General features: G+C 36.9%; 7 protein-coding genes across 14 annotated transcripts; 3 read left to right on the forward strand and 4 right to left on the reverse strand.

Moving 5' to 3' along the window:
• Positions 1–7,890: 7,890 nt before the first annotated feature.
• Positions 7,891–310,120, reverse strand: cdi (center divider). Its single transcript, XM_067762801.1, has 8 exons — positions 309,714–310,120; positions 284,056–285,311; positions 82,022–82,143; positions 27,022–27,220; positions 26,874–26,959; positions 24,203–24,458; positions 22,139–24,132; positions 7,891–18,412 (listed from the first exon to the last, which is right to left on the reverse strand). The coding sequence occupies exons 2-8, from the start codon at positions 284,656–284,658 to the stop codon at positions 17,311–17,313; spliced, it is 4,362 nt and encodes a 1,453-aa protein (XP_067618902.1). The 5' UTR covers positions 284,659–285,311; positions 309,714–310,120; the 3' UTR covers positions 7,891–17,310.
• A 6,965-nt stretch (positions 310,121–317,085) lies between these two features.
• On the forward strand, positions 317,086–317,610 carry mRpL55 (mitochondrial ribosomal protein L55). The gene is made up of 2 exons (XM_067762804.1): positions 317,086–317,359; positions 317,431–317,610. The coding sequence occupies exons 1-2, from the start codon at positions 317,180–317,182 to the stop codon at positions 317,575–317,577; spliced, it is 327 nt and encodes a 108-aa protein (XP_067618905.1). The 5' UTR covers positions 317,086–317,179; the 3' UTR covers positions 317,578–317,610.
• Positions 317,611–318,190: 580 nt separating this feature from the next.
• On the reverse strand, positions 318,191–321,105 carry Rab3GAP1 (RAB3 GTPase activating protein subunit 1). Of its 2 annotated transcripts, XM_067762803.1 has the most exons (2): positions 318,475–321,105; positions 318,191–318,422 (listed from the first exon to the last, which is right to left on the reverse strand). In XM_067762803.1, exons 1-2 carry the CDS (start codon positions 320,999–321,001, stop codon positions 318,376–318,378), a joined length of 2,574 nt encoding a protein of 857 aa, XP_067618904.1. In that variant the 5' UTR covers positions 321,002–321,105; the 3' UTR covers positions 318,191–318,375. The 2 variants fall into 2 exon arrangements, with proteins under 2 accessions (XP_067618904.1, XP_067618903.1); XM_067762802.1 differs by having other exon boundaries at positions 318,191–321,105.
• Positions 321,106–324,493: 3,388 nt separating this feature from the next.
• On the forward strand, positions 324,494–325,625 carry ATPsynD (ATP synthase, subunit D). 2 transcript variants are annotated; one of them, XM_067774618.1, is made up of 2 exons: positions 324,494–324,622; positions 324,942–325,625. In XM_067774618.1, exon 2 carries the CDS (start codon positions 324,976–324,978, stop codon positions 325,492–325,494), a length of 519 nt encoding a protein of 172 aa, XP_067630719.1. In that variant the 5' UTR covers positions 324,494–324,622; positions 324,942–324,975; the 3' UTR covers positions 325,495–325,625. The 2 variants fall into 2 exon arrangements, with proteins under 2 accessions (XP_067630719.1, XP_067630709.1); XM_067774608.1 differs by having other exon boundaries at positions 324,614–324,680.
• A 4,433-nt stretch (positions 325,626–330,058) lies between these two features.
• On the reverse strand, positions 330,059–433,245 carry LOC137238148 (ATP-binding cassette sub-family G member 8). Of its 6 annotated transcripts, none has more exons than XM_067762806.1 (12): positions 432,967–433,245; positions 398,295–398,416; positions 345,856–345,989; positions 342,421–342,552; positions 342,131–342,364; positions 341,909–342,033; positions 341,203–341,771; positions 340,746–341,133; positions 340,107–340,576; positions 339,904–340,024; positions 330,746–331,026; positions 330,059–330,671 (listed from the first exon to the last, which is right to left on the reverse strand). In XM_067762806.1, exons 3-12 carry the CDS (start codon positions 345,984–345,986, stop codon positions 330,438–330,440), a joined length of 2,685 nt encoding a protein of 894 aa, XP_067618907.1. In that variant the 5' UTR covers positions 345,987–345,989; positions 398,295–398,416; positions 432,967–433,245; the 3' UTR covers positions 330,059–330,437. The 6 variants fall into 6 exon arrangements, with proteins under 6 accessions (XP_067618907.1, XP_067618906.1, XP_067618909.1 ...); XM_067762805.1 differs by having other exon boundaries at positions 432,509–433,245; XM_067762808.1 differs by lacking the exon at positions 432,967–433,245 and adding an exon at positions 432,342–432,364.
• Positions 433,246–438,939: 5,694 nt separating this feature from the next.
• LOC137244897 (ATP-binding cassette sub-family G member 5) lies at positions 438,940–451,689 on the forward strand. Its single transcript, XM_067774632.1, has 11 exons — positions 438,940–439,274; positions 439,443–439,551; positions 442,927–443,117; positions 443,181–443,325; positions 446,099–446,396; positions 446,455–446,622; positions 448,730–448,847; positions 448,929–449,022; positions 450,786–450,924; positions 450,994–451,372; positions 451,448–451,689. The coding sequence occupies exons 1-11, from the start codon at positions 439,215–439,217 to the stop codon at positions 451,559–451,561; spliced, it is 1,815 nt and encodes a 604-aa protein (XP_067630733.1). The 5' UTR covers positions 438,940–439,214; the 3' UTR covers positions 451,562–451,689.
• A 3,582-nt stretch (positions 451,690–455,271) lies between these two features.
• LOC137238150 (mucin-2) lies at positions 455,272–506,659 on the reverse strand. Its single transcript, XM_067762811.1, has 5 exons — positions 506,591–506,659; positions 478,592–478,788; positions 467,619–467,835; positions 465,064–465,366; positions 455,272–462,055 (listed from the first exon to the last, which is right to left on the reverse strand). The coding sequence occupies exons 1-5, from the start codon at positions 506,655–506,657 to the stop codon at positions 459,939–459,941; spliced, it is 2,901 nt and encodes a 966-aa protein (XP_067618912.1). The 5' UTR covers positions 506,658–506,659; the 3' UTR covers positions 455,272–459,938.
• Positions 506,660–576,716: the final 70,057 nt, after the last annotated feature.

Raw genomic sequence — 576,716 nt, forward strand, 5'->3', positions numbered from 1 at the left:
ATATCATTACTGGAGTTGAATGTTGACATAATTTACTTATATACTGTAAAGATATTAAATTTTTTGTTAAAATTTTACTTTAAAAAAATTTTTTTTTTTAAAGTGGGCGTGGTCCTTCTCCGATTTTCCTATTTTTTATTAAGCGTACATATAGTAACAGGAGTAACGTTCCTACCAAATTTCATCATGATTTCCTTCTTTTAAAAGTGGGCGTGCCACGCCCATTGTCCAAAATTTTACCAATTTTTTGTTCTGCGTCATAAGTTCAATCCACCTACCAAGTTTCATCGCTTTATCTGTCTTTGGTAATGAATTATCGCACTTTTTCGGTTTTTCGAAATTTTCGATATCGAAAAAGTGGGCGTGGTTATAGTCCGATATCGTTCATTTAAAATAGCGATCTGAGATGAGTGCTCAGGAACCTACATACCAAATTTCATCAAGATACCTCAAAATTTACTCAAGTTATTGTGTTAACGGGCGGACGGACGGACGGACGGACATGGCTCAATCAAATTTTTTTTCGATCCTGATGATTTTGATATATCTATCTCGATTCCTTTATACCTGTACAACCAACCGTTATCCAATCAAACTTAATATACTCTGTGAGCTCTGCTCAACTGAGTATAAAAAACTCCGATAGGTGACGCATTGAGCGAGATATTTCAAAATTCGTATCTGTGGTCCGATTTGGTTTTAAATACGATTTGTGAAAAAAAGGACGATAGAAAACTGCGGTTTATTCCATTGAAAAGAGCGTTAAATTTCCTATAAGAATCAATCAAAAAGTGAACAACGGTATTTTCGCACAATAGGTCCCCTTCATGATTCCAGGTCACATATTTTGCAATTTAACAAAATTCCTTTCCGTCAAATAGACAACTTTAACTTGTGTGTTTGGTTTTATTGAAGTTCTCGTATTATTTTCTATGTAATCATAGATAATGATGTCATACAAGATAAAATACAAAAAAAAAAAAAAAAAGATAAATAAATGATAAAATGCTATATGCACCACATTACGGTTAATTCATTTCTTTACATTTGTTTGACATCGTTGTACCTTACAACAGAATAAAATTCAACTGTTCATCACATTTTGTCAAATTCACTTTGATTACAAGTGGATTAAATTATTATATTTTTTATTAATTAATATTGCAATTATCTGAAATTATATAGTTAGTAAAACTTGTCTGTTCTCAGATGAGTAAATGTTAATAAATTTGGTTATATAAATTAAGTAAGCCTCGATATGGATCTTTTAAAGTAATATGCAATTTTTAAAACGAATCTTCATATACTAGCAAACGTCGTTTTTTATCGAATGTCACATTCAAATATCGATTTGATTTTAAAAACGCTTATATGTCATCTTTGGCTTATATTAGCTCCACTTCTATGTTTGTAACTCTCTAGACTAGGCGCGCCAAGAGACCGATCTAGCGGCAATTATTGAAGAAGGCAGTGGTTAAATAACTCGCTACAAAACGAGTTGTGCTTAATAGCGGAAACACGAAACTTTGTGCTACGGCGTGTTGTTTAGTTTTTATACTCAGCTGAGCAGAGCTCACAGAGTATATCAATTTTGTTCGTATAACGTTAATCCGTAACGGCATAAACTAATGGAGATAGATATAGAAAAGATGTCAAATGATCTGGGCGAAAAAAGAAATTCAATTAGCCATGTCCGCCCGCCCGTCCGTCCGTCTGTCCGTAAACACGATAACTTAAGTAAATTTTGATGTACCTTATTGAAATTTGGTATGCAAGCTCCTGGGCACTCATCCCAGATCGCTATTTAAAATAAACGAAATCGGACTATAACCACGCCCACTTTTTCGATATCGAAAAGTTCGAAAAACCGAAAAAGTGCGATAATTCATTACCAAAGATGGATAAAGCGATGAAACTTGGTAGGTGGGTTGACCTTATGACGCAAAATTGGAAATTAGTAAATTTTTGACAATAAAAAAATTTGGCATGAACGTTACTCCTATTACTATATGTATTCTGAATAAAAATTAGCAAAAACGGATAACAAACACACCCACTTTAAAAAAAATTTTTTCAACATTCAACTCCAGTAATGATGCGGTGCAACAAAATACAAAAATAAAAGAAAATTTCAAAATGGGCGCGGCTCCGCCCTTTTTCATTTAATTTGTTTAGACCACTTTTAATGCCATAGGTAGAAAAAAAATTTACTAATCCTTATGAAATTTGGTAAGGGCATAGCTTCTATGGCGATAACTGTTTTCTATGAAAATGAGTGAAATCGGTTAAAGCCACGCCCAGTTTTTATACACAGTCGACCGTCTGTGCTTCCGCTCGGCCGTTAACACGATAACTTGAGCAAAAATCAATATATTTTACTAAACTTAGTTCACGTACTTATCTCAACTTACTTTATCTTAGTATTAAAAATAGGCGAAATCTGACTATGACCACGCCCACTTTTTCGATATCGACAATTAGGAAAATGAAAAAAAAAAATGCCATAATTTTATAACAAATACGAAAAAAGGGATGAAACATGGTGAATGGATAGGTTTTGTACGCAAAATATAACTTTAGAAAAAACTTTGTAAAATGGGTGTGACACCTACCATATTAAGTAGAAGGCAATGAAAAAGTTCCGCATAGCGAAATCAAAAGCCCTTGGAATACTATTCGTGATATTACACATACAAACAAATTAGAGGTACCCGACAGATGATGATCTGGGTCATCCTAGTCCACATTTTGGTCGATATCTCGAAAACGCTTTCACATATACAACTAAGGGCCACTCCCTTTAAAAACCCTTATTAATACCTTTAATTTGATACACATACCGTACAAACACATTCTAGTGTCACCCCTGGTCCGCCTTTATGGCGATATCTCGAAAAGGCGTCCACCTATAGAACGGAGGATCACTCCCTTTTAAAATACTCATTACCACCTTTCATTTGGTACCCATGTCATACAAACACATTCCAGGGTCCTAGGGTCATTTTCTTACATGGTGATTTTTACTTGTTTTGTCTCTAAAGCGATCAGCTGAGTATGTTATGTTCGGTTACACCCGAACTTGGCCTTCCTTACTTGTTTAAACTATATTTTTCACGATTTTCTTTCAATAGCTACAACTCAGCGGTAGTTTCTTTTGATTTGCATTCTTACCATTTTTGTTTTAAATTGAGTTTACCATAAGGCTATTTTTACGAGCTAGCAGTACAAAAAAGGAGAATGTCTTCAAGAAGTAAGGTTCATGATCCCAGCCACATATAGAGCACTGTTTAAAAAACATCCCATTACTGACCGAGGTTGTTACATTATTGCTACTTTATTGTAGATATTTGATTTGATTTGGATTATTCAAGTTTTTCGCAAATGCGAAGGTCAGGCGTCATCAACTGCATCCGTAAATATTACATAATGTAAATACTATCTGTACATATTTTAACGATTTTTGCTGGACTCCTTGCAAAATGGTCTTTATTTGGACTACTTTGGGTGTAGTACTTTACAATTATACTTCACTAATAACGTGTTTCAATCAAACTGACTGATTATCGCTTGCACCACGCTGCTATTATACTCTCAGTTAGACTCGTTCACCTATTTCTCCTAAGGTCTAGATGTTTCACAAACATGCCTTCTAGAACAGTTGTATCTCATGCTTGGTTATTTAGTCATATACATGTACATATGCATTAACCTGGGTCGATTTGTATGGACGAAAGTTAACCGATATCGCGCCATCGATTTATCGATACGATTTGGGCTCAGGAAAAAAAGTGCCACTACGCATACCCAAAAAAATAATTTTCAAGCTTCGATAAAAAATGGCGAAAGGGTTAATTTTTCGTACAAAACACTCCCCAAAATCCAAAAAAAAAAAATCGATGGCGCGATATCTGTTAATAAATCGACCCAGTCTAATATACACATCTGTAGTTTATGTTTTTCTTCTAGCCATATGCATGTGTATGTGTGAGTAACAATTTCTGCTCTTAGCTGCCGGTTACATATATGTATGCGAAATAATCTCTGCTTCAAGCTGCTGGTTATGTGTATGTAATATTCTTCGTTGCTTGTACATAAGTGTAGCGGCTTGATTAAATGTGTACATGTACATAAGTGTGGCTGCTTGCTATTTTTGTTGTTGTGATTATTTACTAACAGCATAGTGATGCTTATATTCGATACAATATATGTGATAACAATAACCAAATAAAACGAACCAGTGTTTGTATTTGCTACTCCAGAGTAGCAGTAGCAACAAAAATATGCTTTGCTACTGCTACAGCCTTTACCATGAACATAGGATAAACACAGTTTGAAAGTCTTGGAAGATAAGAAGTACTCCTTGTGTCTAAACAGGCGATGATGGAGAGTCTTAAGTACATTCGAGTACATCCAGCCCTAACCAGAAAGATAGGCTGCATGCTAACCAACTTAACTCCATTTTATCTGCTGAGTAGTGGTGATGGCATTTCTTTTATGGTTCGTCCCTCATTATTCTAATCATCGCATTGAGCAGCTCCCTTTCTTCAGATTTTCAATTCTCGATAAAAATCTACCCATAGCAAATCTTGCGATCTATTTGAGTCACAGTCAAGTACTGTTTCGTCGCTCCGTTCATCTTCTTATAGACAACCGGAGGCGCAGCCTTTTGCTCATTTAGGAATAACAGTAATACCGGAGTGTCTATGTCACCTCACGTAAGCTTATCAATAACTTCGTAGCAGCAGCGCTCTTTCCTGCGACAAGGCCATCGTTATCTCGCAAGCGGAATAGTTCGAATACAGCGCAATATGTCAAATTCACTAGTGTAGAGAGACCCTAGGTCTTACGTGGTAACTTTCAAGGCAAGTAATATTGAAAATAAAATATAATTTTAGGACATTTTGAAGCTATGGTAGCGCTGTTGCAAAGAGGAATGCAAAACACAGTTTATGTTCAAATAGACGCAATGGCGAATAAAAGGAAGAAGTGGAACTACCTATCTTTATTTGCATCATGCTCCATCCATAATGTAATTTTTTCTCTTTCAAAATAAAATAAATAATGACAAATAGAAAAAAAAAACGGAAGAGCCATGAAAAAACCAGATCTTGTGGGTCAGAGCGAATCTTTACAAGGTGATGGCAAGTAGTTCAACCAATTTGCGGTGCAGAAGAATGTCAAACCAAAACAAAATTTTCAATGATTTCGATTAACTGACATATTGCTGTACAAGGTATCAAGAAGAAACAAACAGCTGTTGGGAAAATAGTATCTGGTATTGAACTTGTCTTGTTCTGAATATTGAACCTTTCAGGATTTTACGAACACACGCGTTAATTCCACATTCACATGCACTTTTCCAGATTTTTGGACAATTTCAAATTTGTCACTGATGTAGACTTTACTTTTCGCTTGAAGGGGTTTTCTCCCGGTTAATACTGAACTTTTTTGGCAGATCATCGATACATCATTGAACCTGAGATGGTGAAAACGGCCATAAGTCCGGCATGTTTTCTTAAAAATTTGATATAATTTATGCATCTTGCAAGACCAACGAATACCTCTAATATGAGAAAATGTGTACTTTAAATCTATCTATTCTAGTTTTCTTTTTACATACATATATTATATTTACAAACTTTGTTTACTTAAGATCGATTTAAAACAATGGACGACAGTGATTTAAAAATGAATATTCATCAAATATGTACCGACTTGTAATACTAAGGATAATTGGGCCTGTATTGGGCCGGCTATTTATTTACATATCTATACATTTTATAAATTGAAGTATCCTAAAAAACTGTTTGTCTAAAAACTGCTAACCAGAAACTATGAAATTTAAGTGATGAGGAGCGGAACTATCACTGGACCGCGAAATCCAAGCTTTGAAAAGATAGGGCGTTCTTCAACCAAACTATAAAATAGGGCGTTATTCAATAATGTTCCCATAGGGCGGTCTTCGAACAAATTGCAATAGGGAAAATTTACGAAACTACGGTCGAGATAGGGTGAGATTCCACTATATAGTAATTTTACCACAAGCTTGGCAATATCAATGAAAACGGTCTGTCATACAACATCAAATGCGTTTGCCGTTAATTTTGACTACAAAGGTACCAATAAGTGAAAACCGCCCAATGGTATGGCAAATTCGACATTCAAATTTCATTTGTTAAAATTTTGGCAATTTATTTTCGCTTGGCAACTGAATTGGGTTGGAAAATATGTAAATGAACCCAAAATTTTAGCATGGGTTTTGAAAACGTACTTCCGAGTCCGTAATGGGACATATTTGAAGTGCTTTTGAGTCCAATTGACCAGCGGGTAAGCTTGAGGCAGTTTTTAATGTCAGTCAATTGGACCTAACAAACGATTTTTCGTCATCCCTTGTCAATAATGGTTTGGAGACAAACCGGAACACTGAAGGCGGTGCAATGGCGAAATCGGTTCGTCTTCAAATCAATTAACGGAAAATCTTTCCCAAAAAGAAACAAAAAATTATTTTCCTGAATTTGTATACAAAAAAAAAAAATCGAGGTGAATAGGGACAACAAAAAAATGCGTTTCCGTTTGAAAAATTCCAAATATCAATTTTCCTCATTTTCTGAGCTAAATACGCAATCAAGTTTTTGTGAAACAGGCATTGGGTACAACATAGGTGAAGTATTTGGAACTGTTACTTATACGCAGGATGTTCGAATAAATTCCACAAGTTTCATAAATAACTAAAAACAACATAACACAATATCAAATAAAAAGTGAAATTTAGGATGGCTTTCCGTAATTCGATAGTTGACAATGGTTATTCGTGCCTGAGCTAGCTTGCGAACGTATCTAACAATTGTTGCAATAAATTTTTCTGACAGAGCATCACGTTCTTCGGCAAAGATTGAGCAGCTGATGCAACGTCGCGCGTTCGCCTCACTAATAAATCAAAGGCAACATTAACATTTTTACTGCGCTATTGCAGCACATTATCAGCAATTTTTTTATTTATTTAAGTAGCACTTTGGCAATACTGCTGTTATTGTTTGGCGGCTCGAACACACCTTTTTTGGTCAGCTGTCGATGCCAACTCTCAATGCTGATTGGAGTCTTGATGGGGCACAGCTATGCGGTGCTTCGGTTGAGGTTCGATGTTGTCCTAATGGGGAAGTAAGTGGCTGTTACGCAGCGATTCGCTTACTTACTTCATTGGCGCTTAACCGTTTAAACGGTTATGACCGCTCAACAGTCGCTTCTTCGTTCTGCTAACTGGCGCCAATTGTTAACATCAAGGGAATTTGAATCGTTTTCTTACTGGTCCTTCCAGCGGAGTGGAGGCAGCCCTCTACCTCTGCTTCCATAGGCGGATTCCAACAAATATACTTTCTTAGCCGGAGCACCGTCTTTCATTCGCATAACATGACCCAGCCAGCGTAGCCGCTGCGTTTTAATTCGGTGGACCATGTTGATCTTGTTAATCTTCTTCGGTAATCGCCGTCGCCAGCACTTAAAGGTCCGTAAGTTTTTCGAAGAATTTTTCTCTCGAACCCTCTCAGAGCAGGCAAGGTTCATGCTTCTGCACCATATAGCAGGACGGGTACGATAAGTAACTTGTAGAGCATGCTTTTCGTTTACCGAGAGAGAACTTTACTTTTCAATTGCCTACCTATTCCAAAGTAGCATTTATTGGCAAGAGTGATTCTTCGCTGGATTTCAAGGCTGACGAAGTCTTTTACTATTTCGAAGTTATGGCTTAAAACAGTGGCGTGGTTGCTAAAGCCCAAATTCACCACCGAATCCATCTTTTCCGCTTCTTTTTCGAGATTGGAGTAGGAACTTACGATGTGCCGAACAGCATAAGTAAATAACGAAACCAAATATAAATAAATAAAAATAAACTAATATTTAACTCAAAATTGTGTTTTCGTTTATTTATACTTAAATTCAATTACCGTTACTACATCAATAGATATATTGCATTATGCAATATTAAAAACTAATAATTAAATACACACAAAATAACTTATTTATTCAATAAAATATTTATAAATATGTATAATTAATTTGTGAAAGAAAAATATTACGGAAAAATTAATAAAAAATTACATAAAAATAGAATCAAATAATTATTTTTTACGAAGTTAAACAATTACATATAATACATGTCGATGGCTGAGTGGAATATCACCATATCTCGAAAATACCCTATCACAGAATTGTTTACATAAAAGTCCCAGCTAATGTAAAATTTGATGGATTTTAAGCTCAGATAGGGCGTTTTTGAAACAAATGCTGAGACAGGGCGTTCATAAGCAGAATTTGTCAAATAGGGCGCTTTTGAAACAAACTCTGAATAGGGTTTTGTTCAAAAGTTTACTGAGATAGGACGTTTTCGAAATGGCAGCCAAAATAGGGTGATAGCATTCGATATGTAGCTACTTCATTGGAATAGCATTCGATATGTAGCTATTTCATTTGTGAGTTATCAAATATTCTAACCGTTTTATATTTTTATATATAAATATTTGAAAAATAAAACTGATGCTATTTTTTCATTATTTGAGATTGAATCGAGCGTTTTTTTATACAATTGGTATTTATGTATAAATATGTATTTCGCTTTAAAAAAAATTCACTTGCACCATTTATTTGGCTTTGGCGTTTTTATTTTACACTAATAATGAATTTTGTTGTGTAGTACAATCTCCTTTAGCATAGTTGAGTACAAAAACAAAAAAAATTCCAACTAACACCCGTTATAATAATTTAAAAAAATTTAAGCATAGTTTTAGGCTTTCAACACAAAAATGTTGTAATACAAAATTTATGTTCTGATTCGCTCTAATGTACACAAATATATCGTATATCATAAAATTTATTTTATAGCTTCTACTTTTTAATTAGCACAAATAAATAAATAGCATATTTAAAAAACTGTTAATCCGCAATTTTATTTTAAAAAATTTTCTTTTTAGCTTTGCTTTCAGAGTATACAAAAAGGTTTATTCATGCATAATAGCATTTCACTAAGTTCATGCATTACACCTTTTCCAGTTTAAGTTCAGAAAATTACAATTCAAGTTCAGAATTTCCAATTTAAATTCAGAAATTTCCAGTTCAAGTTCAGAAAACTACAATTTAAATTCAGAAAATTGCAATTCAAGTTCATAAAATTACAATTCAAGTTCAGAAAATTTGCCGGGTATTTTTTATTCATCCAATGGAAATAAATGTATGTAAGATGTTATCTATGTGTTAAGGAAGCATTGGACATCTTAACTCGTTTAAATCAATTTTGCGAGATAGCGAAGAAAAAAACTCTCGCTCATAAGAAGCAATTGAAATGCCATCCAGCTATATTCTTAGCGTCACAACCATTGATCTGCACTGAGTATGACAGCAGTGATGACGAAGATATGACCACTTAAACAGTCAACGGAGCGTCCACACTCCCGGAAGTAACGTATAGGTACTGTCTGCATAGATCTTGGCGCCATGTGTCAAAATATCTCAACTTATCCGCCATCATCATCATTTATCATGAATTGGCACTTGTGATTTTGGCAGTTTCGTAACAAATCATGCCAGCTTTCCCTGTTTCGCGGTAACTGACGGCGATTGGGAGCACCATGAGAGGTCAAGTCTTCCTCCACATTCGCAACTCTGTGGAGGTCTCTCCCTTCCACTGCTTCCAAACTGCTACTTCGACTGAAGTACTTTCTTGGCCGTAGCGTCATCATGCACTTGTTGGAAAGAATCATCGTCCATTTGATTTCAAGGTTCGGGATGTACACACCTTGAAGAAAACTTGGGACACACTATACACTAGCCACCATTTTGGCAATGTGGTCAACGAAGCATCAACACTTCCGCAAGTACCATATAAGTAGATAAATTAACTAATTAAAATAACTTTTGAAAATTAACACCCTACTTATAAATTTCTGAATTCGAACTGTAATTTTCAGAACTTGAAATGTAATTTTCTGAACTAGAATTGTAATTTTCTGAACTTGAATTGTAAATTTCTGAACTTAAACTGGAAAAGGTATAGTATTTGCTTAAACTAAAATTAGAAGTCCTTTTTTTAATTTTTAACTTTATATATGAGTTTTTATTTGGCGCTTATGCTCTTTCTTAAAACAAATCATCTCTCTTAGCAAATTAAACGAGATGTGTAGCAATTAAAAAGTGTAAAGGACTAGGAAACATGAATATCGTTGCTTATTATTTTTCGTTTTCTTGCAATAAAGAAAAAGGTGATGTGCTGATAGAAGGTCTCTAACAGGCTCGCAGTTCGCCGCGATCTTTCCGGAAGTGGAGGTCTGGCAAGTGGTATACCCAATTGACCTAAACACCTGACTTCAGAACCATAAGAGCTTCGAGATCAACTAATTGACTGATGAACTGGCAAGGCAAAGTATATAAAACCTAGATCTTTCTAATTCAAACTGCTACATACTTATTTATATACAATAGCGCAAAATTTTTGATCAGATTAACAAGAAAAGATGAACTAAACTGGATTAGTAACGATCTCGAAACAATTTAGGAAAATAAAATATGTATTCTCTATGTTTTGAGTAGGCTTAAAGAAGGCGCCTTTATGTAGGTATTTTGAAAAATTGCGGCGAAAAACAAATCAATCGTCTATTAAATAATTCATTTTTTATTTTTTATAATTTAACAAATATATTCTATGAACATTTTAAATGAAACTGTGCAATTCGTCTCAAAAACTTTTTCGAAAAAATTCGAAAATGAATTAAGATAACTGCTCGTAATGTAAACTCTGAGTTAAAAAGATAACTTGCCCTAATCTTGCGCCTAGTTAATCTAGGCGTTCACATATGCCCCATCCCTAGGAACTAGATTATTAGCTGCACGTTTCTCTTTTATTTCGTGCTGCCATTTCCAGATGAGACCATTAAGGTGCGTACAAAAAAAATCAGCATCTCTAAAATTTGGTTGTAATTGCCGATTATGGACGAGAAAAATGTATATGGGAAATCTAATTGTTTAATTAGCGATTCTATGTAAACTAGGTCTTAAATAATTGTAATTGATGAATTGTTTAATGAAAATGGGAAAAGGAGACCACAAGCCCTCATGAATAGCAGGTCATATTCACCCTTATTGTCATTGTCGTCGTCGTCACTGAACGACGACAACTCACGACGGCGTGTTAAATTCGGTATTGCCATAGTCGTTTTCGATAACTATTGACGACTATCGACACACGTTTGGTATTGGCTAAGCAAATTTGCTGTCGTCGTCGCCCTCACGCGACGCCATTTTTGTCGACGCTGTTTTTACTGAGAGAAGGAAAATTTTTAAGTAAAAGATTTCTTTTTTAATTAATTAAATATACAAACATGTAGTATGCATTGTTTTTTTAGATATTCAAAATGAAAATAACGAGTGCGCAACAATTCGAGGTTCTTGTAGCTGAGCTAGAAAAAATCGGAGTTGTTTCTGATTTTTTTTCTATTGAGTCAAAGCTCCTCTTTATTATTTTCGTCACTAGTGGTATTTTCACTTAAGATTATTTTTACATGGCACCACGCCCGGTTATATTCCAAAATGAAATATTTAAACAAATCTCAAATCGCGAAAAAGATACAGAAATAGTAAAAAATAATCGAACAGCTGATCCAGAAATGGCAGAGATGGTATATTTTCCTTTCGTTTTATCGATAAATTGTCGTCGTCGTCTCAACAAGCTTAGACAATACCGATTTGGTGTCTAAGTGACGATGACGTTGATACGATGTGACGTCGACTGAAAAACGACAACGACAATGACAATAAAGACCGCGACACAATGACATTTTTCATAAAGATGCGCTTAACACAAGCTTATGCATTCCAATAACATCGGCACAATCAACCAAGATGTTGCGCTTGTAAATATGAAAGAACTTCAGACTTGGCAATTGAAGTTTATTTTGCCTTGCCCATTCACATAAAAAATTTTGCAAAGCACTGGTATAAACATTATCCCTATACAACAAAGATACTTGCTAACATATTTTGTGTCGTATTCATTTGTTATATTACAGTTTTTACTTGCGAAAAATGTTAGAAAATTTACCAACCAGTGGGAAAAATAATTTCACTTGCAAAGTGTGTTAACACCCTTAACCAAAACAAATATCACATTCTTCTTCTTATGATTTCCTTGTAACAAAATGTTGGAGATGGCTACTTTTTAATATCAGATGGCGCCAGTGTCGCTCATTCTACCGTTCTCCATAAAAAATGCGTGCAATCTACTCATAATGCATAAGCTTGTGTTAAACTCATCTATATGAAAAAGTGCTTATGTGTCGGGGCTTTAAGGGTGATTAAATGGCCGGGCAACAAATAAAAATACCGAATTAAAAAAGCATTATGAAAAAAAGCGTAAACAAAATAGGCGACCGACATTTCTGGATTTATTCCAAATAGCCAACGGCAATTTCGTTTCGTTTCGGTTGTATTGAAGAAAGCTTAAGAGAAATTCAAATTTCCTCCATTTGACTAGGGAAAATTTCATACTAAAATTGTGTATTTTATATTAAGCACGTTATCAACGGTAACGTTAAGTATCTTTGAGGATGAACGTTTGAGATTTGAGAATAAGATTAGCATCCCAAATTGATATTGAGCAAAAATGAGTATTAGGGAAGTATAAGTTTGAGTTTGTTGAATTATTCAATGCAATTTATACGCACACTGGTGTACTTACTAATCGAATAACAGAAATCCCTGAAAGCTAGCTTTTGGGTACTGGCAACTGCACTAACTTGGGGAACAGCTAGACTAACGAAAGCTAAAATTACAGTAGCTGTAACTATCCGGCATTTACAGTAGGGTTTCATTTGACACCAAAGTTGACTCCAATAAGCGCAATAGTGAAATAAGTGTCTAGTGTCTACCATTTGAACTGACGTGGCGTGAACTGATAACATAAGCCGGAAAAACAAAAAATCCAGACCCAGAAATGCTTCGATACTTTTCTCACCTTCTTGCAGACATTGTTTGACTTACGTGCCTAAAAGCAGACTTTATGTTTGTAAAAAAAATTTTTTTTGTAAGGAAAAAATATCGCAAAACAAACACACTTTAAGGAATAATATCTCCAGTCTCATAGGGTTCTGCCCAAAATTAAACAATATGGAAACAGTTGCACTTTCAAATAATATATCTTGTTTTGTAATGAAAAAAGTTTCGTAGAGAGAACGAGTTTGCGAGGAAATGTGATTCGAAAGCTGTCAAATGAAAAACATATTTTATTTTTTTTTTGTAAATCCGAAAAAAGTTTCTTTCGAATCGAGTTACATAATAAGACCCCTGAACCAATTTAAAAAGGCCCTTCAGAAAAATATACCCTCATTTTTGCATGTAAAATTTGTCGGCCTTTAATAGCTTTTGAAAGGTGATATCTCCAGTACATTCTACAGCTATTTAGAATTGAAGAAGTGACGCTAGATATATGATTATATTAGTTTTGAAACATTCAATCATTAATTTTTCGTATCAACGAATAAGTCAATGCGTTTTAGCGACTGGAATTACTAATTCAGCAGAACATCACATATTTCCCCATTTATAAGAAACGAAAAAGACCATTAACTTTAGTAGCAAACATCTACTTTAACATAAAAATCATCAATTGTGGAGGTCGATACCAAAACGTAACAATTCAATCAGTTTACATAAATTAACAAAATTAATTTTTCGTCCTAAAAATAAGTTACGCTTTTAGGTATGAGAAGAAACCTTTTTAGAAAAGGACTAATTGCATTTCAAATTATTGGACCATGTAATCTATTAGCAGCTCGTTGAAGCACACAATGTACCCTCTTTTATTGCAATTGAGACTAAAACTTTCATAAAAACTTAAAAACATATAAGTGCAACTTATTCAGCCCAATCACGCAATCCATCGTAGACTGTTTTTTCGGGATTCGTAACATTCGAATTCGTAACATTGCTACGATGGATTGCGTGGTTGGCTGTTTGTTTTAAATACTTTTCGCGTTTGGTAAATTTTCTCCGTTGGTAAGAAGTTGTCGTAGGCAATTTCAAATAAACGTAAAAATTTTACGTTCCGAGTGAATTCAGTGATGCCACTGTACGAATCAGTGAGCTGCAGTTATTCATCTTTTAAGGTTATTAGTGGACTAACCAAAAAATGAGTATTAGTGCGTATGCAAACAAAGAATATCAAGCACTTATATCCACTACCACACGTTTACATAGTCATGATTCGTCGTTTTTTGGCTTATGACTAAGTGCACTAATTTTATTAGTACTCAAAGCAGATCTATGGTACGAATTTCGAATTTACTTATTTACTTTCGGAGACGTTCGGAAACACGGTCGAATTGTATTATAGTGTGACGAATATTAGCAACACTAAGGCATACTATCATCTCTAAGCCGATACTAAGCAGTCACTGGTATCTACATAACCAAATCAATCATTATGTTTACACATATGTACATACAGCAGCGGAGAGATACTCACAAAAGTATGCAATCTTCTGCGAACTAGTAAATTCTAGAAGGAGAAACGCGTAGAAATCTGCGAAACAGGAAACCGAAGAGTATAAAAGCAGGACCACCTGAGGCATGAGAATCAGTTGGATTTAAGTCCGCTATTGGTTGTGAAGTTAAGTGTTATTGTGAAGTACTTTCAAGTAGTCTAATAAAGACCATTTTTGCATTATTGAATATTGGAGTTATTTATTCAACAGTTTAGCGATTCGAACGTTAGCAGAAGATCTGGAATAAGCGGAATTTCCCTATTCGTTACCATAGCAATTTCGTAACTTTCCCGAAAAAACAGTCTACGATGGATTGCGTGATTGGGCTGATTTAAACTCACAAACGCCTCATATGCATGGAATATTTGGAAATAAAAAGAAAAGTTTACTCATTTTTGTCAGTTTGCATGAGCTGCCGCATTGATTTAAAAGAACCCGATGCAGGGAATCAGTGATTGAGTCATTACTTCCTCAGTAAAGGATGGATACCTAGACTTGTATGAGCAATTAAAATCAGCTGACTGTTTGGTTGACGGCTGGTTTGAAATTTCTAGTTGTGTTACATTTTGGTGTCGATCGCCACAATCATGCTGGGTAAATAAATACTAACCAAAATGTATTACTTAAATTACATCCATATAAAGATTATTTATTTGTCTTGAAATTGCCATTATCAGAATGCGCTCTCTTTTTTTATATACATACATACGTAATATTATAATTTTATACATACATATATAGTGTGTATTTTCTGTTTATTTGTTGATTTGTTAATACTGCATTCTTTCAACAATTGCTTTAATACTTCATTTGCGTAATGAAGATTTCATATGCTTAACAAGATTTCATTTAATTTTTTCCTTTTGTTTTGTTAATTTCTTATAATGTTAGTAGAATATTTTGGCTTTCACTTGTATCCTTATTTTCTTAATATTTTTATTTTATTTTATTTTTATTTATTTTTTTTTCATTCTCATTTTTATTGTTTTATTATATACACAATTCATTTGTTTTTGATTTGTGTGTTTACCACTTAACGAGTACAAAACTTTATTTAGTATATTTCAATATTTATAATAATTGTTTATATAATATGTATGTATATGTATAATATGTATATATAATGTGAACAGGAAGATAAAGTATTGATATTTTTTTAATTTCTTGTATATAATTTAATATTTTGTGTAAACTTAATTGGTATGCGGTAACTGTGTTTACTCTTGTTAGTTTGTATTTTTTTATTTCTTTAAATACTAAAACATAATTTGATTTGAAAGAACAAAAATTTTTTTTTATAAAACAAATAATTAACTAAACTGCTTCGATGTTTTTATGATGATATGCATAGAAATTGTAAATAGTTTCGAAAAAGTGGCAACGTGTGTTGATTTTATAGTTAGCAGCTGCTTTTTAAATGTTCTGCTTTTGTTTCACTTTTTATACAAAGTAATATGGAAATAGGATACGGAGATTTTAATATTCTTTTATATGCAAAACAATTTCGAAATCTGCTTTTTGATAATGATATTTTGACTCCATTTGAGGCTATTCAATTTTTGAGTTTATATTTTTTTTTTTACTCAAGATTAATTTTACGTGCAACTGTACCGATTCACGTCTTTCTTATTCGTTCCTAAATAAATTAATTTATTTTATCAATCCATTAAGTACATTGAAGAAATTTTGTAGATTCCTTTTATTGGCGGGCTTAAAAATTTTCAGCCTTTGTTTGCTTTAATTCAATGTTTTTTGTATTATTTTTCTAATTTTAAAATATTTTTGTGCCAATGTTTTTTCAATATCAATCGGTTCAAAATATTTCTCAAGCAGTTCAACAATTCTTTGCTGTTTTTTTTTAACATGCTTTGAGCGTTTCTTGTTGACGTCGTTTCAATTCTTACGTACTGTTTTTAATCGGTTCAATCGGTTAGATCAGATTGAGCTAGTCGATCAATTTGGTTCAATCGGTTGCATATCATACTTTTTTTTTAACAGTTTAGAATAAAGAAAGGTTTACTCTTTTGAAGGACGTTTTAAATTTACAAGAAATTTTTAGTCGGATTTGAAATAGTTTGCCGATTTATTTTTGTATTGCTGCCAACTGCGTCAGAAATTTTCGAAAATTTTCTTACTATAGCTTGAAACAATCTTTTTCAGCAATTTCAGGACATTTTTGGAAAAATTGTTTACGCATATATTGGCACTGGTTATTACGACGTTTTTGAATTTCTGTTCAGTAAATTATATAAATATTTCTTTTAAAAATTTTAAAATTTTTTGCAAAACCACTTATTCTACTAAACGCTTAGTTTACAAATGTATTTTCGGTTTGGAAACATGATGTCTTCTAACTACTGTGGACGGGTACTTAATTGCTGATTTCTTTATTTTATAACCGGTTCCAGTTTTTATTTTGAGTTTCATATTTAATTTTGGTTCATTATTTTTAACCGCTTACATTGTTTTAACCGGTTCAGGCTCGATTCGATTTTTCAAACAGTTCAAAGAACTTTTAGATTAATTGACGATATTAGATTATTTAGTTTCCCAATTTCGTTAAAAGCAGCTACCACTCTACAACCCTATTTCAGCAAACAAAACTCGTAAACCGAACACACTTCCGCCACTTTTTTCGAAAACAAGTGTAATAATGAATAACAGATATGAAATAATTGTAGAAATGCATGATAAATTACAAGAATGAATAAAAGTCAACATCAAAAACGCAAAAACTACTAATGCGCTTGAATTTTAGTATATAATGCGCCTATCCGTTTCCTACACCTCACTTGCTTAAATCATTACTAGCCAATGCAACACTACTTGACGTTTGCGCAGAAGCTGCTGGAGTCGCTAGTGGCGACGCTATTGTCGTTTGTTGTTGCTGCATACGTTGTAGTTGTTGCTGTTGCTGTTGTTGCTGCTTTAATTTATCAAATATTTGCAATTTCGATTTAACAGCACCCTCACATATCGTCAAACGTTGCTGTACCGGTTTCTTATCCAATTCAAAACAGAATGCTTCATAATCAGAATTTAGTGTCGCATGTCGTTTAAAATCCGTGTAACGTCGCATATCATATGAACTTAAATTACTTAAACCATAAGAAGATGCTGCCATAGCAGTAGCTGCTGCCGTAGAGGCGGTAGTGTTGGATGAACTTGTATGTGTACTGCCACCAGCAGCAGCAGCGCTGCTCGTACCGCTGGACGTGCGTAGCAATGCACTACGACTGGGTGGCGCCAAATCAGGTACTTGCCGCTTACGTTCAAAATATTCAACAATTGTGGCTATCTGCGCTGAGCGTGTACTTGGTATGGTGGTAAAGGAACGATCATCCCACAATAATGAATCTGATCCAGCCAAGCTACTGATATCATCCGAACTGTCAGTGTAAATTGAGGAAGTGCGGTTTTTACAGTAAAGCAATTGATTAACAGCGAAATTATTACGTTGCAACACCGATTGTATGCCCGAGTCAAGTGCTAAACGATTCATTAGACCCATATCGATGGATGTTGTCGAGGCGGCTGTAGGCGTAATATTGGCATCATGCAAATTTGTCGCACCCAATAAATTATGATGATGATGATGATGATGGTGGTGATGATGGTGACATGTGTAGCGACGATGATGTGTACGTCCTGTATCTGGCAATTCCAGATCATCTAGCGAGCGTAACGCTGCGGCTTCATGGGAAAGCGATGCTGCTGAAGAGGAAGTATTGACCGTATTCACATCGGGATCAAATATCAGAACTGAGGATGAATTTGATGAAGAGTCAGTGAAGAGTGGTGTGCCGTTGTGTTGTGGTGCGTGTAGGCCGCCCACCCCCGAGGCCGAGCATGTATAGTAGCAACAACGGCATAAGCTGGCCAATTTATCGCTGTAACAAATAGGGAAAAGTGAAACTAATGCAAGTACAATTTGCCAGCCTTAATACTAAATTTTATCATCCTGTACAAAAAATTTTTAAAGTGAAACTTCCCCAAAAAAAATCTAATATCACTATAGAAAAAATTTGATTTAGTGTATTTGACAAAAAAATTTTTTTGTGGACTGATGCATAGTCAAAAAAGAAATTTTACCGTTTGTCGATATTGACTTTCGAAATATGAAACTGGACCCATCCTAATATATATTTTTATTTATTGAGTTAGAAAAATTAAAGAAGTAAAAATGTCAACTTCACCTACCCGTGGCGAATCCGTTTCTTTAGCAGCCGAGGCTCCGGCGACCCCACAGTCGTCATGTATCTAGCAGGAAGGAGGGCGGTATGGCCTAGGTTTCATGTGGTCATATCAAATGGTTCCGAGATGATCGGGGTAGCATCTTAATGGTGCTTGTTACCGGAGCTGCATCCGGCAAAGGACCATCAACATCGATAACACTCCTCAAGGTTATCAGGGAGCTTCCTTATCGCCACAACAACAAAAACAACAAGTAACAAGTAAGGAAGGCTAAGTTCGGGTGTAACCGAACATTACATACTCAGCTGAGAGCTTTGGAGACAAAATAAGGGGAAATCACCATGTAGGAAAATGAACCTAGGGCAACCTTGGAATGTGTTTGTATGACATGGGTATCAAATGGAAGGTATTAAAGAGTATTTGAAAAGGGAGTGGGCCATAGTTCTATAGGTGGGCGCCATTTCGGGATATCGCCATAAAGGTGGACCAGGGGTGACTCTAAAATTTGTTTGTACGATATGGATATCAAATGAAAGGTGTTAATTAGTATTTTAAAAGGGAGTGGGCCTTAGTTCTATAGGTGAACGCCTTTTCGAGATATCGCCATAGAGGTGGACAAGGGGTGACTCTAAAATTTGTTTGTACGATATGGGTATCAAATGAAAGGTGTTAATGAGTATTTTAAAAGGGAGTGGGCTTTAGTTCTATAGGTGGACGCCTTTTCAAGATATAGCCATAAAGGTGGACCAGGGGTGACTCTAGAATGTGTTTGTACGATATGGTATTAATGAGGGTTTTAAAAGGGAGTGGCCCCTAGTTGTATATGTGAAGGCGTTTTAGAGATATCGACCAAAATGTGGACCAGGGTGGCCCAGAACACCATCGGCCGGGTACCGTTAATTCGTTTATATACATATGTTATACCACGAACAGTATTTCTGCCAGGATTCCAACGACTTTTGATTTCGCCCTGCAGAACTTTTTAATTTTTTTCTACTTAATATGGTAGGTGTCACACATTTTACTAAGTTTTTTCTAAAGTTATATTTTGCGTCAATAAACCAATCCAATTACCATGTTTCATCCTTTTTTTTAATTTGGTAAAGAATTATGGCATTTTTTTAATTTTTCGTAATTTTCGATATCGAAAAAATGGGCGTGGTCGTAGTCGGATTTCGGCCATTTTTTATACCAAGATAAAGTGACTTCAGATAAGTACGTGAACTAAGTTTAGTAAAGATATATCGATTTTTGCTCAAGTTATCGTGTTAACGGCCGAGCGGAAGGACGGACGGTCGACTGTGTATAAAAAACTGGGCGTGGCTTCAACCGTTTTAGCACATGTTCACAGAAAACGGTTATCGTCATAGAATCTATGCCCCTACCAAATTTCACAAGGATTGGTGAATTTTTGTTACACTTATGGCATTAAAGGTATCCTAGACAAATTAAATGAAAAAGGGCGGAGCCACGCACATTTTGAAATTTTTTTTATTTTTGTATTTTGTTGCAACATATCATTACTGGAGTTGAATGTTGACATAATTTACTTATATACCGTAAAGATATAAAATTTTTTGTTAAAACTTTACTTGAACATTTTTTTTTTTTTAAAGTGGGCGTGTTTTTCATCCGCTTTTGCAAATTTTTATTTAGCACACATATAGTAATAGGAGTAACGTTCCTGCCAAATTTCATTATGATATCTTCAACGACTGCCAAATTACAACTTGCAAAACTTTTAAAGTACCTTCGTTTAAAAGTGGGCGGTGGCACGCCCATTGTGGAAATTTTACTAATTTTCTATTCTGCATCATAAGGTCAACCTACCTACCAAGTTTCATCGCTTTATCCGTCTTTGGTAATGAATTATCGCATTTTTTCGGTTTTTCGAAATTTTCCATATCGAAAAAGTGGGCGTGGTTATAGTCCGATATCGTTCATTTTAAATAGCGATCTGAGAACATGCATACCAAATTTCATCAAGATACCTCAAAATTTACTCAAGTTATCGTGTAAACGGACAGACGGACGGACGGACATGGCTCAATCAAATTTTTTTCGATACTGATGATTTTGATATATGGAAATCTATATCTATCTCGATTCCTTTATACTTGTACAACCAACCGTTATCCAATCAAAGTTAATATACTCTGTGTGCAAAGCACGCTGAGTATAAAAATGTGAGCATTGTCATTAAGATTCAGCCCATTAAAACGCACAGAATTACATGTGTCGTATAACCAAATCCGCCTACAATTACTATGTGGCTGTTTAATTTATCGTTTTTAAAAGCTCACTCTTCAGATTTTTGTGCAAGCAGTAAAAAAGGAGTTTGCGGATTTGGTGATGCGACAAATGTACTCCTGGGTTTTGAAGCGGTGGGTTGGAGTCCGTCAACATAATTGGCCTAATGAGTTATGGCTCGCTTCTAACCTCAAAATCTAAAAAAAAATCAATGCCGGTTAAGCGTGCTTTGAGGTTAGGGCCGAGCTGAAACTCGTTAAAATAAATAAAGGCGCGATAACCTCCGAAGAGATCTAAGGCCGAACTTCTCTTCCAATTTGCGTCGTGCTCCTTTTGATTTTCCCTAAAAATTGGCCGGACGGAACCTACATGTTTTATGCCGACTCCGAACGGCATCTGCAAGGCAGATGAGTTTTCACTGAGAGCTTTTCATGGCAGAAATACACCCGGAGCGCTTGCCAAACACTGCCGAGGGGCGATACCGCTTAGAAAAATTTTCTTCTAATTGAAAAACCTTATTTCTAAAATGTTGATGTTGCTTTGTCCGGGGTGTGAACCTAGGGCATACGGTGTGGTAGGCGGAGCACGCTACCATCACACGACGGTGGCCGCTGAAACTCGTTAGGACAATTATTACAACGGAATTGTTAAAAGATCTAATTTTTTTCTAAGATCAGCCCTTTGCTCTATAATACGTGTTATATAAGCTTAAAAAAATATTTAGTTCTGTAAGAAAAGAAGGCAGACCACACTGACATTTTTACTTTTTTAACACAATAAATAACTTCGAAAAATAATATATGTTTTCAAGGCTAACGTCGTAAAACGGTGAAATTACTTTTTTGCTTATGGATCAATCTCTTCGAAAAACTCGATTTGGTTTAATACTCAGCCGAGACCAGTGTGAATGAATTACATTTCTTATTGGTTTTTATATCCAGGTTGAACATCAAAGCGAAAGTTCAACAACCAATGGTAGAAATATTGTGGTTTCAAATCCGATTTCGAGAGCAATTTGATTCCATGGCCCGAATTAATTACTTTGACAATTATAATACAATGCTACAAACAAATTTGAAAAAATTAGGCAGATTGTATTTGGATCACAGAACAAAGAAAATTTCACTTCAGTTGAGCACATGCCCCCCTAATATATTTCTTTTTTCACTCACTTGATTTCGTTACTTGAACCTGCCTCGAGCATCAACTGTGATTTAAATTGCTCAATACAACAATTGCTGCCACAAGCGAAGGGTATACCACCACTGCCGCCAACACCGCCACCTACACCACCGTTCAATTGCCGATATGTAGTGGAGTTGGTAATTGCAGGATCAGATTCCTCATTGAAACAAGAATAAAATCCGCTCTCGATGGAGTCACGTCGCGTGAGAGTGCCCTTAATTGGTAATAAATCACTTGGTTTTATTTCATTCAGTTCAAAATCGGTACATGATGAAACAGATGCTGGTGTGGCGACTAAAGATGAAATAGGTGGTGGTGGTGGTGGTGGTGGTGGGGGTGCAGTTGCTGACGTAGGCGATGTTACTGCTGATGTTGGCAACTTAACTTTGTGTGCTTCACGTTCATCATAACCATCCTCGGAAGTAGAATCTCTTGTGTGGGTAGGGTTATCGGTTGTGACTGCTGCACACGACGATGCCGAGCCGCACATGGTGGTAGTTGACGCTGATGCTGTTGTTGCTGCAGCTGCACCAGAAGGAGCCTCATCTGCGTTCGGGGTATTACCAGTGCTACTTAAAAAAAGCGGATGTGTAAACAGCGAATTGGCGCGAAACTTTCGTGTAGCTGGCGTCGAAAGATGCAAAGCACGCGGTTCAGCCGAATCATCGCTACTAGACTCAGCATCGGCGCTATTGCCACCGCCGTCACCACCATCCACCTCCTCACCGTCTGACGCACAATCGTCGCAATCATCATCATCCTCAACAACGCACGCAGTTTTTGGCGCTTCCTTATTTACGCCATTACCTTTTGCTGACTTCAATTCTATAAGGCTAAATTTGCGTGTCAATTGCGGCGATGAAGGTAAGCTCTTTGGTTCGTTAGGTGTGGCCGACGGCAAGCCACGACCAGCACCACCAGCGCTTAAACGTGCTGCAGCTGCACCAATTTCACCAGTCGTTACTGTTTTGTTTGTGCTCTTGGCCAATTCGGCTGCGAGTTCTTTGAAGAAAGGGGCTGACATTTCAAAACATGAACTAAAGAGATCACCCACACCAGCTGCGTAGGATTTCGGGTTTGCGCCGAGTATCTTCTTCACACCACGCAATTGTGCTAGAGTTGTAAATGGATTACTCTTGACACCATTTTGGTCGGCGCGTATCGGTTTGTAGTGCGGATCCTTCAAACACATTGTTTCAGCGACTTTGCGTAACGTTAGTACAGCCGTTTGCGGCGGCGGTTGTTGTATAGTGGTAGCTTTCGCCATCACGCTCGTTACGTTGGGAGCAGCACCAATTGGCGGCGGCGTCAATTTCTTTTCAACTCCACCGTTTCGCGCTTGAGCGGCAGGTGGTGTAGGCGAATGTGTTGAGGAGCGTTGTCGTTGCATTTGATGGCAGCGTGCTTTATCGCTGGGTGTAGTATGCAGAGGGAAATGTATGATATTTTCGCTGAATGAGCGGCGATGCTGTTGCAAGGCGAGATCAGCTTCAAGCTTTTTAGTTGCACGACGCACGCGCGTTTCGACGCGGTCTTCGAATTCATTGTACTCTGCTGATGAGCCATTCGGAGTTTGATATGGGGTTGTGCTACAGTCAGTACCACCATTTTTGCTGCCGTTAGGAAAACGAAAGCCATTCTCATCCACTTCATTGTAATAATGATTTGGTGATAAAGAACCTGCAGTTGCTGTTTGCGCCACGGGGTCCTTCCTTGTGGTGCTCTTATTACAGCTACAGCAAGCTGTGTTAGTAAGCGATTTGCTGCAGTAGCACTTTTGACTTGACGCCAGCAGTTGCTCTTTTTCGGTTCCACCTAAACTGCTATTACTTAGCGAACCATTCAACTCGAGTGAATTGAGAGGACTTGATGTATTCAGTGCTGCACTAAAATCACCATTATAGCCATTTGCGTACTCTTGCAACATTAGCCTAAGTTTCTTGGCAGCATCATGAAATGTTGGTCGGCTTTTTGGATCGTACTGTAAAAATATAATATGGTTATAATTAAACAAAATCGTGATGTTCCTAATCCATCCATAGTAAACTTACGATGCAGCAATAGAAAGTTAGTCTTAAAAATGCAGGAGGTGTATCTATTGGACACAGCTCAGCGAAAGCCAAATAGTCTAGGCCGAAGGCGTCGGTGCGGGGCATTATATCCGGATCGGCAACTATACGCGCTATAATCTCACACTGTATAATACCAAAGGAGAAGACATCGCTCGTCTGATCGTACCACTGACCCTTCAGACACTCGGGGCTTACCCAATAGGGTGAGCCGACAGTGTCGAGGCGTGTTTTGCCGCTGAAAAGATAAAAGGAATAGGGTTAGACAATCGATAGACAAGTACAAATAAGTCAAATAGTGGATAAATTTCAGACCCAGAACCAAAAAACCAGCTATAGAACCTGGCCATTCTTTAGTAGTATGCTTCCGTTTAGCATATCGAAATAAAGCTGGAGCTTGATTTTGTTGGTGTAGCAATAAAGAGGTTCGCAGTGGATTTGAGGAGTGTTATCGATGTTGATGGTCCTTTCCCGGTTATAGAACCTACACGTTCGGGTAACAAGCACCATTAAGAGTAACTAGTACCACCCCAGCGGGTTAGGGGGTTAGAATATACCCGCGGTAGGTATGCCTGTCGTAATAGGCGACTAAAATACCGGATTCGGGTTTGCCAGCGCAATACAAAGCTTCTTCAAACCCAATTGTCAACCTTACCTATCCGTGGCGAATCCTGTTTCATTGGCAGCCGAGGCCCTGGCGACCCCGAACTCCTCATGGATCTAGAGGGTGGGATTGCGAGATGGCCTAGAAGGTCGCATGTGGTCATAACAAAGCGTTCCCGAGATGGTCGGGCTTGGTACCGGAACGTACCGGATCTACATCCCAAGGCCTTCGGGGAGTGTCCTTATCGCTACAACAACAACAACAACAGTAACTAGTACCACCTCGCAAACGATTTAATCTGTCCACATTTTACCTTGTAGGCCATCACGTCGCCAGAGCCTTGCTGCTAAATACATTTCTGTATGATGATACCTTGATATTTGTTGGTGAGATTGACAATTGTGTTGCGGAAGCTTTGATGTCATGAAGCTTTGCTTTGCGCTTGTCAAACGCTTGAACCGTGGAGCTTTTGTACCACGGTCATGGTAGCAGAAGTATGTATAATGCAAGTTGAAGGCCGGCTATGTCGAGGCGCTGTGAAAACCAGGAGATAACGACGAGTTATTCCCTCTTTCGGGTATATGTTGAAGTTGTACGTTAAGGGGACTGTTACCGGCGTTTGCAGTACTTCGCAAATACGAATCCCGTAAACCCCGTATATGTCCTAAATCAAAGTAAAAGTCAAGAAAATCGCACTGGAAAAGATGTATACACAATAGGCAGACTTAAGCATCGGAGTGATCTAGAATCATATCTGGTTAAGGAATTTCACTCCTGAAGAGCTCGCCAAAACTTCCAAGGAAGGTTTATGTGTTTGCAACGAACTCTTAATTGGTGTAGTGCTTATCCGGAATGACCATTCATGACATACTGTCGAAATCATCTGACGGAAGAAAGGGAAATTTATCGTTAACCGTTGGTGGCCTAAAACAGGCCGGTACTACCTGAAAGACATTTGAAGATTTTTTAGCTCCCAAGTTTTGATTACATTCGCTCTGATAATATGGAAAACATAGCGTTTATGATTCAATCCTTCTTGGTCATGGGAAAGGAGCTACTCGATGACTACTGGGCAGCCAGTTTTAACGGTGAGACATGTACATAGTTCAGCGAATAACTATTTAGCGGTTGCGATGGCCAACTTAAGATTAACCAACCAAGATAAGACTGCAGAAGAAATTGTGTCCTGAGGCGACAGTTATTTGGAAACTTTGTTTCTGGAAGTAGTATATACATAGGGTGCTAGGCAGATTTCGTGTAAAAAAAGGAAAGTACGCTGCAGAGGGTAGAAATATGCAGCTCAGGGTTGCTCTATAATATGACGTCTCTCGCCATGCAAGGTGAAATGTGCTGGAAGTGGTCAAATCTAATCGAGCGAACCGGATTCATATAAAAAGAGACTATCATCATTGGCAACGTTTCCCAAAACTTTCGGAAAGTGGTCTTTCTGTTTAAGCATAAAGAACATGGGGGCTACCAATATCTCTGAGTACAAAGGACTTGAGTATACATCGACGGCGGTAGTTTAAAGTGACTTACGTCTTACAAAGTCAAAAGGCCCTTATATATCATTCTACGGACAGTTTCGCCTAAATCGGACGGAATGGGCCTAATGAAATTTCAAACACCTACGACAGCCTGCTTAGGAGAGGTGTGGGCTTAAAATCTTTATATAGATATATGTACATCTTTGAAACACGACAGTTCGATAGAGTTTTATGGCGTAAATCTCTTACACCTTAAGAAAATTGTTGATAAAGCAAAAAGCGCGTGCACCTTCTGTACTTATGAGATTGTTAAAACTGCACAACTCTGGTGGAATGGAAGTAGCAATAAGGGGCGAGGGCTAGTGAAGAGGCAGAGGAAAATAAAGGGAGTAAACGTGAGAACGCGAAAAAAAGGAGTATGAGATGGGGCGGTAGAAAGTGAATAAAAATAAGAGGAAAGAAAAAGCAGGAGGAGAAGTACGAACAATTTGTGAGTACATGAAAGTCAAAGTTCTGGCAGGGACCGGCCGGGTTCGCTAGTAATTAAATAGAATCAGCTTACTTTTTATCTGGTATTTTTGCTGCCAAACCGAAATCACCAACAACTGCATCAAATTGACCATCGGGCATATAGCGAATTAACACATTCTAAAAATAATGCAAAATTATTTGAAAATCAGTGTTTGTTTGCTCATTCATTTTCTACGCACCTTGCTCGTTAAATCGCGATGAAATATGCCAGCATCATGCACATACGCCATACCATTTGCAATACCTAATGCCAGTCTTAATTTCATGGCTGCAGTCAGCACCACCTCTTCGTTGGCCAATAACTGTTCCAGCGAACCGCCTTCGATGTATTCAGTCAGTGCATGCAGCTGGCCTTCGTGTACACAAACACCCATAAAACTGTAAGAAAAAAATATATAAAATAAGTTAATTACATAAAACAACAAACGGTTGTTAAAAAATAGGAAACAAATTTCTTTTGAAATTGGATTTAATAAATAGTGTTGAACTTTGAATTTGGGTGTATTCGAACATAACACACTCAGTAGCGCTATTGACATTAAACGTTTTGAGATCTGTCTTGGTTTGGCTGGTGTAATTTACAGCTGAATTCTGTAATTTCCCTGTACGAAAATCTCTAATTCACCACTAATTCCTCCTCTATCTCTTTTATATCCCTGCACGGAAGTCAGTAGCTAGTGATAAAACTGTCTGGTTCAGAACTAGACCTGAAGTACTAAATATATACTAGTAAGATGGTTACCAGAGTTTCTCTAACTTAAAAATCGACCTTTTGGTTTTTAATATTTCATATTTAACATTTATTTAATAAAAACGTTACCCATTAAAAAAAAAATATCATTGTAACGAATTTTAGGGAGATCCTGATAATTATGCATCTTCTGCTAACGTTCGAATCGCTGAACTGTCGTATCAATAACTCCAATATTCAGTATCGCAAAATGGTGCTTATTTATACTACTTTGGGAGTAGTAAAATCTTCACTAATAGCGTGTTTAAATTAAACTGATTACTGATTCCTCAGCTTGCGCTGCTTTTATACTCTCGGTTACCTCGTTCGCCCATTTCTCCTAAGGTCTAGACGTTTCACCAACATGCCTTCTAGAACAGTTGTATCTCATGTTTGATTATTTAGCTATATACGTGTATATTGTAGTTTATGTTTTTCTTCTAGCGTATGTATGTGTGAGTAACAACTTCTGCTCTTAGCTGCCGGCTACATATATGTATGTGAAATAATCTCTCTGCTTCAAGCTGATGGTTATGTGTATGGAATACTCTTCGTTGTCTTGTACATAAGTGTGGCTGCTTGCTGTTTTTGTTGTGATTATTTGCCAACAGCATAGTGATGCTAATATTCGCCACAATATAATTAGCTTTAAGGAGCTTCGACAATAGTATGCCTTCTTTACCTACACTTTGAAGCCTTTCCTACTGATATTTCCACTGGTTCATTCTAGACGCAAGATGCAGAATTTACGTCCGGTTCGGGAGCAACGAAATAGTACGAACAAAAGAAATAGATCTTTACTCTAAACGTTAACACTAGTTCGCAACCATCGAAATGGTGTCAATAAACCTACTAGTTCTAAAGTGGAAATATGTACATATTTAGTTCAGAAATATAGAAAAGTAATGCAACGGGGACCATTTCCTCCGCCTAGGATATCGCCATATTGAAATTCGCCAGTTGAAAGCATTCCTGTTGGGAAAATCTCTAGCTCGAAGCTAATGCGCTTCCAGTGCATTCGTTGTTGTTGTAGCGATAAGGTTGCTCCCCGAAGGTTTTTGGGAGTGTTATCGATGTGATTGTCTTTTGCCGGATACAGATCCGGTACGCTCCGGTACCACAGCACCATTAAGGTGCTAGCCCGACCATATCGGGAACGATTTATGTGGCCACATTAAACCTTCAGGCCATTCCCTCCCTTCCCATCCCCAAGTTCCATGAGGAGCTTGGGGTCGCCAGAGCCTCGTCTGTTTGTGAAACAGGATTCGCTGCGGATAGGTGAGGTTGACAATTGGGTTTGGAGAAGCTATATATTGCGCTGGCAACCTGAAGGGTTGCCCTACACAGCCCCTTGAATCTGGTATTTTAGTCGCCTCTTACGACAGGCATACCTACCGCGGGTATATTCTAATCCCCTAACGCGCTGGGGTCATTGCATTCGTAATGACCGCTAGTTCGCTCTCTATCTTTTTACGAATTTTCACACATTTAAACAAATTTTGAATTGATTTTTTTTTTTTTTTTTAATTTTATTACTTTATAGAACGTGAATCGCGACACAAGACCTTCATTCATGCACGTCTTCATTTTTTTTTGTTCTAAATTAAAGATTAGACTTTATCAGTTAGGAACACTGAAGCTTTATTGGAGTCGACGTTGCATATATCGACTCTTGACGTTCAGACAAATAATGTATAAAGCTGATATGTAAAACAATTGCTAAATCTAGCTTTTTTATTGCCAGATTAGCGGTCGAATATTTATTGAAGTACTATTACTTCTTTTTTTTATACATTGGTCTTATCAGAAATTATTCCCATAGAAAGACGATAATTGCGAACGCGTTTTGCTAATAAACCGATTGAAGAATAAAATACTTATCTTGCTATGAGACCAGGCAACATGAAAAAAGACCCCGCGGCGAAATTGATAACTATTGACGAATATGTCTGGTTCCGAACTAGGACTACGGAGTAACAAAAGTAATTAGAGTCATCGTAACTAGATCTTCACAATTTCAAAATACATATTTGAGAGAATATTTTTCCAAAAGTTTTGTTTGTTTATTCGTTATCGGTTCGCCACAGTTGGAATTCAGCTTCGAAAATATTAGAGAGGAAATAAAAAAAGTAAAATCAAAATGTTGTTTTGTTGGTAAAGAGGAATAGAAGTAGCAATTTATCAGTCAAACAAACCAAATTTTTAAATCAAATAGACATAGAGTATGACGATTAATAAAATTCAGGGAGGGTGCTATTATCCTTAAGTATTGAGTCAATGTGTATATGGCCCATAAATAAAATATCATCGAAATAGATCAAATTGGCCTAAATACGCTGCTCACTTTTCCAACTTTGCTTAGTCTATCTATATCTCTCAGATACCAAATATTTGTGGTCTGCGGCAAATTCGCGAAGAGTTATAGCAATTTGAAGATACTGTACCAAAGAAGGGGAGCGGGGAAGAATCATAATCTGTAAACTTTTCTTAAATTGTTATACCTCTATTGATATAGCCGCTAGGCCTAATATCACTGTTTATAGTCAATATGCTTACACTTTTATCTGCTAAAATTTAAATTACTCGGTGTCAAATTTCAATAAAATCTGTTTAGCCGTTCTGGAGTGTTTGAGTCACAAGTGATGTAAATATTATTCGGAAGTAACTGTTTACAGGGGGCGCAGGACCTCCTCTTTTCCAAAAAGAAAACATAGCGGAAAGATCCTTCTAGATTATCGGCAACCTACGAGCAAAATTTCATTTAAATTCGTTTCTGATTGAGTAAGGCCGAGTTTTTCAGTGCGAGTTTAAACTTCAATTAAAGTTGACAAGAGTTTAACTTTGCCACTTTGTTCGATAACGTAAACATTGCTGCACATCTCAGCTTAAGCGGCCGAACTGGCAGGGTTAAACTCTAGTCAACTTTAATTGGAGTTTAAATTCGCACTAAAAAACTCGGCCTCACTCAATCAGAAACGGATTTAAATGAAATTTTGCTCGCAGGTAGCCGATAGTCTGGAATGGTGTTTCCGCTAGGTTTTCTTTTTGGAAAAAAGAAGGTCCTGCGCCCCCTGTAAACAGTTACTTCCGAGTAATATTTACATCATTTTGTGACTCAAACACACCAGATCGGCTAAACAGATTTTATTGAAATTTCACACTGAATAATTTTAATTTTAGCCGATAAAAGTCTAAGTATATTAACTATAAACAGTGATATTAGACCTAGGGGCTATATAAATAGAGGTATACCCTGCTCCCCCTCTTTGGTACAGTATCTTCAAATTGCTATAACTCTTCGCGAATTTGTCTCAGACCAAAAATATTTGGTATCCGAGATATATAATAAATAGATTAAGCAAGATTGGAAAAGTGAGCAACGTCTCTAGGCCAATTTGATCTATTTCGATGATATTTTAAGCAATTTCTCCGTTTTTCGAAGTTAACTCACAAAGCATAGAGCTTTGAAGTTCGACATTGAAACATTCAACATTTATTAAACTAACATTACAAAACGGCGAAATATTTTTTTTAAGGTTCAAACTCTTCAAATAAAAATTGCTTTTGTGCCGGGTGCTGTACAGTGTGATTTGATTAAAAATACAATACGAATAGTTACATAAATATACGAAAAAACCAATATGGAAAATCCAGCAATAAAATATGTTAAATAAAATTTTTATGAGCACACAACTGCAGATATTTAACATTCAAATTATTATTTTATCTTGAAATTTTGTCGTCGCGCATGCGTAAACAACTTTTCAATATTTACGCGCACTTACAGATTCAAAACATTTTTTTTATTCACTAATGCATAAAACTCATTACCACGAGATAAATATACATACATGTATGTAGGTATAATATTTCATTAAAATGTTTTGCAATAAATTTAACGATGATGCGTCATTGCAAAAATATGCGTTTTCATGCTGTGCAATTTTTGAGTAATCGGTCAGTGACTTGCAAGTCTATTAGCGAATCAAAACATCTGCTTACATGTACATATGTAGGTTTTCAGAAAAATAATTTAAAATATCTTCACATGTACTTTTCGCTATGAAAACATGAACTTAAGTAAAATTGCAGTCTTGTTCGATAATGGATTCTGATTCCACCATCACCCAACAGCATAAACTTTTACGTTATTGAAAGCTTTTATTCACGCTTATCAATCTGCCAACTCTTGCAAGTCGTAGAGAAATGCAAGGCGTAATATTTATGGCTAAACTACTGAATGGATTTCTAGCCCCCTTTTTTTTTTTTTGAACGAAGTAAACTTCATTGTCCCATCACGAGCTTCAAGACATTACAAACCTCTTCTTTTGAGGCAGTGCAGTACGAATTCCGAATTAAATGAACCTTTTCCGTTTTTGTGTCATGATTTTAACACTCATTCGAGTTCATTTGATATAACGGATTCACTTTTTACCATAAAGAAAACTGTTCTATCCTATCTTAACTGGTAACAAAAACAAATAAAAATAAAAAATAAAAATTTATGTACTAACAAGTAAGGAAGGTTAAGTTCGGGTGTAACCGAACATTACATACTCAGTTGAGAGCTATGGTGGCAACATAAGGGAAAATAACCATGTAGGAAAATGAACCGAAGGTAACCCTGGAATGTGTTTGTATGACATGTGTATCAAATGAAAGGTATTAAAGAGTATTTTAAGACGGAGTGGGCCATAGTTCTATAGGTGGACGCCATTTAGGGATATCGCCATAAAGGTGGATCAGGGTTGACTCTAGAATTTGTTTGTACAATATGGGTATCAAACGAAAGGTGTTAATGAGTATTTCAAAAGGGCGTGGGGTTTAGTTCTACAGGTGGTCGCCTTTTCGAGATATAGCCATAAAGGTGGACCAGTGGTGACTCTAGAATGCGTTTGTACAATATGGGTATCAAACGAAAGGTATTAATGAGTATTATAAAAGGGAGTGGGCCTTAGCTCTATAGGTGGACGCCTTCTCGAGATATAGCTATAGAGGTGGACTCTAGAATATGTTTGTACGATATGGGTATCAAACGAAAGGTATTAATGAGTATTTTAAAAGGGCGTGGAGCTTAGTTCTATAGGTGGACGCCTTTTCGAGATATCGCCATAAAGGTGGCCCAGGGGTGTTTGTACGATATGGGTATCAAATTAAAGGTATTAATGAGGCTTTTAAAAGGGAGTGGTGGTAGTTGTATATGTGAAGGCGTTTTCCAGATATCGACCAAGATGTGGACCAGGGTGACCCAGAACATCATCTGTTGGATACCGCTAATTTATTTATATATATAATACCACGAACAGTATTCCTGCCAAGATTTCAAGGGTTTTTTATTTCGCCCTGCAGAACTTTTTCATTTCATTCTACTTAATATGGTAGATGTCACACCCATTTTACAAAGTTTTTTTCTAAAGTTATATTTTGCGTCAATAAACTAATCCAAATACCATATTTCATCCCTTTTTTCGTACTTGGTATAGAATTATGGCATTTTTTTCGTTTTTCGTAATTTTCGATATCGAAAAAGTGGGCGGGGTCATAGTCCGATTTCGGCCATTTTTTATACCAATACAAAGTGAGTTCAGATAAGTACGTGAACTGAGTTTAGTAAAGATATATCGATTTTTGCTCAAGTTATCGTGTTAACGGCCGAGCGGAAGGACAGACGGTCGACTGTGTATAAAAACTGGGCGTGGCTTCAACCGATTTCGCCCTTTTTCACAGAAATAAGTTATCGTCCCAGAATCTAAGCCCCTACCAAATTTCACAAGGATTGGTAAATTTTTGTTCGACTTATGGCATTAAAAGTATCCTAGACAAATTAAATGAAAAAGGGCGGAGCCACGCCCATTTTGAAATTTTCTTTTATTTTTGCATTTTGTTGCACCATATCATTACTGGAGTTGAATGTTGACATAATTTACTTATACATTGTAAAGATATTAAATTTTTTGTTAAAATTTGACTTTAAAAAAAAATTTGTTTAAAAAGCATACATATAGTAATAGGAGTAACGTTCCTGCCAAATTTCATCATGATATCTTCAACGACTGCCAAATTACAGCTTGCAAAAGTTTTAAATTACCTTCTTTTAAAAGTGCGGGCCACGTCCATTGTCCAAAATTTTACTAATTTTCTATTCTGCGTCATAAGTTCAACCCACCTACTAAGTTTCATCGCTTTATCTGTCTTTGGTAATGAATTATCGCCCTTTTTCGGTTTTTTGAAATTTTCGATATCGAAAAAGTGGGCGTGGTTATAGTCCGATATTATTCATTTTAAATAGCGATCTGAGATGAGTGCTCAGGAGCCTACATACCAAATTTCATCAAGATACCTCAAAATTTACTCAAGTTATCGTGTTAACGGACGGACGGACGGACGGACGGACATGGCTCAATAAAATTTTCTTTCGATCCTGATGATTTTGATATATGGAAGTCTATATCTATCTCGATTCCTTTATACCTGTACAACTAATCGTTATCCAATCAAAGTTAATATACTCTGTGAGCTCTGCTCAACTGAGTATAAAAAGTTCACATACATAAGAATGTAGTATATGCATAATTTCTAACTGTTATTTATAATACTCAGGTGATGATTTTTATTCTGTAGCTGAGCAGTTTTAGATCTCAACGCTTAACAAACCTCCGCCTATCAACAACTCGGGCGGCCTTTGGAGGGTATTATTCGGTTGGGTATTATTATTATTATGTGAACGAGTGTCTTACCGCGATCTTCATGGACGGCAGGCATGGAGCTAGCGCTCTAGATGTTCGCATTCTGACGGTCTAGGTATATCAGCAATCTTCGAGCTGAAGATGTAACCCAACAGTGGGAGCACATTTCTCCCTTACTGTGTACCGAGGCTTCGAACATCATCCCGGAAAAAAAAGGTCCGACGAGGAATTTTCCGAAGCCTTAGAAAATATTAGCACCTAAAAAAGAAACCTAAGGCCAAGTTGCATGGAGTTTTAGGTACTGGATGATAGTAATAATGCCCGAAAACTGCACCAGAAAATCCGGCGGATGACTGAAGACCTGAAGATCAGGAAAAACTATTCTAAAGCGATAATACCAAACTGATAACAACGTGATTTAGCTATGGAGGGAAGTTTTATGCATCCCATAGGGACGTTTATACAGCAGGGAAGACGAAAATAGAAGTTGCTTCAATTTTAGTTGAACAAAGTATGAGTTGTAAGTACCTAAAAATTCACACAGATTTTAAAATTTTTCTTAAATTTTCAGATTTCTTCCATATAAAATATAAAGCTGTTCGCCCCTCATATGGAAGGAAATATTTAACACCTTTCGGAATAAAAGAAGGCCGAAAATCAATCGAGTTTTGAGAATACTATACTTGTTCTTTGTGAGACTGAGTTTGATTGAGCTGCAAAACTGCGTACTCAAAAAAAAATTCAGAAAAATCTAAATACAAAGTTCGAAATTTTCCCGAAACTTTTTGAGTGATTCGTTTGCTTAGTTTAAGTACCGAAATTCTTCTTTTTCTTAAACGGCCGCGAAACGACGGACGCAGAAGACAGTAAGCTATGACATAGCTTTATAGCTGAATTTGATTCGAAATGTTGGAATTATTGTTGACGAATTTGCTATGTCGGCGTCGTGATATGCGCTGATGGATGCCTTCAAGTGCTTTTTGGAAACATCTACAATTTTGGAAACATCTGCGTAATTGCCCTCTCTCTGCTCTTTACTTGGGGAACCTTCTTGCTTTGCTTGTCTTTTGCGGCCTGTGTTATGGTTTATTTCGCGTTGACTCTTCCGTATGCATATATATTGTAACGAATTTTGTGGAATTCCGCTTATTGCAAACCTTCTGCTAACGTTCGAATTGCTAAACTGTTGAATAAATAACTCCAATATTCAATAATGCAAAATGGTCTTTATTAGACTACTTTAAGAGTACTTCACTTATACTTCACAACCAATAGCGTGTTTAACTCAAAACTGATTAACTGATTACTCAGCTTGCGCTGCTTTTATACTCTCCGTCGCTTCATTCGCATATTTCTACTAAAGCCTAGACGTTTCACCTTCTGCTGTATCTCCTGCTTGGTAATTGAGCTACATATATGCGTGTGCATGTGTGAGAACCAACTTCGGCTGATGACTACATGTGTTTGTTAGTATCTCTTCATTGCCTTGTATGTATGTGTACAAATGATGATTGATTTGATGTACACAAGAGTGGCAGCTTTCTTTCTTGTTGTTGTGCCTTTATTTACTTAGTATCAGCTTACTGCTGCTAATATTCGTCACAATATGTATATTGCTTTATAAGGGAAATTTGCTTGTTTACTCACTCACATGAGCCTTATGTTCTTATCTTCGGCTCCTTTTGCGTGTTGTTCGTTCGGCTGTTTGATTCAAAAAGCCGAAAAACGAACACAGAATTAGCTGCGATAGCCATTTGCAACCATAGAGTGTTCGCAAATTTTCATCTGTCATGCATGGTTGCAGTGACTGGCAAACTTTTCTTTTTTAAACCTAACTAAAGGCTGATACCGTAACTTAACTAAAGGCTCACGTAACAAGCCCTAAGGCGACGAACTTATTGAACCAAATCAACGGAGCTTTACACTTGAGAGATCTACTATCGAGCGGTTTTTCATCATACTTATAGTGAATCCCAACGAAGACCCGCCACGATCGACCCGCCGACTTCAATTAAGCTTTTGACAGTGCGAAAGTGGTATGTCTGAAGTTAATTTCCCTGCGAAACGAACATTCAAACAATTTTTCTAAGCGGGGTCGCCCATCTGCAGTGTTTGCCATGAAAAGCCTTTCACTGAAAAGTCATCTGCCTTGCAGATACCGTTCGGAGTCGGCATAAAAAAGTAGGTCCAGTCCCGCCAATTTGTAGGAAAAAATAAATGGAGAACGGCGCAAATTGGAAGAGAAGCTCGGCCTAAAATCATTTCGGAGGTTATCGCGCCTTACATTTATTTATTTTTTTATAAGTCGATAGGGATTTTATTTATATTAATTTACATTCTTTTATTTTGGTTTGATCGTATTTTTATACTCAGCTGAGCAGAGCTCACAGAGCTTATTAATTTTGTTCGCATAATGGTACCCCGTAACGGCATAAACTAATCGATATAGACTTCTATATATCAAAATTATTTAGGCGAAAAAAGAAATTCATTTAGCCATATCCGTCCGTCTGTCCGTAAACACGATAACTTGAGTAAATTTTGAGGTATCTTAATGAAATTTGGTGTCAGTTCCTGGGCATTCATATCACGTCGCTATTAAAAATGAACGAAATCGATATCGAAAATGTCAAAAAAACCGAAAAAGTGCGATAATTCATTACCAAAGACGGATAAAGCGCTGAAACTTAGTAGGTGGGATGACCTTATGACGCAGAATAGAAAATTAGTAAAATTTTGGACGTTGTAATTTGGCAGCTGAGTATTAATGTTCGGTTACACCTGAACTTAGCCTTCCTTACTTGTTATCATTATAATTTATTTTACTTCATGTGTGGATTTTGTTTATTATATTATCTTTCATTTGATTTTATACAATTTTTTATTTTATTTTGTTTTTATTTTTTACTTAATTATATTACATTTAAATATTTTTTAACCTTTCATTCATCTGTTTTGTCTTTTTTTTTTTTTTTTTTTTATCTTCTTGTTATATTTATTTTTTTCTTATTCTATTCTATTTTCTTTTTTTGTCTTATTTTATTTCTTTTATTTTCGTTTCATTTTAATTCATTTCACTTCATTGTAATTAATTTCACTTCTTTTTATTTCCTTTATTCTTCATTTCATTTTACTTTATTTTATTTTATTTTGTTTTATTTTTTTAATATAATTTTATTTTTTATTTTAATATTATTATTTTTTTCTCGTTTCATTATAATCAATTTTGTTTTGATTTGCTTTTTTCTTTTAATTTAATTTAATTTAATTTAAATTCATTCAATTTTATTTAATTTCATTAAAATAAATTTAATTTTATTTAATTTGATTTTATTTAATTTTATTTTATCTTTTTAGTGTCGTGTAACATGTAATTCTAATAAATTTTTACTTAATGTTGTTTTTTATTTTATGTAATATTTTATTTTACAAGTTTTTTTTTATCACCCAAGTGACATAAAAAGAATACGGAAGTCACAACTAACTACTCATAAACAACACACAGACTTAAATACAGATAGGTAATCTTGTCTGCACACAAGAAGCACTTTACGAATTGTCGGCTGAACTTAAACTTGCATCTTGCACTTTACCACATGCAACACACGCCGTCTAGCGGTTTATCTAAGTTTATGATGTCCTTATTGTTGTCGTCTAATGTGAAATATTTGCACTCAGCTCGCACTGCATTTGTGTGCATGGAATGCTAATTCGAAAGGTTAATCCCCACTGACTGCATGAATAAGAATGGGTTAATAAGAAGCAGCAACTTGAAGCCAACAAAAAAATATTAAAGACTTAGCAGCAAGTGAGATACGTCAAGAATGGGGTTGGAAGTTGCAGGTGAATCTGTTAATTAGTTTCTTAATTCAAAAAATATATAAATAGCAATATCCGTGCGTTTGTACATTGACCTTTTCACTTTAGTACAATGGGAGTCGAGAAGAAAATAAATGGTGGCTGTGTTTACTTCTTACTGCGACTTTCATTTGTAGATTTTTATCATGTAAATGCATTAGAGCAGATTCCGTAGTAAACACACATATGTATATGCAGATGTGTGTGAGCAGATATCTATTACATTTGGTATATGTATCTAACGTGACACTTTGCACCAACAATAGAATGCTGTTTTCTGCACTCCTCACGTCGCACAGTGTTTCGTGTAGAACAAGCTAGCTGGACAAAAACAAAGTTCTTATTCCAAGAAAAGTGTAATGAGAAATGAAAGAAAACAAACAAAATAACGAGATTTTTGCTTTTTTTTGATATTTTTGCTCATATATGTATATTGAGTAATTGAAGTAAGAAGGCAGGAGTGGCCGTAAAATGCATTGATTAATTTGCAAAATTCTTGTTGAATATTAAGATTCATATTTCTTTTAAGTGAACACTTTTACATAATTTTTTTGATGGATTCTAAGCTCGAAGGTAAGTAAAATTTTTTAATAGTAATTCTTTCACAATTAGAGTATTTTCAATATATTTAACATTGCGTTATTAAGAAGAAAAGGTATTTTTTCCCTATATTTTTAACTTTAGGGACAAAAAAGTTACATACATCCGCGGACATCCGGGCTTAATTTTACATATGTTATAGTCGCAAGTATTCTCTAATAGTCGAAAGAAAAAACCATTGCGAATTCTTTGCACATCTATTTTTAATTTTTTTTTTTTTTGTAGATTTAGTTATCTCTACATATCAAATAGGATGTATGTACGTACCAGCTCCGACGAGATATTTGAACCTTTAAAGCTGATCTACAAACGGCAAAACCAATTCCCTGGTACAGGGAACAAACACGTAGCCATAAAACATACAAAAATAAACGCGCAAAGTCAACAAGATCACACCAAAAGCAAAAAGGCGAAGATCATTGACTTCAACCTGCCACAACCTACCGCACCAGTCACCAAGGCATAAAAACAGGTACATACAATGGATTGATGAAGATAAACCAAAACCAGGTTTTGGCAATACCAATGACGGCAACACTGCTCGTAGGTTTTTCGAAAATTCTGAGGCTAGTGCTGAGATTACGGGATTGGATGTAACGCTCATCAAAAGATTCGACACTCTCCTTCGCGCATTAGCATCTGGGTACAATATAAATATCCAAAAATTTGAAAAATGTGCGGTCGAGACTAAAAAACTATACATAGATCTCTATCCATGGTTTAATATGCCTGTTACAGTTCATAAATTCTTAGTGCATAGTACTGATATTATAAAATCAGCAATTTTACCTATTGGTCAACTTTCCGAGGAAGCACAGGAAGCCCGTAACGAAGATTTGAGACGATTCAGGGCTGATAACACACAAAAGCAGTCGCGTGAAGCCACGAATAGAGATCTTATGAATATGTTGCTTATAACATCGTATCCTTTAGTTAACAGTTTTAGGGAGATACCTAAGAAATTTAAAAGTCTGACTTCAGAAGTCTTAAATTGACTGTCCCCCGACAATGTTGAGGACTCAATAAATACCCCAGTTGTTTCAAGCTTTCACAGTAGTGTTGCTGATGTTCATGACTATTCCACAAGTGACTCATAAAATGAAAGTGATGATAGCGAATAATAACATAATCATAAAAGATAACCTACCCTATAACTTTTTGTTGGATCAGGTTTTATTCAATTTAAATCAATTGCCTTTTCTACTTTGTATGATACTTTACTTTTAAGTTTTTGTAATAAGTAATTTTCACATAATTAATTTAATTATTTACATTGTTATTATTATTATTGTAATTCACTTTTACATTCTTGACTGGTACTATAAAATAATTCTGTAAAAATTGTAGTGCCAGAATATATACTCAAATAAATACAAAATATGTATGTACATATGTACAGTCACTCACATAAATAAGTAGACACCCCTTTTTTGATAATTCTTACAATTTTCGCTTTCGCAAATTTATTTTAACTAATTTCCCATAAGAAAATTTGTCACGATCTATAACAAAAACTAAATTATATTTAAAAAATTCGACAAATTTTCATAAAAAATTTTAATATTTTTTTCCGAATTTTTAGAATTTTTTAGAGTATTGAGATTTGTATTCCATTCAATTTAAGTACAATAAAGTAATATTCTTAAGTCCTTTAAATTTTTTTGGATCTATGTATGTCACTTATTCACATGAGTTACTGTATATGAAATAAGCAAATGTATGCATATGAAGTAAAATTTTGGAAAAAAATAAAAAAAAAAGAACATATGGCTGAAAAAATTACGTAGTTGTAATAAATGACTGCATATGAAACGGAAAATCTCATAAAATAATTTTGTCCAGCTAGCTTGTTCTACACGAAACACTGTGCGTCGGCTCCATGGTTTTTGTTTTGAGTTAGTTCTGGCTGCTGTTGGTTGGTTTGTTGATTTTATTCATTCATATCTTGACATTCGTTTGCTAAGGTGTTTGCATAGCTTATTATCACTCGTCTTAGCTTATTTTGCAGCAGATGAATATAAATGAATGTATACTTACATTTGCGCGTAAAAAAGTTGTAGTTTTAAAAATTACTTGTTCTTTTTTTATGTTCGTTTAAAAAAACAACGTCATAGTGGTTTAACGAAAACAATGTAAATCAATTTTCGCAAAAACTGGAGCATTTTTATTTTGAACTAACCCGGCACACTTTGTACTGCCCGGAAATTGGTTTTCCTACATTTAAAATATGGTCCCTCCTTTTCCCTATTACTCTCTTTCCGAACCTCGTCTACTTTTGATTGCGTTTCTCCTTCGTATTCCTATCTACTTTCCCCTTATATCAAGTCCCTTCTCTTTATACTTTTTCCTCACACTCCCAAAAACCCTTTCCCCAACACATTCTCAACCCCACTATCGCTCCCACTTCCACCTTTACTCCCATTATCAGTCCCATTATTTCTACCTTTTCCACTTCAATTATCTCATAGATGGAATCTCTATACCAAGTATTGGATCCCTGCTTCAAAGTAAATTGGATATATAGCAAGTTTCAAATTTTCGAAATAATGGGCGTGGCACCGCCCACTCTTCCAAAATTCTAGAGATTTGTATATAGAAAACATGCCCTATGTATTTATATATATATCAAATAGTTTGAGCCAAACAGACCCGGATTTTTAGCAAAATTAAATTTATATTTCCTGGGGGTGGGCCCCGCTCACTTTTCCAAAACTCCACACATACACAAATTTTGTGTCAAAACCAAATTTTATGCTCGAAAATTGCTGAAAAAACTTGCACCAATGAGTTGAATCAGTTAACTGTCGAATAAATATACTCAAATCTCCAAAATATAAAAATGTTCTTTAGTTAACGCACATCTATGGTAGCAGAACTTCACAATTGAAATTATTCGCGTACTTCACTTACAACGTGCTTAAAATAATCTTCTTCTTTAGATCGTGGTGCTTTTATACTTTCAGTTGCCTTCTTCGCCTACTTCTCTCAAGGCCTAGAATTCAGCCTTCACGAGTATTTGCTTCTTCACTTATCTCATCTCTGCATTTCATATTCGCTCTTGTCTTTTATTTATTTGATACATCAACATCCGACCCAGAACGATTTTGACATTAGTCCATCGAATTTACAAAAACAATGTACATGGAACTTTTATTTATGTTTGTAGGTGTGTCAGTCACATTCTGCCATCGTGTATTGTTCTGCCACGGTCACATCAGCCTAGATTGCTCTAGTAGTTGTGCAGCATTTATTTACTAGTGACTTGTTATGTGTAGGGCAGAAAATCTAAAACACTCTTTGGAAAAAAAATGTCAAAAATTAAGACGTTTTTTTGACTTAAAGCTTGCACTTTTTGAGACTAAAATGAGATTGACTTCAAAGCTGCATACCCAAAAAGTTTCTAAAATTTCTAAAAAATAATCATTTAGAACTTCCCATGACGCTTATAGTTGAAAAACTGCAAATCATTATTACTGCTATTTTTTGTTGCAGGTGTTTTTTTGCGGTATCTTTGATTTCATATGCTCTAAAGTCAATTGTGGCTTTTGTATTTCGTTATCTTTAATTCCTCTTGCGTTCACTGATTAAAAGTGGCGTCAATATCGCTACTCACACTCTCTTTATAGAAGCATCCTCCTTTCTATACATCAAAACATCTAATTGGAACGCAACACTTTCTTATTAGTGATAAATTGTATATATGTATATACCTCATCACATCGTCTGATTTGAGAACGCCCCCCTCAGCGCATGATTCTCTGTTTTTTGTATTTATCTAAACGATCTAGACATTTATTTCTTCTTCGCGAAAACTGATTCCATACTTTTCTGCCACTTCTTGGCAACAATATGAAAATCTTCTAGGCCGTAAGTTCATATAGCTCATCATTATATATCCATAGACCTCTATTGGAGTTTCGCATTCATCGTCTCCTCTGGTATTTAACAGCTAACGGCAATGTTCCGTTCATAAATCGAGTACGACTTGGACGTCGTTTAATAAATTGCAATTTTTTTTATTTCTCCGTTCTTAAAACTTTCGGCGTCGTTTTTCCCCTTTATAAAAACCAGTGAGTCTTTCATCTTTGCTTCACGATATCGCTTACTTTATCTGCTGTGCATGTACAGAACGTGACTCTCTACGAGTAGATCAAGGGTGCAAACGCAATGGCTTTTTTGGCTTTATAGCTTTCAGCAACATCGATTTGGCACTGGCTGGCTCTCAAAAACAACCAAATTGATTTAGGTAGAATAACATGCAAAATGATCAAAGCTTGCTTTGAAATTTAAAGGAATACCAATTTAGAGTTGTGGCACGACACACATTCGACACGAAAATGGAGCAACTTCCACTGCTGGCCGGCCTGCAATTGCAGGTCAGCAGTCTTGAATTTTACTGATTTGTTTTGTTGTTTCATATTTCAGTATGAAACCCGTTTTGAACGTATTATTTGTTGTCATTCTGGGAAGGAAATTGTTGTACTTCCAGTACATTTGTCACAGTAAATTTCAGCAGCATCTTTGCTCGTGACAACCTGACTATGACGGAATCTATGGCCCTCACTTGCAGCTTACTGAATAATAGTGAGTCTTATTTTCGTTCATTCGATGGGTTTTACAGCTCCGCTCAATTCTTAAAGGAATGTTCTGGCCCCATAACGGACTTCCGACGGGTCTGCCATTTTTTCTGCAGCCTGCAGGATCTACTAATTTCTGAATCGACACAGAAACGAGCAGACCCGATGATCACATTAACTTATTACAACTGAATTTAGTATTTACACATATTAAAATTTTCGTAAATTTATATTAATCGCAAATAGTTGCTGAATCAACTTCGCACTTAATTCCGAATCGACGTTTCAATAGTCATTTCAACGAAAAAAAAATCTATAATCATACGTAGGCCATAGCTCCGTTAAATTAACATTTATTACTGGCACTCTAAGAATAAAAATTTAACTGTTAAAACTACAGATTTTAGTGAACATTGGAACAAAAGTGAAAGCTGTAGACATGACAGAGATTCCTGCAGCCCATGTCCAAAAGAACAAAATTCGCTGATGTATTTGCACTATTGACCGTTGCTCGCTGTTGAAATGACCAATGAAATCAGTTCTTTTAACAGAACACTCAGATTGATTGAGACCAACAGTTTTTCTTCTGCTGAAATGACTAAGCAATTTTTCTCTCTTGACAACAAACTCGCTTGAATTAATCATTATGCGTTCAATTCTACCGAATCTCGGTAAATTCAAGAACAATAAACCCGATGTGTTGATTATACTAGTGATATTTTTTTCGAACCATGCTAAAAAATGTAATCCTTCGACTTTTTTTTTTTTGCAATCGTGTGGGTGTAAGCTTTGGTCATTGATATTTTCAATTCTTTCTGAAACTAGACAATTTTGGCAGGTTTTGACGAATTTCCGCTTTGTATTGAAGGTAAAAACATATTTATGAGTACACAAGTAAAAACTTTTAATTGAAGGTTGTGTTTGTAGTGTTTTAAACAATTTTAATTTGCGCATTACATGTAAATAAATGGAGAGTAGGGCTGCCGTGAAATGAGCTGTCGAATCCGGTCAAAAGTATGACCGCATTAATTTTTAATATTCATGTCCAATGTGCACGCATATTTCGATGTTTAACAGCGAAAAGCGTTTAAATAGATTTTTCCGTTAATATAGATGAGTAAAATCTAAACAAAGGCAAACGCAAAGAAACAGGTTCATATAACTCTATTAATCGACAATCTCTACAGAGATCTTATCAAGTCTCCACTCGGTGAGTACTGAAGATTTTATTATTGATTCTACAGGAAATTAATTAAGGACTTCAAAATTCATGACTTTTTAGTTACTCCCTTGTAGATGCAAGTTATGTTGATATGCCTGGCTATATGAACATACGCACATCGTTCGCTTTTTATCATTTTGCTACTCACGTACAAATTTAGCACATTAAATTTGAATCAACGCTTAATTGCTTTTGTGGTTAACAGACAAAGTTTAAATATATTAAATAAAAAGCCACAAAAAAGCAACAAAGTTTGTTTTGTTTATGTTGTACCGGCAACAATGGCAGTCAAAAGGTTAAGGACGCTCGTTTGTCAACAATTTGTTTACTCATCGTTAACTTAGTAAGTCGACTTTGACTCGACACAAAAAACAGAAGTGAATGATGATGAAAATACTTCTTAACTTTTTGTTTTCGTTTTTTTATAAAACTAAAATTTCTAGCAAAGTTCGGTTTTCAAGTTCATTGTTCACTTTTAGCTTCTGGTCGTCGATAGCAATCATAGGTTAGCAGTTGGTTTCGTTTTCTTGATACTATTCCCGGATAAATTCGGGACTGAGGTCGGGACTGGACTATGTTTCGGATAATTTTGAAACTATTTTCGGGTTTATTTCGGAAACAGTTGTGATCATTTTGAGAGCAGTTAGAATTTGTAACACTTCAACCATCGTAGGAGTGCGGGTTCAAATCCCACTCCCGAGAGAAAAGGTTTTGAAGAGATGTACAATGTATAATCGAAACAGCTGTCGCCTTGTTCGTTCTGATGTCACGTTGTTTAAATTTTTCCCAAATTATTAAATAAATTATAAATTACAAATTGCTTCAAATAAATGTGTTCATACATTTAAAGCAATAAGGGCAACCCCCGCTTAATTCATACAAGCAGTTAGAATTGTTTTCGGTCCCATTTCCCAATGAGTAGTCGTCGGTTCCGAAAACGTATGCGGTTTTGGAAAAGTGTACGGATAAGAAAGAAAGTACTCTATTTTATAAAAACACACCTGTCTCCAAATAAAAGTAAGCGGTACTAAAAATATAACCGGCTCTAAAAAAGTCGCCAGCCTTCAAAAGGCAACCCATTTTGAAAACGTAAATGGTTTCGGAAAAGTTAATAATGTGTAGAAGTCCCTACTGAAAAGAAACAGTAACAGGTGCCGTCTTGTAGACCGAAACCGTGAAGGAGAATAAATCGGAAACAGATCGCAATATATGATAAGATAACTTCACCTTTTACCTGAATTACCGGGGCACTCGGCTCATCAGCTCCAGTGCGAATGCTTTGATATAACAACGCTTTCTTATTTGCGAACATAGAAATTAATATTCCTGGCATCTCTTTTCAAATTACATTTCGTTGTTTTGCCTTTGCAGTACAAGGAGTATTATTTCTGCTCGAGCACAATAGGCTCAGAACGACGAACACACATCATAAACGAAAGCGAGCTTTATACGCACTTGAAAGGGATCACCATTGCTGTAATTTTCACAGCAAAAGGAACTTTAAATGGACACGGTGTAGCTTCCTTCATTCCGTTGCGGATAGTAGCTGAGGTATGATATTATCATGGAATTAGGGGGTGGAGGGCGGGATGGCCTAGAAGGTACAATGCGGTCATATTAGATCGTTCCCGAGATGATCGGACTTATACCTTAATGGTGCTTGTTACCGGAACGTACCGGATCTCTGTCTGCCAAAGGACCATTAATATCGATAACACTGCCCAAAACCTTCGAGGTTTATCGCTACAGTAACAACAACAAATACTAGAACCACGTGCTGTATCAATGTTCGCCTAGCAAAAATTCAATCAACCTTGAGCAGCTTTCTGTACGGCCAGTGATAGAAGGGATTATGAGATATTTAGGTAAGGGTTTTTGCGAATTTAAGCTTTGTTAAAGTTGATCTCAATCAAACTCTACTGCTATGGACGTTTAAGAGGTGTTGTCATTAAGTTCCGAAAATTCAGTTATAATTTTATAACTGACAACACTTATTCGTTCGCCATCATCTGTCTAAGAGGGGGATCTTCCTTTAAGTTAGAGTTGAAACTTGAAGTAGATTTCACGTGTACACAAAGTCCGCAGTGAGTAGAAAAGGGTGGAAGCAGCCAGCGAAAGCAAGGATGTCAAAGTCACATCTGAAGGTAGTGTTTTTTTTCTTTTCTTCTTTTTCTCGATATTAACGGCATCCTCGTGAATACGTTCCCGCTGACCAGACAGTAACTGGAAAATTATATGTTGACGTTTTGGAGAGGCTCCTGGCCTCCTGTGCTTTTCGTGTGCGGCCCGAACTCGCCAAGGATAGCTAGATCTGGCATCACAATAATGCACCGGCCCATTCCTTGTCCGTTGTGCAATAAATTTTGGCAAAAAAAGGCATATGAACGTTGCCTCAGCCACCCTATAGTCCCGATTTTTCATATACGAAGTCGCACCTCAAGGGAATTCACCAAAGCGGAGTACAGGAGGTCTAAAAAACTGTAGCCGTAGTGCTAAAGGGCTAAATTCGTAGGATTACCAATGATGCTTCTGAGGCAGACTATAATGAAGGTAGTACATAACATTTTACTGCTCATCGCACTAAAAGGGATCAAAAAACCGATTTTGAATACTAATGAACTTAAGCTCGAACTAAGAAACCGAGCCAAAGAATTTACCTGATGGGGTAGATCGTAAACGGCAACTTCCGGTCTAAAAAAGTGAAAAGTGTTGCACCAATGTTTCAAATCTATTTTGCATCCGTTTCACAATAAAAAATCTTTAACTGTGTAACATATTGATTTTAAAATGAAGCTTGTTGAAATCATTAATGCATGTGTAGTATATAATATTGGTATTAATTGAATTTCGTTTTTGAAATGAATATCAATTAACTGAAAAAAAAAAAAAACTAAAAAATTCATCTTTAGCACGAATGGCTGGCTGCTTTCACTTTCTGACATTGCTGCAACTCTTCCTCATATCATAATCCATGACAGTGGCACCCCACAATGCAAGGAATAACCGAAACGGTTATGGGAACGTCTTTTGTTAATGTGAACAAATTGGTCGTCAACCAAAAGAGGCCAATATAAGGAAATGAACCATAATGAGACCACTTACTATGGAAGACACTAAATTAACATATTCATAAATAAGCCAAACAAAACAAGAAAGTGATATTAAATGCAGCTGCATATTGAAACAAAAAGACACAGACATTAATTATGTATTATGTGTTGTTGGCATGTGTCTTCCTTCAACTGCCAATATCATCACTTAAACGCCAACAAACATACAACATGCCACTGCCACTCTCTTTAATGACCATATGGCAAAAGGTTGAAAGAAAATCAAGTGAGTTATGATGGCAATCGCAATTTGGTATGCAACCGGGCAGCACAAAAATGTCAAGTCATATCAAGAACAAAAACAATTGTATAAAGCAATATGAGCATGTCTCGCTAATTAAATACAGATAATAATATTGATATAATAGTGAACAGCGGAAATCCAATGTGCCTAAGCTCATAAGCGCGCCTAAACATATTCCACATATTTAGGATTAAAAATGATATAGAATTAGTATGTACCTGAATGGTGAGTAAAGGTATAGCAACAAAAAACGCAATACTTAGAGATCAATTGCAAAGGGAGCAGCGGGGCATTCATATGGCTGAGTGATTAAACGCATCTGCCTTTACACTAGTATAAACTATGAATGTTGGAGATTTCGAGTTCAATACTTAGCTCCCGAGAAGCCAGCTGATGAAGAAGTGAAATTCAGACACATGTCCTAGTAACCATCGCCGTTCAAGGGAGGAATTGGAAGTAGGCCTAGACAACGGCAGGGGCATCACAATATACACCGACATCTCGAAAATAGAAAAAGGAACTGGAGCTGGGATGTACTTGACACATCTACAGCTTAGCCAATCATTCCGACTTCCTGACGCATGCAGTGTATTCCAAGCCGAGGTATATGCCATAGACAGAGCGGCAGAGCTGCTCCAAGATAGCGCGGTCTCCAACACCGACGTAACAATCTTTGTTGGCAGCCAAGCCGCCTTAAGGGCATTAGAGTCCAACATGATAAAATCGGATATCGTGAGGTGTAGAGCCTCTCTGGCTTCTATAAGTCATCTCAATGTCTCCTTTTGCTGGGTCTCTGGGCACAGCGGCATTAAAGGGAATGAACTCGCGGATGTGATGGCTAGGAAAGGTTCCGACTTAGACATAAGTGAGGGCAGCCGTCAGACCGCCGCAGAGTTGTCTCCTAGGGAGAATCGACGAATATGAGAACAGGGCAACGGACTTGCTATGGACCAATAGTGTTGACTGCGAAGTCTCAAGGTCCTTATGGCCATGCTTGGATAGGAAGGGCACCAGTTTACTTCTCAAACTGAAGAAATCTGCGGTGAGGGTACTTACGGGTGTCATCACAGGTCATTGTGCTGTCGCACCAATCCTGCGACGGTGGCGAATACCAAAGCTCCCTCTGCAGAAGCTGTCAGGATGAGGAGTCGATCAACGACTTTCTCTGCCGATGCGCGGCGTTTCAAAGAAGAAGGCTCAGATTTCTGGGATCACGCTTCTTCGACAGCCTGGCAGAGGTTGGGGAGGTGGACGTTTCGCTTCTTCTTGGGTTCATCAGGGAAAGCAAGTGGTTCGTTGCGAACAGCTAGGAAAAATGAGGCTAAACAAATTTGCCGCCAACCTGTAGGTACTTACTGAGGACACTCACAATGGGCAAAAATGTTTCCGAGTGGAAGTGTGGGTATCACCCACGCACGCCCTTTCAACCTAACCTAACCATCGCCGTTTGTAAACTTTGTAATTTTTCCTAATATCATTAACAATTGTATAAAGCAATATGAGCATATATCGCTAATTAAATACAGATTTAAAATAAAGCGAAAAATATTTGTTGGGGTAGACCGGCTAATGCGAATTATCAGCTTAACACACAAGAACACTATCGGTAAGAAATTCTACAAAGCTTGTCTGTAAAAGTTGTTCCAACCAAAACCGCGAACAAAGGGTTTGGTCTCTCAGCAAAACTTTTACGGCTGTGCAAAATGACGTTGAGCAACACCATCAGCTCAGTCAGAATTGGAAAGGACCTCGCCGAGCCGTTCGAAACTAAACGAGGTTTCAGACAGGGTTACCCCCTACCGTGCGAATTTTTTAAATTGATGCTGGAGAAAATAATACAGGCTTCTTTAAAGGTGTATGTAAGCTGACTGGCTGTGGTGATGATGTCATCAGCCTGAACAAACGCGCCGAAAGTTCTGCTTACTCCCAACTGGAAAAAGAAGCGGAAAAGATGGGTTTGATGGTGAAAGGGGATAAAACTAAAAACAAAGTATTGGCAACCACGCCACTGTTGGCAGCCATAATTTCGAAAAATTAAAAGTCTTAGTTTTTTCGGGTACCAGCAATGACACAAACAACTGCATCGGCTTTGAAATCCAGCGAAGAATCACTCTTCCTAACAGACGCTACTTGGTCAAGGTAGGTAATTGAAAAGTAAAGTCCCCTCTCGGCAAAAGAAAATCATGCTCTACAAATCACCTATCGTGCCGGTGCAAAAGCATGGACCATGACAGCATCATATGAAGTGGCTGCGGGACTGTTCAAGGAAAAATTCTTCGAAAGATTTACGGACCTGTACCCATTGGCGACGGCGGGTTCCGAAGAAGATTTAATAATGATGAGCTGTACGGGCTTTACGCAGACATATATCCAGCCAATTTAAATGCAGCGGCTACGCTGGCTAGGCCATGTTTGCGAATGAAATATGACGCTCCGGCTAAGAAAATATTTGTATCTGAACCCACCTATGGAAGCAGAGGAAGAGGGCGGCCCCCACTCTCTTGGTGTGACCAATTGGCGCCAGTTGGCTGAGCGAAGAAGCGACTGGTGCGCTTTGTTGGACGGTCATAACAGTTTAAACGGTTAAGGGCCAATTAAGTAAAGAAGTTTTATATCAGGCGTGTTGTCCCGTAAGGGATTGTGGAAACGTACCTATGCATGTGTGTATTTTGATGCTTTGATCCTATTTCGATGCTTTCTGGGTACTACTTAATGAAATAAGTACCAAACTCTTACAGCGGCACAAACCGCCGAGAAAAACGGAACAATAAGGATACCGAAAACTTAATACATTTTAGGTTAAACGGTTATATGTATGAAACGGACTTGAAAGTTTCTTTACTAAGACAGATTTTTCGATACGATACCACTCTGTATACTTTATCCCTAAAAGAAGTCTTGATACAAGTATCGACTAAATAAGTTGGTATCTTGTGGCAAAATTATGGACATGGTATCGGGTGTGTATTAAATTGTATAGAGAACTCTGTTTCTCTATTTCTAGGGTTGTTGTTGTAGCGATAAGGTTGCTCCCCGAAGGCTTTGGGGAGTGTTATTGATGTGATGGTCCTTTGTCGGATACGATCCGGTACGCTCCGGTAACACAGCACCATTAAGGTGCTAGCCCGACCATCTCGGGAACGATTTATATGGCCACATTAAACCTTCAGGCCATCCCTCCCTACCATCCCCAAGTTCCATGAGGAGCTTGGGGTCGCCAGAGCCTCGTCTGTTAGTGAAACAGGATTCGTCGCGGATAGGTGAGGTTGACAATTGGGTTTGGGTTGCCCTACACAGCTCTTGAATCTGGTATTTTAGTCGCCTCTTACGACAGCCATACCTACCGCGGGTATATTCTGACCCCTAATACGCTGGGGGAGGTCTATTTCTAGGGTCTCGACATACTGTATTAGAAATCGTAAGCACTTTTTACTTTACTTTAGACTTGTCTACTATTAGTATGAATTTTGGTGAAGGGTTACATAAGCCCAAAATAAGCTTTTAGTTACCCTACTTGAGGTGTTTAGTCGCCACTCCCTGACTTCGTAACATTGGTTTACAACATTTACGCATAAATTGTTAGCTTGTTAACTTTAAGACATGTGTATTCGTTAGCTTGGAAATGTAACACCGAAACGTGCGCTATTGTGATTTACATGTAACAGTTATTGTCTCTTCACCCCATTTGTTTAAGTTTTCATTTTATATTTGCGTGTATGCTCGTGCATGTTTCTCGCCTCCTGTCAATGTCGGGTTATTTAATATTTTCTCTATTTGGTTCTGTTGTCAATATTTATTATCTAGAGTAAGTAATTTGTTTGTTTGCCAACAAAAACTTATCTTATTTTTTTAGCCGCAACAATATGTCCGAGTATAATAGCGTTTTAATCGAAAAATCATGCATAGTATAGGTCAGACAGGAGACAATGTCCACAGAATGCCAGCAGCAGTTCTCACGTGCCAGATTTATTGCTTCAAAATAGCAACATTGAATGCGCTTGGCTATTGTTAAAAAACATATAAAATGTATGAAATTCGGTAGCACATTTTTTCTTACAACTTAAATATAACTTTGCAGGTTTTGCAATTTCGAGAAGGGACAGCTTTTTTCCCCCTTGATACCTATCTTTGACATTTCTGTTAAGTAAATTACAAAAACAGATATCGCTCCTTTAGGAGCATAGGGCAAAAACGAGTTCCCCCACTGAGATCTGTTATGGGCTAATCTCTCGACCTCTCTCTACGACCCTTCCGACCGACATTCGGCGTGAACAGTTCTAATCCGTTTCGTCCGAGGTCGTCGCCTCCGCCGAGTTCCATGTAGGTTCCAGTCAAGCGCCCTTTTTGCTATACATGATTCGCTTTTTCTTAGTATATGGCCGATCCATTGCCATTTTCTTCTCTTCTTTATGGTTGTTTGAATCAGCTCAGTGTTCGTCAGTCTTAAAAGATCTTGATTTGAAATAATGTTGGGCCAATATGCCGCATTATTGTGCGCAAGCATTTCTTTACGAACACATGTAGTTTGCTGCTGATGAGTTCCGTCACTTACCACGTTTCAAAGCCGTATAGTAGCACTGACTTCACGTTGCTGTTGAATATTTTAAGTTTAGTACTGCGGCTGAGTGTGCTAGATCGCCACAGTAGTTGGTCAGTAGTTGGTCGGAAGTGTATACAGTTCGCTCCTGTCGGGCGCCTCAAGCGTTCCACTAGAGGCGTAAAATAATTGTCCGAAGTCGCCATAAAAACTGCAAACACCGATCCCACCAATTTGAAGAAAACAATTTAAATTGGAGGTTACTTTCAAATCTCCATGGAGGTATGTTTTTTTTTATTTTCTTTTTCTTTCTTAGTTTACTCTTAACTTAAAGCGATGCTTCGATAACTTTAAAATAAGTGGTAGAGTTTCGCTTTTATATTTCAATTCATATAAATCTCCATATCCCTCGCCTTACCATTTTTCCTTTAACTCTACTTTTACCTCTACATCTGCCTTTGTCACTACCTCTTACTCTATTTCTATTTCTGCCTCTCTATTCACCTCTTCCCATCAATCCATCTCACCTTCCTCTCTACATTTCCTTATCTTTCCTTCTCACTCTTCTCCACAACGCACGCCTATTCCCACAAATAGAATAATTATACCAGTCATTAGTCAGCTCTCCCTTTACCTCTTCATCCATTTCATTTTCGGCGCGCCACCACTATCTAGGATAGGTATAAAGTTTTTTGAAACCTATCTATCCCCGGTATCACACATCGTACTCATCTAATCATATCAGCATGTCAAATAGTGGAAGTTAGAGGCGCTACTGTTGTTGTTTAAACGCTCAAAACACGATTTTGGGGAGTGTTATTTGCCGGTTATAGATCAGGTACATTCCGGTAAGTAACCATTAAAGTACCAGCCCGACCATATCGGGAACGATTTGATGGGATCATGTATAACCTTCTAGATCATCCCATCCTGCACTTTCTAGTTCCGTGAGGAACTTGTGGTTACCATTGTCTCGACTGCTGAATATATATATGAGACATTCATATTTCTAACAGAATTGAGTTGGAGTGAAGCTATAAATCTAACAACCGTTTGCTCGTCCTCTTAGTGGTCTTCATAGCAGCGCTCTTTTCAACAAGTCATTAGACTTAGGCAGCAAAGAAAAGGAGAAGCACTTCATTCTGTTGCGTAGAAATGTAGGATTTGATTTGCGCTGGTTGGTGTTTCCAGTAGGCGTGTTATCACACTGATGAGATGATTACTGTAATTTCTTGCTGGTAAATCGTAAAGCCGATTAAAAGTCCATAGGCTTTGGTGGTATATGATTCAGTATTATTTTTTTTTTTTTTTCGCGAAAATTTAACAAATTTCTGCCTTTTATATTCTTACCTCAAATGCACTATTCTACACTTTCTGTACTTCCACCATTTGGGTTATTATAATCAACAAACCCCTTAAAGCAAAGTTCAATAATTAAATTAAAACTTTTAAATTAAGAGCTTGACAGGCTGTTGAATGGTTTACCAAGCTTCATTCATATGCTTCCCATTCCAATAGAAATCGTGAGGTCAGTGAGCCATAAGCAAATGCCCTTTTATATACACCACGCCATCCCCACCTATAAATTGTTTTGCCACGGATACCTGGCAGGATGTTAGAATGAAAATTGTTTTTGACATGCAATCAAGTAAGTAAAACATACATTTCAAGCGCATCAAAAGTTATAAACTTGCATATAAGTATGTAAATGTGCAGAGGAGGTGTGAAATATTGTGCAGTATTTGTGAATTGGAGGTGGGTATGACAGGACACGCCTCAGCTGTCTGGACTCATTTCGCCCACACATGACTTTTCTTTGTTGAACTTTGTTACTTGTTGTTTTTGCTTTTTGTAATTGCATGCATAAAAAGTGTGTGGTTTGACTGAAAAGAACAAAATATTAAAATATCATGATTTCAAATTAGGTGTGCTGGTTTCAGACTAACATAGTAAATTGGCAAATAAACTGAACAAGAAGTGAAAGATAATTGAGAAGATAATATGAATTTTTTACAAAAGAAACAATTTAGTTGTAAGTATCTCTAACCTTCTTACAAATCAAATGAGAGACCGATGAAACGCCTAGGGAATGTGATGAACCAGAGAACGCGTCCCCCAGCGGGTTAGAATACACCCGCGGTAGGTATGCCTGTCGTAAGAGGCGCCTAAAATACCAAATAGATTTAAAGGGATGTGTAGCGCAACTCTTCCAGGTTGCCAGAAATATATATGGTTTCTCTAAACCCAATTGTCAACCTCACCTATCCGTGGCGAATCCTGTTTCATTAACAGCCGAGTCTCTGGCGACTCCGAACTCCTCATGGATGTATGGGATGGGAGGGCGGTATGGCCTAGAAGGTCGCATGTGGTCATAACAAATCGTTCCCGATATGGTCGGACTTGGTACCGGAACTTACCGGATCTGCATCCGGCACAGGACCATCAACATCGATAGCACTCCCTAAGGCCTTCGTGGAGTGGCCTTATCGCACCAACAACAACAACCCGAGAACGCAACCGATGATAATAAATGTTCCCCCAGCCGATTACAACAAAGTAAGAATCGCAATAACCACATTAAAAAACAAGGCAGATGGATTGTCTCCGAAGCTATTAAAATACGTCGGTGAGGAGTTGGTACAGCACATGCAAAATGTGATTGGACGAGTGCATGCCCGGCGATTATAATCTAAATGTTCTTTGCCCAGTCCACAAGAAGTTAGATCCTGCGAACTGCGCCAACTATCGCAAAATCAGCCTTTTAAATATCGCATCCTGTCAAGCGTATTATGCGAAAAAATGAAGCTCATCGTGAATCAGCTGATTGGGCCTTGTCAGTGCGGCTTCAGGATTGGTAATCAATCTACCATAGACGAGCTTTTCACTATGCGCCAAGTTTTGAAAAAAAAAAAAACGAGAAAGAATATTTGACACACATCACCTCTCCGTAGATTTTAAAGCAGCCTTCGGCAGTAAGAAAACGAGCTCCCTATATGTCGCTATGTCTGAACTTGATTTCACCACAAAACTTTACGGCTGTGCAAAATGACGTTGAGTCACACCACCAGCTTAGTCAGACTTGGGAAGTACCTCTTTGCGCCTTGGTAAAATCGTCACTGTTGGCAGCCATAATTTCAAACTAGTTATTTAGGAACCAAAATGAACACAAACAACAACAGCAGTCTAGACATCTAGCAAAGATCTATCTTGTCAACAAATGATACTTTAAACTGTGTAGGAAATTAAAAGACGTGTGGCACTCGGGGACTGACGCGGTAAAGCTATTGCATATTATCAACTTAAGCAATTATTCAAGAGAATTTGGGGCCCTAGGCGAGTTATTATTGCGGCCCCTTTCTCCCGTATTTATAGAAAGAAATTGGAGGTCAGAAAATTACAGATCAGAAATATTAAATTCAAACTTAGTGTCAATAAAACAAAATAAATAAAACAAAACAATAAACTTTAACTTTCACTTTAAATTTAACTTTAACTTTAGCTTTAGCTTTAACTTTCACTTTAACTTTATTTTTAACTTTAACTTTAACTTTGACTTTAACCTTAACTTTAACTTTCACTTTAACTTTAACATTCACTTTAACTTTAACTTTAACTTCCACTTTAACTTTAATTTTAACTTTAATTTTAACTTTAACTTTAACTTTATGATAGAGATCCAATATTATGTATTTGGCCTGTTGCTAACACCGAACCTTTTTCGAACCTTTTCGAACCTTTTTTGGCAAATATCCGTTACGGTTTTTTTTGATTTAGTCGCCAAGCCCGCGATAAAATCTATGCAATAGCTTAGAAAGTAAAAGTAAAAGTCGGCTACAAATGTCACTAATCGATGGGGCGGCTCTGGTAGTGATCGAGAGAATAGTTCTTCGAAAGATTTATGGGCCTCTACGTGGCGGCGACGGCGTGCACCGGAGAAGATTTAATGATGAGCTGTGCGAGCTATATGCAGGCACCAACATAGTTCAGCAAGATAAAAAAACACAGCCGTTACACTGGCTAGGTCATGTTATGCGAAAAAAAGATTGTGCTCGAGCTAAGGAAGTATTTTTTATGAGAACCCGCCCACGAAAGCAGAGGAAGAGGGAGATACGGCCTGCTCTTACAACTCATTTTCACCAAGATGGCTTAAATGCAAATTACAATTATTTACATCATAAAAGCTATGACTCAAGTAAACGTCCATTTATGATTCATGTATAATGAAGTAATTTATTCGCATAACAAATATTGAACATAATTTTTGGTTAACATCTATATTTTGACACTCCTTTAACAGTCATAACTGCATAAGCTTTATGTATTCGTAGACGTTGCTCGATCAGTGAGTACCAAATATAAGAAATCAATTTTTACTATATACATACATACGTACATATATATATATGACAAAAAACTAAGACCACATGAAAACAATAGAAACAAAAAGCGAAAATGCATTACTTCAACTACCGTCAAATGTGTTTGACAACTTTATGGATTTTGATGGTGAAGTACACATATTGCGAAATTCCACGTGAATGACAAGAGCAATGAATAGGATGAAGATAGACGATGTATTAAAAAAAAAATACTCAATTAAACCGCAAGCTTAGCAAGTTCATCGGGCAACAAAGTCAGTGCCAACAGTTACGACGACCTCGCCATTCTTTTCTGCAGGAAATACGGGAGGAAAAATTAAACAGTAACATGTCAATCAACTTCAAATTATTCCGAATTTATACGCATATGTACGTAATAACTGGCAGATAAATCAATACTTAATATATTTATCGAAATGTTAGAGGTTTAAACCAACTTACCTGTATTTGAAATCATTTAACCATAATTACAATATCATCGCTTTTACTGTATATTTAATTCTGAGGCCCTTTATTTAATATGCAAGTTGGAAGTTTACGCCTTTTTTGTCCAAACTATAGTTTTAAGATATAAACAGTTACATATGCATCGATGGTCCTCTCAAGAAGCAGTGCAGGTCATTAAAAAAGAATTTAATTATAAATATTCATCTAAAAATGAAACTACTAAAATGCCAAACACGTATCTAATATATGAGAACGTTTACACTCACCCTACGAACGCTACGTGCGTTTGACGTTGTTTTATTGAGAAAACAAGGACGCCTCAGACTTGATCTCGCCAGAAAATGAGCGAAGAGTGTGTACACAGTTATTTTGTTAGAAGTGTAGTGCGATAGTCCGCAAATATGAGTAAAAGTGTAATATCCCCCACTGATATTCAAAGTGTTTACAAAAATAAACGATAGAATAGGAAAGGAGGGGAGAAAGGGAGAGAGGAGAGGAGCGGAGAGGAGGAGCGATGAGAGAAGAGGAGATGAGAGGAGAGGAGAGGAGAGGAGAGGAGAGGAGAGGAGAGGAGAGGAGAGGAGAGGAGAGGAGAGGAGAGGAGAGGAGAGGAGAGGAAAGTATGTGCTCTCACTTCAAGTACTCTATTTTGCGCCATAAACTTTTTAACTAAATAAAAAGTTGTACTAATATACTTATGATGAAATGGAAAATAACTTACAGTCCCAATATTAGATTATGTTTAATTGGACGGCCCGTGAGGACCTCACATTGACTGAACGAGTCCATTGTGTTACCAGAAGTTAGTTTACCGACCAAAGCTTTCTACGGTTGTCGATAGCGTTTTGAAACATCCACATTGTTAAGGTCAAATTGAATGAGTTACAAAACTGCTACTCGGAAAAACCCCTTATAAAAATTTGAAAGTTTTGTTGCAAAATTGTTGGTATTGAGCTCGAACTTTAAGGAAATCGGAAAGATAAAGTTTTTTTTTAATGGGAAATTAACAAACTCGTTTAACATAAAACCAGTTGTGAATACTGTATATTTATAAAGGGTTTATATTTATGTGGCCACCACTGTATATCAGTCCTGCATACCATAGTACACTACGTACGTTAACACAGATCGATATTTTCCGTGCTGACCCAAAATACTGAGAAACGCCCGCTCTCCTATTGGATGGAAAAAAATCATGGATTGGAACACGGTCAACGATATATATATAGGAAACGGATAAATCTATGAAAGGTGTTGAGATGTTTAGATATTTTTATCTTTAATAACGCGAATAAGTAGTCCATTGAACTGGGTATACGCTTGCCAAACCAGTTACGCACTGGGTTTTTTGGTAAATCCTAACTAAATGGGAATATTTCACCTATTAGAAATATTTGAACTCACGTAGAACATTACGGCTTCATCCAGCAGAGATTTATTGTCATTAAACAATTTTAGAATAAACTTTCCAACTAAGCGATTTTGATGTTAGATGAAATTATTGCTTTCTCGCCTTTGTGATAGCAAAAGTTGTTGCGCTGTTGAAGATGAAACAAACATCTGTATTCTAGATGAATAAGCGTAAATCAAGAAGTTATGAGACAAAATTTTATAAACAAACGAAGATTCCACGGTACAAAGAAATTCTTATCTTAATGTCAAAAAGGTTAAAATGAACAGTTAAGGAAGGCTAAGTTCGGGTGTAACCGAACATTACATACTCAGCTGAGTGCTTTGGAGACAGAATAAGGGAAAATCACTATTTAGGAAAATTAACCTAGGGTAACCCTAGAATGTGTTTGTATAACATGTGTATCAAATGGAAGGTATTAAAGAGTATTTTAAAAGGGAGTGGGCCATAGTTCTATAGGTGGACGCCATTTAGGTGGACCAGGACTGACTCTAGAATGTGTTTGTACGATACGGGTATCAAATTAAACGTATTAAGGAGGATTTTAAAGGGAGTTGTCCTTAGTTGTATATGTGAAGGCGTTTTCGAGATATCGACCAAAATGTGGACCATGGTGACCCAGAATCACCATATTTCATCCCTTTTTTCGTATTTGGTATAGAATTATGACATTTTTTTCATTTTTCGAAATTTTCGATATCGAAAAAGTGGGCGTGGTTATAGTCGAATTTTGCCCATCTTTAATATCAAGGTAAAGTGAGTTCAGATAAGTACGTGAACTAAGTTTAGAAAAGATATATCGATTTTTGCTCAAGTTATCGTGTTAACGGCCAAGAGGAAAGACAGACGGTCGACTGTGTATAAAAACTGGGCGTGGCTTCAATCGATTTCGCCCATTTTCACAGAAAACAGTTATCGGCATAAAATCTATTCCCCTACCAAATTTCAAAAGGATTGGTAAATTTTTGTTCGACTTATGCCATTAAAAGTATTATAGACAAATTAAATGAAATATTTTTGAAATTTTGAAATTTTCTTTTAATTTTGTATTTTGTATTTTTGTATTTTCTATTTTGTTGCACCATATCATTACTGGAGTTGAATGTTCGACATAAAATACTTATATACTGTAAAGATATTAAATTTTTTGTTAAAATTTTACTATTAACATTTTTTTTTTTAAGTGGGCGTGTTTGTCATCCTATTTTGCTAATTTTTATTTAGCACACATATAGGAATAGGAGTAACGTTCTTGCCAAATTTCATCATGATATCTTCAACGACTGCCAAATTACAGCTTGCAAAACTTTTAAATTACCTTATTTTAAAAGAGGTCAGTGCCACGCCCATTGTCCAAAATTTTACTAGTTTTCTATTCTGCGTCATAAGGTCAACCCACCTACCAAGTTTCATCGCTTTATCCGTCTTTGGTAATGAATTATTGCACTTTTTCGGTTTTTCGAAATTTTCGATATCGAAAAAGTGGGCGTGGTTATAGTCCGATTTCGTTCATTTTAAATAGCGATCTGGGATGAGAGCCCAGGAACCTACATACCAAATTTCATCTATATACCTCAAAATTTACTCAAGTTATCGTGTTTACGGTCGGACGGACATGGCTAAATAAATTTCTTTTTTCGCCCAGTTCATTTTGATTTATAGAAGTCTATATCTATCTCGACCACTGGCGGCCACAGTGGTGTGATGGTAGTGTGCTCCGCCTACCACACCGTATGCGCTGGGTTCACACCCCGGGCAAAGCAACATCAAAATTTTAGAAATAAGGTTTTTCAATTAGAAGAAAATTTTTTTAAGCGGGGTCGCCCCTCGGCAGTGTTTGGCAAGCGCTCCGGGTGTATTTCTGCCATGAAAAGCTCTCAGTGAAAACTCATCTCCCTTGCAGATGCCGTTAGGAGTAGGGAAAAATCAAGAGGAGCACGACGCAAATTGGAAGAGAAGCTCGGCCTTAGATCTCTTCGGAGGTTATCGCGCCTTACATTCATTTATATCTATCTCGATTAGTTTATGCCGTTACGGATTACCGTTATGCGAACAAAATTAATATACTCTGTGAGCTCTGCTCAGCTGAGTATAAAAATAAGTGAAATAAAATTAATGGACAAAAAAATGCGAATGTCAAAAAATAAATCTGCAAAAATATTTATGCACACATTAAAAAAATTGTTGCTAAAAGAAAAATGTACTGATAAATTCGAAATATTTTTTATATTAATATCTGCGTATGTGAGATTTAAGAGAATGTATAAGATTGTTTTTGTTTATATGCATGTATGTATACAAAAATTAATTGCTTTTACAGAGAGAAGCGAAATATTTCGAAATACCCAGAAGGCGAAATGCACTAAAGTAACAAAGGAGATGGAATTTCCAAAAATTTCCATTTATGTACATATGTATATATTAATTATTTTAGTTGCATATATGTATATACATATGTATGTGCATACTAAAATAATTCGAGAAAGCAAATCAATAATCAGCGTCATAAATAGCATTATCAATCAAACACCTGCAAGTTTTTGAACCATCAAGTATTTCCAATATTATTCAACTTAAAACTCCCTCGCCTAAAAAAATTAATGGATAAGAAACATTCTTTACTGACACATTCGTATAAAAACACTTTCATGTCATCAAACAGAATGTGTGGCGAAAATGACAGACAACATCATAAAGTGGCAATGTACGTTTGTATAAACTTACCTACCTACACTCAAAAAAAAATTTAAAAGACTGATATTTCGCCATAGAATTTTAGTACCTCTGCAGGCGTTTTGCTCCATATCAGATGGTACATAGCGTATCTGCCTTGTCAGAGTGACGTATTCGCAGAGCATGTGAACCGTGGCTTAATTTTCCAACTCACAAAAGCGACAGATTTGTGTATCGACTAGATTTAACTTACTTAATTGGCGCTTAACTGTTTATACGGTTATAGCCGTTCAGCAAAGCGCGCCAGTCACTTATTCGTTGGGTTGACTGGCGTCAATTGGTCACACTAAGGGAATTGAAATCTATTTCCAACTGGTCGTTCTAGCGAAGTAGGAACCGCTCTCTTTCACCGTTTCCATTATCGAGTTCTAATAAGAATACTTTTTTGACTGGAAAATTATCTATCATGCGCATAACATGACCTAGCCGACGTAAACGCTGTGTTTTAATTCGCTGGACTATGTAGGTGTCTGCATAGAGCTCGTACAGCTCCTCACAAATCTTTCGAAGAACTTTTCTCTCGAACACTCCCAGATCCGCCTCATTTGATGTTTTCATGGTCCATGCCTCTGCACCATATAGCTGAACGGGTACGATAAATGACATGTAGAGCATGATTTTCGTTTGCCGAAAAAAGACTTTACTTTTAAATAGCGTCCCTAGTTCAAACTAGCCTTTTTTGACTGGATTTCAAAGCTGTGTTCAGTGTGTTTGTTTTCATGCTCGTTCCCAAATAAACGAAGTCTTTTACTATTTCGAAATTATGACCACCAAATAGTGGCGTGGTTGCCAAGGTGCAAATGAGCTGACCATTTGCTTGCTGACAGCAGGTACTTGTCTTTGTCGTTATTCATAATCAAATCCATTTTTCCGCTTGTTTTTCTAGTTTGGAGTAACTTACGGCGCGAGTCTGAAGGCCGATGATATCAGTTTCATCTGCATAAGCCAGTAATTGCACGTTCTTATAGAATATTGTCCCAGAGCGGTTAAGTTCTGCAGACTTTATCATTTTGTCCAGTATCAAATTTAGGAAATAGGATGACAAGGTGTCACCCTGTCTGAAACCTCGTAAGACTATCTTAGTGCAGCAAGTGTTGCCTCTTTTTCTATTAGAATAGGGAAGGGAGGTATTCCCATTAAAGCACTAAGTGCATTAGCAGAGAACGTTCTCATCGCACCCGTTATGTCAATACAAACTAGTCGAAGCAGTTTGCTTAATTTTGTCATTGCTATTCTTTGTGCAGTCTTCGGCCACAAAACTAAGGAAGCATATGGGCAAATCCCAAAAACTTTTCCTTTTTTGGATAATCGGGTTTTACACACGGGCAAAAAACTTAAGGCCAGAAAAAAGTACAAGACATTAAGTTTGACCTTTTGACTATCCGATCTGATGATTTTAAAAATCAAGGAAGTTGATAGTAAGTTTTTGTAGAACTTCGAAACGTAAAAAACGTCGATTTTTACACTTTTTCGAGCGATACCCTTGATTTTTATTTTTTATTTTTTTTTTTGAATTTTTTCGATACAATTTTGAGGCATCGCTGAAACGCTATGGAATTTAAACTGAATGTTGGTTTTGAGACGGAGATTCTAAAAGTATGAGCAAAATTAATGTGCCCCTCCAATACTCAAAACTATCCTGAATCAAAGTAGCGATACTTTTTTTTGTCATTTTCAATATTGACAGTTTTTTGCTTATAGCTTTTTGAGGCAACTGAGTATTGAAATTTGGATTATACACGATAATAGCCTATCAGGGACTAAAAATACCTGGGGCTTCAAACTCGATGTGCCCCTTTCAGTTTTGAAGGTAGAGGCAGAAAAGTGGAAGCACTTGGTTGCGTAAATTTTTTTCACTAGCATGTTTTTTTGTGGGCACAGCTACAATTTTATTTTTATCACTTCATACCCTTTTGTTAATTTTTTCTCTACACCACAGTAGTATACCATCAATTGCCTCATCTGGGAATATTCACGCAAGGAAGGTTATTGATGTTTGTACATGGGGCAAATATACGAAATTTTCGCCAAAAATTGGCAATCGTCAAAAATTGTAGAAGAAATTTTTTTTATTTTTTTAAACCAGGTTTTATTTCAAAGTAAATGAAAAGGAACACAAATTTGGTACAAAAATAAAAAAATAAAAAATTGTCTTCACTTTTTGACGATTGCCAATTTTTCTTTGCCCCATGTACAAACATCAATAACCTTCCTTGCGTGAATATTCCCAGATGAGACAATTGATGGTATACTACTGTGGTGTACAGAAAAAATTACCAAAGAGTATGAAATATTTGACGGTTACCCGGTTTCATATTTTTGCCGATATCTCTAAAACCGGGTTTCGGGTATCAACAAAATTTTACCTAAATATACCCCAAATAGATATGTACATCCTGATAAAATATCTCCAAAACCGGATTTCGGGTATTAAAACTTTTTTACCTAAGCATACTTCGTTTACATATCTATATGTTTTTAAAGCTTCAAAAGAATCGGTAGAATGGTGTTAAAATAAATGTGTTGCAAACTTTGCAGTAAAAAATATTTGGCGGTTATTCGGTTTTATATTTTTACCGATATCTACAAAACCGGGTCTCGTGTATCAAAAAAATGTAACATAGCTAACAGCTGCATATATCTCCATATTTTGTTAAAATTTCGATATAATCGGTACCGCAGTGTTGAAATAAATGTATATTTAACATTGCGACCTCAATTTATATATATTTTGCTCGATTTTTGACTATATCTTTTTGAGGCATTATGTAAGACGAGTAACGTCGATGCACTATAGCTCCAATTTACCATTCAATGTTCCTAAGAAAAAGATATTTACGTGATACCATGTTTTTTTCTCCAAAAAAGCTAAAGTTTGGCGGATTTCCCCATATGTGATTTTGGCCTTACAGCAGTATTAAATGTTTAGTTATACCATTAAATGAGCATTCCACGTGAGGGTTCTCTCTAGTGTAACCCCTAGGTATTTTGCTTCCATTGTAAATCGGCTTCACTGAGTACATGTAAATATTGTTAGAAATATTCAAACAAAAATTCTTGATTGATAAAATTGAAGAAAAATTTTACATTTTATAAAAAAATTAGAAATTCTTACTAAATGAATTGATGATGTCAATGATGGGGAGAAGGGAGTACGTTGGTCATGCATTAAATGCAGATCAACTGAGGTTGACCTATTTAAACTGTTTAGTCAAACACGAAATGCGTTTTCTGAAATTGCTAAAGAGTTTTCCATAATCACGGAAAAGTTCAATCAATACGATAGCTTGTTCAAATCCTTAAAGTGTTTGGATGAGTTACCGCATTGTTTAAATAGAAATAAAGACAACCGCGATAATAAACAAAAACACTCTGAAGACTCACCTAACTTTTTGAATCTTAATCCTGCTCAGAACATTAATCTTCCGCAAGTGGAGCTCATAGACTTGGCTTCCCCTAATCCGGAAGCTGTGGTTCCATCCACTTCTAAGGCCGCGGAAATAACCACAGAGTCTCAAACTGTAACTTCTCAATCTGTGACTTCTTATTCAGAAGCACCGGCTAAGAAGCTGGTTGTAGTCCCGCTCAAAAAATCGATTTTTGTATCTCGCTTTGACAAAGACACTTCCGTTGAAGATATCAAGTCTTATGTCACTTCGAAAATTAAGGCTGACGGCATGACTTTAAGAAAATTTAAATTTAATTACGAAAGAAACATTTCTTCATTTAGAATTGGTGTCTACTCAAAAGACTTTGATAAACTTTTGGACAGCGCATTTTGGCCGCCAGGGGCTTTTGTTCGCGAATTTGTGCATAAGACTATTGAGATTACTCAAAATGTAGCAAAAATTCCTCCTCAAAGTTCCGATTCAAAAAACTTAATTTAACATATTGCTTAAGCATTTACTATCAAAACGTTAGAGGCTTAAATACTAAATTAACTGACTTATATTTGAAAACCATTCACTGTAACTATAATATTATTGGTTTTACCGAAACATGGCTGAAACCCAATGTTTTAAATTCCGAAATTTTTTGCGGTGAGTATCAGACCTATAGAAATGATCGCTTAAATAGGACCGGAGGTGGTGTCTTGCTAGCTGTACATTCTTCAATTCCATCTGAAGATGTTAATTTAGCCGAAGTTGATTCCATCGAGTTTAATTGCATCCGAATCTTACTAGGCAGGGGTCATATTTACTTAGCCGTTTGCTATATTCCACCGTCTTCTGATCTATCAGTGCATATGCACCATATTTCACTGTTACAATCAGTCAATTCGATGATAAAGCCCACGGACTCAATGATTGCTTTAGGCGACTTTAACCTGCCACATATATCTTGGAATACCGTTGATCACAATATTGTCCCCGTATCATCCAAGATGCATAACAATGACTTTTTGGATGGAATTACTGATCTTTGCCTTAATCAGATAAACTTCTTTCCGAATAAGTATGGAAAATTCTTAGACTTAGCATTTGTTGACGACATATCTAAATTCTCTATAAATCGGTGTGAACCTCTTGTTTTGCCAGAAGACGTTTACCATCCTTCTCTTGAGATAACTTACGAAATCATAAGCAACGAAGTCGGCTGCACTGACAAAACACGTGTCTCTACCAGATGCTTTGATTTTTCCAAAACTAATTTCAACAATTTAAATAACAAGCTTTCTGAGATAACGTGGCCTCGATATAAAGAGGATGTAGAGGAAAACATTTTACATTTTAATAAAACCATTTATACTTTATTTGAAAAACATGTGCCCAAACGCACATGCTCGTACATTGAACCAGTGCAAGCCTGGTTTACTAAAGATTTAAAAGCTTTAAAAAATAAGAAATCACGTTTATTCAAATTATATAAGAGAACCGGTTTACATTCTCATTATGCACAGTACGCTATTTTCCGTCATAAGTATTTTGAACTTAATAAAAAGTGTTATAAAGCTTACATATGTAAAATTAAAAGAAACATTATTTGCCACCCGAAGTCTTTTTATGATTTCGTAAATTCTAAACGCAGAACTAACGGGTTTCCTTCAGCCATGAAGTTTAGAAATAGCATTCCCAGCGACGATCAAGAGATTGCAAACTTCTTCCCTCAATTCTTTCACTCTAATTACTCTGCTGTGGTTGATTTATCACCTACAAATTATCCGTATGAGCTCCATTCTAGTAACTCAATATATGCCCCACATTTGCTGCCTGAAGATGTGCTACTACATCTAAAGACCCTAAAAGAATCCTTCAAATACGGTCCCGATATGATCCCAACATGTTTTCTTAAAAAATGTGCGGAATACATTTACCAGCCCCTTACTGATCTGTTTAACCTCTCTTTAAAAAATGGCATTTTCCCAACGGGTTGGAAGGAATCTTTTCTTATCCAACTCCATAAAATAGGAAGCAAGTCGTCTATTGAAAACTATCGTGGAATAGCAAAGCTCTCCGCTATCCCTAAGCTTGTCGAAGCAATCGTTACTAATCACCTTACATTTTCGATTTCTACATTGATAGATAGTTCTCAGCATGGCTTTTGTAGAGCCAAATCAACCACAACCAATTTGCTTGAATTTACAACTCACGTCTTTAATGGGTTTAGAAACAATCATCATACCGACGTTATATACACTGATTTCAGCAAAGCATTCGACAAAGTACGCCACTCATTACTTGTTTATAAATCCGAATTGCTTGGTTTTCAACCTGGCCTAACTCGCTGGATCTCCTCCTATCTTTGCTGTAGAACTCAAAGAGTCATTTTTAAAAACATTTGTTCGAATGTCATCGATGTTCCCTCCGGTGTGCCTCAGGGCAGCCATCTCGGTCCTATTCTGTTTTTGATCTTTATAAACGCTGTTTCCACAACTATAAAATATTCTAAAATTTTAATGTATGCCGATGACGTAAAACTTTTTAAGTCATACGCGTCGGTTAAAGAACGTTCTGTACTCCAGGCGGATTTAAATCGTTTAGTTACTTGGTGTAATGCGAATTTTATGGCTCTCAACATAGAAAAATGTAAATCCATGTGTTTTTCACGTGGGAACATACAGCCAGGTTCCTACACAATTAATGGCCAAACTCTGGAAAGCGTTGATGTTTTTGTCGACTTGGGAGTTACAATGAATTGCAAACTTAGTTTCAACCCTCATATTAATGCTACACTCAATAAAGCGAGAGGAGTTTTAGCATTTGTGAAAAGATGGGCAAAAGAGTTTAGTGATCCTTACGTTACAAAAACCCTTTTTACATCATTGGTGAGGCCGATATTAGAATATGGATAATCCGCGTTATCAAGTTCATGTGGATAGACTAGAATCAATTCAAAAACAGTTTTTACTTTTTGCCTTGAGAAATTTTTAATGGGACTCTCCGTATAATCTTCCTCCTTTCACTAATCGGTTAAAACTAATAAATTTTCCTACCGTTGCAAGTCGTAGAGAAATGCTAGGTGTACTATTTATGGCTAGACATTTAAATGGATGGAAGGCATTATAAACCTATAATTCTTAAACAATGCAGAATCAATTTCCAACTACACGAACCTTTTCTATGTTTGTGTGAAGATTATAACTCTCACTCGAGAATAATTGATGTTTCGGACTCGCCATAAAAAATACGGTTCTATCTTCTCTTAATAATTAAAAAATTTTATTTATACTTTTAGTCTATTGTATTTTGTGTATCTATATTTCTCAGCTGATGAGTTTCTCTGTAGCTGAGCGGTTTTAGATCTCGGCGCTTAAGAAGCCACTGCCTCTCAAAGACTCGGTAACAAAAAAATTATAAATAACACATAAATAAGAATTCGGATACAAAAAAAAAAAAAACGAAAAAAAAAATAGTATGTATGAATTAAAAAAAAACAAGTAAGGAAGGCTAAGTTCGGGTGTAACCGAACATAACATACTCAGTTGAGAGCTATGGAGACAAAATAAGGAAAATCAATCTGGGGTAACCCTGGAATGTGGTTGTATAACATGTGTATCAAATGAAAGGTATTAAAGAGTATTTTAAGAGAGAGTAGGCCATAGTTCTATGGATGAACGCCATTTAGGGATATCGCCATAAAGGTAGACCAGGGCTGACTCTAGAATTTGTTTGTACGATATGGGTATCAAATGAAAGGTGTTACTGAGCATTTTAAGAGGGAGTGGGCCTTAGGTCTATCGGTGGACGCCTTTTCGAGATGTCCCCATTAAGGTGGACCAGGGGTGATTTTATAATGTGTTTGTACGATATGGGTATCAAATGAAAGCTGTTAATGAGTAATTTGAAAAGGAGTGATCCTTAGTTCCATAGGTGGACGCCGTTTCGAGATATCGCCATAAAGGTGGACCAGGGGTGTCTGTACGATATGTGCATCAAACGAAAGGTGTTACTGAGCATTTTAAGAGGGAGTGGGCATTAGGTCTATAGGTGGACGCCCTTTCGAGATATCGCCATTAGGGTGGGCCAGGGGTGACTCTAGAATGTTTGTACGATATGGGTATCAAACGAAAGGTGTTACTGAGCATTTTAAGAAGGAGTGGGCATTAGGTCTATAGGTGGACGCCTTTTCGAGATATCGCCATTAGGGTGGGCCAGGGGTGACTCTAGAATGTGTTTGTACGATATGGGTATCAAATGAAAGGTGGTAATGAGTATTTTAAAAGGGAGTAATCCTTAGTTCTATAGGTGGACGCCTTTTCGAGATATCGCCATAAAGCTGGACCAAGGGTGACTCTAGAATGTTTGTACGGTATGGGTATCAAACGAAAGGTGTTACTGAGCATTTTAAGAGGGAGTGGGCATTAGGTCTATAGGTGGACGCCTTTTCGAGATATCGCCATTAGGGTGGGCCAGGGTGACTCTAGAATGTGTTTGTACGATATGGGTATCAAATGAAAGGTGGTAATGAGTATTTTAAAAGGGAGTAATCCTTAGTTCTATAGGTGGACGCCTTTTCGAGATATCGCCATTAGGGTGGGCCAGGTGTGACTCTAGAATGTTTGTTCGATATGGGTATCAAACGAAAGGTGTTACTGAGCATTTTAAGAGGGAGTGGGCATTAGGTCTATAGGTGGACGCCTTTTCGAGATATCGCCATTAGGGTGGGACAGGGGTGACTCTAGAATGTTTGTACGATATGGGTATCAAACGAAAGGTGTTACTGAGCATTTTAAGAGGGAGTGGACATTAGGTCTATAGGTGGACGCCTTTTCGAGATATCGCCATTAGGGTGGGCCAGGGGTGACTCTAGAATGTTTGTACGATATGGGTATCAAACGAAAGGTGTTACTGAGCATTTTAAGAGGGAGTGGACATTAGGTCTATAGGTGGACGCCTTTTCGAGATATCGCCATTAGGGTGGGCCAGGGTGACTCTAGAATGTGTTTGTACGATATGGGTATCAAATGAAAGGTGGTAATGAGTATTTTAAAAGGGAGTAATCCTTAGTTCTATAGGTGGACGCCTTTTCGAAATATCGCCATTAGGGTGGGCCAGGTGTGACTCTAGAATGTTTGTACGATATGGGTATCAAACGAAAGCTGTTACTGAGCATTTTAAGAGGGAGTGGGCATTAGGTCTATAGGTGGACGCCTTTTCGAGATATCGCCATTAGGGTGGGCCAGGGGTGACTCTAGAATGTTTGTACGATATGGGTATCAAACGAAAGGTGTTACTGAGCATTTTAAGAGGGAGGGGGCATTAGGTCTATAGGTGGACGCCTTTTCGAGATATCGCCATTAGGGTGGGACAGGGGTGACTCTAGAATGTTTGTACGATATGGGTATCAAACGAAAGGTGTTACTGAGCATTTTAAGAGGGAGGGGGCATTAGGTCTATAGGTGGACGCCTTTTCGAGATATCGCCATTAGGGTGGGCCAGGGGTGACTCTAGAATGTTTGTACGATATGGGTATCAAACGAAAGCTGTTACTGAGCATTTTAAGAGGGAGTGGGCATTAGGTCTATAGGTGGACGCCTTTTCGAGATATCGCCATTAGGGTGGGCTAGGGGTGACTCTAGAATGTTTGTACGATATGGGTATCAAACGAAAGTTGTTACTGAGCATTTTAAGAGGGAGTGGGCATTAGGTCTATAGGTGGACGCCTTTTCGAGATATCGCCATTAGGGTGGGCCAGGGGTGACTCTAGAATGTTTGTACGATATGGGTATCAAACGAAAGGTGTTACTGAGCATTTTAAGAGGGAGGGGGCATTAGGTCTATAGGTGGACGCCTTTTCGAGATATAGCCATTAGGGTGGGCCAGGGGTGACTCTAGAATGTTTGTACGATATGGGTATCAAACGAAAGCTGTTACTGAGCATTTTAAGAGGGAGGGGGCATTAGGTCTATAGGTGGACGCCTTTTCGAGATATCGCCATTAGGGTGGGACAGGGGTGACTCTAGAATGTTTGTACGATATGGGTATCAAACGAAAGCTGTTACTGAGCATTTTAAGAGGGAGTGGGCATTAGGTCTATAGGTGGACGCCTTTTCGAGATATCGCCATTAGGGTGGGCCAGGGGTGACTCTAGAATGTTTGTACGATATGGGTATCAAACGAAAGCTGTTACTGAGCATTTTAAGAGGGAGTGGGCATTAGGTCTATAGGTGGACGCCTTTTCGAGATATCGCCATTAGGGTGGGCCAGGGGTGACTCTAGAATGTTTGTACGATATGGGTATCAAACGAAAGCTGTTACTGAGCATTTTAAGAGGGAGTGGGCATTAGGTCTATAGGTGGACGCCTTTTCGAGATATCGCCATTAGGGTGGGCCAGGGGTGACTCTAGAATGTTTGTACGATATGGGTATCAAACGAAAGGTGTTACTGAGCATTTTAAGAGGGAGGGGGCATTAGGTATATAGGTGGACGCCTTTTCGAGATATCGCCATTAGGGTGGGACAGGGATGACTCTGGTATGTTTTTGTACGATATGGATATCAAATTAAAGGTATTAATGAGGGTTTTAAAAGCGAGTGGCCCTTAGATGTATATGTGAAGGCGTTCTCGCGATATCGACCAAAATGTGGACCAGGTGATCCAGAAAATCATCTGTCGGGTACTGCTAATTTATTTATATATGCAATACCACTAACAGTATTCCTGCCAAGATTCCAAGGGCTGTTGATTTCGCCTTGTAGAACTTTTTCATTTACTTCTACTTAATATGGTAGGTGTCACACCCATTTTACAAAGGTTTTTCCAAAGTTATATTTTGCGTCAATAAACCAATCCAGTTACCATGTTTCATCCCTTTTTTCGTGTTTGGTATAGAATTATGGCATTTTTTTCATTTTTCGTAATTTTCGATATCGATAAAGTGGGCGTGGTTATGGTCAGATTTCGCCCATTTTTTATACCAAGAAAAAGTGAGCTCAGGTAAGTACGTGGGCTAAGTTTAGTAAAGATATATCGGATTTTGCTCAAGTTATTGTGTTAATGGCCGAGCGGAAGGACAGACGGTGGACTGTGTATAAAAACTGGGCGTGGCTTCCACCGATTTCGCCCATTTTCACAGAGAACAGTTACCGTCATAGAATCTATGCTCCTACCAAATTTGAGAAGGATTGGTAAATTTTTGTTCGACTTATGGCAATAAAAGTATTCTAGACAAACTAAATGAAAATGGGCGGAGCCACGCCCATTTTGAAATTTTCTTTTATTTTTGTATTTTGTTGCATCATATCATTATTGGAGTTGAATTTTGACTTAATTTACTTATATACATTAAAGATATTAAATTTTTTGTTAAAATTTGAATTTAAAAAAATTTTTTTTTAAAAAGTGGGCGTGTTCTTCATCCAATTTTGCTAATTTTTATTTAGCACATATAGAGTAATAGTAGTAACGTTCCTGCCAAATTTCATCATGATATCTTCAACGACTGCCAAATTACAGCTTGCAAAACTTTTAAATTACCTTCTTGTAAAAGTGGGCGGTGCCACGCCCATTGTCCAAAATCTTACTAATTTTCTATTCTGCGTCATAAGTTCAACCCATCTACCAAGTTTCGTCGCTTTATCTGTCTTTTGTAATGAGTTATCGCACTTTTTCGGTTTTTCGAAATTTTCGATATCGAAAAAGTGGGCGTGGTTATAGTCCGATATCGTTCATTTTAAATAGCGATCTGAGATGAGTGCTCAGGAACCTACATACCAAATTTCATCAAGATACCTCAAAATTTACTCAAGTTATCGTGTTAACGGACGGACGGACGGACGGACGGACGGACATGGCTCAATCAAATTTTTTTTCGATCCTGATTATTTTGATATATGGAAGTCTATATCTATCTCGATTCCTTTATATATGTACAACCAACCGTTATCCAATCAAACTTAATATACTCTGTGAGCTCTGCTCAACTGAGTATAAAAAACAAAAACAGGATTAGCCTGGTTTCATCGCTGCGCTGCCACAACGTCCGAGAAAAAAAATGTTCACTCCATTTAAAGAATTTTTTTTTTTGGAAATGTCCACATTTTAGGTAAGTGTTTTTTCGAAGTGTACATCACATACTTCACGGAAGTGTTTTCAGCTTTTACGTATTGTAGGCATAAAAGCGTCACACAAAGTGAAACGGCTACGTACATTTTGTGTTGCGCTCAATTAAATTGCTTGCAAGCGCTAGAATTGGTGATGTAACATTTATTGTGATCTAACTATTTTAGTATTCTCTTTGCGTTAGCTTTACAGTTTTTTTTCCTTAATTTCAATTTTACACGAAAAGTAATGCTTTAAATGTTAATACATTTAAAAAGTTAACCCTGTGAGAAATGCAGCATATTATTAACTAAATTTATACTATTTTCACACAGACGGCTTATTGAATAATAAAGGCAGTTTTCTACATTAAGACGCTTATTGAGCTCAATCTTCCCTACAAAATTCGAATCTATTATTATTTCATTAGTAGCTAATCGAACGCCTAATGAAGTCAAAAGCACAATGCAACTCTGTTGGCAGCGTTCCGCTTCCGTTTCCACTACTTAGTTTTTGGTGTGTTCAGTGCTTAAAAATGTCATTTGTCAAAGCAAATGTCATTGTATGCATGGCGGAACGATACAAGGTGGCCGCATCGAACAGCTGATTATAACCTTTTTTATTTGATTTGATACATCAACAACCGGCGCAGTACGATTTTGACATTTGTCCATCGAATTTACAAATACATGGAATTTTTTTTGTTTGTAGGTATGTCACCATGCTCCCACCTTGTATCGTTCCGCCATGATTGTCTGTCTCATCCTTCATACTAATCGAGCAGTTACTTCTGTGTGAAAGCAAAAAATTTACGATTGCATTAGCAGGTGAAATGAGATCATTAAGTTTCTGTGTGAAAACAGTATTAAATTGGAACTTGGTAAGCAGTCTATTTTATGGCGAAAATCTATTTTTAGGGAGGTTGAGTTTACGGGAATCGGATTTTTTTTTGTGCAAAATCGGAATCAAAACATTGCCCAGTGAGAACCTTTAACAGAGACATTACCCTTGACTACTGACTTATACAGGGTCGAAATAGTGTAAAAGATCCTCCTCGCCAGCTCATCAAATCTACAGTTGCCTTCAGTATCCCTCTGTGCAAGTAACCACACAAGGCTGATACTGAAGTACTGAACCATCTTATTGAGAGCTCTGACGCATTCAGTGATCGACTTTGTGCGGTCAATACATGAGTCCAAGGCCTTAAGCGTGGCCTGGCTGTTCGAGAAAATAATCAAATTTTTTCCGTCTGACAGCACCGCGTATTGGTAACATTTTCGCTTGACATACGCTACAATGATGGAAAAGGCGAGAGATCTCTAGTCCTAAGTCATAGAAGCTCTGCCGCCAATTGTGATGAACCAAGTGTCTAATAATTCTCCGAAGATCCACCTTTTGCGCATCAGACCTTAAATGTTCAACCAAGATTATAAATATATTTACTTCAGTTGGCTCTTTGAAAAATCAAACATCATGTTGATGTTCACCCTCTTTGGTCAATAAAAATTGGAACCACGGGTAGCTAACATATCCAATTTGTAATATATATACTTTGTACGAGAGTGTACTTGTATACAAGTATCATTTTCGGTTAATGGAGACGGACTTTTAGTCACGAAACTTTCGTGGTGACTTGGCTTGACAACAAAGCTTTCCCTTGGCCTTTATGTATCTGTCACTTCGTCTTATCTGGTTACTCTTAAATGGTTCAACTGAATTTTCATTGAAGGTTAGATAAAATGATGTGATGCACATCTCTAAATTGCGTTAAGCATAACTGATGAAACTTTTCTGGATTAACGCAGACAAACAAATACTTATTGTTTGTTGATAACAATCGATAATTGAAAGAGTGAGATTATGGGTGCTCACTCTTCTTTTTGAGATGTTTGAAATTACTTTATGCTATGCTGGCACGGTGGCAACCGATTTTGTAAATGTGATTAGTAGCTGAGACATTTAAAGGCAGAAGTGAACAGTTCTTTCTGTCTGGTGTGTAGAAAAGGTTCTAATTACATCCTTTGATTGCAATTGGTAATAACAATTTTCGATTGTTATCCGGTTGGCAGAAAAGTTTGTTCAAATCCCTTTATTATGCAATTGTATCATCTATGTATCTGATGGTGCCTCAAGGGTCAGACCATGATGCAGCGTTCTATTTAAGAATTTCCAGTGTAGGTGATGGAACTTGCGATCTAGTTGTCGTGCGACCGAATGTCATTATGACAGAGGGTTAAGGTAGGTAGGTCTCGTTCTTCAACAAGATATATTGCAATAGCATATTCCTAATCAATCTATTGAAACCAACGAAGTGTGAAGTCCCTAACATAATATGGGCCCTTGTTGGGTTGGTGATTTATTTAAGAAGAATTTTATACAAGAATAATGCCTTGGCCTCCTCTACTAAAAAAAAGCTCACACAAATTATTTATTTCGGTTGCGGGCTAGGTGTGGGTTTAAAACACTGTAGCTAGATTTATCTCAAATCAAACTGAGCTTCTTTTTAAAAGCTTATTCACGTCCAATTATTATAAACACGAATTCAAAATCAGTGCTAACTTAATCACTCAAAATCGGTTGAGCCAATTTTGAAAATTATCGCTGTCTTAGCTTTTTATAGTTTTCTAGATCATTCGTGAGTTTTAGTTCCATTAATCCCATTTCTGAGATAAAGACCTAAATGTGAATCATGGTGCTACCAAAATATGTTTTCACAATTTGGGTTTCAAATAGGGTGTGTTAAAGGGGGTTTTAACAAGGGTTGGTGATTAAAAAGACTAGCGAGATAGAAGGGTCCAAGAAAGTGTTTCTATCGGAACCCGCCTATGGAAGCAGAGGTAGAGGGCGGCCCCCACTCCGTTGGAAGGACAAGGTGGAAAACGATTTAACTCCCTTGGTGACCAATTGGCGGAGCGAAGGAGTGGCTGGCGCGCCTTTTTGGACGGCCATAACCGTTTAGACGGTTAAGCGCCAATTAAGTAAGTAAGTAAGAGATAGAAGGGTATAACCATAGCCATAAGAATATGAAGAGAAGGGAGGAAGGAAAAAAGACCGGGTGAGGGAGAGGAAAGAAATTGATAGGAATGGCTGGAAAGTGATGAGGCAAGAGAAAGGAAGGAGATGAAGAAAAAATAGAACGAAGTTGAGGGAGAGAAAAGAAAGTGAGATTGGAAGAGGGAAAATCGAAAAAGGGAAAGGGACACGTAACAAACATGGAGAGGAGGCGAAGGGCAAGATGACACAGCTTTTTTTTTTTTTTGCAGAAGTTACAATATGACAAATGCCTGTGTTTACTGCGAGAGTAGATACATTGCAGTGAGAAATATTATCGGGCAGAAAAACGGCTCAATTATCTATCTATGTTTTATACCCGTGCCATATATATTTACAGGAGAGTGGGAGTGAAAATGGGAGAGGTTATAGGAGTGGCACTAGGATTGGGATTGATTTTGGTTTTTCGTGTAAATTACTTAACTAAGTTTTAAATTTTATAAATTTTAGATAAAGAGAAATTACTTAAAATTTTGGAAGTGACGTGTCAAATTTCGCCACCGGAAAAAAGTTGTCCACCGCGAAAAGGCACTGGGATTCAACAACACTTCATGAAAGAATTGACATATCGAAAGAAAATTTGGTACACATATTTTTTCTATAACATTTTCTTGTAAAAGTTTGTATCAATAACCACGCCCACGTAGAAATAGCACATGCGCGCAGAACCATTATCTTCATTCGCCGCTTGGCAGAGATAAACAAGACCTTCGGGGAGTGTCCTTATCGTTACAGCAACAACAACAACAGCTTATCACACTCTGGGCTCCATTATTTGAAAGCTCTAGGAAACCATATTTTCTGGTTCCGTTTATTGCATCTCGCAGGTGGAGGCGGTGATGAAAACAAAAGCAAATAAGTTTTGTCCATATTAATTGCCTAATTCTTCAGAACCTCATTAAGCTCAATTAGATTAGAAAAAATATATCTTGAAACATAGTTGTCAAAGAAAAATTCTTACACGTTTAGTAGAAGCAATCCTATGATAACAATTAGCTGTCAGTGAAGAATGCATCATTACACTTACACATACAAAAACGTACCTGTACAAAGAGTATACGTAAAAAAAAAAATGAGACCAGAAACTAATATACTACTCAATAATAATTCTAACTGTTTTTCCAGAAGTGGTTGAGTCAGTTGGTAAGATTGAATTGTTGGCGAAACTATACAGACACAATTTTTATGCACATGAATGAATGTAGAAATGTAAACAGCACGAGGGTAAGTAGCAAAGAATCTCAACTAGAGATGAGCGAGGGCTTAACCATTTAACCCCGAATTTCAACTTGTGTATCCCAAACTTTTCCATTACGGAATAACCATTTTCTATAATTTCAGCTGTTAGCATTAGTTTAAATGTGAAATAAACTGGTATTTTTTCTCCAATCATTGTCGAGTTTATTTCTAACTAGCAGCGTACCCGGCGTTGCTCAGGTTGGGCAGATACAAATCTAAATAAGAAGGTATATTTTAACGCATTCCTTCCCGTTACTCAAAGTCAAGCAATCAGTATTTACAATTTTATCGATGTTCTTCAAAATGTATCTCCCAATTTTTCTCATTCTTACCCTTTATAATTTCCTTAACTCTCCCTCTTCTTTTTTACACCTCCCTCCTTTTTTCTTAGATCCCTCATTCCTCTTTTTCTTGCTTTATTTTTCAAATTTTATTTTGGCACACACAATTCATACTCAAAATCTCAGAACTTAATCAAAATGTTTTATCTGCACCATTTTTGTCTATCATCTCATATAGACAACTATTTTTACAATCCTCAAATTTAATAAAAGCTTTTAAATCACCCAATGCAATCGCTTTAACTTTTTGTGAATTCAATGCTATGAACAAACAAAAGTTCTGCACTTAAGTACGTACATGGCGTATGAGTAACTTTTGCTGACATACAAAATTTGTCGCACGACCCAGTTGCGCACGTGAAATTGAAAAAAAAATTAAATTTAAAATTCTTAGTTCCGAAATATGAAAAACCTTCGTCATGATCGAAGGAACATATAGCTAAAATTTGGTGATAATTGAAGTGTGGGAAATACGTTTTCACAGAGAACGCACACACACAGAATTTGATTTTTATATATGTGACCCGGCCTATGAAAAGGTGGCTTATTACTAAAAAAAAAAAGAAAACTACTAAGAAACTGAAGAAATGCATTGTTTATCTTTAACAGCTGTTTCTCGCAATTTCTTTTTTGAGTCATAAAACACCTTTTCATAGGCCGGGTCACATTTATAGATTTGCATAATTCATGACACAACACTGGTTGGAGAGTTATGCTAGTTATTAAGCTTTGCTTAAATTTTGGCAGTTGCAAATTGAAGTTAATCAATTTTACTAATGTTCCTTTCATTCCATTAATGCAACCGCCATTACGCTTTACGGCATTTTTTAGTTGGTACCGTGAGTACTAACATCGCGCACCCATCACTAGGAAATTCATATTCGACTATAAACAAGTTACCGCTAAATTGTGATGCTTTCAATTTGCAATAATTCCCGCCTTTAATGCAACGGGAAAAGAACCGACCGCATTGCTACCACCTCTTGGCCGACAGCCACACAGCTGCTAATACAAACAACTAACAGTAGCCGTTCGCTGTCTACTTTGAACCGGCTTTTTTCGTTTTTCTGTGCATGTTAGCGGGTTTCCATTACATTACCTGTTATTGCATGTATGTAAACAGTAGTTAATTAATGAAACGTCTCCATTTGGTCGCCCGCTCGCTTATTTGTTCCTTACTTTTTTGTAGGTCATGAGACTAAGCGCTTGTTTAATGATGAGAATTTCTTTGCCGAAAGCAAAATGTTGATTCAATAAAAAAGTAACGCTAAGAAGTTACTCATTACATTGCATTTGTAAGTGGTGTAGCAGAATAACTTTAATGAGTACTTAGAGAGTGATAAGTTGTCATTGTTTTGTAATCAAAACGTCGTTAAATAAAATAATTTAAAAAAAAATCTTTTAGTTAAACGGTTTTATTAAAAACAATACTTACAAGAAGTAATAATAATACTAAAAGATAGAAAATAATTAGGTAGGCCCTAGGTACTAGTCATCACACTCGTAATGAATCTAGGGTGTTGATCAGACAATTAAATAAAATCGTCGGACATGTCAAATTAAAAATAAAATATTTCTTGTAAAAGTTTGTATCATCAGCGTTGGACGCGTAAAATTCTATTGATAGTCATAAGTAAGACCAACTGAACCTTAATCAGATTATGCTACACCTCACATTTTTAGAAATTTCACGCGCCCAACGCTTTTATTTAATTGTCTGATCAACGCCCTAGATTGTTGAGGAGTGTGATGACTAGTACCTAGGGCCTACCTAATTATTTTCTAGCTTTTAGAATTATTATTATTTCATGTAAGTATTGTTTTCAATAAAACCGTTTAACTTAAAATTTTTTTTTATTATTTTATTTTTAAGTTTTTAATCTTTATTTAATTGCGTATTATTTCTCATTCTATTTAGTTCATTTACTGACTCATTATTACAAGGACTCTTTCCTGACAATTTGTTACAATCTAAGTCCTCAATACATAATCCTTCCAAAGACTTTACTCGACTCTGCGCCACGTATGCTTGTCCCTGCTGCAACTCCAAAATATTTTGATGTCACTTCTACCGCACTGTATGTAATATTTGTTCCAAATATGAGCCAAATCGGACCACAAATACGATTTTTTTAAATATCTTGATCCTTGTGCCACCTGGCGGCGATTTTTGCATATGTCGCTTTCTATTCATGTAAATCATATGTAATATTTGTTCCAAATATGAGCCTAATCAGACCACAAATACGATTTTTTGAAATATTTCGATCCATGCACCACCTATTGGAGGTTTTTTCTTATTATTGCATTGTCATCGAGTTCTGAAATATATTCCAAGTTTCAAGCTTGTAGCTTATCGGGAAGTTACTTAAATTTCAATTACAAAATTCTGCTCGCTCGTTACTCAGAGTCAAGCTAAATAAAACCGTTTAAAAAACGAGTCACCGTAAAAATTTCTGAATAAACCGTATCTTAAGAAAAAGATAAAAAAATTAAAATAAAGAACAGACAAAGGGTAAGATAAAGATAAAAATAAAGATAATGGCAGAGTTGTTAAGGAATGCATTCCATTAGGAATAATTAATCCTTGGTTTGCAGCCCCAGAGGATTGCATTTTATTATCCAGCTATGCGCACACAATCCAAACTGACAAAACCCAGATATAATGAAGATAAAGATGAAGGTGAAGATAGAGGCAAATAAAAACATAAATAAGTATAAATATAAGTATAATTATAAATATAAAGATAGAGATAAAGACTAATATAAAAATAAAGATACAGATACAAAACCCAGATGTAATGAAATTCTGACGAAGCACATATACATACAACCCATAACATTTGAATGTAACAAAGTCCCGCAGTCTTGAAAAACTGACAAGACAATCTCGAGAAAAAAATAAGTCTCCAAGAAATAACACGCTAAGACACTATATGCGACCATCCAACGCCAGACAGGTTCAACGTGAGTACCCACAGTTTTTCTGGTACTAGAAGATTGCTGTGAGCTACGCATTTCAGTCGCGTATCTAGCATTATTTTTAGACTAAAAGAACCAAAAACAAGGCCTACATTTTCACGAAATGTTATAGTGCTTCATTCTCCATCATTTTGAAGTAGAATATAAATCCTTTCTTTAACTTCCGCTTCTTTAACTTAACGCGCTGCTCATGCCGTTATATCATACCGGAACTTACTTTATTCACATCCGCAACAGTTTTTAAAATTTTCGGACAGTGTGTTCTATAATAACAAAACAGTAGACTCGCTTTATGTTTGAATGATCTCTATATCCCTTAGTGCAGATCGATTTATTTAGAGATTGTACATAGAACGTGGTAACGAATATGAAAGCGAGCTTTACAGTTCTGGAACGTCCATAGTTGAATATACTTAATGACTGAATCAGCGCCTACGAAAAAAATATTGCGACGATAAAAGACCGAAATTCCATACTTTATTCTTACTTTTTCGAATAGCTTGATAAATTAACATTTACGAGCCCAACCCGTGCGCATCTTGCGCAACATATATAAAAGTCTCATGTCAAATATCAACAGAAATCAGCTGTTCTATCAATCAAGCATCTATCAATAAAAACAATGGCGCTTGCACTGCCATCTGGCGAATGTTAGCAACTGCCGGTAATGCAGTGTTACTTATAATCAAATATTCACAATAGTGCCATAGTACAAATAGATTTCTTTGTGTGCTCACAATCGTTAATTTTCAACAAATTATTTTAATAAAATATAGCTAAACAAAAGCACCACGACCAAAATTGCCCAAAACCCGCTAGTAGCACGAATTCCCATCTTTACAACCAAATCTGTATTTATAGATTGGGATTCTAAATAAAAGCGAAAAAGGAACTGTACATAAAAACATCAATTAGAAATAATATATAAGATCGCTTGCGTGAAATGGTTTTACGAAACGAGATCGTATAACACGATACGGGCCCAGTAATACAAAATATCAGCTTAGATATTCAACGAAGAATTACTCATACCAACGATTTCCATATTGAGAAGTGAATTCCTATCTCAGCGAACAAAAATTCCGCTCTCAAAGCCTCTTCTAACCATACCAGTTCTGAGTTATGTTTCGGATTTATGATATGATGGTGTCGAAAGAATATGGAAGTTATGTGTGGACTGAACTATGAAGCATGAAGTATGTTGTGATATGAGTAAATCTTTTTTTTTTTTGTTCTAATACCAAAAAACCCATCCAAAAGATATTGGCTAGTATTGAGGGAGTGACCAAATAATAATATAGATTGTTCCGCTGCTAGATCGGGCTGTGAGGGAAAAGAGTTAAAGCTGATTAAAAGAGTGTTAAGCTGATTTTATGGACATTCGCCTTGAAACAAGGTACGATTATTCTTTCGAAAAACCATTCTTACAGATTTATAAATTTTAAAATATTCTTTAAACGAAGTGAGCGATAACTTGTTTGACTTCAGACTTAAATTTCAGATTTACTTTAAATTTAATATAGCTTTTTCAATGTATTTATCTGCACTCACCTTAATATATTCGGGTGGGATAATTTGTTTAACAACTGTACCTCCCTGAGCATATTTGGTCGATTTGCACGTAACTGATTCATTTTCAGCACCATAACTTCACCAGTTGTACGATGAGTGACCTATAATTAGGAGCAAATAAAAATGCAAAGATCAATTAAAAAATCAATGAATTGCGCTGTTTTCAGTTGCTTTCAATCTAGCTTAAGTTTTCTTAAAAAACAAAAAAAAAATTTTTTTCAAAATAGAACAACTTGTCATGTGTGTGTTGTTACAAACAAAATCTGTTAATCAACATTAGCTTAAACAATTTATATAAAAATTTTTTTGAATTTGTAACACATTTTTTGTCATTACTCTCCATTTGACAGCTGTCTTAGCAAACCGCAGTAACCACATTTCGAGTGCAAGTTTCAGAGTACACAGAGCAAAACCTATTTGGCCCCTTATTTCACTATAAAATGGCTTTTAAAATTATTTACACAAAATTTGCACATAAACACGCGCACACTCAATTCCCAATCCAGCTGTGCATGCGTGGTGGACGCGCGACCTCAAAAATGTCTGGGTTACGGGCATAGAGCATTTGTACAGAAAAAAAACAAAAAAAACGTTTGCAGCAACATGTTGCGCTGTAAGTAGGCTATCAACATACTCGTCTCAGCATGTGTAAATATTGTGCTAAGTGCTCCAATTATTCACCATATATTTTTTTTTGCGAAATATTAATTGAACTTAATTTTGAATTTAACTGTGAAACAAAAAGTTGCATATTTCATATGTAATACAACTTTCGTCGCAAAAGAGTTAGTGAAATGTATTTAACTCACATTCGAATTGCAGTGTATTGCCTTGTGACGAATCCTCATTTCTTATAAATAAAAATGTAGAAATTGCCAAGTCCATTCACTTGCACATGCGCAACCATTTCGATGGCTTTGGCGGCAGGTGACAGGTGCTATATTATTTAACCGGTTTGCTGGCATTTTTTTTGTTGCAAGTTGTTTTCTTGTTTCTTTTTGTGCCAAGCGTAATTTTGTTGCAACAGAAGAATGTACAAGTATGTGCATATGTGTGGTTTTTCCCTCCCAAAAATGAAAATAGCCATAAAAACATAATGAAACTGGTAGTAAAATTGGAATTGCAATGCCATGAAAGAAATGCTGGAAATTTAGCTGAAGACATTGCGCGATTTTTGCGATGCGACGGAACGCCGCATTGAAACGGGATAGACAGGTTACATAGACGACATTAACATCAGCAGTTACGTATTATAAAGTCGCCTGCATGTCAATTGTGTTGATATACAAATTAGAGATGGGCATGCGATATCGAGCCTCAAGAAATAAAACTGTCGAGGAAGCTGGAGGAGAAGAGAGTGAAGAAGACCTCGACGGCACTTTAAGCATATAAAGAAATGCTGGGGTGTGCGTGGGTCTATCGCCCTCTCTCTCTCTCATTGCGTATTTATTATACTATGTAGTCCTTGTTTGGTGGACAGCCACACAAAAAAGACCTTGTCTCAAAAAATTAGAGAGGTTATGCAGGGTATTAATATTTAGCATTACCCCAACAGCTGCACTGTTCTGTTCTGTTCATTCTACCCCTGTAGGCCTAATGGCAAAAAACATAGCGTTAACAACAGCAACGAGGCACTAAGCCTCGGTTGTTTTAGCGCACATATAACCATAGTGGTAGCGTCATCAATTACAGGACGAGCAGACTACCTGATTCTGTGTCTGCGTTTCGAGAGGTTCTGAGACCCATAATACAGGAGGGCTGTTGGCGCAAGAGTGTACTGTAAAGCTTACAAATTATCGGTAACAAAATTATCGCCAGTCAAATCTCATATATGTATTTCCTTATTTTCGCTTCAAACAATATCATTTGCTTTTATGGGTATCAAAAACATTAGAATTATTGAAAAAATTAGGTTTTGCGTGTTTATCATGCAAATCAGGTTGCAAATGGCCCTACGTTATTATCACGACAAATTTATCATCGACTGAAGTGATCTTATGAAACAGACCTCTGATGTAGCTTTAATAGGATAACCCATTGGCGACCCTTTTTTTGAGAATCGTAAAATCAAATTGCTTACATCAGAATCTCCTGACGTTATTTTAATACTAATGTATAATATCTCACCCCATTTAAATTAAGATATGAACCCATTGGATAACTTTTTTCTTGTTGTTCAAAAATTACATATGTTGCATTAGAAACGCTTTGTCTTTGGTCAACTTTGGCCAAAACTTAATGAGTTACAACTTTTGAATACAAAGGTATATTGCTCTTTAAAAAGCATAGCATTTCATACATACAAATAAAAACTCTAAATTACATTTTGCACCATGTTGCATCAGCACGTCAGAGCAGTCAGAATGAGTCAGCAATATTTTTTACTACTATAACGCTTGGCTTCCGCTGGTTAAATTTGACCGCGAACCTAAAATTTCAAAAATGGGAGTCTTTTCCTCGCCCTGTTTGCTGTGGATGCTGGTAATCAACGACTGCTCAGACGGTTCGATGTGGAAAACGATTCGTTAAACTTACGGCGTATGCAGAAGACATTGCAGTTGTCATAAATGTAAAGTGCCTTCCAACAATAAGCTCTTCGATGGGCCGGGCGCTTCAGGAAATATATAATGTCGGGTTGAACGCCAATGTAGGGTTCTCACGGACCGGCCAGTTCAACCTAACCTTACCTCGCCCATAGAGATCCTTTCCTCAATTTACAGCTCAAAATGTTTTTTTTTTAATATATATATTTATGATATTGTTGCGTATTTTGAGAAATTCCGCTTATTTTAGACCTTCTGTTAACGTTCGAATCGCTGAACTGTCGAATAAATAACTCCAATATTCAGTATTGCAAAATTTTCTTTATTTAGACTACTTTGGGAGTAGTACTTCACAATTATACTTCACAAATAATAGCGTATTAAAATAAAAACTGATTACTGATTCCTCAGCTTGCGCTGCTTTTATACTCTCGGTTATGTCGTTCGCCCATTTCTCCTTAGGTCTAGACGTTTCACGCACATGGCCCTTAGAACAATTGTATCTCATGCTTGGTTATTTACATGTATATCTGTAGTTTATGTTTTTTTTCTATCCTCATGCATGTATATGTGTGAGTAACAACTTCTGCTCATAGCTGCCTGCTACATGTATGTGAAATAATCTCTCTGCTTCAAGCTGCTGGTTATGTGTATGGAATATTCTTCGTTGCCTTGTACATAAGTGTGGCTGCTTGCTTTAATGTGTACATGTACATAAGTGTGGCTGCTTGCTGTTTTTGTTGTTGTGATTATTTACTAACAGCATAGTGATGCTAATATTCGCCACAATATAAAACACCCTACAGTAAAATATTTGTCAAAACTCAATACTAATTTTGAGACACCTATAACTTGTAATTTGCTAGACTAAAATTGATTGGGCTACAAAACTGCATACTCAAATAAATTCAGGAAGCTCTAAAGAAAAAGTTCCAAATTTTCGTAAAATTTTCTCGAATTTTTCGAAGATGTTTTTGAAATTGATTTGCATTAATTCGAACACGAATTAACACACGAACACGAAAAAAAGGGTTTTAATTGGCGAAATTTGATAAAAATTGATATTTTGCGTATAGTGTGTTATAAAATGGCGGGATAAATGATATGATATAGGCTACCTGTGATGATTAGACTATACTAACTAGGTATAAGCTAGAATAAAATAACGCTACCCAAAATAAATCCCATAACATTTGTCTTATGAAGTTGTTTCGAATCATAAGTCTACCAATGACTTTGCATATTACTTCATAACAAATATTCATGACGCATAAACATATGTGCAGTGGTATCCTATGATTTGCCTATAAAAACGTGCGTAGTCTCTGTTTACAAACTCTAAACGACCTTCCTAAAAGGTGAACAGGATTATAAACTTATGCATAACGGCTTTTTACACCGATAAAACAAACGAAGGAAAATTGTTGTGTTAACGAACCAACAATCACAATTATATTTATGACGTCTCAGCCATTGTCGCTAAAAGCAATACATATACACATATATACATAAACCTAAGTTTAATAATTTAAAAGTAGGAGTAGGTAAGTGCATTCAAATGACTGAGCATTTATGCATTCGCTTGTTGAAATCTGTATTGTTGAGTCATAAAACGCATGCGACATTGGTTTTAATTACTGCAGATTTTTATTTTTTGCATTTCAAATTTCTCATATTAATTTAAAGCTTTCCAGTTGTTAGTAAAGGTTTTTTTGTTACTAAGTAGATGAAAGTCATTTTTGTGAGTTACATATATTGGATCCTACGCCACTAGAGGTACAATGATAATACCATTAAAATTACCGAATCAGTCAGCACCTATGGGCAACAGAGCCTTACAAAGCAGACACGTTTTCATATACTGCCATTGGTTTCAAAAATTTGGACGAGTCAGCATAAAAAGGGAGAGAGAGAGCAGACACTTTACTAGTCAGATAAACAAAAAAAAAAAAACATTACGAAACTTTCTGGTTATTGCAGAGCGAAGGAAGTCACAAGGCGCCGCAAAGGACAGTGACTTGCAAATCCATGGTGAGCTTACGGAGGTGACAAATTCGTCAATAAAGATAATTTGCCCAACGAGCCTGCCCCGTGCACATCTTGCGCAACCAATATAAAAGTCCCTTATCAAATATCAACAGAAAGCAGCTGTTCTATTAACTTACAGCTTGCGCTGCCATCTAGCGTACAATAGCAACTGCCGCTAATGCGGTGAAAATATTCACAATAGTGCCATAGTACAAATAGATTTCTTTGTGTGCTCACAATCGTTTATGTCTAACAAATTCTTTTAATAAAATATAGCTAAACAAAAAACTACGACCAAAATTGCCCAAAGCTCGCTAATAGCACGAATCTCCATCTTTACAACCAAAACTTTATTTATAGATTTGGATTCCAAATAAGATCGAAAAAGGGACCCGCCCATAAAAACAGCAATTAGAAATAATATATAAGAGTTGCACAATAATTGGGCTAGTAACTGGTTTTCGATGGAACTGGTCCCTTATTCTTGTCACGGATGTCTAATTTGCGGTGTCGGATTTGCGGAATAGAAAAATCACGAGGTTTAGTACTTCAACTACATATACGAGTTTAGACAACATATACGATCAATGATATTGAAATCATACAACGCGTGTCCCCTGTCACGCACTTGTATCCGTGCTGTCGGGGCTCTACTAGGTAATATTTCTAAATAGAAACAAAATAATTTACTACGCAGCCTCCAAAACATGTTCATCTAAAGTAACAGGTTCTACCATTTAAAAATCTACCATGTGCCGTTTTGAAGAAAAAAGATATCACTCCAATTCAGATGTTAGTACTGAAATTAACCCGAAGGCAATTTCGATTTTATCCCGTAATTTCTTCAAACGTAAACAATTTCGAAGTGATTCTGAAAGAGCTTCGTAATGATCTCAATACGGTTATGAAGAGATCCCAAATCGGAGAACCCCTAGAAAGTGGCCCCGTATGAGCCCTGCCTACTTTTGTAATACTATTCAAGACCTTAATCCATATGAATTACGTGCCAAACAGCATTGAACTACGTGCAATAGATTCGGAGTTATAGCGATTTATGTGATTTATAAAAAACATTTCGTATACAATAAAATTTCCTACTCTCAGTAGTTTTCCCTTAGTTTCAGGAGTCTTGGGATTCGGGAGTTTCCTTAAAACATGAAAGCAAAATTTCCAAGTGCGGACGATTTATTAAATTTTCGCGATATCAGGAACACCTAGTAAAAACTCCTTTCCCTCATGTTGTATTGCCGTGGGGATCCAAAATATGTTCCTAGTTTCAAGAATCTAGCTATACGGGGAGTCACTCAAATAGCTATCGCAAGATTCCACATTTTATAAATGGACTTTCTAAATATCTCGATCCCTGTCCCATCTACAAAAAAAAAAAAAACAAGTAAGGAAGGCTAAGTTCGGGTGTAACAGAACATTAGATACTCAGCTGCCAAATTACAACTTGCAAAACTTTTAAATTACCTTCTTTTAAAAGTGGGCGGTACCACGTCCATTGACCAAACTTTTACTAATTTTCTATTCTGCGTTATAAGGTCAACCCACCTACCAAGTTGCATCGCTTTATCCGTCTTTGGTAAATAATTATCGCAATTTTTCGGTTTTTCGAAAGTTTCGATATCGATAAATTGGGCGTGGTTATAGCCTGATTTCGTCCATTTTAAATAGCGATCTGAGATGAGTGCCCAGTAACTTACATAACAAATTTCATTAAAAGACCTCAAAATTTACTCAAGTTATCGTGTTTACGGACAGACGGACGGATGGACATAGCTCAATTAATTTTTTTTTTCGACCAGATCATTTTGATATCTATATCTATCTCGATTAGTTTACGTCGTCACGGGGTACCGTTATGCGAACAAAATTAATATACTCTGTGAGCTCTGCTCAGCTGAGTATAATAAATAAGTGTTAGGCACGATAACCTCCGAAGGATTTAAGGCCGAGCTTCTCTTCCAATTGTGATACAGCTGTCAGATCTAGAAGCAGCAAGTGGCTTAAGTCCTAGGAAGCTTCTAGTATTTGCCAAGAGGACGGAGTTATTTTATAACATAGGTCCTGGTTTTTGATAGGGTTTTTCAGTTTGTTCGTTAAAACAAACTTCTGGTAACACTACGGACTAAATCAGTCTATGTGAGGTCCTCATGGACCGGCCAGTTCAACCTAACCTAACCTAATTTAATATTTTGGTGAGTTTTGTTAATTGGAAATATTCAATTAAGTCACACATTGAATAGTGGATGTGTTTTTTATTACGTGTATATACATCTGCACTTAAGTTTTTTATGGACAACTAAGTGCATAATTTTATCCACACTTGATGAATTTCATATCAAAACCGATATGCGTTGAATGACGTTGTGCTTGTATTGGTAAAGTGTACCTCTAGGTAAAATTTCATCAAAATCTGAGGGGGTCGGGTTCAAAACGTGTTTTTTTTTATAGAGTTTGATATGAAATTCATCACATATGAAATAGGTTTTTACAAAATCAGTAATGCCAAGTTTCATTATGTAGTTTTTATCGACTTTTTTAATCTGTTTTACCATCCCTAATTAAAAAACGAAATATCAATAGAATAAGTATTTTGGTGTATGGTAATGCATATTTATTTCATTTTTGCAGAAAAGAATCAAGGAAAAGTGGAAGAATCAAGGAACGAAGGAGGAGATGCTACTCTTGCTGCAGTGCTACAGTTCCCTACTGCCAAATGTTTTCTTTGGCTATGCGCAATTTTCGACTGGCGTTTTTTTTTTAGTCGCAAATGTACACTGAAAGAAAAAGACTGTTAAAATCAAACGAAATACGGGTCAATTCAACCGAAATTTCTGTCAATTTTTATCCATCGCAACAAGATGTTGAATCAACTGCGCACAAATCGTTGATTCGTAATTGACCGTAAAACAATGAACAAAATAAGTTGTTGCGACAGCTTTGTACGAAAGTACCTATGTTGCGGCATTTTCACTGAGATCTTTTCATGGCAGAAATACACTCTGAGTGCTTGCCCAGCAGTGCCGAGGGGCGACCCCGCTTAGTAAATTTTCTTCTAATTGAAAACCCCTTATTTCTAAAATTTTTATGTTGCTTTGCCCGGGGTGTGAACCCAGGGTCTTCGGTGTGGTAGACGGAGCACGCTACCATCACACCACGGCGGCCGCCATATACATACGTAAATATGTGCATACATAAAGTACACAGCATACATAAGTATAAAGTAGAGAGCGCAGTGAGCGTAAAATTCTCTTTGAAATTTGCTCATGTATTGACTGTTGATCGCTGTTGAAATGACCAGTGAGAACAGTTGTGTTAACAAAAAATCAGTTAGATTGATTAGGAAGCTGTCAATTTTACAGAATTTTGTTAACTTAAGAGGGACAATTTCTCTTTTGTTGAAATGACTAAACTAATTTGTTCGCTTGACAAAGAACTCGATCGAATTAACCATAGTTCGATCAATTTCACCGAATCTCAGTTAAGTCAAGAACAACAGAACCGATTTTTTGATTTTACTAGCACCATTTCTTTCAGTGTAGATGTTGGCTAATATAACACTGCATTTTGGCAACCCAATGTTGTGTGGTGTTGTGGTTGAGGTTGATAAGGCGCCGATCCCATTTCTGTTTGGAAATTTCCAAAGTGCGTAGATTCGACTCTCAGAGGCGGCAGATTGAATTGAAGTTTTTGGGAAATAATTTTCATACTTTGGTGAAATGTTTATATTTGTGATCTTCCCCAGCCCTGCTTACAAGTAAGTGACCGCTTTTGTGAAACTGGAGACAGCGATAAGCAAGTTGTCTCAAAATTGATTTTTACCCCGAAATATCTCTAATAGTGACTAGAGACAGCTTACTGAATTCAGCTGTTAATGTTTGTATAACATCTTGTAACACTACATTTACATAATTGTTCTTTCTGTAGACTCCTCATTTTCGTATTGGAATTGGTAGCCAAATATGAAGGAAACTTAACATAAATGTAGTAGGATAAGTAAAGAGCAAATGGCGTAATGTCGCGCAATCAAAAACAAAAATGTTTCGCAATCTGAGGACCCTGCTTTTGCTATTGGGGAATCGCCTTTGTACATTTCTTGTTTTTTGATAGATACTGCAATCCAGCAAAAGCCAAACATATTGTAACCGCAAAACGTATGTTAACAACAAATTTGGTGTTCATCGATCTGATTCCCATCCGGATACTCAATAGAAATTAGCCAACTTAATCAAATCTGAGCCCCCAGTTTGGTTAATTCAAACGACAAAAAATTATATTCACATAATTATATTCACATAATGTTTTGTTTTTATTTTTATTTTTTAATTATTTTTTTTAATTTTTTTTTTTTTTTTTTGCATATGAAATAACTTCCGAAAAAATGTGCGCTGCATATTTCTAACATGATGGAAATGTAAAATCGTCGTAATAGCAGCTCTTGCAGTTATGAGAGCTGTTTTGAAACCCGCTGTTGTTGTTGTAGTGAAAATTTTGATTGATAGTAAATCACTTCCGTAAATATGCGAATTTTTGTTTCCTTAATCCAAGCCCAAACCGAAATTTTCTTTTCGTATACACCCACAAATAACAAAAGCAACAGCGCGCTCGTATAAATGAAAAAGAAGCGAAGCGAAAAAACTTTAATTTAATCAAAAAATGTTTACTGTTTTTAAATTGTTGCTATTTTTACATTGCGGCTGCAGCAACATTGTTGTTGCTACAAGTTTTAAGGCTTCGTAATTAATTCAATTTTATTCGAAGCACAAAAACAAATTTTAAAAATTTGCGCCACCGCAGTTGCAGCGTCTACGCTTGAAGTGTTGGTGTAATTGATAGTGCAACTAAATTGTGGTCAGTTTGTTATAAAATGTTGTGAATTTATTTGGCAGCCATGTTGAACAGAGTTTTAACAACACGAATGTATGTACATATGTATCTACGAAAAAAATTTATGATGCAAACTTTATGTAGCACATTTGTACGTACATATGTAACTATGTTTAAATGGTGTTAATTTGCACATGAAAAGCCTCTAAATTGAATATTAATACATTTAATTCACTTTTTATTTGGCGCTCATTTTGATTCCGGGTAATAGAAATTCCAAGTTTATAGATGAAACAAGAATACGAAAATTATCATAAAATATCATGAAGTACGCAATTATATTCGATACGAAATATAAACACGCGTTAATTGCTTCATTTTCTTATAATTTTATTTAAAGGAATAGCAATGCATGTACACCTGCGCGTACGAAAATAGCAGCAAAAATTGTTAACACATTTTATCATAATATATATATTTTTTTTTCATTAAATTAACAATAAGCAAGTTTAAAAACTAACCAATTACCGTCAACATATCTGTACCACGAAAAGACGAGTACTGGTCCATGCAATTAAAATATCATACATATATTATTTCTAATTGCTGTTTTTATGTACGCGTCCCTTTTTCGCTCTTATTTGGACTTCAAATCTATAAATAAAGTTTTGGTTGTAAAGATGGAGATTCGGCCTATTAGCGAGCTTTGGTCAATTTTGGTCGTAGTGCTTTTGTTTAGCTACATTTTATTAAAATAATTTGTTAAAAATGAGTACACAAAGAAATCTATTTGTACTATGTCACTCTGTGTCTCGCCAGGAGTAGTACGCTGGCTTTATGAGATGGTGGTCAAACCGATTCTGCTATATGGGGTGCTGGTCTGGTGGAAACACTGGACACGGCGAGCACCTCCAAAATGTTAATGTCAGTGAAACGGACGGCGCTGATCGGTATCAGTGGCGCTCTCAGAACAACACCGACCTTGGTACTGAACGTCATGCTGAACATATATCCAGTAGATATTGCGGGAAAGGCGACCGCGGTAAGGTCGTTGGTCAGGCTTCATGATATGGGCTATGGGCTTTCTGACTTCGGACACTCTAGCCTTCTTACCAGTTTCGACTTTATCCCGGACAGAACGGACTATTGTATGCCGATAACTGTTCCCTATACAACCTTCACCCCAGTCATTCCACCGAGAGAGGAGTGGGAAAGAGATGGGGCATGGGACCGGTTAACTTGTTCACGGATGGGTCGAACCTGGACGGAAAGGTTGGTGGGGGGTCTTTTGTCAAGAGCTAAATGTAAGCCGCAAGTTTAAGTTGTCTGATCACTGCAGTGTATTCCAAGCGGAAGTTGCTGCGATTAAGCATGCGGTGGATGAAATGCTATCCAGTGCTACTACGGTTATGGAATTTAACATCTACTCTGATAGCCAACTACAGTGCGATCGAGGGTGGTCCGGGAGTGCCTGACCTTGCTTGCGATTGCATCGAATTATTTTACAATTAAGATTCCCCGGGCCATAGTGATATCCCGGGTAACTGTCAAGCGGATCTCTTAGCCCGCATCGGTACAACTGAACCGGATGAAGATGGCTGTAGGGATTTCGGGATTCCGCTGGCCACCTGTGGATTGCTCCTCCATAGCTGGGCCTCGAGTCAGCTCAGCAAACGTTGGGCAGACACCACGTATTGCAGGGTAGCAAAATCTTTCTGGCCGAAAGTGGATGGCAGGAGGTCTGCTGAAATAATTGGGATCACTAAGGCTCACCTATCAATGGTCATTGGGGTATTGACAGGGCACTGTTCCATGGATATCCATGCGGTACGTCTCAATATACTGGAAACTCCATCCTGCTGCAGCTGTATGGAGGATGATGGGGTGCAATAACCAAATCACATTATGCTTGATTGTCCAGCTTTTGCCAGAACTAGGCGAAAGTACTTCGTCGCGACTCACTTGGATCTCCCGAGGATTTATCCAAAGCTGAGATCGGTATCATTCGGAGCTTTATCGTTGCTACCCAAAGATTCTCTAAGTGGCTAGATCTAAGTCACCGTTATTTTTGGTATTGCGGTATCACAACGGACCTTCGTGTTGTCCAAGTGAGCTATCCTTATCAGGGCAGCTACCACCTAACCTAACCTAACCTAACCTAACATATGGCACTAATGTGAATATTTGCGCTGCATTACGGGCAGTTGTCACCATACGCCAGATGACGGCGCAAGCTGTAACGTTTTAATTGATTGATAGAACAGCTGATTTCTGTTGATATTTGATGAGACTTTTATATTGGTTGCGCAAGATGTGCACGGGTCCGGCTCGTATACATATAAATGGAATCTCTTTACGAAATATCGAATACCTGCTTCACCTGACCAACCTATTTCAAAATGTTTGTTTGTATAAACCACTACGAAACTATATGAAGCTAACGTAATTTTTAATATCGAAGCTAACTCGAAAATCTGAAATTTCGAAGTTATGGGTATCTCCAGACTTACTAATTCAATATTGAAAATAATATTCCGTTTACTTATACTCACCCTAGTCAGCGAGAAAATGTTTTGTAAAAAATAAAAATTGCATTGGCATATATGGGAGAAGCCGTTGGTTTTTCGCATTTTCTGAACAATGCGATATTTTGAGTTGATCGCTGTTTTGACCTAGGTGTGCGATATAGGACATAGATAGTTAAATGAGGCGTCCTCCTGCCTGATAGTATTCCTCTCGGCGATGTTACTACCCTCTCAGTGAACAGAGGTATTTTTGATATAGTAGCTTTTATCTCCTTGCCTCTCCCTCTACCACTACACGTTGGATCCCTTCCTCTCCACCTTATCTTTCCCACGTTCCTCCTTCCTTTGCTCTCCCTCTATTGTTCTTCATCTCCTTCCATTCACTTGCTTCTCTACATTCTATCGTCGCTGTACTAAATTTCAACCAAATCGCCCATAAATACGATTTTTCACAATAAGCCGGTCTCGAAATGATAAGAGTTTCTCAAACATTAGCTTGGTCAAAGAGGTACCACGAATTTCAAGCAATTCGCCCAATAAGTTAGATTGCTTGGAAGAAGTCGGTTAATGGTCCACTTGTCGAAAATAAAGGGTTTTCAAATTATAAGCTAGCCAAACAAGTACCTATGTATGTACCAAATTTTAAGGAAATCGCACCATCAATTATATTTATTTAAAATTGGACGGCCTACGGTTAACTTCCCGAAAAGATAAGAAAGAAAACGGACCAATGACTTGAACACGCCACCGAAGTTTCTTCATAATCGGTCCAGTTGTTTAGAGAAGTTCAATCACAAACACACGTACAGAATAATAGTATATATTAATATTAAAAAACTTGTTGAAGTCCAATTCATTCAAATTCCAACAAAGTTCAAGTGAAAGTCTCTCTGAATTCACATTGAAGAATGAAGAAAGTGAAAAAAATTCATAAACTTATCAAAAATTTTTTTGAAACGTGTTTCAAATTAGTTGTTCCTATTGCTTAAGCAAAAACAATTTTTAATTTTAAATTCGTTAAATATTTTAGGAAAAAATTTAAACAACCCAACATCAGGTCGAAAAAGAATGCAGTTGTTTCGATTATACATTGAAAGTGTCTTCGAAGCCTTTTCTTGTTATTTGATTTGAAGACAACCCGATTTCGTCGTTATTCCACCTTTACGTCACTTTTCGGTTTAACGTTTTGTGTTTTTTTTTTTTTTTTTTTAGTTTTTCTAGTTCGTAAGTATTGTAAAAAATTGATTTATGTGTGCAAAGATGCATTCGGATTATTTTCATGTACATTTCGAAATGGGAAGGTTTTCCATCGATCTGTAGCTTGAAAGGTTAGTTAAGACAGGTAGAAGTTAGTAATTACAGTAGTTTGACTTATTTTCTGTGGTTCGTTTATTATTATGTTTGTTTGTCGATGCCTGTTTGTTTTGCTGTACCTGCTTGGTTACATTTAGGAAACAACTCAAAACATTAACATAACATAACAGAGTTTAAAAATGTTTACCCTTTACGAATACCATAAAATGCTAATCTTCCGATTTTAGATTTTACTATACAATCTAATAGTAACCGATTTGATTTGATAAACTCTTTCCTTGCCTTTTTAGTGTTGCGATTTTAACTCCAAAGGTTGATTGGTACCAAACTAATATCAAAATTTGTCAAAAAATTAACGCAACAACCTACAAACCAATATTTCAATCATTGCACTCCCCGCAAAACTAAATCGATAACTTGTTGGCCCAATCCAATTTGCGGTAGCCAAGCAGGAAACTAACTAAACAATATTTCGACAGGATTGAATCTTTGGTTTCGCATAGATAAAGGTGCATAAAAATAAGTGTTACACACATACATAGCATTGACTACCTCGCCGGCTTTTTTATTGAACTTGCACTTGAAAAATTGGCAGTCAAGTGGCACATTGTAATTGTTAAAAGTACAGTCAAAGTCATTCATATGTGCATTTACTCTTTAGTATGTAAGTATAACAAAATGTGTGTTCACTTAGTTATATGTTTATTTGTTGGTATGCTTGTTGGGCAAAATTGACGTTTATTGCCTTCTTAACTCGTTTACCATTGTTTTTGTTGTTGTTGTTCTTTTCAGTTGAAAATCAAGTTTGCTGCGTGTTGCCACTTCAGCTTCTAGCCACCTTTAACGCCACCCAACGCAATTAAAAAATACAGCAGCATACTTGAATTAGTTGGCTAGTCTTTTTCTCTCTGATATGATTAACAAATTGCCTGCAGACAGTTTGTGGTTTAAACTTTATTTTTATTTATTTTTTATTTTTTTTATTTTTTTTTGTTGCATTTTGGGGTTTTGATAGCTTCGTTGGTAATTCGTTATAATAATTTTTTCAAATAAATATAAATATTATTTATAATTTATTTTAATAATAATAATAAAAAGCGAGTTTGAATTCTGAAGACTTGCATGGTGCATACAAATTTCCAAATTTTCTTTTTTTATTAAAATTACAAAAACATGTGGAAAAAATAAAAATGTCAGAATTAATGCGCTTATGCTCGAGCTGGCAGTATTTTATTCCGGATGGAAGAAGTGAACTATGGCATTTTAACCATTCTTGGTTCACAATGATTGATTCTTCTTCATGCTCTTAAAGGTTTAGTTACCCGTTGCTTTTTAAAGAAGATTTACCTTTCAGCCATATCCTGGCTCGCAGTTGCAAGTACTAGAGACCAGTTTTCACTGAAATATTAAAAACTATAGGAAAAATTGGAATTTAAATGTAGCAATTAGCCAAAATATGGACGTTTCTTGCTCTTGGTAGCTTGAGCAACTTACACCTGGGCGTAAAAAATTTGCACCTTCTATCAAATTTGAAGTCATTCGAAACTTGCAATGAGTTTTTACTACTTTCTTTTCTGAAGGATGTTTCAGATTTTACTTCACATAAAAAATCTCACAAACATTAGGAAGCGACTTTTGAAAGATAAAAATTGAAAATGAAAATCTCCATTTTAAATTATAAATATTTTGGAGTAAGATCCTACGACGTAAGAATGACAAAGTCTGGACATATTAACTGGACACTGTCTTCTGGCATCGCATGCTTATAAGCTAGGCCTCATCAATAACAGCACCTCCAGCTGCAGTCTGGCAGAGTTGCCAGATTTTGAGGCAGCTATTTAGCTAGGTGCAAGAAAACTTCTAGTATTTTCTAATTGAGGTTTTCCAGTTTGGTCCTCAAACAAATTCTGGTTTATCTATGGACAGATTTAGTCTAAGGCATTTATTGACCAGGCAGTGCAACCTAACCTAACCTATTCAGAAAGTCCTAATCAATATCCTTTACTAGCGGACCCCGTTGCACTTCGTAGCAACCAACCAAAAAGAGAAATGAAAGATTATAAATTTTTTTTTATGAAATGAATGCATTGTATTTCAAAATTATTAATGTCAATCCAAAACAGTTGGACATACAATATTTTTAGTTTGCCCATTGGAAGCGAGCACAAACAAACAATTTGGCGTTCCAACTCATGAGCAGGCCACGTATAGCTGTCCATGTGAAAAGCACGGCTCCTCCAAATTTAATCCGCGTATTTGAAGCGTTTGTCCTTGTGCCTTATTGATGGACATGACAAATGATAGACGCACTGGGAATAGCAAACGCTTAAATTCAAATGGCATATCTGTTGGAATCAGTGGAATACGTGGTATGAGTACAATTTCATTTCTCGCTGTTCCGGTCAATATTATCGCTTCAATTAAATTCGGCATCAATTTTTTTACTACTAATCTTGTGCCATTGCACAGTTTTGGTGCATTTAAATTCCGCAGTAAAACAATTGATGAACCAACCTTTAAATTCAAATAATGCGGTGGCATACCAGGTGGTTCCAATGAATTCAAAAATTCAATTGGATAATTCACTGCATCATCTGCATTCATTGCGCTATCAACAGATTTATATGATGTCACTGCACCTGTTCTCTCAACCAAATTGTGATTCCTGTAATTTTGAACAATATTTGGAAACACACTTTCTATCAACTCTTATGTTGATTGGAGAATGGTACAGAAATTATTCGGCAATGTAATCAATCCATTTGTATTATCGACTCGAAGTTTTCCATTGCCAATATCTAACAATTGCTTCGAGAACCGATCTGCAGATTGGTCGTTGTGGAATTGAACGCGCATATTTATGTTCAATGTCAATTTTTGCCCATGTCGCCACAGAAGAGAAGACTTCAAACATGCGTTGATCTCATCCGCCGATGTTGATCGTGGAACCACAGGCAATATTTGTCGAAAATCCCCTGACAATAATATTAATGCACCACCAAAAATGTCTTGATTCTGACGTAGATCTTGCATTGTACGATGTAATACTTCCAGCGATTTTTTATGCATCATTGTACATTCATCCAATAGAATAATTTCCGCTTGTCTCTCCTTCCTGTATCTTTCCTAAAAATTTCATGGCAATCTTTCTATCCGTTCTCGAGTGATGGAGTGACAATCAAAATGTACACTTCTTTTTATATATATAGAAGATAGAAAGGGCAACTTAATATATATAATATTTATAATAATAATATATAAAACCAGCGCTAAATTCGATGAGCTTTAATTTGCAGTGAAATGCTCAGACTTTCATATTCTCTCAAATCAACTCATTTCCAGCGTGAACTTGCAAATTTACAGAGAGCCAAAAAGTGGTTGTTGTAGTAGTAGTGCTTCGCCTCATCCAATAGGTGCGGCCACTCACAAATTGTCATCAATTTGCTCTAACCGAAGTCCAAGGAAACTTGCAAGTTCCAACAAGGGTAGACCAGAGTGAGAGTGGTGTTAGAGGCGTTGGTTCCACATTGCATTTAAAGAGATGGTTGGTGTCATGTGGGAATACATTGCAAGTAGGACATACATTATGTATGTCGGGGTTGATTCTGGATAGGTAAGTCTGTAACAGTATCCAGACCAAAATTGAGCTAGAGTGACGCGCGTCTTCCTAGGAGAGTGGTTTCCTCTTCAGCGTGTTCAGGGTATTTATCTATAAGAACGACGTTTGCCGGACAATTCCTGGACCAAAATTCATGCAAGTCAGTGTTGTGGGAGAACTAGCTTTTAATCTAAAAATTTGTACGGTATAAAATCTAAAGAGTTTTAAACTCAAAACTTTTTTTAACCCATTGGCATAGTTACATGAAACTCGGCTTACTCATCCGAATTACATTTCGTAATGAAATAACATTCCAATAGATTTTACCGAGTAGTAATAAATAACATGATGAATATCCAAAATTTTAGTTGGTAATAAATTTTGGTTACACATATCGAATTACAAGTCAGACAACAAAATATTAAATATTTCAATAAAATCAGTCAAAAGCCAAAACAATCTAGCAGCAACCTCTAGTCGGGAGTGTGGGAAAAACTATAAAACGCATTCAATTGCTAAAAGTATGTGCGACAAAATCAACAAAAAACATAAAATATAAATAAATGAATAAATGTTTAACAACAATAGAGGTAATTGCAAAAATATGTGTCAAGTTCTACAACAATAGAGGACAATGGAAAATGTTGTATCAGATGCGGTACAAACAATTGGAAAATAAAAAAAAGAGCACGAAAAAAATATTTCATCAAAAGTCTGAATCACACATACCTTTTTGAGTAGAGGGAGGGCGAAAGGCAGGGAAGGGTGTGTTCAAATTACGTTAACCATATAAGTGAATATGAGAGAGGTGTGTACGTAGTATTTTTGAAATAGACTCGCGCACACCGTTTAGTCATTGATGAGTTCATATGCCATAAAGTAAATATTGTAGATTAAATATTGTACACACATTTCTACATATGCACTTAACTATCTATTATTAAATAACATTTGTTAAACACGAATCTAAAGGTAAACAAACTTGGCCCTGATTTTGGCTAGCCGCTACAAAGAGAGCAAAAAGCTGTGAAATGTTTCAAATGGAATTTACAACATATTCGCGTTCAATAACCTTAAACAATCAAACTTTTTTCAGTTAGATGAACAAAGGGAATAAAAGTTCGACATTTCGAGATCTATATGCCTAATTTAATTTAGTTAGATTTCCCCGTATTAGGGGAGGCACCCAGCGAAACTGCATACGGCCTGACTTTGTGGCAGCATCTACGCCTTTCCGCCTCATAAGAGAGCGGCGGTATGAGGGTCAACAAGAACTGTCAACCCTCCTTATCCGATGGGAATAGAGCCGCAGTAGACAGCGAAGGAAGCGAAAAGTCTATGAGTTTTGTGAGGTGAGTGCAGTCGAGTCCTAATAGAGAAAAATAAACCCCAAGGAATGAAGAGGCTTTGAATATTCCCGGTGTAGACATGCCTGTAGTAAGAGGCGACTAAAATATAAAAACAGAAAAGTTCGAGGGGTCAATAAAACCCTCATATCCATCAAGGGACTGTCCGTATTCGTAAGACTTCCTAAGTCTCGTGGAATATTTCTGGGGTTAAAGCAACAACAACAATAGATAAAAGGAGGGTATGTAGAAGAGAGAATATGGGAGATCATTTCCAGTATCTGGCAACATAAAGAATTCAAAAAGAAAGGAAAGCAAAGGAAATGAAGGAAAGCAAGGTAAAGGGAGGGAAAGGATGCGAAAGGAAAGGAAAGGAAAGGAAAGATAGGAAAGAAGGAAAGGAAAGGTATGGAAAGTAAAGGAAAGGAAAGCAATGGAAGGGAAAGGAAAGGAAAGGAAAGGAAAAGAAAGGAAAGGAAAAGAAAGGAAAGGAAATGAAGAGAAAGGAAAGGTAAGGAAAGGAAATGAAGAGAAAGGAAGGAAAGGAAGGGAAAGAAAAGAAAAGAAAAGAAAAGTAAAGAAAAGAAAAGAAAATAAAAGAAAAGAAAAGAAAAGAAAAGAAAAGAAAAGAAAAGAAAAGAAAAGAAAAGAAAAGAAAAGAAAAGAAAAGAAAAGAAAAGAAAAGAAAAGGATATGTACGGAGAGGAAATCTACAGAAAGGAAATTTACAGAAAGGAAATTTACGGAAAGGAAATTTACGGAAAGGAAGTGTACGGAAAGGATATGAAAGGATAGAAAATTCGCCGGTCGCAGAAAACAATTAAGAAAAAGTTGCACTAAAGACGTTTTTTTTGTCGAGTGTGTTTGTCGGCAGATCGATCATTATGGGAGTGCGAGTTCGAGTCCCACTTCCGGGAGGAACGGCTTGAAGAGATTTAAAAGGTATAGTCGCAAAGGCTGTCGCGATGCTCGTCATGTGTAGTGTCGTTAAACCTTTTTTCCAAAACATTTTATACATTTACAAAAATGGTTTCCTATTATATGTGTGGCGTCAGTGATCGTGATTCGGATATGTTAAAATTATAGTTAAGTAAATTCTTAGTAATTTAAGGAACATTTTAAGCCAAAAAGCAAATTCATTACTCACGTGCACGTGACAAACATAAAACTAACAATATTGAAGTGAGAATGACTCCACTATATTTAATAAACAAAATCACGTTTGCGTAGCGCGTTTCGTATCGATTGCTAACTTCATTACTAAATAACAGAAGATTTATGTAAGTGACGAAAACTTCAACAATTGTAACTATTCAATATGCAACGTCATATAGTTACGATAATAATAACAAGGACCGATCGGACGATCGGACGCACGCGCAAACAAAATACTTTATCGGCGATAATACAAGTACAACAACGATTAAGAAAATGTTTATGATTGCACAAAAAGACTCACAATGACTGTACTTATGATTCCATTTGTGCATTAGAACCCATTGAATTAATTGGAATTGCATTAAACCAACGTTTATTACCCATTCAAATTCAAAGCTTTTAAGCCTGAACGAAATAAAATCATAGAGCTTTATTTACGTGTGGGGCACGAAATCGGGGTGCAGTAAGTTTAACCACGAGCTGCTAAACGTTTTCCATTCATTTCCCCCTTATTCGGTTGGTCAGCAAAAGGTGTTGTTGTTGTTGTTTTAATGCTGTTAGTTAAAATGACAATGCACATTTTCCCCATGGCGATGGCGTCTGCATGTTATGGTTATTGCATTTTCAGGCGCGTCGTGACACTTATTTTAAATTGCTTTCAATGCTCAGGGGGAATAACAAATATATAAATAAGAAGTCATTTTAAATGAACTAAATAGAGTTTAAATACAAAGAAAACTTTTTAATATCGAAAAAATTTCACAATGAAAATATGCGTGACTAAAAATGTAATGAATATGACTTAAGTTAAGTAAATCAAAATTGAAAACTATTTTGAATGAAACTACTTTTGGTTAACAAAAATCTGCAAAGAAATGAAATTAGATTTATTGCCAGTTATGTTAACAGCATTCCAGAACCATTTTGAAATCATTGCTGGATTGTTCGGGGATAATTTTGGGAACATTTCGAAACTCTTTTGTATTAATTTTGATATCATTCCGGGATTATTTTGAATTTTGTCGGGATTTTCAGGTACTATTTCGAGATCATTTTGGGAAGGTGTTAGGTATCAATTCAGGATTATTTGCATACCTACCTCAGGATCTATTAGGGATTATGTTGTGAGATCGTGCTCCGCCATCCACCGAAGATCCTGGGTTCATGCCACGGGCAAAGCAATATTAAAATTTTAGAAACAAGTTTTTTCAAGAAGATTACATTTTTTCTAAGCGGGGTCGCCACTCGGCAGTGTTTGGCAAGCACTGTGAGCGTATTACTTCCATGAAAAGCTCTCAGTGAAAATTCATTTGTCTTGCATATGCCGTTCGGAGTCGGCCTAAAACAAGTAGGTTCCGTCCTGCCAATTTGTAGGAAAAATCAAGAGGGGCACGACGCAAATTGGAAGACAAGCTCGGCCTAAAATCTCTTCGGAGGTTATCGCGCCTTACATTTTTTATGGGATCATTCTGGAGCCATTTGAAGATAGTTCCGGGATTATGTTAACGATTATTTTGGTATCATTGCGGGACTAATGGGTAACTATTTTATGTACACGAAAAGTTATAGGATTGTTATAGGCAAATTATTGGTTTGTTATAAATAACGATAACTTTTTAATAAGACATCGATATTTAAAAAAAATTTTTTTTATTATTTTATTTCTATAATAAATCGTTATTTTTTTGGCCACAAATTTATAATTTTCGATTAAAAATCGATTTTTTTTCGATAACTATTCAATAATTAGCCCATAAGTCATCGATATCGTTTGCTATCGATAGTAAACTAATAACGCTTACTCTTCTAAAACTTGCCGATAACAAACCGAGTACAAGTGAATAACTAACCGTTAACTCATCTAAAATAAATGCACAATACGCCCATAAACGGTCGATAACACTTCGATAATTCTTCGATAACGGTAGACATCCTTTACTTTCCTTCCTTTCTTTTCCTTTGTTTTCCTTTCACTTAATTTCCCACAATGTCTTTTCCTTTCATTTTTTTCTCTTCTTTTCTTTACAAACACTATGCACTCATTCAGTCTATGTGAGGTCCCAACAGACCAGTCAGTTTAGCCTTCCTCTTATTTTCATTTCCTTCTTTCCATTTTCTATTCTTCACTCCTCAAAAAATGCATGCCGCATTTGCGCATAAACCTTCGCTAATGACGCACATTCGTATCAGCCCGAAAACTTGCAGCGTTTGGTGTCCTGACATCCAAATCGGATTTGCGCCTTGTCCTTGTTTTACTGCTAATTTTATTCGACGAACAAACAAAAAAATCGTCTAAAAGAATCAGGACCAATATGATAATATAACTACGTCCTCTTGGCAAATACTAGATGTCTTCTGGGATCCACCCAACATTGGTTGCACACCTTTCCTCTTGATTGTTCACGTGCAACTATTGTCTACCTTCCTAGTTCATTCGCTTATAAAGGTTGCAAGTTTAACCTTTTACAAATTCTTCCTAGTGTTTATTTTCACTCTAATACATTTTTAGATACTTTGCTATGCGATATTATGGTCTCAATAACCACCTTGTTGTATATATATAAAAAATTAACGCACCTGCAGTTTACGCAGTTTCCTTATAGTATATCTGCTGCTTTGGTCACGGCTACGACTGCAGTCTGAAAGACGCGCTAGCTTGTACTATCTGCCTACTACCGGCTCGGCATAGTATACCATAGATCCTACTGTTTCCATAGGGGTGCACGTGTATCCTACCTTTCCACATTTCCGAGCACTTCCACGCACCCTTTCACTTCTACATACTTTTTAAAGCAGTGTATTATAAAAATTTGTCTTTCAAATAGAACGTTGTGAGTACTTGATCTATTGATTAGTTAAAAAATTAGAAAAAAAAAAGTCGAACAAAAGTTGACCGGCGGGGAGTGTCCGCTCGCGGGAGATCGCACTGTACATATATTACTATTTGTCTAACTGTAGGAAAATTGGACACTTGTATTAACAGTTTCTCGGAAATAACTGAAAAATGTGCAAAGTCAGGGTGAAATATGGAGGGAAGCGCAAAATTTTGCTTTTTTCTGATTCTCACGCTAGTTGAGATGAATATTTCCGAGAAACCATAAATGGAAGATGTTCAATGAACAATCATTACAAATAACAATAATCAATTAAGCAGTAATTGGTATAGTGAACAAAGCAGATGCGAATGAATGAATACAAAAGAAAAATATTAATAAATTTAATATGTAATTAATTTATCTAAGAATTGTACTCCTGGTCTCATTATCGAAAAATTAAAAAAAAATAATAATAAGAGCTTTATAAATATACATAATAATGTCTAATTAAAATCGCCTTGTTGTCATTAAGCGACATTTTGGCGCCACAAAATTATATCTAAATAACAAAAGCATAGAAAAATTTCTAATAAACAAAGTTATTGCAAAAAAAAAAAACAAAGGTCAACGAATGTTTTACTATGTAGAAAGTAACCTTAAACGATCACTAATTTATACAATTATGAGAGTAACATATTCGATATTGATAATGCATTTGATTGAAGAAAATCGTGAAAAATAAAAGTATATACTTAATATTAATTAGATGAATTGTAATTCCACATTAAATCGTAACAAAATTTCATACGCACTCATTTCGAATTTTTATTTATTTTCAACTACTTTTGCAACAACACGTTGATTGATTTACTTTAATTAACAGCAAAAATGTCACCGTTCAACAATCAGGTCAACAATCAACGCTTCATACAAGGGTAAGCTGATATGTTCGTGATCGAAGCGACTTGGTGTAGCAACTTCTATAAACGCACGTATGAGTGGTTCAAGGTTAAGTTGTTAAGCCTAAATTTTAAACCAGATTAAGCAGATTTTCCAACTTTTTTGTACTAAATTGGAAATCTCTTAGTTTACTACTGCGCTTTTTAAATTAATTCGGTTTATATTCAAACTTAATTGAAATAATTTCCAAAATCTCAAAAAAAAATTTAAAACGAACTCAAAACGTTTCGAATATCTAGAAATACAAACTTGAAGAAACCCAAAACATGTAAAGATATCTAAGTTCGGGTGTAGCCCAACATTTAATACTCAGCTGAGAGCGTCTATTGTAAAGTTCTTTTAGCTTCATTCTTTAGATACTAAGCATTATCAAAAGTGGGCGGTTTTATTTATCGATCTATCCCACTTTTAATAAAAATATTCCCCTTCATAAAGGAAATAGGCATACCGAGTCGTTTCACTATAGGTCTATTCTTCTTCTAAAATATAGAATGATTATTGCTCCGAAAAGGGGTGTTTCAACCTCCCGCCCGTTGCCAATTTTGTTCGTTAGCAGAATTATTTCAGGTAATGAGACAAACATGTGCACCGAAGTTTATTTAGATACAGCAATTGGTTTTCGATGTCTCCCGAAAAGTGAGAGAACGGGGCGGTGCCACGCCCATTTCCACATATTTTTTCATTTTACTTCCTTTATATTAGGTCGGTTGAATGTTTGTCCGCCATTCTTGCAATCGATTTTTAAGTAACTTCTCATTGAGCTACAAACGTGAAACTCTACACATAGATTAGAACACCGTGACAATGCAATAAAAGGGAAAAAAATCCGTTAGGTGGTGCACGGATCGAAAACATTAGATAATAATTTAGAAATTTGAAACCGGGTTTTAAGTAACTTCTCGATTAGCTAGAGGCTAAAAATTTAGATCTTAATTCAGAGGTCGATGACAGCCGATGACACAATACAAAAAGTATCGCTAGGGGGCGCACGAACCGAGATATTTAGAAAAATCAAACGGAACTGAGGGAATTTTGGGATTGATTTTTATGTAAGTTCTCATTGAGCTACAAGCGTAAAACTTAACAGATAGGGTTAAGACACCGAGAAAATGTAGGAAAAGGAGAAAATAAAAGAATTTTAAGCACTTCCTTTATATAAATGGACAAAAATCAGCGAAAAATTTCTCCTTATATAAAGACATATTCTTGCTAAACTTTTATTTTTGAATTTTGACATAGAAATTGCAAAAATATTTATGGGAAGTAAAAATATAAAGGTGGAGCGCAATTGATTGACTAATAATAATTCTACTCACTTTCCAATCCAAGTAATGTGTGCTCCACTTTTATATTTTTACTTCTCATAAATATTTTTGCAATTTCTATGTAAAAATTTAAAAATATAAGTTTAGCAGGAATATGTCTTTATATAAGGAGACATTTTTCGCTGATTTTTGTCCATTTATATAAAGGAAGTGCTTAAAATGTTTTTATTTTATTTTTATTTCTTCTCTCTGATCAATTTTATATATGGAAGAAGCACACCGGAGGAAACTGCAGGCCACATGCTTCCAACCATCTTTTCAATTGCAATGTGCACTCAAAAAAGGTTAGCATCAAGGCGACGCCATCTAGGCATCAATGTGCAATTTTTGCTTATCTTTTTTTCGTCATCAATGATCTTATGTTATTGACATTTTCGAAATATTAGTTTGATACTTGTATTTGTCAAGTTAATAGACTACATACAAATGTAATGCGTTTTATAATCAATCTAGTATTAAATGTTATCATAATGAAACTAGGAAACTTGTACAGTTATCATTTTGATACATTTTAAAGGCGAAACAAATATTTTCCATGGGCAAATCAATAGTCAAGATACAAAATTGATACTTTTAATTATACTTTTTATAATATTTATCGTTGCATTGATACCACGAAAATGATACCGTTTATAGTTTCATTTTTGCACATCGTGTATTAAAATGATAGTGATACTTTTTTTTTAGTGTGGAACCTACGACTCAAACACCTTTATCTCTTTGGTTCAATTTAGTTGAAACAGTAAGTTTCCTAGGACTGTTACAATAACAGCAACAGCACACTTCTTTGATCTTCGCACTTGGAATCGAAATCTGCGGACGGACCACACCATTTTCTTTTCCCTTTTTAAACTAAAATATAGCTTTGAAAATTTTAACCAAGTTCTCATTTTCATGAAAACCGGTATAATCTTAATTTTAAACTAAATTTGGTTTGGTCATACACATGTAGTAATAACAAGTGAGGACGGGACTGTTTCGGATGTGCCGAAAACCTCACACGTTTCATGAACGGAGCTGAACAATATTCTTTTTGATGTGTTGACTTTCCGACAGGGTGTTTGATTGATGTATTGTATATTGGAACGATTTTCCGTCATCCCTTGTTAAATTTGGTATGGACACAAACCGGTTACGGCGTTGCGACATCATCTGGCATCACCCAGGCATCTGGTGAAAGTTGAAGCTTCTAATTGTTAAAATAAGAATGAAATCACCAAAACCTCCTTACCTGAGCCAGCGGTTGTATGGGATATACATATATTATACATTCTAACGACCTTGACGAAATTTGAAGCTTCTAGCTGATAAATTGACACTCTTATATGAAAAACTGGTTGTATATGTATATGCTATAGATGTCCGATTCGATCGATTCTGAAAAATGTCTTAATCAGACACCTAAATATACCCGTTCACCAAATTTCAGCAATATACTTGAAAAAGGACTTAAAATTTAGAGATTAGGACCAAACTTAATATACAATTTCATTTTCATGAAAGGCTTCAGATTTAGGCTCACAGTTTAAGCCATGTACTATTTTATACTCAGTTGAGCAGAGCTCACAGAGTATATTAACTTTGATTGGATAACGGTTGGTTGTACAGGTATAAAGGAATCGAGATAGATATAGACTTCCATATATCAAAATCATCAGTATCGAAAAAAAATTTGATTGAGCCATGTCCGTCCGTCCGTCCGTCCGTTAACACGATAACTTGAGTAAATTTTGAGGTATCATGATGAAATTTGGTATGTAGGGCACTCATCTCATATCGCTATTTAAAATGAAAGATATCGGACTATAACCACGCCCACTTTTTCGATATCGAAAATTTCGAAAAATCGAAAAAGTGCGATAATTCATTACTAAAGCCGGATAAAGCGATGAAACTTGGTAGGTGAGTTGAACTTATGACGCAGAATAGAAAATTAGTAAAATTTTGGACAATGGGCGTGGCACCGCCCACTTTTAAAAGAAGGTAATTTAGAAGTTTGCAAGCTGTAATTTGGCAGTCGTTGAAGATATCATGATGAAATTTGGCACGAACGTTACTCCTATTACTATATGTATGCTTAATAAAAATTAGCACAATCGGAGAACGACCACGCCCACTTAAAAAAAAACATTTTTTTAAAGTCAAATTTAAAAAAAGTTAATATTTTACAGTATATAAGTAAATTATGTCAACATTCAACACCAGTAATATGGTGCAACAAAATACAAAAATAAAAGAAAATTTCAAAATGGGCATGGCTCCGCCCTTTTTCATTTAATTTGTCTAGGATACTTCTAAATGCCATAAATCGAAGAAAAATTTACCAATCCTTGTGAAATTTGGTAGGAGCTAAGATTCTAGGACGATAACTGTTTTCTGTGAAAAAGGGCGAAATCGGTTGAAGCCACGCCCAGTTTTTATACACAGTCGACCGTCTGTCCTTCCGCTCGGCCGTTAACACGATAACTTGAGCAAAATTCGATATATCTTTACTAAACTCAGTTCACGTAATTACCTGAACTCACTTTGTATTGGTATAAAAAATGGCCGAAATCCGACTATGACCACCCCCACTTTTTCGATATCGAAAATTACGAAAAATGAAAAAAATGCCATAATTCTATACCAAATACGAAAAAAGGGATGAAACATGGTAATTGGATTGGTTTATTGAGGCAAAATATAACTTTAGAAACAAACTTTGTAAAATGTGTGACACCTACCATATTAAGTAGAAGAAAATGAAAAATCAAAAGCCCTTGGAATCTTGGCAGGAATACTGTTCGTGGTATTACATACATAAATATACTAGCGGTACCCGACAGATGATGGTCTGGGTCACCCTGGTCCACATTTTGGTCCATATCTCGAAACCGCCTTCACATATACAACTCCCATCACTCCCTTTTAAAACTCTCATTAATACTTTTAATTTGATACCCATATCGTCTCGAGAATGCGTCCACCTTTAGCACTAAGGCCCACTCCCTTTTAAAATACTCTTTAATTCCTTCCATTTGATACACATGTCATACAAAAACATTCCAGGGTTACCCTAGGTTCATTTTCCTACATGGTGATTTTCCCTTATTTTGTCTCCATAGCTCTCAACTGTGTATGTAATTTTCGGTTACACCCAAACTTAGCCTTCCTTATTTGTTTAAATTATGGAGTTTTATTTAATAAGCAACAAGCTTTAGACTTTAAACTTTTACAAGTTCTTGTGCCTAGCTCGGAATGGCTTTTGATAAAATATTTGAAGAGGCAGTCAGATAAAGCCCGTCCCTGCTACATGAACATCAATAAAGGGCGCTGATCGTTCAAAATACTAATCTCTAATTGCAGATCATTGCGATCGATCAATATGCGTTGCAATTGCCTCAAATCGAGGTTGACTGCTTGCCGCCACAGATGAGTAGAGATCAGTTTATTGAGATCGTAGCGCACGCCTGCCATTTAAGGCGCAAAAAGTGGGTTAACAACTCGACGTACAGTATTCACTCATACAAATGTATGTATGTAAGTAACTGCGGTTGTTACCTCTGTTACACTAATAATATCAGGCGCTACAATTATTGCCCATAAAGTGACTTTAAAATTTGCAGACAATTAAAAGTATTTGTGTAAAATTTTTTTCTAATAATAAAACTCAGTTCAAAAAAACCTTGAAATGTGGCAAAGCGTAATTGACTGGAAAATGCCAAAAATGGTTAAAAAGAAAAAGCAACAGAAGAAGTTTATTTGCTGGTTTAGTTTTCTATTTTGTGAATTGAGAAAATTTTATTTTTGGTTTTGTTCTATTTATCGACGTTCAAGTTAATAGCTCTTCTTCACTTTCGACCAAGGCAAGCTAAGAATGTTTGAAGGAGAAAAAAGAAGACTTTTGAAAGAAGAATAACGAGTTACAGAATTTTTAGTTTTCTTTGCCACAAATTCAATGCATGCACATAAAAATACATACGTACTTGACTTGAATGAAGGTTTTGGTATAAATAAGAAAAAATAAAAATATAACAAAATAATGTAGCAAAATAAAATTGAACTTGTTGAAAGCGCATTGAAGTAAAGTGTTGTGTGCGGATTTGCCTTTGAATGCCACCATTGCGTGCCACAGTGGGAAGGCAAAACAACCAGTCGATTTACAAAGCCCGCTGTGATCGTCCAACGCTTCTATTTCTAGAATTTACTAGTTAGTTATCAGCTATAAAATTACCAGCTATAACTACGTTTATAGCTTCTCATATGCGCGTGGGAGCATCTCAGATAAGATATATGCATGTGTTTGTGCATCTCTCTCCGCTTCGTGTACGTACATATGCGTAGACATAATGATTGATTCGTTTATGTAGATACAAGTGACTGCCTGCTTTATTGTTGTTATGGCTTCATTTACATAGCATCAGACTAGTGATGTGAGTATCACTTATAGAGTTTTCTGAAATAAATTGTTGCCTAAGTAAATGGTAAAGCCTTAATAGAGTTACTCATACCACAGAAAATTTTCAATATTTATAGTGCATACAAAGAACATTTCAACTCACCATATTCACTCATCTTAAGAGAGTATATGTGGAGCTTAAGAGCGAATTAAGAGTTTCACAGAGTTGCACTGCCACACCGCCATTTTATACAGGGTAAAAGTGTAACGCTTTTGCGTTGCGAGCAGGCAACAATTTTCACAAAAGAACGAAATACCCCATAAAGGCGTTGCCTGTTTTTTAGAATAGAACAACAACCCTTGCGCGACGTACAAAAAGCGTAACACTTTAGCCAGAAAAGAAAACGTTATTAGTGTCACTAATATTCGTCAGAATATAAACAAACAAAAAAATAAAGTCAATAACGAAATAAGGAATCTAAGCTCGAATGAAAGCGATATTTTTACGTTCTGCCAACAAAGCTGGAGTTTAGCGCAAATTCATATAGGCGGTACCATGCTTACTTATAATTGTTTCTTCACGGCGGAATTGAGGTTATCTACGTAATTTTTTCAATTTTCACATTTCAAATTCCGTACACTTCATTTAGTTTGGAAGGTATTTATTTTCCAATATAGTCCAGGGACTAATAAAGAAGCAGAACGGTGAATGGTCTCGTAGTAGGTAAAGATTCCCTTGAAGCGCTTCTCGACGCACATTTCCCATCGGGATATGATGCAGAAGAGCCAGCAGACAACACTTACACTTCGATGACGAAGCGGGTAGTAATGCCCTTGGTTTCTGATACCAATATTGAATAGGTTGTGAAGACTTTATTTAAGTTTAAATCGCCGGGCCCACATGGTATATTCCCTACCTTGGCCCACATCACGAATAGAGCGATCACAGATGTCTTAAAATAATATACGACGGGTGCATTATACTGAATCATGCCCCCAATTTTTTAAGAACTGGTCGTGTAGTTGCAAAAACGCGGAAAATCAGTTATATCCCAAAGATTACAGACCCATTAGCTTAACATTATTTCTGCTCCGAGTCTGTGAGGGGATGATTGATATGTGTATAAACTCTAATATGGATGAAAAATTGTTCTCGAAAACACAACATGCGTACACCAAAGGCAAGTCGGTAGACACGGCACAGAGTTCTTATAAACATATCGAAAGCCCTGGAGTATAAGAAGTACGCCTTAAGAGTATTTTATGACATTGCCGTGGTTATTAACAATGTATCTTAACAGACGATCATGGAGGTCTTAAGTACATTGAAGTACATCCAGCGCTAACCAAATCGATCAGCCGCATGCTGAATTGCAGGAATAATACTTCACAATGAGTGCTATATGCGGCCACGAAATCAGTGGGCAGGTGCACGCCGCAGGCCGGGGTGTTATCAACTCTGCTGTGGACTTTGGTCATCAACCAACTGCTCGGGCGGTTCGAATGGGGACTCGCAATCTTAGGGCTTTCCCAGATGACGTTGCAATTTTCAGAAGTGAAAAGTGCTTTCCAGCAATTAGCTCATTGATAGATCGGGCGCTTCGGGATATACATATTTACCTGGGCATCTAATGTTGGTTTGAGCGCCAACGCGGAGGACAGAGAATTGAACCAGGCCTAAGCTAGGAGGAGTGAACCTGCAGGAGAAATCTTGCACAAAATATCTAGGAATCATTCTAGACGGTAAGATGTCGTGGAAGCTCAACGTGAAGAAGAGAGTGAAGAAGTCCTCGATGGCACTTTATGCATGTACGGAATGCTGGAGTGTACATGGGGTTTAAATCCCCTTCTCTCTCATTGCAGCTGTTGTAAATACTATCCCATACTACGAAGTCCTTCTTTGGTTTACAGCGACGCAAAAGAGAACCTACCTCAAAAAATTAGAGGGGTATACAGGCTATCAATGCTTAGCATTACTGGAACCTTGAAAACAGAACAGACGACTGCTCTGTATGCCATTCTGGCATTCCACTTGTAGATCTGGTGGCAAAGAACATAAAGTTAACAACTGCAACGGGTTGGAGTAGGAAAGGATCGAGCACGCTTTGTGCTCATGACCTGCGCTCGCCAGACTAAGATCCCAGCGATTGGGAGTGGCAAAGCTATCAGATCTCGATGCAGCAGCTACCGTAGGTCCTAGAAAGCTTCTAGTATTTGCCAAGAGGACGAAGTTGTTTTATAACTTAGTTTCTGGTTTTTGATAGGGGTTTTCAGTTTGGTCGTTGAGCAAAATTCTGGACTCATCCTGTCTATATGAGCTCTTCACGGACCGCCCAGTTCCGATAAGATAGCCTGAATTTCTGAATGTGATTTACTAACAAAAAGTAAGTGGCAATAAAGAAAAATTATTTAAATTTTGTAGCTACACCAAAAGTTGCCCGACATCTTATTGTCTTGTTAGTAAGTCAGACGTCATTCAGTCACTTATCACGTGACTGCCAAACAAAAACAATGTCTTTCCTCGACATTGCTCTTATTTTTTATCACATTTCTTTCCTTATTTTCTATATTTCCCCTTGCAGCTAACTAACAACGTATTCAAAAAGTTTAAATAGGCAAAACACTTAATGATATAAATCATCTTGACAAATTACCCCACAGGCAACATTAATAATAGGCAAAATAAGCGAAATATAGCTTTCATGATCTGACTATTCAGCGTCAGTGAGCCTCATTTCACCAATGACCAATGAGCTTTGAAGATGTGTGAATGCCAAGAGTGAATGCCACATAAAAACTTTGATGGGAAGATAAATGCAATTTGCATGCCAGAAGAAACTGCTGCAACAAAAATTGTATTGATAACGCATCGTTCGGATGTATTACTGCGGATGTCTTCCTGGTTAAGTACTGTGTGGGTTAGAGGGAATAAAGTGCGCTGCGAACTATAAGTAATAGCATACTAAAAGGTCAATAGTAAATTCACCGAAAAGATCTTTACCAATCTTTAAAAAATGTCCTCTATTTTGTGACGAATATTAGCATCACTAAGCTGTTAGTAAATAATCACACAACAACAAAAACATGAAGCAGCCACTCTTATGTATATTTACACATTAAAGCTGGCAACACTTATCTAGAAGGCGACGAAGAGCCATCTCACACATACAGATGTGGTCTTCAGCCGAAGCAGTTACTCACACAAAAACACGCATATGGCTATAAACTCCAAATATGTATGTACTCACATAACTAATTACCAAGCAGGAGATACAAGAGTTCTAGAAGGTGAAACGTTTAGACCTTTGGAGAAATATGCGAACGAACAATGGAGGGTATGAAAGCAGCGCAAGCTGAACAATCAGGAATCAGTTTGATTTAAATGCGCAATTAGTTGTGAAGTATAAGTGTTATTGTGAAGTACTCCCAAAGTAGTCTAATAAAGACCATTTTGCATTACTGAATATTGGAGTTGTTTATTCGACAATTTAGCGATTTGAACGTTTGCAGAAGGTGTAATAAGAAGGATTTCCAAAATTCGTTACAATATGCAACAGGATATATAACATTTTTGAAAAGTTGGCGTTTGCACATGCCTAGACAAATCTATATTTTTACCACCCATTTTTCGAGTAGGACAACTGCTCTGCTGTTGACCTATCAATATTTATGACTGAAATAATCTAAACAAAAATTTTAAAATTAAAACACTTTTTCTCCAATCTTTGAAACATTTTAAGACATTTATAGTTCTCAAGTTGATATGCAACATTACTTACTTAAACGGTTATGGCCGTCTAAGCGCGCCAGTCGCTTCTTCTTTGGATTAACTAGCGCGACTTGATCAGCAGAGTGCAGGCGCCCTCTTCCTCTGCTTCCATAGACGGGTTCCGATAAAAATAATTTCTTAGCCGGAGCATCATTTTTAATTCGCATAACATGGCACAGCTAGCGTAGACGCGCTGCGTTTTAATTCGCTGGACTATCTTATTTTGTTTTGTTGATTTTCCGACAGGGTCGATAAATGATGTATATTGGAAGTTTGGTTTCGGGCAAACCGGTTTCGGCGTTGTGCCATCATCAGTGTCGATTTTCGTTCTGATTTGTTGTTGTCGATTGTCCTGTATTTATAGTTCGTAGGTACATGAGCAGGTATTGTCAAAATTGATCCTTGGGTATATTTAGTTATGTGTATGTGCTTTGTGTTCATTTAGAACCGAGGGTGGTCTTTTCTGATCGATTTGTAAAGCTGACCGAGGCAGGTAAAAGTCCGTAATTTTTTTCGTTTGACCTTCTTTGTGTGTTTGTTGTTTTGGTGCGTTAATCGTTTTGTGTTTATTTGTTGTTGTGTGTTTCTCTGTTGTACCTGTGTGATTACATTGTTTCTTGTAAACAAGTTTCAAAGGCTCGAATATTGTGTCAGAAATTGTGTTTATCTCTTCGTTTATTATTATACCGTCGAATGTTTTCTGTTTCTAGATTTCCATGTTTTCGAGTACGTTGAGACGTCGGCCTTTTGCTTGTATGTGTAAAGTAAATAAGCAAATAATCGAAAATGCTGTTCCCGACAATTCTAGACCCTGTGAGTAATAGGAGAACGATGCAACTGAGATTATGAAAGCAGCGCAAGCTAAGGAATAGTCATTCAGTTTGATTTTATCACGCTATAAGTGAAGTAAACGAATTCATAAATTGCCTAGATCTACTACCATTGCAGTGCTGTTAATAAAGAGCATTTTATATAAAGAACATTTGCGTTTATTTGGACAACAATTCTGCGATTCGAACGATATTAGAGGGCACAGAATAATAGAGTTCTTGAAATTTGATGTCTCTTTAGGCTTTCTACGGGTTACCAGCACAAACCTCTCAAAGCCCGTAATCTGGAAATTTCTGTACTTGTCGTATGCGCGTTCCAAACTTCAACATGCTGTTTTTATTTGGAAACCTTGCAATACGCTTGCATTTGACATATCTCCAACCTAATGCATATTTACCGTACCAGCATGCTTCTTATTAATTTTAAATAATAAGTTAATGGTGACATTGGTCTCTACGTTTTATTTCCAATTTTATACTAAACCTATGTCTACCACCTATGCATGGAATGATCCAGCTTTTCTAATCTGCTTAGCCAAAAATTGTATTTCTTTACCTGAGACCATTTAGGCTTATTGGGTATTGAGGTATTTGGATATTAACATACTTTAAGAGTTACTCCCTCCTAAGTGAGCAGTTTCCAACACGCTTTAATAGCTTTTCAATTACCTGTAAATAAATAAAAAAATTGAGAATTAATAAATAAATAAATAACAGCGTCAAGGTTTTAATAAGTAAATACGAACCTAATTGAAGTAAAGTAACTAATTGGCACTCATTACGAAGATTAAACAGAATTCGTATTAGCACACTCATGTGCAGCACATTTGTACATTTTTCGCTCAGGCACATGAGCTGTGTGCAATTAAAATAAATTTTTAGCACGCAGCTCATGTGTGCGCTGTCTCGAGTAAAGCTCATTCAAACAATTTTACCTGTCATTTGGAATCAAAACCAAATACCAAATGTTCTTTCAATGTTCGCATAAAAAAATGACTTTGTTAAATGCCATTGATTATACCTACATATGCATTTTTGTAATTTGTCTGGATGCAGGACATGTCCCGGATTTCCGGGACGCATGGTCACCCTACATATGTATAAAGCTTTGATATTCTTAAATAAACCAATTTACCACTTTTGCTAAGCATGCTCTTCTGCAGGTAATTTGGTATATTAGAAAGAAACACTCTTGTTTCCTTCTGATGAATACGGCTGAACAGTTGGTTAGGAGACACGATGCATTCTTCGATGCACTCCTGAAGGGATAGAATTTACGGTTACCCAACTAATCGGTTTAAGCGAGTCTTAAATATGTCCAGGCTACGTTTTAATAATCCTTGGAGGCTCTGAGGATGTTAATTGTTCTAAACACATGCCCGTTTCATTTCAGAGCTTGCCCATGTGCATGACTTTTAACAGGACTCTGTACTTTTTTCTAATAATCTGCACGCACGGGAGCATGCGCATAAATACATTGAATCAAAGAACACACTCATGCACATGAGCCTTATTTCATATGGCACACATTTGAGCTGTGTGTTCAGTGAGCATTTGTTTCCCACATGTGTGTGTGTGTGTATGTGTATGCATGTAGAATAGTTCCCCTGCAAAAAATGCGATTAGTCTACGATGAATCCGGGATGAGTGGCAAAGGAGTATGCGACCAATGCCAGTTTTTATCTCTTTGTATGAGTTGAACTGTTCCCTTTTGTTTGAGCATATCCTATGAAGAGACAAATTGTATCCATTTATACCCGAAAGGGATCGATAGGACCAATCCCCTTTGTACCCATATGGGAACATAAGAATACTAGTCCCTTTTCGGTTCTATAAGGACTCAAGTAGAGTAGAAACGCATTTTTCATGACAGAAACACAATCGAATGGTTTGCAAAGCACCAAAATCTATTTGAGCGGGCGGAACAGCTTTTCTAAATGGAATAAAAATATTCTCGGTAAATTTAACCATAACTCCTAGTAATTTAGGTTCCGTATAGGGCTCCGCATTTTTCTTAAATAATTCAATTCAATTACCTGTAATCTTTTTTATTTTACTTCATTGCTGTTTTTTTAATATTTATTAAAGTGGGCTACATAGATATCAAACTGACTAGTCCCCACTGTACCCGAAAGGGACTATAGGGGATCAATTATGCCCAAATTTAGGCAAAAGAGATCAATGGAGACCAATCTCTTTACGGATTAATCGCCCGATTTTTTGCAGGGTAATTCTTATTGCATATGTAAACGAAAACTCAGCAGATGTCACTTTGTTCAAACGTGAGAAAACCAATACATTGAAGTATGTTGCTGCTTCTCAAAATATAGTCATATACGTTCTAAAACATTTTCATGATTACCTTACTCCGCCTTTAGCATAATCTTTGCCTGTATTTCTATGTCTATCTCTATATCATCTCAACCTTAACCTCTATCGCGGATACCATCATTACGTCAACGTTTTTGTGTTTACGATCGATCTTTATAGGTCCGACACATAAGCAGTTTTTCATATAGATGAGTTTAACACTAGCTTATGCAATATGAGTAGATTGCATGTATTTTTATGGAGAATGGTAGAATGAGCGACACTAGCGCCATCTGATATTGAAAAGTAGCCAACTCCCCAATTTTGTTCCAAGCAAATCATAAGAAGAAGAATTTGACATTTGCTTTGGCTAAGGGTGTTGGCACACTTAGCAAGTGAAATTATTTTTCCCACTGGTTGTTAAATTTTCTAACATTTTTCACAATTAAAAACTGCAATATAACAATCGAATACGACACAAAAACTTCAATTGCCAAATCTGAAGTTCCTTCATCTTTACAAACGCAACATCTGGGTTGATTGTCGCGATGTTATTGGAATGCATAAGCTTGTGTTAAACGCATCTATATGAAAAATGTCATTGTGTCACCGCCTTTACTTCGAAATCCATCTTCCCCTCTACCGCCATCCTCTCACCTATTTTCATCTTCCTCTATATCTATATATTCTGTTAACTGTAATTTTCACTCTTCTATTAAAATTAAAGAGATTTTTATATGAATGTCTCTTACTTTTTTTAAGTAAACTAATTGGAGTAAGCTATGAAGTTCTAATTTTCTTCTCGTTACATGCCACTGACTCAGAAATCATAAAGCCTAAGAAAAAACTTGGTAAAAAAACAAACCCGCAGAAATACAAGCTGTTCCATACACAACTTTTTTTTTGCTGGATGCAACCAAGTTGCAACGATAATCAATTGCCGTTTTGGCTGCGGCAGACAATACAAAAAACGTTAACATTGCTGTTGACAAAAATGTTGACGATGTCGATGACGTCTGACGCTAAGCTGGCGGACATTGAACACACGCGGACTGGCGTATTTAACGCAAACAACTTGCTACTTCTTTGAAATCTTTTATTTTAAGTTTTTTTTTTGCAATAGTTGAAAGCAACGCAAAGAAAAAGTTGCTCATAAAACAGAGGCCACAACTAGAAACAATAAATGATAATCAACGAACGAATAAAGAAAATCGCGCTCTTTTGCTTCTTTACACCATTCACAGATGCTGTGTTTTATTGATGCTGCGAATACCTCCAACCTTGTTTTTTTTTTTTCATTGTTGCAACTTCGTTGGTGATGACAACGCCAAATGCAATAACTTTGGCGGCAAAAATCAAAAAGACTCGACGAATATCAAAAGCACGCACATGAAAAGAAAAATAAAGAAAAATTTGTGTAAACAGAAAATAAAGGAAAACAAAAAACAAAAAAAAAAAATATGCCTAAGATTGAAATGCCATTTTTCATGTTCAATGTACCATGTAAACGAGCGTGGAAATAAACGCAATGGTTTTTTGTCAAAAATGCTCTCTGAATTTGCTAAATATGATTTTATCGATATATGTAGATTAGATAAGAACACTACCGTGATCAAGCTCGGTCTGACTTGACTTTACTTTAGAAAAGATTTTTTTCAGCTTTCAAGATATACAGTTTTTACAGAAAATTTTTGCTATTAAACCTTTCGCTTTCTAACTGGTGGCACAACCTGGTAAACACAAAAGGGAAGAAATATAAAATAGTTAAACAAATTTCTATAGAAATACAATGGCAAATACCTGACGTGTGACATCAATATTGGCATATCTCAATTTGTTGAAAAAAAAAAGAATACTAATAAGAAACAATCTTGTGAATACATGCTCTATGGCAATACCTATGAAGAATATCTTAAAATGTGATATACTGCCTAGGAACCAAGTGCCATCCAAGTCGTTGCAGCAGTTTGCGAGATACGAGCGAACATTAAAAAAAGAAAATTTTTAAGGTTAATGTGGTAACCCTAAGTGGCAGCTCCACTTAATTTTTCTTTTTGGTTAAAATACGAGTTCATTGTTTCGTTTGATAGCCATATTGATATACCTAACTAATTGAAACATTATTTTATATATGGCAACCTCGTAAAACTGCCCTGAGTGGCAACACCTTGACAAGGATTCTTACAGAACGATACACTACATACGATACCTACATACATATTCACCAAATTTCATTAATATGGCGTAAGCCGTTTCTGAGATATGAGGTTATATTTTAAGAAATATATACAAAAGAATTAGGTGCTAACCCTGGGTGGCAACTACACTTTTCATAATCAGCGTCTACTTGTACACAAGGGTGTTAAAACTTTAAATGTATAATGGTAGAACGCAATGGCAGAATGGAATCGAGATAGCTATAAAATTTGTTATATCAACAATATTATGAGATAACCTTACGAAATGGCTTATCTGGACCTAGAAAAGTTTGGTATTGAAAATGGGTGAAATCGAACCGTTACCGCGCACATTTCTCGACATCTAAAATTACAAAAAATGAAATAAATCATTACCAAAGACAGATAAACTAATGAAACATGATATGTGGGTTGACTTTATGACGGAAAATTGAGATTTAAAAAAAAATAATAATAATAAATTTGAAAAGCCGTAAAATCAAAACTTGTCATGTTGTCAAAGATGTCATGTTGAAATTTGGCGAAATTCGTGAAAATTAACGGAAACCATTAGCGACCGCGCCCGAAATTTGATAAATCAACACCAAGTCTGAAATTATAGAAGGGTTGAAGAAACTTATTGAAATTTTAGCAATTATAAAGTGATGAAGCTAGACAAATGCGTTGACTTAATGGTGGAAATTTGGTAAAAGCATAGGAAAATGTACGTTACATTGCCTACATTTAGAAGGGAAATTTTTGAAAGTTTGGCAAGCCGTAAATCATTGAAATTATCATGTTGGAATTTGACATGGAGATTGTGCTAGTTATGTAAACATCGAGTGGAAATTAACAAAATAGGTTAAAAATTAAATTTTTTAAGGACAACATAACAACTCAAACATTAACAAAAAATTTAACAACGTTGCGGTATATAACTTAATTATACGGATATTTCACCTCAGTAGTAACAGGATGTAGGAAGGTACGAAAATTTTAAAACAATTTTGATAACGGGCATGGCCCCGCCTTTTTTTAGATTATCTCTCTATAATACATACATACGTTTATTGCAATGAATAGAACAAAAATCGACCCGTCCTAACGAAATTTGGTATAAGGATTGTTTGTATGACAAGATCTGTTTTTGAACGAAATCGGTCTAAAGCAACGGCAGCTTTTTATACCCAGCTGTACGTTAACGCGAATTTAGTACACGGGGTGCTTTTTAGAAATTAAGTAAAATTTTGGAAAATATGTGTGGCACCGCCAACAACGCCACGCTGACTTTTTTTATTTCCTTAAAAATTTATGTATTACAAAATTGGCAATATATATGTGATAAGTAACTACTTTTACACTACAGATATCTGTGCCACTGCGAACTACAAAAATTAAAGAAGAAATGTGATTTGGAAAGAACATTATTCCTATGACAGTAGATGTTTTAAGCTGAATGCGGAAACGGTATTTGCATATTTATAGGTCGTATACTTCGGCTTTCATATCATTTAATGTGTGTGACATTTCTCTCTAAATATATCCTTAATATGTGTCCACATGCGGGTACCTAGCTGGATATAAAACGTTATCTTTCACCCGAAATTAAGACTTCCTTACTTGTTTTTTGCTGCTAAAATACGAGGCATACTACTTTTCGTTTCATACCAATATTGGCATTCATAATTTATTAAAAAAAATTTTTTGAGTAGATGGGCAACTTGTTGAACCATCCTCAGTTGCGACTTGCATAGAGGTCTTAGAATATGAAACGCTATCACTCTAACTATGGATACATTATTTCTATGTGAGATCTTTATTGACCAAATCGGTTCCACCGTTTTCGAGATAGTACCGAATATGCACTCACCCTCCTACAAATCAAAATTACAGGAAATCGCAAATTATACCAGCATACTGCAACTTAACACTGTATGGCACTGTGACGTACATCTCTAACAACTTTCAGTTTCCTTTACCAATTGATTCTGGCGAAATTAAAAAAACAAATTTCCAAATGATACTTATCAATAACTTCTTTTTACACTCAGAGTTTATATTATTATTATTATATAATTATATTAACTTTGATTGGGTAACGGTTACTTGTACAGGTATAAAAGAATCGAGATAGATATAGACTTCCATATATCAAAATCATCAGTATCGAAAAAAAATTTGATTGAGCCATGTCCGTCCGTCCGTCTGTCCGTTAACACGATAACTTGAGTAAATATTGAGATATCTTCACCAAAACGAGCTTATCTGTGCCCAGAATATATTGGTATTGAAAATGAGCCAAATCGGATGATAACCACGCCCACTTTTTATATATATAACATTTTGGAAAACACAAAAACCTGATTATTTAGTAAATAATACATGTGACAATAAATAATAAAAACTTCAAATTTTAAAAAATGGGCGTGGCAACGCCCCTTTTATGACTAAGCAATTTTCTATGTTTCGGGAGCCATAACTCGAAGAAAAATTGACGAATCGTAATAAAATTTGGTACACAAATTTTTCCTGTAGCAGAAAATATTTCTAGAAAAAATGGACGAAATCCGTTAAATACCACGCCCACTTTTATATAAAAGATTTTTAAAAGGGTCGTAGACGAAAATAATAAGCTATATCTTAGCGAAAAAGAGCTTTGCAGCAATAGAATTTTACTTGCTAAATTGAATTACAACATTAAATTGGAAAACACTAAAATTTTTGAAAATGGGTGTGGCACCGCCCCTTTTATGAATAAGCAATTTTCTATGTTTCGGGAGCCATAACTCGAAGAAAAATTAACATATCGTAATGAAATTGTGTACACATATTTGCCTTATAGCAGAAAATATTTCTAGTCAAAATGGACGGTTAAAGACCACGGCAACTTAGATATAAAACAAGTTTAAGTAGTATTGTAGAGGAAGTGGGGAGATATTTTTCCTTTAAAAGGCCGGTGCCACGTGTTATGTGGAAAAGTAATTTATCTGAAATGAAATGTACAATTGAAGCTCACGATGAGTATATAATGTTCGGTTACACCCGAACTTAGACACCTTTACTTGCTCAGAATTAGAAAGCGAAAATTTTATTATACATATTTGCAAAATTATTTGAGTCTTCAACATTCTGAGAGGACATTTAGATTCCGGATAATATTTTACACAAAACTGATATATCGCACGCCATACTTCACTCTTTTTCTTGCCGACGAATGACAATAGACCATTTGGGCAACTTCGAAATCTTTTAAGACTTACGTCGTAGAGCCACTTTTCGCTCGTATCCACCAAAAAAAATCATAATTTTGGCGGCGCAATGTGACTTGCAAAATCGCCTCAGCCTAGTGTACGTATGTATGTGGTGTAGGTCTTTAGCACGTGCTTAATAATCACGCCTTGTTAAATAAATCTCGTTTGTTGCCGATGACCTTTCTAATATCCGCTGCATCGTGTTTTTTTTCCTATTTCAAAAACATAAAACAAATCTAGCAATTATGCACACGAGACACATAAAAACCGGATGGATAAATAAATATACGAATGTATTAAACTGCATACTACGAGTACACTGTACGGGTATAAAGCGGATCGTCAGCAATAATAATAGCAGGAGCAATGGCACCTTTGCAGCTGAATTGGGTTTTGTAAACAAATAAAAGACATACAATAAAAAAGTACGCGCGTAAAGTGGAAAACAAATCTTTTGATTTTCAATGTAGTTTAACCAAAATCTAAGATTTAAAAGGCTTATGTTTGTAGATCGATTTGCTTATGTGGTTTTGACACTTACACACCATAATTAATATTTTTGTATGAATTCAATACCACTGGAACGTTTCCTCACATTGTCGGCTGTCATGAGAGAATGTGACGGAGTAATGCAAAATAAAACCATGGGATTTGGAATATCAATTGAGGAATACTTCAGTCGCTTTAAAAAGAAAACATCCCCGTGACGTAGAAACTTGAAGCTTAGAGAATAAAAGGGGAAAATTGTTGCTAGATGATGCACTGAGTGAGATATTTATAATCAGCTGAGCAGAGCTCACAGAGTATATTAATTTTGTTCGCATAACGGTACCCCGTAACGGCATAAACTAATCGATATTGATATAGAATTCTATATATCAAAATGATCTGGGCGAAAAAGAATTAAATTTAGCCATGTCCGTCCGTTCGTCTGTCCGTAAACACGATAACTTGAGTAAATTTTGAGGTATCTTGATGAAATTTGGTATGTAAGTTCCCAGGGTCTCATGTCAGATCGCTATTTAAAATGAACGTAATCTGACTATAACCACGCCCACTTTTTCCATATCGACTTGGTAGGTGGGTTGACCTTATGACGCAGAATAGAAAATTAGAAAAATTTTGGACAATGGGCGTGACACCGTCCACTTTTAAAAGAAGGTAATTTAAAAGTTTTGCAAGCTGTAATTTGGCACCTGAGTATGTAATGTTCGTTTACACCCGAACTTAGCCTTCCTTATTTGTTTTAATTTCAACTACCTTCCCGGTGAACTACAGATGACATTTCGTTAATACGATGCTACAACATTTTTCGTAAAATCAAATAACTTCCAACAGTGGCGTATCCAGGGGGAAGGGGGGTAGATCCCCCCCTTCGTCGCTCAACTTCTTAGTTTACTTCGTAATTTATATTAAAATTACCAATTTCCTTCTGGGCTAGCAAAAAAATACAAGAGAAAATCAAAATCTATATATAAGTACGTACGTGGGAAGGTAATATTAATGTTTAATTTTGTCATAGAATATACAGTATCTACTCATGAAATTCCATATCGTCGGTCCCAACGAAGACTATCTCACTTCGCTTATTTGCGTCGAAGACTATCTCAGTTTGTTTTAATTTATGAAAAACTGACACCTTTCGCTTGTTCGCTAATTTTGTATTTTTTGTTTAAGTTTACTTATTTTTGTATTATTTTATTTTATTTTATTTTTGTTTAGTTTATATTATTTTTTTTTATTTTTATTTATAAATTTTATATAATTATAAATTTTTTATTTTTATTTATAAAATTACTTAAAAAAAATAAATAAAAACCTAAGTAATTAACACAAAAATAAAATAAAATAATACAAAAATAAGTAAAATTAAACTAAATAATACAAAATTAGCAAACAAGCGAAAGGTGTTAGTTTTTAAAAAACAAAACGAACTGAGATAGTCTTCGACGCAATTTGAACTGAGATAGTCTTCCATCAAACCAACGATATAATCACTTCAACAATTTTCAAATATTTTAAATCAAAAGTGCACGTGATTTTAGCAAAAAAAGTTTAAGAGATTGAGTGTTAAGGAGCGAAGACTAAATTTCGTTTTATAACAAACATAATTAAAGTTTTAAATAAATTTTTTCAATTTAATTGAAATAAATGAATAATAACACAATTTAATTGAAATAATGCAAGTATTTCCCTTGAAGTAAACGATTTTGCATAATTATATGCATGTATATATGTATATGATAGTAAGTATTGCTTACTTACAAAGAAATACACACAGATGGTAAACCTACATAGTTACTGCGTGTCTTAATTTCTATTTAACGTAAAATAAATTATTGCTCACCCCCCTTGGCAAAATCCTGGATACGCCACTGACTTCCAACGAATTCAAGTTGTACATCGACTTCGGAGACAGATGTGCGCCCTTTTGCTGGGAAAGAGCTTTTATTATGTTTTTTTTTTTGTCGTTTATGCACATATTTGTTTAAATTTTGTGAATTTTTGGTTATTTCCTGTTTAAAATTAATGAAAATAAATTTTTTTTGATGAATCCATTAACAGCTTTGTATATGACACAGAGGAAATGGATAAGACGGGTGATGGCAATAACAACAACAATTGTAAACAAGCCAACACAAAAACAAGAATTGCATCTTGATTACAATGACGGAGAGTGATTTTTGAAGTAAGAGAAAGTATGTGAGTGTCAAATGAATCCAGTGTTTCCCTATAGGAAAAAAATTCCTTTTTCAACTATATTGAAGAAAAGAGCAAATGAATAAGCGAAAAGGACAAATTTATTTCTGAAAAGAACAAATGTATTTTATAACGGGGCAAACAAATTTGAGAAGTGGGGAAAATGTATTTTAGAATAGATTAGAAACTTAATTAAATGTTGTTCTAAAAAAAATTCAACATTTCTAAAATACATTTATTTGTCTATTTGTCAAATCCATTTGCAGTTTTCTCAAATATAGTTGGAGAAAAAAAGGGCAAGCTCAATTTGTATATTGTTAGAATGGCGCTCTTTGGACCTAGTCGCAAAAAGATTAAACAACTGTTTCTTTGACTTTTTACATCGTGGGCACGCTTCCGCTTAACAAAAATTTATTGTGACTTCTTTAAAAAAAAACGAAATCACAATCGGAAACCCGGGTAAAAGATTTTTTTAAAGAATTATACTTTCCTATTTCTGGGAGATAGGCGAGAGAAATTTGTTCCGTATATTTTACCTAAAACTTGGAGTCCACCGAAGAGAGGTGTCTACCTAATAGAGGCGCTCGTTATGTACGTAAATGCCACATGTCTTCATCTCATTCTAAAATCAAATGAAGGTAAATATCGCTTTTACCGGATCTTAGCCTTTCCCTACATGGTCACAATGCAATCCCAACATATTATTCGCATATATACGAGCTCCACAGTAACTGAATACTATGTGCAGCCAGCACATACACAAACCCATCAAAAAATTTAACCCTTCTTTAGGCTTTTTTCATTTGAGCAAAAGACTTGCAACATAAGTGACTGTTGTTTACTACTAAGAGTATGCCAAGTTTTGGAATTTAACCACTACAGACGTCGCTATACCTTTGCTTCCTTTCTTTTTCCTTTCACTGAATCTCCCCTCCTTCCTTTTCCTTTCCTTTCTTTCCGTTTCCTTTCATTAACTTTCCTTCACTTCTCTTCATTTGCTCTATTTGTCTTGCTCATATAACCTTTCTTTTGCTTTTCCTTATTTTTTCCTCTCCTTTCTCTTTTTTTCGTTTTTTTTTCTTTTCTCTTCTTTTCTCTTTTCTTTTCTTCTCTTTTCGTTCCCTTTGCTTTCTTTTCATTTTCTTTTCTTCTTTTCCTTTCCTTTTGTTTAGTTTTTGTTATTTTATTATTCGCCTCTTTTGTTTTATTTTTCTTTATTCACCTTTGTTTTTTTTTTTCTTATTTTATTTACCTTTGTTTTGTTTTATTTTATTTATTTTGCTTTGTTCTATTTGTTGGAACCCAGAAAACAGATTAATATTTCAGCTTAAATATTCTCATTGGTTTTTGTAAACACTTTGAATATCAACAAAGAAAATTACACATTTACACATAATTGCAGTTTCTCGCGCTATACTTCCAACAAAACAATTATGTTTGCATTTGCTCGCTAGATCTTCGCTCACGCAAGGCCAGCTGAGTAGTTCTTCTGAGATTGATGGAATAAGGGGTCATTTATACTCATTGCTCTTTGATGCTTCTCAGCTTTAGTTTAGCAAAATTTTCTAGCCTAACATATTTTCTGCTGGTGGCTGCGTTCGCCGAAGGAGAATGTACTAAAACTGGCTGCTGGTCCAAAAATGGCAGCGCAGGGCCCGCTCTGACCAAGTAATCAGTAGAGTGAATCTTCGATAGCATAATCAGCTGCTCCATATATGTGTTGGTCAGTTTGATTGAAATCAATAACTCTCTGCTCCAGAACTGATAGAATTTAATTATACCAAGCACAGCCAATACATAATACCAAGTACGTGCCATGTAAAGTGAACGTTACCAAAAGCAACTTTAATCTTAATGTGATCAAGGTGTAGTTCTTATTTTTGGGGTTCGAACGAAAGGTCGTCTCAATTGTTTAAAGGTTCTACAAGATATCCGAATATTTTTTGCAAAAAAAATTTGAGAGCTGAAATTTTGGAAATAAATTTTAAATGTACCTAAATAAATCGGTTGCCACCCACAAGCAAGGTGGCTTATCTGCCTGATAATTTACCATATCGAGTAAATGTCTATGCGTAAGTTTACGCAGTCTCCCTGAAAATTTTCATATAAATTTTCACAGGTGTCTTACGAGGTGGTTAAGTTAAGGGGTGTACACGATTTACGAGGCATATAAGAGATTAGGTGAATACCCTTATAGTAAAACAATTGTCGCTTATCAGATAGCAGCACTCCACAAATCGGATTTGATCTTTAGGAATGTAATTCGCGCCGAAATATAACTATTAGCACAATAAGAGCACATTTGGTCTTAACTTGGTCTTTTGGCAATATTCATAGTTTATCGGAACAAGCAGTGTTGTCACCGTATTTATTCTTTTATAAATTATAGTGAGTAGTAGTAAATTGAATAAAGTAGACATGCTGATTTCTCTTTCTATATTTTAGGTTGGTATCGATATGAGAAAAGATCTATGAAATTTGCAACACCAAGAATCTGGCGAGGACCAAAAACCACGTTAAAGACGTAGCATTGTGAACCCGAGTAAAGGACGCAGAGGTAAAAATGCAAAACCTATCCAATATCCTTATCTTGTATCTTCTTCTGCTCTAGTCGCACACCATCTGACATGACCAGTACCAGAGCCACCGAAAAAATTATCGCAGAGAAGTGGCTCAACTCTTAATTCTTATAAAAGCAATGCCGATAAGGAGTTTTTACCGACACCAGAACAACCAAAACATCATTTCATCACTACTGAAGATTTTAATGATTTGATTAGAGATTTAAATTTATCAAAAAGTAAAGCAGAGCTTTTAGGCTCTTCTTCGAACAACGTTATCAAGGCCAATATAATGAAAACATGAGGGGAGACTATATTTGGGGTTTATTGAGGGATAGTACCTATGAAAATAAAATAAAAAGTAAAAGTGTACACTTTTAAATCATTTTCCGCTTTTTTGTAAGTTTTTTCGATATTAAAACTTAATAAAAATATTCATTTGAATTGTTTCATTTTCAAGTAAAAATTAAAACCACATTTTAAAAAATTTCGTTCAAGTGGTTTCCTAAATAGGAAAGCAAACGTTTTCATGCCATACATTTTTTTTTCGTCAAATTACGACCTAAAGAAATTTAATGCTTTGAAGTCACAAAGTCAAATTTTGTGTTGACCGGTGTAATCACTAACACTATTCTTTGTTGGGCACATGCATATGTAGATTGGTGTTGCTTTTGCATTCCTTATTTACAACTCATTTGGTTGCGTTGCGTATCCAATTACAAACTCATTCATTCATAAAAATTCTGACACTCTTTAGAACAGCAGGCGATTGTGATTATGGTGCGATCAACAATGATGATGGCGACCAAGCTCAGAACTACTAAACACAATTTAACGTTGCTGGTGAGGTGGTGGGCAAAAATGCTATGGAAAGATGATATGTAATAGCTATTTGTATGCTACACATTTTACGTGACTAAAATGTTGCATTAAATTTAAATAAAGTTTAGCTTGTTTTTCCATATTTTTTTTTTTTTACAAATTTTTTATATTTGTCACACTTTTATTTTGTCATGCCCTAACATAAAAATGTCAACATCCATACACTTTATTGTTACGATTTGTAATCGTTTGTAGCTTGTTTCCAATGATTTTATTTGGTCGCAGTTCTCATTGCTACAAATGTAAATACCTAAACACAGAGTGCTGCACCCATTTCGTTGCATTTGAAATGTGTCATTGTGGCGACGTTGCGTATGACTTTTGTGCTTTACGCTTTTGAGCTTCACTTTAACGTTTATTCATTAAGATTTATTTGCATCATTTCTGTTTTTTTTTTTAATATCTTATGCAACTATATTGTTGTTGGTGATGTTGTTACAGCGTGTAATAAGTTGTGTTACGTACGTGTAGCGATTCGCGTAAACGGCGCCATCTACATAAAATGCTGTCAACATCAACAGCGACAATGACAAGAACAAAAACCAAAAAAGAAACAACAGCGACAATAAAAACAATTCCAGCCATAACACTGGTTGTGGCTGCTTTGACAAATAATACCACACGAGTTTTTTGGAGCTGCTCCCAAGAAATCAAAACAAATACAAACGAGTTCACAAAGTTTGGGTTGCACTTAACGTTATATACCCATTTGAGAGCCTAAATAACATATTTTGATTGAAATATGTTGGTGATTTAAATCTTCCCCTACAAACACCGAAAAAGTATTTGAGAAATTTTATGTTCTCAAATTGAAAGCCAACGTCATTTTCTAATTATTCTTCTAAGGAAATGTATAGTTCTCGAATCTGTATCCAACATATGTATTTCTTCAGTTGATAGCTTAGACTGAATATCGAGTAGAGATGAAGGGAAGTCGAGGGGTTATGTAGCACAATCTTTTCAAAGCACAATATATAGCTTCTCCTTATCGCTACAAGAAGAATTTGAGGTGAAGGTGAAAGTATAATTTTTCCCCAAGGCGGCATCACCAAAGCCAATAGATTTTTACTGCCCAGAAATAAACATGTGGTTTGTAGCATTGATGACGCTAAAAATTATTTCAGATTTTCTTTCACATAAGAATTGATTTTGGTCCGAGTTCCGTGAACTCGTTTTCAGAAATACTGGTATAAACTATATTTGATGCGAAATTTGGTTTGGTGATATTGTAATGGGAAATTCCTGTTTATTATGCACTATCTGTTAACATTCGAATCGCTGATCTGTCAATAAATTACTCAGATTTTCAGTATGGAACAATTTTATTTATTTACAACTCTTACTCAAGCAGTAATACAATTACACTACTCGCGTTCTTCAATTATAGCGTTTAAAATAAAACTGATTGACCCTTCCTCAACTTGCGCTCCTCTTATACTCTCTGTTGCCTCGTTCGCATACTTCTCCTAGGGTCTAGATTTTTCACGAATCTGGTATTTACCTCTGTAAAAAATCGTGCGATTAATCTCTAAAGATATTGGTCACCGATTGATCTCTTTTGTCCACATTTGGGCATAATTGATCCCCTTTAGTTTCTTTCGGGTACAGTTGGGATTAGTCAATTTGAAATTTATGTAGCCCATTTTAAGAAATATTAAAAAAACGACATCGAAGTGAGTAAAATAAAAAAGATTACAGGTGATTGAATGGAATTATTTAAGAAAAATTTGGAGCCCTATACCGAACTTAAATTACTAGGACCTAGCGACTACGCAGGAGTTAGGGTTAAATTTTTGAAGAATATTTTTTACATCAAATAGATCTGGTGGTTTGGTAAGCACTTCGATTGTGTTTTTGCCATGAGAAACACGACTTGCCCCTATTTGAGTCCTTATTGAACCGAAAAGGGCCTAGTCTTCATATATTCCCATATGGGTACATGGGGATTGATCCTATCGACCCCTTTCGGGTATAAATGGGTACAATTAGTCTCTTCATAGGACATGTTCAAACAAAATGGAACAGTTCAACTCATACGAAGAGATCAAAGCTGGCATTGGTCGCATACTCCTTTGCGACTAATCCCGGATTCATCCCAGACTAATCGCATTTTTTGCAGGGACATTTGTCTTCTCATTCTATGGGTGTATATGTTTGAGTAATAACTTCTGCTCTTGGGTGATGACTACATGTGTGTATGTGAAATAATCTCTTCTTTGTTAGCTTTGCTGTTTGCGTGCATGTGTGGTGCATAGTACCTAACGAAATTGCTAACATTCGCCACAACATATTAACTACAAAAAAGTTTCATATTTCGACTGCAGAGTGAAATATCGGTCGTTTTTGAAACAAATTCTGAAATAGGGCGTTTTTGAAAAGGCATCCGAGATTTAGGCTCAACCTTTGCCCATGTACATATACATATGCATCTTGTGTTAGAGACGTTCTTTGAAGTGTATGTACAGTACAGTCGAAATGTATTAGAATAAAATAAAAAAGTTTTTTTGTTAGTTTATCGTATCATTTATTAAAATACTAGCAGACCCGGCAGACGTTATTCTGCCCTAAATTTGGTCTAACTGCATACATTTTAATAAGCTTTTTCCGTCTAACTATGCCCTCGCCCCTCTACACTTTTTCCTAATCTTTGTATTCACTCCTCCCTCCGTATTTTTCGCTTCATCTATCACCATCTTCGTCTCATTCTCTCTCTTTCTCAGTCTATTTCTCCTTCTCTCTTTTCTCTTCTCTCAAGTTTTTCTCATTTTTCTTCATATCTTATTGCCAGTCCCAGAGGGTGGTATGTATTTTGTTCCAGTCCCATTCAGCCTCAGTCCCAGTCCCACTCCGAGTTTAAGTCTCAGTCCCAGTCCAAATCCGTCTCTGGTATACTTCCCGGAAAAAAGCATCGTAAATACTAATATAGGCAAATTTATATACAAAATTTCAGGCAAATCGAATAGGACGTATGTAAATAGGTATATGGGTATTATTAATTCATGTCTTTATTTCGGCTTCGCATGCACATTTATCAGTTTTGCCAGGTTGATGCAACTATATCGAATATCACAATGAAAATTACCTTAAAGCTCTCAGCAACAGCTCTCATTTGATATCCATAATACACACACATTCTAGGGGTATCCGGGTGCATGTTTTGGCCTATATCTCGAGACCCTAGTCACCCAGCGGTGTAAAACTTACTCTGTACTAAAGCACACATCAACAGCTTCAATTTGATACCCATAATGTAAAACATATTCTAGGTGTATTCGGGTCCACGTTTTGGTCTATATCTCGATACCGTAGTCACCAATAGATATGAAAACTATCCTGTACTAAGGCACTCATCAACAGCTTCAATTTGATACCCATAATGTAAAAACACTATATAGGCGTTCACGGGCCCACGTTTTGGCCTATATCTCGTGACCCTAGTCACCTAGGGGTATGAAAATTACCCTCTACTAAAGCACTCATCAACAGCTTTCATTTGTTATCCATATTCTTTAAACACATTCTAGGGGTTCCCGCGTCCACGTTTTGGCCTATTTCTCCAGACCTTAGTCACCCAGGGGTATGAAAATTACCTTCTACTAAAGCACTCATCAACAGCTTTCATTTGATATCCATATCCTATAAACACATTCCAGGGGAACCCGGGTCCACATTTTGGCCTATATCTCGAGACCCTAGTCACCGAGGGGTATGGAAATTACCCTCTACTAAAGCACTCATCAACAGCTTTCATTTGTTATCCATATTCTATAAACACATTCCAGGGGTACCCGGGTCCACGTTTTGGCCTATATCTCAAGACCCTAGTCCCCAGGGGTATGGAAATTACCCTCTACTAAAGCACTCATCAACAGCTTTCATTTGTTATCCATATTCTATAAACACATTCCAGGGGTACCCGGGTCCACGTTTTGACCTATATCTCGAGACCCTGTGCGTCGATGCTAAATTTTCTCTGCTATAAACCTCGCGGAGGCTGAGACCTTTCCAACGAATGCAAAACCGTGGAAATCGGTTAGTGCGTTCTGAAGTTATAGCGTCAGGAAGGAAAGCCCGACTTATTTTTATATTATAGATTATTCACATATTCGCAGTAGTTTTGTACATTCAACGTAGTTATATGATCCAAAGACATTTTTAATGAATTTTACTGAAGGTTCCATCAAAATTTATAAGAAAACAGTGAGCATGTGACTTTAAGCAATTTTCTTGAAAATGGCCACTTTTTACTTTGATGACTGCAGCGCAAAATTTTGGCATTATTTCGATGAGTTTTTGAAATGTTTGATGTGGAATATTATTCTACGCTTCGTTCAAACAATCCCCTTTCATTGACGTTTCTGCGAACATATTGACGCCTATGGCTACCGAAAAGTTCGAATTTTGATTCGTCTGACCATAAAACTGATTGCAACTGATTTCAACTGATTGCAACAGATCAATAGTCCAGCCAATATCTTCTTGAGCGAACTTCAGTCTTTTCTGTTTATTTACTGGCCGTAGAAGTGGCCTTCTGACAGCAATGCGTCCAATCATACCTTTTTCTTTAAGTCGGCCTTTGACTGTCGTGAGCGATATTGGTGAATCCAAGTCTTCATTGATTTCAGCACGATTTACTGATGCAGATTTCATTCGACTGGCCTTACTTATTACATATATTTTATTGTCGATCTTTGATTTGTCTTCCTTGGTCGACCAGATCGTTTTCTGTTAGTATTTTGTCCAGTTTCCCGATATCTTCTAATGGCCGTATGAACTGAACACAGAGATATTTTCAAAAGTTTGGCTATTTCTCTGTTTTTTGCAAAATAATGATTTGGGCTCGTATTTCGACGAATATTTCCTGTCGCTTTACCATTTTCAATTGGGAAAAATACAATTCTGAGGCTATTTCAACAACAACATCTTTTTTTACCTTGTTCTAATACTTTCCGACTGTACTGTATATCACTCCAGTTTAGAGTTGCACTCAACTTTAATATTAGGAGCGCAGTATAAAGGTTTGTACAAAAAAGGGAAGTCGCGCTTGCACATCTTAATATATAAAAACACGTGTCACAGGTTTAAGGCCAATGAACTCCTAAACTACTGAACCGATTTTGAATTTGTTTTGCACCCCGTGTGTAGGTTGATCTAACTTGAAATATAGGATAGGTTATATCTCAGTTTATAGTCGCAATATTATTTTATTGCAATTTTTTAATTTGTTTATACGTAATATTAAAATGTTACGTATACGCAGTGGCACTCATATTTTCAGGTGGTGCGGATATACTTCCGTATAATTGCTTGGTGTTTAATTAAACAACCTGCTTATCAATAAAAAATATCATAGCGAATGATATCAAGTATAGCACATCACCAGGCCCGACGAGAGGGGGGCGAGGGCGATTTAGAGGTACTATGATATTTTTTCTAATACAGGAGAGTCTTTAGTTGTTCCATGTGCAATTTTTAAGCCGAATTTCAAAAGCAACGAAAATCTGCATTTCGTTTTAATATTATAGTGAAGTGTGAAAAATAAAAATCTATATATGTAAAAAGAAAGGCTAAAATGTGTGTTAGTTGGTCGCCGGTGTTTGAAGAGATGCGTCGGTCGATTTTGTTCAAACTTTCACACAAGTTGCGTAAACCTCACGCGGTGGTTACTACAGGTACAGGGTCTCGAGATATAGGCCAAAACGTGGGCCAGTGAATACCTAGACAGTGTTTATACAATATGGATATCAAATGAAAGCTGTTGATGAGTGCTTTGGTACAGAGTAATATATTATCCAGAGACGGACTGGGACTGGGATTAGGACTAGGACTCGGACTGAGATTCGGAGTGGGACTGGGACTGAGACTCGGTGTGGGACTGGAATAAAATACATACCTCCCTCTGGGACAGGCAATAAGGGATGCAGAAGAATGAGAAGGAATTGAGAGAAGAGAAAAGAGGGAAGGAGATTGAGAAAGAGATAGAATGAGACGAAGATGGAGATAGATGAAGCGAAAAAGACGGAGGGAGGAGTGAATAAAAGGATTAGGAAAAAGTGAAGAGGAGTGAGAGCAGAGTCAGACGGAAAAAGCTTATTAAAATGTATGCTGATAGACCAAATTTAGAGCAGAACAACGTCTGCCGGGTCTACTAGTCTTGGTATAAAAATATAACAAATCATTTGCTTCTTTGATTTTAGTTTTTTTACGAAATGTTGTGTATTTTTTTTATTATACAACTGCACGTACATTTGTTGTCGTACTTCGATTCATTTGTTTGGCATAGTTTTAGCGCGTTGTTGTCCCACTAAGTAGTTATTGTGGAACGGCCAGAAAAAAACAAGGCGCGCCTGGCGCAAATACAAATGTTTTGAAAGCTGAGCAAAGTAGATTTAAAAAATCAACAACAAATCTGTAAAGAGCAACGACCAGAGCAGTGGGAATTTTATTATTTCGAAATAATTAATTTTAAACCCACTGTACATATTTATTCTTTTATCTAGAGCAAATAAACAAAATTGTGTAATATGACATTTACAACATATTTGCTGTCATGTGTGAGTTATTAAAAAATTTTGTAATGCAATAATAACAATAAAATACAATACAAACATTTTTAATCGAACGAAAAGTTTATACATTCCCACCCACCGTTTCCTTTGCAGGCGTCTTGTTAAAACCCTCTCTCTCACAACCCATCAAAATGTCATATCATCGACATTGTCGTCGGTTGATGACTCCATTGTTGGGTTTTATACAAATTCTTCGATAGCAATAGCAATAACAGTTCAAAACAAATTGTATGACAATGTCATTGAACTTGTTGTAATGGCAAGTCATTCGATATCCAAACAAAGGGAAAGCGGATGTGAAGAGTCACCCCAGATACTGTCTACATCGGCAAGCACTTTGGTGCATCTTTAATGAACTCGTACATGCTCTTTTTAGCCTTGAATTTTTGACGTGACTGCAAATGGGATAGCGTTGTTGTAACATGTGACATCAAGCATATGTTTGTTGCACGATTCAGTAAACAAATAAGAAAAGGTTGTCTTTGCATGTATTGCATAACAAAGAGGGGAAGGGAAGAGAATATTAAAGCTGCTGTATTTGCTGTTGTATATTAAGCCAATTTTTAATTTATTGCCCAAAACTGTGGATGGCAATTTTTCTTCTTTCACTTTTAAAAACATATATTTTAAAGCTATTTCATCTTCACACAATCGAATTTCGCGGGAGCGGGAATGGAAGACAAAAAGTCCGAATTAAAAAAAGCCATGGATCAACAATTTAGCTATAATTAAATTTTAAGGAATTATCAATTAACTAGCAGCCCTGGCAGACGTTGTTCTGCCCTAACTTTGGTCTATCTGCATAACTTTTAAAAAGTGGTTACTCTTACCTCCATCTGCCTCCCCTTTTATTCGCTCCACCCTATGCCTTGCTCTTTCTCTGCATCCCTTTCTCCCCCTCCTTCTTTTCCCTCACTTCTTTTCCGCTCTATCTCTTCCTATCTTCGTCTAGCTCTATCTCTTTCTGCTTCGTTTCTCTTCTCTCTAGTTCTTATTCTTCTCCATCCCTTATTCGCAGTCCCAGTTCCAGTCAATATCCCAAGCAGTATTTAGTCCGTTTCCCAAAAAAAGTGTAAACACTAATCTAGCAAAGTGCTACCTAAATATTATTAATTTTCAGGCATATTTGTTCGAATAGATCGGTCCCTGGTCTACTTCCCGGAGAGAAACTTCTCAAAAACGTTCTTCGGGGCTGTAAAGCTATCCTGCAAATTTGAATAAAATCAGCGGAGTGGTTTCGGAGTCTATAAGCTGCATACAAACATACCTGCAGGATGTGTATTAGGGTAAGTCAAATTGTAAGGGGAAAAAAGGGGCTGCACATCCAGTTTCTGAATCTGTGGGTCATACTGAGAAAATAAATGTCAAATTCGCATTCGGATTGGGATATAAAATTTTCTAGCAAAATTAGGGAGGCTCGAAATTCAATTCAGACCTATGGTCCCATTGACAATATTACTCAGTATGACCCATAGATTCAGAAACTGGATGTGCCTTCTCAACAATAAATTTGACCCACCCCCATTGTATATGTATGTATTATATATATATGTAGATATATTAAATCTTCTAGTGCACTAATTTTCATTGTTTACTAATTTTAATGCAATGTTTAAAAAAAATTTAACGAAGGAGTATTTTTCAAGAGCTATATGCAGTCTTAACCATTTATGTTGCGTTAACTTAGCAACACCCATAAATATGCATGTATGTCAAATTGTTACATGTGTACCTATAAATGTACTCCGGAAGTCAGTCCGGAAGACGCATAGTCTTATGTGGTGAGAGACCTACTCAAAGCAAGTTTGCTGGTACAGTTCACAGCGAACAAACACACTGGATTTTTTGGAAAAAATGTTACTTTCGTTTAAACAATTTTGCTCATATTCGAAAGGAATTAGTTTTTTTTTTTTTTGCAGCACGAAGGTAAATATTTCAAAGTTTTACTGCAAAGAAGAATAATCAAATCGATCCAACCATTTCTGATTTATAGCTGTGTAAAGATTATGAGATTTTACATTTTGGAAATTCACTACGCCCCTATAGTATATACCTTCAAATTATATTAAAAATGTCCATCTCACGTAACTAAGCTATCAAACGCAAAAAACCTCTTTGAAGTTGGAGCATTCGGTTTGAAGTTATGGCTTTTCAACGGTAATTAGCGACTTCATTTTATTTTATTTATTTATTTCTTATTAGTTATTTATTTATTATTTATTTTTATATGTACATATATGTATATATATGTATTTATAATATAATTTATATTATAAAATAAAGTCGCTAAATGTCATTGTACGCCCATAACTTCACACAGAATGATCCGATTTTAAAACGCCTTGTTGCATTTAAAACTACGTGAGATGGACATTTGCAATAAAATTTGAAGGTATCACTCCCCCTATTTTATTCAAATTTTCAGGATCGCTTCACGGCAAACCGAAAAGTTTCCTGTGAAGTTGCTTCCCGGCAAATGGACCAGGGACCGATATGTTCGAACAAATTCTATGCACGGTTCGACTAGCCTAAAATTCGGTATATATATAGCCCTTTGCGTAGGTGGGTAGTACCTGGATTTTTTCCGGGAAGTGGAACAGGGGCCAATCTATTCGAACAAATTCTTTACATGGTTCGATTTGACTGAAATTTGGCATATAGGTAGATCTTTGCCTAGATTAGTATTTACGTAACTTTTTTTCCGGAAATGGACCAGGAACCGACTGGGACTAGGAGAGGGACTGGGACCGGGATTGGGGCTTTGGCTGGGGCTGGAAATTTTGGGCTGGGACTGTAGCTGGAACTGGGACTGGGAATAAGGGACGGAGAATAATAAGAACTATAAGAAGAGGAACGGAGAAAGAGACCGAGAAAGAGATAAAGCAAGACGAAGATAGAGCGGAAAAGAAGTGACGAAGAAGTCGGAAGGAGAAAGAGACGCATAGAAAGAGTAAGGCAGAGGTAGAAGTGGATAAAACAAAACGAAAAAGGGGGAGAGAGAGTAAGAGGGCAGAACGTCTGCTGCGTCTGCTACTCATATATATATAAATATATATAAGATATAGATAATATAGATAGATATTATAGATTAGACAATTTTATCAGACAACATAACAACGTAACACAATCACACAAGAAGAATGTAACTAATTCGTAACATTTAAACAAATAAGAGTAAGTATTTTATAATCGCTTTCTCCATTTTGATCATGAAGCTATAAATCATAACTCCGATGAATAAGATTGCCTCATCAAAAGTTAACATATTACAACCAATAAATTAAAATAAAATAAATGTAAGGCGCGATAACCTCCGAAGAGATCTAAGGCCGAGCTTCTCTTCCAATTTGCGTCGTGCTCCTCTTGATTTTCCCTACAAATTGGCCGGACGGGACCTACATATTCTATGCCGACTCCGAACGGCATCTGCAAGGCAGATGAGTTTTCACTGAGAGCTTTTCATGGCAGAAATACACCCGGAGCGCTTGCCAAACACTGCCGAGGGGCGACCCCGCTTAGAAAAATTGTCTTCTAATTGAAAAACCTTATTTCTAAAATTTTGATGTTGGTTTGCCCGTGGTGCGAACCCAGGGCATACGGTGTGATAGGCGGAGCACGCTACCACCACGGTGGCCGCCATATATATTGTTAAACACAATAAATTGTTAAACATAATTACAATAAATTAAATTGATTATAACTGTAACATTTTTCGTAAATCACAACAAACAATTAATGAACTTCGCAACCATTTATATTTACATACATACATACAATAACATTTAAGTTTATGAATCTATATAGCGTAAGCGATTTAAATCTTCTGCAGAGATTTACCAATGAACTATCAATTTATAACGAATTTCTTATTGTTTTTTCTCTTTGTTAAAGACAATGTATGTACATATGTATGTTGAAGGTGCTCACATAATTAACGTATAATATAAAGCATTTACGTACACAATGGTTATAAAAAAAAAAAAAAAAAAAACATTGGTTATGAAAACAAAATTGGAGGATGCGAGGAAACACCCACAACTCAGCATGTTTTGGATAAATATTTGGAAAAGAAAAAAGATTTTTTTTTAACTTGGTTAATATTCAAAAGTATTTATGAATAGTCGGAGGTAGAAACAGGATTTATAATTCGACAGCACGAAAAGGAGGTGCATATATGCCGCTATGTCTGAATTTGGTTTCGCCGAAAAACTTATACGGCTGTGTGCAAAATTACCCTGAGCAACTAAACGAGGTTCCAGACAATGTCACCCCGTCCGATTTCTTCAATTTGATGCTAGAGTAAATAATACAACACACATAACTTAACCGCTCTGGACAAATATTCTATAAAAGAGTGCAGTTACCGGCATACGTACGCTGATGACATTGATATCATCGGCCCACACAACTCCGCCGTAAGTTCTGCTAACTCCAAACTTGAAAAATAAGCGGAAAAGATGGGTTTGATGGTGAATGAGGACAAAACGAAGTACCTGCTTTCATCAAGCAAAGAGTCAGCACATTTGCGCCTTGGCAAGCACACCACTGCTGGCAGGCATAATTTCGAAATAGTAAAAGACTTTGTTTATTTGGGAACCAGCAATAACACAAACAACAGCATCAGCTTTGATATCCAGCGAAAAATCGCTCTTGCCGATAATTGCTAATTGGAACTACGTAGACAATCGAAATGTAAAGCTCTTTCTCGACAAACGAAAATTATGCTCTACAACTCACCTATTGTGCCCGTCCTGCTATACGGTGCAGGAGCATGGACCATGACAACATCGGATGAAACGGCCCTACGAGCGCTTGAGAGAAAAGTACTTAAAAAGATTTATGGACCTCTATGCGTTGGTGACGACGAGTCCCAAAGAAGATTTAATGATGTGGTGTACGAGCTTTACGCTGGCATCAACATATTCCAGCGAATTTAAACACAGCAGCTACGCTGGATAGGCCATGTTATGCGAATGAAAGATGACGCTCTGACTAAGAAATTATTTTTATCAGAACCCGCCTATGGAATCAGAGTTAGAGTGCGGCCCCCACTCCGCTGGAAGGACCAGGTGGAAAACGATTTCAACTCCCTTGGTGTGACCAATTGGCGCCAGTTGGCAGAGCGAAGAAGCGACTGGCGCGCCTTGTTGGACGGCCATAGCCATCTTAATGGTAGAACGCCAATTAAGTATGTGAGTAAGGTAACTGTATGTATTTTCAATACATTTTCAAATTTTGAATGCTGAATTCAGTTGAGTTTTTCCGTTCTACTGTGAATTTTTGTTGAATGACGGCGTCGACGATTTAAAGATGTTGAATTTCAAAATCAAAAACTCGCCACTTCAAAGCATATCAGTCGACTAATTTCAACTTTAAATATTAAAAATTATGTTAACATTTACATTCTGCAGAAGTCGGTCCGAAGTTGTTTAACTCCGGACATATTGGCTCAGCATCAAGTTAACAACATTGAATGATGAATGATATATGAATAAAATTTTTAATATTTAATTGCGTGCTTTATGTCTTTGAAATAGCATATTCTTTTTTGAAATTTATTTTATTTGCAGTTATTTTTTATTTGTTGTCTACAATTTATAGCAATTCATCAGCGCATTTTAAAAAGCAATAAATTACGTATACGCCATGTATGACGTGCTTTAGTATGCGCATTAGGGTGGGTCCATTTGCATGAAAGAAAGTTAACCGATATCGCTCCATCGATTTTTGTATAGGTTTTGGGCTCAGGAAAAAAAGTTCCACTACGCATACCCAAAAAAATAATTTTCGAGCCTGCGAAATTTCATTTTTTTGACTTTTTTTCGACTTTGATTTTTAAGGTTTTTTCCATGACGTACTTTAAGTGATAAACTAAATATATATTTTATTTTAAAAATTTAATTTTATTTATTTTTGATTTTCTATATTTTAATACTAATTAGAATTTTCTTTTTTAGCGGTCAGTTTTGGGTCGGACAGGGTATACATAAAAATTTTTTTTTCTTTTTTTTTCATTCACACGATCACCAAACTGCAAAAAAAATGCCATGCCCATACAGAGGGATTCTTCATTTTAAACAAGTTGCAAACTTGTACAGGCGAAGCAAGATTTGCAACAATGAATAAAAAGATGATAAAAAATTTTAAGGACTACCTTTATATAAACGAACCAAAAAATAGAAGGCAATTTTCCCTTTAATACAGACATAATCTTGTTGAGTTTTGACTAAAAAACTTTAACAATAGCTCTTGTAAAAGAGTTTTGGGATTTAAAACTATAAAAGTGGAGCGCAATATTTCAATTTAAGGCAAACCATGTACTTGGGATTATCTTGATTATTTAAAATTTAAGCACGCGCTCTACCTTTATAATTTTAAATCCCAAAATTCTTTTACAACAGCTATTGCTAAATTTTTGTAGTCAAAATTCAACAAGATTATGTCGGTATTAAAGGAAAAATTGCCTTCTATTTTTTGGTCCATTTATATAAAGGTAGTCCTTAAAATTTTTTATCATCTTTTTATTTTCACTTTTTAGTGCTGCATTTGGAATTTTGGGTTCTGACTCACGGCCCAAGTTCAAGTCTCTAGCTCACCGGGAAGTTACTTAAAAATCGATTACGAGATTCCCCTCGTTTTTCAAGGATTTGCAGTTATCTTGACTAGCGCGCCACCTAGGGGAAATTTGTTTTCTATAGGTTGTATTGTCACTACACCTCTAACTAAGTGCCAAGCTTCAAGTCTCTAGGTAACCGGGAAGTTAGTTAAAAATGGATTGAAAGAAAATCAAAATTAATTCGCGCGACCTAGCGAATTTTTTTTGATCAAATATTGCATTGTCACCGGGTTCTGATTCACGACCCAGGTTTCAGGTGTCTAGCTCACCGCGAAGTTACTTTAAAATGAGATCGCAAGATTCCCTGCGTTTTTCAGGGATTTTCAGGGACTTTCGTTTATCTCAATTTTTCTGCCACCTGGCGGCATTTTGTTTTCCACGAATTGTAGTGCCATCGACTCGCAAACTATGTGCTAAGTTTCAAGTATCTGGATCACCGAGAAGTTAGTTAGAAGTCGATCGCAAAATTTCCATTTTAAAATTAATTTTTTGTATATCTCGATCCATGCGCGACCTAGCGGATTTGTTTTTCAATTACATTGTAATGTCTCCCAGATCTGAACTATGCTCTAAGTATCAAGTGTCTAGCTCAACGGGAAGTTACCGAAAAAGACTTTTCCGTGGGTCAAAAATTCGTATGCAAATGAGGGGACAATGAAAGCGACTTAATATAAAGGTATAAAAAAAGGGGATATGTGTGATTGATTGGCCACACAGTTAGCCGTCAAACAAAGCCTATCAGTTTAATCTGTATATACTTATGCCGGTGTTACGCTTACGATTTCGGCATCTACAGGTGAATTACTTTTACAATAGAAAGTGTGCATGGGAGCGTATATTATTGTTTTTCGGTCATTATTCATTTCTTTTTGGTAAAATTTGAATAAGCTTTTATTAAACATGTGAATTCATAAATTAATTCACTTTCAACAGCAAACAACAAAACAAAAGAAGCACAAATGAAAGCGAAACTAACAATGTAAATAATTAGCTAAATATTGTTGTATTATATGAAGACGAGACTTAATTTGAAATTTGTTTGGCCTCTATCAAAGTCAAACATTGTTGCAAAAAGGTCATTGCCGTGGCTTAAAAGCTTAACAAGAGTGGAGTGAAGTGTGAAAGGTTGGTGCCGGCCACCCATTCATGCCCATTGTTTGAATTTACGCTCACTCTCGCATTTGGTGTTATAAAATGTGGAACATTTTTAAAAATTTGCAGTGATTTAATTTGAGTAAAGACATTGTTAACTTGCATATATTTAGGATAATAAATTAAGAGTTTACCGCTATCTTTTATTTGTTGCCTAATTATTCCAACTAATTTGAGACTTATTCAAAAAGACTAAGATTTTGCGTTTTAAAGCAGATGACCCGTAGTTACTATAAATTTGTTTCAAAAGCAATATTTAGCGTTATACAATTTTTAACCTTTCTAACTGACATAACACTTGTAGTAATAATGCTTTATTAATAAGAGATAGAAATGATTTAGATAACAGTTTTAAGGTAATTAAATTAAAGTATACGAGCCGGTCCCGTGCACATCTTACGCAACAAATATAAGTCTCATATCAAAGATCAACAGAAATCAGCTGTTCTATCAATGAAAAATATACAAACTTACATGCGCTTGCGCTGCCATCTGGCGTATATTAGCAATTGCCGATAATGCAGGTCCGCCAAGCTGGAACCCCCCCCCCCCCCCCCCATGGTGGATTCGAAATTTGGTAGGCCAGGTATTATGTGCTCAATATGTGCTAATTTGTTCCCAAAATAAAAAAAATTGTGCTCAAAATTTAAATACTTTTTTTTAACCTCAAAATGGGGGGTCCAGCTAGACCCCCCCCTCATAACCACTAGGTCAAACAAAAAAATTTAAATGTGGGAATTATGTGCTATTTATGTGCTCCAACATAAGCTACGGTCTGTCCAGAAAAACAGAGGGGTGACAAGGGGGGAGCGGGGGCATATAACCCCAAACGGAAAAATCGAAACGGGATAGGTGCAGAATTTTGAGCTATTTATGGGCTCGATAGTTCCAAAAACGATTCGTTTTTTTGACAACTTTTAATGTTTTTTTTAAAACATCAAAAGTGGTGGATCCAGCTGGACGTCCAGCTAGACCCCCCTCGTAAGCACTAGGCCAAACAAAACAATTTAAATGTGGGAATTATGTGCTATTTACGTGCTCAATAGTGCCAAAAAGAATTCGGTTTTTTGAGAACTTTTAATGATTTTTTTAAAACTTCAAAAGTAGGGGGTCAGCTGGACGTCCAGCTAGACAACCCCCCCCCCCCCCCGTTCAGCTAGACCACCCCTCATAAGCACGAGGTCAAACAAAAAAGTTTAAATGTGGGAATTATGTGATGTGCTATTTACGTGCCCAATAGCTGGAAGTCCAGCTGGACCCCCCACTTTTGAAGTTTTAAAAAAATCATTAAAAGTTGTCAAAAACCCGAATTCTTTTTTGGCACTATTGAGCACGTAAATAGCACATAATTCCCACATTTAAATTTTTTTGTTTGACCTAGTGCTTATGAGGGGGGGTCTAGCTAGACGTCCAGCTGGACCCACCACATTTGAAGTTTTAAAAAAATCATTAAAAGTTGTCAAAAACCCGAATTCTATTATGCACTATTGAGCACATAATTCCCACATTTAAATTTTTTTGTTTGACCTAGTGCTTATGAGGGGGGGTCTAGCTGGACGTCCTTTTCAGGTTAAAAAAAAGTACTTAAATTTTGAGCACAAAATTTTTTATTTTGGGAACAAAATAGCACATAAATAGCACATAATTCCTGGCCTACCAAATTTCGAATCCATCGCGGGGGAGGTCCAGCTTGACGGACCTCGATAATGCAGTGTTAGTTTTTATCAAATACTCACAATAGTGCCATAGTACAAATAGATTTTTTTGTGTGCTCACAAATTATTTTAATAAAATATAGGTAAACAAAAGCACTACGACTAATAATGCCCAAAGCTCGCTAATAGCACGAATCCCCATCTTTACAACCAAAACTTTATTTACAGATTTGGATCCCAAATAAGAGCGAAAAAGTGACCTGTACATAAAAACAGCAATTAGAAATAATATGTAGTATTATATAAAAAATAAACAATTATAATGAAACGTTTCAATTTTGTCTGTTTTTTACATTTACAAATATTTCGCATGTAACCAAGTTCATGTTGTTGTTGTTATAGCAATAAGGTCACTCCTCGAAGGCTTTGTGGACTATTATCGGTGTTGATGATCCTTTGCCAGATACAGATCCGGTACGTTCCGCTAACAAGCACCATTAAGGTAATAGCCCGTCCATCTCGAGAACGATTTAGTATGACCACTTGGACATTCAACGCCATACCGCCCTCCCACCCCCTAGATCCATGAGGAACTCACCAGAGCTCGGATGTTAAACAAACAGGATTCGCCACGGGCAGAAGCTATATATTGCGCTGGCTGGCAACCCCTTGAAAGGGTTGCTACCCCTTGAATAAATTTGGTATTTTAGTCGCCTCTTACCACAGGCATACCTACTAACCTGGTTCGATTTGTACGGACGAAAGTTAACCGATCGATTTTTCGATAGGATTTGGGCTCAAGAAAAAAATTCTACTACGCATACCCAAAAAATTATTTTCGAGCCTGCGAAAAAAATGGCGGAAGGGTAAATTTTTCGACCAAAACACTCCCCAAACCCAAAAAAAAAGCATTTATTATTATTTTTTTTTTTTCAAAAAAACTGTTGTAAAAACGTTGGCGATAACAGTTTTTTGAAAAACAAAAATATTTTTGGGGTTTTGGGGAGTGTTTTGGTCGAAAAATTTACCCTTTCGCCATTTTTTCTTCGCAGGCTCGAAAATAATTTTTTTAGGTATGCGTAGTGGAACTTTTTTTTCCTGAGCCCAAATCCTATCGAAAAATCGATGGCACGATATCGGTTATCAATCAACCCAGTTTAGTACCTACACCGGGTATATTCTAAGCCCTCTAATCCGCTGAGGGTTAACCAAGTTCATCTGGGATACAAGTTGATTTCATAATAATTGACATATTGCATTTTCTGAAATAGGACATTATTTAAAAGTTTTCTTAGAGAGTGCGTTTTAGAAACTTGATACAGAGGCTGATGACAGTATAAAACGCATAAAAAAAGTTTCGCTAGGGGGCGCACGGATCGATATATTTAGAAAAATCATACGGAACGGCGGGAATCTAGCGATCGATTTTTAAGTAACTTCTCATTGCTACAAACGTGAAACTTCACAGATAAGTTAAGGCACCGGGGAAATGCAACAAAGAGTAAAAAAAATCCGTTAGGTGGCGCACGGATCGAAATAATCAGATGAGAAATTTGAAACCGGCTTTTAAGTAACTTCTCGATGAGCTAGAGACTTGAAATTTCAAACTTAATTCAGAGGCCGTATGATGACAGTATAAAACATAATACAAAAAGTTTCGATAGGGGGGGAATCTTGAGATCAATTTTCAAGAAACTTCCCATTGAGCTATAATCTTGGAACTTCATCCAAATATTCACTTGTAGAAATTTAAGCTTGGCATGCATGAAAAATTTTCAAGTAGCTTAATGTAGCTTGATGTATTTTTCTGATATGTACTATATTGTATATATACAAGAATTGTATGCATTCTGATATAATGAAAGTAAGTTTTTCACCTTGTAATAGATAAGACACCACTTTTTTCCACCTAGAACTAAAAGTAAAAAATAAAATAAACAAGTAAGGAAGGCTAAGTTCGGGTGTAACCGAACATTACATACTCAGCTGCCAAATTACAGCTTGCAAAACTTTTAAATTACCTTCTTTCAAAAGTGAGCGGTGCAACGCCCATTGTCCAAAATTTTACTAATTTTTTATTCTGCGTCATAAGGTCAACCAACCTACCAACTTTCATCGCTCTATCCGTCTTTGATAATGAGTTATCGCACTTTTTCGGTTTTTCGAAAATTTCGATATCGAAAAAGTGGGCGTGGTTATAGTCCGATTTTGTTCATTTTAATAAATAGCGATCTGAGATGTGAGCCCAGGAACTTACATACCAAATTTTATTAAGATACCTCAAAATTTACTCAAGTTATCGTGTTTACGGACAAACGTACGGACGGACATTGCTAAATGAATTTCTTTTTTCGCTCAGATCATTTGATATACAGAATTCTATAGTTACGTTCGAATGACGCGTGAACCAGATACGGATAGAAATTTAACATGCAAATGCAACAACAACGTTGTGATCCTGATATTTATCTGGTTCAATTTATGATCCGTATAGCAGTTCTGTTCGCTTCGTTTTCTATGGTAGATTTTTTTGACAGCTAACCATTTTTGAGTTGGTAGCACTCATGGTTCAAATATACGGTTGGCTCATCTCAACAACATACCTTTGCTCAGATTGTCAAAATCAGCGGGTTGGTGTTAAACGAATGGAATAGAATGAAAACATAAAACTTAGCAGCTCCTTCTGACAATCTCTACTCCAGTGAAATTGAAAAAATAAAATCAGCTGATGAGATGAGCCAACCATATAGTTAAGCCATAGTAGCACTGAAATAAATATGATATATATGTGTATACATAAAAGATTTCGCCATATTTTAAAGTAAAAACACGGAAAGAGCAAACAACTTGAAGAAAATGTAAGGAAAATAAATGGTTTGTTTACGTGCGAAACTATTTAAATGTTAATAATTCTATCAGTATCTTCAATTTTTGTGTACGTTTCTTCTTCTTATTTTCGACAAAACAGATGTTTTATCTTAGTGCTACCAGCTCCCATTAAGTTGATCCAGATCGTTCCAATGAGATTTGATTGTGAGCCAGAGCTCAATAACTCAATGGAACGCTCCTTATATCTATCTCGATTAGGTTATGCCGTTACGGGGTACCGTTATGCGAAAAAAATTAATTTACTCTATGAGCTCTGCTCAGCTGAGTATACAAAATTTTAAGCATAAGTAAATAGACAAAAATCAGCGAAAAATGTGTCCTTATATAAAGGCATATTCTTGCTGAACTTTCGATTTTAAAAGTTTGACATAGAAATTGTAAAAATATTTATCAGAAATAAAAGTATAAAGATGGAGAGCAATTAATTGACTATATGTGACCCGTTCTATGAAAAGGTGGCTTATGACTCAAAAAAGAAATTGCGAGAAACAGCTGTTAAAGATAAACAATGCATTTCTTCAGGACGTTTGTGCTCTTTTTCATTTTTTAGTCGGATATATTGATAAGTTGACTGCTTTTCTGCCAACTTTCCAATCCATGTAATGTGCGCTCCACTTTTATATTTTTATTTCTCATAAATATTTTTACAATTTCTAGTCAAAATTTTAAAATCAAAGTTCAGCAAGAATATGTCTTTATATAAGGAGGCATTTTTCGCTGATTTTTGTCCATTAATATAAAGGAAATACTTAACATTTTTTTATTTTCCTTTTATTTATACATACATACAGATGTGTTCATACTTATTGAAATATGCTTATGAATGATTTTGAAAAAAGAAAAAAATCACTTCAATACAGATAATAATTTTTTAATTCGTATAGCATTACAATTGGAAGCATTGAGGGGCATCCTATGCAAGCAATTTATAAGCGTGGGAATTAATATACTTTATATTATTTAGCATTGTTTTATGTGTATGAATCGATGTGCGGAGATGCAGCTCCCCTCCATAAATACCACAATAAGTTTTCACTTGTTGTCGTCAAGATTCACACAAGTTGTTTACAATGTTTGCAATTGCTGCAAGTACATAGTATTTACTATCATTTTTATTTTTTTGTTTTAACGCTCTTTTGCTTATAAATATTTATATATCAGTATACGCACTTTTAAACATGTATGTATATGTATGTATTATACACATTTCACGTCTTGCTTTAAAAAAATTTGATAGCCTATTTGTCATTGACTACAGTGAATCTGCACGAAGCGCTCACGTGTGGGCTATTGTTATTGTTATTGGATTTGTTGATTGTGATAATGCATTTACATGTTATTCGCAAACAATAAAGCATATACAAAAGCCACACATTTTTCTCAACAAAAACAATTGCTTTTTGCAAGACATTTTTTTCGCTTGCATTTGCTTATTTATGTAGGCACATTAGAATGCTTCATCAGATCGCAAAATGTATGAGATTTTAAAACTTCCGAGCAATATTTTGTTTATCGAGAAATATTTAGCTTTTTTTATAGTTTAAATGGTTGTTTTGTACGATATGGGGTTTATGGCGTAATGTAATGTAAATTTATTTATTTTTTTCATCTATAATTTTTAAATTGGTCATATAATTTTATGTAATTTAAAGTTTTGTTTTTGTATTTAATAATTTGGGAAATTTTTAAACAACGTAACATCAGGACGGACAAGGCGACAGCTGTTTCGATTATACCTTGTACATCTCTTCAAAGCCTTTTCTCCTGGGAGTGGGATTTGAACCCGTACTCCTACGATGGTTGAAGTGCTAAAAACGCATTCAGCCACGTCATGCCTTAGTTGTTGTAAACTTTATCCCAATTGCCTTCTTTGCATATTTTAAGTTTTAAGTTTTTTTATTTCTTTCACTTTTTCTTTTTTTTTCAATTCTTGTACTTTTTTTTAAGTCTTGTACTTTTTTTTGATTCTTGTTTTTTATTGTGTTATAATCAGTTACTTAATTTTTTTTTTTTTTAATTTTTTTAATTAATACATTTTTTTATTTATTTTTTTTTTTTTTTGAATGATTTTTTTTTGTATTTTTGTTCTTTTTTAATTTTTGTTCTTTTTTCAATCCCTGTTCTTTTAATTTTCGTCCTCTATTTAATCTTTGTTCTTTGCATGTATGATATTTTAAAACTTCCGAGAAATATTATGTTTATGGAGCTTTTTTTTTTTTATAGTTTAAATGGTTATTTTGGAGGTAGTTTTGTACTATTTGGGGTTTATGGCGCAATGTAATGTTCATTTCTTGAATTTTTTTTATTTCGTCTATATTTTTAAAATTTTTCATATAATTTTTATTTTAATTTTTATTTAAATTTTTTTTTTTACTTTTTTTTGAATTTTTTTATTCTTATTCTTTTAATATGTTATAATAATTTTTTTCTTTTATTTTTTTTTATTTTTTTAGTCTTTTTTTCCTTTTTAGTTGTTTTTTATACTCAGCTGAGCAGAGCTCACAGAGTATATTAACTTTGTTCGCATAACGGTAATCCGTAACGGCATAAACTAATCGAGATAGATGTAGACTTCTATATATCAAAATGATCTGGGCGAAAAAATAAATTCATTTAGCCATGTCCGTCCGTCCGTCCGTCCGTAAACACGATAACTTGAGTAAATTTTGAGGTGTCTTGATAAAATTTGGTATGTAAGTTCCTGGGCACTCATCTCAGATCCCTATTTAAAATGAACGAAATCGGAACATAACCATGCCCACTTTTTCGATATCGAAAATTTCGAAAACGGAAAAAGTGCGATAATTCATTACCAAAGACGCTTAAAGCGATGAAACTTGGTAGGTGGGTTGACCTTATGACGCAGATTAGAAAATTAGTAAAATTTTGGACAGTGGACGTGGCACCGCCCACTTTTAAAAGAAGGTAATTTCAAAGTTTTGCAAGCTGTAATTTGGCAGACGTTGAAGATATGATAAAATTTGGCACGAAATTTACTCCTATTACTATATGTGTGCTAAGTAAAAATTAGCAAAATCGGATTACGAACACGTCCACTTTTAAAAAAAAAATTTTTTTAAGTGAAATTTTAACAAAAAATTTAATATCTTTACAGTATATAAGTAAATTATGTCAACATTCAACTCCAGTAATGATATGGTGCAACAGAATACAAAAATAAAAGAAAATTTCAAAATGGGCGTGGTACGCCCTTTTTAATTTAGTTCGTCTAGAATACTTTTAATGCCATAAGTCGAACAAAAATTTACCAATCCTTGTGACATAGATTCTATGAAGATAACTGTTTTCTGTGAAAAAGGGCGAAATCGGTTGAAGCCACGCCCAGTTTTTATACACATTCGTTCGTCAGTCCTTCCGCTCGGCCGTTAACACGATAACTTGAGCAAAAATCGATATATCTTTACTAAACTTAGTTCACGTACTTATCTGAACTCACTTTATCTTGGTACAAAAAATGGCCGAAATCCGACTGTGACCACGCCCACTTTTTCGATATCGAAAATTACGAAAAAGGAAAAAAATGCCATAATTCTATACCAAATATGAAAAAAGAGATGAAACATGGTAATTGGATTGGTTTATTGACGCAAAATATAACTTTAGAAAAAAACTTTATAAAATGGTTGTGACACCTACCATATTAAGTAGAAGAAAATGAAAAAGTTCTGCAGGGCGAAATAAAAAACCCTTAAAATCTTGGCAGGTATTACATATATAAATAAATTAGCGGTATCCAACAGATGATGTTCTGGGTCACCCTGGTCCACATTTTGGTCGATATCTCGAAAACGCCTTCACATATACAACTAAGGGCCACTCCCTTTTAAAACCCTCATTAATACCTTTAATTTGATACCCATATCATAGAAACACATTATAGAGTCACCCCTGGTCCACCTTTATGGTGATATCTCGAAAAGGCGTCCACCTATAGAACTAGGGCCCACTCCCTTTAAAAGTACTCATTAGCACCTTTCATTTGATTCCCATATCGTACAAACACATTCTAGTGTCACCTCTGGTCCACCTTTATGGCGATATCTCGAAAAGGCGTCCACCTATAGAACTAAGGCCCACTCCCTTTTAAAATACTCATTAACACCTTTCATTTGATTCCCATATCGTACAAACTCATTCTAGAGTCACCCCTGGTCCACCTTTATGGCGATATCTCGAAAGGGCGTCCACCTATAGCACTAAGGCCCACTCCCTTTTAAAATACTCATTAACGCCTTTCATTTGATTCCCATATCGTACAAACACATTCTAGAATCACCCCTGGTCCACCTTTATGGCGATATCTCGAAAAGGCGTCCACCTATAGCACTAAGGCCCACTCCCTTTTAAAATACTCATTAACACCTTTCATTTGATTCCCATATCGTACAAACACATTCTAGTGTCACCTCTGGTCCACCTTTATGGCGATATCTCGAAAAGGCGTCCACCTATAGAACTAAGGCCCACTCCCTTTTAAAATACTCATTAACACCTTTCATTTGATTCCCATATCGTACAAACACATTCTAGTATCACCTCTGGTCCACCTTTATGGCGATATCTCGAAAAGGCGTCCACCTATAGAACTAAGGCTCACTCCCTTTTAAAATACTCATTAACACCTTTCATTTGATACCCATATCGTACAACACATATTCTAGATTCACCTCTGGTCCACCTTTATGGCGATATCCTGAAATGGCGTCCACCTATAAAACTATGGCCACTCCCTTTTAAAATACTCTTTAATACCTTTCATTTGAAACCCATGTCATACAAACACATTCCAGGGTTACCCTAGGTTAATTTTGCTAAATGGTGATTTTCCCTTATTTTGTCTCCAAAACTCTCAGCTGAGTATGTAATGTTCGGTTACACCCGAACTTAGCCTACCTTACTTGTTTTTTTTTTGTGTTCTTTTTTGATTTTTGTTCTTTTTTACTTTTTGTTCTTTTTTCATTTTGTGTTCTGCTTTTAATTTTTTTGTTCTACAAACTTTTAAGAGAGTCACCCTAATGTATGTAAATATGTGCGCCTATTAAAATTTTCAAAGCTTCGCAATTTAAGTTTTTGGTGTTTTGTGCTGCGGGTGTTCGGCTTGTGTGGGCTGACTTCGGACTTTCTTTAGCAGTGACAATTGCTTTTTGCCACAAAGCTACATAGCAATATTTTTTATATCCATATACATATGTATACACAGTATGAACAACAAATTTGTTTTATATGAAAGAAATTCTAACACACCCTTTAGAAAAAAAAATTGTCAAACATCATTGCAAATTTTGGGAGACCTATAACTTGTTGTTGTTGTTGCTGTAGCGATAAAACACTCACCGAAGGGTTTGGGGATTGTTATCGATTTTGATGGTCCTTTGCCAGATAACGATCCGGTACATGTAGGTAACAAGCACCATTAAGGTACTAGCCCGGCCATCTCAGGAACGATTTAATATGACCACATCGAACTATCTATGAATTTGGGGTCACCAGAGCCTCGGCTGCTAAAGAAAGGGTTGCGTTACTCAACCACTTGAATCATTTGGTTATTTAAGTAGCCGCTTGGGACAGGCGTATCTGCCGCGGGTATGTTCTAAGGCCCCAAACCGGCTTCGGGTACTGATAACGTGTACTTTGTTAAACTTTTTGATTAGGCGACAAATCTGTACACAAGGAACTCGAAATAAAAAGTTTGATATTTTCGTAAAATTATGACGAGTTTTCAATTTTTTTCGAAAAGGTTTTTGAGATTGTTTTGCATAGTTTCAGTTGCAAAACTCAATTGGTAAAAAATCTGACTTTCCATAGGTTTACTAGTAGTTAGTTGACACATACTGCAGAAATAACCATCTCTAACTATTTTGTGGGCATTGGTCATACAAAAGTGGTAAGATTTTTTCAAAGAAAACAAACAGGTAATAGTGCACATACAGTTAGCTCGTTAGCTAGTTTCCTTTCCTACTGTATATATATTCATGACGTTAAAAATATTTTCAGTGTTGCAATCACACATTTAAATTCTTTGAGAATTATTTTTTCTACTTTAGAAACTGCAATTTTTCCATTTCTTCTTTTTGTTGAGAATGTTATGATTCTCTAGTTGAGCGACTGTTGAAAAACTGCGCTTGAGGTTTAAGAACTATGTTCTTAACATGAGCTCTTAAGCTACTCAAATTTAAGTGTTTATTGAGGAATCTTGCACTTCAGCGGGGCTTCAGGTTTGTAGTTATTCGAAAACATTTTCAATATGTTAAAAACAATTCAAAATGCAGTCCAGAAGACGACTATTTTTTATTTCCCATTACTGTAAATGTATATCTAAGTAGGAATGTATGTACTATGAAAGTTCGTCAATCATCGGTAAGTAACTGCTGTCATGCCTTGTTCTGCTATTCGTCAAGCTATTTCAACCAAACTCGTGTCTCTCTTCCCATTTCTTTTCAGTTGAGGTGTCTGCATCGAATGGCAGATTATTGCATTTGTCGCTTTGTTGCATTTATTTTTTCTGTTTTTTAGCTTTATTTTCGATTAATTAATTGTTTTCATATTTGCTTGCATTGTTCAACCACTTTTTTTTCTATTCAGCTTTTGTTTTTTTTTTTCGATTCATAGCAAGTCTTTGTTGACAATTAATTGTTGACATTGTTAATGATAATTCGTTGCGCCAATTAAATTTTCACCTGATTTTGTTTTTATAGTTTATGCATATATGTTTCTATGTATGTGTATATACTTTTATTGGCATGTCAAATAAACGAAAGTAAAAGTATTTTGATTTATATTATGGCCGCGTGATGCCTGGTTTTTTATTGTTTAAAATATCTAAAATATCTAAATTAAATTACCCATTGATAAAATTTAAAATTAGTTTGTAAAATGAAAATGTTAATGCGCCATTATTTAGCCTAGACTATTGTAGTTGACAGCAACAAACATCAAGTTAATATCCAACCGGATTCTCAATTATTCCTCGAACAGTTGAGAAATGTATAGTTCTCAAGTTGATACCCACTGTCATTATCCATTTACTATCAAACCTTTGAGAAATGTATGGTTCTCAAGTTGATATCCAATATCATTCTCCAGTTTTTTCTTTACCTTTGAGAAATTTGTTATACTCAAGTTGATATCCAGCATTTCAAACATTCTTCTTTGTCGTACCAAAATAATAACGGTTTTTTTTTTTTAAAACGCTCTGATTCGTTCGAGAAATTTGAAATTTTCAAGTTGATATCCAAATGCATTTTCCACATATTCTCCAACTCTTGAGAAATGTACAGTTCTCGAGCTGATACCCAGCTTCATTATACAATAATTTTCCAACCTTTGAGAAATTATTGGTCTCAAGTTGATATTTAATATCATTTTGCAGTTGTCCCCTAGCCTTTGAGAAATTTGTAATTCTCAAGTTGGTATCCAGCATTTTAGTTAGCATTCCTCTTTTTGTAGAGAACGCTCTAATTTTCAACTTGAGCGACTGTGGAGAAACATTGCTTGTGCATTGTTCGAGCTCTAGTCTTAATTTTTATTGGAATAGCAAAAAAGTAATAAAAGTAAAAACTGTCCACGTTTGTAATACTCCTGTAAACTTTTGCCGCTATGACTACAAACTTTTGCCATTATCACCACAGCAACAATCTGCACTAATTACATTAAAGCAGCGGTGCATTGCAACTATATAGTTTTGGAAAGGACTGACCTTTGGCTACATTAGACATCATTAATCAGGGTATAATTTATCTTTAGAGATTTCACGAAGCTCAGTGCTTTCTCAGCTAAACTCAGATCATACTTTCCAAGTAAAGGATGCAAGTTGTCAAATGCATTTTAATGTCCGTTTTGTTGTGTTGATATCTCTACCGCAAGCCTTGATTATATTAACTTTGGATTTTATTGTGATTTTTTTGAAGCGGATTATACAAAAAAGTTCAAGATAAGGAATTTGCAGATCACCCTTAAGCATACAACTTATATGCTTACAATTTTGACTGCGGCTGCAAAATGTTGCAGAGGTCAAAAAGGCTGTTTCCATTGCATTTGCATTGTTTATCACCATCCGTTCTCGAGTGGTAAACTTTTCGAACCGTAAGACCTTCTCCTTTGCACATAACACCTCTAGTGAGGCCCCCATTTAATGAAGCTAGTTCCGCTTTAAAATTCTTCAATATGTTTTAATTTTCTATATTTTCGTCGGTCTTATTTTCCATCTCGATAGCATCCGAGCATCCCACATTGCCGTCTGAGCTAAGTGATAACAAGCCTATCGCACAAAACGACTATAACGCCTCAGTTATATAATCTAGGGAAGACCACCGCCTAGAGTCGCACCTTCTGTCATTAGATAAGACGTTTGGGTGAAAGTTTGCGTGGGTTACGTCTTTCGGAAATCTAGTCAATCATTGCTGCTCATAGTCTATCATAAATTGATCTAACACGCAAAGAGTACTAAATACTATATGCTATGGGTTGGTGAAATATTTTAACAATAGATTTGCTTAAAAGCTTGCTATCACCGTCTGCACACACCCCCACTCGTTTTAATACCTATTACAAATTTATCAGATTCTACAATCAGCCCACACATTTAACTATAAACAAAACGACACAGTTACGCGCATTTCACACCAATAAATGAAAAGGCTCGGAAACAAAGCAATTATCGATCGCTGACCGCATCGAAGACCTTTTGAAGCATAATCGTGTAAACGAAACAAAGGAGAAGGCGTCGCAAAAGGGGCCAAATGAAACCTCGCGCGCGCAAACTATGTCCAATCAAAGCAACAATTACTTGTAACAAATCCACTTAGCTAGCAAATTTTAATTTTTCTTTTCTCTCGCCTTCATGTTGCCTATTGCCCTTGATACACTTCTAGTCGATAGTGTAATGTGTGGGTACATGAGTATTTTTGTAATTTTTTTTTGTGGCTTTTAACGCTCGCGCCTATGCCTATGATAGCTTACCCCAGTTTCGCTAGCACTTTAAGCTAGTTTTCTAGCAAGAATTTTTATGCTAATTTCCCATTCAATAAGGTATCTTTTTTGCATAACATTTTCTTTCATGGTGCTGTGGCGCGCAGAAATGCATGAAAGGAAATTTCCGTCAGTTTGTGCGATAACCAAACAAGAACGTTGATGGAAAACGTTGTCGAAGAAAAACCGGATAGAATAGTAGAACATTGATATAACTGGTGGCACGAAAGGTTTGACGCCTTTGAAACGCTAATTTTCAATGTTTACGAGAATATTTTTTTACAAGTTTTCACGTAATGTCGTTGTTTGTGTAGGAGTGTCGTGGCATCGAACAAGATAAAGGGTTTATACTTTGTTTAAGCTGAAGTTAGAGGTTTAAACCTGTATCCGCGCCGTGGAAAAAACTTTAAATGGGCATTGAAAAGATAAGAGCAAGCTGGATGTGATCTTTAAAGTCACAAAGAAACTGTTTCAAGTCAAGCACGTGCGATGAATTTGTATGTGGAGTTATGCCAGGTAAACCTCGTTCTGAGATTTCAATACATGATTCTTGCAATAGATGAAACAGTTGTTCCAAGCGCTCAACTTCACCCTGAATACTGTAACTCTTGCTTATCCAGAAACATTTGCGACATACGCAATATAAGTCCTGCATGTACATTATACTGGGTCGATTTATTAACCGACCATCGATTTTTCGATAGGATTTGGGCTCAGGTAAAAAAGTTCCACTACGCATACCCCAAAAAAAAAATTATCGAGCCTGCGAAAAAAATGGCGAAAGGGTAAATTTTTCGACCAAAACATTCCCTAAAACCCAAAAAAAATTTTTTTTTTAAAACTGTTGTAAGACATTGGCCATAACAGTTTTTTGAGAAGAAAGAAATATTTTTTGGGTTCTGGGGAGTGTTTTGGTTGAAAAATTGACCCTTTCGCCATATTTTCTTTTCGCAGGCTCGAAAATAATTTTTTTGGGTATGCGTAGTGGAACTTTTTTTCCTGAGCCCAAATCCTATCAAAAAATCGATGGCGCGATATCAGTTAACTTTCGTCCATACAAATCGACCCAGGTAATGTACATGTAACGTGTCCCGACATGACACCAACCAATATGCAATCAACGCATGCCGTGTAAAAATATCTGAAATCGAAATGTTACCGGTTTTCTATCGACTAATTATCGGTGATTATGAGTTCGATATTGGGTTTCAGAGGTGCGTTACAACAAATCAGAAACTCGTGGATAACAATCGGTAGCACGCCAATAACCTGACGATAACAAACCGACAATTCCTCGATAGGTCTATCGATAAAGATATCGAAAAAAGCCAATAACACTTCGATAACAAGCAGAGAGCTTGTCAATATAGTTTATTACCGATGACAAGCCCATGAAGCTTGATTCCGCAAAAGTCCGAAATGGTCCCAAAATTATTTCGGAAAGGTCCAAAGTAGACGCGAGAATCTCCTGCAGTTATCGGAACTGATTCCGAAGTAGTACTTAGATCGTTACGAAAAGGTTTCGACCTTTATGAGGGAGTGGTATCAAAGTCATTTCAAAACTATCCCATTATTCCGATAATATTCGGGAGTTGTGAATTGATCCAACTACAGCATGGTCAAGATACCATTACATTTATCTTAATGCGCTGTCAAACACTCGAATCGCCCTGGTCTTCTTCTTCTTGTAGCGATAGTGAGACTCCCCAAAGTTTTAGGGAGTTTAATCGATTTTCGTGGTTCCTTGTCGGATTCTGATCCGGTACTGATCCGGCAAATAGCACCATTACACAAATGATGAGAGTTCTATAGTGTACACTTTGATTACTCAACAAAAATCCGGTTATACGTAAGGATAACAAGGATATCGCATACGCAGCTTCTTCAGTGAGTTAATAGCAGGTGTTCACAACAAAAATTTAAAGCTACTTTTTGCAGCACTTTGTATTGTCAAAAATTTGCCAATTTATATGAGCAATTTATATAGCTGGCAAAACTCACAATAAAATTGCACCAAATCAAATTGTTTGTTGCGGTGCAAAAACACAATAGTTCAAAATGCGTGAATATCAAAACACAAAAAAAGCATAGCTAATAGTATATTATATGTTGATTACTGTGGCCCATTATCCACCATATGTATATAACGCAGTAGAACCTTATATATTAATAGTAACATGCGGACTAACAAAAGGGCATAGGTTTTGCTCAGCGCTCGAAACCATCTACAAACCAGTTCCATTCTAACCGCTTTACAGACCTGATTTTGCTTTAGAAGAACTCTCTAAAACTGTAAAAGATCAAAGTCATTTCTGACCAAGCGATGAACCACAATCGCTTAAACAAGTTTCGACCAGAGTGAATGTTGGAGCCGGAAAAAACACCACAGCCATTTAGTCGGTAAGAAGGTAAAACTGCAAAGAGATAGATAGAGCAGAACATACTACATCAACCAGGCAGAACAGTAACATCATAAAGTGGCCATTAACAAAGTAAGCCAACTCTATGCTCATTTTTTTCCTATGATTTCAATGAAAAATTGAAAAATTTTTTGTCTGCTTTGTAAAAATGTGTGATATAAAAACATGTTGTTGTTATTGTAGCAGTGTTACACTGAAATGACAGTCCTTGGTCGGGAAAAATCCCGAGTCGCTCTGGTACATAGAACCGACTGCCTTGGGAAGCGCAGCGAAGATGTAAAAACATCGATGCTCACGGTATGGGGAAATCTTGAATGTAAGAGTAAGGTGTCTTTGTAAGTGGTATGCTATATGGGGGAAACATACAGAATGTAAATGCTGGTGTAGGATGGAATGTTGGTTAATGTATGGAGCAATTTACAACGTAAGCGTAAGTGTGGTCGCAACACTGTGGTAACAAGGTATGTGATAGAGTTCACATGAGCAAAATCACACAGCAACTCAAGGCAAACACGTCACCTACATATATGTAAATAAAAGTCACTAAGCATATACATAATTTTTGTACACGCGAGTGCATGAACAGATAAATACACTGCTGTTTTGTAGGAAATAAAGAGCCAAAGATATAACAGCAAACATGAGCAAATACATGGTTACAAAAATAAAGCACGTGTTTAGGTATTCAGGTTTAAGGCGAAATTTGTTGTTTTTTGTTTAGTTTTTTTTGTTGTAGCATCTTTGTACATTATTTTCTTAGATTTATATGAAATAATAAAGTGCAAACAAAGAAAGAATATATAATAAGTGAACCAAAAAAAAATTGATTTTTAATCGACGAGTTATCCGTTTGTTATCGAAAAGTTATCATCGAAAAAATATTGATATGTAATCAATATGTTGCCGATTTGTTATCGGTTTGTTAGAAATTTGGTCACGGAAAGTTATCGAATAGTTATCGATCTGATAACAAGAAGTTATCGAGTACTTACCAAAAAGTTATCGATATGTCGTCAAAGGAATATTGATTTGTCTTTTAGTGCTACGAAGGTGCCATCGGCGTGTTATCGAAAAGCTATCGATTTTTTTCGAAGTATTACCATTTTTGTTATCGAAAATGTATCGATTTTCTACAGAAAAGTTGTCGATATTTTAACCTTCGGTAGACACACTGGGGTGTGAGTCACCCCACAAAATGTTTGCTTATTTTTAACATCTGCAAATATACCGTTAGCTGTATTTTAGCAACGCAGATTTTACTCTTCGAATTCAGGCAGTTAGTCGTCAGAAGTTGGTGAGCACCAAATTTAACGTGCGTAAAGCTGGCAGACCCAAGTGCTCAAAAATAAGTTTAAGTTGTTTGAGAATAAGGTGCATTTTAGGTGCTATTTAGGGTCACAAAAGATAATTTAGGTGCTCATTTGGTTTTCGAGATATTCGCAAAAAAGTGTGTTTAAATTTCATTTTTTTTAAATAAAAAGTATATCAAAATTAGGAGCTATTTGGGTGCTTTTTAGGGCCACAAAAGATAATTTAGGTTTTCATTTCGTTTTCGAGATATTCGCAAAAAGGTGTGGGTCTGCTAGGTTAACGTCAAGCTAGCAGACCCAAAATTTAAATTTCATTTTTTTTTAATAAAAAGTATATCAAAATTAGGAGCTATTTAGGTGCTTTTTAGGGCCACAAAAGATAATTTAGGTTTTCATTTCGTTTTCGAGATATTCGCAAAAAGGTGTGGGTCTGCTAGGTTAACGTCAAGCTAGCAGACCCAAAATTTAAATTTCATTTTTTTTAATAAAAAGTATATCAAAATTAGGAGCTATTTAGGTGCTTTTTAGGGCCACAAAAGATAATTTAGGTTTTCATTTCGTTTTCGAGATATTCGCAAAAAGGTGTGGGTCTGCTAGGTTAACGTCAAGCTAGCAGACCCACAATTTAAATTTCATTTTTTTTAAATAAAAAGTATATCAAAATTAGGAGCTATCTAGGTGCTTTTTAGGGCCACAAAAGATAATTTAGGTTTTCATTTCGTTTTCGAGATATTCGCAAAAAGGTGTGGGTCTGCTAGGTTAACGTCAAGCTCCTAATTTTGATATACTTTTTATTTAAAAAAAAAATGAAATTTAAATTGTGGGTCTGCTAGCTTGATGTTAACTTAGCAGACCCACACCTTTTTGCGAATATCTCGAAAACGAAATGAAAACCTAAATTATCTTTTGTGGCCCTAAAAAGCACCTAAATAGCTCCTAATTTTGATATACTTTTTATTTAAAAAAAATGAAATTTAAATTGTGGGTCTGCTAGCTTGACGTTAACCTAGCAGACCCACACCTTTTTGCGAATATCTCGAAAACGAAATGAAAACCTAAATTATCTTTTGTAGCCCTAAAAACACCTAAATAGCTCCTAATTTTGATATACTTTTTATTTAAAACAAGTAAGGAAGGCTAAGTTCGGGTGTAACCGAACATTACATACTCAGTTGAGAGCTATGGAGACAAAATAAGGAAAATCACCATGTAGGAAAATGAACCTAGGGTAACCCTGGAATGTGGTTGTAGGACATGTGTATCAAATGGAAGGTATTAAAGAGTATTTTAAGAGAGAGTAGGCCATAGTTCTATGTATGGACGCCATTTAGGGATATCGCCATAAAGGTGGACCAGGGCTGACTCTAGAATTTGTTTGTACGATATGGGTATCAAATGAAAGGTGCTACTGAGCATTTTAAGAGGGAGTGGGCCTTAGGTCTATCGGTGGACGCCTTTTCGAGATGTCCCCATTAAGGTGGACCAGGGGTGACTCTAGAATGTGTTTGTACGATATGGGTATCAAATGAAAGGTGGTAATGAGTATTTTAAAAGGGAATGGGCTTTAGTTCTATAGGTGAACGCCTTTTCGAGAAATCGCCATAAACGTGGACCAGGGGTGACTCTAGAATATGTTTGTAAGATATGGGTATCAAATGAAAGCTGTTAATGAGTATTTTGAAAAGGAGTGATCCTTAGTTCCATAGGTGGACGCCGTTTCGAGATATCGCCATAAAGGTGGACCAGGGGTGTCTCTAGAATGTGTTTGTACGATATGGAAATCAAATGAAAGGTGTTGCTGAGCATTTTAGAGTGGGCATTAGGTCTATAGGTGGACGAGATATCGCCATTAGGGTGGGCCAGGGGTGACTCTAGAATGTTTGTACGATATGGGTATCAAACGAAAAGTGTTACTGAGCATTTTAAGAGGGAGTGGGCATTAGGTCTATAGGTGGACGCCTTTTCGAAATGTCGCCATTAGGGTGGGCCAGGGGTGACTCTAGAATGTGTTTGTATGATATGGGTATCAAATGAAAGATGGTAATGAGCATTTTAAAAGAGAGTAATCCTTAGTTCTATAGGTGGACGCTTTTCGAGATATCGCCATAAAGGTGGACCAAGGGACACTCTAGAATGTTTGTACGATATGGGTATCAAACGAAGGGTGTTACTGAGCATTTTAAGAGGGAGTGGGCATGAGGTCTATAGGTGGACGCCTTTTCGAGATATCGTCATTAGGGTGGGCCAGGGGTGACTCTAGAATGTGTTTGTACGATATGGGCATCAAACGAAAAGTGTTACTGAGCATTTTAAGAGGGAGTGGGCATTAGGTCTATAGGTGGACGCCCTTACGAGATATCGCCGTTAGGGTGGGCCAGGGGTGACTCTAGAATGTTTGTACGATATGGGTATCAAACGAAAGGTGCTACTGAGCATTTTAAGAGGGAGTGGGCATTAGGTTTATAGGTGGACGCCTTTTCGAGATATCGCCATTAGGGTGGGCCAGGGGTGACTCTAGAATGTGTTTGTACGATATGGGTATCAAATGAAAGGTGGTAAGGAGTATTTTAAAAGGGAGTAATCCTTAGTTCTATAGGTGGACGCCTTTTCGAGATATCGCCATAAAGGTGGACCAAGGGTGACTCTAGAATGTGTGTACGATATGGGTGTCAAACGAAAGGTGTTACTGAGCATTTTAAGAGGGAGTGGGCATTAGGTGTATAGGTGGACGCCTTTTCGAGATATCGCCATTAGGGTGGGCCAGGGTGACTCTAAAATGTGTTTGTACGATATGGGTATCAAATGAAAGGTGGTAATGAGTATTTTAAAAGGGAGTAATCCTTAGTTCTATAGGTGGACGCCTTTTCGAGATATCGCCATAAAGGTGGACCAAGGGTGACTCTAGAATGTTTGTACGATATGGGCATCAAACGAAAGGTATTACTGAGCATTTTAAGAGGGAGTCGGAATTAGGTCTATAGGTGGACGCCTTTTCGAGATATCGCCATTAGGGTGGGCCAGGTGTGACTCTAGAATGTTTGTACGATATGGGTATCAAACGAAAGGTGTTACTGAGCATTTTAAGAGGGAGTGGGCATTAGGTCTATAGGTGGACGCCTTTTCGAGATATCGCCATTAGGGTGGGCCATGGGTGACTCTAGAATGTTTGTACGATATGGGTATCAAACGAAAGGTGTTACTGAGCATTTTAAGAGGGAGTGGACATTAGGTCTATAGGTGGACGCCTTTTCGAGATATCGCCATTAGGGTGGGCCAGGGGTGACTCTAGAATGTTTGTACGATATGGGTATCAAACGAAAGGTGTTACTGAGCATTTTAAGAGGGAGTGGGCATTAGGTCTATAGGTGGACGCCTTTTCGAGATATCGCCATTAGGGTGGGACAGTGGTGACTCTAGTATGTGTTTGTACGATATGGATATCAAATTAAAGGTATTAATGAGGGTTTTAAAAGCGAGTGGCCCTTAGATGTATATGTGAAGGCGTTCTCGCGATATCGACCAAATTTTGACCAGGTGATCCAGAAATACATCTGTCGGGACTCTTAATTTATTTATATATGCAATACCACTAACAGTATTCCTGCCAAGAGTCCAAGGGCTGTTGATTTCGCCTTGTAGAACTTTTTCATTTCCTTCTACTTAATATGGTAGGTGTCACACCCATTTTACAAAGTTTTTTCCAAAGTTATATTTTGCGTCAATAAACCAATCCAGTTACCATGTTTCATCCCTTTTTTCGTATTTGGTATAGAATTATGGCATTTTTTCATTTTTCGTAATTTTCGATACCGATAAAGTGGGCGTGGTTATGGTCGGATTTCGGCCATTTTTTACACCAAGATAAAGTGAGTTCAGATAAGTACGTGGGCTAAGTTTAGTAAAGATGTATCGGATTTTGCTCAAGTTATTGTGTTAACGGTCGAGCGGAAGGACAGACGGTGGACTGTGTATAAAAACTGGGCGTGGCTTCCACCGATTTCGCCCATTTTCACAGAGAACAGTTACCGTGATAGAATCTATGCTTCTACCGAATTTGAGAAGAATTGGTAAATTTTTGTTCGACTTATGGCAATAAAAGTATTCTAGACAAACTAAATGAAAATGGGCGGAGCCACGCCCATTTTGAAATTTTCTTTTATTTTTGTATTTTGTTGCATCATATCATTACTGGAGTTGAATTTTGACTTAATTTACTTATATACAGTAAAGATATTAAATTTTTTGTTAAAATTTGAATTTAAAAAATTTTTTTTTTAAAAAGTGGGCGTGTTCTTCATCCAATTTTGCTAATTTTTATTTAGCACATATACAGTAATAGTAGTAACGTTTCTGCCAAATTTCATCATGATATCTTCAACGACTGCCAAATTACAGCTTGCAAAACTTTTAAATTACCTTCTTGTTAAAGTGGGCGGTGCCACGCCCATTGTCCAAAATCTTACTAATTTTCTATTCTGCGTCATAACCTCAACCCATCTACCAAGTTTCGTCGCTTTATCTGTCTTTTGTAATGAATTGTCGCACTTTTTCGGTTTTTCGAAATTTTCGATATCGAAAAAATGGGCGTGGTTATAGTCCGATATCGTTCATTTTAAATAGCGATCTGAGATGAGCGCTCAGAAACCTACATACCAAATTTCATCAAGATGCCTCAAAATTTACTCAAGTTATCGTGTTAACGGACGGACGGACGGACGGACATGGCTCAATCAAATTTTTTTTCGATCCTGATTATTTTGATATATGGAAGTCTAAATCTATCTCGATTCCTTTATATATGTACAACCAACCGTTATCCAATCAAACTTAATATACTCTGTGAGCTCTGCTCAACTGAGTATAAAAAATAAAATTTAAATTTTGAGTCTGATAGCTTGACGTTAATCTAGCAGACCCACACCTTTTTGCGAATATCTCGAAAACGAAATGAAAACCTAAATTATCTTTTGTGGCCCTAAAAAGCACCTAAATAGCTCCTAATTTTGATATACTTTTTATTTAAAAAAAATTAAATTTAAATTTGGGGTCTGCTAGCTTGACGTTAACCTAGCAGACCCACACCTTTTTGCGAATATCTCGAAAACGAAATGAAAACTTAAATTATCTTTTGTGGCCCTAAAAAGCACCTAAATAGCTCCTAATTTTGATATACTTTTTATTTAAAAAAAATGAAATTTAAATTGTGGGTCTGCTAGCTTGACGTTAACCTAGCAGACCCACACCTTTTTGCGAATATCTCGAAAACGAAATGAAAACCTTAATTATCTTTTGTGGCCCTAAAAAGCAACTAAATAGCTCCTAATTTTGATATACTTTTTATTTAAAAAAAATGAAATTTAAATTTTGGGTCTGCTAGCTTGACGCTAACCTAGCAGACCCACACCTTTTTGCGAATATCTCGAAAACGAAATGAAAACCTAAATTATCTTTTGTGGCCCTAAAAAGCACCTAAATAGCTCCTAATTTTGATATACTTTTTATTTAAAAAAAATGAAATTTAAATTTTGGGTCTGCTAGCTTGACGTTAACCTAGCAGACCCACACCTTTTTGCGAATATCTCGAAAACGAAATGAAAACCTAAATTATCTTTTGTGGCCCTAAAAAGCACCTAAATAGCTCCTAATTTTGATATATTTTTTATTTAAAATAAAATGAAATTTAAGTTGTGGGTCTGCTAGCTTGACGTTAACCTAGCAGACCCACACTTTTTTGCGAATATCTCGAAAACCAAATGAGCATCTAAATTATCTTTTGTGGCCCTAAATAGCACCTAAAATGCACTTAATTCTCAAACAACTTAAACTTATTTTTGAGCACTTGGGTCGCCAGCTTTACGCACGTCCAAATTTATGCAGATCTAAAAAAGTGAGTGGGTGGTTCGCGTACTTTTTTCCATAAGGTGAATTTTTATCTTTTTTCAATTCCATTTCTGTAAGGAAAGATTTTATTTTAGATCAATAATGGCAATGTGGTCTAGAAGTCGTCCTCTAAACGAAATCGAGGTGGAACTTTTTTAAAAGAGCGCTTAGAGTCTACGCATATTAGACAAAGCCTGCGTATTCAAATACAGTAAATATTATCAGTGCAGGACATTTGCGCAACTCGTAACACAAAACTTTCAAAACCTGTCAGATGCGAGTTTTGTGACAGAAAAAAGACCGGAAGACGTCCAAGGCATGTGCTAGCTGCCACTTACTTATGTGTGAGGAACATAGAGCTATGATTTGCTACCAATGCGCGGAAGAAGATTGAATTAATTTTATTACCTCAAATTGTCTTACTTGTTAGAGTGTTTAGCTAAGCTAAGCAATCTTACTAATTTTTATGAATTCGCTATTCTTTCGTATATTTACTTATTTATTTCTAAATTACATAGTTTTTTTTAGTCCAAGATAGTTTCCTGATATTGTTTTTTTTTTCTTTAGAACGCAAACCCTATTTCTGATAGAAATTTTCTTTATGTCAATAAAAACCAAGTATGTTATTATATTATTTGATGTCCTTGAATTAATTAAATTAAAAAATTCATTTTAAATTTAGTTTATTTAAATACTTACAAAAAAAAGGGAAATAAAAAATTTAACTCTGTTTGTGGAAACATGTTAATGAATAGGCGTGAAACTTACCCCAGTATGTCGTTTACGTAAAAAAAAAAGTGTGTATATTGAAGGTTAACGGAGTATTACGATTTTTTTGGCGGCATATTATCGACCGACGACTCACCGGTTTGTTATGAAACTACAATATAAAACCGATGGACACACGTGTAACCTTTCGATAACAAGCCGACAAGAAACCAATAAGAAGACGATGAGAAGCTGACAACAACTCGAAAACTTGACGGTATTTCGCTTTCAATAATGATAATTTCCTCGACGTAGAGTGCTTGCTATAAGTTATGCATTCGGTTAGTTCACTTGTACACATTTGTTTGACATAGTAGCCCCTTACAAGAGAATCATATTCAACTGTCAGTCACACTTTGTTAAATGCCCTTTGGGCTCAATATAGTCACAAAAATTTGTTAGATGGATATTAATTGTGTAACCAGTTAAGTGTAAAGATAATTTGTTCAGTAGCTGAGACTTAGAGTTCATCTCACAAGTTGGCGTTTTCTCTTAGATAGCTCAAGGACGAAAAGGACGAATGGACATTTAAAGTTGTGGAGTTGCAGCTACGGCTTGACAGAGAGACGACAGTTCAGGTTATTTTGTATAGCTTGATTTCGAAATCTTTTGTTAAATTGACTAGTGGTTTTTAAGTGTACGCTAAGTTATGTACTGCACTTATGGGTAGGAGGGGAACCATAAACCAAATATATAAATGTTCATATTGTGACGAATATTAGCAACACTAAGGGGTACTATCATCTCAAAGCGCTTCCCAAGGCAGTGGGTTCTATGTACCGGAGCGACTCGGGATTTTTCCCGACCAAGGACTGTCATTTCAGTGTGACCCCATTTAATTTGTTTCGTCCCTCCCACAAATTGTCATCCTCTCAGCAGCTCCTTGCAGCAGGACTGCTACATATTCTCTTACTCCGGGAAGGTATCGAACCCAATCCGGGTCCGTCTCCTGACCCCGGTCATGAGAAATGGTTTTGCTGCATCTGCCAGAAAAGAATCTTTTTAGGACGGTCATACTCTGTTCAGTGTGTCTCGTGCAAGGGATGGTTGCATCGGACAGGTTGTTCTGGGCTTGATCCCAAAACCCGACGTCCACGTAACTTTTATAAATCTTTTGTGGCTCCTTGCTGCTCACGCCCAAGGGCGTCCCGTAGTCTACGCCTAAGCGTATCCCCACTACCTTCCAGCAGCTTCGCTGCTCAGCAAGCCACAGCAAGTACCCGCTGCTGCTCGCGCCCCACGGCGCCAACAACTCAAACAGCTGATACCACTCATAACTACTACCTTCGTAGTAGAGCTGGTAGCAATGCTGAGCATCAGCCCCTGCCCCCGTCTTCTTCTCCCCCCCCCCCCCCTCTTTTCTGGCAGCAATCGTGCAGGTCAGGGAAACAGACTCTTAGTCCGTGCCTCCGTTTGCACCGTCTGCCAGCACAGAATATATAGGTTTGCGACATCCGCTCAATGCAGCTCCTGCCTTGGGTGGTGCCACTTTCCTAGATGTTCTGGTCTCCGCGACGGCAACCGCTCGACGGGTTTCATCGCGCCGTGTTGCCAGGTCGCAAACCCAAATCATCCGGGTACCCCAATGCTTGCCCAAGGGCGCCCAGTCCCAAGGCCACAACAGCAATTGCGTCCTGGCCTTCCACAACCTAGGCGTAGTCACCCCTCACTTACCCCTAGAGTGGCGGCGTCACCCCTCATGCACTTCAGAGTTCTGCAGTTCAACTGTAATGGACTAACTGGGAAGATTACGGAGATAGTCGATTTCATGAAGCGGCACAACATCCGCATTGCTGCGATTCAAGAGACTAAACTCACAGCAAGATCTGCATTGCAGACCTGCTCTGGTTATAATGTCCACAGGAAAGACCGCGAGAGCGGAAATGGAGGCGGCCTCGCGTTTATCATACACCACTCTGTGCAATATCATATATTTGATCCTGGCATCGACCGCAGTGACAATGTCTTAGAACGTCAAGGCCTATCTGTCCGGTCAGGCGATGCAAATCTAGAAATCATCAACATCTACATCCCTCCTGTCACCTGTTGCCCCAGTGGATACCGCCCTAATATCGAGGCCTTACTCACTGGCAATAATCGCATTATCTTAGGCGATTTCAATGCCCATCACGACCTATGGCATTCAAGCTTGCGGGCGGACGGTAGGGGTGAGATGTTGGCGGATCAAATAGACGAAACGACGTTCTGCACAATAAACGGAGACGCCCCCACACGTATGGTAGGAAGCTGTCATAGCTCGCCAGATATCTCAATCGTAAGCGCAGAACTCGTAAACTGCGTCAACTGGCAGCCGATGGTAACATTGGCATCCGACCACCTGCCCATACTTATTTCGTTCGAGCGTACCGCCGACTTCATCGTCACCGAAAAACGCACTTTCATAAACTTCAAAAAAGGAAAGTGGGAAGAATATAAATCTGCAACAGACAGCAGCTTTGCTGCCCTCCCTATCCCGACTGATGCCCGCCAAGGAGAGCGTGCCTTCCGTAAGGTCATTGAATCCGCCTCGGCACATTTCATTCCCGCCGGGAGAATTCCCGAAATCCGGCCCCACTTCCCGGCGGAGGCCGCGAGCTTAGCGAGGGAACGCGACCTTATAAGACAGCTTGATCCAGGCGACCCCCAAATAAGGGATATAAACCAACGCATCAGATTGCTTGTGGACATACACAATCGGGCGAAATGGGAAGAGCACCAAAGAGGTTGTAACCTCTCTACCGGTGTAGGTAAACTTTGGTCCACCGTAAAGTCCCTATCGAATCCGACTAAGCACAAAGACAAAGTTTCCATCGCCTTTGGCGATAAGGTGCTGTCGGATGCGAAAAAATGCGCGAGCGCTTTCTGCCGACAATATATAATGCATCCTACGGTCGACAAAGATAGACGGAGAGCCAATAGACACGCACATAAACACAAACTCAGCGCGTCACCAATTACCATCACCGCTAGAGAGGTTGAGGACGCCATTGGTCGCGCTAAACCATCCAAAGCAGTGGGCCCAGACGGCATAGCCATGCCGGTGCTTAAAAACCTAGGGAAAGAGGGTTTCAAATATTTAGCGCATGTCTTCAACCTGTCTCTTTCCACCTTTGTCATACCCGAGAAATGGAAAATGGCCAAGGTGGTCCCGCTACTAAAGCCTGGGAAACCAGCTAACGTAGGTGAGTCATATCGTCCGATATCTCTCCTATCGCCAGTGGCAAAGACGCTTGAAGCCATTTTGCTCCCTTATTTCCAAGCACATTTGCAGCTATCCCCTCATCAGCATGGCTTCAGAAAACTCCATAGCACTACCTCCGCGCTAAATGTCATTAGCACCCAGATAAATTGCGGTTTGAATCAATATCCCCACCATAGAACAGTACTCGTAGCGTTAGACCTATCAAAAGCTTTTGATACGGTCAACCATGGCTCGTTACTGCAAGACCTGGAAGGGTCCACCCATCCCCCATGTCTTAAAAGGTGGACCGCAAATTATCTGGGTGGTCGGCAGGCATCGGTGCAATTCAGAAACGAAACATCAAAACAAAGGAGAATTAAACAAGGGGTGCCACAGGGTGGTGTCCTATCCCCGCTTTTGTTTAATTTCTACATATCTAAGCTACCTTCACCACCGGAAGGAGTCACAATAGTTTCCTACGCCGATGACTGCACAATAATGGCCACAGGCCCAGGCCCAAAGATCGATGAGCTATGCAATAAAATAAACGGCTATCTCCCTGATCTCTCCAGTTTTTTCGCCTCGCGAAACCTGGCATTGTCCCCGACTAAATCTTCCGCGACCTTGTTTACAACATGGACGCCCCAAATGTCGACCATATTGAACATCCACGTCGATGGCAATACGCTACCGACTGTCCTACACCCCAAAATCTTGGGTGTGACGTTTGATCAGGATCTACATTTTGGTGCGCACGCAACCGCAATTGTTCCAAGAATTCAGAGCCGTAATAAAATCCTCAAATCCCTTGCTGGCAGTACCTGGGGAAAAGATAAAGAAACGCTCTTGACCACATACAAAGCAATTAGCCAGCCGATTACGTGCTACGCGTCATTGGAAGAAACTACAGGCCTGCCAAAATACTGCTCTCAGAATCGCCACGGGCTGTCTTCTTATGTCCCCAGAACACCATCTGCATAATGAGGCGAGAATACTCCCCATCAGGGAGAGAAATGAGATGTTGACCAAACAGTTTCTGTTGAATACCCAGAAACCTGGGCATCCCAACAGACATCTGATTGACGAACCAGCACTGCCTAGGGGCCTAAGGAGTCATCTCCGTAAGCATTTTGAGGAAATACGGCACCTGAGAACCCAGCCGTATGAAGCGGAAAAACACAAGCAGGTCCTTGGTGAACTCCATAGACAGGCGTCGGATCTTTATGTCGGGAATTGCCCGGTGAATCCAGTACTTGAAGAAAAATATCCAGAACTCGCAGAAAAGGAACGCATACTCCCAGGGAAACGCGTGTCACTCTTGCTCAACTTCGTTCTGGATACTGTAACAGGTTAAACTCTTACCTATCCAGAATCAACCCCGACATACAAAATGTATGCCCTGCTTGCAACGTGTCCCCACATGACACCAACCATCTCTTTAATTGTAATGTGGAACCAACGCCTCTAACACCCCTTTCCTTATGGTCCACCCCTGTTGAAACGGCAAGTTTCCTTGGACTCCCGTTAGAGGATATTGATGACAATTTGTGATCGGTCGCGGCTATTAAGTGGGGCGAGCATTGCTACAACAACAACAACAACATCATCTCTAAGCCGATACTGAGCAGTGACTTGTATGGACATAACCAAATTAATCATTATGCCTACACATATGTCCATACAAGCAGCGGTGAGCAACGCACAAACACATGCATATATATGAGATACTCCTAAAAGTATACATTCAATTGTGTCATACATATACACGCGCATGGGGTATGAGAGAAGCTATAAAATCGTACATCTGTAGTTATAGCTGAGAAATTTCTATCTGATAACTAACTAGTAAATTCTGGAAATAGAAGCGCCTAGAAATATGTCAGCGAGGAAACCGGACAGTATAAAAGCGGCAACAGTTGAGGCACGACAAGTCAGTTTGATTTAAGGACGCTATCTGTGGAGCAATAGAAGTGTTATTTAGTAGTCCAATAAAGAGCATTTTGCATTATCGAATATTGGAGTTATTTAATCAACAGTTTAGTGATTCGAACGTTAGCAGAAGGTTGCAAATAAGCGGAATTGCACAAAATTCATTACAATATATTTACAAGTTTGAAAAGTTTCTGGCGCTCTGACAACTTTAACAATTTCCCATAAGAAATACTTTTTATAGCGTTCTACTTTTCTGTTGTAGCAACCCTTCTCGCTTTCACTCTGTCCTCAGCCTAAGCGGACGATATGGTAAGGCGCGATAACCTCCTCAGAGATTTTATGCTGAGCTTCTCTTCCAATTGGCTTCGCGCTCCTTTTAATTTTTCCTACAAATTGGCGGGATGGACGCTACCAATACACCACGGCGGCCGCCAATTATTCGCTATAAGAAGATATATCGCTCATTTGCTGCAAAGTCGTCATAACTCAAAAAACATGACTTTTGAGTTAATAACATATAAACGTCCCAATATAATGATCTATGTTGTATAAAAAAATCTTCGTGATCAGTTAAAAATTTAGCACGTGTTATAAAAATGAAAATATGCCTTTATATGCGCAACATATGGCAGTTAAAATCTTTGAATGGCTCTCCTGGAAAATTGTGTTTTTTGAATTATGACGACGTTGCAGCAAGTGAGCGATATGTACAAATTTCGAAATTTTACCCAGTTGCTGGAATTTTTTACGGAGTTTACCAATTTTAACCACTTTATAAAACTTTCTTTAGTCCCTCCATATTCTTTTCTAGTCCGGCTTTGACTACTCATTTATCACATACTTAGTAACATGCATTCAATTGCACTAAATAAAACAGCAAAAAGATAACAACGACAACAGTAAACCCAGAGGAAGTGACAGCGAGTCAACATGCGTTGGCAACACTTTGGTGTCCGATATGACGTTAACCTAGCAGACCCACACCTTTTTGCGAATATCTCGAAAACGAAATGAAAACCTAAATTATCTTTTGTGGCCCTAAAAAGCACCTAAATAGCTCCTAATTTTGATATATTTTTTATTTAAAATAAAATGAAATTTAAGTTGTGGGTCTGCTAGCTTGACGTTAACCTAGCAGACCCACACTTTTTTGCGAATATCTCGAAAACCAAATGAGCACCTAAATTATCTTTTGTTGCCTTAAATAGCACCTAAAATGCACTTAATTCTCAAACAACTTAAACTTATTTTTGAGCACTTGGGTCGCCAGCTTTACGCACGTCCAAATTTATGCAGATCTAAAAAAGTGAGTGGGTGGTTCGCGTACTTTTTTCCATAAGGTGAATTTTTATCTTTTTTCAATTCCATTTCTGTAAGGAAAGATTTTATTTTAGATCAATAATGGCAATGTGGTCTAGAAGTCGTCCTCTAAACGAAATCGAGGTGGAACTTTTTTAAAAGAGCGCTTAGAGTCTACGCATATTAGACAAAGCCTGCGTATTCAAATACAGTAAATATTATCAGTGCAGGACATTTGCGCAACTCGTAACACAAAACTTTCAAAACCTGTCAGATGCGAGTTTTGTGACAGAAAAAAGACCGGAAGACGTCCAAGGCATGTGCTAGCTGCCACTTACTTATGTGTGAGGAACATAGAGCTATGATTTGCTACCAATGCGCGGAAGAAGATTGAATTAATTTTATTACCTCAAATTGTCTTACTTGTTAGAGTGTTTAGCTAAGCTAAGCAATCTTACTAATTTTTATGAATTCGCTATTCTTTCGTATATTTACTTATTTATTTCTAAATTACATAGTTTTTTTTAGTCCAAGATAGTTTCCTGATATTGTTTTTTTTTCTTTAGAACGCAAACCCTATTTCTGATAGAAATTTTCTTTATGTCAATAAAAACCAAGTATGTTATTATATTATTTGATGTCCTTGAATTAATTAAATTAAAAAATTCATTTTAAATTTATTTTATTTAAATACTTACAAAAAAAAGGGAAATAAAAAATTTAACTCTGTTTGTGGAAACATGTTAATGAATAGGCGTGAAACTTACCCCAGTATGTCGTTTACGTAAAAAAAAAAGTGTGTATATTGAAGGTTAACGGAGTATTACGATTTTTTTGGCGGCATATTATCGACCGACGACTCACCGGTTTGTTATGAAACTACAATATAAAACCGATGGACACACGTGTAACCTTTCGATAACAAGCCGACAAGAAACCAATAAGAAGACGATGAGAAGCTGACAACAACTCGAAAACTTGACGGTATTTCGCTTTCAATAATGATAATTTCCTCGACGTAGAGTGCTTGCTATAAGTTATGCATTCGGTTAGTTCACTTGTACACATTTGTTTGACATAGTAGTCCCTTACAAGAGAATCATATTCAACTGTCAGTCACACTTTGTTAAATGCCCTTTGGGCTCAATATAGTCACAAAAATTTGTTAGATGGATATTAATTGTGTAACCAGTTAAGTGTAAAGATAATTTGTTCAGTAGCTGAGACTTAGAGTTCATCTCACAAGTTGGCGTTTTCTCTTAGATAGCTCAAGGACGAAAAGGACGAATGGACATTTAAAGTTGTGGAGTTGCAGCTACGGCTTGACAGAGAGACGACAGTTCAGGTTATTTTGTATAGCTTGATTTCGAAATCTTTTGTTAAATTGACTAGTGGTTTTTAAGTGTACGCTAAGTTATGTACTGCACTTATGGGTAGGAGGGGAACCATAAACCAAATATATAAATGTTCATATTGTGACGAATATTAGCAACACTAAGGGGTACTATCATCTCTAAGCGCTTCCCAAGGCAGTGGGTTCTATGTACCGGAGCGACTCGGGATTTTTCCCGACCAAGGACTGTCATTTCAGTGTGACCCCATTTAATTTGTTTCGTCCCTCCCACAAATTGTCATCCTCTCAGCAGCTCCTTGCAGCAGGACTGCTACATATTCTCTTACTCCGGGAAGGTATCGAACCCAATCCGGGTCCGTCTCCTGACCCCGGTCATGAGAAATGGTTTTGCTGCATCTGCCAGAAAAGAATCTTTTTAGGACGGTCATACTCTGTTCAGTGTGTCTCGTGCAAGGGATGGTTGCATCGGACAGGTTGTTCTGGGCTTGATCCCAAAACCCGACGTCCACGTAACTTTTATAAATCTTTTGTGGCTCCTTGCTGCTCACGCCCAAGGGCGTCCCGTAGTCTACGCCTAAGCGTATCCCCACTACCTTCCAGCAGCTTCGCTGCTCAGCAAGCCACAACAAGTACCCGCTGCTGCTCGCGCCCCACGGCGCCAACAACTCAAACAGCTGATACCACTCATAACTACTACCTTCGTAGTAGAGCTGGTAGCAATGCTGAGCATCAGCCCCTGCCCCCGTCTTCTTCTCCCCCCCCCCCTCTTTTCTGGCAGCAATCGTGCAGGTCAGGGAAACAGACTCTTAGTCCGTGCCTCCGTTTGCACCGTCTGCCAGCACAGAATATATAGGTTTGCGACATCCGCTCAATGCAGCTCCTGCCTTGGGTGGTGCCACTTTCCTAGATGTTCTGGTCTCCGCGACGGCAACCGCTCGACGGGTTTCATCGCGCCGTGTTGCCAGGTCGCAAACCCAAATCATCCGGGTACCCCAATGCTTGCCCAAGGGCGCCCAGTCCCAAGGCCTCAACAGCAATTGCGTCCTGGCCTTCCACAACCTAGGCGTAGTCACCCCTCACTTACCCCTAGAGTGGCGGCGTCACCCCTCATGCACTTCAGAGTTCTGCAGTTCAACTGTAATGGACTAACTGGGAAGATTACGGAGATAGTCGATTTCATGAAGCGGCACAACATCCGCATTGCTGCGATTCAAGAGACTAAACTCACAGCAAGATCTGCATTGCAGACCTGCTCTGGTTATAATGTCCACAGGAAAGACCGCGAGAGCGGAAATGGAGGCGGCCTCGCGTTTATCATACACCACTCTGTGCAATATCATATATTTGATTATGGCATCGACCGCAGTGACAATGTCTTAGAACGTCAAGGCCTATCTGTCCGGTCAGGCGATGCAAATCTAGAAATCATCAACATCTACATCCCTCCTGTCACCTGTTGCCCCAGTGGATACCGCCCTAATATCGAGGTCTTACTCACTGGCAATAATCCCATTATCTTAGGCGATTTCAATGCCCATCACGACCTATGGCATTCAAGCTTGCGGGCGGACGGTAGGGGTGAGATGTTGGCGGATCAAATAGACGAAACGACGTTCTGCACAATAAACGGAGACGCCCCCACACGTATGGTAGGAAGCTGTCATAGCTCGCCAGATATCTCAATCGTAAGCGCAGAACTCGTAAACTGCGTCAACTGGCAGCCGATGGTAACATTGGCATCCGACCACCTGCCCATACTTATTTCGTTCGAGCGTACCGCCGACTTCATCGTCACCGAAAAACGCACTTTCATAAACTTCAAAAAAGGAAAGTGGGAAGAATATAAATCTGCAACAGACAGCAGCTTTGCTGCCCTCCCTATCCCGACTGATGCCCGCCAAGGAGAGCGTGCCTTCCGTAAGGTCATTGAATCCGCCTCGGCACATTTCATTCCCGCCGGGAGAATTCCCGAAATCCGGCCCCACTTCCCGGCGGAGGCCGCGAGCTTAGCGAGGGAACGCGACCTTATAAGACAGCTTGATCCAGGCGACCCCCAAATAAGGGATATAAACCAACGCATCAGATTGCTTGTGGACATACACAATCGGGCGAAATGGGAAGAGCACCAAAGAGGTTGTAACCTCTCTACCGGTGTAGGTAAACTTTGGTCCACCGTAAAGTCCCTATCGAATCCGACTAAGCACAAAGACAAAGTTTCCATCGCCTTTGGCGATAAGGTGCTGTCGGATGCGAAAAAATGCGCGAGCGCTTTCTGCCGACAATATATAATGCATCCTACGGTCGACAAAGATAGACGGAGAGCCAATAGACACGCACATAAACACAAACTCAGCGCGTCACCAATTACCATCACCGCTAGAGAGGTTGAGGACGCCATTGGTCGCGCTAAACCATCCAAAGCAGTGGGCCCAGACGGCATAGCCATGCCGGTGCTTAAAAACCTAGGGAAAGAGGGTTTCAAATATTTAGCGCATGTCTTCAACCTGTCTCTTTCCACCTTTGTCATACCCGAGAAATGGAAAATGGCCAAGGTGGTCCCGCTACTAAAGCCTGGGAAACCAGCTAACGTAGGTGAGTCATATCGTCCGATATCTCTCCTATCGCCAGTGGCAAAGACGTTTGAAGCCATTTTGCTCCCTTATTTCCAAGCACATTTGCAGCTATCCCCTCATCAGCATGGCTTCAGAAAACTCCATAGCACTACCTCCGCGCTAAATGTCATTAGCACCCAGATAAATTGCGGTTTGAATCAATATCCCCACCATAGAACAGTACTCGTAGCGTTAGACCTATCAAAAGCTTTTGATACGGTCAACCATGGCTCGTTACTGCAAGACCTGGAAGGGTCCACCCATCCCCCATGTCTTAAAAGGTGGACCGCAAATTATCTGGGTGGTCGGCAGGCATCGGTGCAATTCAGAAACGAAACATCAAAACAAAGGAGAATTAAACAAGGGGTGCCACAGGGTGGTGTCCTATCCCCGCTTTTGTTTAATTTCTACATATCTAAGCTACCTTCACCACCGGAAGGAGTCACAATAGTTTCCTACGCCGATGACTGCACAATAATGGCCACAGGCCCAGGCCCAAAGATCGATGAGCTATGCAATAAAATAAACGGCTATCTCCCTGATCTCTCCAGTTTTTTCGCCTCGCGAAACCTGGCATTGTCCCCGACTAAATCTTCCGCGACCTTGTTTACAACATGGACGCCCCAAATGTCGACCATATTGAACATCCACGTCGATGGCAATACGCTACCGACTGTCCTACACCCCAAAATCTTGGGTGTGACGTTTGATCAGGATCTACATTTTGGTGCGCACGCAACCGCAATTGTTCCAAGAATTCAGAGCCGTAATAAAATCCTCAAATCCCTTGCTGGCAGTACCTGGGGAAAAGATAAAGAAACGCTCTTGACCACATACAAAGCAATTAGCCAGCCGATTACGTGCTACGCGTCATTGGAAGAAACTACAGGCCTGCCAAAATACTGCTCTCAGAATCGCCACGGGCTGTCTTCTTATGTCCCCAGAACACCATCTGCATAATGAGGCGAGAATACTCCCCATCAGGGAGAGAAATGAGATGCTGACCAAACAGTTTCTGTTGAATACCCAGAAACCTGGGCATCCCAACAGACATCTGATTGACGGACCAGCACTGCCTAGGGGCCTAAGGAGTCATCTCCGTAAGCATTTTGAGGAAATACGGCACCTGAGAACCCAGCCGTATGAAGCGGAAAAACACAAGCAGGTCCTTGGTGAACTCCATAGACAGGCGTCGGATCTTTATGTCGGGAATTGCCCGGTGAATCCAGTACTTGAAGAAAAATATCCAGAACTCGCAGAAAAGGAACGCATACTCCCAGGGAAACGCGTGTCACTCTTGCTCAACTTCGTTCTGGATACTGTAACAGGTTAAACTCTTACCTATCCAGAATCAACCCCGACATACAAAATGTATGCCCTGCTTGCAACGTGTCCCCACATGACACCAACCATCTCTTTAATTGTAATGTGGAACCAACGCCTCTAACACCCCTTTCCTTATGGTCCACCCCTGTTGAAACGGCAAGTTTCCTTGGACTCCCGTTAGAGGATATTGATGACAATTTGTGATCGGTCGCGGCTATTAGGTGGGGCGAGCATTGCTACAACAACAACAACAACATCATCTCTAAGCCGATACTGAGCAGTGACTTGTATGGACATAACCAAATTAATCATTATGCCTACACATATGTCCATACAAGCAGCGGTGAGCAACGCACAAACACATGCATATATATGAGATACTCCTAAAAGTATACATTCAATTGTGTCATACATATACACGCGCATGGGGTATGAGAGAAGCTATAAAATCGTACATCTGTAGTTATAGCTGAGAAATTTCTATCTGATAACTAACTAGTAAATTCTGGAAATAGAAGCGCCTAGAAATATGTCAGCGAGGAAACCGGACAGTATAAAAGCGGCAACAGTTGAGGCACGACAAGTCAGTTTGATTTAAGGACGCTATCTGTGGAGCAATAGAAGTGTTATTTAGTAGTCCAATAAAGAGCATTTTGCATTATCGAATATTGGAGTTATTTAATCAACAGTTTAGTGATTCGAACGTTAGCAGAAGGTTGCAAATAAGCGGAATTGCACAAAATTCATTACAATATATTTACAAGTTTGAAAAGTTTCTGGCGCTCTGACAACTTTAACAATTTCCCATAAGAAATACTTTTTATAGCGTTCTACTTTTCTGTTGTAGCAACCCTTCTCGCTTTCACTCTGTCCTCAGCCTAAGCGGACGATATGGTAAGGCGCGATAACCTCCTCAGAGATTTTATGCTGAGCTTCTCTTCCAATTGGCTTCGCGCTCCTTTTAATTTTTCCTACAAATTGGCGGGATGGACGCTACCAATACACCACGGCGGCCGCCAATTATTCGCTATAAGAAGATATATCGCTCATTTGCTGCAAAGTCGTCATAACTCAAAAAACATGACTTTTGAGTTAATAACATATAAACGTCCCAATATAATGATCTATGTTGTATAAAAAAATCTTCGTGATCAGTTAAAAATTTAGCACGTGTTATAAAAATGAAAATATGCCTTTATATGCGCAACATATGGCAGTTAAAATCTTTGAATGGCTCTCCTGGAAAATTGTGTTTTTTGAATTATGACGACGTTGCAGCAAGTGAGCGATATGTACAAATTTCGAAATTTTACCCAGTTGCTGGAATTTTTTACGGAGTTTACCAATTTTAACCACTTTATAAAACTTTCTTTAGTCCCTCCATATTCTTTTCTAGTCCGGCTTTGACTACTCATTTATCACATACTTAGTAACATGCATTCAATTGCACTAAATAAAACAGCAAAAAGATAACAACGACAACAGTAAACCCAGAGGAAGTGACAGCGAGTCAACATGCGTTGGCAACACTTTGGTGTCCGATATGACGTTAACCTAGCAGACCCACACCTTTTTGCGAATATCTCGAAAACGAAATGAAAACCTAAATTATCTTTTGTGGCCCTAAAAAGCACCTAAATAGCTCCTAATTTTGATATATTTTTTATTTAAAATAAAATGAAATTTAAGTTGTGGGTCTGCTTGAATGGCTCTCCTGGAAAATTGTGTTTTTTGAATTATGACGACGTTGCAGCAAGTGAGCGATATGTACAAATTTCGAAATTTTACCCAGTTGCTGGAATTTTTTACGGAGTTTACCAATTTTAACCACTTTATAAAACTTTCTTTAGTCCCTCCATATTCTTTTCTAGTCCGGCTTTGACTACTCATTTATCACATACTTAGTAACATGCATTCAATTGCACTAAATAAAACAGCAAAAAGATAACAACGACAACAGTAAACCCAGAGGAAGTGACAGCGAGTCAACATGCGTTGGCAACACTTTGGTGTCCGATATGACGTTAACCTAGCAGACCCACACTTTTTTGCGAATATCTCGAAAACCAAATGAGCACCTAAATTATCTTTTGTGGCCCTAAATAGCACCTAAAATGCACTTAATTCTCAAACAACTTAAACTTATTTTTGAGCACTTGGGTCGCCAGCTTTACGCACGTCCAAATTTATGCAGATCTAAAAAAGTGAGTGGGTGGTTCGCGTACTTTTTTCCATAAGGTGAATTTTTATCTTTTTTCAATTCCATTTCTGTAAGGAAAGATTTTATTTTAGATCAATAATGGCAATGTGGTCTAGAAGTCGTCCTCTAAACGAAATCGAGGTGGAACTTTTTTAAAAGAGCGCTTAGAGTCTACGCATATTAGACAAAGCCTGCGTATTCAAATACAGTAAATATTATCAGTGCAGGACATTTGCGCAACTCGTAACACAAAACTTTCAAAACCTGTCAGATGCGAGTTTTGTGACAGAAAAAAGACCGGAAGACGTCCAAGGCATGTGCTAGCTGCCACTTACTTATGTGTGAGGAACATAGAGCTATGATTTGCTACCAATGCGCGGAAGAAGATTGAATTAATTTTATTACCTCAAATTGTCTTACTTGTTAGAGTGTTTAGCTAAGCTAAGCAATCTTACTAATTTTTATGAATTCGCTATTCTTTCGTATATTTACTTATTTATTTCTAAATTACATAGTTTTTTTTAGTCCAAGATAGTTTCCTGATATTGTTTTTTTTTTCTTTAGAACGCAAACCCTATTTCTGATAGAAATTTTCTTTATGTCAATAAAAACCAAGTATGTTATTATATTATTTGATGTCCTTGAATTAATTAAATTAAAAAATTCATTTTAAATTTATTTTATTTAAATACTTACAAAAAAAAGGGAAATAAAAAATTTAACTCTGTTTGTGGAAACATGTTAATGAATAGGCGTGAAACTTACCCCAGTATGTCGTTTACGTAAAAAAAAAAGTGTGTATATTGAAGGTTAACGGAGTATTACGATTTTTTTGGCGGCATATTATCGACCGACGACTCACCGGTTTGTTATGAAACTACAATATAAAACCGATGGACACACGTGTAACCTTTCGATAACAAGCCGACAAGAAACCAATAAGAAGACGATGAGAAGCTGACAACAACTCGAAAACTTGACGGTATTTCGCTTTCAATAATGATAATTTCCTCGACGTAGAGTGCTTGCTATAAGTTATGCATTCGGTTAGTTCACTTGTACACATTTGTTTGACATAGTAGTCCCTTACAAGAGAATCATATTCAACTGTCAGTCACACTTTGTTAAATGCCCTTTGGGCTCAATATAGTCACAAAAATTTGTTAGATGGATATTAATTGTGTAACCAGTTAAGTGTAAAGATAATTTGTTCAGTAGCTGAGACTTAGAGTTCATCTCACAAGTTGGCGTTTTCTCTTAGATAGCTCAAGGACGAAAAGGACGAATGGACATTTAAAGTTGTGGAGTTGCAGCTACGGCTTGACAGAGAGACGACAGTTCAGGTTATTTTGTATAGCTTGATTTCGAAATCTTTTGTTAAATTGACTAGTGGTTTTTAAGTGTACGCTAAGTTATGTACTGCACTTATGGGTAGGAGGGGAACCATAAACCAAATATATAAATGTTCATATTGTGACGAATATTAGCAACACTAAGGGGTACTATCATCTCTAAGCGCTTCCCAAGGCAGTGGGTTCTATGTACCGGAGCGACTCGGGATTTTTCCCGACCAAGGACTGTCATTTCAGTGTGACCCCATTTAATTTGTTTCGTCCCTCCCACAAATTGTCATCCTCTCAGCAGCTCCTTGCAGCAGGACTGCTACATATTCTCTTACTCCGGGAAGGTATCGAACCCAATCCGGGTCCGTCTCCTGACCCCGGTCATGAGAAATGGTTTTGCTGCATCTGCCAGAAAAGAATCTTTTTAGGACGGTCACACTCTGTTCAGTGTGTCTCGTGCAAGGGATGGTTGCATCGGACAGGTTGTTCTGGGCTTGATCCCAAAACCCGACGTCCACGTAACTTTTATAAATCTTTTGTGGCTCCTTGCTGCTCACGCCCAAGGGCGTCCCGTAGTCTACGCCTAAGCGTATCCCCACTACCTTCCAGCAGCTTCGCTGCTCAGCAAGCCACAACAAGTACCCGCTGCTGCTCGCGCCCCACGGCGCCAACAACTCAAACAGCTGATACCACTCATAACTACTACCTTCGTAGTAGAGCTGGTAGCAATGCTGAGCATCAGCCCCTGCCCCCGTCTTCTTCTCCCCCCCCCCCCCCCCCCTCTTTTCTGGCAGCAATCGTGCAGGTCAGGGAAACAGACTCTTAGTCCGTGCCTCCGTTTGCACCGTCTGCCAGCACAGAATATATAGGTTTGCGACATCCGCTCAATGCAGCTCCTGCCTTGGGTGGTGCCACTTTCCTAGATGTTCTGGTCTCCGCGACGGCAACCGCTCGACGGGTTTCATCGCGCCGTGTTGCCAGGTCGCAAACCCAAATCATCCGGGTACCCCAATGCTTGCCCAAGGGCGCCCAGTCCCAAGGCCACAACAGCAATTGCGTCCTGGCCTTCCACAACCTAGGCGTAGTCACCCCTCACTTACCCCTAGAGTGGCGGCGTCACCCCTCATGCACTTCAGAGTTCTGCAGTTCAACTGTAATGGACTAACTGGGAAGATTACGGAGATAGTCGATTTCATGAAGCGGCACAACATCCGCATTGCTGCGATTCAAGAGACTAAACTCACAGCAAGATCTGCATTGCAGACCTGCTCTGGTTATAATGTCCACAGGAAAGATCGCGAGAGCGGAAATGGAGGCGGCCTCGCGTTTATCATACACCACTCTGTGCAATATCATATATTTGATCCTGGCATCGACCGCAGTGACAATGTCTTAGAACGTCAAGGCCTATCTGTCCGGTCAGGCGATGCAAATCTAGAAATCATCAACATCTACATCCCTCCTGTCACCTGTTGCCCCAGTGGATACCGCCCTAATATCGAGGCCTTACTCACTGGCAATAATCGCATTATCTTAGGCGATTTCAATGCCCATCACGACCTATGGCATTCAAGCTTGCGGGCGGACGGTAGGGGTGAGATGTTGGCGGATCAAATAGACGAAACGACGTTCTGCACAATAAACGGAGACGCCCCCACACGTATGGTAGGAAGCTGTCATAGCTCGCCAGATATCTCAATCGTAAGCGCAGAACTCGTAAACTGCGTCAACTGGCAGCCGATGGTAACATTGGCATCCGACCACCTGCCCATACTTATTTCGTTCGAGCGTACCGCCGACTTCATCGTCACCGAAAAACGCACTTTCATAAACTTCAAAAAAGGAAAGTGGGAAGAATATAAATCTGCAACAGACAGCAGCTTTGCTGCCCTCCCTATCCCGACTGATGCCCGCCAAGGAGAGCGTGCCTTCCGTAAGGTCATTGAATCCGCCTCGGCACATTTCATTCCCGCCGGGAGAATTCCCGAAATCCGGCCCCACTTCCCGGCGGAGGCCGCGAGCTTAGCGAGGGAACGCGACCTTATAAGACAGCTTGATCCAGGCGACCCCCAAATAAGGGATATAAACCAACGCATCAGATTGCTTGTGGACGAACACAATCGGGCGAAATGGGAAGAGCACCAAAGAGGTTGTAACCTCTCTACCGGTGTAGGTAAACTTTGGTCCACCGTAAAGTCCCTATCGAATCCGACTAAGCACAAAGACAAAGTTTCCATCGCCTTTGGCGATAAGGTGCTGTCGGATGCGAAAAAATGCGCGAGCGCTTTCTGCCGACAATATATAATGCATCCTACGGTCGACAAAGATAGACGGAGAGCCAATAGACACGCACATAAACACAAACTCAGCGCGTCACCAATTACCATCACCGCTAGAGAGGTTGAGGACGCCATTGGTCGCGCTAAACCATCCAAAGCAGTGGGCCCAGACGGCATAGCCATGCCGGTGCTTAAAAACCTAGGGAAAGAGGGTTTCAAATATTTAGCGCATGTCTTCAACCTGTCTCTTTCCACCTTTGTCATACCCGAGAAATGGAAAATAGCCAAGGTGGTCCCGCTACTAAAGCCTGGGAAACCAGCTAACGTAGGTGAGTCATATCGTCCGATATCTCTCCTATCGCCAGTGGCAAAGACGCTTGAAGCCATTTTGCTCCTTATTTCCAAGCACATTTGCAGCTATCCCCTCATCAGCATGGCTTCAGAAAACTCCATAGCACTACCTCCGCGCTATATGTCATTAGCACCCAGATAAATTGCGGTTTGAATCAATATCCCCACCATAGAACAGTACTCGTAGCGTTAGACCTATCAAAAGCTTTTGATACGGTCAACCATGGCTCGTTACTGCAAGACCTGGAAGGGTCCACCCATCCCCCATGTCTTAAAAGGTGGACCGCAAATTATCTGGGTGGTCGGCAGGCATCGGTGCAATTCAGAAACGAAACATCAAAACAAAGGAGAATTAAACAAGGGGTGCCACAGGGTGGTGTCCTATCCCCGCTTTTGTTTAATTTCTACATATCTAAGCTACCTTCACCACCGGAAGGAGTCACAATAGTTTCCTACGCCGATGACTGCACAATAATGGCCACAGGCCCAGGCCCAAAGATCGATGAGCTATGCAATAAAATAAACGGCTATCTCCCTGATCTCTCCAGTTTTTTCGCCTCGCGAAACCTGGCATTGTCCCCGACTAAATCTTCCGCGACCTTGTTTACAACATGGACGCCCCAAATGTCGACCATATTGAACATCCACGTCGATGGCAATACGCTACCGACTGTCCTACACCCCAAAATCTTGGGTGTGACGTTTGATCAGGATCTACATTTTGGTGCGCACGCAACCGCAATTGTTCCAAGAATTCAGAGCCGTAATAAAATCCTCAAATCCCTTGCTGGCAGTACCTGGGGAAAAGATAAAGAAACGCTCTTGACCACATACAAAGCAATTAGCCAGCCGATTACGTGCTACGCGTCATTGGAAGAAACTACAGGCCTGCCAAAATACTGCTCTCAGAATCGCCACGGGCTGTCTTCTTATGTCCCCAGAACACCATCTGCATAATGAGGCGAGAATACTCCCCATCAGGGAGAGAAATGAGATGCTGACCAAACAGTTTCTGTTGAATACCCAGAAACCTGGGCATCCCAACAGACATCTGATTGACGAACCAGCACTGCCTAGGGGCCTAAGGAGTCATCTCCGTAAGCATTTTGAGGAAATACGGCACCTGAGAACCCAGCCGTATGAAGCGGAAAAACACAAGCAGGTCCTTGGTGAACTCCATAGACAGGCGTCGGATCTTTATGTCGGGAATTGCCCGGTGAATCCAGTACTTGAAGAAAAATATCCAGAACTCGCAGAAAAGGAACGCATACTCCCAGGGAAACGCGTGTCACTCTTGCTCAACTTCGTTCTGGATACTGTAACAGGTTAAACTCTTACCTATCCAGAATCAACCCCGACATACAAAATGTATGCCCTGCTTGCAACGTGTCCCCACATGACACCAACCATCTCTTTAATTGTAATGTGGAACCAACGCCTCTAGCACCCCTTTCCTTATGGTCCACCCCTGTTGAAACGGCAAGTTTCCTTGGACTCCCGTTAGAGGATATTGATGACAATTTGTGATCGGTCGCGGCTATTAGGTGGGGCGAGCATTGCTACAACAACAACAACAACATCATCTCTAAGCCGATACTGAGCAGTGACTTGTATGGACATAACCAAATTAATCATTATGCCTACACATATGTCCATACAAGCAGCGGTGAGCAACGCACAAACACATGCATATATATGAGATACTCCTAAAAGTATACATTCAATTGTGTCATACATATACACGCGCATGGGGTATGAGAGAAGCTATAAAATCGTACATCTGTAGTTATAGCTGAGAAATTTCTATCTGATAACTAACTAGTAAATTCTGGAAATAGAAGCGCCTAGAAATATGTCAGCGAGGAAACCGGACAGTATAAAAGCGGCAACAGTTGAGGCACGACAAGTCAGTTTGATTTAAGGACGCTATCTGTGGAGCAATAGAAGTGTTATTTAGTAGTCCAATAAAGAGCATTTTGCATTATCGAATATTGGAGTTATTTAATCAACAGTTTAGTGATTCGAACGTTAGCAGAAGGTTGCAAATAAGCGGAATTGCACAAAATTCATTACAATATATTTACAAGTTTGAAAAGTTTCTGGCGCTCTGACAACTTTAACAATTTCCCATAAGAAATACTTTTTATAGCGTTCTACTTTTCTGTTGTAGCAACCCTTCTCGCTTTCACTCTGTCCTCAGCCTAAGCGGACGATATGGTAAGGCGCGATAACCTCCTCAGAGATTTTATGCTGAGCTTCTCTTCCAATTGGCTTCGCGCTCCTTTTAATTTTTCCTACAAATTGGCGGGATGGACGCTACCAATACACCACGGCGGCCGCCAATTATTCGCTATAAGAAGATATATCGCTCATTTGCTGCAAAGTCGTCATAACTCAAAAAACATGACTTTTGAGTTAATAACATATAAACGTCCCAATATAATGATCTATGTTGTATAAAAAAATCTTCGTGATCAGTTAAAAATTTAGCACGTGTTATAAAAATGAAAATATGCCTTTATATGCGCAACATATGGCAGTTAAAATCTTTGAATGGCTCTCCTGGAAAATTGTGTTTTTTGAATTATGACGACGTTGCAGCAAGTGAGCGATATGTACAAATTTCGAAATTTTACCCAGTTGCTGGAATTTTTTACGGAGTTTACCAATTTTAACCACTTTATAAAACTTTCTTTAGTCCCTCCATATTCTTTTCTAGTCCGGCTTTGACTACTCATTTATCACATACTTAGTAACATGCATTCAATTGCACTAAATAAAACAGCAAAAAGATAACAACGACAACAGTAAACCCAGAGGAAGTGACAGCGAGTCAACATGCGTTGGCAACACTTTGGTGTCCGATTTTAGAATTTCTACTACTATGGTTTCCTTTCACAACATAAAGAAAATGAATTTACAATGAGTCGACAACAGCCAACATACAATAGCACCGAAAAGTAGAAGAATGGCGTAGAACTGTTTTTTATCTTTTGTTTTTTTTTTTTAACTGCAAATCATGTTGCATGCAACATATACATATACACTTATTACAGTTAGAGATAGGAGAATTCAAAACTGAAACAAGATGACCAAGAAATAAGAAATAAAACGAAAGCGCTCACCTACATATATGCATTCGCAAACTTCTCATAAAAAGTGTGTTTTTACTCGAAGTTTAAGCGCAAACGCGGTTGGAAAATAAAACTAGGCAGTTCCTCATATTGTTGGTGTTGTATAATATGTCTAAAACTTAACACAAGTCCGACGAATGCGATGGTGGTGTAGTTTATACAGCAGTTTCTTAAGTTACAACAATTGTTTATACGAGTATGCATCAATTCATAGGAAAAGTGGTAAGCAAAAAAAAATTTGGCTAACCAAACCAAGCCAAGCGCACTTCCTTCCTTGCATTGCTAAATACAACAGTGATCATAAGTATGTCAAAATGTCAGACACTAAGTTGTTACCCGTTAAAAAAAATGTATATCCTCGAAGGCACAACAGAAAATAATCGAAATGGAATAAATATTCAAATGATGTCTACGAATGATGTTGAGATAAAATGAAGAGTTATAACTCCGGTGAGGTAAATTGAAGTGTTATAACTTCTGTTTCAAGGCCCTCGTGAGCAGTCGATGACTTTTCACGTAAAATATGTTTTCCTTTAGCTACAAAGCCGTCCTTTTATGTTCATAATTTAAAGAAATTTGGTTTATGATTCCCTTCCTACCCGTAAGTGCAGTACATACATAACTTAGCGTACACTCAAAAAGCCCAAGTCAATTTAACAAAAGTTGTCTAAACCAATTGATACAAAATAACCTCAACTGCCGTTTCCCTGTCAAGCCGTAGCTAGAACTCCACAACTCTAAATTTCCATTCGTCCTTTTCGTCCCTGAGCTATCTAGGAGCAAACGCCAACTTGTGAGATGAACTCTAAGTCTCAGCTACTGAACAAATAATCTATACACTTAACTGGATACAAAATTAACATCCATTAAACAAATTAGAGTGATTATATTGAGCCCAAAGTGTATTTAACCAAATGTGACTGACAGTTGAGTGTGATTCTCTTTTAAGGGGCTTTTACCCTTATCGCGTGGTTTACTTTTTTTGTTCGGGTGACATTTTTTTTCCTATAGGCATTTTCGGGCGAACAAAAGTTCACTTAGAAACAGCTCTATTGTGAATTATAAGTGAACAAATAATTTACTTGCAATTGTGTAAATTTTTTAAACAAGCATATATCGTCGCCCGCTTGCCAGAAGCATGAATGTGCCAAAATGAAAATGTTGGGAAATCGAGCCTCAAAGTTTATTGCTCTCTCAAAATTAGAAGAATTAGTTTGTAGTGTGAAAATGTACTTATATATTATATTCACACTAAGCTCTTTTAACTGAGGTAATTGCTCTGCTTGTATCCCTTCTATTCTCCGAGATTTAGCATATTCTTTTTTCTGGCAAAACAAAAATTTAAAAAGCGGATATATTTTTTGTTAACACATCTATACAAAAAAATTAAAAGGTCTCTTAAGCTAGTCCAACCTTTTCAGCCCAATCAAAGAACGAGACCGTACTAAATTGCACAACATTTATTACTAATTTAGTACCGATTAATTAAATTTATTACCCTTGTATTTTAAAAAATATCGAGGGTTGGGCTAGCTTAAGTTTAAGCCAACCCAACCCATATCCACAATCAAAAAACGAGACCGTACTAAACTGCAAATCATTTATTACTAATTTAGTACCGGTTAATTAAATTTATTACCCTTGTATTTTAAAAAATATAGAGGGTTGGGCTAGCTTAAGTTTAAGCCAACCCAACCCATATCCACAATCAAAAAACGAGACCGTACTAAACTGCAAAACATTTATTACTAATTTAGTACCGGTTAATTAAATTTATTACCCTTGTATTTTAAAAAATATCGAGGGTTGGGCTAGCTTAAGTTTAAGCCAACCCACCCCATATGCACAATCAAAAAACGAGACCATACTAAACTGCAAAACATTTATTACTAATTTAGTACCGGTTAATTAAATTTATTACCCTTGTATTTTAAAAAAAATCGAGGGTTGGGCTAGCTTAAACTTAAGCCTGCCCAACCCATATGCACAATCAAAAAACGAGACCGTACTAAACTGCAAAACATTTATTACTAATTTAGTACCGGTTAATGAAATTTATTACTCTTTTATTTTAAAAAATATCGAGGGTTGGGCTAGCTTAATTTTAAGCCAACCCAACCCATATGCGCAATCAAAAAACGAGACCGTACTAAACTGCAAAACATTTATTACTAATTTAGTACCGGTTAATGAAATTTATTACTCTTTTATTTTAAAAAATATCAAGGGTTGGGCTAGCTTAATTTTAAGCCAACCCAACCCATATGCACAATCAAAAAACGAGACCGTACTAAATTGGACAATATTTATTACTAATTTAGTACCGGTTAACTAAATTTATTACCCTTGTATTTTAAAAAATATCGAGAGTTGGGCTAGCTTAAGTTTAAGCCAACCCAACCCATATGCACAATCAAAAAACGAGACCGTACTAAACTGCAAAAAATTTATTACTAATTTAGTACCGGTTAATTAAATTTATTACCCTTGTATTTTATAAAATATCTAGGGTTGGGCTAGCTTAAGTTTAAGCCAACCCAACCCATATGCACAATCAAAAAACGAGACCGTACTAAACTGCAAAACATTTATTACTAATTTAGTACCGGTTAATTAAATTTATTACCCTTGTATTTTAAAAAATATCTAGGTTTGGGCTAGCTTAAGTTTAAGCCAGCCCAACCCATATGCACAATCAAAAAACGAGACCGTACTAAACTGCAAAACATTTATTACTAATTTAGTACCGGTTAATTAAATTTATTACCCTTGTATTTTAAAACATATCGAGGGTTGGGCTAGCTTAAATTTAAGCCAACCCAACCCATATGCACAAATGCTGGGTAAACTTAAGCTAGCCCAACCCTCGATATTTTTTAAAATACAAGGGTAATAAATTTAATTAACCGGTACTAAATTAGTAATAAATGTTGTGCAATTTAGTACGGTCTCGTTTTTTGATTGTGCATATGGGTTGGGTTGGCTTAAAATTAAGCTAGCCCAACCCTCGATATTTTTTAAAATACAAGGGCACTAAATTTAATTAATCGGTACTAAATTAGTAATAAATGTTTTGCAGTTTAGTACGGTCTCGTTTTTTGATTGTGCATATGGGTTGGGTTGGCTTAAACTTAAGCTAGCCCAACCCTCGATATTTTTTTAAATACAAGGGTAATAAATTTCATTAACCGGTACTAAATTAGTAATAAATGTTTTGCAGTTTAGTACGGTCTCGTTTTTTGATTGTGGATATGGGTTGGGTTGGCTTAAACTTAAGCTAGCCCAACCCTCGATATTTTTTAAAATACAAGGGTAATAAATTTAATCAACCGGTACTAAATTAGTAATAAATGTTTTGCAGTTTAGTACGGTCTCGTGTTTTGATTTTGCATATGGGTTGGGTTGGCTTAAATTTAAGCTAGCCCAACCCTCGATATTTTTTAAAATAAAAGGGTAATAAATTTAATTAACCGGTACTAAATTAGTAATAAATGTTGAGCAGTTTAGTACGGTCTCGTTTTTTGATTGTGCATATGGGTTGGGCTGGCTTAAACTTAAGCTAGCCCAACCCTCGATATTTTTTAAAATACAAGGGTAATAAATTTAATTAACCGGTACTAAATTAGTAATAAATGTTTTGCAGTTTAGTACGGTCTCGTTTTTTGATTGTGCATATGGGTTGGGCTGGCTTAAGTTTAAGCTAGCCCAACCCTCGATTTTTTTTAAAATGCAAGGGTAATAAATTTAATTAACCGGTACTAAATTAGTAATAAATGTTGAGCAGTTTAGTACGGTCTCGTTTTTTGATTGTGCATATGGCTTGGGCTGGCTTAAACTTAAGCTAGCCCAACCCTCGATATTTTTTAAAATACAAGGGTAATAAATTTAATTAATCGGTACTAAATTAGTAATAAATGTTGTGCAATTTAGTACGGTCTCGTTTTTTGATTGGGCTGAAAAGGTTGGGCTAGCTTAAGAGACCTAAAATTAAAAGTAGTCGGATCAGGTTAATCTGCTCATGCTTTCTATGCATTTTGATGCGCTGAAACCGAATAAGCTATAAGAATTGGCCCAACTGGTCATGGTATGGCCTTAACCTCAAAAGACGTAAAAAAATCACTACAGATTGATTTTTAAACAACGTTAGGACCAAGCCAAGACCTGCTAGCCCAATTCCTTTGGCGGATTCAGATTCGGAGCATCGCAGTACTTGGGAAAACATCCGCGGCTTTGACTTAACGAAAGTATGTACGTAAATGAAAAAAAGTTACACATTCAATTCAATTTCATATACACTAAGCTTATTACTTTAAACGAGCAATTCTTGTTTGTTTGCATAGCCGAACGATCTCGGGAACGGCTCAACCGATTTAAATGAAATTTAGCACAGAGCTAATGTATCACCTTCGAAGACTTTCTACCTAGATGTTTCACAAGGTTGCCACCTATTCGAAATTAAAAAAAAAGTTGCATGAGATATACCGATATGGGTACCAAAGGAAAGGTATTTCACTCCGCATTACAATAGGGACATTTTTGAGTAGGGTTGCCATTTAGGGTTGGGGTAGTTAGACGAAATAGTACTATACTTAAGCTTTAAAGGAGAACATTAAAGTTAAAAATCTTGTTAAAAAACTTTCACATGATTCGACTCACTTTTCTTAATTTCACACACGCTAATAAAATTGAAATGTAATATCAAGGCACCGTGGCAAATTCTAGCAAAATATATTTAAACGCATATGTTTGGTAAATATGAAATGAATAATTGCAATTTCTCACAGATTATTAGAAAGATTTCTCGCCATAGCAAAAAGATATCTCACCATGGTAATTTGCTACCGTTGAATACTGGAGGCATATGTTCAATTTGAAAACGACATCTAACCATTTAACTACTTACCAACAGGAAGCGTTTAGGGAAGTAAGTTGACATTTAATTAAACTAACTGATAGTTGTCATTCGTGAAATTTACAAGTTTTTGGAATGTAATAAAATTGTGAGACATTCATAGTGTATAACTAAGAGAATGTTTGAAATTAATAATTCGGCGCATGAAGATACTCGAGAAACATTGCCAGCACAACGAAACGTTGGCGAGCAAAGCTCGGTCGCCCAGGTACTGTGTTTTTATTTAAGATATTATTGCAAACATAGTTCTTATTCTCATCAGAATCAGAATCTTCTGAAATTTTGCGTTCGGAAAAAGCGCTGCCCTCAAGATTTTTATAAAAAGAATGATATTATTTTGGTTTTTCACACAATTTTTCCAAGTATTTTAGTTTTGATTCGGGAAGAGGCAACGGCTTGGAATAAACCGGTTTGCCTTCTTTTAAACAACTATTTTTTTTTTATATTAGGCTATTAAAAATTCTTCATCGGTGTAATTTTTTTTGAAGAATACCAGGCACGTATACCCGAACGATGGAACATACGAATATATGCTGTTCTTCTTTTTTTTTCAAAAATTGTAAAAATTGTTTAGCCATATCCACGAGTGTGTCATACAATATGCCACATTCATTTTTCTGGCTCAACTTTGTGTGACTGAATTGTACATTCGTGAAAATGGCATTGCAAATTTTTGGGGTTTCCATGTACGTAGGAAGCTCTAGATTTAAGTAGAACCTAGAGAATGTAAAGTGTAATCCAAAGAGGCCTCTAACACAAAATCGGAAAAATTGCACATTCATGCTTCTGGCTAGCGGGCGACGATATGTAATTCCTCAAAATACAGCAAAAATAGAAATACAAAATTTTTTTTTTAACTTGTTTAGTATTGCACTCAGGATGGTATTGATTGAGCGCGAGGAGAATATAAGTTAAGGGATAGTTCTAATCCTTTGCAGCTAAGTGATTCACTGTTAAGTTAAACCTTACTATTTTCAGCACTGACTAGCAAGTTAAGCTTTTTCAATTAGTTTTCGGCAATATTACAGGCTAAACAAGCCGGCATTCAAATACTTGCTAGATATTCTTAACAACTCCTTGCCACTAAATAAATAAAAAAAAGTTGAGTGCATGTCTTCGTTTTTTCGCAGAGGGAGGACACCAAAAAGGCGTTGGAAAGGGCCATGAGGTGGGTCTTAGCCAATCTGTTTCAGTGAGGTACCTTCAGAGGTGCTGAACATTTTGCAACCGTTGCTTTGTGCTCAATGGATAACTTGGCACTTTAGGGCTCTGTGTTTTAGTTTCCAAATCGGAAACATATGGTATTTTGTACTCGGTTCAATGGGCATGAGAACAGCTCTGGATACAACCGAGCACATTTAAAAGGACTCAAATCTGACGGACAGCTGATAAAACCAGTTTCCTTAAAACAATTTAGTCAAATGCGAGATGAATTTGTTAATACAACCATATAGTTTCCTCCCCATCGCTTCCGTCTTAGTTCACAAGCTTGCGTTTTGAAAAAAAAAAAAAAAAACGGACTATTTTGCTGGATTCGCTGTTGCACGGCATGCACGGCAATTTTTATACGTTCTGCTCCTTTTAATACCTTCTATGATCTAAATGGACTTGTAATAGGATTCAAAGGGTTGAAAAGCACAATACAAGGCAATCTTGTTAAAAGTATGAATGTATCATACAAATACTTGGCAGGCTAGGCTCTGGCGACCCCAGCCTCCTCATGTAACTAAGATGTGGGGGCGAGATGGCCTAGAAGGTTCAATGTGGTCATTTTACATCGTTCCCAAGATAGTTGAGCTTCTACCTTAATGGTGCTTGTTACCGTAGCCTACCGGATCTATATACGGCAAAGGACCATCAATATCGATAACACTCCACCAAACCTTCTTTATCGCTACAACGACCACAACATGAACTTGTGAAATTTTAAAATTTAAAAAAATTGTCTCAAATGGGTTAAGATTTTTATCCATTCGACATTATAGTCCAATTCTTTATGAGAGAACTGTCAAATTGAATCACTCTTTGTTCAGTTCTCTTTGATTGAGACATATCCTCCAAAAAGACTTAATTAACATAATAAAAAAGTGACAGTAGACAAATTCTGATTCATAAAATTATAAAATATATGCAATTGTTCGCTTAAACTATAACTGCTTTGGCCATAACTTCTTAACAGCCAATCCCAGAGTTTTGATTTTAGGATAACTGATGTGCATGGTGATTGGCTGTCGACTCCTAAATGGAAAGTGGATAATTTTTTCTCTTAACTCTATTTGGCGGCTACTGCTTGATATTTTCGAATATCATAAATTCAAATCAACAATACTTACACACAGACCCCCTTTTTCCGTAAATGATATTTGTACCTTCGTTTCCAAGATTAATCATTGAGTATCAAGACCTACAAACTTTAATTGCAAAGGCCGCTAATGGGGTTATTTACCTGAAAACAAAAAAGTGGAAAATTTATTAATAAATTAGTATGCAAGCAAAATACTATAAACTATGATATAAGTATAGTTATTAACTGGTAAATGAATAATTAGTACTTTGCTTTGATATTTATCAAGTCAATTAAGCGTAACAAACTAAGTATGAGTTATTGTGTGCACTTTAAGTTATGATTTATGTTACTAACAAAGCAATGATAAGAAATAATGAGACTCTTGACACAGACGACTTCTCAGTGTGGCGATAAGTGAGTTTAAGACAAATAATAGAATGCTATCATAAATCTCGCCTATTGGATTGACCATGAGTGTTTTCAACCTTTCGTTGAAGTCCTTTGTCATTCCCGAACATTAGATGATGGCAGAGATAATTCCACTACTAAAGCCTGGAAAAACAACCGACCGATATCACTCCTATCGCAAGTATCGAAGACATTGGAAACCGTCATGCTCCCTAATTTTTCTGCGATTCTTCGCTTAGCCACCTATCAGCATGGTTACCAAAAAATACATAGCACTACCACCGCGCTAAACGCTATAAACACCCAGATAAATTGGGGACTTAAGCAGCAAAAACCTCATCATAGGACAGTGCTCGTGGCACTTGACCTATTAAAAGATTTTGATGCAGTCAACCAAGGCACGCTACTCCAAGACAAAAAGGTTCAACAAATTCCCCTCGTCTAAAAAGATGAAACGCTAACTACTTATCTGAATGGTCGGCAAGCGTCAGTTCACACAGCGTGGTGTCCTATCCCGATTCTGTTCAATTTCTACATATCAAAATTATTTTTCTACACCATAGACGACTCATTCAGTCTATGTGATGTCCTCAAAGGTGTTACGGGTAACGATAGAGGCGATCACTTTCAAGGCAATTGCTCTCGAAATTGTTTCCAAAATACAAAACCGCAACAAAATCCTCAATTCGCTTGCCAGCAGCACCTGGGGAAAATATAAAAAAAAATGTGAACCACTTACAAACAACTGCCGGTCGATCATGTGCTACGCGTCACTAGTTTGTTCGTCTGGTCTTAAAAACACATACTGGAATAGGATGCAGGCCTGTCAAAATGCTGAAAATATGCAAGAAAGTATATGGCAGGATTGATATTATTCCTCTGGATTCTCGTTATAGACAGCCCTTTTCAGAGCCCAAAACTCTATATGGTACCTAAAAATTCCCTAGAACTAACGCAACTTCGTTTTAAATCCATTAAGCTGAGCAATAAACATTTGACCTTGAGTCATATTTGAGCTCAAGTTGATAACTATCGTGAATCTCAAATGATAAGTGTTGTTTCTCAGCAGTGCCGCAACGATTTTTCGATGGGATTTGGGTTCAGGAAAAAAGTTCCACTACGGACATTTTTGGGTCGGACAGGCTATACATGAAAATTTTACAATCAAATGAAAATTTTTTAGTAGGTCATGAAAAAACCTTAAAAATCAAAGTCGAAAAAAGTCAAAAAAATGAAATTTCGCAGGATCGAAAATTATTAATTTTTCCTGAGCCCAAATCCTATCGAAAAATCGATGGCGCGATATCGGTTAATAAATCGAATGGTCTAATATACATATTCTCTACAAAAAGCAAATTTTTTACATATCAAAAAATACTGTTCCTTAAGATGAAAAAAGATAGTTTTCAACTTCTACTCAGGCGTATTCCATGTTTGTTCGGACTTCACCTCTAGCTGAATAATTCATATTTTTCTACATACTCGTAGGGTTGTTATATGCATGAGTGTGTAAGTATATGAGTATTAGTAATTTTTTAATGTTCCTAAAAGCTTAGTCCAGCACCTGTACATGTCTTTACACGTGTTGTTTACTTTTCTGATTAAACTTTTTAAGTTGTGTATGCACATGGATTTACGATATAAAGCCAGCAATCAATTAAGCACACAATAACATTAGACAAGGGTAAATAAAGAAAGCGGCATAAGCTGTTAGATAAATGAACTTAGCACAATAAGGTAAGTAATAACGGAAATGGGAAAAGTGAAATTTCTTAATTTTGATTATATAAACGTTTATTTATTTATTTATTTATTTATAGTGAGTTTTCGCATCAAACTTAATTCAATAGAAATTGAAATACATCTAACTTTTCAGCTTACAAACCTCCTAGTATCTCATAACAAGTGGAAGGCTTGTCCTTTGAGATGGTTGAATCATGTAAATGGCTATGTGGTCTTAGCATTCGTCTGTGTTGTAGTGGTCAATGCTTTTTAGATCTCTCTAACTATTATTCTTTTCTGACAAAATGCAGCCCAACAAGCTAAAAGTGATGCACGAATCGGCGAAAACAGGTAGGGATATTACGGAATTGAGTTTACCGGAACCGGAATCAGAACTTTGTTTTACCGAACCTCAAACCGGAATCGCCTGTCGAAGGTGGGCAGAAATGGAATTAAATGTAAGAAGCATGTCGAATAAAATAATGTAAAAGATTTTTTTTAATTAGTGGTTAAGCTGAGTAATAGGCAAACGCCTACTATATGTATCTTGACGGCTCTTTATATCTACTATACATATTTTTGACTTGTTTAATTTTTAGCTAATATCTACTAAGCTTTCTATATTTATTTCCTTACACTGTATACTTTTATTGTCTTGATTTTTGATGAGTAAACATCCCTAGTCACGGTTTGGAGGAATAGAAAATGTAATCGGAGGGTAGGCGTAGTGTTTTGTATATTTGTGCTGTATGGGGGAATACAGATTTTAAGCGAAACTATAGTCACTGTCCTGTAGTATAATTTGGAAAAAATGTACGCGATAAAGTTGAGGAAAATAAAGTCAAGTTAAGGAAAGGAAAGTAAAAGAAAGAAAAGGTTTGTAACCGAATTGTTATTGAAATGTCATAAACTTGATATCGATACCAAAGGATACCGATGAGTTAACGATTTTGTATCGAGGAGTTTATCGAAAAATTATAGGTTTATTATCGAAAATGTATCGGTAAATATAAATGTATCAATTTTTAAATATATGTTATTCAAAAGTTATCGATTTGTGTTTGCGAATCGCGAAGTTATCTAATTAGAAAGCATTGATTATCTATCGAAAAATTATCAATATGTTATTAAAAAGTTATCGACTTGTATTGGAATAGTTATCGATTTGTTAACAATTTGTTACCAATATGTTATCGATATGTTAAGGACGACTCATCGGTTTGTTATTAAACGATACCGATTAAATTTCAATATGAAATCAATGGCACACCTGTAGCCCGTCGATAAAAAGGCGATAAGAACAATAACTCTACGATAAGACACCAATTGTATGCCGATAACTCGTTGATAACAGCCCGAAAAAAAAGAATACCTTGCCTGTATCAGTTTTTACCGATAAGAAGCCGAAGAAGTTCTTCTGAAAAAAGCCCGACATTATTTGCTTCGGTTAAAGTTACCTCTGCTGTGGTTTAACCTTAACCCCTGGGCGTGATCTAGTTAATTTTAATTAGTTTTCCAGACATACCCTTGTTAAGACATCGCACCTCTCGCGTCCTTGGTACTCACCATTTTTTTTTTTCATAAGAGTTTTAAATTTAAAATGGAGCTTGCTAGGTCTTCTTTCAGAAATTCGTAGATCAGCGATGTTTTTCCGAAAACCAATTCAAAATTACAGAAACCATGAACTGTGGAAGGTGTTGGCCCAACACTGTTGGGGGTATCAAAGCAACACGAAAAAAATCTGTACGATATTGATGGCAAATCGATCAACCCTACATGTAGAAAATGTGCATTATAAGCTGGTGACCGCGCGTATTCTATAGCAAAGTTTATCTGATAATTTGTCTTCGCTGCCTTTTAACTATTCCTGTTAAGGTGGGCTAGATTTGTTAGTGTGAGCAGCAGCACAAAGATAGGATAGGTTAGGTGGTAGCTGCCCTGATAAGGATAGCTCACTTGGACAAAACGAAGGTCCGTTGTGATACCACATACACCAAAAATAACGGTGACCTAGATCCAGCTACTTAGAGAATCGTTGGGTAGCAACGATAAAGCTCCGAATGATACCGATCTCAACTTTGGATATATCCTCGGGAGATCCAAGTGAGTCGCGACCGAAGTACTTTCGCCTAATTCCGGCAAAAGCTGGACAATCAAGCATAAAGTGATTTGGTGATTCCACCTCATCATCCTCCATACAGCTGCAGCAGGATGGAGTTTCCAGTATATTGAGACGTACCGCATGGATACCCATGGGACAGTGCCCTGTCAAAACCCCAATGACCATTGATAGGTGAGCCTTAGTGAACCCAATTATTTCAGCAGACCTCCTACCATCCACTTTCGGCCAGAAAGATCTTGCTACCCTGCAAGACGTGGTATCCGCCCAACGTTTGCTGAGCTGATTCGAGGCCCAGCTATGTAGGAGCAATCCACAGGTGGCCAGCGGGATCCCGAAGTCCCTACAACCATCTTCATCCGGTTCAGTTGTACCGATGCGGGCTAAGAGATCCGCTTGACAGTTACCCGGGATATCACTATGGCCCGGGACCCAGATAATCTTAATTGTAAAATAATTCGATGCAATCGCAAGCGAGGTCAGGCACTCCCAGACCACCCTCGATCGCACTGTAGTTGAGCTCAAGGCCTTGATAGCCGATTGGCTATCAGAGTAGATGTTAAATTCCCTAACCGTGGTAGCACTGGATAGCATTCCATCCACCGCATCCTTAATCGCAGCAATTTCCGCTTGGAATACACTGCAGTGATCAGCCAACTTAAACTTGCGGCTTAAATTTAGCTCTTGACAAAAGACCCCCCCACCAACCTTTCCATCCAGCTTTGACCCATCCGTGAACAAGTTAACCGGTCCCATGCCCCAGATAATTCCTCTTCCCCAATCCTCTCTCTCTGGAATAACTGGGGTGAAGGTTGTATAGGGAGCTGTTATCGGCATACAGTAGTCCGTTCTGTCCGGGATGAAGTCGAAACTGGTAAGAAGGCTAGAGTGTCCGCGGTCAGAAAGTCTATATCCCATATCACGAAGCCTGACCAACGACCTTGCCGCGGCCGCCTTTCCCGCAATATCTACTGGGTATATGTTCAGCATGACGTTCAGTGCCAAGGTAGGTGTTGTTCTGAGAGCGCCACTGATACCGGGGGCTAAGATACTTGGCTTGGATATCATAAGTGGTTTCAGGCTCTGGATCAGGGACTGATATCAGTCTTAGACCGGCCATAGTGACGAATGTCACGCGTGATTAGTTATCACGTCCTGCACGAGGTGCCCCTGCTTCTACTGATAATGGCGGATCTAGAGAGGACAACTCGATAAAACCCGCACCCCTTGAGTCATTGTGCCGAGCTCAGGGGAGGGAGAGTCAAGATCGGTACACAACGGTGACGAACTGGACTGTTTTAGGACTTTGATTTCACTTTACATTTTGACTTGATGACATTGGGCTGGTAGGTGCGGTATTCTGCCACTTTAGTAGGTCGGGGTGAAACCCTACCAAAATGGCTGGTAGGCTAATGCTGCACCTGCCCACGTCCCGTTAAAACCGTGGCGGGCCTCAAGGTACGTTCCGGCTCCGTCGCCGTTAAGTTGGTGGTGTAGGTGCGGTTGAAGATTTTCCCGCTTCGCATCCGGTCTGGCTCTGAACGCATTACTCATAAGGTAATGCGTCAACCCTCGCGTGGCCTCCCTGCGTAGCATAGATAACCACGAGATCGTTAAAGGGCGACTACACAATCGGCTCCGGATAGCGGCCTTGAGGGGGGACTTTTTAGAATGGACAATACTAATACGAATCCGCCAAGGATGGGGTGCGGAAGAAGAGCGCTTTTGATGGAAATCCGTCAAATCAATCTTCAGCACTCTAAGGCGGCTTCCGCAAATTTGGTGCTCTGCCTTGAAAAAGGCGGAGTGGATATAGTCCTTGTCCAGGAGCCGTGGCTGAGTAGTAACGGCAGTAAGATTTCTGGATTAAGGACTGGGAAATTCAACACCTTGGTGCATGGGGAGGCAAGTAGGCCTAGATCCTGTGTGCTTGCTAAAAAAGAGATTAAAGCTTTTATTCTCTCTAATTTCAGCAATGCTGACGTAACCACAGTCTGCCTCGAGCGAGGAAGTAATGAAATGTGGGTGGTCTCAGCGTACATGCCCCACGGGGACGTAGTGGGACCACCACCTGCGATACTGGGTGAAATCACCGCTGAAGCAAGGCGGAGAGGTGTTGCCGTGATCATCGGTGCCGATGCAAATGCCCATCATAGCATTTGGGGAAGCTCGGATACCAACACTAGAGGTGAGTCTTTATTTACTTTTATTGTAGATGAGGGACTTTGTATATGTAATAGGGGAAATGACCCGACTTTTATTACTGCGTTAAGGGAGGAGGTCCTGGACCTCACCCTGGTTAGTAGAGAACTGGAAGGTCGGATATCTGGATGGAGGGTTCTCAACGAGCACTCCTTCTCTGATCACCGATATATTCAGTTCTCAGTGAACGAAGAACGTCCCGGTAAAATATCTTTTAGGAACCCTAAAAGTACTAACTGGGACTTGTATTGTAGGAAGCTGGGAGAGCTACTGCCTGCGGTGCCTATCATTAGTTCGGGCCTGTCCGAATCTGAGATAGACGTTCTGGTGGAAAACTTCACCTCGGCAAGCAATAGCGCCTTTCAGCTGTCCTGCCCATTGAAAACTTACAGGGGGAAGGGCAAGCCGCCCTGGTGGTCGGATTCTCTTGACGACCTAAGAGCGTCCAGTCGGCGGCTCTTCAACAGAGCCAGGAGGAGTAAATTACCCTCCGACTGGGAGCTCTATAAGGTGAGTCTGGGGATTTATAAATATGAAATAAGGATAGCCAAGCGAGATGCATGGCAAAGCTTCTGCGAAAACGTAGAAGGCTGCAATGAATCCGCGAGATTTAGAAAAATACTCTCTAGGAACCCCGCTCCTCTGGGGTATCTGAGAGATGATGGTGGGGACTGGTCGATGAGTAGCGAGGAGTCCCTAAGGCTTTTACTGGACAATCATTTTCCCGATGTCCCAGTTGCGCAGGGATCTTCGCCTGCATGGTCGGCGGTCGTTGGCCATGCAGAAGTGCCTGCCATTCCAATACGGGAAAGTCAGATAACCTGGGCTATAGGGTCGTTCAAGCCCTATAAGTCTCCGGGCCCGGATGGAATCATTCCTGCGCAGCTTCAAAGGTCTTTGGGGATTTCCTGCCGCTGGTTGGCCATCATATATACTAACTGCCTCAGGCTTAACTATATCCCGAAGTCTTGGCACACGGTTAGGGTTATTTTCATTCCGAAGGCCGGCAGAAGCTCTCATGTATCACCTAAGGATTTCAGGCCAATCAGTCTCTCGTCGTTTCTTCTTAAGACGTTTGAGCGGTTGATTGACCTGTACCTACGGGAAAGGATACCTCGGGGGTTACTGTCGGCTTCACAACATGCGTACTGCAAGGGCAGATCGACGGAAACGGCTCTCCATTCGATTGTAAAGCAAATAGAGGGGTCCCTAGAACACAAAGAGTATGCTCTGGGTGCCTTTCTAGACATCGAGGGAGCTTTTAACAATGTCTTACCGGGGTCAATCGAAAGAGCTCTGGTGGGTTTAGGAGTCGAGGCGGCTCTGGTTGAATTTATTAGCAAACTTCTATGCGGCAGAATTGTCTCAGCGGAGTGGGGAGGGGCCATAATTAAGAGGAAGGTGTGCAGGGGCACGCCACAGGGGGGTGTCCTATCTCCTCTCCTCTGGGTTGTGGTAGTCAACGAGCTTCTTGTGGAGCTGGAAGCCAATGGTTGTCGGGTGATTGCCTATGCAGATGACCTCGCTATCCTAGTCAGAGGCAAATTTCTGGGCGCCCTGCGCGATGTTCTTCAGGGCTACCTGGATACTGTGGCTAGGTGGGCTGAATCATGTGGATTGGCGGTCAACCCGGGAAAAACGGAATTGGTCCTTTTCACAAGAAGATATAAGGTGCCCGATTTCAGAACTCCCTCGATTGGAGGGGTACCGTTGGTACTTTCTGATAGGGTTAAATATTTGGGGATTGTTTTGGACAAGAAACTGTCCTGGAGACCCAATGTGGAAGATCGGGCCAGGAAGGCCGCCATTGCCTTGTACTGCTGCAGAGGAGCTATCGGAAAGAGATGGGGACTCTCGCCAAGAATAGTACACTGGCTTTATGAGATGGTGGTCAAACCGATTCTGCTATATGGGGTGCTGGTCTGGTGGAAAGCACTGGACGGGGGGAACACCTCCAAAATGTTAGTGTCAGTGCAACGGACGGCGCTGATCGGTATCAGTGGCGAGCAGCACAAACAGTACCCAAAGATTATTCATGCGAGCTTTTTTCAGATAACAATCGAGTATGCTCGGGCAATAATACTTTGTGGTGCTTGCATTACTGCCGTGCGAAAAATTTGATACGACATACTACGAGCTTTCGTTATCAGCTCACTCCCCCTATAATAAGTATGGTTGCTTATCGAATTGTGCAATCAAAATATTCCAAATTGTGCAAAATAAAGGAAAGTAATACCACATTAATTTTCTTCGTATTTCCACCATAAACTGAGATTGGAAACATCAATCAAAATGTTAGTTTAATACAATTATCTACTTATTAACTAAATCCGGGAAATTGAAGCATTGAAACTATTGCGTTGATTGTAAATTTAGAGCAACATATCCACACTGGAGGGTAAGAGGAACAACGTAGAACAGCTAAAACCACGCAAAAAAACTAGAGCAAATGTACTCAGCACGCACAAACACCCATAAAGACTAAATGAAAAAGCGAACTATCTAGTGTGTAGTGGTTGAAGAAAATGAGAAACAATTAAAATGATAAAAGCAAAATTATTGCTTTGATTGTGCGCAAACATAAGAAAAATAACAATAAAATAAAGTGCTAGAAAATAAAGCAATGATCTGGGTGCGGCAAAAATTTTGCAAATATTTATTAGAAAAAAAGAAGATTGCTACAAAATTTTGAAAAGCGTTCAGCTTGTTTGCGTTAGGAATTATATTTTATCAACAAAACCTTGGTATACCAGCAAAGCATTTATAAAAGTAAATATGTATGATTAGTTTATGGGAGGAGATATACAATGCACTTGATGTCTGCTGGTGAAAAAAAAGAGATAGAGAGGAAAAATATTTATGAGGCTAAGTCTAAAAACAACTCATTATACAAAGACCTTAAAAGATTAACCAAATTATAATGATTTTTTTTTTAATATTATGCTAAATAAAAATTAACAAAATCCGATGACGAACACGTCCACTTTAAAAAAAATATTTTTTAAAGTCAAATTTTAACAAAAAATTTCATATTTTTTAGATATTAAATTTTTTGTTAAAATTTGACTTAAAAAAAATTTTTTTTTTAAGTGGGCGTGTTCGTCATCCGATTTCGCTAATTTTTATTTAATACACATATGGTAATAGGAGTAACGTGCCTACCAAATTTCATCATGATATCTTCAACGACTGCCAAATTACAGCTTGCAAAACTTTTAAATTACCTTCTTTTAGAAGTGGGCGGTGCCACGCTCATTGTCCAAAATTTTTTTAATTTTCTATTTTGCGTCATAACGTCAACGCACCTACCAAGTTTCATCGCTTTATCCGTCTTTGGTAATGAATTATCGCACTTTTTCGGGTTTTCGAAATTTTCGATATCGAAAAAGTGGGCGTGGTTGTAGTCCGATTTCGTTCATTTTAAATAGCGATCTGAGATGAGCACCCAGGAACCTACATACCAAATTTCATCAAGATACCTCAAAATTTACTCAAGTTATCGTGTTTACAGACGGACGGACGGACGGACATGGCTAAATGAATTTCTTTTTTCACCCAGATCATTTTTATATATAGAACTCTATATCTATCTCGATTAGTTTATGCCGTTGCGGATTAGCGTTATGCGAACAAAGTTAATATACTCTGTGAGCCTTGCTCAGCTGATTATAATAAAAATAAAACTCAATATAAGGTATATTTAAATTCAATTAAGAATTAACTATATATACATGAAATTAAATATATAAAACAAAAAAATATGAGAAATATTAAAAATATATTAAAATAAAAAAAATCATTTCTGAAAATGTTACAAAAAATGCTATAGAAATGGAAAAAGGAGGAAAAGTTCAAAAATTTAAGAAAAAATAAATAATAAAATATTGATTTTCATATCGATTGCTGAGTGGAACATCACCCTATCTTGGCTGCCGTTTCGAAAATGCCCAATCTCATAAAACGCTTGAATAACATCCTATTCATAACTCGGTTAAAGAACGCTCTATCTATCTCAGAATTTGTTTCAAAAACTCTCTACCTGTGCTCAAACCAATACACTCTGACATTAGTTAAAGCGTTTATGAAAAAAGGGATAGGGCGTTCTTCAACCGAATTCTGACGTAGGACGTTTTTGAAACAAATTCTGAAATATGGCGGTATTCCAACCTTTCTGAGATAGGTCGTTTTCGACACTGCAGCGGAGATTCCACCCAGCATTCGATGTTATGATACAAGTATCTACTTAAATTTGTATCAAGTATTTTTGCTTGATTAAGTTTTTATATAATTTGAATGAAAACAAGTAAGGAAGGCTAAGTTCGGGTGTAACCGAACATTACATACTCAGCTGAGAGCTTTGGAGACAAAATAAGGGAAAATCACCATTGAGGAAAATGAACCTAGGGTAACCCTGGAATGTGTTTTTGTATGACATGTGTATCAAATGGAACGTATTAAAGAGTATTTTAAAAGGGAGTGGGCCATAGTTCTATAGGTGGACGTCATTTCGGGATATCGCCATAAAGGTGGACCAGGGGTGACTCTAGAATGTGTTTGTACGATATGGATATCAAATTAAAAGTATTAATGAGGATTTTAAAAGGGAGTAGCCCTTAATTGTATATGTGAAGGCGTTTCGGGATATCGACCAAAATGTGCGGGTACCGCTAATTTATTTATATATATCATACCACGAACAGTATTCCTGCCAAGATTCCAAGGGCTTTTGATTTCGCCCTGCAGAACTTTTTCATTTTCTTCTACTTAATTATGGTAGGTGTCACACGCATTTTACAAAGTTTTTTCTAAAGTTATTTATATTTCAAAATGGCTAAGCCATCCTTGAACCATAACGAACGAAAAAAAAAATATCTGATTCGGTCAAGCCGTTTTTGAGATATAGCTAGACTAGTAAACGCACGCCATCTCGCAAAAAGCATGATGTATGGGAAGATATAAATAAATATAATGGAACCGTAAAAACAAGAGGATCTTGGATGTTGGAAAAAAGAAGTGGGATTAAGTCAACATTGCTTTTGCTCAATATGCGTATATGTTTAGTATCAAATTCACAGACCCTCTGAACCTGTTCTCACACATCCTCGTATACTTTCTAGTAATACCGAATGTGCTTTGAAGATTATAATGATCACAGCAATTGTCTTGAAGAGTATTACTCGATATTTGGGGTTGAAATATAACGCTTCATTCGATTTTTTTATTATTTAAACACTTCAAAAAATTCTTAAAATAAAAGTGCCATTTGTTCGAAATGAAATCATATGCATATGCATAAAAATAGTGAAGCCGATTTTTGTTAGTTATCACATCAAAATTATATTTAAAGTTCAAGTGATTGATTGAAAGAAAACATTTACTAGTTTTATGCATATGGTCCTATAACCCCCTACCAGTTTTAGCACCAAAATGTTCGGTCGTTCGACCAGGTTGTAGCATTACATCTCGTTAATTAGTAATCGAGCTATTTTAAACAACTTCTCATAATATTTGTATTCAATTACAACAAAGGTTATTTAACAAACAAGCATCTGTTTATTAAGAGATTCACAAATGTTTGTATGAAAGTGAGTATGTAAATGCATATATGGGGATAGCCGCTTTAAGCTATGTTACAAACAAATTTTCCTATAAAAAAAGTGTCCTCTTCCCCTTAACCAGTTCTTGCCTTTTGAAAATTACATCACATACCTTGCTATGGTTAAACTTCATACCTGCCATTTTTCCATGTCTCCAACGTTATCAGCAATTTTGTTAAATAAAGAGAGCTGTATATGTAGTAGCTACATATATACAATTATTTGCACATTCAGGTACATATTATGATTTTTACATACAAACGTATGTACCGTCAAAAAGCATGTGTGTGTATCATATTGAACATATATACTTGTATTAATTTCCAAACGCTGAGTTGTTCAAATGTTTAACTTTATCTAACAGCAATGATTATAATTACTTTGTTGCTGATTGGTGAAAACGTAGCAAGGGGGGAAGTGTTCAGGGTATGAACGCAATAACATTTTATTTTAGCAATAACGAAAGCAAGCAAATTGCTAGACGATGAATGTATGCTGCTGTTTGAATTCTGGTTCTAAATTTATGTGGCTATGCAAAAGGACGTCAAACTCCGTAATACTAAAAAGTACCTATGCGAGCTGTTTAAGACCAAAATAAGTTTCAGACAAGCTCCCTCCATATAGTGCGATTTCTTTAACTTCATACTGAATTAATTGGGCCGAGCTAATACGATTTTAATATGCATAAGTAATAAGACAAACGAACACGACAAATGTTATTCTGTCATGTAAATGAATTACGAGTGTATTCTCAGCACAAATGCCATCCAGAAACTGCATAAAGCTTGTAGGCTCGCAGCAGTACCCAAAAATTTAAAGCGAATCTCGATCTTAATTTACATGCAGGAATATACATACGTAAATATTCCTGGCAAACATTGAAAACAAATTCCTCAAACCTTTGAGAAATTTAAGATTCCCAAGTTGACATATCATTCTCCAATCAATCAATTTCCCAATCAATTTTAGCCTAGCACAGTACAAAATATGGGTCTCTCAAACTTCGCATTGATTTTAGTCAATTTTTTCCGAAGGGTGTTTCATTATATTTTATTACATAATAAATAAAAAAATAAATGTAAGGCGCGATAACCTCCGAAGAGATCTAAGGCCCAGCTTCTCTTCCAATTTGCGTCGTGCTCCTCTTGATTTTCCCTACAAATTGGCCGGACGGGACCTACATGATTTTATGCCGACTCCGAACGGCATCTGCACGGCAGATGGTTTTCACTGAGAGCTTTTCATGGCAGAAATACACCCGGAGCGCTTGCCAAACACTGCCGAGGGGCGACCCCGCTTAGAAAAATTCTTCTTCTTCTAATTGAAAAACCTTATTTCTAAAATTTTTGATGTTGCTTTGCCCGGGGTTTGAACCCAGGGCATCCGGTGTGGTAGGCGGAGCACGCTACCATCACACCACGGTGGCCGCCATTATTATATTACATATATTACATATAAAAAACAAAACTGTGTGGACAAAATTAAAATCCTTGGGAAAATTTCACAGACATTTCGAACTTTTTAATTGGAGTTCTTGTAATTTTGTTAGTAGTAGTTAGTTTCGTAGCCCCACCCCACCAATTTTAGTCTAACAAAGTACAAGTTATAGGTTCATCAGTACTTTTAACATTTTTTTTTTTCTGTTGTTTTCGAAGAGTGTTTCCGACTTTCTTCCATAAATGTTTTACACTTTGGAGACCAATCTGAAACACCCTTCAGAAAAAAATTGATTGAAAAAAATTGAAAAAAAATTCAGAGAACTCCAAATAAAAAGTTCGAAATTTTCGTATAATTTTGTAGAACGTTAAAATTTTTTCGAGGAACGTTTTAGAAATTGGTTTGCATAGCTTCAGTTACAAAGTATAAGTTTTTTTCTTAAAGTATCAAAAACGAAAAAGATTTATGTGACGAAAGTTGATAAAACTGCTGTTTTTTTCCTACAAATTGGCAGGACGGGACCTACTTGTTTTATGCCGACTCAGTTTTACTGAGAGCTTTTCATGGCCGAAATGCATTCGGAGTGCTTGACAAACACTGCCGAGGGGCGACCCCGCTTAGAAAAATTTTCTTCTAATTGAAAAATCTTGTTTCGAAACTTTTTGATGTCGCTTTTCCCGGGGCGTGAACCCAAAATCCTCTGAAAAAAGCCTATTCCAAAAATTTTATTTAGTTATAATAATAATAATAAAAAAGAACGAGCCGAGCCCGTGCGCATCTTACGCAACCAATATAAAAGTCTCTTATCAAATATCAACAGAAATCAGCTGTTCTATCAATCAATTAAAACTTACAGCTGGCGTATGGTAGCAACTGTCGGTAATGCAGTGAAAATATTCACAATAGTGCCATAGTACAAACAGATTTCTTTGTGTGCTCACAACCGTTTATTTTTAACAAACTATTTTAATAAAATATAGCTAAATAAAAGCATTACGACCAAAATTGCCCACAGCTCGCTAATAGCCCGAATCTCCACCTTTACAACCAAAACTTTGTTTAAAGATTTGGATTCCAAATAACAGCGAAAAAGGGACCCGTGCATAAAAACAGCAATTAGAAATACATAATAAATATGGATATGGCTTCGGTCGGTACCTGAACCCAAGAGGTTCGGTATGAAAGGCGGATTACGCTACCGCGGCTTGCTGTTCACATCTTCATTTACTCTATGCGTTGACTCTAAAGTTAGAGTGATATCAAACTCCGAAAAGTTGAATGCTGTATAATTACTCCATACTTTTTCACATTGCACTATTTTGGTGCTAAATTTGAAAGTAATAATATTTCACGTTATTCTTTTGGGTGTATATAACTGAGAGGTGGAAATAATATCAATTAAGTTTAGCTTCAAAATACTAATTAATTTTGTCACGCTCACAGCAAAATTATAAAAAGGAAAGTAAATTAAAATCCTTCCGATAATACAACAAAGCAAAATGGGTAGAACGTTTACTCAACATAAATTCTCCCCGGTACTATTCTACATTAATATATCAACCCTAAAGTTTCACTTTCATACAAATCGATTAAACTATTATGCGCAAAATATTATCGCAAAGCTCCAGTGCAAATAATTTCACTTTTAATTGAAAACTCAGATGGCACACCCAACAAAACACAAACTGTATTGCGGATTTATACATGCTTTTGTGATTTCCTCTATTTTGCTTTACTTTTAATTTAACGGTATCCTTGATTTCTAAATCTGAGAACATTGGAAAACAGATGTAATGGCGAAATAGTCAACGACTTTTAATTGCAACGGGAAGTATGAAAATGAAAACTACTTTTCGCAGCCAGGTCAAAGGGGATAGAGGGTGTGCAAGGATAATATGAAAGCCACGCTAAACTAGGCTCAAAATGCTGCAAGGCATCCAGACATGCAGAAGTCTTTACAATCGGTTATAATAGTTAAATGTGTGAGTAGCCCCAGCGAGAATGCAATAACCAAAAGGACCTGATTTTCAAGTTCAAAATTAATTGTATTTTGCAATCTATTGTGAATTTCAAGTGAAAGATGTGGACAAAGGCCATTTGTGTATATTTGCTATTATGATCCTCTGGAAGGTAACTGCAAAAACAGTTTCTCTAACGAAAAATTTTCATCCACAATTTCGTCACAAATTGGCGGGACGGGACCTACCTATTTTATGCTGACTCCGAACGGCAGCTGCAAGGCAGGTGGATTTTCACCGAGAAGCTTTTCATGTGAGGAATAAACCTGGAGTGTTTGCCGAAGAAAGTCCTGGGTTCAACTCCCGGGCAAAGCAACATCAAAAATTTAGAAAAAGTTTTATCAATTTATAAAAGAAAAGCCGGGATTACAAAGTACTCGTGCAGTTCGATGTGTAAACATACGTCTAGGAAACTAATGTTTTAAGTTAACTAGAGCTCACCCATGGGTTGAAGTTAGCCCACAATACAGGTAGCTTTACCAGATACAAATAGTTTCGGGATTTTTATGAAGAGCTTCTTATCGGCTGCTTATTGGAAACAATCTCAATAGTTATATAATAGGCTTATTATCGATAACGAACAACTATCGTCCCCTTATAGGTTTGTAATCGGCTTGTTATTGCCGAGTCATCGGTTTCTACTTCATTTTTCATCGATTTTATGTTTAGGTTTTAAAGGTATCTTTATCAAAAAAAACCGATGAGTCGTCGCTAGCAAATCAAATATGATATGAAATCGATAACTTTTCATAACACGCCGATAACAAATTTATAAATTTCTTTAAATATCCTCATATCCTTTTTATAATATATCGATAACTTTTTGGTAAGTAATCGATAACTTTTAGATAACACTACAAGAAGCAATATCATAACAAACTGACAACATAGATGATAAATCCAAAACTTTTCGACAACAAACGGACTACTCATCGATATAAAATCGAATTCATTTAATTTAATTTAGTTTAATTTTATTCTATTTAATTTTTTTTTTATTCTACTATTTTTTCTTTATTTTTTAAATTATTATTTCCTTTTATTTTATTTTACTTTATTATTATACTATTTTATTTTATTTCGTTTTATTTTATTTCGTTTTATTTTATTTCGTTTTATTTTATTTTTTTAAATTATTATATGTTTTATTTTATTTTATTTTTTTAAACTATTATTTTCTTTTATTTTATTGTATTTTATTTTTTAAATTATTAAATTTATTTTATTTTATTTTTAAATTATTATTTTCCTTTATTTCATTTTATTTTATTGTATTCTATCTTATTTTATTTTATGTTATTCTGTTTCTTGTTAATTTTATTTGATTTTTTTAATTGTACATTCTTTTATTTTATTTGATTTTTAAAATTTTATTTTAATTAAAAAATTAAATGTTTTCTTTGTTTCCACTTTATTACTTCATGCAAATCTAACCAAATTATGTACAAAAATGTTACAACCAACGAAACTCTAAAAAGAAACTATTTTAACTTAAACCTGAATACCTAATCACGTGCTTTTTTTTGTCTAAGTAATAAAACTCACTCGTTTGCTCATGTTTGCTCTAGCTCTTTATTTCTATCAAAACAAAAAAAACAGAAGTGTACACATCTGTTCCAGCACTTGCATGCTCAAAAACTTTACTTTATATGTAGGATACCTGTTTGCCTTGAATTGCTGTGTGATTTCGCCCATATCAACTATACCACGTACCTTGCTAACACATTACGCCACATTGTACTGACTATACTTACGCCCTCATTCTTTATTACTCCATGCATACCAAATTCACATCGAATGCACACGCTTATACATTCGCGTTTACACCCATACAGTACATACACCAATATTACACACCCCGCCTGCGTTTACATTCTACATGTGCATATGTATCTACCTCTTACAAAGACTACGCTTACGTTTACACTTACATCTAAAACCGCTTACGCTCCGTATTGCCCATACCGCGAGCAAAGATGTTTACACATCAAAAACTGTTTCTAAGCGGGGTCGCCCTTCGGCAGTGGATAGTATTTAAATATTTAGTAAAAAACATATAAACAACTTTTCCAGCAAGGAACGTCCCGCATTCAAGCTAAAGAGCAAACCAAAAACCAATACAAATGCACAGAAAAGAAAATATTATGCTATAACAAAACAAAACAAAAAATAAAAACGAAAACAGACTTAGAGGAAATACACAAGGGCTTTTTCAACTATATAACGGAGGGAAGTAATTACACAGTTTCTTCTACTCAGAACCATTTAACGAGTACATAAGTGCTATGAATGTTAGGGGAATAGAAAAATTAAAAATATGCTCATGCTTATTTTTATTTCATTTTACAAGCAAAAAGGTGAAATTAAAGTTTGTTTTAAAGCCCTTATGCCGAGTTACAGTTCAAACGCACATACCTACGTTAGTATCTGAATATAACGACCTGAACTGACGGACAGCTGACTGTAACTGATGTATTGACTCTAACTGATGTATTGATGCTCCTTCCCACAATATCCACACCTTCGCATTTGCCAAATTAGCTAGGGTTAGTACTAAAGTATTATAAGTATATAATTGAAGGGTATTGCAGAAATAAATCAACTATTGTGCCTTGCCCAACAAAAAAATGTGTAGGCGATTATAAGAAACTGGTAGCGAAACGTTGACGCTGTTAGCTTTAATAACAGATAAACTTTCAAATTAGCCTTATGACCGCGCTAGAATGAACATTTTCATATAGGTACGTTCAACACAATCTTATGAATGACAGTAACATCGCTACAATCACGAACTATATTGCTTATTTCGACTTTTCGATTCACATACAAAATTTCGCGAAGCACTTTTATAAACATTCTCATTCTACAAGAAAAATACTTGCTAACATATTTTGTCTCCTATTCTACAAAATAATTAAGTTCGCTTCCAAAAATTTAAAGCACCCATAGCCAAAGTCGTATTCTCCTTATGCTTTACATGTAGCAAAAGCTGAAGATTGCCAGCTTTTGTATGTCAGATGGCGCTGGTGTAGCTGGATCTGCCGTTCTCCATAAATATACGCGCAATCTACTCATCACGCATAAGATTGCGTTGAACGCATCTATTGAAAAAGTTCATTGTGACGCGGCCTTTATCGAGCTGAATGAATAAATACAACGACCCATATCTTCCGGATACCACAAAATTAGAACCGAAAATATGTTTGTATTATAAATAAACTGACTGATATTTGCCCCCACACTTTTCCTCTCCTTCTTCTTTGCCTTTCCGTGTTTCTCTCTTTTTCATTTTTACCTTGTTCTACCTCCCTCTCTTCCTCACTTTTTTATATCTTTCGTTTTACTGTTGTTGTAGCGATAAAGACACTCCCCGAAGGTTTTGGATAGTATTTTTGATGTTGATCATCTTTTCCCGTATATAGATCCGGTACGTTTCGGTAAAAAGCACCATTAATATGATAGGATTGAACATACTAGGCCATCTTCCCTCCCCCACCACCTAGTTCCCTATCTTCCGCTCTTCTGAAGTCTCTCGCTCTTCCCGCATCTCTTTCTTCTCTCACTCTTTTTCCCTTTTTACATCGTTCTGCCGATATTTATGACTACACTTTTTCGTTTCGAACACTCTCTTCTCTTTACTTTTCTTTTTCCTTATCTCTCACCCATTTTTTGAGAATTTCTCTTTCTAAACCCTCTTTTGATTTGTATTCCACTTAGTTTCTAGTAGGTCGATAGAAATTGTTCTGTTACAGATGTTAGAAGTTCTCAGCGGTTATTCCCCACAGTTCGGAGCCGTAACGTAACGTGAATAGGGAAATGTCTTTCAACAAATTCCTTTTGCTTTCTGTTGGTCCTCCGATATTTGCCATTAACCTCCTTAGCAACGATATCTGTTGAGATTCCTTGTCAGTCGTATATTGTATTTTCGCCCATTTTTTTTTTTTTGTTTGGTATTTAGATTGACCTTACGCCTAAATATTTGATTACCTTGTTTGCGGTTTTATTTCCAGAGAAGGTGTCAAAGCCAACACCTTGTTAAGAGTATCAACTCTGTTTTTCTGCTTCCAGCTGAAGTCCGTGCGAGTCTAGGCACTCATATGTTCGCATCATTACTTGATTGAGCTTTCTGTGGACCGAGAACTAATGTGTGCTATGAAGTTTCGTATATAAGATTGCGAAAATAACTTGTATGACGTGCTGTAGTTGGCATGGGATTTGGAAACGCTGCTCCAAGGTAGGCAGCATGTCTGCCCATCTGACACAGTTGATGGCATTTCGTGAGCCTAAGATTGCGGGGGAGTCACGCGCTTGGATTTGGTATTACCTTGCTGTAATAATGCTACGCTAGTTAGGACGTCTTCCATTGTGCATAAAATGCATTTTCCGGGCCTGAAGCCATGTTGGCTGAGCGATAGCCCTCCAGCTTGCTATACGTGATTTTAGGAGCCTTTTAAACATGTTTCCAGTTGTGTTTAGCAAGCATACCAACTGGTATTCTGTGACAAATTCGAGTCCCTTTGCCCATGCCAATGAACACCAGCTGCTATCAAGTTTCTGTAAAAAAAAACTCGTCCCTTACATATATCCATGATGATCTCATGATGTGCCCATTTTTACAATTTCTTAAATGACTTCTGCCGGGATTACGTCCTCTTCTGTAGCCTAACTTGGCCTTCTATAAATTTTTGCAATTGCCAACTTCTTATTTCATCTTATGTTGTCTACAGCTTTGAATTTACTGATATGAAACTTGCAGATTTGTCTACTCATCTAAGCTGTATATCTGAGGGTCATCTTTCTTAACTTCACTAGCTTTCAGTGAGCAGCCGTCACCAGTTAAATGCTCCTTATTGTTATTATTCGCTGGCTGATGGCGACTTCTTGTTAGCACTGAATCCGCAAAAGTTATTTTAGCCACCAACAGCAACTAGCAAAAGCAACAACAAAATTAGCAAAGATCAAAAAGTAGAAAAAAAATCATCACCGTTAGCAGCAAAATTTACGACGAAGTTGACAGCATCCAAATGGTTGGGCGTAATGGGCGATGGTCAATTGACAAGCGACAGCAAATAGTCGGCAAAAAACAGCAAGGAAAATAGAAAATAAGTGCTGGAACTGATGAAAACAATCAAATTCGACCGAGGATGATTTGTGAAAAAGCAGGAATTTCGAGATTTGCTTTGAGTTTTTTGAGCAGTGCATAGAGAGAGATACACAAATATAACAAGCAGGATATCAAATTTCTTAAGCTTTAATTTTTTTACGTAAATGTGGTAAAGGTGTTCAAGTGAGTTATTCCCATACATGGGACTTTAGCGTTCTTGCAATATTTTTATACTCAGTTGAGCAGAGCTCACAGAGTATATTAAGTTTGATTGGATAACGGTTGGTTGTACATATATAAAGGAATCGAGATAGATATAGACTTCCATATATCAAAATAATCAGGATCGAAAAAAAATTTGATTGAGCCATGTCCGTCCGTCCGTCCGTCCGTCCGTCCGTCCGTTAACACGATAACTTGAGTAAATTTTGAGGTATCTTGATGAAATTCGGTATGTAGGTTCCTGAGCACTCATCGCTTTTTAAAATGAACGATATCGGACTATAACCACGCCCACTTTTTCGATATCGAAAATTTCGAAAAACCGAAAAAGTGCGATAATTCATTACAAAAGATAGCTAAAGCGACGAAACTTGGTAGATGAGTTGAACTTATGACGCAGAATAGAAAATTAGTAAAATTTTGGACAATGGGCGTGGCACCGCCCACTTTTAAAAGATGGTATTTTAAAAGTTTTGCAAGCTGTAATTTGGCAGTCGTTGAAGATATCATGGTGAAATTTGGCAGGAACGTTACTCCTATTACTATATGTATGCTTCATAAAAATTAGCAAAATCGGAGAAGGGCCACGCCCACTTTTAAAAAAACATTTTTTTAAAAGTAAAATTTTAACAAAAAATTTAATATCTTTACAGTATATAAGTAAATTATGTCAACATTCAACTCCAGTAGTGATATGGTGCAACAAAATACAAAAATAAAAGAAAATTTCAAAATGGGCGTGGCTCCGCCCTTTTTCATTTAATTTGTCTAGGATACTTTTAACGCCATAAGTCGAACAAAAATTAACCAATCCTTTTGAAATTTGGTAGGGGCATAGATTTTATGACGTTAACTGTTTTCTGTGAAAATGGGCGAAATCGGTTGATGCCACGCCCAGTTTTTATACACAGTCGTCCGTCTGTCCTTCCGCATGGCCGTTAACACGATAAATTGAGCAAAAATCGACATATCTTTAATGAACTTAGTTCACGTGCTTACTTGAACTCACTTTATCTTGGTATGAAAAATGAACGAAATCCGACTATGACCACGCCCACTTTTTCGATATCGAAAATTACGAAAAATTAAAAAATGCCATAATTCTATACCAAATACGAAAAAAGGGATGAAACATGGTAAGGTAATTGGATTGTTTTATTGACGCGAAATATAAATTTAGAAAAAAACTTTATAAAATGGTTGTGACACCTACCATATTAAGTAGAAGAAAATGAAAAAGTTCTGCAGGGCGAAATAAAAAACCCTTAAAATCTTGGCAGGTATTACATATATAAATGAATTAGCGGTATCCAAAAGATGATGTTCTGGGTCACCCTGGTCCACATTTTGGTCGATATCTGGAAAACGCCTTCACACCACTCCCTTTTAAAACTCTCATTAATACCTTTAATTTGATACCCATATCGTACAAACTCAATCTAGAGTCACCCCTGGTCCACCTTTATGGCGATATCTCGAAAAGGCGTCCACCTATAGAACTAAGCCCCAACGCCCTTTTAAAATACTCATTAACACCTTTCATTTCATACCCATATCGTACAAACATATTCTAAAGTCACCCCTGGTCCACCTTTATGGCGATATCTCGAAAAGGCGTCCACCTATAGAACTAAGGCCCACTCCCTTTTAAAATACTCATTAACTCCTTTCGTTTGATACCCATATTGCACAAACGAATTCTAGAGTCACCCCTGGCCCACCTTTATGGCGATATCTCGAAACGGCGTCCACCTATGGAACTAAGGATTACTCCCTTTTAAAATACTCATTAACACCTTTCTTTTGATACCCATATTGTAGAAACAAATTCTAGGGTCACCCCTGCTCCACCTTTATGGCGATATCTCGAAACGGCGTCCACCTATGGAACTAAGGATTACTCCCTTTTAAAATACTCATTAACACCTTTCTTTTGATACCCATATTGTACAAACAAATTCTAGGGTCACCCCTGGTCCACCGTTATGGTGATATCTCGAAAATGCGACCACCACTCCCTTTTAAAACCCTCATTAATACCTTTAATTTGATACCCATATCGTTCAAACACATTCTAGAGTCACCCCTGGTCCACCTTTATGGCGATATTTGGAAATGGCGTCCACCTATAGAACTAAGGCCCACTCCCTTTTAAAATACTCATTAACACCTTTCGTTTGATGCCCATATTGTACAAACAAATTCTAGGGTCACTCCTGGTCCACCTTTATGGCGATATCTCGAAACGGCGTCCACCTGTGGAACTAAGGATTACTCCCTTTTAAAATACTCATTAACACCTTTCTTTTGATACCCATATTGTACAAACAAATTCTAGGGTCACCCCTGGTACACCTTTGTGGCGATATCTCGAAACGGCGTCCACCTATGGAACTAAGGATTACTCCCTTTTAATATACTCATTAACACCTTTCTTTTGATACCCATATTGTACAAACAAATTCTAGGGTCACCCCTGGTCCACCTTTATGGCGTTATCTCGAAACGGCGTGCACCTATGGAACTAAGGATTACTCCCTTTTAAAATACTCATTAACACCTTTCGTTTGATACCCATATCGTACAAACACATTCTAGAGTCACCCCTGGACCACCTTTATGGCGATATCTCGAAACGGCGTCCACCTATGGAACTAAGGATTACTCCCTTTTAAAATACTCATTAACACATTTCGTTTGATACCCATATCGTACAAACATATTCTAGAGTCACCCCTCGTCCACCTTTATGGCGATATTTCGAAACGGCATCCACCTATAGAACTAAGGCCCACTCCCTTTTATAATACTCATTAACACCTTTCGTTTGATACCCATATCGTACAAACATATTCTAGAGTCACCCCTCGTCCACCTTTATGGCGATATTTCGAAACGGCATCCACCTATAGAACTAAGGATTACTCCCTTTTAAAATACTCATTAACACCTTTCTTTTGATACCCATATTGTACAAACAAATTCTAGGGTCACCCCTGGTACACCTTTGTGGCGATATCTCGAAACGGCGTCCACCTATGGAACTAAGGATTACTCCCTTTTAAAATACTCATTAACACCTTTCATTTGATACCCATATCGTACAAACGCATTCTAGAGTCAACCCTGATCCACCTTTATGGCTATATCCCTAAATGGCGTCCACCTATAGAACTATGGCCCACTCCCTCATAAAATACTCTTTAATGCCTTTCATTTGATACACATTCCAGGGTTTCCCTCGGTTCATTTTCCTACATGGTTATTTTCCCTTATGTTGTCACCATAGCTCTCAACTGAGTATGTAATGTTCGGTTACACCCGAACTTAACCTTCCTTACTTGTTTTCTTTCAAGTCAAGACGGTTTGTCTCATGGGTAAGCAAAAGGTCAAGCTCACGGCTGTTCAAAAATGTTTATATTGAAGTGCAAATCAAAATACAAATACAAAATTATATGTACACTGAAACTTTTTTAAAATGAAGAAACAAAAAAACTTTATTTTAAATGTTTAAAGAATTTTGATGGTCCCCCTAATGTATAAATTTTGAATTAAAATGTTTCTAAGTGCTACAATATTTTAGAAAATTGTATTTGTTGTCAATTTGTTAGTGCAAATTTGACTATCATACCGAAGTGCCTTGACTTCATATGGAAGTGCTTTTTCTTTGCACTTTCATATGAATCGAATTTATATGTGAGGGCATATGTGAGTGCTATGAAACATTTTTTTTTTTTATTCAAGGTTGTCTATTCTTCTGCGGTCTCAAAATTAGACCACTTTGTAATTTTACAAGTAACTAAACTTAAAATCAATATTGTAAAATAAAAACATTAACTACATTGCCCGTGGTCAGAAATATTATTAAAGAAGATTAAAAACGCACATTTACCCATAAACAAAAATTGGTCACGCCTATTTGATTTTAACAAATTACTAATAAACTTGCCAAAACAGCAGGAATCATCAAAGCCCAATCAAAATATAAAATCAATAAATCAAAAATCAAAACAGATGCAAAGACGAACTCAAGTATATCTACAAAAGATATGAAAATAGCTAAATTCCAAACTATTTAACACAAATTTAAAGTGATTAGCCAATGAGTAATTAATTACATATTTTTATCTTAAAGGAAACACAAAGCAAAACACAACAGTGAAACACACACAATTTATATACTATGAAAACTTAAAACAAAAATAGCAATAAGAAAAAAAGGTAAACTAAAAATACCTAACGGTAAATAAAACAAAATAGACATCAAGGCGATATTTCAAAGATATTAAGAAACAATAAACAAATTATATCAGCGTGTCGCAAATCACGTGAGTTTAATGAACGCCCACACGCAAATGTTCAAAGTGAAACTGAATCTGAAAATTAACCTTTTTGGGAATAAGCAATAAACATAAATATCGGATTTGATTGCACGCTACTGTGACAGCTGTTAAAATATTTGGGTTGTGTGATTTTAAAATCGGCATTTTTTATACCTTTTATGAACATGAAATGGTATATTAACTTTGGTCCGATGTTTGTAACGTTGAGAAATATAGAAGATAGACTAACCATTAAGTATACCGAATTTATCAGGGCGACGAACTGAGTTGATATAGCCATGCCGCAAAACGCAAACTAGTCCCTCAAATTTTGAGATATCTCAATGAAATTTGGCACAAGGATGTATTTTTGTATTATATTAGACATTTGTCGGATCCGGTAGCATCGGACCACTATAACTAATATCTCCCATACAACCTATCGTTCAGAAAAGGCGATTTTGGTCATTCATGCCGCAATTTAGAAAGTATAAACGTGAAACTCGGTGATATATATTTTAATATATCAATTTTAATTTATCAATTTGATCGGAGCTACATATATATAGTATATGTATATCCCATACAACCGGTCCAATATAAAACCGTGAAACTTGGTGATATATATTCTAATATATCATAGAAACCAAATTCGACAAGGGATGACGGTAAATCGTTCCAATATACATGAAGTGTAATACATTTAATCAACCCGTATTAAATTGACATTAAATATTGTGCAATTTGGTACGGTATCGTTTTTTGATTGGGCTGGAATGGTTGGGCTTAAGAGACCTAAAATATACATAAGTTTGAACGTGCTATTAATGTGCGACCCACATATACCAGCCACTGTCTCACTTGTTCAATCTTTCTTTAAAGCAAGGTGTTCTTCCATCAGCATGGAAATAATCGTTTCTTATACCTCTACTCCCAGGTCTGTCATCGAAAACAATCGGGCACAGCTAAGCTGTCCGCCATACTAAAATCAGGCGAAGCTATTGTTACCAGTAAGCTTGCCGCTTCTATTTCTACACTGATTGCCAATAGGGATTTTGTCAAGGTAAATCAACTGTCACCAATTCACTTTAATTTACTACGCTTGTATGAAATGGATTTAGAAATGGCATACTAGCGGACATTAATTGTACCGATTTTAGTAAAGCGTTTGACAAAGTTTGTCACCCTTTACTCATCCATAAACTTCATCAGCTTGGGTTTCACCCGAGTCTCACACGTTGAATCACTTCTTATCTTCTGTACAGGAGCCAAAGAGTTGTTTTTATAAATACATTATCTGATATAATATACGTTTCCCTCGGTGTTCCTCAAGGTAGCCATCTTGGCCCGATTCTGTTTTTGCTATTTATTAATGACATCTCTACAACAATTGCATCCACAAACATTTTGATGTATGCTGACGACGTTCAGATTTTTAAACGGTTTTATTTAGGTTGACTTGACAGGCTGGTTGGACAGCACTCTTTTTGTAATTGAAGTTTAAGTAACTTCCCGATAAGCTACAAGCTTGAAACTTGCAATATAGTTCAGAACCCGATGACAATGCGATAATAAGATAAAAATCGCCGCTAGGTGGCGCAAGGATCGACATATTCGAAAATATCGTATTTGTGGTCCGATTTGGCTCATATTTGGAACACATAATACATGCAAGAATAGAAGGCGACCTATGAAAAAATCGCCGCAAGGTGGCCCAAGGATCGAGATATTCAAAAAATCGTATTTGTGGTCCGATTTGGCTCATATTTGGAACAAATATTACATACAGTCCGGTAGAAGTGACATTAAAATATTTTGGAGTTCGAGGAGGGACAAGCATACGTGGCGTAGAGTCGAGTAAAGTCTTTGGAAGGATTATGTATTGAGGACTTAGATTGTAACAAATTGTCAGGAAAGAGATCGTGTACTAATGAGTCACTAAATGAACTAAATAGAATGAGAAATAATAGGCAATTAAATAAAGACTAAAAACTTGAAAATAAAATAATTTAAAAAAATTTTTAAGTTAAACGGTTTTATTGAAAACAATACTTACATGAAGTAATAATAACACTAAAAGCGCCCAACGCTTTTATTTGTCTGATCAATGCCCTAGAGTGATGAGGAGTGTGATGACTAGAACCTAGGACCTACCTAATTATTTTCTAGCTTTTAATATTATTATTACTTCATGTAAGTATTGTTTTCAATAAAACCGTTTAACTTAAAAATTTGTTTAATTATTTTATTAAATTTTTAAATCAAATGTGTCGACCGAAGACAGAAATTTTTTACAATCAGATCTAAGTGCCCTTTATACTTGGTGTGACTTAAACCACATGCCACTAAACAAAACTATTTAGAGAGCTTCCTATTCGATTAACAATCATAACGTAAGGCCTATATGTTTGTTGACTTAGGGATTGCAGTAGATAGCAAGCTTAGTTTCAACCTTCATATCCATGCATCTGCCAATAAGGCTAGAGATATTTTAGCATTCGTAAAGGGATGATCAAAAGACTTTAGCCATCCTTATGTTACGAAAACCCTTTTTACAACATTGGTTAGACCGATAATAGAATATGGATCGATAGTCTACAATCCGCGTTATGAAGTTCATGCAGATAGGTTAGATTCAATTCACAACCATTTTTACATTTTGCCTAAAGATTTTCAATGGGATTCCTTGTATAATCTGCCCCCTTATACTATTCGGCTGAAACCATTTAATCTTCCTAGCTTTGCAGGTTTTAGAGCGATGCGTGAAGTCATTGTTTTCATTAAATTTGTGAACGGTTTGGCTCTAGTCCTTTTCTATTAAGCGAAGTTAACTTTAATTTTCCTTCTCGGCCAACTAGACATTTTCCTAAAACAATTTACAAAAAAATGTGTGAAAATTTACATATAAATTGTAAATCTATAGGGAACAAAGTTGGAAAAAATTCTTTGCACGTCGGTACTAAGCATCGGCCCTTAATAAATGCTTCGTTAACTAAGCGAAAATAAATTCGAAAATTTCGGAAATTATCTATCATGAAAAAAACTCGATACACTTTTTTCCTTTATAAAGGGGAGTATATCTAATAAATGTAGGCCATATCATTTAATAAGCGCATAAACTTTTAACAGTATTTAATGTCATCAAAATGGGGGCTAATTAAACTGACGACACAGGCTCTCAGCTGAGTATACGATGTTCGGTTACACACGAACTTAAACTACCTTATTTACTTGTTTTGTTTCACTTATTTCTTAAAATTTCTTCAGCAAAGCAAATGTTATAGAAAAAAGTATTAACGAAAAATAAATACTGACTTACACGCCCTTTTAACATTACGCTTAAAAGCATTTAAGTACATACATTTGCGCTTAAATCGCACGGAATGACAAGGTCAACAAAATGTTTTTATGTTATAGCATGTCCATTTCCATTTACACATTCGGGGGTCTGATAAAAGTTGCATTTATTGTTAATGACCCGTATTTGAGAAAATTGTTGTTTTTGAAAAACTCGATTTTTGTTTTGTAATCTACGTTCACGGTCGCTGGGAACAAAAGCAATATTTGTTGCACACCTCCAGGCATGCTTTGTTATTTTGTTAGGTTTGGAGTTTTACAGCAGAAGGATTAACCAATACAAAATCGTTGAACTTGAAAGTTTTAGTTATATTAGTTTACTAGCAGACCCGCCAGACGTTGTCCTGCCCTAACTTTGGTCCATCTGCATAGCTTTGAAGACATTTTTAACTCTTACTCCCCCTCTTTTCCTTATCCTTTTATTCTACCCCTATCTCTCTATCTTCGGCTAACTCTATCTCCTTCCCCTTTTTCTCTTCTCTCATGATCTTATTCTTCACCATCCCATATTCCCAGCCCCAGTTCCAGTTTCAGTTACAGTCCCAGCCTAAGTCTACGTCCTAGTCAAAGCCCCATTCCCATTCCCAGTTCTAGTTAAAGTACCAGTCCCACTCGGTCCCTGGTCGATTTCCCAGATATAAAAGTGTCGTTACTACTAATCTAGGCAAATCGAACGATGAATACACTTTTTTCGAATAGATCAGCCCCTGATCCACTTCCTGGAAAAACATTTTCGTAAATACTAATCTAGGAAAAGGGCTACCTAAATACCAAATTTCAGGCAAATCGAACCGTGAATAGAATTTGTTCGATCAGATCGATCTCTTGTGGACAAGGACATAACACACGAACGCCATCGTATTTTCAAATTGTATCAAACTGCACACGATGTGCAAATTTGATTGAAATCGGTTAAGTAGCTTAGAAGTCCAGCGCGGACAAACAACGTGACATAAAATTAATATATATCAAGATCACAGCTGGGAAACAAATATTTTGGTACTCTCAAAAGCGTTTTGCGTTTTTCTTAGATCCCTCATTTCCCTAATTTATAATTCTTTGCTTTATTTTTCAAATTATATTTTGTCACACACAATTCATACTCCAAATCTTGTCTTTCATCTCATACAGACAGCTATTTTTAAAATGGTTAAATTTAATAAACACTTTTAAATCACACAATGTAGTAGCTTTAACTTTTTGTGAATGCAATGCTATGACCAAACAAAAGTTCTGCACTTGAGTACGTACATGGCGTATGAGTAACTTTTGCTGACATACAAAATTTATCGCACCACCCAGTGGCGCACGTGAAATTGAAAATAAAAATTTTATTTAAAATTCTTAGTGAAGTGTGGGAAATACGCTTCCATAGGGAACGCACACACACACACAATTTGATTTTTTTTATATATATAGATAACTTTAGTTAGCATGCATGGGGTTTGATTTAAGGACTAATTTTTGATATTTGAGAATAAGAGATTGAACAAAAATGTTTATTGAGGTGTTGATTGAACAAAAGTGTTTATGGCGCATATTTGCATAATCTGATTTGTTATGTATTAAGTAAGATCTGTTATGTTTATATAGATATTTATTTGGTATAAGCTTATAAATGAACATTTCTAGAGTGAATGAAAATCTGCGCATTGCACTGTAACAACAACAAAAAAGAACGTCAATGAGCGCCAATTAAAATACTTTAAATTCCATTATACTTGGTAAAGCACACAAGCCCCAAACCTAAAACGAAAAAATATTTATATATACCACTATATTAATGTATGCATTTACATATAATTGGGGGCAAACAACAGCGATTACCACAAGAATCAATAACTACACATAAAAAGCATATGTTAAATTAGGAAAGGAGTTGGTAACTCACTTTCTTCGATTACTAGATAACCGTTTTTCAGTTGGTCTTTCTTCTCTCTTCAAAGACAGCTATTTATATGAACGTCATGTTAGCGAAGCGCCTTCGGCGGATCAAAAAATTTATAAGTCGGTATTTTGTCACAAATTATTCACGAAGGGAGAACAAAACTCTACTTGAACTTAGCGAAGCACCTCAAAAACAGCACTTAGGAAACTTTTTTCTCTTCATAACTAATTAGCGACAAGATAGTTACTTATAAATTGTTTGATCCGCTAACTTCACGTTAATGCCATTTACTTCCTATACTTCGAAATTCAATCGCTAGTGTAGTACAATGGCATTGATAGATATACACATAAACATACCAACCAAATATTTTAAAGTGTTGCACAAAAATATTTGGCAAGATTCAGCAAAGAAAATCCCAATAAAAAAATTCGTACAAGATCAGACAAAAACAAGTAAGGAAGGCTAAGTTCGGGTGTAACCGAACATAACATACTCAGTTGAGAGCTATGGAGACAAAATAAGGAAAATCAATCTGGGGTAACCCTGGAATGTGGTTGTATAACATGTGTATCAAATGAAAGGTATTAAAGAGTATTTTAAGAGAGAATAGGCCATAGTTCTATGGATGAACGCCATTTAGGGATATCGCCATAAAGGTAGACCAGGGCTGACTCTAGAATTTGTTTGTACGATATGGGTATCAAATGAAAGGTGTTACTGAGCATTTTAAGAGGGAGTGGGCCTTAGGTCTATCGGTGGACGCCTTTTCGAGATGTCCCCATTAAGGTGGACCAGGGGTGATTCTATAATGTGTTTGTACGATATGGGTATCAAATGAAAGCTGTTAATGAGTATTTTGAAAAGGAGTGATCCTTAGTTCCATAGGTGGACGCCGTTTCGAGATATCGCCATAAAGGTGGACCAGGGGTGTCTCTAGAATGTGTTTGTACGATATGGGAATCAAATGAAAGGTGTTACTGAGCATTTTAAGAGGGAGTGGGCATTAGGTCTATAGGTGGACGCCTTTTCGAGATATCGCCATTAGGGTGGGCCAGGGGTGACTCTAGAATGTTTGTACGGTATGGGTATCAAACGAAAGGTGTTACTGAGCATTTTAAGAGGGAGTGGGCATGAGGTCTATAGGTGGACGCCTTTTCGAGATATCGTCATTAGGGTGGGCCAGGGGTGACTCTAGAATGTGTTTGTACGATATGTGCATCAAACGAAAGGTGTTACTGAGCATTTTAAGAGGGAGTGGGCATTAGGTCTATAGGTGGACGCCCTTTCGAGATATCGCCATTAGGGTGGGCCAGGGGTGACTCTAGAATGTTTGTACGATATGGGTATCAAACGAAAGGTGTTACTGAGCATTTTAAGAGGGAGTGGGCATTAGGTCTATAGGTGGACGCCTTTTCGAGATATCGCCATTAGGGTGGGCCAGGGGTGACTCTAGAATGTGTTTTTACGATATGGGTATCAAATGAAAGGTGGTAAGGAGTATTTTAAAAGGGAGTAATCCTTAGTTCTATAGGTGGACGCCTTTTCGAGATATCGCCATAAAGGTGGACCAAGGGTGACTCTAGAATGTTTGTACGATATGGGTATCAAACGAAAGGTGTTACTGAGCATTTTAAGAGGGAGTGGGCATTAGGTCTATAGGTGGACGCCTTTTCGAGATATCGCCATTAGGGTGGGCCAGGGTGACTCTAGAATGTGTTTGTACGATATGGGTATCAAATGAAAGGTGGTAATAAGTATTTTAAAAGGGAGTAATCCTTAGTTCTATAGGTGGACGCCTTTTCGAGATATCGCCATAAAGCTGGACCAAGGGTGACTCTAGAATGTTTGTACGGTATGGGTATCAAACGAAAGGTGTTACTGAGCATTTTAAGAGGGAATGGGCATTAGGTCTATAGGTGGACGCCTTTTCGAGATATCGCCATTAGGGTGGGCCAGGGTGACTCTAGAATGTGTTTGTACGATATGGGTATCAAATGAAAGGTGGTAATGAGTATTTTAAAAGGGAGTAATCCTTAGTTCTATAGGTGGACGCCTTTTCGAGATATCGCCATTAGGGTGGGCCAGGTGTGACTCTAGAATGTGTGTACGATATGGGTATCAAACGAAAGGTGTTACTGAGCATTTTAAGAGGGAGTGGGCATTAGGTCTATAGGTGGACGCCTTTTCGAGATATCGCCATTAGGGTGGGACAGGGGTGACTCTAGAATGTTTGTATGATATGGGTATCAAACGAAAGGTGTTACTGAGCATTTTAAGAGGGAGTGGGCATTAGGTCTATAGGTGGACGCCTTTTCGAGATATTGCCATTAGGGTGGGCCAGGGGTGACTCTAGAATGTTTGTACGATATGGGTATCAAACGAAAGCTGTTACTGAGCATTTTAAGAGGGAGTGGACACTAGGTCTATAGGTGGACGCCTTTTCGAGATATCGCCATTAGGGTGGGCCAGGGGTTACTCTAGAATGTTTGTACGATATGGGTATCAAACGAAAGGTGTTACTGAGCATTTTAAGAGAGAGGGGGCATTAGTTCTATAGGTGGACGCCTTTTCGAGATATCGCCATTAGGGTGGGACAGGGGTGACTCTGGTATGTTTTTGTACGATATGGATATCAAATTAAAGGTATTAATGAGGGTTTTAAAAGCGAGTGGCCCTTAGATGTATATGTGAAGGCGTTCTCGTGATATCCACCAAAATGTGGACCAGGTGATCCAGAAAATCATCTGTCGGGTACTGCTAATTTATTTATATATGCAATACCACTAACAGTATTCCTGCCAAGATTCCAAGGGCTGTTGATTTCGCCTTGTAGAACTTTTTCATTTTCTTCTACTTAATATGGTAGGTGTCACACCCATTTTACAAAGATTTTTCCAAAGTTATATTTTGCGTCAACAAACCAATCCAGTTACCATGTTTCATCCCTTTTTTCGTATTTGGTATAGAATTATGGCATTTTTTTCATTTTTCGTAATTTTCGATATCGATAAAGTGGGCGTGGTTATGGTCAGATTTCGCCCATTTTTTATACCAAGAAAAAGTGAGCTCAGGTAAGTACGTGGGCTAAGTTTAGTAAACTCAAGTTGCTCAAGTTATTGTGTTAATGGCCGAGCGGAAGGACAGACGGTGGACTGTGTATAAAAACTGGGCGTGGCTTCCACCGATTTCGCCCATTTTCACAGAGAACAGTTACCGTCATAGAATCTATGCTCCTACCAAATTTGAGAAGGATTGGTAAATTTTTGTTCGACTTATGGCAATAAAAGTATTCTAGACAAACTAAATGAAAATGGGCGGAGCCACGCCCATTTTGAAATTTTCTTTTATTTTTGTATTTTGTTGCATCATATCATTACTGGAGTTGAATTTTGACTTAATTTACTTATATACAGTAAAGATATTAAATTTTTTGTTAAAATTTGAATTTAAAAAAATTTTTTTTTAAAAAGTGGGCGTGTTCTTAATCCAATTTTGCTAATTTTTATTTAGCACATATAGAGTAATAGTAGTAACGTTCCTGCCAAATTTCATCATGATATCTTCAACGACTGCCAAATTACAGCTTGCAAAACTTTTAAATTACCTTCTTGTAAAAGTGGGCGGGGCCACGCCCATTGTCCAAAATCTTACTAATTTTCTATTCTGCGTCATAACGTCAACCCATCTACCAAGTTTCGTCGCTTTATCTGTCTTTTGTAATGAGTTATCGCACTTTTTCGGTTTTTCGAAATTTTCGATATCGAAAAAGTGGGCGTGGTTATAGTCCGATATCGTTCATTTTAAATAGCGATCTGAGATGAGTGCTCAGGAACCTACATACCAAATTTCATCAAGATATCTCAAAATTTACTCAAGTTATCGTGTTAACGGACGGACGGACGGACGGACGGACATGGCTCAATCAAATTTTTTTTCGATCCTGATTATTTTGATATATGGAAGTCTATATCTATCTCGATTCCTTTATATATGTACAACCAACCGTTATCCAATCAAACTTAATATACTCTGTGAGCTCTGCTCAACTGAGTATAAAAAAATGTAATGATGAAACAAAACCAATTGAATGAGAAATAATGAGAGCTGACAACAGCACACGTCGCCAAAACAAATCTAGTTGACAACCGTTTTTGTAAATATGATGTAGATATGTATTTAGAAACAAGTAAGGAAGGCTAAGTTCGGGAGTAACCGAACATTACATACTCAGCTGCCAAATTACAGCTTGCGAAACTTTTAAATTACCTTCTTTTAAAAGTGGGCGGTGCCACGCCAATTGTCCAAAATTTTACTAATTTTCTATTCTTTGTCATAAGGTCATCCCACCTACCAAGTTTCATCGCTTTGTCGGTCTTTGGTAATGAATTATCCAACTTTTTCGGGTTTTCGAAATTTTCGATATCGAAAAAGTGGGCGTGTTATAGTTGGATTTCGTTCATTTCAAGTAGCGATCTGAGATAAGAACCCAGAAACTTACATACCAAATTTCATTAAGATGCCTCAAAAAAAACTCAAGTTATCGTGTTTACGGACAGACGGACGGACGAACATGGCTAAATGTATTTCTTTTTTCGCCCAGATTATTTTGATATATAGAAGTCTATATCTATCCCGATTAGTTTATGCCGTGACGAGGTACCGTTATGCGAACAAAATTAATACTATCTGAGCTCTGCTCAGCTGAGTATAAAAATTTAAATTGCTGTGAATGAAAATTTTGAGGAAAATGTCACTCTGGTGCTTGCGCAGCTATAATATAGTTAATATGTTTAGACTATTGAAGCCCCATGTTTTATTTGAGATTATGCACTGTTTGAGAAACGTTCAACGAAACTCAGTTTTCCATTTGGTTGGCCAATTCTTGATTGTCCGGGATTTCCGTCGATATCTTCTATTGGTGTTTTACTATACCTACATATAAACCCTGAAAACTTCTTATGCTAGTGGTCCTGATTTCTATTGTTGTTCTCAAATGGTGCGTCGAATTTCTCTGTTACCCCTTAACCAATAAATTTACCGTCCGCCTAAAGCAAGAAATAGTTCCTTTGTTTCTGTAAATATAGTGGCATGCCGTAGTGTTTCGAATATTCGTTACAAAACAACTAGTTTACTTGGTATCTCAAAAAATCAAATTCAATTCAGCGAATGCAACAAGAAGAGTGTGTGAACGTTACCGCGTGTTGAAAAGGAAAGCCAGACGACTTTATAGATGGCGAATGAGAACAAAACGAACTACCTGCAGTCATCAAGCAAAGAGTCAGCCAATGTTGGCAGCAATAATTTCGAATACAAATTTTGAGTTTTTTAGAAACTTCCCGGATCTGATACCTCCTTGCTGTTAGCACACTTTTCAAAAATGTGAATGAAAACGGCAGAATAACTGGAATTGCAGCGGAAACGTTCCACGCTAACTTCCCGATAAGCTTCAAGCTTGAAACTTGAAATATAGTTAAGACCCCGATGACAATGCAATAATAAGAAAAAATCGCCGCTAGGTGGCGCAAGGATCGAGTTATTCACAAAAATCGTATTTGTGGTCCGATTTGGCTCATATTTGGAACACATAATACATACAAGAATAGAAAGCGCCCTATGAAAAAAATCGCCACTAGTTGGCGCAAAGATCGAGATATTCAAAAAATCGTATTTGCGGTCCGATTTGGTTCATATTTGGAACACATAATACATACATGAATAGAAAGCGACCTATGATGTCCGATTTGGCTCATATTTGGAACAAATATTACATACAGTCCGGTACAAGTGACATCAAAATCTTTTGGAGTTGGAGGAGGGACAAGCATACGCAGCGCTGAGTCGAGTAAAGTCTTTGGAAGGATTATGTATTGAGGACTTAGATTGTAACAAATTGTCAGGGAAGTGCTTGTAATAATGAGTCACTAAATGAACTAAATAGGCAATTAAATAAAGACTAAAAACTTGAAAATAAAATAATAAAAAAAAATGTTTAAGTTAAACGGTTTTATTGAAAACAACGCTTACATGAAGTAATAATAATACTAAAAGCTAGAAAATAATTAGGTAGGTCCTAGGTACTAGTCATCACACTCGTCATTAATCTAGGGCGTTGAGCAGAAAATTAAATAAAAGCGTTGGACGCGTAAAATTTCTATTGTTAGTCATATATACGACCAACTGAACCCTAATCAGGTTATGCTACGCCTCACATTTTTAGAAACTTCACGCGCAAAACGCTTTTATTTAATTGTCTGCTCAACGCCCTAGATTGATGAGGAGTGTGATGACTAGTACCTAGGACCTACCTAATTATTTTCTAGCTTTTAATATTATTATTACTTCATGTAAGTATTGTTTTCAATGAAACCGTTTAACTTAAACATTTTTTTTATTGTTTTATTTTGACTTTTTTTCGACTTTGATTTTTAAGGTTTTTTTCATGACCTACTAAAAAAATTTTCATTTGATTGTAAAATTTTCATGTAGGGTATACATATATATATTTAAAATTTTTTTTTTTATTTTCAAAAACTGTTATCACCAACGTTTTAGCGGACATTTTTGGGTCGGACGGGGTATACATATGAAAATTTTTTTAGTATGTCATGAAAAAAACCTTAAAAATCAAAGTCGAAAAAAGTCAAAAAAATTAAATTTCGCAAGCTCGAATATTATGTTTTTGGGTATGCCTAGTGGAAGTTTTTTTCCTGAGCCCAACTCCTACCGAAAAATCGATGGCGCGATACAAATCGACCCACCCTAATATGCATTTTGTTATTGTGTTGTAAAAATATTCCAAAATAATACAGACCGTTTTCACAAAATCCTGAACTTCCCTATTATATTTAATTTAAAATATTTGTTTTTCTTTTCAAATTAAAATAAAAAGTACCCACATACATATTTATGGCATTCCCGCATACGACAAAAAAGTATTGAAACCCAACAACAAAAGTTTATTAGAAAACGTGTGAGCGAGTTAGTGGTGAATGAACGAGCGTTCGAACTTCTTGCTGACAGTGCGTGCAGCAAAGATGAGCAGGTATTCGCAGTTGAAGCCCTTTCAGATCCACAAATATGCTGCTGCAACAATAATAACAAACATGTATTCATGTACAAACAAAAATATTGCATTATTCACAAGTGAGGTGAATGAATTGAGAAAGCGTCAAGTATTTCAGCATACATTTTTATTGGATTGTTGTTGTTGCTTATATCTACCGTCGACTATCTTTATATGTAGTTTTCAGTTTCCAGTTCATGTTTTTCCAATACTTGTTTTATTTCATTTTTCTTAGTGTTGCTGTCATATTAATTCATTCATGTGTGTGTCTATGTATGTATTTAGTATGTGTGTGTGTGTGTAAATTTGTAAGCGCATTTCAATTATGCATACCTTTATGATTGTTAGTGTTGTTTTTGTAGGTGCAACACTCAACCCACATAGGATTATAGACAAGCGGCTTCAGGCGCCTATGAATGGCGCCCAAAGAATTTTCGCGTGTAGGCATACAAATCATCCACAAAACCAAAACAGTAACTGAAGCTATGTATATATGTATGTATACATACATATGTGCGTAAGTCCAAAAAAAAAATGATGTTGCTAGTTATAAGCATCTTAGTAGCAGACGTTGTCCCCACCAAACTTTGGCGTTCATGTATTAACAAATTTTCCATATTCCTTTCTCTCTCCCAACCCTCTCATTCTCATTCACCATCTCTAACCCCTCCCCACTCATTGACCCTTTTTTTACCAGCTTACATTACAATTCCATATCCACTCTCACTCCCACTTCAGAACCTCGTGTAATCTTTAGCAATTGTCAGGTTTCTACCGTGAATAATCACAAAGATATGCAGTTTGAAAATTCTGCCTCAAGCCCTACCATTATCTAAAGCATTTTGAAATTTATCTCACATAACTATGTAACGAATTTTGTTGTTCTAACATGCAATATTCCAGAAATATCCCCCCCCCCCCTTTATATAAGGACACGGGAAAGCTTGAAATTATGATTCCATACCGACTATACCGACTACTGTACTACTCTATCTCGGCTGTTAGTTTGAACACGCCGTATTTCAGGATATATATATTTGGAAAAACGCCATATCTCAGACCTCGCTTGAGGTACGCCCTAACTTAGATTTCGTTTTTTTGTTTTTATAAGCGCCCTATCTCATATCAAGAAGTATTGTGACAAATTTTATGAATCCTCTATGATTTCGTGCTATCAGTTCGCCCACTTAATTGTCAAATAAATACTCAGATATTCTCTAAAATAAAATGATCTCCATTGAGCACAACAATGGTTGTAGATCTTCCCAATTTATTGTATTCCGTACTCCACATACAACGCGTTAAAGTCAAACTGACTACCCATCATTTTTATTACGCTGCTTATATTATAGTCAGTTCCCTCGCCACTATTTCTTCCCGATAAAGACTTTTCGTGAACGGCCTTCTCGAATAGTTGCTTATTTACTTCCGGTTCTTCTGTATCTGATATGGCGTGTAGTTTATTTAATGTCATCCGCGCTCTTTGGTGCTGTGTTCTGGTGTGTATAGCTGTTTTTTATTTCATCTACTTACATTGTTGTTGTGCAAAGTTTATTTATTAGCGGCAAGGAGATGTGTCGAACACTCAGTATTATTTGTATGCTTAGGTAGAGGTCGGTCACAATTCAATCGCAAACAATTTTCAAAAAACTGTCTCTTAGACGTGTCGAAATACCTCTTTTTGGCAACTGTAACTAGTGTATAAGAATTTATAGCCAACACCCAAATATCCCGTGCATTTTAAAGAGCTTGGACTTTTTTGCATACAAATTGGCAACTTCGCCCTAAAGTATCACATCGTTGCAAAAATTTGGCAATATTTGGGTTATTAGAGCTGACGCTTGGTTGGCGGCTGCTAAGTTTCGATTTTCTCTAACTTAATCCAAGATAAAGAGGTTGTGTAAGCCTAGCTTTCCATGGTGTATCGGCCTGGTCTATCAAATATCGAAAACGTCAAACTTCACATTTGCATTTTGCTTAAAACTAATAATTCTTACATATTTCGGGCCTTAAATGAAACACGTGACTTCTGGTCCGAATACATTTCTTGCATCGTTAAACATAAAAAAAAATAAAAAATGATGTACTGAATTTTCCGGGCGAATAAGGGCAGCTTAAATGAAATCCATTATGATAAAATTAAAACAGCAGTAATTAAATGATAATTTTTGCTGGTGGGTACCTGCATTCATACATAACAAATTTTATATGAAGTGGAAGAGCGCGTAAGGCATCTGACACATTTGCATTGCACAATTTTGTTGGCAGCCACTACAACGATGTGGAAACATCTCTCTTTATACTCAGCTGAGCAGAGCTCACAGGGTATATTAACTTTGTTCGCATAACGGTAATCTGTAACGGCATAAACTAATCGAGATAGATATAGACTTCTATATATCAAAAGGATCTGGGCGAAAAAAGAAATTAATTTAGCCATGTCCGTCCGTCCGTCCGTCCGTAAACACGATAACTTGAGTAAATTTTGAGGTATCTTGATGAAATTTGGTATGTAGATTCCTGGACACTCATCTCAAATCGCTATTTAAAATGAACGAAATCGGACTATAACCACGCCCACTTTTCGATATCGAAAATTTCGAAAAACAGAAAAAGTGCGATAATTCATTACCAAAGACGGATAAAGCGATGAAACTTGGTAGGTGGGTTGACCTTATGACGTAGAATAGAAAATGAGTAAAATTTTGGACAATGGGTGTGGCACCGCCCACTTTTGAAAGAAGGTAATTTAAAAGTTTTGCAAGCCGTAATTTGGCAGTCATTGAAGATATCATGATGAAATTTGGCAAGAGCGTTACTCCTATTCCTATATGTGTGCTAAATAAAAATTAGCAAAATCGGATGACGAACATGCCCACTTTAAAAAAAAAAAATGTTTAAGTCAAATTATAACAAAAAATTTAATATCTTTACAGTGTATAAGTAAATTATGTCAACATTCAACTCCAGTAATGATATGGTGCAACAAAATACAAAAATAAAAGAAAATCTCAAAATGGGCGTGGCTCCGGCCTTTTCATTTAATTTGTCTAGAATACTTTTAATGCCATAAGTCGAACAAAAATTATAGATTCTATGACGATAACTCTTTTCTATAAAAATGGGCGAAATCGGTTGAAGCCACGCCCAGCTTTTATACACAGTCGACCGTCTGTCGTTCCGCTTGGCCCTTAATACGGTCACTTGAGCAAAAATCGATATATTTTACTGAACTTAGTTCACGTACTTATCTGAACTTACTTTTTCTTGGTATAAAAAATGGCCGAAATCCGACTATGACCACGCCTACTTTTTCGGTATCGAAAATTACGAAAAATGAAAAAAATGCAATAATTCTATACCAAATATGAAAAAAGGGATGAAACATTGTAATTGGATTGTTTTATTGACGCAAAATATAACTTTAGAAACATTTTTGTAAAATGGGTGTGGCACCTTCCATATTAAGTAGAATAAAATGAAAAAGTTCTGCAGGGCGAAGTCAAACGCCCTTGGAATCTTGGCAGGAATACTGTTCGTGGTATTACATATATAAATAAATTAGCGGTACCCGACAGATGATGTTCTGGGTCACCCCGGTCCACATTTTGGTCGATATCTCGAAAACGCCTTCACTTATAAAACTAGGGGGCACTCCCTTTTAAAACCCTCATTAATACCTTTAATTTGATACCCATACCGTACAAACACATTCTAGAGTCACCCCTGGACCACCTTTATGGCGATATCTCGAAAAGGCGTCGACATATAGAACTAAAAGGCTCACTCCCTTTTAAAATACTCATTAATACCTCTAATTTGATACCATATCGTACAAGCACATTCTAGAGTCACCCTTGGTACACCTTTATGGCGATATCCCGAAATGGCGTGCACCAATAGAACTATGGCCCACTCCCTTTTAAAATACTCTTTAATACCTTCCATTTGAAACCCATGTCATACAAACACATTCCAGGGTTACCCTAGATTCATTTTCCTACATGGTGATTTTCCCTTATTTTGTCTCCAAAGATCTCGCTTAGTATAAAATGTTCAGTTACACCCGAACTTAGCCTTCCTTACTTTTTTTTTGTTGTTTGTGATAAAAGAAAAATATGAAATCTTGTGAATAACGAGCTAACAGCGCTTAGCTTGTTTGAATTTTATTTAGTATTCATCCTTTTCTGCTTTGTACAATTTTTTTAGGTTTTGTTATTTCATGTTATTATACTCAGTTGAGCAGAGCTCACAGAGTATATTAAGTTTGATTGGATAACGGTTGGTTGTACATATATAAAGGAATCGAGATAGATATAGACTTCCATATATCAAAATAATCAGGATCGAAAAAAAATTTGATTGAGCCATGTCCGTCCGTCCGTCCGTCCGTCCGTAAACACGATAACTTGAGTAAATTTTGAGGTATCTTGATGAAATTTGGTATGTAGGTTCCTGAGCACTCATCTCAGATCGCTATTTAAATAGAACGATATCGGACTATAACCACGCCCACTTTTTCGATATCGAAAATTTCGAAAAACCGAAAAAGGGCGATAATTCATTACCAAATACAGATAAAGCGACGAAACTTGGTAAATGAGTTGAATTTATGACGCAGAATAGAAAATTAGTAAAATTTTGGACAATGGGCGTGGCACCGCCCACTTTTAAAAGAAGGTAATTTAAAACTTTTGCAAGCTGTAATTTGTCAGTCGTTGAAGATATCATGATGAAATTTGGCAGGGACGTTACTCTTATTACTATATGTATGCTTAATAAAAATTAGCAAAATCGGAGAACGAGCACGCCCACTTTTTAAAAAAAAAATTTTTTTAAAGTAAAATTTTAACAAACAATTTAATATCTTTAAAGTATATAAGTAAATTATGTCAACATTCAACCCCAGTAATGATATGGTGCAACAAAATACAAAAATAAAAGAAAATTTCAAAATGGGCGTGGCTCCGCCCTTTTTCATTTAATTTGTCTAGGATACTTTTAACGCCATAAGTCGAACAAAAATTAACCGTTCCTTTTGAAATTTGGTAGGGGCATAGAAATCGGTTGATGCCACGCCCAGTCTTTATACACAGTCGTTCGTCTGTCCTTCCGCATGGCCCTTAACACGATAACTTGAGCAAAAATCGACATATCTTTAATGAACTTAGTTCACGTACTTACTTGAACTCACTTTATCTTGGTATGAAAAATGAACGAAATCCGACAATGACCACACCCACTTTTTCGATATCGAAAATTACGAAAAATGAAAAAATGCCTTAATTCTATACCAAATACGAAAAAAGGGATGAAAAATGGTGAGTAATTGGATTGGTTTATTGACGCGAAATATAACTTTAGAAAAAACTTTATAAAATGGTTGTGACACCTACCATATTAAGTAGAAGAAAATGAAAAAGTTCTGCAGGGCGAAATAAAAAATCCTTAAAATCTTGACAGATATTACATATATAAATAAATTAGCGGTATCCAACAGATGATGTTCTGGGTCACCCTGGTCCACATTTTGGTCGATATCTGGAAAACGCCTTCACATATACAACTACCACCACTCCCTTTTAAAACTCTCATTAATACCTCTAATTTGATACCAATATCGTACAAACACATTCTAGAGTCACCCCTGGTCCACCTTTATGACGATATCTCGAAAAGGCGTCCACCTATAGAACTAAGCCCCACGCCCTTTTAAAATACTCATTAACACCTTTCATTTGATACCCATATCGTACAAACATATTCTAAAGTCATCTCTGGTCCACCTTTATGGCGATATCTCGAAAAGGCGAACACCTATAGAACGGAAACCCACTTCCTTTTAAAAATACTCATTAACACCTTTCATTTGATACCCATATCGTACAAACAAAGTCTAGAGTCACCCCTGGTCCACCTTTATGGCGATATCTCGAAAAGGCGTCCACCTATAGAACTAAGCCCCACGCCCTTTTTAAATACTCATTAACACCTTTCATTTGATACCCATATCGTACAAACATATTCTAAAGTCACCCCTGGTCCACCTTTATGGCGATATCTCGAAAAGGCGAACACCTATAGAACGAAGGCCCACTCCCTTTTAAAAATACTCATTAACACCTTTCATTTGATACCCATATCGTAAAAACAAAGTCTAGAGTCACCCCTAGTCCACCTTTATGGCGATACCTCGAAAAGGCGTCCACCTATAGAACTAAGGCCCCCTCCCTTTTAAAATACTCATTAACACCTTTCTTTTGATACCCATATTGTACAAACAAATTCTAGGGTCACCCATGGTTCACCTTATGGCGATATCTCGAAAATGCGACCACCTATACAACAACCACCACTCCCTTTTAAAACCCTAATTAATACCTTTAATTTGATACCCATATCATACAAACACATTCTAGAGTCACCCCTGGTCCACCTTTATGGCGATATTTCGAAACGGCGTCCACCTATAGAACTAAGGCCCAATCCCTTTTAAAATACCCATTAACACCTTTCGTTTGATGCCCATATTGTACAAACAAATTCTAGGGTCACCCCTGGTCCACCTTTATGGCGATGTATCGAAACGGCGTCCACCTATGGAACTAAGGATTACTCCCTTTAAAATACTCATTAACACCTTTCTTTTGATACCCATATTGTACAAACAAATTCTAGTGTCACCCCTGGTCCACCTTTATGTCGATATCTCGAAACGGCGTCCACCTATGGAACTAAGGATTACTCGCTTTTAAAATACTCATTAACACCTTTCATTTGATACCCATATCGTACAAACGCATTCTAGAGTCACCCCTGGTCCACCTTTATGGCGATATCTCGAAAAGGCGTCCACCTATGGAACTAAGGATTACTCCCTTTTAAAATACTCATTAACACCTTTCTTTTGATACCCATATTGTACAAACAAATTCTAGGGTCACCCATGGTCCACCTTATGGCGATATCTCGAAAATGCGACCACCTATACAACAACCACCACTCCCTTTTAAAACCCTAATTAATACCTTTAATTTGATACCCATATCATACAAACACATTCTAAAGTCACCCCTGGTCCACCTTTATGGCGATATTTCGAAACGGCGTCCACCTATAGAACTAAGGCCCACTCCCTTTTAAAATACTCATTAACACCTTTCGTTTGATGCCCATATTGTACAAACAAATTCTAGGGTCACCCCTGGTCCACCTTTATGGTGATGTCTCGAAACGGCGTCCACCTATGGAACTAAGGATTACTCCCTTTAAAATACTATTTAACACCTTTCTTTTGATACCCATATTGTACAAACAAATTCTAGGGTCACCCCTGGTCCACCTTTATGTCGATATCTCGAAACGGCGTCCATCTATGCAACTAAGGATTACTCGCTTTTAAAATACTCATTAACACCTTTCATTTGATACCCATATCGTACAAACGCATTCTAGAGTCACCCCTGGTCCACCTTTATGGCGATATCTCGAAAAGGCGACCACCTATAGAACTAAGGCCCACTCCCTTTTAAAATACTCATTAACACCATTCGTTTGATGCCCATATTGTACAGACAAATTCTAGGGTCACCCCTGGTCCACCTTTGTGGCGATATCCCGAAACGGCGTCCACCTATGGAACTAAGGATTACTCCCTTTTAAAATACTCATTAACACCTTTCTTTTGATACCCATATTGTACAAACAAATTCTAGGGTCACCCCTGGTCCACCTTTATGGCGATATTTCGAAACGGCGAGCACCTATAGAACTAAGGCCCACTCCCTTTTAAAATACTCATTAACACCATTCGTTTAATGCCCATATTGTACAGACAAATTCTAGGGTCACCCCTGGTCCACCTTTGTGGCGATATCCCGAAACGGCGTCCACCTATGGAACTAAGGATTACTCCCTTTTAAAATACTCATTAATACCTTTAATTTGATACCCATATCGTACAAACACATTCGAGAGTCACCCCTGGTCCACCTTTATGGCGATATTTCGAAACGGCGTCCACCTATAGAACTAAGGCCCACTCCCTTTTAAAATACTCATTAACACCATTCGTTTTTTTGCCCATATTGTACAGACAAATTCTAGGGTCACCCCTGGTCCACCTTTGTGGCGATATCCCGAAACGGCGTCCACCTATGGAACTAAGGATTACTCCCTTTTAAAATACTCATTAACACCTTTCTTTTGATACCCATATTGTACAAACAAATTCTAGGGTCACCCCTGGTCCACCTTTATGGCGACATCTCGAAACGGCGTCCACCTATGGAACTAAGGATTACTCCCTTTTAAAATACTCATTAACACCTTTCATTTGATACCCATATCGTACAAACGCATTCTAGAGTCAACCCTGATCCACCTTTATGGCTATATCCTTAAATGGCGTCCAGCTATAGAACTATGGCCCACTCCCTCATAAAATACTCTTTAATGACTTTCATTTGATACACATGTCATACAAACACATTCCAGAGTTTCCCTCGGTTCATTTTCCTACATGGTTATTTTCCCTTATGTTGTCACCATAGCTCTGAACTGAGTATGTAATGTTCGGTTACACCCGAACTTAACCTTCCTTACTTGTTTTTTGTTTCTGTTTAGTTTGCCTTTATATGTTTGCTTTGTTTTTTTTTGCTTTATCATTTTATTATTTTTATTATATAGTTAACGTTTTTATTTTAGTTTTTCTTTATGTATATTCTGTAGAGGTTTTCACAAATTCTTGTTCCTTTTTAGTTTTATCTTTAGATTTGTTTTCATTTCATTATTAATAGTACGCTCAATTTAAGAAAATTCACATACCGCGATATTAGAATTGTTCAGAACACTATCATGAATGAAATCTTCCACGAAGTTCTCGTCAATCCGGTCCTTTTAAATGCAAAGCTATCTGATGAGCGCCTTTGGCGGGGCCGAACTAGCTATCAAATTGGCCAGTATGTGAAACAGAGGATGAAATATTGAGAGCGGGAGCCGGAATATCACAAGCCTCTTCTAACCTTTGGTAGATGTGAGTTTGAGGGTGATTTCAGGCGTTGATAAGCTCGGTTAAGATACAAAATCTTTCTTTTGCCGTTTTGGCGAATTATGCGGATTTTCTTTTACATATATAGACGAAAGGTATGTGTACATAAGGTGATTTCATTCTTCATAATACGTTGATCATACATATATATACATTTTATATGACTTTTAAATGCGCAAGCAAACGCTGAATTACACAAATCACTTTGTTGACAGTTATAATTTATATTGCACAGAAAGAAACGAAAAAGCTTTAGGTAGTAATTAAGCAATATTAATTGCAACAAGTTATTAAGCGGAATAAAAGAGTGAAACGCAAAACAAAATTCATAAAAGGAATATGAACATTGATGCGCGTGAAAAATAGCAACGAAAATCAAAAAAGTGTAAGTTTGAAAAGCCTGGGCTCAAGGCCGGGAAAAGGCAACATTAAATCTTTAGAAAAAAGTTTTTTATTTGTATTTTTTTAACAGAGCTGTAGCTTACACTTCATACATTTTTTTTTTTGTTGATTCGACTGTTGAAACGATTAATTCAGAATAAACAATTTGTGTGAAGTTGATTCAAGAGTTATTCGCGATGGATAAAAATTACTAGAAATATCAGTTGAGTTGACCAGTAATTCGGCTGGGCATACCAGTTTTTTCTTTCTGTGTATTAGAAACCAATAAACAATTTTAGAAATAATAAAATTTTCAATATTGGTGATAGTTTTTGCAACACAACTGCATGTATGAGTCTAACCCCTCTTTGTTGAGCCCTCTTTTTAGTGAGTCTACAAATCGTCTGCTACTTTCATTAGGCAAATATTATTTGTCAGCTGTTTATACAAATTATATAAATTGAAAAGGTTTTTATATTTAAACTTGTATAAATACAAGCATCAGCGTCATCGTGATCAGCTCCATCCGCTGTAGTCGGGAAAAAAATAATTAACTGTTTCGATCCAATAAGCAGTTTTTTAATGCAAGATGCATTGCTGAGAATGAAAATGTTTTGAAAATATACGATTATAAAGCAACTTTTTTTTGTAGAAACATTAATAGGTACCGGAATACAATACGTGTTCACTACACGAAATATAGCATCGGCAAATTTTATCAAATTTTGTCATATAAATTTTTCTTTTTTATTTTCGATAATTTCAGAAAAACATTCTATGGAACCACGCAAACCGATCTGAAAAATGTTTTCGAAAAAAATTTAAATTTTTTGTAAATTTTGTTTCGAAGTGTGTTTCAGATCTTGCATATAAAATACCTTGGAAAAAATCATTTCGTTTTATTATAAGGGGCACCCTAATGTTTAAGCCAGGGGCTGAAACTGTTATTCCTTTTATAATATAATTCCTTGCAAAACTATTAATTTTGGACTTTAAATATATTTGGATCAAGATAAAAATTATTTTCGGATTTTTATTTTTTCAGTCCGATAGAACTAGTTAAACTCGGACTGCTCCGGGTGTATTTCTGCCATGAAAAGCTCTCAGTGAAAACTCATCTGCCTTGCAGATGCCGTTCGGAGTCGGCATAAAACATGTAGGTCCCGTCCGGCCAATTTGTAGGGAAAATCAAGAGGAGCACGACGCAAATTGGAAGAGAAGTTCGGCCTTAGATCTCTTCGGAGGTTATCGCGCCTTACATTTATTTTTTATTTTTTTTATTTTTAAAAGTCCGTGTTTAACTAGTTCTATCGGACTCAAAAAATAAAAATACAGATTTTTCTTTTATATGTGGTCTTTTATGGAAAAGGTTCGAAAAATAAAAAGGATGCATGATTCGACATGATATTCCTATAGGGATACCTGGGAACTCAAACATTTTCACCTAGGACAATTTTTTGACCAGGACTTTTTCGACTCCAAAAAAAAATAATAATTAATGTTTTCCGTCCCTGGTTTAAGCAGCTATTATCAAAAATTGAGAACATTTCAAAAAACTGTAAAGATTCCACTGTAGCAAAGTGTTAATTAATGTAGTCGAGTGCTTTGTATTCCCGACCAGTTGAAACTTCCTAGAATATAATGGTAACTCCTGAAATTAATATTCTCATACATTTTGCAATTCGTCCCCTATGAAAGCAGCAAAGCAACGTTTTTTTTTTGTTCTCTTTTTCTCTTCTAATTCGAGTCAATATATGTCAACTAAAAACATGCAAACAAATAAGAAATCTAAACATAAAAACTAAACAACTTATAATCCGATAGTAGCCCGAAAATTTGCAAATAACCAGAAACAGAAATAAATAAATTATAAAATCGGACATACCATTAATGATCATTAAGTCATTCGCGGTTTCAAGTTTTAAATATAAATTATTATTTCAAATAATTTATAAAATTAATAATCAAAAGTTCTCATGGTTATTTGTCATTTAATACTTTATCAAATAAAAAAAAATTATATTGAAATTTTTCATTGCTTCAACACCAGCCATGATTGCAATGCAGTTCTTATTATACCTTTCATGAACATGAAATGGTATATTAACTTTGGTCCGATGTTTGTAACGTTGAGAAATATAGAAGATAGACTCACCATTAAGTATACCGAATTGATCAGGGCGACGAACTGAGTTGATATAGGCATGACCGTCTGTCTCCCCGTCCGTCCGTCCGTCTGTCTGTTTGAACGCAAACTAGTCCCTTAAATTTTGAGATATCTCAATGAAATTTGGCACAATGATGTATTTTTGTATTATATTAGACATTTGTCGGATCCGGTTGGATCGGACCACTATAACATATATCTACCATACAGCCGATTGTTCATATAAGACGATTTTGGTCATTCCTGCCGCAATTTAGAAAGTATAAACGTGAAACTCGGTGATATATATTCTAATATATCATAGAAGATATCCTGAAAAAATCACTTTGATCGGAGCTATATATAGTTATATCCCATACAACCGATCGTTCAGATAGAAAGATTTTTGGCCATTTCTCCCTTAATTTAGAAAGTATAAACGTGAAACTCGCTGATATATATTTTAATATATCATAGAAGATTTTCTGAAAAAATCAATTTGATCGGAGCTATATATAGTATATATCCCATACAACCGATCGTTCAGATAGAAAGATTTTTGGCAATTCCTCCCTTAATTTCCAATATAAAAACGTTAAACTTGGTGATATATTCTAATATATCATAGAAGATTTCCTGAAAAAATAACTTTGATCGGAGCAGACCTGTAAAGTACTGAGTACATACTTGTACTAGTACCAAATAAGTACAAGTACTCAAGTACTTCAAATCTAAGTACAAAGTATCAGTACTACGGTACTTGTACTTCGAATCCGAAAGTACAAGTAGATACACTTACGAAATACTTGCAAGTACACCAAAGTACTTTTTCTGATAAAATATGTCACTTTGATTCATAAATGGAAAATCAAAATATGAGTAAAATTTATATTAGAAAACAACAAGAAGTAAAACAACATATCAAATAAGTACAAATTGTACAACAGCTAACAATATTAAAGTAGTTTTGCGTTTGCCTTCATTAGTACTAGCTTTTCAAACGAAAAGTCCGTGACTGATTGCCTTCTAGGACTATAAATAATGCCTGCTAAGGAAAATAAACGCTATACTGGGTCGGAGGAAGCTGAGGGTGTATTCATTTTGAGTGATAGGTCCTTCATAAGAGGATAACTCTGAAGCATATTGAAAGCTGTTGATGTATCATTAAAATACCTTTAAAACTATTCTTCAACCATTTTGTCAAAGTTAGGTGATCGTAGGGTGCTGGTTGATCCGCTTCAAAACCGTTCAATACTTATCAAAGTACTCCGAAAGTACTTACAAGTACCTTACTTATACTTCAAAAATTCAAGTACAATACCTCGACACTTATACTTGTACTCATTTTTCGAAGTACTGAGGTACTGATACTTGTACTGGTACTTTTTCTTTACAGGTCTGGATCGGAGCTATATGTATATAGTATATACCTATCCCATACAACCGATCGTTCAAATAAGGGGGTTTTTTGCCATTTTTTTATATTTATCTTAAAATCGTTTAGGTATGTACATCTGTTCACTATATATTTCTCGGCACAGCCAAAGACAATCCCGTCTTTACTTGTTTTTTATTATTATACAAAAATAAAAATGTAACGAAAATTTACGAACGTACAATGTATAATCAAAATCGATTCGATTCGTTTGGCTGATACTTTCGTTGCTGGAAGTATAAACAGTTTGGCCTGTCTTTGCCCTGGGCGGTCAATTCAGTGACGTCTGAATTATTTTGTTTCCCAGTTGCTTATGGTTTCCCTTGTGTGCGCTTTTGTGAGTCCACAAAAGGACTCTGGACCTTAGAATGCTGCTATAGCACCCTGCTTTGCTAGGTAATCTGCATGTTCATTACCCTCATGTCCCCGATGCCCGGGAACCCATCCTAACAAAACCTTGTTTTTGGCTTCAAGGTCATTAAGGATTTCAGTGCAGTCATCCACTAGCTTAGATGTAACTATGTAGGATTGCAAGGCACGCAGGGCCGCCTGGCTGTCCGACATAATGTAAATGTAATGATGAGCGTCTCTGTAGACATTCTCTACCGCAGATTTCTATTGCATAGATTTCTGCATGAAATATGGTGAGGTAGCATCCCATTGGTATCGATTTCTTGAACTTCATCCCATAGATGCCAGCCCGTCATATTGATGGGGATTAAGAAAAACACATTTTTTTGACAAATCTGCCACTGTCCGACGTAATAAATGTAAAGGGAAATTTACCTCATAAGCCAGATAAAATCTGCCAGAGCGTTGCCAGAAGCTAATGGGCCTTCAAATGTGGAAAGTATCAACGATTTGACCTAAATTCTTACAAAAATATATAATAGTGTTTTATAAACGAACTTATAAATACGTCTACATATGTAAGTATGTCGATATATGTATGAACACGCTACCAAAATAAAATAACATTGCGTGGGTAGTTAAAAAAAAAATATTTGAAAACTTTTTGCACGATTGGTCACGGGGAAGACGCTTACCATATATGCAACGCTATGACTGATTCAGTTCAGTCGCACTTTTGGCGCTTAGCCAGATGTGACAAAATATTTCCAAAGTTTTTACTTAGCACAGAATGTTGACTTATAATTTTTATGATCTGCTACTTTTTAAATTTAAGAATTTAGGTGAAGAGGGACAGTAGCGGACAAGAGGAAATAATTAGACCGCAACACAATGCAAGCATAATACGAAAGTAATCATAAAGGTGTTAAACATTAGAGTGATCAGTGAAACGTGAATTTTTATTGTTAAGACACGTGGTTATTACATATACCCTGAATTGACAATTTCTGCTGTGCATTCGACTTCTGCGCAATAACATGAGCAATTTTACAACACGTCTTCACCTTTGTATCTACATCTTAACTAAATTTAGATTTTCTAATCAACAACTCAATAAGCTCAACGCCTTATGAAATGTAGAAAATGGGATCAAGCAAAGACGGTAGATGACTAAAAGTTAATAACTATGTATTTTTTTATATTAATATTTCATATATGAGTACGTAGTTACAGCAGTGAATAGAAAAATAGCAGTGACAATTTTTTTCAAAGTTCGTCAGTTAAATTCCTTTTTTTTCTTTTCGATATTTTAAGAAAAACCTTCTTTCGCTTTTGTCGTCGAAAGCATGCAAACCAATCTCGAAGGTTTTTGAAAAAAATTCGAAAGTTCGAAAAAATTTCGAGCTTTTTATTTGGAGTTCTCTGCGTTTTTTTGAATGTGTAGTTTTGTAGCCCAATCTATTTTGGCCGAACAAAGTACAAGGTAAATGTCTCTCAAAATACTCTCTCTTTCAGATGTACTTCCGTATAAAATTAACAAGTAAGGAAGTCTAAGTTCGGATGAAACCGAACATTACATACCCAGCTGTACACTTGTTTGTTTTAGGTTCTTAATAGTGTTACAAGGCTGCACAATAATACATATACATATGGTTCTATTCTGAACTAAATTTTCTTCGAGTTATGGCTCACGAAACATAGAAAATTGCTTAGTCATAAAAGGGGCGGCGCCACGCCCATTTTTTTAAATTTTAAGTTTTCCCTATTTATTGTTATAAATCCACTTGGGAAATGAAATACCATTGATATAAAGCTCTTTTTTGCAAAGATATATCTTATTTTATTCGTCCACGACCCTTTTAAAAATCTTTTATATAAAAGTGGGCGTGGTCCTTAACCGATTTCGTTAATTTTTCTTCAAATCATTCCTTATAGTAAAGGGAACGAGAACCTCTCTGCCGAATTTTGTTACGATAGGTTAAACGATTTTTGATCTATGATTAATAATATTTGTAAAATTGATTTTTTCACAAGTGGGCGGTGCCACGCCCATTTTAAACATTTTTTTTCAAATCAAGAGTCTCAATATCAGTCCACACGTCAAATTTCAGCGTTCTAGGTGTATTATTTACTAAATAATCAGATTTTTTGTGTTTTCCAAAATGTTATATATATAAAAAGGGGCGTGGTTATCATCCGATTTCGCTCATTTTCAATACCAATCTATTCTGGGTACATATAAGCTCGTGTACCAAAATTGGTCAAGATATCTCAATATTTACTCAAGTTATCGTCTTAGCGGATGGACGGACGGACGGACGGATATGGCTCAATCAATTTTTTTTTTTTCGATACTGATGATTTTGATGTATGGAAGTCTATATCTATCTCGATTCCTTTATACCTGTACAACCAACCGTTATACAATCAAAGTTATAATACCCTGTGTACAAGTACAACTGGGTATAAAAATGTTCACACTTTGTATGGACGGAAACCAGAAACACCCTTCGGGGAAAAAATTGTCTTACATCAATGCAAATTTTGAGAGACCTAAGTATTACTTGTACTTTATTAAACTAAGATTTATTGAGCTACATTCAAAAAAAAGTTCAAAAATTTTCTTGGATTTTCGAATTTTATATTTACGTTTTTTTTTTTTTTTGTATTGGAATGCATAGTTTCAATCATGGTATAAATATTACAAGGTAAAACCGGTGAGAGCCGAAATGACGATTAAAAAAATTTTAAAATTCTCACTGCTCTCACATTTTTATTTTTTTATTTTGGTGTTGTTCCACGTTATTACCATGGCGGCAGACTTTGACAGTTCAACCGGTAAATGCAGCCTCCACGAACTATCATACTCCAACTGGACGATGATGTTTAGCTAAGCTGCGAAGAGCTACAGCGTTTTTGCTGACGTGGACAAGTTATGGGAAAATCTCCACTGGGTTCGGAGAAGCAGGTGGGGGAAGACTTTGATCTCTCTTGGTGCCCCCTGTTGGCGTCAGTTATCGCGAAACAGGGTTAGCTGGAGTGACTTGTTACGCAACGATCAGCATCTCCTAAACGGTTAAGCGCCAATTAAAAAATGTATCTTCCAACCGCGAGGAAAAGCACCAAAACAAACCAAAGAATATCTCCAAGATAATTTTTTCCGCAGTAGCGAGGACACTTTAGACTGGTGATCTCTTATAAAGTGAAGTTTCAGCATATTTAAGAGTTAAAGACGTATCAACCAAGTGAAGAAGGATGAATGAAAAATCAATAGGGGTGGTCTCCAACATTCGTTCTTCTTTCCGTTTGCACGTGTTGAGGCATCCATTATATTGGTAGCTCATTTTTTTACCATATACATAAAAACCGATTTCAAAATTTTTCGAAATATTTTTTCACTTATTTCATAAGCATTTTATTTTTTTGGTATTAAAAAAAATTAAAATGTCAAACCAACAATTTTTCTTTTTGTGTTTACTTTGGTTTGGCATTTCCACAAAGATTAAGAGAGTGATTTTAAAATTTTTTTAAAAATCAAAAAAACTATTATGGCCGCCAAGAAGAGTAAATGGGTTCACCTGGTAATATTTATACCATGGTTTCAATATATGTGAATCATTTTTTCATAAAATATCAAAAAGAGGACAAGTTTAATTGATGAAATTTAATAAATATTCTCACATCCATTTTTCTATCCGCTGCTGTATGTCTAAATGACTGTATGTATAAATACGCTATCTTGCCAATAACTAGTGGAATGTGGCTTTATTTGTGTGAGCATCTATGCAAATTAAGCTTAGAAAATCGTTGTTGGTACAACTGCTAAGTTACACCAACAAAAGCCGCCACCAACTAAAGCAACAACAACAAAATTAGTTTGACAACAAACAAACAGCAATAGAAAAGAGAAGAAAAGTAAAATCGAATGCAAGCACAACAACAAATACATTATAGAGCTGTAGGTATGTGTGTAGGTTGGTATGTAAACGCCCCCCTCCCTCAAAATTTAAACTGGGTACCGGTAGTGCGGTATCGGCGTGCAATAAACGGCAAATATTTGCTAACTTGGTCATAAATAACTGACATATTTCTGTTTGTATAAAGGCAAACAATGTATAGAAGTAAAAAAAGAAGAAGTAAAAACAAAAAGTACAAAATTACGAGATTTACGCGTCAATCGATCGCCCAGTTTTGCTCGAACTAAATATGCCGACTTACGGTCTAGTTACATTTTTACAAAATCCACATTGGCTCATGCAAGTTATGTGGCTGCGTGTGGTGTCAGCCAGTCAGTTGAAATACAATTTGCCCAGTTTTTAAAATAAATCAAGTGGGTGCTAAATTTGATTTATTTATTTTTTTAGTGATAAAGCCAGTTGATTTTCATTCAAATTTGTTGTTGTGTCAATGTACAATTCAAATGTTGTCGGAAGTCGTGAAAATTATGTATGTGACGGTGCTGTAAATCAATATTTTCACGATATTCTGACAAATTCCACACTTATTAAATGTCAAAGTAACTATAAAGAACGATAAAGAAATATGAAGATAAGGCTTTTCAAAAAAGATAAAGAAAAGTATAGAAATAAAGTTAAAAGTAACAAGTAAGGAAGGCTAAGTGCCGGTGTAACCGAACATTACATACTCAGCTGAAGACAAAATTTCGCCCATTTTTAATACCAAGATAAAGTGAGTTCAGATAAGTACGTGAACTAAGTTTAGTAAATATATATCGATTTTTGGTCCAGTTATCGTGTTAACGGCCGAGCGGAAGGACAAACGGTCGACTATGTATAAAAACTGGGCGTGGCTTCAACCAATTTCGCCCATTTTCACAGAAAACAGTCCTAGAATTTAAGCCCCTACCAAATTTCACAAGGATTGGTCAATTTTTGTTCGACCTATGACATCAAAAGAATTCTAGACAAATTAAATGAAAAAGGGCGGAGCCACGCCCATTTTAAAATTTTCTTTTTTTTTTTTTGTTCATTACTGAAATTGAATGTTGACATAATTTACTTATATACTGTAAAGATATTAAATTTTTTGTTAAAATTTGACTTTAAACATTTTTTTTAAAGTGGGCGTGTTCGTCATCCGATTTTGCTAATTTTTATTTATAACACATATATTAATAGGAGCAACGTTCCTGCCAAATTTCATCATGATGTCTTCAACAATTGCCAAATTACAGCTTGAAAAACTTTTAAGTTACCTTCTTTTAAAAGTGGGCGGTGCCACGCCCATTGTCCAAAATTTTACTAATTTTCTATTCTGCGTCATAAGGTCAACCCACCTACCAAGTTTCATCGCTTTATCCGTCTTTGGTAATGAATTATCCCACTTTTTCGGTTTTTCGAAATTTTGGATATCGAAAAAGTGGGCGTGGTTATAGTCCGATTTCGTTCATTTCAAATAGCGATCTGAGATTACTGCCCAGGAACTTATATACCAAATTTCATTGAGATACTTCATAATTTACTCAAGTTATCGTGTTTACGGACGGACGGATGGACATGGCTAAATGAATTTCTTTTTTCGCCCAGATCATTTTGATATATAGAAGTCTATATCTATCTCGATTAGTTTATGCCGTTACGGATTACCGTTGTGCGAACAAAATTAAATACTCTGTGAGCTCTGCTCAGCTGAGCATAAAAATGCGGATAAGGATAGAAACAAAGATAAAGATAAATTATTGGGAGACTTGAGAACAGTGTTGCCAGGTTAGCCTTTTCGAGGCTAGATTTAGCCTTTTTTTTTTTTGCCTTTAGCCTCGAAATTTTGGGTTTAGCTTCGTGACTTTTTTCTAGCCTTTTTTACTCCGAAGGTATTTTTAAAAATTTCTAAAATAAAATAATTTCAGTAGTTCCTGTGAACACCTAATACCTAATAATATGAGTTCTCTACAAAAGGTTAATTCTTTTTCTGCTGAAAATTCGTTGAAAAATTCAAAGTCAGATGTATTTTCTTACTTTGAAAAAGAGAAGTATAGTTATTCTTCAAGTCAAATAGAATTAATAGATGCAGTGGCGAAAACTTATAACTATACAATGGAAAAATGTACACTCCACCATGGAATTTTGGTCGGAAGTCCGAGAACATAAAAATGCATTAAACGAACCTCCTTTTTTAGAACTTGTCGAATTCATATTTGAAAGAATTTTTAGTGGCATGAAAATTCTGAAAACTAAATTAAGGAACAAACTAAAAATTAAAATGCTTAATGCGCTGCTTAATATTAGATGCTCGTTAAAACGCTTATCTAAATGTTGTAATGACTTTGAAATCACCGATGATCTCATATTTATGGTAAATAGCCAAACTTTATACCCAGACTTAAGCTCTTTTGATTCTTCAGACGGGGAATATATACATAAATAATTAGTTTGTAATATTTTTTTTATGTATTACACATATGCAATCATTTAAAGTAATTCCAAGTGCTATTCAAGGAAAATGTGCCTGATATGTTTTGAAACAGGAAGTTATGCTTAAGTTATGTTTATAAGTTTTTATTTACAAATGTGTAAACTAAAATATAAAAAAAATTTTATGAATTAACAAAAAAATTTCTGGCCTTTTTTTAGCTTCTTTTTTTCTAAATTTAGCCTTTTCTAACCTTTTTTTTGCCAATCTAGCTTCTTTTTTTTTGCATCACCTGGCAACACTGCTTGAGAAGCAGAGGTAGATATTTTTGCACACATGAGTTGTGGCAGATGTAGCTGTTGTATTCCATTTAACACATAAACGCTAAAGGCTCAGCAGTGATATCTATTTTTGATAAAGTAGGTTTATTAAAGGCAGTATTGCCAAAATAAAGACAAGCCATTAACAAACTATCTGGCTTACAAATTCAACCAGACTTCTGTCTGGATTTATCTGGCTGGAATCGATGTTGTTGCATTTACATGCAAAATTATTTATCTGGCTCAGGATCTTTGCGACCGGATGATGCCCAAAGATAAGGATAAATATAAAGATAGGGGTAAAGATAATGATAAATATAGGGAGATAGAAGAGAAGGATTAAGATGAAGATACGGATAAAGAAAGGCCATGTGTTTAAGATAAAGGTAAAAAAGTAAAGGTGTCTAAGTTCGGGTATAACCGAACATTATATACTCAGCGTGAACTTTAATTGTACATTTCATTTCAGATAAATTACTTTTCTACATAACACGTGGCACCGTCCGTTTAAAAAAAAATGTCTCCACATTTCCTCTTACAATAAAACTTGATAAGTGAAATAAGATGATTCAAAACTATTTTTTCTCAGTCATGGCTTATTATTCTAGTCTTTAAACTTGTTTTATATCTAAGTTGCCGTGGTCTTTAACCGATCCCGTCCATTTTTCCTAGAAATATTTTCTGCTATAAGGAAAATATGTGTACACAATTTTATTACGATATGTTAATTTTTCTTCGAGTTATGGCTCCCGAATCATAGAAAATTGCTTAATCATAAAAGGGGCGGTGCCACACCCATTTTCAAAAGTTTTAGTGTCTTCCAATTTATTGTTATAAATCCACTTGGGAAAAGAAATACCATTGATATAAAGCTCTTTTTTGCAAAGATATAGCTTACCTTACTCGTCCACGACCCTTTTAAAAATCTTTTATATAAAAGTGGGCGTGGTCCTTAACCGATTTCGTTAATTTTTCTTCAAAGCATTCCTTATAGGAAAGGAAACCTCTCTGCCGAATTTTTTTACGATAGGTTAAACGATTTTTGATTTATGATTAATAATATTTGTAAAATTGATTTTATCAGAAGTGGACGGTGCCACGCCCATTTAAAAAATTGTTTCTAATTTGTATCAGGAGTCGCAATATCAGTCCGTCAAATTTCAACATTCTAGGTGTATTATTCACTAAATAATCAGGTTTTTTGTGTTTTCCAAAATGTTATATATATAAAAAGTGGACGTGGTTATCATCCAATTTCGCTCATTTTCAATACCAATCTATTATGGGTCCAGATAAGCTCATGTACCAAATTTGGTGAAGATATCTCAATATTTACTCAAGTTATCGTGATACCGCACAGACGGACGGACGGACATGGCTCAATAAATTTTTTTTCGATACTGATGATTTTGATATATGGAAGTCTATATCTATCTCCATTCCTTTATACCTGTACAACCAACCGTTATTCAAAGTTATAATACCCTGTGTACAAGTACAGCTGGGTATAAAAATAGGGAGATAAAAGAGAAGGATTAAGATTAAGATACGGATAAAGGAAGGACATTTGTTTACGAAAAAGGTAAAAAAAAGAAAAAGATATGTAAAGATAGAGATAAAGATAAGTATGAAGATAGAGATAAGGATAAAGAAAGAAAAGATGTGTACGACCTCGAAAGCGTGTCTTTCGTCAAATTTTTTGATCCTGCACTACCAGTTATATTAAAAAGGATTTGCATTACAAAAACTACGTAAATTATGTGAACATTTTTACGAAGAAAACAAAAACGTGCAAACCTTAAATGGAAGCAATGTCCAGCAATTAAAAAACAACAATCAAATATGAAAATGCAATGTACACAATTTAATTAAAAAGTCATTGCTTCGTATGGAGCAAGAAAAACAATACAAAGTAAAGCTGAAAATACAAGCAAACCATCACTACCACCGCCGCCATCAGCAACTACAATCACAGCAACTGCTTCAGCAACAATTCATTTACAAAAAGGCATTATCCATCGCTTCATCAGTAGCTTTGTTTTGTTTTTCACTACTAAATTTTTTATTTTTATTTTTTTTCAATTTTAAAAGCTGCTGTGCCACACGCTATGTGAGGAAAAATCAATCATGCCAACACCAACAACACCCCATTCACTTGCCACTGCTTTCAGTAATTTTTGCTGTGCCATACGTCATATACTTTATTTTTGTTTTTATATGGATACGTGCACAAAATTTGAACTTTGACTCTTTGAGGTCAATAAATTCAGCAGCAGCAGCAATTAAAGCAACAATTTCCATCGTATTAACGAGACATTAAATAGGGGGTGGTTGAGCAGCCATGAATATATAAGGTGCACGCAGAAGCAGAGGGATGCCTTTTTTGAAAAGGAAGTAGGCATTTTTTCCTTGTGGTCGGCCAGTATGAAATTCATTGACCTTTTCTTTTAATTGTTGAAAGTGAATGTCATCCACTGATCTGGTGTGCGGTGTTGGCACATCAAACTAATCAAAAGTACGACTTCAGTACCGCAGTTTTATACACAGCATACATCAAGAGTACAGTATCGCTAATATAATAGTAATTGTGATGCATATTTGTCGTATTATTTCGCAGAGCCCAAATAACCTCCCATAGGGACCTTGCCACCATACTTGGGTAATGCTGACTGCCTTCGCTGTTGTTGTAGCAGTGACAATTTAAATGGGAGTACACTGAGATGACAGCCCATGGTCGGGAAAAATCCCGTGTCGCTCCGGTACATAGAACCGGCTGCCTAAGGAAGCGCTGACCGGCATGCTTTTGGTTGGTTGTTTATTGTGGCTACAGTTTCCACGGAGTTTCTTTAAAATTTGGCATTGCGTTTTTTCCTTTACCCATGGAGGATTGCTGCAAACATATGAAATTTTCTGTTTTAATTTCAACTGCGCCACATTGGACCCGATTGTGTAATGCATGATGAATACATTTTAAGAAGCTAGTTATCGTATTTCAATGTATTTCCTAGCTAAGCTAGAGTTTAGAGATACGACCATTGATAAGACTATGTTAACCCATAGTTCATCTCTTTTCCTGAATATTACAAAAAATATATGGACTCGCCACGTTCCGTGACCATGCTTGTTATCGCTGCTAATCCGAGACTCTGAAGATCCGCCCGGCTATCCAAGAAGATGGATACGCTATTACAGAAACTATCCGTAATCAGTACTGTCATGTGTGTCCCTTGTGAATCTGTTAGAAACTGAAATGTCGAATATTGAGCAAGTTCAGCATCTTCTTAAAAGTTTTCAATGGACAAATGTAGTATTCTTCTTATTCTTATAGCGATAAAGGCACTCCCCGATAGAGGGTGAGACCCCGCTTATTCCGTAAGGAACTTGGGTTCACAGGGCTTCTTCTCACATGTATATGATAAATTCTGATTTTAATCAGTAGTCGCATCACGAAGGTGAGCATAACAATTGGTTTGAAGAACAGCTATAAATTGCGCTGGCAACTCATTGAATGTATCGCGCTACACACTTTATTGAAAGCCGTTAACATTCGCCAGAGTTTTAACCCCAGCCACCCAAGAAGTCGTTTTCTTGATGGGCCCATTAAGAGGCTCTGTAAATCATGGAAGCTTTTTATATGTATAGCACAAGTGGTATGCTTCGTTTTCATTAGATAAAAATGGCTGAAACTGCCTCAAGCTGCCTCTGGTCTGTTGGGGTCAAAAGCGTTTGCATTAAGTCACAAATCAGACATTAAAACTTTAGGTTCATTTATTTCACAGGTTATTTGTTTCACAAGATTTTGTATTATATATTTATTAATAGGACGCTTGTTGGCAAACGAAAATACATAAATTGCCAACATGTTGTCAAATGCAATTTGAATGTCAAATTTGCCATACCGTTGGGCAATAGCCATTTTCTTTTATCAAGCCAGACCCAGCTTAAGTTTAAGCTAACCCAACCCATATGCCCAACCAAAAAATGAAAACGTATTGTGGCGAATTTTAGCATTTCTATGTTGTTAGTAACTAAAGACACAACAACAATAAAGCAATCTGCCACTCTTGTGTACATGCACAAACCAATCATCATTTACATACATACATACAAGGCAACGAAGAGATACTCACAAATACATGTAATCATCAGCCGAAGTAGTTACTCGCATACACCCGCATATGGCTACAAGATAAACATAAACTACAAATACACATGTATATTTGTGGTCACCAAGCAGAAGATACAAAAGTTCTAGAAGGCGAAACGTCTAGACCTTAGAAGAAATATGCGAACGAAGCAACGGAGAGTATAAAAGCAGCGCAAGCTGAGTAATCAGTAATCAGTTTTGATTTAATCACGCTATTGGTTGTGAAGTACAATTGTGAAGTACAATTGTGAAGTACTACTCTCAAAGTAATCTAAATAAAGACCAGTTTGCAAAACTGAATATTGGAGTGACTTATTCAACAGTTTGGCGATTCGATCGTTAGCAGATGCTTTCAAATAAGCTGAATTTCACAAAATTCGTTACAGTATTTAATTACAGCATATTTAACGCTAATTTAATACGGGTTAATTAAATTTATTAAACTTGTTTTTTGAAAAATAAGCTGGAACTTAAGCTAGCCCAACTTCAATAAATTATGCAAATAAATTCAATAAATTTACACTCACTGTAAATTTAATAGTTCTCTCATTCTGTCATTACATTTTTTTCGGTATTTTTTAATGCTCTTTTTGGCTGTGAACTGTCATCAAATTAATTATGGTAGAGCAATAGAAACAAAGAAAGAATGAAAGGAATACGAAAAATGTGCAACAAATAACGGCACGTTCACATTGTGGAATAACTGCGTTTACCTGCTCTTATGATTATGGATGGTTTATAAGCAATCGAGTTTCGTGACTTCGATGTTTTGTTGCCTTTGGTGATTTTATCACGAATGTCGGTTGAATGTAGAAGACAGTTACAATTTCAATAGATTTCAGTCAACATTTTTAAATTTTAATGAGTTATAGACGCCTTTCGTAATAATCTGTTTTTACTAAATTATTATTGCTTTATTATGACAGAAAAACTGAAAAGATTAAACCTACCGACTGACATGATAGCAATTTTCATCCAGCTTAAGATTTCATCAGATGTCTTCGTATCTTTTCCTCCGAGTTGAGATTCCAAATCAAGTTGCTGATTAGTTATTTTTTCTGTTTTGTTGTTGTCGTTATTTTAATTTCGTTTCTTCTCGATGGAGTAGAAAGATTTCAGTCAACATTCTAATAAATATTAAAAAATCAAAGAAATTGTTCAGAGCACTACAAACTATACGATTATGTCAAAATCGGAAAACGAAGACCATAATTTTTTAACCGGTAAATACACTCAACTGAACGTCACATGTGTAAGATGTCGTGACACAATGTGTAGCGGCAAGTGCACTGTCGAAATATATTGGTGAAGTGCTGTTTGTGTAAAGCTACAAGGGCCGACTACAATAGGAATAATTTGAATAATGCGTTCTAGTCACTGGATTGATCTTGACGCGAAGAGTAAAGAAAGGTGTTTGGTTAAAAGAAAAAAAACGTTAGGCTAAAAAGAAAACCTCCCAAAAATTGCTCTAGAAAATCCGCCGGTTAACAGAAGGTTTCCTTACCGGGAAAGCCTAGTAGCAAACATCCAGAGCGTACTTAGAGCATCATTCGTTAGCTCAGACGAAAGATTCGGTTTTTAGCATGTTCGTCTAGCAATGGTATTCTCACGAAAGCGATTGTCATGCGATATGTGTAAATTACTATTAAATTTAAAATTACTTAGATACTACTATTTAATAAATACTATATAATAAATTTCTTCATCGTTTTCTTATGATGTGGATACATCGCTTTAAGGTAAAGATATGGTTGGGAGCAAAGAGAGTTAAAAATTTCAGTACAGTTCTTGGTCGGTACCAGAGCCGACGTGATAACGTGTAGAATATTAGAGCGTTTTCAATTCTAATAACTCTAAATTTACAGTGGTGCCCAGATTCTGTTGTAGAGTTAAAATAAAGCATAAGGTCCGCTACTAAAATTTTAATGGGTGGTGGAATTAAAAATTTAGTGCACTGTGGCAAAAATTTAGTAGTGAAATGATTTAGTGGCATTGCAAATTTAGTGCACTGTGCACAACTATGCTGGTGAATTTTGCTCCATTTGCAAAAGTTATAGCTACTTCCAGAAGACTGATAACTATTGACCCACTCGGTATATTTGAAATATGCTTATAAGAACCTTATACATATTTTATGCATAACTTTAGATTTTAATAACATTTTACAATCGCATTTTTTTTATACCTTTATATTAAGTCGCTTTCATGTTTGTCCCCTCATTTCCATACGAATTTTTGACCCACGGAACACCTCTCTGAAGTTGGCAAGACAACTTTTACGTGGAAAAAAATTACCTATTGGGAAAATTGCCGTGAATTTGCCGTAATTTATCAGTGAAACAAAAAAATTTGCCGTGTCCATATTTTAGAAAATACAGGGTGGCACGCCAACTTCACGTGAAGTTAGCGTGCCACCCTCAGAAAACCACCTTAGAGACCAGCTAGGAAAATAATTCTTGCACACAAATTTGCCGTAAATTTGCCGTAGATAAGTGGCATATTATATAATTTCGAAAAAATAAAATTTAACTTATTTTTATGGTGCACCGCCAACTTCACGTGAAGTTAGCGTGCCACTTTTCGAAAACCACCTTAGACACCAGCTAGGAAAATAATTCTTGCACGTGAATTTGCCGTAAATTTGCCGTGAATTATCCGTGAAACAAAAAAATTTGCCGCGGCCATGGTTTAGAAAATACACCTTAGAGGCCAGCTAGACAAATAATTCTTGCACACGAATTTGCCGTAAATTTGCCGTAGATAAGTGGCATATTTTATAAATTCGAAAAAAAAATTCAAATTTTTTTATGGTGCACCGCCAACTTCACGTGAAGTTAGCGTGCCACCCTCAGAAAACCACCTTAGAGGCCTGCTAAGAAAATAATTCTTGCACACGAATTTGCCGTAAATTTGCCGTAGATAAGTGGCATATTTTATAAATTCGAAAAAAAAATGTTCAATTTTTTTTATGGTGCACCGCCAACTTCACGTGAAGTTAGCGTGCCACCCTCAGAAAACCACCTTAGAGGCCAGCTAGGAAAACAATTCTTGCACACGAATTTGCCGTAAATTTGCCGTAGATAAGTGGCATATTTTATAAATTCGAAAAAAAAAAAATTTTTACTTTTTTTATGGTGCACCGCCAACTTCACGTGAAGTTAGCGTGCCACCCTCAGAAAACCACCTGAGAGGTCAGCTAAGAAAATAATTCTTGCACACGAATTTGCCGTAAATTTGCCGTAGATAAGTGGCATATTTTATAAATTATTTTTTTGGCAGTGGAACTTTTTTTCTGAGCCCAAATCCTATCGAAGAATCGATGACGCGATTTCGGTTAATAAATCGACCCACGCTAATATGTATATTGAAGATATTCATATGTATATTTAAGCGTAATTTTCGATAAATATAACTAGTATAAAAAATTTATTTGTACTTTGATGCAAAATTTCACATTTCTTGTGGTATGCTTGAGATAGCTATGACCATGAATAACTTATCTGAATAATATATAACGTGTGGGTAAGTATTTGATGAAATTTGAAGCTTCTAGCCATTAAAATGGTGTATAAATGACGGTTTATATGGGGTTTATACTATATATATCAACGGTGCATTGGTGAAATTTTAAGATTCATCTGTTAAAATCGGGCAAAAATTACGAAAATTTTCTTATCTGAACAATCGGTTGCATGGGATATATACTATATATACGACCGATCTCACAATTTTTTTTTTCAGGCAACAAAATGTGCTATATACGAAAGCATATGATGAAATTTGAAACTTCAATCTGATAAATTTAGGAAGATGTGACAAAAATCCTCTTGTTTGAAAAATCGGTTGTATAAGGGATATATGCTAATGTGGTCCGATCTGGCCGGTTCCGACAAATTTCTAATTAGACACCAAAAAACAAGAGCTCAAATAATTGCATACGAAAACTGTGGGTAATAAATAATACTAACGATACATAGGTATATCATATTTGTTTGGCGGAGGGTCGACATGTACATATGAGCCATTATTTTCGAAAGTCTACTTTCAGCTAATATGAGAAAATAGCACTTATAGCATGCCGCAGATATATTCTTTTCAAATGTGTAATGACGAAGTCAAACAAGCATGACTTTTTACAGTATTATCAACTAAACTTAGCTGTATAATGATATCAAAAAAGTTTTTTAGATAATGCCATAGCTCAACTCAAGTTTGTTTTAACATATGTATACATATTAGCGATGCCAAAGGTCTCGTATTGGCTGGGACATCCCTATTTTTCACAAATTTAAAAGTGTCCCGCCGGGAAATGCTATGTCCCGGCATTTACACAATATCAAAATTAATAAATTATAATCTGCTACGAAACATGGCCATATTTGCGGCTTTGATTGTATTCAGCTCATTAGCATATTGCATGCAATTCTGTAAAGAAGAAAAATTCGTCCCTACTGTGGTTCAGAATATTATCAATGTTTCACATTTCGCACACCTGAATATTCATTTTGCATGGGGAATTGTTGTGCTTTAAAATAACGTTTGGGAAATTAATCCATATAATATTGAATTCGCATTAAACACAAGAAAACGTATTAATTGCCGAATGAGCAACCTATACAAATATATATGTAGGTGTTTCTTATTTTTCAAATGTCCCGGGAAATTTTAAAAAATCCCGGGAATTTGGCTCAAATTTGAGGTTTGTCCCGGGAACCCGAAATAAAAATCTGGCAACCCTAATACATATGTGAGGTGAGGGTGTTTTGAGCAAATTTTGAGTTTTAGGAAATGATATCTCAGTGAATGCTAAAAATTAGCAAACAAATTTTTTTTGCTCGTAGTGGACTTATGCCACTTAAAAACATTTTGTCTTAATGCATTTAAGGCCTTTAAAATTTGAAATTGTTTTTCTGGATTTTGTTTTTGAAACTAGCTAGATTTCCTTTGGTCCCCAGAAACTGTTTTATTTAAAAAATTATAACAATTTTCTTTACATACTGAAATTTAACATCAATAAACCTTTAGCAATATTTAGAATTAATACAAACGCAAACCCATCTATATCACGATACATGAAAAAATTGACTTTTGTTCCTTTAAAAAATAAGGACTCATATGTTTATGTTGGTATGAATTTGCATGCTTACCTTTTATTTTTCCGCCAGATCCATCTCTGGTGACGTGATGCGACTTAAAATTAAAACCATGTATAATTTTGGAATGATTCCAAATAGCTCTGGAAATTTCATCACTCCACAGATTGGGTTGCAACACAGTCTTTACCCTCCGTCGTTTTTTTCCATTAATTAAGGTGTAATATGATTATTTTCCTAGCTGGCTCTAAGGTGGTTTTCTGAGGGTGGCACGCTAACTTCACGTGAAGTTGGCGGTGCACCATAAAAAAAATTTGAAATTTTTTTTTTCGAATTTATAAAATATGCCACTTATCTACGGCAAATTCGTGTGCAAGAATTATTTTCCTAGCAGGCCTCTAAGGTGGTTTTCTGAGGGTGGCACGCTAACTTCACGTGAAGTTGGCGGTGCACCATAAAAAAAATTAGAAATTTTTTTTTTTCGAATTTATAAAATATGCCACTTATCTACGGCAAATTCGTGTGCAAGAATTATTTTCCTAGCAGGCCTCTAAGGTGGTTTTCTGAGGGTGGCACGCTAACTTCACGTGAAGTTGGCGGTGCACCATAAAAAAAATTTGAAATTTTTTTTTTCGAATTTATAAAATATACCACTTATCTACGGCAAATTTACGGCAAATTCGTGTGCAAGAATTATTTTTCTAGCTGGCCTCTAAGGTGGTTTTCTGAGGGTGGCACGCTAACTTCACGTGAAGTTGGCGTGCCACCCTGTATTTTCTAAAACATGGCCGCGGCAAATTTTTTTGTTTCACGGATAATTCACGGCAAATTTACGGCAAATTCACGTGCAAGAATTATTTTCCTAACTGGTGTCTAAGGTGGTTTTCGAAAAGTGGCACGCTAACTTCACGTGAAGTTGGCGGTGCACCATAAAAAAAGTTAAATTTTATTTTTTCGAAATTATATAATATGCCACTTATCTACGGCAAATTTACGGCAAATTCGTGTGCAAGAATTATTTTTCTAGCTGACCTCTAAGGTGGTTTTCTGAGGGTGGCACGCTAACTTCACGTGAAGTTGGCGTGCCACCCTGTATTTTCTAAAACATGGCCGCGGCAAATTTTTTTGTTTCACGGATAATTCACGGCAAATTTACGGCAAATTCACGTGCAAGAATTATTTTCCTAACTGGTGTCTAAGGTGGTTTTCGAAAAGTGGCACGCTAACTTCACGTGAAGTTGGCGGTGCACCATAAAAAAAGTTAAATTTTATTTTTTCGAAATTATATAATATGCCACTTATCTACGGCAAATTTACGGCAAATTCGTGTGCAAGAATTATTTTCCTACCTGGTCTCTAAGGTGGTTTCTAACTTCACGTGAAGTTAGCGTGCCACCCTGTATTTTCTAAAATATGGCCACGGCAAATTTTTTTGTTTCACGGATAAATTACGGCAAATTCACGGCAATTTTCGCAATAGGTAATTTTTTTTCACGTAAAGTTGTCTTGCCAACTTCAGAGAGGTCCACGGAACAGTCTTTTTCGGTAACTTCCCGTTGAGCTAGACACTTGATACTTAGAGCATAGTTCAGATCTGGGAGACATTACAATGCAAGTAAAAAAAATCCGCTAGGTGGCGCACGGATCGAGATATTCAGAAAATTAATTTTAAAATGGAAATTTTGCGATCGACTATTAACTAACTTCTCGGTGATCCAGAGACTTGAAACTTAGCACATAGTTTGCGAGTCGATAGCACTACAATTCGTGGAAAACAAAATGCCGCCAGTTGGCAGACGAATCCAGATAAACGAAAATCCCTGATAAAATGCAGGGAATCTTGCGATCGATTTTTGAGTAACTTGCCGGTGAGCTTGAGACTTGGAACTTGGGCCGTGGGTCAGAACCCGGTGACAATGCAAAATTTGATCAAAAAAAAACCGCTAGGTGGCGCACGCGGATCGAGATGGTAAGAAAACAAAATTTAATTTGGGAATCTTTCAATCCATATTTAACTAACTTCCTGGTTACCTAGAGACTTGAAACTTGGTACTTAGTTAGTGGCCTGGTGACAATACAACTTGCCAATCCTTTAAAAAAGGGGGAATCTTGCGATCGATTTTTAAGTAACTTCCCGGTGAGATAGGGACCTGAAACTTGGGCCGTGAGTCAGAACCCCGTGGCAATGCAATACTTGATCAAAAAAAATTTCGCTAGGTGCCACGTGGATCGAGATATTAAGAGAATTAGTTTTGATTTGGGAATCTTTCAATCCATTTTTAACTAACTTTCCTGTTACCTAGAGACTTGAAACTTGGCACTTAGTTAGAGGCCTAGTGACAATACAGCTTATAGAAAACAAATTTCCGCTAGGTGGCGCGCTAGTCAAGATAACTGCAAATCCTTGAAAAACGAGGGGAATCTTGCAATCGATTTTTAAGCAACTTCCCCGTGAGCTAGAGACTTGAAACCGTGAGTCAGAACCCGAAATTACAAACGCCTTTTTGTAGACAGATCTAAAAAAAGTGAAAATAAAAAGATGATAAAAAATTTTAAGGACTACCTTTATATAAATGGAGCAAAAAATAGAAGGCAATTTTTCTTTAGCTCTTGTAAAGGAATTTTGGGATTTAAAACTATAAAGGTAGAGCGCGTGCATAAATTTTAAATAATCAATTAGTTAGTCCCAAGTACATGGTTTTCCTTAAATTGAAAGATTGCGCTCCACCTTCATAGTTTTAAATCCCAAAATTCTTCTACAAGAGCTATTGTTAAAGTTTTTTAGTCAAAATTCAACAAGATTATGTCTGTATTAAAGGTAAAATTGCCTTCTATTTTTTGGTCCATTTATATAAAGGTAGTCCTTAAAATTTTTTTATCATCTCTTTTTGTTGCATATTTTGGGTTGCTTTATATATAAAGTTTGAATTTTTTTATTTAAAATCTTTTTTATTCGCAGCTTTTATGAAATACGGAAATTATATAAAATGGAAATTTGAAAACAAGGATACACCAGTGCAGTTTTAACACTTTTCGGAGTAACATCAGAACTAATTTTTGTGTACTTTCAAATTTTGCACCAAAATAGTGCAATGTGAAAGATGTTGTTGTAATTGTACAGTATTACACATTTTCTAGTGATATTAAAACTAATTTTTGAGTCAACGCTCGTGCTAGTTGTATTGAATAATGACAGATGCGAGCAGCAAGCTGTAGCGGTGTGGTGTTAGCATGATCCGCCTTTCACACCGAACGTCCGAGATTCAAGTTCCGGCCGAAGCGTGAATATCGCTTTTTTCATAATTATTATAATAGTTTTTTTTATACTTCTTGTGTATGAATTTCACACTATTTTGGTTTTTATAAAGAACAGCGAACACAAAGTGCGGTTTTGACACTAACATTTACTTTTTCTCTTGCTAGTGAATGCAATCAACATAATTTGTTCAAGAATTTTATGTTCGTTCTCAATTCAATGCAAGAAATGTGGTATAGCCATGCTTTGAATAAAAAATTAAAAATAAGCTGTGGCATTTAAACATTAATTACTAACAAAAAGTATCTATAACTTGTCATGCAGGTACATATTTGAGTGTTTTCGTTGGTGCAGTTACACGTAAAACATGGCACATTGTGATGACATTGTAATTGGAAACCGTTAAAGCATACTGATAAGCTTGTATTTATGTGACTTTATCGCTTTGTGTTACATAAGCGAATACTAATCAAGTTATTAACAATGTTTAGCAGTCAAATAATTTTGCAAATTTGTGATGACAGTTGGCAATTTGATACAAGCTGGTCTACCTTGGCTTGACGAATGGTTGTTTGTTCATAAAAAGTCTTGTGAGGATGTCGACTAACGTTGGCAACAACATTTTTTGATTTTTTATATGAAATACAACTATGAAATAAATACACAACACCGCTGGTGAGCAGAAATTTTGATATCTTTACCAAATTTGTGTGGATCCAGAAGAGACTGTTGTTGGAAACGACCGAAGGCGGAAAATAAATACACTTACTTTTTCATTACCGAAAATTTCGAAAAATTTTAAAATACTGTGACGAACATTCACATCACTAAGTGATACTAGCATCCCTAATCCGATACCAAGCAGCCACTTGTATGTACGTAAACAAATCAACCATCATTTACACATATACATACAAGGCAGGAGAGAGATACTCACCATCACCGCGGAAAAGCACAGCGCACTCCGGTATATTGGTGGAATGACGAAATTGCGGAAGAGCGTAGAAAATGCCACAAAGCACGAAGAATAGCGCAGAGGGCACGCTCATCACCACGATATGCAGAGCTACACAGCACCTATGTCGCACAAAGAAAGGCACTTAAAAATGCCATAAAAAAGAGCAAGAAGTTATGCTTTAGGGAACTGCTGGAAAATGTCGACCTAGATCCTTGGGGATCAGCCTACAGAACTGTGATGGCCAAAGTTAAAGGACCGATATCACAGCAACCTACGTGCCCGATACTGATGAATATTATTGTTGAAACACTTTTCCCGGCGCAAGATCGCTGGACTTATCCAAGCGAGGATCTAGAAAGTACGGAAATTCCGCAAATTACAGAGCAAGAGGTGCTGGACGCTGCAAAAAGAGTTGCTGATAACAAATCCCCAGGACCCGACGAAGTACCAAACATAGCCCTTAAAGCCGCGATTACAACTAGGGCTACATTATTTACTGATCTTTTTAATGCCTGTATGCAAGAAGGCGTGTTCCCTCGCTCGTGGAAACGACAAAGACTTGTCCTATTGCTGAAACGTGGTAAACAGCCTGACCAACCATCCTCATATAGGCCACTTTGTATGCTGGATTCCCTAGGGAAGATTTTCGAGCGTATAATTAGTGAGCGCCTACAGCTGACTCTAGAAAGACCAGGTGGCTTATCGAATAGTCAATATGGATTTCGCAAATCAAGATCCACCGTAGATGCAATACAAACAGTCGTCAATATAGCTAGAGAAGCTATCTCTGGAGGCCAAAATAAAAGGAAGTTCTGTGCACTGATTATGTTGGACATCAAGAATGCTTTTAACACTGCGAACTGGATGCAGATAATGTCAGCGCTGCAAAGCTTCGGCACTCCAGCTTACTTACGCAGAATTATAGGTAGCTATCTTAAAGACAGAGTACTTCTTTTTGACACGGATCAAGGAGCTAAAGAGTACAAAATCACAGGAGGCGTCCCACAGGGATCTGTTCTCGGTCCAACGCTTTGGAATGTAATGTATGACGGGGTGCTAAAGATTGATCTACCAGAAAACACGCAAATTGTGGGATATGCTGATGATATTGCAGTGGTAGTAGTGGCCAAGAAACTGGACCTGCTTCAAGCATTATGTAATGACGCCGTAGCAAGAATAAAGGAATGGCTGATCAATACAGGACTGGAGTTGGCTAGCCAAAAGACGGAAGTGGTATTAGTAAGCTCCAAACGGTCGGCGAACGAGTTAGTCTTAACTGTCGGGGATCATCAAATCACCTCAAAGGATTCCTTAAAATACTTAGGAGTGCACATTGACTCTAAGTTAACTTTCAAAGAGCACTTCAGAGCGGTGGGGGAGAAAATTACCAAAGTTAATGGATCACTTATGCGAATAATGCCTAACATTGGTGGTCCGAGCGAAGCTATACGTCAGCTATTGTCCACAGTAACCAGCTCAATAATACTATACGCAGCACCAGTGTGGTATGGATCTAAACAGACCCATCAAAAATATATATTAGCAGCGTACCGACTTGCTTCTTTAAGAATAGCAAGTGCTTATCGGACGGTGTCCGACGACGCGATCCTGGTTCTAACCCGGAAAATCCCAGTGGACTTACTGGCAAGCGAAATGGCCGATCTGTATAACACTAATATCGAGCGACCATCTGAAGAAGACAAGAAAAGAGCAAGGACACAAACAATAGCTAAGTGGCAAGAACGGTGGGAGGCCTCGAGTAAAGGGCGTTGGACTTTCACACTAGTTTGGAACGTAGCTCAATGGAATGAGCGGAAGCACGGCGAACTGAACTACCATCTCACGCAAATAATGAGTGGACATGGCGGTTTCAAAGAGTATTTATGGAAGCGTAGGATAGAGGAAGATCCTCATTGCCCAATATGTACCACAGAGTTAGAAAACGCAGAACACGTCATGTTCTACTGCCCCCGTTTCCACGAAGAAAGACTCACCTTGCATGGAGTCTTTGGGGAGGAACCTACCACGAGAAATTTAGTTTCACATATGTGCAGCAGGAAAGAATGCTGGACTGCAGTGAGCATAATGGCATTTATAGTAGTGACACGCCTGATGGATGCTGAGAGGGAGCGCAGAGAAATGCGCATGCGAAGCAGTGGTGATTAAATGGACACTCAGAGCAAATAGCGGGAACCTGGACGCAGGGACAACAGTAGGCTCTTAAAAAATGAGAAATATGGAACGCCACCCTGAAGTAATGCGAAAGTGGTGCCGGGGTGGGCGACGGTTCCAGAACGGGGCTGTTTTTTAGTCTACGGACACACGGTTGCTGCGACGGCAGCAATTATGGTGCATTAGGCATTTTTCAGCCTCCCCGCAAAAAAAAAAAAAAAAAAAAAAAAAAAAAAAAAAAAAAAAAGATACTCACCATCAGCCGAAGTAGTACTCACATATACACACGCATATGGCTATGCGAGAGACTATAAACTACAAATATACATGGAGAAATGGGTGGACGAGGCAACAGAGAGTATAAAAACAGCGAAAGCTGAGTAATCAGTAAGCAGTTTGATTTAAGCACGCTATTGGTTGTGAAGTATAAGTGCTATTGTGAAGTACTCTCAAATTAGTCTAATAAAGCCCATTTTGGAATAAGCGGAAATTAAACTAAATTCGTTACAATACTATAGTTATCAAAGAAATTATTTACGTATTTAGTCCACATATGTGAGACTGGCCAGTTCAACTTGCGAAGACCTACAAAGTGATGAAAGAATTATAGAAGTTGAGTAAAATTTTAGAAATACATTTAAAAGAAAAGCGGTCCAAGCCGCAAAAAAAATTTAGAGCAAAACCGCGTGTGGTGTTGTTCTATATAAAAACCAAAATAAACCGAATTTCATTACCCAAAAAGTCCTGAAAAACTGTTCTAAAAATAGAATTTTAGTATTTGGATGTTGCTTTGGCCGGGAATTATACCCAGCACGTTCGATGTGAAAGGCGGACTACGCTACCACACCACTGGCGCCTGCTTTTCACATAAATTTTAATTATTTTTTGGGTGTATATATGTATGTACTCATGGGTGAAAGCTAACAAAATCGAGTGACGACCACGCCCTCTTAGTTTTTTGTTTATAGGTGCGGCTGGCCCTTTTAATTCTTCTCTCTAAAATACTAATAATGTCATGTATCAAAAAATGTATCGTGGGAATTATGTGCTATATAATACTTTGGCGAATATTAGCATCATTATGCTGTTAGTAAATAATCGCAACAACAAAAACAGCAAGCAGCCACACTTATGTATATGTACATTAAAGCAAGCAGCCTCACTCACATAGGAGGCGACGAAGAATATTTCACACACATAACCAGAAGCTTAAAGCAAAAGAGTTTATCTCATATACACATATGTAGTCATCAGCTAAGAGCAGAAGCTGTTACTCACACATACATACGCATATAGCTAAATAACCAAGTATGCGATACAAATGTTCCATGTTTGTGAAAGTATAAACCTTAGGAGAAAGATGCGAACGACGCAACAGAGAGTATAAAAGCGGCGCAAGCTGAGGAATAACTAATCAGTTTGATTTAAACACGCTATTATTGTAGTATAATTGTGAAGTACTACTCCCAAAGTAGTATAATAAAGACCATTTTGCAATATTGAATATTGGAGTTATTTATTCGACAGTTCAGCGATTCGAAGGTTAGCAGAAGGTGTATAATTATCAGGCATTCCACAAAATTCGTTACAATATTTTCAATATAAATAAGGACAACTTAGTAATAGTACCGTAAATATTTTATATTCAAGAAGTAAATTTCAACTGAGACTGTAATCCTCAAACAACTGTGGACCAAGTGATAAAAAGTTCTGACAAAAAAATATAAAAGCAAGCTGCATAAAAGTGTGCCAGCAATAATTTAAATATTTAAATATTTTAAAACGTACTTGAACTTAAAATCACAAATGCATGACGAGAAAACCTAATTAACTTAGTTCAAAATAAAGATTTTTTAACAATTTTCCCTCATTTCAATAATTATTCAATTTAAAAGTGCCAGAAGTACCAAAAGCAGTCAAGCAAGAAAAACACAAATCAAAAAAATATGCAACCGTGACCAAACTAACTACTTAACGAGAGGAATTTTCACATTTTGCCATTTGGCTATTAGAGCATTTTCAATTGATGTCGAAAACAATTGGAAATTAAGTTCAACCAAAAAGTTAAGAGCTATTAAGGAAAGTATAAAACAAATCATCAACCAAACAAAAAAAACACAAAAAACGTGAAAACGAATAAAAAAAAAATGTAAGAGAAAAAAATCTGACCTACACAGCAAAGCAGCATGAAGATTCGATTGGTGTTTTCACACAACCACCCACACCAGGTCAGCGCTGAATGCGTAAAAAAAATTTAACAGCCTCAAAGTATTTCAAACAGAGATCTTATTCCACCATGCCTTAGCAAATTCTTAATTCGATATTTTTTTATAGCCATGCAAATAGATGCAGCCGTAAAGCACAAATGGTGATTTAAAATTTGTATGCCAATCTGTATTTGCAATAGTTTTAAGCGCTGGACGGGCGCTGCATTTTGCACGTTTACTATTTATTGTTGAGACACTGGAATGTGGCGCTAAGGCAGCCAGCTAGCAGCAAGCAACAAGTCCCAAACGAATATAGAACGCGGTGCGGGGGCGTTCAAGCAATGGAAACACTACTGGGTCTTCTAGGTGGTCAAGCAACATTACATTAGGTGTGATTTTGTTGTTAAAAGATGTAAGGTGAACGTTGGCTTCGGATAGAACGGCGTCATCATAGTTTTAAGTAGGAGGATGTGAAGGAAAAAACCGTTATTAATAGAACAAAGCAAATCATTACTTAAAATGCACCGCCAGCAATAAAGCGTAGCTTTCATACAAACTAAAATACAAAGTATGACTGTCTGAAGAAGGCAATTTGGAAGAGCTGCACAATCACAAATGTATTGTAACGAATTTCGGGAAATTCCGCTTATTTGAAACCTTCTGATAACGTTCGAATCGCTAAACTGTTGAATAATTCACTCCAATATTCAGTATTGCAAACTAGTCTTTATTTAGAATACTTTGGGAGTAGTACTTCACAATTATACTTCGCAACCAAGAGCGTGTTTAAATCAAAACTGATTACTGACTACTCAGCTTGCGCTGCTTTTATACTCTCCGTTGCTTCATTCGCATATTTCAGCTAAAGTCTAGATGTTTCGCCTTCTAGAACTGCTATATCTCCTGCTTGGTAACTGAGCTACATATATGCGTGTGTATGTGTGAGTACCCACTTCGGCTGATGATTACATCTGTGTGTGAGGTATCTCTTCGTTGCCTTGTACATAAGTGTGGCTAGGTTTAATGTGTACATGTACATAAGAGTGGCTGCTTCATGTTTTTGTTGTTGCGTGATTATTAACTAGCCTAGTGATGTCAACATTCGCCACAGTATGTTTTTATCTTAATGTGTTTTTCAACTGTTCAATCATTGCTGGAGTGCGGGTTCAGATCACACACCAGGCAGAAAAGGCTTTGAAGAGATTTACTAGGTAAAGTCGAACCAGATGTCGCCTTGTCCGTCATGATGTCACGTTGTTTAAATTGTTCCCAAATTACTTAATTAATAAATATTAAAAAATGCGTTAAATATTTTTTTTTCATATAAAAACCTTTGTGTAAGTTTTGATATACATAAAGGAAAAAAAGTTCATTCAGAACAAAGTCTTCCGGGTCCACTGGAGTTAAAAAAAATATAGGAGACCCCAACTTCGTCTGTCCATCTGCCACATGAATCGAAGGGTTTGTTAGCTGGTACACCAATGTTGCCAGAGCGAAGCTACAATCGTTTTAAGCTTAGGTTCCCCTTAAGAAGGAACTGAAAAAGGAACATATCACATATAGACGCAAGAGTGTAACTTTTCATGGACCGTTCCTAAACAGACTAAACTGATAGTCTTTGCTTCTTTTTTTACCCAACTGTATAAATGTCTCACTCTATATACTCTGTTTTATTTTTTAATATAATAGTATTATATTTGTTGGATAATTATATAATTTATTTAGAATTATTCTTGTATAGATGATTTTATATTATAAATTGATTTTATTTGATTATTTTCTAGATAATTTGATATGAAGCTTTTATCTATCGGTGTAAATCTCACTTTCTTTTTGTTAAGTGGCACTATAAACTCCAGGAAAGCAGATAAGCAAGTTGCGACGGACAAGGAGGTTCGACGTGGTCAAATCAAACAGTTCACACATCAGTCGGACTAGAACCTGAGGATTCTGGTAGCCGAGCGTACTGTGTTTATATGCGATAAAGAAGTATGACAGGAACCCAACTCCCCGCCGAACATATAAACTAACAAATCACTAATAGGAGGAGACGAAAGCAAAAGTGGCAAGAAAATAGCCGTTAACATTCGTGAAGGGTATAAATAAGACTACGTTAACTGTTTGCTTCAATAGTTGGCCGCCATGTACACTCTTCCTTGCATCTAAGACAATATGCAAATATTTGATTAATCGTATTGACTGTTGTTGCTTTTGCAGCTAAAAATGCAGTAAAAGAGAAAATAAAACACAATCAAGCCCACACCTCAACTCTAGTACAGAGAAGCATTTGCTTCTTGTTGCACAAATCAGCCTAGAACTGAGCCAATGTAGCAAATCATCTAAACAACTACCAGATTTTGCTTGCCACACTTTCCGTGTAGTTTTATGTATTTCAGGATGTGAATATTGGTAAAGTTTTAACGTACATCTCACTTGGGTATCTGTGTCGCAGCACGCTAGAATATGCTACACTCTCATGCTCAGTATTGCCTCACTCAAATCGTGATTGTGTCGTAATTAAGTGGCTATGATTTACCGTTTGCTTGACCGACTATTTTGCTGTAAATTTTTAAAGCTAGAGTGGTGTATGAGAATATTTTATGTATTTATATACTACATTTATTACTTTTCTTGAATGAGCTCGAGACTAGCTAAAGTGGTAGCTACAGTCGGAAGTTTCTTTCTCGAAGCACTTGGATGGCGAAATTAAAAATTTTGATATTTGATAGTTTTGATTTTATTTTGTTCTCTCTTCCATAATTTTTTTTTTTTATTAATTTTTTGTTTCATAGTAGATACAGTAGACTCTGTCTTGTGCGAACTTAAACTGCTCACTTCTATTCTTCGCTCCATCTCACTTCTTTCTCAACTGGTCTCTTCTACTTCCTTTCAATCTATCCCTGTACTTCTATCTCTTCCTCTCGCTTTCCCTCAATATCTCCCTACTCCGTCTCAGTCCGCCGACTTTTTCAAAAAGTTAGGTCCCTAGTCCACTTCCCAGAAAGAAGAGTTCTATATCGCACTTTTTATTGTAAATAGATGCAAAGAAGATCTTTCATTTTCCGAGATAATATGATAATCGAAAATAGTACCCCATGGGCCATAAATGACATAGCAGACTTTTAATATCATTTTTGTAATGAAACAGTATAAAAAAATAAAACTGCGTTTTCCCAAAATATATAACTTGGGATTTACATCTCCTTACAATAAAAACTGCGGTAGGGTTAAAAATAAAATAAATGTAAGGCGCAATAACCTCCGAAGAGATTTTAGGCCGAGCTTCTCGTTCAATTTGCGTCGTCCTCCTTTTTAATTTTCCCTACAAATTAGCGGGATGAGACCTACTTGTTTTTATGCCGACTCCGAACGGCATCTGCAAGGCAGATGAGTTTTCACTGAGAAGCTTTTCATGGTAGAAATACACTCGGAATGCTTGCCAGACACTGCTGAGGAGCGATCCCGCTTAGAAAAATTTCCTTCTAATTGAAAACACTTGTTTCTCAAATTTTGATGTTGCTTTGCCCGGGGCGTGAACCCAGGATGTTCGGTGTAGTAGGCGGAGCACGCTACCATCACACCACGGCTGCAGTATTGTTATCAAGGCAAAAATCTACCAGCAGATAACTGTACCGAATTTTAACAAATCGTCCCGCGCCTCCGTTTCCCGAAAAAGGGGGCATTCTATATAGAAAGACCAAGGTAATGAAGTATGTAACTGCGAATCGGATTGTTTTATTTAATTCTATTTATTTCTTGCAGCACAAACGGTTCCGAAATCAGATCATCTGTGATGATGCCCGTATTTATGCAAATTTTGTTTAATTGGAGAAGGACGGTCGTTCCTGTTCTATCTGACAATTACCGTGAGAGCTGGAATTCGAACCGGTTGTCTACCACAAGTTTGTTGCCCTCATCGTGTATTCTTCCATTTTGATCAGTGAGTACTCGGAGCTAAAATCCTCGTTTATAAGTATTTACTTCGGAAACTTTCCTAGTCATCTCATCAGAAAATTCATTCCCTTCAACATTTCTCTGTCCCGCGAACCAGCAACGTGATACATTGATAAGCCCTATGGACTAGGGCTCTTAAAAATATTCGAATAGTTCGATTAATCGAGTGTTTGATTTTGTATTTTTGTACGGCTATTAATCAAATATCACTATGTCTCACAAATGTGTCCCCAAGTAAAATTTTCCGAACTTTCCGATTTCATTGAGAAATGCAAAGCAACTTTCGGGGAAAATCAATACTTTGGTAAGAATATCAAGAAATGGTTAAAAACCTACATTTGTTACCTCTCTGAAGTTGGCAAGACAACTTTTACGTGGAAAAAAATTACCTATTGGCAAAATTGCCGTGAATTTGCCGTAATTTATCCGTGAAACAAAAAAATTTGCCGTGGCCATATTTTAGAAAATACAGGGTGGCACGCCAACTTCACGTGAAGTTAGCGTGCCACCCTCAGAAAACCACCTTAGAGACCAGCTAGGAAAATAATTCTTGCACACGAATTTGCCGTAAATTTGCCGTAGATTTCGTGTGTAAGAATTATTTCCCTAACTGGTGTCTAAGGTGGTTTTCGAAAAGTGGCACGCTAACTTCACGTGAAGTTGGCGGTGCACCATAAAAAAAATTTGAATTTTTTTTTTTCGAATTTATAAAATATGCCACTTATCTACGGCAAATTTACGACAAATTCGTGTGCAAGAATTATTTTCCTAGCTGGCCACTAAGGTGGTTTTCTGAGGGTGGCACGCTAACTTCACGTGAAGTTGGCGGTGCACCATAAAAAAAATTTGAATTTTCATTTTCGAATTTATAAAATATGCCACTTACCTACGGCAAATTTACGGCAAATTCGTGTGCAAGAATTATTTTCCTAGCTGGCCACTACGGTGGTTTTCTGAGGGTGGCACGCTAACTTCACGTGAAGTTGGCGTGCCACCCTGTATTTTCTAAAATATGGCCACGGCAAATTTTTTTGTTTCACGGATAAATTACGGCAAATTCACGGCAATTTTCCCAATAGGTAATTTTTTTCCACGTAAAAGTTGTCTTGCCAACTTCAGAGAGGTACATTTGTTTACGATTTTTGGAAACCTATATCTGATCATCGCAAATATCATAACTGATCTCTCAACGATGAAAATAAGGCTCGAGATGTGATGAGTGAAAATCCGCTGACATGAGAGCGATTTTTGGAAAAAGTTGTATGAAACCTAAAAAAATGTATCTGATATTTTTGTCCGTCTTGGCCTCCAGGAATAAGTGAGCAAAGTATTTAAAGACATTTGGGGGTCATAGCACATTTGAATAAATTTTAATCACCTTATTGAGAGACAAGAAACTTATTAAGTATTTCCCGGGGAGTGTCAGTTTTAATAGCCAATATTATACTACAATTTTTGCAATTTGATCCCCAAATTACGTTCGAAAGGTCTCAAAATGATCACAAATTGCTCCAGAAATGACCCCGGAAGTGCCCCGAAATAGTTTACAAATACATCCACCCGGAATTAGCTCGAAGTGATCCCTAAATTACCTCGAGAGAATCCTAAAATCATCAGGAAATGAGAGCAAATTGACCTCGAAATGACCCCGGGCGAACCACGAAATCATACCCAGAGCTTATTTCTCTGCTGCTCTGGAGTAGCAAAGACAAACATTGGTTTAAAATGGAAAATATTGTAACGAATTTAGTGAAATTCTGCTTATATGCAACCTTCGTGTTTAAATCAAACTGATAAGTCATGCCTCAGCTTGCGCTGTTTTATACTCTCTGTTGCCTCGTCTGCATATTTCTACTAAGGTCTAGACGTTTCGCCTTCTAGAATAGTTGTATCTCCTACTTGGTAATATCTATATACATGTATGTTTGTAGCTTATCTTATAGTCATATGCGGGTGTATGCGTGAGTACTACTTCGGCTGATGATTACATGTGTGTGAGTATCTCTTCGTTGTCTTGTATGTATGTTTGTAAATGATGCTTGATTTGTTTACGTACATACGAGTGGCTGCTTAGTATCAGCTTAGTGATGCTAGCATCAGCTTAGTGATGCTAATATTCGTAACAATATTGAGTTTTTATGCTTAAAGTTAACCCATGTTTATTTCAAAATCGATCACTAGCGATTATTAGAATAATGGACAGCGAGCAATTATTCGACTAATCGAATATCAGAGCATTCGAATATCCCATCAATTAACAATATACTCAAAAGGGGCGCCTCTCATACGAATGGAATATTTTATGCTACAATCTCTGGAATTATGCAGATGGCCCCCCTCCTGGGAAAGGGGCTAGGAGTGGGAATGTTAGTGTGAGCGTACCTGAGCGGGAGTGAGAATGGGAGAGATAAACTCTGAATGAAAGAAAATAGAAACAAGGCAGCCGGTTCTATGTACGACTCTGAATTTTTCCCGACCAAGGGCTGTCATTTCAGTGTAACCCCATTTTATTTGTTGCGTCCTTGGTCGCACCTATTGGATGGGGTGAATCACTGCTACAACAACAACAACAGAAACAGATAGAAGTTTTTAATACTTGAAAGCCAAACTTTATGTTGAGCAAAGCCTATCGGGTCCGCTGCCATAAAAAAAACTTTATTTAGTCATAATAGTGGAGTGATATACCCCTCGGATATATGGTAGTTCTTTCTATATGGCGCATTTATCTGTCAAAGTCAAAGCCTGAGTCAAATGCCATTTTCACACAGAAGAAGAATGGAGCCACAATTTTTTAATGAATTACTTAATTTTTCCTCTTCACACAGAAACTTACGGTACTTAACGAACATCTGTCAGCAGCTTAAATTTTTTTTTTTCTTTTTGCAAAAAACAGTTTTTATGGAAAACGGTTAATTCCTTTTTAACTTATTCCATTTCCTCTTTAACTTAACTATTTATAGTTGTTGCAATCAATCAAATATGTAGCATTTTTTAAAAAATTGTAACTTTTTTGCTCCAAAACGCTGCGTTAGTAATATTTAGAATTTTTTTACGTTTCTCGGTTTTTCATAAATTATTAAAAATAATTCATTATTTACAATAACATCCGAAACACCAAGCAAAACTGACTATATTTTGGCTCCATTTTTAATTAATAATTTATATTTTGTATGGAAGATTGAGTTCAATAAGCGGAAAATTTGACTAATTAACTCATTAACTGTCTGTGTGAAATTGGTATAAAGATTTTTTCTTTTGCTCCAAAACGCTGCGTTAGTAATATTTAGAATTTTTTTGCGTTTCTCGGTTTTTCATAAATTATTAAAAATAATTCATTATTTACAATAACATCCGAAACACCAAGCAAAACTGACTATATTTTGGCTCCATTTTTAATTAATAATTTATATTTTGTATGGAAGATTGAGTTCAATAAGCGGAAAATTTGACTAATTAACTCATTAACTGTCTGTGTGAAATTGGTATAAAGATTTTTTCTTTAAATTTATTTTCTTTTTATCTTATTTCTTGTTTTTAAAATATTCAATCAGTTAAAAACTCAAATAAGAATATCTACATACTCTGAAATATTTTCTTATTGCAAGCTATGTTTTCTTTAAAAGATCAAGGAATCGTCTTCATAAATTTTATTTTATTTTTTTAGAGCTACTCTGTTACCTTTGTAGGCTGCACAAATGTAGAAAACTAGCATAGTGAAGTTAAAATTAAGAAAGAAATATGTGCATATGTATGTGTGTATACTACATTTGTAAGTTTGTATGAATTGTAAAACAACTTTCTTTCTTTTTTACAATTCATTGCTATATTCGATTGGATAATTTTCACTTTTGCTCACCAACAGCAACAACAAAATAAATTAAAATGGATGCAACTGCAACGGAATGAGTGCATTGTTGTCCATTTGTAATGTATGACGTCGGTTTGGAATTAATTTAAGCGCAACATGTTGTATGAGTCCACCTAGCCACGAAGTTGCATGTTATTGTATTGATGTTTATTAGGGTGAGCCAGAAATTATTAGGAAAAAAGGCAAATCATAATATTTAACACTGTGCAGAAAATATTTAGGTTTTAGTCACATTAAAGTTCTTTCTCAAGAGTGCCTCAACTTAAGAATCATAGCATTCTCAATAAAAATTTTAAACAATTTGGAAAAATATTTCAAAAAAATTCGAAAATCCGTAAAGTTGTAAAAAATGTTCATGATTTGTATTTTGAATTTCAGGAAGCTTTTTGTGTATTTAATTTTGTAGTCCAAAGGTTGGAAAATAATTGGATAGTGATGCTAAAAAGATTTTTATATTGAAGTGCAAATACCAATACATGTACAAAATTGTATTTCAACTGAAATTTTTTTATTAAAGAAAATAAATTTAATTTTTAAATGTTCAAAAATCTTAAAAGTTTCAATATATCGATGAACAACTTCCCTCAGTCATTGATATGGCATTCAGTTCATCTACAAACACTTTTAATACGATACGTGAATTATTACCGGAGTTACACTTTCGGAATTGTAATAAAAAACTGAGTCTAAATGGGCGGAGCCACGCCCATACTTTGATATCTAATCTAGGTCGATGCAAAGTTTCAGCAACTGCTAAAGCTTTAACTCAGAAATCGTTGAGACCACGTAAAAGTACTTCAGGCTGGACGTGTGGAGAATTTCATGATGTTCAACTTCGAACTGAGCGCGAAATTCGAGCAAGACATAGGAAGCGAGATATTTGCAAAGTACTAAATTTTGTAACCACGGGCCTCGAACTTCTCAAAACGCGCATATGCGACTTATCATGACTAATACCATCAACATAATGTCAAAATAAAGGCGTATGAAGTTTCCAAATCTTACCTCAAATTCCGAGGTCAAAACCTTAAATGGCTGGAGTAATTTTAGTTTTCTTAATAAATTAATTTTGAAAACAAGTTTTTTTCGTGGCCATAATATTTTTTAATAAATTTGTAGTTGTCAATTTGTTAGTGTAAATTTCTTTTTTATACCGAAGTGCTCGTTCATCATATGAAAGTGCTTTTGCTTTGCACTTACATATGAAAATCAAAAACTTGCATATGCATTTTATTTATATGTGAGGGCATACGGGAGTGCTTTTAATTTTTTTGTATATTTGAAGTATAAATTTGTATCTGTGCCTATGATTCAGAGTAAAACAAAAACAAAAGTGCTATAAGTGCAGCTCTGCTCAAGATCAACTCGAGAATAAAATTTGTTTAATATTTCTCTAAGGCTGAGCAATAGTTATGACATGAGATTTGGGAAATATTTTTTCGATCAAATATTATTAATGAATTGGGTTTTACTACTACCACAATACGCGAAAGAAGTTATTTTTCTATCGAATATATAAGTCGATACATATCTAACCTGCCAAGTCCACCATAAGCCAATTTTGGAAAACGACGGTTCTTTCTTTCTGCATAATATAATTTATGTAGCTATTGCAAAACTGTATAAATGTTTACTTGATAAATATTAAAACCATTTAGCGAAGATAAAACAATTAAAAATTAATGTTTGTTTGTTTAATGGTGTGTTCAATACTTATTATTTAAGAATTCATGAGCTTAACACCGGCTAATAATAATTGAATATTCAAATATTATGTTTTTCTAAGAGAAACTGAAAAGAAAGAAAGAAACATTTACTGGCATATTGCGATGGTACCATTTCTAAAACCGCCATGAATTCATCATCAAAATTAAGCCGTGTTTGAAATAAAGCAGTTTTAACGTTGGACTTGAGCGAGATTGAAATAAACCGTATGGACTTAGTTGGTTTTGAAAGAAAATTGATCTGGACTTAAGCAGTTTTGAAAAGCATATTATTAATTGAAAAGTATTAATATTCTCTTTCTTTTTGATTTATTCCCTATTTTCATCCATTATTCTTTAAACACACTCACTTCAACCGTTCAGCTCTAAAAAATTCGTAAATTATGTCACAAAATACAATAGCAGAGCGCACTACGTTTGGCTGAAATTGACTTAAGTAATTTTGATTTACAGATACGGTAGGACTTAGTCAGCTTTGAAAAAAATTGCTAAACAAGAATGCATTTTTTAGTCTTATGAATATAGAGATTTGTCAGGTCGGTATATAGCAATAGAAATATCGAAAAATGTCATATGTAGACTTAGGCAGGCCTAGTGTTAACGCTCACATACTTAGGGATCCATGAAATATGTATGGTAGAGACAATGTCATGTTTTACGGATATTAAGATCATAACAATGTTTTGGAGGGTAATTTAGAAAACCGAGATATTACTTTTTTGCTTACGGCTAGATCCCTTCAAAAAAATTTGGTTTGGTCCAATATCCCGCAGGCTGTTGAGCAGTGAGATATGTTTTTTTTTTTTCGGACAACCCTAATACACAAATGTATGTATGTAAACATAAGCAAATGGCTTCATTTTTAAGTGCAGACTAGATATAGTGATTTTGTGAAGCTATATGTGCTATATAGTATATTTTTTTGCTTTTGGGCAGGGAGCAACGGTTCATCATCGCTAATCGGTGCAACAATGAAGATGAATGAATGTTGCAACACCGCCGCAATTGTGTTGTTAATTTGATGTGACGGATTTGATGAGAAATGCATCAGCGATAAATAACAGACAACAAACCAGCATCTTTCTTTTTTTATTTATTTTGAATTTCTGTATTTCAAGCCTCGTTGCATCTTCGTCTTCTTGTTTTGCTTTTGCATTTTTATCAAAATTCGAAAATGTGTTTGGCGAGAAAAATGCATTTCTTTAAACTTTCACAAGCTGAAGGTCGCAAGCTATGTTTACCTACAGGTGGTAATTTTATTGTTTCTTTATGCATTTCCAAATGTTGCTGCAATTGTATTATAGAAATTTGTACTTGTTTTGTTTTGTGTTCATACAGCCGCTAACATAAAAATAGTAGTGGGAACTTTAATCAAATTTTGTTAATTAACATCCTCATGCTGTTTGGTGAACGAGACGGTTAACGAACGATACCTGCGTAGACGATATCCTCTGCTAATAGTACTATAAAGCTTACGCGGTTGTTTTTCGTCTAGCTTTGCGTTATTGGTGAACAGCACGAAGGCACCTGTCAAATTTGTTTTCGTCCTTTGTTTCTGATATTTTTTTTGCTTTAACAGCAGCTGTGTGTGATAGAGAATGCCGAGATAACGTAAGAGTAGGCTGTTCTCGTTTTGAGGCAGGTAGCTTATTTAGGCCAGCACACTAAATACATCTGCAACACACGCCCGCTATAAGACATTTTCGACGAGATTCTGTTTCGATAATCCACTTATAAAATATGGCAACCGATGAAGGGAGTAATACTGGAAGAAAAAATGTTTCATCCAAAACCGCTGGCACTCTAGGTTCTAAGGTTCGATACAGCCTTAATTCTTAAAAAAACAAGTAAGGAAGGCTAAGTTCGAGTGTAACCGAACATTACATACTCAGCTGCCAAATTACAACTTGCAAAACTTTTAAATTACCTTTTTTTAAAAGTGAGAACTGCCACGCCCATTGTCCAAAATTTTACTATTTTTCTCTTCTGCGTCATAAGGTCAACCCACCTACCAAGTTTCATTGCCTTATCCGTATTTGGCAAAGAATTATCGCACTTTTTCGGTTTTACGAAATTTTCGATATCGAAAAAGTGGGCGTGGTTATAGTCCGATTTCGTTCAGTTTAAATAGCGATCTGAGATGAGTGCCCAGGAACTTAAATACCAAATTTCATTAAGATACCTCAAAATTTACTCAAGTTATCGTGCTTTCGGACAGACGAACGGACGGACATGGCTAAATGAATTTCCTTTTTTGCCCAGATCATTTTGATATATGGAAGTCTATATCTATCTCAGTTAGTTTATGCCGTTACGGGGTACCGTTATGCGAATAAAATTAATATACTCTGTGAGCTCTGCTCAGCTGAGTATAAAAATAATAACTTTTTCAGGAGATCAATTGAGCAAGTTAAGTAGAACCAAATAATAAAACCGGATAAAAATGTGGTTGGTTTTCCATTAAATTAGCTTATTTCGAAATCGGGTTTGTAATGAAAATTTACTCAGCACTCCAGCTCTTGGCACAGAAATAAAAATTCCCTGACACGGTACCAGACTTGAATAGAATGGAACTATTGACTGGATGAAGCGGTTGTAGCGCATATACTCTCCTGTGCAGAATCAACGTGCTTCCTAGTATAAGCCATCAACCCGCTTTGCCTGTAATGCTGAATGCAGGTAAAAACCGACGGATCTGACTGATCTACCAGCAGCTTCACTAAACCTCAGTAATTCTTGATTATGTCTTAAGACGAACTATGCACAATGAGAGTCGATGCAGTGCGATTCAATGTATTGGGTAATCACTTCTTCATGCGCTTTGTGGAAGAGGACGAGATCGAATGAACGCCGCATTTTGCATTTGTGAGATCAAGTTGAAAGTACTTAGGCTTAAGACTTACTTATTCAGCATCTGACGCATTCGGGTTTTCATTGTTACAGCGCAATGACACGATGTATATTGGCAAGATTGCTCATCATCTCAAATATATATTGGCAAGATCTTCCTTCATTTCTTGTCAAATTTAATTAGGAGGAACCCCGGTTTCGGCGTTGTGCCATCTTCAGTGTTATAACTCGGTTACTGGGCGGAAATTGATGTTATCCACAGACAATTTTTTTTCACGACAAATCCTATTTGTGTCCATTAAAATTTTTCGATTGTGAAGCAGACCACAACAATAACAACAAGCCAGTCTACCCAACACCATCTAAACTGTTCCTCATTTAGGTACAAGAAGAATCATTTTTTCAGACACAGCATCTGATTCTTATGCTATTTATCACCTTCAGTGGTTGAAATATATTTAATAATAACCTATTACATAAATTATTTTTTTTTATTTTTTGCCAACTTACCTTAAACACTTCGGAGAAGAATCCAGAGCCAATTTTCTCCTTGACAAAATCATCCACTGAATAAAGTGCAGACACTGCTGTTCTCAATGCTTTGCAAGATGGCCCCGTTACAAGGCGATCGGACGATATGGTACGGGCAACAGGTGGTGGTGGTGGCGGCATTGACTTATTGTTGGCATTAGTATTACAATTACTGCTGTTATTGTTGTTATTGCTAGCGCTACTGCCATTTATCATAGGGGCAGTGGACGTATTAGCACCATTAGTTACTGCTGTTGTTGTTGTTGTTGTTGCTGCTGATGCTGTGTAAGCACTTTTATTACCGCCGCCATATGTTTCTGCTTTTGTTTTTGTTGTTGTCATTGACATTGTTGTTGCAACACCACACTTTGCTCCACAGGTTTTAGCCGCAATTTTCGGAGAAGAACAAGAATCTACCTGATCTACACCTCCCACATCTACACAACTACCAACACTACTACTACCGATTCCAATATACGAATTACGCTGTCCCGTTGTACCGGTATTCATTGAATTTGTTATTGTTTTAACTAATGCTGCTGATGACGGTGGCCCTGGCCCACTGTGTTGATTTGGATTCATCGCTATCAGCTGTGATGAATATTTAATATTTTATAGGAACTAAAATGCATCACTGCCCGACACTTTACGACTACTTTGACTGTACACGATAATGAAAGTTTGTTTTTGTAAAATTTGGCAACCTATTTATCAACTTTTTGTGCACTCACTAATTTTCCAATGGTGCCACCTACGTTCTTGTGTGGCCAGACGAGCGCGACGTAATAAGATTTGTGTAGATGGCTTATGGACGAACGCGAGCTCTGATTTTTGTTGAATGCACTAAACCCGATGCTTTCAAGAGGCGACGCGTAACGCGCACGAAACGTCAATTATTTTTTCGCTGCTTTGACACGCACCAATTTATAAACAAGAAAAATTTTGATTTATTCCAACGAAAATTTTAAACAAAAATGTACAAACGATAATGACGATTGAGAGCAGACAAAAATGGAAAATCGATAACTTTCCTTCATTTTTTTTCCCTTTAAAGGGTGTAACATTTATTTTGGCCACATCGGTAATAAAGATTTGTTTCTAAATCTTGCATATGGATTTTTATACTTTTCAAGTAAATACTTTCACCCGTGTTGAATGTAAGACATTCGTGCATAGATTTTGGAGCTTAAACTAACTGATGGAAGCGCACATTTCACTTGGAGATGTTTTGTTATCTGAAAATATAAAGAATTTTAAATAAATAAATGTTAATATTTACTGCGAAGGTAATTAAAAACAAGTAAGGTGTCTAAGTACGGGTGTAACCGAACATTATATACTCAGCGTGAGCTTCAATTCTACATTTCATTTCAGATAAATTACTTTTCTACATAACACGTGGCACCACCCGTTAAAAAAAAAACGTCTCTCCATTTCCTCTTACAACAAAACTTGATAAGTGAAATATCATTGATTCAAAACTATTTTGTGCTAAGTTATAGCTTATTATTTTCGTCTACGACCCTTTTAAAAATCTTTTATATAAAAGTGGGCGTGGTCCTTAACCGATTTCGTTAATTTTTCTTCAAAGCATTCCTTATGGTAAAGGCAACCTTTCTGCCCAATTTTGTTACGATAGGTTTAACGATTTTTGATTTATGATTAATAATATTTGTAAAATTGATGTTATCACAAGTGGGCGGTGCCACGCCCATTTTAAACATTTTTCCCAAATTTTTATCAAGAGTCTCAATATCAGTCCACATGTCAAATTTCAACATTCTAGGTGTATTATTTACTAAATTATTAGGTTTTTTGTGTTTCCAATATTTTATATATATAAAAAGTGGGCGTGGTTATGATCCGATTTCGCTCATTTTCAATACAAATCTATTCTGGGTCCAGATAAGCTAGTGTACCTAATTTGGTGAAGATATCTCAATACTTACTCAAGTTATCGTGCTAACGGACGGACGGACGGACGGACATGGCTCAATCAAATTTTTTGTCGATACTGATGATTTTAATATATATATGGGAGTCTATATCTATCTCGATTCCTTTATACCTGTACAACCAACCGTTATCCAATAATAAACTCTGTGTGCAAAGCACGCTGATTGAACTTAATACATGCATGCATACATTAGGGTGTCCAAAAAATTTCAATGTGATTTTTTCAATGCTAATCCAAAATTTTGTGTACGATATGAAAGGCAACTTCAAAATACTTCTGAAGAAGCTTCTCTAAGCGGGGTTACCCTAGGATGTGGTTTGGCAAACACTCCAAGTGTACTTCTGTTATGAAAAGTAGAGACGTTTTAATGCGCGAAGATTAGTGTAAACAGCGCATTGTAACAAAATTCCAGTGGGACACTTCCGCTACATTAAAAACTTTGAACAATATATGTATAAATAATAAATACAGACTTTGGTATTTCATAAATTTTCTATGGTGAATGGTCATGTATCCTACTAAAGTTTTATTAGACCACGTTTACACATGCCCTAATCTGCAATAAGTCCACAATAGATGCTCTAGGAGTTCACATATGTACCATCCCTAGGAACTAGATTATTAGCTGTCCAATTTTCACGTTTCTTTTTTATTTCGTGCTTCCGTCCAGAAGTGGTTCTTTGTCACTGAAAACAAACGGCATAACTAAAATTTTTTTATAATTACCGACTATCGAAGAGATAAATTTATATGGGAAATTCATTATTTAATTAACGATTAGGAACTATTTACGAAAATTTAGACTACGTTTACACATGTACTAATCTACAATAAATTCACAATAGTTAATATACGCGTTAACATATGTATCATCAATAGGAACTATATTATTACCCCCAGCTGGTTAGGGGGCTTAGAATATACCCGCGGTAGGTCGTAAGAGGCGACTAAAATACCAAATTAATTCAAGGGGTTGTGTAGCGCAACCCCTTTCAAGAGGTTGCCAGCGCAATTTATAGCTTCTCCAACCCAGTTGTCAACCTCACCAACCCGTGGCGAATCCTGTTTTATTAACAGCCGAGACTCTGGCGAGCCCGAACTCCTGATGGATGTAGGGGTTGGGAGGGCGGTATGGCCTAGACGGTTTCATGTGGTCATAGCAAATCGTTCCCGAGATGGTCGGGCTAGTACCTTTATGATGCGTGTTACTGGAACGTACCGGATCTGCATCCGGCAAAAGACCATCAACATCGATAACACTCCCCAAGGCCTTCGGGGAGTGTCCTAAACGTCACAACAACAACAACATATTATTAGCTGTCAAATTTTCAAATTTCTCTTTTATTCGTTGTTCCACTTAGAGATTACAATACAAAGGTGGCTTTTATTCTATGAAAAAATATCGGCATCTCTAAATTTTGCTCATAATTATCGATTATCGAATGGAAAATTTTATAGGGAAAACTAAATAGTTATTTAATTAACGACTAGGAGTTAAGTACGACTAGTAAACTAGATCTAAGACCACGTATACACATGCGCTAATCTAGAATAAACCGTCAATAGATAATCTACGCGTTAACATATGTTTCATCCCAGGAACTAGATTATTTTCTGTAAAATTTTCACATTTCTCTTTTATTTTGTGTCCAAATAGAGTTTACACTCTAGAGGTGGAACTTTTCTATCATGGCTCAACTATATGGTTGGTTCATATCTACAGCAACAACATACCTTTGTTCAGATTGTCAAAATCTGGGTGTTGGTGTTAGGCGAATGGAATGGAATGAAAACATAAAACTTAGCAGTTTTTGTGTGTTGTAAGAACATGTTGTTAATGTGTTGATTTCATTTGGAGTTTGCCATCTCCTTTTGGCAATCCCTACTCCAGTGAAATGAAAAAAAAATAAAATCTGCTGATTAGATGAGCCAACCATATAGTTGAGCCATGTTTTCTATGACAAAAAATTTTATCATAATTACCGATTATCGAAGCGAAAATTTTATATCAGAAATCTACATAGTTATATAATTAACGATGAATTATTGTGATTTATGTAGTTGGAATGCTCCCTCTATGTTAAGGAGGTGCAAAGCATCGACTCTTTACTTTTAAAAAGTCTGGATTCCTGCGAAAAGGTGGTAAAGGACGGTGTCTTTTTATCACCCCGTCCAGTAGGGTTGCTAGCCATTATGCGATCACTAATTTCAATATTTTTCACAAATATGGCCCAAACACCCTATTGCTTAACTCATCGAAATATTCAGACGCCATAAACTTATGATCTGATAGTCCGGATTCCGCTTTAACACCTTCAATTTCATTGCCATATAATCATTATTGAAGATTAAAATAAATATTTACATTTTAATTAATAACTAAAACACGCTAATTAAATGACAATGATAAGGTAATGAATTTATAAATATTTTGCACAAACCGTAAATAAAGAAGCAAAGTGATAACTGATGATCAGTCAGACGTGGTGAGCCACGTGATCGCACTATCCGTCATCGCCGTGACAAGCGTTATAATTGTCTGTGTGCTTACAAATATATAAGAAAATTTAAAAACAAATGCGAATACGCTGAGTGTTCGCTATCCACATTTAAAGATCACTCACGTTAACATGAACTTGAATTTGTAAATTTTTTAAGCTTAGATCTTCTCCGACATTATTTTAAAGAAATCGCACGAAAGTGAGTTGCCTTGTCTGAAGCCCCGTTTGGTTTTGAATGGCTCGTAGAGGTCCTTCCCAATGCTTACGAAGCTGGCGGCTAAACGTCATTTAGCAGAGACTTATTAACTTTGCAGGGATCTGAAATTCAGACATAGCAGCATACAAGCAGCTTCTTTTCGCTCTGTCAGACTGCTTTGAAGTCGACGAAAAGATGGTGAGTGTCCATTCTCTTATCGTGAGTATTTTCCTTAACATGGCGCATCGTGAAGATCTGGTCGATAGTAGATTCACCAGGTCTAAAGCCGTACTGATAAGGTCCTGTTGACTATGGGCATCAGTCTTTCGCACAGCACGCTAGATAGAGCCGTATACGCGATATTAAGCAGGCTGATTCCGCTGTAATTGGCGCGGTTTGCGGTATCGCCTTTCTTGTGGATTGAGCAGAGTACACTTAAGTTCCAATCTGGAGGCATGCGCTCATCCGACCATATTTTGCATAGGAGTTGATGCACCAACTCTTCGCCTCCGTGTTTCAACAGCTCGGCGAGTATTTCGTCATTACCTAACGTCTGTTGGTTTTTTAGCCGGGATATTGCCATTCTTACTTCGTCATACGTCGAACGTGGTTTCCATCATCGACGTTTGACGTATCGGGTTCGACTATTCCGTCGCTAGCTAGCAATCAGAAGTGTTTCTCCACAACTTAAGCACACTCTAATATACGTCAGTTACCAGTTCGCCATTAGCGTTCCTGTAGGAATCTTCCAGAACGTTATGCGCCGTATTTTTATTAGAATTTTCAAAAACTATTGCTTTCAGCCATCGTAAAACTTACTGGCCCAAAATTCTCATTTTTCAAGCCAAATTCTTCACGCCAGTGAACGACACCCTATTCCGAGGAAATTGTCATAAAAAACTTCACGTGAAAGATTTCAGAATGAGTGAAATTGCTTGGGTGACTTTGTGTCATGGTACTGTCATTCTAAGACTGTAAATTTTGGCGTACAAAATAAGCGAAAAATTACCTACATTTTCGAATTTTCGTGCGTTTACCCCTTTCAAACGATTATATATATCGATAAGATGACAAATGAAAAAATACTACTTATTTATCATGAAAGATCCTTTTATCAGTTCAGTTGGACACAGAAAACAACTTTTAGCTGTTGATTGGCAACTCGAGTGAGAGTTTATGATCGACGTTATTTACTTTAAGGTGTTCACCAAAAATTATATGCAAATTTTATCAGCTATACTATTTTTAACACGCTATAATTAAAAACAAAAACTCTAAAAAATTTAAAACTATGCACTAGTACTCTATATTATAAACGATTATTCGACTAGTCGACTGCAACCTCAATAAAGCATGCGATCAATTAACTGTGCCTGTTCTCATACAACACTTACATAAATTAAATTTGTTGTCATTAAAAATAAAATTAAATAAAAAATGAAACATTTAGCTGGGTACAGACCCTTCAAAAAACGCGAGTACTCCATAAATAGTGTAAGGAATACTCCTTTGGGAGTATAGGAGTGTTCCAAAACTAATATGTATTCATACAAAAAATGTGCTCCAATTAACATTGCGATGTCCTAGGAGAGGAGTAGGTGATCCCAATCTCGCTTTGTTTGTGAGTATTCCATAGAGTACATACGTGAGAGTACTTTCCAAAGTACTTTCACTGTAGTACTCCATAGAGCACCCACAGAGGATCATATGCTAAAGTACTAAAGAGGAATTGTGTTGTCGGAAAGAATTATCGAAGTGAATTTAATTTAAAATGAAAGTAAATGAAGAGGGGCAATACAACTTTTATATTTTATACTACGAATATTCTTATGTTATTTAGCATTTGCGTGAATAAAGAAACTAATATTTCTCTATACTATAGTATGTAATACATACATGTTAAATTCCAATTAGAATTAGTAATTGATGCAATTGGTTTATATTCTCTAATTCATTAAACAATTAGAAATAGTTCAACTAATTCCCATTAGATAATTGAAATTTTTTTTCTAATGGTAAATCTAATTGCAATTAGTTACCATTAGCAGAAAAAATTGGTTTAACTTTACAATTAGAAATCTAATTGACTTCTGCTAATGCAATTAGATATTCAATTAGCTCGAATTATAACCAATTATTTATATTTATTTACATCATTATTCGTTCACTTCAATCATTCTTTGAAAAAAATTTATCTTTATCAAAATAATTGATTCCAATTCGAGCTAATTGAATATCTAATTGCATTAGCAGAAGTCAATTAAATTTCTAATTGTAAAGGTAAACCAATTTTTTTTGCTAATGGCAACTAATTGCAATTAGATTTACCATTAGAAAAAAAATTCCAATTATCTAATGGGAATTATTTGAACTATTTCTAATTGTTTAATGAATTAGAGAATTTCGCAAATGAAGGTTAATTAGCAATCATTAGCATTATCTAATCATTACTTAACATCTATGGTATGTATACATAAAGCTGGAGACATTGGTGCTTTATCGGCAACCGTATCGGTAACCTTATAACAGCTGATTCGACCAACCTTATGAGAATCAATGCAATCGATTATTGGTGCCGCTAAGGTCGTAACCGTATCGTAGCCAACCAATTGGGTTTTGGTTTACCGTCGTAACGATAAACAGCTGATTACGTTAGGGATACGGATACAGCGATACGACATACGGCACCAATGACTCCGGCTTAAAACCAGTGCGCTGTTGCATTTTATCAGAGTTGCCATAGTAAAATTGTATCATCAGTTATTTGTATGCAATATTTTACCTTTGGCAACTCTGTTCGATCGTCATCGTGTTGTGATCACGGTCGTTAAAAAACGAGCAATGATCGGCTGATGGTGGTCCGCAAACGCATTGCAAAGGAGTATTGTTAGAGTACTCCAACATGAAGAAAATGGAACAGGTAATCCAACAATTTTTGCAGGGTACATAAAACCAGTGCGCTGTTGCATTTTATCAGAGTTGCCATAGTACAATTTTATCATCAGTTATTTGTATGCAATATTTTACTTTTGGCAACTCTTCGATCATCATCGTGTTGTGATCACGGTCGTTAAAAAACGAGCAATGATCGGCTAATGGTGGTCCGCAAACGCATTGCAAAGGAGTATTGTTAGAGTACTCCAACATGAAGAAAATGGAACACGTAATCCAACAATTTTTGCAGGGGAGCTAGGGAGTAATCGTAATCAAAGAATAATCGTGATTACCGATTGTTCGAATAGTCGATTATCAAGAGCCTCTCAACATTCAAAATGAATAACAAATAAGTAACTGTTTTTTATTTAAAGCGAAAGTTTTAGTTAGACTTAAAAATTAATTATTCGGAAAGCTTTTTTAAAACTGCAATAAAAATATGTCGAGAAAAAAATTTTCTTGGTATGTGCGTTCAGGGTCGGTATAAAACTGTTGATACCCCTCATGTCTAGAACACTAAAAAAGTAACACGCCACATGTTGGAAAATATAGGCCTGAAATTCGTCACAGGTAAATTTACGCAGAATAATGATTATTGTTGTAATTAATTCTTATCAGTGGAGTTTTTCAATGTAAAAAATAGCAAACCACGCAAATCACTTTTAGTTTTTTTTCGTGCAATAAATACTTTCCGATAAAATTGCTAAAAAAAAAAAACTATAGCGCTTTTCGTCAACAAGTGTGAGCAGATAAGTTAAATGTAGACATAATCACTTAATAGTCATAACAGCACTTGAGCCAACAACAACAAGAGCAAACATAGCAATAATAAAAGGTTGTTTGTAAAACGAGATAACAATACGCTAACGGTTCAGTTCAGGTGAGAAATTGTAAATGTATCGCTCACATATTGATGACATTCACAAAAAAAAATACCAAAAGGATTGATAACTTCGTATTTGAGTGTGATAAGAAAGTAAAATTATTTCGCGAGCAATTACGTAATAAAATGACGGCAACGGGAAGAGGGGAAATACTATTAAAAAAAGGGAGTAAGTAATATCTAAGGCACGGTGTTCCTAAAATATTCTATTATTGCAAAATTGCAAAAATATTTCTTTCGAACGAGCCGACTTTGAAAAGAATCGATTATTTGTTTTATAAATATGTCATTTATCACGGTGCCATTTTATAACATTTGCAAAAACAATGAAGAAATTTCATAGGGCTGATTTTAAAAAATCGATACATTTAGTTATGATATCGATTTTTTTTTGTTAATAAGTAAATAAAAAAAAAAAAAACAAATGTAAGACGCGATAACCTCCGAAGAGATTTTACCCGAGCTTCTCTTCCAATTGCATCGTGCTCCTTTTAATTTTTCGTACAAATTGCCGGGAAGGGACCTACCGGGGGAAGATTCCTGCAGGAACAATAATGGCGACCGGGTAACTGACGTACAGAGTGCACTTAAGTTGTAGCGTGAGCACGTCTTCTCATTGCTAGGTACTGAGGGAGACGACGAACCCGATACCCCAATCGCCGATGATGGAAAACACGTTTTGGCACCCCACTATGACGAAGTGATAATGACAATACTCTGGCTGAAAAATTAAAAGGATCCATGCTATGATGGAACACTCGCCGAGCTGTTCAAACACGGAAGAGTTGGAAAAGAGCATGCATCATAAATGTACCCGGCTCAATCCAAATCCAATCCACAAACCGTGCCAATTAACGAGTAATCATCGCGTATAAGGTTCTATCTAGCGCACTGTGCGAAATACTGAAGCCCATAGTCAACAAACTGTTTGAACCTTATGAGTGCGGATCCTGAAGTGCGTCAGATTCTTGAGAAGACTCACGATAAGATAATGGACACTCACCATATTTTCGTCGACTTCAAAGTAGTCTTTGACAGCGCTATAAGAAGCTGCTTGTAAGCTGCTATGTCTGAATTTAAGATCGATAAGTCTCTGCCAAATGACGTTGAGCAACACCACCACGCTATGTAAGCATTGGGAGCAACCTCCCTCAGCCACTCGAAATCAAACGAGGCTGCAGACAAAGCGACTCCCTTTCAGGCGATTTCTTTAACATAATGCTGAAGAAGATTATTCTAACAGCAGAACTAAACAGTGATGGTACAATCTATTATAAGAGCGTACAATTACTGGTATATGCTGATGATATTGGTATTATTGGCCTCAAAAAACGCGCTAAGTTATGCCTGCTGTGGATTAGATAAAAAAAGAAAAAAAGTGGGTCTCGCGGTATATGAGGACAAGACAAAGTAATTGCTGTCATCCAAGAAAAAATCGCCGCATTAGCGTCTTGGCAGCCACGTCACTATTGACGGATATATATTCGGGACTGTGAAAGTTTTTGTCTATTTTGGAACCAACATTAACAGCAAAAACAATGTCAACTTAGAAAACAAACGGCGAACAACTCTTGTTAACGAGTGCAACTTTGGAATGAGTGGGCAACTGTCGGCCATCTTATCTGGCCTGAGGTATGGTTTAAAATCATGGACAGTGTCGAGGGAAGGTGGGAGGCTCTTGGAGAGAAAATTTCTCCGGAAGCTTTATAGCCCCGTGCGTTATTCCGACGGCGAGTATCGAAGGAGATATGTATAATGATGAGCAGATATTGCATCGAATAAAAACCCAAGGCTTTGTTATGCGAATGGACGAAGACGCTCCAGCCAAGAAAATATATCAGTGGACGCCGCAGTTTAGGAGCAGGGCAAGGGGCAGACCTCTGCTGACCTCTCTTGATGCTCCCATTTGGCGTCAGTTATCGCGGATAAGGATAGCTTGCGTGACTTGCAACGAAACGGCCAAAATCGCTTAGGCGGTTAAGCGCCAATTAATGATGATATGAGGATCAGAAGAAAAAAACTGAAACCATTTCAGTCAAACTCTTTGATCCTAAACATATTAGTCTTGGCCATACAGATTTTTGAAGGACCAAATAATTAGGCCTGAAAGTATAGCAATATTATCATTTTAATTAATAATAAAAAAAAAATTTGCCACCCTGTATGCAAGCACATACAAAAAAGGAATCGTTTATGAGAATTGATTATTTTGACAATGAAGTGACGCTAAAAGCTCGTGGCAAGATAAGATAAGTTAAGTACACTGCCGTCCATAGCAAAAGGACAGTAAAGTGAAACGAGTGAAATAAGATAAAACGCAATTTTTACTTGAAAATTTAAAATATGTTAATTATAAAACAAATTTAAAACCTTGCGTTATCATTGAAAGTGAATTTGGAATTAGTATGTGTTTATTTGATAAGTAAATTATTATCGCAAAAATGTATTGCGACCAAAATTCCCAAAAGGCAGTAGGTGAATTTACACTGTTTTCGAAGACAGTGTAGACAGGAGTTATAAAAAGTATCGATATTTTAAATAGGTATGTATATAAAAAATCCATATAATAAATTGAAAGCGACAAAAATAGAAGCAAAATTGCTCTTTCATTTGTTAAAACCACTGGAAAAGAAAACACCTAAAAATTCTGAATCCCGACATATTTGGTTGTTTTTGTTGTAGCGATAAGGGCACTTCCCGAATGTTTGAAGGGGTGTTATCGATGTTGATGGTCCTTCGCCAGATAAAGGTCGGTACGTTCCAGTAACAATAAGGCACTAGCCTAACCATCTCGGGAACGACTTAATATGACCACATGGGACCTTATAGGCCATCCCGCTCTCCCAGGGGTATGTGAGGTTGGAGAAGCTATAAATTGCGCTGGCTAAGCGTTGAAGGGTCGCGCTACACAAGCCCTTGAATTATTTGGGTATTTTACTCGCCTTTTACCACAGTCATACATGCCGCGGGTATATTCTAAGCCTCCTAACCGGTTGGGGCCCGACATATTTGGTCAAAAAAGCTTTAAATACAGGAACATTTTTGTCTTTTGAAATTCTGTTAAGAGGTTAAGCAGTTCAAACAAAAAAAATGGCGTAAAAATAGGCAAATACATATTTCATCTCATTTATTATACTCAGCTGAGCAGAGCTCACAGAGTATATTAATTTTGTGCGCATAACGGAACCCCGTAACAGCATAAATTAATCGAGATAGATATAGATTTCTATATATCAAAATGATCTGGGCGAAAAAAGAAATCCATTTAGCCATGTCCGTCCGTCCGTTCGTCTGTCTGTCCGTGAACACGATAACTTGAGTAAATTTTGAGGGATCTTGATGAAATTTGGTATGTAGGTTCCTGAGCACTCATCTCAGCTCGCTATTTAAAATGAACGAAGTCGGACTATAACCACGCCCACTTTTTCGATATCGAAAATTTCGAAAAACCGAAAAAGTGCGATAATTCATTACCAAAGACGAATAGAGCGATGAATCTTGGTAGGTGGGTTGAACCTATGACGCAGAATAGAAAATTAGTAAAATTTTGGACAATGGGCGTGGCACCGTCCACTTTTAAAAGAAGGTAATTTAAAATTTTTGCAAGCTGTAATTTGGCAGTCGTTAAAGATATCATGATGAAATTTAGCAGGAACATTACCCCTATTACTATATGTGTGCCAAATAAAAATTAGCAAAATCGGATGACGAACACGCCCACTTTTAAAAAAAAATTGTTTAAGTCAAATTTTAACAACAAATTGAATATCTTTACAGTATATAAATAATTTATGTCAAAATTCAACTTCAGTAATGATATGGAGCAACAAAATACAAAAATAAAAGAAAATTTCAAAATGGGCGCGGCTCTTCCCTTTCTCATTTAATTTATCTAGAATACTTTTAATGCCATAAGTCGAACAAAAACTTACCAATCCATGTGTAATTTGGTAAGGGCCTTGCTTCTATGATGGTAACTGTTTTCTGTGAAAATGGCCGAAATCGGTTGAAGCCCTGGGCGTTTATACACAGTCGACCGTCTGTCCTTCCGCTCGGCCGTTAACACGATAACTGGGACAAAAATCGATATATCTTTACTAAACTTAGTTCACGTACTTATCTGAACTCACTTTATCTTGGTATTAAAAATAGGCGAAATCCGACTATGACCACGCCCGCTTTTTCGATATCGAAAATTTCGAAAAATGAAAAAAATGCCATGATTCTATACCAAATACGAAAGGAGGGATGAAACATGGTGACTTGATTGATTTTTTGACGCAAAGTATACATAACTTTAGAAAAAACTTTGTAAAATGGGTGTGACACCTACCATATCAAGTAGAAGAAAATGAAAATAATCTGCAGGGCGAAATATAAAGCCCTTGGAATCTTGGCAGGAATACTGTTCGTGGTATTGCATATATAAATAAATTAGCGGTACCCTACAGATGATGTTCTGGGTCACCCTGGTCCACATTTTGGTCGATATCTCGAAAATGAAGTTTTATCGAGTTCGTTTCAAATGTTTAGAAAAGACCGACTGGCTGGTGGAGGTGTGTTTTCCGCGGAGGAACTACATTTTCCTGACTTTGAGGATGCTGAGCTTTTTTGTGTGAGAGTAAAACTTTCCTCAACCTACAAATATTTTATAGCCAACTACATTCCCCCAAAATCTGACATTTCCTTATATTTGAATCATTCCTCAATAGTGAAATCTGTGTGCAGTACTGCCAGGGCCTGTGATTCTGTCACTGTACTTGGCGATTTTAATCTGCCATGTGTGTCGTGGAGTCTTATCGACGGGAAGCTAGTCCCTACTTCTTCTCGCACTATCCACTATGATTTCCTAAACGAGTTTGCAGATGTTGGACTTTTTCAAGTTAACAACATTCAGAATAAATTCGGTAAATGCTAGGATTTAATTTTCTCAGACGATTCAAATTGTTTTGTAAATCGATGCGATCCCCTTGCCCTGCCTGAAGATGTTTATCATCCTGATCTCGCGATGTTTATGGAATCTCATAATTTATCCGAGCGTTCCTCCAACGTAGTGCGAAAGACCCCTCACCGATTTCTGTTTACAAAAGCCAATTGGTCTAAAGTACTACTCGAAGTATCGAGAATAAATTGGCCTGAGTACGATGGGGATATTGATGAGAGTATATCCCACTTTAATAATGTATTATACGGAATATTTAAGAAATGCATACCTACGTCCGAAACCACTGCTATATCATCATCGGCTTGGAGGACTAAAGAATTGAAACGCCTGAAAAATCAGAAGACGCGTTCATTCAAACGTTACAAACTTTCTGGATCAATGACTGACTATGCCGCCTACTCAATTTTACGTCACAAATATAACACATTGAACAGAATTTATTACAAGAACTATATCATTAGGATTAAAAGCCAAATTTTTGTCAATCCTAAGTCGTTTTACAGCTTCGTTAATTCAAAAAGGAAGATAAAAGAGTTTCCTTCTACAATGAAGCTAAATGATCAGATTTCCAACGATAGCTTCGAAATTGATAACATGTTTGCGGAATTCTTCGAATCTGATTATTCAAACACCTATGATTACCCGCCATCGAATTATCATTTCAGATTGTCTCCTCTGGATTCCCAGGCAGTCCCATATATATGTACTGATGATGTTTTAACTCATCTGGAAAATCTAAAAATTTCTTACTCTAGTGGTCCGGATCAAATTCCGTCGATAGTGCTGAAACCTTGTCGACCTCTAGCCTGTTTGTTTAAAGCGTCCCTGAAGCAAGGGGTATTCCTCAAGAAGTGTAAAGAATCATTCATTATACCACTGCATAAAAATGGAAGCAGAACGTGTGTTATAAATTATAAAGGAATAGCCAAACTCAACACTATTCCTAAGCTATTTGAATTGATTATCACAAAACAGATTGCTTTTAGAGTATCTTCATTAATTGACTTTTCACAACATGGCTTTTGCAAGGGTAAATCAACGGTGTCCAACTTGCTCGAGTTTACAACCTTTGTATACAACAGTTTTAAGACTGATTGTGAAGTTGATGTTATTTATACTGATTTTAGTAAGGCAATTGATAAAGTTTCTCATTCTATACTTTTATTCAAACCTGATCGGTTAGGATTTCCTCTTTTGCTTCTATCTTGGGTTTCTTCTTATGTGAAGGAAAGAAAACAAACAGTTATATTTAATAATTGTTGGTCTCGGTTCATAAACGTAACTTCTGGTGTTCCTCAAGGCAGCCATCTTGGTCCGGGTTTGTTCCTGTTGTTCATTAATGACCTTCCTAGTGTTTTGAAGAGCTGCAAGCCGTTGATGTACGCTGATGATGTCAAACTTGTAATGCCTATCCGCTCACCCGTGGATAGGGCATGTCTTCAGGCTGATCTGAATAGTCCAGGTGACTGGTGTAATGTAAACGCCATGTCACTAAACCTACCTAAATGTAAGTTCATGTGTTTTACAAGGAAGTCCTTCCAATCCCATGATTATGTTATTTTTAATTTAATTTAATTTAATTTATTTATTATTACGGCTGTTTAGGCCTAAAACTTAAACTACTAAGTACAATTCATTATTATATCATTTATTTCTATTGAATATGCTGTTGGAATGCCATGTGATTCCGATCAGCATATTTACTGGCGTAACAAACGGACAAGTCTGGGAGCCAGTCATTTAAGGAAGGTTGGAAAGGACGCGTTTCCAATCCTCCAGGGCTCCCAGCTTAAGGCAACAAAATTTTGAACTTATATTTTTCAATTATATTTGTATTTTAAGCTGTCGGAATGTATTGGTCTCCGATCAACACAGTTAAACATGTCTTTGGATATTGGAAATTGAAGTGTACCCAATCACCCTTCAATTTTGTTTAGTAAAGACGCTGTCGGAACGCATGAAGATTCCGATCAGCACAGCTCAAAATATGTTGGGAGGTTGAAAAGGACGTGTTTCCAATCCCCCCTGCTCCAACTTTTGATTGACCTTTGGTTACACATCATATAATTTTATTGTTATGTTAATGCTGTCGGAACGCGAGTGATCCCGATCAGCAACAGTAAATATAGGCTGAAAATACCGAATTCCAGCGAAATTTGTTGTTGGAACTGTCTGGAGTTACAGGTGGCGACTGATTTTCTTTTCCTTAGGGCCGGGTGCATTGTATTTTGCTGCTACCAGTATTACCATTCCCTTTTCGCGCTCCAGTATCGGTATGTCATGTAAAAAATAAAAGAAAAAAAAAAAAAACTTTATCTTATTGGAAGGGTTTTACAATGCTCCAATAAACTTTTTTTAAAAGTATTGAAGTTATTACTACTTTTTATGTGATTAGGAAGTTCATTGAAATATTTCAGGCCCTTATAAAATATATTTTGCTTGTCCACTTCTGTTTTGAGAAGAGGTAATCTAAAATTATTGTTTTCTCTGATTACGTATGAATGTGCATCATTTACATATCTAAGCTTTTCGCTGAGGTATGTTGGTAATTTACCGTGCTTAATATTAAATACAAATTTCATACTGTGGTAGAATATGAGCTGTTTTATACTCAACCAGTTTAGTGCTTCTATCATGTTATTAATGGGAGTATCATACCTCATGTTTAATATAAATCTCATAGCTTTATTTTGCATACCTTGTAGCTTATCTACCTGAGTTTCATTGGCCATAAAGAATATTGTGGGACAATGATGGATGCGGCTCTATGATGGATTTATACACTTTCAGTTTGTATTTTCTACTGATAAATTTGCATGACCTTTTCCAAAAACCAATTTTCTTGCCTATTTTGGCAACTATATAATCAATATGATCATTAAATTTTAATTTATTATCAATCTGAACCCCTAAGTACTTGAAAGTTTTAACTTCGTTAATGTTTGAGTTCATTATTTTTAGCTCGATATTACAAGATTCCTTATTCATCGCTCTAGATATGACCATAAAATGGGTTTTATTAACATTAAGTTTAAGCTTATTGTTACAAAGCCACCTGTATAGGGTGTTCAAGTCTTCCTGCATTTTGCTCCTAGCTAACATGATATCAAGTTCACTTACTTCGAGCAGTGCGTCATCCGCAAACAGCCTTATTTTACTATGTTTTAGCGCCGAAGATATATCATTTATATATATGTTAAATAACACCGGTGCCAAAACCGATCCTTGTGGAAATCCAATTCCTGTCAATACCTCTTCCGAGACAACCGACTCAATGGCTGTTTTTTGTCTTCGGTTACCTAAAAAGCTCTGAAACCACTGCAGCTCGTTGCCCCTAATTCCAATTTTTTCTAATTTTTTAATCATTATATTTCTGTCTATAGTTTCAAATGCTCTCTTTAAGTCGATAAAAACCGCAAGTATACTTTTCTTTTGATTTAGTTCTTCTTTCCAACTCGATATTACATAATTTAAAGCCGTTTCACAAGAGGGGCCTTCTCTGAAACCGGATTGTTCTTTAATTAGTATTTTATTTATTTCCAAGTAACTTATTGGCGACTATGTAATCAAGCAAGTCACTAACTTTATTTATTTAGGCGTTACAATGGACCCAAAACTCGATTTTAAACTTCATACTGAATCTTGCGTGAATAGCACTAAAGGTACTTTGGCTTTCGTTAAAGGTTGGTCTAAAGAATTTAATGACCCATACGTTACAAAAACTCTTTTTATATCATTGGTCAGACCTACTTTGGAATATGCTTCAATTTGGAATCCGCGTTATCAGGTTCATTCTGACAAGCTGGAATCGGTCCAGAAACAATTTTTGCTTTTCGCTTTAAAACATTTACCATGGGATCCTTTTAAAAATCGTCCCCCCTATTGCAGCCGGTTAAAACTAATACAGCTGCCCACAATGCAGAGCCGCGGGGAGATGCTTGGTGTCTTATTTATTGTTAAATTAATAAGAGGGTCAATAAATAGTCCATTTTTGCTTGGTGAAATTAAGTTTAACGTTCCTATTAGGCCATCTAGACATTTTCAATCAATTTTTGTAGCTACATGCAGGTCGAATTATGAAATGCACGAACCACTTCGCTGTTTATGTCGTGATTTTAATAAACACTGTAAAACATTGTTTACTATATAGTTTGGCAGCTTAAGTAGAGGTTATGTTGCGAATAGAGTGGAAGGCAGTGGACTAGGCAGTCGAATGTCATATAATGAAGGAATGGTGTTCGGAGATTTTTCAAAGTTAAAAAAAAAAAAAAATAAAAGCTTTAATATAAATAAAACTATTTCAGTTGATACCCATATGGTACAAACACATTCTAGAGTCACTCTAGATTCAAGGGGTTGTGTAGCGCAATATATAGCTTCTCCAACCCAATTGTCAACCTCACCTTCGAGCGGCGAATCCCGTTTCACTAACAGACGAGGCTCTGGCGACCCCAAGCTCCTCATGGAACTTGGGGGTGGGGAGGGAGGGATGGCCTGAAGGTTCAATGAGGCCATATAAATCGTTCCCGAGATGGTCGGGCCAGCACCTTAATGGTGCTGTGTTACCGGAGCGTATCGGATCTGTATCCGACAAAGGACCATCACATCGATAACACTCCCCAAAGCCTTCGGGAGTAACCTAATCGCTACAACAACAACAACAACAACAACAACTCTAGATTCATTTTCCTACATGACGATTTTCCTTATTTTGTCTCCAAAGCTCTCGGCTGAGTATGTAATGTTCGGTTACACCCGAACTCAGCCTTCCTTACTTGTTGTGTTTTGTTGATATTCCAACAGGCTATGTTGTAACGTTTTTCCGTCATCCCCTGTCAAATTTGGTTTGTAGACAAACCGGTTCGGCGATGTGCCATCTTCAGTAAATAAGTAACTACAAGATGTAGAAACGCGCCGAACGCCACCGCCGAACCCATATTTGTGACTTTCGGAAAAGAACATATATGTAGGTACATGGTTCAAGTTGAATGTACAGAGCTATTCTTTTTTTCGGGTTCCGATGTTATCGACGATTGATCACAATATCTCGACTGCATGTTGGAAAAAAACCGGAGATAGGGCATCATTTTAAACAAAAATTGACAGCTGAGATGGAGCGTGGGTCCCAGGTACGTTCCCTTAGCTCTCTCTGGTGGGACAACCACCACCACAGCAAATTATTAAATGACTACGCCAAAGAGGCCAACAATCTTTACCGTAGAGTTTACCTGGCTACCAGCACCCACATGTAGCTGGCCAATTTGTAAATTGAAAACATGTGAAAAGAAAAATAAGTAAATATAGGAAAGCTAGGTTAGCAATACGGAAGCAGTCAAAGCAGAGGCGGCAGCAACACCGTTGGTGGTGGCACAGAAACCGCAGATTGCCACTGTTGATTGTTGATATCTGATTGCAGTTAATGCTCTTGCTGGCTTTGCTTTTCGTGTAAGTAATCTTCCACATATTCATAAATTTATTTACTTTATGTTCAAGTATTCAAATGCTTGCAAATTTGAAGAAAACGAGTTGGCGTTGTTAAGCCGCGAAATTACAACATTGAGAACAAAAACAAAAAAGTTTATTTATTTTGATTTATCTTTTCAGCATTCCGTACGTAGCCCAAGAATTAAATAAAGTGAAAGAAAATAAAAAAAAAAATGCGCCCGCATAATAAAATTATGCATTGGTACCTACGCCTGCTGCCAACGAAAGTGAATGTGACTTGCAAATCCACCAATCATTTAAAGCTCATAAATCCGCATTACGAAATTTTCGCCCCTAAAACAAACAAAAAGGAAATAACAATAATAATGACTCGAAGTGAGTCGAATTTAAATATGAACTAAAGGAATCCTGTATGTAAAACGAAAATTTTTTATTTCGTTTTTTTGTTTATTTTCGGTACCAAGAAAGTTTAGTTAATAAAATTTTACATTTGCAGAACAATTTACAAATATGTTCGATTGGAGCTCTATTTGAAAAAGAAAGAGGTACAAGATGGATGAAACATGTTACAGTAAATTTCAGCCGGCACCGCAAAAGCCGATTTGCTATTAGGAATTTGCGGCATTTGTAAGCAGACGAAATAAGAAAGGCAGAAAAGATTGAGAAGAATGCGAGTTAAATGTCTTTACCTTACCATAACACACAAAAATAAACCATAACCCAACAAAAGCTTCAATAATACTTAAAAAATTTAGTGTTTTTGGCACCCTGGGCTGGAAAAAAGGTACTGGCCTTTAAAGCAAAACGCCGGAAAGAAATAGATGAATGTATATAATTGCTCTGCAGGTCTTAAATTGCAGGGAAATTGAGCGACGGCACATAGTATCCTATACGCCTGCAATAAACAAAAACGATTTGCACAACTTCAAGCAAAACTGGACCCTGCCGGCACACATATTCCTATGAGGCTAAAATAATGCCTTTTAACTGCAAGGCCATATATTCCTATGAGGGTAAAATAATGCCTTTCAACTGCCAAAAAATAGTTAAACGCCGAAGTGGTAAACTATATGCCGATATTTGGTTTACGAAAACAGAGAAGCAGAAGACTCATTATAGTTTGGATGGATTTACTCTATTACGAAATTGGGAAGGCAAGAGATTATCGGCAACACTGTTAATGATTTTACCTTCAACAGAAACTCACCTAACATTCGTGTTTCGTAAGCCTTTCATTGGAAGATATTGAGAGCAAGTCAATGTGCGGACGTGCACTAATCCTGTTAAAGTTCTATTACAGTAACAGTAAAAGCTAGCGCAGCGAGGTTAAAGCAAAGCGTAATTACAACAGCCAAATTTTATGATCAATAAGTGAGTAAAAGTGATCCTATCAATGAACCGATCTAAGAACTACTCAATCTTGATAGCGGCGAAAAGGTTTTCAAAGTTCCTGCTGTGGGTGGACCGCAACTTTAGATCCCGGTTTCGTATGGTTTTTTACATAAAAACAGTGATAAATGCTTTTATTTATAATTTTGTGTATTTCGATATTAATTATGTTTTTATCAAACTGCCGCTTAGTCCATAATCATATGGCGATCGCTACCGGGTATAATTAAAATAGTAGATAAGACATAATGCAAGGAAAGAGAAAAGTTGCCGACTGTTTAAAATAGAATAAGGTATTTTTTACGCGACTAAATATAAGCAATTGCCCGCGCGCCAATTCATCGTTCAATACATTTTACGTATAAAGCAACGTGGCGCCGCATTTGTTTTTTCCTTTTCCCAGCATAAAGTTTGCATTATATTTCATTTCATTCAATCGCTTATTACATCGGGACCTTAAGTTTGTGTGGGATGCAGTTGTATCCTTACAATGACCGTGATTATCAATTGATTTATAAATGTTGTTGTTGTTGTTGTAGCGATAAGGTTACTCCCCGAAACCTTTGGGGAGTGTTATCGATGTGATGGTCCTTTCCCGGATACAGATTCGGTACACTCCGGTAAGACAGCACCGGTGCTTCTTACCGCTGAAAATCTTTTAACTTTGCTACGAACATGCGATTTCAGCTTTATGTCAATTTCCGGAGTAGAAACTAAAACTAAAGCCCTAAACGAAGTTTTAACTGTGGCTATGCAAGCACTGACTTATATAAAGAGGACCCAAATACAGATAAGAAATAAGTGGTACGACCGAGAATTAACAAACCTGCATAAAAGAAAAATAGAATCTTATAAAACCGCTCGAAATACTGGATTTTGGGACGAATATAACGTCATTAAGAAAATATATAAAAGAACCATAATTTATAAAAAAAAAAAATACATGGAAGATAGAGTAAATCATAACAATGGCGATATGAAACGTATGTGGAAGTGTCTAAAAGACCTCGTCGAGCTTAATGATGTTAAAAAACATATCACTAAAATTGTAATTAACGGTGAATGCCTGGAAAATGAATATGATATAGCTAATGCCCTAAATAACTTTTTTATACAAAGTATTGTTGAAATTAATGATAGCATCGAAGAAATTGTAAATGGGGATGAAATAAGCGCAAATCATAGTAATCCATTTGAAACATTTAAATTTACTGACATTGTAGTGGACGATATTATTATTATCACAAAATCACTTAAAAACAAATATGGCGGCGACAAGCTTTTATCGGAGGGTGTCGTTAAAGATGCCATGACATATACTGCTAATTTCTACAAAGACATAATTAACGAATCCTTAAACAGCGGTATTGTACCTAGTTACTGGAAAATTTCAACAATAATACCTGTTGAAAAAGTAAAAAATACAATGAAACCCGAGGAACTACGTCCAATTAACACGTTACCTACAGATGAAAAAATTATGGAGACAGTGGTGAAGGATCAACTTGTGGCATACTTAGAGAAGCACAATGTGATTATCCCAGAACAATCGGGATTCAGGAAGAGCCATTCATGTGAAACAGCGTTAAATATGGTAATTGCAGATTGGAAAGAAGACATGGCGGACAAAAAATTTACGGTGTCTGTCTTCTTGGATTTAAAACGGGCTTTTGAAACTGTCGATAGATCTGAGCTATTGGACGTTATGTTTAAAATTGGTATAAGAGGAAAGGCTTTGGAATGGTTCCGGAGTTATTTGGGTGACAGAAAACAGAGAACGATAATTGGAAAGGAGGTTTCATCAGTGGTGGATGTTAACATTGGTTTACCACAAGGCTCGGTCTTGGCGCCAATATTGTTTACATTGTATATCAATGATATCAAAAGATGCTTAAAATATTGTAAAATACGTCTATTTGCGGATGATGCATTGCTTATCATAAGTGAAAAATATGCAGAATGTGCCATGCTGAAAGTACAAGAAGACCTGGACTCGCTATACAAATGGTTATGCCTTAGAAAACTGAAATTAAATGTCGAAAAAACTAAGTTCATGATATTTTGTAAAAACACTAATATCATAAGTAACAATAGTTTAAATAATATTACGCTGAAGGTAAAAAACATGGAAATCCGAAGAATAGAAAAAATTAAGTATTTAGGAGTTTTGATTGATGATAATCTAAATTTTGGAGAGCATGTAACTTATCTGGAAAGGAAAATTGCACAGAAAATAGGCTTCATGTATAGAACATGTAAACATATCAGTCAAAGTCATAAAATATTGGTATATCGTTCAATTATTGAACCACACTTTATTTATTGTCCTACTATTCTGCTATTAAGTAATGATATATATATTAAGAAACTTCAAATACAGCAAAACAAGGCAATGCGATTTATTTTAAAATGTCCTCCAAGAACGCCAAAAATTGTAATGCTCAATAGATTAAACTGGCTTAGTATTAAACAGTCAGTTAGTTATTTCACATTGAAATTTATACACCAACTTAGGTTAGGAATGTTACCGAATTACCTGAGTAGTAAAATACATTATAATCATGAAATCCACAATTATGGAACAAGAAATTGCAATAATATAAGACTGCCTAGAATAAGAACTGAGTTCGCCAAAAGGTCTCTTGAATATTTAGGGTATAAAATGTATAATGAGTTACCTTCTGATTTGAAAGACTGTGAAAATATTAGTAAGTTCAAAGAAAAATTGTTTTTATATTGTACGTCACTAAATGTGACATGAGTATTTATGTTTTATCTCTTATTTTAACCTAAACTAGGTCTTAAAGACCGTAATAATAAATAAATAAATAAATAAAAAATAAAGTGCTGGCCTGACCATCTCGGGAACGATTTATATGGCCACATTAAACCTTCATTAATTTATAAATCGAGGGAAACATCTAGTTAACTAGAGAGCATCTATAACAATGTTAAGGGTATTATGAGAAATGTGATGAAATTAATCACACGTTTCTTGTAGGTGTGTACCAACAAAAGACACAATATTGACTATGTCAAATAAGGTTTCGGTAATGATTCTTATGAAACACCCTAGAAGGCAATCGTATATATGCTGATAGTCCAGGTAAGGTTAGGCTTAAATATAGCCCTGTGAGAAATTAATGCATTATTTATAATGTGCAAGAGTGGTCAAAATTGATGTGGGGGTTATATATAATTGAGAGACTCTCCGCATCACTGGGAAATTGTAAACGCAGCTGAACACGAATATTGTGGACACATCCATATGTTCGTCAGTAGGTATATTTCACTGTCAGCATATGCAAATGTCTACGGACTTGTGTAGAGACAAACAGTGATAAACGAAGAAGCCGATTGATAATGCCAGAAGTAAATCTGCCTATAAATGTATATACATATAAACTTATTTAAATTTGTGCCTTTTATTATCACTAGTACATGGAGTTTTGTTGTTGGAGCTAAAATTAAGTAGCTTGCACTTCAAGTGAATGAACATGAGTAGAAAACCCGAATTAAAAATTTCAGAATAAGATTACTGATACGCAACAGAATGCATAGACGATACTAGGATGCATACATATGTATTTAAAAAACAATGTACATATAAAAATTGTTGGAAAGCTAGAATAGGGCAAGGGCAATTAAATGAGCACAAAAATATTTACATGTGCGCAGAACTTAATCATTGAAGCTATAAGATGATGATATTATTGAAATTGAGATCAAGGAACTTTTTCAATAACAAAATGTATGCCACTCTTCTTAAGAAGGTTGGAAACGACGCGTTTTGGGATTAGAATGAAATTAGCTTTAACAATAGCTTCAAGCCGCACGAAAAATTTACCCCAAGCATCAAAATTGGTGCGCTTAAATTCTAGTTGCTTAACTGCAGTTTAAGCTCGGTTTGAAAAAACCGGGTCTTTACGTTCTTTTCAAAGTTATAAGCTTTTCAAATCCTATGGTGGGAAAGGTGCACTCCTTCTTCTGTTCTATGTCTTAACGATACAACTTTCATGATTTTCACATATATTTTGACAGGATTCTGAACGTTCCTATCCAAACTTCCAGAGGTTGCGCTTGCGATAAACTGATCATGCTGCTCAAGAATGTCTTTCGAAGTTAGTGCTGAATATAGTACTACCCTCCTGTTTCAAATAAACATTAAAAAGACAACTGGTTTCTTAATTCCTTAGACGGTAGTTGGTAGTTTTTTTTTATCGAGTATAAATTTATAAAAGCAAAACAGACCCAGGGGTTTTAGAATATACTAGCGGCATGTATGCCTGTCGAAAGAGGCAACTAAAATAACCAAATGATTCCAGGTGGTGAAAAGCGCTACCCTTTCAAAGGGTTGCCGGTGTTATGAGGCTCTGTCGGCCACAAGCTCCTCATGGAAGTATTGGGTGGGGAAGGAATGGCATAGTAGGTTGAATGTGGTCATATTAAATCATTATGGAGATGGTCGGCTGTACCTTAATGGTGCTTGTTACCAGAACGTACTCGATCTATATCCGACAAAGGACCATCAACATGGATAACACTACCCAAAACCTTCAGGGAGTGCTTTTATCGCTATCATTCAGGCTTATACATTAAGGTAGTTCTACCAACATTCATTCTATTTATTTATGTTTGTTAACATAAGTTTTTAAAACGGTACCAAGAACAGAGCAAATTAAATTACAACAGACAGATGCACCGGCGGTGACCAATACAAGTCAAAGCATTGGCCCACTCACATCCAATGCCCCCATCTTCATTGAGTAAAACAAATACACAAAGTAGTAAAAAGGTAAGAAGATAAAAATATGTGGAATGACAGATTAAGCACAAAGTGAGTATAAAAAACGCAGCAGCTGGGTGGCCCGGCCAGTTTGTGCTCGGCCAAAAGTATAATATCTTGCGAAATGTTATTAGTTGCAGTTAGGTCGAGAATTTTTTGAAAACTGAAAATTTCATATAATAGAGATGGAGTACCTACTTTGTCAATTAAAGATAGATACAGGAACAAATCCAACCAGCCAACATATTCGCAAGTACACCAAATATCAGCCACAACGGGAAAGAAACTAAGAATAGTCGCCACACAACTTTACCATGTCTATGAAAATTCTCTGTACCACCAAGGATCGAATACACACATATTCGATAAGAAAATACAAAAGAAAACACCAGGAAAAAGAAGCTACTTGATGGAAACAAAGAAGCTGTAGCTGCACCGCTGTCTGCGACGTTTTTTTTTTTTTAATAAACAACGGCGTCGTCCGAAATCTAGCAACAAAAAACGGAACGGGAATTGTGAAAACAAGGAGTGAGAAAGCACCCAAATATTTTCGTGAATATTATTCATATCACCTTTCATATTCTTAAAATTAAATAATTACTTGTTTTTTCTGTATCCAAATGCTCCAATTTTGTGCTGCTTTATATAAAATTGTAGATTTCCACAAGTTTTTATTGTTATTTCGTATATGATTTTTATTCACACAGCACTTTGATATTGTTTGCGTTGGGGTTTTGCATTTTTTTGTATGCATCTATTTCCGCTCTTCGCATAGCTTAATTTTCTGTATACCTTTGCACATTATTCTCTAAATTACATTTGAATTACATGCATTTCACTGCAAATGTGTTTTCTTATGTTCACTTTTTTTTAGTATGTTCTTGTTTAATAGCTTTGTTAAATAAAATCAGGAAATTAATTTCTGTGCACGATTTGATGCCAATTACGGCCGCAAAATTTTTAATGCAACTTGACGAACGAGCGAAAAAAACGGACTGAAAGCAGAAAATCATAAAATTCCAAGCAGCGGAATCGGAATGCTTGCCAATTGGATTATTAACTTCTTTTAGTTGGCAACGCGAGTAAGTGATCACCAAACAGTGGCGCCACCTTATTTCATTGGAAGGGCCTTCACATGAAAAGCGTCAATTTCGCACGTATTTTCTTTGATAAAGCGTTGAAAAATATTTAAAATAAAAAAGAAGTTTTTTTTATTGTTTTGATATTTTAATTCGTCTATGAAAAGTTTTTTAAAATATTATACTAAATAGGTGGTATCACCCGGAAATTTGTTGTCAGAAAGGTGATGCCAAGCTGCAAAAAAAGCAAATTAGCTGTGTTTCAGTTAAGGCCCGAACAATAAAAATAACCTATTTGACGATCCTCATACAAACACATGCAGTCAACTCATCTGTTAGCGCATAAAGCTGCAGTTGACTGCATGTGTTTGTATGCGGATCGTCAAATAGGTTATTCATATTTATTTATTATTACGGCTGTTTAGGCCTCAAACTTAAATACCAAATAAAATTCATTATTAAAATCACTTGGTTCTATTGAATATGCTGTCGGAATGCCATGTGATTCCGATCAGCATATTTACTAGGATTATAAAGGGACGAGTCTAGGAGCACTCATTTAAGGGAGGCTGGAAAGGACGCGTTTCCAATCTCCCTGTTCTAGCTTTTGTTTGGCCTTATTTTATTTTATTATGAGTGGTATCTCAAAGTGATGAGCAATGTTTATTAGAAGGTTGGAAAGAACGTGTTTCTAATCCTGTCCCGAATCACGCTGAAAGGACGTTGTGTACCATCAACGCAGCAACTGTCGGTCTGAGACTGCGATTTCGAGGTTTCGTGCGATCCATTTTTGGTAAATCATTCGGCAGCTTAAAGGGCCCATTACTGATACTTAGCATAGACCTGACTTGACTTGAGAGCTGTCACTTACAGTTCTGTTAAATGAACATTGCATGTTACTGATTACTCAAAACTTAGCAACACTTAACTTGACTTAGAAGTCTGTTGAATTTTGATTTTCTATGTAAGTTCTAAGTGACGTTTACATTTTGAGATGCCATATTTGTTTGTTTCCATTTCATTTTGACATTTTGTCATACAAATTGACATTTATTGATTATGATGCCAGACTGTATGCTCTAAGTGTAGTATAATCGTGGCTAAGTTGCCAAGTTTAAGCCAAGTCAAGTCAAGTCTATGCTAAGGATCAGTAATGGGCCCCTAAGGCTTAGCTGGTTTTTCATTCCCCCTCATGTGTCCGTACATGAAAAATTAAAAATAAGGACAATTAAAACTTGTTTACCTTAGCAGGCCTTTAATAATCCCCACAAATCACAAAACAAAATTCATGTAAACATTAGATCAGCTGTTTTGATGACGTAGGCATTGACAATTTTTATTTATCCGCGCTTTAATATACATATATTTGGTGTTATTTGTTTTAATTAAATAACAATATTAATACTGTGTTGGATGTAACAACAAAAACAAGAAAATCAGTGAAAACAAATGGAGATTTTCCATTTTCCGAAGGATGCAGCTGTACTAGTAGTGGCTATGAAATGCCTTCCCATTCCAGTCAAAAGGACTTTCTGCTCAATAATTTGACATAAATTTTCAAACCTTCAGTGGATTAACAGTATTTAATTCTGTGTTGGCGGCCATCGTGGTGTGATGGTAGCATGCTCCGCCTACCACACCAAATGCCCTGGGTTCACATCCCGGCAAAGCAACATCAAAATTTTAGAAACAAGTTTTTCAATTAGAAGAAAATTTATCTAAGCGGGGTTTGGCAAGCACGCCGAGTGTATTTCTGCCATGAAAAGCTCTCAGTGAACCTCATCTGCCTCGCAGCTGCCGTTCGGAGGCGGCATAAAACAAGTAGGCCCGTCCCGCCAATTTTTAGGAAAAATTAAAAAGGAGCACGACGCAAATTGGAAGAGAAGCTCGGACTAAAATCTCTTCGGAGGTTATCGCGCCTTACATTTATTTATTTATTTAATGCTGTGTTCAGAAGATTACTCAGTTTTTACCAAAAGAAATAATTTTCCTTAATTTTTGAACAAAAGTACTTCATAAATTATCTCACACACTTCACTATAATAGTAAGAAAAAAAGTTGTGTATAAAACATTAATTAAAAATTTTAAAGAACTGCTAAATAGCTGGATAAAACGTTGAGCGATTTTAGCGAAATAATATCTACTCGGAAATTTGACATAATGTTCCAACCGTAGAGTGGGTCAAAAATACTCAAGTACACTCATGAAATTGTTGCGCAGGAAATTAATACTGCTAAACTTCAGCATGCATTATACTCAGTTGCAACTGAAATGAGTATTTCCATTTAATCTCAGTGCTATTTTCCACTTCTATGACCGAAAAGTTAGTGTGTCCACGATTCATCGCAACCGATTCAGCTATAGGTTATGCCAATGACCAACAAAGGTTCGTGTCTCCGCTATTAAGCGCAATCCGTTTTTTTGTGAGTTATTTAACCACTGCCGCGAGTCTTCAAAAATTGTCAATAGATGCGTCCCCTAAACATCATCCAATAAGCGTTTTTTTGCCCGCAAATGTAGCTGTACAAACATGTAAAAATATACACGGCTAATGTAATCTTAGGCCCGGTTTTTCAGTACAAGTTCAACTCAGTTTGTCAGTTAAACTACGCTTAAACTTATTCTGCAATTTTCCTGTCTACTTTAACTGAACTTTAAGCTAAGCTTAAGCGGCCGATCTGCCAGGTTTAAACTCTAGAAAACCTATCAGTTATTTGCGTTGGTACGAAATGGCGTCGAATATACCCAACAAACATTTGGGCTTGAGTACCATTAGAGCTCATGTTGATAACTACTAACACGCTATTACTTAAGTTGAAACAATGTAATTAACAACATGTGGTTCTCTAACAGGACTCAAATGTAAGATTGTTTTGATATTGATGTACGATCTTCGGTGTAGTAGGCGGAGCACGCTACCATCACACCACGGCTGCTGCCTATATAATTTATTCTTAATTAATTACGCCTCATTACTGCTATCAGCCAGGTGTTTATTTCTCACAATAAACAGCTATTGGTTTTGGTAGTAACTCCTTGGAGATTTTCTTCAACTCCACCTCAACTCGATATATAATGTAAGATATCAACTGGAGAAATGCGTTGAATATTCATTTGAGAACTGTACATTTCTCAAAATCTCTCGAAATTGTTCATTATTATTATCTACCGGACATAGTCTTCACAGATATGTAACAACTTAGATAAAAATTATCGAAATAGAAATATATATGGTAACAATGTATAATTACAATGACATTGTAACAAAAATTTTTGTAAAAAATTCGCGGCTTAAATAAATACACATGTACAAACATTTATATATTAATAGGAATACTGGAATATATTAATTGAAAAGAAAGTAATCAATAGTATCAACCTTAAAATGTTCTTTACATGAGTTAAAATCGGCATGATAGCTGTTCATTATGCATGCGTTTCTCCGAGTGAATGTGATTATATTATTTTTATTATATATTATTACACTTGGAGAAGTTCAAGAAAAGACCGTTACTATTACACCATTTTATCAATTCCAAGATGTCTTGCTGTAGCTCTATGCAATCGCTAATGTGTTTAACTCTGTAATAAAGTTTTAGATCATCGGCGTACATCAAGCAACTACAAAATTTAAAACATTGGCCGATGTCATTTATAAATAAAGAAAAAAGTAAAGGGCCCATATGACTACCTTGTGGTACTTCTGATGTAACGATTATAGGCTTGGAGAGTATGCTGCTAATCTTTACTATTAATTTCCTGTTTTGGAGATACGACTCAAGCCAACTTAGAGCGTTGGAGTGGATTCCGAGTTTCTCGAGTTTATTAAGTAAAATATTATGATTGAGACTGTCGAAAGCTTTTACGAAATCAGTGTACAGAGTGTCCACTTGTTCGCCGTCCTCAATCGCATTAACCACAAAATTAACAAATATTGTGAGACTTGTGCTGATGGATCTCCCTGGTTAAAAACCATGCTGTTGAGGGATAATATAGTTTTTAAAAACTTCAAATAGCTGGTCATTTACAATTTGGTCCAGTAGCTTTGGGATAATGGATAGCTTAGCAATGGGTCGATAGTTGTCTACTTTGTTTCGAGGGCCAACTTATAAATTGGCTATACGAATGCCACTTTCTATTCGCCAAGGAAATTACCACATTCAAGGGACTTGTTAAAGATTTTAGTAAGAGGCGAATAATGTGAAACCGCAAAATTCTTTAAGAACTAGGGTGGCAGAAGATCGTATCCAGCTCCCTTAGATACATCAAGGTTCATAAGGGACTCCAGGACTTCTTCCTCTGTAACCCTGAACTGACCAATATTACCAGACTTCACTACGGCAGATATATCTCGTGACGTACTAACTGTCCGGAGCTTGTTAAATACCTACCCGAAGAAGTCCGCAAAGAGCTCTCATGCTTCCTGAGTTGAGGAAGCAGCTTTGCCTCCAAACTCCATTGATTTCGGCATACCGTTATATTTTCGTTTTGAGTTAACAAAAACCCAAAAAGACTTCGGGTTGGCTTTTATGTTAGTCTCAAGCGAATTAATATATTTATCATGAAGGAACTTGGATAGGTATTCAAATTTCTTCCTGCACTCAGCAAATAATGTTTCGTCGTCAGCAGAGCCAGTTTCCTTAAATTTTTTATGCGCTTTGTTTCGTTGGTTTTTTAACCTCAAAAGTTCTTTTTTGTATGATGGGAGATTGAAAGATCTCTTTTTTCTGTGGGCTGGGACGTATAAGTTAAGGATTTCTTCTACTACGCTCTTGAACTTCATATACATATTTGATAAGTCTAATTGCTCAAAGATTAAATTCCAATCAATGGAGTCGAAAAATGCATTCAGAGCCGTAAAATTTGCCACATAAAAATTGAAGTAGTCCTCGGGTTCAGTGGAGCAATTATCATATTTATAGAATGAGAACTGGATAGATATTTCTTTGTGATGAACCGATTCAAGGTGAGTGGCATATCACACTTATAAATATCACAGGATATATCATTGTTTATAAAAATTAGATCTAACACTCTGTTTAAATCATTTCCAATGTCGTTAATTTGAGGTAGGTTAAAGGAGTACAATGTATCACAAAGTAAGTCCTCGACATCCTTTTTAGATGTAAAGGGGGTTAAAAAGCCGTCATCAGGATCTCTCACCCATTGAATAGAAGCCATATTAAAGTCACCCAACATACAGGGCGTTTGGTGAGGTAATAGAATAATAAAGCTGATATTATCGATATGTAACTTGTACATTCCATAATTGTTATTTGGTGGGATGTAACTAGCAATAAAGAAAATTTCATTTATACTATCAAGGAACGTTTCTCCTATATTTACAGAAATACAAATTTGCTCAATATTGGCATCATTAACGTGTAGTTGCACTTCACGACTTGCCAGATAAGATGCTACAGCCACCAAAATACCGCCCCCTTTTGTTACTCCTGGTTGCAGTATTCTGTCTTTTCGATAGACATTATAAAAACGATCAAAAAGCTCTGATGATAAAAAATCTGCAGTTAGCCAAGTTTCCACGAGTATGATGACATCATCGCTGCCAATTGAAATAGCTCATTTGTTTTTTTATGCAGACCACCACTATTGTGATAATATATTGTAAGCTTTGGATTTGTGATAGGCGCATCACTCACTGTCGAGACAAACTTTTGAAAAAACTCAAACTGTCGGATTTTGACATTTGATGGCCACAGCCCGAGTCCATAATTTTTACTCTATCTGAGGAGGGAACTCCAATTTTGAAGTTTACTTTACTTACTGTCTCTATCGCTACATATTTTTTATTAATATATAGCATGATATAGAATTTTCTTTGATGCAAGTAGGTGTTGCTATATACGTAGTGATGTCAGTAGTTTCTACGGACGGTTTTAAGGATCCTACATGAAACCATTCCAGACGAGCAGCGACATCAAGCTCACAACTTGTGCTTGTACCAACAACAACTTTATGTGCATTATTGGTGTTAGCGGCAGTAGAATTATTTTCAAAAGCATTGGCATTGGTATTAGCAGTGGCAGATTTACCACGAGCACACTCGCTGGTGGTAGCGGATGGTGACGAAGCGACAGACGCAAATGAAGGAGTGATAGGGGGATTCAAGGGGTTGTGTAGCGCAATATATAGCTTCTCCAACCCAATTGTCAACCTCACCTTCGAGCAGCGAATCCCGTTTCACTAACAGACGAGGCTCTGGCGACCCCAAGCTCCTCATGGAACTTGGGGGTGGGGAGGGAGGGATGGCCTGAAGGTTCAATGTGGTCATATAAATCGTTCCCGAGATGGTCGGGCCAGCACCTTAATGGTGCTGTGTTACTGGAGCGTATCGGATCTGTATCCGACAAAGGACCATCACATCGATAACACTCCCCAAAGCCTTCGGGGAGTAACCTAATCGCTACAACAACAACAACAACAAGGAGTGATAGGTGCAGCGGGAGCCGTTGTTGTTAAAGACGATGTATTATTATCAACTCGAGAACTATCTGGTTTAAGAATAATTAAATAATGATGTTGGATATCACTTCCGGAACTAGATATATATTTTTCCAGAGAATTTTTGTTTTCCACGTTTGTTGGGTAAACAAAATCTAGCCGTTGCCGTATCTACAAATTATCTAGATAATATAAAAACCAAGGTTACCTACAATACAGCATACCCCAAAGGCGGCCCTAAACTGTGACCGAAAAACTACTCAGTAGTTTAACTGGAGTTTAAATTTGACTAAATTTGAAGTAAGCTTAGTTTAAGCTTAGCTTATCCAACAACTGATCAACCGGGCCTTAGAAAGATAAAAAGTAACAGAAAATATATTTTTTTAAAAGCCGGCACCACTATTTCTTACTCGTTATGTCATTGGTAAAAAAATCAGCTGGTTCCTGATTTTTCTTGTTGACATTTTGAATGTATTTGTTATTCTGTAATAAAAATTTAAGAATTGGGTAAAGTTACTGGTGATAATGCTTCTTAAAGAAATAATTAGGCAAGGCCAAAGTCAGGTTCGGCGTATTTCGTCCGCAACAGCAGCAATAACTCGTATTCATCGTTCAGTTTATTGTCGCATGTATCCAACAGTAGTAGTGCAACCTGATGGCTCAACCATCAAGATACGCTATCATGAACCAAGACAAATAATCAAGGTTGGACAAAAACAATAATTTTTAAAAAGTTAATAAAAATTTTATAACCGAATCTGTTATCTATCTTGTAGTTGCCATTAGATCTAAGCACGTTGAGCGAAGCGGAAAGGAAAGCACGCTTAGAAGCGCGTAAACCACGCAAAAAGGTTAAGGTAATGGAGGAAGTAGAGGATACATACAATGCAAAGAAATACATGAAATATATTAAGAAAAAATAAATTTGCAATACAGAAACTCTAAATTCCATGTAACTGTAGTGTTTTTCGCATAAGACCAATCGCCTTTTTTGAGATTTTACGTTTACATAGAACTGCTATGATGAGGGTGTCAAATTCAACAAAGACGCGCCCACCAAAAAGTTCAGAAGGGAACTTCGGGTTGACGGAAGCTCGTCTGCTAAATTGGTATACGCATACTTTTTTATTATAGTTTAAAGCTAAGTAAATCGATTTGGATGAGATGTCATGATTGAAGCAATCAAAAGTAAACTTTCTCGACTAACAAAAGACGCTCGGAACCTTGTGAGCGGCAGGTTTATGAAGACTTGACCTCCCTTGTTGTTAACGTTAGTTATTACAAGGGAAAGATCCGTGACTGGTTACAAAACAGCCAAAACCTCTTAGGTCGCTAAGCGCCAATTTGCTATGATGACCATATTTTTGTGCCTGTAAGCTAGTACACTATTACCCACTGATATTAGGCAAAGGATTCGTATTTTTTTTTCTTAATATTTAATTCATTATGTCATTTAAACAATAGGGTAATCAATTTATATACACTTTACTTACATTTAATACTAAGTCTAGTTAATTACTATTAAACCAAAATATCTTGTCGTTTTTATTAAGTTACATTTTATTTTGCATAGTATTACTTAACGAAGGTACATATAAACAAGATTTAGCTAAACATGATGTATCACCATTTTGGTTATATAGTTGCAGGCCAAAGTTTGTCTCAGAGAAGTGTTGTGTTTTCAGTAAAAGCTCCACATAGACGCACTTCTTTATCCTTTACTATTGCTCGTAAAAATTGTGGGCCAACTTCGATTTCGTCTCGCAATCTTAAAACATATTCTTTAATTATCAAATTGTTCTGTAATTCGTTATCTATACTTAGACTAATTAATTCGTTTTCATTGCACTCAGTATCTTTTTCATTTCCTCTTTTCGCAGAGCTTCTAATGCTGCAGCAGTTATTATTTTTTATCATTTCACTAAATTTTTGTTTTATTTTAACTAAAGAATTACTATTTTTAGAACTGATCAACAGCTCGAAGCATTTAAATTGATACAACTGTGTCTCCAATAATTCAAGCTTTGCAATTATATGCTCAGGACTCGGAGTTTTCTCTTTGAAACTTATATCATGCTGTCCAATTATTTGAACATCACGCGATAAATAACATACATCAGCAAGCAAAGCTTCTATTTGGCTTTCAAATACATCTAACACGTCATAAGTTTCCAAAATATCTTTAAACTTGAGTACCGCCGCGTGCAGCACAGATATTAAGCAGAGCTCATAGATTTCACCAATGGTACGGGTTTCCAAATACGTTAAAATTTTAATAGCTTCTGTGGTTTCGTCGAATAAACGTTTCTGTTTGCTAGCAGGAACTGGTTGTGCTTCTTGCCAAACGGTCTGCCAGGTATTACCAGGCACTTGCATGCGAGCACTCAGTTTTCCTGAATGTGGGTGCTCTGCGTCTTCTTCCCAATCTTTGGGACTGTACCAACGTATAAAATCTTCCAACTTGGCTTTTGGATTAGCTGCTTTAAAAGCCTCCATATCTGAGAGTAAGGGAGAGCACATCAGTTGCATATTGTGTTCTGATCCCGAACCCAATTTTATCATTGCCTCTGCATCTGCTAGCAATTCGTCTTCTGTTTTCGGAACAGGATCTTGAGTTTTAGGAATAAAAAGCGGTTCATTCCAATCTAATAATATAAGATCACCCATACGTTTATCACGTCCCTCAGGTGCGTACTCTGCACAGTCATAGAACTCATCTTCATCGTCGTCTAATGTTTGAGTGAAAACATCATCAAAATTATCAGTCGACTCAGTATCATACGATTGATTGCCATATTTACGATACTTTGAACGTTCAATGCAATAATTCAGCATTTGTAATTTTTGATTTAACAAACAAGTGCGTGTGTCGGGAAATCCAGTAGCAACTCCCGGGATAGAAAGTCTTACACTCCATATAAATCGAAGTTCTCTTATGAATGATACCCAGATTTGTGCCACTCCATTTTTACCTCCAAAGTGGGCATTGCATGTTGCTAGAAGACAACATAAACGACTGGACAAAGAGTCAAATGGTGATGATTTTATTCGATGAGGGTCAAATTGTTCGGATGACTGCTGTCCTTCGCTTGTGTGTTGTTTAATGTCAGGATACAAATCTGGAAACAAATATGCTAAAAATTCCCTTAATTCAGCTTCATTGAGTGGTCCTGATATTTTCCTGCGTGTATTTAAAATATCAGAATCATTTTTGGGACGATAGTGATAATCTGTTATATGCTGCAAGGCATTTGCAATATGACCATCTTCAGCATTTTCATTTAAACTGCTGCCAACGAATGACCCTAAACGATCTTTACACTGATACAATTTTGAAAAATCTTTTAAACAAGTGGATAAGTAAGAAACCGCGTGAACTTTTTGGCACATGCTGCAATTCGACGATTTATTAGGCACAAACTCTGTGTGTAGTGGTGAATCTATGACGTTCTCTGATGTGTCTATCCAATTGCAAACAACAAATAATTCTGTAGCAGCATCAGGAAAATATCCACAAGGTAATGCAATAAATTTTGTGGTTTTTAAATATTCCTTTTCAAATTTAACTTGACCATTTTTCAGTAATGGCTTGAGAAACGGCACATTCATTGCTAATTGAACCTGTAGTGTTTGTAGTGTGTATGTATGCCGCACGGAAACTGTGATTGCCTGGGTACAATTCACAGGTAGCTTCTCTTTGAATATTGCAAGCAATCCAGATAAATATCGACATTCAGTGGGGGATTGCTTAAGGGCAACCAAATCGAAATTAGTTCGAAGCGTAGCATGCATACCTACTCCAAGGAATAGGTTATATTTTGCATCATATATTTGTATAAAAATTGGCACTGTTGGATAATATTCTGCAGCGACGACAGTTACTGAACTTAATAAATAGCAAAATTCAGAGGGGTTGGAAAAGTATTGATTATTTGATTCATGTGGAGATATGACAACAAAACGTTGCAATCCAAACGCACACGAAATAGTATGCAATTTGTTGCTATATCCAAAAATTAGTGGAGGACCGAAAGTGTTTTTAGGTGCCATCATATCCTTATACATTGAATTGATCATGACACTAGTTGAATGCTTTGTTTTGCTAGTCTCTGGTTTAATGGTAAAAAAATAATCAATTGATACTTTTGCATTGTGCAATACCAGTGTTTCTCTTTTTACGTCAAAAACACAGTTGAACACATCAGTGCCATCGTCCTCTGCACAGACATCATCATTGATACAGAGTTTTTGGAATGCTTCTTCAAGTTGGGCATTGAATATTTCCCAATCGGAAGCGGCGCTAAAATCTTGTCTATAAAATCCACTTTCATCAATCTCTTCAGCCATTTTTTTAATAACTTGTTTTTTTAGGATAGCTGATTTAATAATGTGGAAAAAATAAACTTGTAAATATTTTTGTTTTTCTTTAGTATTGCGTGAGATTGGATGTGATTCATTGGTGATATTGCCAGATGAAATCAGTATCTTGGGTTTTCACGCTGAAATTGTGGGGAATGGCGAGCTAGATGTGTTGAATGGCAAATGGACATCGTGAAATGTTTTTGTTCGTGATGCGCCCAGCCGCATCAGAAACGATATAATATAGAGACATTGCATAGACGAAAAATCGTGTGAGGCAAGCTTCACAAAATTCTAGCAGGTCACATTCACCACTTACCACAGCAGAATTTGTTAAACTACCACAGTCTGTATTTGTTATTTAACAATTATTTGTACACTTTTTATTCAGCTAATGTGTTCAGAATTTTAACTTTTACTCTCTAAAACTCCAAACAGTGTATTTCTGTGCTTAAATTATGTTAAAAATTGTGTTAAAGTTTTTGGCGTGGTGAAAGCGACCTACTAGAATTTTGTTACGCTCCGCTGCTTTCCACCGAAGTTCGCGCATGCAATATCTTTATATTCAAAATTTTGTGGCCGCATATTATTCGCCTTTTACGCAATGTAGTACAACATTTTCAACGCATGGCGAATCCATACTAGGTGGTGGCAAAGCGAATTCAACCAATTCGCCGTACAGAAGAATGTCAAGTCAAAAGAAAATTTTCATTGATTTCGATTAACTGACATGTTGCAGTACAAGGCGTTGTATGGAAAATTATCAAGAAGAAGCAATCAGCTGATGGGATAACACCACCTGTAATGAATTCGCCTTGTTTTCAACGCTAACAGAGCTGTCAAGTGTCAAAGTAACAATTACACAATGTGAACAACATGAAAGTATGACACAAAAGCTGCAGACATTGGTGCGTTATCGGTAACCGTATCGGTAACCTTATAACAGCTGATTCGACCCACAAATCACACACAGAAGATTGCGCATTCACGAGTTCAAAATTGCTTCGTTCGGCGCATCTACGTCACACTTGACTGCTTGAGCGAATGAAAGAAACAGAGAAAAAAACAAGAGCTAAAGGAAAATGACGTAAAAATTGCCCATAAAAAACAGCTGATCTTTTGTTTACATGCGCAATCTTGTGTGTGTGATTTGTGGATTCGACCAACCTTATGGGAATCAATGTAATCGATTATTGATGACATATCGTAACGCTAAGGTCGTAACCGTATCGTAGCCAACCAATTGGTTTTTGGTTTTCCGCCATATCCATAACCTAAAAATATTTGAGTTGGTGAATTTAATAACTTTTTTTAAATTTTAGGGCCAAATTAAACTTCCTTAACCCCAACGCCATAGTTGTAACCATACCCATATCCATAACCATCTCCAATGTGATCGATTAATGGTGCCTTAACCAAAAAATTGTGAAAATTTAATAAAAATGAAGAAAACGTAAAAAATTACAAACATATTCCACAAAAAATAAGTCTCTTAGTCATAACGTATCCAAAACAATGAATACAATCCAAAAAAAAGTTTGTAAATTCAACAGCTCAAATATTTTTAGGTTATGGATATGGCGAGAAACCAAAGACCAATTTGCTATGGTATGGTTATGGCGTTAGCGTTATGGTATGGCACCATTAATCGATTACATTGATTTCCACAGGGTAGGTTCGATCAGCTGTTTTATTTGGTTATGGCTTTATGGTTATAAGTCACCATTAATTGGCCTTTTATTCATTGTTCTGGATACGTTATGACTAAGATACTTTTTTGTGGAATATGTTCGTAATTTTTTGCGTTTTCTTAATTGTTATGAAATTTTCACGATTTTTGCGTTAAAGCACCATTAATCGATCACAATGTATCGTACAGGGTTAAACTGGAGTCATTGGTGCCGTATGTCTTATCGCTGTATCCGTATCCCTAACGTAATCAGCTGTTTATCGTTACGACGGTAAACCAAAACCCAATTGGTTGGCTACGATACGGTTACGACCTTAGCGGCACCAATAATCGGTTGCATTGATTCTCATAAGGTTGGTCGAATCAGCTGTTAAAAGGTTACCGATACGGTTAACGATAAAGCACCAATGTCTCCAGATTTACGTTAGGGATACGACTACAGCGATACGACAAACGGCACTAATGACTCCGCCATAGTGTAATGATAGAAGGTGGAGGAAGATTTGACAACTGCATGGTTCAATTATGTACAGGTTAGCTCATCTCATCAGCTGATTTTATTTATGTCATTGCATGGTCGAAGGGATTGTCAAAAGGAGATGGCAAACTCAAAATGAAACCAACACATTGGCAACATTTTACTTACACATACAAAAACTGCTAAGTTTTATGTTTCCATTCCATACCATTCGCACCAACGCCAATACACAGATTTTGACAATTTGAACCGACATATTTTGTTGCTTTACAGATGAGCCAACTTGTATATAGTTGAACCATGGACAACTGCCATATCGAACGCCCTTAGCTCCAGTGAGCTCCAGGTTGTATTTTGGAACTACACGAGAAAGGGGAATAAAAGATGGCCCCTTTTTGAAATAGTACTTAAATTCATACTTTTTAAATAATCATAAAATACAGAAAGGAGTGTACGTAGCTTGATTATTGAGCAATTTTATCATAAAAATTATGAAATGAAGATCGCTTTATTAAGTTTTGAGACGTTTTCAACTTATAAACTTCTTGTGAACGCATCAATTTTGTTGGTAGTATTGAGGTTTTGGCTTTAGTCTTGATCCCTATCACCCTTCAAAAAACGCGAGTACTCTATAAATAATGTAAGGAATACTCCTTTGGGAGTATAGGACTGCTCCAAATCTAATCTGTATTCATACAAAAAATGTGCTCCAATTAACATTGCGATGTCCTAGGAGAGGAGTAGGTGATCCCACTCTCGCTTTGTTTGTGAGTATTCCATAGAGTACATACGTGAGAATACTTTCCAAAGTACTTTCACTGTAGTACTCCATGGAGCACCAACAGAGGATCATATGCCAAAGTACTAAAGAGGAATTGTGTCGGAAAAAATTTTCGAAGTGAATTTAATTTAAAATGAAAGTAAATGAAGAGGGGCAATACAACTTTTATATTTTATACTACGAATATTCCTATGTTATTTAGCATTTGCGTGAATAAAGAAACTAATATCACTAATATAATACGCATACGCATAAGTGAATAAAGAAACTAATATAATATGTATACATAAAACCAGTGCGCTGTTGCATTTTATCAGAGTTTTCAAGGTAAAATTTTATTATTAGTTATTTGCATGCAATATTTTACTTTTGGCAACTCTGTTCGATCGTCATCGTGTCGTGATCACTGTCGTTGAAAAACGAGCAATGATCGGCTGATGGTGGTCCGCAAACGCATTGCAAAGGAATATTGTTAGAGTACCCAACATGAAGAAAATGGAACACGTAATCCAACAATTTTTGCAGGGGAGGATAATTCTAAGCAAAGCGGAGTGGCAGCAATCTTGCACATTTTATTCGTCTGCTTTTAACTAATCGCCGCTTTAGAAACCAATTCGCTGTAAACTGACGTTCGTTGTCAACCATCGGTCTGTCAAGTTGGTGAGTTCTTAATTTGCAAAAAACTTTAGAATTTTATTGATTTATAGTAAAATAACTGGTAATAAACATCTTATTATACTGAAAAATAAAGATTATAAAATACATGATATTGTTGTTTGATAATCGTTCGCAACATAAATTTTATATTGCTACTGGTGAAGAAGTGCCCTTTTTCCATAGGCACAAATTACATAATATGGACTGTTAACCATTTGCTTATTGGTTTCTTCATATTCTAAGGGTTTAGATCTTAACCACGTTTTACAGATATTATGGTTGTGAAGTAATTTAATGGAATTTTCTTTACTTTTCTTTACAGATATATATTTCATAAACCATTTGCAGTAATTAAAATGGCTTCACGTCGCATTGCACAGTCGCGTGTCAACTGGTCTGCTCTTGCGGAACGTGTGCCACCGAATCAGAAAGCTAACTTTGCTGCATTCAAAACTAAGTCGGACACCTACTTGCGTAGTGTTTTGGCTAATCCCGAAAATCCACCACAGATTAACTGGTCCCATTATAAGCAATTGATTCCTGTTGCCGGAATGGTGGATACTTTTCAAAAACAGTATGAGGCACTTAAGATACCTTATCCAACGGAAAATGTTACTCCACAAGTAGAAGCTCAACTAAAAGAAACCCAGAGTGACATCGAAACATTTAAGAAAAATTCGCAGGCACGCATTGCTGAGTTTCAGAAGAGTATTGAACATCTGAAGAGTTTGTTGCCATATGAACAAATGACAATGGAAGACTTCCGCGATGCACATCCAGAACTAGCTCTGGATCCTATTAATCGTCCAACATTCTGGCCTCATGACGCTGAAGAGCAACGTGATATCAAGGACCGACCACAAGGTGATCATTAAACGGTCGCGCTCCAATCGTAGTCATAAAAGAAACCGTAAAAACTTAATGTAAAATTAAAAAAAAAACGATTGTATAGATTCTTGAATAAAATATGTTACATCAAAAGTCTAGGAAACGAATCATCCTGAAATTGGTTATGCATACCATCTTTTTACGAAAATGAGCTTCAAATGATGAGAATTAAAATCTGCGATAGGGTACGCAATCTTTGTTATGGCAATATTAATACTAACGTCCTAACGACAGTCATATGTTATGACGATATGGAATACGACGACCGTGACGACGTGCCTTGACGACGCTTCCCACTGTAGCCGGTTATATGTCCCGGAGCGACTCGGGAATTCTCAACCAAGGGCTGTAATTTCAGTGTAACGCAATTTAATTCGTTGCGTCATCCTCCAAGCAGATCCTTGCAGCGTGGCTGCTTCATGTTGTCCTGCTTCGGGCAAGTGTTGAACCCAACCCGGTCCAGAGAAATGGTTTTGATTAGGGCTGGGAGTTTCATCCGGATTTTTCAATTATCCGGATTAACCGTATGTTCGAAGATTCGGATAGCTATGCAGAAAATCCTGCTATCCGGCTATATAAACGAAAAATTCCGGTTATTCGTGTATGCGGATACGCGTTTAACCGGATAGTCTTTACAATCGTGTCTCAGGAAAACAGCGATCCCACGACCATGGATATAATCCTAAATTATAATAAGAGTGACACAAGGGAGGAATACGAAGCTTGGCGCTACGTGTTCTAGGAGCAAATAAACCACAATCTCAGCGCCAGAAATTGGTGGCAAGGTCATTAAACATTTTTGTCATTCTTTGGAAACTCGAACTCCCACACGCATATGTTTTAATCGGATAATGATCCCGGCACTTATTTTCTTACAGAAGAATAAGAATAGTTCAGAATCAAATAAGATGCTTCTGTTAAATGAAAGAATATGGTACATCAGTTTGTTGCTTGCACTGGATATCCGAAAAAAGAGTTATTAACCGGATCTTCATTAATCCGGAAAACCGTATAGTTTCACGAACGAATATTAACCGGATATCCATGCTACCCGGATGTGTGTCGACGGATAGTCCGGATGGATATCCGGATACTCCAATCCCTAGTTTTGATGCGTGTGCCGAAAACGAATCGTTTTAGGATGGCTGCATCCATGAGAGTGTTGTGGGGTAGATCCCAACATTCGTAGGGCCCCGTCATTTCTTTAAGACTTTTGTGGCTTCTTGTTGTTCACCACGTCACGGCGTCTTGAAGTCTGCGTGTCGTAAGAGGCGTCTAAAATACCAAATAGGTTCAAGGGGTTGTGTATCGCAACCCTCTGTATAGGTTGTCAGCGCAATATATAGCTTCTCCAACCCAACTGTCAACCTCACCTATCTATAGTGAATCCTGTATCATTAACAACCGAGGCTCTGGCGACCCAAAACTCCTCATGGGTCTAGGGGGTGGGAGGGCGGTATGGCCTAGAAGGTCGCATGTGGTCATAACAAATCGTTCCTGAGATGGTCGGGCTTGGTACCGGAACGTACCGGATCTACATCCGGCGAAGGACCATCAACATCGAAAACTCTCTCCAAGGCCTTCGGGGAGTGCCCTTATCGCTACCACAACCATACCAAAAACAAAAAGTCTGCGCCTCCCCCTACTTTTAAGCAACTCCGCTGCTCAGCAAACCACAAAAAATATCCGCTACTGCTCGCACTCTACCAGCTCACACCAGTCTCCTTAGTATGGGCAGAAGCAATGCCGAGCACCCCCTCGCCTCTTTACGGCACCAGCACACGAGTAGGTCAGGGACACATACTCTAACACCCTGTGTTCCTGCCTTGGGCGATGCTGTTTTCCTAGATGTCCTGGTTTCAACAAAAAAAAAAAATTATAATAATTCCCCGATGGGTGCTTCGGGGCTGAAGATGGCGTGTAATAAGACAGAAGTGGTTTTGGTGAGCTCAGTGCGGACTGTGGATGAGCTTGTCCGAACCATAGGAGATTATCAAATAAATTCAAAGCTTTTATTAAATATTAAGGAGTAAACAGTGACTCAAAACTAATTTTTAAAGGAGCACCGCACTCGAGAAAGTTTCGAGAGTTAGTGGAGCCGTAACGCGAATAATGCCCAACATCGGTGGCTCAGACGAAGCTACCCGTCAGCTATTATCCAACGTAACTAGCTCGATAATATTATATGCAGCACCAGTATTGTACGGATCTAAAACAACCCACCAAAAAGATATACTAACAGCTTACTATATTACTGCTATAAGAGTAGCATGTGCTTATCGAACGGTGCCCGACTACGCGATCCTTGTTTTATCTCGAAAAATCCCAGTAGATCTGCTATCAAGTGAAATGGCCAATCTGTATAACATTGGAATCGGCCCCCATCTAAAGATGCCAAGAAACGCTTTGTGACGAGCAATAGTTAGGTGTAAGAATCGAGGAAAGGGCGGTGGACCTTAATGTTAGTTCTACCACCTCACGCAGATATTGAGTGGACACGGCGGTTTCAAGGAGTATCTACATAAACGTCTACATTGTCCTATCGAATCGGAAAACGCAGAACACTTAATGTGGAGAAAAGCCTTCCATAACGAATTCAGTTTCCCTAATATGTAGAGACATACATTGTTGGACTGCTGTGAGTAAAATGGCATTTCTAGTGATGACGCGATTGCTGCTATATATCAAAATGATATGGGCGAAAAAGAAATTCCTGTAGCCATGCCCGTCCGTCCGTTCGTCCGTAAGCACGATAACTTGAGTAAATTTTGAGGTATCTTAATGCAATTTGGTATGTAAGTTCCTGGGCACTCATCTCAGATCATTTAAAATGAACGAAATCGGACTTCAACCACGCCCACTTTTTATATATCGAACATTTGGAAAAACCGAAGAAGTGCGATAATTCATTACCAAAGACAGATAAAGCAATGAAGCTTGGTTGGTGGGTTGATCTTACGACGCGGTATAGAAAATTAGGAAAATTTTGGAAAATGGGCGTGGCGCCGTCAACTTTTAAAAGAAGGTAATTTAAAAGTTTTACAAGCTGTAATTTGGCAGTCGTTGACGATATCATGATGAAATTTGGCAGGAACATTACCCAATTATTACTATATCAGGGCTAAATAAAAATTAGCAAAATCGGATAACGAATACGCCCACTTAAAACAAAAATTGTTTTTAAGTCAAATTTTAACAAAAAATTGAATATCTTTACAGTATATAAGTACATTACGTCAACATTCAACTCCAGTAATGATACGGTGCAACAAAATACAAAAATAAAAGAAAATTTCAAAATGGGCGTGGCTCCGCCCTTTTTAATTTAATTTGTCTAGGATGCTTTTAATGCCATAAGTCGAACAAAAATTTACCAATCCCTGTGAAATTTGGTAAGGACATAGCTTCTAAGACGATAACTGTTTTTTGTGAAAATGGGCGAAGTGGGTTGAAGCTGCGCCCAGTTTTTATACACAGTCGACCATCTGTCCTTCCGCTCGGCCGTTAACACGACAACTTGAGCAAAAATCGATATATCTTTACTAAACTTTGTTCACGTACTTATCTGAACTCACTTTATCTTGGTATTAAAAATGGGCGAAATCCGACTATGACCACGCCCACTTTTTCGATATCGAATATTTCGAAAAATAAAAAAAATAAAATACCATAATTCTATACCAAATACGAAAAAAGGGATGAAACACGGTGATTGGATTGTTTTTTTGACGCAAAATATAAATATAGAAAAAACGTTGTAAAATGGGTGTGACACCTACCATATTAAGTACTTAGGAGAAAATGAAAAAGTTCTGCAGGGCGAAATCAAAAGCCTTTGGAATCATGGCAGGAATAATGTTCGTAGTATTACATACATATGTATATAAATAGATTAGCGGTACCCGACAGATGATGTTTTGGGTCACCCTGGCCATGATTTTGGCCGACTTCACGTATACAACTAAGGGCCACTCCCTTTTAAAACCCTCATTAATAACTTTAATTTGATACCCATATCGTACAAACACATTATAGAGTCACCCCTGGTCCACATTTATGGCGATTTCTCGAAAAGGCTTCCACCTATAGAACTATGGCCCACCCCATTGTGGTGGGTTCAAATACTCTTTAATAACTTCCATTTGATACCCATATCATACAAACACATTACAGGGTTACCCTAGGTTCATTTTCCTAAATGGCGATTTCCCCTTATTTTTTTTCCAAAGCTCTCAGCTGAATATGTAATGTTCGGTTACACCCGAACTTAGCCTTCCTTACTTGTTTTGTTTAGCAAAAATTGCTGATTGCCCAATTTTTTTTTTTTATGATGTTGGAGATCAACTAGAGAAATGTAAATTTTTCAAAGGTTGGAGATTAATTAAAAAATTACGTTGGATATGAACATGAGAACTAAAATCTCAAACTTTGGAGAATAATGTTGGATATCAAAGTAAGAGCTACAGATTTCTCAAAGGTTCTAGAATAAGTGGAAAATTATGTTGGTCAAAAACTTGAGACTATAATTTTCTCATAAAATAAGCTTCACTATTTTGTTTTTTCCAAACTTAAATATTTTCTTTATTTTATTCCTCATGTTCTCACATACTTTATTAGCTTACATGCAAACATATAAAATATATTTTTTTTAAATAAAATGATAATTTTGAAATACCTACTTATTTTTATAAACATTGCTCTTGGCCTTCAAATAAGTTTGATTAGTATATATTTATATATAATTAAAAAAAAATTTGTGAAAAAATATTTATGTAATTAAATGCAATGATAAAATGTGCTTAATTTAACTACATTCTATGGAAGTCAGCATTAATATATAGATAAAATAATCTTAGTTTTAACTTTTTCTTTTAAGTTGCGATTTTAAAGTTTTTCTATTTAAATTTAAAAAAATGTTTTATAATTTTTTTTATATTCGTTTTTGCTTCTTACGGAAGGTATTACGACAATTGCACACAAATACAAAAAATGTTACTATAAACAATATAATTGAGGCAAGCACCAAAGCAAGCGATGTCGTTTGCTCATATGATTCGGTTGGATCCAGTATATGATTACGCTGCAACAATTGAAAATCGACTAGCACGTGTGTACCATTCGGTGGTGGGCATGGCTGTTGCACAATAATCTCTTGATGTTGAACCTAAGAATGAACGAGGATTTTGCTGACGAGCTGAACACACCAATTGGCATTATAATAAGAAATCTTCCACCTACCTGTTTGTTCCGACAAAGCTGCAGCCCAGCCGAATTGGCCAAAGTCTCTGCACTATATTCATCCTGCACCAATACAGGTAGTAACCATTTTTCGGGTGATATTAGTTGTGACCAAGACCATATTTTTGAAAGATTTCGTGGATGTACAGAATAGCCGCCGACTGCTGTTAGACCCAGTGTAATGAGCGCATTGAAAAAAGTGGCAGAAATTTTAGTGGGCATTAGATGAGCGCAGAAGAGGCCTAATGTTTGCAGTACCGTTAGATATAATAGCATGTAACCTGTTTGAAAGAGTATGTGTAAAAGAGAGTGATTAGGTTCAATAACGTTATACCAAACAAATTTTTGTAGAGCAAAAAGTAGTTTCTCTCGTTTGCAAAATACATATATGTACATTATTAGGGTGGGTCAAATTTATTTTTGAAAAGGCACATGCAGTTTCTGAATCTATGGGTCATACTGAGTAATATTGCCCATGGGACCATAGGTCTGAAATGAATTTCGAGCCCCCCTAATTTTGTTAGAAAATATTTTTTTTTTAGAAATTTTTTTATTATTTTTGTTAGAAAATATTTTGGGCTATTTAAAAATAGAATTTGCAATATGGAAAAGTAAAATATTCGTCGCTAGAGGGCGCTTTCCTACTTTTTTCGCATTTAATGCTTCTTTTTGGGGAAAATCGACGAATTTGTTGCACAAAGCGACGAATATTTTACTTTTCCATATTGCAAATTCAATTTTTAAATAGCCCAAAATATTTTCTAACAAAAATAACAATAAAAATTTCTAAAAAAAAATATTTTCTAACAAAATTAGGGAGACTCGAAATTCATTTAAGACCTATGGTCTCATGGGCAATATTACTCAGTATGGCCCATAGATTCAGAAACTAGATATGCATCTGAAGTTTTTTCCCCTTACAATTTGAACCGCCCTAATATTCATATATATTGAACTTTGAAGCTCGAAATCTGATCCTTATATATAGTTTTTTATACTTTTTAACATTTTAATGCCCATCTGTATTTGTACACAGGGTATTATAACTTTAATTGGATAATGGTTAGTTGTACAGGTATAAAGGAATCGAGATAGATATAGACTTCCATATATCAAAACCATCAGTATCGAAAAAAAATTTGATTGAGCCATGTCCGTCTGTCCGTCTGTCCGATAACACGATTACTTGAGTAAATATTGAGATATCTTCACCAAATTTGAGACGCGAGCTTGACTGGCCCCAGAATAGATTGGTATTGAAAATGAGCGAAATCGGATGATAACCACGCCCACTTTTTATATATATAACATTTTGGAAAACACAAAAAACCTGATTATTTAGTAAATAATACACCTAGAATGTTGAAATTTGACGTGCGGACTGATATTGAGACTTCTGATGAACATTTGAAAAAAATTGTGTAAATGGGCGTGGCGCGGCCCACTTCTGATAAAATCAATTTTACAAATATTATTAATCAAAAATCGTTAAACCTATCGTAACAAAATTCGGCAGAGAGGCTGCCTTTACTATAAGGAATGATTTGAAGAAAAATTAACGAAATCGGTTAAGGACCACGCCCACTTTTATATAAAAGAATTTTAAAAGGGTCGTGGACGAATTAAATTACCTTTGCAAAAAAGAGCTTTATATCAATGGTATTTCATTTCCCAAGTAGCACCGCCCCTTCTATGGCTAAGCAATTTTCTATGTTTCGGGAGCCATAACTCGAAGAAAAATTAGTTCAGAATAGAGCTATATGTATATGTATTATTGGGCAGCCTTGTAACACTATTAAGTACACAAAACAAACAACAGCATTTCAAGTGTACAGCTGGGTATGTAATGTTCGGTTTCACCCGAACTTAGACTTCCTTACTTGATAAATTTTAAATTTCAATTCTTTTCTTATTTCAATTGTATTAATTTGTTTCAAAAGTCACTCAAACCCCTATATATATTGTAACGAATTTGCTTGCAAATCCTCTTATTTGCAATCCTCTGCTAAGTTCGAATCACTAAACTGTTGAATAAATAACTCCAATATTGATTAATGGAAAAATGGCCTTTATTAAAGTACTTCACAATAACACTTATACTTTGCTACTCGCTGGCTTAATAAACGAACTGATTGATAACTCAAATGAAACTCTGCTATTGGCCGCCAGATCGCGAGCTTAATCAAACTTATTGATAGCTCAACTCAAACTGAATTACTTCTTACTCGCTTGCGCCACTTTTATAGTTTACGCTGCATACATCTAGGCTCTTCTATTTCCAGAACTTACCAACTATTTCGTGTGTTTATAGTTCTCATATAGTTTCTACTTGTTTACAATTGTCTATTTTTCAGCGTCTCCCAGATGTATGTGTTAGTGCATTGACTCTCCGCTGCTCGTATACGTACATGGTACATATATGTAGACGCAGTTATTGTTTCGTTTATGTAGATACATAATGATTGAATTATTGATGTGCATTCACGTCACTGCTTAGCATCGGCTTAGAGACGATAGCATCGCTCAGTGCTGATAACACTCGTTACACTGCCCTCCACCTAAGTCTGATCATCCCGATCAGACAAATCTCCAGATCTAAACGCCGCTAGCATCTCCACATGTACCACTCTTCTAATCCGTGGTTTCCCAGTTGTTTGAATGCGGTAGATGGTATCACTGATCTTCTTCACAACTTTGTACGGGCCTTCCCAACTGCACCGAAATTTGGCTGGAACACCTTTCCGCCGGTGAGGGTTGTTTAACAGTACCAAATCTCCCGCCAAGAAATCTTCCGAATTAAAGTTCTTGTCATGCCAGTGTTTCATCTTACTACTCATTACCCTGGGCCGTTCCTTCACACTCTGTTGTTTGGTCAATGAACCACTTCGTAGAGCTTGCGCTGGACGGATTTGCTTTGCATAATCGGTATCGTTCCCACATTTCACAACAGTAGTGCGCTCCTGCTTGAAACTACCCTCGCATTCTTTCTTCGTTCTAGTACGTCCGTTAGGGCTTTTCAATGCCAGTGTTTCTCTCACATGTACCTTCGGTTTTGATTTGTTTGGCCCATTTGTTCCATCAACCTTTACCTTTGAATTTCGTGGCCTTCGTCGAGTCTTCTCCACCAGGACCCGATTACTGCTGAACCCTTTTTCCAAACTAAAGCTAAGTGGCACATCTTGGTTCTCATAACGCATCACCCTTCTCTGCATATCGATCTTGATGTCATGGTCAACCAAGAAATTCACTCCCAATATAACTTCATCAACAATCTCCGCCACAACAAATTTGTGTAGAACCATGACCTTCCCAATCAATACTTCACATATCACTTCTCCCTGAACTTGGTTATTCTCGCCAGTGACCGTACGCAACTTTGCTCCAGGTAACGGTTTTACTCTCCTGTTGACCAAGTCAGATCGGATCAAGGAATGAGATGCGCCCGTATCTACAGTCAGTACTCGTTCTTTGCCATCCACATTCCCTCTGACGGTAAGACTGCTCGATTTTCTACCAATTTCCGACACAGATATCACAGGGCATTCAATAGCTGGATCTAGCTCTCTACCTCTTACTCGCTCTTGCTCATCACCTCCAGCTTTGCGTTTACGGCCAACCACATTGTTGGAACTATTAAGACCAAGATCGCAATGACGTGCTATGTGACCGGACTTCCCGCATTTGAAGCATTTGATAACTTTTTCACTTCGCTTTTGCGATCCTTTCAGTGCCTCCAATATTGCGTCTACCCACTCTGGCCTTTCTACTTCCACACGGCGTGCTTTGAAAACTGGCTTACACAGAAGCGGCGCTGTTTCCTGAATCAGAGCTTGTGACACCGTTTCTGCGAATGTTGGCTTTGGGTTTGCGTATGTAGCTCGCTTTGTTTCGACGTCCCGTATGCCATTTATAAAGCTCTGAATCTTTACCCTTTCAGTGTATTCCACGGGTGCGTCCGCATTCGCTAAATGTGCTAGCCTTTCAATATCCGACGAAAACTCTTGTAATGTTTCACCAGGCCTCTGGAAGCGGTTCAGCAACTCCATTTGGTATATCTGTCTCCTATGCTCAGTTCCGTATCGTCTCTCTAGAGCGCCCATCAATGCTTCATAACAGTTCCGTTCGCCCTCTGGAATGGTTTGTAAAATCTCAGCTGCAGGCCCCTTCAATGCTGTGAACAGTGCAGCAACTTTATCTTCCACATTCCAGTTGAGATGACATGTTGGTGGATATTTGTGATGACATTGCGGACATTTGTGCCGATATTGCAGCCAATATCATGTTCAAGTCTGTGTTCGCCATTGTCTGCGGTGTTTCATTTTTCTCCTCCAATTTTTTTGTCTCATCGCCATCAAGATGAAAGACATACTCTTCCACGTCAATTCCTTCTAATTCCATTGCCTCTCGTAGTCGTGCCTGAAGTTCGAGTTTAATGCCGGTTGCATTCAATCCACGGTTCTCCAACTCCTTCTTCAGTTGCGGGATCTTCAATTCACTTAACTTTGCCATGTCCTTGTTGTCCTCTAGAATTTATTCAACAATTCCTCTTCTGACACCAATTGTAACGAATTTGCTTGCAAATCCTCTTATTTGCAATCCTCTGCTAAGTTCGAATCACTAAACTGTTGAATAAATAACTCCAATATTGATTAATGGAAAAATAGCCTTTATTAAAGTACTTCACAATAACACTTATACTTTGCTACTCGCTGGCTTAATAAACGAACTGATTGATAACTCAAATGAAACTCTGCTATTGGCCGCCAGATCGCGAGCTTAATCAAACTTATTGATAGCTCAACTCAAACTGAATTACTTCTTACTCGCTTGCGCCACTTTTATAGTTTACGCTGCATACATCTAGGCTCTTCTATTTCCAGAACTTACCAACTATTTCGTGTGTTTATAGTTCTCATATAGTTTCTACTTGTTTACAATTGTCTATTTTTCAGCGTCTCCCAGATGTATGTGTTAGTGCATTGACTCTCCGCTGCTCGTATACGTACATGGTACATACATGGCACAACGATACAAGGTGGCAGCATGGGACAGCTGATTTTAGGCTTTTTTATTTGATTTGATACATCAAATTACGGCGCAGTACGATTTTGACATTTGTCCATCGAATTTACAAAAACAAAGTACATGCAATTTTTATTTATGTTTGTAGGTATGTCACCATGCTGCCACCTTGTATCGTTCCGCTATGGGTACATATATGTAGACGCAGTTATTGTTTCGTTTATGTAGATACATAATGATTGAATTATTGATGTGCATTCACGTCACTGCTTAGCATCGGCTTAGAGACGATAGCATCGCTCAGTGCTGCTAACACTCGTTACAATATTATGACGGGTTGAAACTGCACTTCGAAAGCTAATATCCATGTTTTCGAGTCCAACTTTGTAAAATGAGCAAATCGCTTTTTTGTTTGTGGACCAATCTCTTAAAAAAAATGGTTTGGTCCAATAACCAGCCGAGTGGATGTACAGTGTATTTTTTTATTTATATCAGCTCAAATTACAAAAAAATGCTTCGATCTGGAATTTAAGTTTTCATATATGTTGTTTAAAGCTACTTGAATTGTAATCCATAAGTTTGCTCGATTTGAGAAAATCAGAACAGCTTCTAAAATCTTCACGAAGTTTTTTCTAAATGTTTCTAAACTAAAAGTTTGTGACCTATAAAACTACATACTCGAAAAGTTTTTGGGAATTTTCAAAAATTGTGTGGTCAAGGTGTTGAATATATTCATATTCTCGTCTAAATCTTAAAATAAAATAGTTCACAAAGGCACTTACATTAACTTTTACTCACTGACGCAAAGAGAACCAATTTCCTTTGAGTGAGGTGACTGAGGGTTCTTTATTCACAAATTTTGGCTCACAAAAAATAGCGCGACTTGTTATGCCGTGGCTGCGTTACATATAATTTGCCCCTAAACGTCATTGTTGAAAAAATTAAGAAAATTTTTTAAAACTCTGTACCAGGGATTTGCTGGAAATATATACTGCAATAAATTAATCGCCAGTTTTAGGCAAACTGTGTCGCTTTATGTCGCGAATGTTTTTCAAACCAATTTTGCGTGATTTCGGGACTGTATCGAAGTTTACTTGAAATGCAGTGGGAATAATTTCGCGAATCACTGAAGCTCTTCAGCAGTTCAAGATATTTTCAGGTTCCTTCACAGTTTGGGATATTTCGAGAACCGATCTGGTAAATTTCCAGGACATTTTCGTGAGAAAATCATGAATATTTTTGAATTTTTTCCAAATAACTCGAAAGGGTCCCAAAATTACATCCGAATAATCTCGAAAGTAGTTCCGAACTAATATTAAAATTTTCTTAGTTCGTTAATTTGAAGTAGTCTCAATTAATTTCGTAAAATAGTCTTGAAATATTGTCAGAGTAGGTCCGAAGTCACCCAAAAACCAAATAATTTGGAAAAGGTTCCAACACATAACTACCAAGAAAGGCTAACCCCATACATACTTCCCATTGTTCCATATACTTAAGTAATCACTGGGAGCTGATGTGTCATTCCTCAGTGTTTCAACTGTGTAAGTTTGGGCCTTCTTAAGGTAAGCATAACCTGAAATGAAAACCCAACGGATTCGTAGGTGGTTGCCATGGTTGCTCTTCAGACCATCCGAGATCAGCCATATTAAAGCTTTCTGTATATTTCCTCTGTCGTTCTTCCCGATCATGTATATGTATATGTGATTTTGCGTCCGCCGGGGTGTGCGATGATAGCGTGCTCCTCCATCCACACCGAAAATCCTGGGTTCACGCCACGGGAAAAGCAACTTCAAAATGTTAGAAACAAGTTTTTTTAATTAGAAGAAAATTTTTCTAAGCGGGGTCGCCCCTCGGCAATATTTGGCAAGCACTACGAGCGTGTTTCTGCCATGAAAAGCTCTCAGTGAAAACACATCTGCCTTGCAGATGCCGCTCGGAGTCGGCATAAAACAAGTAGGTCCTGCCCCGCCAAAAATTAAAAGGAGCACGACGTCAATTGGTTGTTGTTGTTGTTGTAGCGATAAAGACACACCCCGAAGGCCTTGGGGACTGTTATCGAGTTGATGGTCCTTTGCCGGATGCAGATCCGGTACTTTCCGGTACCAAGCCGGACCATTTCGGGAACGATTTGTTATGACCACATGTGGCCTTCTAGGCCATTCCGCCCTCGCACCCCTTAGATCCATGAGGAGTTCGGGGTTACCAGAGCCTCTGCAGCCAATGAAACAGGATTCGCCACGGATAGGTGAGGTTGACAATTGGATTTGGAGAAGCTATGTATTGCGCTGGCAACCTGAAAGGGCTGCGTTACACAAACCCCTTGAATCCGGTATTTTAGTCGCCTCTTACGACAGGCATACCTACCGCGGGTATGTTCTAACCCCCTAACCCGCTGGGGTTGGTAGACAAGCTTGGTTTAAAATCTATTCAGAGGTTATCGCGCTTTACAATTTTTATATGTGATTTTATCACTGCGACTGCCAGCGCAGCTAAGAGAAAATCGTTGAAATCCTCATCTAAGAACACAGAGAAATAATTTGGGAAAATCTATACATAACCTATGCTCTGGTAGTTATGCCCTGTCACAGATAAATTTTTTTAGGTCCTATACAGGCTTCATTATAAAAATCGGTTGTTGCCTTGCGAGAGAAAAGAAAGAAAAAGGTTTTATAGACCACCCTGGAAAAAACTGTACAGGGCCTACAAAGATAGAGCGGTAGACGGCACTAACAAACTGTCAAGGGACTACCTAGAATAGACGGTTCAGGCCCAAACCAAAATCGTGCCACATTTTCTGGCCTGGTGCATTTCTACTGGAATTTTTTGCGAGATCTAAAATTAGACAGAAGAACAAACCTCGGATTCATTGATCATTTTTTTGCGAGGAGGAGGGCTGTGTTTGGATTTGTTGTTGCGATTATTGGCAAGTGTCATTGTGAGCTGTGATTTGTTGTTGTTGTTGTTGTAGCGATAAGGACACTCCCCGAAGGCATTGGGGAGTGTTATCGATATTGATGGTCTTTCGCCGTATGCCGATCCGGTAAGTTCCGGTACCAAGCCCGACCATCTCGGGAACGATTTGTTATGACCACATGCGACCTTCCAGGCAATCCCGCCCTTCCACCCCCTATATCCACGAGGAGTTCGAGGTCACCAGAGCCTCGGTTGTTAGTGAAACAGGATTCGCGACGGATAGGTGAGGTTGACAATTGGGTTTGGAGAAACTACATATGGGGTATTCCATCCCATTTCGACCAATTTTGAACCCAACCCCTTTAGAATTGGCTGAAAGTTTTTCTTCTTTTTCTAACTTACGAAAGACGTTTTTCAGAAGTTTTTCAAATTTTTTCATCCAACTCAAAAAAAGTTATGAATTTTTAAAAAAACACCGTTTTTGTTTTCAAAATGCCATAACTTTTTCAAAAATTGACCGTTTAGGATCTTTTTTTTTTAAATATGTTTTTAAATGTACTTTTCGGAAAAAATTTTTAAAGTTTTTTTTTGTCATTTTTCAGTTTTTCGAGATTTTTCGAATTTCGCCCTTTTTTTCTCATAAAAAACTTCAATCAATCCTGCAATCATCCCCACTAATGCCGGAGTGGGCCGAGAATTTTTTTTTTTTTATTTAATTGAAAAAAAAACTTTAAAATTTTGTTTGTATTTTTTCCGAAAAGGACATTTAAAAACATATTAAAAAAAAAAGATCCTAAACGGTTAATTTTTGAAAAAGTTATAGCATTTGCGCTACACAACCCCTTGAATCTATTTTGTATTTTAGTCGCCTCTTACGACAGGCATACCTACCGCGGGTATATTCTAAACCCTCAACCCGCTGGGGGAGCTGTGATTTGTATTATGTTTCTCTTCTATCACGTCCAGACACAGTCACGGATTAAAATCGCTGCAAATGAAATAACATGGTCACAGGTCCCGTAGTTCCTTAAAAATTGGGAGATCTGATAATTCTAACCCCTTATTGAATAAAATTGTATACGGTTGATAGAATGATGAGTTGGTTGGTTCAATTACTGTATGATGAAGACGGGCCGATAACGTCAAAAACTATTGTAAAGATTTTCCGGTCTTTGGACCTTCTACTCATGAATAAATAACTAGTTACTGTTACTACTATTTACCCATATAAAGATATATGCCGACATCGCTGCTTGTCGAATACGTATAGAGTCCTGCCATGCTGTGCGCCGGTAGCAGGTAAGCCAACCAGATACAAAGACTAGGGAAGAGTCCCAATAAGCACTTTTAAAAAATGAAACAAAAAAATATATTTTCAGTTAAATATCGCTTTTTCAATAACACAAATCTTTGCATCTCTACTTACCTGTATGGTGATATAAAGTGGGCGTGTATATAAGCCCAAACGTATATCACGTTCGGCATGTCTACGATCCTCTTGAGCATCGCGTATCGTTAACATCAACAATGGCCAAAATGTAACCGCCATCACACAGTGATGATATCCCAAACGATCATTGTAGGAAAGTTGGGGATCGGAGGCTGGTACATCCCAAAAGATGCAACCAATACAAAGCGAGAGCACCGCCGCAGCAATTAATTTGCTAATCCAAGTGAGTAGCGAACCTGGTTGCTTGTACGCAGCAAAACGTTTTATTAAAGCTTTAGCTTGTCCCACAAATCCTGCCTTTTTTGTGAAATTAGGTAGAGAAGCCGGTGGAGCTGCGAGCGGTGGTTCTGAATTGATTTGATCCCATGAATTAGCCAGCGACTCGATACGTGCTGATGATTCCAGCATTGCTGCGGCTGACAAGTCATCCAGTGTGACTAAGTCCACTTTAAATAGAAATGGGAAACATTAGTATGAGGAAAAAAATAGAACCATTTTCAATGGTTCAATTAGGTAATTGATCGTGATTTATGCTGCGATTTAAATTTCGATATTAATCTTGAATTTCGATGCTGAGCATGAATTCGATTTCGAATTAATTTTCTTTCTACTTACAGTAGTAGTCTGCTGGATTTTTGAATGGCGGACACGGATAGCCCAACTCGCCCATGTGTCGTGGCAATTCAGAGCGACTACCGGAAAAAACAGTTCGTCCACCCGACAACAATAACACACTCGAACACATGGACAGTATTTCGAAAGTAGGTGGTTGAAGGGTCATAATAACAATGCGGCCACCGCTTGCCCACTGTCTCAGATATTCCACCAGGAAGAACGTATCGAATATATCCATATTGCTAGTGATCTGATCAAGTATGAGCAGCGAAGATTGCGCGAGTAATTGGCATGCAACGCTAAGACGCTGCTTTTCCGAGTGTGTTAGCGAGGATACGTTTGATGCGCGCACCGTCGTTAAGCCGAGGTCTTCAATCAGCACGTCCATCTGTTGATAAATAATATTCGTTTTGATAATAATAAAAAAAAAAAAAGTACTGCTCATTCCACTACTTACCCGCTCTTTAAGGTCGGTACGATCTAGCGGTCCTCGCAACGCAGCATGAAAGTTCAATGTACATTGCACGCTCATACGTGGATCTAAAGAAGACACTTTCAGCGCTGGCACAAAACTACACAACTCACGCAAACCACGTCTGTTTATTTGTTGGCCATTGATGAGTATTTCACCACCCATGCGCTCGTGCAATCCCGCTAAACATTCTGTCAAAGCTGTACCTTCGCGCTGCGTTGTTGCCATAATAGCGAACAAATCGCCAGCCTTTGCCTGCAGTGAGACACCACGTAAGTATGGATTTACATCCAAACAATGTACCTGGATATTCGGATAGACCAGCCCTATGCTAGAATGTTTCCGGGTGGGCATGATGTAGTTGACGTGATTGTGACCGCCGTTCGGATGGTCTGAGCTGCGATTACGTGATGTACCATAGATACGCGAATCACCGTAATCTCCGCAGCCGACGACGTCTACGCCGCCAGCCAATAAATCGGCTTCGCTATGTGAACGATGACCGTAATGCTTGCCATTCGGCATATAATGTTGCGTATGAATATGATTTCCCACTGTGAAAGCGAGATATAGAAGCGGTTAAAGAGGCAAGCAGAACAATTTAGCACCTTCATGCTAAGTGGTGTCTCCACAAACTTATAGATACACCGAGGCATATAAATTTGTATAACTATAATTAAAGGTTACTCACCCGCAATACTGGCTCGACTATTCGCTTGTCGCAATGCTGTCATTGGTACACCTTGAGCGCGTGATTCGGGACGTGAGTTGGGTATACCACCAATGGCACGGAAATCCGACTCGCTGCGGTATTTTCTATAACAAAAAAAAAAAACCAAATCACAAAATGAAATGTTAATAACTATTCTTTCAATGTCTTACATATGTATATGTATATTTATTTGAAACTAACCTCAAGTTTGGCGGCACACGACTGCGTGTTGTTTCGTTGTCACTGCTGTCATATCCCGATGATCCAGCCGGTGGCGCTCCCGCGCTATCGCGAAAGCCACGATTGACTCGTCCTCGCACGCCTCCTGGCCCTGGTCCTGGTGGCCGATGCGAGCGTTGCGAACCGGCATTAGGTGGGAAAACACGCGGCAGACCGAACTTCAAATATGTGTACATATTGGCGCCCAAAGGAGATCTGCAACAAAAAGGGTTGTTCATTACCTAATTAACTTTTGCTTGGTGAAAAAATACTTCGGTCCATAGCGCGGGTGATTTAGAATTGATTGCACTGTAGTATCGCGTAATTGGAAATTTCCATATGGCAGCGGTGATTTGTCTGACGAACCCAAAGCGGAATCGGTAAAGTCGGAATTGAGATTTTGCCTGTGGACGAGAAAAGGTTAAACAGTTTGTTAGAACTTGCATCAAGCTAGAATGTGCTATCTTTGTTGTTGCAACAGCAGATTTATAGCTCTATACTTCACGAAGGTAGTTCGTCAAGTTTCTGCACTAGTTTGAACTGAGAAGGCAATTGAAAAATAAAGTCCTCTATTGAAGAACATAAACTACGCTTTTTAAGTCACTGGCAATGGGATGGCACTTGGAGTACTTTTTTAAGGGAGCTATGTACTGGGAAATAAGATGGTCAATGCACTTTCTCCGTGATGTTCGGCTTTTTATGTTGTAGGAGCGTGGGAATTACTGGCGTACCTGGACATTATCAAGGCTTACTGTCTTATCTAAGTATGTTTCTAGGGGTGCATAAATTTCATATAATGAAATGTATGGTAAGCGAATGCTTAATACCGGTGGGCCTCTTCTTTTGGGCGTACCATGGCTTGATTGAAGCGTTTCATAGAAACTCTGCGCTGCTCCGTATGTGATTTGAATGGTCAGGGGCCCCTCTGAGATTACGTATATTTCGATATGATATATAAGGATCTACTGAATGCCTGGATGACCGTCCTCCTGTTTGTTATCTGACAGGTGAAAGTTGACCGGCTGTAAGGAGCTTGCTTAATTGATGGTATGTTGATGAGGAGTTTGCGTAACCTCTCCAATGACAGTAAGGTATTTGTCGATAGCAGATATAATCCTTCGGGTCCAAGTGGAATCCTGAGCCAATGACACGCGGAGTCTTGGAATGCATGGGTACCATTTAACCGGATGTTGAGGTCTGTATCGAAATCGGTGTTCCGCTGACCACCTTTGGTCTGCTCCTGTGTAGATGGACATCAGGTCAGATATGTTATTACAACCTCTTAAGGGTAGCGAGATCCTTTTGCCAGATATAGATAGCAAGCGATGTGTTCACTTTTGCCAGAGGAGGGCCAAAGTGTTTTGGTTTCGGCTTATTTGGATATTTGGATGACTTTTCCTGGGCCAATATTCGGTTTCTTTCAAATTATATCGCATACATTTTCTAAGGTTCTATATTTTACGTTGGCATAGTCCTATGGGTTGGCACACAGGTCCTTCAAGCAGTCTATGAGTACTCCTCCTAACGGGGTACCTATCTCTTGACTTTACTTAACGTAGAATGTGGAAAGGTAAAGGAAAAGGCGTGGTAGCGATATGCACTTATGAAAATACATATAACAAAGATGTAACGATCAAACTGCGGGGCTCGGTGGTCATAACCGTAAATGGACAAGTAAAGAAGGTGTGGCTTCGATTATTGCGGTTCAACAATTTTGATGAACGTCAAAAATCAATCGTTGGTTGAGTGCTTCCGTTACTAGAAAACAATTCCATCACAATTGAAGTTTATGTTACCCACACATACCTATGGGTAAGTTATGCCCAAGCGGAAATCATTAATGGAATGAAATATTTATAATATGAGTGAACAGGTGCAGGTCTATAAAGTTATGAGCTAAGGTAAGGTTGTATACCGTGTTCAATGACTACAACTGAGAATATTTGTACAGCAGCGAACAGATCAATAGCAGCGGCAATTTTTAAATTCTACGTGCTTAACACACAGAGCACATATATTAACTTTGGTAACATAACGGTTGATCGTAACAGCATAAACAAATCGAGATAAATATAGACTTCGATGTATCAAAATGCTCAGGATAAAAAAAGGAATTGGTTTAGCCATGTCCGTCCCTCCGTCTGTCTGTGCACACGATAACTATGGGTTCCTTGGCACTCATCACCCGACGCTATTTAAAATGAGCGAAATCGGATGATAACCACGCCCATTTTTATAAATATAACATTTTGGAAAACACAAAAAACCTGATTATTTAGTAAATAATACACCTAAAATACACAAATTTGATATGTGGACTGATATTGGGACTCTTGATAAAAATTAAAAATTTTTGAAAATGGGCGTGCCACCGTCCACTTGTGCGATAAAATCAATTTTACAAATATTATTACTCAATTATTACTCATAAATCAAACCCCGTTAAACCTATCTTAACAAAATTCGGCAGAGAAGTTGCCTTTATTATAGGAAATTAGGAAAAATTAACGAAATCGGTTAAAGACCGCGCCCACTTTTATATTAAAGGTTTTTAAAAGGGTCGTGGACAAATAAAATAAGCTATATCTTTGCAAAAAAGAGCTTTATATCAATAGTATTTATTTTCACAAGTAAAATTATAACAAGAAATAGAAAAAAGGCAACTTTTTGAAAATGGGCGTGGCTGAACAATTTCCTATGTTTCGAGAGCCATCTCTCGAAGAAAAATTAACATATCGGAATAAAACTGGGAATACATACTCTCTTTATAGCAGGAAATATTTCTAGTAGAAATGGACGAAACCGGCTAATAGCTACGCCCAATTTTATAAAAAGTATGTTTAAAAGGGTCTTAGACAAGAATAATAAGCTATATTTTAGTATAAAATAGTTTTGTATCAATGATATTTCACTTACAATGTTTTATTGTAAGAGGAAATTGGGAGGAATTTTTTTTAAATTGGGTGGTGTCACGCCCCTATTTCGATCAAGCGATACACAACATTCTTAGAGCCTCCAAGAGAAATAAATCCCTCGTAACAAAATTCGATACACAAGTTAGGTTTATAACAAGAAATATTTCTAGTAAAAATGGCCTAGATCAGATAGATTTTGTGTTTTCCAAAATGTTATATATACAAAAAGTGGGCGTGGTTATCCGATTTCGCTCATTTTAAATAGCGATCGGTGAGGAGTGCCAAGGAACTCATAGTTATCGTAATAACAGACAGACGGACGGACGGACATGGCTAAATCAATTGCTTTTTTCATCCTGAGCATTTTGATATATCGAAATCTATATTTATCTCGATTCGTTTATGCCGTTACGATTAACCGTTATGTTACCAAAGTTCATAATATTGAAACATATCGAAAGCTTCAAATTTTAGGTATGTTTCCTTAAAATCCAGATATGTTAACAAATATGTTAAATAAATAGCAGCGCAAATCCCAGTTCGATTATACCCCAAATTAGAGTCCCTTACTTTTTCGGGAATAGTTTGTGTTTAAAACGTGACTCAATAGGATTCCAAAAGTAATTTATCTGAAACTGTTCAATTGAAACTCACGCTGAGTATATGTATAATGTTCGGTTACACCCGAACTTAGACACCCTTACTTGTTCATCAAAATTCCGTCAATTAAATCCTGATCCTTTTTATTTTCGGTAAATCAATGCGATTTATATTTATGTGGGGATCACTTACCTGTATATTGACCATGCATGCAGGTCCTCTGACGCCGCCGGCGGCTGTGGTGTATTAGGACCGTGAGGCACTGAATAACGGCGCTCTTCTCGTGATATCTTTTTCGATGTATTGAAATTGCTTAGCTCCATTGTCTGGAAATATATGAGAAGAAACAAATAAAAATAATAAGATAGATACAATTAAAACGAATTAAAACAAGAAGATCAAAAAGAAAACAAAAAATAATAATTTAAGTAATTAGAGAAACGCCGGGGTATCTATCAGTACAGCGAACTCTCAAAATTAACATACTAGGCTGCATATTATCAATAGCCCCAAGCAGAAAAAGAGGCCTGGGTACCAAGTACTTGTGAAGTTCGATGTGTAAACATACAGGTGTACGTTTTGCAGCTAATATTTTTAGGTTAGAGTTCACCCCGGGGTTTAAGTTAAACCCCAAGAGAGGCAACTTTACCAGAAACAAATAGTTTCGATACCAACAAGATTCGAGATTTCGATTTATTATTAGCTTGCTATCGATTTGTTATCAGCTGGTCATTGTCTTCTTACTGGTTTCTTATCGGCTTCCGAAAGGTTATATGTGTGTCATCGATTTTATACTGAAAGTTCGAAGGCATGTTTTTCGTAAAAAACCGATGAGCCTACGTTAAGAAATCGATAACATGCCGATAACAAATTGGTAAAACGTCGATAAAGAATCTATAAGTTTCCCAAAAATAATTGATTATTTTTCACAATATGTCAACAACTTTTCGGTGAATAGTTGATAACTTTTCGATAACACTTTGAAATCAATTGCAATACGATAACAAATCGAGAACATATTGATAACATATCGATAATTTTTCGGTGCTGAATCCAAAAATTTTCTTTAACAAACTATAACTCATCGATTAAAAATCGGTTTTAAAAAATTTTTTTATTTTCTTTTGTTTTAGTTTATTATATTTCATTCCATTTAGTCTAATGTTGTTTTATATTACTTTATTTTATTTTGTGTTATTTTATATTTGTTTAATTTACTTAATTTTATTTATATTTATTTTATTATTTATATTCCGTTTTTTTATTTTATTATATATTTTTTATTTTATTTTATATTATTGGATTTTTAAGTTTTATTTTAATTTATTTTAATTATTTTATTTTTTTGTTTGCACTTTATAACTTCACATAAATCTAACCAAATAATGTACAAAGATGTTACAACCAACAAACCCAAAAAGAAAACTAATTTCAACTTAAACCTGAATACGTCACCAAGTGCTTAGTTTTTGTAAACACTTTTTGTATCTGTAATAAAAATCATGCATTTGCTCATGTTTGCTTTGGCTCTTTATTAAAAAAAAAAAACAGCAGTGTATAAATCTGTTCGAGCACTTGCATGCACAAAAGTGTTGAATATGCTCAGAGACTTTCATTTAGTGACGTGTTTGCCTTGAGTTGCTGTGTGATATCGCTCATATCGACTCTACCACGTACTATGTTCCCATATTACGCTACAGTGGTAAGACTGCACTTACGCTCTCATTCTTTATTACTCCATACCGCAGTTTGGAAGCAGAGGATGGGGGAGACCTCTACTGAGATGGGAGAGGAAGGTGGAGAAAGACCTGACCGCCCTTTGTGCTACCAGTTGGCGCCAGCTATCGTGAAATAGGGATAGCACACAAGACATCTCATTAGAATGGGTTTAATTTGAATCTAGTGGAACATGGAAACCATTTTCAATGCGTACCACCTGACAATCACCACATAACTCTGTCCATCTAGTGATTATATTCAGATAACCTGTCAAAACATCGCTGAGGGTAGCTGCAACATTTTTTCTTACCAAGAATACCACGTCAATTGAGTAGATTACCACTTGGCAGCTTGTCTTCAACATCTAGTAGACCCTCATCTTCGACTACTGACAAAAGCATGGGGGCAGAATACTATCTTGTAGCATATCTTGACATACTTTCCTTAGGATTGTGGCCTTATCCTGCTACACTGCGACAGTACTGTCACATACAAGTTTCTTCCAATCATTCCCTACAATATTTTAAGAAACCATCAGGAGATATAAATAGATGTAAGGCGCGATAGCCTTCGAAGAGATTTTAGGCCGAGTTTCACATCCAATTCGCGTCGTGGTCCTTTTAATTTTTCCTCCTTGTTTTATGCCGACCCCGAACGACATCTGAAAGGCAAATGAGGTTTCATTGAGAGCTTTTCATGGCAGAAATATACTCAGAGTGCTTGACAAACGCTGCCGAGGGGCGACCCCGGTTAGAAGAAAAATTTTCTTCTAATTGAAAAAACTAGTTTCTAAAATTTTGATGTTGATTTGCCCGGAGCGTGAACCTAGAATCTTCGGTGTGTTAGGCGGAGCACTCTACCATCACACCACGACGGCAGATACGGAGATACATATTTCAGAGTTTTAGTTTGACTCTGAAATAAAGATAATTTTCCATGTTGCAGGCTTTCGGAATATAGCTCAGTTTAAGGGAGTTTGCGTAAATGGTGGTATTAAATGGACTATAGGAAAGCAACGTTCATGTGATCTTTCTCTTCCAAAATATAAATAAAATAGATACATTTTCGCTGAGAAGATATCCATGGCAGAAATACTTTTAGAGGGTTCGACAATTACTGCAAAGGGGAAACGAATTTTGAGCCTCGTAATTTAAACTTTGGAGCTTCGTTATTGCAGCTAAGTTTTTTGACCTTTAAAGTTTCAAAAGAAGAGTCAACTTTTCCATCAACATTCCAATTCAGTGACTGCTCAGTTTGCTAAGTTTAAACTTATATTAAAGCTTAAAAGTATATAAATATGAATATTAGGGGTGAACGTTTTCACTAAATGCATCTTCAAAACAAAACTTGTGGCGTTTTTGTTTGTGGAAAAAGTGTTACGCTTTTTGTATGCCGCACAAGGGTTGTAAATATATTTTGTTTTATGCTAAAAAGCAGGCGTATATCGTTCTTGACAATTTTCTGGGGTAGCAGGAACTCTCTTAAGGTTTTACCATTAAGATTTAGATCTTAAGTTTAGTCAGTCTAGTCTAGTGCTCACCTACAGCGCAACTTGATTAAATTAGTTCAGTTTGTAGTGAGCACAATCTCTAGGAGACAATTAAAAATTGTAGTTAAGTTCGGTTGTGGATGAACGACATTATAATCCAAATGAGGGATCCTGTTATAATATAATTTCTCTACAATGTAGATGACGCACCTTAATGTACATAAAGATACTAAGGCATATAATCACTTAAGATTAATACATGTTATTGTTTATAAAAAAATTGAAGACACTTAAATGCATTTACAACAAGTAAGGAAGGTTAAGTTCGGGTGTAACCGAACATTACATACTCAGTTGAGGGCTATGGTGACAACATAAGGGAAAATAACCATGTAGGAAAATGAACCGAGGGAAACCCTGGAATGTGTTTGTATGACATGTGTATCAAATGAAAGGCATTAAAGAGTATTTTATGAGGGAGTGGGCCATAGTTTTATAGGTGGACGCCATTTAGGGATATAGCCATAAAGGTGGATCAGGGTTGACTCTAGAATGCGTTTGTACGATATGGGTATCAAATGAAAGGTGTTAATGAGTATTTTAAAAGGGAGTAATCCTTAGTTCCATAGGTGGACGCCGTTTCGAGATATCGCCATAAAGGTGGACCAGGGGTGACCCTAGAATTTGTTTGTACAATATGGGTATCAAAAGAAAGGTGTTAATGAGTATTTTAAAAGGGAGTAATCCTTAGTTCCATAGGTGGACGCCGTTTCGAGATATCGCCATAAAGGTGGACCAGGGGTGACCCTAGAATTTGTTTGTACAATACGGGCATCAAACGAAAGGTGTTAATGAGTATTTTAAAAGGGAGTGGGCCTTAGTTCTATAGGTGGACGCCGTTTCGAAATATCGCCATAAAGGTGGACCAGGGGTGACTCTAGAATGTGTTTGTACGATATGGGTATCAAATTAATGATATTAATGAGGGTTTTAAAAGGGAGTGGTGGTTGTTGTATAGGTGGTCGCATTTTCGAGATATCGCCATAAAGGTGGACCAGGGGTGACCCTAGAATTTGTTTGTACCATATGGGTATCAAAAGAAAGGTGTTAATAAGTATTTTAAAAGGGAGTAATCCTTAGTTCCATAGGTGGACGCCGTTTCGAGATATCGCCACAACGGTGGAGCTGGGGTGGCCCTAGAATGCTTTTGTGCAATATTGGTATCAAATGAAAGGTGTTAATGAGTATTTTTAAAAGGCAGTGGGCCTTCGTTCTATAGGTGTTCGCCTTTTCGAGATATCGCCATAAAGGTGGACCAGGGGTGACTTTAGAATATGTTTGTACGATATGGGTATCAAATAAAAGGTGTTAATGAGTATTTTAAAAGGGCGTGGGGCTTAGTTCTATAGGTGGACGCCTTTTCGAGATATCGCCACAAAGGTGGACCAGGGGTGACTCTAGAATGAGTTTGTTCGATATGGGTATCAAATTAAAGGTATTAATGAGAGTTTTAAAAGGGAGTGGTGGTAGTTGTATATGTGAAGGAGTTTTCCAGATATCGACCAAAATGTGGACCAGGGTGACCCAGAACATCATCTGTTGGATACCGCTAATTTATTTATATAGTAGTACCTGCCAAGATTTTAAGGGTTTTTTATTTCGCCCTGCAGAACTTTTTCATTTTCTTCTACTTAATATGGTAGGTGTCACAACCATTTTATAAAGTTTTTTCTAAAGTTATATTTCGCGTCAATAAAACAATCCAATTACCTTAGCATGTTTCATCCCTTTTTTCGTATTTGGTATAGAATTATGGCATTTTTTTAATTTTTCGTAATTTTCGATATCGAAAAAGTGGGCGTGGTCATCGTCGGATTTCGTAAATTTTTCATACCGAGATAAAGTGAGTTCAAGTAAGCACGTGAATTAAGTTCATTAAAGATATGTCGATTTTTGCTGAAGTTATCGTGTTAACGGCCATGCGGAAGGACAGACGGAAGACTGTGTATAAAAACTGGGGGTGGCATCAACCGATTTCGCCCATTTTCACAGAAAACAGCTAACGTCATAAAATCTATGCCCCTACCAAATTTCAAAAGGATTGGTTAATTTTTGTTCGACTTATGGCGTTAAAAGTATCCTAGAGAAATTAAATGAAAAAGGGCGGAGCCACGCCCATTTTGAAATTTTCTTTTATTTTTGTATTTTGTTGCACCATATCATTACAGGCGTTGAATGTTGACATAATTTACTTATATACTGTAAAGATATTAAAATTTTTGTTAAAATTTTACGTAAAAAAAAAAATTTTTTTTAAAAGTGGGCGTGGTCCTTCTCCGATTTTACTAATTTTTATTAAGCGTACATACAGTAATAGTAGTAACATTTCTGCCAAATTTCATCATGATATCTTCAACCACTGCCAAATTACAGCTTGCAAAAGTTTTAAATTACCTTCTTTTAAAAGTGGGCGGTGCCACGCCCATTGTCCAAAATTTTACTATTTTTCTATTCTGCGTCATAAGATCAACTCACCTACCAAGTTTCGTCGCTTTATCTGTCTTTTGTAATGAATTATCGCACTTTTCCGGTTTTTCGAAATTTTCGATATCGAAAAAGTGGGCGTGGTTATAGTCCGATATCGTTCATTTTAAATAGCGATCTGAGATGAGTGCTCAGGAACCTACATACCAAATTTCATCAAGATACCTCAAAATTTACTCAAGTTATCGTGTTAACGGACGGACGGACGGACGGACATGGCTCAATCAAATTTTTTTTCGATCCTGATTATTTTGATATATGGAAGTCTATATCTATCTCGATTCCTTTATATATGTACAACCAACCGTTATCCAATCAAACTTAATATACTCTGTGAGCTCTGCTCAACTGAGTATAAAAACTGCTAAGATACAAAAAGCTATTAAAATTGCACTTTGCTATGATTCATACAGTTAAAACAAACGAAATCCATAGTGCTTTAAAAGTAACTTTTGGTGAGCGCAGCAGGGTTTTATTGGCAATTAAGTTAAAGGCAATCATTGTTTACATACCTTGATATATGTCTGTATGTGCATTTATATGTTTGTTATGTGATTAAGGCCCGGTTTTTCATACTCATTTTATCAGATAAACTACGCTTAAACTGATTCTGCAGTCTTTCAGCCTACTTTAACTGAAGTTTAAGCTGAGTTTAAGCGGCCAATTTGGCCTATCAGTTATTTGCGTTCGTTCGAAACGACGTCGAATATACCCAACAAGCGTTCGGGCTTTAGTACCATTAGAGATCATGTCGATAACTAGCATACTTCTAAAATCTAAGAGTTGTTTCGAAACCGGGGCTTAACTTGAGAATCATTGCGTTCTCAGCAAAAAAGAGAGTTATTTATAAAGCAAAAAATGCTTTTACCTAAATTGAAAAAAAGATAATTCCCAGCTTGTACGCAAGTGTTGCTCTCAAATCTAAGATTCATATGTTACAATATATTCACTAGACTGGGTCTATTTATTAACCGATATCGCGCCATCGATTTTTCGATAGGATTTGGGCTCAGGAAAAAAAACTTGCACTACGCATACCCAAACAAATAATTTTGGAGCCTGCAAAAAAAAAACGTCTAAAGGGTCAATTTTTCGACCAAAACACTCCCCAAAACACAAAAAATATTTTTTTTTTCAAAAAACTGTTATCGCCAACGTTTTTACAACAGTTTTTTTGAAAAAAAAAAATATTTTTTGGGTTTTGGGTTTTGGGTAGTGTTTTGGTCGAAAAATTGACCCTTTCGCCATTTTTTTTTGCAGGCTGGAAAATTATTTTTTTTGGGTATGCGTAGTGGAACTCTTTTTCCTGAGCCCAAATCCTATCGAAAAATCGATGGCGCGATATCGATTAACTTTCGCCCATATAAATCGAGCCAGGTTACTATTCACGAAAATAAAATAGAACATATTTATTTTATTTTTAATTTATCACGCTTCATTACTTATACCAACCAGGTGCTTATTTCTCAAAATAAACAGTTGTTGGCTTTGATAGTACCACCGTGGAGAAGATTCTTTAAACTCCACCTCAACTCGATATCCAATGTAGGATATCTATTAGATAAATGTGCTGGATATTGATTTGAGAACTATAAATTTCTCAAAATATCTCAAATGTTGAAGAATAATTTTAGAATGACGTTGGAGATCAACTCGAGAACTATAAATTTTACGAAATTTCCCAAAGGTTTGATAGTGATTGGAGAATGCTGTTGAATCTCAATTTGAAAGCTTTTAGGTTTAAGAATAATTAGAGTATGATGTTGGATATCAACTCCAGGGCTAGATTTATATTTCTCATAGGTGGAGAAATATTGTTTTCCATATTTGTTTGCTAAAGTAAATCCTGCTGTTGCCGTATCTAAAATCTATATATATAAAAAGGAGTATACATTTTGATTGTCACTCCATAACTCGAGAAAGGATAGAAAGATTGCCATGAAATTTTTAGGAAAGATACAGGAAGGAGAGATGATGGTTAGTTTATTCCCAAATCGATTTAGCCTTTCTTGGGTTATGATTTTTTTTAGAAAAAATTCAAAATTTGAAAATTTGGTATATAGATTTGCCTATATTAGTATTTATGATCCTGTTTTTCGGGAAGTTAACCAGAGACGGACTGGGACTGGGATTAGAACTAGGACCGGGACTGAGACTCGGAGTGGGACTGGGACTGGAACAAAATACATACCACCCTCTGGGACAGGCAATAAGGGATGAAGAAGAATGAGAAGAAGGTGAGAAAAGAGAGAAGTAGAAGGATACTGAGAAAGAAATAGAATGAGACGAATATGGAGATAGATGAAGCGAAAAAGACGGAAGGAGGAGTGAATAAAAGGATCAGGAAAAAGTGAAGAGCGTGGGGGAGGGTAGAGTTAGACGGAAAAAGCTTATTAAAAAATGCATATAGGCCAAATTTAGGGCAGAGCAACGTCTGCCAGGTCTGCTAGTTATGTATATAATAAAAAACCAATGTCGCCATACAAAAAGCTAACTCCAAAAGCGGCCTTAAACTGTGACTGAAAAAACTGCTCTGTAGTTTAACTAGAGTTTAAATTTAACTGGAGTTCAAACTTAACTAAAACTTAGATGAACCTACTAATGAAAACCGGGCCTAAGATTAAAAGGTTAAATAATAAATATGTGTGTAGTTTCGGGTGGTGCTTATAGCACCAACTAACGATTTTTCCTATCTCAACACCAAAGAGTATATATGATGAATTTCATATCAAAGGCTGAAAAAAACGTACATTTTGAACCCGACCCCCTCAGAATTTGCTGAAATTTTGCAGGGGGGTTACATCTTGCCCACCCAAACAGAAATTTTTTAAATTCAAATTCAAATTTTAAAAGAAAAGTTAATATATTTACAGTATATAAGTAAATTATGTCAACATTCAACTCCAGTAATGATATGTTGCAACAAAATACCAAAATAAAAGAAAATTTCAAAATGGGCGTGGCTCCGCCCTTTTTCATTTAATTTGTCTAGGATACTTTTAATGCCATAAGTCGAACAAAAATTTACCAATCCTTGTGAAATTTGGTAGAGGCTTAGATTGCAGGACTATAACTGGTTTCTGTGAAAAAGGGCGAAATCGGTTGAAGCCACGCCCAGTTTTTATACACAGTCGACCGTCTCTCCTTCCGCTCGGCCGTTAACACGATAACTTGAGCAAAAATCGATATATCTTTACTAAACTCAGTTCACGTACTTATCTGAACTCACTTTGTATTGGTGTAAAAAATGGCCGAAATCCGACTATGACCACGCCCACTTTTTCGATATCGAAAATTACGAAAAATGAAAAAAATGCCATAATTATATACCAAATACGAAAAAAGGGATGAAAGATGGTAATTGTATTGTTCTATTGACGCAAAATATAACTTTAGAAAAAAACTTGGTAAAGTATTAAGTAGAAGAAAATGAAAAAGTTTTGCAGGGCGAAATCAAAAGCCCTTGGAATCTTGGAAGGAATACTGTTCGTGGTATTAAATATATAAATAAATTAGCGGTACCCGACAGATGATGTTCTGGATCACCCTGGTCCGCATTTTGGTCGATATTTCGAAAACGCCTTCACATATACAACTAAGGGCCACTCCATTTTAAAACCCTCATTAATACCTTTAATTTGATACCCATATCGTACAAAAAAATTCTAGAGTCACCCCTGGCCCACCTTTATGGCGATATTTCGAAAAGGGCATCCACCTATAGAACTAAGGCCCACTCCCTTTTAAAATACTCATAAACACCTTTCATTTAATACCCATATAAGGCCCACGCCCTTTTAAAATACTCATTAACACCTTTCATTTGATACCCATATTGTACAAAAGCATTCTAGAGTCACCCCTAGTCCACGTTTATGGCGATATCCCGAAAAGGCGTCTACCCATAGAACTAAGGCCCCCGCCCTTTTAAAATACTCATTAACACCTTTCATTTGATACCTATATTGTACAAACGCATTCTAGAGTCACCCCTGGGGATTCAAGGGGTTGTGTAGCGCAATATATAGCTTCTCCAACCCAATTGTCAACCTCACCTTCGAGCGGCGAATCCCGTTTCACTAACAGACGAGGCTCTGGCGACCCCAAGCTCCTCATGGAACTTGGGGGTGGGGAGGGAGGGTTGGCCTGAAGGTTTAATGTGGCCATATAAATCGTTCCCGAGATGGTCGGGCCAGCACCTTAATGGTGCTGTGTTACCGGAGCGTATCGGATCTGTATCCGACAAAGGACCATCACATCGATAACACTCCCCAAAACCTTCGGGGAGTAACTAATCGCTACAACAACAACAACAACAACAACAGAGTCACCCCTGGTCCACGTTTATGGCGATATCCCGAAAAGGCGTCCACCTATAGAACTAAGGCCCACGCCCTTTTAAAATACTCATTAACACCTTTCATTTGATACCCATATTGTACAAACGCATTCTAGAATCACCCCTGGTCCACGTGTATGGCGATATCCCGAAAAGGCGTCCACCCATAGAACTAAGGCCCCCGCCCTTTTAAAATACTCATTAATACCTTTCATTTGATACCCATATTGTACAAACGCATTCTAGAGTCACCCCTGGTCCACGTTTATGGCGATATCCCGAAAAGGCATCCACCTATAGAACTAAGGCCCACTCCCTTTTAAAATACTCATTAACACCTTTCATTTGATATCCATATCGTACAAACAAATTCTAGAGCCACCCCTGGTCCACCTTTATGGCGATAACTTGAAAAGGCGTTAACCTATAGAACTAAGGCCCACGCCCTTTTAAAATACTCATTAACACCTTTCATTTGATACCCATATTGTACAAACGCATTCTAGAGTCACCCCTGGTCCACGTTTATGGCGATATCCCGAAAAGGCGCCTACCCATAGAACTAAGGCCCCCACCCTTTTAAAATACTCATTAACACCTTTCATTTGATACCCATATTGTACAAACGCATTCTAGAGTCACCCCTGGTCCACGTTTATGGCGATATCCCGAAAAGGCGTCCACCTATAGAACTAAGGCCCACGCTCTTTTAAAATACTCATTAACACCTTTCATTTGATACCCATATTGTACAAAAGCATTCTAGAGTCACCCCTGGTCCACGTTTATGGCGATATCCCGAAAAGGCGTCCACCCATAGAACTAAGGCCCCCGCCCTTTTAAAATACTCATTAACACCTTTCATTTGATACCCATATTGTACAAACGCATTCTAGAGTCACCCCTTGTCCACGTTTATGGCGATATCCCGAAAAGGCGTCCACCTATAGAACTAAGGCCCACGCCCATTTAAAATACTCATTAACACCTTTCATTTGATACCCATATTGTACAAAAGCATTCTAGAGTCACCCCTGGTCCACGTTTATGGCGATATCCCGAAAAGGCGTCCACCCATAGAACTAAGGCCCCCGCCCTTTTAAAATACTCATTTACACCTTTCATTTGATACCCATATTGTACAAACGCATTCTAGAGTCACCCCTGGTCCACGTTTATGGCGATATCCCGAAAAGGCGTCCACCTATAGAACTAAGGCCCACTCCATTTTAAAATACTCATTAACACCTTTCATTTGATACCCATATAGTACAAACAAATCCTAGAGTCACCCCTGGTCCATCTTTATGGCGATATCTCGAATAGGCGTCCACCTATAGAGCTTAGGCCCACTCCCTTTTAAAATTATTATTAACACATTTCATTTGATACCCATATTGTACAAACGCATTCTAGAGTCACCCTGGTCCACGTTTATGGCGATATCCCGAAAAGGCGTCCACCTATAGAACTAAGACCCACGCCCATTTAAAATACTCATTAACACCTTTCATTTGATACCCATTTCATACAAACAAATTCTAGAGTCACCCCTGGTCCACCTTTATGGCGATGTCTCGAAGAGGCGTCCACCTATAGAACTAAGGCCCACGCCCTTTTAAAATACTCATTAACACCTTTCATTTGATACCCATATTGTACAAAAGCATTCTAGAGTCACCCCTGGTTCACGTTTATGGCGATATCCCGAAAAGGCGTCCACCCATAGAACTATGGCCCCCGCCCTTTTAAAATACTCATTAACACCTTTCATTTGATACCCATATTGTACAAACGCATTCTAGAGTCACCCCTGGTCCACGTTTATGGCGATATCCCGAAAAGGCCTCCACCTATAGAACTAAGGCCCACTCCATTTTAAAATACTCATTAACACCTTTCATTTGATACCCATATAGTACAAACAAATCCTAGAGTCACCCCTGGTCCATCTTTATGGCGATATCTCGAATAGGCGTCCCCCTATAGAGCTTAGGCCCACTCCCTTTTAAAATTATCATTAACACATTTCATTTGATACCCATATCGTACTAATAAATTCTAGAGTCAGGCCTGGTCCACCTTTATGGTGATATCCCTAAATGGCATCCATCTATAGAACTATGGCCCACTTCCTCTTAAAATACTCTTTAATACCCTGCATTTGATACCCATGTAATACAAACACATTCCAGGGTTACCCTTGGTTCTTTTTACAACATGGTGATTTTCCCTTACTTTGTCTCCATAGCTCTCAACTGAGTATGTAATGTTCGGTTACACCCGAACTTAGCCTTCCTTACTTGTTTTGTATATCTTTGCTAATTTTTATCAATTCGTAAGATAAATCATGCCCAAAAATTTCTTTAATTTCCTTAGATGTCATGGTGTTTGGTAATAGAGATAATATTTTTTGCTTATCCAAATTATTTGAGCAGTTTTCGATTTGATATTTCATGTTCTCCAAAATTTGTTCGTAGTAAGCTTTGATCTTCTTTAGGTCTTCTGATAAAGTTGACAGTGAACCACCTCCAAGTGAATCCGAAATACTTTGCGCAATTTGCTGTGTTTTTTTTTGCAGTATGAATCCGTTTCTAAATATTTTCGCTTCATTGGCGATGGATGGCTTCCAAGATGAGGAATAACATGCTTATTTATATTGTCGACGAGTTCGTTGCGTTCGAGTGATTTAGTATAGCTGCTGCATGTTGGAACTTCTTTTTATTCTTGATACAATTCACCGCTAGTCAAGATTTCTTGTGCCTCTTCACTTTCCGTTTCAGTAGAACGCTGATTATCAGCAATCTTGATAGCATCCTTAGTTTAAAGTGACAACTTTCGCAAATACGGCAACGATGCATGTCGGAGACTGCTGGAAAATGCTCAGATATCAGCGCTGCTTCGTTTAAGCTAATGTTTCGAAGTTGAGAGGAACATTTTCTTGATAGCTGCACACATCTGTATTTATTAGTTGATTCCATATCAATGCCTAGTTTCGTTCTGGTCTGTGTCTATCCGTTGTGTTGTTTTTTATAGTCCATGGGTGCTGTGGCAGGTAATGTCAATCTATGTGTCCGTGGTAGGTAATGTTAATATGCGTGTGTGTGTGTGCGGTATTGATACGTCCGAATTGTTACCTTTTCCAAGGGTTGTTTTTGTAGGTATCTAGACATACCGCTTGTTAGCTAAGCGGTATGTTGAGGTAGGTAGAAATCGGTGATTTTTGCCGTTTGGTAAATTTTTCGTTTTTGCTTGTTCATTGTTACGTGTTTGGTTGCTGTACCTTCTGGCTTGTGCTGTTTTTTGTAAACTAGTTTTAAGGGTTCAAATATTTCGTCAGAGATAGTGTTGGTTTGTTCGTTTATTATCCTGCCGTCAAATGTTTTTAACTTGTATATCTCCATGTCCTCAAGTACATTGAGCCGCCGACCTTTTCCTTGTACGTGAAGTATTCGAGCCGTTTCTTTGATGTTAGCTGGGGTATACCGCACTGGAATAAAAATTTTTTACAGTGTATTTTTTCAAAGGTGATTTTAATACTTTTCTAACGGTATATAAATTTTTGAAATCGGTTGATTATTTTACGCGTGATATCAAAATATCAGAAAGTAACCAAGAGATGCATTTACTTAAATAAATTAAAAAAAAAAGAAAAAAAACCACCCTTCTAGTTTTCAGATATGTTATATATATTAAATCTACCTTTCTAAAAAAAATTTTTTTTTTTAAATCGCTTGGTCTTTGAAGTGTTTTCCCAGTTTGAAAAAAAAAAATTTAGAAAAAAATTAAAATTTTTTTTTTCTTTCAGTGTAATATAGAATCTTTACAGTATATGTTTTCAAAGGTGATTTTAATACCTTTCTAACGGTAAAGATTGTTTGATTAATTTACGCGTGATATCCAAATATGAGAAAGTAACCAAGAGATGCATTTACTTAAAAAAATTAAAAAAAACAACCCCATTTTAGTTTTCAGATATGTTATATATATTAAATAGACCTTTCTAAAATAAAATTTTATTTTTCAAAATCGCTTGATCTTTGAAGTGTTTTTTCAGTTTTAAATTTTATTTAAAAAAATTTTTTTTTCAGTGTACTAAAAATTTTTCTGTGTATTTTTTTGAAAACTTATTTCAATACCTTTCTAATGGTATGAAGATCTTTGAAATCAAATTTTTCAAAATCGCTTGATCTTTGAAGTGTTTTTTCAGTTTTAAATTTTATTTAAAAAAATTTTTTTTTTCAGTGTATTAAAAATTTTTACGGTGTATTTTTTTGAAAACTTATTTCAATACCTTTCTAATGGTATGAAGATCTTTGAAATCGGTAAAGCCATTCCGTATTAATCACACTTTAAAAGTACCTATTATCGTAATTTTTCTAATATTTTCGGATATTTCGATACCTTGCCACGCCCACAATTTTTCGAAAATGTAATTTCTAAAAATGAGGTTGTGTTTGGGTGGGTAAGATATAACCCCATGCAAAATTTCATCAAATTCTGAGGGGGTCGGGTTCAACGCATATTGGATTTGATATGAAATTCATCATATTAATAAGAGCCGTTAGAACGCATACTTTGACAAATTACTCGATGTTTTCTCAAGGTAAGTCGTTGGTTTTTTTTGTCAGATGTATTTATAAAAACGCCTTCTATACATTTTCGTGGGGTATTTGTGTTTATTTTATTGATTGTATTAAATTAATTAAGTAATTCTCTTTCCAAAAATCGTAATTATGCAAAGTCACTTCACCGCATAAATATATAGGATGCAGCGAAAGAAAACTAAACAAAACTTCCTTGAGAATCACATTCGACATGACAGGGTTGCTTTGGCAACAACAAAAGTATCGAGTGACGCCTCTTAACAAATATATACTCTTTGTCACCACTAGAATTAAAATATCAGATATATGTTTTGGACCCGACTGGAGACGGTTAAGGGTTGGCGCATGGACGTTAAAGGTAAGATTTTTTACGAAAACGAACAAAACCAAATTGTTTAATAATTTGGGAAAACTTTAAACAACGTGACATGAGGACGGAAAGGCGACAGTAGTTTCGATTATATCTTGTAAACAGTTGTCGCCTTGTCCCTCCTGATGTAACGTTGTTAAATTTTAAAATTATTAAATAAATTATAAATTAAAAATTTCTTCAAATAAATGTTTTCATACATTTAATAGCTACAACCCCCGCTTAATTCATACAAAACCAATTTAATTTTTTTGATTTTTAATACCCAAAACCGATAAAATATGGTTGGCGATAGCACATATAAATTTTGGTCCCAGTAAGAGATGGTTAAAGTGTTACCATTGGCGTAGTGATGAGGGGGGCCAGTGGGGGTTGAGTTTATCATGCCCCATCTCACAAGGGTGCGCCAAATGGTCCGCAAAACCAAAAATGGTGAAGTTTGAATTTTATTATAAAAAACCCCATCTCGGGATTCGTTGAGAATCGTCCTAAGTCAGAATATTGTTAAAAATATATTCAATTCATCCAAAGACAGGGCGTTTTTTACAAAAATTCTGACAAAGAGCGTTTGGTAATATAATTATAAAGTAGGATGTTCTTCAAAAAATTTCGGAAATAAGGCGTTTTTTTAAGTTTTCTTAGATACTAAAGATATCTCCCAGACAGGATGGGATATTGTAATGATATTTGTTCTATATTTAAACTCTCTATAACATCCATTGTTTATTATCCATACCGTATGCAGACATCTCAGGGCTATCCATTGTCCATATTGTGCAGCACCAACTTTTGAAATTAGTCCCCGAGAGTAGTTTCTTCAGTCTAGTGGACTAATTGTACCCTTCCACGTTTTTGAAGAAACTTTTTTAGGACTCCACCATGGCTCTTTTCGATTTTAACTTATAATTACTCAGCCCATGCTTATGAAATTTCCAGTCTGCAGGTGATATACACCACCTGACCTTGTTGAGAGTTCGTGTCCTGGAAGCTCTATGGTCATTTTGTACATCTGTCCACCACAGAGGTTTTCAACTACCACTGTGGGTTTTCAGACGGTAAGAGACTCGATAAGCCCTAATAGCTTATAGCGTAGTTTCTCTCATGACCTTTTAAGCTTCCCCTCCTATATTCAACGCAAGTTTAAGAGCATACACCAAAAAAAAAAAACAAAAACAATTACGACATTACCGTTCTAGTTAATGCATAGTTTTTTTTAATTACCACTTAGGCGCACCATCAATGTCTTTGTGTATTTTTTAAAATGTCTTCACCGACGATGGGGGTGTTGCGGGAATTCCGCATGCAAATGACTTTATAATTAAGTAAAGCTGCTAACAGTAGTCAAAGTCAAGCAATTGCTGTTACCTCACTTAATACCCAACGACGTGCGGATGTGAAATTACATAACTTCTTAGTTAGACCAATATGGCTGGGCAGTTGGTTGGGTGGCTGATTTCCATGCAGACACACGCAGGCGCAGCGCGGCAAAGCGCTTGCCAAATACGGCAAAGCATAGTTGTGAACGAGTTAGCGATGTGTGTACTTAATAAACAAACAAAAAAATGTTGCTGCACAAACAGAAGCTAAAACAATGACAACAAAAAACAGACATAAGCCACATATTAGACGCTTAGCATTTTATTAGGTCTTTTTTGGGAATGGCGCAGCTGCAGCTGCAATTGTTGCTGCGCCGGTGCAACGAGGCGTATGAATTTCCGTTTTAGTGGCGTGCCTTACAATTTGTTGTTGTACCTAAATGTTGGAAATCGTGTTAGCGCTTAGTGCGATTCAGCGTTTGCTATCAATAAGTTATTAACTTAAATTAACACTGGACTACAACGACAATTTAATTTCGAAAAAATATCTTTGCGCACATATGTATTAAGTCTATACTAAATTATATAAAGGGCGACACAATTATACCCTTATCAAGGAGTGGACGTGTATTACTATTAAAGTAAAAAAATAATAATGCTGTACACCACTGAGCAGAGAACTCTTGCCAATCTAAAAAAGCTTCTTCTCCCACCGCTTTTGCTATTTAACTATTATTGGTGGCCTTGCGCTTTTCTTGACGTCTTCAGGGGGTTGATTGATATACATAAATGTCTTACAGAGAAGTTACTTCACTTGACAGATGTACTGATGTTTTTCGTGGTAAAACAACTATTGCGACATCGGACACCGTGCGATAAGCACTTGTCATCTTTATATGTCGGTAAGCTTATGTTGAATTAGTTAAGATCCGTTTCAAACTTATGCTGCGTGTAATATTATCGAGCTAGTTTCGTTGGACTATAGCTTCGCCTGGACCTCCGATGCAAGGTCGTTAGTTCTGCTAACTCTAAAAACTTTCTCTCTCATCGCTCCTTGTGCTCCCAAGTGCTCCTTGAAAATTAGGTTGAGTTAAGATTCAAACCTACTTATTTAAGTTAGGGTTTTGTGAGTTGTGCGATATGTGACAATTCCCCACAATCCAACATACTCATTAACGGCCTACTTTACATTTCCAGCCACGTATTCGTCAGCCATTCATTGATTCTTGCTACGGCGTCATCGCATCAAGCTAAGGGAATATTTAGTTAATTGGTCATTGCTACAAGTACAATGTCATGTGCATAGCCGTCAATTTGTGTGTTTCCTAGGAGATCGGAAATTTGGTGGAGTACTTTATCTTAAAAAAAACTATAAAATATTTTGCGCAAGTTGTTTGTCAAAAGCTTCTTAGTGCTGGCATTAACTGCATCCAGTTCGCAGAAATGTAATGACTCTCCACATGACTGTCCACAGTTTGTCTTCTCGCGATATATTGATAAGTGTTTGGATTCCATCTACCGTGGATCTTAATTTTCGGCACCTACACACTAACAATATTCTCGAAAACCTTTTCAAGCGAATCTAGCAAATAAATATGTCCTATATGCAGGTTGAGGATGTCTAGTGGGGTACCTTACCAGGTTTCAGCAAAAAAAAAGTCTTTGATGTTTTCATGAGGTAGAGAACACGCCTTCTTGAATACAGGCTTCGAAAAGATATGTAAATACTTAAATTCTTTATCTTATCGCATTCTTGATAACTATATTTAACATTCCATAGGAATCTGAGGTCTATTACCAGCAATTCTGTGCTAAGCAAGCAGCATTCATCCTGTAGTTTGTGGACTTTTCATACCATCGAGGTGCTCGCTTTAAAAGGTACAGAAATCTTTTTCGGACAATAGGGATATTGTTAAGCCCATTTTTAATGGGTTAGTAATCAGAGAAAACAATAATGACCACTTAAAGTTCCGACAAAATCCACAAAAAATATAACCTTCAAAAAAGAACGTTTTTCTGATACCTTAGCAATCGCATTATATAACATACTAGCAGGGTACCCGGTGTTCCTCGGGTTGGGCAGATACTAATCTAAACAAGAAGGTGTACTTTAACGCATTCCTTCCCGTTACTCAAAGTCAAGCAATCAGTATATATGATTTTATTGATCTTATTCAAAATGTATCTCCCAATTTTTCTCATTTTTACTCTTTATAATTTCCTTATCTCTTCCTATTTTTTTTCACACCCTCTAGCTCTCTCCATCTTTTTTCTTAGATCCCTCATTCCTGTAATTTATCATTCTTTGCTTAATTTTTCAAATTTTATTTTTTCACATACAATTCATACTCAAAATCTCATAACTTAATCAAAATATTGTCACGTATATTAGCATCGCTAAGTTATACCATCACTAAGGCGATGCTAAGGCCACGATAAGCAGAATTTACGTCAATAATCAAATCATGTATACACATATATAAGGCAGCCGAAAGATGTCACACACAGATGCATTTACTTATACGCCTATGTATGCGCGAGAGACTGTAAACTACAAACATTCACATCAATAATTCAATCATTCAGTTTAGCGATACGAACCTAGCAAAAGGGCAAATAAGAGGATTTGCAGCAAATTCGTTACAATATTTTAGCTGCACAATTTTTATCTATCATCTTATATAGACAGCTATTTTTAAAATGGAATGCTTAAATTTAATAAAAACTTTTAAATCACTCAATGCAATCGCTTTAGCTTTTTGTGAATTCAATGCTACGACCAAACAAAAGTTCTGCACTTAAGTGCGTACATGGCGTATGAGTAACTTTTGCTGACATACAAAATTTGTCGCACCACCCAGTGGCGCACGTGAAATTGAAAACAAAATTTTTATTTAAAATTCTTAGTTCTGAAATATGAAAAACCTTCGTCTTGATCGAAGGAACCTATAGCCAAAATTTGGTGACGTTTGAAGTGTGGGAAATACGTTTCCATAGGGAACACACACACACACACAGAATTTGATTTATATATATTCAGATGTATATGTGTGTACTTGGCGCGATTTACATCCGAGGTGACTTAAGCCTAGCCTCTCTTACAATTTGCATCTTGCTCCGTTTTAATTTTCCCTTCAGCTTGCTTATATGTTTTTGGAAAACATGACCCAAAAAGGTGATGCTGACAGAGGTGATGCGTGACAGAGACAGGGAAATGCTTTCTGTTTTTTATGCTACGGCTTTGCTCTGTGCTTTGTTCATATTCAGGGCCGGAGCATAGCAGAAAAAAAAACTACAGAGTTGCAGAGAATTTTAATCCATTGGTTCGAACTAATTTAGTTAGAAGGCAAATGTATTTGAGAAATAGCCAAAGTATTTGAGAAAAGGCAAACGTATTTGAGAAACGGATAAATGCATTTCAACACAAATCAAAACCATGAATTAAATACTTTTCCCAAATGTATTTGCCTTTTCCAAAATTCATTTGCCTATTTCTCAAATACAGTGGACCACATTTTCAAATACATTTACCCTTTTCTCAAAAAAGGTGTAGAAGGAAAACTTTATAACAAAACGTTGTGGCAAGCAAATAACAAAAAAAAAAAAAAAAAATTACTTTATTAATTGCCTCTATCAACATACACATAACTGTATACAAATATTACAAGCAAATGTGACACCGTTTTCCTATATCGTCATAACGATATTTTTACTTAACCATATCTATTGGCATCGGTTATTGGTGCCTTAACCTAAAAGATTTGATAATTTCAAAAAAGAAGAAATGCAAAAAATGTATAACGATTTGCACAAATAATAAGTCGCTGAGTCAAAACATTCAAAACCAAAAATATAATATCCCAAAAGTTAATAATTGCACAAACTCAAATATTTATAGGTTATGAATATGGCGACAGGCCAAATCCAATTAGTTGGATCAGCTGTTTTATATGGATATGGTGACCAATTTGCCTTAATAAATATTTTTATGAAAAGAAAAAAAAAAAAAAACAAAAAATGTAGTGTCCGTATTAATACTAATAATTTTTGTGCCTATTGAGGAATTTGTTTTTATTTTTTGCAATATAAGCGTTTGGAGTAGATTTCGATTTTCGGTTGCAAAATAACCCGACTACAAAGTCAATGCTTAGGTTCAGAATATGGTCGTTATTCGCAGGGTTGCGTCACCCTGTATCGTATATTGTAAGCTGAAATATCTGCTTCACTTATAGATTAATGGCCTGTTAGTAAAACCGTATATGAACGATTGTAGCTGATGTTAATAACGCAGCTTTTGTGTGTGTGCGTGTGGGTGTGCGTATGCGTTGTAATGAATGAATTTATTCGTTTTGGAGCACTTTTACTTTCTTCTTTGAGCGCCGGCCGGGTTCAATGCTCACAAACAGCAACTTGTTAATGTATTGTTAATATATTTGATTTTGCTGTTTTTGTTTTAGTTTTTATTTATTATTGTTTATAGTTTTTATTTATTATGTTGAGTAGGCTATTTTTTAAATAGCTTTGGCCAACAAGCGAAAATTTTAATTATATTTTAATAGCATTGCTATGTAAATACATACGAGTATATTTTTTGTATATGTATGCGTATATATGTAGTTATGTATATGTCCATTTGCATGTGCATAACCAGCAAAAAGTGGCGTAAGCGGTTATAAGTAATAACACTGCTTTCACTCTTCACAGATGAACCTTAGAATCATGTAAAAGGACGCCTTATATTAACGCCTTATTTTAGGCTTATTTACGTTACATATAAGCCTTACCACTAAGGTAAACCAAATCTGTATGCGTGTGTGTTCCCTATGGAAACATATTTCCAACACTTCAACCATCACCAAGTTTTGGCCATAGGTTCCTTCGATCAAGACGACGGTTTTTCATATTTCAGAACTAAGAATTAAAAATTTAAAATTTTTTTTAATTTCACGTGTGCCACTGGGTGGTGGGACGCATTTTGTATGTCAGCAAAAGTTACTCATACGCCATGTACGTACTTAAGTGCAGAACTTTTGTTTGGTCATTGCATTGAATTCACAAAAAGCTAAAGCGATTGCATTGAGTGATTTAAAAGTTTTTATTAAATTTAATCATTCCATTGTAAAAATAGCTGTCTATATGAGATGATAGACAAAAATTGTGCAGCTAAAATGTTTTGATTACGTTATGAGATTTGGAGTATGAATTGTGTGTGACAAAATAAAATTTGAAAAATAAAGCTAAGAATGATAAATTAGAGGAATGAGAACAATATGGCAATAAATAATCGCACTAACTTATTTAACTAGTGCTGAACCGTTTAAACTATTATAACCGTCCAACAAAGCGCGTCAGTCGCTTCTTCGCTGTGCTAACTGGCAACAATTGGTAACACCAAGGGAGTTTGGAACGTTTTCCACATGGTCCTTCCAACGGAGCGGAAGCCGCCCTCTTCCACTGCTTCGATAGGCGGGTTTCTATAAAAACACTTTTTTGGCCGAAGCATCATCTTTTAATTGCATAAAATGACTCAGCCAGTGTAGCTGCTGTGTTTGTTTAATTCGCTGGACTATGTTCATGTCTGCGTAAAACTCGTACAGCTCATCAATAAATCAATAAATCTTCTTGATATTTGTTCCTTAATAAACGAAGTTCTTTGCTATTCTGAATTGATGGCTGCCAAGACACAAACAAACTGAGTCTTTACATGATGATACACTTTGTCTTTTCCTCATTCAGAATCAAACTTATATTTTCTGCTTCTTTTCCAGTTGGGAGTAAGCAGAACTTGCGGCGCGGGTGTTCACGCCGATGCAGTAGCTGTACGCTCTTATAAAACGTAGAAATACTGCGATGCGATACGAAAGACTCCAGAGAATAATATTGAAACATAAATATAAAATAATTCTAAGCTAACATCTAAATGAGCCACAGCTGCCTCCGAAATGATCCCAAAGTAATCCAAAATTAGAAAAAATTCCAAAAAGAACCGGTCATAGTTTTGAAACCATTTCGTAATAGTCCCGTAACGTCTCCACTATAATTCAAGGAAACAATAATTCAAAGAAAGTCCAGAAATAATCCAGAGATGTTCCAGAAGACATCCCTAAATAGTCTCGAATTGATGCCGAAAGTATTCCCAAAATGCTCCTGCAATACTGCCAAAAATTGACTACTTTTCGAAAAGCAATTCTGAATTAATTTTCAAAACAATTCCGAAATAGTTTCGATATCGTTTTTATACTCCGAAATTGTCACAAATTATTGCGATATTTTTCCAAAAACAACGAGAAACTGATCTAAAAAGTTTTGAAAAGAACTCCAACGCCAACCTTAAAATGTCCTGAAAGGATCTTGAAAGATCCACGAAAATATCCCTTTAACAATTCCTAAACAGTTCCTGAAAAGTCCTGAAAATATTTAGAAATAGTGCCGAGCACATCCTCGCTGTGGCCCCATATAGTCCATAAGTTATTGTAAAAATCATCTCAAATTTATCTCAACATGATTTCATGGTGGCACACTTTACTTCTCAAAAATCTTTAGGGGCCCAATGAATATGCCCATGTGCTCTATGGTAAAAAGACTCAGATGGCGATTAAAAAGAGGTTTCAGGTGTCTGGGAGGGGAGAAATGGGAGCATTGCCACTATTCACTTTTTCAAAATTGCTTTGAACTCTGTTTTGTATGACCAAATTTTACACCAAATATTATTGGTCTAGGACGAATAGACGTAGAGTTATCACGAACTATAAAAACGGTTTGGGAATGGGTCGCTGGGTTGGGGGAGGAGACAGCGGTTCTTTCTAATAATGACTGATTCACCAGAACCTTCACATAATATTGTAACGAATTCTGTGCAATTCCGCTTATTTGCAACCTTCTACTAACGTTCGAATCACTAAACTGTTGAATAAATAACTCCACTATTCAATAATGCAAAATGGCCTTTATTCAAGTACTTCATAAATAACACTACTACTTCTCGACAGATAACGTGCTTAAATCAAACTGAATTTTCGTGCCTCAACTGTTTATACTGTTTGTTTTCTTCGTTGACATAATTCTAGGCGCTTCTATTTCTAGAATTTACTAGTTAATTATCAGCTATAAAATTACCAGCTATAACATAACTACAGATGCACGTTATAGCTTTTGATATGCGCGTGTATATGTGAGTGATACTTGCACATATTATTGCCTACTTTTGCGAGTACCTCAGATATATGCATGTGTTTGTGCGTTGCTCTCCGCTGCTTGTATGGACATATGAATAGACATAATTATTGATTTATTGATGTGCATACAAGTCACTGCTTAGCATCGGCTTAGAGATGATAGTATCCCTTAGTGTTGCTAATATTCGTCACACCGCCCTCCAGCTAAGTTTGATCGTCCCGATCAGACAAGTCTCTCGATCTTAACGCTGCCAGCCTTTCCAAATGAACCACCTTCATTTTGGTTCGTGGTTTGCCAATGGTTTGTATGCGGTTCACTACACCGTTGATCCGTTTTACAACCCTGTATGGGCTTTCCCAATTTCACTGCAATTTCGGGTACAAACCTTTTTTTCGTTGTGGGTTGTATAACAGCACCAAATCTCCTTCCTGAAACCCTTCCGAATTAATTGCTTTACCGTGTCTGGCTTTATCTTGTCACTCATAATCTTTGCTCATTGCCTTACCAGATCGTGTATTTCTCTCAGCTCTTCTTCCAAGACACCAGTGGATTTCTTGACATTTCTCTCCGCATCGGCATCTATCCCAAACTTCAAATCAGCTGGCAGTCGAAGGTCATTGCCAAAAATTACCTTTGCGGGAGTTTGGCCCGTTGTCTCATGCACTGCCGATCGGTAAGCCATCAAGAATAATGATACTGTGTATCCCACTCCTTATGGTACTTGTCTACTACTTTTCTTAAATGCTCCTCCAATGTTCTATTGAAACGTTCCACCATACCATCACACTGAGGATGCAATGCAGTTGTCCGTGTTTTTCGAATGCCCAACTTCTTACACATTTCTTGGAACACAGCTGATTCAAAATTCCTGCCTTGGTCAGAATGTAACTCCATTGGTACACCATATCTTGCAACCCAATTCTTTGTAACTACTTCTGCTACTGTTTCCGATTCTTGGTTTGGGATTGGGTATACCTCTGGCCATTTACTGAAATAATCCATAACCACCAGTACGTACTTGCTTCCGCGGTTGCTAGTAGGAAATGGACTTGCGAGACCATGGCGATCCTTTCAAATGGTGCACCTGAAATATATTTCTTCATCTGGCCATGACTTCGTGTTTTGGGCCCTTTTGCTCTGTTGCAAACCTCGCAGTTGGTTATCCACTCAGTGGCCGACTGAAGGCAACCAACCCAATAGAATCTCTGCTTAATTTTCTCTAGCGTCTTCGGGATTCCAAGATGACCTCCACTTGGACCATTATGAGCACGTCAGGAATCCTCTTTCTGGGAACAACTTCTTCTTGCATTGACCATCCTCACTCTCCCATACTCGATGCAAGCAACCGGATATCAATTCTAAACTGTTCCGCAGTGCCCAATATGACTTCGCAATGGAACTCTCTGCTGACACCTCCTCTCTGTTTGGTCTTTCGTTTGGTTCGAGCCCTTATATAAAATGTGACAGATCTGTATCTTCTAGCTGACACTTCCTTAATTGCTCCTTGTCCCATTCATCCGTACACGTTATAGTCATTAGCCGGACATCTGTAATGTCTTCGTTAGCCTCGGCCTTTGAACAGTGCTTGCATTCCAAACTACATGGTCTTCGTGACATTGCATCAGCATTTCCATGGGTACTACCTTTTCGATGCTCAATGGAAAATCATAGCTTTGTAGTCCCTCGATCCACCGTGCCAATTGTCCTTCCTGATTACGGAACTGCATAAGCCATTTTAACGCTGCGTGATCTGTCCTGACACGGAATCGCTGGCCGTAGAGGTATTTGTGAAAATGTTTAATGCACTTTACCAATGCCAACAGCTCTCTCCGCGTAACGCAGAAGTTCCTCTCTGGTTTTCCAATCGAATGGCTGTAATATACAACTACCTTCTCCTGCCCATCGACCAGTTGTGATAAAACGCCTCCTATAGCATATACACTCGCATCTGTATCTAGAATAAATGGAGCTCCTGGAATCAGATATGCCAACAATGGGGCAGTGTACAAACGCGCTTTCAATGTTTGGAAAGCCACTTCTTGCTCCTTCCATTCAAAAACTTTTTTTTTTCCTTGTAAGCTCGTGGAGGCTATGGGCTACGCTGGCAAAATTTGGTACAAATAGGCGGTAATATATGCACAACCCAAGGAAACTTCTCAATTCATGTATGTTCTGTGGTCTTGGCCAATCCTTTACAGCCTCTATCTTTTCGTTCGCAGTGCAGATGCCCTCTGTCGTTACCTTGTGACCCAAATAATTTACTTCCCTTTTAAACAGCGCACACTTTTTGGGAATTAGTTTCATACCAGCACCAGCTATTCTTTGGAAAACCTCCTCCAAGTTCTTCAGATGTTTTTCGAAGTTCTTTCCCAATACGATGATGTCGTTTAGGCACACTAAGCATGTTTTCCAATGTAGTCCTTTCAGTACCTGATCCATTAGTCTTTCAAAAGTAGCTGGTGCATTACATAGTCCAAAAGGCATCACTGTAAATTGACAAAGAACATCACCGACACTGAAGGCTGTTTTCTCTTTGTTTTCCTCCTTCATTTCCACTTGCCAGTAGCCGCTTTTCAAATCCAATGTGGAAAACCATTTCGTACCAGAAAGCGAGTCCAGAGTGTCGTCAATTCTTGGCAATCTTTTTCGTAACGTCATTCAACTTCAGGTAGTCCACGGTAAACCTCATTTTTCCATCCTTCTTCTTTACAAGTACTACCGGTGAGCTCCATGGACTAGCTGATGGTTCGATGACGCCGCTGTCGCTCATTTCTTGTATGATTTGACTCACAGCTTCCCGCTTCGCCAGTGGAACACTACGTGGAGCTTGACGGATCGGCCTCGCATCCCTAGTGTCAATTTGATGTTTCACAACGTTGGTGCGGCCTGGTTAGGAGCCATCTTGGTCAAATATGTTTGCGCACTTTAGGAGCAGTTGTTTTGCTTTACTCTGATAGTCTACCTCTAGTCCCTCCGTCCATGCCATGATGTCATCTGAAAGATCAATATTGCTAGTTGAAACCTCTTCGTCGAGCTGTTCACAACTGATTATTATTTCAGCCTCTTGGCATCTTCCCAAAATAGCTCGTCTGGTCAGTTTGAGTGGCGAATTGAACTCATTGAGAACTCTTACTTGTCAATCTTGTTTTGTTATAGCCAGGGTTTTTCCTACAAGTACGTTCGGTGTTGATTTGTTTGCTGCTTCGACAACCCACAATTTGTTTGTCCCACAATCTCCATCAACCTTTGCCCCGATGACTGCTTCTGATTTTGGTGGTATTTGCTGACTCTCTTCCACCAGCACTCTTTTACTGCTGTAGTCTCTGTAGGTATGCATTCACATATACAAATTTGTAACAAGATTCGCCTCCTCAAGGTTAGGATGACTATTGGTTTGGAGAATTTGAGAAGTTATAAAGCTGTAACATGTATTTCATCCTCTTAGATTGTGCGCCTCCATGCAGCATCACCCTTTAGCCCTTCATCTTTGCCGCTGTTTAAGAGAACAGAGAAACTTTTTCTCAATAATTTAACCAATATCTGGACATTGATGTTTGTTTCTTTCTGAAAATGAGTCTGACACACTCTCGTTGCATTCCCTCTCAAAGTGGAAGGACGTAAAGTCATCACCATATCTGTTGGTTGCAAAACATAATTGTGCATTGTAACAGGTGCTTGAATGTGTTCGCCGGTGTCCACTATATTGCCTAGCAATGGTTCGAAATGCAATAGAGATGTGCTTCGCGGGCTCATAATCTGTTTCGGACTGGCTTGTGCTTTCAGAGAACAGGTGTAAGAGCCTAAAAGCCACATGAATTTTGTTCTGTTGCAATTGCAACTTTTCGACGTTTACAAATTTGAAACTTAAGATATGCAATTATAGATTTGTTACCCAGAGTCGTTGCTTTAAAAAGTATTTTACCAACTGTCATACATTTAATTTGTCCATAATTATAATTGTGTTCATAAGTAATACTTTGCATTACACTCACATTTATTATGCACAAAGATTGAGTCATGGTGTGCTGGTTATATCGAAAACAAAAGAAAACAAGTAAAGAAGGGTAAGTTCGGATGTAACCGAACATTGCATACTTAGCTGAGATTGTCTTTTTAATGGATACATACAAATGGTAATACTAACAAATAAGGAAGGCGGGTGTAACCGAACATTACATACTCAGCTGAGAGCTTTGGAGACAAAATAAGGGAAAATCACCATTTAGCAAAATTAACCTAGGGTAACCCTGGAATGTGTTTGTATGACATGGGTTTCAAATGGAAGGTATTAAAGAGTATTTTAAAAGGGAGTGGGCCATAATTCTATAGGTGGACACCATTTCGGGATATCGCATAAAGGTGAACCAGAGGTACATTTTTTATACCAAGATAAAGTGAGTTCAGATAAGTACGTGAACTAAGTTTAGTAAAGATATGTCAATTTTTGCTCAAGTTATCGTGTTAACGGCCGAGCGGAAGGACAGAGTTGAGTTGAATGTTGACATAATATACTTATATACTGTAAAGATATTAAATTTTTTGCTAAAAATTTGACTTTTAAAAATTTTTTTTTTAAAAGTGGGCGTGTTCGTAATCCGATCTTGCTAATTTTTCCTTAGCACACATATAGTAACAGGAGTAATGTTCCTGCCAAATTTCATCATGATATCTTCAACTACTGCCAAATTACAGCTTGCAAAACTTTGAAATTACCTTGTTTTAAAAGTGGGCGGTGCCACGACTATTGTCCAAAATTTTACTAATTTTCTATTCTGTGTCATAAGATCAACCAACCCACCTAACAAGTTTCATCGCTGTAGCCGTCTTTGGTAATGAATTATCGGGCTTTTTCGGTTTTTCGAAATTTTCGATATCGAAAAAGTGGGCGTGGTTATAGTCCGATTTCGTTCATTTTAAATAGCGATCTGAGATGGGTGCCCAGGAACCTACATACCAAATTTTATCAAGATACCTCAAAATTTACTCAAGTTATCGTGTTTAAGGACGGACGGACGGATGGACGGACATGGCTAAATTAATTTCTTTTTTCGCCCAGATCATTTTGATATATCTATCTCGATTAGTTTATGCCGTTACGGATTACCGTTATGCGAACAAAGTTAATATACTCTGTGAGCTCTGCTCAGCTGAGTATAAAAAGTGGAGCAACTTGTCTTTGCTAATCAATTCGTTTTATTTGAATATTTTTTTAAAACATTTAAAGAGTACTTTAAAAGGGAGTGGGCCTTAGTTCCATAGGTGGACGCTTTTTCGAGATATCGCCATAAAGATGGACCAGGGGTGACTTTATAATGTGTTTGTACGATATGGGTATCAAATTAAAGGTATCGAAGAGGGTTTTAAAAGGGAGTGGCCCTTAGTAGTATATGTGAAGGCGTTTTCGAGATATCGACCAAAATGTGGACTAGGGTGACCCAGAACATCTTCTGTCGGGTACCGCTAATTTATTTAAATATGTCATACTACGAATAGTATTCCTGCCAAGATTCCAAGGGCTTTTGATTTCGCCCTGCAGAACTTTTTCATTTTCTTCTACTTGATATGGTAGGTGTCACACCCATTTTACAAAGTTTTTCCTTAGGTTATATTTTGCATCAAAAAACCAATCCAATTGCATCCCTTTTTCGTATTTGGTATAGAATTATGGCATTGTTTCATTTTTCGAAATTTTCGATATCGGAAAACTGGGCGTGGTCATAGTCGGATTTCGCCAATTTTTAATACCAAGATAAAGTAAGTTCAGATAAGTACGTGAACTGAGTTTATTAAAGATATATCGAGTTTTGCTCAAGTTATCGTGTTAAAGGCCGAGCGGAAGGACAGACGGTCGACTGTGTATAAAAACTGGGCGTGGCTTCAACCGATTTCGCCCATATCCATAGAAACAGTTATCGTCATAGAAGCTATGCCCTTACCAAATTTTACAAGGATTCGTAAATTTTTGTTCGACTTATGGCATTAAAAGTATTCTAGACGAATTAAATGAAAAAGGGCGGAGCCATGCCCATTTTGAAATTTTCTTTTATTTTTGTAGTTTGTTCAACCACATCATTACTGGAATTGAATGTTAGCATAATTTACTTATATATAGTAAAGCTATTACATTTTTTGTTAAAATTTGACTCAAAAAAAATTTTTTTTTAAAGGGGGCGTGTTCGACTTCCGATTTTGCTAATTTTTATTTAGAACATATTCAGTGATAGGAGCAGCGTTCGTGCTAAATTTCAACATGATATCTTCAATAACTGTCAAATTACAGCTTGCAAAACTTTTAACTTCTTTTAAAAAGGGGCGGTGCCACGCCCATTGTCCAAAATTTTACTAATTTTCTATTCTGTGTCATAAGGTCAACACACCTACAAGTTTCATCGCTTTATCCGTCTTTGGTATTGAATTATCGCACTTTATGTGTTTTTCGAAATTTTCCATATCGAAAAAGTGGGTGTGGTTATAGTCCGATTTCGGTAATTTTTAATAGCGATCTGAGATGAGTGCCGAGGAACCTACATACCAAATTTCATTCAGATACCTCAAAATTTACTCAAGTTATCGTGTTTACGGACGGTCAGACGGAGGGACGGACGGCGGACGCACGGAAATGACTAAATGAATTTCCTTTTTCACCCAGATCATTTTGATATATGGAAGTCTATATCTGTGAGCTCTGCTCAGCTGAGTATAAAAAAATAAAGGTGTCTAAGTTCGGTTGTAACCGAACATTATATATTCAGCGTGAGCTTCAATTGTACATTTCATTTCAGATAAATTACTTTTCTACATAACACGTGGCACCGCCCGTTTAAAAGAAAAATGTCTCCCAATTTCCTCTTACAGTAAAACTTGATAAGTGAAATATCATTGATTCAAAACTATTTTTTGCCAAGTTATAGCTTATTATTCTAGTCTACGACACTTTTTTTATATAAAAGTGGGCGTGGTCTTCAACCGACCTCGTCCCTTTTTTCTAAAAATATTTCCTGCTATAGGGAAAATTTGTGTAACCTATTTTATTACGATCCGTTAATTTTTCTTCGAGTTATGGCTCCCTAAACATAGAAAATTGCTTAGTCATAAAAGGGGCGGTGCCACGCCCATTTTTTAAGATTTGAAGTTTTTCCTATTTACTGTTATAAATACACTTGGGAAATGAAATACCATTGATATAAAGCTCTTTTTTGCAAAGATATGGCTTATTTTATTCGTCCACGAATCTTTTAAAAATCTTTTATATAAAAGTGGGCGTGGTCCTTAACCGATTTCGTTAATTTTTCTTCAAAACTTTCCTTATAGTAAAGGCAACCTCTCTGCCGAATTTTGTTACGATAGGTTTAATGATTTTTGATTTCTGATTAATAATATTTGTAAAATTGATTTTATCACAAGTGAGCGGTGCCACGCCCATTTAAAAAAAAAAATTTTAAATTTTTATCAAGACTCTCAATCTCAGTCCACACGTCAAATTTAAACATTCTACGTGTATTATTTACTAAATAATCAGGTTTTTTGTGTTTTCCAAAATGGTATATATATAAAAAGTGGGCGTGGTTATCATCCGATTTCGCTCATTTTCAATACCAATTTATTCTGGGTCCACATAAGCTCGTGTTCCAAGTTTGGTGAAGATATCTCAATATTTACTCAAGTTATCGTGTTAACGAACAGACCGACGGACGGACGGACCTGGGCCAATCAATTTTTTTTCGATACTGATGATTTTGATATATGGAAGTCTATCTCTATCTCGATACATTTATACCTGTACAACCAACCGTTATCCAATCAAAGTTAATATACTCTGTGTGCAAGTACAGCTGGGTATAAAAAAAGAACTGAAACACAGTTCATTTGTCATCCGAAGAAAGCATTATCAGCAAACTACACGAGTTAACCAGAGCAAAGCATTTGAAGGTGCAAACCAAATGCAATGGTCGATCGTCTTACATTCATTCAACGATGATAATGTCAGATACACCGTTCCTAATAAACCCGTTTTGAAATGAACCGTTTTCTATGATTATACACTGTTACAGCACTCAATTAAAGATACAACCGATGGTACGTATAATATGCACCTAGAATTTATTTATGTATATTTTATTCTGCACCAATAGTTGCAAATTGACAACTTTAATTGCGGTAATAACTCGAATATCATATTTACCATTTCTAAAAGTGTATGCGTGGTTTTATTTGTATTTGTATGGATTTTATAGTGACTCAATCAATGGCTTTCAAATAAAAAGAAATGAACTCATTGGACATATTTGCAACATTGCAGTAAATGCAATTTTATTACAGTAGCAGTAACTGTGCATTCAAATGTTGTTGCTTTTTTGTCTGACGTCGATTCATAAAAGTAACCGTTATTTGTTTAAATAATATATTTTGTACTGTATATATATGAATGTAATTTGCACTTTTTCCGGTTGACGGATGAATTTTTTGAAGTTAAGCTGTTATTCCGACGTCTGTTTATGGTGTTATTTTGTGCTTACTACTGTTACATGCATTGACCTAATTATTTGTTGTTTATTCACACATTGCGCAACTTAAATAGCTATTCCCTCACTAGAGGGAGGAACCTTGTCGTTGGTGCGCAGACCGAAGTCCATAGCGCCCGTGTATGTGACTAAGTGGCTTAGTGCTGCCAACCCCTTAGTCCAGGGTGTTATGTGGATCGTGTTTATTGGTTGATAATCACTCAAAAGCTAACGAAGGTAAAGGGAGGGAAATAAGGAGAATAGGGACGCAAGCCCGAAAACATGATATCGCTAACCATTCCGGTGAGGGAGCCGTATGCGATCCCAAATAGGAAAGTAGAGTGGAGAAGATTGCGAAGCAGGCAGAATAAGAGCCCTCCCATAATACCGAGCAGTATTATGAATTGCCCAGCTCGCGGAAGCCGCGCTCGATGAAATCGGCCAGGCTAAGAGGCTTGAAAAATTTCCGCTGCAGCAAAATATAAATTAAATCAACAGACCCGACTGTTCTAGAGGTAAAAAATAATCGTTCCCTAGGAGGTCAGTTAGTACCGGAGCGTACCGAACTCTATCCAGCAACGGATAGCCCATGGCCATTACTTCGAGGGAGATGTTCTTTGATCAAAGGCGCTTCGCTGGCAAAAGTTTCCACGCGAGAAACCCTCGAGACGATAGTCCGAGAGCCGTGAGGCAGACTGGCCGCTTTGGTAGGACGTTCAGGTTCAAACCTGAAAGATGCCAATGGCGAGGTAACACTACCACGTTAGATGCAAGTCAGAGAGTTTGGGAAAATACCGTGGATAAGCCAACAACAACGAGGACGAATTAAGTGTACTATAAGCGAAAGGGAGGTTACATCAAGACGCTTTCTCGGTGAGGTAAAAGTGAAGTAATGCTGTAACTCCGTCTGAGCCGAGGTCTTGAATGACGTGGCAAGCTATTCCCTGAATAAGGCGCTAATTGATCCCAGCAAGATCTATAAAAGAGGAACTTCCTAGTTTTCTGAGCAGTTGGTCCAAATCTTGGAGTTTGAGGTGGTGACTCGGGAGGATAACTCCAAAACCTCGAGAGCCTTAAATCAAGAGTGAAGATGAAGATATATCAACTTTGTATTGGATAGGGACAAACATTTCTTGAAGTTGCGTGTTCTACAAAAAATATAAATCCCTTCAACACACTTCAAGTGGCGTTGACGTGGCTGTGGCTCTCATCATTAAAGAAAGGTTTTGGGTTAAGGTCGTGGATTCGGTAGACCTAGCGGTAGTACACACCGTGCGTAAGAAAACAATACCCTTATCATAATACTTGGCTGTATGGCTTACAGTTTGAAGGTTCGACCGGAAGAGCCCGGAAGATCGGTGAATAAAGAAAGAAAAAAAGGACTGCTTATCATAGGTGCTGACGCTAACGCGATCAACAGCGCTTTGGGAGTTGGTGATACAAACAAGAAAAGCGAGTACTTATTTGGTTTATACTTCAAAGCTATTTATTAAAAGCCAATAGGGATAGTGTTCCCACTTAAGTTGGACAAGTTCAGATATTCTGCTTAATATCACATTGAGCTCCGAGCATGAAGTATAAAGGTTTGATTGGAGGGTTTGTGAAAGGCCATACTTCTCATACCATGCATTTATCAGTTTCAACTCTCCACTTAAGGGGATGGAGAAGGGCAAAGCCATCTGCTGATGATGTATATACGGGAAATTGGCAGAGCAAAGGCATTCTCAAAGAAAAACTTCTGTGCAAAAGAGACCTAGAAAAAGTTGGAACAGGGTGCAATTTACATCTATATGGGATTCCTAGTTACATGGGAATTTATGGTAACGAAAAAACGGATAGTTGGCCACGGAGGATGCAACGGAAAGTGAAACATATTCAAGTTCGGTAGAAGACTCAATCAAATATGGTGAGATAAAAAGAAGGCAAGGTTTGTACTACATGATCAACAAAGTAAGAAAGATGTGAGGTTCAATCCGAGACTGAAAATTTCAAAGATTATGTTCAAGACTTATGGCATAAGTTTAGGATATCACAATTGTGCATATGCCAAAGTGCAATTACTTAAACCTTTTGGCGACCTATGCATAAGATTGACAAAGTAAGTGGGATTCAAGGGGTTGTGTAGCGCAATATATAGCTTCTCCAACCCAATTGTCAACCTCATCTTCGAGCGGGGAATCCCGTTTCACGAACATACGAGGCTCTGGCGACCCCAAGCTCCTCATGGAACTTGGGGGTTGGAGGGAGGGATGGTCTGAAGATTTAATGTGGCCACATAAATCGTTCCCTAGTTGGTCGGGCTAGCACCTTAATGGTGCTGTGTTAGCGGACCCTACCGGATCTGTATCCGGCAAACCACCATCCCATCGATAACACTCCCCAAAGCCTTCGGGGAGTAACCTTATCGCTACAATAGCAACAACAACAAAGTAAGTGTGATGACTGTAAAGAGAGGAACGGTCATGATGGACGTTTTTACAGAGTACTGAATTTTGGCATCACGAATTAAATGCAGGAAGGGCGAGCTGAAGGATGAAACGGTTGATTTTATATTGCGTTCGTGTTCGCCCTCCAGACTAAAGCTAAGGAGTAAGAAGCAACGGGTGTGGTGGGTTCTGGTGCCTTTTTTGTATATTGGGGTTTTCAGTCTGCCGCTTAACAAACTTTTTATAGCACTATGAATACATTCAATCTATGTGAGGTAGGGCGGGTCAAATTTTATGGGAAAAAAAAAAATTCAGGTGCACATCCAGTTTCTGAATCTATGGATCATACTGAGTAATATTGTCCATGGGACCATAGGTCTGAAATGAATTTCGAGCCTCCCTAATTTTATTAGAAAATTTTATATCCCAATCCGAATCCGAATTTGACATTTATTTTCATGTATTTTATTTGTTAGGTAGATTAGGGAGGCCCGAAATTCATTTCAGACCTATGGTACCATGGACAATATTCTGAATCTATGGGCATTCAGAAACTGGATGTGCACCTAAAGTTTTTTTTCTCCATACAATTTGACCCGCCCTAATGTGAGGTCTTTCCTGACCTAATTTGGTGTCTATCGTCTTCGACAGTTTAACTTCCACAATTGCATTCATACAACAAATTCCGCGCGGTATAGATAGCGCTTAATTGTAAAGAAAAAGAATATTCTCTTTTAGAGACAATTAAGATACTGATGATTATGAATTGAGCAACAATGATGAATCCATTTAACTGAACTTTCGACAAGGTGAATTTGTAATTCTCTATGACAACAGACTTTAACGGATTCGGGCTTAAACTTCCTCAATCCGGTTTGCTAGCTGTCTAGTGCGTTACCACATCCCCCTCTTGAACATACCAGTTATCCATTTTGTAGCGAGTAACCGAGCGTATAGCTGCTTACTTACATTTGTATGCGTAGTCGAGTGTAAACATAATTCATTGGCACCTGCCTGGCCGACAAATGTAGACACGCGTTGTATGAGATGATGTCGAACGAGATCGTATAAACTAGACAACTTGCTTGGTTAACGCGTCGCAATGGAATGTCGGTCAGACTGGATTTTATGAATTGATTTAATTTACGTGTATTAATTTATACAAATTCTGGCAATATGCGAGGTAAGCGGTGGATTTATGCGGTGCTCATCAGCCGGAACTCAGCGGAAAGTACGTAGGAAATTCATAAATGAAAGTTAAAATTTAGTGAATGTGTTGGTAAATGATCTCAGCATTAATGGGCAGGTGAAAGGTGTAGTTTGTGAGTACGATAAAGTCCAGGAACTAATAAAAAAGACGACGGAGACACTCACTGGAAGAAGCTACAGGCCTGCCAAAATACTGGTCTCAGAACCGCCACGGGATGTTTTCTTATGTCCCCAAAACACCATCTACATAATAAGGCGAGAATACTCCCTATCAGGGAGATAAATGAAAAGCTAACAAAACAGTTTCTGTTGAATACCCAGAAACCTGGGCATGCCAACAGGCATCTGATTGATGAGCCAATACCGCCCAGGGGATTAATGAGTCATCTCCGTAAGCATTATGAGAAATACGGCACCTGACAACACAACCGTATGAAGCCAAAAAGCACAAGCATGTCCTCAGTGAACTCCACAAAGAGGCGTCGGACCTCTATCTCAGGAATTGCCCAGTGATTTCTGTACTTAAAGAACAATACCCTAAACTTGCAGAAGAGGAACGCACACTCCCTAGAAAAACGCGAGTCACTCTAGCTCAACTTCGATCTGAATACTGTAAGAGGTTAAACTCTTACCTATCCAGAATCAACCCCGACATAAGAAATGTATGCCCTGCTTGCAATGTGTCCACACATGACACCAACCATCTCCACCTTCTAATGTGGAACCAACGCCTCTAACACCCCTCTCATTATTGTCCACCCCAGTTGAAACATCAAGTTTCTTTGGACTCCCGTTATAGGATATTGATGAAAATTTGTGATCGGTCACACCTATTGGATGGAGCGAAGCACTTCTACAACAACAACAACAACGACGGGGACACACAAAGTAGGGAAGAGTCCCTTGAGGCGCATTCAACACACACTACCCATCAGAAGAGGATGTGAAGAATTGTGTTACAACGTTTTCACTGCAAATACAGAGCAAGAAGTACCATATTTGGTGAAAAATACCAAAATTTAGCGATAAAAACTTTTGCCAAGTTCAAATCACCGCTTGCAGATACGGTATTCCATGCTTTCTTGCAGATGGCAAGTGTAACGTCAGTAGAATGACTTTAAACAATCTTTGAGGGTTGCATAAAACTGAACCACGTCCCGAAATCTTAAGGAACGGCTCACGCAATCTTAATATCGAAAACGGGAAGAACCAGTCATCTGCAACCGAAAGACTACAGACCTATTAATTTGACATCTTTTCTGCTCTAAACCCTAGAGGGAGGAATAGATATACATATGTATATATTAGGCCGGGTCGATTTGTGGGGAGGCAAAAAAATCGCCCATTGCTCTGTGAAAATCATATTCTAGGGATCAAAAGGAACCATACCTCTAAAACGAATTCTGATGTCCCCCCCCCCCCCCCCCCTTTGGGTCGAACTTGCAAATTTTGAAAAATCCCACTTTGAAATGCCTATGTTTTTTCTTTTTGGAGTTTATTTTTCTCTTTAGAAATTTATTTGGTCAGAACATATGTAAATGAAAAAATGAATTTAACTTAGGAATAGAAAAGAAATTAAAAAAAATTATTAGAAATTAGCGTTTTTACAACCCCCTTTTAAAACCAAGGCATCACTGTGATGCATTTGCATGTCGTAAAAATATTTGTGTGGGTTTTTTATTCAACCGTTTTAAAAAATGAAGGTATCATTGCAGATCGTAAAATTGCTTGTGTTGTGTTTTTTAAGCCACCACAAGACACAGGAAGAAGAATTGAAATTGTCCCTAACCAAAAGTTCGACCCAAAGGAGGGGGGGGGGGACATCAGAATTCGTTTTAGAGGTATGGTTCCTTCGGCAAAGTTTCTTATTTTGATCCCTAGAATACGATTTTCATAGAGCAATGAGCGACTTTTAAATCGACCCGCCCTAGTATATATTAAATCGAATATGAAGGAAGCATTATTCCCTTCAGCACAACATGTTTACACCAAAGGTAAGTCAGTTGATACTGCATTGCTTGGGCTGGCCCTGAATATAGAAAAAGCCCTGTAACAAAAGGAATATGCCCTAGGAGTTTCTCTGAACATTCCCAGTGCTTTCAACAATATCTTCAGACGAGCAATCATCGATATTCTTAGAGATCACTTCGCAATGGGTTCTATGCGAAATCACAAAATATTTAAACAGAGGATAACCACAGGGTGGGTTACTATCACCAATGTTGTGGACGTTGGTCGGAAACCAATTGAATTCTGCACATCCTACTTGCAGACCTAATGGCCAAAAATAAAGCGCTAGCAATTGAAACCAGGCGTAGGGCCTGACTCAACTTGAGATTTACTCCGTGGACTCCTTGTCCTTATTTCAGCGTAGGCTGGTTATGTCGCTTTTGAGATTGCACAGCTCTTAGTGCTTCCCATATATGCTGAGCTTTGATTATGTTAAAATTTCGAATGTATCCCTTGGGTACCCCTAAGAGTATCCCTACTTCGGCGCTGGTTATTTTCTTATTTCGCTGAGCTCATACGTGCTAGCTTACCCCAGATATCATTCCCTACAATATCGCTATGATCCAGAACCCAGATAAGGAATATTTCTAGAGCGCCCTTAAATGAAGCGTGAAGCTGCTTGCATGCTCATTCTTGCTTTGAGCTAGAATATGGTACAGCTAGCGCCTTAATTGCTGCTTGCCTGCAAGAAAAGATATATGCCTTACCAGTTATGTTCCCAACCTCGAGTGACAGCAGTTTGAATCACGTAGAAGTCTCTAAAGAATGCGCACGCATTCCAGCTCCCACACCTTCGATCATTTTGGAGCCGTTGGTGTAGGTTTGTATACAGTTATTAGCTAGAACAGTACCCCTCTCCAATCATTCCTACTTGGACGAACAGTATTAACGCTGCCTTCGAATTGCAGTTTGGTGGATAATAATCTGTTTCGGAAGTTAAGGATATTGCTATGCCCTTTCTTAAAGTTGACTCCTACAAATCGGTGACACCTTAAGTTTTAATGTGGACCCGAAGAGAATCTGATTAAAAAAATGTTTTCCGAACATATTTTAACATCAAAAATATATTTGGAGGGTTTTCCAAATCACTGCTGAGTTTTGAAAAACGTTTCTGCTACGATTGATGGCATTTCCCTTTCTTATTCAACGGGTTCACCTCATAAATCAGACAACTTATAATCCCGAGAAAATACAATCTAGACAGCACAATATACCTAAAAAGTAAAACCGCGACAGTTCTTAATACTGATAAGACATAGTCGAGACACAATTTTATGTAATAATAACAACTGTTCCAAGGGATCGAACATATTTTAATAAACGATGTTCATATTCGGTAGGAATGTTTTGTTAGGATTTTGTCTTGTCGTGATTTTGTATGACCGGGTTTTGGTCGTATCCTGGTTATGAATGGCAGAGACTTGGCCGAGTTTGGATATATATTTCGGAGCTTTGTATTTTGGGTTTGTGTAAGTTCGGATTATGTTATACCTTCATATGAACCTGGGTCTTTCGGCATGGTATGACAACTACCGGCCGGTAACCGCATTTACACTGACTATAACGGAATATCCATCGTTCTTCGTCAGGCAGAGCGGGTTTGACGAAATCCAGGATTTTAATCTTTAGTTATCCCTTTACTTTCATAATCGTTGATACTCGTGATGAGAGTTATATTGGTTTAGTAATATGAGTATGCCCAAAACTTGAAGATATGCGTGCTACCTCTTGCAAGCCCTTACATCAAGTGTAAGCTTTGATTAACAGCCCAAACCAAATACGTAACAGGTGGAATATAAGGTAAAAAAATCATTTTAACTTGCTTGAGAAGTCATTTGCCCCACATTTTTGTTGGTTTATGTGTGAAAGATGTTTTGTTGTTTTGTTTTCTAATGTATCGTTTTTTCTGTGTTTTTCATTGTTTGAGGTTATTTATTTGCTAAATTTATGTATAACGTCAGGCATCGCTGCATGCAAGGCAGTTAGAGACCGTCAGAGTACCTTTAAAAACAGTAACATAGCAACAACAATAAGAGCAGCAATTGATACAGATAGTTCACACACGACCTGTGATTTGCCCCAATAAAAGTGTTTGCTGCGAAAATGTGCATGTATATGTATGTACATAAGGGTGGTCCTTATAAATCAAGTTACCGATTTTTTCAGTATGCCACGTATAAATGGCAAAAACATCACACATTAATTTGGGCCCAGCCTGGAAGCGATTAAGATGTTTGGCACAAAGGCCAAAGTTAATATTTATTTTGTATCTAATACAAAAAATAGATAGTATTATAGTAGGCTTTTAAATAAATAAATGTAAGGCGCGATAACCTCCGAAAAGACTTTCAGCCGAGCTTCTCATTCAATTTGCGTAGTGCTCCTTTTTAATTTTTCCTACAAATTGGCATGATGTTTTATGCCGACTCTGTACACCATTTCCAAGGCTAATGAGTTTTAACTGATCAGCTTTTCATGGCAGAAATGCACTCGGAGTGCTTGCCAAATCACTGCTGAGGGGCGACCCGGCATAGAAAAACTTTCTTCTAAAGGAAAAAACTTATTTCTAAAATTTTGATGTTGCTTTACCCAGGGCGGGAACCCAGGATCTTTGTGTGGTAGGCGGAGCACGCTGCCACCACGCCTTGGCAGCTTAGTAGATTATTTCACATTAAAAGTAAGGCCTGATTTGATGTATTGCGTCTTCGTAGCGTAATCTGAACCTGAGCCCCTATGCCACACGCTTTAACGATTCCCATTGTGACCCAAATGTATGTATATGTCAAATCGGAAAACTATATATGTATATATTTGGTTAATCTTAAATTTTAATGAAATTAAATTGGAAAACACGAGTTTTCAAGGTAGAAAGTGTTTTTGAACAAGGCATGAGGCGCTGTTATTTGAAAGAAGTGAAGCCTGATTCATTCCTTTTCGAAGGATGTTAAGATAGGATCTGCGGTAACAGCACAAGGTGTGTTATTTGACTATGTCTATAGTTCCTGACGAATACTAATCAATGAAGGTTTATAACCACAGTTTTAACTCTTTGAATTTTTTTCACCTAAATTGAAACCTGAAGAGAAAAGTAATCATAGGTTTTCGATTAATCGATTTTCGATTTAATCGATTTAAAACTCAAATTTATACTTGCTGAAAAACATTAGGGCAACTCATGATAGCTCGCAAGTCACTCGAGAAGCTAAAAAAACCGTATACACCTCCCAAAAAAAAAAAACAACAAGTAAGGAAGGTTAAGTTCGGGTGTAACCGAACATTACATACTCAGTTGAGAGCTATGGTGACAACAGAAGGGAAAATAACCATGTAGGAAAATGAACCGAGGGAAACCCTGGAATGTGTATCAAATGAAAGGCATTAAAGAGTATTTTATGAGGGAGTGGGCCATAGTTCTATAGGTGGACGCCATTTAGGGATATCGCCATAAAGGTGGACCAGGGGTGACTCTAGAATGTGTTTGTACGATATGGGTATTAAATGAAAGGCATTAATGAGGGTTTTAAAAGGGAGTGGTGGTAGTTGTATAGGTGAACGCTTTTTCGAGATATCGCCATAAAAGTGGACCAGGGGTGACTCTAGGATGTGTTTGTACAATATTGGTATCAAATTAAAGGTATTAATGAGAGTTTTAAAAGGGAGTGGTGGTAGTTGTATATGTGAAGTCGGTTTCTAGATATCGACCAATATGTGGGCCAGGGTGACCCAGAACATCATCTGTTGGATACCGCTAATTTATTTATATATGTAATACCTGCAAAGATTTCAAGGGGGTTTTATTTCGCCCTGCAGAACTTTTTCATTTTCTTCTACTTAATATGGTAGGTGTCACAACCATTTTACAAAGTTTTTTTTAAAGTTATATTTCGCGTCAATAAACCAATCCAATTACCATTTTTCATCCCTTTTTTCGTATTTGGTATAGAATTATGGCATTTTTTCATTTTTCGTAATTTTCGATATCGAAAAAGTGGGCGTCGTATAGTCGGATTTCGTTCATTTTTTATACCAAGATAAAGTGAGTTCAGATAAGTACGTGAACTAAGTTCAGTAAAGATATGTCGATTTTTGCTCAAGTTGTCGTGTTAACGGCCGATCGGAAGGACAGACGGAAGACTGTGTATAAAAACTGGGCGTGGCTTCAACCGATTTCGCCCATTTTCACAGAAAACAGTTAACGTCATAAAATCTATGCCCCTACCAAATTTCAAAAGTATTGAGAAATTTTTGTTCGACTTATGGCATTAAAAGTATTCTAGACAAACTAAATGAAAAAGGGCGGAGCCACGCCCATTTTGAAATTTTCTTTATTTTTTGTATTTTGTTGCACCATATCATTACTAGAGTTGAATGTTGACATAATTTACTTATATACTGTAAAGATATTAAATTTTTTGTTAAAATTTTACTTTAAAAATTTTTTTTTTTAACAGTGGGCGTGGCCCTTCTCCGATTTTGCTAATTTTTATTAAGCTTACATATAATAATAGGAGTAACGTTTCTGTCAAATTTCATCATGATATCTTCAACGACTGCCAAATTACAGCTTGCAAATTTTTAAATTACCTTCTTTTAAAAGTGGGCGGTGCCACGCCCATTGTCCAAAATTTTACTAATTTTCTATTCTTCGTCATAAGTTCAACTCACCTACCAAGTTTCATCGCTTTATCTGTCTTTGGTAATGAATTATTGCACTTTTTCGGTTTTTCGAAATTTTCGATATCGAAAAAGTGGGCGTGGTTATAGTGCGATATCGTTCATTTTAAATAGCGATCTGAGATGACTGCTCAGGAACCTACATACCAAATTTCATCAAGATACCTCAAAATTTACTCAAGTTATCGTGTTAACGGACGTACGGACGGACGGACAGATGGACATGGCTCAATCAAATTTTTTTTCAATCCTGATGATTTTGATATATGGAAGTCTATACCTATCTCGATTCCTTTATACCTGTACAACCAACCGTTATCCAATCAAACTTAATATACTCTGTGAGCTCTGCTCAACTGAGTATAACAAGCCCGGATTCTTATTGGTAACAAACCAAGTGGTTTCATCATCGTATTATTATCAACAACGAATTACTATCGTCGACTAATCTGTTTGTAATCGGCTTGTTAATGCTGTGTCATCGGTTAGGTTATCCAACATGAAGGGTTACACACATGAGATCGATTTTATATTAAAGTTTCAGAGGCATCTGTGTTTTAACAAACCGATGAGTCGTCGTTAACAAATCGATAACATGCCGATAACAAATCGGTACCACTCCGATAAGAAATCGATACAGTTTTGATAGCGTAATCGATAACTTTTCCGTGACACGCCAATAACAAATGTATACCTTTTTTAATGTATCGATAACTTTTCCGTGAGTAATCCATAATTTGGAAAAACGAATCGATAACATATTGATAGCAAATTGATAACTTATCGATTAAAAATTAATTTAGTTTAATTTAATTTAATTAATTTATATTAATCATCAGTTTTAAAAATTATGCAAACACATAAAACTTGTCAATTTCATTTTGATACAATTTTTAAAACTTCTTTATTACTAAAATAAAATATTTGCAATTTGAGCACAGGCTCTACCAGCGCATGTAACCAATGGTAATTGCCGTTGTCGGGGAATGCTGCCACACCAGTTTGTAACGCAGTAAACGTCAAGCTTAAGTTATTGTTGTTGCCGCTGCAAAACCTCTTATCTTTCTTATAAAAATCAAAAAAAAAAAGTTTTCTTTTTTCCCTTAGCTGCATTTTTCATTGCTTTAGCCGCATCGGTCATAAAACTCGTTGGATTACACTGCAATCTGGTTGTTTGTTGTTATTGTGTTCAGTTTTTGATGACTAACGAAAGTTTGATAATGAGCTTTGTCAATAACCGATCATTGGGAAAAAACTTCTATTTAACTTTCCTGATTTCTATATTTACCTAAGGTGGATCAAAACTGGGATCAATCTTCGAAATACAATTAAATTATTGGAAGTCAGAGTTCAAAGATGACGGGGAGATTGTGAATGTATTATTGCAACTTCGTTACTTGATTGGCAGGCGATCAGATGAAGTTTTTTTATAAAATATGAATTTTTATACTCAGTTGAGCAGAGCTCACAGAGTATATTAACTTTGATTGGATAACGGTTGGTTGTACAGGTAAAAAGGAATCGAGATAGATAAAGACTTCCATATATCAAAATCATCAGTATGGAAAACATGCCCGTCCGTCCGCCCGTTAACACGATAACTTGAGTAAATGTTGAGGTATCTTGATGAAATTTGGTATGGGAACTCATCTCAAATCGCTATTTAAAATGAACGCTATCGGACTATAACCACGCCCACTTTTTCGATATCGAAAATTCCGAAAAACTGAAAAAGTGTGATAATTCATTACCAAAGACGGATAAAGCGATGAAACTTGGTAGGTGAGTTGAACTTATGACGCAGAATAGAAAATTAGTAAAATGTTGGACAATGGGCGTGGCACCGCCCACTTTTAAAAGAAGGTAATTTAAAAGTTTTGCAAGCTGTAATTTGGCAGTCGTTGAAGGTATAATGATGAAATTTGACAGGAACGTTACTCCTATTACTATATGTATGTTTAATAAAAATTAGCAAAATCGGAGAACGAACACGCCCACTTAAAAAAAAATTTTTTTAAAGTCAAATTTTAACAAAAAATTTAATATCTTTACAGTATATAAGCAAATTATGTCAACATTCAACTCCAGTAATGATATGGTGCAACAAAATACAAAAATAAAAGGAAATTTCAAAATGGGTGTGGCTCCGCCCTTTTTCATTTAATTTGTCTAGGATACTTTTAATGCCATAAGTCGAACAAAAATTTACCAATCCTTGTGAAATTTGGTAGGGGCTAAGATCCTAGGACGATAACTGTTTTCTGTGAAAAAGGGCGAAATCGGTTGAAGCCACGCCCAGTTTTTATACACAGTCGACCGTCCGTCCTTCCGCTTCGCCGTTAACACGATAACTTGAGCAAACCTCTATATATCTTTACTAAAGTTAGTTCACGTACTTATCTGAACTCACTTTGTATTGGTATAAAAAATGGCCGAAATTCGACTATGATAAAGTGGGCGTACTTTTTCGATATCGAAAATTACGAAAAATAAAAAAATGCCATAATTCTATACCAAATACGAAAAAATGGATGAAACATGGTAATTGAATTGGTTTATTGACGCAAAATATAACTTTAGAAAAAACTTTGTAAAATGGGTGTGACACCTACCATATTAAGTAGAAGAAAATGAAAAATTTCTGCAGGGCGAAATCAAAGGCCCTTGGAATCATGGCAGGTAACGTGGTATTACATATATAAATAAATTAGCGGTATCCAACAGATGATGTTCTGGGTCACCTGGTCACATATACAACTACCACCACTTCCTCTTAAAACCCTCATTAATACCCTTAATTTGATACCCATATCGTTCACACATATTGTAGAGTCACCCCTGGTCCACCTTTATGGCGTTATCTCGAAAATGCCTCCACCTATAGAACTATGGCCCACTCCCTCTTAAAATATTCTTCAATACATTCCATTTGATGCACATGTCATACAAACACATTTCAGGGTTACCCTAGGTTCATCATCATACATCATCCTACATGGCGATGTTCCCTTATTTTGTTCCCATAGCTCTCAGCTGAGTATGTAATGTTTGGTTACACCCGAACTTAGCCTTCGTTACTTGTTTTACTTTCAATGTAACTTTTTTTAACTTACTGAATTGATGTTAAGAAAACCGTTCCGTTTCGTATAAAAATGAAAGTATTTAATACTTTTTTTTAATCTCACGGTTTGAACGCATAACGAGCTTTCTTCGTACAGAACGATAAAAGGTAAATATCATATATATTATTTCTAATTGCTGTTTTTATGTACGGGCCCCTTTTTCGCTCTTATTTGGAATCCAAATCTATAAATAAAGTTTTGGTTGTAAAGATGGAGATTCGTGCTATTAGCGAGCTTTGGGCAATTTTGGTCGTAGTGCTTTTGTTTAGCTAAATTTTATTAAAATAACTAGCAGACCCGGCAGATGTTGTTCTGCCCTAAATTTGGTCTATCTGCTTACATTTTAATAAGCTTTTTCGTTTAAGTCTGACCTCGCCCCTCTAAACTTTTTCCTAATCTTTGTATTCACTCCTCCCTCCGTATTTTTCGCTTCATCTATCTCCATCTTCGTCTCATTCTATCTCTTCCTCAGTCTCCTTCTCCTTCTCTCTTTTCTCTTCACTCGTTTTTCTCATTCTTCTTCATATCTTATTGCCAGTCCCAGAGGGTGGTATGTATTTTGTTCCAGACCAATTCCGAGTCTCAGTCTCAGTCTCAGTCCCAGTCCTGGTCCTAATCACAGCCCCAGTCCGTCTCTGGCCCGGAAAAAGGCATCGTAAATACTAATATAGGCAAATTTATATACCAAATTTCAGGCGAATCGAATAGGACGTATGTAAATAGGTATGCGGGTATTATTAGTTCATGTCTTTGTTTAGGCTTCGCAAGCATATTTATCAGTTTTGCCAGGTTGATGCGACTAAATCGAATATCACAATGAAAACACAATGAAAAATACAAACACAATCTAGGGGTATCCAGGTCCATGTTTTGGCCTATATCTCGAGGCCCTAGTCACCCAGCGGTGTAAAACTTACTCTGTACTAAAGCATACAGCAACAGCTTCAATCCATAATTTAAAAACACATCCTAGTTTTACCCTGATCCACGTTTTGGCCTATATCTCGAGACCTTAGTCACCAATAGGTATGAAAACTACCCTGTACTAAAGCATTCATCAACAGCTTTCATTTGAAATCTATATTGTATAAACACATTCTAGGGGTGCCGGGGTCCACGTTTTGGCCTATATCTCGAGACCCTAGTCACCCAGGGGTACGAAAAATACCCAGTATCAAAGTACTCATAAACAGCTTCCATTTGATATCCATATTGTACAAACACTTCCCAGGATTACCCAGGTCCACGTTTTGATCTCAAGACCCTAGCCAGAACCCCTAGCCTATGTCCGTTCCCTGGTTCTAAGCTACCTCTCCACCAATGTTCAGCCAAATCGGTTCATCCGTTCTTGAGTTATGCGTAGTGTAACTAACACCACTTTCTTATATATATAGATTTGTTAAAAATAAACGATTGTGAGCTCACAAAGAAATCTATTTGTACTATGGCACTATTGTGAATATTTGCACTGCATTACCGGCAGTTGCTAACATTCGCCAGATGGCAGTGCAAGCGCCATTGTTTTTATTGATAGATGCTTGATTGATATAACAGCTGATTTCTGTTGATATCTCTTAAGAGACTTTTATATTGGTTGCGCAAAATGCGCACGGGTTCGGCTCGTAATATATAATATTTATTCACATTCTGTTTTTTCTTCCATAAAGTGTTCCAAAACCATATGTTTGTAACATAACTCTGTTGTACTAAAAGTGGCAAGATATCCAATTCCATTAGCACTTTCTAATGGCCCTAATACCGTGCTCATTATCAAACCTCTGCGGTGTATGTTAAGCAGGTTTAGCTTAAAATTTTGGGTAAGTTGAGAAAAGGTGAACACTAAAATCTATATGTGGCACGATGTCCTTACAGTAAAGATACAGCCGTGATATTACTCAATGTCTTCAGTTTTCCCCGCTATCTTCAATGACATGGGAACGTTAAATGGGCCTAGAATGTATATAGGCGGGGGTTGACCCTGCTACGACGAATATACGAGTTCTTATCCCTAGTATCAGACCTGCACAGCTACAGGCAACTTTTTCATACAGAATAAAAGCCATTTAGAGCAGAGTATTAGGTTAGGTTAGGTTAGGTGGTAGCTGCCCTGATAAGGAAAGCTCACTTGGACAATACGAAGGTACATTGTGATACCACATACAACAAAAATAACGGTAGATCTGGCTACTTAGAGAATCGTTGGGTAGCAACAATAAAGTTCCGAATGATACCGATCTCAACCTTAGATAAATCCTCGGGAGATTCAAGTGAATCGCGACCGAAGTACTTTCGCCTAGTTCTACAAAAAGCTGGGCAATCAAGCATAAAGTGTTTTGGCGATTCCACCATCATTCATCATCCTCCATACAGCTGCAGCAGGATGGAGTTTCTAGTATATTGAGACAAACCACATGGATACCCATGGGACAGTGCCCTGTTAAACCCCAATGACCATTGATAGGTGAGCCTTAGTGATCCCAATTATTTCGGCAGACCTCCTGCCATACACTTTCCGCTAGAAAGGTTTTGCTACCCTGCAAGTGGTGGTGTCCGCCCAACGTTTGCTGAGCTGATTCGAGGCCCAGCTATGGAGGAGCAAACTACAGGTGGCCAGCGGAATCCCGAAATCCCTACAGCCTTCTTCATCCGGTTCAGTTGTACCGTTGCGGGGATCCGCTTGACAGTTACACGGTATATTACTATGGCCCGGGACCCAGATAATCTTAATTATAAAATAGTTCGCAATCGCAAGCGAGGTCAGGCACACCCAGACCACCCTCGATCGCACTGTGGTTGAACTCAAGGCCTTGATAGACGCTTGGCTATCAGAGTAGATGTTAAATTACCTAGCCGTAGTAGGTGCAGAGTATTAAAGTTAATTGAATTTAGAAACTCACCGCCGCCAGCGCATACGGGTCCGTAAATCTTTCGCTGGAACTTTTTTTCTTCTCACTCACCATGTATTCCATTTTTTCCACATTTTTTTGTTTGGAGGAAGCAGGATGGTGAGGCAGCTTGTAAAATTTTATCCAAAATCAAATTAAAGTAATGGCACGTTGGGGTTCAATTCGTCTGAAAACTCGCTTAGTTTCGAATGACTTCGCAGTTCTCAGTGAGCAGGAGGAGTTGCTCAAATTCATATTTCCTAGCCATATAAGTCTTTCGAGTATGCCAACGGCAGACATATCCAGTTCTTTTTCGTGCTTTCGAAGGAGGCTTAGAAACCGACGAAGAGATGATGTTTGTCAACTCTGTCCTCATGGGTTTTTTCAAGATTTGACACAAAGTGTAGTAAATAATCTATTATCAGGTTTGAAGCCGCACTGATAAGGTCCAATCAAGATGGCCTCTAAATGTTCGAGGGTTCCTTATGTGCGGTACTAAGTAGACTGATTCCGCGATAGCTGGTACAGTTTGCAAGCTCGCTTTCTTGTGGACTGTGTTAAGAACCTTTGGATGATATATATTCCTACAGCGCACTCGGTTTTGTTGTTCTTTAATCTGGATTGTGCTATTCTTACCCCTCCCTAGCCGGATGGGGAACATTGGTTCCATCGTAATCGATAGTCAGCTCGACTTCAGAGAAATATTCCATAATCTTAATATTCTCTGGACATCGGCCAAAAAATCAGCGTTTTCTTTCTTCTAGGAGTTTGCCTCGAGCTATACTCGTAATTAATAGCCTCGGTATTAAGTCTGTTTGTTTTTGTTGCCCCTTTTCGAACATGCAAATGATTGGTTCGCGCTAAGATTCGTCTCTGCTAATGTAATGAGTAGGTAAGAATTTCAAAACGGTAGTTTTTGAATGGGCATCAAACGAAAGGCCCTACTGAAGGAAAATTGAATTTAACGCAGATAAGAGCGGAGTGCAGCGAACAAAAAATATGAAAACGTTCCGATAGAAAGGCTATTGCGGGAGACACCCTATTCGCAGTGGAGTAGGGCGTGTTTTACCACTAATAGGTGGTGGATGAAGATGCTTCCGCAAATGGAATTTCGAATTGGCTTTAGGTGGCGGTTGTTGCTTAGCAGCTACAAAAATGGCAATTGATGTTGCTGATGATGAAATATGTAAACGAAACATACACCGAATAACAAAACAAAATATATGTCAACAACTTAAAAGATACAATTGCTGATTTGTGTATGACAATGAACTATATAATCACGGTTTGGTGCATATACATATATATTAGGCCGGGTCGATTTGTGGGGAGGCAAAAAAATCGCCCATTGCTCTGTGAAAATCATATTCTAAGGATCAAAATAAGAAACTTTGCCGAAGGAACCATACCTCTAAAACGAATTCTGATGTCCCCCCTTTGGGTCGTAGGGGCAAATTTTGAAAAATCCCACTTTGAAATGCCTATGTTTTTTCTTTTTGGAGTTTATTTTCTCTTTAGAAATTTATTCAGTCAGAACATATGTAAATGAAAAAATGAATTTAACTTAGTAATAGAAAAGAAATTAAAAAAAATTATTAGAAATTAGCGTTTTTACAACCCCCTTTTAAAACCAAGGCATCACTGTGACACAATTGCAGATCGTAAAATTGCTTATGTTGTTTTTTTTAAGCCACCACAAGACACAGCAGGTAGAATTGAAATTGCCCCTACCCAAAAGTTCGACCCAAAGGGGGGGACATCAGAATTCGGTTTAGAGGTATGGTTCTTTCGGCAAAGTTTCTTATTTTGATCCCTAGAATACGATTTTCACAGAGCAATGAGCGATTTTTAAATCGACCCGCCCTAATATATATGTAATTAAGAATAACAGTAATTAGTGATGAGTTCAGCTAAAGTTGGCTATAATAGTTTACATATGTACTAGGGTGTTCCATTATTCGAAATGATTTCAAACCGGGTTTCGCGTTATTCGAAACAAACCAGTTCCATAAAATTAGTTTTTACAATTTTCAATTGCTGAGAAAACTGGATAAATCGGCGTGAGCTAGTGAAAAAAAGTTTAAGGTCGATCAAAATTTAAAAAAAACAGTTGCTATAAGCTCAAAGCTAAAGATGCTACGCCTATGTATATATGAAGTACAATGCCTCTTAAAACTTTAAAAAATGAGATATTGAAAACGGACCAAAAAGGATCTCTTTCCAACAGGGGCATTGGACTTACATTAAGATAAAATGCTAACTTTTGCACGCAGACTATATTAATTTTGATTGGATAACGGTTGGTTGTACAGGTATAAAGCAATCAAGATAGATATAGATTTCCATATATCAAAATCATCAGTACCGAAAAAAAATTATTTAAGCCATGCCCGCCCGTTAACATGATAACTTGAGCAAATATTGGACATCTTCACCAAATTCAGTATACGGGCTTATCTGAGGCCAAAATAGATTGGTATTGAAAATGAGCGAAATCGGACGATAACCACGCCCAGTTTTTCGATATCGAAAATTTTGAAAAATGCGATAATTCAAAAACGAAAACTGTTAAGCTAATGAAATTTTGTAGGTGGATTGGTTTGATGACGCAAAACAAATATTCCAAAAAATATTGGAATATGGGAGTGGCATCACCCACATTTAGAAGACGAAAATTTGGAAGTTTAACAAGCCGTAAATCAAACGCCATTAAATATATTACATTAAAATTTGGTAGAGACATTGTCTTTGCTAAATTATATAAACAAAGTGAAGATAATCAAAATCGGTTAAAGATCACACCCATTTTTCCCAAAAGCCTAACCTTAACAAAGTTTGTAATAACTCTATGATATTTAACCACATTTGACTGATGTTCTACCTCAGTAGTGTTATGGTTGAGCTAAGAACAAAACTAAAACAAATTTTGAAAATGTGAAAATGAGCGAAAGTGCCTGGAAGCGACTCCTAATTTTTATACTTTGCACACAGAGTACATTGACTTTGGTAACATAACGCTTGATAGTAATGGCATACACGAATCAAAATAAATATAGACTTCCATATATCAAAATGTTCAGGATGAAAAAAGGAATTGATTTGGTCATGTCCGTCCGTTCGTTTGCCTGTGCACACGATAACTATGGGTTCCTTGGCACTCATCTCCCATCCGATGATAACCACGCCCACTTTTATACATATACAATTTTGGAAAACACAAAAAAAGTGTTTATTTAGTAAATAATTCACATGGAATGTTGAAATTTGATGTGTGGACTGATATTGAGACTCTTGATAAAAATTTAAAATTTTTGAAAATGGGCGTGGTACCGTCCACTTCTTATAAAATAAATTTTATAAATATTATTAATCATAAATCAAAAACCGTTAAAACTATCATGACAAAATTCGGCACAGAGGTTGGCTTTACATAAGAAATGCTTCGAAAAAAAGTTAACGAAATCAGTTATGGACTACACCCACTTTTGTATAAAATATTTTTAAAAGGGTCGTGAACGAGTAAAATAAGCGATATCTTTACAAAAAATAACTTTCTATCAATGGTGTTTGTTTTTCTAACAAGAATAGCCAAAAGATTCAAATTTTTTTAATTGGCAGCCCCCTTTTTTACCAAGAAGTTGTATATGTTTCGAGAGCCATAACTCGACAAAAAATTAACGGATCGTAATAAGATTGGGTGAACATATTCTCCTTATAGCAGGAAATATTTCTAGTAAATATGGACGTGAGCGCTGAAAGACCTCGCCCATTTTATATATAAAGGATGTTTAGACTAGAATGATAAGCTAAATCTTAGCAAGAAATAATTTTGTATCAATAATTTTCACTAGGCAAGTTTTATTGTAAGAGAAAATTGGGAAACATTTTTTTTAATGCGCGGTGCCACGCCCCTATTGCGACCAAGCATTACAGAATATTTCTAGAGCCTCAAGAAAAAAATCCCTTGTAACAAAATTCGAAAGAGTAATTCATCTGCAATGAACTGTACAATTGAAACTCACGCTGAATATATAATATGCAGTTACACCAAAACTTAGATAACCTTACTTGTTTTCATATCAGTTACACTTTGGGTACGATAACACAGGCAACAAAATAAGAAAAGAGATATGAACATGGGACTAGACCCATGTACCTAAATGTATTACGGAGTGATATTCGGGATTTGAATGTATGTTTGAATTTGTTGATATATCAGCAGTTTGTAAATTTTTCAGACTTACCAGATTTTATTTCTAGAATAGATATACGCTGTGCACCGATTGTTACATCGGCAGAAGGTTCCGTTTATCCTCTTACTTAATCAAAGCTTAAAAAGCATGTTTGAAAAATATTTCAAAGTTTCCTGAAATGAACGAAAAAGCAAATTTTTTTTATGGTTTTAAGCTTGGGTTTAACTCTTTTATTCAAATTTGTAAGGGTTTGACAAAGAAAAAGTGTGCGGTTATGCAATTTTAGTGGTTTTAGAAAGAAGAATACGCAAATCTTAGCAACGCAATATTCGAAAAGTTGGCATCCCTACACGTAGACTAGGGTGGTTGCAAGATATATGGTGAATTTAAATTTTTGTTCTATATTTCGGGGCACCCTCCTCAAATTTGCCAATAGATCAGAAAATGATTATTGCAAAGTTTCAGGCCAATCCGGCAATTTTAACACGTGCCTCATTGAGGTCAAAGTTAGGAAAAACAGCGATTTTTCAGAAAAACTTTCAGCGTTTCTTCAGTAAAAGCGAAACCGTTTATGCCAGGAACTTCACTCGTATATCTAGAGCTGCTCAACACCTATACACTTGTAGCACTTTTGTTTTTGTTTTGCCCCGAATCATAGGAACAGATTCAAATTTAGGCTTTGAATATAAAAAAAAAATTTCATAGCACTCCCATATGCCCTTACATATAATTTCGAATCATATGAAAATGCTTGAATTTCTTATGAAAGTGCCAAGAAAAATCACTCCCGTATGAAGCTCAGGCACTTGTGTATGATAAAAAAATTTACACTAACAATTTGACCACTAAAAATTATTCAAAAACATTATAGCACTGAAAAAAATTTGTGATCAAAATTGATTCATAAATAAAATTAAAATAGATAATTGGCCGCGGAGCTGAACGAGCTGCGGCTACATATGAGTATGCCTCTTTCTCAACACTATTCCACCAGTACGTAACTATCGAAAAAGTACCAAAAAGAAATTTGTATATAGTTAGGAACTAGTGAAAAATTAAAGCAGCGGGCCAATTTCCACCGCCTAAGACACTCCATGTTAAATTCCAGAGTTGAAAACATGTAAAAGAGATAGATGGCGAACTATTGGTGGTTCAAAATGCAGTATAAATGCAGTTATTTTGAACTAGAGTTTCTGGAACTTTTTATTTCAATTCGGTATATTATTTTTTTTGGTTATGAGAAATTTTTTGAGTTAGTGGGGGAACCGTAAAGCAACCATGCCTATCAAATAGTATATGTATGTAAATTTGAGCACAAATTTAAAACAAACCACGTGAAGCCCTCTAATTAAGCATTTCAAAAGTTTTCAAATTTAATTTCCAATGCAACATTCGCGGAAATCTCTACATTCACTTTTAGTATGATTATTGAAACCCAAATTCCGACGATATATGTATATAGAATATATTTCCACAAAACTTGAGGCTAGAGGTCAATGTAATTTTTCGCTACTTTCAGAATTAAATTTATTGGCTCTTGTATGTTGGTGATATAACTATTGATGTAATATTTTAACCAAATATTTTGTAACATGAAACCAAATATTCAACTTTTTCCGACCTCAAATAATTATAATAATTTTTTTTAATATATTTTTTTAAATACAAAAATGTTTCAGTGGACATACAATTTTTTACATGTATTGTGATTCGCACTTCCATATAAAAAATTTTGAGCAGCACTGCGTATATCATTCGATAGGTAATTTTGTTTGCATTTATTTTGATCTTAATAATATTTTTATAAAACGGTTATTTTTAGCAGTATTTGGCATTTATCCGATCATCTTAATCATAATGCGGTCAAAATTAATACAAATAAAATTACCTATCGAATGATATACGAGGGAAGTTCCTGGCATATATGGTTTCGCTTTTACTGACGAAACACTAAAATTGTTTCTGAAAAATCGCTGATTTTCCTAACTTTGATCTCAATGAGGCACGTGTTAATATTATCGGATTGGCCTGAAACTTTGCAATAATCATTTTCTGATCTATTGACATATTTTGGGAGGGTGCCCGAAAGATAGAACAAAAATTAAAATTCACCGTATACCTTGTAACCACCCTAATGTACACCATTTAGGTATGTGCGTTGCGTTGTGCAGATTCTCCTAAAAATGTGTGGAAACGAGCGGTTTAAATTACTTTAAATTTCCCAGCAAGGTTGCACAATAATTAAAAAAATATAATCTCTGATATACATAAATATTTATGTAAATGATGTACATAAATATCTACGTATGTGTAAGTATTCATTCACTGCAAAAAATGAAATTAGTCCAGCATAAGTCCGGGAGGAGGCGCAAAGGAGTATGCGACCAATGCCAGTTTTGATCTCGTTGTATGAGTTGAACTGTTCCCTTTGGTTTGAGCATATCCTATGAAGGGACTAATGTACCTATTTATACCCGAAAGGGGTCGATAGCACCAATCCCATTTGAAGACTAGCCCCCCCTCAGAAACAAAATCGAAAGGTTTGACAAGCCACCAAATCCATTTAATGTAAGTTGTTCGCCCGCTTTTCAAAAAGTAATAAAAAATATTCACCGAAAATTTCACCCTAACTCCGGCGTAGTCGCTAAGTCCTAGTAATTTAGATTCGATATAGGGCTAAGAATTTGTCTTAAATAATTCGATTCAATCACCTGAAATCTTTTTTATTTTTCTCATTTCGTTGTCTTTTTTTATATTTCTTAAAATGGGCTACATAGATTTCAAACTGACCAACTGTACCCGAAAGGGACTAAAGGGGATCAATTATGCCCAAATGTAGACAAAAGAGATCAATCGGAGACCAATCGCACGATTTTTTGCAGGGTTGCGCTTACAGCTTAATGTTGCAACGCTAGTTTTATGCAATCAAATGACTTTTTTTAGGGTAAAAGCATTAGGTCTAGTTCCCACATAAATGTTATGCTTGTATGTACACCAGGGCATGAAACTTAATATGAAGTTAATTTGCCATGAAATACAAATTTGCCATGTAAATTTAATTAACATATATCATAAGCGTACTTATTTACGTACGCAAGACTGCCTTAATCTGTACACAAAACACAGCCTGCAATTTTTTCTTAAAAAAAATATTGGGTTTTAGTTCAGACCTCGGTTGCCACTTTTGGTCCCTTCCAACCCCATTTGGTCCGCTGGTCCCTTTTGTTCAACTTTGGTCTTTTTTTAGGCAGTAGCCACAATTTTGGTACTTTTCTTCCTTTTTCACTGGGGTAAAAATTCACAACTCTGCCCACAACATTTGGCACACTTTCATTAATAATTTTCAATTTACTTATGTATATGGAAATCTTTCCACAAAAATTGCCCAGTCAATAAAATGTAGCAGACCAATGATATTTCATAGGAGATATTTTGGGCGAGGCCTTAATAAGAAAAGTGATGGATCTAAGGGCAAACACATTACAGGGACTTATCAGAAAAAGTAATTGTGCACGTGTGCCTCTAAGAAATTTGGCAGGGCTTTCCACTGATGCAGCTATTACGATGGCCGTCGAGTTAAAATTTGAATTGAAAACTAAGTAAAATAATGAATCTAATATTTTTTATATTTGGTAATACTTTCAAAATTTTTCAAAAAGAAATCCTATGTAAAAATTGCAGGAGTATTGTTGTGTTAAGGTACGCCGAATACTTGAAAACTAAGTAGGTTGGCATAAGAAATATTTTAACTGTAATTAAGGCAGGAATACTTCTTGGAAGCGGTAAATGAATAACGAATCGCGATTAAACAAATTTACTTTTATATTCAGATTTTGAAGCAAATGTAAAAAATATTTGATTTCGAAAGAAGTGTTTTGTGTTTTATTCTCGTAGGTACAGAACCACATAAACTTTAATAACAATGCTTTTACCTAATTTCTAGTACCTACTTAAATGTAATTAGGTTCCATTATTGCACAGCTGAAACTTTTAAGACGTTTGATTTTTAATCTGAAGCGTGGGGCTAGATTCAGCAAATGTGAGTTTTTCAAAAATCACACTTACTAAATCTAGGCTTTGGTATGAAATTTCAACGTTGAGGGGAAAAGTAAGCATCATTTATGATTTACTGAGTTTGCTGAAAGGCGTGAGTGCGTGGAGCTTGAGCTGCTCGCCACCAGGAATAACGCCCGAAAATTTTACCAAAAAATACGGCGACAGACGGAAGGTTTTAAGACCGGAGCAAACTCCTGTAGTAACGAAAACGGCGACCTTGTAACTGATGTCCAGAGAGTGCTTAGATTATGGAGGGAACACTTCTCTACTCTCATAAATGGAGGCAGCGATTCATCGCGCAGAGATGATTAACCCGATCCCGCAATCTATGATGATGGAATATATGTCCCTCCGACCGATTATGACGAATTTAGAATAGCAATAACCAGACTGAAAAACAACAAGGCCGTGGGCGCTGATGGATTACCTGCGGAGCTATTCAAGAACGGCGGCGAGGAGTTGGTAAGGCGCATGCAACAGCTTCTTAGCAAAATATGGGCGGACGAGTGTATGCCCGACGATTGGAATCTAAGTGTTCTTTGTCCAGTCCACAAGAAGGGGGATACTGCAAAATGCACCAACTATCGTGAAATCAGCCTTCTTAATATCGCATATAAAGTCCTTTCAAGTGTGTTGTGCGAAAGATTGAAGCCCACCGTGAACCGGCTGATTGGACCTTATCAGTGCGGCTTCAGCCCTCGTAAATCTACCATCGACCAGATTTTCACAATGCGCCAAATCTTGGAAAAACCCGTGAAAAGAGAATCGACACATCACCTCTTCATCGACTTTAAAGGCGCCTTCGACAGCACGAAAAGGAGCTGCCTATATGCCGCTATGTCTGAATTTGGTTTCCCCGCAAAACTTATACGGCTGTGCAAAATGACGTTGAGCAACACCATCAGCTCAGTCAGAATTGGGAAGGACCTCTCCGAGCCGTTCGAAACTAAACGAGGTTTCAGACAGGGTGATCCCCTATCGTGCGATTTCTTTAATTTGATGCTGGAGAAAATTATACTAGCTGCAGAACTTAGCCGCACTGGAACAATATACTATAAAAGCGTGCAATTACTGGCATATGCTGATGACATTGATATCATCGGCCTAAACACCCGTGCTGTTAGTTCTGCTTACTCCAAACTAGAAAAAGAAGCGGTAAAGATGGGTTTGATGGTGAATGAGGACAAAACGAAGTGCCTGCTGTCATCGAGCAAAGAGTCAGCGCATACGAGCCTTGGCAACCACGCTACTGTTGGCAGCCATAATTTCGAAATAGTAAAAGACTTCGTTTATTTGGGTACCAGCATCAACACTAGCAACAACATCAGCACTGAAATCCAGCGAAGAATCAATCTTGCCAATAAATGCTACTTTGGACTAGGTAGGCAATTGAAAAGTAAACTCCCCTCTCGGGGAACGAAAATCATACTCTACAAGTCACTTATCGTACCCGTCCTGCTATATGGGCAGAAGCATGGACCATGACAACAGCAGATGAAGCGGCTTTGGGAGTGTTCGAGAGAACAGTTCTTCGAAAGATTTATGGACCTCTACGCGTTGGCGATGGCGAGTACCGAAGAACATTTAATGATGAGCTGTACGAGCTATACGCAGACATCAACATAGTCCGGCGAATTAAAACGCAGCGGCTGCGCTGGCTAGGCCATGTTATGCGAATGAAAGATAATGCTCCGGCAAAGAAAGTGTTTCTATCGGAACCAGCCTATGGAAGCAGAGGTAGAGGGCGGCCCCCACTCCTTTGGAAGGACCAGGTGGAAAACGATTTAAATTTAAGTAAGTAAGTAAGAGTTTGCTTACAGTTCGGCTACACCAAAACGCAAATGTTTGAGCTTTTTCTTACTAAAAAGCTAACTGCGCTGCATTTTATTTCTTTCCAATTAACAACATAATGCTGGACTAGGAGCTTTGTCAGGAAAACTACATTAAAAACGTATAGTTAGTGAAGGCATAGACTTATCTTAGAAATATATATATATATATAGAGATAATACCTAAAAGTAGTGTTTTTCTTTGTGCAGTTTGAACTAAGTCTCCTATTCGCTACGTTCATTAAAATTTTTTATAGGAAACCATGGAAACATCTTGAAATTTTATATTTAACAACGACTACGAAACTTTTGTGAATCGGTTGTATCACAATCAAATAAAACAAAAGTTTGGTAATTTTTTCTGAGATTTGGTCTTTTTTTCGATGAATTTTGTCCCAAATGAAAACATGGTGTGGGAACCGTGTTTCAGACTATTCCACAAAGGGTTGGTTGGTTGCTGTGCTGCCTTAAGGAATATACCTAGCCTAAGTAGCGCTCTAGGCTCCATTTCGATGCACTTTCTCCTGGAACCAATTAGTTGTTAGTCTGCTGTTCCCTGTTATTATTTACTCAAACCATTTGGCTAAATCAATACGCTCATTGATGCCCTTTATGAAGCCTTTTGATAGCGCCCATAAAGTACGGAACGCAATATTCGGCATGACTAGACAGTCGCAGAGGAAATATGTAACTGCTATTCTACATCTCATATTTCTGTCGTTGAAGGGGATACCCATTCTTTCCGCATGAAGGCCAAGCGGCCAGTGTCCTGTAATTGTGGCCGTGACCCTTGATATGTGACCTGGAATCTTTGTGCAAAAATATCGTTCTTCACTTTTTGAGTGATTCTTATAGAAATTAAACGCTCTTTCCAATGGAACAGACCGCTATTTCTATATTTCTTAGTTTTTTCACAAATCGCATTTAAAGCCAAATCGGACCACAAATACGATTTTTTGAAATATTTCGAAGCATGCGCCACCTATCGGAGTTTTTTCTTATTATTGCATTGTCATCGGGTTCTGAACTATATTTAAAGTTTCAAGTTTGTAGCTTATCGGAAAAATAATTAAATTTTAGTTACAAAATTCGTTTCACAACGGCCAGCCATTACAGAGTCAAGCTAAACAAAAACTTCAAACGTGTTTTTCTCGAAAACTTGTTTTCGCACAATAGGGTCGTTTCATGATTCCAGGTCACATATTTATTTCTTAAACCTATAAAGTAAATTCTCGCTTATTTTGTGATCGTAGTTTGACAGGTGTCCGTAAAATATCAATTTCCAAACTGCGGTTTTCTTAAGATTAGTAAGAATGACTCTCTTTATTGATGTAAGTGATCGATGCACACCGGCTGCATCTGTGGTGCCTTAGGATTGCCGGCAAAATTCCTGAAACCGGTACCCAAGTGAATGTGATGATCGCAAAGTATGCCCCTTCACGAAGCGCCCTATTAAAGTTGTCAGCGGCCTCAGAGGTGTTTCTAATGCTTCGAGCGTCGCTTGACTGTCAGTGTATATACACATTAGACTGGGTTGATTTATTAACTTACATCGCGCCATCGATTTTTCGATAGGGCTCAGGAAAAAAAGTTCTACTACGCATACCCAAAAAAATATTAATAAAAATTTTCGAGCGTTTCGACGTTTATCTGTTCGGAAAAAACATCTGCACTGACGCCGCAGTCCATTTTGAAACTATCAGTGTAGAGGGAGGTGACAACCTCTTTGCAAACTATGACATTTTACTTATATGTTCTTGACTTGTTTTGACTTTGACTTATATGTATGTTGTTGTTTCCCCTTAAAATTCCTGTCAAAGTTCAGTGTAAGCAAATAAATCCACATCGTGAAGCCTTCTCAGGACACCACTGTGCCCAAACTGCTTTTCGTTCCAGCATCTAGACTCCATAAACCCTATTGCTGAGCCAATAGTTGTAAATATGTGGAGATCCAATTGCACATGGTTAAGGATACTTTCCCCGCGTCAGTTAGACACGACCTAAGTGCTAATGTTGCCCTTGCGTAAGCTGCCCGATGTATATTGCTCCTTTTCCTCTTCCTCTTCCTTTCCCTCTTCCTCTTATTATTCGTCCTCCTCTCCTCCCCTTCTCTCATCTCTGTCCCTGTCCATCTTCCTCTATCTCTCGCCCTCCCCCTTTCCCTACCACTCTTTTCCCTATCCAACACTTTCTGCCCGGTCAGTTATTGAATAAAGGTGTAAATCCGGTTCAAGACTAGCTTCATTGAAGGACCTGGTTATTTTCACTCTGCTTATTTACGCGCATTTCTTCACGTGCAGGTCATGCGTAAATGCAGAAAACAATTTTTCATACGCGAACATGAGAGCTCAGTTTGAAAAAAGTACAAACAACTAATTGGCAAAAATCCGCATGACACAAATTCCACAAAAAACTTATTCGTATGCAATGTTGAACAATAAAAAAAACAATGGTAGAAGAAAAAAAAAAACAATTTATATGCAATGAAATTTTTAACAACAGTGTTCCCCGTGTTTTGGGGCCACATTTTTGTTGCTAAATGTAGGCATATAAGTATGTACATAAGTACAAGATAGATAGGCTTTGTGGTTAGCCACACCAACTTCGTCAATGGAGTAGCAAAAACAAATATCAACAGTGGCAACAAAGCAAGCAATTCTGCCAAAAAAACAACAACTTTACTATTATCTTTTGGCAGCTAGGCCAATGTTGCCCTCACATTTACTCCGCTGACAGCAATGACATAGAAATCAGTGGTGTAACAAGGAAGGATTTTAGGGGTTTGAAAGTCACTTATATTTTAACAGTTACTTTGCACCTACAGTGGTTTTCAACTGCATTGAATACATCATTTAAAGTGAATAAAAATTTGGCGAGAGCACCTCAGAGCGAATTAAGGATTTTGCACTAGGCGTGAGATCGTTAGTTGGCTTAAGATTTTAAAGGTCAATCTCTTTGTCCAGTGAACCGAATTTAATCCAGCGGCTAAATGTTTTAGTTACGAAAGCTTACTTCTGAGGGCCCTGCAGGTGAATGCTTCCTACTGGCAAAAACCTGCTTTTTGAAATATCTCATTTTACACAACAGCAGAAAGATCTAAAAGGATATCATCTAAATTGTTTGTATTGACAGTACTGAATCCATTTTTGCTTATGAACATGAATTGGGTCTCAACTGGGAAGCGTCAGCTATCCACAGCTCAGATAAAAATATTTTTAGGCTTGGTTTGGCTGAGCTAGAAAAAAAACAGGCTGGAGGGATGGCTTAATGCTCCCCTGTGTGTGAACGTGGGAGGCTAGAATGAGCAGAGCATTCTTGAGCCTGTCTTAAGGATAGCTTTTGTCCTCCCAACATGAAGTGACAAATTGTTTTGAAATACTTATTGCTTAATTTGTGCCTGGCGTGGTGTTATTTAAAAACCAAATTACTAGGAATTAAAAAAATAATTGGAATGCGCGATAACCTCCCAAGAGATTTAGGCTGAGCTTCTTTTCCAATTTGCGTCATGCTCCCTTTAATTTTTCGTACAAATTGGGGTGACTGGATCTACTTGTTTTATGCCGTTCGAGCATCTGCAAGGCAGATGGGTTTTCACTGAGAGCTTTTCGTGGCAGAAATACACTCGGAGTGCTTACCAAACACTGTCGTGGCGCGACCCCGCTTAGAAAAAAATTCCTCTAATTGAAAAACCTTGGTTATAAAGTTGCTTTGCCCAGGGCGTGAACACAGAATCTTCGGTATGGTAGGGGAGCACGCTACCATCACACCATGGTGGCAGCCTATTAAGGTATGGGATTAAGTGCCTAATTATCTTTCATTCACGCTATCTGAGGTCATATTTAAAAAAACTCGAGTTAAGATAAAGATGATATCTTGGCTTAGTAACAGAAATCCGTTAGAGGCTCCCCAGTATTATTAATTGATAATTAATCGTCACCATTACCTTAACACGAGTTAGGTTTTTTTTAACAAATTGGCACAGAAATAATAAGTAATAGTTGTCAAAGAAGCTTAGGTCTAATGTTGCCCACTGAAGTGAGTGAGTACTCTTATAAGTATTATATGAGTTTGTCGGGGTAGACCGCCATTATAGAATAGATGGACTTGGTTCTGCTAACAAGCAGGAATTGGACTAGGCCTGAGCTAGTACGAGCAAACCTGAATAAGGCAAATATCTAGAAATAATTTTAAAAAGCAAAAAAGCAATTTGTCGTGGAAGCTCATTTGAGGTGGTTATTTGTGGAAACAAAAACAAAAAACAAAACAACTACATAAGAACAATGAATTAAAAATATCAAAAAGGGCTAAGAATAAGTTATACGGTGCCTACTCTTTAAGCTGCCAGATCTTACTTACTTACTTAATTGGCGCTTAACCGTCTAAACGGTTATGGCCATCCAACAAGGCGCGCCAGCCGCTCCTTCGCTCCGCCAACCGGCGTCAATTGGTCACACCAAGGGAGTTTAAATCGTTTTCCACCTGGTCCTTCCAACGGAGTGGGGGCCGCACTCTACCTCTGCTTCCATAGGCGGGTTCCGGTAGAAAAACAAGATTGATTCTTCGCTGTATTTCAGTGCTGATGTTGTTGCTAGTGTTGATGCTGGTTCCCAAATAAACGAAGTCTTTTACTATTTCGAAATTATGGCTGCCAACAGTAGCGTGGTTGCCAAGGCGCGTATGCGCTGACTCTTTGCTCGATGACAGCAGGTACTTCGTTTTGTCCTTATTCACCATCAAACACATCTTTACCGCTTCCTTTTCCAGTTTGGAGTAAGCAGGACTAACATCGCGGCTATTTAGGCCGATGATATCAATGTCATCAGCATATGCCAGTAATTGCACGCTTTTATAGTATATTGTTCCAGTGCGGCTAAGTTCTGCAGCTAGTATAATTTTCTCCAGCATTAAATTAAAGAAATCGTACGATAGGGGGTCACCCTGTCTGAAATCTCGTTTAGTTTCGAACGGCTCGGAGAGGTCCTTCCCAATTCTGACTGAGCTGATGGTGTTGCTCAACGTCATTTTGCATATCCGTATAAGTTTTGCTGGGAAACCAAATTCAGACATAGCGGCATATAAGCAGCTCCTTTAAGTGCTGTCGAAGGCCGTTTTAAAGTCGATGAAGAGGTGATGTGTGTCGATTCTCTTTTCACGGGTTTTTTTCCAAGATTTGGCGCATTGTGAAAATCTGGTCGATGGTAGATTTACCAGGTCTGAAGCCGCACTGATAAGGTCCAATCAGCCGGTTCACGGTGGGCTTCAATCTTTCGCAAAATACACTTGAAAGGACCTTATATGCGATATTAAGAAGGCTGATTCCACGGTAGTTGATGCATTTTGCAGTATCCCCCCTCTTGTTGACTGGGCAAAGAACACTTAGATTCCAACCGTCGGGCATGCACTCGTCAGCCCGTATTTTGCTAAGAAGCTGCTGCATGCGCCTTACCAACTCCTCGCCGCCGTACTTGAATAGCTCCGCGGGCAATCCATCAGCGCCCACGGCCTTGTTGTTTTTCAATCTGGTTATTGATATTCTAACTTCGCCATAATCGGGCTGGGGGGGGGGGGGGGGGGGGGGTTGGCATATATTCCATCATCATCGATTGCGGGATCGGGTTCTCCATCTCTGCGCGGTGAATTTCTGCCTCCATTTAGGAGAGCTGAGATGTATTCCCTCCATAATCTAAGCACTCTCTGGACATCAGTTACAAGGTCGCAGTTTTCGTTCATACAGGAGTTTGCCCCGGTCTTAAAACCTTCCGTCTGTCGCCGTATTTTTTGGTAAAATTTTCAGGCGTTATTCCTGGTGGCTAGCAGCTAAATCTCCTCGCACTCACGCCTTTTTGCTTCTGCTTTTTTCTTCCGGAAAAGGCGTCTCGCTTCCCTTTTCAACTCACGATAGTGTTCACACACTCCTCTTGTTGCGCTCGCTTTTAACGTAGCCCTGTAGGCAGCGTCTTTTCTTTCGGTTGCAATACGGCATTCTTCGTCGTAACAGTTATTTTTTCGTGGCCGCCGGTAACCAATTTTTTCCTCGGCGGCAGTACGAAGTGCTTTGGAGATATGCTCCCACTGCTCCTGTATTCTTTCAGGATGAGTTGTGCTCGCAGAGATCAGGTGTGAGAGTCGAGTTGCGAAATCATTGCCAGTCTGTTGTGATTGAATCTTTTCGACGTCTTGCTTTCCTTGTGTTTTTTGTTCCTTGGTTTAAGCCGCGTTGAGGCGGGTGCGTATTTTGGCTGCAACGAGATAATGGTCCGAGTCGATGTTAGGTCCTCGGATCGTGCGCACATCTAAAACACTGGAGGCATGCCGTCCTTCTATCACAACGTGATCGATCTGATTGCGAGTATTTCGATCAGGAGACAGCCATGTTGCTTGATGTATCTTTTTATTCATGAACCTCTTGCTGGATATGACCATGTTTCGAGCACCGGCAAAGTCAATCAGCCTCAGTCCGTTAGGAGAAGTTTCATTGTGTAGGCTGAACTTTCCGACTGTAGGGTCAAAAACAGCTTCTTCACTGAACCAAAAATCGTACGCTATATTAATAAAAATGATTTATTGATTGATTGTACATGGTCACAATTAACATTTTATTGTCTGTATTAAATATTTATTAAATATCTATAAATGTATTTATTATTTTTAATAAACGATTATTAAAAACGTTTATTAAAAATTTCTGTGACTTATTCTTAAACTGTCTGTCGGTTGAAATACGTTTAAATAAACTATTTATTGTCAGAATTAAATATTTATTGAATACAATTAATATATTTATTGTTATAATAAATAGCGTAAGTATAAGTAAGTGTTCCAATAAATCTTTAATTGTGAATATAAATAGTTTAATTGTGACAATAAATAGTTTATTGAATGTAATTCATTTCCTTATTAAATCAAATTAACACGCGGTAATGATGAACAATAAGAATAATTCTTCAGTGATAAGCGAACGAAGCAGCAGTAATCAAAAAAAGTGAAATTAAAGTGACAAATTAAATGACTTTTATGGAAATCATTCAGTATTAAATACAGTTAATAATTTTTTTTCGTAGGATTTTTATCGAACTGGTAAACGCGGAAGAATTTATAATAAGCACGCAAATGTTAAAGCTAACTCAAAGCAGCTGTATATGACTACCACAATTCCTGCAGAGAGTAGTAAAGGTGATGGTCGCTGCAAAATGCTAGGTAAATTATAAACTATCATTAATGGTATTTGGTTTCTGTAATACCTACTGAAACTGATATGTATAATTTTTTAGAACCTGAAGAAAATGCAGAAATTGTAATAAACACAATAAAGCACGACACTCTATCTGCCGAAGAATTTGAGAGATATTGGAGGCATGCAGCAAACACAGGCTGTGGAATATTAAAACTGCAGCAACAAAGAAGGAGGTGTTTGAAAGTTGGCCGTAATACAAATAGCCATCCGTATATAGACTGGTTAGTATTTTTATTATATTATTTCCTTGTCATTGAATGAATACTTTTCTAATAATTTATTTGATTTTATATTATAGATTGAGATAGACTTTACAGTCCTTTTTTCGGCAGCGTCTTCGATTTTAAATACTTGGGACCAACAAAAGTTGTATGCCGTATTGATGTCAGAGGGCCATTTAAATAACAAGACTATCAAACATATGCTGAGCGACATCGAAAACTTGAATAAAAGTAAAAAATATGAAATAAACAAAAAAAAAAAAATCTGCATCTTATTAATTTTTTTTATTTTCTCTTTTATTTTCAGCTAGCCAAGAGGCCTGCCTACTCTGGGCGCTGCACGGTTGCCTTGTGGCGTGGCAAAAAATTATTAGAAGAGGAGTAGACGGCAAAAAACAAGTAACTCGATTTACAATAAAATATTCGCAAAATGCGTTTGTTATGATACGTCCATCAATCGAGGCTCTGGAAGAGTCCATCAGAGTTCTAACTGAAGAAAAAACCCCTATTCAGCCCTTCCTTATCATTATCGGGAAGGATGTAAAGAATGTGAATGAGATATTTTTTGTCTATTTCGACGGGATAAAATTTCCTTTTAAAAGTGTAGTAAGAGCTACTGACATATGTTTTAAAATATTTCATGTTTTTAATTTGGAATACCCAAAATCATGCGGAACATTTTGAAACTTCGTAGAAATGTGTTATTTTGAAATGCCTGTAAAGTAAAATTTTCCGAAAGTAAACATTTTATGTAATGCAATTAAAATTAACAAATAATGTAATAATAATAAATACAAATACAAATAATTACATAGTCGAAAACGCAGTCTTTTTATTTATATGCTACAAGAAATATGAATAATAATTAATAAAATATTTATTGAATTTAATAAAATATTAATAGGCGTAGCGAACTTTTTATTAAAAATGTATTAAATTTAATAAAAAAGTTAATTAAATTCAATGGCATATTAATAGGTGTAGCGAACTTTTTATTGTATCTGTGTGAAAAATTAATTAATTAATTTATTAAAATTAATAAACTGTACGTCCTGCCAATAAATACGTAATAGAATTCAAAAAATAAATTTAATAAATAATTTTATTAAATTTAATCATCGATGTGTATTGTGACAATTAAATAATTTATTACCTCATTTTTAATAAAATTTTAATGGTGACAATGTACTTTTTATTGATATTACGTACCTTTTTGGTTCAGTGTTTTCCCACCCTGGCGTTAAAGTCGCCAAGCACGACTTTTATATCATGACGGGGGCAGCGCTCGTATGTGCGTTCTAATTGTTCATAAAAAGTGTCTTTCACCTCATCGTCCCTCTCCTTTGTGGGCGCTTGGGCGCAGATGAATGACATATTAAAAAAAAATTTGCTTTTATTCGGATAGCGGCGAGACGCAGGCGAGACCACAGGCGTGAACGCCAGCACTTTGAAAAATGATAATAAAGAACAGAATCTGCAAGACACATGTGAGGCTAATAACCGCAAAGTAAACAGATAAACCCACACATATCAGTCCAAATATGTTTATACTTAAGGATAGATATAGAAGTATAAAAATTTACCGCCGCTCAGCATGATCAAACACATTAATAATTACTCACTCACTTCTTTAAAAGCCTGACCCAGTTGCCATTTGGCCGTCAGCTGCTCGCTGCTGGGAAATGGGGGACCAAATGGTGAATGTTGCTGATTCACAAGTTGAATGACATAAATTCAACGGTAAATTTTATGCGCAATACGTCAAAGGTGGCTGGCTGACTGTTGTTGTTGATGAGAAATTCACGTAGGGGAAGCCAGTGTGCTCTTGAGGAGTAAGAGTAAGCCGTAGCTACGGAAACTATGACAATACGTGTTGAAAGCTATGAAAGTGGATAAAATAGATGTAATGAGAATTGTCGTGCAAGTACAAGTAAAAACAGAAAAAAATATTCGAAAGTTTGTATAACACCATACATATATGTAAGAATATACATATCTGTATGTTTTTTGCATTTTGTTTTTCATAATTCTTAAATACAGTCTTCATTTTTGGAGTTGGCTGATGCAATTGTCTCAACTGTCATTGTGGCATAGATATTAATTGAGAAAATTCAAGAGCCTACTTAACTTTGACCCAGTAATTATAGGTAAATAAATTGTCAACTTCGGAATTTGAGATGAGAGCTTATTATAGTGCCAAGGTTTAAAAAAAAGCTCACTAAAAAATTCATAATATCTGAATAATCGGCTGTATAAGATATATATTACATAGAGAGCAAACAATATTTCCCAAATATATAAAATAATGAACCTATAGCATATATACTATACTAGAATACCCAGCAGACTTTGTGCTGTCTGAATATTGTTTTGTAACGTTTCAAAAGTGAGCCCCGCTTCCCTCTTCACTACTATCCCATTGTCATCTATTTTATCGTACATTTTTCTTGTTTTCCTTGTCCATTCCTTATTTAATTTACCTTCCTCTCACTTCAGAACTCATTCCCACTGCAACTAGTACTCCCACTCTTTCCACTCCCACTTCTACTCCCATTCCTCTTCACACACCCAGTCCCACTCTCTCTAATACTTACATTCCACTCCTAGTCCAACTTCCACAACTAAAAAATGTGTATCTTCTTGCCTTTTCCCTCCTCTCCATGCTTGATATCTCTTACTTCTACTTTTATTCCCCTTCCACTTTACCGATTTTCCTCTCTCCTACTCGCACTTAATTCTGTTTTCTCCACCGCCATCCATTTTTCTGCGTCTCCTTCCCTTATCTAAGTTTCTCTCCTTCCCATCTTTCTCTCACGGTTTTTCCATTTCCTACTCTCACTCTCATTCATCTCCCTTCCCTTTGTCAATTTATCTCTCTCATCCTTCCCTTTCTCTCCGTCTCCGATTCCCACTCCTATATCTTATTTTACTGTTTTTATTTTTCAGCCTAGGACTTTTTGTATAACACTCCCTTTACCTCCCTGTCTTCTTCGGAGCCAGCATCCATTGTTAAAGCTTTTGTTTCCACATCCCTTTGACACCCATATTGCGAAAACGTATCGGTCTATATCTCACAAAAGAGTTCACTAAAGGCCACTTACAAGTCACCTCGATATTGAGTTATAAAGTCAGCAACATATTTTGTATTCGCTTTTATATATAAGATTAACCTACCCAAGAGGCTGCCTAAATAATAAATATCAATCAAATCGAACCCCTATTGCCCAGTATCTGGAAAGAAGTGTTGTCAGATACCAAGCTTGTCGCGAGGAACCCCTGTGACCAACTGCAAGAAAATCGCACAATCAATTACATTTTTTCGAAAAGGTTGGTCCTTGGTACACTTTAAGGAAACAAGTTGTTTTTAATAAGCCAAATAAGTATCCTCGTACTAAATTTCAAGCAAATTGCATCATAAATACGAAGTGGTCTCAAATATCAAGCTTGTAGAGGAGAACCCCTGTACCCAACTTCAAGAAAATCGCATCATAGATTAGATTTTTTCTAATAGGTCGGCCCTTGGTCTACTTCCCGGATTTAAATTGTAAAAAGTTAGCTTAGCCAAAGAATTTGAAACTGGTTCAAATAGGCAAACGAGCAGCCGGAAATGGGCAAATGAACTCAGCTCAATAATTTTTGTACACTTATTGGTGTGTCTATGTAGTCTTCATTAAGGACATACAATTTTCGAGATTCGGACCAATCTTTATAGACCATTTCCATATGATGAATCGTATAATTATCTGCGCAATCCCAACTTTTAGAAAAGATCTATAATTTTTCTGTTGCAAAATTACTGTTGTAAATTGTTATATTTAAGCTCCATTCATTGCTTGTATTGTAAATAATTTTATCAGCGTGTTGTTAAAATTTACAAGATGTCTCAAAACAATTTCAGAACTGTTCGCATTTCATTCTTGTGTTTAGTTAGACGGTATTTATATAGGATAAGTTTTGTTGCTAGAACTTGTTACTTCCGGAAGCGCGTAAGGAGGGAAGCGGATGGGCACCGAGTTGCTTGTGCTCAGACTCTTCCTTTGTGATGTAATTTTTCTCTTTTCAAATTCCCTTTCTTCGAATAATTTCATAAAATATGCGTTTTCATTGAGCTTTATTCAGGGTTCGAAATTTCTATTTATTCCCAACATTGTTTCTACTGCTAAGATTTACAAGACAGTAGGAAAGCGAAAATGAAATAATTCAGACTTAACTTTCGACTTCCTGCCTGGGGTAAGAAATCAAGTTTCAACAGTAATTACCAATAAGATATTGAGTAAAGGCTTGAATGACGTGGGCAAAATTAGAGACTAGGTTGGGCTATGTTGTCGGGACGGCCATGGGACTTTCCACGATTGCATTTGATGGTATTTAGGTATGCTGCGAATGAACTCAGTATTTTCCGTCCATATATATATTTCCTTCCTACTAAATTATTCCGCCTATAACCGTTGCTATCGTTTTTCACTTGGTCAGTCCAAAAAATCTTACTTACTTCCTATTGAACCGATTACATTCTCTTTTGCGTAAACCTGAAATATCATTTTCCTTTACCTCCGACAAATATATGTCGACTAGGGAAAAGACAAATAAACTTGTTTCTTTTTCATCTTTGCACCTTCAGAAGAGGCCACTTGTAACTAAACGTTATCATTAACATTTAGAAAATGCCTATTTATAATTCCCGTAAGTATAGCTGCTTTGCGGGTTTGACGAGTACAAAGTGACTCACAATAGCGCGGGCTTTCGGTTTCGGTACCACAGCTCGTCAATTAACTTATGAAATTTGATTTCAAGTTATTGATAAATATTTAAAATACATTGGAGAACTCTCTTCCAACATTAAACATTTCGTTGGGCTTAGATATTGGAAAAGCTTTCCATGCTTACTATCCCTGATTTCGAAGAGGATATCGTATACCGTATTTAAAAACCACCCACTGCTTTTTACCTGCATGACTGCAATTTGCTGCCATTTATAATAACTCTTGTCAACCAATGCCGAGAGCTTCGTCCTGCTGGTATAACTGCTAACCTTGCGACATTTTGATTCAAAAAACGACATCTATGCAATCACACCCTCTTCGATATTGCCGTTGCTGAACACAGATCACGAAGTGGTTGGATACTTTATTTCAACCTGGCCTTGAGACTTGACAATCAATGGGGTTGGTCCATTGCAACTTAGTTAACCTATTAGTACATTCATCGATTTTCCTCACGGAATTAGTATAAGGTAATCGCACAGGTTTTTCCGCCAAATTTCGAGCCCATATTTAAGATTAAAAACTGAACTATTTGAAAATACAAAGTAGAAGCACAGCAAAACAAAATTATTTGTTAAGGGCTTCATTATGTATTGCGAACGATAGCTCAGACGTACGATTCGCCTCTAAACGATTTCATCATTTTCTTTCGGCCTTTACGTTTCTTACTTTATGTCACCAAGGAGGCGAAAAATATTGTCAAATGATACGTTTCCATCGTTTAACATAGTGCAAATACACTAACGATTCGCCTCTGAGGTGAAACGAACGTTGATTTCGTAATAGAGAATGAGACCCTAAATTTTGGTGCGCTTAAGCTGTTCCTGAACATATATATATTTCTTCTGTATGAGTGTTTGTGACTGAACTTTTTCTATGCGTTAGTTTCATAAGGTTTTCTTTTAGCTCCATATGTGGGTCCATTTCTGAGGTATAGACCAAAATGTGGATCCAGGTGATTGCAGAATATGTATGTTTTGCACAAGATGGGTATAACAAAGGATGTGTTGAAGAGAGCTTGAACATGGGGTGGTGGTTAAGAAGAAAGTGAAAGGGAGAGAAAGGGAATGGTGAATGGAGCCTACGGAAGGGAAGGAGATGACAAAAAGAAGAGTGAGTTTCAAGGAGAGGAATCAGGTAGGAGTAGAAAGGAGAAAAATCGAGAAGGTGAAAGGAAGAAGATACGGAGGAGAAACAGGGATCAAACACAAAGATGAGGGAGAGGCAAGAAGTTGCAACTTTTACTGAGAAGGGAGAGGAGGGGGTAGGAATATTATCAGGCAGATGAATGCAATTTCAAAAAATTTATATGCGTTAGTTTCATAAAGTTTCGTAGTGGTTTAAAAAATAAAGACATTGAAACCGACCTGTCCGGTATTCCATATTTGGCATGCCGAAATTGAGGAAAGCATTAGTGAGAGAAGGAGTGGGAGTAGGAATAGGAGTGAAGCTGAGAGTGGAAGTGGGAGTTGGGGTAAGAGTTTGGGTGCGAGTAGGAGTGGGTTTGAAGCAGGAAGAACAATGTATGGACAAAAATAAGTAGGGAGAACGGAAGATAAAGTACAAGCGAAAAGGATATCTCCATCTTTACAACCAAAACTTTATTTATAGATATGGATTCCAAATAAGAGCGAAAAAGGGGCTCGTACATAAAAACAGCAATTAGAAATAATATATATGATGTGTAAAGGTAATATAGGAAATAAATTTCAAAGAGTGTTTGATAAGAATTAATTGATTTATAAATCGTGCATTTTCGTTTACAAGTTGTTAAACCATATTTTTGTTTTGATTGTCTAAGTGAAAAACCTAACTAACCTAAAATAAAATTGCTTATAAGTACTTACATTTTACTTTAATAACAAAAAATTTTGCTCGAATTTGCTAATTTTCACAAAATTTTACTCTTTCACCTAAGTTCAAGCTTCCACACGAATATATAGTGAAGACAGTTATTTCTTTACGTAGTAGGGGCTCGGTCCACCTTTACAAACTTATGTAAAGCCTATGTTTTAAACTCCGGCAAAATGCAGAGGTTGTGAAAATTTGAGAAAGATCGTCTAATGGTACGGAATGCCTATGAACATCACACATACCATAAGAATTTATATTGACAAATGCGCTATGCCCCATAAGGGATCGCGCTGGCTTTGGGTAGAGTTATCGGTGGAAGTGATATGATATCTTTTGAAATCTGTAACATTTGGTTATTGTTTTTTGAGTTGTCAATAGGCAAAAAAATGTGAAGAACAAATTAAAACAAAATTAGAAAAAAAAGTTCCAAAATAACCATTTGTATGTAAACACTGTCTCACGAAACTTTTAGTCTCTATACAACTTTTTCGGTCCCCACATTTTGAAATTCCTTCTTTCACACTTCCACTCATATAAATTTAGTATAAGAGCTTACTTATCAATAATACGGTTAATTTTTCTTTTTAAATTACTCTTTCTTCTCTCCTCTTCGTCAACCACATCTTACAAATCACGCTTGTAATTAAGGAAAGCTTTAAAATAAGTCTAAGCATAAAATAAAATCAGAGAAATAGCATTATACGGTTAAATAGAACAAAGAATGTAATCATAAGTAGTAATCAACATTCAGCAATCAGTGAGAAGCGTCTAACGCTAAATTAAAACAGCATTAAGTCAAACGCACCTATTGACCGCCCATTTGGTTTCATCAAACCGTTAAGTGCGCTAGATAGAGTAAAACTCGTGTCCACCACTCGTCATGCTTAGTACACATACCAACATCGAACATATGCATACATTTTTCGAACTGTCAATGTATGGATCAATTTGTATTGAATATTTACTTCGGTGACTGTTAACATAGATATTTATATATGCCTGTTGAAGTATAAGACGTGTCTATGTTATTTCTTCAGACAACGAGTTCGTGTCCAAAGTCTTTCGTTCATTTCCATTTGAGTAGGAAATCAAGAATATTTTGATCGATTCTTAATTTCTTGCTCTTAAACGTAATAAAAATATTTAATTTGCGTTATTTCAAATACATAAGTTGCAGCATATAATTAGCTAAACATTATTTATGTATATAATTTAATAAGCTGACCCATAAAACAATTTTTTTTATCGACAAAAATGCTTAGTTAAGCGCTGAAGGTGATTTTCTGTAATAGTTGCGAGCAAAAATAGACTACGGTTATTTTCGAAAGAGTCAACCCAAACTAGGTCCCTTGTGCAAATTACTTCGAAACTGATTGATGCAAAATGAGAAATATATATTCGTTATCTTCTCGCACAAAATTTTATATTTTTTGAGAAAATTGATGTATATATATTAGGGCGGGTCGATTTAAAAATCGCTCATTGCTCTATGAAAATCGTATTCCAGGGATCAAAATAAGAAAGTTTGCCGAAGGAGCTCTACCTCTAAAACGAATTCTGATGCCCCCCAATTTGGGTCGAACTTTTGGGTAGGGGCAAATTTTGAAAAATCCCACTTTGACCCATTTAGAGTGCTCCAATCGAGTCCAAATGTATGACCGACCCCCACTAACTTTGGAGGCCCGACCCACCGATGACAGTGGCACACCACCTGGAACCCCCCTGGGGGTTCACCATACAAACATTTATGGCCCCTACCCAAAAGTTCGACCCAAATTGGGGGGGGGGGGGGACATCAGGATTCGTTTTAGAGGTATGGTTCCTTCGGTAAAGTTTCTTATTTTGATCCCTAGAATATGATTTTTACAGAGCAATGGGCGATTTTTTTGCCTCCCCACAAATCGACCCGCCCTAATGTATATATATGTATATCAAATTTGCTAATAAAGGAAAAAAAAGTTAGCGAGGGACTGTGATGGTCTTTCCCAAGAAAAAATTTCGGAGCATAAGGTAATCGTGGTGTTCGACGTTTAAACATTTAGGTGTCCGTCTGAAAACTAATGTTTTTAAATTAAATAAATAGAGCTCGCCCAGTGATTGAAGTTAAACCACAACAAATTTTAAAGATAATGGTCGTCTTCGAGGTTGGTATCAGACCTTTTCAGAATGTTGTCTGGAGTCTTAGGAAATCATTTAAGGATCATGTTTGATGTGCTATCGTTATCTGTTTGATCACAAAATGATGAGCTGTCTATAGTTTTCCTATCGATAACAAACCGGTAAACTTGGATAAAAAAGGTCGATAATATACCGATTATACTTCGACAACAAACCGATAACTCGTCAATATCAATTCTTTAACACACCTATAGCAAATTGAAAACTTTAAGAGGAAAAATAATAACTTTTGATCATCAAATCGATAACAAACCGCTGGCCCATCAATTAAAAACCGATTACTCATTGATTACGTTTCCTAGCGATAACAAATGTATAATACTTTTACAAGATAAAACGATGATAACAAACCGATAACACGTTCATATCAACAAGATAATTCATCGATAATGTTTGTTATCGATAACGAACTGTTAACATTTCGATTGGAAATTTAAGATGAGTGTTGCGGATATGGGAAGTCCTTTCACGGATATGTATCCAGTACGGCCCGCTACTACAATTTCGAGTATTAGATTGCTTGCTGCATAAACCACTGCAACTTTCAGGTCTGAAGATTTTAGGTGGCCCTTATGAAGGGCATGACTAACCGTTGGTGTATTTTAAGCTTCATAATCTGCTGGGAGCATCGTGGGGTGTGAAGGGGTCAGAAATGGGGGCTATATAAGATGCTTAAGGTGGTAATTAAGAAGCATGGGCAAAGCGAGAATAATTGTTGGGCCAAATAAAGTTTATTCCGGAACTACGTGGGGTCTTTTGTAATAGTTTTAGTTGGCATTATTTGTTAAGCAGTCTTACATATACTCGGAGAGTACCATCCCTGTATTGCAATCGTATTTTACTTACTACGAGTGGGAACCCAAACAAGTGCCATAATTGCGCAATTCTTTGCTGACTGTAGTGTTCCCTACCATTTTTTGACTTCCTAACAAGATTTAACCGAAAAATTTAGGACAATGAGCGCTGCTTGGAAGTCTGCGTGCATATGCATATGCATACCCCTCGTCCTCTTATTGAACTTTCTATTTGAGTAACGCAGGTCCTATTGATATTAGCTACTTCCATTTCGAAGATATTAACTGAGTTTTGAAGACTGATGCCCATTTTTTCAGTCTCTATACAAACTTTGTCCGCTCTGCAGTCTCTTCTCTGGACTAAATGGTCCTTCAGTTCCTGTTCAATTCTATGGAAAGGCGAAGGTAGTACGCTGCTTTGGCTTCCCATGGAAGCCCTTTCAGCATAGTTCTGTGGCCATACTGCGTCTCGTTTCAGCATTAAGGCACCCTTAGTCTAAAGGTTAATCCTGTTTCAGTTACCAGCATGTGAATATCCAGCAACCATTCGCTGGGTTATGCTTAAAGCGTCCATGTCACTCGTCTTAAATGCTCCCTTTGCACTTGCGCAGGCTTCTCTTCGTATCTGGTTAAGTTATTGTTATTATGTCACCTGTCACCAGTAGGATACCGTGCTATAGCATCTTACGTAAGTTCAGGTTTTACGACAGAGGATGCTGGCCTCATCATTAACTTTGATTTAAGTGATCGGTTTCTGTAGAGTGTTAGTTTACACGAGTTGTTTTTAACGTTTATTTCCAGTAAAATTTGAATCATATCTCAACGCCGAGGCATTGCCCCCTTGCGAAAGCGTCAGCTTCGTGCAATTGGGTGAGATCAAAGTATACTTCGCGCCCATTTTAGGATTGCTTCTAAGATCACCCTGGCACTTTTTACATATATTTTCGCGGTCATTTCGGGAAATTTTAATAACCATTTCGAAGAGCGAAAAGCTCTCAAATTGAAATAAAATTACTATAAAAATGGCACATAGAGCTTACGCCGGGTTTTCTCTAGACCAAATTTGACAAAAGATTGCGGACATTTGTTCCAACATACATAAAGCTAAAACAAGTAATCCTGAAAAGAGGTCAAGCTAAAACCTCACTCAATGGCACCGAGCAATATTCAAAAATATAGCCAAAGTGATGCCAAATTATTTAAGTCATACCGAATTGGTCCCGAAGTGATACCGAAATTGCGTCGAAGTGATTCCCAAAAAAGGTTGAATGCATCGCACCTTCTAACCAATTTGATCTCGAAGACAAGCTTTGCATGATCCAAAATAGCTCCTTCATTACTTTAGGACCAATTTTCATAAAGTTTGCTATAATCTAGATTTCGGGCAATACCAGAACAGATTTATAGCAAGAGACCTATAGAGCGTGATCTCAGTCAAAAGTAGCATAAATTGGCATAATTGCTCCTCTGTCGACTATATCTTTGTTTTACCTTTAGTTTCACAATAAGAGTGAAAGGAATTAAGAGATGAGGGTCAATTTAGAAAACTAGGCAACTTACAATCAGACTTAAAAAGCAGTACTGCTTAATTAAAAGCTTTATTTTCGCTAATCAAAATTGCCAGAAATTAACATCATTTAAACATCTTTAATGACAAAAATTACATTAAACACAGATATACACACATATGCGTGTGTGTATGTATGAACTTCAAAAACAATACGATTTAGCTCCATTAGTCAAATGCCCAAAAAAGTCTTACCGCATACTACAAAAAGTAACACATTTAATCATTTATGAATTTTCATGAAATTTCACAGCAAGTGTTGAATTGAAAGTGCTTGTCAGATACAAACATTCATAAAATATTTAAGACGAACTTTGTGCGATTTCAGGTTGGAGTCGTGAAAGTGGCACTTCAAGTACATAATCACACACTAACATACATATAAATACCTGTTCGATGACAGTTGGATGCTTGGTTGGCTTTATAGAGGGAATGTTAAGCTGATGTATCTGTCGTGGATAAGCAAAAGATTTAAGAAGGTGAATGGCAGAGGATGAGCATGAAAATGTTTTTGTTTTTGTACAGAAATATGTAATCATTGGTCTCTTCTCAAGCAAACGTAATCCTTGTATGTATATTACAGACTACATTGGTGGAGAAAAATGATGTAAATTCAAACTACAAATATTTATGTATGTACATATGTACGGTAAATCTATTTTGCGAAGTTGATGACAAACATTCCCCCCGTGACATTCACGTATTAACCTATGCAATTTTTGTAAGCACGAAGTTTTTATACGTGCGTAAAAATATTAAATGAGGCATTATTATACGTAAAGAGAGTAAGCTTTCTTATGTGCATATCTACTTTAATTATACAGCTGCAAAGAAGTAGTAAATATAGAAATAAAAGTACGACTAAGAGGGAATGAAGTTTTCAACGGGGCATTTAAAGAGCTGTGCTCTGCTCGCGAATTTATTTAGAACAAGTAAAGAAGTCTAAGTTCGGGTGAAACCGAACATTTTATACTCAGCTGAGAGCTTTGGAGACAAAATAAGGGAAAATTACCGTTTAGAAAAATGAACCTAGGGTAACCCTGGAATGTGTTTGTATGACATGGGTATCAAAGGGAGGTATTAAAGAGTATTTTAAAAGGGAGTGGGCCATAGTTCTATATGTCGACGCCTTCTCGAGATATCGCCATAAAGGTGGACCGGGAGTGACTCTAAAATATGTTTGTACGATATGGGTATCAAATTAAAGGTATTAATGAGGGTTTTAAAAGGGAGTGGCCCTCAGTTGTATATGTGAAGGCGTTTTCGAGATATCGAATAAAATGTGGACCAGGGTGACCCAGAAAATCATCTGTCAGGTATCGCTAATTTATTTATATATGTAATAACACGAACAGTATTCCTGCGGTGATTCCAAGGGCTTTTGATTTCGCCCTGCAGAACTTTTTCATTTTCTTCTAAGTACTTAATATGGTAGGTGTCACACCCATTTTACAACGTTTTTTCTATATTTATATTTTGCGTCAAAAAGCAATCCAATCACTGTGTTTCATCCCTTTTTTCGTATTTGGTATATAATTATGGCATTTTTTTCATTTTTCGAAATTTTCGATATCGAAAACGTGGTCGTGGTCATAGTCTGATTTCGCCCATTTTTAATACCAAGATAAAGTGAGTTCAGGTAAGAACGTGAACTAAGTTTAGTAAAGATATATCGATTTTTGCTCAAGTTATCGTGTTAACGGCCGAGCGGAAGGACAGACGGTCGACTGTGTATAAAAAGTGGGCATGGTTTCAGCCGATTTCGCCCATTTTCACAGAAAACAGTTATCGTCATAGAAGCTATGCCCCTACAAAATTTCAAAAGGATTGGTAAATTTTTGTTCGATTTATAGCATTAAAAGTATTCTAGACGAATTAAATGAAAAAGGGCCATTTTGAAAATTTCTTTTATTTTTGTATTTGGTTGCACCATATCATTACTGGCGTTGAATGTTGACATAATTTACTTATATACTGTAAAGATTTTCAATTTTTGTTAAATTTTGACTTAAAAATTTTTTTTTTAAAGAGTGGGCGTGTTCGTCATCCGATTTTGTTAATTCTTATTTAGAACATATATAGTAATAGGAGAAACGTTCCTGCCAAATTTCATCATGATATCTTCAACGAATGTCAAATTACAGCTTGCATAACTTTTAAATTACCTTCTTTTAAAAGTGGGCGTTGCCACGCCCATTGTCAAAAATTTTGCTAATTCTCTCTTCTGCGTCATAACGTCAACCCACCTACCAAGTTTTATTGCTTTCTCTGTCCTTGATAATGAATTATCGCAGTTTTCTGTTTTTCGAAATTTTCGATATCGAAAAAGTGGGCGTGGTTATAGTCCGATATCGTTCATTTTAAATAGCGATCTGAGATGAGTGTCCAGGAACGTACATACCAAATTTCATCAAGATACCTAAAAAAGTGCTCGTGTTAAATGTTATCGTGTTTGCGAACGGACGGACGGACGGACATGGCTAAATGAATTTCTTTTTTCGCCCAGATTATTTTGATATATGTGACCCGCCCTATTAAAAGGTGGCTTATGACTCAAAAAAAAAAAAAGAAAACTACTAAGAAACTGAATAAGTGCATTGTTTATCTTTAACAACTGTTTCTCGCAATTTCTTTTTTGAGTCATAAGCCACCTTTTCATAGGCCGGGTTACATATAGAAGTCTATATCTATCTCGATAAGTTTGTGCCGTTACGGGGTACCGCCATGCGAACAAAATTAATATACTCTGTCAGCTCTGCTCTGCTGAGTATAAAAAGAAAGACCTTTAATCTAACTATACGGGGCTTAAATAGGCGTATTTGACTAGCGCGCTTTATTGCAATATGATCGACAGTTCAGCGATTCGAACGTTGGTAGAAGATGCATAATTATCAGCAAATTTCCAACATTCGTTACAATACGAAGTTTTTGTATATTCGACTGAACCTACAGCGTGAGTGTATTTTCAATGTCACCAGGCGTAATTAAGTGTTATAAATCCGTCTGGAAAAGTACCGCCACAGTATGGGGTAATGTGCTTAAAATGCCTAGGCTCTTATGTTCACATCCTAGGGCACGCTACATGCATGGTGCAGGAATAGTATTACAATTGGGGGCATTCACTTGTCTCTAGAGTGGCAATCCCTCAAATTGTGTTATTGCATTTTTAAAGGTTTTAAGAGGAGAAGCATCTGCTTATGTAGGAAAAGTTGGCATCGTTGGTGCATATTACCATGTCCACCAAGCCTCATGTGTGCACAATCAAGGTACCATTGTTATAATAGTAGTAATGTGCAACGAAGTAGAGGCACCGAAAAGAGCTTGAAAAGCGAATTTGCAGCGAAAACTGGTATTATTTTACTAAGAGCTAAAAAGCAAAATAAAAAACATAGCTGGGTGGTGCTGGTGACTTGGTAAGGAATAAGTATAGAAAATAGAGTTTGAAATAGCAAAAGGGAGAAGATAAAAGCAATTTATAAGAGCGCGTTGATGTTGTTACACAATCCACATACAAATATTTTGTTGGAAGAAAAAATAATAAAAATTGAGATACCAAGAATGGAAGGCAAGCAAATGCCACAAAGTGAACAAAGAATGTCTCGATCACTTTGGCGCAGAAATATTTAACTGAATTGTAACATCCATGCAGTCAAACCAACTAGTTGTACACTAGTTTGTCAAAATTCCCAACAATTTAGAGTTCTGTATTTTATCCATATTAGCAACTGGTATTTTTAACGATGTCCTTCAAAGTATCAATTGCCAGGCTCTGCATCAGCATCATACCTGTTGACAAACTAGTCATTATATACAGCAAAATCGTACCAGATGCCACACAAAGCAGAGTATGTATCGAGGTCATACCAATTAACACACTAGTTAGCCTCTGCGCCAGCATTATACCAGATGGCATACTAGTTATTATATACACCAATATCATAACAATTTTTGTTGTTGTAGCGATGAGGACATCCCCCCGAAAGCCTAGGGGAGTGTTATCTATGTTGATGGTCCTTTGCCGGATGCAGATCCCGTACGTTCCGGTAACAAGCACCATAAAAGTACTAGCCCGACCATATCGGGAACGATTTGGTATGACCACATGCCAAACTTGTAGGCCATACCGCCCTGCAGCGGCATAGGCTTTACAGCAAAGATGCTCCAACAAATCATAGCTTATACATTTACCTGATAGCAAAACGAAACTTTAGCTTATTAAAACGTTTAAAAAAACATGAAATGCTCCCAGTGGTATGATCAAACCAGACAGACATTGCTGTGATTTTTTCTATCTATCTACCTGTCTTATTGTCTTCCTCTATTATTTCCTATCCCATATGTGCTTTTTATTTTACCTTAATCGGCTCATTCAATTTCCTCACCACTTTCGTTCTTCCGTAAATCTTCCCGCTTTACCTCTTATTCTATCGCTATTGCTCTTACTCAAGTCGAACTCTCACTATTTTTCTAAATCTTATTCCTCTTCTTAATCTTCCTGTTAAGCTCTTTTTACTACTTTGTCTCAAACCATTACCCTTATTCTCACCTATATTCTCACTCTCCATCTTTTTCTTTTTCGCTTTACTTTTACTCTCACTCTCTATATTCCTCATGTTCTCTTTTCTTTTCCGAATTCCCTCCAGCTTGCTCTTCTTTTTCCCGATTTCCTCTATTTTATCGTCTCTTTCCTTTCAAGTCCTCATTTCCAATGTGGAAATATATCGAGTTCGGTTTTTTTTCGCACATTACATTACTAAGGCTGAAGGCAGGGTGCTCGCCATAAGCTATGCTTGACGAGAAGCAGTTTTAATTTTCAAGTATTTTACAAGCTTGAAACGTTTCTGGCACTCTGACAACTTTTAGAATTATTCATAAGTAATAGTTTACAAAGAGCTCTGTATAGCACCGTTTCTCACTCCCTCTCTGTTGCTAACCTTTGGTAGTAAAAAAGTAGCAAAGTTAGGTTGAACTGGCCGGTCATTAAAGACCTCACATAGACTGAATGTGTCCATAGTGTTACCAGAATTTGTTTGACGACCAAACGGAAGAACCCCAATCAGGTGCCAGGACATAAGTTATAGAATAACTCCGTCCTCTTGGCAAATACCAGCAATTTTCTAGGACCCAGCTTAGTTGATGCCTCGAGATCTGGCAACTCTGCCGCCCCTAATAACTGGAAGTCAAGGGACTTGGCGAGTGCAGGATACGCACACAGAACGTGCTCAACCGTTTCTTCCTGCAGCTCACATTTTGTGTTACTGACAAAGCCTAACTTATAAGCATGTGACGCCAGAAGGCAGTATTCAGTCAGTATGTCCATCGTGAGCCTTAAGTCTTCTCTCTTCAGGTATATGAGCCACTTTGTGATCCCTAATATCATAGGCTTTGCACATGATCTTAGAAATTTTGCAGCCCGCGCTTTTGTCCACGCCTTTCCTGCTTGATGGAGATCATATGCAACTCCTGTCTCCTTTTAATTTCTCCCAAGCCGATTGGGACGTCTATCGTCGACTCAGTGAGTGTTGCACCCTCCTTTGCTAACTCATCGGCCGTTTCGTTACCTCCTATCTCTTTATGACCGGGAACCCAGTAAAGATGTATGGTCCGGCCTAAGCGAAGTTTTTCCAATGCTTCTTTGGATTCCAGAACACTTTTTGATGAAGTACTATGTGAGATTATTGCCCTAATCGCGGTCTGACTATCAATATATATATATTAACCTGGGTCGATTTGTATTTGGGCACAGGAAGAAAAAAGTTCCACTACGCATACCCAAAAAAATAATCTTCGATCCTGCGAAAAAAAATTGGCGAAAGGGTAAATTTTTCGACCAAAACACACCCCAAAGCCCAAAACATATTTTTTTTTTTTTCAAAAAACTGTTGTGAAAACGTTGGCGATAACAGTTTTTTGAAAAAAAAAAAATATTTTTTGGGCTTTGGGGAGTGTTTTGGTCGAAAAATTTGCCCTTTCGCCATTTTTTTTCGCAGCTTCGAAATTTATTTTTTCGGATATGCGTAGTGGAACGTTTTATCCTGAGCCCAAATGCTATCGAAAAATCGATGGCGCGATATCGGTTAATAAATCGACCTAGTCGAATATATATTCCATATATCCTCCAGAGTTCTTGCTACTTTCTTCACTGCTACAGTTTCCGCCTGAAGAAATATTTAGTAATTTGGTAGCCTGTAGGATCTACTTATCTCTGGGTCGACACAGTAAACAGCAGACCCAACCTTACATTAATTTGGAAGCGTCCGTATACACGTGTATAGTATGTTCTGCCATTTTTGCACCTCGACACCAACCCTCCCTCCATCTCAATTGTGGCCCCAATATCTTTGAAGCGGCTACCGTGCTGTGATGGCAGCTTGCTCCGCCTACCACACCGTATGCCCTGGGTTCACAGCCCGGCAAAGCACATCAAAATTTTAGAAATAAGGTTTTTCAATTAGAAGAATATTTTTCTAAGCGGGGTCGCCCCTCGGCAGTGTCTGGCAAGCGCTCCGAGTGTATTTCTGCCATGGAAAGCTCTCAGTGAAAACTCATCTGCCGTGCAGATGCCGTTCGGAGTCGGCATAAAACATGTAGGTCCCGTCCGCCCAATTTGTAGGGAAAATCAAGAGGAGCACGACGCAAATTGGAAGAGAAGCTCGGCCTTAGATCTCTTTGGAGGTTATCGCGCCTTACATTTATTTTTATTATCTTCGAAGCTCAGGAACGGGACCATATATACTGTTTGCCCAATGATAGATGGAGCTAAACTACTGTGGCCATAAGTTCTGCACTGAAGCTGCCCCGAGGCTTTAAGCCTTGTTGAAGTTGCTAACGCGATGTGTTTGGCCGTTAGGTATCAAAATAGTACCACAAATTTTCCCTCCCTACTACTTTAAAATTCATTGCCGGATAATTTGTTGTTGTACTACTGACTTCACCTGTCTGGTTATATTTCGTAATGTATATAGATGAATTTGCTTAAGAATTTTGGCATTTATTTTATTAACTTGGTAAAATAATGCTTTAACAACCGTATTTAACATTTCTTGAACGCCCTTATTATTTTTATTCACTTCTTAGTGAAGAATAACTTGTTTAATGAATCACTTCTTTAATAACCAGTTACACAGTTCGTCACACAGCTAGCGTTAATTTTGTACTTCCTCTTAATAATTCCAGACGAAAAGTATATTTTTAGACATAACAGTTTCCTTCATAACGCATTAAGCGAGCACTTCATAGAATACTAAAGAACCAGAAAGCCAACATATGAACGTACATTTATATGCTTAACAGCAAGCAGAACATTAGCCCTAATATATAAATTAGCTTCGTAATTACAAAGGCACTTATATGCAGGTGCTGACATAGGTGTTATACGTTCGCGTTAAAGGTACAACCTTGTAAGACGAAATATTAAAGAATAAAATGGAAAAAGCCCAAAGTTAGAACAATTCTGCAGTCAATTCACCAGCATAGTAATGTCCTATACTCGTTTGTACTACAGTTGGACGAAGGTACATAGATATAAATATGTAGTAGACTTGGAGTTGTTGCAATAGGTCAAAGATCTTGAAAGGCATTTAGCAAACATAAAGAACAGCGCAAGTACACAAAACACGTCTTGGTAACATACACAAAAGCACTTGTTTCAGCATAAAAAATTGCGGTGCTTACATACATACATAGAATGTAAAAATGCAATTATGAGCAAACATATTTAGTCTCCACAGTAAAACTTGTAGACGTACATTTACCAATGTAACACTAGTCTTAACAATCTCCTTATATCTTATTTTGAAACTTTAGCCATAACCCATTCAGCAATGATTTGACAAACACTACGAGTGTATTTCTGCCGAAAATTCGTTAAAATACATTGCACAAAGTAAAATAGTATTGACGTTAAGTTTTTTTGTATAAAATTGCATACTCGCACGGACCTACCATAAAATGCCTAACAGAAAAAGACTCTAATTCAAAACTTATGGCATGTATGTTAAGTGTATTTATTGCACATATCCATCTGCAGGGAACTGGTGTCGATCGAAGTGAACACGATTTGAGTGTGGTGCGATCACAGAGGGGATTAAATCATACCTAACAGAGGAAGTTTTCTTGATATGAAAAGTGCCACGGATCGATATTTGCATCAAGGCGGCCGCCGTAGTGTAATGGTAGCGAGCTCGACCTACCACACCGACGATCCTGGGTTCACGCCTCGGGAAAAGCAACATCAAAATCTTAGAAACAAGTTTTTCCAATTAGAAGAAAGTTGAGGGTCTCAGTGAAAACTAATCTGCCTTGCAGATACCGTTCCGAGTCGGCATAAAATATCTAGGTCTCGTCTCGCCAATTTGTAGGAAAAATTAAAGGAAGCACGACGCAAATCGGAAGTGAAGCTCTGGTTAAAATCTCTTCGTAGGTTATCGCGCCTCACATAATTTTTTTTTTTTTTTAAGTAGGATTGTTTCGGCAAAAGTCTAGCACGCTGCAAATTTCCAAGGAAGACCAGCACAATTTGTGTTTGCCTGGAGGACTAGCACATTTGAGTTCTTCGCGTGGAACTTTTATACAGTTCGTTAGGAAAGCTTAAGTCTAGATTAGCTGGACTACGCTAGTTTTCTACGTGAGCAACGAACTGCGCTAGTTAGGTATCTGTAGGGAATTGGGTTTGCTCAACGTCTTCGGTGCAAGCTCTTTAGATTTTCATCTCAACAGGGAACGGCGGGAAAGGTCAGGAGCCCATTCAGAGCGTGTAAGTTTTCGTAGCCGGATCTGAAGTAGAGTGGGAGTGGAAGGCGATGCAGCACTCGCAACTACGTTCACACCTTTGAACCTGCCGGACTCAGTGAGCATATTTCAATACGAGATCCTCGCTGACCAGGAGCCGCGTAAAGCATTCCTGGTTACAAATAGTATCGGTAATAGGGTGGCTCTAAATCCTATTAGTCAAGCAGCTCTTTGGCCTCTCGGATCAGCAATGATGGCATCAAGTGTATAGTCGACACTGTAAACAAGAGGCCTAAAGCCTGGCGAAAAGGTGCAGTCTTTTCTAATTAAAGTAGTGGGGTATCGTAAAAAAAGGAAGGATGTCCTTATACACCGGAAATCACTAAGAATTAGATCTCTCAGCATCGGTTAAACAAGCTTGCAAACGCCATACAACGAATAACGATGGTCAGCCATTCTAAGATGAATAGGAGGGACATATGTATATATTTTGGTTAGTGGAAATGCATACCGCGCACTTATATATTGGGCTCATGCTGCGTAAATATGGTTAAAACAAAACACCTCATGCCCTAGCCCAATGATCTTCAACCGGAACAGAAATGTGTATTATTTGAGGCTTTGGTAATACCGTTTGAATAGATGGGATTGGAAAAATTGTTTAGTTGATTTATAAGGACCACCCTATTACTTATATACATATATATGAATCAACAGATGACACAGAGTCATTCAACGTTTCAGTGTGATGTAAACAAATATATATACGCATAAACGAATGCAAATACTTCTTACATCTTTTCTACACCTGCAGTTCTTGACAAACTAAAGTGAAATTCAAAGAGGGCCAATCTCAAATGAAATTTATTTACATTAAACCTCGTAAGCGGTATTTCCGTTCAAAGAAATCATCATCATAAAGGTGAAATAATTGCGCCCATTTGATTTTTTGCTGCATTTGCATTTGTTGTAAACGTGTTTTATGCACATATGTATGTATGTGTGTGTGTATGTATATTTAAAAAGGTGTTCAGCTTACCAGAATTTTTTATTATTTATAAATGCACTTTTGTTGATCTAATTTGCTTAACGAATTCCACGAAAACAAAATTGATTGTTGTTGTTGTTAAATTTTGTTTATTGTTGAATTCACTTGAGCTAACAAAAAATTCACGTATGCTTATATGTGTAGGTGTAAATGTAGCATCAAAATGTGCATACCACTAATACAAATTTTCAGCGCTCAAAAACATTCAACACATAACCGATTTTTATACATCTCTCACTATTATATGTATATATATATGAAATAATTCTATATTCTTTTTTATGTGTAAGTATGCTATACATTTTTACTATTTATGTATCTATCATTCTGATAATTTGCAAAAATAGAAAAAAATTCCGTTTTGTACGCCTCTTTGTATTCTCGGCTTTAGCACTTTTTCACAATTCTTATTGGATTCTAGTTGAATACTTTTGAATTGCATTGCCTACCTTTTCGCTCTTATAGTTGGCTAGATATGCAATTTCTTCTTATTTCCAAGCACATTTTTTTAAATATTTACACTGCATTTTAACTTTTATATTATATTATCTTATTACAATTCACTTATGTATTTTGCTTTTGATTATGTATTTTTAAAATAAATAATAACGTTTTAAAGCATGCTTATTGAAATCTTTTTCTTTTTTCTTGTAATTCAGTATAATTTGATTATTTGTATATAATTGAAACTCACGCCGCGCCGAGCGCCAACTAACTGACGTGCGCAAACTCTCTTGTTGAACTAAACTGAACTTGGCCTCTGACGCCATATTAGTCGGCAAGTCTAACTTGAAATTTTAACTGGAAGTGAATTTGAATTTCCAGTTGGGTGTCAGCGTGCTTTTCAATTTATTTAGAAAATTTACATGCGTATGTGTGTGTGTTGAATGGCGCGCAAGTGGTCAAAGTAGATAAGTCAAATAAAGTATTAACTCTCAGTTGAGCGCAGGTGAGAGTCGATACACCGTGAAAATTTGTTTGCATTTCACAGAAAGCTTCACATTATTTTTTATGGTTAAAACAAGACGAAAATATGTTAGGTTATGTTCGGTTCAATACAGGCATGCATGGGAACTTCCCGCATTTTTATACTCAGTTGAGCAGAGCTCACAGAGTATATTAAGTTTGATTGGATAACGGTTGGTTGTACATATATAAAGGAATCGAGATAGATATAGACTTCCATATATCAAAATAATCAGGATCGAAAAAAAATTTGATTGAGCCATGTCCGTCCGTCCGTCCGTCCGTCCGTTAACACGATAACTTGAGTAAATTTTTGAGGTATCTTGATGAAATTTGATATGTAGGTTCCTGAGCACTCATCTCAGATCGCTATTTAAAATGAACGATATCGGACTATAACCACGCCCACTTTTTCGATATCGAAAATTTCGAAAAATCGAAAAAGTGCGATAATTCATTACAAGAGACAGCTAAAGCGACGAAACTTGGTAGATGAGCTGAACTTATGACGCAGAATAGAAAATTAGTAAAATTTTGGACAATGGGCGTGGCACCGCCCACTTTTAAAAGAAGGTAATTTAAAATTTTGCAAGCTGTAATTTGGCAGTCGTTGAAGATATCATGATGAAATTTGGCAGGAACGTTACTTCTATTACTATATTTACGCTTAATAAAAATTAGCAAAATCGGAGAAGGACCACGCCCACTTAAAAAAAAAAAATTGTTTTTAAAGTAAAATTTTAACAAAAAATTTAATATCTTTACAGTATATAAGTAAATTATGTCAACATTCAACTCCAGTAATAATATGGTGCAACAAAATACAAAAATAAAAGAAAATTTCAAAATGGGCGTGGCTCCGCCCTTTTTCATTTAATTTGTCTAGGATACTTTTAACGCCATAAGTCGAACAAAAATTAACCAATCCTTTTGAAATTTGGTAGGGGCATAGATTTTATGACGTTAACTGTTTTCTGTGAAAATGGGCGAAATCGGTTGATGCCACGCCCAGTTTTTATACACAGTCGTCCATCTGTCCTTCCGCATGGCCGTTAACACGATAACTTGAGCAAAAATCGACATATCTTTAATGAACTTAGTTCACGTGCTTACTTGAACTCACTTTATCTTGGTATGAAAAATGAACGAAATCCGATTATGACCACGCCCACTTTTTCGATATCGAAAATTACGAAAAATGAAAAAATGCCATAATTCTATACCAAATACGAAAAAGGGATAAAACATGGTAAGGTAATTGGATTGTTTTATTGACGCGAAATATAACTTTAGAAAAAACTTTATAAAATGGTTGTGACACCTACCATATTAAGTAGAAGAAAATGAAAAGTTCTGCAGGGCGAATTAAAAAACCCTTAAAATCTTGGTATGTATTACATATATAAATAAATTAGCGGTATCCAACAGATGATGTTCTGGGTCACCCTGGTCCACATTTTGGTCGATATCTGGAAAACGCCTTCACACCACTCCCTTTTAAAACTCTCATTAATACCTTTCTTTTGATACCCATATTGTACAAACAAATTCTAGGGTCACCCCTGCTCCACCTTTATGGCGATATCTCGAAACGGCGTCCACCTATGGAACTAAGGATTACTCCCTTCTAAAATACTCATTAACATCTTTCTTTTGATACCCATATTGTACAAACAAATTCTAGGGTCACCCCTGGTCCACCTTTATGGCGATATCTCGAAAATGCGACCACCTATACAACAACAACTACTCCCTTTCAAAACCCTCATTAATACCTTTAATTTGATACCCATATCGTATAAACATATTCTAGAGTCACCCCTGGTCCACCTTCATGGCGATATCTCGAAACGGCGTCCACCTATAGAACTAAGGCTCACTCCCTTTTAAAATACTCATTAACACCTTTCCTTTGATGCCCATATTGTACAAACAAATTCTAGGGTCACCCTTGGTCCACCTTTATATCGTACGAACGCGTTCTAGAGTCACCCCTGGTCCACCTTTATGGCGATATCTCGAAAAGGCGACCATCTATACAACAACCACCACTCCCTTTTAAAACCCTCATTAATACCTTTAATTTGATACCCATATCGCACAAACACATTCTAGAGTCACCCCTGGTCCACCTTTATGGCGATATTTCGAAACGGCATCCACTAAGGCCCACTCCTTTTTAAAATACTCATTAACACCTTTCCTTTGATGGCCATATTGTACAAACAAATTCTAGGGCCACCTCTGGTCCACATTTGTGGCGATATCTCGAAACGGCGTCCACCTATGGAACTAAGGATTACTCTCTTTTAAAATACTCATTAACACCTTTCATTTGATACCCATATCGTACAAACGCATTCTAGAGTCAACCCTGATCCACCTTTATGGCTATATCCCTAAATGGCGTTCACCTATAGAACTATGGCCCGCTCCCTTATAAAATACTCTTTAATGCCTTTCATTTGATACACATTCCAGGGTTTCCCTCGGTTCATTTTCCTACATGGTTATTTTCCCTTATGTTGTCACCATAGCTCTCAACTGAGTATGTAATGTTCGGTTACACCCGAACTTAACCTTCCTTACTTGTTTTATTTGGAAACACTTTTGACCGAAGAGAATGCCCCCTTTGAGTGCTGGTGGGAGAACATTCGTCGAATCAAATAAATTCCTATAAGGTGTTAAAAACCACTTGAATTCTCCTCAAATGTTGCTGTGTCCGGTGATCCAACAAAGGTTCACATTGAGATGCCCAATGGATACTTACGAGGCTCCACATCTCCGTTCTATATCCAATTTCATCAGGTTGAGTTTTAATGCATTTGAGGTAGCCTGGCTGTCAACAAAAAGATCGTATTACCTTGAGTTTGTGAGACTGTCCACATGTTTTTTGTATCGCATAGTCCTACGCCTGATCAACACTGTGGGTAAGACTGATGGACCTGCTGATGTTTCGTCTATAGCCCAGACCTATACCCCTTCATATTTTGAGCGGAGTGTGTTGAACATGGGCCCTCCGCCGTTTCTCTCCCTCCCTCCTCCAGAGTTGAGATGAAAAATTATCAGAATTCATTTCGCCAAATAAATTAAGAAATGTTTTCTGGGTTGTAAGGAGTTAAGGTTTTCCGTTTTTATCTTATCTATCCTGTAATTTTAGCCATGTCATTCTCCTCAGTGTAATTAAGTTAGTACATGGGCGACCGAGCGTTGCTCGGCAATCTTCGAATATGCCACATAACATACTTTGTTCTACATGTCACCATTAATCAAACCCTACTTTTTTTATATGTACATATATTATATATTTTTACTTACCAATATTTGATTTCCTTAAAAATATATTTCAAAAACATAAAATTGTTCCTATTGTAATGCGGAGTGAAATACATTTCGTTTGATACCCATATCGGCATAATTTTTTTAAAATTTAGAATAGGTGGCAACCTTGTGAGACATTCTGAGTGGCACAACCTAGGTAGAAAGTCTTAGAAGGTGCTACATTATCTCTGTGCAAAATTTCATTTAAATCGGTTGAGCCGTTCCCGAGAACGTTCGGCTATACCAATATACAAATATACACGAATTGCTCGTTTAAAGTAATAAGATCATATATTCTGGAACACTTTTCTATGTTGCAATGGGAATAAAGTTTCATTCGCCTATGAAAATCGCAATATAGAGCTACCTCATTGATCTAAGAAAGGGATTTATTCCATATAAAGTCATCTGTCAGCAATCGTACAAGTTATCTTCAATCTTACCTGACCAATGAGAGAAAATACTTGCCTAGACCTTCTGTGATTGGTGACATCGTGAGATCGGCCCACTCCTTCACTACGCCATTTTTAAATAAGAAGTTTGATGGCCAACGTATTAAGTCCAGCTTGCTTATCATTTCTGTCGTCTAAGCTTCCGCTTCATGGCCTATTAGCGTCAAAGCGCCATTTCCGGCGACGGAGCTAAGGCAATATCCATGGATATAGACAAAAAAGTGTTATGTATATCGCAAACCCATCGCAGATCCACATACTTGCATCAGTTCATTTTGATAATATCTCTGACAAAAAAGAACACTTCGAAGATCCTGGGTTCAAGCGCCAGGCAGAGCAACATAAACAATTTAGCAGCAAGTTTTTCACTCCGAGTGTATTTCTGCTATGAGTTGGCAAAAAATAAAAAAAGTAACACGGTGAAAATTTTAAGAGAAGCTCAGCCTTAATCTCCTCGGAGGTAAATTGCGCCAAGTATTTGTTTTTATCGCCAATCTGATAAGACTTTCAGATAATAATCTAAAAACTTACTTTCTATCAGGAATACTTAGTTTATATATCTTATTTAAAATTATAAAGTAATATTTAAACATTTTTTAACTAATTTCAAAGTCATGCACCCCTGCTCCCTGTTGTATGATTCCCAAGTCACAGCGGTGTACCCGGGGACTGTGCTGCCGATGAACTAGCGAGGAAGGCTACTGGACAGACATAGCTAATACAGCTGAAGGACATTGATTATGCTCTTGCTACATGCATATACTGGCTAACATAATTTTTCACCAAGAAGGAAAATTCCAGATGGACGCTAGAACCCACATACGAGTTGTCCAAATAAATCTGGTCTCGCATAAATGAGAATAGAACCAGGTACCTCATCTCCTTAGGTCCACTGATTGAGATTCTAACGGGCCACTACCTCATGGGAAATACGGCGAGCGCATGGGAATTCCAAGCAACGATGTTTGTCCGAGCTGCAGGGATGACGAGGAGATAGAAAGCGTCGAGCACTTCCTCTGTTTATGCCCTGCTCTGGCCAGTATACGTATGGAATATCTGAATAAGTATTTAATCGACTGATTAGCAGAACTTGGCTCTGCGGAAATCGAAAATATCCTACGCTACATCAAAAGGACAAATTGGTTCAAATTCTTACACATCTGAAGGAGGAGGAGCTATAGCCCACACAGTGGTATCACAATGGGCCAGCCAGGCTAAGTGTGTCCCTCACTTTCCGGGGGGCAGCCAATTTAATCTAACCTCTGATCCAAATTTAGGTCTACGTCTATGTCCCGGAAACGAATTGAGATATCACAACAAAGGTTACTCTATATTGAAGCCCTCGGCAACTGATTCATTTGATACCCATATTTTACGTATAGATTCTAAGGTTTTTTCCGGAAGGTTAGATGTCAGTACTAGAAATTGGCTAATGTTCTCCAAATTTGAAATTCAAGCTCTCAATAAACAAAATGCTCTTTAGAACGCAGTCTAACTCACCTGTCACAACATTACTTACTACCGCTCTTTCTATCATTTCAGTATCAATGTGTAAGTGAGAAAAACAAGTTTTTCAGTTTGTTAAGATTCCAGTTGGAAGTTGGCCTAAACCGCTGAGTTGGCTTAGTAAGCGCTATACAAACCATTCCAGGCTTCAGTTAGATCTTAGCTTCTTTTGTGTGCGGACGTAAGCGGAATGTGTAGTATTGATATTTGAAATTAGTTAGGTGTTGATTTGAATGAATACTTGTTTTCTCTCTGCATATAAAAAAAGAAGGTGTTTGACTGTGTGCATGGGCGTGCATGTATAGGTGTTAATTCGAGTGTATTCTCGAGTAATATGCATCAGTGCCCCAAACGAAAAGTGTAAACAAAACAAAAGTGGTAAAAGAAGAGTTCAGTTATAAGCATATGAGCGTGACGTCACAACCACACAGAACTACAGAGAAGTGTCTGAAATGAAAATGATTGGCAGCGATTACGTACTAGAAGCACATACTATTTTTCATACAACGGAGGTAAAGCAAAAAAAGAAATACACTGGAAAACGTGAAATTAGTGAATTCGTTTTTAGTTATAGTTTGAACTTTGTTTCGATTTTGACTAAAATTTCATAAGCAAGTTCGTTACCGAAGTCTTTTGAATCGTGATATTGTGCTGAACTGTTTATCTTTACAATCTTACAGGTAGATGGCGGTGGTTGCTTCAATGGCGGTGGCAGCTCAGCACTTGTGCTTAAAGGTGTCAACTTGACTGTTCATAGTGGCGAAGTTATGGCTATATTGGGTTCCAAAGGTAGTTTATTTGCTTAAGAACTAAATATTACCAAAAGCGGGCGTGGTCCTTAACCAATTTCTTCCGTTTTTACCACAAATATTCGCCGTTATAAGACAAGTATAAGCGTGAAATTTTGTCATAATTGGCCAATTCTTCTTGAAATTAAAGTTCCTAAAACGTAGAAAAATGCCGGATCAAAGAGGCCGGTGCCACGCCAATTTTAATTTCAAATTGAGGAACTGCCCCTGGACAGTGATTCTGCAAGCACTCGCTATCACGCTTAAATTATATACATTTTTGTAAGGGCCTGTTAAAAGCATTAGACCGTCCATAGTGAAAAAATTGTCACATCTTTCAAAAGGCACCCAGTTTTGCGGGTAGAGATGGTGGGGCTATCATCTTAATGGTACTATTTTCCGGAAAAGATGATTGTGCGTATCAAATAATATGGAGCTACGTGTCTTTGTACATGCGTAATGGATTGACGGGCTTCGGTCAGATTTTGATGGGGATGAAATTTTATTGTATATTCTTGGACACTTTTGAGCCTACTTCGGAATTGTATCGTCAACATTTCCAGATGACTTCAGGAACACTTTCGGATTATCTTAAGTATATCGAAACTAACTATTTCGGCGCAATTTCGGGGAAATTTCACGATCATTACTGTACTATTTTCCGAATCATTTTCAGAGCATTTCAGGACTAATTTTGAACAATTTCAGGATGACTTCGGGATTATATTAGATTTCACTTCGGAATAACCTTAGAATAATTTCGAGATTATTACGAAACAATTTCGGGAAAGTTACAGGATCATTTCATATTGGGATGATATCATTTGGCCGATAGGTGACAAGAGATAGACATAGCCTAACCGGGTAGTTATACCTTAACGTTCAAAGATATAATCCCTACCACCGGTGTGTGGCTCAAATAGGTTGTTCGCATCATGTTATGTGTAATTAAAGCTAAACCGCCAAGTAGAAGTCCTTTCTGCCGATACTGTGTGCAAGTTCGGAGATCCGAGGTGGCGTGTATCTTACTGTTGTTGTTGTTGTAGGAATAAGGTTGCTCCCCGAAGGCTTTGGAGAGTGTTATCGATATGATGGTCCTTTGCCGGATACAGATCCGGTACGCTCTGGTAACACGGCACCATTAAGGTGCTAGCCCGACCATCTCGAGAACGATTTATATGGCCACATTAAACTTTCAGGCCATCCCTCCCTCCCCACCCCACCCCCAAGTTCTATGAAGAGCTTGGGGTCGCCAGAGCCTCGTCTGTTAGTTAAACAGGATTGGGCGCGGATAGGTGAGGTTGACAATTGGGTTTGGAGAAGCTGTATAATGTGTTGGCAACCTGAAGGGTTGCGCTACACAGCCCCTTGAATCTGGTATTTTAGTCGCCTCTCACGACAGGTATACCTACCGCGGGTACATTCTGACCCCCTAACCCGCTGGGGGATGTATCTTACTGTCTTCTAAAGCTGCGATTCGTATGGTATGCTTTTACATAAAATCATTTACCCCTGTTATCTTTCGAGTTAAATCCTTACCATTAAATTTCAGGAAAGAAGTGGTCAATCTGTGGGTCAGATAAGGATGAACACGCATTGATGGTATGAAACTTGGTCGGTAAAACTCGACTTTGTTGCCCCAAACATCTAGGAAAATGGTTTCCACCAAGGCATGACGTACATTGGGCGATATCTCATTCGTATATTTTTGTGCTAGTACCGGTAAATAAGGCAGAACATCGGGGCAAGAGCTGGTGCTCGGCATCTTTACTGTTCGAACTTGCTATGTAGTAGCTGTGGGAAGCAGCTGGTAGAGCGGCAGATGCCACTTGTCGTTAGGAGCGTTTCGTTCGGAGAGCATTCCTACTTGTCTCACAAGAGTCGTGTATCAAACCTTTTGTGGACACGAAATCATGAAAGGTTATATTCAGTATACGTGGTACGCTATATAACCCCAAGGGGACTTAGGCTGAACTGTCTTCCCATTTGCGTCGTGCCTTTTTTAACTTTTACCACAAATAAGTGCGACGTGACCTTTATGCATTACACTGACTCCGAACGGTTTCTGCAAGACAAACGAATTTTCGAAGGCATGGCAAACAATTGCCGAGTACCGCAACCTCTTGATGTTGATTTTATCTGGATTTGAACCCAAAATCTTCGGTGTGGTAGGCACGCTACCACAATACTTTAGTACCTTCATAATAAATAATGTCGACGTCTCCTCTGAAAGACTTTTTGAAACGGATAGAGAGAGGAAACTATTTTACGTATGGTGGTGAAATTACCCAATATACAAAAAATAAAAACTGCTGAGTTCAAAAAAAAGAGGGAAAAATAAATATTTCTGAATACCAACGCTTAAAAATCTTCCGCCTATTGTGCGGAACCTTCATAGTCTCGGTTGGGTAAAAATATGAGAAATCTGTTGGGCTTGGTAATTTAGGATAAATTTCATTTGAATCTATTTCTTTCACTGCTAAAATAATGAAAGACTTAACTGCTTGGATGATTTTCGGCCGTTGCCTTGTCATTCATAGTTCGCTAAAACTAAATCAATTGGAAGCACCGAGGAATATAAGTATCCCAACTCAGTGGAGACTTCCACCCGCTCTGCTACCAAATACAGTCAATTTACCTACTAAAATGCCGCTCGTTGACACACAAACATCTTCCAAAGAACTTTTTTCTCGAATACTAGAAAAACTACGGATTTCTTTTTAAACCGTCCAGGACTTTGATACTTACAGCAGGAAATATCGTCGATATAGGAAGCCTTATTTGATTTCAAATGGTCGAAAAGATCCTTTTTGGGTGATGCTTTTGCCTAACTTCATTTGACAGAGGCTTAAAAGCTTTGCAGGGAACTTAGATTCGACAGCAGCTTCTTTTTGGTGCTTTTAAAAGTTGCTTAGAAGGCGTGCGTCGTTTAATTTATCGTGGGTCTTTTCCGATGTTTTGCGTTTCGCGACGATCTAATCGAAGGCAGATTTATCAGGCTTTAAGTCTGACTTATAAGATCCTGGTTTTGGTTAGGTTTTGGACTTTGGGATGCATTATTTTGTATTTCGTGGCAATTTGGGCGTTTCGCAATATCGCCTTTTTTATGGATACGCCAAAAACCCTTAAAATTTTTATCCGCAGGCCACGATATTTTGCAAAAGAATTGATGTATGCTCTGTACAAACTTTTCAATTTCATGTTTGTATAGCTGGTTGTTGTTGTTGTTGTAGAATAGCTCGTCGGTAGCCTCACATCTCCCAGCGTTGTAGAGTCCAGTCTCTAAATGTTGAAATAAAAGTCAGTTTAATATTCATAAATTTATACTTATGCGAAATTGATTCAAAGAAAACAAATCCCCCCTTTCCTTTCACAGGTAGCGGCAAACGTGCACTTCTCGATGTCATCGCTCATCGTGCCGACGGTGCGACACGCGGCCAAGTATTGCTCAATGGTTCACCGCTGTCCAAAGCGCTCTTCCAACAACGTTGTGGATATGTGACACAATCTTGCTCATTTATACCGGGATTGACAGTGGCGCAGACACTACATTATACACCAACAATTGTAAGCTAAAAAATATTAAATTTTGCTTGGAATATATGAAAAATTAACTTTCTATGCTTACAGCTTTCTGGTTATTTAAAAAGCTCAAAAGTGCGTCAAGTTCTCGCCGATTTAGCGCTCTCACAGGTGGCTCATAAGCATGTTGAATATTTAAATATGAGTGAGGCACGCAGACTGGCCATTGGTATGCAATTAGTAAGAGATCCAGGTATGTGTAGTTAGCTTAACTGAGTTGGTCTGGAGAATGGACCATTCTTGTTAATTGTACCTTAAACACCTAGATGATTATCCCAGTCGAACTAGATCTAGTTTTTTTTACCTGTCTCGCAGAAGTCAATGGATATATTCTTTTTCCTTTACCCACCATTTCATTTGCTTCCAAATACAATAACACTCTTTGAGCCGGAGTGTCTTCATTTATTCGCATAACGTGACCTAACCACTACGGCTCATCATCATATCTTCATTGATAACCATAGGTAGCATCACAGACCGAACCATACATATTCCCGATAACTCTTCCTCGAATACTCCAAGAGCCACCCCCACCTTTTCTTGATACCATCCATTATTTCGAGTGATACCTTAGTACAGACTAATGCAATGATGAAAGACTAATAAAACGTGAGTTTTTTTCATCGGAAGGGGACCACACATTTCAATAGTTCAGTCCAAAGAAGTATTTGTGTTTGATTACTTCGTATCGTATCCGAAATAGACAAAGCCTCTCACAGTTTCGAACTTAGGTATGGGTGCGCCACTCCTTTCCTTAATCGCCGCAATTACTTACTTCTTATTTATACAAGCCAAGGAAAGCAGAACTCAAATTCGAAGAATCCAGTTGTCGCTGTTTGGCTGCTTTAAAATCGCCAATGAATTAGTTTATATCGATTCTCTTGTCTTAATTCTTCTATAGGATTTAGCGTACTGCCAAGATCTGGTTGTACGAAGGCCCACCAGGTTGTTGATATTATTATTGTAGTGATTAAGACACTGTCTGAAGGTTTTGAGAAGTATTATCGATCTTGATGGATATAGATCCGATACGTTCCGGTAAAAAGCACCATTAATGTAAAAGCCCGACCATATCGGTAACGATAAAGCCACATTGAACCTTCTAGGCCATCCCACCTCCATCCCCCAGCTTGGAGTCACTAGAGCCTCGCTTGCTAAATAAGCCTGGGTAGGTGACGTTGGAAGCGGGTTGGAGAAGCTATAAATTGCGCTGGCGTGCCCTTCAAGGAATTGCGCTATACAACCCCTTGAATCCCTACCAGTTATTAAGCTACACTGATAAGCTTCAGTCAGTTCGTCGAGTTTGGGCTTCATTTCGAACAATACTTTAGAAATTTTATGCGAATTTTCTGTGGGTTGAGCAGAACCATATTTGGCAAAGCAGCTGGTGAACATCGTTTACCAACGCTTCGCCTTCATCTCTGAACAGCTCCACGGGTAGTTGTTATCTGGAGCCTTGTAATATATGATCCCACTGCAAGGCTGTCTGATCAGGTCGAAGAAAAAAAATGTAAGGCACGATAACCTCCAAATAGATTTAAGGCCGAGCTTCTCTTCTAAATTGCGTCGTGCTCCTTTGCATTTTTCCTACAAATAGATGGGACGGGATCGACTCCGAAGCTTTTCACGGCAGAGATACAATCGGAGTGTTTGCTAAATCACTGCCGAGGGACGGCCCAGTTTGGTGTAAAATCTTTCTTCTTATTCTAAAATTTTTATGTTGCTTTACTCGAGGCGTAAATCCAGGACTTTTCGTGTGGTAGCTGGAGCACGCTAACACCACGCCACCGCGGCCGCCCATCAGCTGGAAGATTGCTATAATAAACCAAGTGAGGGAACATTATGGGCGCACTCAGTCTATGTGAGGTCATCACGAACCGGTCAATTCAACTTAAGCAAGTATGAGAGAAGAGTGGTGTAAACATTAGCTCTCTGTTTCTCGAGAAGATTCTCGACGGAAACTTTTGTGCTTTCTTTGGTGTACAGACACGTATGCCTATCTTGGTTGCCAGCAGGTAAAAGTCCGAATCGTTTTCGGATGTGACATTATCTATTCGATTTCTCTTCAATCAGTAGTAAGGAAACTAGTTTGTGCCACCATATTTTGATCATATTTTGATTTTTGATTAAGTATGATTTTTATGTCGGGGTTGGAACAATCATCGTAAGTATTTCTTTTCCAGTTTCTCAAAAAAGATATACCTTTCTACGTCGGTCACACCATCTACGGGTACGTAGGCGCAAGTAATAATTATATTGAAGATCCTCATTTTAATGCGAATCTCGGCAAAACACTCGTTCACAGCTACTAGCGACAGTACTTGGCGGCGAAGTCTCTTTCCCACCACAAAACCAACACAATGACTATAAGTTCCTCTTCCCTCCCCAAGGAAACGACGGCAGATATCTTTAGACTTGATCGGCGTTGTCCTTACCCAACCCATCGTCCTTACTGACGTTGAAAGTGCCAAACTTTGTCTTCATGAGCCTATAAACTATCCGTATATCAGTACCTTTACGGGCAAGGGTGCGAACATTCCAGTTACTTGTTCTCCAAAAAACTTCGCTGGGGTCGTCAACATAGAAAATATACCTCATCAGACTTCTGTTAGCTAGCTTTTTTTATTCGTAGCGTCCAAACCCTATAGTTTAGTTACCTCTTAGGGCAGGTATGTCTTACCGCGATATCTCCAAAACCGGCTGACGATATTAAGGGCAGTTCCTTTAATGCAAGTGTTTAGCAAAAGAAACTCAATTTTAAGGTGGCCCAAACTTCGACAGATAACTCCGACAGCGGTTGAGGTAAAGCAGGACAAATTTATTACATTACAAGAGGTACTTCCTAATAATTGAACACGTGTATTGCTGTTAGCTGGAGTCTTCCTAGCTTCCAAAATTTGTACAAGCTTAGCTTTATGATGGTGACGTTTTCAATTCAATTTTATGACTTTCTTAATATATTTCAGTGATGTTGCTACTCGACGAGCCCACACAGGGGTTAGATCCTCTGAGTGCATATTTGCTCATTTCTATACTTTCAAATAGTGCCAAGAAAACGGGTTGCGGTATTTTGCTGTCATTAGAAAAACCACGCTCCGACGTCTTTCCCTTCTTGGACCGCGCATTATTTCTTTGTTTGGGAGGTGTGGTTTATTCTGGTGGTACACGTGCAATGTTAGAATATTTTCATAGCATTGGATTCCCCTGTCCGCAACTGGAGAATCCTTTGATGTATTACCTTTGTTTGTCTACAGTGGATCGCAGGTAAGTCTGAATTTAGAAAAAACGAAAGAAATACTGATGTAACATTGAACTTTTATAGAAGTCGCGATCGTTTCTTGGAGTCCAGTCAACAGATTGAGGCATTGGTGGAGCGTTTTTCGCGTGAAACACCTTTGGCTGATGCACCAATCAACACAATGGGCACTGGAAAGATACCGTTGGCGTACGGAAAGCCTGGTGAACTAAAAGTTTGGATTATGCTATATTTGTAAGTTTATAATTGAAATAGTTCGGTGGGAAAATAATATTACCACTAAGCATATGTATTACCCGGTGTAGGTTTCTTATTATTATTAGGCCTGGAAGCACTGCGACCTTTGTGCAGATCTCTTGTGCATGACCTTTCAGCCTAATTTTGTATGTCGAGGCATTTGATTTATCTAAGTACCTCTTCAGGCTTTTTACTCCATATCAAATAGGTATTAAGAGTCACACCACCTAGATGGGACAGTTTCTGCCTTGCCAGAGCGACACATTCGCAAAGAATTTGAACCGACGTTTCATCCTCCAGCTTACAGAAACGACAAATTTAAGTATCGGATAGAATTAACTTACCTAACTGATATCGTCAACCACAGTGTCCCGTATAGTACCCAGTGAGAGTTCTCAGGTCATCCCTGCTTTGATTAATGAGTTTGGCTGATACTTTCGTTGCCGGAAGTATAAACAGTTTGGCCTGTCTTTGCCCTGGGCAGTCAATCCCGTGACGTCTGAATTGTTTTATTTCCCAGTCTTTATGGGGAAGTGTGCTTTTTTGAGCTCACAAAAGGGCTCTGCACCATAGAATGCTGCTATAGCACCCTGATTTGCTAGGTAATCTGCATGTACATTATCTTCATGTACCTGATATCCGGGAATGATCCCAGGTCATTAAGGGTTTCAATGCAGTCATCCACTAGTTTAGATGTAACTTTGTAGGATTGCAAAGCACGCAGCGCGGCCTGGCTGTCCGACATAATGTTGATGCTCTTCGAGGATGAGCCACTCGCAGACATTCTCTACCGCAGACTTCTATTGCATGGATTTCTGCCTGAAATATGGTAGGGTAGCATTCCATTGGTATCGATTTCTTAAAGTGCGGCCCATAGATGCCAACTCCCGTTCTTCCGTCATCGAATTGCGATCCATCCGTGAACCAGACACTTGAGTTAAGGTCATTGTAGTGATTCCCTGTTTCCCAGTGGCTGATGTCGACAATGGACACTTCAAAGTTCCATGTAGTAGTCCCGATATGATCCTTAACAATCACAGAGTGACACCAAACAGTCTTAAAATTACTCAGGAATGACCATTAATTGATACCAAATCAATGCCAGCTATAATGGTGAAATTACCCCAAACTGTCCTGAAATTATGCCGGAAATAGTTCACAAATGATCGGGAAAAGTCAGAAAAGTAAACTCAAGATAATAACATGAATAAGATAAATAAAAGGCCCTTAACAGATCCCAAATTAATGATTCCGAAATTATCTCGAAAACAATTCCAAAACTAAAGCCCAGAATTTACATTGAAATCATACAGAAATGATCCAGAGAGCCCCCAAATGATCAGATCCGTGGCAGCGCTAAAAAAAATCCTAACCTCTATCTATATATATGATGAAAACATTGGCCTTCGTCAAATACACTTATCCCTGCACAAAAAATTGTGACAGTAACGTAAAGTGACAGTTTAGCACTACAGATTTAATAACTTCTTCTGAATTCGAGCTAATCGGAGCAGGTGGCGGCCACACTTCTACCAACAGCACCTGCTGAAATCTGCGCTATAATATTATACTGTAACGAATTTTGGGAAATTCCACTTATTTAAAACCCTCCGCTAGCGTTCCAATCGCAAATTGTTAAATAAATCACTCCAATATTCTGTATTGCAAAATGCTCTTTATTAGACTACCTTGAGAGTAGTACAATTATATTTCACAATTATACTTCATTTCACAACTGATAGCGTGTTTAGTTATGTCAGAATTCGCCACAATATTGTAGACCAACCTACGACTGAACCAGTTAAGAAGGTGTTCAATAGGTCTTTAAAGGGGGACTTGTAAATTCGTAGCACATTCCAGAGTGGACAGAATTAAAACTAATACCGTCTCTTAATGCAACATTACTGTGCTATTCCAAAACTAGTGCATTGCGATGCAGATAGGGTTTTAGCAAATTGGAAAAGCCTGTTCCTATCGAGGGGTAAACCGTTGTGAAATCCGCTGATATTAATCAGATAATGAACGTGCTCAAGAATGAATTATACGTTGGGCGGAAGTCTATGCATAAAACATTATTTCCATAATTAATAACTTTTCATTATAGAAAATTACTTGCTTCAACATTTTCCTGCGGAATTGCTGGTATGCAAGCGCTGTTTATGCGTCTATTATTACTGCCAATGGCGATGGCTCTTATGTGGCTATTTTACACGAACGTTGGTGTGAGTTCTCTTACAAAGTTCAACTTTTACCCTTCAGCTTTTTTTGAAAATATATTAAATGCTATTCCCTTTTCTTTACAGGATGATTCACAAGGTTTCTTCAGCAAAAATGGTATGATTCTCAATATAATTGGATTGGCGTATGGCTGCGGTATACTTACAACAATTTCACTATGTAAGTTAAGCTTGAAAATTCCATCCAGAACACTTTATGGTAATTCTTTACTTTAGCTCACAACTTCTAAAACTCGTCCAAAAATATCAAGAGAGGTGTCCAAAGACGTGCATTTTATGTGTTTGTTGTAATTTTGATAATTTTATCGTACCCACAAAAAAAACTGTCGATGAAAGTGTTTTGAGCGTGTTTAGTTTTGATCTCCAAACAGGTGTTATGGTTCCCAAGTACTATAGATCCCAGCCCCATAGTAGTGGAAGAAGTATGGTCTGCGGTATGCTGCGCTGATCCGGAAATAAACAGATCCTACTGGCTGCCGAATTACTGTAGCGTTTTCCAAGCGGAAATATTAGCCGTAACTAAAGCAATAGAAACACTGGAAGATAATAGCTTAAGCTGTAACCGTGTTAACTTTTATATTGGCAGTCAAGCAGCAATTAAGGCAATAATCTCGCATAGCACAGCATCTAAATGCATGTTAGAGTGCAAGCTGTCTCGGGATAGAGTCGGGAAAGGGAGAAGCATATATCTATATTGGGTCCAGGGCATATGGGAATATATGGGAATGAAAAAGCAGATGATCTAGCTTAAAAGGTCGCATCTCTTGAAGTTTGCTCCGTGGACGTCCCACCTAGACTGGGCGAGATTAAGCAAAGGCGAGAGGTGCACATGATCGACCAATCAAGAAAGGCGTGGGTTCAAGTGCGTGGTTGAAAAGTGTCGATGATTATGTGTAGGTCTTACAACCCTAGACTAACAAAGTTGCTTCTATCATTAAAAAGAGAGGACTGTAGACTCATGGCGGGTATTCTGATTGGACTCTGCCTTCTGGCGTCACATGCCTTTAAATTAGGCTTGGCCAGTGAGGGCAGATGTAGGAAGTGCGGGCTGGGGGAGGAAACCATCGAGCACGTTCTTTGCTCATGCCATGCGCTTGCCAAGCTAAGACTCCAGCTGTTGGGAGTGATGCAGTTGTCAGATCTAGAAGCAGCAAGTGGCTAGCATAGTCCTAGGAAGCTTCTAATATTTGTCAAGAGGACGGAATTATTTTATAACATAGGTCCTGGTTTTTGATAGGGTTTGTCAGTTTGGTCGTTAAAAACAACCTTCACTAACACTATGGACTCATTCGGTCTATGTGAAGTCCTCGTGGACCGGCCAGTTCAACCTAAACTAACCCAGCCCCGATTTCGGGGCGCCATGTTTCGGTTTTTTGGAAATATCTTTTGACAGAAGGATTCGTTGTCCTGAGTCCGAAACGCGTTTTGACACCTCTCCCGATATTTTTGGACGAGCTTTAGCAGTTATGAGCTAAAGTAAAGAATTACCCACTATATTCTAAATGTTTAATGGTGTGTTCAGTTTATACTTATATTTTAAGAATTCATGAGCTTAACACCGGCTTATAATAATTGAATTTCAATTATTATGTTTTTCTAAGAGAAACTGAAAAGAACTGAATTAAGCATGAACACAAATACCAGCAGGATAGCCTAGTGGTTAAAGGCTACTGCAGTTTCACCATGTGATTCACGGTTCGAATCCCGGTGAAACCTTTGATAGCATTACAAAATTGCATGATGATGATTACGTTGGCGGTTTTCGAAATGGTTCCATAGCAATATGCCAGTAAATGTTTCTTTCTTTTCTGTTTCTCTTATAAAAACATAATAATTGAAATTCAATTATTATAAGCCGGCGTTAAGCTCATGAATTCTTAAAATATAAATAATTACTATAATAATTTATTGTTGCAATTTTAGTTCCAATTTGGCGCAAACGCTTTTCACAGGACACACCTGAAGGTCTTTACTCAGGCGCAACATTGCTTATTGCCTACAATGCCATTTCGATACCATTTTCTTTGATATCGGCAGCCGTTGCTAGTTGTGTTATTTATCCGTAAGCATGCAGGAACAGCTTTTAAGTTCTATAAAAACTACTCGAAATATTTTAATTATTATTTTTCAGTTTAATTTTGGATCCAAAATTTCCGAATGGCCCCGTTTTCGCTTACCTTTTGGTCGCATTGTGGTCGAGTTTTGTTTTGGCCGAGCAGTTGAGCATTGCTTTTTTGTTGGTTGTGAAGATACCATTCAATGCCGCTATTGCCGTTACTTATATTCTTATGATTAGCATAGCATTGGCTAGTGGCACCGTGCGATCGTTTAAGGGACTACAACCATGGCTGCAGGATAATACGAAGGGCACTCACACCCGTTACGCATCATCGTTGTTACACAGCATTGCTTTTCAGTCTCGCAAGATGAATTGTACTCCTACGGCGTCGGTTATATGCCCCAAACCGGCTGATTTTCTACATGAACGCCTCGGCATGGCGGATCCAGATGTAAGATGATTACCTAACTTAAGTTCAAACAATATTCATATTCATATTTACTAATCCGTTATATCCTTTTCATAGGAAACAATTGATGTTGCTGCTTCGTGTGCTTTTGCGATTGGTTTGGCTGCTTTCAATATGCTGATTTACTTGTTTCCAATGCCCAGATGTGTTAAACAAAAGTTTAGAGACTGATTAAATATTTGGTTAGTTTGGAAGAAATCTCATTAAAAGTGCTTTCGAGGTCGAACTTCAGCACCAACTAAGTATTTGATTATACCTACGATATTAAGTAATAAATAAAAGTCATATAAAACAGAGCATTTTTATCTGTTTATTTGAACAAGTTGAAGCTTTTGCCTTAAAGTTATAAGCTTCTATCTTGTAAGAACGAAAACGGTGGCCTTGTAACTGATGTCCAGAGAGTACTTAGGTTATGGAGGGAACACTTCTCTGCTCTCCTAACTGGAGACAGGGATTTACCGCACGGGAATGACGAACCCGATCCCGCAATCGATGATGATGATGGGTTTTGATGGATTGCCTGCGAAGTGTTTCTATCGGAACCCACCTATGGAAGCAGAATGTGCTCAATCGTTTCCTCCTCCAACCCGCACTTCCTACATCTGCTATCACTGACCAAGCCTAATTTAAAGGCAAGTGACGCCAGAAGGCAGTGTCAAGTCAGAATACCTTTCATGAGTCTACAGTCCTCTTTTTTTAATGATAGGAGCAACTTTGTTAGTCTAAGGTTGTAAGACCTGCACATAATCTTCGACACTTTACAGCCCCGCGCTTGAACCCATGCCTCTCCTGCTTGGTCGATCATGTGCACCTCTCGCCTGTGCAATGCGGTTTCTACAGACGTACGCATGCTGTGTTGTGGACAGCACCTTTTCATCCACGTTGGAATTTATGTACATATCTATCAGCCTCTCAAAGGGTTTGAGCAGAAATGATATTAAGCTAATGGTCTGGTATACACGTGACCAATCTTCCCCGCCCTTGGTAGGAAAGCTACACGAGGAGTTCTCCAAGAGTGCGGTACATGATTCAGCCTTATGCATCCATCGAATATTATTTTAAGCCATTCCACGACCGCCATACTTGAACCTTGTAGCATGGCCGGGAATACACCACCTGGGCCCGGCGATTTAAACTTAGAAAACGTCTTCACTGCCCATTCGATCTTGGTATCGGTCACTAAGCCCGGTACAACCCTCTCCGTGATCGAAATATGAGTGATGTCTGCTAGCTCTTCTAAACCGTCTCCCGATGGGAAATATGTGTCGAAAAGCACTTCAAGGGAATCCTCACTATTACGTGACCATTCCCCTTTCTCTTTCTTTATTAGTCCTGGACTATGTTTCCCCTTGCTAGGACTTTTTTCAACCGTGCTGTTTCGCTGGAGCACTCTATGCCTGTACAGAAACTTTTCCATGAGATTCTCTTCGCCCTGGAATTTCACGCTTGTAGATCCTCAGTAGATCCCTATACTCATCCCGACACGCTTCGCTTACCGCGGTCTTTGCTAGCTTAAACATTTCTTTTACCTGTCTTCTTAGAAGACTCAGCTCATTGCTCCACTATGGCGGCTTTGCTTTGTCTCTGAATCTTCTTAGAGAGCAAGTTTTGTTACACGCAGTCATAAGCGTCCTTGTTAGGAATTCATTCGACTCCTCCAGTTCCTCCACATTGGCAACCTCTTTGGGTTGTCCCAGTTTTGTTTCTACCTGTTTCTGGAATTTAGTCCAGTTCGTTGACCTAGTGTTTCTTCACTTCTCCACCCTTTTTGGGGGAATGTTGAAGCTGATATACGCATGGTCGGAGAAGGATGGTCTATCAAGAACCATCCAATCATACCTTGACATATGATGCTCGCAGCTCGATGTAATATCCAGAACATTGCTGGATGTTGGACCAATGTATATAGGGACATTACCTTTTTTGGCTATCAGCAAATTGGTTTGCAGGATGTAACAAAATAAAGATTCGCCTCTCTCGTTCATATCTGCTCCTCCCACGCATTGTGGTGCGAATTTGCATCTGCGCCTATGACCAACCGCCCTTTGCGTCCTTCCTCCTGTACTAGCCTTTTGCACTCCATGGGTGACACCTCCGCAGCATGGGCCATGTAGCAGGATGCCAGGATAAAAGCCCGCTTATTCTTTTGCTCAACGGCCACCACTATGAGGTCCTCAGTATTGTAATTAGGCAGCATATATGAATGCAGCTGTTTCCTTACCATTACTACAGCTCGCACCCGTCCTTCCGCTTGCGCATAGTAAACGCCAAACCCGCGCACGCTAAGTCCAGAAACCTTTCTCCCGATGAGAGCCACGGCTCCTGGATCAGAGCAACATCAATCTAACCCTCCTCAAGGGTTAGGAGGAGTTCGCTCTACGCCACTTCACTGTGTTGGAGGTTTATCTGTAGGACTCGCAATGCCATTGGGCTGTTTGTCCCCCTCCAGCATCTTCGTCGTAACGTCGTCGTCCTCCCCTTGCCCTTTTGGTTTAGAGTATTCGAGGCCCCCTTCAGCCTCTCGTAACTGTTGTGCCGGGTATTCCTCTGCGGCGGTTGGTCCTCTCCTAACACCTTCGTGGTTACGTCGGCTACCTCCACCTGTCTTTTTTCTTTTAGGCTTTTCCTCGGGACTTCTTTTCCTGAGTCGGATGTAAATTTTTCCTGTGCCGAAGGACATTTTGCCAAGCTGCTTGTACAATATATCCTCCGCCTGCTTGTTTATTTGGAAGAAGATCCACACCATTATACCATCCCCCCGAATCCAAGGTTGGAAGGGGCTTACGTGGTTGTTCCCGCATCATCTTAAGCATTAAACCAATAAGCTCGCTTTCTATGGATCTTCACCTTTCAGTAGTCATCTGACCGAAAGGACTGCTACGATCACCCAGCGCCACAGTTAGTGACTGCTTTGCCACATCACTCATCTTCTCGGGAAAAGCCGGAGTCTTAGTGTTTTCTCCCTTTGGCACCTCCGAGAAAGCCGGATTCTTAGCATTAACTCCCTTTAGCACCTTCGAGAAAGCCGGAGTCTTAGCGTTATCTCCCTTTGGCTTATCTCCTACTTCCGTAGTATGACTCGCAGCTTTCGAGGTAGTTGCTTCCTCGCTATTGGGGCCCATCTGTCTTACAGCTTTGGGCCTACTTGTCTTGGCTATGCGACTGCCTTGCCTCGCGGCTCTGGGACTGATTCCTTTCTGCCTCTTTAAAGCAGGCCTGTCGCCTTCTGCCGAACGTTGCCTCTTCATTCGGCCATTCGACGCTTCTTCCTCCTCGTACGTCTCTTGTTATATTTATCCTCTTTGTCGGTACTATTGATATTCGAACAATATCACCGCCATCGATAGATTTTAGACTTTATATTTTCATATGTATGTTTACGAATAATATGCTTAAGGAAATTATATCCATATTCTTACTTAACTCTTAATCCTTGGTATGGAACTTATGTTATCGCGAAGATTATCTATTGTCTATTGATTGTAGATCAGTACATGTGTAAACGTGCTCCTTAACTTGTATGTCTTTATGACAGCTGTAGATAATTTATATAAGTAGTTAAAACAAAAAACACTCGACATTTAGGAGTCGGGCAGTACGAGCTACGCTGCCACAAACCTGGACATTGCCGTATATAACTGCTTGATGCAACTCCGACTCTAAGCACCACGAACTACATTTATTTAGTCTGAAGGAGCATAAGCAGACTAGCACACTTTTCTTTACAAAGTCGCTAAACGCCTTTGCCGAGTCACCCTCGGACAATCCCGCTTTCGCTTGAAGTGCAACTAAAAGTATTTTCCATGTTTAGTTTTTTTAAACAGCCTATACTTACCTTATCTGGCAAAAATATTTATTCTATGCAGAAGTATATTTTAAATATTTATTAAAAATTTATTTACAGTAGAATTTACAAAGTAAACATACTTTGAATTTAAAATAAATTGCATTATCGAACTTAAGTAACTTAACTGGTTTTCGTTTTAAATAGTATTTTTGTAAAATATAAAAATTTCGGTTCGTAGTACAATGCATAACTCAATTATATGGTTGGCTCATCTCATCAGCTGATTTTATTTATTTCATTGCATGGTCGATGGGATTGTCAAAAGGAGATGGCAAACTCAAAATGAAACCAACGCATTGGTAACATGTTCTTACACATACAAAAACTGCTAAGTTTTATGTTTCCATTCCATACCATTCGCACCAACACCAATACACAGATTTTGACAATTTGAACAGACATATTTTATTATTGTACAGATGAGCCAACCATATGGTTGAACCATGGTACAAGGTGAAATCGTAGAAGACATTGTTTAAAGAAAAGCAAAATTGATATTTCTATTTCCTCGTGGTGAGTGCGATGTTATTGTGAATTATTAAATAATTGAAGCTAGTAACACCACCTTATATAAATTCACATTCCTGTACATTTTTCAAATTATAAAGAAACGTTTCGAAATTATTGTGGAAAGAAATCGAAATGACAAAAAAGTGTGGTTCAAAAAAAGATATTAACTTAAAATGTTGCATCTTTTCTTGCAGTATTTTCGCGTATTTTTTTTAAATTATTTTAACAATTCGCAAATACTAGAAACACGCAAATAATAAAATTATTATATTATAAAATATGAAATTGGGGGAAATACATTGGTTATTCTTTTAATTTTCAGCGACCGATAATGGGCTCATCGAATGACATAAGAAGAGAACCTATAACTAGAGAACGCTTAACTATAGAGAACCGCCAACAGAACGAAAAGTGGGAAACAGTAAATCATCAAATCGCGGGTAGGTAATTCACCATTCGGGAAATGTGGCATGAAAGTCGTCAATTCCAACGCTAGCAAAATTTAATTTTGATATAATAACCAAATATTAACAATTTTTTTTTAACTTTTTCTATAACTTTTTTGTGAAGTTTTAACGAAAACACCAAGTTTTTTGCCAATCTTCAAGTAGGTAATGTGGTGAATTACCTAACGCTAGTTTGACAATTTTTATTGCTGCCCATCGTTGGCGATTTTCTATAGCTTTACGTCTCTGGACATAAGTTTCTTTCTCACCAACTTCGGGATGACTAAAGGTTAAGTATCATGGCGATTTAATTCCTTTCAAAAACTGGCGAGAATAACAAAATAGCAATATTTAAAGGTGAGCTGCCGTCACGGTGCTTAACTTGTTACAGAATGTATCTAGAGATGGTAAAGCTACGAAGAAGTGCAGTCATGGACGAAACATATATAACTGTGCGTTCAGTTGAGGGCTCCGGCGATTAACAACGAAATTGACTGAATTTGTGTATGTGTGCGTGTCGGGTGGTTGACGGCTGCCCCGCGACTATCAAATACAAAGCCATCAATCAACATTTGCATTGAGAAACCGTAGCGTTCGGACGTGAATATGCCGTCATGGGATGATTATTTTTTTTTTACTTGCAACTACAGCAGTTTTATTAAATAAAAAGAAAAAGAGAGATAAAAAGAAATTGTGAATGAAAAGCTTGTACGCAAAACGTAATAGGTTTACACATATCTTTGAAACGAATTAAAAATGTCATGTTCATATGAATTGCTGTTCTTCCGCGCAGTTGTTAATTTGGAATGTCAACACAAACTAAAAACAACATTGCTGTTTTGTCAATCACACTCCGCGACGATCAAATAAGCAAGCGTCAATAAAAAAATAAAAAAATTTTGATTTTCATCAACGTGCAGCCGACAACAAATACGTGTGTCACAAAGCCACCTGGCTGCACTAACACACACAAAATTCTTTCAATCTCGTTGTTAGTCGCCGGAGCCTCTTAAAGTAATCGGCAGCTACTACTTATTGCTAATTAGTTACCAACGTAATGACCAAGACACAATAGGGGGACTCATGTAACCGTATGAATGCCTTATAAAGTGTGTAAACGTATAAATTTATCTAGTGCGTAAACGAACTGTCAAATTTTGTATGAAAAATCATTTACACAATTTGTATAAATCTACGCGCACATTTCATTGTGTAAACGCGGTAAACTCAAAGGAATGCAACCTTGCAGACATTACAGCAGGCATTTTCATCAGAAATCTCCAACATCAGCAAGTCATTTACTAGAATATCTTAGTAAAGACGTTTTAGTTTTGATTTTTCACTTAATCTTGGAATTTTTTAATTTGTATAACAATCAAAAAATGTTTGTTTGGCAATAATACAGCTGATAAACAATCAAGTTTATCAAGAGCATTTCTAGGTGCGTTCATATAACAGCGTGTGTAAATGGATATAATTTTACACCTTATAAGTTTATATGCTTTCATGAGTCCCCCTAATGGATCAAGCAATAAATATAAAGCAACCTCAGGCTTGGCAATTGAAGTTTATTTCGCCTTGCCCATTCACATACAAAATTTAGCGTACATTCTCACTTTACAAGAAAAATACTTGCTAACACATTTTGTGTTCTATCCATTTGTTAAATTGCAGTTTCTAACTGTGAAAAATTTTAGAAAAGTACCAACAAGTGGGAAAAATAAATTCACTTCAAAGCGTGAAAGCAACCTTAGCCAAATCAAATTTAAAACTCTTCTTCTTATGCCTTGCTTGCAACAAAAGTAGGAAGATTAAAACTTATTCATGTCAGATGGCGCTTGTGTCGCTCGCTGTGCCGTTCTCCATAAAAATACGTGCAATCTACTCATAATGCGTAAGATTGTGTTAAACGCATCTGTATGAAACCCGCTTTTGTGAAGGGGCTTTAAATATTGAATGCACACATTTTGAGTCATTTTATACCTAATTATTTAAATGAAGCTCTGTGCTTTTATTTGAAAAATCCACTAACTAAAATAATTAGATTTTCGATAAATCATAAACCCCTTGCTTAATTAATCGAAATTCTGATTAATCAAAACCGAAATTTGCTTGAGTAGTTTTGAAATATTGTAGACAAAAATTATTCATTTTGTTTAGATGACCAGCTAATGTTGAATTTATTAAAATTGTGATTAACAAGAATGGCGACTAACCAGTTTATTTGCTTTTAGACTAACTAAAAACTGTTACTTTTGAAGATTAATCCAAAATTCAAATTAATCGCTTAATTGAATAAATTAAGTTACGAAGAAACAGCTTTGACTGTGTAAAAAATAAAAATACATAGTTTTAGATACTTCAAAATTAGAATGATTAAAATGAAGTTAATTAAAAATAATGTTGAAGTGAAAGCTGATTGCAAATAGGTAAAGTGGTTAAGAATGCATTCAAATTGTTTTAATCAAAACAGCGGTTACTCAATTAGTTTGCTTTTCGATCAATCACAAAAACTGATTACTTGAGGGAAGTTCTTTTTTGATAATTAAATACTATAGTTAATCGATTAAGCAACAACTTTTAGTTGTTCTTATTCAAAATTTAGATTAATCAATTAATCGCAAGGCCCCACTTAAGCAGAAAAAACCTGGAATGTTCAATTAGCCTAGACTGACAAGTTGATTAGGCTTGACTTAGATTCCAAAGAAAGCTAAAAGGAGTGAGTATTATAGACTGATTCAGATAAATGAAAAAGTTCTATCAAAATTCGATTTAACTTTGTAACTTAATTGGAACTAATGAGTTACATAATGCAAATACTCGCTCAGCCTAACCAAAGTTTGCAAAAAGTGGTGATTCTTAAGTTGAGAAAGAGATAATTGTCAACTTGTACTCAAATAGGTTTCCCTGATTGGATAGTGATTGATGATGAATGATGTTGGATATCAATTTGGCAACTATAAATTTCTTAAAGTTGGCGAATGTTAGAAAATGATGTTGAAGATAAAATCAATAACTATTAATTCCACAAAATTTCTCAAAGTTTGCATTGTGATTGAAGAATGATGTTGGATGTCACTGGAGAACTCTAAGTTTCTCAAAGGCTGGATAATGATTGGAAATTCATATATGTTGGATATCAGCTTGAGAATTAAAAATTTCCCAAAGGTTGGAGAATAACTAGATAATGATCTGACTGGAGAATTCTAAGTTCCTTAAATGTTGGAGGCTTATTTAATAACTATGATTTCCTTAAACTTTTTCAAATGTTTGGTATCAGCTTGACAGCCATACATTTCTCGAAAGTTGAAGAGGTATTTTCTTAATGAGCTGTGTTGCTCATTAGCAAGATGTACAATTTCCAAGCCAATTCAAGTCTAAGTCTAAAGCAATTACACCATAAAAGTTTTGAATGTTATTGCAATCTAGACAGTAACTCTAAACATGTGAAACCGGCTGCTATACGAATTACTTACTTAAATAGTAATATTTAATTTTTAAAATATTTAAATTTTTTAGGGGTGTGGTTAAAAGTATTGCTGAAATAAATGTCATACCTAGAGTCATTCTGAATGGATACATTTTTTATGAGACTGGCTTAAAAAGTCGCGGGTCTATTTGGAAAATTAAAATAACTTTGTGAAAGAACTAAAATCAACTACACAAACAATGATGGCGGCGTGCGACTGCGAAGCTGGAATTATTTTGCGAATTCTTTCAGCTTGCCACTCGTCTCACTCTCTCTTCAGTTTTTGCGTGTCTTCACAAACTCTGCAAACTCATACTCTGGATACTCTTGTGGCGACTCACTCAACGTATCGGTATCGTAGTAGGCGTAATCATAACTGGTGTCCTCATCAGCATGTGGTGGTCGCTTTGAAGCGGCCTTACCTTTCTTACCCTTCTTTCCAGAAGATTTGCTACTTTTAGGCGCTTTAGTTACTTTTGATGTAGATATAGACAGACTGTAAGGTGTTGTTGCATAAGGCGTTGTTGGGCGACGCGTTGTGACCGTAGAAGATGTAGACGTTGCTGTCGTAGATGGGCTAGTATAGAGCCGCGTTGTCGATGGACTTGTCGAGTAAAAAGCGAAGAAGTTAGAGGTGGTGCTGGGTATGGACGGCGGTGTTGTGTATGTAGTTGTTGACGATGATGATATTATGGGTTGTCTAGTGCTCGTTTGTTCTACATTGGGTATATATTGTGAGTTGTATTGCTGTGAAGTTTTCTCTGCCTTGAAGATGTCAGCACGCAATTTATTAATGCTGGCTGCACCAAAATTCAATGAATGTGCGGTCTTAAAAAGTTCTTCTTCATCGCTGAGATCGACCGGTTCAGCTTGCTCTTGTTGCTGCTTGCGGAAGGCAGTTTGCTGTTGAGTTTTCAAATGCTTTTGTGGGTTCTGGAAGTCGTTGTCATAATTATACGGACGTGCTGTTGTTGTTGATGGGGATGGTGTTGTAGTCACTTTGGTTTTTGTTGTCGACGAGCGCTGCAAATTGTGACGATTGCGAGGAAAATCGAGCTCATACAATTCAGGATGATATTGACCATCATCCTCATCGGGATCGTAGTAGGGATTCGCTGTAGTGGGCGTTAAAATGTTAAACGAAACTTTTGGTTCTTTTGTAGCCTTACTCGATGGGCGTGCAGTTTGTTGTGTTTGATAGTAGAAGTTTTCTAAAGGTTTTTGATATGTCGTCGGCTTGAAGGTAGTTGGAGTGACGGACTGCTGAGTTTTTGGCACAAGTGTAGAGAATTTTTTTGTTGTGCTAGTTGTGGGTGCATAGTAATCCGTCTCCCGCTGAGTTGTGGCCTTATAATTGATGCTACCACGGCTCGCAAACCCACGTGGACGGGTATCTGCGTTTATGGCAGACTTGCTAGTACTTACGGCTGCTGTGGGAGTAGTAACTTTCTGTTTCTTGCCACCATTAAAAGCTGTTGGTTCTGCATTTTCTTGCCGCAATGCCTTCTCAGCTGCGGCGGCACGTGAACGATAATAATATTGAGGTTCTTGGTAGATATTATTTTCTACTGGATGTTGTGCGGGTTGTATCGGTTGTGCGGACTGTACGGGTTGTGCGGTTTGTATTGGCTGGAATGGCTGTGGTTGTTGTAGTTTTATTTTAGAGAAGTCATCATATTCGTTCGCAAAGGCAGCGGTAGAGTTGCGCGCAGCCAGCTTCTGTTTAGTGCGCTCCAATTTCTGTGCTTTTCTCGTCGAAGTTGTTGGCTTATTTTGGTCCTTTGTCGTCCCTAATGGTAGGTACGTATTCGCATTTGAACTTCTGCTTCTAGCACTAACCCCATTATCCCTCGCCAATTCGGTATATTTTGGTGTTGTGCTCTTCACACGATAAACGCTGTTCGGGTTGTAGGTTGTGGGTTCAATTTTTTCTTGGGTTTGATAGTCCTGCGCATTAAAACTGAAACGATGAGCGGCGCTACTATAGCTGGGTCGTGTGCTAGGTTCTGCTGCTGAGGTTGATATCGAAATCACTGGTGTTCCATAGGATTTCTGTGTTACAAAATCATGGGCACTGGTGTTATAGTAAGTCGACTGTAGTGTTGGCCTCTTTGTACCCTTCGTTGTAGTTGTGGTAGTTGAAGGGGTTGTTGTTGTTGTACTTGTTGTGGGTGTTGACGTAGTTGTTTGTTTAATACGCTTTGCGCGTGTGGGTTGTGAGTGCACTTTGCCCGAGGTGGTTGTTGTTTCCGTAGTCTTTTTGTTGTTGTAATCCGTGAATTCATTTAACTTCACCTTTGTTGGATGATCGACGAAATCGTCTTCACGCCCACCATTGCGATTCGAAAAGAAATGTGAACTATGCGAACCCTTGAAGATGTCATCGTACTCTTCTGCAAATAAAGATAAAAATTAAACGTTACATTTTTCGATGGTATTGGGCATTATACACACACAAACATACATACATCTATACCCAACTATTGAATTTAGGGAAATAAGCGCTAAGCAAAATAGTTAATACTTGATGCATCTCAAGACACAAGCGATGCCTGTCATAAGAGGCAACTAAGATCCAATGAAAATACGTAACAAGCCTTGCGTAACATCTGATAACGCCATCGGCATACGTTTTAGGGCATCGAGGAATATTTGGAATAGGGGAAAGTATTGGTGCTCAGATGTTTGATATCCAAATGAAGGCAAATGCTGACAATACCGCCACACGAAAAACAGAGCAAGGCATAAAGACAATACAACCTTCCGTACGAAGAAAAGCGCAAGTAGGAGGCTAGCTGCTGATTTTGTAATAGAAGAATACTTCGAAGTCTTTCACTACTCGCATCAAAACCTAATGAATCAATGTATTCTTAATCTCTTGATGCGGTTTGACAATGTCAAATTCCGACAAAAAATAAAAAAACATCATAAAACGACGAACTAACGGGCGTCATGTTCAAAGACAGAGATAAAGAATGTTAGAAAGCATACACGCAGTAATATGTGTTGTGGCGAATGTTGACATCACTAGGCCGTTAGTAAATAATCACGCAACAGCAAAAATAGCGAGCCACATTGGTGTACATGAACATATAAATCATGATTTATACCCATACTTAGAAGGCGACGAAAAGATATTTCACACATACACACACGTAGTCATCAGCCGAAGTAGTTACTCTCACATATGCACGCATATGACTACGATAAACGCACAAACTACAAATATACATGTATATACTGCTGTTAACCAAGCAGGAGATTCTAGAAAGTGAAACGTCTAGATCTTTGGAGAAATATGCGAACGAAGCAACAGTGGGTATAAAAGCAGCGCAAGTTGAGCAAACATTAATCATTTTTGATTTAAACACGCTATTGGTTGTGAAGTATAATTGTGAAGTAGTACTCCCAAAGCAGTCTAAATAAAGACCAGTTTGCAATACTGAATATTGGAGTGATTTGTTCAACAGTTTGGCGATTCGAACATTAGCAGAAGGTTTCAAATAAGCAGAATTTCCTCAAAATTCGTTACAGTATCCTATTCCTGCCAAATGACGGAGATTAGGCCACGTCTCCGACTTTTGGAATATGGCCTACCTCACCTGCAACCCAAATGCGAAAAAAGCTCTCCCTCGTCCCTCCCAAAGACTCAGTTAGATCAATAAGCCTTAAATTGTTCCATTTAAAAACGTAAGAATGCTCGATCTTTCTTTAGGGACTTGGATAGCTCGAGACTAGTTTTCGGCATCTCAAAACACCTATTGTAAAAGTAGGTCTACAAAAGCGGATATTCAAACTCTTAAGTATGGAAGAAATGCAGCGATTAAACCGACATCGGGGGAAATGGCTGCAGTTCGGGCAGAATACCGCTTCTGATGCTTTTTATAAGCTTCTTAATTACGGTCACCCCAATCTTCTGATCGGCTTCGACTTCATCCCTGGCAAGGCAGTCTACTTCGCTGTTGTGGCCCGATTCAACACTCAAATTCCCACAAGAGATCAAGAGAACAGCGAGTGGGCATTAAATAAATGTGGAACGTAAGTCTCGTGAGCGAGTACTCGGCTACGTCAAGGCTGGAGGGGAGGGTCGATGGGACGTTTTCCAGAAGTTCTGTGTCAGCTTAAAATCTTGGTTGTCCAATCACTGCAGCGGTTTTCAAAAGAGGTCACCCATTTTTTTTTTTGGATTTGGGATTAATGGCAGGCTTCTATGACTATAGCGCCAGGTACAAAACCAAAATGGTCTTTCTAGATTGTCGTTTCATATCACATGTTCCTCCGCTATTCACAATAGCTCCGTTGTTCACAGTAGCTCCATTATTCAGTATTTAAATTCCGCCATTTCTCAAAATGTAATTTGGTACCACGCAAGGCACAAAATAAGCAATATGTATTTCAAAGCTATTTGTCACACTGATTCCTATTAAGAGTGCAAAAACAGGTAAGGGAAGCATTGCATCTCCCAACTCCACCAAAACGCCACAAGGAAGCACAAAGCCAACCTTGAGGCCTATTTAAATTTTCAGCTCAACCAAAAAAGCCCGACAAATTGCAGTTCAGCCAAGGATGACACTGTACGACCACTCCGACGAACTGACTAGAACGAAATGAGAGGTCACCCATATAAAGGATGCGATAGATGGGCTTCTATCCGCAGCTGTAACTGTGCATAATTTAACATTTACTCAAACAGTCGGACGGCTATCAAAGCGCTAAGCTCAGGCACAGTAGGGTCAAGAACTGTGGGGGATTGCTTGAACTTATTTCCGGTGGCGTACTGGCGAATTGACCATGTCTGCCGTTGAAGAATTTGGCCACTGCTGGCCACTTGCTCTCTGCTTCTGGATATGTGGACCCCGAGACTGCGAAGTAAGCAGTGCTGTTGATTTCAAACGCACGGCTATAAATACTTACTAAAGCTCATCTATGCATAGTTATTGGAGTACCTAATAGGTTTTCATGTCGTGCGTTTTTTTTATTTTAGACGTGCCCGGCTGTGTAAGCTGTGTGGACGACGACGTAGTGGGTTCATCTAGTCGCTTATTGATCGACTCTCCGCAGGAAATATCCAAGATCGATGTGTCTTATTCGCAATTTTATCGTTGACACGCAGCGATTCGCTAATTACTGGAAGCCAGTACTACCGGTTGAGTGGTAACGCAACGGAACGAAAAAGCGTCCAAGTCCCTTTAACTGGACAGCTGCCAACCGACCTAACCTAACCTGTTAAATAGTATTTAAACCATTATCTTGTCATCAAACTTTCATACCACAATCTCCCCACAGCTTGGTATAAGAAAATTTGTTTCAAATTTGCGTGTCTAACCACTCCATTATCAGCAATAAAAGGCTACTCTACTACTTATGTAAATAGCTACTTAATTAATTTTGCAAAACTTACGCCTTGATTCATCAAAATAGCGTTCAGTAGTTGTTGTTGTTGTTGTTGTTGTCGTCGTTGATGTAGTTGGTGTATAATAATTAACAATGGGTTTGCGTGCTGGTGTCGTCTCAATTTTTCGCGCTTGTTGTGGCTCATTTTGATAATCATTGTTGTTGTTGTTGTTTTGTTGCGTATTTGTAGATGCATAATTATGAAAAGAATTGCGATGATGTGTTGCGCCAAAATGTTTTGAATAGTTTGGCGGCTGGTCAGGGCGTACTTTTTGATCTACGCGCGTTTCTTTTGAGCGACGAATATCGCCTGTTTGGAAATAAAAAGCCATTAAAATAATTTAAAATTAAATGAACTGCGTTACTGTACATTTATTTAATTACAATAGCGCTGATTATGGGCAAAGACAAAAGTCACCTAAATCACGAAATGGCTTTAGTCCACGAGTCTGCATTAATTGAAGATGATTGCCTTTTCGCATATGCAATGAGAGTACAATTGGGCTACGGAATATAGGAATAGGTAGGTTGCATACTACAAATTAATTGCACTTTAAGGGAACCAGCTCCTTCCAGGAAAATCAGGCATCCTGTTTCATACCTCTCTACATGTGGAGAGAACTACTAGTACTGTTTGATAGATTGTTGTTTTTACTGTCCAAGAGGCTGTTTCCAAAGCATAGCCATGATCAGGGTAAGGTGGTCTCACCAAAGGTTGGAAACTGAGTTTAGATATATTGTTAGCCTCGCTAAGCCAGTGATGGCCGATGAGTCCCAGGGGTGCGAATTCGACCGTCGCTATCACGAGCTGATCCTTGCTGCGCTAGCTCATCAGCCATGTCGATACCTGGCACTCTTATAAGGGAAACGCGATGTTGACTTACCAGATCCATTGCGCACTCTCTATACTGACCAACTAAAGACTTAATGTTTTCGGCGCTGACCGGCGAGCCCGAAGAGCAGTCTTTCTAACGAAAATGTACCTTGTGTCCTGCACTACTTGTTTCCAGTAATGCTTCGCATGTCTTCTAGAAAGCAAAAATCTAATATTGAAACACGATTCGCCGTCACAGGGAGTGCTGCAAAGACTCTTGCATATATTTTGATACTTTCGTGAAAACTGTGATGTCGAATTGGTGAGTGGGCTACCCATATTTCCAATATTTCCTTATAGGAAGGAGGATTGCTTACTATGAATCAAAAAATTGCCAAATAACATATTTAGTCCATTGTTTTTTGTGATAAAGGGGTAATTTACATTGATCAAAATACGGCTATGCCCGTAAGTACGCTCCTTATAGAGGCCAAACGCTTGAAGCCTAAGATAAGCTTGAGATACTGTTTCCTTGATAAAGTTATCGTCCCGTTTGAAGCACCTCAAAGCATCTCATTGCTCTTGAAATCACCCATGTGGGTCGATATTATAAAACAACTTCTTCCTCTAGCTAGTATTTGAGCTTTGAGTTTTCTAGAACTTATTCGACTTGCTGCTTCTAGTTATGATAGCTGTGTTACTTCTTATAACTGGAGCATTAGTCTGGTGAACGCGACTACAGTACGTGCTTAAACGTTTCCACCTGCAATGCTTCTTACATATCCTTACACTGACAAGGACCTATTTAAAAGTATGTGAGGACAAAAGGTAGTTCCCAGAAAGTATACCCATTATGAGCCTACGATGGCCATCTGTAGTCTACTCTTTATCAGATTGTGCTCAACATACGTCTTATTCAAGTAAAGCGAGATCCGTAGTATCATAAGATAGGTGGTCTGTTAAACTAAATAGGACTCGGGGTGGAGACTGCAATAACACTACGAACAGGACTTCTTGCATGGCACCTCAATATACTGGAAGATCCTTCCTTCTACATCCTTAGTTATCCAACTTTTGTGAAAGTTAGGCGCTTGAGCAGATCCACGGATGATATATTCCAGGCATGCTTAACGATATCATTTCGTTACGATAATCAACGTTAATAAACGAAACGAAGTCATTTCTTAACGTTAATAAATGAAACGAAGTGACTTCGTTTCGTTTATTAGCGTTGATTATCGTAACGAAATGATATCGTTTCGTTCGTTAAGCATGCCTGATATATTCATTCTGGAGATCAGTCTTATTCGAGGCTGCAATTCTCTAAATAATTAAAGCTGACACTACCGTTAATTTATATGGTATTACAATAGACTTTTAACCAAGTGACTTTAACCTTAACTTGACCACGAACAGCCTCCACCGATTAGAGTTGGTGAAGGCACATGTATTTGCTGAAGTAAGTGTGTTTCTATGGTATAAATGACAAGCCAATTATAATGAGCTCTGATGTTAAAAGAACCAAAAGCCTTCACACCTTTGAGTGACCTTACAAAAAATATCGCCTACCATACACTAAAGGATATTGTCACTCCTCAAAATCCACCATCAGAAAATTTATTGAGGAAAAAATACTTTTTGTTGAAGATTTACTGTAAATCTAAATTAAGCCTATTCTTGACTCTTTAAAATACCTCCAGGCTTCATCTAAAATTTTATTTTAAAATTATTTAAAATTACACACTTACCGCTTTCAGCTCGCTGCAAATGGAATGTTGCTTCCTCTTCTTCAGCGAGTGGCGCCCGTTTGCTCTCAAATCCTGAGCCAATGCGATAAAGGTCAAAATTATCGCTGCCATAGTAGAGCACAGAGGATTCACAATCCACATCACCCCAATCTGCACAGATTTGCGCTTCTTGATCGAAGGCAGTGCTATTAGGGCACAGGAACCGGAAGTCTTGAACCTGTAAATGAAAATCATTTTAATGTAATTATTTTAATTGAAAAGAAAGTTTTTAAGATTTTCATGATGCAAGGATAGGGCAAGCCAAATAAGATACGGCTTTTTCTGTTCAACGAAAATGGCCTATCCAATGAAGTCTATGAGCTTTAATCTACTACATTCATCTTCTTTTGGCACAATACCGGATTCGGACCCTTGCATCTTGACAGGTATGCGAGATCATTAATTTTTTCACGGAGAGTGGAATTCTTTTCTAAGTTTCCATGTTTGATGATGTATGAGTAGTTTAATCTGACGTCTAACGTGACTGAAAGTTTAAGCAGTTACTTTCTTATCTATCAGAATAAATGAAAGTTAGTCATAGCCCAGACTTCTGCATACTCGACTTACTCGATTCATTGTTGCTGTTGTTGTAACTGGTGTTTGATGAGTATCTCTCACTTCCTAATTTTACAGAAGAAACTAACTAAAATTATTTCATCGGTATTAGGCCCTTACCAAGATGTTCGAAAACAAACTAAATTTTATATAAGCCAACTCTTTATCTTGAGATTTATTTTTTGTTATACTAGAGAAAGTAATCAGAGCAGTTAACCTGAATAGCTGTGGAACAACCCATAACAGGTGTGTGCAAATGCTGCTGATATCAATGATGTCGACAGTCTCGTTGGTTGGTTGGTTGCTGTGCTGTCCGGCTATGGAGCCGGGCCCAAGTAGCGCTCTAGGCGCCATTTTGATGCGTTTTCTCCTTGAACTAATTATATTTTTGGGCTGAAGTACCTGCATATTGTTTTACTCAAACCACTTGGTTAAAACGATACACCTACTGATGTCCTTGATGCGGCAGTTTGACATCGCAACACATAATTGCCTAGTTCGGGACCGAAAATTTGCGAGGGCTGGGCACTCGCAGAGGAAGTGAGTAACCGTTTCCTCTGCACCCTCCTGTCTACAGCTCCTACACCTCTCATTGTAGGGGATGTCAATTCTACCCGCGTGTGGGTCAAACGGCCAGTGCCTTGTAATAGTGGCCGTGATTCCGAATATTACCTGCCTAGACCTATTTAGTAGATCAACGGTTCTTTTCTGGTTGTACACTGGCCAGATTAGTTTGGTGATTCTACAGGTGTCCGTAGAGTACCAATCACGGATTGCTATTTTCCTAAGATAGGTGAGAATGTCTCTTTAAATTGATGTGAGTGGTCGATGCACCGTGACTGCTTCCGTGACGCTTAATGATGCACCTGCTTTTGCTATTTCAACCGCTTTTTCGTTGCTGTCAATGTTCCTGTGGCCGGGTACCCAGATGAGTGTAATATCTGCCTGGTTGGCTACTTCACGTAGCACCTTATTACTGTTATCGACGGCTTTAGAGGATGTGCACGGTGATTCTAACACTTTGAGCGGTGCTTGACTGTCGGAATATATGACTACCTCACCGTCTACCCGGTTCTGCAGCAGGAAGATGCAGACTCTCTCTATTCCTTGCAGCTCTGCTTAGAAGATACTAGCTGTGTTTGGAAGATGGATGGGGATTGCGACTTTTAGTTGTTTAAGAAGACACCGGCGCCGACGCCCCCCCTCCCTGCCAACTCTTTCGGCAGACCAATCCGTTCTAGAGGGTATCTGTACCTTGTAATTCCTGTCGAAGATCAGTGTTTTTGGGAGGTAATCTGTTGCCATATCGTTTTTTTCCACCATCTAGACTCCCTTAATTGATGTGCTAATCGCTGTATAACTGAGGTGGAGGCCCAGTGGCAGCAGGTTAAGTATAACGCTTAGTGCGTCCGTCGGGCACGATCTGAGTCCACCTGTTCCCCCTGCGCATGCTGCCCTCTGTATTTTGTCTAGTTTTTTAATGTTGTATTGCTTGTCCAGGGCAGGCCCCCACGCTATGGCTATGTACGCCAGGACGGGCCTTATGACCGCCCTGTAGAGCTACATCATAAGTTTTAGCTTTAATCCCCAGTTTCTGCTGACTATTCTCTTGCACGGGTAGTATGCGATATACGCCTTCTCAACAGTCTCGTAGTATGGTTAAATATTTTGTATTGCGGTGATCAAGCTGGAGAAACCCTGCTTTGCTTTGTACCATACTCATCCTGTAGATCACCAGTATAATAAATATTAATGTTGTTCATGTAAAGAGTAAGAGCTGGCAACTAAATTTCATGCTGTAATGGTGAGAGGCCATATTAACTAAGGAGCATTTAAGGTTACAGGGACAACCTCAAAATGCAAAGTTTTCGCCGGGCAGTAGCACAGATGAGATGAGCCACCGTTTCCTCCTCCTTTTCATCCACCTTGCAACCCCCGCAACGCCGACGACCTTTCTGCATGCCTACCTATAAGGCTGTGCCCAGATAGTACTCCTACCAGTATGGAGGTTTTATCCCAACTAAGGACGAAAACGTGACGGGGTCTTTTAGGATCTCATTTTGCTTAGATGTCTGACACCCCGCTATGGATAGTCGTCTTTCGTTGACTTCACTATATATGTGCTATTTAGCATTAGCCTGCATGTGGCAAGAGGCTTACCTTAGCTTTCTTTGTCGGGAGGAATCTGCCTGGCTGTTTGCAAGCTCGTCTGCAATGCAGTTTCCCTCGATGTCCCTGTGTTCCAAGACCCATTTGAGGTATACACAGCGTATTTTTTTTTTCAATTTTCAACATTTGATTTTGGTATGGGGAATCAAATCGGACGTATAACGTAAAGAAATTCAAACAGTTATTTTCATAATCCTGATTGATTGATTTCTGCACTCATAGACTTAGATATTTGGAATAGGCAGATTCACATAATAGGTATTTAGGTTGGTTTTACATGTTTTTTCAACCGAGTTGCTGTGAAAATCACGAAAGGTGATAACACATTGCGGCCACTAAAGTATTTCTATCGACACGTGTAGTTGGAGGCAGACGAAGGAGAACACTTCCACAGACTTGGCAGAGGCGGGTGCAGCAAGACTTGGCCTCTCTTGGTGCTCCCAATTGGTACCAGTGATCGCAAAGCATGTAAACCTGGCTTAATTTACTACGAAGGAGCCAAGATCGTTTGAGCTGTTCAATTCCAAAGGCATGGAAATCGCCTCGTGCTTTGTTAAAAAAACTGCATGATTCCGCCAACATACCTTTCAAATGACTCACTTTTGCCGCTATCTTCATAAAAGGGGGCAAGGTTTCTGTAATTCTTTGACCTTCTAACTATCCCTTTTATACCATGCTAGTATTTAGAAACCCTTGAAATTCTCTGGTATCTCGTGTTGGAGTCATTTTCGCTAATTAGGGATCACTGGCGTACGTAGTTGGGTGCCATTTTTAATGGCTTTATTCAGCTTGACTTGACAGGGCGAACAGAATTTTGTAATTGAAATTTAAGAAACTTCCCGATAAGCTACAAGCTTGAAACTTGGAATATAGTTCAGAACCTGATGGCAATGCAATAAAAAAAAGAAAACTCCGATAGGTGGTGCATGGATCGAAATACTTCGAAAAATCGTATTTGTGGCCCGATTCGGTTCATATTTGGAACCCATAATACATACATGAATAGAAAGCGACCTATGAAAACAAAAAATCTCCGCTATGTGGCGCAAGTATCGAGATATTCAAAAAAATTGTATTTGGTGTCCGATTTGGCTCATATTTGGAACAGATATTACATACAGTCCGGTAGAATTGACACCAAATATTTGGATTTAGGTTGTAACAAATTGTCAGGAAAGGGTCCCTGTAATAATAAGTCTCTAAATGAACTAAATGGAATGAGAAATCATAGGCAATTAAATAAAGACTAAAAATTTTAAAATAGAATAATTAAAAAAAAAAATGTTTAAGTTAAACGGTTTTATTGAAAACAATATTACATGAAATAATAATAATATAAAAACCTAGAAAATAATTAGGTATGTCGTAGGTCCTAATCATCACACTGCTCATCGATCTAGGGCGTTGATCAGACACTTAAATAAAAGCATTGGATCAAATTTCTATTGATTGTCATAAGTAAGACCAACTGAACCTTAATCGGGTTATGCTACGCCTCACATTTTTAGAAATTTCACGCGCCCAACGCTTTTATTTAATTGCCTGATCAACGCCCTAGATCGATGAGGAGTGTGATGACTAGGACCTAGGACATACCTAATTATTTTTTAGCATTTAGTATTATTAATACTACATGTAAGTATTGTTTTAAATAAAACCGTCTAACTTAAACATTTTTTGTAAATTATTTTATTTGTACTTAACTCTGTTTTTAGACGAAATTCCGAAATTTTGGAAAAATTTAAACAAGGTGACATTAGGACAGACAAGGCGACAGTTGTTTCGGTTATACCTTGTAAATCTCTTCAAAGCCTTTCTTCACCCTTCAATAAAAACTAAAGCTTACGATTTCTCGAACATATTCGAGAAGAGATTTCTCGCGAGTCTCGCCTTATCGTGAGATTCTCAAATCTCGAATTATTCGTAAGGCTCGCGAGCTTCTCGACATTCAACTTAATCGATTCATTGGCCGTTTTATATAGAGCTTACGATTTCTGGACTCCAGAAGAAACCACAAGTAAAAAACCCCGAAATGTATAGAATATAGCCAGTGCAGCGACTGATTTGAAAGTCGAGAAGATCGCGAGTATTACGAGTAATTGGAGATTCGAGAATCTCGCGAGAAGTCGTGTTCTTGATATCTCGTTGAAAAATAAAATATTGCGAACAAAATTATATGTATAATAAATATGTTTTGAATTAAATGTCATTGAAGCTATATAATCAACAAAAAAGTCACAAGTAAAAAAAACCAAGTGTATAAATACTGTCCATACAGCGATTAAGTAAGAATATTTTACGAGGATTTCGAGACACGAGAATCTCGCGAGAAGTCGAGTTCTCGATTTCTCGGGTCTCGAAAATCTCGCTTGTGTTCGAGAAGAAATCGTAAGCTCCAATAAAAACTTGATAAATCAATCCCTGAGGACAATCAAAACAAGCGCAAATGCATAAAAATGTGTGAATTAAAAAAAAAGATCTGCAGATTTGCTGCGGATCATAAATTCTATAAGTCGGAACAACAATGCTTGCAAAAAACTAGTTGTATATATGTATGTCTCTTTTGCAATGCATAATTATCTCAAAGTTGAACTTTGGCATTTGGCAATACAGCAGACGCTGTGGGAGCTTAAGCGCTTATATGCGAATTTTTGGTTATATGCGGAGATACAAGATGCCATAAATGTTGAGGTGAACATACATTCTAACTACATTTGTATATATGTATATGTGCACTTATGATCAAATGCACTTAAAGAACTTATGCACTTACATACATACATATCGATATATGATTCTTTTATAAGCAGCTACAAAGAAGCAAATTGCAAACTACCGTTAGCTTTAAAACCCAATAACAAAATAAATTTGATGCTGCAGCTCAGCACTTTTGTTGACAATCAACTCAAATCACCAGCTGTGCTGATTCAACATAAACAATTTCGAGAACTGCCAAACCGGCAATAAAATTAATTTTATTTACAATGCGGGCATAGAATCACACATGTATGCATGTATGTGTAATAGTTTTACAACGGACACAAAATTTGTTGACAGTAAAAATAGAACTCACAAAAAAAAAAAAATCGCATAACAGTAATGACAAACTGCAAATTAAAGGTAGGCAAGCTAGCTACATAAGCCGGCTTCGGGGTATTTGAGATCCGCCTCCACACATTTATTATCATCTTTGTTGGTTGTTTTTTATACTCAGTTGAGCAGAGCTCACAGAGTATATTAAGTTTGATTGGGTAACGGTTGGTTGTACATATATAAAGGAATCGAGATAGATATAGATTTCCATATATCAAAATAATCAGGATCGAAAAAAAATTTGATTGAGCCATGTCCGTCCGTCCGTCCGTCCGTCCGTCCGTTAACACGATAACTTGAGTAAATTTTGAGGTAACTTGATGAAATTTGGTACGTAGGTTCCTGAGCACTCATCTCAGATCGCTATTTAAAATGAACGATATCGGACTATAACCACGCCCACTTTTTCGATATCGAAAATTTCGTAAAACCGAGAAAGTGCGATAATTCATTACCAAAGACAGATAAAGCGACGAAACTTGATAGATGAGTTGAATTTATGACGCAGAATAGAAAATTAGTAAAATTTTGGACAATGGGCGTAGCACCGCCCACTTTTAAAAGAAGGTAATTTATAATTTTTGCAAGCTGTAATTTGTCAGTCGTTGAAGATATCATGATGAAATTTGGCAGGGACGTTACTCCTATGACTATATGTACGCCTAATAAAAATTAGCAAAATCGGAGAAGGACCACGCCCACTTAAAAAAAAAAATGTTTGTTAAAGTAAAATTTTAACAAAAAATTTAATATCTTTACAGTATATAAGTAAATTATGTCAACATTCAACTCCAGTAATGACATGGTGCAACAAAATACAAAAATAAAAGAAAATTTCAAAATGGGCGTGGCTCCGCCCTTTTTCATTTAATTTGTCTAGGATACTTTTAACGCCATAAGTCGAACAAAAATTAACCAATCCTTTTGAAATTTGGTAGGGGCATAGATTTTATGATGTTAACTGTTTTCTGTGAAAACGGGCGAAATCGGTTGATGCCACGCCCAGTTTTTATACACAGTCGTTCGTCTGTCCTTCCGCATGGCAGTTAACACGATAACTTGAGAAAAAATCGACATATCTTTAATGAACTTAGTTCACGTACTTACCTGAACTCACTTTATCTTGGTATGAAAAATGAAGGAAATCCGACAATGAGCACGCCCACTTTTTCGATATCGAAAATTACGAAAAATTAAAAAAATGCCATAATTCTATACCAAATACGAAAAAAGGGATGAAACATGGTAATTGGATTGGTTTATTGACGCGAAATATAACTTTAGAAAAAACTTTGTAAAATGGTTGTGACACCTACCATATTAAGTAGAAGAAAATGAAAAAGTTCTGCAGTGCGAAATAAAAAACCATTGAAATCTTGGCTGGTATTACATATATAAATAAATTAGCGGTATCCAACAGATGATGTTCTGGGTCACCCTGGTCCACATTTTGGTCGATATCTGGAAAACGCCTTCACATATACAACTACCACCACTCCCTTTTAAAACTCTCATTAATACCTTTAATTTGATACCCATATCGTACAAACACATTCTAGAGTCACCCCTGGTCCACCTTTATGGCGATATCTCGAAAAGGCGAACACCTATAGAACGAAGGCCCACTCCCTTTTAAAAATACTCATTAACACCTTTCATTTGATACCCATATCGTACAAACAAAGTCTAGAGTCACCCCTGGTCCACCTTCATGGCGATATCTCGAAAAGGCGAACACCTATTGAACGAAGGCCCACTCCCTTTTAAAAATACTCATTAACACCTTTCATTTGATACCCATATCGTACAAACAAAGTCTAGAGTCACCCCTGGTCCACCTTTATGGCGATATCTCGAAAAGGCGAACACCTATAGAACTAAGGCCCACTCCCTTTTAAAATACTCATTAACACCTTTCGTTTGATGCCCATATTGTACAAACAAATTCTAGGGTCACCCCTGGTCCACCTTTATGGCGATATCTCGAAACGGCGTCCACCTATGGAACTAAGGATTACTCCCTTTTAAAACCCACATTAATACCTTTAATTTGATACCCATATCGTACAAACACATTCTAGAGTCACCCCTGGTCCACCTTTATGGCGATATTTCGAAACGGCGTCCACCTATAGAACTAAGGCCCACTCCCTTTTAAAATACTCATTAACACCATTCGTTTGATACCCATATTGTACAAACAAATTCTAGAGCCAACCCTGATCCACCTTTATGGCGATATCCCTAAATGGCGTCCAGCTATAGAACTATGGCCCACTCCCTCATAAAATACTCTTTAATGTCTTTCGTTTGATACACATGTCATACAAACACATTCCACGGTTTCCCTCGGTTCATTTTCCTACATGGTTATTTTCCCTTATGTTGTCACCATAGCTCTCAACTGAGTATGTAATGTTCGGTTACACCCGAACTTAACCTTCCTTACTTGTTTTTTTTTTTTAAATTACAGTGGCTGACAGCTTATTTCGTGCAGCTACAGAACAAAACTGTTGAGCTATATAGAAAGGAAACTAGTGACGGTGTCAAAAATATTCAAAAGCGCAATTTTAACAAAAGTGTGCTTTTATTTGAACAAATACTTAATTTTCATGTGTTTACACATTTGTGCTAATTATTTAATAAATCCTAAAATTATCTCAAAAACTAAGGCCACGGCTTATTTCGTGCACTGCGCCCTGCCTTAGAAAAACTACGTTTTTATTTAGTTTAGTACCTCGTGTGACCACCTTTTTGTTAAATAACACCTTCAAGATGATTTTCCATAGATGCAATTAGTTTTTGAGTGGCTACGTGTGGTATTTTTTTTTTTTTGTCGGACGTTGTTGCAGTGCACTGCCCTCAAGTGGCCCGATGAAACCAGGCTAATCCTGTTTTTTTTTTTATTTCATACGTACTTTTTTTTTGTTTTTTTTTTTTTTACTCCTTATTCTTATTTATGTGTTATTTATAATTTTTTTGTTACCGAGTTTTTGAGAGGCAGTGGCTTCTTAAGCGCCGAAATCTAAAACCGCTCAGCTACAGAGAAACTCATCAGCTGAGAAATATAGATTCACAAAATACAATAGACTAAAAGTATAAATATAATTTTTTAAATATTAAGAGAAGATAGAACCGTTATTTTTTATGGCAAAGAGCGAGTCCGAAACATAAATTATTCTCGAGTGAGAGTTATAATCTTCACACAAACATAGAAAAGGTTCGTGTAGTTGGAAATTGCTTCTGCATTGTTTAAGAATTATAGGTTTATAATGCCTTGAAACTCGGCACGGAACATTCAAGTTAACTTCGTTCAAAAGAAATGGGCTTGGAATCGATCCATTTAAAAGTCTAGCCATAAATAGTACACCTAGTATTTCTCTACGACTTGAAAGGGTAGGAAGATTTATTAGTTTTAATCGATTAGTGTAAGGAGGAAGATTATACGGAGAGTCCCATTGGAGATTTCTCAAGGCGAAAAGTAAAAACTGGTTTCCAAATTATCGATCCAGATTCTAATATCGGCCTCACCAATGTATGCCTTTCTTTGACATAAAATAAAATAAATAAGTGTAAGGCGCGATAACCTCCGAAGAGATCTAAGGCCGAGCTTCTCTTCCAATTTGCGCTCCGAGTGTATTTCTGCCATGAAAAGCTCTCAGTGAAAACTCATCTGCATTGCAGATGCCGTTCGGGGTCGGCATAAAACATGTAGGTCCCGTCCGGCCAATTTGTAGGAAAACTCAAGAGGAGCACGACGCAAATTGGAAGAGAAGCTCGGCCTTAGATCTCTTCGGAGGATATCGCGCCTTACATTTATTTTTTTCTTTATGTATATGGCAACATAGGTACTTTCACACAAAGCTGTCACAACAACTTTTTTTGTTAATTTGACTACTAAAACGGTCAATTACGAATCAAATATTTGTGCGCAGTTGATTCAGAATCTTGTTGCGATGGATAAAAATTAACAGAAATTTCGGTTGTATTGACCCGTATTTCGGTTGATTTTACCAGGCTTTTTCTTTCAGTGTGACACGTACTGCATGGATACCTATGGGACAGTGCCCTGTCAAAACCGCAATGACCATTGATAGGTAAGCCTTAGTGAACCCAATTATTTTGGCAGACCTCCTGCCATCCACTTTCGGCCAGAAAAATCTTGCTACCCTGCAAGAAGTGGTGTTCGCCCAACGTTTGGAGGAGCAAGCCACAGGTGGCCGGCGGAATCCCGAAATCCCTACAGCCATCTTCATCCGGTTCAGTTGCGGGCTAAGAGATCCGCTTGACAGTTACGCGGGATATCACAATGGGCTGGCACCCAGATATCCTTAATTATAAAATAGTTCGAAGCAATCGCAAGCGAGGTCAGGCACTTCCAGACCACCCTCGATCGCACTGCAGTTGAACTCAAAGCCTTGACAGCCGCTTGGCTATCAGAGTAGATGCTAAATTCCCTAACCGTAGTAGCACTGGATAGCATTTCATCCACCGCATCTTTAATCCCAGCAACTTCCGCTTGGAATACACTGCAGTGATCAGCCAACTTAAACAAAGTGGCTATGCTCGCTTATTTTAATTACTAAATAAATAAATTTTTGTGGAAGCAAACACATCGAAGCAACATATTTGATAACCTTTTTTAATTTATTCAAAACACATTGAACTCGTCGATTTCGTGTCCCTCGTTTTATCTCTATGACATTGTAGAGCTTGGCAACATTTCACGATTTTACTTGAAAACGGATATAAACGACAACATCAGCATCATTATTCAACATTCAAAAGCTATTGGTTGTATTGCAAAACGAGAATAACTATCGAGTGCTTGTTGAGCATGCGCAGTGCGAACATTCGATGCTTTGATTGCATTTCATTTATGGGCAACGTTGGTGCGACGACTTAACAACATTTGTATAGAAATGAATCGCATTCATACATTTTGACATTTCGATTGTTGCGCACGATGGTCTGCATTTAGCACTTGAGTTAACAGGTTTTTTTTTAATTTTTGTTATTGCTTGTTCTCTTGTTGCTTCATTTGCAATTGTTATCGTTAAAGTTGCTGCTAACACTTGACTCAACTGGTTGCAATATTTATAGGTACGTTTACTTACCCCAACACCGGCCACCTTAACGCACACATGAAACATCTGACATTGTGTCTCCGCATCTGCATAGTAGCCTCCGAGTATTTTGTCGTGGCATGTGAATCTTGTCTGTGGCATATTTTGTAGGCTATAAGTTGGCCATGGTTTGCGATAGTCCAGCTGCGCTTGTCCCAGAATGCAATTGGCCGTCGCTATAAATATTGCTGCAATGACAAAATGACAGAAAACAAATATTTTATTTTTTTTGTTTTAGTACTAAACATTGCTGTTACTATTATTAATATTATTATTACGGTGTTTTTATTGTGATTCTATGATGATGCGTATAGCGGCTACTTTGAAAGTACGTGATCTGGTATACAGATATGCAAGATCTGCTTTTACAGTAGCAAACTCGTAAATTGCTCATCATGACAAATGGCCTTGGCGTAGAATTGGTTTTTTATTCAATTAAACTGGTTTAATCTGTGTAAATGCAATATTAGTGAATGCGAATTTAGTGGATGCCTACAAAGGTATTCTTTTGAATGTAGGTCGTTTGCTTAACAAAATGTTTGCTATAAGGTTGCTTCTTATGTGATACTCTTTCCAAATCGAGTTTCTGAAAAGCCAGTATATCATAGCCGCATATACAAGATTGATTTGAAAAAAAAAAAAATAATAATAAAAAACAAAAAATAAAATTCTGTTGAAGGATTTGATCCAAATATGTTTGTATGCAAGTCTGGTATTAAAACAAACCCCAAACCTTTAAACTTGGTGCTCCAAATTGCAAATAAAAACAAGTAAGGAAGGTTAAGTTCGCGTGTAACCGAACATTACATACTCAGCTGAGAGCTTTGGAGACAATATAAGAGAAAATCACCATGTAGGAAAAAGAACCCAGGGTAACCCTGGAATGTGTTTGGAAGGTAACAAAGAGTATTTTAAAAGGGAGTGGGCCATAGTTCTGCAGCTGGACGCCTTTTCGAGAAATCGCCATAAAGGTGGACTAAGGGTGACCCTAGAATGTGTTTGTATGACATTGGTATCAAATCAAAGGTGTTAATGAGGGTTTTAAAGGGGAGTGAATCAGAGATGCACCTTAACGTTAAGCTTATCGTTTATCAAAAAATGTCCAATGTTTCCGTTGAAACACTTCGAAATATTATCGATAAAGAAATTATCAAGATAAATTTTATCTCGGTTTTTAACCGAAACGAAAAGCTTTCGTTAACGTTAAAAACGTTAACAAAAATGTGATACTTTATGTTTGAATTGGCTGGCAATGCTATAGCCATGGTGAAGCCGTAAGGTGCTAACAGCGAGCGAACATACACACACAAACTCCACGTAATTTGTTTGTGTAATTCGTTGGTGGTAATGTCAAAAATACTGTGAGAAATGTTCGTACTGTCAAAATTCATGAGAAAAGTTGCAATCAGCTTGGCTAATGCTTTCACCCTTAATGACTCCGCCATCAATCAGCTTTGCCAGCATAGTTTGAAATTAATAATCAACATAAACGATTTGATTTCGTTTTGATATGGCAGAAAACGAAGCAAAATCATTTCGTTAATTTGACGTTCTTAACGTTAATAAACGAAACGAAATGACTTTGTTTCGTTTATTAACGTTAATTATCGTAACGAAATGATATCGGTTCGTTGGTTAAGCATGCCTGGAGTGAATCTTAGTTGTATATGTGAAGTCGTTTTCGAGATATCGGATCAGGGTGGCCCAGAACATCATCTGTCGGGTACCTCTAATTTATTTATATATGTAATCCACGAACAGTATTCCTGTCAGGATTCCAAGGGCTTTGGATTTCGCCCTGCAGAACTTTTTCATTTTCTTCTACATAATATGTTAGATGGGTGTGGCCATTTTACAAAGTTTCCAAAGTTATATTTTGCGTCACAAAAACCAAGCCAATCACCATGTTTCATCCCTTTTTTCGTATTTGGTATAGAATTATGGCATTTTATTCATTTTTCGAAATTTTCGATATCGAAAAAGTGGGCGTGGGTCGGATTTCGCCCATTTTTAATACCAAGATAAAGTGAGTTCAGTTAAATACGTGAACTAAATTTAGTAAATATACATCGATTTTGGCTCAAGTTATCGTGTTAACGGCCGAGCGGAAGCACAGACGGTAGACTGTGTATACAAGCTGGGTGTGGCTTCAACCAATTTCGCCCATTTTTACATAAAACAGTTATCTTCATAGAATCTATGCCCCTAAAAATTTCACATGGATTGGTAAATTTTTTTCGATTTATGGCATTAAAAGTATTCTAGACAAATTAAATGAAAAAGGGCGGAGCCACGCCCATTTTGAAATTTTCTTTTATTTTTGTATTTTATTGCACCATATCATTACTGGAGTTGAATGTTGACATAATTTACTTATATACTCTAGAGATATTAAATTTTTTGTTAAAATTTGACTTTTAAAATTATTTTTTTTAAAGTGGGCGTGTTTGTTATCCGATTTTGGTAATTTGGCACACATACAGTAATAGGTGTAACGTTCCTGCCAAATTTCATCATGATATCTTCAACGACTGCTAAATTACAGCTTGCAAAACTTTTAAATTACCTTCCTTTAAAAGTGGGCGGTGATACGCCCATTGTCCAAAATTTTCATAATTTTCTATTCTGCGTCATAAAATCAACCCACCTACCAAGCTTCATCGCTTTATCCGTCCTTGGTAATGAATTATCGCAGTTTTTCGGTTTTTCGAAATTTTCGATATCGAAAATGTGGGCGTGGTTATAGTCCGATTTCGTTCATTTTAAATAGCGATCTGAAATGAGTGCCCAGGAATGTACATACCAAATTTCATCAAGATACCTTAAAATTTACTCAAGATATCGTCTTTACGGGCGGACGGACGGGCATGGCTAAATGAATTTCTTTTTTCGCCCAGACCATTTGATATATAGAAGTCTATATCTATCTCGATTAGTTCATGCCGTTACAGGGTACCGTTATGCGAACAAAATTATTATATACTCTGTGAGCTCTGCTCAGCTGAGTATAAAAAATAATTTGAAAAAAGCATAGATTCTTCTTCGAGACATTTTGTTAAACATACGAAGTATTATGACATATTCTCTTATAAAGTGTGATAGCTCAGTAGAGAAAGCTACTGGAACCTATGGCACGTCGCCCAGTGGAGTATTTCATCATTCTAACTGGTCAAAAGTCGATTTTCCAAAATATTCCAATTTCTTTAATTATACTCCCTGTTATTCCTAGATGTCCACTGAATAGTATATATACCCCCAAAGATATTTTAAAAGTCAACAGAGCTAACCGCGCACATTTAAAATTGTATGAAAACTGTGCGCAGTTCGATATATTTTTGGATTAAAAAGCAAAATAGCCTTCTAACCTTAATACTTGTTCACTTGTTTAGACTTAATCAAATCTAGTTACATTTTCTTTTAGGACAGGTAAATGTGTTTTTAATTCATATCTTCGATTTTTTTATTCCGCATGTTTTAACTGAGTTATTCTACTGCTTTTCAATATTAATGTTTTTAAAAACCTTGCAAACAAAAAGATATGTTTTTTTTCATGGCATATCATGTGAGTAATTTTTCGGCAATACATAAGCTTGTGTTTGTTTCAAAGCTTAATAACAAAAACGGCAGCGCATACCCGCGATTTTTTGAGTCGTGATCAATTTTATAAGAGACTGATATAGGGTGGCAACCTTGTGAAAACATCCTCAGTGGCAACACCTAGGTAAAAGGTCTTAAAATGTAATACTATATCGATGTACCACATTTGATTCAAATCAGTTAAGCTGTTTCCGAGATGGTAGTTGGTATAAAAAAAATATAACAAGTAAGGAAGTCTAAGTTCGGGTGTAACCGAACATTACATACTCAGCTGAGAGCTTTGGAGACAAAATAAGGGAAAATCACCATTTAGCAAAATTAACCTAGGGTAACACTGGAATGTGTTTGTATGACATGGGTTTCAGATGGAAGGTATTAAAGAGTATTTTAAAAGGGAGTGGGCCATAGTTCTATAGGTGAACGCCATTTCAGGATATCGCCATAAAGGTGGACCAGGGGTGACTCTAGAATATGTGTTGTACGATATGGGTATCAAATGAAAGGTGTAAATGAGTATTTTAAAAGGGAGTGGGAGGTGGACGCCTTTTCGAGATATCGCCATAAAGGTGCACCAGGGGTGACTCTGGAATGTGTTTGTACGATATGGACGTCAAATGAAAGGTCTTAATGAGTATTTTAAAAGGGAGTGGGCCTTAGTGCTATAGGTGGACGCCTTTTCGAGATATCGCCATAAAGGTGGACCAGGGGCGATTCTAGAATGTGTTAGTGCGATATGGATGTCAAATGAAAGGTGTTAATGATTATTTAAAACGTAGTGGGCCTTAGTTCTATAGGTGGACGCCTTTTTGAGACATCGCTGCTCAATTACAGCTTGCAAAACTTTGAAATTACCTTCTTTTAAAAGTGGGCGGTGCCACACCTATTGTCCAAAATTTTACTAGCTTTCTATTCTGTGTCACAAGGTCAACCCACCTACCAAGTTTCATCGCTTTAGCCGTCTTTGGTAATGAATTATCGCACTTTTTCGGTTTTCGAAATTTTCGATATCGAAAAAGTGGGCGTGGTTATGGTCCGATTTCGTTCATTTTAAATAGCGATCTGGGATGGGTGCCCAGGAACCTAAATACCAAATTTTATCAAGATACCTCAAAATTTACTCAAGTTATCGTGTTTACGGACGGACGGGCATGGCTAAATGAATTTCTTTTTTCGCCCAGATCATTTTGATATACAGAAGTCTATATGTATCTCGATTAGTTTATGCCGTTACGGATTACCGTTATGCGGACAAAGTTAATATACTCTATGAGCTTTGCTCAGCTGAGTATAAAATGGAAGGTGAGGAGGCAACCCTAAGTGGCAACCCTTCTTAAAAATGTCAATAGAAATGCGGAGTAAAATACTTTTCTTTTGATACCCATATTGACATATCTCATGTAGTGCCAAAAAATTACCCCGGGTCCATACGAAACCGGTGGCGCGATCCATAGAAATTCTGCGCGGAACAGCGTGAATTTACTGTCAAATATTTCCTTTCTTAACAATAAAGCGAGACAACCACTTTTTGCACATAAATAACTGCTGTTTTAAATTTGGCGATCAAGATTGATCAAATACCCCACCGTGCGTCGGCTCGAAACCAGGCCACGCATTTTCGGGAAAAACCGATATAATCTAAATTTGAAACCAAATTTCATTTGGTCTAATATATAGTACAAAGAGGTCTCATATTTAGACTTCAAACCTTAACCCTGTGGCTGTCTGTTCTGCATATTAGATAACAACAAAACTTCCGCTTTACCGCACAATTTATTGTCAGTAATAGTCACATATACAGCAGCGAACAGAAAAGATCCAGTGGTTTTATCAATTTTCAATAAAAAATTTTTTTTCCGATATTTTAAGAAAAAGCTGTTGTGAAGTTTATAATTGAAACTATGTAAGCCAATCTCAAAAACGTCTTCGAAAAGTTCACGCAATTTTTGGAGATTTTTAATTAGAGTTTTTTGAGTATGCAGTTGTTTAACCTAATATATTTTTTTTGTATGAATTAAGCGGGGATTGCCCTAATTGCTTTTAAATGTATAAACACATTTATTTGAAGCAATTTTTATAATTTAATCTATTTAATAATTTGAGTAAATTTTAAACAATGACACATCTGACGGACAAGCCAAACTATAAGTTATAGATCTCTCGAAATTCGCATTGATTGACAATGTTTTTCAGAAGGTATTTGATTTTTCCGTGAAAAACAATGTTCACTGCTTGTATAGAGGAAAATTCAAAACATCTTTCGGAAAAAAAGTTTTCAAAAATCCATGCGAAATTTGAGAGACCTATGCAGGGCTGTTAAAAAATTTGTATATTGAAGTGCAAATCACAATACATATACAAAATTATATGTAAACTAAAATTTTTTCAAATTGAAAAAAAAAAAAAATGGTTTTAAATGTTTAAAGAATTTCGATTTTTAATGAATAAATTTCGAATTAAAATTTTTCACATTGCTACAATATTTTTGAAAAATTGTTTGTATTCAAGGTTCGAAACGAGCTTAAGGCCAGAACAATAATTTTTTATAATGATTATTGTTTTTTTAAATTTTTCTATAATTGAAATTTTTTATTTTGTTTTTGGAATAGTAAGTAGAAATTTTTTCAGACAACCTGCCATAGCTGCGCAGATAGATCCATTTCGAAGGGTGCTAAGCCCTTCATCATCAGTACGCTTTAGGCACGCTGCGCTAACCATTTAGCTATATTATTGTTTTGGCCTTGAGCTCGTTTCGAACCTTGAATACTTTATCAATAGGCCGATAAAACAAAAACAAAAAATTTTTGTTTGTAAATTTTTTAGTGTAAATTTGAATATCATACCGAAGTGTATTAGCTTCATATGAAAGTGCTTTTTCTTTACACTTTCACATGAAATTCAGGCACTTTGATATGAATCGATTTTAATGTGAGCGCATATGGGAGTGCAATGAATTTTTTTTATATTCAAAGTCTGAATTTGTATCTGTGCCTATTCTGCAGGGAAAAACAAAAACAAAAGTGCTATAAGTGTATAGGGGTTGAGTTGCTTTGGACCTATGACTTGCACTATGTTAACCTACGGTTGTTTGGGCTGCAAAACTGCCTGCTCAAAAAAGTTCAGAGAACTCGAAATGAAAGTTTCGAAATTTTCGAATTTTTCGGAAACGTTTTTGGTATTGTTATTAATATTAATGAAAAATTGCAAAATTTTTACACGGCGATGGTTACTAGAACAAGTTTCTGAATTTCACTTCTTCAATAGTTAGCTTTTCAGGAGCTGAATCTTTAACTCGAATGTCGAAATGTCTGCCATGGCATTAGTGACGCCTAAATCGTAGAAAATTGCCGCCATCGTATTAGTGACGCTTGTAAATAAGGCTAATCAATAAATACTGGAGTGGTGTTTACCCGAAAGAGAGCAGAGTGGACGTGGAGTAACACCTGCGCGACCCTAACAAGGTCGTTAGGAACTGTACCGCGGGCAGCAGGACAAGCTGATCGTGACCTGATGCAATGTATCGCAGATGCTTGTATTCAGCTCTCAATCCTGCCTTGAGAATTCGGATGAAATACGGGGCTTGTGGTCTCATATCGTGTTTTCGAGGTTGTCTTCGTCTTTTTCCTTAGTACGATGAATTCTCTTTCGTGGAAGTTGATAATAAAGCATACTTTATGAAGCTACGCAGTCGATTCTTCGTTGGAGTCGGCAATAAAGCATTCTCTTCGAAGTAATACGGTCTTCTTCGTTGCAAAGTCGGCATAAAGTTTACTCTTTGGTCCGCTCACAAGAATAACCTACCTCTTTACTTATTTTAACCTAAGCATAAATATTTGAGAGACTCTTCTGCCGAAACTCAACGAAAAGGTTGGTCACATTTCAAAATTGTGACCGTTGTTTAAACTGTTGTAACCTGATGAGAAAACGGAAGATAAAGCAGATGCTTATCTTTTGTTGATAACAGTGCTCACTCCTCTTTTTGAATGTTTGCAACTGCGTTAGGCTATGCTGACCGATGGCATCTGATCTAGAGCAAATATAATGACAAGGCGTGAAGGTAGCGTGTTCCGCCTACCACACCGAAGTTCCTAGGTTCATGCCCCGGGCAAAAGCAGCATCAAGATTTAAGAAACAAAGTTTTTCAATTAGAAGAAAGCTTTTCTAAGTGGGGTTGCCCCTCGGTATTTCTGCCATGGAAAGCTCTCAGTGCCCCGAGTGTATTTCTGACATGGAAAGCTCTCAGTGACAACTCATCTGCCCTACAGATGCCGTTTGAAGTCGGCATAAGACAAGTAGGTCTCGTTCCGCCAATTCGTAAGAAAAACTAAAAGGAGCACGACGCAAATTGGAAGAGAAGCTCGGCCTAAAATCTTATCTGTGCTTATAATAATAATAAAATAATTATATGCGACGTCAAAGTAGTTATTGACAACGAACGGATATGCCAATCATGATGTGAGGCAGGTTTTGTTTATTATTATTCCTGGTGCTCAGAACGGATTTTTCACATTTCCTAATACCTGTATTAAAATTGTGGAATTTGTGGGAGCTTAGGTAGACTCCATATCATACCAAGATAAGACCTTGTGATTGAAACGCCCGATTACAAGGTAATTAGGTGCCAATGGTTCGGCCACGAAGTGTTGATTTTGGCAACATGGAGCCGATCGTTGAACCATTGATCATGCAATTAGATCCGCCTTTGGTACCGTAGGGTTGAGCCTTTCATTGACAGGTACTCACGTTAAGCATATTGAATAATTCATACGTTATACTATTGTGCAGGCAGATTCATTTATCGACTCACCCATATGACTGCCCCGATGTACCCTTTGTAATTGGTCTCTATATATTACCTTCTTATTGTTATACACAATTAGGTGAATATGTATACTCTATTTTATTATAAGCTTTTATTTAGTTTCACTTGACTGTTGTTTGTAATCAAATCTTGCAAGTTAAATTTGATACACTTCCCGGTATCCGATTGAGCTGAAATTTTCACGCATATATAACTCGGATGACAATGCAATATTACTTTGCGAGAATTCTATAAATTAATCGATAACAGAGTTATCGGTAAAGATTTGTGCTCACCTTGGCATAAAAGCCTAAGTCCTCAAGAACGCAGGTAACTTCGCTCTGTTTGTTATATACAACGAACGTAGAAGCTAGGCTGTTATCGCTAAATGTTGCATACTTTTCTGCGCACTTGATTTTATTTTACAGATTTTTGGCGATGGAATTTTAACTAAACGAAAGTTGTAACTTTATTTTAAAACAGAGCAGAGATCTGCAATGAGTAATTGTAAACTAAACGCGACATAGGCAAAGTCACAATAAAATATGATTTTAAGTTAGTTAACACTCGAATCGAAGAACTTGACTGTTCAAAGTTGACTTCGAAGAAACCTTGTAATGTTGATGCATTGAAAGAAATGGATAGGATGAGAAACGTTACAAATAACTAAGTAAATATTACATAACTAATTTAAACAATATTTTACCCTACTAAAAATTTAAAAAAATTTATATTTAAATTTCTAAGAACAAGCTTTTATTACTTGTTAATAAAATGAACTAAAAATTAAAAAATAAAATTTTGATGGTAGAATTAAGAACATTTAGGACCTCCTTTTGTTGCTATCACAATGTACCACGCTTTTATTAGAATAATTAGGACTGTGATATAAACTGTAAGATTTAATAATTTAGGTGTAAAGTTTAATGTTAAAAATATATAATATTCAAAGAATGTTTGAGCTCTAGGCCAATATACACATATGTTTATTAAAATACAGCAAATGTGTTTAAACAATGTATATTTATTTGTCGAATGGTTTGTCTTGCCAATATTTCGACTCCAATCTGAAACCTGGTCGAACAGCCACAGTCATAAATTCCTGAAGATGACTTCAGATTGAAGTCGAAATATTGGCAAGACAAACCATTCGACAAATAAATATACATTGTTTAAACACATTTGCTGTATTTTAATAAACATATGTGTATATTGGCCTAGAGCTCAAACATTCTTTGAATATATTAACTAAAAGGCCGGAATACAAGAAATTAATTAAAAATATATAATTATGTACAGTATGGTATTTTTTTTGTCGTAGACGAAGAAGCCTAATTATCGTTAAAGGTTACAATGAACTCATAAAGTGTTATATTTCTTTACGGGCAATTTATTTTTTACTTTTTAATTAATTTTATTAACCAATAATAAAAGCTTATTTTTAAAAAAGTTTTTTTTCTTTCATTTTTTTATATCAAAGTGACGATTTCGTATTAACAACTGACTATTCTCATTTTCATGACACTTTCGCATTTATATCTAACGCTTTCTAATTTACAACTCGAAATGGTGTAAATAATATGGGAAATCTCTTTATTAAATTACCGATTAGTTGTTAAGTACGAAAATGAAGAGTCTCGTCATATGTAAACTTGGTTTTATTTCCAAAAAAATTGTAAAACAGGACGTGTTCGTACTTTAGGTTGGTATTGGGAAAGTATAGTCTTTCAATGCAGTACAGTATCTAAGTGGTGGTTCTTGAAGGGACGACAAGACCATCATAGAGAGCTTAAGAAATTGTCTACTTATAAAAAAAAATTTATATAGCCATATCTAGCCTGTCTCGTTAAACAAAAAAACATATGAGTAATTTTTTGAGACTGGTTTGCACAGTTTCAGTAACAAAATTCATGGAATTTTTTTCTTAACTAACGAAAGCCGTGTTTTTTTACACGCGTATACGTTCACGTGTGCGCGTAAAAACAACGCTTATCCTCGCTTAGATAATGCTTAGCAGACCCATCTAGCGGCAGTGGTTAAACAACTAGCTACAGCACAGTGTGTACCGAAAAGCGGAGACCCCACCCTTTGATGGCCATATTGCAAAACATATAGCTGAATCAGTTGCGCTGAATTGTGGACACGCACCATTTTAAGAGGTGATACATAGAATTCGTGTGGCGACCACCGTGGTGTGATGGTAGCGTGCTCCGCCTATCACACCGTATGCCCTGGGTTCAACTCCCGGGCAAAGCAACATCAAAATTTTAGAAATAAGGTTTTTCAATTAGAAGAAAATTTTTCTAAGCGGGGTCGCCCCTCGGCAGTGTTTGGCAAGCGCTCCGGGTGTATTTCTGCCATGAAAAGCTCTCAGTGAAAACTCATCTGCCTTGCAGATGCCGTTCGGAGTCGGCATGAAACATGTAGGTGCCCTCCGGCCAATTTGTAGGGAAAATCAAGAGGAGCACGACGCAAATTGGAAGAGAAGCTCGGCCTTAGATCTCTTCGGAGGTTATCGCGCCTTACATTTATTTTTTTTTTTTTTTTTTTGTTTACATAGAATTCGTGTAGAGGTGAAACATAGACACATATTTCAGTTACATCTGAGTATAATGCGTATTGAAATTTAGTAGTACTAATTTTATGCCCAGCAATTTCAGAGGTGTATTTAAAGTTTGACGCTTAGCGGTCCATATAAAGTTTAAGCGTAAACGTCTATAGATGTAAAAAGAACACAGCGGAAGTTTTAAAAATATTGCTATTACAATCTTTCTGCTCGCTGGTGTAAATATTTGGATATGTGTATAGCAACTGAAAAGCCTATAATTATACGTGCACCATTGTAGCAACATATGTAAATAAACTCAACCGTCAAGAGAAAATTTAAGCTAGCACGAGATCAAATTAAGCGATGATTATGTCAAATAGAAATCTTGCTGAAGGAGATTGCATTAAGTAGAAAACTAATTGACAACAAAGTTGCAAGAAAACATAAAATTAATAAAAGGAAAAAAACACGCAATATGAAATGTAAATATTTGACGCCAAGACATAGAAATCTTATTTAATGGTTTTAGGCAACCTTGACATGTCTCAAATTACAAACATCGCAGACGCCCTTAAAAAAAAGTTAAGTGCTGAGATAACTTGCCACTAGTTATAAAATATTATCCAACTGTTAAATCGCTTAATTATGTCACAATACATCAAGTTTTTTGATTGACAGTTGCGTTTATTGAACACAAAAAACAAAAAACTTAATGGCTAGCTTTATTTATTCTCTTTTACCTTTACTTTTAATTTTTTCTATTTATCTTTTTATCTAAAAAAAGTAAGTTTTCTCAAACTATTACAAATATCACATTATCACCTTACAAGTCAAGTTTAACAAGAAAAAAACTTTTATTAAATTCGGTTTCAATTATACAGTTTTTTCATCTAAACACATATACACACGCAAGTCAACACCTACACGTATGTATGCATGTCTGTCTACAAATGGCAACATTTGTTTGAGAGAGTCCACTTAACACAATTTCCACAATCTATTTTGAGGAAAGGAAGCTTTTTTAAGTGGCTGATCGAGTTAAAAAAAATAAAAAATTTAACAAGATATCAATATACTTATTCACATATTTTTCATTTAAAATATTTATTCAATTCCTTATATAAACGGTCGGCATTAAAAAGGGGATTTATATTAACACTGAATAAAAGCGAAATTTATAAGCATATCGGTAAAAGGGCGTCTTAAACAAGTCCAGTAAAACTGGGACTTATCATTTTTTTCATTCAAACTAGAACATATTCATACAAAAGAACTTATAGAATTAATTTCATAAGGAGAGGACATTCTCAATCAATAACTCAATTTAAGATGGATGATATTCTGGATAATTTTCGGAATCATTTCGCGGACCAATTTGGAATAATTTCATGATAACTTGAAAAATATTTCGATGAAATTTCAGGGCGGTGCCGGGGATCACCTCGGAACTATTTTCGGAATTATTTCGAGAGTATTTCGCTATCAATTTGGAAGGATTAGAAAGACATTGGGGCGAAAATTTCTGAATCATCTTGAGACTGTTTGGAAACCATTTCCATTTCCGTTCCATTCCGCCTCATAATTTTAGGATCACTTCGGAAATATTTTAGGTAACATTTCGAGACAGCAACTCGATAGATTTGCAACTATTTCGAAATCATTTTAGGACTGTTACAAGATTACTTCGAGGCTATTCTAGGCTTCATTTTGGTAAAACTTAAGCACTGTTTCGGGACTGTTTCATGAACATTTCGGAATGACCTCAGAATTCTTTTATTTATCAGGTCAAAATTATTTCGGTGCAATTTCGAGGCAGTTTCAGTATCACCTCAGGACTATTTTCGGAATCATTTTGACTATTTCGTAACCAGTTTGGAACGATTTCAGGATCTCTTCGGGGCGAACTTCTGAATCAACTTGAAATTATTTCGAAACTATTTCAGGAGATTTGAAAGGATCATTTCAGGATCTTTCGGACTATTTTTGAAATTATTTCGTAACCAGTTGGGAGAAATTTCAGTTCGAGGCAAACTTCTGAATCATATTGAGGCTATCTCAAAACCATTTCGGTTGAATTAAAAGGATCATTTCACGACCTTTTCGAATTATTTTTCAAATTATTTCGAGTTCGTACCTAATTTGGAACGATTTCAGTATTACTTCGGGGCAAACTTCTGAGTCATCTTGAGATTATTTCCAAACTATTTCGGGTGATTTGAAATCATCATTTCAGGACCTTTTCGGGCTATTTTCGGAATTACTTCGAGACTATTTTGTAACCAGTTTTTTAACGATTCAGGAGCACTTTGGAATAAGCTTCTGAATTATCTTGAGATTATTTCGAAACCATTTTAAAACTGTTACAGCATCTTTTTTTGATTTTATCTTCGGAGTCATTTCAAGATAGATATAGTTTTGAAATGGTTTCAAAGTAGTCTCAGATTGGTCAGAAGACTTTACAGAGACGTTACTTAAAATATTTCCAATCCAATACTGAAATTGTTTAAAATTTGTCCTGAATTAGTCTTGAAATAATTCCGAAAATAATCAAGAAGTGATCCTGAAATCGCCCTAACATTGCATTGTTTCGTAATGCTGCTTAAAAAAAAGCGGAAGGATTTCTGGGGTCATCATCTAAGTCCGTCAGCTCTTTACGTATGCACAATAGTGCATTAGTGTATTAGTAGATACGCACACAAATCTCTTTTATCGAATGTCATGATGTGTCCTTCTTTAATGGAATTATTTTGTATGACCTCTTTTTATGGAAAAAAAAATGGGTTCGGGATCTATCGCTTGGAATCACAAATCTAGTCAACCTTACTCAGTGCTTCTTTCTTTGGCTTCTGACAATTTATCCTAGAAAACTCAATATATTAAAATCAAAGCTTTAATCAATAATCAATACACCTTAGCGGTATCCAGTTTGATCAAAAAAAGTATATGTGATAATTCTGACTTTGGTATTACTGGTTGAAGGGGTGAGACTGGTATCATTTTTGATTTATAAGAAGCACCCTAATGTACACAGACAGCTGTTTACGAACCAGTTCAAAATGCATAATATCCTACATAATACTACGGAAAACCTATAAGTGAATGGCAGTGATTTCTGTCAGACTGAGGGGGTTTTGAAAATTAATTAAGCTCTTATATACTGCCGGCTTTGCTACCGATATAGGCCTCAAAAGCTCGCTAATAAGTTATTAGAAATATGTTTTAATTTAACTGTCTTTTCACTTGTATATTAGAATGTCAAACAAATTTAAATATTATTATTTTAAAAGCGCCTTACTTGGAGACAGTCACACAAAGCGACAGTTTCGCACTACAGATTTAATAACTGCCTCCGAACTGGTGCTAATCGGATGCACAGTGGGGTAGTTGGCAACCACACTTGTAACTAATAAACTACTTAAGAACGCTTGCTTAACTCTGGAAAGCGTAGCCATTGCCATTTCGTACGACATTATAATTTTAAAAGTGTCAGTTGAAAGAACTGAGAGGGGACAGAAGAACAGCTGATTTTTTTTTTAATTTCACTGTTATAGGGATTGTCAAAAGGAGATGGCAAACGCAAGATGTAACCAAAACATTGAGAATTATTTTCTGCCGTGGTGGTCAATTTTTTATAAAAAAATTGTTTCACGTCACTTTATTATTTTTATTTTTTTGTGAATGCATCTAATTTAACGCATTATTTTCCCACAACATACAAGAATTGCAAAGTTTTATGTTTTCTCTACATTCCATTCGTCTAACATCAACACGCAGATTTTGACTATTTGAAGAAAGGTATGTTGTTGCTATAGAGATGTGCCGACCATATAGTTCAACCATGTTATATAGGAAGCCGAATAAGGCAAGCGAGTTCGCTGCTTAATTCTTTCGTTTACATATTCCTTTTCTCAATGCTAGCTAAAGCTTCTCGTCTCAGTTAAGTCCAAGAAAAAATTGTAAGCAATAGACCGCTGTTTGGCTTCTGTTCGTGTATTCACAATAGATTTTTACGATTTATTCTACAAAATATTCACAATTATCGATTTAACTGGGGGTTGGTGAAATGTGCAAACGATGCTATTTGATAGATTGCTATCCTCCAGGTAAAATCTAACTTAACTGGAGATGGTGAAATCGACCCTCAGTCAATATATGCCTGACTCGAATGCTAATAATTTCACACGTCGAACAGCTAAAGTAAGTCGTATGCACTAGCCTTCGCATGATGGCACGTATACGTAACAATTATTGCCGACTATAACTGGGCGTAACTTAAAAAGTAATAAAGAATCGATACTAGAACTTTTGGCAATTTCTAGAACAAATCTTCGTTTGAATTAAATAGTAAAAAGAATTGTTTCGCGCGGGACACGTGCAAAATGAAGTTTTTAATTTCAGATTTTCTCTTAAACTATATAGCGTAGCCTACCACACCAAAGATCTTAGGTTTAAGTCCCGGACAAAGCAACAGCAAAAATTTAGAAATACGTTTTCTCAACCAGAAAACATTTTTAAAGCGGGGTCGCATCTCGCATCTGCCGTGAAAAGCTTCTCAGTGAAAACTCATCTGCCTTTCAAATGCCGTTCATTAGAACGAGCACCACGCAAATTGGAAGAAAAGCTCGGCCTAAATTCTCTTCTGAAACTTTACTCCAGTTTACTTCTTTTCAGATATATACTCCAGGTACAGGCTTAGTTTATTTTCAGAAATGAACATACTGTATTTTTTCATATAATTAATATGAAGGAAGAATTCTTCCCAGTCCTCTACCCCTCCATGGCTCCTCCACTGATCATACACATCTGCTTGTGTAATATCTAGCACTTCTATTTTTTAGTGCGGCATTACCAACAAGCAAACATTTATTTCTTCAAAATCAGCTACGGTGAGAAATCACGGAAAATCAGCAACAACTAAAAAACATAGGATCTTTAATAATTTGCATTGCTCTTTTTAAGCAAAAAAAACAACAAAAACCAAAACTTTAAAAGTGCTTTTAATATTGCTTGAGATCAAATACCTTCTGCGAAATCTGTGAAATAATAATAATAAACCAAACTTAGTTAGATAGTACTACCAAATGGAAAAAAGTGGAAATACTAATAATTAAAATAGTTGATAGCATAATTCCATATTCGCATAACCAGAGATGTGCAAAATAATTAAACAGTTCAAGAACATTCTAAATAATATATATATATATTAGAGCGGGTCAAATTGTATGGATGGATTTTGTTTCATCAGGAGTATAGCAAAAAAGTAAGATAGATGATAAGTAGAGATGATTCTAAGAAAAATTGCTGAAGACACAATAGCTCTAAGTCCGATTTCGAGTCCCCCACTTTTGCAAAATAAATATTTTGCCATATAAATGTAGGGTTTAGCACAAAAATCTTCATAGCTTCTGATAAAATTATAGAAAAAATATCATATTGGGCTTACCTTGAAGGTATTTTACGTATATTTCGGAATCTGTATTAATATCCATAGTGTTTTTAAACTCTAGTAGGGATATTTGGCTTAAATTATGAGAAATTTGCCTAAAATGAGCTTTGAGCTATTATATTATCATTTTCAACAAATTTCTTATGGACCACGTGGTACAATTCTTAGATTATGATGAGCCAACACTAGATGATCCTAATATTCCAATACATATACAAGGAACAGAAAGATATGTACAGTTGCTAACATCTGTTTCCATGTCATAGAAGAAAACGTGAAGGTGTTATGGCTGTTACAGCAGAGAGTCGTGAAAAACAACCACAAATATAGAGCAAAAAAGATTTTAAAAAGTAATAACATAACATTAGTTTTATTTTGAAAAATACCTTAAAATGGTAAATTCTAAATAAAAATTGTTATTTTTTTTAATAAATTACATCAAAATTATGAAAATTGCCCTTTTTGCTTATTACTTGAAAATATAGGTTTTCTTTTTGAAAATTTTTGTCTACTGAAACGAATTCAAAAAAAGAAAGACCGTCTGAATGAAAGTTGTTGGAAATGTTCTGAATTTATTTTAGCTGTAAAGAAAAAAAAATTTCCATAAGAAATTTGTTAAAAATGATAATATAATAATTAAAAGTTCATTTTAAGCTAATTTCTCATAATCTAAGCCAAATATCTCTACTAAAATTCAAAAACACTATAGATATTAATACAGATTCCGAAATATACGTAAAATACCTTTACAGTAAGCCCAATATTTTCCTATAATTCTACCAGAAGCTATAAAGATTTTTTGGCCAAACCCTGCATTCATATGGCAAAATATCTATTTTGCAAAAGTGAATCATCTGTAGATTACGTTTTTGCTATACTTATGATTAAAAAAATCCATTCATACAATTTGACCCGCTCTAATATATATATACATATGTAAATAAGTACTAGAATTATTAGAAATATGTCTTGCTTTATACACGAAAATCTAATTATTTGGTTAAAAGGAAATATATGATGATGATGGCACTGGTAAAATAACCTTCAACTGTAAATATTTCATTTTTCATTTCATTTAATAGAATCGTTAATTTAGAAGCGGATGCGTGAACGGAATCAATTTTCTTCGTGTAATTAGATATGGCATTCGTTGCGAATTACTCAACCAATATAAACTACTTCAGCTATAAACAACTCAATTTGTGGACCATCATAATCTTTTACTCAGTTAACATAATTAAATTTTTAAATAACAAAATCTGCGAATAGTGGAATGTGCAGTAAAGCGCCAATTATAACAACTGAAGAAATATTGTAGAAAAATTGATCTTGGTCAGTCTTAGTTGCTGTAATGGGATTGTCGAGTTGTTTGTTGTTGTTAAATTTTGTTGATGCTATTATGGCGTTTGTTGATGTTGTTGTTGAAGCAGTTGTTCGCCCCATCTAATAGGTGCGACTACGAAGGGTAGGTGAATTGGCAATCGGGTTGAAACAATTCGTAAATTACTCTAGCGACCCCTTGAAGGAATTGCACTACATAACATTTTCAATCCCTACCATGTCTTAAGCTACACTGCTAAGTTCCAGTCAGTTCGTCGGGTTTGGACTTCAGTATTTCGAACAATACTTTAGCAAGTACCCTTTACAATAATATCTCGCTGATTCGGCAGTAATTTTAGCGTTTTTCAGGATCGCATATTCTGTGGATTGGGCAGAATCATATTTGGCGCAGGAAATGATGCATACCGTTTACTAACGCTTCGCCTTCATGTTTAAATAGCTTTGCGGGTACTTCTTACCAGCGGCCTTGTAACTTTTTAGCACAACTTTCAGGCTTCCTGATCAGGTCGAAGATTGCAATAAAAAAGCTAGTGTGGGAGCATCATGTGCACACAATCTATGTGAGAGTAAGAGAAGAGTAGTGTCAATATCAGCTGTTCTTTTCGTGAGGAGGTCCTCGACTGCAAATCTTCGTGGGGTTGTTGTTCTTGTTGTAGCAGTGCTTCTCCGCATTGAATAGTTGCAGCTACTTAAAAATTGTAATCAATATCCTCTAACGGGAGTCCGAGAAAACTTACAGTTTCAACAATGCTGCACCAGCGAGAAAGAAATGTTCGAGGAGACATTACAATTGGTGTCATGTGGGGACACGTAACAAGCAGGGAGATTGCTGTTCTCTACTGAGAGCTTAGGTTATTTGACTTTAAATTTCTGTCATAGAGACAGATATATCTGAGAACCTCTTTATGCTTTTTTGCTACATACGCCTGCGTTCTCAGGGGCCGTATTTCCTCATGATAATGATATCTGCACTACAATAAAATATTCCAAAATTTTAATGTATGCTGATGAGATTAAACTTTTTAGGTCATATGAGTCTATTGAAGAATGTCCCTTGCTTCAAGCGGAGTTAAACTGCTTAGTTGCTTGGTGCAACGCGAATTCAATGCCGCTGAACCTCAATAAATGTAAATTCATTTGCCTCTGTCGGAGATCTTTGCGAGCAGCCTCTTACGTAATTGATAATTGTTGTATTGTATCAGTAAATTATTTTGTTGACTTGGGAGTCACGATGGATGCTAAACTTAGTTTCAACTTTAATATTATGACTACTGCCAATAAGGCTACAGGTGTTCTATTATTCGTAAAGCGATGGTCTAAATAATTTAGTGACCCTTATGTAACCAAAGCCCTTTTTACCACATTATTTGGACCGATACTAGAAACGGATCAATAGCCTGGAATCCGCGATATCAACTTCATGCAGATAGGCTTGAGACAATACAGAAGCAATTTTTACTTTTTTCTTTAGCGACTTTTCATTGGGACTATGGGTATAATCTTCCACCTTACACTAGGCGGTTGAAGATTATCAATCTTCCAACTCTCGCTAGTCGTAGAGTAATACTAGGCGTATTATTTATGGCTAAACTACAGAATGGATTAATCTCTAGCCCCTTTCTTTTCAACGAAGTAAATTTCAATGTCCCATCACGAACGTCATTACCAACCTCTTCTTTTGAGGCAGTGCAGAACTAGTTCCAAATTAAATGAACCTTTCCGGTGTTTGTGTCATGATTTTTACTCTCATTTTCATCATTCATTTGATATAACGGATTCACTTTTTACTATAAAGAAAACTGTCCTACACTATCTTAACTTGTAACAAAATAAAAAAAATATAAAAATAAATCTTTATATGCTAAAAGCGTTATCTTATTTAACAATTTACTTTATGTATAATTTCCAACTGTTATGTATATAATACTCAGCTGATGATTTTTATTCTGTAGCTGAGCAGTTTTAGATTTCGACGCTTAACCAACCTCCGCCTATCAACAGCTCGGCAAAAACAAAATCCGTGCGTCATGCGGATGCGCCCCTCGTGTCGGCTGGGCGGGCTTTGGAGGGTATTAATCCTTTGGGTTAATTATTATTATTATAATGCTTGCGGTGATGACTTCTTAAGCCCCTGGGATGTGGGGCCTCATCAATCAGACATCTGTTGGAATGCCTAGGTTTCTGAGTATTCAGCAGAAACTGTTTGGCAGTTTCTTCCTTAGGGAGAGTACTCTCGTCTTACTGTATAAATGGTGTTCTGGGGACATAAGAAAATAGCCTGTAGCAATTCTGAAAGTCGTGTTTTGACAAGCCTGTATTTTCTTCCAGTGAGTGTCCCTTAAGATCGGTGACCATATTGTGGACGCGTTGCATGCCAGCGTCTTTTTTATCCCAAGTGAAGCCGGCAAGTTATTTGCGAATTTTACTACGGCTCTGGATTTAAGGTACAATTGCGGATGCAAATGTAGATCCTAATCGAACTTCACACTCATTATTTTTGGTTGTAAGACAAATGGATGACATTTGTTTTGTGTATGTTGTTAATTTGGTCGGTGTCAATATCAGGTTTCGCGTGGCGCAGAAACTAGGGAGATTAGGGAATTAGTCATTTCGTTTTAATATATAACTCATAAATGCGTCGGCAAGGACCTGTAGCCATTATCGTGCAGTCATCGGCATACTGTATGATGACTACTTCTTCTAGTGCGAAGGGAGCCTCGGTATATAGAAATTAAACAAAAGCGGGGATAGGACACCAATGCCTGCCGAACAGACAGATAACTTGCAGTCCACCTTTTGAAACTAGGAGGAAGGGGTACCCTTCCAAGTCTTGCAGTAACATGTCGTGGTTGACCGTATCAAAAGGTTTTGATAAGTCTGGATGGCGTATCATGGCGGTTCTTTCATAGTTGCAATGCGCCCAGTTCAGCCAACACACCCATTCATATACAGATACTATCATATATTCCATACTCAGTTGTAATTTTAGATAATCCGGTGTTGTTTGTAATGGTGTAACAAAATCGAGATAGGCGTTAATATCGAAAAAGGTTTTAATAGAGCCATCAAGTCCGTTAACGAACATATTAAGATAATTAGAAAATTTTTACGAGGTTTGAAACTATCAAAAAACTTAAAAACTCAGCAACTTCCCGGTATGCTGGAGACTACCGAAAGCTAAAATGTGTTTCAGAGGCCAATGAAAGTACAATACGTATGAAGAAAAGTTTCCTAGGGAAGCTGATTTATCCACATACTAGATATTGAGAAAAATTGTATGGGCTACAGGCACAATTCTCATACGTAGTTAAGAACACAATTATTGTACTATAAGAAATTCCGCTAGGAGGCGCCCAGGCGAGGTGTTTATAGAAATCTCGTTCGAAATTCCAAATATTGCTGCTTTGGCTTATCAAGAGGAGCGTTCGTGGTCGTTTTCAACAATAAGTATGCACGTGATTTATACGACTAACTATTAAACGTTGTATATTTCTTCAACAATACTCATTTTGAGAACGCCTTCAAAATTGTAAAAATTTGTTGAAATTTATAGCAAAGATTCCAAGCAATAGAAAATTCCATCCAAATATGAGACTGCGGATTAAAGAAATTGAACTTAAACTCCATTAGGATTTCTGTCTTTTATAAGCTCCCCCAGCGAGTTAGGGGGCTTGGAATATACCTGCGGTAGGTTTGCATATCGTAAGAGGCGAACAAAATACCAAATCGATTCAAGGGTTTATGTAGCGCAACCCTCTCAAGAGGTTGCCACGCAATATGTAGCTTCTCCAACCCAATTGTCAACCTCACCTACCCGCGGCGAATCCTATTTCATTACCAGTGGAGGCTCTGGCGACCCGAAGTTCGTCATGGGACTAGGGCTTGCGGAGGGCGTTATGGCCTAGAAAGTTTAATGTGGCCATATAAATTGTTCCCGGTATGGTCCGGCTAGTACCTTAATAGTGTTTTGTTACCGGAACGTGCCGGATCTATATCCGATAGAACTAAAAAACTAATAAGTCTATTTTTATACTCAGCGTTAACTTACACACAAGGGTATTATCGAGTTAGAACTAGACCCCCTTATATCAAAATTATCGGCATCGAAAAAGACTTAGATTTCGATATGTCCATCCACCACTCCTAAACTTGAGAAATAATGAAGACATCTTTGCGAAATTTGTTATGCTCGCTTTTCTGGACCCAAAATATAATTATTTTGAGAACGGCCGAAATGAAGCGATAAGCACGTCAGCTATTTTGATATCGAAATATTCGAAAAAAAAAAATCGGTAGTTATAAACCGAATGCTGGTAAAGTGATGAAACTTGATATGTGGATTGACTTTATGACGATAAATCGACTGCTGAGCGGAAGCTCACCCTAGCTCGGCTGCCACTTCAAAAATGCCCTATATCAGAAAACCTTTATATAACGCACTATTTCAGAATCTCAAAACTTTTTTCATGAACACCCAACCTAATGTCAAAATGTATTAAGTTTGAGCTCAGATAGGGCATTTCTGAGATAGGGCGTTCTTCACCCAAGTTCTGAGTTGGGATGTTTTTGAAACGGTAGCCGAGATAGGGTACATTCCACTCAGCAATCGAAGTAGAAATTTGGCAAAATTTAAGGTAATGGGCGTGGCACTGCCACTATTTAGAAAAAGGAAATTTAAAAGTTAACAAGCCGTATGATACTTTCAAAAAACACTGTATATCTATGTATAATAAAATTTTAACAGGTCGATGTCTGTACATTGAAGAAATTTCAGAAAAAATTGATAGCAAGGGTCCTTATTGGACCCTGTATATTGTGCTTGCATCACTCAGAATACACTGCATAGAGTTGAGTGCAACTTTCACTGTTCCATCAGCCGAGGTCTAACTTAAATATAAGAATACATTTCAAACCCTTACATAGCTAGGGCCTTAAAACCCCAACGCATGGACCCGGTTATTTTTAAATGTATTTGAACAATATGGATATCAAATTAAAGCTGCTGATGAGGGCTTTAACCAAAAAGTTAGTTTTTGAGATATCTCAACCCGATTTACAGATAAAGGCCAAGATGTTGATCAGGGTAATATCTCTACATATACCTAATTAAATAAAATTTAAAAACAAGTAAGGAAGGCTTAGTTCGGGTGTAACCGAATATTACATACTGAGCTGAAAAGTTACAGCTTGTAAAACTTTTAAATTTCCTTATTTTCAAAGTGGGCGGTGCCACGCCCATTGCCCAAAATTTTATTAATTTTCTATTCTGCGTCGTAAGATCAACCCACCTACCAAGTTTTATCGCTTAATCCGTCTTTGGTAATGAATTATCGCACTTTTTCGGTTTTTCGAAATTTTCGATATAGAAAAAGTGGGCGTGGTTTTGGTCCGATTTCGTTCATTTTAAATGGCGATGTGAGATACGTGTCCAGGAACTTACGTACCAAATTTCATTGAGATACCTCAAAAATTACTCAAGTTATCGTGTTTACGAACAGACGGACGGACGGACGGACATGGCTAAATTGAGTTCTTTTTGCACCGAGATCATTTTGATATATAGAAGTCTATATCTATCTCGATTAGTTTATGTCGTTACGGGGTACCGTTATACGAACAAAATTAATATCCTCTGTGATCTCTGCTGAGCTGAGTATAATAAGGGTGGAGCCGTGTATAAAAGTCTACGCAATTGGGTAAACTTCTGACCGCCATTCACAAATGAATCGACGAGATCGATTCTTTTGCATGCGTATCTGGATAGCCACTGAACATGCACGTAGTGGTGAGCTAATGTGAGAAGGCGGCAACCTGGCTAGACAACTCTGACATGCATGGTTTGAGAGCTACCTGAGAGAATTTCATCGGCAGCATGTGCCCACCACAAGTTGCGTCTGCAAGCGGCGCGCTATATAAACGTACAAGCAATACTTTCAACCGCGTTGAGCTGATTGTGCGCTTGACTTGGGACACGCAACATTAAACCTTAAAATTAAGACCAGTGATAAGAAGACAATCCATTAATGATGACAACACCCGAAAACGTTTAAAGCAACATGATTAGAGGGAATGCGGCTGGAATGTACATTCTCTTAATGGAATCGGTGCAGATGCCCAGCTGGTTGATGTCCTCGTCCTTAATATATACTAGCGGGGTACCCGGCCTTGCTCGTGCTGGGCAGATACCACTAAATAAAAAGGTGTATTTTAACGCATTCCTTCCCGTTACTCATAGTCAAGCAATCAGTATATAAGATTTTATTGATCTTCTTCGTAATGTATCTCCCAATTTTTCTCATTCTTACCCTTTATAATTTCCTTATCTCTCCCTCTTCTTCTTTTTACAACCTCTACTCCTCTCCTTCTTTTTTCTTAGATCACTCACTCACTTGTCACACAATTCATATTCAAAGTCTCATAACTTAATCCAAATATTTTAGCTGCACAATGTTTGTCTATCATCTCATATAGTCAGCTATTTTTACAATGAAATGCTTAAATTTGATATAAACTCTTAAATAATGTATATTGGAACGATTTTCCGTTATCCCTTGTCAAATTTGGTTTTAAGACAAACGGGTTTCAGCGTTGTGCCATCATCAGTGTCGATTTTCGTTCGTTGTCTCAAAACCAAATTTGACAAGGGATGACGGAAAATCGTTCCAATATACATCATTTATCCACCCTGTCGGAAAATCAACAAAACAAGATAACTCTTAAATCATTTAATGAAATCGCTTTAATTTTCGTGAATTCAATGCTATGACCAAGCAAAAGTTCTGCACATAAGTACGTGAAATTGAAAAAAAAAAAAATTAAAATTTGAAATTCTTAGTTCGGAAATATGAGAAACCTTCGTGTTGATCGAAGGAAACTAGAGCCAAAATTTGGTTATGATTGAAATGTGCGAAATATGTACGTTTCCTATGGAAACACAGAATTTAATTTTTTTATACGGTTTTATTTAGATTGACTTGACAAGCTGGCTGGCTGAGCGGCACGAATTTTGTAATTGAAATTTAAGTGACTTCCCGATAAGCTCTAACCTTGAAACTTGGAATATAGTTCAGAACCCGATGACAATGCAGTAATAAGAAAAAACTCCGATAGGTGGCGCATGGATCGAAATATTTCAAAAAATTGTATTTGTGGTTCAAATTTGGAACACATAATACATACATGAATAGAAAGCGACCTATGAAAAAAATTGGAACTAGGTGGCGCAAGTATCGAGATATTCAAGAAAAGGTATTTGTGGTCCGATTTGGTCCATATTTGGAACACATAAGAAAGCGACCTATAATGTCCGATTTTGCTCATATTTGGAACAAATATTACATACAGTCCGGTAGAAGTGACATCAAAATATTTTGGAGTTCGAGAAGGGACAAGCATACGTGGCGCAGAGTCGAGTAAAGTCTTTGGAAGGATTACGTATTGAGGACTTAGATTGTAACAAATTGTCAGGAAAGAGTCCTTAAAACAATGAGTCGCTAAATGAACTAAATAGAATGAGAAATAATAGGCAATTAAATGAAGACTAAAAACTTGAAAATAAAATAATTAAAAAAAAATTTTAAGTTAAACGGTTTTACTGAAAACAATATTTACATGAAGTAATAATAATATTAAAAGCTAGAAAATAATTAGGTAGGTCCTAGGTAATAGCCATCACACTCCTCATCCATCTAGGGCGTTGATCAGACAATTAAATAAAATCGTTGGACGCGTAAAATTTCTAATGATAGTCATAAGTAAGATCAACAGAAGCTTAATCAGGTTATGATACGCCTCACATTTTTGGACATTTCACGCGCCCAACAATTTTATTTAATTGTCTGATCAACGACCTAGATTGACTAGAAGTGTGATGACTAGTACCTAGGACCTACCTAATTATTTTCCAGCTTTTAGTATTACGAGCCGGACCCGTGCACATCTTGCGCAACCAGTATAAAAGTCTCTTATCAAATATCAACAGAAATCAGCTGTTCAATCAAACAATTAAAACTTACAGCTTGCACTGCCATCTAGTTTATTGTAGCAACTGCCGGCGATGTAGTGCAAATATTCATAATAATGCCATAGTACAAATAGATTTCTTTGTGTGCTCACAATCGCTTATTTTTAATAAATTAACTTAATAAAATATAGCTAAACAAAAGCTCTACGACCAAAATAGCCCGAATCTCCATCTTTACAACCAAAACTTTATTTATAGATTTGGATTTCAAATAAGAGCGAAAAAGGGACCCGTACATAAAAACAGCAATTAGAAATAATATATATGTGACCCGGCCTATGAAAAGGTGGCTTATGACTGAAAAAAAATGTTTACACTTTTTTTTCTTGTTTCGATAGTTTTTTTATCTTTAGCAGCTGTTTCTCGCAATTTCTTTTTTGAGTCATAAGCCACCTTTTCATAGGCCGGGTCACATATGATGATGATTAGTACTTCATGTAAGTATTGTTTTCAATAAACCGTTTAACTTAAAATTTTTTTATAATATTAATTTGTTGTCTTCAAGACCACCTTTATTATTTTTGTAAAATGTATATTTTACAAGATATATTATATTAAATAACTAGCAGACCAGGAAGACCTAAATTTGGCCTATCCGCATACATTTTAATAAGCTTTTTCCGTCTAAATCTTCCCTAACCCTCTACACTTTTTCCTAATCTTTTTATTCACTCCTCCCTCCGTCTGTTTCGCTTCATCTCCATCTTCGTCTCATTCTATCTCTTTCTCAGTCTCCTTCTCTCTTTTCTCTTCTCTCAAGTTTTTCTCCTTCTTCTTCATCTCTTATTGCCAGTCCCAGAGGGTGGTACGTATTTTGTTCCACTCCCACTCCAAGTCACAGTCACAGTCCCAGTCCTAGTCCTAATCCCAGTCCCAGTCCGTCTCTGGTATACTTCCCGGAAAAAAGCATCGTAAATATTAATATAGGCAAATTTATATACGAAATTTCAGGCAAATCGAATAGGACGTATGTAAATAGGTATGTGGGTATTATTAATTCTTGCCTTTATTTCGGCTTCGCATGCATATTTATCAGTTTTGCCACGTTGATGCGACTAAATCGAATATCACAATGAACTTTAGAGCTCTCAGCAACAGCTTTCATTTGATATCCATAATACACACACATTCTAGGGGTATTCGGGTCCATGTTTTGGCCTATATCTCGAGACCCTAGTCACTCAGCTGTGTAAAACTTACTTTGTATTATAGCGCACATCAACAGCATCAATTTGATACCCATAATATAAAAACACATTCTAGGTGCATGCGGGCCCATGTTTTGGCCTATATCTCGAGACCGTAGTCACCCAGCGGCGTAAAACTTACTCTGTACTACAGCTTCAATTTGATACCCATAATGTAAAAACACATTCTAGGTGTATCCGGGTCCACGTTTTATACTATATCTGGAGACCCTAGCCTCCCAGTTGTATGAAAATTGTCCTGCACTATAGCACTCATCAACAGTTTTCATTTGATATCCATATTGTATAAACACATTCTAGGGGTACCCGGGTCCACGTTTTGATCTCAATACCCTATGCTCGTAGCGAAAAAAGGGTAGACGTTGGCCGATTCTCAGACCTACCCAATATGCTCACGAAATTTGATGAGAATCGGTTGAGCCGTTTCGGAGGAGTTAAGCCTCTAACACGGTGACAGAAGAATTTTATATACCTATTGAATTTTTTCTAAAAAAAAATCATAACTCATGAATGGCTAAACCGATTTGGGATTTCAAAATCAAGTAACCATCATCTCTCCTTCCTGTATATTTCCTAAAAATTTCATGGCAATCTTTCTATCCGTTCTCGAGTTATGGAGTGACAATCAAAATGTACGCTTCTTTTTATTTATATATGGAAGATATACATAGGGTATTTAATATAATATAACTTAATAAAACCAAATATAACATTGTTTTATTATTTTATTATAAATATAGACAGGGAAGTGAAACAGGTACCGAAGTATTCTTAAAAATCTTTTCTTTTTTTTTTTGCTTGAAAGGCAGAGGCGTGTTAAGAAGCATCGAGATCTACAAATGCTTATCTACAGAGAATTTTTAAACTCATCAGGTAAGTAAAACACTCTTAAGGTTATGAAGAATACTACTCAAATGCTGTAAATAACTTAGGAATATTAGAAAAAAATCTTCCGGTTCATAAAACAAATTAATTTCTTAATTAACAGAGGAAATAATATTAGGGACACAGATTTGTCAGGTAGCTTACCAACAATGTAAATCCAAGTTATACTTCTAAATCCCATGATGGCGCTCAAAATATTCAAATATGTCATCCAATAGGTTTCAAGTTTTTGGGTATTGTACTACGAATACCCAAAAATAATAATTTATTTTTTTGTGTATAATTTTGTGTATAATTATTCGCTTTGTATCATTTGTCACTAAGCTTGCATCTCAAAGATGTTTTTTTTTAATTTATTTTACAAATAAGAATAGCACAATTATCACTTTTATTTTTAACACAAAGAAGCGGGGCCACCGAGCGACAACGGTAATAATTGCATATGTTTGTACGTACTTCAATGGCAATACGTTTCCGCTCGTCACCGCTGTTGCAATTTAATTTCAGTTAATGCTTTTCTAATTGTTGCACTACCAGCAATAACAACAATAAAAAATTGTGAAAACACGCACACAAAACATTTTATGGATCTATAATTTTTTAAAGTACAACTCCGACAATTTAAAACAATGTTGAGGGAGTTTCGGTCGCTTAGTTTGGATTGTTGAAATTTTCACTTTTTTTTGTTTTTGTTAAACACTTGGAGCTCAAGCAGTTGGACGCATCGGTGCTCAAGCGTTAAAACAAATGCAAATACGCATAATTATGTTTGTGAGTATGTTGATATGTCTGCAATGGCAAATGTGTTGTAAGAAAAGCCTAACAAACACACTAAGGCGTCTCAGAAGCGTTTAGAATACACTTGAAAAAGGCAATAACAAAGTATGAACTCAATGAAAAGCGTTTTTGTGTTTTTTTTACTAAAGCAGCAAAGCACAAAAAAATCACACTCAAACGTAAGCAAAACTCCACCGGTTGCTTCACTTCATTATTTTCATATAATAAATCTCTTTTGCTTCGTTGCGATGCGCGCTGCACGACTTGATCGTTTATGAATTCAAAGCAAAATGATCTGTGGCAAACGAAAGGAAAATTACATTGGGCCCATGCGCTGCGCAATCGCTTGGATGCTCGCTACGTCGACCCCACAACAGACATTTCAGACATCTTCAGCGGCGCCAACATCGCGGCGGCAGTCGGCTTTAGCACCAAAAACAACGAAACCAGCACGAGATCGGCAACAGTGGCAGAGTCAGCAATAACGCCGGCAAAGGCACCGCTCAGCAGCTAAAGTAAATTTTAGTACAATAACGAGAAAACAAAAGCACAACGGAGGCAGTAGAAGCCGAGGCAGCTCTATGCGCAGTGTTAGCTTTGGTATCGTCACTGTTTGACTTCTTGGCTCATTGTAAGCGTGTTGCTTCTTCACAACTATGATTTGACGTTATTTTGCTTGTGATTTCTGGTAAAGCCATTGCTGTTTATTTGATTGTTGTGTCGGGTCTCAAGTATTACACACATTCATATGTACATATATAGATGTACCGTCTTTGGAGCTTCACTTTCAATATGTTGGAGCCAACGTGAGAATGCATACCAATGTGTATATATATACATATATATATATATGTATTTCTTTTTTATTGTAATTTATTTCGATTTATGTCTACAACTTTGGTTTCCATTTCATAGAATATTCTAAAAGTGAAAGGAAACTTTAGGCAGACAAGTTCTGTGGACTAACTAGATTAATGGTGATGAATCGTGGCATGAAATATGTAATGAGATGAGCATAAGTAAATGATCTCAAGTGTTGATATTCGCAAATATTTAACTTCATTCCTAAGTGAACAGGGAGTCATACATGGCTAAATACAAATTTTGTGGTTACGCTTATTAAAAACAAACACAAGGAGACGTTGTAATTGTAGGGTTATCTAATTTATTTAAATATACTAAATTTTTGTAAATAATTATTGAATTTCTTTCTTTTGAATTTTATTTCAAAAAGAAAATTTTATTTAAAAGATAGCCGGTCAATTATGTATTTAACAGCAGTATAAATAGGCTTTTTGACCATTATTTGCTTAGTGCAAAGTTAAATTAAACTCCACTATTTCGGCTCAACGTTTCGCTAAGCACCTTAGCTTCTTCAGGAGCGAAAATATATAAATGTATGTATCCCTAGATTACACTAGGCGTCACAAATTGCACAATTTTAGTATAAACTAACTAAGTTATTCAAGAAAATTAAAAGTATAAAAATGGTACTAGTAATATGTAGTACACTTGTCATTAAACTGACAATGTACTACAAGTGTACTACATATTACTAGTACCATTTTTATACTTTTAATTTTCTTGAATAACTACTAACTAAGTTACTAAGTTATACTAAAATTGTGCAATTTGTGACGCCTAATGTAATCTAGGGATACATACATTTATATATTTTCGCTCCTGAAGAAGCTAAGGTGCTTAGCGAAACGTTGAGCCGAAATAGTGGAGTTTAATTTAACTTTGCACTAAGCAAATAATGGTCAAAAAGCCTATTTATACTGCTGGGAAATTTTATTGTGAGTTAATTTTAAGTATTCAATGTGAATATTTTTATTAAATATATATACATAAATAAAATTTTATTAAAAAGTATAGTTTATACTTATATGCGTTAACCGGGGATTGCCCGTATCGCTTTAAATGTATGAAAACATTTATTTCAAGCAATTTTTAATTTTATAATTTATTTAATAATTTGGGGAAAATTTAAACAACGTGATATCAGGTCGGACAAGGCGACAGCTGTTTCGATTATACTTTGTAAATCTCTTCAAAGCCTTTTCTCCCGGGAGTGGGAGTCGAACCCGCACTCCTACGATAGTTGAAATGGTTACAAACGCATTCAGTTACGTCATGCCCTAGTTGTTGTAAAGTCTTTCCCAATTGCCTTCTTTCGCATATATTATCTTCTACACATCACATAATTCGTATGTAGTTATGTGTTGAAGTTATGCACTCCCACTCCCAGGAGAAAAGGCTTTGAAGCGATTTACAAGGTATAATCGAGACAGCTGTCGCCTTGTCCGTCCTGATGTCACGTTGTTTAAATTTTTCCCAAATTATTAAATAAATTATAAAATTAAAAATTGCTTGAAATAAATGTTTTCATATATTTAAAGCGATACGGGCAATCTCCGGTTAACTCATTATAAGTAGACAACATTTGGTTAATTCGTTGTAGTTCTATAAATAGAACAAAAACAGTAACAATGCCAAGTTTCTCTGAAAACCGCCTTACAAACATACCTAACTTCAACACATAACTTTATACGAATTAAGTGATGTGTAGAAGATAATATATGCGAAAGGCAATTGGGAAAAACGTTGACGTAGCTGAATGCGTTTGTAACCATCTCAACTATCATAGGAGTGCGGGATCGATTCCCACTCCCGGGAGAAAAGGCTTTGAAGAGATTTACAAGGTATAATCGAAACATCTGTCGCCTTGTCCATCCTGATGTCACGTTGTTTAAATTTTTCCCAAATTATTAAATAAAGTATAGTTTATACTATAGTAATTCCCGACATAAATGTAAGCGTTTTTGCCGGAAATATCTCCCTATCCAACCACACCGATAAAAATAGGGGTGTGCTATCACTATACATAGTAGGTCCTAGCAAGCTTCTAGTATTTGCTTAAAGCATAAATATATTCTATAACATAGGTTGTACATTCTGATGGGGTTTTTTCAATTTGGTCGTTGAGCAAACTTCTGGTAACACTATGGACTCATTTAGTTTATGTGAGGTCTACACGGATCATCCAGTCAAACCTAATCTTACCTATCACATTACCTAACACAACTTTTACTCGTTCCCTCTTTATTTACATCTCTTACTTTCAACCCTAAACGTTCCGAGGTTGGCCTTGTTAAACGCATAGAAATTTACTGCAACTTCCCTGCAAAACATTTTCCTGTTCGGTAGCATACGGCCCAGTTAATATGTTACCTGAGTTCAATTATATGTTCATATCTCGGGTACAGATCTAAATATCTCAAAGCACAGCTGGAGATGAGTAAGTTCGGGTGAAACCGAGTATTATATACCCAGCTGTGTCATCTCACATCTATATATATCAAAACTAAATTCTGTGTGTGTGTGTTCCCTATGGAAACGTATTTCCCACACTTCAATCATCACCAAATTTTGGCTGTAGGTTCCCTCGATCAAGAAGAAGGTTTTTCATATTTCAGAACTAAGAATTTTAAATAAATATTTTTTTTTTGCAATTTCACGTGCGCTACTGGGTGGTGCGACAAATTTTGTATGTCAGTAAAAGTTACTCATACGCCATGTACGTACTTGAGTGCAGAACTTTTGTTTGCTCATAGCTTTGAATTCACAAAAAGTTAAAGCGATTGCATTGAGTAATTTAAAAGTTTATATTAAATTTAAGCATTCCATTGAAAAATAGCTGTCTATATGAGATGATAGACAAAAATTGTGCAGGTAAAATATTTTGATTAAGTTAAGAGATTTTGAGTATGAATTGTGTGTGACAAAATTAAATTTGAAAAATAAAGCAAAGAATGATAAATTAGAGGAATGAGGGATCTAAGAAAAAATAAGGAGATGGATGAGGGTGTAAAAAAAGAAGAGGGAGAGATAAGGAAATTATAAAGGGTAAGAATGAGAAAAATTGGGAGATACATTTTGAAGAAGATCAATAAAATCTTATATAATGAATGCTTGACTTTTTGTAACGGGAAGGAATGCGCTAAAATACACATTCGTATTTAGATTAGTATCTGCCCAACCCGAGCAACGCCGGGTAACCTGCTAGTATACAAATATTATGGATACATTTAGAAAGAAATATCCGGAAAATCAAGTGATACGAAAGCTGACATATCTCTGTAGCTCTGCTGTTCTACCACTAGGCAATAGAGTTCTCATAGCAGTGATTTCGTCAGAAATGGCGTATCGAATTAGTGACTTTTGCTGGCACGGATCTGCCTCGAGAACCAATGAATTGAAAGCCATGATCAATATGGAGATATTACATTTTGTCAGTTTAAAACATAATTCGACATAAGCGCTAATCCGAAAAACTAATATTTTCTTTACTCTGTAAAACCTTCCCAGCAGGAAAAAAAAGCTAACTACGATCTAGCTACAATTTATCTGTTTACTTTCATAAAATAACCTAATTACTCTTGTGTAACAATGGCCGCGAATAGTCAGGTGTTTATTTCTGCAATGCTTGTCAACAAACTAATAGTCAACTATTTTTTGTCGAAATATAAGCTTGGCTATTGTCAACTGATTTATGTAACTGTTATCCGAGAAAAACATATGCCATCTGCGATGCATAAAATATTCCCCCACCAACCTTTCTGTTCAATTTCGACCATCCCGTGAACAAGTTAACTGCTCCGCTGCCCCATATAAGTCCCCTTTCCCATTCCTTTCTCTGGGGAAGGTTGCACAGGGAGGAGTTTTCGGCACACGATAGACCGTCCTGCCAGGAATATAGTCTAAATAGACTTAATAACTTTCCGAATCATTTTTAGAAAAGAATGTCACTTCAATATATTTCAGATAAAATTAAGTGTAATGTCTCAAAACTAGCGTTTCAAAAATGAAAATATGTAAATATATAAATAAATAAAGTGTATTTAAAAAATCCTCCAATCTCTCTTACTCTATCTCCATTTTACTCCCATTGAACTCTTGCGTCCAGTTCTCTCTCACCCTCTCTCTTTATCCCACCCAAACTCTCTCATATATAGAATCTGTACACCAAGTTATGGATACGAAGACACTTTTTTTATTAACATATTTTAATGGAAACATCTGTCGCATTTTCTGCTCTGTAATGGAATTGATTCACTTTTTTAACAATTCTCGCGATCGATTTACATACCTTTATCGATATTCGTTAGCTCTGATTAGCTGTTGTAGCTACATTATTAAAGGCGATTATATGATTGTTAAGGGCATTAGCTGGAACTCCATTATTCTTCCAGTTAAGGTTACTCGTGTAACCAAAATTCCTATCATATAAAAGCATTCATTCACTTCAGTGAGTGTCAGTGGTGACTGTGAATGTGAGTGTCTGCAACGAAAAGTTTCATGACGCCATATATAATCTGGCCACTTCATCATCCATATTTTGGCGAAAGTTAGCATCACTATGCTGTTAGTAAATAATCACAACAGGAGACAGCAGCAGCCACACTTATATACATTATATACATTAAAGCAAGCAGCCACACTTATGTACAAGGTAACGAATAATATTCCATACACATAACCAGCAGCTTGAAGTAGAGATATTATTTCACATACTTATATGTAGCAGGCAGCTAAGATCAGAAGTTGTACTCACACATACAGTCGCATATGGCTGGAAGAAAAACATAAACTACAGATATACATGTATATAGCTAAATAACAAAGCATGAGATATAACTGTTCTTGAAGGCATATTCGTGAAACGTGTAGGCCTTAGGAGAAATTGGCGATCGAGGTAACCGAGAGTATAAAAGCAGCGCAAGCAATAAGTTTGACTTAAACACGCCACTAATGAAGTATAATTGTATTTTGAAGTACTACTCACAAAGTAGTCTAATAAAAACCATTTTGCAATACTGAATATTGGAGTTATTTATGCGACAGTTCAGCGATTCGACCGTTAGCAGAAGGTGTATAAATATAAGAAATTTCCCAGAATTCGTTACGAATTTAAAACTAAGTTAGTGAATAGCACAATGGTTATCGTAAGCGAAAATTTTGATAGTTATTGATTTCCACCTCTGATGTCGCGTTGTTTAAATTTTGATATTTAATTAAATTACAAATTGCTTTAAAAATGTTTTCAAACATTAAAGAGATAATTTAATTTTTAATTTATTTATTCATTGCTTGTTATGATTATTAATTTTTTTTAAATTATTTTTCTGTTACGTGGGAGGAGGAAATGCTTTATGCACAACCAGGATTCGCATTACTTTGAATACTGGTTACCAGCCCTCGAGCTCTGAGGCATATCCTACGTAGCCCAGCAATTTAATTATTTCACCAATATAATTGTTCTTCATCGCTTTTTTATGTCATGGAGGTGTTGCAGGCGTGGTTTAGCCAGCGCATGGGGGCTTCTAACGTAGCGTTTTCGACTTCGATTATCTCTCTGGCGCACGCTTATACAACAGTGTAGAAATTTGTATCATCAACCTTAGATGCGTCCCACCTTGTTTCCCTATCTGACTTTTCCCTAAGTCGTTATGGTGGGTAAAGTCCTCCATTACCCACCATGCAACCGCAGTTTTCCGACAACTGTATAATATCAGAGATCGATTATCCAAATCCAAACCTCGTCCAAGCCTGGCAACCATTTATAGCGCTAACTTCTCTCTGGAGTTAGTCTCGGGCATTCCCCGACCAGCTCTCACATTGAAATCTCCACCGACGACCAGGTTACCAGTTTTGATCATGCAGATCTTCTCTAAGTAGTTCTACTTTTTCTTTAAACCCTGGAATCGGATCATTCGGGGGCAGGTAGCTGTGTGGTGTACAGCACGGCAGCACGTTTCTTACGTGGGTGTCAGCGCACGATCGAGTTCTTTCCCTGATGGTGCTCTGCATGTGCCAAAGGACAACAAAAAACAAAAATTATAAAACTATGTGTATATCTGTGAATATTTTATCCATCCAATTTGTAGCATCAACCTAAGATGCTTCCCACATTGTTTCCATACGGGTGTTCTCCCTATCTGACTTTTCCCTGGGGCGTTATGGTGGGTAAGGTCCTCCATTGCCCAACATACAACCGCGTTTTGCAGCAGGTTTCCGACACCTGTATAATATCAGAGATCGATTATCCAAAACCTGGCTGACGATATGTCTGGATTGTGCCAGTGTTCAAAATTACCAGTCCAAGCCTAGCAACCATTTCTAGCGCTAACTTCCCTCTGGAGTTAGTCTATGGCATTGCCCGACATTTGACATCTCTCCAATTGAAATCCCCAGCGACGGCCAGGTTACCAATTTTGATCACGCAGATCGTCTGCAAGTAGTTCGAGCTTATCTTTAAATCCTGGAATTGGATCATTCGGGGGCAGGTAGCTGTATGGTGTGCACTACAGTTAACCGTACGTAGCCACTTCTGGCAGCACGACTTCTTACGTGGGTGTCAGCGCACGATCGAGATCTTTCCCTGAAGATGCTGCATGTGCCATAGTACAATAAAAAAAATTTAAAATCTATGTGCATATCTGTGAATATTTCGTCCACTAGATTATTCTTTTTCTAAAGCTGCAAGTGCAGACTACTCTAGATTAAAATTGAAACCCAGTTCTGCGCACTTATGTATTTTCACATAAGACCGAATTTTTAGCCAATATAAGTTTGGCCATATATGTATGAAGCTAAAAAAGTTTCAGATTAAGGCTCAAAAACTTTTAACCGTGTATGTAATTATAGTTTTTGTTATTAATGATCCAAAGCGCTTCCTAATTGTTGTAGAGCCATCAAAAATTGTACGCATTGTACGTTCCCTACTAATAACTACTTTTTACATATGCTCATACGTTTATTTACATAATTGCTGACACACTAACGCAGCTACTCAACCACATACCTTTCTAACAATCTAACACCCAATGTAATTGTCACCCCACATGCGGCGTAAATTCAATTTATCTTTACTTCAAAACAACCAAATGTTAACGCATCATTTTCCCACTCCAAGACATACCAAAAACTTGCCTACAACGACACAACCAATCGAATCAAATAAAAAAAAATTATACACCAAACTATTCTTCCACAATAAATGTACAAATTATATAATAATAATACTAATAATAATAAGCACAACTGTTCATTTACAGCGTTGCTGCGACCCACTGTGCACATGAGCTTGTAGATTGCAATCTTTTGAAGATGCCTCAACTTCTATGGGACTGCATTTTTTTGCAAGACGAGACAAACAATCCAGAAGCTAGCTTTGAAGGCAACAAGCAAATCAACTAAGGCAACAAACAACAACAACTAACAATGGATGGTTATAGCACACAGATGATGAAAAAGACGAAGAAAAAGAAGAAAAGTCACACACAACGAGGCATCTTCGGAAAATTGTGAGATTGTGTAAAGCTTCGCGACACAATCAAAAACCATAGCGAGCAAAATCTAATAATGCAAGTACAACGGCAATGGTTATGAGGCATGCAATATAACGACTGGGCGGTTGGGCGGTTGGTAAATGCGCGGGTGATGCATCACACTTTTTGGTGCTTACATCATCTAACTAACAGTGTACCAGTAAATACATGAGTGTGTACACGATGCGATATATTGAAAGCGCTTAAAAGAAGCTTAGAATAATGAATGGATGGAGAAGATGCATTGAGGAAGCTTGAATGTGAGTGCAAAAGGTATTCGCTTTACAACATTACACCATGGTTGCTATGGCGCGGGTGTAAGCGTGTGACCCAATCGTAGCTTTGCCCGCATCTTAGTACATGGTTATACCCAGCTGTACTTGTACACAGGGTATTATAATTTTGATTGGATAACGGTTGGTTGTTCAGGTATAAAGGAATCGAGATAGATATATACTTCCATATATCGAAATCATCAGTATAGAAAAAAAATTTTATTGAGCCCTGTCCGTCCGTCCATTAACACGATAACTTGAGCGAATATCGAGATATCTTCGCTAAATTTGGTACACGAGCTTATCTGGACACAGAATAGATTGGTATAAAATGAGCGAAATCGGATGACAACCACACCCACTTTTTATATATGGGTCATTATTTTACAAATCGAACAACTTTTGAGATTTCATAATTTTGATTCGGCTCAAACTTTTTTTGTAAGTTGCTCGCACGAAATAAGAAAATACCTGTATCAGGCTTTCCTCGAAAACAAATTTTTTTCAGAGGTCTGCATGTGCTCTGATTCAATGGGTAAGCAAACTTGCCCACTTTCGAAATGCTATATCTTTGGTTCCACTCGTCGTATCTTATTAATTTTTATTTTATTTTAAAGGCAACTATATCTACTTTATAACTGCGTAAAAAATATTTAATTTTATAAAATCAAAATAAAGAATAAGAAACTAATTTTTTAAATAATTATTACATACTGTTTTCCCCCGCGAATATTTTCGACAAAAATATATATTATATGTTTTTGGTAACACTTTCATCTAAAAAATCCTTTTTATTTTAAGTTGGAGATTTTATGGTTCAATAATAAAACAAGAACTTTCTGAATTAAGAAGGAAATGAACGATGATTCCTCATTGAAATAAAATTTAATTCTGTTTTCTATTTACAATCTTACATCTACTTATACTAATTCTGACATAAATAATAATTTCCTAAAACTAGCTACCTGCTGAGTGGTTAGTAGGTTTGTTTAGAAGTACATATACATATGTAGGCAGGTTTTATACAATTGTAGCACGTACCTGCTGTAAGTAAATGTAAGCAAATTGCTAGAGGTTGGGTCAGAAATGAGTTAATATCTTTTGAACCACAAAATTATCCAAATTAATTTAAAAAGGGTTTTTTTTTAGATGAAAGTGTGTCGCATATTATATATAATATTTCGAAAATATTCGTGTGGGAAAACAGTATGTAATAATTATTTAAAAATTCATTTTCATTCTTGATTTTATAAAGTAAATATTGTTACCTTCAAAATAAAATAAAAATTAATAATATACTACGATATAGCATTTTGAATATGGGAAAGTTTGTTTTCCATCGAATCTGAGCACATGCAGATCTCTGAAAAAAATTTTTTTTGAGGAAATCCTAATATATGTGTTGACTTAAATTGCGAAAACATTCCAACAAATAAATCTGTTGTCTTTCAAAGAAGAGAACATTTTTTTTTTTCTACAAATCCGTACGATTCTGAAATAATTACCCTATATAACATGGAAAACACAAAACCTGATTATTTAGTAAATAATACACCTATAATGTTGAAATTTGACATGTGGACTGATATTGAGACTCTTGATAAATATTTGAAATGGGTGTGGCACCGCCCACTTGTAATAAAATCAATTTTACAAATATGATTAATCATAAATCAAAAATCGTTAAATTTATCGTAACAAGATACGGCGGGGAGGTTGCCTTTACATAAGGAATGCTTTGAAGAAAAATTAACGAAATCGGTTAAGGACCACGCCCACTTTTATAAAAAAGATTTTTAAAAGGGTCGTGGACAAATAAAATAAGCTATATTTTTGCAAAAAAGAGCTTTGTATTTCATTTCCCAAGTGGATTTATAACACTAAATAGGAAAAAAATTCAAATTTCAAAAAATGGGCGTGGCACCGCACCTTTTATGACTAAGAAATTGTCTATGTTTCGGGAGCCATAAATCGAAGAAAAATTAGTTCTGATTAAAGAAAATTAGTTATTGCGCAGCCTTGTAACACTATTAAGCACACAAAACAAACTACAACAGCATTTCAAGTGTACAGCTGGGTATGTAATGTTCGGTTTCACCCGAACTTAGACTTCCTTAATTGTTTTGTTAAGCAGTGATTGTTGTACTCTGCTGAGATGCAAAGATGGTGAGATTATTTGCTATGTATGCATGTAAGTTCGGTTGAACGTTTGTTTGTTGGTGTGTCGAAGTTGTCGATTGTGTGACTGAGGCTGGCGGCCATGGAAAATGTCTTTGACTTGTTGGCGCTTTGGAATACGACAAAAACATGCGACGAGAATAATTGTTGCAGGCGATTTTCGTCACTGTGTGCAAATTGAAGTATAAATGTAAGCTGAAGAGGTAGAAGAAAATGATGATGATGAACAGGAGACTACCAGACTGCTGGAACTACATGTGATATATAGAACCGGCTTTAGCTTTTTTTGGTACGGAAAGGTCGTCGTCCATCTCACAATAAGATATTTAGCAAAACAGAAAACTTTACTGGTGTGTGCCAAAGAAGGATCTCACTTGAGTTTTGGGCTGCAAGAAGGCATATTAGTACGAATTGCAATATCGCACTTCAACGAAATATTTGGGGCTGAAGCTAGACAGCAAGCTCACCTTCTCAGAGCACATATGAGGAGCCTACGAAAGGGCTGTGCATACAATAGCGAGTTTGAGTAAATTAGTGGCACGCACAGGCGGTCCAAAGCCATGTATAAGGAAGCTGCTTGTATCAGCCTCGAAATTTATACTTTTGTACGGTGCAGAAGTCTTTGCGCACGCAATGAAATACAGGAAGAACCGAATCATCCTCACAACGGCTGAAGTTGTCCTGAACGTAGCGGGAACCATATCGACATTTCTCCTCGCTAGAGAAAGAAAAGTAATATGCGACATCCGATCGGAAGTGAGTAGAGTTGCTGTTGCCATATAGGCGCGAGAATAATCGATTCGACGCTGGCTAAAATAGTAGAGCAACAAAATCGTCGGGAAGTGCACTAGGGAACTAATACTTGATCTGATCCCATGGTTGAAGCGACCACACGAAGAGCTCGACTTTTACCTGATCTAGTTTATTACCGGACACAGTTACTTCCGCAAATATTTGCACATAATGGGCAAGGTTGAGAAACCGAACTACCTGTACTGTGGAAAATTAGACGATGTACGCCACACATCTTCTAATGTCATCCAGTGTCATCAATAACATGACCTGCCAAAGTGACAGATGGAATGCGGTCAGCATACTTGTGAGGCATAATCTCTCAGCAAACGAAGTGGATGCCTAGCCCATTAGCGTGAGGGTAGCCTTTCATGGTAGAAGGGAGATGCTACCTCCTTCCACGAAACTAAAAAAACAAAAAATATCGGCTCTTTGCTTTGCCCTTCGACTTTAGTATTTTCTACTTCTAGACCTCAATATTGGATAGCTTTTTCAATCATTAACATAATGCTCTAAAACTTTTAGAATCTTGCTCAGAAGCATGAACGTATCCATTAGTTCCGCCAATACAACGAGGTTGGCAAAGGATCTATATTCATAAAACAACCGGAAACTTGTAAGCATAATTACATGACTGTGGCAACTATACAAATCCGCTCAGACCACACTAACAGATTTCCATATCTTAATGAATAAATACCCAGTGACAACAAAATATTACCAAAGTTATCCTACACACAATATTCCCGTGAATAATCTGAAAACAGTTCTGGAGGAAGTCTCATTATACATTATCAAGAACTATAGATCTTCGACTGTATGAATTGTTGCTCTATTTCGACTTTATTCGTTTGGAAATATAACCTTATGTCGTGATTTCAGTTCTTTCAGTCTTTTCTCATACCCACATAGAAATCAGTATTATCGGCATCCTTAAGGAGGTGAGCTTAGTTTGTAGATATACATATAAATCCATCATTTCAAAGCGCCTGTATTTCTCTGTTAGAAGCTTGTTTACTTACATCCTGCTACTTACTCGTTTATTGATCAAGCCACTCGCCAGATTTTGGGGGATGTGCCCTGCTGTGTACTGGCTGTATTATTGACACAATACCGTTATGCTATTAGAGGTATTCGATTGAAGAAGAACTCTATCACAATTTGTAAATATCGTGACGAATATTAACATCACTAAGCAATATTGGCATCACTTAGCCGATACTAAGCAGCCACTCGTATGTACGTAAACAAATCAATCATCAAGTACATACATACATACAAGGAAACGGAGAGGTACTCACCATTAGCCGAAGCAGTACTCACATATACACACGCATATGGCTAAAAACTACAAATATGCATGTATATGGCTGGTAACCAAGCATGGAGTTCACGAAATTACTAGACCCTAGGAGAAATGGGTGAACGAGGAAACCGAGACTATAAAAGCAGCGCAAGCTGAGGCATGTCTAATCAGTTTTGATTTAAACACGCTATTGGTTGTGAAGTATAATTGTGAAGTACTATTCTCAAAGTAAACTTAATAAAGACCAGTTTGCAATACTAAATATTGTAGTGACTTGTTCGACAATTTAGCGATTCGAACGTTAGTAGAAGGTTTGGAATAAGTGGAATTTCCCAAAACTCGTTACGATATTATAGATATTTTTCTTTTTTACACAAAGGTGAAGAGGTTGCCTAATGCCGAAGACGAGTATTGAAGGTGGTATAATGGTTAGTTGTATACAATTTGAGCAGATATGAAGATAGTGCAGCGAATAAAAGCCAAAAACCTTCGCTGGCTAGGCCATGTTATGCGAATGGACGATGACGCTCCGGACAAGAAAGTATTCCATAATCGACACCGCAGTTTGAAAGTAAGGGCTAGGAGCGGTAGATGGAGGAAGACTTGACTTAGTGGAGGTAGACTTCACTTGCTCTCAATTAACTTCAGTTATCGCGAAACAGTGACTTATTAAATTCGCTTTGCCGGCTGAGCGGGAATCAATGATGATGATGCGCAGGTCACATCTCCTTTTGACAAAAATATTTGTGATATTTTTCATAAATTTATATGTGAATCTGACTAACTTTAAATACGAAGAATATTTTTCTGGGCGATAACTCATATTTTTAGGTAATTTGGTAGGGTTAGGTTGAAAGGGCTGGGCTGAAAAATAATTTTCACCCCTTTTGTTATAGCCTTGCTTTATATACAGTAAAATAAATTCCTTCGTCTAAAGAATATATTCGTTTGAGGTTTTTATTTCTAGTTTAGGCCTTCTATCAGATAATTTAGAAGAATTTGACCCGTAACCGTCTTATACATACTTCGTGAAGAACATTGACTTAGCAGATCCTGCACCTTTTCTGCTCAATACATATCCATCTGCGACGCTAATTATTAGATGTGATGCCCGTCCACGTGACGTGATTTATTCAGGGTCAAAAATGTACTTACGCGTCCTTTATCATGGGAAAGCTGTGTTTACACGTACGCAGGCTTCATAATTGCCTCATCTACTCTGTGCCAATATGATACTGTTATATCGAGTCATCACTATAAAATATCTGCGAACTTCAGTGTCAGCCATTGTGTTGTAGAGCTATGAATTCCAGGCCTTTTGCGGACCAAGGCTTTCTAGGATATTTTAAGCACTTTACGCCATAAACTTGGAATTATGTAAGGCAAAACCGCTAAATGCTTAGCGGCACCATAAATTTCTAGCAATTCCGCGAGCTTCTTAAAAAGTACCATAAGTGAATATTAATATTACTTACTTACCTACTTACTTAATTGGCGCTTAACCGTTTAAACGGTTATGGCCGTCCAGCAAGGCGCGCCAGTCGCGCCTTCTCTCTGCCAACCGGCGTCAATTGGTCACACCAAGGGAGTTTAAATCGTTTTACACCTGGTCCTTCCAGCGGAGTGGGGGCAACCCTCTACCTCTGCTTCCATAGGTAAGTTCCGACACAAACACTTTCTTGGGCGGAGCGTCATCTTTCATCCGCATAACATGGCCTAGCCAACGCAGCCCCTGTGATTTAATTCGCTGAACTATGTTTATGTCTGCGTAGAGTTCGTACAGCTCATCGTTAAATCTTGTTCGGTACTCGCCATCGCCAACGCGTAGAGGTCCATAAATCCTTCGAAGAACTTATCTCTCGAACATTGCCAGAGCCACTTTGTTTGATGTGACTTGTAGAGTATGATTTTTGTTTACCGAGAAAGGACTTTACTTTTCAATTGCCTACCTATTTATATATATTACTCTCGGCTTATTATCGGAGGCGAAATCATCGCCAAGTCATCTTTTCTTATTGGCTTTCTATATTGATGTTTTATCGGTATCTATTTCACAGCAAACCGATGAGTCGTCGATAACAATTCGATAATACGCCGATAAGATATTGGTAACACACAGATAACCTCTCGTTGAAAAAGCGATAGCTTTTCGATAACATATCGATAAACGTCGACAATTTGTCTACAATGAGTCGATCATTTTTCGATAACAAACTGCTAAAAATTCGATAACTCGTCGATAGTCTTCGTTATCGATACTAAGTTTATAGGTTTATGAGAACAATTCGATAAAAAAGTGATAACTTATCGATAACAAACAGTTAACAATTCGAAGAGAAATTGTTGCCTTGGTTTTGACAAAAAAACAAACGACCCTACCTACATTCCTGAGCATTTACTTCGAACATCTTTTAACTGCATGCCAACACAACAAATATGCCCCTAGTGCGTACATGATTGTGGTGATATCAGTGTGTGCGTGCTCTCTGAACACAATTTCCCGAGTCCGCTGAATTTTTGATTGTGCTTATTTTTTTTAAATTTGCTCAGAGTTTTGTTGCGCTATTTTTCCAGTATAAATATTTGCATAGTATGTGTAAAACATGAATGTAGGTGAGTGTGCCACACCACAACACAGCGTGGCATTACATGGCATGCGGTGTTGTTTTACCGGGGGAGTGCGATTGTTGTTGGTTGGTTTGGTGTTTTAGTCTAACCCGCAAACTGCGGTGAGCATGAAGGGCGTATTCGAGTTGATAGGCGCAGTCAGCTTCACTACACCATCCTCACCTTAAATATAAAGCACTACTACCACACTAACTTCTGACACCGCGAGTTGCTTAGACATCAGCGTTGGTGTTGACTGCTTCTGCTCAACTCAGTGAACGTTTAATGCAGTGTAGGAAATTGCATTCCCGCATTATGCCGTTTCGTGTCATTTGAGAAATTTTTATTTAAATTTTTGGCAAATATTCATGAGAATTACAATCGCAATATACTCATTTTAGATGCTCGAGACATGGATTACGTTTATTGGTTATGTCATGTGGTAGATTTCTAAAAATTAATATTTTTATTGTTTATGCTTAGTTGAATGACTTCATTGTACTTAACATGATTGAATAAATGATGATTCTTGTAAATTTATACATTTTAAAATTGATAATGAATGTAGTGAATTCATAGAATTTGGTGACAATACCTACGCCTCTACAAGTCTTCGTGTAGGGATTAGCCGCTAGATGAGCTCTACTACTAAGAGAATCTAACATTTGGAAAACAGCTAAGCACGGACACGCGACGATTCTGGACGATACGACGAACAATATGACGGACAATTAAACGGAATAATAACCGACTTGACATCCAAAACCGACCACATCACAGGGGTTTTGGACTTCCAGGTTCAGAACATACGATATCCTTCAAGGGAGGAATGGGAAGTAGGCCTGGACAATGGCAGGGGCATCACAATCTACATCGAAAATGGAAAAGGATCTGGAGCTGGGATGTACTCAACACATCTACAGTTAAGTCAATCAGTCCGACTTCCTGACGCATGCAGTGTTTTCCAAGCCGAGGTATATGGCATAGTCAGAGCAGCAAAGCTGCTTCAAGATAGAACGGTCTCCGACATCGACGTAACAATTCTTGTTGACATCCAAGCCGCCTTAAGGGCATTAGAGTCCAACATGATAAAATCGGACATCGTGCGGAGGCGTAGATCCTCTCTGGCTACTATAAGTCATCTCAACGTCTCCCTTTGCTGGGTTCCTGGGCACAGCGGCATTGAAGGGAATGAACTCGCGGATGAGATGGCTAAGAAATGTTCCGATTTAGACATAAGTCAGGTGGACAGCTCCGTCCGACCGCCGCTGAGTTATCTCCTTTGGAGAATCGAGCAATATGGGAACATGGCAACGGACTTGCTATGGACCAAAAGGGTTGACTGCGAAGACTCAAGGTTCTTATGGCCATGCTTGGATAGGAAAGACACCAACTTCCTTCTCAAACTGAACAAATCTGCAGTGAGGGTAGTTACGGGTGTCATCACAGGTCATTGTGCTATCGCACCAATGCTCCGACGGTGGCGAATATGAACAAGCTCCCTCTGCAGAAGCTGTCAGGATGAGGAGGAAGAGGCAAACCATTCCGGATTAATTTCTCCATCACTCTCCTACTTACTTACTTAATTGGTGATTAACCATTTAAACGGTTATGGCCATCCAAGAAGATGCGTCAGTCGCCATTTCGATGGGCTAACTGGGCCAATAGATCACACCAATTAGATGGCCTAGCCAGCGTAGCTGCTGAATTTTAATTCGCTGGACTATGTTGATATCCGCACAAAGCTCATCATTAAATCTTTTGCAATAATCGCCATTGCCCTCGCAAAGAACAAGTACGCGATAACAGCACGTACTTCGTTTTGTTCTCATTCAACATCAAAACCATCTTCCCCACTTCTTTTTCGAATTTGATAATAAAAAAAAAAAACCTACCCCTAAATGCAGCCTTAAACTCTGACTGAAAACCTGCTCTGTAGTTTAGGTTAGGTTGAACTGGCCGGTCCATGAGGACCTCACATAGACTACATGAGTCCGTAGTGTTACCAGAAGTTTATTTTAACGACCAAACTGAAAAACCCTATCAAAAACCAGGAACTATGTTATAAAATAACTCCGTCCTCTTGGCAAATACTAGAAGCTTCCTAGGACTTAAGCCACTTGCTGCTTCTAGATGTTGTTGTTATTGTAGCAGTGTTTCACCCATCCATTAGGTGCGACCGATCACAAATTGTTAGCAATGTCCTCTAACGGGAGTCCAAGGAAACTTGCTGTTTCAACAGGGGAGGACCATAATGAGAGGGGTGTTAGAGACGTTGATTCCACAATACAGTTAAAGAGATGGTTGGTGTAATGTGGGGACACATTACAAGCAGGATATATGTTTGTATGTATGTCGGGGTTGATTCTGGATAGGTAAGAGTTTATCCTGTATCAAGATCGAAGTTGAGCTAGAGTGACGCGCGTTTCTCTAGGGAGAGTGTGTTCCTCTTCTGCTAGTTTTGGATATTTTTCTTTGAATACAGGATTCACCGGGCAATCCCTCGAATAGATGTCCGACGCCTGCTTGTGGAGTTCACTGAGGACCTGCTTGTATTTTTTAGCTTCATACGACTGTGTTCCCAAGTGCCGTATTTCCTCATAATGCTTACGGAGATGACTTCTTAAGCCCCTGGGCGGTATAGGCTCATCAATCATATGTCTGTTGGAATGCCCAGGTTTCTGGGTATTCAACAGAAACTGTTTGGTTAGCCTTTCATTTCTCTCCCTAATGGGGCGTATTCTCGTCTCATTATGTAGATGGTGTTCTGGGGACATAAGAAGGCAACCCGTAGCGGTTCTGAGGGCGGTATTTTTGCAGGCCTGTAGCTTCTTCCAGTAAGTGGTCTTTAGGCTTGGCGACCACAGCGGGGATGCATGCAATCGGCTGGCCAATTGCTCTGTCAGTGGTAATGAGCGTTTCTTTATCTCTTTCCCAAGTACTGCCAGCAAGAGATTTGAGAAGAGATCTGACAGCTGTATCACTCCTAATAGCTGGTGTCTTTGCCTGGCAAGCACAGAAGTTGCTCGATCGTTTCCTCCTCCAGCCCGCACTTTCTACATCTGCTATCACTGACCAAGCCTAACTTAAAGACATGTGACGCCACAAGGCAGTGCCCCGTCAGAATATCCGTCATGAGTATATAGTTCTTTCTTTTAAATTCTTTCTGTACTTTAACTGGAGTTTACTAACTTTAGTTTAACTAAGTTTAAACAAAGTTAGTTTAAGCTTAGTTTAACCAACTACTGCAGGCAAATGTACATACATACAAATAAATGGATTAATAATAATTGATTGATTCAATTATAACATATTAATAAACGATAATTTACTTCCGTCATTTTACTCCTCTTTAATAAGCCATCGCTTTTTCGTGTATTAGCAACAACACCGTTAAGTTGAAAATTACAGCAATCATTATTCGCTCATGCACCTTCGACAGCATTCAAACGACATATAACAAAAAGTGCAAGCCCTTAAACTCAAAGACGCTGTCAAACTTTTAACAAAAACAACAATAGCTAAAAGAAAAATGACAACTTAAAAAAATACTAAAGGCCATTATTCAACCATTTTATGGTTGCTTGTGACTTAAGGCAAATGTACTATGACTAAATGCGATTTTGGCATTTCAAAGTTGAGGTTGCCGGAAAAGCCAACAATGCTTAACCATACATACAAAGCTACACTATGTACCAATATAAACATCACAAAATTATTTCACAATTCGAGTAGGAGAAGATTAGAAAATTATGTCATTCGTGTTAAAGTTCGAGGGTAGTGCCATCAGATGTCTCCTTAAAATCTTTTTAATGCTCTGTCACCGGTTCGAGTTGCATACAAAATGTAAAATAATAGACAGTTGAAGGGTGCCATTCATTGAAAACGTTTGTATAACAGAGGATGAGCATTTTGGTTGTCATTTCAATCCGCCAATATGAAAGATGCTTTTTGAAGAAGAATCATGTTTGTGGCAATAAAAAGCAAAAAGCGCACAGTTACTAAGTGTATGAATTGAATCACTATGTGGGTATGTTTTTTTTTTAAATTTTTTTTTTATACCTTTCATGAAAATGAAATGGTATATTAACTTTGTCACGAATTTCAGAATTGTAAGTCCTTAAAGGAAAATAGATAGACCCGCCAATAAGTATGCCATAACGATCAGGATGAAGAGCAGAGCCATGTCCGTTTGTCCGTCTGTCTGTTTGTATGCGAACTAGTACCTCAATTTTTGAGATATTTTGATAAAATTTGGTGAGCGGGTATATTTAGGTGTACGATTAGACATTTGTCGGAACCGGCCGGATCAGGCCACTAAAGCTTATATTCCCCACACCCACCGATTTTTTAGAAAAGAGGATATTTGTCATATCTTCCTCAATATATCAGATTGACGCTTCAAACCTCACTGTATGCTTTCGTTTATTGCATTTATTGTTGTCTGAAAAAATCATAGAAATCGGTGGTATATATAGTATAGACCCTATATAAACTGTAATTTCTGTCCCCTTTTTTACGACTAGAAGCTATAAATTTCATCAAATACTTACGCTTACGTCATATATTGTTGAAATAAATGATTCGTGGTCATAGTTTTTATATGAAGATCACAAATAACGTGAAGCTATGCATCCTCACACAAAGTGCCTACCTATTTTTTTACTTCCATTATATTAGGTCAATTTTTAAGTAACTTCTCATTGAGCTACAAACGTGAAACTTTACGCATAGGTTAGAACACCGTGACAATGCAACAAAAGGAAAAAATCCGTTAGGTGGCGCATGGATCGAAATAATTAGATAATAATTTGACAATTTTCAAATCAGCTTTTAAGTAACTTCTCCATGAGATAGAGACTTGAAATTTCAAACTTAATTCAGGGGTCGATGACAGCCAAGGACACGATACAAAATGATTCGCTAGGGGCGCACGGGACGAGATATTTAGAAAAATCATACGAAACGGAGGGAATTTTGGGATTGATTTTTATGTAAGTTCTCTTTGAGCTACAAGTGTAAATCTTAACAGATAGGTTAAGACACCGAGAAAATGTAAGAAAAGGAGAAAATAAAAAAAAGTAAAAAAAAATTAGGCACTTCCTTTATATAAATGGACAAAAATCAGCGAAAAATTACTTCTTATATAAAGACATATTCTTGCTGAACTTTAATTTTTAAATTTTGACATAGAAATTGCAAAAATATTTATGAGAAGTAAAAATTTAAAGGTGGATCGCAATTGATTGACTAATAATATCTCCTTTCCTACCAACTTTCTAATCCAAGTAATGTGCGCTCCACTTTTATAATTTTACTTCTCATAAATATGTTTGCAATTTCTATGTCAAAATTTAAAAATCAAAGTTTAGAGAGAATGTGTCTTTATATAAGGAGACATTTTTCGCAATTTTTTGTACATTTATATAAAGGAAGTGCTTAAAATTTTTTTATTTCATTTTTATTTTCTCCTTTTCTTACATTTTCTCGGTGTCTTAACCTATCTGTTAAGTTTTACGCTTGTAGCTCAAGGAGAACTTACATAAAAATCAGTCCCAAAATTCCCTCCGTTTCGATTTTTCTAAATATCTCATCCCGTGCGCCTGGGCGTCTTATCCTATCTGTGAAGTTTTACAGTTGTAGCTCATAGAGAACTTACATAAAAATCAATCCCAAAATTTCCTCCGTTTCGTACGATTTTTCTATATATTGTAACGATTTTACTGAAATTCCCCTATTTGCAAACTTCTACTAACGTTCGTATCGCTAAACGGTTGAATAAATAACTCCAATATTGAATAATGAAAAAATTGCCTTTATTAAAGTACTTCACAATAACACTTATACTTTGCAACGAAAAGCTTGCTTAATAACCAAACTGATTGATAGCTCAAATGAAACTGATTCTCGTCTCCACTGTTGTCGCCCTTTATACTGTCCGACCTCCTCATTGCATATTTCTAGGCTTTTCTAATTCCAGAACTTACTAGTTATAAATTTCTCAGCTACAACTACAGATGTATAATTTGTATAGCTTCTCTCATACCCCATGCACTTGTATGTGTGAGCGACACTTCCACAATTGTAATTGCATACCTTTAGGAGCATCTGAGATAAGATATCGGCATGTGGTTGTGCGTTGCTTCTCAGCTGCGTATACGTACATATGTGTAGACATATTGATTGATTCATTTATGTAGATACAAGTTACTGTCTGCTTTATTGTTGTTGTGACTTTATTTACTTAGCATCAGACTAGGGATGTGAGTATCACTTAGTGTCACTCATATTCGTCACAATATCTCATCCCGTGCGCCCCTAGCGAATTTTTTGTATCGTGTCCTCGGCTGTCATCGACCCCTGAATTAAGTTTGAAATTTCAAGTCTCTAGTTCATCGATAAGTTACTTAAAAACTGGTTTGGCAATTTTCAAATTTTTATCTAATTATTTCGATCCGTGCGCCACCTGACGGTTTTTTTTCCTTTTGTGCATTGTCACGGTGTTCTAACCTATGTGTAAAGTTTCACGTTTGTAGCTGATTGAGAAATTATTTAAAAATCGATTGCAAGATTTGTATGAAACGCGGACAAACATTCAACCGACCTAATATAAAAGAAGTAAAAAAGGGGTATTGCAAACTATTTAGACTCACTGACTCAATTTAAGCAAAGAAACGAGGTAAAGTTGATATGATAGTGCCCATATTCGCCATGGGTAATGGATATACATATAGTTATATGGCATATGGTCAACGGCTTCCTTTCGTATGGTGTTGCAATTGACATAGAAGTAACAACTGATACACTTATTCTAAACTCAGCCAAAATAATGTAGACACTTAGGCGCCATTCAAGAAAAATGAGAAGAAGACTATTAAAAACTTTATAAATAAGTGTACCCGAATATTATATAATCCCATGATTTACAATTCGTTGCCTTATTAATCATGTTGAGCCAAATTTGATTTATTGTTATTCAGCGAAAAATTGGACCGCTCTAATGCACTGGAGTACAACTAAAATATTTAAATACATTAAAGATACTTTAATCATATCCGTATTTATTAACTCCGGCCCATGTGCATAGTAAACAATTTTCTAGGCTTTCACGCTATTCCCAAAGCATTAAATGACTGAAGCTCATTTTTCATTTCATCGCATCGTACACTGATATAAATTTAAGTTGAAATTTAATAAAATTAATTGGTTTAAACTGGTCTTAAGGCTGCACATATAGGATTGTAATTAAGCAAGGTTTTAACGGTTTCAACAAATGCTCCGTAACTTCTGCACTATCTAGATTAAATAATGAGGCAAAAAAGAGTTGAATGTGGACAAGAAGAAGATCTTGGCAGAATTTTCATTGTTGTCGGATATAAATCCAAGCAAATGAAGAAATATTCTTGCCATGAAGTACTTGTTTAGGCTGAGTAGGCAATTAAAAAGAAAAATCCTCTCTCGACCAATAGTCCAATGGCGTTTTATAAGTCGCTCATCAAACCAGGGCGGTTTTGATAGAAGATGAGATCATTTGCTTCGGAAAAATATATCGATTTGTTGTCTAAAAGTTATTGATTTGCTATCAATTTGTCGATTTGCTATCGAAAAGGCACCGATTTGTTATGGTTAAGTTATCGACTTTAATGTGTTACTCGCTTACAGCAGGTCTATAAGCAAACATGATTTATATTTTCTCGATAATCGGTTGTTCTCGTGCACGGAGTACGTAAAAGTTAAAAAAGCTGTTTAATTGAAAATATCGGTTTTGGGAACTGTTATAAGCAATCTCTACAATTTATAGTCAGAATAACGCTTCCACAATCTTCTCGTTCTCATTCGATTTCTAATTGGCCCTGTAGCCAGCGTAGTTTTTTTTGCAATCCGAAATCTCTCATCCAGACAACTGCCATTACCAATGACGTTTTCGTGTAAAAGTGGCTAGTTTAACAAAAACTCCGAGCTTTGCAACTGAAATATTTGTGTAGGGAACATAGAGCTGCTTTATTGGGCCGTTGAACGCACAAACAGATCTCCGTGTATGACACCGTGAGGTTAAGCCCAAGAAGCAGGTCCTCACCTTAAGCATATACATTAGAGCGAGACAAATATTTTCCATCTGGGGTATAATAAAAACGGAATCTACAGATGATTCTAAGAAAAATTGCTGAAGATGCCATAGCTCTAAGTCCGATTTCGAGTTCTCGACTTTTACAAATAGATATTTTGCCATATGAATGTAGGGATTGACCAAAAAATCTTCATAGCTTCTAATAGAATTATAGGAAAAATATCATATTGGACTTACTGTAAAGTTATTTTACGTACATTTCAGAATTTATATTAATATCTATAGTGTTTTTGAATTTTAGTAGAGATATCAGGCTTAAATTATCAGAAATTAGCCTAAGATGAACTTTTAACTATTATATTATCATTTTTAACAAATTCCTTATTGATTTTTTTTCTTTACAGCTGAAATAAGTTCACAATATTTCCAACAACTTTCACTCAGACAGTTTTTCTTTTTTCGAATTCGTTTTAGTAGAAAAAAATTTTCAAAAAAAATATATTTTCAAGTAATAAGCCAAAAAACATAATTTTTATAATTTTAAAGTAACTTATTTAAAAAATTATTTTTTAACTTAGAATTGAGCATTTTAACTTATTTTTTAAAATAAAACTAATGTTATGTTATTATTTATTAAAATCTTTTTTGCTCTCCACTCGCGGTTGTTTTTCACGACTTTCTGCTGTAACAGCCATAACACCTTCACGTTTTTTTTTATAACACGTTTGTAAGCAGATCTAAACTACAAAAAAATCCATCAATACAATTTGACACGCCCTAATATACATATATATATAATCTGCTCTGAGATAAATCTTACAAAGTTATTACTACACCTTTTCCAGTTTAAGTTCAGATAATTACAATTCAAGTTCAAAAAGTTTGTCAATAATTTTATCTTTCAAGGAACGGAAATAAAAGTATGTACGATGATAAATGTTACCGTTTTCAATTTGATACTTGGATACGAAGGCCTTCTATCTGTTAAGGAAGCATTGGACTTCTTAACTTACTTAAACTAATTTTGCTAACATGAACGAAATAGCGAAGAAAAACCCCTTTCCTCTCTTCTCTCTCTTCCTCTCAGAAGAGGTCAGTTACAAGGACATTCAGCTATATTCTTAGTGTCACAAGCATTGATGTGCATTGAATATGACTGCAATGGTGGCGAAGATATGACCACTTACACAGTCAACGTAGCGTCCACAATCCCGCAAGTGACATACATATATGTACTGTGTGCACAGATCAAGCCTTCCTCCACCTGCCTCTCGCAACTCTGTGGAGGTCTCCCCCTTTCAGTGTTTCCAAACTGTGGTGTCGACTGAAGTACTTTCATGGCCGGAGTTCCTCATGCACTTGTTATCCTCCGTTTGATTACACGCCTCGTTGTAAACTTGGGGTACAGTATATCCAAGCCATCATTGTTAACGAAGCATCAACACTTTCGCAAATAAAATATAAGTATTACATTACGTAGTATGAATTGGAATAACATAACATAACATAAAATAACACCCCAGTTTTATATATTTTTTTTAATTTGAATTGTAATTTTCTGAACTTGAATTGTAATTTTCTGAATTTAAACTAGAATTTCTGAATTTGAGTTGAAGTTTTCTGAACTTGAATCGGAAATTATGATCTTGAATTGTAATTTTCTGAATTTGAATTATAATTTCTAAACTTGAATTGGAAATTCTGAACTTGAATTTTAATTTTCTTAACTTGAAATGCAATATTCTGAACTTGAGTTGTAATTTTTTGAACTTAAACTGGAAAAGTTGTAATATTATTACTGCAGGGAAGTATTAAGGTTTCAATAATTGGAGAGTTTGAAAAAGGTACTTTCTTCAGAACTGTTATTTAGTTTAGACTAAAGTTTCTAACAGTGTACTAGCAGCTTATAAATGTTCATGTATGCAGCTGAACATATATGTTGTACTTATATATGTATGTTAGCGATATACTTCTTCAGTCATGCTTACTCTGAATCCCCTCCTTGCACATTTGAGTTAGGAAATGCTGAGTGTTGATTACATTGTGGTAAATGCTGTAGTGCAGTCTATGCCAGCCATCGAATCCGGAAGATGTGTTATTAAGAGCTTGCGTGGGAAGACGATACACAAATCGATTGAATTCAAGCCAAAGGCTTTCCATGCCTGCTTTTAAGTTTTTGGTTTTAAACATCATTTGTTCAGGATGGTTGACTGCTAATTTGTTGCATTTTCGCTTCAGAAATATTTCGCTTTCTTTTTTTGAATCGAATGACTTTGAAAGCTATTTCCTTTTTCCCTTAAGTACTTCAATTAAAATGTTATATTATTTGAATACAATGCAGTTGAACTTTCAATGATTTATGGATGTATGCATGCTAATGAAGACATGCATACCAGCAAGTTGAGTTATACTAAAGTTTTAGGTAAAAAAGATTCATACATAAGCAAGTACTCACGTATTATATTACAGTTGGAGTTATTATGACACGTTAAATATGTTAATCAAAGTGGTTAACTCATCACGTTTTCCGGTTAAATCAAATAATGAAATACTTCTTGAATTATAGTACCTCTTTCATAAAATGAATAAATTTATTTTGCAAGATAACAAACAATAGTATAGGGCGAGGCTTTTTTATTGATGCAAATTATATAAATATTTTTATATTATTTATTTTATACGCCAACCCATCTTCGTAAACAAACGCCACGAAACTTCGTTTGGTTGCTGATGTTTCCGTTTGAGTTAGAATTTAAACCTATTTCCTACACTTCAATCATCACAAAAATTTGGCTATAGGTTCCTTCGATCAACTCGAAGGTTTTAGCCTAAAATAATTTCGATATATAAAAGGGGCGTGGCACCTCCCATACAAATGGAATCTTTGGTACTGCATCACTCTGGATGTACTAATGGTAGGATAATGAAAATTGGTAAGGAGCTATATGACGTTAAGTCCAAAACCTCCAGTAAAATGTGGAATTGGGAAAAAAGGGACGTGGCATCTTCCCTACAAATTTCAGAACTATAGCTGCGGTACCAACTTAGGTTATTTTAACATCTAAAGTTTGACTGCATTTTTGAGTTTGGCTGTTATTCCTTTTGGACGCTTAGTAATCTGCCGCCGTTAAAAAAATTGTTAGCTGCAGTCTATCTAAACTTCTATAAAAATCAATTTTCGTCTTGATCGAAGGATTTTCATATTTCAGAATTAAGAATTTTAAATTAAAAAAAATTTTTTGGCTATGCGAACGAGCAATCTTAGCTCCCAAAAATAATCATGTTAACAAAATCAATGATCGTATTCAAAACCAAATTCCTGGTGAAGTGACGAAGTATAAAGCGATCGACAAAGTTAAAAATTAAGATAAAAATGCGAATTATTCACTTGAATTTCTAAACTCTTTAGAACCACCTGGAATGCCTGCGCATATATTAACCTTAAAAATTGGCACACCAATCATGCTGCTTCGGAATTTAAACCCACCAAAATTGTGCAATAGAACCAGACTTTGTGTTAAGAAATTAATGCCGAATGTAATCGAAGCAAAAATCATCAGCGGTAAAAGCAAATGTGAAGATGTGCTCATACCACGGATCCCAATGATTCGTACAGATTTGCCATTCAATTTTAAGCGCTTACAGTTTCGTGTACGCCTTGTGAATTACGCAATGAAAATGCACCTTCAATATCCGGAAAAGCCTTACTGTACTTTACATTTTATTTCATTGCAATCAGCAATATAATGCTGGAACTAAGAGCTTTGTCAGCAAAACTAGATTCAAACCGTTTGGTGGGTGAAAGACATAGACTTATCCTAGAAATGTGAAAATGTGATACCTAAAAATACACTTTATTTTTTTGTTTTGTTCAGTTTGAATTAAAGCGCAAAGTCTCCTATGCATATACATATAAAGGCAGGGCATAGAAAAAGTGTAAAACCCATTGAGCCCATTTTATTTATAAATGTTTGTATGCAGAAAAATTATTCATCAAAACCAAAATGATTAAATACGATCTCTACGCACATCAATTTGAACAAAATGAGATATTGATTAATTGAATGCAGCAGCCTAAAATTAAAAAAAAAAAAATACTACTTACGTATTACGACCATAGCAACATACACATAAAGCAGTAAAGTCGTGAACGATTTTGGTGTAATTTTATGAATAAAAAAAATCTAACAAGTAAGGAAGGCTAAATTCGGGTGTAACCGAACATTACATACTCAGTTGAGAGCTATGGAGACAAAATAAGGGAAAATCACCTCGTGGTAAAATGAACCTACGATAACCCTGGAATGTGTTTGTATGACATGTGTATCAAATGGAAGGTATTAAAGAGTATTTTAAGAGGAAGTGGGCCATAGTTCTATAGATGGACGCCATTTAGAGATATCGTCATAAAGGTGGACCAGGCTTGACTCTAGAATTTGTTTGTACGATATGGGTATCAAACGAAAGTTGTTGATGGTTATTTTAAAAGGGAGTGGGCCTTAGTTCTATGGGTGGACGCCTTTTCGAGATATCGCTATAAACGTGGACCAGGGGCGATTCTAGAATGCGTTTGTACAGTACGGGTATTAAACGAAAGGTGTTGATGAGTATTTTAAAACGGAGTGGGCCTTAGTTCTATAGGTGGACGTCTTTTCGAGATATAGCCACAAAGGTGGACCAGGGGTGACTCTATAATGTGTTTGTACGATATGGGTATCATTTTAAAGGTATTAATGAGGGTTTTAAAAGGGAGTGGTGGTAGTTGTATATGTGAAGGCGTTTTCGAGATATCGACCAAAATGTGGACCAGGGTGACCCAGAACATCATCTGTCGGGGACCACTAATTTATTTATATATGTAATACCACGAACAGTTATCCTTCCAAGATTCCAAGGGCTTTTGATTTCGCTCTGTAAAACTTTTTCATTTTCTTCTACTTAATATGGTAGGTGTCACACCCATTTTACAAAGTTTTTTTCTAAAGTTATATTTTGCGTCAATAGACCAATCCAATTACCATGTTTCATCCCTTTTTTCGTATTTGGTATAGAATTATGGCATTTTTTTCATTTTTAGTAATTTTCGATATCGAAAAAGTGGGCGTGGTCATAGTCGGATATCGGCCATTTTTTACACCAATATAAAGTGAGTTCAGATAAGTACGTGAACTGAGTTTAGTAAAGATATATCGATTTTAGCTCAAGTTATCGTGTTAACGGCCGAGCGGAAGGACAGACGGTCGACTGTGTATAAAAACTGGGCGTGGCTTCAACCGATTTCGCCCTTTTTCACAGAAAACAGTTATCGTCCTAGATTCTAAGCCTCCACCAAATTTCACAAGGATTGGTAATGTTTTGTTCGACTTATGGCATTAAAAGTATCCTAGACAAATTAAATGAAAAAGGGCGGAGCCACGCCCATTTTGAAATTTTCTTTATTTTTGTATTTTGTTGCACCATATCATTACTGGAGTTGAATGTTGACATAATTTACTTATATACTATAAAGATATTAACTTTTCTTTTAAAATTTGATTAAAAAAAAATAAATTTTTAAAAAGTGGGCGTGTTCGTTCTACGATTTTGCTAATTTTTATTAAGCAGACATATAGTAATAAGAGTAACGTTCCTGCCAAATTTCATCATGATATCTTCAACGACTGCCAAATTACAGCTTGCAAAACTTCTAAATTACCTTCTTTTAAAAGTGGGCGGTGCCACGCCCATTGTCCAAAATTTTACTAGTTTTCTATTCTGCGTCATAAGTTCAACTCACGTACCGAATTTCATCGCTTAATCCATATTTGGTAATGAATTATCGCACTTTTTCGATTTTTCGAAATTTTCGATATCGAAAAAGTGGGCGTGGTTATTGTCCGATATCGTTCATTTTAAATAGCGATCTGAGATGAGTGCCCAGGAACCAACATACCAAATTTCATCAATATACCTCAAAATTTACTCAAGTTATCGTGTTAACGGACAGACGGACGGACGGACATGGCTCAATCGAATTTTTTTTCGATACTGATGATTTTGATATATGGAAGTCTATATCTATCTCGATTCCTTTATACCTGTACAACCAACCGTTATCCAATCAAAATTAATATACTCTGTGAGCTCTGCTCAACTGAGTATAAAAATAAGTAAGGAAGACTAAGTTGGGGTGTAACCGAACATTATACATTCAGCGCGAGTTTCAATTTTAGAGTTCATTTAAGATAAATTACTTTTCTAATCCTACTGACTCTTTTCAAAAAAGTAACGGATTTACTAAGTTCGAGTATAACCGAGGTTGGATTTACGCTGCTGTTTATTTTACGTTACTATTTGTACTTCTGCATTTTTAGGAAACATACCTAAAACTTGATGCTTTCGATATGTTTCAATATTATGAACCTTGTTAACATAACAGTTCATTGTAATGACCTAAACGAAGCGGAATAAATATAGACTTCCATATATCAAAATGATTAGGATGATAAAAGCAATTTACTTAGCCATGTCCGTCAGTCCATCCATCTGTCTGTGATCATGATAACTTGAGTAAATATTGAGATATTTTATTAAATTTTGGTATATGGGTTCCTTGGCAGCCATCTCCCATCGTTATCTAAATTGAGAGAAATTGGATGATAACCACGCACACTTTCTATATACATGTATAATATTTCGGAAAACACAAAAAACCTGAATATTTAGTAAATAAAACACCCAAAATATTGTAAGTTGATCTATGCCATTTTTACTAGAAATATTTGTTGTTATAAGCCTAACATGCGTATCGAATATTGTTGGGAGGGTTTTATTCATCTTTTTTGTTTTTTTGAGGGTCTAAAATGTCGTGTATCGCTTGATCGAAATAGGGGCGTGACATCGCCCATTAAAACAAAAATGTCTCCCAATTCCCTCTTACAATTAAACTTGGTAAGTGTAATATCATTGAAGCAATACTATTTTTCGCTTAGATATAGGTTATTATTCTAGTCTACGACTCTTGTAGACATCTTTTATATACAAGTGGGTGTGGTCCTTAGCCGATCCCGTCCATTTTTACTAGAAATATTTTCTGCTATAAAGAGAGTATGTATTCCCAGTTTTATTACGATACATTACTTTTTATTCGAATTATGGCTCCCGAAACATACAAAATTGCTTAGTCTAAAAAGGGACAGTGCCACGCCCGTTTTCAAAATTTTAATATATTCTAACTTTTTGTTATAACTTCATTTAGAAAGCTTAATTCCATTGATATAAAGCTATTTTTTGCAAAGATGAAGCTTATTTTTTCGAAGCATTTCTTATAGTAAAGGCAAGCTCTCTACCGAATTTTGTTATGATAAGTTTAACGGTTTTTGATTTGTAATTAATAATATTTGTAAAATGGATTTTATTACAAATTGGTCGTTCTACGCCCATTTTCAAAAAATTTGTAAATTTTTTATCAAGAATCTCAATATCAGTCCACACATCAAATTTCAAGATACGAGATGTTTTATTTACTAAATAATCCGGTTGTATGTGTTTTCCAAAATTTTATATATATAAAAAGTGGGCGTGGTTATCCTCCGATTTCGCTCATTTCTAATAGCGATGGGAGTTGAGTTCAATGGAACCCATATACCAAATTTCAATAGCAGTGGGCGTGGTTATCATCCGATTTCGCTCATTTTTAATAGCGATGGGAGATGAATACCAGGGAACCCATATACCAAATTTCAATAAGATATCTCAATATTTATTCAAGTTATCGTGTGCACAGACAAACGGACGGAAGGACATGGTTAAATCAATTTCTTTTTTATAACGCTTGTATTAGCTTCACTTGTATGTATGCTTGTTTGTAACTCTCTAGGTTAGGCGCGCAAAGTAGAGTTAGACCCATCCAGTGACAATTATTGATGACTCGCGGCAGTTAGGTTAGGTTGAACTGGCCGGTCCATGAGGACCTCAGATAGACTGAATGAGTTTTACCAGATGTTTGTTTCAACACTTACTTACTTAATTGGCGCTTAACCATCTAAACGGTTATGGCCGTCCAACAAGGCGCTCCAGTCGCTCCTTCGCTCCGCCAACCGGCGCCAATTGGTCACACCAAGGGAGTTTAAATAGTTTTCCACCTGGTCCTTCCAACGGAGTGGGGGCCGCCCTCTACCTCTGCTTCCATAGGCGGGTTCCGATAGAAACACTTTCTTGGCCGGAGCATCATCTTTCATTCGCATAACATGGCCTAGCCAGCGCAGCCGCTGCGTTTTAATTCGCTGGACTATGTTGATGTCTGCGTATAGCTCGTACAGCTCATCATTAAATCTTCTTCGGTACTCGCCGTCGCAAACGCGTAGATGTCCATAAATCTTTCGAAGAACTTTTCTCTCGAACACTCCCAAAGCCGCTTCATCTGCTGTTGTCATGGTCCATGCTTCTGCCCCATATAGCAGGACGGGTACGATAAGTGACTTGTAGAGTATGATTTTCGTTCGCCGAGAGAGGACTTTACTTTTCAATTGCCTACCTAGTCCAAAGTAGCATTTATTGGCAAGACTGATTCTTCGCTGGATTTCAGTGCTGATGTTTTTGCTAGTGTTGATGCTGGTTCCCAAATAAAAGAAGTCTTTTACTATTTCGAAATTATGGCTGCCAACAGTAGCGTGGTTGCCAAGGCGCATATGCGCTGACTCTTTGCTCGATGACAGCAGGTACTTCGTTTTGTCCTCATTCACTATCAAACCCATCTTTACCGCTTCTTTTTCCAGTTTGGAGTAAGCAGAACTAACAGCGCGGGTGTTTAGGCCGATGATATCAATGTCATCAGCATATGCCAGTAATTGCACGCTTTTATAGTATATTGTTCTAGTACGGTTAAGTTCTACAGCTAGTATAATTTTCTCCAGCATCAAATTAAAGAAATCGCACGATAGGGGATCACCCTGTCTGAAACCTCGTTTAGTTTCGAACGGCTCGGAGAGGTCCTTCCCAATTCTGATTGAGCTGATGGTGTTGCTCAACGTCATTTTGCACAGCCGTATACGTTTTGCGGAGAAACCAAATTCAGACATAGCGGCATATAGGCAGCTTCTTTTCGTGCTGTCGAAGGCGGCTTTAAAGTCGACGAAGAGGTGATGTGTGTCGATTCTCTTTTCACGGGTTTTTTCCAAGATTTGGCGCATTGTGAAAATTTGTTTCAACAACCAAACTGAAAACCCCTATCACAAAACCAGGACCTATGTTATAAAATAATTCAGTCCTCTTTGCAAATAGTAGAAGCTTCCTAGGATTGAAGAACTTTGCTGCTCCTAGATCTGACAGCTGTATCACTCCCAATAGCTGAAGTCTTAGCCTGGAATGCGCAGGGTACGAGCACAGAACATGCTCGATCTTTTCCTCCTCGCACTTCCTACATCTGCTATCACTGACCACACCTAATTTAAAGGCACGTGACGCCAGAAGGCAGTCTCCAGTGAGAATACCCATCATGAGTCGACAGTCCTCTCTTTTTAATGATAAAAGCAACTTTGTTAGTCTAAGGGTGTGAGGTTGTACACATAATCTTCGACACTCTACAGCCCCGCGCTTGAACCCACGCCTTTTCCGTTTGCTCGATCATGTGCACCTTCGCTTAATCTCGCCCAGTCTAATTGGGACGTATACGGAGCAAGCTTAAAGGGATGCGCCTTTTTTTAGCTAGTTCATCCGCTTTTTCATTACCATCTATTCCCATATGCCCTGGGACCCAATATAGATGTATGCTTCTCCTTTTCCTGATTCTCTCCAGAGAGTGCTTACATTCTAACACGCATTTATATGTTGTCCTATGCGAGATTATTGCCTTAATTGCTGCTTGACTGTCAATATAAAAGTTAACACGGTTGCAGCTTAAGCTATTCTCTTACAGGGTTTCTACTGCTTTGGTTACGACTAACATTTCCGCTTGAAAATCGCTACAGTAATCCGGCAGCATGCAGGATATGTTGATTTCCGAATCAGCACAGTATACCGCAGACCCTACTCCTTCCACTACTTTGGAACTATCTGTGCACACATGTATCACCTCGTCCGCCATTTGAGCACCCTTGCGCCAATCGTCTACCTCAATTGTGGCCTTAAGATCGCCATCGAAGCACAGATAGGTATCAGGTAGTCTGTTCGTTTTGTGATCGATGACGGTATACTACTATGGCCGTATGGTCGGCGCTCAAGCTGTTCCGAGGCACCGAGCCTTGTTAACGCTATATTCTTTGCTACCAGGTCTACAGGTAGAATGTGCAGAATGGCATACAGTGCAGCCGTCGGGGTTGTTTTCAGGGCTCCCGTAAACTCGCGGCAGTGGTTAAATAACTCGCTACAAAACGAGTTATGCTTAATAGCAGAGACACGAACCTCTATGCTACGGTGCTATCAAAGTCAAATATGTACATATGTAGATTGTAGATACTAAAACGGCACCATATTTGCGTGTTGTTTAGTGTTTATAAACTATATTTTTCATCCTGATCATTTGGATATATGGAAGAATATATTTATCTCGATTCGTTTATGCCATTACGATCAACCGTTATGTTACCAAAGTTAATATACTGTGTGTGAAAAGCACGCTGAGTATAAAAACAAACAAAAATACCATATAAACAGTTTGCATATAAAAATATGTTTGTATGTATTGGTGCTATGCTGTATAACATTATAAATAAATTATAAAATAAGTAAATAAATAATGCACACTTTATCAGTTATTAACAATTACCATAATATTGTTTGGTGGTTTCTTTTTTTTGTTGGTCTCTACTGTGGTTTTGTATGTTGTTGGTCGGTCGGGACTATTACGATGGCTTACAACCGTGATGATGGTACCTGCGTCAGGTTTACTGTTATTATCTACCCACGCTGCAGTCACTACAACAAACACTCAAGTCGTAGACAAGTTTTACCACTTTACTTCATACTGTCTGTACCCCCAAACAGACCTCTTTTTTTTGGAATCCGTTGAAATTGAAAGCTCCAAAAAATGTAAAGATGTGCTTTTATCATACTGGTGGTTTGTGGTTTCACTTTTTTCTGTTTTGCTCATGTTTCTTTCCCCGAAGCAGCTCATGATTTTGGCCATTTTATCACGATCTTTTGAAACATTTTACTATGGCGTTTAGTTTTATATTTATTTCGAACTTCAAGTCAGCGTGCACATCAATATGTCATCTTATTAACAGTAAATTACGTCTACACCCAATGAGAAATATTTTGTGTCTTAAAAATTGTCTTCTTATTAACAAATACCGGTTAAGTTTATTGACTCATTAACATGATTTGCGATAAATTAAAATGCGCTGTTTTCGAATGCTTTATTAAATCTTTTCTGACCTATTTTAGCACTAATAACAAAGTGTTCCAAGAAATTTAAGTTTTTTAAAGTTTCGTGCGATATTTCTCTAGCGTGGAAAAATGTTTGCAAAATTTAAGTATGTAATAATGTGGCAGCCAGTAGATACACCTGTTAGGGTTTGTTGGCCGATCTGACGTTATAAGCTTGTTCGACAAATTTTCTCATCACCATATTTGTAGCTGTGATAGTTCAGTTTGATACTCATTTCCGTCTCTTATAGATGTGTTTATATGTAAATATCTCTCCTCAAGATATGGGGAAATCCATATATGGTAGAATATAGAATGTAAGTATAGGCGTATTAAGTGGTATTGGCATGCTGGGGTGTACGGTTTATCGGTTTGTTAATGGTGCATTATCGGCAAGATATAACGGAGCTATCGATTTGCTATAAAACTTGCTATCGATAACAAGGGTTATGGATGGGCTATTACTTTAAACAGGCGAGCTATCTGTTTGTTATCGAAATGTAAAAGAAATACCTGATATGATTTACCAGCGGAGGGAGCTTCTCCGATAAACAGTGCTGATTTTAACTTTTTCCTACAAATTGGCGGAAAGGGACCTATATATGTTAGGCTGATTTCGAACGGCAGCTAAAAGGCAGACGAATTTTCAGTTACAAGCTTTTCGTAGCAAACATACAATCGCAGTGTTTGCCAAACCACTGACAAGAGGGGTTACCTCGCTTACAGATACTTGAATAAAAACCGGTATTCGGTACTAGAACCCAGAACCTTCGGTTTGGTATGCGAAGCACGCTACCACCACACCATGGCTGCCGCCATTTACTATTGAAAAGCTGCTCTTAACTATTAAAAATCTATCGATATAATATCTAAAACTATAGATTTGTTTTCAGAGTGTAAACGATTTGTTATAGAAAAAATATCGAATAGTTATCGCTACGTTATGAATATGTCTTCACCAAATTATCGATTTGCTCTCGAAAATTTACCGATGGGTTATCGGTAATTTACTTAAACTTATCGCTTTGTTATCGCACTCTTATCGCACTGTTATCAATTTGTTGTCAGAACTTTATTGACTTTTTATCGATTAATCTTCGGTTTTGTGTAAAATATATGTGTAGATACCGATAAAACTTGAATATAAAATCGATGACACATCTGGAACCCATCGATAACAAGTCGTTAGAAAAACCAGTAAGAAGCCAAAAAGAAAACGATAACCCGACGATAATTTCGCTTTCGACAATAAGCCGATAGTGAAACGATAACTTTTTGATATCGGTTTTTAACGATAACAGGCCGTCCAGGCTCTATTGTGGTATAATTTGGAAGCTCTAGTTATCTTAAAAATATTAGTTTTCTAGTTTTCTACATAGGACTCGACGAGTAGTTAGTACTAACGGCTTTTTAGTTTTGTCCTGAAAAGTGTCGTCTCGGACCGACAGTTATTGTGTTTACACTTCGTATGAAATATCAACAAATTTGGAAACGTTTGGCAAGCTGCATAACAAGTTGAGCAAATATACTTTACGGCCTACACACATTGGAATTTTGCGTCATTTTGGCGTTTACCATGCATCAACAGCTGACTTTGAACATACATGTCCCATGGCTATATTCTCAATCCACAAACAACGCAACTGAAACGCCAAAGTTACGCAAAAGGAATTCAAAAAATTATAGTTTGCTGGCGTTTCCCTGCAGTCTTCTAATTTTCCTCGATTTTATTCCGTTTTGAATTAATTTGGTTCAATTTACAAAAATATTTAGTTTTTAAAATAAAAAAAAATTTTTCTAAGAGATACTGAAAAGAATGAAACATTTACTGGCATATTGCTATGGAACCATTTCGAAAACCGCCAACATAATCATCATCAGGCAATTTTGTAATGTCATCAAAGGTTTCACCGGGATTCGAACCGTGAATCACATGGTGAAACTTTAACAACTAGGCCATCCTGCTGGTATTTGTTTTCATGCTTAGTTCAGTTTTTCTCATTTCTACACTAACAAAACAATTGAGACATTTTGTCTCTATATTAATTTGTGTGCCATGTAGATTTGTTTTTGTAAAGTTCTTCTTCGTTGCGAATGAGAAGCTTTGTAAACTCAGGCTCAGTTGTACAAATTTTTTTATTTACATTTTTGAATTTAGAAAAATCAAAGTTTTAGTTTTCTTTTTGCATTTGTTGTGGCAGGAAAACTTTCCACGCACGTTGTTTCAAAGTGACGCCAGAGCCAAAATGACGCAAATGTCGAATGTGTTCGGGCCTTTAATAAGTTAATCATTAGCAACGTTCCCATGACACGTGAACCAGATACGGAAAGAAATTTAACATGCAAATGCAACAACAACGTTGTGATCCGGATATTTATCTGGTTCAATTTCTGATCCGTATAGCAGTTCTGTTCGTTTTGTTTTATATAGTAGATTTTTTGACAGCTAACCACTTTTAAGTGGGTAGCACTGAAATAAATATATGTACTAGGCCAGGTCGATTTGTGGGAGGCAAAAACAACCGCCCATTGCTCTGTGAAAATCATATTCTAGGGATCAAAATAAGAAACTTTGCCGAAGGAACCATTCCTCTAAAACGAATTCTGATGTCCCCCCTGATGTCGTGGGGGCAAATTTTGAAAAACCTTACTTTGAAATGCCTATGTTTTTTTCTTTTTGGAGTTTATTTTTCTCTTTAGAAATTTATTTAGTCAGAACATATGTAAATGAAAAAATGAATTTAACTTAGTAATAGAAAAGAAATTAAAAAAAATTATTAGAAATTAGCGTTTTTACAACCCCCTTTTAAAACCAAGGCATCACCGTGATGCATTTGCATGTCGTAAACATAGTTGTGTGGGTTTTTTATTCAACCGTTTTAAAAAATGAAGGTATCACTGTGACACAATTGCAGATCGTAAAACTGCTGGTGTTGTTTTTTTAAGCCACCACAAGACACAGCAGGTAGAATTGAAATTGCCCCTACCCAAAAGTTCGATCCAAAGGGGGGGACATCAGAATTCGTTTTAGAGGTATGGTTCCTTCACCAAAGTTTCTTATTTTGATCCCTAGAATACGATTTTCACAGAACAATGAGCGATTTTTAAATCGACCCGCCCTAATATGTACATATGTGTATACATAAAATATTTCGCCATATTTAAAAACAAAAACACGGAAAGAGTAAGCAACTTGAAGAAAATTTGTTATTTCATCTCGCTCCTCTTCATTTTCAGAAGTGTCTACGGTATTCGCAGAAGAAGTTAGAAGTTCCTCCGTCATGCCGCTGGTGTCAGCCGATTCGGGCGATGACGTTTCACACATCAGCTAAAAATTTATTTTGTATTACATGAAAAACTATAGCTAATCTCTTTAAAATATTTGCTATTACTTACTTCAAAGAAATTTTCTTCCATTTTCTCTTTATTTAATTTTGCGTTTTTCTATCAGTATCTTCAATTTTTGTGTACATTTCTTCTTCTTAGTTTCAACAAAACAGATGTTTTATGTTAGTGCTGCCAGCTCTCATGAAGTTGATCCAGATCGTTCCAATGAGATTTGATCGTGAGCCAGAGGTCTATAACTCAATGAAACTCTCCAATTGAAACTTTAATTGAATTTTCTCTTATGAAATGAAAGACTGAAGCAACGAACTTGTTACTACAAAAATTCACAGTAAACAAAACTAAATATAAATCGTTTATCATTTTTAGGGCGATACTTTTTCTAATCAATTTTACTTTTTTAAACCAATTACCTGACTGAATAACCGATCTTGATTCACAATGTTTAACCAACACTTTTTTCGAAACTGCGTTTTTTGCATTGTGTAATGCAAGTGTAATGTAAAAACAAAAAGTAAAGTTATGATATATTTTAATTTTTGCGAATGCGCCACACATTTTGAGGATAAATGCCCATGCAACTAGAGATAACCCCAGGTGTTTTCAAAAAGCTGTTCAGAACGCAAACGACGAATGCTGGTAGGCATTTGGCGGGGTGCGAACTCTGCTAATACATAAAGATAGAATTCAACAACGTTTGGCTGACATAAACAGAAGACTCTATGCAGTTAGTTTGAATATCATTTTAACTTGAAAAGTTCGGATCTGCGGTCTACAACAATTAGCGCTAAACTCGGATCGCTGGAGGTCAAAGAGCATTCGCGGTGGATTTGCGTAATGCATTTAAAACTAAGCCAATTCAGAAGAAAAATGTCTAAGGTCGTGTCCTACTTAGATAATGTAGTCTTACTGGTATCAGATCCCTTCCGAAACAGGATCAGTAGGAAAATGCAGGGTTTACTAAAGAGACTGAATAGTTGGATGGAGATGGTATGATTCGGCGTTAACGCCTCAAAAACAAAAGAAGCATTCTTCACCTCTACGACGAAAATTCAAAGTTTTAACCTACCGTTTAGTAACTGGGAAGAGCTAAATCTTTGTGACAGTGCCAAATACCTGGTAGAGTTACTAGTACCTTGGCTTAGATGCAGGATAAACACGAAATATAGAGTAAACCGAGTTTATAGAGATCTATATGCGAGCAAAATAAAGCCGTGGGGTCAAAGCTCAGCACTCACGGAATAAATGTATAGTGCAGTTATTTAACTGCCTATGTCCTCGGTCAGTCTTTAATACAAGCAATAGGATCTTCTCTTTCCTGTGGGAAGCTCATTCAGGGATTCAATAACTTAGTTTTCACGGGCGGATCTAAAAAAGAGTGTGGATTGGAAGCGGAAGTCTTTGCAACGCTTCTTCAATGTCTATATCTGTGCATCTTTGGGACTCTGCATGTGTATTTAAACTCGAGATGTTCGCTATCCAGTAGACGTGTAAAACATAACTGCATACAAACAGTATCGGTAACAGCATAGTTTGTCAGTGTAAAAAGTGGATCATGCAGCTGGTCTGGCGATTCCAAATAGTGTCGTTTCTCTGAATTGGTGCCAACATATCGCAATATACAGTATAAATATTGTCTAAGAGTTAGCGCGGCGTGGATCGGCTTTATTTATCACAAGAGCGGAGAAGGTCCTTGCACCAATGGAAATCAACAAGGGTCTATCTCCCAAGAATAGCTCGGCGACGTTAGCAATTGTTGGAAGCGTGCGCAGTCATATGGAGTTTCTACAAACAAATATCCATATATATTAAAACCAAACCCAATTTTAAGTAGTTTTAGACTTGATATTAGTGTCCAGATAAGTTGCGTTGCTTACCGGGTACTGAAGAGTTTAGGTTCATGCGGCATGGATGAGACTGGGACACATTACCTCATGTCGCAGTTGCAAGCAAAATGAGGGTTCATGGAAATACATTTTACGAGAGTCTAATATCACATCAGCGCTCTTGTGCTAATTGGTGTCAGAGAGGAATCGCCACACCAACTAACCAACCGAATCTTTTTCTAGACCTTTCCGTTGATATTCGACTTTATATTTATATTTATCTAACAATCTTTCTAGGGTTTCGGTTAAAAAATATGTTAAACTTTAGAGCCTTTAGTAGCGCAGACGACAGATTACTTTGCTTCGTGAGCATATTCCCTACGGCAGTATAAGCGTAACTACGACGTAATTATTTTGTATGCGCGATAGATGTTTCAAATACTACAACGTAGGGTTAAACGTAACTTTTAACTTGATGCCTTATCAAGTGCTCAAGCGGATTAGGCAACAAAATTGGCCCTACGGCTAAAAGAATTCAACATGTGTAAATTAACCGAATACGGGCACATGGCAATATTATATGGCATGCAAAGGGGGCGACTAAACGGAATGATAACTGACCTAATATCCCAGACTTCCAGGAGAGGAATGTAGTGGTAGGGGTGCTGATGACATTGATATCATCGGCCTGAACACCGGCGTCGAAAGTTCTTCTTACCTCAAACTGGAGAAAGAAGTGGTAATGATGGGTTTGATTCTGAATGAGAATGAAACGAAGTACCTACTATCATCGAGCAAAAATCATGCTCTACAAGTCACTTATCGTACTCGTCCTGCTATATGGTGCAGAAGCATGGCCCATCAAGGCATCAGATGAAGCGGCTCTGGGTGTGTTCGAGAGAAAAGTTCTTCGAAAGATTTATGGACCTCTACGCATTGGCGTCGGCAATGGCGAATACCGAAGAATATTTAATAATAATCCGTATGAGCTTTACGCAGACGTGAACATAGTCCAGCGAATTAAAATGCATCGGCTACACTGGCTAGGTCATGTAATGCGAATGAAAGATGACGCTCCGGCGAAGAAAGTATTTTTATCGGAACCCTCCTATTGAAGCGGAGGATTAGGGCGACCCCCACTCCGCTGGAAGGATCAGGTGGAAAACAATTTAAACTCCGGTATGGTGACCAATTGGCACCAGTTGGCAGAGCGAAAAAGCGAATGGCGCGCCTTGTTCGACGCCCATAATTGTTTAAACGGTTAAGTGCCAATTAAGTAAGTAAGCAAGATAAAGAGGGATCTCGTGTGGAGGTTTCGAGCATCGCTAGCATTATTCATAAAGCATACCAATATATCCCTTTGTTGGGTCCCGTGACAGAGCGATATCGAAGGAAACGAATTTGGAGATGAGATGGCCAAAAAAGATTCCACAATGAACATAACCAGTAGCTTATCTCCTGAGGAAAATCGTGGAATATAAAATTAGGGCAACGGACTTGCTGTGGTCCAAACGGAATGCTTGCGACGTATCATGGCTCATGGCCGTCTTTAAATAGGAAAGAAACTAGTTAAATGAATGTGAAAAAAGGGTACTTGCGGGTTCATCACAGGTCATTGCGCTATTGCAGCGGTGTACAAAAATTTCCCACCATGTAGAATCTGTCATAATAAGGAGGATGGGCATCAGTCATCACTTTCTGCAAGCGAGACCACTCAGATTTCTGGCTGATGTTGGGAAGGTGAATCTTTCGCTTCTACTTAAGTTCAGCAGATAAAACAAGTCGTTCGCCACCCGGCACTCACTAAGGGCACTCAAAATGGACAAAAATATTTCCGAGTGAAAGTGAGGAAGCTCCATACACGCTTTCTGAACCTGACCTAACCTAAAGTTAAAGTTGTCATGCCTGTTTTTATGGTATGTTGTTTAGTTAATAATAAACACTGTCCTCATTTTGTTGTTGTTGTAGCGATAAGAACACTCCCCGAAGGCCTTGGGGAGTGTATCGATGTTGGTGGTCCTTTGCCGGATGCAGATCCAGTACGTTCTCGTACCAAGCCCGACCAACTCGGGAACGATTTGTTATGGCCACATGCGACCTTCTAGGCCATAACGTACTCCCACCCATTAGATGCTTGAGGAGCTCGGGGTTACCAGAGCCTCGGCTATGAATGAAACAAAATTCGCTACGGATAGGTGAGGTTGAAAATTTGGTTTGGAGAAGCTATATATTGCGCTGACAACCTAAAAGGGTTGCACTTCACAACCCCTTGAATCTATTTGGTATTTTAGTCGTCTCTTACGACAGGCATACCTACCGCGGGTTTAGTCCAACCCCCTAACCCGCTGGGGGGACGCTGTCCTCATCAAATTCGTACGTCTTCTGCGCGCTACCTTAGATTATTCTTTCAGTATCTCAGCTATATGTGTAGAGTCTTAGAAGCATACGTAAAAAATCATACTAGCAATTAATAAGTGAAAGGAAGCCCAATCAACAATTAACATGTTTTAAAATTTATATCAGAAATTATTTTGCTAAAAAACCTTAAAAAAGTTAAAAATGCGCACACAAACCAATGCGGCACGCAATATTACCACATATTAAGTCTTCTCGTAATTACAAATTAAAATTATGTAACTAATAGATGAGAGAAATTAAAAGCCACGTACATCTTAGACACATAGACACTCAGCAACTGAGACTAATGCACAGCCAGACAGACAGGTTAAACGTCATTTAAAGAGGCAAGTAATCTCAGTTTCAAACAATGACAACAACAGCAACAAATTTACAACAGCAAAACAAACAAAAATCGTTTCTTCTTCTTTTATTACCGTGACAAATGCAAGGAATTTGAAGATGTGCCTCCACAGCCAACAAACTGCCAAAGGTGACGCCATTTACTCGCCAGATGGAAACCTCAACCAACCAAGTGGAAATACAAAAACAAAAACAATCTTATAGGTATGCGGCGTCATAAAAAAATTATTAAAGAAATTGGAAAAACAAAAATCACACAGAAAATCTGGAAAGATTCACTGCTTCTGAGCATTTGCCAAACTAATGTAAGGAAAAAATGCCAACGTGCAGCTGATGACTTGTGTGACTGCTTAGAGATGCGCACTAAGGTGGGTCGATTTGTATGGACCAAAGTTAACCGGGATTGGGCTCAGGAAAAAAGTCCCACTACCCATAACCAAAAAAATTATTTTCCAGCCTGCGAAATTTCATTTTTAAACGACTCTATTTAGCTTGACTCGACAGGCTGGCAGGAATTTTGTAATTGAAATTTAAGTAACTCCCCGATCAGCTACATGGTTGAAAGTTGGAATATAGTTCAGAACCCGATGACAATGCAATAATAAGCATTTGTGGTCCGATTTGGCTCATATTTAGAACACATAATACATACATGAATAGAAAACGGCCTGAGAAAAATATCGCCGCTAGGTGGCGCAAGGATCAAGATATTCAAAAAAATCGTATTTGTGGTCCGATTTGGTCCATATTTGGAACACATAATACATACATGAATAGAAAACGACCTATGATGTCCGATTTGGCTCATATTTGGAACAAACATTTCATACAGTCCGCTAGGAGTAACATCAAAATATTTTGGAGTTCGAGGAGCGACAAGCATACGTGGCGAGTTGTGAGAGTCGAGTAAAGTGTTTGGAAGGATTATGTATTGAGGACTAAGATTGTAAAAATTTGTCAGGACAGAGTCCTTGTATAATGAGTCACTAAATGAACTAAATAGAATGAGGATTAATGCGCAATTAAATAAAGACTAAAAACTTGAAAACAAAATAATTAAAAAAAATGTTTTCAGTTAAACGGTTTTATTGAAATCAATACTTACATGAAGTAATAATAATACTAAAAGCTAGAAAATAATTAGGTAAGTCCCAGGTACTAGTCATCACACTCCCCATCAATCCAGGGTGTTGATCAGACAATTAAATAAAAGCGTTGGACGCGTCAAATTTCTATTGATAGTTATATATAACTCCAACAGAATTTTAATCAGCTTATGCTGCTACGCCTCACATTTTCAGAACTTTCACGCGCCCAACGCTTTTATTTAATTGTCCGATCAATGCCCTAGATTGATGAGGAGTATGATGACTAGTACCTAAGACATACCTAATTGTTTTCTATCGTTTAGTATTATTATTACTTCATGCAAGTATTGTTTTTAATAAAACCGTTTAACTTAAAATTTTTGTTTTTATTATTTTTTTTTTTAACTTTTTTTCGACTTTGATTTTTAAGGTTTTTTTCATGACCTACTAAAAACTCTTCATATGTATACCCTGTACGACCCAAAAATTTCCGCTAACAACATTGTCGATAAGAGTTTTTTGAAAAAAAAAATTTATATTTTTTTTAGTAGGTCATGAAAAAAACCTTAAAAATCAAAGTCGAAAAAAAAATGAAATTTCGCAGGCTTGAAAATAATTTTTTTGGGTATTCGTAATGGAACTTTTTTTCCTGAGCCCAAATGCTATCGAAAAATGGATGACGCGATATCGGTTAATAAATCGACCCAGTCTAATGCGCACAGTCACCAAGCGCTCTGAAATAAAAATTGCACACAAACACACTTACAATCATATGCATAGATGTTATATGCAACGCAGCAATATTTTGAAAGATTATCTTCATTCTCGGTCTTCTTTCTGTGGTTACTTTTAAAGTTGGTTATTAGCTGCGCAATCTAATGACGCGGCACAGTCACCGCCGCACTACACAGTGGCACATATTTGACTAGTTTTGTTGTTGCTCGGTGTGTAATTACGATATGCAACGTGCTGTGGAATAAGCAATTCACTTTTTAAAACATAAACATAAACACAAATTTATTACAATGCTTAAAAATAGAAACAAAAGGAATTAAACAACAAATGTTAAGGAAAATCCCTGCAGATTTATGTTCACTGATAACGGCGATTATGGCAAATGTTGCTCATAGCAACGTCTTTTGTGCTATCTCAATGTATAGCACAGGGTATCTTTGGTACTTTAACTTTAAATGTGTGGTAAGAGCATTCAAAAAGCTTCTACATATATACCCAGCTGTGGTAGCATGCTGGATAGTATATACATATTTCTGTGGGCACAAATCATAATCGCCTAGGTCAAGATATACCCGAAATAAATTTTTGATAGCATTTTATACCTTCTAAATAAAGACTACCGAATTTAGCTTTTACAAATATATAACGGTCCATATTTGAACTATTGATTTTGAATGATATTTGTATATACAAATTTGAGTTTTATATTCGGAATTTGAAGCGTTTTGTTTTGACTTGTGATGGCAGAATTGTTCAAGTCATTAGTGTTTGTAATGTCATGAGAGAATCGCATTAACGTGGAGTTCAATAAATTGATCGCTGAATTGAATATCATCAAAGGCCAGTTCAAAAATGTGAAATCAAAATTTGTTTGAAGAACGTCTCATCTCAGAAACTATTTCATGATTCGGTTAAAAAGCGCCCTACCTCAAAATTTCTTTCAGAAACACCTTACTTCTGCTCAAAATATATATTATATTTATAATGCGATAGGGCGTTTTTTACACCAATTCTGAGTAGGCCTCCCTCAAATTCTGTGATGGACCGTTTTCTAAAAATTTCGAAACGGCAGTCGATATAGAATGATATTCCGCTCGGTGGTCGACCTGTTTTAGCGCAAGATAAGATTAAGAGGGTATGCAAGGAAATTTCCCACACTTCCGCTCAAAGACATTTTGTCCATTGAGTGCCGAGAGGCTGCATATTCGTCCAACCGGTTTACTCCCTAGTAGTCCTCAACCAACCACTTCATTTTTTTAATGAACTTAAGCGGGGGTGAGTGATACACCTTCCCAACCTCTGCCAGATTGTCGAAACACCGTGTGTCTAGAAATCTGAGTCGTCTTGTTTGCAGTCCTGGACATCGGCAAAGAAAGTTATGAACTAATTCCGCTTCCTCCTCATTCTGGCAGCTTATGCACAGGGGGTTTGTCGGTGTGTGTTATGATTGCAGCACCGGTGCATTAGCGCTGTGACCTGTCATGACATTCGTAAGCACTCTCAATTCGGATTTAATTATTTAGAGAAAAAAGCTAGTTCATTTTCCTATCTAAACATGGCCATAACTACCCTAGACCTCGCAATCAAGCGGTTGGTTCACAGCAGGTCTGTTGCCCTAATCTCATATTCCTAGATTTTCTTCAGAAGATAACTCAGCTATGGCAGCCAACGCGATTTGGCGACAGTGAGCTTGTCAGCCATACCAGAGTTCACGGCCTCATGTACTTCATAAAACCACAACAAACTTAAAAGTTCTTCATAGAACGATGTCGCCCAACCATAAAGGTTTTACAAACCCTCCGAGGGTATTTTATATATAGATTCCGGACTTGACATAAAAACTGTTGATCTCACAAATTTCTAGGAATAAAAATAAAAGTAGGAAACCGAAAAGTGTAGAATATAGCAAAATATTTTGAAATCTGAATTTCTGCAAATTTTAGGAACTAGCTCATCATGCTCTAAAGAAAATTCACTATGGGCTGCATGGAAGCTTTCTGTACTGTGCCTTGTGATGGTGTAGGTGCAATGCCGTACCTATTATCGCTCTCGGTCTTCATACGTGAGAAAGTTCTAAAGCCCATGATAGTATATAAGAGAGCGCACAAATGTGGTCAGATATAGTAATTTCATTGTCCAACTTTTTTTGCTAAAGATAAGTTTGACTATAAGTAAAGATTACTACGCTGCGCACGCGGGTTTGCTTTTGGTGTCTATCTCAAATGCGTACTTTCAAAATTGTTGCTTTTCATAAGTTTTTATTACCATTTAGCTTTATTTGTTGTCTTGTTTTATGATTGTATGAACATATCAACTTTGGAAGACAAGCTTGTGCAAAATGCTCATACATTCAAATACATCCAAGCCAAGAAAATTATTAATTTTACTACTTCATGTAATTGACGTTACTTTGTGGAATTCAATTTATAAACTATAAATAGGCCATACAGCAGCACATAACTCAGAGGTGGTAATTGTGTGTTTTAATATTGGTTTTCTTTTTAAGGAAGTGCCTCAAGCCTACTAAACCACTTTGTTTGCAGAAGAACGGTCTGCTGCTTGCTGATCTACTATTACTATTTATGTTATTGTAATCATAGAAATGGAAAAATAAAGGTATTGGTAGTGGGAACGGATGTGGGAGTGGGAGAGGCAGAAGGGAGCGAGAAGAATAGGGGAATATATTTATAGTGAGAATGGGAGTTGGAGTAAGAGAGTAGGAGGCAATGAGAGGAAGATTTAACAGAGGGATAAAAAGAGTGAGAAATATAGGGGAAGATGATAAGAATGAGAAGGAGAATTGGAGTGAGAGTGAGAGGGGGAAAGAGAGGGCGAGGAGAAGAATATTCAACACGGTCTAAAAAGATGACCCTAAACATGTTTTATTGTGTATGGAATTTGCATAAAGCAGTTTACCAATTTAGTCCAGTAGTTAATTGTATAGAGTAGATGCCACCTTTCTATGATACAACTGATTTGATTCATTTAAGATGATCATAAAAATTGAAAAAAATCTTCAATTGCACTTTGATTGCTTCCAAATGATTATGTACTGCAAATTATTTGTTTGTGTCAAAATGGTTGACTTCAATTTCCTTGGTTTATTTGAAGCGTTCGTTAATTTTTTGTCCCAATTCAAGTAATAAAATTTGTTTCTTCAATGAAATGTCGTTAAATTACTGAATCAGAGTTCACAATTAAGAGCTAAATGTGTATTGTCAAAGTGAATTGTGGAATCGACTTCTCGCTCCAATTTTGGGAACTTATTGCAATCAAATTTTTGTATTGTGATCTTTTCTCAGGCAGAATTTTTAAGAAGTGAGCTAAAGTAATGTCTGTATTAGGCACGTAAATCTATAGAGAATAATCAACGACGAACAGCAATAGAAATTGTCAAACTGGCGTTAGGTATTCAACACATTAACTACTTGAAGATTAGCAAAAAACGCGGTGTTTCGTTGAAAGTTCACAAAAAAGTTATTGAAAACGTTATAACAAAAGTGTAAAATTGTGGTTATTATATCAAAATAAAATTTTTCTAGCGTTGGAATTGACGAAATTCATTGGGGGTATTAAAAAATTGAGTATAGTTCGGTAGGTATTGAATTGGAAAGTACGAAGATATTCATAGCTTCGAAATTTCAGATTTTTGTGTTAGCTTCCTTTAGATCTAGGTGTGCGATATGTACATTCAAACCACCCCTAGAGTGCCACGAGACCTTATTACAACGTCACAAGAAATTACTTTTCTTCTTGTAGCAGTGATTCGCCCATACAGTAAGTTGGGTTAAGAAAAACCAAAATCCACTGGCCACCGTTGCATAGTAGGTAGTGTGGAGCATTTCAACAGCAAATGTTACTTTTGAAATTTTGGGAGGACTTTCGACAATGGTTAAGAAACAACCAAATGTAACTCTGTCAATAAAAGTGTCCTAGTAAAAACGGAGATGCCTTTGAAAATTCCCTCAGTTCCCGTCCTTCAACTTAAAAATGCGACCTTAAGTTTTGCATTTAAACTGCAAAATCTGCAAAACACTTTTACGTTTATTTTAGCTCAAACACAAAAGCAAACAAAAAATTATTCCGTTCTCTTTCCTTTTCTAGCATGGTTACCTTTCTTTTCCCGAGATCAGAGTATAGGTATATATGATCAGGACGTAAACGATTTTTTTACATGTATACAGGATTCAAGATGTACCATACGGATCCTTTAATTCCCTTACATGAGACCAGTTAGAGCTTTTATCTGCTGGAGGCTGAAGTTTCACACATTTTTTGTCGCCCTTTTTTGATGCTTTGCCTTATGCTTCCCATCCATCTCTTTGAAGTCAGTCTATACATTAAAGAATACATTAGCCCGCTTTCCTGCTAATTAAGTGAAAACTCAATCTGAGTTTGCCGCAGTGAGCTCATTGACGAGAATCCAACTAGAATGTTCAATGGGGTTGGACGATTGGGATGCTGCTGCTGGAGAAAAATATCGGAAGAGGTATCAGAAGACGCGTTTTAACCAATATCAAAGCGAAAATCTAAATTTCGTTCCCGTTGGAGATATTTTTTAATGGCTAAATAGCCACGGAGCATATCCGAGTAAAAATTGTATTTTTTCAAGTATATGAAAAAGACACCTTAAACGAACATTATCAGCTAACCATAAAAGCCTCTGTCCGAAACTCATTTTTAAAATAGGTTTAAACAAAGAACGACGGACATGGCTAAATCAACTCAGCTCTTCATCCTGATAATTTAGGTATACTTATTGGTGGGTCTATCTAATTTTTTTAACGACTTACAATTTTGAGATTCATGACAAAGTTAATACACCATTTCATTGTCATGAAAGGTATACAAATTTATGATGGCTTGCAGTTCTTTTGTTAAACTAAATGTTACTCACATGGATCTTAAGTAAATCTACACATAGATACGGGTTTTCGCTCATACATACCAACAACTCAGATCATCGATAGATTTTCTTCTTACTTGCATTTATTATGTAAGTACCAACAATACATATGTCGGTGCATTTCAAATTCTTTTAAACTCCTCCGTGTTGTAGTTGGGAGTTCTTTTGAAGGTGCGAAGAATTGGGGAGTGCCTTGTCACTTTACTTTTGTTGTTGGCATTTGAAAATATGCTTCATACGATTTATTGTTCAATAATTGGCTTTTTATAAAAATCCGTTTGCAATTTATTGCGGCACATTACAAAATATTTATAATTTTATCTTTCAAGTATACAATATATGAACAATACAATATTTGAAATTTTGATTTATTGGCATCATTCAATTGTATATGGGGTATTCCATCCCATTTCGACCAATTTTGAACCCGATGCCTTTAGAATTGGCTGAAAGTTTTTCTTCTTTTTCTAGCTTACGAAAGACGTCTTTCAGAAGTTTTTCAAATTTTTTCATCCAACTCAAAAAAAGTTATGAATTTAAAAAAAAAAACACCGTTTTTGTTTTCAAAATGCTATAAGTTTTTCAAAAATTGACCGTTTGGGATATTTTTTTTTTTAATTTTTTTAAATGTACTTTTCGGAAAGAATTCAAAAAAATTTGTAGTTTTTTTTTTTTTTGTAATTTTTCAGTTTTTCGAGATTTTTCGAATTTCGCCCTTTTTTCTCATAAAAAACTTCAATCAATTCTGCAATCATCCCCACTAATCCCGGAGTGGGCCGAGAATTTTTTTTTTATTTAATTGAAAAAAAAAAAACTTTTAAATCTTTTTTGTATTTTTTTCGAAAAGTACATTTAAAAACATATTTAAAAAAAAAATGATCCCAAACGGTCAATTTTTGAAAAAGTTATAGCATTTTGAAAAAAAACACCGTTTTTTCAAAATATTTAAAACTTATTTTGAGTTGGAAAATGGTGTTCTTTTCAAAATGCTATAACTTTTTCAAAAATTGACCGTTTGGGATGTACTTTTCGGAAAAAATACAAAAAAATTTTATATTTTTTTTTGTTTCAATTAAATAAAAAAAAAAAATTCTCGGCCCACTCCGGGATTAGTGAGGATGATTGCAGAATTGATTGAAGTTTTTTATGAGAAAAAAAAAGGGCGAAATTCGAAAAATCTCGAAAAACTGAAAAATTACAAAAAAAAAAAATTTTTTTAACTTTTTTGAATTTTTTCCGAAAAGTATTTTTAAAAACAAATTAAAAAAAAAACACCCCGAATGGTCAATTTTTGAAAAAGTTATAGCATTTTGAAAACAAAAACGGTGTTTTTTTAAAAAATAACTTTTTTTGAGTTGGATGAAAAAATTTGAAAAACTTCTGAAAAACGTCTTTCGTAAGCTAGAAAAAGAAGAAAAACTTTCAGCTAATTCTAAAGGGGTCGGGTTCAAAATTTATCGAAATGGGATGGAATACCCCATATACACATACATTTACACTGAAGCTTTCATACGTCCGATAAGTGGCTATTCGAGTGATGCATGTCCATTAGCAAAATGTCAAAAAAATAATTAAATTACAATGACTTTTAAGTATTTTGCGTTTGACCTGAGGGTCACTGAAGTCGGCTAAAGAATTTTGTTAATATCATTTAGTGTTAAATTGATGTAGCACTGTGTTAAGTAAGCTCAAATCAATAAATTCCGAACATTTTACTATAAATAAAACCATACTGCAGGTCTGGGCTCGTATTACGTGTGACTAGCGGTTGAACTTTTAGACAAAGTATCGGCACCCGTACTCATACTCAGTATAAAGTGAAGGTATCGAGTATACTCGATCCAATGAGTACTTCGGAATTTTTATCAAAAGTGAAACAATTTTTTTTTTTTAATTTGATAATTTTTGTTGTTATATCGGCCTACTGATTTGTAAGATTGCGTGTTCGAATCGAGCTCAAGGCCTAACAATAATTTTTTATTATTAATATTGTTATGATACATTTTTTTCTTATTTGAAAAAATTATTTAATTAGAATAGAAGAAAGAAAAAATTTAGACAACTGCCAAACTCGTTGTATAGATCCATTTCGTGAACTGCTAAATTCCTTCATCGGCAACGTTTAGGCGCCGCTGCTATAACCATTCAGCCATCACAGCGGTTTTTTGTTTGTCTTCATTAATCCTACTTCTATTCTGGTTCGTACCAATTGATATTAACAACACTGCGACATCTGTTGCAGAATGGATGTGAAAACTGGACTTGTTTGATGGCAATGCTGCCATAGTGTCATATTTTATTGACACTTTTTCCCCCGTGCTCTGGGATGTATTAAAAATTGTTGTTGTTATATCGGCCTACTGATTCGTAAGATCTTATATTCTAATTTAAAAATTTTTTCAATTAAGAAAAAATTTATCATAACAATAATAATGATAAAAAATTATTGTTAGGCCTTGAGCTCGATTCGAACCCGCGATCTTAATTTGATAATATTTTTTGAATTTAATAGAAAACAAGTAAGGAAGTCTGAGTTTGGACGAAACGGTACATTATATACCCACTTGTGTGCTCTTTCATATATTTTAAGGAAACATTTAAAGAGAAACGTCACGAACATTAAATGATTTAAAAGATTTTTGATCGACTCATGGCGTTTGAAAAAAAAATTTTTTTTTAGGTAGTAAAAAGTTTTTCTAAACTGGATCGCCCTTCGGCAGTGTATTCCTCCCATGAAAAGCTCCTCAGTGAAAATTCATCTGCCTTGCAGTTGCAGCTCGGCATCGCCAAAAAATATATATCTCCTCAGAGGTAAATCGCGTCAAGTTTTTTTCTATGGCATTAAACGCTTTGTGGAGAGGTTAACTAAATAAAACTTATCTACTTTGCGCTGCCTCTCTATCTCTACTGCCTGTATATCTCGACTGCTGAGTGCAATATTACCCTATCTCGGATGCCGTTTTGAAAACGGCTATCTCAAAATTCGGTTGAAAAATGCCCTATGTCAGATTTTTTTTCATAAACACCCCAGCTAATGTTAACAAGTATTTTTCGACAGCTAAAACTAACTTGTTAGGTTAAAGTGGCTGGTCAATAAAAGCCTCACAAAGACTGCATGTGTCTATAGGAAAACCCCTAATGAGGTATCAGAACTCCGTCGTCTTGCCAAATACTGCAAGTTTCCTAAGATCTAGCTTAATTGATGCCTCGAGATCTGACAACTCTGCTGTACTGTACTGTGTTAACAGCAACATAAAGTAATAATATTTTGATGCGGTATAAGACTGAGCAACTTATGGTTGAGCTGCTTTTCAAATGTGGTGTGCTGTTATCTAATTTTCCCTCAAATTGGTGGGCCTACTCCAAACGGCATGTTTAAGGCTGACGAACTTTTTATGAGAAGCTTTTTATGATAGGAATACACCGCAAATCAAGTCGAAGGCCTTTGGTTTGCTAGACCAGCATATTATCTCAACACCACGTATTGGAATTACTTTACCTTTTCTAAGAACATCAATTCGTACCTCCTCAAGATTATTTTAATAGTCTTTAGCAGTGGAAAGAGTTATCTACCTTGTGAACAGCATCGCCGTGGCATTCAATTCCGTACAACTAACCCGGATTTAACTGTGCGCTTGCGCTCTAAAGTGAAAAACAATTAGAATTTGCGCATATTCAAAGCAGTCATTGCATCCTGTTGCAATGAAATTACATATGTAGTCGACAAAACCGGTTGAGGTACATCTCAAGTCGCTTAGCTTGTTTGTTTGGTATTTAGCATAAAATGTTACCGAGTCAATCCCATAAGGCTCCCCCTCACTGCCTATCTAGCATTCCATTATATTCTTTACGAACTCTATTAAAATAAATAGAAAAACAGAAACTAATAAAAGATACAACAAAGATGCGGCTGCAGATGAAAGAGACTAAGATGCTGTCTACTTACTTATTTAAAATTGCAATAAAAATGTTACAAAAAATAAAAATAAATATAAAAATAAAAATGTTCACTAGATGGGTAATTCTTTTGTATAGTCAAGTTGGCTAATTTGCATCACCATCAATACTGCCAATCTTGTACATAAGTGCGAGTAATAACAACAAAGTAGCATTAGACAGCGTACATTAAACGCTCACTCCCCGACAACAACCACAAAGTGGCTCATTTGTATTACTGATTGTACGCATTTGCCAACATTTTTCGAAAGACGTGATGCGACAGGCAACATGGCAATTCAAACATGAGAAGAATTTGAATAAACCAAATTTAAGGAAAAACAAGTAAGGAAGGCTAAATTCGGATGTAACCGAACATTACGTACACAGCTGAGAGCTTTGGAGACAAAATAAGGGAAAATTACTATGTAGGAAAATGAACCTAGGGTAACCCTGGAATGTGTTTCTATGACATGGGTGTCAAGAGGAAGGTATTAAAGAGTATTTTAAAAGGGAGTATGCCATAGTTCTATAGGTGGACGCCATTTCGGGATATCGCCATAAGGGTGGACCAGGGGTGACTCTAGATGTGTTTGTACGATATGGGTATCAAATTAAAGGTGCTAGTGAGTATTTTAAAGGGAGTGGGCCTTAGTTCTATAGGTGAACACCTTTTCGAGAAATCGCCATAAAGGTGGACCAGGGGTGACTTTAGAATTTGTTTGTACGATATGGGTATCAAATGAAAGGTGTTCATGAGGGTTTTAAAAGGGAGTGGCCCTTAGTTGTATATGTGAAGGCGTTTTCAAGATATCGACCAAAATGTGGACCAGGCTGACCCAGAACATCATCTGTTGGATACCGCTAATTTATTTATATATGTAATACCACGAATAGTATTCCTGCCAAGATCCCAAGGGCTGCACTAAAAAAATTGGACTAAAAATCGATTTCGACAAAAATGATGAAAATCCTCTTACCTGAACAGTCGGTTGTATGGGATATATATTATAAATATATCCGATCTTGATGATTTTTTCAGACAACAATCTATGCCCAATACGTAAGCTTGTGGTAAAATTTGATGTTGCTAGCTGTTAAAATGAGGCAGAAATGGGTCAGAAATGGCGAAAACCCTCTTATTGAACGATCGATTGTATGGGAGGTATATGCTGTAGTGGTCCGATCCGGTCGATTCCGACAAATGTCAAATCCGCCATCAAAATATTCCTGCTTACCAAATTTCATCAGGATATCTCAAAAATTGAGGGACTAGTTTGCGTTCAAACAAACGGACAGACAGATGGGCATGGCTAACCAAAACACTCCTCAAAACCCAAAAAATATTTTTTTTTTTTTTTTTCAAAAAACTGTTATCGCCAAAGTTTTTAGCGGAAAATTTTGAGTTGGACACGGTATACATGAAAATTTTAAAATCAAATGAAAATTTTTTAAGTAGGTCATGAAAAAAAAAGAGCCTTGCAGGCTCGAAAATTATTTTTTTTGGGTATGCTAAGTGGAACTTTTTTTTCCTGAGCCCAAAACCTATCGAAAAATCGATGGCGCGATATGGGTTAACTTTCGTCCATGCAAATCAACCCAGCTTACTGTGCATAGAGTGAGTAATTTTATCTACGCTCTTAGCTGATGTGTTCATGTTTGCGTAGCTACTTGTCGTCTTGTCTGCTTACATTGCTGTTGTGGTTGTGTAGCAATTATTTCCTAGCGGCATAGTTTCGACGCTGATAATATTCGCCACAATATAAACAATCTGATGGATGCTTACTGTAGTCGTAATTATTTGCAACATTTTTTAATTCATAAGACATTAATAGAGTGGTGATCCAGATCATTTTAAGCAGTAAAATAGTAATGAAGTTTAGATGAGGTTGAACTGTTGGGTAAATAAAAACCTCACATAGACTGAACGTATTCATAATGTTACCAGAATTAGTTTAACGATCAAACGGAAAACCCCCAATTAGGTACCAGGTCTTATGTTATAAGAAGTTACTAGAAGTTTTCTAAAACCCAGCTTAATTGCTGGCTCCAAATCTGGCAACTCTGCCGCCCTTAGTAACTGAGGCATTGACCTCGCGAGCGCAGGACCTGAACACAGAACGTGCTCAACTTTTTCTCCCTACAGCCCGAACTTCCTATATCAGTTGTTACTGACGAGGCCCAATTTATATGCATGTGACTCCAGAAGCCAGTGTTCAAATACTATTTTCCACATATTTTCTGCTCGATAGATCTTATGCAACTCCTGTCCTTTTTGATTTCACCCAAGCGGATCTGAATATCTACCGCGATTCATCCAGTGTAGCACTCTCCAGTAAAAAAGTGTGGTCTGGCCTCGAAGTCTCTCCAATTAAGTGTGCATTTCAGGAGATTTCTTGATAAATTATTGTGTGAGATTATTACCTTGATGGCCGCCTGACTATCATTTTACTCCAAGATCTCCAAGATCTTACGACGTTTAATATTTTTTTAGATTTCTCCAGAGAAGAAGTCGCACTAACAAGTAATAGAGCTTTTCATCCCTCGCTTTTTCAATCCATCAGTGGCACGGAAGCTGATGCCTAGCTACGAGCTAATGATCGTCCTTCCCACTAGAGGTAAGCCAGCTTTTTCCGGTTGGAAATTCTTATAACACCTATAGGTGGATGGCATATTTCCTATGCATATTCATTTTTGCAAAGACATATGCACAGAAACGGATCTACGGATATATTTAATAATCAATTTGATAGAGTGGTCTCCTGAGCGTCGATAAAGGATCATTGAATAATGTGTTGCTGTGGTGACCCACAAAGCCCTAAAAGTTACCTCATTCACAAACTAAGTATTGTTCCTGAGAAGGGGTGAGAAGGAGCACCCAAAGTGGCGGTAAACATTCTTCTTGAATGTGGTTGTAAACAAGAACTTCCATATCTCATTGCATATTCGAAAGAGGTTTAAATGTTTGTATACACATGTTGTGGCAGCCTATGAGGACGATCTGGCAAGGTCTTGGCAGGGCAAATTTTTTGGTACCATGCGTTATGTACTATAGCGATATCTGAGCGTGGTGACTAGATGCGGATTTGTACGACTATCGCTTGTCTAGAGCACGGCGGCAGCGAGAAATGCAGGCTTATGTATCTTAAAGGTAACAGTTGCCACCATTAAGGATACCTAATACGGGAAGTTAACCAGCGCTCAAGCTAGTAGGAATTTTAATATGTGATCCACAATTATCGACCATAATGACACCCAAATAATTTTCAAACGGATTTCTTAGATATGCTTTTCGGATCTAAATTCCAGCAAGTACTATGGAATTCTTCTCACTATTTGCAGTTATTACGTCCATATGGGTTCTTGTTCCCAGGAATATTGAAGGCTACGAGAAGGCAATTGAACTCGCAAAGGTGGCGGCTTTTTGAACCATGCAGAGGTGGTGGACTCAGCTCATCCACTTACATCAATTAAGAGAAATATATAAAGCAGTTTGAAGGAGATAGCAGTCTGCAACTGGTACTCCTCGGACATACAGGAGAACCGAACAAACATGGCCCACTTACGATGATAAAAAGAAATGGAACATGTCGAATAGGCCTCTCGAACGACTTGATATGACCACGTTGAAAATTGTAGGCCTGTGCATTCTAGTCGACTCTTACGACGGGCATACCTACCGCCAGAATATTCTAAGTCTCTTAACCCTCTGGGTTTCCTTTCCACAGCATCTGTTGGAGTTTCGGCGAGAAGGAGTAGTATATTATATTCCAAACTCATAGTAGTTGTATATGGCCGGACTTAAGTCAGTTGGAAGATGTTCCATAAAAGAAATCGGTAGGTTCATAGACCGAGACAAGTTGTTTAAACACAGTGCTCGAGTAGACTTACAGCAATCAGTAAAAATTGGTTCCATGAGAAAAAACAATCCACCCACAGTTATGCAAATGCAGGGTTGTCGTCATCATTTTACAAATTTCGAGATATATCTAGTTAGGAGTTAATGAAAGTGGTATTAAAAAATTTGGTTTAAAATGTATCAACATGCCAGTCTTGAATTTTTGTAGTGTGGTATAAACTTACCTGCTATGCTATCTGATGCTTCCGATTACCAAATTTTGACCCCAGTGAAGTCAGTACACTTTTGCCCTGAACTTTCCAACTTTGGCACTATAGGCACCGCCGACTGGAAGGTTTTAAATAATCCCGCGGTAGACATACCTGCGGTAAGAGGCGACTTAAATCCATAGACCTAGAAGATTCAACATGGTCTTATCAAATCGATGCAGAGAGACCTTAATGATGCTAAATTCCAGGATGTATCGAATGATCCGATTCGGATCAATATCCGGCAAAGGGTCAATCATCATAGACCTCGGCGAAATGTTTTATTTCCCAAATAAGAAGAAGAAGACAATTACCGATGGGTATAAAATATGACAAAGTCGGTGCGAAAAGAGCACGAAGTTACGATATGGGAATGTGGTTTCCTCTTGTTGGTGTGCGCAATAAGTACAATGAAATTTATTATGAAAATTTAATTTTGTGCATCTGCGATAAAAACACAATTAGTCACATAACAACAACAATTCTTAATATGCGCTACGCTCAAAATGCTGAGTCAAATCCGATCTAGCTTGAATTGAGAAAATAAGCACGATATAACTCATACGAATAAGCCATACTATTTAAATATATGTACGTGATAGTTTCTAACTGTGAATGTTTGAGGTGAATGTTTATTTGAAAGCAATGCAAAAATGCAATTTCTACAAGATCATTTACAAATTTTAAGAGTATTTGCTTTGCATGTTGTTTTTGTGATGTCATGAACATTTGGATTTGGGTAATCTATAGATTTCTTCTTCTTCTTCTTTTATAGCCTTTGGCGTTGAAGTGTTGTCGAAGTGTTGTCGGTTAAATAATTCAAGAAGCCACGAAATATGATAAACCATCAAAATCAGTAACCCCGTACTGCCATGCTGATACTAAAAACCGTAGGAAATAAGTTGTTCAGTTACCAACCTGGTTTGTCTTCAACTCGTCTTTTTCCACCTTTGTCATACCTGAAAAATGAAAAATGATTGATAATGGATATCTCGCCAAGTTTGAGTATTGCTACACGGATTTTCTAAAATGTGCAGCGAGGTAAACATTTTAGATATTTTTAACATATGAAGGGTGGTCGCCACTAACGTTTTAATCGTCAGTTTTCGAAAAAACCTTTTCTTTGCAGATGAACACCGGCCACGTCGCGCCTGACATGGACGATAAGGCGGATGTGTTGGGGCTAATTTTCTTCCATTGCCCTGCTAAGGTAATGAGGGACTCCTCGCCCCACTACGACTCCCTCTCCGTATTTCTGGCTTCGACTGCGTCTACACTAGGGGCCAACCTTGTGTGTTTCCCTCCACCCATGGATCAGTTTACGGAGTCTCAGCTGAGAAAACCTCGTCTTCCATTAGCACTTATAACTAGCTAGACGATATGGAGGCGGTGTGTAGCTTCTGTCATACTCCATACTCTGTAATTCCATTACACCCTTGGCCTCCCGCTATCGTAATCGGTCAGGGTTTATGGGACCACCACTTTATTCTGTGCTAACTAAGTTTTACGTCAGCCAATGATAAAACCCACTCCATTGTACATAAGCTCAAAAATTTATAGCTAGTCGTCCCCATTCGCAATCTTTTTCCAAATACTGGTATCCGTCCGGGAAACTATTTGTAACAAGTTTCATATTACCGTCGACCTCTAAGCATATAGCTTTCCAGAACGTTACATAAAAATCTAATGAAAATTTTCAATCTTCGTATGATATTTTCATTATCTGAAGCCGTGCGCCATTTAGCTTGGCACTTATTACTATCAACCCTACAGAGGTTGAAGAGGCCAATTAAAAGGCCAATCCCTCTAAATAAATAGGCTCACATGGTATAGCCTTGCCAATACTAAACCACTTTGGCGCTGAGGGAGTAAGCTATCTGACGCACGTTTTCAAACTTTCGTTAAAGTCCTTTGTGATTGCCGAACAATGGAAAATGGATTATTCCACTACTAAAACCTGGGAAACCAGCTAACAAAGGTGAATCATGTCGACCGATATCACTCCTTTCGAAGACAAAAGAACACGTTCTATACCCTCCTTTCACTGCGAATATTTGCTTAACTACCGATCAGCATAGCTTCCGCAAAAGTCATAGTACTACCACCACGCTAAAAGCCGTAATTACTCAGATAAATTACAAACTGAACCAGGAAAACCCCCATCACAGGTGCTCGTGGCAATTTACTTGTTAAAAGCATTTGAGACATTACACCACGGCACGTCACACCAAGATATAGAAGGTGCACTTCTTCTCCCTTGTGTAAAAATATGGATGACCCTATTGTTAACCTCGCCATGGCGAACCCTGTTTCTTTAGCAGCCGAGGCTCTGGCGACCCCCGGAGCCTCACGGAACTAGGGAGCGGGAAGGCCTAGATTACACACATTAAACTGGGTTTTTTGATAACTAAAACAGAAAAACTTCCTTATATCAAAAGTTTCGGTAGCTCTGAAAAGGTTCATTTCTTTCTCTAATGGAACTTTATTCATATTTGGCACAAGGCGTTACAACAAATATAGGTATACAAGATAATAAACGAATTAACACTCTTATAATTATTTCGATTTGTTTTGATTTTTAATTAAATTAATTAATTTGTATTACAAAAGTATGGGAAGTTGCTAACATTGTAGTTGCTAGTTAGCAAATTATATCCAAATTTACTTTGGCAATACTAATGAATTAGTTCTGGGTAAGAAACTTGTTTAGTTTGAACATTTGATGCAGCTTTTTATTTGAAATTTTAATGGTTTCCAATTATGTAATATTATATTAATTAATTTAACTAATCAGGCAATTGAACAAAAGACTTAAGCAACGAACTTGGATAAGTTCAAGACAGTTTCTCATCAAATTATGTGGCATATAAAACGAAAAAAATTAAAAGTACTACAGTAAAAATATGTATGTGTGTGTAATAAGTATGATTTGTAATAACTTTTCTTACAAGAAAAGCTACAACTGCATGCAAACTAAAAAAAATGACTGTACTAAAAGATACTTAGCAATAATTGCAAAAGGATATGAAAAGTGTGTTCGTTCTTGTAATGATTTTGTTTGCCTTTTGATACATAGCCTATTATTTCGTAATAATAATTATAATAATAATAAATTCAAATTTCAAATATAAAAATACCATGCATAAATACTAAATGTCATTAATTATATGTATTAGTCATTATTCATCTAATTCATTTCATCCGGCATTTAATTGCCTTTTTTATGTGGTAATTCGTTTCAAAACGGTGTTAGCAATTTATTTATTTATGCTCATCAAGAATGTTTACTAAGAATAATAAATAAATGCCTCTGGCATTTTATAGCTTCTTTCAAACTTAATTTTGTTTGAAGCAGATCCGCTTATTTGAATTAACGACTACTAGCCAGCTAAAGTTCCGTTCAAACTTGTAATGCAGTTAACTTTTTTTTACATTTATAAAAAGATATTTGCAAGAACAAATAGTTTAATATAATTATAAAATATACTCACACAACTAAGCATTTACTTAGAATTTACTTATGAATCTTCTACTTACGTTGTTCATTGATTAAAAAGTGCTTGATGTGCATGCTACCTATGTATAAGCATAACATTTTAATGACCCTGTAGGAAAAATTTATGTTAGTGAACAAAATTTGTGTGAAGTTTAGTATTGCATTTTTATGACCCTGTAGGAAAAATTTATGTTAGTTAACAAAATTTTTGTGAAGTTTAGTATTCTTTCTAAATAAAAAAATGCGTGAATACCTTATACTCGTAAAGTTCGACGTGTAAACATGCAGGTGTATGTCTGAAAGCTAATTTTTATACTCAGCTGAGCAGACCTCACAGAGTATATTAACTTTGATTGGACAACGGTTGGTTGTACAGGCATAAAGGAATCGAGATAGATATAGACTTCCATATATGAAAATCATCAATATCGAAAAAAAATTTGATTGAGCCATGTCGGTCTGTCCGCCCGTCTGTCCGTTAACACGATAACTGAGTAAATTTTGAGGTATCTTGATGAAATTTGGTATGTGGGTTCCTGGACACTCATCTCAGATCGCTATTTAAAATTAATGATATCGGACTATAACCACGCCCACTTTTTCGATATCGAAAATTTCTAAAAACCGAAAAAATGCGATAATTCATTGCCAAAGACGGATAAAGCGATGAAACTTGGTAGGCGGGTTGACCTTATGACGCAGAATATAAAATTAGTAAAATTTTGGACAATGGGCGTGGCAACGCCCACTTTTAAAAGAAGGTAATTTAAAAGTTTTGCAATCTGTAATTTGGCAGTCGTTGAAGATATCATGATGAAATTTAGCAGGAACGTTACTACTATTACTATATATGTGCTAAATAAAAGTTACCAAAATCGGATGAAGAAGACGCCCACTTTAAAAAAAAATTTTTTTTAAGTCAAATTTTAACAAAAAAATGAATATCTTTACTGTATATAAGTAAATTATGTCAACATTCAACTCCAGTAATGATATGGAGCAACAAAATACAAAAATAAAAGAAATTTTCAAAATGGGCGTGGCTCCGCCCTTTTTCTTTTAGTTTCTCTAGAATACTTTTAATGGCATAAGTCGAACAAAAATTTACCAATCCTTGTGAAATTTGGTAGGGTCATAGATTCTATGACGGTAACTGCTTTCTGTGAAAATGGACGAAATCGGTTGAAGTCACGCCCACTTTTTATACACAGTCGACCGTCTGCCCTTCCGTTCGGCCGTTAACACGATAACTTGAGCAAAAACCGATATATCTTTACTAAACTTAGTCCACGTACTCACGAACTTACTTTATCTTGATATAAAAAATGGCCGAAATCCGACTATTACTTTTTCGATATCGAAAATTACGAAAAATGAAAAAAATGCCATAATTCTATACCAAATACGAAAAAAGAGATGAAGCATGGTAATTTGATTGGTTTATTGACGCAAAATATAACTTTAGAAAAAACTTTGTAAAATGGGTGTGACACCTGCCATATTAAGTAGAAGAAAATGAAAAAGTTCTGCAGGGCGAAATCAAAAGCCCTTGGAATCTTTGCAGGAATACTGTTCGTGGTATTACATATATAAATGAATTAGCGGTACCCGACAGATCTTGTTCTGAGTCACCCTGGTCCACATTTTGGTCGATATCTCGAAAAGGCATCCACCTATAGAACTAAGGCCCACTCCCTTTTAAAATACTCATTAACGCCTTTCATTTCAAACCCATATCGTACAAACACATTCTAGAGTCACTCCTGCTCCATCTTTATGGCGATATTCCGAAATGGCATCCACCTGTAGAAATATGGCCTACTCCCTTTTAAAATACACTTTAATATCTTCCATTTGATACCCATGTCATACAAACATATTCCACGGTTACCCTAGGTTTATTTTCCTACATGGTGATTTTCCCTTATTTTGTCTCCAAAGCTCTCAGCTGAGTATGTAATGTTCGGTTACACCCAAACTTAGCCTTCCTTACTTGTTTTAGATTAACTAGAGCTCGCCCAGAGATTGAAGTGAAAACCCAACAGAGGTAGCTTTACTAGGAACAAATAATTCCCCTCTTTTTGAAAGGAGCTTCATCGGTTTCATATTGGTAACTACCCATATGATTTAAAATCAGTTTATTATCAATACTGAATATTTATCTTCGACTTATTGCTTTTTAACCGGCTTGTTAATGCCGAGTCTTCGCTTTTATATAGAAGCATTGTAGCTATGTGTTTCATAGCATACCGCTGAGTGGCGCTTTTAAAAAACCGATAACATGCCGATAATAAACCGGTAAGACTGCGAAAAGAACTCAATAGCTTTTCTATAACACATCGATACAATTTTGATAATGGAATCGAAAGCGTTTTCATAACACGTGTCAACGATAGATGGCAAGCCTATTTAATACCATACAGACGGCAAGGCGATGAACATGAAAACATGGGAGAAGGAAGAAGATTGGGAGAGGGTGGAGTAACAAATCAAACGAACAAGAAGTGGCATTTTTAATTTCTGGCAAATTTTTTAATTTTAAGCTTTCATGAAATTAATATTTTATTAAAGTTTAAATATTAGTAATAAAATCCATTCACTACTACGTGTTTCATTTTGGATCGATACTTTAACCTACGCTTATAGCAAGTTGGTAACACTCCGATAACAAATATATAGGTTTCCTAGAAAAAGTGATATCCTTTTTATGATATATCGATAACTTTCCGATAACGGCTCGATATCTTTTTGGTAACAATTCGAGAACTTTTCGAAAACAAACCGATAAGAAATTGGTAAAAATCCGATAAAATATTGATAACACGTCGATCATTTTTCTATGATAAATCCAAAACATTGCAATAGCAAACGGACAACTTATTGATTAAAATTCGATTTAAATTAATTTATGTTAATTTAATTTAGTTAAACTTAATTTTATTTTCTTTTATTTTATTTTGTTTCTTTTAATGTAGTTTTATTTATTTTAGTTTAGTTTAAATGGGTCTAATTTAATTTAAATCAGTTTAGTTAATATTTATTTAATTTAAATTATTTTAATTTAATTTTACTTTATTTTATTTTATTTTATTCTATTTTAATTATTATTATTTTCTTTTTTAATGCAAACAAATACAAATTTAACCAAATAAAGTACAAAGATGTTACAACCAACAAAACCTTAAAAAGAGAAATAATATAAACTTCAACTTTGCTTTGGTTTTGTAAAGCTTCTTATACTTTCTTGAATAAAAAATATGCATATGCTCAGAGACTTTAACAGGGAGTGCCACGAAATCCTCAAAAAAAAAAATCCCAAATACATAATCCCCAAATTCAAAATCCCCAAAATCAAAATTCCCAAACACAAAATCCCAATGCTATGATAAACGGGAGTGCCACGAAATCCCCAAAAAAAAAAATACCCAAACAGAAAATCCCCAAAGAAAAAAAAATACCCAAACACATAATACCCAGATTCAAAATACCCAAAATCAAAATCCCCAAACACAAAATCCCAGCAAATAGCAATATCTCTTTCCTCTTTCATTCATATTTATGTATGTATAACTATATATTCACGTTTTGGCAAATACATATTTTTACATATCCATATATAGGACTGCTAGTCGCTCTAATTCGAACAAGCTAACAGAAGCGTGTACTACGCAGAAGGACATCACCGTGGCGGTAGCCCAGGGTTATTTTTTATAAGCGCGGCAGAAGGCCGCCTATGCAGAAAGCTGGTATGGATTATTAGCCTTTTTTGGAGGCAGTAATTTTAAATCTAATTTGAATTTATTTCACACATAAAATGGGGATTTCGTGTTGGGGATTATGAGTTTGGGGTTTTTGATTTTGGGGATTTTGATTTGGGGATTTTGTTTTGGGGATTTTGATTTTGGGGATAACGTGGTAGACCCACGTTAACATATGTGTAAATTATGTGTTTACTTGGAGTTACTGTGTGATTTCGCACATATTAATTCCAGCACCTACCTTGCTCCCACATTACGCTACAGAGTAGTTACAACACTTACGCTCTCATTTATTGTAACTCCATACAGCATAACATACCCATAGCCTTCGACTTCGCTTATAAATTTTATAGTACTCCATATGGCGCATATACCAATATTATACCCTACGCCTGCATTTCCATTCTACTTTTATCCCCCATATAGCATATCTCTTACAAAGGCTACGCTTACGCTTACATTCAGAATTCCAACATACTATTAGCAAAGATGTTTACACATCAAAAACAGTAAAAAAAAAGTGATCAAACAAGTTTCTTAAAACCAGCTTTAAGTAAATGAATCAAATTACCAGAAACTTTGAACAAAGAGAGCCTTGATGCATTTTGATGGGAAGGTCCTAAAACCTTCTGGTATCCTTTCCGCTGCATACATCGACACCGTCTATAATTCCAAGCCCTTCATTACCATGAGAGACTTTAGGTTTGTATATACTTTTTGATTACCACATCAGTTGAGAGTATCGTTAAAGCAACTTCCCTACAGGGAAATTTGTAAGTAAATATCTTCAGCACACAGCACACAACATCAGAAACTTATGCACGACATGGCCTTGGACATCATTACGAATTTCGCATCTGTAGTAAATGTGTTGTTAACACTTCAGGTGGTCTAATAGAAGTACCATCGATTAGTTTTGCAAAGATAATAAATCTGATTACAAAAACTATAGATCGACACAAAAATTCCCAGCAGGTGCAATAGCTTACGCAGTGTACGCATTATTATACTCAGTTGAGCACAGCTCACAGAGTATATTAAGTTTGATTGGAAAACGGTTGGTTGTACAGGTATAAAGGAATCGAGATAGATCTAGACTTCCATATATCAAAATCATCAGGATCGAAAAAAAATTTGATTGAGCCATGTCCGTCCGTCCGTCCATCCGTTCGTCCGTTAACACGATAACTTGAGTAAATTTTGAGGTATCTTGATGAAATTTGGTATGTAGGTTCCTGAGCACTCATCTCAGATCGCTATTTAAAATGAACAATATCGGACTATAACCACGCCCACTTTTTCGATATCGAAAATTTCGAAAAACCGAAAAAGTGCAATAATTCATTACCAAAGACAGATAAAGCGACGAAATTTGGTAGGTGAGTTGAACTTATTACGCAGAATAGAAAACTAGTAAAATTTTGGACAATGGGCGTGGCACCGCCCACTTTTAAAAGAAGGTAATTTAAAACTTTTGCAAGCTGTAATTTGGCAGTAGTTGAAAATATCATGATGAAATTTGGCAGGAACGTTACTCCTATTACTATATATACGCTTAATAAAAATTAGCAAAATCGGAGAAGGACCACGCCCACTTTAAAAAAAAATGTTTTTTAAAGTAAAATTTTAACAAAAAATTTTATATCTTTACAGTATATTAGTAAATTATGTCAACATTCAACTCCAGTAATGATATGGTGCAACAAAATACAAAAATAAAAGAAAATTTCAAAATGGGCATGGCTCCGCCCTTTTTCATTTAATTTATCTAGGATACTTTTAATGCCATATGTCGAACAAAAATTTATCACTCCTTTTGAAATTTGGTAGGGGCATAGATTTTATGACGTTAACTGTTCCTTGTGAAAATGGGCGAAATCGGTTGAAGCCACGCCCAGTTTTTATACACAGTCGTCCGTCTGTACTTCCGCATGGCCGTTAATATGATAACTAAAGCAAAAATCTACATATCTTTACTAAACTTAGTTCACGTACTCACTTTATCTTGGCATAAAAAATGAACGAAATCCGACTATGACTGCGCCCACTTTTTCGATATCGAAAATTACGAAAAATGAAAAAAATGCCATAATTCTATACCAAATATGAAAAAAGGGATGAAACATGGTAATTTGATTGGTTTATTGACGCAAAAAATAACTTTAGAAAAAACTTTGCAAAATGGGTGTGACACCTACCATATTAAGTAGAAGAAAATGAAAAAGTTCTGCAGGGCGAAATAAAAATCCCTTGAAATCTTGGCAGGTATTACATATATAAATAAATTAGCGGTATCCAACAGATGATGTTCTGGGTCACCCTGGTCCACATTTTGGTCGATATCTGGAAAACGCCTTCACATATACAACTACCGCCACTCCCTTTTAAAACTCTCATTAATACCTTTAATTTGATACCAATATCGCACAAACACATTCTAGAGTCACCCCTGGTCCACCTTTATGGCGATATCTCTAAAAGGCGTCCACTTATAGAACGAAGACCCCCTCCCTTTTAAAAATACTCATTAACACCTTTCATTTGATACCCGTATTGTACAAACGCATTCTAGAGTCACCTCTGGTCCACCTTTATGGCGATATCTTGAAAAAGCGACCACCTATACAACTACCACCACTCCCTTTTAAAACCCTCATTAATACCTTTAATTTGATACCCATATCGTACAAACAAATTGTAGGGTCACCCCTGCTCCACCTTTATGGAGATATCTCGAAACGGCGTCCACCTATGGAACTAAGGATTACTCCCTTTTAAAATACTCATTAACACCTTTCATTTGATACCCGTATTGTACAAACGCATTCTAGAGTCACCTCTGGTCCACCTTTATGGCGATATCTTGAAAAAGCGACCACCTATAAAACTACCACCACTCCCTTTTAAAACCCTCATTAATACCTTTAATTTGATACCCATATCGTACAAACAAATTCTAGGGTCACCCCTGGTCCACCGTTATGGATATATCTCGAAACGGCGTCCACCTATGGAACTAAGGATTACTCCCTTTTAAAATACTCATTAACACCTTTCGTTTGATACCCGTATTGTACAAACGCATTCTAGAGTCACCTCTGGTCCACCTTTATGGCGATATCTTGAAAAAGCGACTACCTATACAACTACAACCACTCCCTTTTAAAACCCTCATTAATACCTTTAATTTGATACCCATATCGTACAAACAAATTCTAGAGTCAACCCTGATCCACCTTTATGGCGATATCCCTAAATGGCGTCCACCTATAGAACTATGGCCCACTTCCTCATAAAATACACTTTAATGCCTTTCATTTGATACACATGTCATACAAACACATTCCAGGGTTTCCCTCGGTTCATTTTCCTACATGGTTATTTTCCCTTATTTTGTCACCATAGCTCTCAACTGAGTATGTAATGTTCGATTACACCCGAACTTAACCTTCCTTATTTGTTTTATGACAATGAATACTTTTGAGAATTATCAATTCGAAACAGAAGAATTATAGCCAGAATTGAATTCTTGTTTTTGATTATTAATGAACGTGCGTGGAGCTCAGTTGAGATTTAATGCGCGCAAGGGATCACAAAAAAGTTGTTAGCCTAGTAACTAGTTTTTACTAGGTTTTATGCGGTTTATTTTTTAATCTTCTTGACTCATACAATCTATGGTGTAATCATATATTTGCTATTACAAAAAATCAAACATGGAATGCAATTTAGTCTGATGTGACATATAAATATATCAGCGAGGAGTTGGTAAGGCACATGCATCAACAGTTATGCAAAATATGCTCGAACGAGTGCATGCCCGACGATTTAAATCTACGTGCTCTTTGCTTAGTCCACAAGAATTAGTATGCTGCAAACTGCGCCAACTTTCGCGGAGTCAGCGTTTTTAATATCGCATTGAAGCCCACCATGAATCGGCTGGTTGTATATTATTAGTGCGGCTTCGGACCTGATAAATCTACTATCGACAAGATTTTCACTATGCGGCAAAACTTGGAAAAGACCAGCGCAAAAAGAATTGACACACATCACCTCTTCGTCGATTTTAAAGCTCCCGTCGACAGCATGTAAAGCCGCTGCTTATATGCCGCTATATCTGAATTTGGTTTCCCTGAAAAACTTATACGGTTGAACTAAATGACACTAAGCAACACCATCAGGTCAGTCAGGATTGAGATGGACCTCTCTGAGCTGATCGAAACTAAACGAAGTTTCAGACAGGGTGATCTCCTATTGTGCGATATCTTTAAATTGATGCTGGAGAAACTTATACTATATGCAGAACTTTATCACTCTTGCCAATAAATGCACCTTTGGGCTAGGTAGGCACGACGGTGGGTACTGAGAAAGATTTAATGATGAAATTAGTCCAGGGAATTAAAACACAGCGGCTACGCTGGCTAGGCCGTGCTATGCGAGTGAAAAATGATCATCCAGCAAAGAAAGTTTTTATATCGAAGCCCACCTATGGAAGCAGAAGAAGAAGGCAGTCCCGACTCCGCTGGAATGACCTGGTGGATAGCGATGGGCGCGCCTTTTTGAACGGTAATAAC

This window comes from Eurosta solidaginis, chromosome 1, assembly GCF_040869045.1.
Source record: "Eurosta solidaginis isolate ZX-2024a chromosome 1, ASM4086904v1, whole genome shotgun sequence".
Classification (NCBI taxonomy): Eukaryota; Metazoa; Arthropoda; class Insecta; order Diptera; family Tephritidae; genus Eurosta; species Eurosta solidaginis.

Coding starts and splice junctions, on each gene's coding strand:
- cdi (XM_067762801.1), bottom strand. CDS start 284,658: ATGAATCCAAATCAACACAGTGGGCCAGGGCCACCGTCATCAGCAGCA. Junction 24,459..26,873: donor GCAAAAATACCAGATAAAAA/GTAAGCTGATTC, acceptor TTATCTTTTCAG/CGGCAAAACACGCCTCGACA. Junction 24,133..24,202: donor TAACTTTCTATTGCTGCATC/GTAAGTTTACTA, acceptor ATATTTTTACAG/TACGATCCAAAAAGCCGACC.
- mRpL55 (XM_067762804.1), top strand. CDS start 317,180: ATGCTTCTTAAAGAAATAATTAGGCAAGGCCAAAGTCAGGTTCGGCGT. Junction 317,360..317,430: donor AACCAAGACAAATAATCAAG/GTTGGACAAAAA, acceptor TCTATCTTGTAG/TTGCCATTAGATCTAAGCAC.
- Rab3GAP1 (XM_067762802.1), bottom strand. CDS start 321,001: ATGGCTGAAGAGATTGATGAAAGTGGATTTTATAGACAAGATTTTAGC.
- ATPsynD (XM_067774618.1), top strand. CDS start 324,976: ATGGCTTCACGTCGCATTGCACAGTCGCGTGTCAACTGGTCTGCTCTT.
- LOC137238148 (XM_067762810.1), bottom strand. CDS start 345,986: ATGGAGCTAAGCAATTTCAATACATCGAAAAAGATATCACGAGAAGAG. Junction 342,365..342,420: donor CACCCGCGCTATGGACCGAA/GTATTTTTTCAC, acceptor TTTTTGTTGCAG/ATCTCCTTTGGGCGCCAATA. Junction 341,134..341,202: donor GTACCGACCTTAAAGAGCGG/GTAAGTAGTGGA, acceptor ATTTATCAACAG/ATGGACGTGCTGATTGAAGA.
- LOC137244897 (XM_067774632.1), top strand. CDS start 439,215: ATGAAAATGATTGGCAGCGATTACGTACTAGAAGCACATACTATTTTT. Junction 443,326..446,098: donor GCAATTAGTAAGAGATCCAG/GTATGTGTAGTT, acceptor AATATATTTCAG/TGATGTTGCTACTCGACGAG. Junction 446,623..448,729: donor GTTTGGATTATGCTATATTT/GTAAGTTTATAA, acceptor TTTTCATTATAG/AAAATTACTTGCTTCAACAT.
- LOC137238150 (XM_067762811.1), bottom strand. CDS start 506,657: ATGACATATTTGAATATTTTGAGCGCCATCATGGGATTTAGAAGTATA. Junction 467,836..478,591: donor TTAAGGTGGCCGGTGTTGGG/GTAAGTAAACGT, acceptor TTTCATTTACAG/GTTCAAGACTTCCGGTTCCT. Junction 462,056..465,063: donor CTATTTTGATGAATCAAGGC/GTAAGTTTTGCA, acceptor CTTTATTTGCAG/AAGAGTACGATGACATCTTC.